Here is a 574,640-nt window from a genome sequence, read left to right on the forward strand (position 1 = left end):
TTTCTCTTTTGCTGTATAGGCCAGGGTGTCATTCCTCATGTGTACCGGCGGCAGGGACGAAGCTAATTGAAGTTACCTCTTGGTTACTTCAACTTTCAACATTGTACCGAAATTCTGGTTTCCTGTCAGGTAACTAGAAAGCTGTTCGCCGATTTTGAAGATCCGCTTCGATTTCGCATTTGCCTTTTCGAATCCTTTGCGCTGCAACCCAGGTTCGTTATGTTTTTGCAGCCAGTTACTTTAACTGACGTACTATTCCAAAATTTGATGACGAGGAGAAACGTTAAGTTTGTGTCAAAAAAAGCATTTATTAAATTTTTCACAATTGGGTAACCGTATTTCGGGATTTGCCTAGAACAAGTTTTTGGACTCTTTTTATGATTGCAGCTAGATTTTGCAAATCTTATGAAATCCTAGTATTTTTAGAATTTCCTATAAAATACAGCTTACATTTCAAAGATCTCTTAAAAAGTTCAACAAATTAAAAATAATCTTCATTTGGGAAAAACTTAAGATCAATACTTATTGATCCAAGTACCTAGTAGTTTTAATCTTACTTATTATTATGTGATGATACCATTGCTTTTTTCCTAACTTATTGATTTGCCAAAATGCCCCACAATCCCACATGACTGCACACGTGTTAAAGTCTTTAAATTATATTTAATTAAAAGTATACAACGCATTACGTGTGCAATGATGTATAGGGCAATGAAGTGCGTTATGGAGTTGTAGTCTGAAGATGTGTCTGTACTAATACAAGTCGTAGACTAGTATGACTTCAGCGTGAATAATACACATTGAGTACATTCGACGTGCTAAGAAATTTTCGAATAAAACTTAAAAGGAATTGCTTTTACTCATCTTTAATTGTTCATTGTTTTATTTTTTATCATATTTACGAGACAGGCTAATTAAGATGACATCACTATTAAAATTCTTTTGGAATAGATCCTCCTCACGCACGTCACGTCTTTTTAAGGTGTGAGGAAAACATTATGGATATTTTTTCGTTCAATAAGTAATTTATTACTCCCACAACATGGATGTCCTCCTCCCATCAACATAGTGTTTTAAATTCTCCTTGCCATAAAGGCCTAAATATCTACGTCAATTTGTTTTCCTCGTCTCGAAAAAAAGTGTCAGCTGTTACCTGTCAGTAATCATACTTCATAGCGGTGTGTTTGGTATCGGTATTTGCCATTTGGTATAATTTAGAAATTGTTTTTAAATCGATTATTTGTCTTATTGTAATAATCTATATTAATTTGAATTGCTAAAATTTGGAGTAAAACAAGATTTGCTCAAAATGGCATTTTCAATGTTTTTACGAAGACCAGGTGAGCATTGACATTTAGTATATTTGTTATATTACATAATAATTCGTTATTAAAGAAAGTTGTGTCAGCCTATATACTATGGGAATATTGATTATAAATTTATATAGTGTATCCAAAGTACACATATTTTGCTGTAATTAGATTGTATCACATCATTTAATAATTATTGACTACACAGCATCTATCAGTGGTTTATCATAGTCGCACAGCTTCTTTAAACAATAAGATAAATAGCTCTATTTTAATTAAATTTGTATCGAAAGTAAGCCAGAATAAAGTGACCTTCATATTTATTACCATAATGGCCCCATTTTACTTTGCAGAGATAAGTTGTTAGTGTTTTGTTGTTTCAGCATGTACGACTCGACTGTTATCCCAACAATTAGTGGCTCTGTCAAAACCTACACATTGTTCTCTCAATCCAAAGATGATTGCCAGCATTGCCCCTCTACAAAACTCATTATTGAAGTCTGAAACACCTATTTCAAATGTGGTAAGATATTCATTAGTTCTTTCATTAATATTTTAATATTAGGTAAGTTGACTTCTTGACTCTTAAATTTTTCGACATGTTTCTTTAGACTTGAACAACAACATCTCTAATTTTATAAATTTAAAACCAACAATACTACATAAATAATTGTAAATACAGGTGCAGAGTATGACTTGTATATTTTGTGGCATACTGAAATAAATTATTATTTCATATTTAGTGTACTAAAACACATATATAATTTTATGAAATAACATTTAGATTTAGTTATTACAAACTAAGTTATATATTGTTTTAGCAGGCTGTATTTGAAAACACAATATCTGCTGCTGTGTGTTTTGTGTGAAAATACCTTATATTTTTATTCGTAAATGTGTTAAGCCATTGTTAGTCATAAACTAATTTCATTTGGGTTTTTTTTAATATTTTACATCAGTATTGTTTTGATTGTTTATTAAGTGAAAAACTGTTTTAGAATGCCAAAAGTAGTAAAAATGTTTACTTTAGGAAAAATTACAAAATATTATTGATTTAAATTGCAGAGTTGATAACTTAAATTTTATAACTAATAAATTTAATAAATTATTTTTCAGATTCGGTCTTTCAAGTCATCAACGGTCCACGAAGAGCATCCACATGATCACTCAAAATTATGGGTTATAGAGAAACTTACGTCAGCAGCAATGGTGCCACTAATTCCTATTTGCCTAATGATGCCTAATAAGATATTTGATTCTATACTGGCTATACTTATTACGGCCCATAGCTTTTGGTATGTATTCTATAAATAATGACATATCATAGTGTAGAAGAATGTCTGAGAGATAGACAGTCATGATGAGGAAATTGCATGAGAGTTACTTAACAATTTAGGTTAGATTAAAAAAACCTGGAGTGTGCAGCTCTTTAACATAAAAACATTACATTTTTTCTTGATATTACTGTACACATAAATCTTCAGTGGGGTGCACATATTTCTTATTAGATCAATAGATTCCCTTTACCATTTTACCATCAAGATAATTCATCCTTTGCATCTCTCACTACTAAAGTATAATTCCGTAAATAATTAATTACACATTTCAGCAGTTGGTAAAATACTTCTTATAGTATGAATTACTTGTTAGACTAATACAAGTCACCATTAATATACTCACCTGCTTGTATTGCTCATCTGTGTGAAGCAGTTTTGCCATATTTTGCTGTTTAAATGGGCAAACTCTTTATCTTGTATATATAATCACACCTGCATAAAGTTTTCTAAATTTATTCAGTACTAGCTGACCTGACAGACACTGTTCTGTCAATAGAAAAATAATATGTAGTAAGTATTCGGGAATAATGCAGTCTAAAGCCATCAGAAATGTGAAATGTTATTTAATTAGTAAAAATGAAACAAACATATTTCTGAATGATCATACCATTTCACTACTGTTCCTTGTTTGTAGGCAAGACAAGTGGGGAGGAAGGGTTGTATCACATCAAGTTATTATATGCTGTAAAAGCGTAAAATATCTAACTTATTTAAAATAATAATTATCACTTTATGATTGCCAATTTTTTACACATGTCATCGCGTTTACATTATTTTATTATATTTCAAATGGCTTAGATTTTTTCCGACACCTCCAACAAATATTGTTAATGTATACAAAAACTTAACAATATATATACTAAAAATTTCCTCAAGAATCCATTAGTTCACCTGTTTTCAAACAGCATGAAAATTGGTGCTGTTGTATTTGTGTTATGGTGAACAGACAGATATGGTAAAGGATTTTGTTTTATACTATATTATGTAGTGATATTTTATGATGGCTTCAATAGGTCTTTGCTTCTGCATCGATATATCTAATATATAAAATTCTCATGTCGCAGTGTTTGTAGTTAAACTCCTTCGAAACATTGATATAGTGTTTGCTCATTGATATAGTGTTTGCTCTGCAAAAGAGAGCTGTTCGTGCTATATATCAGCTTGCTTATAGACATTGCCATTACATTTATGAAAATTTAATATATATGCACAAAAATCGTCACCTCTTTGCTCTTAATAGTGATTTTCATTATTATAACACTAGAAATAAGGGATTGCTTGTAACTAATTCTAGTAGGCTTCATAAGATACATAATAGCTTTAAGGGTAAATGTATACACTTCTATAATAAAGTCCCAGCCACTGTTCAGGCATTATCCATAAATAAATTTAAATGTTTTATAAAAAAATGTCTCTGTCGTAAATCCTATTACTGCTGAATATCTAAATGATCGGACAGCCTGGGACTAGATTGTGATTATTTTATAGCGATAGAAATGACTGTACAATATTGTATATTTTTATTGAAAAGAGCGCAAAAAAAGAATGCTGGAAGAGTTTCTTGGGCCGCTTCTTCTCTCTCAGAGCGCCATTTGTTTCCGAAGCGGTAGTAGTATCTAGTAGTATAAGAAATGACATCAAAAAGAATTCTAAAGGAATCAATTTTGAGAAAATAAATGCCTTTTAAGGGCTTGACCAATTCTCATGAAATATTGAGTGCATATTGGGTAGGTCTGAGAATCGGACAACATCTATTTTTCATCCCTCTAAATGTTGAGGGTGGTCCACGCCCAAAATTTTTTTTCTTAATTTTTTTGACATTTTTTTTAAATTTGTCTGATTATGAGTTAGCATTAAAAAATACATACAACTTAATTTCTCACCCATTTATGATCAACAGTTACTTTTGTATCGCGATTTTAATATTGGCAATACAACATTTGCTGGGTCAGCTAGTTGTTTATATAATTTGGTAACATTACCCCTCAAATGCAGGTAGTAAAATATCATAATAATGTGACCATAAAATTTTTTGTTTAATCCCTACAAATTTTTGTTTTAATTTATACTTCTATTTAGATTTGGCTAAATACAGGCCAATGCCATTATCTCCCGCACATTGCCCTGGCTCTTGGCATGCCTTGCATATATCACAATTCATATTGAAATATTTTTATTCAAAATAGGATACAATATTATTTATTAAAAGTAAAATAAAACACCCATTCGAAAAAGTATGCCTCAGACTGTGTTAGTGCTCAAAATAGAGGTTTAAACCACGGACGAGTAAAAAAAGAAAGACTCCGCGCCGTGATAATAGCAAGTACAACACCGTTGTGCTATTGTGTGTCCGGTTACGGGGGATACTAGTTACACAATTTTTTCACAACGCACGACGGCATTTTTAAAATATTTTATTAAAATGCAAACTGATCTGTCACAGACGATGACAATTCTCATAATGTCCGCCTATCGGTCTGTAGTAGTGTAAGTACACACTTAGACACGCGGAGATCCTTACATACTTGTTTCGCTTCGTCCACTTTGATTATTCCTTTCATACATGCTCTTCGGTTTAGATAATACTCTTGACCTGGCTTTTTTCAAGATGTCTCTGATTTGATCACGGAATGTCCGCCTAGGTCTACCCCTTCCATCACTTTCATTCACACTGACTGGTGTATAAACACTTTCTTAGTCAATCGTTCTTCATTAATTCTCTCGACATGTCCAAACCATCTCAGCATACCTTTCTCAATTTTTGTCACAACCTCTTCCTTCAGACCACAACGTTTCCCTATCTCACTATTTCTTATCCTGTCACTCAGTTTAACTCCTTTCATACTTCTCAACGCTCTCATCTCAACAGCATTTATTCTGCTTTCATGTTTCTTCTGCCATACCCAACTTTCACTTCCGTACATGAGTGTTGGAACCAACACCCCCTCATGCACGGCCAAACGAGCCTTATTAGACACCTTCTGCCTGTTAATACTATATATGTTTTATATGTATTTACATGTTAATCGGCTTGTTTTGGTGCTACACTGTTATGTACCTAAGGTGACACGGACTCTTTATTATTTTAGTCTAAACTCAACTTATTTTGACGTTTTCCCAGCTGTCATAATCTATCTAGACGTATAAATGACCTAAGGGATATAAAATACTCATCATTACTAAAGTTTGATGATTACCTTTAAGGCCATTTATGTAAGTATTCGCCGTAAGAGTCAGAGTGCATAATTCAATCCAGCAGTATTTTTTCATATAAATCAAAACCTTGGAATGAAATCCTTCTACTGTCTTTCTGGGTCGGTATATGGATCAGGGAAAACGCAATATTCTGGTCATTATTTGATGTTGCATTAAAATCAAATTCATTTTCTTAATTTCCATTATTAAAAAAAAAAAAACATTTAAAAGATTCTTATAAAGAAATAAACAATTACCGCGAGCATTATTATTTTTTCTCTTCCATAATTATTAACAGAAGAAAATTCTGCACACAATAAAGAAATAATGGAGCAAATCCTAGTTAATACCACTCATCTTTCAATGTTGCTCGCAAGCGGTTCGCTTAGAAATGACGCGATCTGCCGCTAACTACAGTTGTAATGCGATAGGTACCGTTGAGCGACCTTAACCATCACCTTTTTCTCGTCCTAATCCACTAAAAATAAATATTCATTGAATACTTTTGTACACTAATATATAAGATTTATTCAACATTGTCCAAATTCAGGGGTTTGGAAGCTTGTGTGGTGGAATACGTCCGAGTCCTACTATTCGGCCCCACCTTACCCAAAGTAGCAATGGGCATTGTGTATTTCATCACAGTACTGATGCTTGGCGGACTGTTCTTCCTGATCTTCAATGACATTGGCATGTGTCGAGCTTTCTGGCGGATTTGGCGGAATATGCGAAAGTCTAAAGATTCGCCACCGCCAACGGTTGGCAGTTTTTGAATTTGTAGAAAATATTTAGCAGTTATATTTAAAATTTGGTGGATTTGAGTAGCCAAGTAAATTATTATTTTTGACATTATTTGTAAGTTAGATATCGTAGTAGGTAAATGCTCGAGTGGCAATTGTAATTATACAAGATGTGTAGGTATATAGTTTATATAAATTTAATAACAGGAATTCTATTGTACTGCTCATAATAATAACTTGTTTATAGTACAACAACAAGCAAATGGACTTAAGCAAAAAACTCATATGGATTGTTTGCTTAACTCCATTGATAAATAAATTATTATCAAATATATGATATCAAAAAACTTTAAACTGATCGAAAGTACGTTATCTAATCAGTATAACGATATTAATAACTTTTAAAAATCAATTTAAGAAGTATCCAAAATTGTGATATTAAACACTCCCATACATTTAGTATGACATCAGTACCTAACAACATAATAAAACTAGCTTTAAATTGAATAATATTGATTTCTTAATAAGTACTCAATTTTGTATTCAAAGCATGTGTTCGAAGTGACGTCCTTACTAAATGTATGGCACTCCCAATTAATATCAAAATATTGGATAGTTCTGGTTTGATTTTTAAAATGTTATTGTACTGATGATATTGATTGTAGCGTACTTTCGATATCAGTTTAAGTATTGAGTATTTTATGATATCTATAATAGTTATGGAATAATCGGTTGGTCACACTTAATGATTACATCCTAGAACAGTGTTTCCCAACGTCCCACACCCCACAGAGGGGCAATTTGATACTTAAGGGGGCAATTTAAAAATGGATTCGACACGACTTTAACCCTTTGCCTTTAGATTATTTAAATGCAATGCTAGATATCGGTGACAAATTTAACAAAAAAGGCAAATTCAAAGAATGCATCATAAAACTTTTACTACCGTTTCCATCTTCATATTTAGCTGAGTGCGGATTTAGTGCTGTAAATGATTACTGATAAAAAAATAAATCGACTTGATATAAATAAAGCTAAGTAAATTGGAACTTAATATTAAATCTCTGTGCAGCAAGCATCAAGCGAAAAGATCGCACGAAATCAATATAGAAAAATAAATTTAAAATTATTTTGAATTTCAGTTTTTCATTATATATTTTGAAAACTATTTTATAGTGATTTCTTCCTAAAACTTATGATTTATATTTCATAAGGGAACAGAAAAAAAAAAAGGTAAAAAATTATGTATGAAGGGCATAAATATTTTGGTTAAGGTTAGGGCATGGCCTAAAAAAGGTTGGGAAACACTGCCCTAGAAGTTCTCGCGAAACGCGCGGTAGTAGACTGCCAGACGTCATCGTAATGCGGGTGAAATTTCGATTCTAACGTAATGTCCGGTGATGGAATTCGACTCCCCGTCATAGATACTATAGAAGACGCCAGAGAGTATGCCGAATATAAAAAACCAATCTCTTTGGTGTTAGAATAAGAATTTCATGATCGGAAGAATAATTTCTTAAATTTTCCTTTTCAGGGGTCTGGAAGCTATAGCGGTTGACTACGTGCGAGCATCTATATTTGGACCAATTCTCCCCAAAATCGCCATCGGCTTAGTGTACCTTATTTCTATTGCTACTCTCGGCGGACTCTTTTATATAATCACTCATGACGTTGGTTTAGCTAATGCTATAAAACAATTATGGGCTGTAAAAGCAAAGCAAAATGCGTAAAAAATAAAAACAGAATGCGGTAAAAAATATTTCAATTAATCCGCCATACAAGAAGAACGCATTCTCACAGATTATATAATATCTAATTAGCAAGTTTTTGACATCTGTCAACAACACCTGACTTAAAACTATACTGACATATTGGCAATAAATTTAGAGAATAATATGATGGAAAAATAAGCTTTTTTTAAACAATGACGAAGGTACCTAATAATTATGTTTTGAGTTTTTTTTAAAATTAATCCATTATATTATTAAACTATTTTAAAAACATGGAAAGGCAATCCGGTCGTTATAGTTGCGAATCGTTTCACGTTTTGTTTTGTATAATAAGGTCGTAAATATTAGTCAATATGTTGAGTACAAATTATAATTTATTTAAACAGTACAAAATGTTAAACATGTTACAAAGTTTTACTTACAAGATGATTGTTTTGATTTGAAATGTATTTCGACAACTGTATTAATTTTTTTTTGAGACGTTTTGAGCCTTATTTGTAGGTCGAATCTTTCCGCGTAGGTACTTAAAGTTTGAAGTTATTTTATTCATCGAACAATGAGATTGTGTTCCAAATTGACTGTAAAACAGTATTCTTTTAACTCTTATGAAATTAACCGAAATGAAATAAATTAATCGGAATTATCTTGCCTAAGTTAAGTTGCGTAAGATGTGTTTGTTTTAATTTATTTATAGATAAATAGTATTTTAGCAGGTATGTTGTAGTTTTATTTTTTGTAAAAGTGAACATTTCATCTACAGGTTGGGAAAAATCGTTCGTAAAATTTAGAGGGGGCATTTTTTATTAACTTCGTTTCCCCACTTTTTAAGGTTGATACTTTATTAAATAAACACAAAAGTACTACAAAATGATCCTAGTTGATATTTTAACAAGCTGTCAGACCATGCAAAATAAACCATCTTATAAACAAGATAAGGGTATAAAAGAACTTGGTGAGGGAATAGTGTGCCGTACGGCACTTTCGATTTTGGTATGTCTGCAAATCAGCGCCCTGGGGCACTGCCAATTTTGGAAGGGTAAAGGCTGGCATGATTCGGCGCCATTTGCAAGCTATAGGTCAAAAATATTTAAATGTCAATAGCAGGTATGAACGATATAAAATTAAGCATGAAAAATTAATTGTAAAGTATTGACACAAAAACTATTTACACCAATACTTCTGTGATTTTTAGTGTCAAATGTTTGAAAATTTTAAAACATGTTACTATCTCTACAAAAACATGTTTTTAAAGGAGGATGGCGAGAATGCATGTATTTTGGGACCACTGAAAAAAGTGGCGTACATCATGGAAACTTATTAAGAGCTGTAGAACGTAACAATACTAAGAAAAAAGCAAATCGTAAGTAAGTCTAAAAAAGTGGGAGAAAAAAGATATAGGTACCTAAAAGTAAAATATAACCTAAAATTTTTCATCAATACCTATTGTTCATCCAATAATTTGTATCTTATGTTTATGCCTAATTACTGTCTGCTTAAAGATAATATAATATACAATGAAATAATATACAATAAAGAGGTAGATATCGCACTAGCGCGCGCAAATTGTTGCAGACAAATTCAGACAAATGTCGTAATTTCATTTAGTCGGCTAATAGAAGCGAGCTAAGCAGAACGTTTTCGTGGCAAGATACTAATAATCTAAAAGGCCAACTTGTGTGTTAAGAAAATGTAAAAACTATGTTTCCAAGATATATAAGAGTGAAGGTATTTCATACCATACGAAAGTATATAAAAGAACGTCGTATTTGTATTTTATCAAGATTTTATTTCTTATTTACAAATAAATCTCGAATTATTAACGTGGTGGTTCGAGCGAGATAGAGAATATGATGTCAACTTCAGCACGACAAGGACAAATAGCATGTGTCATAGATTAATCAACCAAAAGTGAAATCGTAGGCAAAATACATAGTAACCGCTTGATTGCGGAACTTGAGTTTTCTTGTTAGTTAGTGAGCGTCTTTCTAAAATAATATTATGATGATTATAATAAGTTCTGGCTTTTAAAGTCTTATAATAAAGGTGATTTAGAATGAGAATAGTAATAGCAGGCTATTTGATATTTTATTAGTAATCAATCTTGGAATGTATGTAACGGAGTACCAGGTATACTCGTAAAATCGACAACAACACATTCGGAACGATACGATAATACTCCGAATATATCACAACTACCCTGTCTGCTGCGGGATAGATCGTAGTATATTTTAGGGCAATTTAGGAAACGATGTAAAAAAGGCCTTGTTGCAGTGAATGTAATACGAGATAATTTTTAATAAACAAGTGCGTATATAGGTAGCTGAACTATCAAACTACAAAAACAAGTTTTAGGGTAGGTAGCGGACGTAGACAGTGAGTGCTATTTGCTTACGTAGGAGATTTTTCAATAACACTGCTCTTTCGCTATATTCCTTGCTAACTGCAGAAGAATCAATGGATCATTTTATTTTTCTCCCATATCTTATTGTAATAAACCCTCAAAAAAAAGACATACATAATAAACAAGAAATAATAATTGTAAACTTAAAACTTTTTGGGAGGTCTTTAGTAAAATTGTAAAAATGGAACCCTTATGTTTTTTATTATTTTAACTCATGAATGAATCGCATTTTACGCATAAATCACGGTGTACGGTAAAAAATGATTAATTAATTATTCTGTGTTTTTGTTACTCAAATACGAAGCAATTAGCAAATTAGACTTATCTCTTTTTCGCTTTCCATAATTGCATTTACTATCCTTCTTTGACCTGTGATCGTAATGTAGTGTGCTATTGCAATGATAAATTATTCATGTGTGCGTTTGTGTATCATTTACAAACACCGAATGTAGTCTAGGTAACCTATCTATACTTTTAAATACCAGTTGACCAGCTGCAAATAATTGAGGATTCACAATTCATTATTTTTTCTAGCAGGTAAGTGTCGAATCTTTTACCTAACCTAACCTACTGATTTTAATATCAAAAACGATAATAATCTTATTGTTATTCACAATTATTGTGAATTACTACTGAATTATTGATTTGAGTTTGATAGTGTCGGAATATCCATATATATAAAAAATGACTTGTCTTGTCAAATAATGTAGATGTCAATAATTAATTGCACAAAACGTTCCGATAGCGCAAGATGACCCATTTTTTAATAAATTACAATAATTTATATGTATTGACTCCCATATCTCAACAATTTTTGTATAAACTTATGTTTATAATTAACAAAAACATGAACTTGTACGATGCTTCCTTAATTTTTAAATTATGTTGGTCCTTTCTCGCCATCCTCCTTTCCCGTTAAGAAAATTGAAAATTTGGGAAGTTATAGGTTTTACCCCGTTTTTCGAAAATCGTGTTTTCCTCAGATCTCGACGTTTTAAGGTCCTAGGAAGCTTCCCTGACTATTCCCGCTATGGTGACCGTACGTCTGAATGCATGTTTGTGTGTATGTATGGATGTATGTAAACCTCATTACTTTTGAACGGCTCTACCGATTTCATCATGGTTGGCGCCATTCAAAACGGCTCGACCAAACTTAGATTTTGAATACAATTCGGACCGGTTATAATAATAAGAAATCTCAAAAAACTACCAACTACTACTTTTTTCACATGTGGTTTTTTTAAACTGCTTTAGCGATCGATTCAGCAGCAACAACAGCTAATTCTTTCAGTTCTTCGAGCTGTAATAATAAGTACATAAGTACCTACAATTTGAAGCGTTTAGATATGGAATTAGCGGGAAGTTGCAGGGATGGCCTTAAGGTTCAACCATTTTCCATTTTTTTTTATTAGGCTTATGTGGTATTATTAGCCTGTTTGGAAAAATCGAGTGCGGTGGCCTGTGGGTGCATGTAGCAGAATATATTATTTACATCATCCACCTCACCCAGTTGTCCAAAAAAAAATCAATTTATCACGTCTAATTTCATCTATCAGGCAACTATCGTATCAGGGCCGTAAAATTATCGTATATGTATCAAAATTAGCGTATCCATCAGGATAATGACTACTATTCATTAAAAATCACACATAATGACAATTAGGTGAGTATAATATGTGCAAATAATTTATAGTTTAATATTTTAACGATCAAATTCGAAAAGACAGCAACTGCCAACATGACTCGACATTCAACGTTATTTTTTTTTATTTTTATGGAATAGAAGGACAAACGAGCGTACGGGTCACCTTTTGTTAAGTGATCACCGCCGCCCACAATCTCAAACACCAGAGGAATCACAGGAGCGTTGCCGGCATTTAAGGAAGGTGTACGCGCTTTTTTTGAAGGTATCCATGTCGTATCGTCCTGGAAACGACGCACAAGGAAGTTCATTCCACAGCTTCGTAGTACGAGGAAGAAAGCTCCTTGAAAACCGCACTGTGGAGGACCGCCACACATCCAGATGGTGAGGGTGATATCCTAACTTGTGGCGTGTCGTGCGAAGGTGGAATTCGGCGGCAGGAATCAGGTTAAACAGCTCTTAGGAACACTCCCCGTGATAAATGCAGTAGAAGACACACAATGAAGCGACGCAACTTCTCTACGCAACGCCAAGTGATCCAGCCGTTCACAGAGCACTGGGTTCCCCACAATTCGAGCTGCTCTACGTTGCACGCGGTCAAATGGATCGAGCCGATACTGGGGTGCGCCGGACCAGAGATGACAGCAATACTCCATGTGTGGCCGGACCTGCGTTTTGTAGAGCGCTAGTATGTGGGCCGGCTTGAAGTATTGCCGTGCTCTATTAATGACGGCCAGTTTCTTTGAAGCCAATTTGGCTTTGCCCTCCAGATGACCACGAAATTAGTAATCGCTCGAGATTTCGAGACCCAGTATTCCGATACTAGGCGAGGCTTTAAGGGAAGTGTTGTCGAAGAGCGGTGATACGACAAATGGGGTTTTTTTAGTGGTGAACGCGCAAACTTGAGTCTTCTGGGGGTTATTGATCGCTGATCAGTTGACAGTAGCAACCAATGAAAAGATTGCGCCATGAAGCAACAGCATGTGTTTCCAAGAAAGAAATGAGCCAATAGAAGATGCTGTAGTAGTGTACCATCGTACATTGGACTTACACTATCCCACATGTACGTTAATTGTTATTATTTGTGTTGTTTCAATTGTCTATTACTTCCACGCTGCGAGTTAAAATACGCGCGAGACGAAGGGTTAGTTAGTGTAAAAAATAATAAAAACAGTTTATAATGATATGTCATTTATTAAATATAATATACCTACACAAGTAAGTGTAAAACATAATTCTTATATTTTACAAAACATAATTCTTATATTTTACAAAACATAAATTAAACAAACGTTGTGCCATCGTACTAATTTTCAGTCCATAACACATTAAGATTTTTGATTAATACGATAGTGTCAATAAAAAATCTTAAAGTCGAAATGTTTCATATACTTATAGTGAAATTTAAACAATGAAAGTAACAGAAAATATGTTGTGTAAATATAATTTATAAGTAAGTATTTACAATAATGCGACTTTTATTTCAGATTAAAACGAAGACAGGTAAGACAAATGAACTCAGTATCTGCTCGATTCGATTTACAGATTATTGAAATACAATATTTTTGTATTATAGAAAGTATTTCTTTTATATTCATATATATTCTAAGTAAAATAATAAACTCCGCTAGAAAGTAATACATCGCATGATGAATGTATTAGTAGTTTTCTATATAATATAAGTTAGGAACAGAGTTAGTTACATGAAGTGCAAACACTATTTTGGTTCGGGCCTGGAGGGTGCCTATCACGAGACCGACTTAATCAGTTTTGGTCATTTACTTTCTGATGCAGATAATAATATTATTGACAGGTTAGTGCACATATACATACAATTTGTTACAGAGGTATTTGTGGTTAGAGTACGCTATTCGCGTATCGAAAATGCTGCAACTGATCCCACAAAGTACGTGTGTGGGGCTAGAAGTTTCTCCCCACTCTCGTACCAAAGTATAGAGAATCAACAGCTTCTTAAGTTTCCACATGTAGAAGCGAAACACGTTTCGCAGTGATTCAACAATTTTACAATTATAGTCTCATATATTTTTATTACCAATGGATTCCCATAAAATAATGCCTAATTTTATTAATCTTCTGAACAATTCCGCTGAACACTTAGTTATTTATGCGGCAGAATATGCCAAGTCCTCCTACAGTTTCACGTAGTGATTGGAGGGCATTCGTCGATGATTTAGACATTATAGTTACAATTAGCATTACCATAATACTATCTGATCTATAAAATAACAAAAGAGACCACTTTTTATTAGAGTTCTATGAGGGCGTGTGTGAATGAGAATTGTGGGTAGTTGTATTTTCTTTTCGTACGTGTCTGCCGTAGAATATGTCGAGAGCTTGCCATTGCTTGGTGTGCAGCAGGATATGGGGGCGACGGGCTTTCATATAGGCTACAGCTTCGTCAGGACACCAGCCGTTTCTCTGTTGAATAAATATTATAGGTATTTTAATAAAACCGCGTGTAATTTATATTGAATTTTAACAAATGTTTTTTTCCCGACGTTTTACATGCTTCATGGACCGCATAGTCACGGGCGATGTGATAAAAAGTATGATATCAAATGTATGACGTGAATTGAGAAAAATATTTTTGAAGTTACCACTACTCTAGCATCGATGAAAGTCGATGAAACGAAAAAGCGCGACAATAAAATGAGACAGACACATAAATTCATAAGATTTAACGTGGGAGAAAATGAGATTGAAGAAGAGATTGTCTTATGTATGATGCGAGTATACCTCGATATATTCGGACGTAATGCGCACGACGTCTTACTACACAGACACCAGGGGAACATAAATATAGATGCGGTGTCTTACATAGCTGTTGAAACCAAGTGGCATCCTAGCAACATGTACCAGGACCTCATATGTTGTTTAGAGGTTCATGCACTTTGACAGGTATCAACGGTACCGTACAGTCAAAATTACCTACTGTAAAAGGCATATGCCGCCCGTCTAATCGAAACACAAATAGTGCTAGTACATTACTACAGCTGGATGGAAGAAAAATACCTCCTTGTGGTACCCACCTGTGCCGACACTCTGTACAACATCTACCTCTACTAGAAGAACGAGTATGTTTATCCATCCATTTATTAAACCTATTTGAGCTGTCTCATTCATTTTTTTATGACACCAAGGGACGATAATTGATACGCCCTGCCAATTACAATGCAGAGCCGCTGAGGATTCTTGAAAAACCCAAATATTCTGAGCGGTACAACGGCGTTCGTTACCTAGAGACATAAGATGTTAATTCTCATTTGCCCAGTAATTTCACTAGCTACGGCACCCTTCAGACCGAAACACAGTAATGATTACACATTATTTCTTCACAGCAGAAATAGGCGCCGTTGTGGTACTTATAATCTAGCTGGCATCCTGTGCAAAGGAGCCTACCACTAGTAAATTTCTACTCTTTCTACTGTGGCTAAACTATTTTGTTGTGTGACAGTTTCAATCTTGGCTCCGATCAAATACATATCAACTCTAAACTCGGTGGTCTACTTAAACGTCAGATTGGTTCAATTATTTAATAATTAAAATTGATTGAAATTTAATTAACTAAAACTGATTTTTGTCACTTTGAATAGCACGTTAAATTTACGGATATGTGGAACAACTAAATTTCAAATTAAAGAGGAAGAAATAGATGATTTCCTAATCGATGCTTCCATAAATAATTATGATATCTTCTAAAAACTATATATCCGACAGATTGTGGCTTAAGGCGACACTAAATGCCAGCGACCTTGAGCGATATGAGTTCACGGCTGCGGGCCCGCCATCTATGTAACAAAGCCAATATTTTTAAAATTCTTGCATGGAGAACAGTTTATATGCTTACAATCCTCATTATTCACTACTAATCTGAATAAATGAACCTACACAAAAAAGTACAAGCTATAAGAATAACTTTTCTGAGAGAAGTACCAAAAAAAGCGTCACGCCATGCCAAAAAACTTGTTTAACTTCAAAGAAAAGTGGTTGTTCAAAAAGGCTCGGCAGTGTTAACTATGACCAACAGCAAGCATTAGCAACCTACAAATAAGACTTAAGGATATGTGTAACAGGATTAAGTAAGTTTTCATAGTTCGAAATGCTATACTTTCACCACAAAACTTGTCTAAAAACACCATGTTTGCGAGTTTTCTGCTTACTCTTTGCCTTTAATGTAACATCGACTCACCATCATGAGATAACATCCTACCAGCGTGGCGCTTCTCGTACGGCCGGCCTTGCAGTGAACGTACACAGTCCCACTACCGACTATGGAGTCTGTGGGAACTCCAGGTATCCGCTGATCTTGAGGTAAAAACCTACAATTTGTGATACTATGTGATGACAATGTTACAATAATTAGCGTTACCAAATATAAAATCAAGCTAGATACAAGAATACAATAATTAAGAGTCCGCGCAAACATAATACACATCTGTCAATGGATTTATACCTTACCCCCTTTGCGTAAGGTTTAAAGGCAAAGCTACCTAAAGAACAGCGTGCATTAATGGGATATGACGTAATGCGTAGATGCTTTATTACAAATATACGATAATTTTTGAAAACGATGAAGTTACGAGATAATTATAATAATAATATTGACACACTTTTTACACAAATTATCTTTCCCTAAATTAAGCATATATAGCTTGTGTTATGGGTTACAAGACAACGATATATTTAATACAATATACTTACTTAAACATGCATAAATACATTTAAACATCCATGACTCGGAAACAAACATCCATATTCATCATATAAATGCTTGCACCTACCGGGATTCGAACCCGGGACCTCTAGCTTAGTAGGTAGGATCACTAACCACTCGGCTATACAGGTCGTCGAGATGCCTATGCCTATGCCTATGCCTATGATGATTATAAGGATAATTCAGTTTCTTTATCTTATATCTTTAAACGAGCAATGCTTGTATATATATAATCTGAATCTCGGAAACGGCTCCAACAATTTTCATAAAATTTAGTACTTATACAGGGGATTTCGGGGCGATAAATCGATACCAAGTTTTAATTTAAAAAAATAGTAGTTTTATACGTGTGGACATTGGGCGATCCGGAAAGCAGAAGACCCCGGATCGAATCCAGATGACAGATCGTTCTATCACACCGCCATTATTATTATTGAAGTGAAACTTCTTTAGAATCGTTGTGATTTCAAACCGGATGCAACGGAAAAAACGACAGGTAAGAGACACAAATACAAAAATGTGTAGGATGAAGACGGCAAAGAATGAGACAGAAATATGCATACTATTGAAGTGAAAACTTCTTTATCATCGTTGTGATTTGAAAGTCGATGAAACGAAAAAGCGACAGTAAAAAAAGCAGTCACATCTATTCATAATATTTAACATGGGAGATAATGAGATAGGAAGCATAATACAATGTTTTGGTACCAGGCGATCATAGTTAAAGAAGAGATTGTCTTAAGTATGGCGCGAGTATGTGATAATAGTATCACATGAGTGTTTTAATACCTAATTATCAACAGTTGCATACAAGACTTTATCTACACCCAGAATATGAATCCTCTAAAAGATTCTGAAACAGTTAGCTTAATGCTAACATTAAAACACCAGTCCTAGTAGTAGCCTAATATCATTAATTACTGATTATATGCAAATAAACTAAGTATTAATGTATCAATTATTTATTTTAGTAGTAATTTACATTTTATATAGTGCAATAATTAAAATTCACTCGAATATTCAGCGTTTAAAATGAATCGCTCATTTTTGTAAACAAAACAATAAAAATATCGAAGAAAAATGGCGGGGATTCGAATAAGCTATTTTTTTTAGGGCGCGCGACGTTCTGGTAGTGTGGAACGCGCATAAACGAAAATGTTCTTTTTTCAAAATTCATACAGATACCACGCATCGAGCAATAAGAATGTGGCTGAATTGAAACTCTTTGCGCATGAAGGGATCGAAAAAGAAAAACATAGGAGTGTTGTAATGAAATTCAGTACAACATTACAACACTCGTTTGGATGATGTAATGGTTATTAGAACATTGGGTGTTTTAATGTTGGCAATAAGCTAACTGTTTCAGAATCTTTAATATAGGATTTTAAGCATTGGTGTAGATAAACATATTATATATATTAGTGGTGGTAGGAATGTCTTTCATAGCGGTTGAAATCATGTGTCATCCTAGCAACATGTACCAGGAATTCATATGTAGTTTAGAGGTTCATGCACCATGCAGGTTTCACTTCTGACATGTGTACTTTGTACGCACGCAATATTTTTTTTTATCAGTAACATTTGTAGCATAAAAGTTAGATTCTGTGATAAATGGCGGCATTTAGCGACACTAAATGTTGTTATTATTAAGTGTACTAGCTCACTTCTGGAATGAAATGGTGTGGGATTCGAATCTCGGGATACACCCCAGCTCTTTGACACTATCCATAAATCTGGGTATGTTCGTTTGTATCTATGTACCGTCTGCACAACTGTTACCTGTTGATGAACCTGACTCCCTCATACAGTTTCTCTTGGTCGGGCGCCTCGAATATGTCTGTGGTCGCAAGCTGCAAGAATTCCACATTGTGTTCCCGCCATTTCTGTAACATTTATAATAAAATAATCCATTATAATGGAAAGACCATGATAGCACACAACTGTCTTTCACATTTTTTTTTACGGTAAAAGGGTTCTGTTGCATTGTAAAGATATCAAATTCAAATATTTTTATTCAAAATACAAAAACTACCACCCATTCAAAAGAGAGTGTCTCAGACCTGAGAAGAATGGGTGCAAGAAACTCAGCGGGCTTTTTTTCCAATATAAAAATATGGATTACAATGTGATATCGTACAATAAAACATTTATAATTAAAGAGCCTGAGGGTGTTCGCTTTATTCCCAGTCCGTGGTGTCATTAAAAAAATCGTTTATGCTTTAGTAACCTTTCCCACACAAACGTTTTTTAACAATTCTTTTAAATTTCGTAACACATTTGTTTTGTACATTTTCTGGGATCATATTGTAGAAGCATATACATCGCCCAACAATAGACTTACTAACTCAACCCAACCGAGTAGTAGGCAAAACAAGTTTACGTTTGTTCATCGTGTTAAGATTAAGAATGTCACAGTTTCTAGAAAATTCCTCAATGTGCTTATGAACATACAGAACATTATCAAAAATGTATTGAGAAGCAACAGTCAAAATGTTTATTTCTTCAAATTTTTCTCTTAATGATTCTTTAGGACCTAGGTTATAAATCGCGCGAATAGCCCTTCTTCTGCAGCACAAAAATGGTATTAATATCGGCCTATATGAAACAACTATGTATAATCAAATAATGGACAAATGGTGGACAACTTTATCTACCTGGGTTCCAACATAAGTAACGATGGTTCGTGCGAGGGGGAAGTACGCAGGAGAATTGGCATGGCTAAGAGCGCTATTTCTCCGCTTGGAAGAATCTGGAGAGATCGTAACATTTCCGTTAAAACTAAGACCAAACTGGTACGGGCCCTAGTCTTCTCGATATTTTCGTATGGCGCTGAGACTTGGACACTGAAAGCTGCAGACCGCAAACGCATTAACGCCTCTGAGATGTGGTGCTGGTAGAAAGATGCTCCGTATCCCCTGGACAGCATTTCGATCTAATCTCTCCATACTGCGTGAACTCAGGATCTCCTCGCGATTGTCTTCCGAATGTCTGCGCAGAGTTTTAGATTACTTCCGTCACATCGCAAGGAAGGACGATGGAAACCTTGAGAGGCTCATTGTGGTCGGCAAAATAGATGGGAAGAGGCCTTGTGGACGCAGTCCAACACGATGGTCCGACCAGATCCGCTCCGCCCTCGACTCTACGGTTCATTATGCTTTTCACACCGCCAGAGACAGGAATAGATGGAGAGCGATCATACGTGTGAAAGTGATACAGAGGGGTGGTCACGACCCTCAGTACTGAGGATTACGACGCAGGGAGGATACTCAAATAAGATTGTAAAACGAAGCGCTTTTTTTCATCTGAATGGTGGAGACAATTGATAATACACACCCCGCTAAATGTTGTTGTTTATGACATACAGCTGGTTGAGAGACATAGGTAGAGACGTACAAACGGACAGTAGACCGTATAAAGTAGTTGAAGTATAATAAAACTGAATAAGTAAAACATCTCCCTTACTACCATTGCTTCACGAGGATTTAGCGCAAAGAGCGTAGTGACTTCAACACCGCATCAACTAACAAGTCTTCGTTCGATCTTGTTCGTAGGTTTGCAAATAACAAATCTATAATACCTACACACTTAAAATTGTGTGACTTTTAAAAACCTTAATTTAATAACGTTTTAACTTTTCACACCTATCTACGACCATTTAAAAATAAACTTGCTATTTGACTTGATTATTTGCAATTAATTAATTTATAAGCATATTGAAAAAAAAAAATTTTATTAATCTGCTTCCACTGCACCGCCTCTTCCCACTTTTAAGGTTTTTTTTTTAAAGAAAAGGAGGACAAACTAGCGAACGGGTTATCTGGTGTTGGTAGGTGATCACCGCCGCTCCCATTCTCTTATTTTTTGTTTTTTATCTTTATTCATTGAAATCATATTTGATCGTTTTGAATCGTCAATTTAAGGTTTCCATAATAAGAGCTACATACACCATCTTGCAACACCAGATGAATCACAGGACCGTTTCCGGCCTTTATGGAAGGTGTACGCGCCTTTTTTTAAGGTACATATGTCGTATCGTCCCGGAAATACCGCACAAGGAAGCTCATTCCACAGCTTTGTTATGCCTGGAAGAATATTCCTTGAATACCGCACTGTGTAGAAACGCCGCAAAATCAGGTGAATCAGCTGTTTGTGTCGCCTCTTTATCGCTAAGATGTTCTCCTTATAGATATTTTATTTTACTTTGCGATCCGATGCTCACAAATGGGTTCCCGTTAGCTACGCATCAAACTCTAAACAAATATAAGCAATCCAATACCGTCGATATGAATAAAAATCATTCGCCCGTACACAGTAGTACAAAAAAAAAAATCAATTGTTGTCATCAGTTTATTCATGTACATGAGAACAATTCTATCTGATTGTTATGATAATACATGATCTAAATTTAAACTTACAATATGCTGTGAAAAATACAAACACACTCCATATAACTTATTCCTACCTGAATATTTTATTCATAAGGTTTTTGTTAGAATAAGGAAGTTACAAAACGACCTTTCTTAACTGATCAATCTTTATCTCTGCAAGTACATTTTTAAACTTAGTAAACATGCGTGGCAAAAACCTCTGCACTAAACATGAAACCCTGGTACATGTCTTCAGGATGACACGTGATTTCCATCGCTTTTATCAAATAAAGTATCATAACCACTGTAATATTTATGTTCACCTAGTGACAATGAAGTGCACATCTAAGGCACTCAATCAAGAAGCATCATCTCAGTATTTAAGGTAAGACACAGGTCATCCATTACACTTAAAACAGGTAACCTGCACTTACCGTGTTTGACGTCTCAATCTCATTCCATTCAGGTGAGTCAAAAGTTCCTGAAATTGCGTCGTATAGGGTTGCAACACTTAAGATCATCATTGATTATATATAACACTAGCTGACCCGACAGACGTTGTTCTGTTCATATTAAAAAAAAAACTCTTGCGGGTGGAATTTTGTAAAATCCGTTCTTAACTGACCTCTACTCGACAAAAGGAATATTCGTACCAAATTTCAAGTCTCTACGCCTAATGGTTCCAGAGATATATATAGATTTTAAATAATTTTTTTTTTGTTTTTTTTTTTTTTTTTTTTTTTTAAATAATAAACACAAGCTGAATTGCTTTAAAATGGTGGTTGATTATATTTCAAGGAATTATGCAAGTTATGGCGTTCCCACAAGAAATACCTTTTTTTTTATAGAATAGGAGGACAAACGAGCGTACGGGTCACCTGTTATTAAGTGATCAAATACCTTTGAGAAATAGAGATGTTATTATAGCGTAACATTAGCTGAATTCAAATTTAAATACTTTTACAACGGATATGAAATCACTTATTGGATTTTACGTCAAAAACCACAGAATAGGTAAAAGACATTAGAATGGCCATCACGCGTAATTTGTATGGGATGTCGCCACTCGGTGTTATACTTCACGCCCTAGTCATATAAACACAAGCGTCACACATACGTTAGATACCACTAAAGCAGCCTTATAATTGGTCAACACATAGATAGTTGGCCAACACTCTCCTACTTTTGACAGCTCACGCCTACGAAGTTTCGAATTATTTTAGTTAATCTATCATACCGATAATGTTATACTTCATGGATGGGTGCATGAGTATAGTGATGTGCCACGTATAACGAACAACTCGGATATCAAAAATCGTTTTTGACATTTCAATCGAATATGTACAAATCACGTAAATAATAATTGATACGCATGGGTTCTTAATTGATAAAATATATTTTAATAACAGTACTAATTGCGGGTCAGTCCTACATGGTCAGCTGAAAGCGATAACATCTGTTATTCTGAAAAAAATATATGGAAATCACATATAGTAACTATTACCTCCAAGATTGTTACAATACTGCAGCCAGTCTACCTTCTGTCAGCCAGCCATTTTGTAACAAGTTAGAGTTCTGACTCCACGCCTGTTTCGCTTCGTATAAGTTTTATTTTTTAAATCGCTGAAGGACTTGGCAATACGGAGCTTAGATTGGCAACATATCATTGATAATACAAAGCCATGTCGCAACCTCAGAAGATCAAGTCGTTCACAGACCACTCGATCCTCAATAGCTTGAGCAGCTCTGCGTGCGTTCAAATGGTTTGAGCTGATACTGGGGTACGCCAGACCAGAGATGACAGCTTACGTGGCCGGACCTGCACTTTGTAGAGCGCTAGAATGGGCCGGCTTGAAGTATTTCCGTGTTCTATTTATTATTCCGATACTAGGCAAAAGTTTAGGGTCAAAGAGCGGTGTTACGACAAATGGGGCTTTATGAGTGGAAAACGTAGAAACTCGAGACTTTTGGGGGTAACCTCTGTGTATACCAAGAACTAAAGGCTAACAATGCCTGCCCTGATTTTGGAGAGCAGGGAGGTTATTACAATAGGCCTGTTGTTAGTCGGATCCGAACTGTCTCTTTATTTTTTGATAGGATAGACAAGGGTTGACTTCCATAAGTCATTTTCCATAAGACTTTCAGAAAATACATCTCTACCATTTACGGCTAGTAAAATGCTTAACCTATTGCAAAATGCCAGTGTTAAGGTTACTACAGATTGGAGTAGGTAAAGTCGGGGAACACAATAAATATAAATTAGAAGACTAGGAACGAGATATCCACTTCGACAGAGTTTGTGAATAAGAATTAATTATCAACATTAGGTACAATACCAGTAGTAGGTAGTATGAACGATGATAATGATGATAATTATATTGAATTAGATTTAGTCTTTTGCTCCTATATTGTATAATAAATAATTTTAAGTTCTAATTCTTTATTGCACCAAAAGCGCCCATTCACTATTTTTTTTATGACTAACACGGATTTACTAAATAGTCCTACTGATCGAAAAATATGCATGAGGCGGAATTGTTATAAAAGTATTAATAATTAATTATTATTTCGATGTATAAGAAATTGTTCAAAATTAGAAAATCCATATTTTTTAAACCATTCAACTATCGATTGCAAGCTCTATAAGAATAATAATCGAATAGATTCAACGATTTAACCCCATACCTAGTGAATTGTCAAAAGAATCAAACTATATTTGTCAGACCATAGTGTTTGACAAATGAAAAAAAGCTATCGATATTTTTGTCGATAATTTAGATCAGTGTTTTAAAATAATTTACGACACGACATAGACAGTGACATTAACCGTGTGAAGTTGGTTGCTATATAAGGAATGCACAGTACAGCGGAAGGCGTTCTAATCGGCTATAGGTTGCGTGCAGACGTGTCCGGGTGTAGTGCTACATAGTTAAGATTGGTAGTCAACGAGGAACACTACAATATACATAGAATATATACTTTTCAATAATAATTGCTTAAGTCTGTCATATGGTTTGCCATAATATGATAATGATAAATTATATCGTTAAATATTTAAATGGTGCATGTTTTTACTACAATATATTTTTATTTATGTTTTGAAGCTGATCTGTATACAATTTTATGACAGATTCTGACACTCTACAGATTAGAATCATATCCTTTGATATGTACGTTAATAGATATTAAAGTTCTCCTCTGTCTATAGCAACATTAAAATTATACTCGTCTATTCAAAGCCATCTGTCTTGATTTACTTTGTGAAATAGCATGAATATAAGAACTTCAGAACGGCACATCCATTTAAACTAATAAATCTAGTTTCTCGTTAGGTGTCTATCAAAGGTATGCCATCATATAGCGCTTTGAAAGTTTGCGAGTATTTACAATTTCGTTGTTGTTGCTATGCTTTTGAGTTTTGAAACTACAGAGATATTAATTATTATTTTTGACTTACTGATGAAAAGAGATACCTCCTCGGTCAATTCTCGAAGTCTGAATTTTTGTGTAGCAAGTAATAATATAATAGCACAACACGGCATTATAACACTATTCATCGTAGCTGCGTTCCTGACGCACTCTAAACATGAACTACAAGCAGTCAAAAATACTATAAGCGGTGAACGCATTAAATGATTTAAGTATGATTGTTTAATCATAGTGACTGCGCGGCTTTTACGCCCACATAATCCTTTCCGCCTTTTTTACCTTTAACGTGTGTGTACAAATGTATACACATACTTAATATCGACATTGTTTACAATTAGGTACAACGGTATCGATACGCATGTATTCAAACTGATATATTTAATAAATACAAATATCTCTTGTATCAGGTTTTTGGACTTCCCGATGAAAAGAAACTTCCTTCTTGAGCTACACTACAGACCAGGCTTCTTTTTCGACACGTTATTATAGTGCGAGATGGCAAAATTCATCATTTTCGCGAAGTTTTATACGTTATCACAATAATAGTGCGACTGTCAGCCGGTGAAGCTAATTTCGTTGAAATATGATCCGTCGATCATATACGCGGCGCGCCAGACCCGCCCACAAGGCCATTCTAGGCGCTTTTCTTCAAGCCTCTTTAAACTCTTCTGTGTCAAAAACTACCACCCATTCGAAATAGGCGCAAAACACCCAGCAGGCTTCTTCTAGTATTTTTAATAAAATTTCAATACAGTCAAATTTATACCTTAAATAGCCTGACGCCAGTCGCTACATTCCCAATCTGTGGTATCATTAAGAAAGGCATTTATGTTATAGCAACCTTTACCACATACAAGTGTTCTAACAATTTAAAAAAAAAATCTTAATACATTTTCTGGGACCATGTCATAAAAGTATAATACACAACATATAAATATCTAAAAAACAGGGATTCTTTATTTTATTAAATAAATAATGTATATGACATCTGTTGTATAAAAAGATAAGCATCGAATTGCAAAGACCAATCAAATTTAAACTGAACGACATCAAATCAAAATCACTTTATTCATGTAGGTAATGAAAATGACACTTATAAAAAAAAATTTTTTCTTCTTTATCAATACCAGCAACTAGGTTATATTGATATTGAGAGGATCTTTAAATATAAACATACCTCAGCATCGTTGGAGAATATCTTCAGCTCGTATGTCTCATTCATGGACACCACTCCCTTTATGTTCTCTTCTTCGATCAACTGAAATCACAGATTTATTTATTTATTTACATTAAAGTTTACAAAAGAAAATACTTAAAGCTAGCATCAGAAACCCACACGGGCTTGTAATATATGCTAACAAAGAGTTAAATCTAGGTAATTTAACTACAGAACATTAGTGCCAGTTAGATAAATTATGTAAATATATCTATTTTAAGCGACTTAAAAAGTATGATTTCAGTTTTTTCTTAATATTACGAGGATTTATACAGTTCCATACATCAGTGGGTAATTTATTAATTAGGCGAGGAACTAGGTAAGCATTAGTTTGTTCGCCATATCTATTGAGCGAGCTCAAGATGTACACTTTAGATCATATTTTTCTACTATGACAATTTGTGGTCTACTTCATGAAATTTGTTGTTCAAAAAAAGTAAAATTACTATTACTATAAACCTACAAAACTTCAATCAATATCACATCTAGATTTTTTTATAATAGGACTAATCTGAATCTTTTGCATGTAAAACGAAAACTAAATTCCTAAGTGGTCTATACATTTTCAACTGCTATGGTATCAAACATTGATTAACAAGACTTCTCTTGTTTTTATGTAGGTGAAAGGTCCAAACATTTATAATAGTTCAGGTACAATCGTAAGTAATACAGTGGCTTAAGAATGGATACCATCTGCATAAATGACAAAATTTTATGAATCAATATCTTAAGTGTTTATTCGGCTAAGTTTATCATTGAAATAATTATGGCTATATATATATATATATATAACAACTAATTCAATAAATTTTTTCTAATTATATTAAATGTTGCTTCGTTATTATTTATAACAAACGAACCACTGTATTGAGCAATAAAGATATAGTTAAATTTTCTGGCAATTAAAAACCACTAACGACTATATAATATGCCCATTCTGATTCACTAATTGGAGTTTTGAAACATGATTGAAATTAGTACATCAGTTATGATTTTGAGAATTTATAAATACTTCATAGATATTTTTTGACGATAAAGGTACCACGTAATATTCTACAAACGATCATCTATTGTTTCTGAGAGGGGTAGGCTTTGACTACAGGTATCCATTTGCCGAGGTCTAAAAACTCTGGATTCGTTTACTCTCAACTCAACTCCGATTTTGTTCATCACCCAGACCTTATCAGCTGTTAGTGATTTAAGATGCCATGTAGCTTCTTTAAATCAAAGCAAAGACACACTGCAAAAGTTTAAATATGTTGAAAATCTTGTAAGTGCTAATGCATCAAAATCTTTCTTTCAAACCAAAATAAGTGATAACTTTAAATAATATAATTAAAATTACACTATATACGTAATTTATAAAAGTATAATTTAATAATAACTTTCTCACTTAAGAAGCATTGTTGGTTGGGTCCCTGTGAAATCATCTTAAGCGGGTTTTACTGTAATTTCATATAGCAAGTGGTTTGGTCACCTATTTATACTACTAACTAACTTATATTATTAACCAAATATTTGTTAATGGTTTATTTAAAAATGAAAAAAAAAAACTTAAGTTAAATAGACAAGAGTATAAGTTTGTAATAAGGTTACTCTAACTTTAGTATTAAATCCAAAATGAGTTTGATGTACTAAGTATAAACAGCAAATCCTCATTGAACCAAACTTTACTTAGATATCTATTATCATATTAATATATTCAATAGATAATGTTAAATAAATAAGAACTTTAGTGTAATAAGTAAGTAAATATTGACATGATGTCATACAAATGAGACTTTTAGGCATTTATTTAACAAATTCCTTTATGATAGAGTTGCAATAATAACTTAGTATTTTAATAGTATAAGTAGGTATAGCTTAGACAAGTTAATGTCCAAAAGAGGGAGTCATAAACTAACCTACAAGTTACCTGTTTGGTCATATTTCTGAATGGTAAGGCTCCAAGTATCAGCGAATCATCCATTCTATCATACCAGCGTCTAGCTGTCATCTTCTCCATTAAAACATTGTAAAGAAGTGTGGGATAGAACGTTACTCTAGCGAACATTGCAGCACTCTGAGGATAGATTTAAAGACGTTAAACACGCACGGAAACCATTGACTTTATGAGTTGAAAATTATACCGTTTACCATTGTGAAAGTTGTTTTTCCGTGTACGTAGTGGGGATACTCTTCAATTTGTATGCTATTCACATTTCGCACGAGTTGCGAGTCCCCTTACTCCCCGTACCCAGCACAGCTGATTTGTATTATCAATAATCAATCACCAATCACCATCAAAGAGGATGTAAATACTACGAATAAATGAATAATTTTTAATTTAACTTTAAAGTTTGACTACTCGAGTCATTTAAGTGTCATTTGTCAATTCCTTTTTTTTTCTTGGAAAAATAAGATTTGGTAATTAAAAGTTTCAAGTTTTTTATTCTATTTTTTTATTGTTTTAGCTTTTCTTCCACTAATTCACTTTATTTTATATTGCTTGAATTGTATTTTAAATACAATATATTGAATAATAATTTCTTTTATCTTTTAATAGGTAGGTAGGTAGGCATCGATGAAATGTAATATCACTAATTTTAAAAGCTAGTACAAGTCTGTCAATCAAAAAAGTTTGCCAAATTAGCACTCAAAAATAAGGTGTTCCATAGTTCCTTCATTTGAGCTACAATGTGGGCAAATGTTGTTCTCGTATTATTGATGTCTTCAAGGTGTAGTGCTGCAGTATTTTAGCCGCAACGCAATTTTCATAACGTGGTTTAAAATCTCGATTGTTATCTTTCAATTGATTGTACCAAGGTCTAACAGGTATGCATGAATCGTGATTTCATGCAATTGAATCGAAATATCGGCACCAAATTAATGAAATATATAGTGTGAGTACCCTTCATAATAATTACATTTGCACAATTATTATAATATATCTAGTATATATTGCTATTCCTTTTCAAAGGGGCCAACATAATTTTCTGTTACAATGCAAGTATACGATAATCTTTTGTTCGTCTTGTACAGTTTATATTTTTTTATGGTTGAGAGGAGGAGGTGAGCAACAAATTGTATGATAATATGAAACATGTACAGTATACTATTCCTTTTCCAAGGGGTAAAAATAGCCTACTGCTACCTACAACGCCAGAATACGAGCATTTTCTACGTCTTGTACTGTTTATAAATTGTATGATAATATTAAACACGTCCAGTATACATTGCTATTCCTTTTTCAAAGGAGTTAATATAACTTACTGTTATAATGCAAGTATACGATAATATTTTGTTCGTCTGGTACAGTTTATATTTTTGTATGGTTGAGAGGAGGAGGTTACAAGCAACAAATTGTATGATAATATTAAACACGTCCAGTATACATTGATATTCCTTTTTCAATGGAGTTAAAATAACTTACTGTTATAATGCAAGTATACGGGCATCTTTTGTACGCCATGGCGTACATGTACTGCTTATAAATTGTATGATAATATTAAACACGTCCAGTATACATTGCTATTCCTTTTACAATGGAGTTAAAATAACTTACTGTTATAATGCAAGTATACGAGCATCTTTTGTACGCCATGGCGTACATGTACTGCTTATAAATTGTATGATAATATCAAACATGTCCAGTATACATTGCTATTCGTTTTTAAAAGTAATCAAATTAACCTACTGTTACAATGCAAGTTACGAGCATCTTTTATACTTGTACTGTTTATTCAGTTTATAAATTGTATAATATAATCCAACATGTCCATGTTTCATTATTATTCCTTTTTCAAATGGGCCAATGCAGGTCTGTGCATTTATACCGACACAGACTTATTCTGTCTATTAATAATTATGTTTATATTCCAAATGTTCAAGATAAGGGTTGTAATCCAAAATCTCAATAATCCAAGTGATAATCCAAAAGGGTTAAAACTTATTGCTACAATACAGTAAGTATTAACATAAGTTAACACAATAAAATAAGTCTGATGATCATAAAGATTGATTGTGATTCTGTTGGCTTCCTTCCGTCCAGTTTTTGAGAGATGTAATGTAGTTTGAGTGTTTCTTTTTCAATTATATTCTTATAAGCTTGGAATGTTTACAAAATTAATACAATATAATATGTGAGCGACTATGTACTTGCACATTGGCGCTGTATAGTCTTATCCCAGCGGAAACTCCATAGGGAGTGCCGCTTGCTCCTCTCCCTCCCCAAGAGAAGGTCGCCTTCGATGTAGGCTTAGAGGGCACCTGCCCAAAGCCAACTGCAGGTGGTGTTTAGTGGGTAAGCACCTAGGTTTTCGCGTGAGTCCAACATAACCAACGCAGACTTAGGCTGCGTTGGTATGCATGAGCATTCACCACCTCCCCCCCGTCGTTATCCCGGAGGGTAGCCCTTTCCCTTGATTGGGCGCAAAAAAAAAATTTAAAGTCTATATTTTTCGAGCAGGATTCTGCTAGTAAAAAAATTCAGGCGTTTAATTTGATTTCCTGATGAACTAAGACACCGTTATAAGTTATACCTTCGGTAATTACACTCTAACATGTCAAAACAATGTAGTTTTATTAAAAGTGTTCTTAAACAAATATAAAGTACTTACCTATTTGATTAATGAAATACCCTGGTGGCAAACAATTCTCAAGGTTTTAACTTATACTTTATATCTTATAACCATCACAGAAAACGTTTAAGCCATCCTTTTAAATTTCACAAAACCATTTACTTCACCCAACGAGTGTTACTAGCTGGAACAAGTCGAGTAGTAAGCATAAACAGCATGCTTTTAATTGTATCGTGCCTTGTCACCAGTGAGTGACCTTGGTGCAGACTTGCTGGAACGTCGAAGTTTTTCTTTGCATAGCAAAAAAGCTATTTTAATAAATTTTTCAAAACCTATCTTGATATTATCTATTAGTATTGAAAGTCAGCGCTTTTAGGATTCTTAGTGTAGGATTAATACATAAATCGGTTTAGTAGTGTCGGAACTTATCCCGAGCCCGAACATACATGGTGACATGATTGTTGTTTAAAGTAGATAATTTTTAAAAATGTATATAGTATAGGTATAGTTGATCTTTTAACAAGTTCGAAAAAAAAATCTTTCGGTAAGAACTATGGATTACACTTAATAAGTAAATACTGGTTTAATAGCTGTTACTCAATGATATTATAGTATTAGATAAGTATCATTGTTGTTACTCGTGATACATAGGTGCTATAGAGAGACTCAGTAAAGTAAAGCAACATCTCTATGTAACGTCAAGGGGTAGTGTCGTTTTTACAGAATAGAAATATTATTATTTAATACCATATGGCGTGACAGTAATAAATATTATTATATTTGTAAACAATATAATTAAAAAAGCTTAAATCTAGAAAATGGAACTCTTTGCCTATATTATTGGGTATGTATTCATTTGTCATTTATGCAACGATTTTAGGCCAAAATGAAAATTATCTGCGTCACGTCAGCATAAATTTAACACGAGAAAATTTCAGTGCAGTTATTTTTATCACTTTCGATGTTATTTAAGTAAACAAGAAAGTCATGATAGAATACGATTGGCCTTTTACGATAAAGTCCTCTCGTTCCAAAAACTCAGTTGTCTGGAGGTTGTAGTGATTTAACGGAGGTGGCTCAAATGCTGTGTTTGACATACTTACGGGTGACGAAAGCAAAAAAAAATTTGCTGTTATCATCACGAAACCAACAGACAGTTTGCCCAGTTCTTGTTTCCCTTCCGAGGATTTGCTACTAAAGTGAAATGATAATCCTCCCCGAGCCCTGGGGTGGGCAAAGAAATGCGCGTTTTCAAGGACAAACGAGGCATCAACACCATGACGACGCCCCGCTCCAAGCTTAATGTGGACTGTTACAACATTAGGGAAATCCATTCTGATTTAAACGTCGTCTACCACCTTGAGACGGCGCAGTCGGTCTTGTTTTTCCCTACAAAGACGCAGATATCTCAACCGAACGACACATCATATTTAACATACCCCAAGCAAAATTGAGTATATTTTTTTGCCTCTTCTGTCGTTTTATGTGTGTTCTTTAGGGAGGATATCTGCTGTCGTTATCTCGGCAAGTTTGAGGGTAGGGACCGGTCTACTCTCTTGCCACGTGTAGGTTTTGAGGACTGCGTCCGCATCTACCCGTGTGTGTATAAAGTTCCTCATAGTGGTAACGCAAACACGGATACAAAACCATGCCTACAGATTCTTTATGCGGCAAATTCCCCTTTCAAGTCTTCCGACTGAAATACGCTAGTTCTAGGCGTTGTTGAAAGCTGTTCTCGGTAACTTCAACCAGCCGTCCCTGCCACCACTACATATGGGGAATGACACCCTGGCCTATACATCAAAAAGCCGATCTTCTGTGTACTATTTTCCGCTCCAACTCGACTAATAACGATGAAAGACACCGCCGACCATCCCGGTGTCAGAGCTCAATACGGGACGTACAGTTAAGATAAAAAACTGTTCGGCGAGCTCTCGCCGCCATGGCACGCCACACATCTAGTACATACATGGTGGGTATGATATCCTTATTCGTGGCGTGCTGCGGAGGTGGTATTCGGCGGCAGGAATCAGGTCCAACATCTCTTCGGAACACTCCCTGTGATAAATGCGGTAAAACTCACACAATAAAGCGACGTCTCTACGCAACGCCAACAGATTTAGCCGTTGACAGAGTACTCGACACGAGCAGCTCTGCGTTGCACGCGATCAAATTGTTCTAGCTGGTGGTGGGGTGCGCCAGACCAGGGGTGACTACTTTTGTGGCCGGACCTGTGCTTTGTAGAGCTCTAAAATGTGGGCCGACTTGAAATATGACCGTGCTCTACTTATGACGCCCAGCTTTTAAGCCAATTTGGCTAGAGATTTTAACCATTTAAATAGAGAAGAGAGAAGTGAGAAGAGAGTTAGAGCGGTTATACGACAAACTTGAGTCTAAGCTGAGCTTGAGCTTAGCTTAAAGCATCAGGGTTGCATTTACTCTTCAGAAACTTACAATTTGGATCCTTTGTCAGCCAGTAATAAAGTCAGTAAGTGCATTTGCTGACGTATTGGATCAGGACTTTGATTTGCCATTAATACTAGTTTGAAGATTCCCTGTGGAATGACAAGCACTAGAATCGTTGACCTTCGAGTTAGGTTTTGCTTCAAAAAGGAGTACTTTCTCAATTCTATTATTTGTAGAGCAAGGCACGGCAGTTATAACCAGGTAAAAATTGCCAGCTCTAAGAGGAGCCTTTGTGACTCATTCATTTTGGAGTATTGCAAAACTATTCACAGACCTTCGAAACTAAAGTCCACATATTGTCAATAAACTAATGACAATATATCTTGCTCAAGATTATGTGCATGTTATTGTTGTCCTTTAACGGCCGTTTTCGATAACGTATCTCTCGTTACGGATACATTGCTGTCACCGTTTAATGACAAGATCTTATCTATCCATAGTTATGTCCAATATGGTTATAGTACAATGCTTTATGTCGATAGGTTATTGAATGTAAGTAAGCGCAAAGGTAGATAGATTTGTCTTACATCTAGTAAGTTAAGCTAAGGATAGACAGGTTACTGGAAACGGCCGTTCATCAAAATCTACACGCTTGCATACTGCTGAGATTTCAAAAGCATAGTATTATATCTTCCATTAGTAACGAAACTAAATACCAAGTGTACCTATTTAGTTGATAAAGTTTGAATTTACAAAACATAGTAAACGCAATTATACGCTAACTGGTCAACTGTCGTTGTTTTGTATTCCACGAACGGGCTTTTTCCTACAATTAAGCTTCATCTTTATTAATTCGCTGCGAGTCAGGCGCGTAGTGAATGAGATATCATCGCGGTGATGTATCGACACCATTTGTAACGCGGCGGGAGCCGGACATATGAATTCCAAAATTAAATTAAAGCGCGGTAAAACCGTTTCCGTTCGTTGCTCATTCAAATTTGTGTGATTCGATCTTTGTGCATTTGTCTATGACTCGGTCTTTAATTGTCTTTACGGAGTTTCTAATATTGTTCTATGTAGGTACTGCCAAAGAATATGTAATAGTACAAGTAGACGTACTGTCAATATTTTAAGCTTTGTAAATACGTTGTTTATTTTTATTAGTCGTCATTGTTTGTATTAACTACATCTTCAACTTTTTTGTAAAATAATTTATTACTTACTAATTATTTTCAACAAATTGTTATTCCTTGTCCGAGCTAGATGCTTGATAGAATAATTAATTAATGTAATTTCCTACAAAGGCAATGAACATCCAGAAACTAAATTTATAGCTACAGAAAAATTATCAAAAAGAAACAGTGTCATGTGTCATCATTAACGCCATAATAACCTAATAAGTTTGACACAATAAATAAGAAACACAATATCAAAGAGTTGCGCTGCGTTTAATGGTCGTAAGTATATTTCAATGAAATATGGCCGAATCAGTCCCGTCTCTCAGTGGTGGGTGAGATTGCTTTTTACACGGTTCACATGTAATAAATATTTCAAATAATTTTTAATATTCATCCAATAAAAGATAGATAATAATATTGAGCCGTGTAATATGAAAATTCCAGTATAAAATTACTTGAGAAAATTTATTGAATTAGGCGCTATTTTGCGGCACCATAACTATCCAAAGGGTCTCATGCCAGAGTTTGGCGAGTCAATATCTCCTGAGGATGCCTCGTCTAGAGGCGAAACACGTGTCGAATTGATTAAGGACAAATCTTGGCGGAATTTAAACTAAAGAAAACTCACAAAATTTGGATAAACTGTTTAAATTAATTAGGTATTTCAAAGACTAGTACTATACGACTCTCAGGTGACATTTATGAAGCAAATCAAACTATCAAAATAACTTCAAATAATATTAAAAACGAGTAAAGTGTATATATTCTGTAATAAGTTCTTCCTGAAATCGAATAGTTTTCTTCCCTAGATTTATTTCAACACATTTTGTTTAACCACCTAATTCATAATGGTCCGCTAACTTTAAACAGCCGCTTAGGAGTGTTTTTTCTCATTCTGACTTAGGTCAATAGAAGAAGACAGAGTGAGAATTAGCAATGCTTTAAGTTAGCAGACTATTATGAATGAGGGGGTAAATCAACATCTCTATATTAACTGAAGATACATAATACCAAAACAATGCTTATGATAATATTTAGGTACTTAATAATTATATTACATGAAGTAAAACATTCACTATGAAGAAGTGTTCCAAGACAACCAAGAATACTGGCAACATTTCCGCATTAGATAGTTAGGCTGATCCGTTGGATGAAATGGAGTTAATCTGCCAGCCCTTTGAGTTTCCAGTAGCACTATTGAAGCGGGTAGATAGTACCCACTATGTACATTTTCCGTGCCTTTTGCCACACGGGCCAATTAGTATGAAAGTCTCACTGAGACCGATATATTTTTGTGACGTTTTGACGTCTCCTGTAAATAACTAAGAATTGTTAAAAATAGTTATTGAAAAATAATGGTCATTTATTGGTAAATTACTTGCGTAGCTTATCTAAATGTTGATGCCACCCGTTTCGAATACAATGTTTATATATTTTTTTCTCCGACGAAATAACGGAGGTGAATTTGAATTGAACCGAAGCCGAATTATGCACGAATCGACGAACTTCAGCCGCTTATTTGTGTCCGGAAAGCGCTCGGAAGACTTAAAGCCTTCTTGCTTGATGTATGGCGGCGACGCGGGATTCGATCTTTATATTCAAATTCGTATTCAAATGCATCCGTTGTCTATGCCTCGTTTGACAATCCGTGGACATTTAAAAAAAGAACGTCAAATTTGAATTTTTCTTTTTAGAGTGGCGATAGACATCTGGCTCGGGACTCTTTAGTCGTTCTTTTTTAATTGCATTGTGGCTCAGATGGTTGGAGATCGGTAGATATTTGACGTGAGGGTCTGATAAAGTTAGTATGTTGTGCAGGTTGGGACGTTAACGAGCTGGTGAGTAATGAGACACGTTGGACAATAACCGCTTCCGAATCACCATTGTTCCTATCGATAATAAGATATCATACAATGCTTGGGGGTTTTATATTTTGTCGAATCGAGCAGCAAATGTCAATTATTGGAACAGTCCGCTGGAACTGTAGGTACGTATCTAATCAGGAAATCAACGCTTCTTTGCAGATTATATGAAAGATGCAGACGTGATTGAAGCATTACTATTACTAAGTAGCGGGTAATTAAGAATTGAACTACTTTTTATATTAACTATTGTTTTATATAGATGAGTTTATTTGAATCTTATTAATGTATAAATTATTCCGGACAAGTTAAGTTATTAATAAAAAGTGCCTTTTGTTAGTGATTAGTAATTTAACGTTAGCAAACCGTGTGCCCTTGAATTTTTCAAATAAAATCCTTCATCAGCAAAGTCTCTCTACGATGAATAATTTTGATTTCATGATTGTACGGGAATCGAAACATATCTACCAGTTTTATTGAATTAGCCGTTATATATTAATTCATATTTATATAATAATAAAACATCTACTAGTATCAGACGACCATCCCTGGGACTTGGTCTAATTGCTCTCCCAAGTCAATCTGCGTCTAACTACTACTGTTTCCTGAGTGATATTTATGCAAAATAAATTAAATTAAATTAGATATTGCAGGAGGGAGGAGTGGGCTTTTCTATATTTTGAGCTTTGCATTTATATCATTTGAATTGCGTTGTATAAAAATAATAGAAAAAGATACATAATACCACTGTCGCCCAGAGCCGGATGCATAGGCAAATATTACCAACCTTCATTTGCTCTCTGTCTTGATATATTTTTGGATTCAATTTACTGGAAGCAGTACAGTTAGTGCTACTGCTACTAAAGTAGGTATAGTAGAATACGACAGTACCACAACTTTATCTGCTGTAAAACAGCATTTTTTACCAGTGGATAAAGGTAGTAAATAGTTATCACAAAAAAAAACTGACTAAGTGACTCCGTGGTTTGAAAGCTGCATTGAATGTGCGCTATTCCTACTCTGTGGTTAATCATTCCTGCCAGTTTTATTTACATTTACTCTAAAAAAAATTAATGGTGCAGTCTACTTTAATCTTTGTACATTCAGGTAGACCTGAACGTACCAAATCAGCATTTATTTTTCAACGACTGTAACTTCATCTTATATTTTAAGCGCTCCTTAAAATAAAGTATATGACCATAGACCTTATAGTCAGCAAAAAGAAAATAAAATGACAGCTGATAACTTCCCGCCTTTTTCTTAGACGTACCTAGTATTTACATCCTCTTTGCTGCAAACATGGCCGTGCTTGTTCCTACCATAGAACAAGTGGCTATAATAATTAGGTAGACGTTGCAGGCACCGAACGCTGATGCAAATGAACTGAATCTGCGCCCATCTGCATACAATGCTCCACTTTATATGTAATTTACTGCTGATCTTTTCGCTTAGATGTCCTCGCTAGATAGTTCTAATTTAGAACATTTTCTTTCACTGTTTTCGTAAGTAAGGTAGTATTTGTGGTGTAACTTATTTGGTTTACTAAATAAATTAGTTTATACTCTTATATTTTCTAGTATTATTCATAAAATAATTAATACAAAACCAAATTAATATAAGCAATTCAAAAAAAAAAAAAAGTTTACTAATGTTCTTCTGTTGTGCAATGCAATCAGAACTCTTTAATAAAAATTGTTAAAAATCAGATATAACTTAAAATCTATTTAACTTTTAGATGTTATGGACCCTGTGGTCATTTACTATAATTTGCAGCAGAAGTTGAATCATTAATTTTAACTTCTGCTGCTAATTAAAGTAACTGCTAAGTAATAAACTGCTACCAAACCGGTGGCAGAACAAGAACAACAAAACAGATGGCAGAGTCGTCTAAGGCGCCAGATATATGCCGAACGTCTTATGGACCTTCAAGAAAAGAGCATACTTACTCCCACCTTAAAGGCCGATAACGCAGCGGATGTCCAAGGGCGGCCTCATCACTTGACATCCGTGATCCTCTTGCCCGTTTGTCTGCTCTTAAATATAAAAAAAATTAAGCTCTGGTATCCGACTGGTTCCAGTGGCTTCGAACACCACACCTGACAATAGTTTTCTTTTTACATAAAATTATTTTATGACTTATTTGTTTCGTTCGATTATTATGCTGATATTAATTACATATCTGTTATTTTGTGAAAAAAAGTTTGACTTGCATCGAAGTTTCATAAAACCACACAATTGCTTCTTTAATTGCTCTCAGACGGTAGTAATTCATTTATTAGTATTTGTTAATCATTAATATAATAAGTTTATCAATAATAATAAGCTACGAAAGGAACTTCGTTCCAAGAGTGTTCCAAGACAATCATGCATATTTTTTCTTTTTATGAGGTAAGTGTTTATCTAATCAATTAATGGCAACATTAATTAATTAAAGGGCTTCAAACCAGGTAAATAAAATTTGCAATTAAAAGTTAGGAAAGACCCACGCTAGTTAGATTGCAATTATTGACTATTTAAATGGCTGGTCTTATCTTTATTACAATCATACACAACATGTAACGCAAGGGCGGGCGTAATACGTTTTGAATACACAAAGCACTTTTTTATCAGCTCCTGTACACCAATTACGTGGATTGGAACGCCCTACGATGACAAATTGCAGTGTTTTGTGTGAACGCGCCCTAATCAACATGGCCGACGTATTCATTTTTGCTGAAGGCTACACCACACAGAGGTACATTACTTTGTCTAGATTACTTTGAGATTGCGATCGAAGAAAAATTAAAATGGGCTGTCGAACATTTTGCTTATGTACCGATTCGTAGTTATGAATGTGTTGGATTGAAGCCATAATGTGAGAAACCACACCAACCTTCACACCCCCTACATTTCTAAACGGGGTTCAAAATAATAATTTTATAAATCCTCACAAAGTAAAATGTTTTTTTAATACACTCGACAGGCGGAATCAAGAAGAGCATAAAATTTATTCTGCATGTTCTTACATTAAATTACTTAGGGATTTGCATATTATAAGATTCCACGTAAAATGACTCATATCATGACTGATCGTACAAAAAAGAACGACGCTTAAAAAGCTTACTTTTATAAAAAAATATCTAAGCTATTTAAAATTTAGGGTTTGTTATTTTAATTAAATATCTTTATTTTTAAATTTTATATGGCTGTATGCAATAAAAGTGTTATCATCAAAATCGGATACCTTAAAAATGTTATGCGTTTATAAAAATAAACGATTAAACCTCTTTTGTCGAGTGAACAACCTTGTCGCGCGTAAGTAAAGAGCAAAAGGTGGCAGTTTTATTTTATGACAAGTGGTAAAATAACAAGTAATTACAACAGAATTAAAGCAGGTGGTGAATGGCAACCTGCGCTTTTCGCATTATTCCGTATGTAAATGTACAGTGGCCATACGTAAGATGGTAGGTCCGGTCCACAAGTTTGATGATAATGGGAATCATGTGCAAGGAAGTGCGCTTGCGTATTTCTGTTATCTATGGTTTAAGTAAGCTACTAAACAGTTGTCAATTGTAATATAGATCTTAAAATTGTGATAAATTCTACAAATACTTATTAATATTATTTTGCTTCCTTAGGTAAGTTCGAGTCTCGAGACTTTGAGTCTCGTGTCAGAATTTGGCGAGTCATCTCGTGAGGATGCCTCGTGTAGAGGTGATACACGTATCGAATTGGTTGAAGATAAATCTTGGCGGAATTAAGACTCAAGAAAACTCACAAAATTTGGTTAATTATTAATTTCCACAAATTAGCGCCTTATTCAATAAATATTGTTAGGTAGTTATTTGGGCTATATATTTTATAAATCAATAAAGCCAGATAGCTGAAATTTTGTGTACCCAATTGCTAATATAGCAATAACCGGTAAAAGCTTAGATGGCGAACACAAAATAGCGTCTAATAATGTTATTTTACGAATGTATTTACGGAACGAATTTAAACGGAACCCTTCATGTATGAGTCCAATTCGTGGTTATTTTTTGTATTAGTTCGTCGTAATTTTGTTTTGATTAAATTTTAACGCTGTCACGCTCAAAATTAAAATTTACCAGAGTAATATGTTATAATTAGAATTGGTAATGCTATTATTTTACAATTTCAATTAAAATAATTTATTACGGATTACTTTTTTTAAGAGTAATTCTATTATGTGTTTTGTTCTTATTTTGATTTCAAATATTCTTTGAAAAAATTAAAAGTAAACCTAAAATCTGTGCAGATACACTGACAACAGATAATAAAATAGTCCGGACCTCAAGGCATCAGAAGGTGAGGTAGGCCTTGTGATAGAGACTGCAAAAACCAAAACCGAATGGAACTCTTTGAAGGAGGCTTTTACCCAAAATGGGTCCATACAAACGAGAGATAGTATCTAAGATGTAACATTAAGTAATTGTAATTTTTTGCATGGAGTCTAATAGATCTTTTTTATTTATTTATTTAAGCATAAAATATGCTGAAATATAAAACATTTAAAATAGATCTAATATTTGTCAAAATAACATGTGTTTCTAGAAACACACTCCTACCTACTCTCTAACGTTCTATCCCAAGGATTATTTGATGTAAACGTGCCTAAGCACTATTTGTCTAAAATTGTACAAGTACCTAGATTAAATTTAATTGAAAAAATAAATTCATTTTGAAGAGTTTTACGAAGAAGAATTCCAAACAATTCGTTGGAGTTATTTATTTCCTTAGTCCGACTGAGTTCAAAGTTTTCCAATATTTAGACGTCCAAATGTTAGTTATCCAATCACGAAGTATTCGTGAATAAGTCTGCAGATTCTTCAAAGCTATTCAGATTTCAGGGATCGTAGAGTCGCGAGCCAACATCAAGCGCATCAAGGATTCAATTCAAATGACCGCCATTGTTGTCTGCCACTTTATTTGGACCATTTTTTAACCGCAACTTATCTGTGGTGATGAACGAGCCGCGTCCTTTGGCAGTGGTTACAATAGGGCCTAGTGCGCATTGTTTTTAACGCATTTTTATATACTTAATTAATATTAATACTCAAATAGTAGGAATAGATACTTAATTATATATATTATTACAAATTTCCGATAGGCAGAACCGTCTCTCAACACAGTACTCCGTTTTCCAATCTCCAGTCACTCCGGCCGCTCCCGTGTTCGGTTTTACGGTATTATAAAATTTATTATATTATTCATAGCTAAGCTACTTAAAATTCTTTTAGTTTGTTAACACATAAACATTTGTATAAAACAATTATCCCGTTAACATTTCGGAACTCTAAATGGGATTAACATCTCACTTTTGTGCTTAGTCGTAATTGTTCGATCTTGGATAGAAAATATTACCTGTTACTATTTATATTTTCTCTGAAGCCGTTAACATATTCAAAAAAGGTTTACTTCACTTCATAGATCAACGTTGCGCCATTTATGATTTAAATAACTAAGTAGGTACGCTAAGTAGATCTCGAATACCTTCTTTAGAACATTATAAGTAATTTATCTGTATTTATAGCCCGATAATTCATATCTTTTTTTTTTCAAATTACTCCAACCTTATCCTCATCATATCTAATTGTTTAAATAGTAAGTAATAAGTAAAATATAATATGATATAATACAGACACACTCTTACACAAATTATCTTGCCCCAAACTAGGCATAGCCTGTACTGTGGGTACAAGATAATGATATATTTAATACAATATACATACTTAAACATACATAAATACATATAAACATCCATGACTCAGAAACAAACATTCATATTCATCATATAAATGTCTGCACCTACCGGGATTCGAACCCAGGACCTCTAGCTCAGTAGGCAGGGTCACTAACCACTAGGTTATTGGGGTCGTCAAATACGTGGTTCAAGTACATTGTTTTAGATTTATAATTGTTTAAAACACAGTGCGCATAGACCTTGTGAACAAATAGTCGGACATTTGGAAGTCACCAACTCTATTGTACGTTTTGACTAAACGTCGCACGGTAGATAGTTAATCAAAATCTTGCAGTTCGGACACAATAATTTATCAATCGCCGTGTTGTGTTTACTTTTTTATTCTGCTACCGGTGACGTAATGGATTCCTCATTGACAGCCGGTTGACAGTTTGTTTGATAGTTTGACTAATGGTTGTCTATGGTTTGAGCGGTATTCGGAGTTTAAATTAAGGCGCGATTATTGAGACGTCAAAAGGCGCGGATTTTTTTAAACACTGTCAATATGTTAGAACAGGTACGAAACATTGTCATGTTAACGCCAGAAGGAAGTCGTGAGCATGCAAACAGTATGGTAGTATGATTGGTGTTTTATGTCTAAGTCTCACTCTTATAATATACCGTTAATATTCTAAGGTCTGACCAGACCTGGCGTCACAAAGATGGGCGAATGTCCCCACTTGTGGGGGATTCTAATTATTATCATATTTTGAGGTAGGTGGGGCCGTGCTACGAAGATGATCATTGTTTTTTTTTTTTTTAATTTATATTTTACACAAAATTAATTTATTACTACTATTGCAATAAATAATATATAAGTTTTCACAATTTCGTTAATTTGTTCTCGGTTTTTGTTTTTCGTGTCCATTATTCGGATAGGCAAAGGGTTCGAGCCCATACAGATATATTAGTTAATATTCAATAACAACGTCTTATTGATAAGTCCTAATAATAATATAACCTTCAATTTCTTATTATCAATTATTTTATTACTGAGTGAAAATTTTAAAATGTGCGAATGATAATACTGAATTATAAATATAATATATAATGAAAATAATAATCAGTCAAATAAAATGGCGGAATCCCAGGAACATTTTAATCTTTCATCAATAAATAAGAATAAAAGAGAAAATCAAGAACCTGATTATCACCTGACCTGTAAAAAGTTTAAGTGTTTATATTCTGATGAATAATAATGTCAAAATATAACATTATATTATTCTTTGTCAAATATATACAATCTCAATCGATAAAATAATATTAATTATATTATATATAAAGGTATTTTTTTTATTTTATCTGGAGAAAATGCCAATTTTGCTCAAAAGATGAAGTCAGATTTTCCGAGAAAAATAATAGCAAAAAATCTAACAATGCTCCTAGCTCTTCAGTAATACGTGAGTGCTTAGTTGGTAACACGGCTTTATTTAATGTAAATATAATGTAATATATTAATGCGTCTGTTACTTATTCCTAAAGTTAATTATTATTAAGTTTTACTAACGCGCGTAAAGATTACACGCACACACTTTTTTTTACTTTCGGTGATAATCTAGTAATACTCTACATTGTATTGATACAAATTAAGTTATTATTACTATTTAATGAATACCTTTCGTCCTCATTAAAAAACTCAATCATAAATATTTGTATGAAAATCTAAATATTATTTTTCATTCATGACACTACTATCGATTACATTTATTGAGTCAATTTTTTAAAAACTTCATATAAACGGAACACTGCATGAACTTCTAGAATCTAGATCATTAGAATGCTTATTATAAAAAGGGGTAATTTAAAATAAATTGACTGTATCTATATTAATTGTTGCTTCATCAAGCCTAACAGAATATCCTGGCTGCAGCGCAAGCAAAGGCATGGAGTGAAATTAAGAAAAGTGCTCTGGAACGATCGGGTGGAGATGCACTGGGCTCGACCTCTGCCACAACACGTTTTTTTTATGGAAAAGGAGGACTAACGAGCGTACGTGTCACCTGGTGTTAACCCTTTTTTTTAAGGTACCCATGTTGTATCGTCCCGGAAACACCGCACAAGGAAGCTCATTCCACAGCTTTGTTGTGTGTGGAAGAAAGTTCCTTTTTTTATGGAATAGGAGGACAAAAGAGGTTACGGGTCACCTAGAGTTAAGTGATCACCGCCGCCCACAATCTCTTGCAACACCAGATGAATCACAGGAGCGTTGCCGGCCTTTAAGGAAGGAGTATGCGCTTTTTTTGAAGGATTCCTTGGAGGAACCCCGCAGATCCAGATGTTTGATGCCACAGATCCACGTAAACCCAAGTCCACCTGATTTCCATAGTAGTGATATTATCTGAGTCGTAATACGAAACGACGACCGAGTGTCTCGTGTAGCTGTTACACTGACACCTCATTCTTCAAACTTGAACACAGCACTAGTGCACTAGTGTTGTGCCGAATAAATAACAGTGGCAGTACTTACTGCTGAGAACGAACAGTGGACTTGCAGTTACTTCTTCGGCCTCATACATGATTTACTATTATGAGAACATTTAAGAACCAATACATCACTATTTAAACATGGATCTTGGACACATACTATCTTTTTTCATGGAATAGGAGTGACAGCGTGGGTTACCTAATGGCACCACAGGAATCACAGGAGCGTTGCCAGCCTTTAAGCTGTGCGTTTTTTTCTCATGTCGTACTTTACTGGAACACCGCACAAGAAACCACGTAACGTCGCTGAAAGTTCCTTAAAAACAGCAGTGTGAAGGAACACCAGGCATCCAGATGATGAAGATGATATTAAGGATTGTGGGGTGTGGTGCAGTATTGGGATTCGATGACAGGAATGATTAAAATTCCCCGTGATAATTGGGGTAAAACACACAATGACGCGAAGTCTCTATGCCACTCCTAGCTGAGCATATTTTTTTAAACAACTTTATATAATTACATTAATTAACCACATTATTTATTTATTCTACAAACGTTTTGTTCATCAGCAAGACGCGCTCATTTATTCATATTATACAAAACCCCAAAACAATTTTCTAATGGTGTACAAACATTATACACAAAATGATCTTATGATTATTATAATATGTTGTGTAAAATAACCGAATAAAAAGAATAACCAAATAATATGGTACTTGAAGTTATACAGTTCTATACTAAAACAATTTTGAGATTCTTCTTAAGTGCTTAATCCAATAAATTGTGTGGTAACATACCCCTCTGTCTCAATTTTTTTTTTTTTTAATAGGAGGACAAACGAGCGTACGGGTCACCTGGTGTTAAGTGATCACCGCCGCCCACACTCTCCTGCAACACCAGAGGAATCACAAGAGCGTTGCCGGCCTTTAAGGAAGGCGTACGCGCTTTTCTTGAAGGTACCCATGTCGTATCGTCCCGGAAACACCGCACAAGGAAGCTCATGCCACAGCTTCGTGGTACGAGGAAGAAAGCTCCTTGAAAACCACACTGTGGAGGACCGCCACACATCCAGATGGTGGGGATGATATCCTAACTTGTGGCGTGTCGTGCGAAGGTGGAAGGAACACTCCCCGTGATAAATGCTGTAGAAGACACACAATGAAGCGATGTCTCTACGCAACGCCAAGTTATCCAGCCGTTCACAGAGTACTGGGTCCCCGACAATTCAAGCTGCTCTGCGTTGCACGCGGTCAAATGGATCGAGCTGATACTGGGGTGCGCCAGACCAGAGATGACAGCAATACTCCATGTGAGGCCGGACCTGCGCTTTGTAGAGCCCTAGAATGTGGGCCGGCTTGAAGTATTGCCGTGCTCTATTTATGACGCCCGGTTTCTTTGAAGCCAGTTTGGCTTTGCCCTCCAGATGGCCACGGAATTGGCAATTGCTCGAGATTTCGAGACCCAGTATTCCGATAATAGGCGAGGCTTTAAGGGAAGTGTTCTCGAAGAGCGGTGATACGGCAAATGGGGTTTTTTTTAGTGGTAAACGCGCAATTTTGAGTCTTCTGGGGGTTAAATTGGACAAGGTTCAACTTACTCCATTCCGCGACCTTCTCGAGAGAGGACTCGATAGAAGACACAAGTTTCTCCCGGCACTGGTTGACGTTTTCCCGAGAGAGACCTGCATGGCCCGTGTATACGGCATCACCAGTGCTGTCATCTGCATAGCAATGCATGTTGGCGGTGTCCAACATATCATTAATATGCAGAAGAAACAGCGTGGGAGATAGCACACAGCCTTGGGGCACTCCAGCGTTCACGGGCTTGGGATTCGAGCTATTGCTCGAATCCCAAGCCATGTTATTATTATTACGGTTATTACCGTTGACAACGACCTGTATGCTGCGCCCAGTGAGGAAGCTGGAGGTCCACTTGCATAAGCTCTCGGGAAGCCCAAATGATGGAAGTTTTGCGAGGAGCGCCTTGTGCCATACACGATCAAAGGCCTTCGCTATATCCAGACCAACTGCCAGGCCTTCCCCCTTGCTTTCAATAGCCGCCGCCCATCTATGTGTTAGGTATACCAGAAGATCGCCAGTCGACCGACCATGGCGAAAGCCGTACTGCCGGTCGTTGATCAACTGGTGACCCTCAAGGTATACCAAGAGCTGGCGGTTAATTATGCTCTCCATGATTTTGGAGAGTAGGGAGGTAATAGCAATAGGCCTGTAGTTTGCCGGATCCGAACTGTTTCCTTTTTTTGGGATCGGATGGACAAGGGCTGACTTCCATGAATCAGGGACTACGCCTTTTGAATAAGAGTGCCGGAATAAACGCGTTAGCACCGGCGTCAACTCAGGGGCACACATTCTAAGCACGATTGGAGAAATGCCATCCGGCCCGCTCGACTTCCTGACGTCCAACGAAAACAGAGCTCGCCTAACAGTTTTCTGTCGGAACTGTACTTCAGGCATGGAGCTCTGACACCGCGGGATGGTCGGCGGAGTTTTTCCGTTGTCGTCAAGAGTCGAGTTGGAGGCTAAAAGAGTGCACAGGAGATCGGCTTTCTCTTTTGCCGTATGGGCCAGGGTGTCATTCCTCGCGTGCAACGGCAGCATGGACGGCTGGTTGAAGTTACCAAGAGCAGCTTTCGATAACGACCAGAACTTGCGTGTTCCGGTCGGAACTGGAAAGCTGCTCGCCAATTTTGACGACGTGCTTCAATTTCGCACGGGCGATTTGCCGCTTAAAAAATCTGGAGGCACGGTTATATTTCCTCTTCAGAACTTTGCAGTTCGGATCCTTTGAGCCCAGCGCCGCAACCCAAGTTCGATACGCCTGTATTTTGCATTCAGATGCTGGTTTAACTGACGCATCGAACCAGGGCTGTGATCTGCCACCGAACTGTATTACAGAGCTTGGTATAAAAATATCCATTCCCTGCAGTATCACATCGGCTACTGCAACGGCGCAGGCACTAGGATCATCCGAAGGGAAACAAACCCTGCCCCAAGGGTAGGATGCAAAAAAGGAACGCATCCTATCCCAATCTGCTGACTTGTAGTGCCAAACGCGGCGGTTCGCTGGTGGTCTGCGACGTTGGCGTCGGATAGGCACTACACTCCTGACCAGGCAATGGTCGGACGTTCCGAGAGGGGCGTCGACAGAAACCTGGTAACCATCGGGATGTGTAGTCAGCAGAAGATCTAATAAGGACGGCATGTGGCTATCCACATCCGGGAGCCGCGTCGGCGACTCAACCAATTGGGACAGACCATACGCCAATGCAAAATTATGCACAGATCGCCCTGCGTAGTCTGCGGTACGTGATCCAAGCCATTCGGTATTGTGCCCGTTGAAATCACCCAATACTACGATTTCAGCGGAGGGGATCTGAGCAAGCACGTCATCAAATGCCGCTTGAATGCAGCCCATAAGGTGATCCGTTTCTGCGTTACCACTATGGGACCTGTAGACACACGCATAGATGCGGACGCGGTCCTCTAAATCTACGCGGAGCCAGAGAGAATGGCCTCCGGTCCTCGACACTAACCTATGCGAAACATAGCGGCACTAGGCCGCTACTTCACGCCGGTATTCTGTGCGAGTGTGGTAAGTAACCCGGACGAGTCTGGCCCGATTGTGCTGACGTCATAAGACAGCAGCGTGACTTTTCCACTTTCAAAAAGCCCGTAGTCGCCTCTTACGGCACCCTTGGACCTGGGACTACCCTATTCTTTTTACGCCCCGGGGCAGCACAGGGCGAAATATGTCTATATTATTAAATACGTGGTCTGTTTACCATAATAATCTATAATATATTTTGTGTTAGATTTTTTCCCAAACCCCTTTAGTAATAAATATATTTATTACACAGAATCTCTTTATAATCAATAAAATCGATCACATGGAAACAAAAATATTTTTAAAGAAGTAATAATTAACAAACTAAACAAGAGTAGGTATTGATTGATCAATAAAATCATATTCGGGTTCTAAGACGTATTGGAATGGAGTCGTTCCCGATTTGACAACAAGGAATGTATTTATTACAACTAAATGTAACATCCAGCTAAATTTAACGGGACATAATATATTTATGCTTTAAAAGCGATAATTGTAAAGCAAAACGATCTTAATGTTAATTTTAAGTTTGCTGTCCCTTTCGGCTTATTTGATGAAACAAACGTGTTTGTTTTTGATGAAATCTTAACTTACTTTAAGCCGATAATAATAAGGTTGGTAATTGTGTGACATTCTACGTCGTAAATACGTTTAAAATTGGGTGTAGTTCGATCAGTCAGTTCGATTAGGTTTGAGATCTGTTATCGAATGCTTGGAAATATTCAAAGTTGGAATGTCAACTGCGTTGGTTGTTTGTTTTGGTCATATACAATGAATTAGAAAAAAAAATGATAAAATTGTCGGTTTTTTTCACTCACTTCTTACTTTTTAGCTTAAAGGTACTTGTACTATTTAATATTCTTTGATAAGGGTTCCAGAAGCCCAGCGAAACACTCTAAGAAAATAGTAAATCACTCGATTGTATGAAACGTGCAGTCATGGACAGATTGACAGAAGACGGCTATAATCTTGTAAAAAACGGAGATAGGCAAAATCCACTACGTTTTAAGTAACTGTTCGCTTTCAAACTTAGCCGGATCGTAATTCATGGCCAATCTGTAATAACTACACTGGCCTTCAAAAGTAAGTATCACACTTTTAAAATTGGGATAACGTAAGTTCACAAGATATACTTTCGAAATAAAAAGGACTCCAAAGAGAATTTAATTTTGTACATAAAAACTTTATAGTCGGTAACCTTCTTTTAAGAATTGGCTGAAAAAAAAACTTCAAAAACAAAACCATTCCTTTTTCAAAGTGGACGTTTCCGAATTACAATTTTACCATTCACATTTTTCTTTCTGTTTTAAATTTTTTTCAAGATCAATGGGTCTTGTTTTAAAAATTTATGCTTAAAAGCACATAACATTTATTTATCATGCCTCTTTCAGTTGAAGAATGTGCTAGGATCATGGCTTTTCTGGAACTAGGCATCAGTATGCGTCGCACTGCAAGAATGGTGGGTGTGACGGTACGAACGGTCCAGAAGGTAAAGCGAAGGTACGAAGAGACTGGACACCATCTGCGGAGACCTTGTAATGGCAGACCCAGGTGTACCAGTGCCCGAGAAGATCGTTATATTATTTCCACTGTGTTAACAAATCGCCACCAAAATGAAGTTGAAGTCCAGCAACAGCTACTTCAGACCCGGAGGGACTACATTAGTGACAGTACAGTGAGAAGAAGACTTGCTGAAGCAAATTTGAAACCCCGAAAACCAGCGAGTGGCTCAAAACTCGAGAGACAGCATCGACTAGCGAGACTGCGATACGCCCGTGAACACATGCAGTGGGATGAAGAAGAATGGTCAAGAATTTTGTTTACAGATGAGTCTCGATTCTCCCTTTACACTTCTGATGGAAGGCGAAGTGTTTACAGGCGACCTAGTGAGCGATACCTTCAAGCCTGCATCTCAGAAAGAGTCCAATACGGTGGAGGCAGTGTACATATATGGGCTGGCATATCTTCAGAAGGTCGCACAGAGCTAGTAGCCATAGAAAATGGCACCCTCACTGGGCAAAGATATGCTCAAGAGATTCTCAATGAGTATGCAGGGCCGTATTTAGCAAATATGGGTGATGGATCGATGCTGATGCATGATAATGCCCGGTCACACACGGCTCATATCGTACAAGAGTATTTTCAGGAGGTCTGTATCAGCGTTATGGCTTGGCCATCAAGAAGTCCTGATCTCAACCCGATTGAACACGCCTGGGATGAGCTTGGGAGGCTAGTCAGAAATCGCAGACCACCACCTACTACCCTCAGGGCACTAAAGCAGGCTCTGGTAGAAGAATGGGAGAATATTCCCCAACATCGGCTCCGAAACCTAGTGTGCAGTATGCCAAATCGGCTCGAAGCTGCAATCAGAGCTCGAGGAGGCAATACAGCAGCTATTATAAATTAAATAACATGTAATACATTTTAGTTGAATTTTTTTACACTAAACTAAAAATGTCTATTTTCATTGTTTTATCTTTTTTAAGTTAAAAATGTTACTAATGTATAATTTTAGTTTCTAAGAATTAAAGCCTATAAAATTTGCAACAAAACGTTTTTAATCTTAAATCTCTACCTTCTATAGTTAAGAAAAAAAAAAAATTGAAAAGTGTAATACTTACTTTTGCAGGCCAGTGTACTTATATCAAATGACTCTTTGGTATTACTTGCCATTAGGTGAGTGTACTGCACGTCACTTCATCTCCTATCTTTAAAAAAATAATAGTAATATGAAGTACCCTTAAAACTGCACTGTGGCGTTACGCTACTACGATTTCTTTTATTATTTTAATAAGAGACGAGATGAGCAGGAAGTTCAGCTGATGGTAATTGATATGCCCTGCCCATATTACAATGCAGTGCCGCTCAGGATTTTAGAAAAACCCAAAGATTTTGAACGGCCCTACAATTTGAGACATAAGATGTTTTAGACGGCGCCCTTCAGACCGAAACACAGAAATACTTACATATTACGGCAGAAATAGGCGCCGATGTGTTACCCATAATCTAGCCGACATCCTGTGCAAAGAAGCCTTCTACTGGTGTTATGTTTTAAATTATATTAATTAAATTTACCGGAACCCTTATTTATATACTAAAGTCAGCATTACTTACTCCTAATATATTAGTCAAAGCCAAATAAACTTTATTCAAATAGGTTTTAGTTACGCGGTTTTGAATCGTCGGTAAAAGTAGAGTTCGTGATATGTCTTCACATATCAGAAACTTAACGTAACGGCCTCTTTTAAAACAATGAGTAGATATTTTACACTATCTGTAATATACTTACTTAAAAAATAAGTTTGTAAGGTGCTGTATCCAATATAATATAAATCATGTGCAAAGAAGCCTCCCACTGGTCGCGATATTGTTAAATTCCAATTCCAAATATATTCGGGTTCTAATAATTATATTGACTCTTTATCTCACTTCCCCCCTACTGCTGTTGAAATTATATTTTCTTGACAATATAACGATTTTATTGGCGTCTTATCCTTGTTATAATTATATCAGTTTCACTTGGAAATACGAGTATTGCGCAAAGAAATATATTATCCAATTTGGTTGCAATATAAAAGAAAAAATCAACAATATTTTATTTTAGGTACAAAACTTTGTGTTTGTGTGTAATTGAGTCCTGTATCGACATAATTAGCGCGGGGTCTCGCCCCCATCAGTCACAGGTTCGATTCGCGTGCAAGCGGCCGCAGCGTCGGTACTCATGCAAATTGCAACCGGCCACGCCCAACTTGTAATTAACCAAGAATTTCACCCCCTCCATTGACATAATAACTTATTTAAACTTAGCTTAGATTAACTTTGAAATAAATTGTGGTTTTGAAGTCTTAAATTCAAAGCTTAGTTTGCTTAAATGGTACTTATATGATTACATCATTTCATGTATTGAATATTATTACTTTTGTGAGACATTACTATCTTTATTTATTTCACACCAATCGGAGGTCCTTTATCAGCGTGAGTTCGCGGTCCTGTCCCGTCTAGCACTACAAAGTACAAACTTGCGCATGTATTCCGCGGATTGACAGTGCGGCGATAACGCGCACTGTTGGACTTAAAATTTTGTAGCACTATTGTCGTCCCCGGGTGCAAAAAATGTAGTCACAATGTCCACTTTATAATCATAGGCACTATGGGATTATTCTCGAGATGCGTTTAACAACTTGAGTTTCAGGTGGCAGACACCACCCCTTATGTCAATTAATTAATTTCAGTTAAACCACCAGTCAATTTCAAAGTCTTCCAAAAGCTTGTGAGACACAAATTTCTTACCGTATGCGAACTATTGAATCTAATATAATGTGAGGTGTCGGAGTTGAGGGTATGCTCTACCATCGCAGAGGTGTAGCTGCACATTTTGTGTAAACTTCGAATGTGCTCGGTGAATCTAGATTTTATGATGCGTACCGTTTTTCCAATGTAGCTAGTGCCGCACTCGCAGGGAATTTTGTAGACGCCAGGGCCACGGTTTTACATGTATCTGAATGTGGTAATTTGATCCGTTACCCCTCTTATGTAAGGTAGATATGCCAGGACCCATTCTACATTCTGAAGTCGGTGTTTGCTGGTTTTGTTTGGCAGTCGGTAACTCTGTCGCCTTACCCTCTAACACTTGCCGCACGTGTGTTAATTCTGGCTCAAGAAATTGGGAATATTACCTGGACATAAATAGGCACAAATGACGCAAGCCCCGTCTCACACAAGTACCCTTCCCCGTGCCAAAGATACTGGGGTCATTCCATCAGCTGCTCTTACCAAAGTGACGGCCAATACCATTTGGCACTCAAGTAACTATTATAATATTAAGAGCAGAGAGCTATATGTGTACTATACAAATAAATACAAATGACATAAAAAAACTTATTTATAAGGAGAAAAGTTTATACCACTTAAGTATGCGTTACAAAAATGGTCCCAACTAAGCATGTTTGGTGGTTTGAAAACCAACGCCGCGCTGGTGTTTCACTTGGTGACATCAATCTACATTTTTTTATAAATTAAAACATTAGTTATTTCGGCTAGTAAATTAAAGTAATGAGAAATTAATACTTAACTAAAATCTTGTAAACTTATATGTATAATTTTAACTTTGTATAGTATAATGTATGTACTCAGTGCCGCATGTAATTAAATCTAAGAATTAAAAAATGGTAACTTTGTTGCATCTTATGTCAACTGTCAAAATATAATTTATGCTAAAAATGTAAATGTTTTAAAATTAACTGCCATCAGCCAAAGTGAAAGTACTTACTACGTGAACTTTTTTTTAAAAGATTTAATAGGAATTATGATATTTTTAATTTATGATTTACATATTTTTTGTTTTGAATTGAAACAATCCTTACCCAAAGATAATGGATATTCTTGTACATTGTGCTACATTTTTAATAGAAAAATGTAAAGTATCTAAGTAAAATACTTTTAATAATATTAGTTACCAATAGGAGGCACCTTTGCACAGGATGCCGGCTAGATTATGGATACCACAACGGCGTCTTTTTCTGCCGTGAAGCAGTAATGTGTAAGCATTATTGTGTTTCGGTCTGAAGGGTGCCGTAGCTAGTGAAATTAAAACTATAGTGCCGCTCAGAATTTTTGGGTTTTTCAAGAATCCTGAGTGGCACTGCATTGTAATGGGCAGGGCGTATCAATTACCATCAGCTGAGCGTCCTGTTCTAAAAAAATACTTACCTTTAAACCTGCGGCTGTACCTGCGCATGACTTTATTGATGCTGACGTAACAACTGATAGGTACTGCCTGCCGGATGAGCAGGGAAACCCTTGTTGTCCTGCACGCCACATCGGCATTGATGTGGTTCATTCAATTTTATTGCTAGCTAGAGTGATATTACCTATGCATATTGATAATGTCATATAATCAAGTTACAAACTAATCAGCACAGAAGGCAACGATCGTTGTTAAAAGCCCGAATCATCCTTCCCGTTTCCATAGTCTTCACCTCTTGGTTTGGGGTAGCAAACACTTCAGTGTTCATTTGCGGTGTTTGATGTTGCGTAGTATGTCCAATGCCTGTTTAGGCCTTGTGCAGACATAAGAACGATGATGAAAAAAAACTTAAAAGGGTTCTATTTTATCCAAGCGTGTATCAATATTTTTTCCCCACTTACTTCGGTGACACGCCCTTTCGCTGGAATAACCACGATAAAATTGGCGATCTTTCTATCTGTGTCTTTCGGGTTCTTTCGCCGTCATTCGGTATATATAGACAGGGCCTTAAATTGTAATATAAATCCATTAAATCTATAAACTACAAAATAAGTTAGTATGTATTAATATTTTAATAGCGACATTATTGATATTAAACTAGTCAGATTCTAGTATCTGGCTAATGTAGCCAATGGGATCATAATTTGCAGTATTTCACAATTAGGTACTAAACAAAGCAGTAAGTAGGCCAGTTTGAATTAATTCCAGCTTTATATACGTTATTATTGACGTAATAATAATGTTTATGTGAGTTATTTCGATGTATCCAAGCGGGTTTGATAACACGCGCCAGCGGTAGCCATGTTTGTTGTTTGAGCGCGGGAAACTATCCAGATTTCGCGCGCAAACGCAAAATAACTTTTGTATATTGGTCTAGACATGTTACCATAATCTCTTTAATTTGTTTTAAGAAATTGCTGATAACTTTAAAAAGAGACACTTAATTATAATAATTAAGGCACAGAATACAAATAGATATTTATTATTTAAAGATAAAATATATTATTGCAAATAGAAATTTGTTAAATGACATTCATTTTTTTATTGCAAGTCATAAAAACAAAAACGTTTATGGTTCAACGTTCTATTTTGTATTAAAGTAAAACCTTCTTGGAGTGCGATTTCAGAGTGAAACTTTCTTCATATGACAGCTGGAACATTCTACCTAGATTAAAAAAATGGAAGTGTGTGCTGCGACACATACATGTGAAACTTCGACGGACAAAGTTTAAAAACAAATATTTCAGGGTTTCCCGTCACTATTTAAATCAAATATTTCAAAGCAAATTACAAAAAAAAATGTATTAAAAATGTTTCAAGAAACACAGGTAGTTGAAATTAATGATTCAACTTCACCTTTACTCCGGCTACTACGGCCAACTGTAATTCGACATGCGATAGACGAATGAAAGAATTTGACGCGATGTAATAAAAGTTTCACTTATAAAATGTACATCATTAGACTGTTTGGGGTCAATTGTATGGCTGAATGGCTCTACCTTTGCCTTTTCCCTTTACGTGAAGAAGAACAGAAAATAATGACTTCGATTGTTTTTCATTCGGCTTTAAAAGCGATGGATACATTGAAAATTTGAATTGTGAGTGTTTTGTTTATGAGAGTTGACGAGTGAGAAACCACTAAGTAAATGATGATTTGATAAGATTACCCACAATACTGAACCATATACCTCAAAGTGGTACAACAAAAATATTATTTTTTCTCTCTCTTAGATACAGAACTTTTGGAACTGTGTGATTAAAAGTGGACTCAATGTGTGATAATCGCAATACAGTTGGAGGCTCCTTTGGACAGGATGCCGGCTAGATTATGGGTACCACAACGGCGCCTATTTCTGCCGTGAAGCAGTAATGTGTTAGCATTATTGCGTTCGGTCTTCAGTCGGACGAGCGCAATTGTAGTGCCGCTCAGAATCTTTGGGTTTTAAAGAATCCTGAGTGGCACAGCATTGTAACGGGCAGGGCGTATCAATTACCATCAGCTCAACGTCGTGCTCATCTCGTCCCATATTAGCATAAAAAAAATAAGAAACACATCGCAATCGCTGACGCTGCAAATAATACCCTTAGGAGAAGCTTTCCCATAGAAAAGTATATCTTTTCAACAAGTGATACAAAATGCCTTCACAGAGTTTCTTGAGTGCGTGTACAGATAAGTGTACCGCGAGATGGCATAAATATAGATAACGAGGATAAATACTTCGTTTAAACAAACATATTTACGTCACAAAGTATAATATATTTTGAATTTTCTAGTACAAAGCGGCTATTTCATACTATATATATATATGCTATAACACGGTTCGTCATGCTCACTACACTAATAGGGCATTGCTTGCGGGGGCGTCGTGTGCCAGCTCGTCCCTAAATATGTGCGAAGGGAACGATGGTTAGTCCATGCCTCAACTCATGAACGGGTGCTGCTTGTGGTGTCAGGTTAATAAACCATTGAATTTGTTGGATACGATTACTAATTATGACAGTAATCTCATGATATCATGTTCAAGAAGCTACATTACACAAACAATGAATTCAAGCTCTGAAGGTTGATGCATCCAATATACGATAATTTATATTTATATAATTTATTCTTTAATACTTTTTATGAAATATTGGATCTTACAAACTAATTTGTTTTGTATATTACAGATATTGTAAAATACTCGATTGATTGAAAAGAGTGGCCGTTGAGTTTCTTGTGCGTTCTTCTCACGAGCTCAACTTCTCACGAACATATTGTAGATACAGTTAAATAAATATTTAAAGGAACGATTCCAAAGCATTTAGTTTAAATCAAAAATTAAATTTATCTGACTTTGACTAATATTGTAACTAATTATTTAGAAATGTATTTTATAAAATTTGCACGTCATAAATGTGGCAAACATGTAGTTAACATGTAATATTTATGTAACATAAATCTAACATGTTTATGCAAATAAAAACTTTGATTTTGACTTTGACTAGGTATATCCTCTAATACTATAAAGTGGTAGATAGTTTGCGACACATTGCAAGGGCTATCTGGAATATGGACCTTAATCTTGCCTTGAGGCATCGTGCATCACGCTACTTGTTGTATCATTTTGTATTAAGAATCAATATCCGGACGACCGAGCCTTGCTCGGATTTTTAAGAATGTACAAAACTTGAACAAAAAAAAAACTAATAGGAAATCTGGATTCGAACCGGCGTCTTTTGCTTTCCGGATCACCCAATGTCCCATCTGAGCTATAATAGTCTTGTATATAGGGGCGAAATTTACCTTTGTATTCTAATGTTATTGTAGCTGTTTCTCATTCAACATGGGTAAAACCATTTTTTTTAAATTGAAACCTAGCTAGATCGATTTATCACCCCCGAAATCCCCTGCATACTTAATTTTATGAAAATCGTTGGAGCCGTTTCCGAGATTCAGATTATATATATATACAAGAATTGCTCGTTTAAAGATATAAGATATTTGACGCTTTTATTGATGATAATGAAATTGTTATGTTTTTAAAGTGATAACTTCTTAACTAGTGTCTAGACGGTGGTGTCATACCGTTGCCATATGGCAACGTTAGCAGACAAGAAGATCCTGTATATGAAGTCACAATCTGAAAGTTGAACAAAGCATACAAGATTTTATGATGATACGTCACTCGAACGGTTAGCTCAGTGGGAAGAGAACTGGCACGGAACGCCAGAGGTCGTGGGTTCGAGTCCCGCATCGGTCATAAAATTTTGTTTTCAAAATTTATTTGTGTATAATGAAATTAGTCTCTGCACCATCGAACAAGATGTTACACTATTTATAAAACACTAGCTGACCCGGCAAACGTTGTTTTGCCATATAAAGTATAATTCACGCGAAAGTTTTATAAGTAATAAAATATTGCCTATATATATATATTGTACATCATTTTGTTCTATTGTCAATAGTTTTTGTAGCGCACGCAAAAATAGGTTTTCGATTTTACACCTTGTGTTACAAAATAGCAATTTTATTACGGACGAATTTTATACGAGGGAGAAAGCTCCTTGAAAACCGCACTGTGGAGGACCGCCACACATCCAGATGGTGGGGATGATATCCTAACTTGTGGCGTGTCGTGCGAAGGTGGAATTCGGCGGCAGGAATCAGGTTAAACAGCTCTTCGGAACACTCCCCGTGATAAATGCGGTAGAAGACTCACAATGAAGCGACGTCTCTACGCAACGCCAAGAGATCCAGCCGTTCACAGAGCACTGAGTCCCCGACAATTCGAGCTGCTCTACGTTGCACGCGGTCAAATGGATCGAGCAGATACTGGGTACGTATACGGTATTTTTTTTTATCAAGTTTAGTAAAAAATTTACAAGGTTAGTAATGGTTCAAAAATATTGTCGTGCAAACTTCACTATGCAATCGATAGCAAAATAGATCCATCGTTAAAACGAATAATATCTACAATTCAAACTGTGGCACAATTACAACGCGTATCACTGTATGTCAATTTTTTTTATTTTTTGTGTTCGGCAACACTGGAGCACCTGCCAACCCCCCACTGGGAGATGCCAGACCGCCTTCGTGCCGGCGGATTAATGTTGCCGGCTGCGTGTTATATATAGACGGAGCGATATTAAACATAACCGTGATGATATTTTAAGTGGATCTTTTATGATAACATCCGTAAATATTATCATACTCTAAATAGCATTATTCGATATCACTTATATTTAAAACATACAATAATCTCAAGTTCATTTGACGTTATGAAGAATTTATACTAAAGTATGAATGTACATACATGTAAGTTTAACTCTTGTTACCATAATATATAAAGATTACAGCCTGTGATATGTATTTTTAATATTAACCTTGAGGTGGGAGGCTCCTTTGCATAGGATGCCGGCTAGATTATGGGAACCACAACGGCGCCTATTTCTACCGTGAAGCAGTTATCTGTAAGCATTACTGTGTTTCGGTCTGAAGGGCGCCGTAGCTAGTGAAATTACTATGCAATGGGACTTAACATCTTATGTCTCAAGGTGACGAGCGCAGTTGTAGTGCCGCTCGGAATTTTTGGGGTTTTTCAAGAATCCTGAGCGGCACTGCATTGTAATGGGCAGGGCGTATCAATTACCATCAGCTGGGCGTCCTGCCCGTCTCGTACCTTATTTTCATAAAAAAAAAAGATTTTTGCATCTCAAGACGGACAGTATGAAATGTCAAAGATGCAAATTAAAAAAATTGGCCATCGAGGTACGCCCGGCAGATGTGAAAAATCTCATTTAATACTTGTTTAAATTAATAAAAATTGGTTTTAAATCGACTAAAATATAAAGTCAAGGAATAAAATAAAAAAAACTTTATCACTTGACAAATAAGACAGTAGATGTGTCGTAGTCCTCTATGATGACGTAAGACAGGTCGATGTCCTGCCAGAGTTAAATTTCTCGTCAAATAGTTTACTTTTTGAGCACAAGTAGACTCCGTCTAACAAGTTCTTTGGCAGTATGTATTTGTATCTTTATTTTTTTATCAGGTAACCCCAAGTTCACGCAAGCTTGGGGTTATTATTCTTTTTTATATCCGATTATGAGTAACGCAACCGGAATATTTCCTTTGGAATGTTCTAGGTTTTACAAAATTTAAGCTATTTATTTGTTAATATACAATAATTTGGATTATGAGTTAAATGATACCAATTTAACATTATTTTGACGCTTCATTTCGAGGTAACTAATATTATAGTTATAAATAAAACGGAAGAACTATCACCAGAATCAAATTTCGACCTTTTGAAAGAAAATGAAATGCCAGTGAGCATTCTTTTCTGGCATTATTTGGATATTATATCGTTCCGAAACAACTGTACATTACTACCACTAATTGTTGGTGCAGGTTTGGCAGTGGCATAATTCCTAATTTTAATTTATTTTCAATACGAAATTTTTTTTCTCTAGTGAAAATTAGATATCCATTGGTATTTATAATAATATCACAGAAAATTTCCAAACAAAGACTTTATGGAAGAAGATGACTAACAATACGGATCAGCTGATGGTTAATAAGTCAATGCTGCCCATTTTCTCTACCAAAACCAGAGGACAGGTTACCATCTTCTTAGGTGTATGCTCTCTTTATGAATGTAGACATATTTTATAATGTCGTCGAGCTCATTGCATAGTTCCGTTGAACTTTTTTTTTATATAAGAGGGGGCAAACGGGCTAGAGGCTCATGGAATGGGGAGTGGAGAAGGAACCTCCCATGGACATCCGCAATAACAGGTGTATATGCATTGCCAGTCTTTAGGTGGGAGTATATGCTCTTTTCTTGAAGGTCCCTCAGAAAGTCATTAGGTCGCGGATGTATTAGCAAGGAAGAGTGAATATTTATGAAAAATTTGGAAAGATGATAGTTGAAGTAGTCATGGCGTTGATATATCGAGCAACGTTTAGTTTTGTGGTCACTTGGAAGAGAAGGTCAAAACTAGCCTCTAAAAACCTTGGTGTACTCAGTAAAGTGAGACAGTACTAGCCACGCCTGCAACTATAAGTATAAGGCACTAATTCGGCCCCACGTGGAGTACATTTTATGAACGATGGTTCAGCGCCCGAATAACAAAATTACAGGACTCAAAATTTTACAAATTTGTAGTTGATCTGTTCAGAATCGATTTTAGAAATATATTTTTTAAATTTATTTCAATATTTGGAAGAATTCGGGCTGAAAAATTTACATTAATTAAATAAAAAAATTCTTTTAAGATGGTGAAATATAATCGCTTATAAAATGCTCACAGAATACCTTTATTTTTTTACGGTGTGTGTGGATGTTGCAGCCACTGTACTCAATAACTTTTGTATTAATTTACATTTACTTTTTTGAGTTACTCGTGTAAGGCATTGACTTTTTGACGTTTGAGTATGTTTGTTACATCATTTTACATATTATAATATTGTAATTGAAATGATTTGTAAATCGATGGAAATGTAAATCATGATATAAAAGAGTGGCAATGAGTTTCTTGCTACTTCTTCTCATTAGCTCAACCCTTTACGAAGTAGCGGTAGATTCAATAAGAAAAATATTTTTTTGACATTCATAAGTGTCATTCCCGTGACCTTTATGAATAAAGTTATTTTGATTTGATTTGATTTGAAAGTGTAAGCCCCGTAGATAATTTAAAATTTTCCCAAACTGTTTCTACTTAAAAAAATAATAAATGAATCGTTTTTATCCTGGTTTCTCTTGAATGCCAACAGAATGTTCCTTTGATTTTGATAAATACTTAAAAAAAATCCAAAATGTGTGTAGAATTGATAAAATATTATTTTGGAAAAATTTATACGCTTGATTATATAATAACGTAGAGCTAGTCTTAAAATAAAAAAATAAAAAGATGCTTTATATGCAAACCAAGGCAAAAAATAAAGTCAAAATATGAAAAGTTCCTTGACGATACAACGCAGTCCAATGGATCATTTTAATTAAAAAATAATATAAGTTTAAATTCATTTTGAAAACTTGATTGATTTTTAAAGGTGATGTAATTTAACGTAACGTAACGTAACGTAAAAATAGCGCGTGTGATTGGTATGGCTATTGAGATTCAAATTCATTCATGACGTAAAATAAATATTTCATTCTTGTAACAGTAGCGTGTGGCAGCCCTAATTGTAGCAAGTGCGGGAATTGTGTCATCGACCGAAAGTGAAAGTCACATTGAGATAGTTTTAGTACTTTTATTAAGTTCTATCTAGATTCCTTTCTCTGTACTGCATAACTGATGATTTAAGTGAAAGGGCTCATAGATGTTTTATGTGTTACGTATGTTGAGCCGAGTACCGAATTACCTCGTTGGAGTGCCATCGTATCGATAGATATATCGAGGCAATTGGGGAACGATTATTAGGGTTCCGTAGCCAAATGGCAAAAAACGGAACCCTTATAGTCTGTATGTCACAGGGGGGTTAAGGGATTGCTTGTAACTAATTCGTTAGGCTTCATAAGATACATAATAGCTTTAAGGGTAAACGTATACACTTCTATAATAAAGTCCCAGCCACTGTTCAGGCATTATCTATAAATAAATTTAGATTTTTTATAAAAAAATGGCTCTGTCGTAAATCCTATTACTCCACTGCTGAATATCTAAGTGATCGGACAGCCTGGGACTATATTATGATTTTTTTATAGCTATAGAAATTACTTTACAATAATGTATATTTTTATTGAAAAGAGCGCGAAAATAGAATGCTGAGAGAGTTTCTTGCGCTGCTTCTTCTCTCTCAGAGCGCCAATTGTTTCCGAAGCGGTAGTAGTATCAAGTAGTTATTAGAAATGACATCAAAAAGAATTCTAATGGAATTAATTTTGAGAAAATAAATGCCTTTTATGCCTTTTACAGCCATTATTTTTCGAAACTATAAGAACTATATTGTTGAAACTTGGTATGTAGATATATTCTGTAAACTGCATTAAGATTTTCACACAAAAATAGAAAAAAAAACAGTGAATTTTGGAAGTTTCCCAAAATAAGAGAATGAAAAAAGTAAAAAAAAAATATATGATGAATATTACCATGCAAACCTCCACCGAAAATTGGTTTGAACGAGATCTAGTAAGTAGTTTTTTTAATACGTCATAAATCGTATTATCAATAACTTATTTGAAAAAAAAAATACACTACTATTAAAACTTCGATCAAAGTAATAACGAGCTACAAGAACTTTAATATTCTGTTACTTGTTACTACGGAACCCTTCATGGGCGAGTCCGACTCGTATTTGGCCGCTTTTTTTTATTTCGAAATGACCTCCACCAATTTTCGGAATAACCGCCGATGCCGCCATTTAACCAATGTATTTTTGGTTTTCGAATTCATACTGTTCGTTTGATCGACGCTTTTCTGGTGTTAGAGTATCAGCTCTGGTGATCGTATACCAATAGGCGACCCGTAAAAAAATCCAAATTAATATTTGTGCATTTATAGATGATGTTGGATTTGAAATTGCGCCAAATTTTTTTTTTCGAGAGGAGGAAAATACCGTAATATGTCGGACACGATTGTCCGTGCAAGAAGACACCCCATACCGACTAAAAACCTCCTCGTTGCTGTTGGCCCTGAAGGCTTTTACAGCGACATAGGACGTGGGACGTGGAGGCCGCAAAGACTACGCAACAACAGTCGCGGGGCGTCTCCTAAGGAGACTCGAACCTCAGACCGGCTTTGTGCTTGCGGCTGACTGCGCCAATGGACGATGCGTAATGGGACGTATACCTAATTGGTACAGTACGGTTAAGAGTTCCAGCGGTGATAGCCCTGGAAGCAAAGGTTTGAGTCCAGTATTGTCCATAGATTTTGGTCGCAATAATTTTAAATATTTCAATTATGTATATACAATGTCATTGAGTTCTATGCTCGATGCTCCAATCAATATGCGTCAATTACATTGTTTAAACATAAGTGGCAGTTACTTATGTGTCAAATAAAGTTGCCAGTGTACTATGGAGGGTAGAGGTAAGTAGAATCATCTGTGTATATGAAAAAGTGTCCGAAAGATGCATTACCACAGTAGCAAGGGTAAAAGAAGCACCAAATATAAAATAATACTTATCACTCTAGGTGCACGTTTCCCTATAATAATTCTTTAAAGTTATATTTACTACAATATGTTGTACGACGTAAGTTGTTGAAATTTTCAATAATTAACTAGCAAATATTAATCAGCGCCATTGTGGAAGTTTTTTGAACTAATATTTACAGCATAAGCTGGAGACTTTTTCAACTTTTCTCCCTTAAGAGATGATTTTCCTTACCTCTATCCTCCATACAGTGTACCAAAAGGATGTCAAAATCTGTACAGACAATTATGTGAATAGACAACTCTTATGTCTATATACGGTCTCCTTCAAGGTCGCTCTGCTGGTGATCTTTTAGTTTTAACTCATAAATGAGCTAATGTGGTTGAGTCAAAATCACAGCGGACACAGCGAAAGCCTTCGATCGAGTATGGCACAAAACGCTTATAGCGAAGCTGCCCTCCTATGGGCTACCAAAGAGTTATGCAAATGAGTCACTAGCTTTTTGGCTGATCGGCGCATCTAGGTTGTTATCGATGGTGCATGCGTAGACATAGAATCCATGATATGCTGCAAATCTGCGGAATTCATTGCTATGAAGATCGCTCAGGATTGCGTCTTTAAAAACTGGAGTAAACTTATGGCTTAAACCGAGAGTTTGCTATGTATAGTCTCATAATGGTCTCGAATAAATTTAGTCCAGTTCAACCCTAAGCAGACACAAAATTGTCGTTTACCGATAAAAAGTCTCCCTTTGTTGTATCCACTCGATTTAAGATCACTACTATAACTGGCAAATAAACTCAGCGTTTATATATCGAGCAACATTCAGTTCCATGGTCATTTAAAAGTAAAAGTGAGGGTGCCTCCAGTTCCATCTTCTTCCATTTGACCACATACAACAAAGAGCGACTTGAATCATCGACGATCAAGTTATCTCCGATAGGTTTGATCCTTTGACGTTGCCTAGAGATGTGATCTCTTCTCTCTTTATCTTCTCCCGCACATATCACAGGGAATGCTCTAAGGAGTTGTTCAGTTTGATACGAGCTGCCAAATTCCATCGGCTTCATGTTGACGTCTGGTGCTGTACTACCGTGCGTTTTGCGAGAAACCAATTACCGGCTGCAGTTCTTTCATACCATTATTACTTAGAGATCTTAAAGCTATGGACCTTAAAGGGAGTATGATGTATAGAAATATTAATAATAGATTGCTTATTAGTTAACAACTTTATTCTATTTATTAACAACTAAATAACATTTACACAATAGTCAACAATGATCATAATAAACACACAATAAATATCACATGCAAGCGATACTGTACACAACACTATTCAAAGACAACAGGGCTACCATTATCGAAAACAATTGAGTCCGGATTGGCGAAATTTTCCAATCCAATTAGTTACACATTTTGTTGGGCATAATAATACGCTAGAAGAAGAAACTCTATAATCAGGCGGGTCATAATTTATAAAATTATGTAAATTTTATCGTTTAAGTTATGGCAAATGTTTTAAGAAATTCTGCCAAATAAGCATTAAGTAAGGCTGGACAGTAGAGTTTACATCCTCCTAATAAATTGATTAGTAATATAGTGAAATGCCCAAAAGTGTAACCATAAAATGAGTAATAAACTAGTCAGGTCAGATTGTAAGTATCAAAAAACTAAACCTCGTTTAGACCAAAGAGTTGGACCGACAGGGCTTAATGTTTTCCTCCCTTATGATGGTAGATATGTTTGTACACTGGCACATGGACTGGGTAGGGCTTGGGGATTGGAATTTCGACTTTCTTCTCAACTTCAACGGGGTATGGCTTCTCCACTTCGTATGGGACAGGCTTCTCGACGGTGTATGGTACTGGCTTTTCTACAACTTGATGAACCACCTGGAAAAAGGAGTAAATTCGATATAGCCATAGTTTGGTACAATTTAGTCCTGCAACCAAGATTGTTACGAAAATATTTAGGTGAAGTAATTTTGTTTATAACTATTTCAGAATTATTCAAAAACAATTACTGATACTTATTATTTAGTACCAAAAATGCGCCACACTTAAACGTAACCAGTAAAGTGTCGTCGAAAGATTTTAACGAAACCTCTCAAATTATCGAGTTCGTGTCAATCAATAGTTGTGCGACAAGATAGCTTTCTTTGTAATAACGCAAAAGTCAGAATTAAATACACCAAAACATAAATAAAATAGATAGCAATTATTCTATAACTTGTGTGTGTTTTAAGTATTATTTCTGGGGTATCTTATATGACCTTAATTCGAACACTAGGTACAAAATTTCATCAAGCTTCAGTTAGTCGAACAGTGAAAAACATTTTTTGATCCGTGTACTACTGTAGCTTCATAGATCAACAATAGCAATAGATATAACTTGCTCGAGTTAAATAACTCTGAGATCATATTTATGCTCTGATAACTCTCTGCGAATCGCTCTCTCTTAATTGTTCAATATTATATCATGCATGATGTAATGACACAGATTTTTGTCCACTTATTTTGGTACAGTTTATTAATCGATTCGGAGGGCTTCTTGGTCGAATCGATATCAAAATCGTATGAATATCGAGCAACGATTCGAGTGTCGTACTCCGCTGCTATTTAAATATTTTTTATCTACTTCAGAGCCTTTGTACTTTAATTTCACTAATAGCTTGGTGAACGCTCTAGTTCACACGATTTTTTAAATAGTTCCTTAAATTAAAATCAAATAGTAGAGAAGCTTGCGATTTTTCCGTTGTTGCTCTCATGTGAATATTTACAATCAGACTAGCTGACTCGACTGACTCGATGCTCCCTGTTTCACAGCAGAACTGTTAAACCGTGCGTCAATAAATTCTCTCATAGAAAATATTATGTCCATACCCATCAAATATTGGAAATAAATATAATTATGGGTGCCAAATCGAAATAAAAACTATCCTATCTCTCAAGTTGGACTAAAATGCACTCCATGAAGTAATTAATCCACATTAAAATCCGTTCATTAGTTGAGGAGTTCACGGAAAACAAACATCAGGACACTGGATTTATATATATTAAGATAGAGAACCGTAAGCTCTCTATATACTTTTTAAAATGCAATAAGAAAATCTCATGAACTTATAAATAACTAAACTACTAAATAAGTTACAAAACGAGCAGATGGCCTACCTCATGTAATGCGGCTTGTCCATAACAATGTCCGGGCTCCGATACAACAACTGCTGGATTAGTCAGCATGAGACTTAAAGATCGTCTCGTGTTTCTATAAGTTTCCCGAAACACACTCCCTTCAAACCGAAACGTTCAAATCGAAGCGTGGTACAAGTGCAACACTCATTTGTGGCAGAAACACTGACACTGCCCCGGACGAACACATCACATACAGACTGTTTACTTCCCCTCAACTTGGGCAAGTTATTTCTATCTGAGAGCAATTCGTCCCCATTTACAAGAATTCTAAGTAATAAATGACCTTAAGGCCTACTTTTATGGGTTCAGTCTCCCCGGTCTCTGGTCTCTGTTAACTGACCACGGACTCAAATAGACCGTTGCAGACAAAACATGAAAAAATATGCTTAAATTACAAAGCCTAATGGAGACGCTGTGTGAAATTGCAGTGGTCAACTGTTGGTCTTTTTAAATAAAGTCATACCTTATAAACGGGTACGTGGATAGGCTGTTCCACAGTGACGTGGACCGGGTACGGGTGAGGTATCGGCACTTTGACGTACTGCGGAACTGAGACAGCCACCGGGTGCGGGATTGGCACGCCGATCTTCTTGACCACCGTCACGTGGTACGGCTTCGTGTGTTCCGAGTGGGTTTGACCTTCGGGCTCCCATTCGTCTGAGGGTCTTCCTGCTGCCAACGCAGCTAACAAGAGGACGGCTGTTATTTTCTGGAAAACAGGAATATTTAAATTAAACAGTTATATTTTAGGGGCATGATTTTCCTAATAAACAATCATCATTATTGTAACGCAGTGTAAATCGACTTAAGGAGTACCGATTAGCATTTTAACGATACGACCCCATTATATCAAACTCCAGATGGCAACTGTACGAGAGTATTGCTCGGGACAGACCAACAGTTAGTTATATATTACTTAACAATTTTATTGTTGATGTGTTAGATTATAGTCTACTTATTAATAATTTTATTTAATTCAAAAAAAATTTCTTCTTCCAATAAATATTAATTTGAAATTGGAATCAGCAGTTAATTCCGCAGATTCTGTCCAGTTTAAAACACTTATGTAATGCAAGGAGATACGTCGGAAGTTCCTGTTTCCGCGTTACATAACACAATACTTACAATTGCGATCATGTTGCTTCTCTTGGTAACACTTTAATTGACTGATGCTGTGGTTGTTCCCCGCAGACGTTTTATACGTTGGTGAAATGGATCGGTTGCCTTTCCATTATTGTGCGTTACTTTTACTATTGCGCTGGATATGTTGTTTTCTTGCGACTGTGAAGTGATTTTACGTACATCGCTGGTTTTTATGTTCAGAAAGTATTTCCTAAACTATTATCATCGTCAATTTTATTCACTTGTTTGTTATGTATTGTTTATTATTATTAAATTGTTTTAAATAAGTATTTATATATGTATTTTATTATGGAAGATAGCATATGAGCGTAAGGGTCCACCACATTTTCTTGCATCATCAGAGGAATTACAGCAGCGTCGCCAGCCTTTTGGACAGAACAAGACAATCTTATGGATACCGGTGTAAATTAAGTAAAAAAAATTTTAATTAGACTTATTATTATTAAGATTAGATTTAATTTGTTCTTTTTTGTACATAACTTACTAAGATTGATTAATAAAGCCTTATAATTATGTTTTTTTTACGTATAACAATGAAAATATTAACCATTGCTGTTTACACACTGAAATTTGCGGTGTAGAAAAATAAGATTCTCAAGAAAAAGATTCATAAATGATCACCATCCTTATAACAACGATAATATTATGGTCCAAGCCTTACTTGTCAATGTATAGTAAACACTGTTATAGAACCGCTTTAGTAAAATTAATGATGTAGGTTAGTGTTGGATGTGACTTTTTTTTTCTATAATATGTGCGGCGATTTTTGATAAACGTTTTGAAAGTTATGTCCGTATTATGCGATGTTATATAATTTTTATCCAGGGTGTTGTTTTATTGATTTTAATGTTGTTGTAAGGTGGTCGCAGATCAATTATAGACATATTATCTACAAGGAGTCTATACTATTTTAATAATCAATTAAACGACGTCATTTATCGAGCCTTTTCAGCGTAACGGCTCCGTTAAAGCCGAGCAGGTTCTGCTGAAAATCTAGAGCGGAGGAAATTTGGTTACCTTGGCATGCATGATATATTTTTCTTTTTCTTGTAGGAGGACCAACGAGCGTACGGTTCATCTGATGCTAAAGTGATGCTAAATATCTGGGCATTAAATAGCGCTAGGATGTGACTTGAAGTATTGCCCAAAGCCCTATAAAATTAGAAGCATTTTGTGTTCAATTTGTAACTTTGATATTTGTATTGTGCAATTTAGATGATATTCAAGCCGGCCCACATTGTAGCGCTGTACAAAGCGCAGGTCCGGCCACACATGGAGTATTGCTGTCATCTCTGGTCTGGCGCACCCCAGTATCAGCTCGATCCATTTGACCGCGTGCAATGCAGAGCAGCGCGAATTGTCGGGGACCCAGTACTCTGTGAACGGCTGGATCACTTGGCGTTGCGTAGAGACGTCGCTTCATTGTGTGTCTTCTACTGCATTTATCAGGGGGAGTTTTCCGAAGAGCTGTTTTACCTAATTCCTGCCGCCGAATTCTACCTTCGCACGACACGCCACAAGTTAGGATATCATCCTCACCAACTGGATGTGTGGCGGTCCTCCACAGTGCGGTTTACAAGGAGCTTTCTTCCACGTACTACAAAGCTGTGGAATGAACTTCCTTGTGCGGTGTTTTCGGGACGATACGACATGGGTACCTTCAAAAAAAGCGCGTACACCTTCCTTAAAGGCCGGCTACGCTCCTGTGATTCCTCTGGTGTTGCAAGAGAGTATGGGCGGCGGTGATCACTTAACAACAGGTGACCCGTACGCTCGTTTGTCCTACTATTCCATAAAAAAAAAATTCACAATATTCAATTTTATTTTCTTCGTGCGATTCCAACTACTAATCGGGTGTTGTATTAAGGCCCGGGTTCGTGTCATTCGTAAAAAAGGTGCAATGAATTTAACTCGAGAAAATATTCGCGCCATGTTCTTTTATGATTTTCGCTGTGGATTAACAACATCAAATTTTGTGAGAGAACTTTATTACAATTTGGCGATAAAGTTTCATTCTGGAGCTGTGTGTATTCCTGGTTCAGTCGATTCAGAATCTCTGTGACGATTTTCGTGAAGGTGAAACCTACTGTTTCTTGTACTAATATTATTACTACAGGACAACTGATAAAGTATTATGTCTGCAAATTCGTATTCTATACCTCGCGGTGTTTCGCCTTCGAAATCACAATGGTTCAACCACTGGTCCAGTATGAACATTAAGAACTATAATTGGTAAGAATTACAAGTCTTTCATCCATTATTTTAACAACTGTCTTACGAATTTTGTATCAGGTCACGTGTCCTGACGCGAACTTCACATTTCAAACCGATCCCAGGAAAGGTGCTCAACGCCGCTAAAGAAGTCTTTACTTCAAAATGCTTATAACTATATATAGTTTAGTATTGTATATATACAATACTAAATATGATTACATGAAATTAAAACCATCTCTACGAGGAAGTGTATCAAGAATACTGGCAGAATTTCCGCGTTGGATAGCTAGACGGATCCGTTGACCGAAACAACTGCCAACGCTTAGGTTTCCATACATTTAAATAATAAATATATCATAAACGTAAAATGTGGCAATATTATAGCGTGACTTAAGTACAAAGAATAGTGGAATGGAGTCGCTGATCAGCAATTTATGAGATCCTCTAATTTTATACATTATCCCTTTTAATATTATCAATGTGAATGTAAGTTTGTTTGTTACACTTTCACGCCTAAGCCACTGAACCTATTTTGATGAAATTTAGTACAGTGATGTGACTGGCTAGCTTGGAAAAGGACATAGGCTACCTTTTATTGCCAAAAAAATAAATGGAAGTTTGTCATTATCGAAGATGTCACCATAAAACTTTGTGTTTGGGTACTTGATAATAAATAAATAAATATTTAGTCTAGCGTTTTTAATATTTCGACCTGTGTAGGAATGAAAATTCGTATGGAAGTCCAAAAAACGTTAAGGCATGAAGCCTTACTCCGAATACGATTTGATTATATTTGGTATAAAAATAGATTAGACCTTCCGAAAGAACATAAACTACCATTTTTTGTGAAAAGGTTTATGAATTGAAAGGAGATATGAAAGTTTGCATGGGTATTTGTCATTTCTGGACGTAAAGCTATGTATTTAAACACTTTTTTTTTTTATGGAATAGGAGGACAAACGAGCGTACGGGTCACCTGGTGTTAAGTGATCACCGCCGCCCACATTCACACACACGCAACACCAGAGGAATCACAAGAGCGTTGCCGGCCTTTAAGGAAGGTGTACGCGATTTTTTTTTTTTCACTTGATAAGAAGTAATTGATAAGCATTTGTTCGAGCATTTTTGAAACTTAGACCGACATGGGGATGAAATAGGAGATTAAAGTTCGCAGGGACATGCTTTAGAAGAGAGAGGCCACAACGACAAGGGATATTCGCTGTTTCGTAGAAGAGCCGGCAGCAGCGGTAAGAGAAGTTTTGGCAAAGTATACTAAGAAATAAAAAAAATGCTGCCCAAAGTAACTATTCCATATGGACGAAATCGCGGGTAAAATCTAGTTATCTATATTCTAAGACTACATTATTTGCTAAAATATACATATATCTAAAATATTATTTTGATGGTGTTTAATACTTTTAATAGATTTAAAATTAAGAATTTGATCGGCTCTCGGCCAATCCCAATACTCTGGCCGATGATGACTTAGACCGTTCCCCAGAGATGAAAAGGCCGAAAAGGAAGGATATGTTCTAGGAAGCCAGTCGAGACAGTGATCTCTTCGCCCGTCATACTCAGTCAAATCATCCGCTTGTCTTGCACCTGAACACAATACAAATAGAATTTTGTAATTAATGTTTTATAATTTAAACTGTGTAGTGTATGCATATCTAATTAATATTACTTATTATTTGCCCATTAATAATTATATAAATGTGTCTTGACAACTTGACAATGAATTGAATATGTGTTAATAATCATTTCACTGTCACGACATCGACAGTGAAATTGAGGCTATATAAGGGATGCACAACGTAGCGGCGACTCACTATAAATGACACCATTTAAAGCGAAGAACAGAAAGAACCCAATGACCTGCCCGTATCCACGGGCGGCGAGTGAAATGTGCTGCAGGGGACAAGAAGTCCCGATCAGCATTCCCCCACCGTGCCCTTGCAAGCGCGGCGAGAGAAGACCAAGACGGCGACTCAGTTCTTCGCAGTCGCTAGTCGTGACAGGACGTTCCCTAGTACAGTCTTACTGCATATAGCAATCAAGGTATTATTTAATAAGAGCACATTACAAACTGCAAATCGAAAGTTAGTGCCCCTCCAGCTATAAGCATAAGACACATTTATATAATTGTTAACAGTTATCAGCACCATACATACAATGCTAATAGCATTTGGGATATGTAAATATCAAATAATAAAATTTTGAGCAAAATGTTTTGGTGGTAACAATGAAGGAAAATCTTCATAAAATAATACTTATTTTTTTATTAATATTCTCAAGATGTTTGATATTAAATTATATTTTTTTTATCATTGTTTCATTGTTTATCAAAAGTAATCAATCGTAAATAACGAAAAAAAGTATGAATTACTAGATCTTTAACCCGAGCTTCGTCGATACGCAAATAAGAACACAAATACTTGCTACCGGGTAAAAAGTACCACATTGTTTATAAATGCCTAATTTATTTAATATTTATTTAAAGTGATGTTTATTAGATAGTATTATTGCCTTTGTTCTAGTAGTCTAGTATTAGTTATTAATTACAAACATTATTTATTTTGAAATACGTGATTATTTTTATTTAAGGCGCATACATTACAAGGAACCAAAATCTTAAAATTTTTCTCATTAAACTTAAAAAAAAAAATAACATTTTCTTCTTTGGATTCATGCAAAATGAGATCAAATCTTAAAGCTAGATAAAATACTCTTGTAGCTTATTAAAAATAAAGACTACTTTTGCCTGATTCATGCCCATATATAAAATATATAAAAATATAACTCTTTCAGAACGTTTTGATATGAATGAATTTAAACAATCGCCAAAGATCACCACGTTTACCGTTATAGGCTAACTTTTTTACCGACTTCAAAAAGGCGGAGGTTATCAATTCGATCGGTTTTTTTTTTATGTATGTACACCGATTACTCTGAGATTTATGATCCGATTTACGTAATTCTTCTTTAGTTCGATGCAGAAAAGATGCCATTTGGTCCCATAAAAAAATTACATAGGTTGGCCCAGTAGTTTTTACTTTATAAACATATTTTATGAAAATTTTTGTTTACCCGGATGATTGTTTTGTGTACGGCTTTTTTGGAGTTTTATTTAGATTGATTAAGTATATTATTATTATTATTATCTGACACTAATAAGTAAAAATTAAAAAAAAAACTACGTTTAAATAAACCGACTTCAAAAACTGAAAAGTATCAAATAACTAAAAATTTAATTTAATACACCTATTATGCAAACCTTTACCTTTATAAAATACGATTATTTGTATGTGCTACATATTGATAGCTTTGAAGTAACTGGAACAAACTTGTGTCTGAAATCGAGACTATGCTTTGCAAAGTCTCGGAATGTGGCCGACAAAATTTAGTCCAATTCAACCCCAAGAAGACACAAGTTTGTGCGTTCACCGCTAAAAAGTCTCCCTTTGTCGTATCCCCTCGATTCGAGATCACTCCTCTAACTGCCACAGCTTGCTTTTAATAGCCCCCGCCCATCTATGTGTTAGGTATACCAGAAGATCACCTGCCGACCGACCATGGCGAAAGCCGTATCGTATCGTCGGTCGTTGACCAACTGGTGACCCTCTAGGTATACCAGAAGTTGGCGGCTAATTATGCTCTCCATGATTTTGGAGAGCAGGGAGGTTATAGCAATAGGCCTGTAGTTTGCCGGATCCGAACTGTCTCCTATTTTTTGGATTGGATGGACAAGGGCTGACTTCTATGAATAAGGGACTACGCCTTTGGAATAAGAGTGCCGGAATAAACGCGTTAGCACCGGCGTCAACTCAGGGTCAGACGTTCTAAGCACGATTGGAGAAATGCCATCCGGCCCGCTCGACTTCCTGACGTCCAACGAAAACAGAGCTCGCCTTACAGTTTTCAGGCATAGAGCTCTGACACCGCGGGATGGTCGGCAGTGTTTTTCCGTTGTCGTCAAGAGTCGAGTTGGAGGCGAAAAGAGCGCATAGGAGATCGGCTTTCTCTTTTGCAGTATGGGCCAGGATGTCATTCCTCATGTGTAACGGCGGCATGGACGGCTGGTTGAAGTTACCGAGAGCAGCTTCGACAACGACCAGAACTTCCGGTCGGGTAACTGGAAAGCTGCTCGCCGATTTTGACGACGTGCACTTCGCACGGGCGATTTGCCGCTTAAAAAACCTGGAGGCACGGTTATATTTCCTCTTAAGAACTTTGCAGTGCTGCTTTAACTGACGCATCGAACCAGGGCTGTGATCTGCCACCTATCGGTACTACAGAGCTTGGTATAAAAATATACATGCCCTGCAGTATCACATCGGCTACTGCAACGGCGCAGGCACTAGGATCATCCGAAGGGAAACAAACCTTGCCCCAAGGGTAGGATGCAAAAAAGGAACGCATCCTATCCCAATCTGCTGACTTGTAGTGCCAAACGCGGCGGGTCGCTGGTGGTGTGCGACGTTGGCGTCGGATGGGCACTACACTCCTGACCAGGCAATGGTCGGGCGTTCCAAGAGGGGCGTCGACAAAGACCTGGTAACCATCGCGATGTGTAGTCAGCAGAAGATTTAATAAGGACGGCATGTGGCTATCCACATCCAGGAGCCGCGTTGGCGACTCAACCAATTATTGGGACAGACCATACGCCAATGCAAAATTATGCACAGATCGCCCTGCGTAGTCTGTGGTACGTGATCCAAGCCATTCGGCATTGTGCCCGTTGAAATCACCCAAGACTACGATTTCTGCGGAGGGGATCTGTGCAAGCACGTCGTCAATTGCCGTTTGAACGCAGCCCATGAGGTGATCGGTTTCTGCGTTACCACTATGGGACCTGTAGACGCACGCATAGATGCGGACGCGGTCCACTAAATCTACGCGGAGCCAGAGAGTAGACAGGTCCCTACCCTCAAAATTGCCGAGACGGCGACAGCAGATATCCTCCCTAACGTACACACATACCCCGGCATGAGGCATAAAATTGTGCTCAATTTTGTACCCGGGGTACGATAAATATGACGTATAATTGGAGAATTTCTGATGTAGGGCAGAGAATAGAACGAATAGAACGCTTTTTATTTTATTTTTTTGTATCAGAATAAAAAAAATGTTCTAATAACGGTTTAATTTCGTCATTATTCCTTCAAATCTTGATATACTTACCTAATAATCACTAATATATGAAAAGCGTTATGTCCAGGTGTCGGACTGAGAAATTACTCAATTCTACCACTAAAACATAAGTGTTAAAAATTATAATAAATAAATAAAAAAAACATTCTTAAATCACACAACTTTATCACCTCACCTCGCATCAGCTGTCAGCAGCTCAACAAAAATTTCGCATTTTAACGCCTGATGTAAAACAACTAGCAATAATTAAATACCCGCATAATCGAAGAAGCCATTTTTTGGTTTTTAAAAGTAAATTTGTGTTGTCGTTGGTTCATCATCATCATCATTAGCCGGTGATCGTCCACTGCTGGACAAAGGTTGTCGTTTGGTTGTCATTAATTCTGTCTTCAGATTTAGCAGAATGCTTCACAGTTATGAATAATCGGTTTTTATTCGGAGTCCATTTAGTGTAATGCGCAAAAACAAAGAAATAAAACAAAAAGTGAATCTGTAATGATTTAATTATTAACATCGTCTAGTTTCTTATTAATTTTGTGAACGTTGGTTTGCACAGCGCCGGAATTTTATTTTTTAACATGTCCACCCTCAACCAAAATCAATGATTATCGATAAAATATATAATACATCAATAACAGACGCTAATAACGTACATATTATACATTTCTAATATATTGATGAGGGCAGCGCAGGACCGATCGTCGTCGAGATCTTTGGGAGAGGCCTTTGTCTGATGATGATGATAACTCATTTTTTTTTAAATTTCAGCTGTGGCATGAAAAAAAGAAGAGCTGTTAAGCAGTTTGGGCTTATCGTAGGTACTTCACTAAAGATCAAAATAGTATGTCTTACAAAACTTAGGCAAAGAATAACATCGCAATAGTTGTTACATAGGAATTACTAATAACTAAAAATTGTAAGGTAAAAATCCATTCCTTAACAGCTGGTTGAAGTTACCAAGAGCACCTTTCGACAACGACTAGAACTTGCGGGTTCCAGTCGGGTAACTGGAAAACTGCTCGTCGATTTTGACGACGTGCTTCGATTTCGCACGGGCGATTTGCCGCTTAAAAGAATCTGAAGGCACGGTTATACTTCCTATTTAGAACTTTGCAGTTCGGATCCTTTGAGCCCAGTGCCGTAACCCAAGATCAATACGCCTGTTTTTTGCAGTCTGATGCTGCTTTAACTGATGCATCGAACCAGGGCTGTGATCTGCCACCGATAGGAACTACAGAGCATGGTATACAAATATCCAAGCCCTGCAGTATCACATCGGCCACTGCAACGGCGCAGGTACTGGGATCATCTGAACGGAATACAGGCAATTTTTACAATCAGAATATAACTGGACATGCATAATGAAAAAAGACTTCTTACGAAACGATTTCAAATAACAAACGCAGTGACTATAAGTAAAAAATAAATAATTTATCCACTAGATGATGATAAAAGGGAGCTATTTAAAAATTTTGCTTAAAATATTTATGAGTTTACGCCTACAGAACGTCAACCTTAATAACAAATATTAGTTTTAGCAATAATAGTTAATGTATTTTTTATGGCAATGCAGGACAAACGAGCGTACGGGTTACCTGGTGTTAAGTGATCACCGCCACCCACATTCTCTTGCAACACCAGAGGATTCACAGGAGCGTTGCCGGCCTTTAAGGAAGGTGTTTTTTTTGAAGGATTACAAGTATAGTCTCGGAAACACCTCAAAAGGAAGTTCATTCCACAGCTTTGTAGTACGTGGAAGAAAGCTCCTTGAAAACCGCACTGTGGAGGACCGCCACACATTCAGATGGCGGGGATGATATCCTAACTTGTGGCGTGTCGTGCGAAGGTGGAAGGAATCAGGTGAAACAGCACTTCGGAACACTCCCCGTGATAAATGCGGTAGAAGACACTCAATGAAGCGACGTCTGTACGCAACGTCAAGTGATCCAGCCGTTCACAGAGCACTGGATCCCTGACAATTCGAGCTGCTCTGCGTTGCACGTGGTCAAAAGGATCGAGCTCCCAGCGAGGAAGCTGGAGGTCCACTTGCGTAAGCTCTCGGGAAGCCCAAATGATGGTAGTTTTGAGAGGAGCGCCTTGCGCCATACACAATCAAAGGCCTTCACCATATCCAGCCTAACTGCCAGGCCTAGAAAGTTTCTATGTATACCAAGAGTTGGTGGTAAATTATGTTCTCCATGATTTTGAAGAGCAGGGAGGTATAATAAGGAATAGGCCTGTAGTTTGCCGGATCCGAACTGTCTCCTTTTTTTGGATCGGATAAACAAGGGCTGACTTTCAAGATTCAGGGACTACTCCTTTTTAATATGAGTTGGTTGAAGTTACCAAGAGCACCTTTCGACAACGACTAGAACTTGTGGGTTCCAGTCGGGTAACTGGAAAACTGCTCGTCGATTTTGACAACGTGCTTCGATTTCGCACGGGCGATTTGCCGCTTAAAATAATCTGGAGGCACGGTTATACTTCCTATTTAGAACTTTGCAGTTCGGATCCTTTGAGCCCAGCGCCGCAACCCAAGATCAATACGCCTGTTTTTTGCAGTCTGATGCATCGAATCAGGGCTGTGATCTGCCACCGATCGGAACTACAGAGCATGGTATACAAATATCCAAGCCCTGCAGTATCACATCGGCTACTGCAACGGCGCAGGTACTGGGATCATCTGAAGGGAAACAGACCTTGCCCCAAGGGTAGAATTCAGAAAAGGAACGCATCCTAACCCAATCTGCTGACTTATAGTGCCAAACGCGGCGGTTCGCTGGTGGTCTGCGACGTGGGTGTTGGATAGGCAGCAGAGTGTATAAATTAAGTACTTATCTAATTTTCAAAACGAAATTTTTAAAACCAATCATACTATTTTACAAGAAAGAGGGCTATTACAGATAAAAAATGAAGATATAGACATACTACATACAGATATATTTACCTACACAGACATTTATAGATAACATATTTTTAATCCACTTATCTATAATAGCCAGGTGCGCTGTGCGCTACTGACCTTAAAAGGTCACTATGTTATTTAAGTATATAAATACAAAATGAGTCTAAACAAAATAAACATAGGCTAAACAGTTTTCATGCAAATTTGGCGCCATCTGCACGCAAAGGCCATGTTGTAACGGATATCTTTTTTTATTTCATTTAAGACAACGGTAATGTCATGCAGCCAGTGTTGTAATTAATTTGTTCTTTTGTTTTGTTAATTGATACGACTGCATATAATTTGTTTCGGTGCGAGTTTCGATAAAAGTGAATTTTAATGTGATTTTTTGGTTGAGTGATTACTTACTTACAAAAGGTGTTAGTTTATCTTCAAGCTGCAGTAAAAACAACGAATAATTTAAAATGGGTAAAAAGTTTTTTGACATTTATCGGTAATTTTAATTAAAGTTTCTAAACTATCTAACTATGCAAAGAAATTGAAACAGGACATACCTACTTTCTATAATGACTACCACCCAATATTTAATATTTATGTTTACCGTGTAGGTAAGTTCTTATATTATATTTTAATTTGTATGTTCATCTCGTTACTCACAGTGTGCTCGGCTGATTTTTTTTATTGAATAGCAGGACAAACGAGCGTACGGGTCACCTGGTGTTAAGTGATCACCGCCGCCCACATTCTCTTGCAACACCAGAGGAATCACAAGAGCGTTGCCGGCCTTTAAGGAAGATTTTAATTTAATTTTTATCCACATAATGATACAATTATTATACCGAAGGTTCATGTAGTTCATTGTATTGTAACATAACTAAATTAGCCGATTTAAACTGTATTATTGTTAGAATCAGAACAAAAAGGTTGCACACGGAACACTCCCCGTGATAAATGCGGTAGAAGACACACAATGAAGCGACGTCTCTACGCAATGCCAAGTGATCCAGCCATTCACAGAGCACTGGGTCCCCGACAATTCGAGCTGCTCTGCGTTGCACGCGGTCAAATGGATTGAGCTGATACTGGGGTGCACCAGACCAGAGATGACAGCAATACTCCATGTGTCACGCTAGAATGTGGACCGGCTTGAAGTATTGCCGTGCTCTATTTATGACGCCCAGTTTCTTCGAAGCCAATTTGGCTTTGCTCTCCAGATGGCGATCGAGACTTAGAATTCCGATACTAGGTGAAGCTGTAAGGGAAGTGTTGTCGATGAGCGGTGATACGACAAATGCGCTTTTTTTAATGGTAAACGCGTAAAGTTGAGTCTTCTGGGGTTAAATTGGACAAGATTCAATTTACCCCATTCCATGACCTTCTCAAGAGAGGACTCGATAGCAGGCACAAATTTCTCTCGGCGACGTTGGTCAACGGTTACCCTAGAGAGACCAGCATGGGCCGTGTATACGGCATCGCCCGTGCTGTCGTCTGCATATCATTGTATGCTGGAGGTGTCCAACATATCATTGATATGCAAAAGAAACAGTGTGGGAGATAGCACACAGCATTGGAGCAGTCCGGCGTTCACGGGCTTGAGATTCAAGCAATAACCGCCGATAACGACCTGTATGCTGCGCCCAGTGAGGAAGCTGGAGGTCCACTTGCATAAGCTCTTGGAAAGCCCGAATGATGGAAGTTTTGTGAGCAGCGCCTTGTGACATACACGATCAAAGGCCTTCGCTATATCTGGCTAACTGCCAGGCCTTCCCCCTTGTTTTCGATAGCCGCCGCCCATCTATGTGTTAGGTACACCAGAAGATCACCTGCCGATCGACCATGGCGAAAGCCGTACTGTCGGTCGTTGATCAACTGGTGTCCCTCTAGATATACCAATAGCTGGCGGTCTTGGCGGATTTTGGAGAGCAGGGAGGTAAAAGCAGTAGGCCTGTAGTTTGCCGGATCCGAACTGTCTCCTTTTTTTTGGATCGGATGGACAAGGGCTGACTGCCATGAGTCAGGGATTACGCCTTTTGTATACGAGTGCCGGAATAAATGCGTTAGCACCGGGCGGCGTCAACTCAGGGGCTCTCTCTATAAATCGCATATCTGGCCATATGGCTCTACCTGTTTCACACTAATTTCAGCTAAGTAATTTTTTCCGGTGGAAATGTAAGTGAAATATTTAAAGTATAACATGACGAATTCCATATCTTGAAGAGTCGTTGCAACGTGCCTTCAATATATGAACTATCTTGAACAAACAATTATCTCTCTAGAACTGTAACGGCTTTTCATACGTACATACATATTTATATAAAGTTTTTAAATATTTTTGCGAAAAAAATTTTTTTTACAAAAAAAACCGACTGCCAAGTCACTATTCCAAAACAATAGATATAATATGCACTAAAAAGTATAAAAATAATTGCGTATTTTTATACAATCTATCAATTAATTAATCTAATTCTAGTTGTTATTTTTGGTATCGGTGTCCTTCCGCCGCGACCCGCTCTCGCCTCTCGCCTCCTCACGACTCAAGCACATTTTACCTATAACTATGTATGTAGTTACAAACCTATCTTGAATGACACCTATCCAAAAATTACAATAATCGTAACTAGAGCTGTTTTTGAAGTCGGTTGTTTTTTTGTAAAAAAAAATATTATATGATTATTAGTGAATTTTAAGTACACTAACTAAAAATTTATCTAAATATGTATAGATATACATTTTTTTTCAATGCAGCTATGAACGTAAGTGCTTTGCAATTTGATTACAGCCAGTTAGAAATTCTGCCACAGATCGCACCCTTCTATCGAGTCCTCTCTTGAGAAGGTCACGGAATGGTGTAAATTGAATCTTGTCCAATTTAACCCCAGAAGACTCAAGTTTTCGCGTTTAACACTAAAAAACCCGCATTTGTGGTATCACCGCTCATCGACAACACTTCCCTTACAGCCTCGCCTAGTATCGGAATTCTAAGTCTCGATATCTCGAGCGATTCCCAATTTCGCGGCCATCTGGAGAGCAAAGCCAAATTGGCTTCGAAGAAACTGGGCGTCATAAATAGAGCACGGCAACACTTCAAGCCAGCCCACATTCTAGCGCTCTACAAGGAGCAGGTCCCGCCACACATGCAGTATTGCTGTCATCTCTGGTCTGGAGTACCCCAGTATCAGCTCGATCCATTGAACCACGTGCAACGCAGAGCAGCTCGAATTGTCGGGGACCCAGTGCTCTGTGAATGGCTGGATCACTTGGCGTTGCGTAGAGACGTCGCTTCATTGTGTGTCTTCTACCGTATTTATCACGGGGAGTGTTCCGAAGAGCTGTTTAACCTGATTTCTGAAATTCACCTTCCACCGAATTCCACCTTCGCACGACACGCCACAAGTTAGGATATCATCCCCACCATCTGGACGCGTGGCGGTCCTCTACAGTGCGGTTTTCAAGGAGCTTTTTTCCTCGTACTGCAAAGCTGTGGAATGAACTACCTTGTGTGGTGTTTCCGGGACGATACGACATGGGTACCCCCAAAAAATGATTTTTAGTGAATTTAAAGTACACTTACTAAAAATTTGTCTAAATATGTATAGATATGTATAGAATTTTTCAATGCAGCTATGAACGTAAGTGCTTTGCAATTTGATTACAGCCAGTTAGAAATTCTGCCACAGATCGCACCCTTACTGTAAGTCGTTAAGGAGTCCCATTGATTATCATATTTGACTACGACAATTCCTTGACCGTAACTTTGTTATGGTGGATGACTTAAATATCCGGATAGCATAAAAAAGATTCTGCCGAGTAGGTATCGTTAACTTGGTCCTAAGAATTGAAGAGTTCCGTTACTTTGTCATGGATTCCGTAATCAAAACCTAACCAAACTCTCACCCAACTATCTTTGAAGTATATCGTTTCCAATAAAAAAAGAACCATCGAAATCGGTTGGCGCGATATTGAGTTATTCGTAAATTTATCATCCACTTTGCTATACGTATGTATAGCAAATTTAAGATTTTTATGGTTTTCTCATGGATGCCATTGTCAGATCTGGACTAAATTACAATGGGACCACACGGGAAGCACCAACTTTCAAATAACAAGAATTGTCAAAATCGGTTCGGTTCACCCAGTCGAAAGTTTTGAGGTAACAAACATAAAAAATGAAAATACCGACGAATTGAGAACCTCCTCCTTTTTTGAAGACGGTTAAAAATAAAACTGCAAAAGGCTTTCAATGAAAAATTGTTTTTTTTTTATAATTTTTAATAAATCTTTTTTCCGTTTTATCGCTTTTTCAAGGACATTGCAGATCAACGTTCTCTATTCATTCAGCTAACTCAATGTTAATAATTTATCTTAATTCAAAACAATCTTAATTGCATTATTAATATTTAAAAATATTATAAATTTAATTCATGTACCTTATAATAGTATTTTCGCTATAAATACTATACTACTATTAAGTCTGTTACACCGACTGCTTCAGTAAAACGTTAAATAATGTATTGAAAAATAATTTTAGTTTGTATTGTAAGCTAGATTTCTTTTTTAAATACTTGACATGAAAGTGACGGCTTACGCTGATATTTTTTTTCGGATTCCTGCAGGATTTGTTTTTTTCGTCAGTAAGTTTCTGTCAAAAAACTTAAAAACCTTCTTGTGCAAAAACGACACCATATAATGTCAAAATATTTTGGGGCAACACGACTCTAGTGCAAATTGTCTGAAATTTTGATAAACTCAAGTGGTTGGACCACACGCATATCTCAAGATGCGCATGCGCCGTCAAAACAGGCACCAAGTGATTTATGGCTGCTCGATATTCGCTGCTGGTGGCACCAGTAATGTGCCCTGCCTTCATTGTTACTTCCACTACTGTTGGGGTAACTGCAAATGACAATTAAATATTAAATGTGGCACCATCTGACAAATAACACACCTTTTCGTCAAGAAAACGATTCAAAACATCAAAGAGTCATTATAAATCATCAAAAACAAAACTAAATAATTCTGTTTCCTCAACTGAAACATGTTATCGTCCCTTTGATAAAGTAAAGTAACCTACGCTAATCACAATAATCTGTTTGACATGTGTGCAGTGATAAACATCAAGAAGGTTACAAATCAAATTTAAAACTCATTGTATACGGTTTTAATATCTGACGAGTGATGAAACAATAATGTGCTGTGTTTCTATATCAAAATGTACCAAAATAAAAGTGCGTAAATATATAACTGTTTAGTAACCAGAACCTCGAAGATGGTGGCTGTTCTATCCGGATTCAAATCCAGGGTAAGTATCCCGTTACCTATCATTTTCAACAGTCTATAACGTACGAGTTACCTTATACCAGGGGTGCTCAAACGGTCGATCCCGATCGACCTGTCGATCGCGAATGCGTTTTGAGTCGATCTCGAGAAAAAAATCCGATATATTCACAGATTTGTTTTATTTATTGATTTAGGTAACTAAAACAAAATGTAATGAATAAACTACTAACATTTTTTAGATCCACAATTAGTCCAGAATAACCCCCTCATCACTTTCTTTTATAGAAATAATCCCCTGCTAGCGGCAAAAGGCGGCGAACGCGCGGTACTTGTCAAAGAAAAGCCGAAAAAACAATAAACTCGCAATTTTGAATAATTATGAGTTTTTTCATTGACATTTTAGAGCAGACCTACACTTACCTCAAGGTAGTTTTGCCCACAATATGCATTTTATAAGTCAACTAATAAACATACTCGTTATGTGAATTCTAGTACATTGCTTTTGTGCTCATTAGCCAATATTCTTGTCAAATTCTTGTATATATATATATAAAATTTAACCCCGGTTCGAATTCAGATTTTTTTTTTCCAAGTTCTGTACATTCTTCATTCAAGGCTCGGTCGTCCAGATATTTAATATTAGATACCTACAGATATTAGTGTTTTTATCATAGGCTTACCTTAGCGTATAGACTATAGACAAACGTAGCTTCCAAGAGAGAAGAACATCTCTAACGTAGATACAGCATGATATAAAAGGGATTCGATTCTATTGTAACTGTAACCGATTCTGAATGACAAATCGTAAACAGTTAGCCATACTTGGAAGTAGCTCCTTAGTATTTTACATATCTTTCTTTTATGTTAATAAGGGACGAGACGAGCAGGACGTTCAGCTGATGGTAATTGATACGCCCTGCCAACAATGTCGCTCAGGATTCTTGAAAATACCAAAAATTCTGAGCGGCAGTTCAATTGCGCTCGTCACCTTGAGACATAAGATGTTGTCTTATTTGCCCAGTAATTTCACCAGCTATGGCGCCCTTCAGACCGAAATACAATAGTGCTTACAATTTACTGCTTCACGGCAGAAATAGGCACCCTTGTGGTACCCATAATCTAGTCGGCATCCTGTGCAAAGGAGCCCCCCACTAGTATATATCTAAATACTAGTTAACCACAAGTTAAAGGACACATTGACAAATCAAAATTGTCTCACATTATCGGGCTGCCAAGGCGTCCATACGTAGTATATTCATATATATATCATATATCATTTTTTTCATGGAATAGGAGGACAAACGAACGTACGGGTCACCTGGTGTTGAGTGATCACCGCCACCCACATTCTCTTGCAACACCAGAGGAATCACAAGAGCGTTGCCGGCCTTTAAGGAAGGTGTATGCGCTTTTTTTGAAGGTACCCACGTTGTACCGTCCTGGAAACACCGCACAAGGAAGCTCATTCCACAGCTTTGTAGCACCTGGAAGAAAGCTCCTTGAAAACCGCATTGTGGAGGACCGCCACACATCCAGATGGTGGGGATGATAACCTAACTTGTGGCGTGTTGTGCGAAGGTGGAATTTATTTTGTTAATTATGGCACGTTATAAGTACATATAAAATGAAGAAGCCATTGAGAGTTAGTTGTGTCGTTGTTTTCTCTCTCAGACCGCCATTTGATACCGATGCTATGGTAGTGTTTACTTGATATGAACAATTATTTTGATACAATGAAACCATCTCTGTTTGTGACTGAAATAGGTCTAGCTGTCCGCTTACTAAAAGGGCGAACAAAGCAGTAAAGTATTTAAAGAAATCCTGTCTGAAAGCAAAAGATTTCATCTCGAGAAATGTATATACTTAGCACTTAAAACCATGTCGCGTATTTTAAATGACTTGGGAATTGGCGCTTAAAATGGAGGCAGTGCATTAATTTTAAAATTAACATTAACAAAAGTATTAAAATGGAGGGTAGAATTAAATCAACTTCGCGCAAAATTAGGTCACAGAATTGTTTTAATTTTCTACTAACGATATTTTGTTTTATATCGAGCATCATTATAACAGAAAGAAAGACCGGGTCCAAACATTGGCACCGGTCTATCAAGCTACGATTATGTAGAATGTGGCATCTTAAGGCGACACTAACTGCCGGCGACCTTGAGCGATATGAGGCTCTTATGCAACAAAGCCAATATTTTAAAAATTCTTGCGTCGAAAATGTAACATTTTAACAGGCACAAACAGTTTAATTGCTTACAATCCTCATTATTGATTACTAATCTGAATAAATGTATCTACAGAAAAAAAGTAAAAGCAACAAAAACAACTTTTATGAGAGAAGTATACTAAGCAAATGCATCATGCCGAGAAAAAACTTCTTTAACTGCAAAGAAAACTGGCAGTTCATAATAGTACTGGAGTATTAACTTTAACCAACAGCAAGCATGGTATGCGTAAGAGAAAAAGTAGTGTTCATAACTCCAAATGCTATATTTTCACCACAAAACTTGTCTAAAAACACCTTGATTGCGTATTTTCTGTTTACCCTTCGCCTTAACAGCACCATGTTTGACAATTTAGAATGGTCCTTTTAGTATACTCTGCACCGGATCTTAAAGCTCGATTCCCAAAAGATTTAAGTTTTGTTTTAAAGAGTCCCATACACGCTTCAAAAGCTATGATAATTTGGAGTCCCTAAAACAATCCATAAGAGTGGCGGTGAAGAATTTTCTCATAGAGAAACTGCATACTGGAATAACTGATAACTGACCTCAAAGAGATCATTTTGAATGAGCTATAAGTATCTATACTTCAAGAAAAGGATGAGGAAAGGGACCTACCCTTTCAAACTTTGAAGTGTAGGTACCTAATAGTAGACTAAAGATTATTGTTACTGTAAAAAATTGATCTGATGATGTATTCTGTTAGTACCTAAATGAGAAGATACCTCAAATTTTATGGGTAGTATAAATTTATTGGGCACTGCCACATTACACATACTTTTACGTCGATATTTTTATAGATTTTTATATTGTTGTTATTATTGTTATTTATTATGATAAGGATGCATGGTTACAACAATTATAATTTACAAAGTTAAAGTCAAATAAACTTTATTTAATCACGGTTACACGGTTGTGCGGTTACGGGGGATACTAGTTACACAATTTTTTCTCCCTTAAATAAACATACAAGGCCACAAATACTTATATAGTATCGTTTTTACACATTTTCACAACGCACGACGGCATTTTTAAAATATTTTATTGAGACGCAAACTGATCTGTCACAGACGATGACAATTCTCATAATGGCCGCCTATCAGCCTGTAGTAGTGTAAGTGTGTGCGTGGGGCTATGTTTTTACACGATAATCGGCTTGTTTTGGTGCTACACTGTTATGTAAGGTGACACGGAGTGCTTATTTTTTTACTAGTACGTGTATTTAATTAGGTTTAAACTAAGGTATTTTGAATCGTCACTATGTTTGTTTTAAATTATTGAATCTACCATACGTTCGGAAAAAGAAGAGCTCGTGGGAAGAACATACAAGAAACTCGACGGTCACTCTTTCCAATCATTAGAGTATGTTATGTCAAATTAGTTTATAAGGTGCACTAGACTAACTCACACTGATTCTGAAAATATATTTGTATATCTTAACTCATATGAATAATTCGCTTTATAATAATTTATAGTTACTTGTTACTTATATCTAATAATTCACAACTTTGTGATTGAAACAATTAAAAGAATCATGAAAGATGTCTACAGTTGGTTCTTTATGCGAGTGTAACTCATTAGGTAGGTATAGTGTCAATTAATGTTGATCTATTGAATCTATGGAATGCAGTGTACAGCAGAAATCCTACTTGCTTAATGACCTGTCAGTTAAATAAAAAAATTACCACCCTTATCACTAAGGGGTATAATAGTATAGTAAAAATAGTTTTCGATCTATTCTTATTACCACACAAAACATTTCAAAACAGTAAGTCAAGCCATTTCGGAGGAGTTTTGTGTCAAAGATCTGATGACTCGATAATCTTATATCAGTAGATTCCTTTACATTATAATGGTAGATTTTACAATTATTATGTACTTATTCGTACTACTTAAATATGTGAATTTGATTACCTACCTACCTTCAATCAACTCTCGTTCTAGGCATCTTTAAAGTGTGTGAAGAAATAACGAACTTCAAACATTAGGTACCTATGCATTGCCTAAAACTTAAATAGCTAGACTTTAAAAGAAATAAACAGAAAGGTTTAGCTATCTGTCAGTTACTAGGTATGTACCTAATACAAAAACATGGTTGTATTCAGAAATCAGATACGTAGTTCTACATATCTACGTATTATATGATACCTACACAATATCAGGCATGTAGAAGGCAAGCGGAAACAATACATCATTATTTTCAACGATTTCAAGCTGTGCGTAAAGTTACCTTAGCATACACTGCAAGAAAAATAACGCCATAACTGTTTGATAACATTAGCTAAATCCATTATTCATATTTACACCTCAATTAATATGATTTAATACGCTCAAACAACATAACCTATCATGAAACAATTTTTATTCGAGCGCTATTTCCCGGTCAACTTTTTCTACCTGTATCCCCTACATACAGGCTAATATTTCCATTGCTACAATTGACTTCTGTTTTCCTGCGTCAGTCACATTGGGAGGTTCCCGCCAAAAGCCCTCCAATCAACACAACGGCCATGTTGTTATCGGGGCGGCTACAAACTCCTTGCACCTACATTCTCTCGTTCACTCGTACCTCCGTCCCGCTCATACACGGCGCCTTCTCATTGGCAGGAGCGCAATTAGCGCGGGAATTCGAATTCTATTTTTGAAGTAAATGTTTTTTCAGTGATTGTTTACGGCTAGTCGGCGAGCTCTGATGCCGTATCGAACGACACCTGTCTCAAACGGGTTGCCCCTTTGAAGGAATCACTTTTTGATTTGGTCGCGTAATGTTCGGACACATAACGTAAATTTGTTGGGATTTATGAAGTCATATTAACACTTCGCGGTCGTGGTTGAGGGATTTATAGATGTTTTGGCAATTAATGGGATGTTGGTGTATTTGTTTAGTTTGGTGGGCGGGAATTATGACACGGGTCGCCTTGATTATGTATGATAGGATGTCACTGTCGTCAATGACAGCGTCCACAATTCAATACGTTGTCTAAGCAATACCTACTTCAAACTTTACTTAAATACCAATATCATGTATCTCTTAGATCATTCATATGTGTAAATTATCTAAGATGTATCTAATAATATTTTTTATTCATATTAAAAAAGAGTAGGTATAATGAAAACTTAGTGATGCGCCCCAGAAACCTGTGTAGGTTTAGGTATGCGTGGTGCAAATGCACCAATTCGCTCACAGCGACAGTAGGTACCTACTTAAGGTGTACTTATTTTATATATCAATATTTTATTTGTATAAGTAGGTACATAAGAAGGTCTATTGAATAACAAAAGATTAAATAAGAATACCTAATAAACATAAATATTAAGAACAGTTAAACACCAGCCATTACATCCACTTTTTCTCTTACCCCCTTATTCATAATGGTCCGCTAACTTTAAACAGCCGCTTAGGAGTGTTTTTTCTCATTCTGACTTAGGTCAATAGAAGAAGACAGAGTGAGAATTAGCAATGCTTTAAATTAGCAGACTATTATGAATAAGGGGGTAATTTAAATAGGTACGTATTTACACGAATTTTTATCTTTGAGAATGATTGTGTATAGATCTTCAGATAAGTTATTTAAAATGCTGAGGTAGCATGTTTTCCCACGTATGTATTCCATGAGACGAGATATTTAAATTATCTGAGAATACGACTTAATAATTGATTATCAATTTTGTTGACAACCTATCTTTAATTACCTTTAAATAGGGCATTCTTTTGTTTGATGTTAACTTAGATCACAGTTAGTTTTCGATGCTACTTTATGTCTTTAATGAGGTTTAGAAATACAAAGTCTAAACAAATAGGTACATGAATTATAAGCTAGCCTTGAAAACCGAAAAATAATTAGAACCTGTTATTTTTATGTACCTGAATAGAAAACTTTATTACTTACTCCAAAAAATACGTATATTTGGCTATAATTAAGTTCTTTATAAAGAATTAGTAAAAAAAAAACACTAAAAACGGTTCTTATATGCATATCTTTTGAACGATAAAAAGCTTAAATTTTTCTGATATTGACTCAGCACTCGACGCTCGTCTCGTTGACCCTCGCGAAATTACCCTGTTAATAAGTGTAAGTAAAACACTAATTTACGAATACACTTCGAACGAAATAATATATCCACACAGGGTCAAACCATTAATAAATGTACACATTATAAATGTAGAGCTCAGTTAGAGATTGTACTCAGTATTTTCGAAAAAATAACTACTCCACGTTGTAAATTCGCCCCTTTTCCAAATGATAAATAAAATTGAATTTAAAGGAAGAAAATGTAAAATATATCGGCACTGACTTATCTTACCGAGGAGGGGATAGGTATAACAAAAGAGTACGACGGTCGACCGTCACGCGACATGCAACACACAAACGAAAAAGTTTGAGACGATGTAATAAACGTTTCACTGTAAGAAGTAATGTAAATGTAAGTAATTCTCATGTGAGTGACAATATTATGTTTTTAATAAAGATATAAATATCCTTAAACCTAAAAAGATTAAAACCGATAAAAAGATTACATGTCAGAAAACTCGTATTGTATTAGGTATTGGAATGAGCCCGGTGCAATAGTTTTGCATGCACACTTGAAGGTAAGAAGCTTTGCACTCGATAGATACCGTCAAATGTAACGGATTAGTAGAAAAATATATAACATAAGCGAGTCATGAGATCGATTGCTGAGATGGTTTGGCCAGTGTCAATGAAAGTGTTGGAAGGGGTAGACCTAGGTGGACCTTTCGAGATCAAATCAAGAGTACCCTAAATCGAAGAGCGTGTATGAAAGGAATAATGAAAGTGGACGAAGCGAAACAAGTATGTAAGGATCGTAGCAAGTGGAAAGAAGTTGTCTCTGCCTACCCCTACGGGAAAGAGACGTGATTATGTGTATGTAGTCATAGGCTGTATACAATGTTGTAACCGGTGACAAGACCTGGACATCTACTCTCTTTCTCCCGAACAAAACTTCGTAAACGAACGAAATTTATACAAAGTTTCAGTAGTGACCCCACTCTATTTTGTTTTCGGACACACCGACGAACTTCGGAAACAAAGAGAATTTTTCGTGAACAAATAAAATGAATGTTATCGTTATTCGACTAATTTGAAGAGTACTATTTCATGCCAACGTTTGGAAATACTAGTGACAACCAAAAATATCACCTCTTAGGCTAAAAAATTAGTTCCCTTATTGTCTGCCAGTATACTGCCGCACTACCCTAGGGATATATATGACGTTATAAATCGCCGCCATATTCTACTGTGAGCACTTGCGTTTTCGAGGTAAGGTACTCGCAGTACTTTGATCACGTGATCAGTCAAAACCACTCGAGTGCATTAAATATTACTTAATTAAAATATTTTTAATTTGACAGTACTGCAACAAAAGTTTTTTTAATGAACTAGAAAACTTCAATACACATTTGAATGCTGCGTCAAAAAATGCGGCTGACAGTATACGGGATTGCGTTTCGTTTTAAATAGTAACCAGTATAACTGGCTATAAAGGAACGGCTTCACAGTATACTAAATTGACGTCACACTGTATAGTGGTTGCATTGCATATCGGAACATACCCTTAGAAAATCGTAATATCAAAAAAATGTCGTTCGGGAACGTTCGTAACTTCAGAACGAATGGGACTGTGGTAGTAAAAACGCGAAGTAGGAATAGACTTACTGGGTATATTACTTGGACCTGAAATGTAAAAACAATCGACGCAATGGGACTTTCCTTATGTAGATTTGCCAGTTGTTTTATTTTTCAGCAAATCGTAACCTTACACTACAGTAACGCCTGGAAACCAAATGTAAAATGCATACCTATTGATATTTAAATATGTACTTTCTCATGGGTTTTGAGAATATTTGCGAAACGACCATCACGATATCATATTCACATTTCAAAGTCGAGCAGCGCATCTCTTGATCTCTGGTATTAGGGGTGTCCTGGGACAACTGCCTTTCACAATTCACATGAGCCACGTTTGCACCAACTTATATAAAAAAATAATTAAAATTTGCACACAATCTGTCTATTCTTGAACGATACCCTTTATATGATCATATATATACGTACCTAGGTTGCCTTTCTCATAATGTCTACATATGTTCTATACGAAAAAAAGACTTTAATATTTCGTTTGAATAACTGCCACAAAAAGAAACAGAACCTTAGATCATTTATACGTCTTGATAGACAGACTGCGACAGCTGTGAAAACGTCGAAAAAAATGAGGTTAATTATTAACATCTTTTTTGAGAAATGTACGCATACTAATACAAATCATGGGTGTAAGACGTACCTTGTCACGCACACTAAGGTAACAAAACTGGCCTGCTTTCATCGAGTGTCTAGCAGCAAGAGGCTCTATCTGGGTATTTCTTATATCTATTTTTTTATTCAACTTTGGGGTGCGTTATTTTTGTATCATAAAAGAAGAGCTGAATTTGGTGCTCATACCATCGATATACAAGACATGCCCTAAGTCAACCTCTACAGGTAAAAAGAGAGGAGCGATCAAAATGCTTGCTATCTCGAAACGTACAGAAATATACTTTTCACTGATGAAAACAATTTCACAATTGAAGAGCACCCTACAGCAAGCAATATGACTATGAGAACGCCCATAGCTCCAAAAATGCTTCACAAGTTATAAAAAAAGGGTAACGTGGTCATTCTCCTGCATCAAATCAAACTTTTCAATAGTATGCGTAGTAAAACTTTGTAAAAATAACACTACAAGAAATAAGAAAGACACTGGGATCACATATCATCAGTAAGTATTTTGTATTTTATTAATTTCAATGCAATAAGCGTATGTAAGTTACAAAATATGAAAGATGCAATTGAGTGTCAAGATGCCACGCACACACACAAATAGCCAATACACACTACAATATTATCTGTAATAAAGAAGCTATTTTGTTCTTAGGTAGTGCGGTACCTAGTTGGAGCGCAGCGGAGACCAATCCTTACTATAAGTATATAACTATTATTTTTCAAACATGTAGAAAATTTCGCTACTCAAATTGGGTATATTTCTGTAATTTATGTTATATAACTTAAGCTTTCCTTTTCATGTTAATATATCTTTACGTTCTTAGGTATATAAATACTCTATTTATAAAACAGTCATAAAGATAAAAGGTATAATTTTCAGAATTACTGAGAACCTAATCCCAGATATTGATTGAATACTAGGGAGCTTAAAAGTATTTTACATTTACAAACGAAGACGATAAATATCTATGGACTTCGTTTATGTCTTGATTACCAAAGGTTGGTGTGCGACTATGGTAAGAAAGATACCTAGAATAATTAATATTATACATAAACACTTGTATTGATTACTAAAATGTAAGTAATCTTAGATATCATCAATATTGTAACACGAAGCTGACAATTGGCAAAAAACAAAAGATGAAATTCGAATATTTAAAATAATTGATCACTCGATCATAAAAATACGCGATTAAGATCCAACCGTAAGCGTGCGCTGGTAATTATTGACCTAACTAAAGTCTTACCGCGCACGTTACACTATTACACCCACATGAGCGAATTTAAGCCAAATTATCAATATAAATGCCTCGCACGAGAGATTAATTTCAATTTTAATAAAGCAAAGAAACCAACGCAACACGTAACCCGCAGCCCGCTTCGGAACGTCACAAACGTCACTTTGACATATCGCCGCGCGAAAACTTTGATAGCCATTATTATTCCAACATTTAATTCAGCCTGCACAAAATCATAGCTTTTATTTCTTATTACATCCCTCTTTTGCGAAATCCTGTGCAATTTAAGCACGCACAATTTTCGCGATACGCTAATTTAGGTTTTGCGCGGGCGTTTACGCGCTAAGACGTCTGATTGACAGGTGAAAGGGCGCGAATTAGTAGGAGCGTTCAGAAACTAATTGGGTTACATGATTATTGTAGTGTATAGAATACGATGATGCCAATAATAAATTTTCCTTTTAACTATACATACATGTAGAATACAAGTGGATACATTGATTGTGGCTGATATTCCCGTGTTTTGGGGTGATTTTAATGTTTAATTTACTTAGGAAGTCCATTAGTCAGTGTCAGTTAGCATATGGAACTGAGTGGGCATAGATAAGATAGAGTCATAAAGCCATATGTCACAGATTTGAGTGCTACCGTTTAGCATCCGCGTGCAAACAGAATGCGTGGATTAACTGGCAAACAGCGAGTGTTATTAAAACGAAAAATATTTAAGATAAAGACCAGTAAAAACATTGAAGATAATGTTGAGATATGTGAGCCTAGATGACGTAACTGTGTAGGTTTGTCTAATACATGACAGCGACGTAAGATGTGTAAACACCCGGCGTAAACTGTAGCCTCAACTAACAGATAATTCATTCAGAGCCTCCTTATATATACGTGTGTCAATTTACGAATAAAAACCTTACATTTTTGAAATTTTAATATAACAAAATAATCTTAATCTAAGTGGCAGTATCTTCAAATAGTTTAAGATACAAAATAAGTGCACAGAAAACGCTGCTTAGATATCTTGAAAATTATAAGAATCTACGCAACCGCAACGTTATAAAAACATAATTATTTCTTTTATAGTGTCTGTCTACAGCAACAAGGAATAATGTTAACAAATTTTTCAAGTCTATTCGTAATTAAGCAGAATAATGTAAACAACAGTCATTATATCGCCATTTTGTTTTTTTATGTACAAAATCAGCATTTCCAGCCAGCAAACCAGTACCCAATTAGGTGTACCCAGTAGAAAATTTATTAGCCGAAACATTGCTATTATTTGATGAAAAATTCCGTTCTTTTGCAGTATTTTTAAATATTTTATCTCTTATTATTTCTTATATTCTTGACTTTCGCACGACACGCCACAAATTAGGATATCATTCCCACCATCTGGATGTGTGGCGGTAGTTCACTTAATTACTGTTTAAGAATAATTATCATTATAACCTATCATAGATTTTTAGAACTATTGCGGTCATGCAAGAAAACTGTAGTTAAAATTTTTAATAGTCTTCTTAATTAATTGATACTATTAGATACGAGCGTAAAATGCCGAAGAATTTACGAAACATTACTATATTTTTAACCGACTTCAAAAAAGTAGGAGGTTCTCAATTCGTCGGTATTTTTTTTATGTTAACAAACCTCAAAACTTTCGACTGGGTGAACCGATTTTGATAATTAATTTGAATGCTGGTGCTTCCCGTGTGGTCCCATTGTAATTTGTTCCAGATCTGACAATGGCATCCATGAGAAAACCATAAAAGTATTAAATTTGTTATACAAACGTATAGCAAAGTGGATGATAAATTTACGAATAACTCAATATCGCGCTAACGAATTTCGATGATTCTTTTTTTATTGGAAAGGATATACTTCAAATATAGATGTGAGAGTTTGGTTAGGTTCTGATTACGGAATCCATGACAAAGTAACGGAACTCTTCAATTCTTATAAGCAAATTAACAATACTCCGCCGAATCTTTTTTATGCTATCCGGATCTTTAAGACATCTACCATAACATAGTTATAGTCTTAAGAATTGAAGAGTTCAAGTAATTGTCGTAGTCGAATCTGATGATAAATGGGACTCCTTAAAGATTTACAGTAACGGTGCGATCAGTGGCAGAATTTGTAACTGACTGTAATCAAATTGCAAAGCGCTTACGTTCATTGCTACATTGAAAAATTTAGTATAATCAAAAAATAAAAAATATTTTAACAAAAACACAACCGAATTCTAAAACACTATTTCAAAACAATAGATATCATATGCACTAAAAAGTATAATAATAATTGCGTATTTTTATACAATCTAATTAATTAATCTTTTTCTAGTTACGATTATTTTAATTTTTGGAGTCGGTATCATCCGAGATAGGTTTGTAACTACATACATAGTTATAGGTGAGACGTGCTTGAGTCGTGAGGAGGCGAGAGGCGAGAGCGGGTCGCGGCGGAAGGACACCGATTCCAAAAATAACAATTATCGTAACTAGAAATATATAGATTGTATAAAAATACGCAATCATTTTTATACTTTTTAGTGCATATTATATTTATTGTTTTGGAATAGGGTTTTTGAAATCGGTTGTGTTTTTGTTATAATGTTTGAAAGTTATCATTCTGTAATATCAAATAATAATTATCCAAAATATTAACTCAATGTAGTGCGCTGTACTAAGTAGGTGGGTACCTGCTCTACCTAATCTCCACGCTATTTAACTCTTGCAAATAAATTCGGATATGTTGATGAATGTGTGGGGACATGTTTAAGTGATGTGACTGTTATCATGTTTATGAGAAGTTGATAAACATGATGAGAATGGTAATTTACTGACCTAATTAAATGTTTAGGCATTTGCAACAGTAAGAGCAGCTACAGCTATTGTAATAAATCAAATCAAATCAAAATCACTTTATTCATGTAGTTCTATCATTAATTTATGAATATCAATTTTTTTTTCTTATTGAATCTACTGCTACTTCCTAAAGGGTTGAGCTAATGACACGTCGTGGTAAGAAACTCATACAATAAATAACTAATTTATAGCAGAACCCCCTGGAACTCTACAAGTGCCTTGATCAATTTATACAAAAAAACCGACATATAACGTATGTGACCGGTTAGTTTCCGATTATTTTAGTTTAGTAGAAAATTGTAGAATAAAAAAATACTTATATAATACGCCTATATATAATATAATACGTCTAGATAGAGCCTTCTTGCTGTAAAACAACGCATGGGCACAGACAGGATTTATTACTCTAGAAACGACTTTATTATTCTAGTGAATGACAAGCTACGTCTTACACTCGCGATACGTCAGTCACTTTCTTTTAGTGTTCGTGCGTTGCTGAAAATAGAGATTAACAGTTCACCGCTATTATATCGCACGACACGCCACAAGTTAGGATATCATCCCCACCATCTGGATGTGCGGCGGTCCTCCACAGTGCGGTTTTCAAGGAGCTTTCTTCCACGTACTACAAAGCTGTGGAATGAACTTCCTTGTGCGGTGTTTCCGGGTACCTTCAAAAAAAGCGCGTATACCTTCCTAAAGGCCGGCAACGCTCCTGTGATTCCTCTGGTGTTGCAAGAATCTCTTGCAACACCACACAGAGTGATCACTTAACCACAGGTGACCCGTACGCTCGTTTGTCCTCCTATTCCATAAAAAAAGACATGTTCACAGCTGTGACAGTGAATATTAATAGACGTATAAATTCTCTGAGGTAGTTAACAACTAAAGTTCGATTATTCTTAAATTTTATATCTATTAAATAAAGTTGTCTAACATTAGTCGGTCAAAAAAAATATAACAAGACTTGAAATGTGAGATTTCTGATATTCATCTCGTAAGAGAGATTAAGAATATTTTTATTAAAAAAAGATCAAAGGTATATTTATAGGAATCAATTTAAGAGATAGTCAGTTTTAATAGCGTGTCATGCGATTTAGTAGTTGGTCAAGTAAAATTTAATTGTTTAAGTTATCTGTGGTCGCAAAACAACAAAGAGCAAATAATAGCTAATTAAATAAAACCAAAGCTTTGCATATGCATAGTAATACGCCATGCATCATTACATATGCTATAACTTATATACAGTAGGTACAGGTGTAGCCCGAAATTAATAAAACTTTGGTAGTATTATCTCATACAATGATGAAGAGAATTAAAAAAGAAAAGAGAAAAAAGACTTATTGACTCTTACTTTACATGTGATATGCGCACCTGATACAGCTCCAGATAATGCACTGGAGATTTTCCGACATTTAAGATGGACGCTTTAATTGAGAGTAGGCCCATGTCACATTACCATAAATGAATTTAAATTTGAATTTATACTAGTAGGTACTGGTTCAGCAGTTAGCTCAAATATTTAGTTCTTATTTCTATAAGACGATATAAGACATTTTTGATGAAGCTATTTTAGCAACGCGCAAATTAATTTAAATCATTCTTAAAATGTAATTTTGGTATGGATTACTGTGTGTCCAAATAATTCGTACGTTAATGGAACCATTTAAAAATAAACAGGAATGATCCCGCGCTACCGTTTGAAAGCCAATTTGAATTTTAAAATTGGAATCTTATTTGAAAATTGACAGATGATAAATAGGTTTAAAATAATTAATAACAGTGGCCTCGGGCGGGGAACTATGTTCTGACAGCCATTTTAAGATTTCGATACGAAAATAATACATAATATATAAATCTAGAAATTCATAACTAATGAATTAACGGCAACGACAGTTTTTGCCGCCTTTAACCGAGTAAAAATTCGAGCTAACAACTACTGGAGATAAATTAAGCGATTCTGTGTAGTTATTTGTGGCAGGTTCTTTGTATTTTATTCCGAAATATATCGGAGAACTTTTTATATGTTATTGCGATCGGATTCCACAATCATACGACTAGCAACAAATTAAAATGACAACGAATTTTCTTCGACATCCAAAAAAATAAGGATCTTATTTGCGCAGGGTTTCCAGGTCGGGTATGTACCAGTACCTCATGTACGTTACTCATGTGAGTAACCTTAAAATACTTTTCATGAGTAACTTTTTTTCACTCACCTAAAAGACTGGCAAAGGGCTCTTCTGCATTCTCTGGTGTTCTAAGAAATGCAGCGGTGATGACTTGGAGACAGTGGCTTTGTTTATCTCCCAAATTCAATGAAAAATCCTCCCACCTGATAGATGGCAACATCGAGGACAATGAGCACGCGCACTATCAGTATAAGATCGAAGATAGTATTTTGTCACTGTTTTCATAACTGTGCATAAAAGAGATAAAATACACTTGATCAATAATTACAATACGACCACGGACCTTCGATTGTACTTTTATGGACAATTTCTAAGATGTTCTACCGTGATTATACTAAAAGTCTCTTTTTCATTCTGAATTCTTCGGCCGACGAGTTGGTCTACGTGTAAGACGGATCTGTATTTGTGCTTAGTCAGTTGATGTCCGCCAAATGATGAGGTCTTCGCGATCATTCGTCGGTTCAATCCAAGCCGGGGTCTGATTCCAACATTTTGTGGGTGGAAGACATAATTAGGTATACATGACGTTCTTTAATGAAGACGATTGAAGATTGTATAGGCCGGGGACAGTTTTTTTAAATAAAAATAAGGGACAAGACGAGCAGGATGTTCAGCTGATGGTCATTGATACGCCCTGCACATTACAATGCAGTGCCGCTCAGGATTCTTGTAAATCCCCAAAAATTCTGAATGGCACTACAACTGCGCTCGTCACCTTGAGACATAAGATATTACGTCTCATTTGCCCAGTAATTTTACTAGCTACGGCACCCTTCACATTACTTCACGGCAGAAATAGGCGCCGTTGTGGTACCCGTAATTTAGCCGGCATCCTGTGCAAAGGAGCCTCCCACTGGTAGACATAAACGTGACAGGCGGTGGTAATAACCAACGATGGGTTTTGTTAGGTACATTCGTTCTGAATATATGAATACGAAGATTTAATTGTAAGTGGAATATGGAGTTATAGTTTGTGTGACAAATTGAGATCCAGTAAATTACCTATACTTACCTTTTTTTTGACAGTTACTGAAAAGGAAATGATGGGGTGCTCGAATCGTGTAGCAATACCTACAGTTATAATTGGTCTGAGGTACCCAGAAAATTACATTAAAATGTTGTAAACAATATCATTTTATCTTCTGATTATATTTTTTTTTATAAAATAATAAAATAAAATAAGCCTTTATTGCAGTTTTTTGAACTTAATTAACAAAACATATTAAAAGTTTAATAGAGGTAACAAAATATCTTTAACTTAAACTATCAATCTATCGTTGGCATTCGGTTGTTCTTCTCTTGTTACAGCTTGTCTTTCGACAAAGGCCTCCACTAAGGCTTTCCACTTGTCTCTATCTTTCGTACTATCGTAACCATTCTGGGCCCGATGCTTTCTTAATATCATCTTCCCATCTCTTTGTCTGTCTTCCTCTGCTTCGTGTGCTTTCTCTAGGGTACCATTCGGTTTTATATTCCATTTTATAAAATATGCGTGTTTAAATCGGTCGTACTTGGGAATTTCTTTTTCTGTTTTTTTGTAAGCTGTTTAAATTTTGTTTTCCTTTTGTTCCCCGTTAGGATTCAATAATTAAACATCCATCCAGATTATTGTTTATAATAACATCCTCTCTCTTCACAGTCGTTCCCTCATTGCTGAGGATCGTGACTCCGCTTACGTTCGTCTAGAGCTTTCCTCCATCTGTTCCGGTCTGTCGCATGGTGGAGTGCGATGCTGATGCGTTGGTTAGTCTGCTCGGATATTTGATCAGACCAGCGTCGTGGGCTCCGGCCTCTTGGTCTCTTCCCCTCAATAACACCCTCTAGTTATCTGTTTTAAGTTATTGGACAGCAAATAATTAAGAGATGCATTTTATCTACTTATATAAGCATAAGGTTAAAAGGCATAAAAGGCATTTATTTTCTCAAAATTGATTCCTTTAGAATTCTTTTTGATGTCATTTCTAATATACTAGATACTACTACCGCTTCGGAAACAAATGGCGCTCTGAGAGAGAAGGAGAGGCGCAAGAAACTCTCCCAGCATTCTTTTTTTGCGCTCTTTTCAATAAAAATATACAATATTGTACAGTCATTTCTATAGCTATAAAATAATCATAATATAGTCCAAGGCTGTCCGATCACTTAGATATTCAGCTGTGGAGTAATAGGATTTACGACAGAGCCATTTTTTATAAAACATTTAAATTTATTTATAGATAATGCCTGAACAGTGGCTGGGACTTTATTATAAAAGTGTATACATTTACCCTTAATGCTACTATATATCTTATGAAGCCTACTAGAATTAGGTTCAAGCAATCCCTTATTTCTAGTGTTATAATAATGAAAATCACTATTAAAAGCAAAAAGGTGACGATTTTTGTGAACGTATATTAAATTTTCATAAATGTACTGACAATGAACAGTCTTAATATTTATTAAAAGTAAAGATCCAATTATTATTAGTTAATACTTTATTCCTATATATTACAAATTATAGAAACTCTTTAAATTTATAGCTTTTATTCTCATTTTAAAATCTTTTATTTATCTGTGGCCAAATTTATTTATAGAAAAAATAATGCCTGAACAGTGGCTGGGACCTTATTATAAAAGTGTTACCCTTAAAGCTACTATATATCTTATGAAGCCAACTAGAATTAGTTACAAGCAATCCCTTATTTCTAGTGTTATAATAATGAAAATCACTATTAAAAGCAAAAAGGTGACGATTTTTGTGAACGTATATTAAATTTTCATAAATGTACTGACAATGAACAGTCTTAATATTTATTAAAAGTAAAGATCCAATTAGTTATTCCTATTTATAACAAATTATAGAAACTCTTTAAATTTATAGCTTTATTCTAATTTTAAAATCTTTTATTTATCTGTGGCCAGTGTGTTACACGGAGTAAAAACTTATTATGAAGTTGTTCAGTTGTTTATTTTCGGAGTGTCATTGCAATGGCCGTTTCGAAGCCCCGCTCATACAACAATACGTTGTTAAGTTTAACATCCCAGTTATTACTAATTGTTCTTTAAGCGCTTGTGTTCGAGAAACGCGCAGTCTTAATGATTTCCAACGAAACAAAACGTAATTATGTAAACAGTTAAAGTAATATGCAATTATTTATATTGCAATGTCTTTTTTAAGACAATTTGATGTTTTTACTCGATTTCTGTTGCGAATGTATTTGTTTTAATTGAGGTTTTCCTTTGCTGTCATTGGTTGTTATTTGAATTTGTCTCTTGGTCTGATGGGGTTCTCAATTTATAGCTGCTCTAAGGTAATTTAATGACCGTCTTAGTCTTAAATGACCTTCTTGTGAAAGACCTAATACAAATGTTTGTTTCCGAGTCATGGATTTGTGTAAGTACATACATTGTATGTATAATCTTTCAAATAAATCGTTGTGTCACTCATAGTATATAAGCTAAGACTTATACTAACCTAACTTGGGACTAAGGCAATTTGTGAGAAAGCAAAGGCATCAATATTTTTTTTTTAATTTGGATCATCAACAATGCAAATGTAATAATTATCGATGTATTCATCGATGTATTCATTCGATGGAAACAATGTGGTATATAGGTACAGTCAAAAATTCCTAAGTACTTCCTTAATTTATATAAATTGAATGGAGAAGAAGGTAACAGTTCTTGCTTTAATAGTTATTGTAATATAAAATGTTATTCAATTTTGGTATAAATGTATTGATTAGTAATTTGTATTTCACTTAGGTACACAAAATAGACTCTTATATTTTTGTATGGTTTTATATCGAAGAGGATATGTATCATTATAATATTTTTTTTTGACATTCATAAGTATTATTTCCGTGACCTACATGAATAAAGTGATTTTGATTTGATTTGATTATAATATCTTAATATACAACTTCTTGTATTTCGTCAAGGTTATAGTCGCTGACTCAATAATCAAAAGCTTTTTATTTGCCTAGAAAAATTATACTTAACAAATATATATTTTAAATAAGGTTTAATTCTACTATAGATGTACTACTATTACTTGTATATAGATATTTAAAGTCCATTCCAGTGCACTTCCAAGAGATTCTTGCGCCGCTTCTCCTCTCTCAGAGCACCATTTGTTTCCGAAAAATAATTCTAAAGGAATCAATTTTGAGAAAATAAATGCCTTTTATGTCTTTTGTAAAAATAAATCATTTATTGTGACGAAAATTAGCAGGTCGTAGCGACAACGGGTCAGTCGCAGATCGGTGCGACAAACTTTCCACACGTGATGAAATCGCCGATAAGAATATTATAATAAGTAAATAAAAGGTGTACGATTGTGTTGCAAATTCGTCTTCGAATAAATTATGATAATAAGCTCATAAAACTATTTGCATAAAAGGTGCTTTCGTTAGGTTTGTCAACCTTCCTATTGAGTCACAGGACACACCTTAAATCTAACATCACCGGTAAAATCACCGGGCTCATAATGGTTATAAATCTACTATAGGTTCTGCCCGCGACTTTGTCTGATTATAATTCGCGCTTCTAGTTGTGTAGCAGTTAGGTATTTTTTTGAAACCCAGACGAAAAAGAGTTATAAGTTTAGCTTAAAATTCTTCGTTTGACAGCCCCTATTTTCTGATCAAGATCTGTTCAAAAAAAATTACACTCATATTAGAAAGGCGAAAGTTTGTATGCTTATTTATTTGTTACTTTTTAACGCTCTACATGTTATTTGGATCTAATAGGTTAAGGTAACCTATAATGAGAGAGACAAACACTCAAATATAATATTTTTATTTACATAAAATAATTCGGGAAACTGGTTGTTAATACTACCCTGAAACAAATTTAATTTGTTAAATTGTGACTTTGAGACATAGAAATCTTTTCCATGGTATCTTTTTGGCATTTTTTGCCTTCAAAATTTCAGGCTAGATAACCTCAAGCAATATCCATACAAAATTTCATTATAAATGGCTATCGTGGCCATAAACAAGTAGATTACAGACAGACAGAAAAACTTGGTCAATTAAAGATGGATCGTATATGTAGTAGACGTAAGTATGTAAGATGCCTATATCAATTTAAAAAAAAAACACTTTTAAAGGATTAAAACGGGTGTATATTGTAACTGTGTTTTTCATTAGATTTTCGCGTAAAAGTTAAATTTTTTTATCCCCCTGGAACCATGGAAAGGTCTGGAAACGTCGGCTTAACTAAAATAAAAATAAAAATGTAACTTTTACGCAAATCTAGTGTAAAAACACAGTTATAATTACACGCGTTTTAATCCTTTAAAAGTGTTTTATTAAGAATGTGTAACACTCGCGTTACTAAAAAAAAATACTACATATATCATGTTCGGAAAACGGAAGAGAATTGGCCACACTCTCTGAAAAGATGCTGGTGATATCAGCACCAACACAAACCCTTTATTTGAATACTCAATGTAAATATTAACGTGACCCATAGCAGATCTGACGACGAACGTTCATTGCAGAAGTGATAACTTGGTAAGACCTGATCTGAACTGAACAGTGAAGCTTAAGACGGTCCTGGATATGGTGAACAGGACGATGAATATCATCACGGGTCATTGCTGGTGTTAATAGTTTATCATTTGTCGAAATACGTACGGTATTTTAACAAAATATGTCAAGCTCAATCAAAAACTATTTTGTCAAACACTACCACCAGTATCATTTTTCCTTACGAATGAGAGAGCGAATCTATGAATTACTTCAATCATTTTTGTACGAGAATCCCAGCTTAGGTCACAATTATTATTTTAGTTCAGTTATCAGAATAACCTCTTTGTCAAAATAATTCTGGGAGAAACTTAAATGTGATCAATTCCAAATCTATACTTAAAATTACTACTAGTATGTACCTATGTTAGTATATTTATTTACAGAATACAATCAATATAGATTCTTTTTTCTTATAACTAAACACTATGCGGAAAAACACGACTTAACTAACTAACATTAATAGTTAATGATGCAATAATGTATGTACTATGTTGGAATTTATCAATCACTAAGTATAAATAACTATAGACTCCATATACGTACCTATTCATAAGTTCATCAACATAAAGCCAAAACCAGTAAGCATTATAAAGCCCTGTTAAAGCAAGGCATACGCATAATATTATATGCAACTCATTCCCAGCAGGGGTCAGCTCTCAAGAATATGGGTAATATCTGCTAAGCTGAATTATTTACCACTTAAAACTTTATTTTTTCAAATAACTTGGCATTAAATTACGACGCCTTTGCCTTATCAGAAATTTTAAATGAAAATACCGCAGCAAAAAGGTCTGTATTTAAATTTTTAATCGACATCGTCACGTAATTTCCAAATTTAAAAATGTATTCGACGGCCTTTATTCGAAATTCAAATTTTAATAAGACGGTTTTATCTTCAGCTGTTTGATTAAATGTGTTATAATCATAAATATGTTATAGCATGTTATTATTGTAATGTATATATTAACAAAACTTATATAACCGAGAGAATTGATCGTTGAACGCATCGAATCTATTAAAATATTAAAAAAGAAACCAATAAAATGATATAATGATTCCTAATGAACTTCAATAAAAGGAAGGTTTTATCGTTTGAAACGCATTAACGACTGGTTTCGATGCTTTTATAATGTACCAAGACAAATCGAGTGCTATGAAACTAGATGGTCGATATTATAATATGGGACCATAAAGCTACCGCCCTTCGGCCCAATAACGTCTTCACGGACTATATCGAGGGGAATAACAACGCTAAAAGTCGTAACCTCAATCAAAATGACGATAAACTTTGACAAAAATTCCACCTTAAGCCATACTTTAATTATCCATATATTACAAAAATCCAAGCTCAAACTACCTGATAGCAATTATACACGCGCTCACCCACGTCAAAAACGACCCATTCACTGACGTTTATGAAAAAAAGAGCAATCGGCTTTTAACAAAACTGGCTGGCTGGTTATAATTCAAGCGAAATGTCCAAACTGCTCTGGAAAAAAATTCAAATCCAACATAGAAAGTGTTAGCGACAATAGAATATACAAAATCTTGTTAATAAGTCTAGGGTCCGGCTTCGCTCTTGACAATGGCCGATGGAAAAAAAAGATATTTGAAAAAAGAACGCCGGAGATATTCTTTTTGTAACGCAGCGTGAGATCGTTTTGGAGGGAATTTCGGATTTAGGCGTCATGTGCGGATACGTTTATTTTTTTAATTTCTGAATACAGCACATGGCGGCCATGTCAGATATTATTATTTGGAACTTACAAGTTATTATGAGATTTGCGAAGTGGGCGTCGATACTGGTCGGATTTCGGATCGACCTTCGTCAAAGCGACGTGTTTGTTTATTTAAATGTGTAAAATTGAGATGAATTATTTTGATAGTGTCAAAAGTAGAACATGATTTAAAGATGTTTCGTAACAACGTAATGTTTGATTGGAGTTATTGATTATGCATTCCTAACCTTTGCCTCTGTATGGATTTATAGGCTTATATTATATTGTAGATATAAAAAGAAAGTGCCTTATGTAACTTTTATGTAAGAGTGACAATATTTTTATGTTATATCTAATAATTGTGATGACTTACGGTACGCAGACATGGTCGGTAACTAAGGGCCTGATGACAAATCTCATGGTCGCTCACAGGGCAATGGAGAGGGCTATGCTCGAAGTTTCCCTGCGAGATCGAATCAGAAATGAGGAGATCTGTAGAAGAACCAAAGCCATCGACATAGCCCAAATGATTGCGAAACGGAAGAGGCCGAGGGCAGGGCACATGACTCGACGGACAGATGGCTGGTAGGGCAGTAAAGTCCTCAAAAGACGCAGTATTGGTAGACACAAGATGGACCGACGATCTGATCAAGATCCCCGGAATTCGTTGGATGAGGACAGCGCAGGACCGATCGTTGTGGAGACCTTTGGGGGAGGCCTTTGTCCAGCAATGGATGTCTTCTGGCTGATGATAATGATGATGATATCTAATTATTCTGAACCTGTTGAGATAGATAAAACAAAACAACGTGTGCGACAGAAGTGAAAACTTCCCTAGGACGATTTGAGACAAGTGACAACCTTACCCAAACAAACGTTTCATAGCCAACGTCACTTGACAGCTATCTATCCTTTCTTCACATTAAAAATGCGAAAGTAAGTTTATTGTCTCTTTTTACGCTTTCAGGGACCAACCGAGGTCTGCGAAATTATTAATATAATAGTTTTTTTCAAATTCAATCAAAGTAATATAAAACAGTAAAATTAACGTATTCAGATGATATAGCATTTTGATTAAAAATGTATGGAGCAAACATATTTTGATAAAATTTATAGAAATCATTTAACAATTTTTTTCTTATTTTATTACGTCTGTAGCTGTCAAATTAAATAATAATAGTATCTAATAATAAACAAAATAATGAATAATAAGTTGTTTGTTTACAAAAAGCTATGTTTTGTCGGTTTTCTATTATGAGTATTTCCTTCGTCTCTGTACAACATGTAATAAAAAGTCCACCATCATAGTAACATCCCAACAACCTTCTTTCCATATATTTAACATCTTGATGTCCTGTGACCCTGTTCCTCGCTGTAGTCCCCCAGATTTTTAAAACAATGCGTGATTCTAAAAATGTATTTCTAAACTCATGTTACATTAGTGAATTCTCCTGCAACACCAGAGGATGAAGCGCTGCCGGCCCACAACTGTAACTATATGATTCTATTAATAATCACTATAATACATATATATATTTTTTCATCGGTGGAACTAAAGTTAGAACTGTTGACTCTCACCAAGAATCCCTGATTCGATTCTCGCCCGCCACGTAACAATACGTTTTCAGTTTCCGAATTCAAATTAACGTTTAATCGTAGCTTTATAAGGTAGGCCACACTCCTGTGATTCCTTTGGCGTAATAAGAGATTATGAGCCGCATTTCACACTTAATATTAGATGACCCATATGAATGTTGGTTACTCAAGCTATTCCATAAACAATATCCGAATCCTAACGCGTCAATTTAATAATAAGTATTAGTATGACCTGTTCAAGCGGCTTAAGGAATGGTGATTGAGCTTTACTCTACTTAAGCCAGTTTTACTACAGTAATTGTCATTCACGGGTACCTGTAATAATGTTAAATAAAATGTAGGTAAGTACATTTTATTAAGCGTTTTGACTTTAACATTAGAATCTTTTGTTAGCCTAGCGAAACTCTGAGAAAAAGCGATTCACTCGATTGTATAAAACGTGCAGTCATTTATGTATTGACAGATGACGGCTATAATCTTGTTAAAAACGGATCCAACTATGTTATAAGCAACTGGTCGCTGTTAAACTAAGCCGGATTATATTTCATGGCCAATCGCCATACTGTAATTACACTATTTCAAACTTATGTATTATGCAATGACTGCACGTTTCATACTAAACTAAATTTCAATTTTTAATTAGGTATTACGTAGTATTTATATCCGCTTCGTCAGTCACTAAATAAAACGTGAAGACACAATGTTAGGTACTAGGTAAATCAACAAATACAATTTCGTATCTAAAATTGCCGTCATTAGAGTCCTACCACTTCATACATCATAATATACAATAAAAGGCACGTAAGTCTTAGAAATATAAAAGAATAATAGATTATTTATAGCAAAAAACAATACTAATATATTTCTCTTAAATATTATTGGTTAAGTATTCAAGTCAAAAATCATCTTGTCGGTAATGATATACAAAATGGCGTAACTCTAGAGGCTTTATTATTTATATAGGTTTATATAAATTTATATTCAATTTATATGCAATTGCATAATCTGGATCTTTTACGAATATATTAAAAACATTTATTTATTATACATATAGCATTAGACTAACATCAATTACTACATACCTTATTGATGTATCTGGTAAAGAGATCGCTCAATGAGCGGCCGCCATTTTGACGCTTGAAATGCGCAGTGCATCTTGTAGCTCTCTGTGTACAGATCGTTTGTTCCTGTATTTTTTGTTATGCTTAATTAAATATGATTTACAAACGGTATTAATAACTAAAGATCTATGGATAAATAGGATTGGTGCCGATGACGATGCGGAATAAGATTTAAGTTTATAATAAGAAGCCTTAATGCAAAGGCATTGTTTAGATGGTGATTAATTCCACCGACACTAAAGAATCATTACTAACAATTATTTATGTAGAATAAATTTGAAGTAAAGTTTTTAAAGTAATTATATACGTAATAATAAGTAGGTAATTAAAATATAAAAGTTTCAAACTATATATCACTAACATGGATATTTTTGTGTTACCACAGATGTCATAAATGACCAAAGCTCCTATTAATACTCTTCGGCAATTTGTCACAGGGTATAAAGACATCGATTCTCAAGCATCATGTCAACGGCTTGACGTCCGTCTGTCACGTGAAGAATGATGATGCGCCGGAGCTTCGCGTTCGATCCACTCCCGATAACACCAAACTTGCTTACATTGTTCTTTATGTGTTGCTACAAAAACACTGTCAAATTATTGAATTCATAGACAATACAAATGTAATGGCAATAGGGCATTTAATGGTATTATAATGGCTGTTTGCTTAAGTGGTTTTATAGGCCGACAAATAGAAATATCTATCTAGGGCGCCTCTTCAGTTTATGGTTACGAATCCCTACTAAAAAAATATTGTTTCAATAACAAACCAATTTTTTCGAATACAAAAGTGAAAAATAGTTCGCTTTATCCACCATTTAGCTCGCGAATTCTGTTTTCAAGCTTATTTTCTGTTGAGTTTTTACAAGGTTTTCTAATATTTAATGTGTTTCCTTTATCCCGAGTTCTAAGGGTACAATATCGATACAATCTCTCATCTCTCTAGAAAATTATAGAAAAAATCTCTGACGTACACCTTCCTTAAAGGCCGGCAACGCTCCTGTGATTCCTCTGGTGTTGCAAGAGATTGTGGGCGGCGGTGATCACTTAACAACAGGTGACCCGTAAGCTCTTTTGTCCTCCTATTCCATAAAAAAAAGAAGTACACAATTGCTTTGGACTATTGTTAAAAATGAATACCTAATTCAAAAAATATGCATACCCATAGTAAAATAAGGTACATTATTTTAGGTTATAATGTTAAATATAACAGATAACTAGAATACAAGCATACATATTGTATGAGCTGATTTCTGGTCCTAAAAGAATGAATGCTATATTTTCCGACATACCTAATTAGTTTATTAATACATCTAGATAGAGTCGCTTGCTGTTAGACAACCGATAAAAACAGGCCAGGAACAATACTTTAGCGTGCGTGACAAGCTACATCTTACACTTGCGATTTGTGCGAAACACAATTTTTTTCGACGTTTTCACAGCTGTCTATCTAGACGTTTATATAATTTAAGCATGCCTATTATATTTCATATTAACCTATAAATACTAAAGTAGAATATCGAACGTTGACCATAAAAAACTTAATAGCGCGAACATTCACTAAAATAAGTTCAAAAAATCGCCACGTCACTACAATCAATCACCATTTAAAATGCCGAAAATTATTATATTAATAATTCTCGATGCATTATTTGACTAAGCCCCATAACAATAGGCGGAGTGCTTGAAAGTGAAATAAAAAAATGCCTTAGTCTATGGAAGATGACATGTCAATTATAAAAGCATCAATTGTCAGTTCTCTTTGGCACGCCGTCATAGACAATATGGAGCCCGTTGTGGTTAAACCGCGTAATCATCACACTTTTTTGTTATCTGGCTCAGACTGAATTACATTGTTTTAGAGCGACAGATGAATGATAACTTGATGTAAGGTAAACTGAAATAGTGATGTGCTGCCATTGTTTCAGATTCGAGCTGGAAGTGACCTTCACCCATCCGCCTATTGGATGAAAACGATTTTACATCAAATTTTGTATGTTTATCGCGGAATTGAAATATCTTTAATATTGATTAAAATGGAGAATACATGAAACTGTATTTATTATGATGTTGTTTTTATTCAAATTATCTTGCAAACTGGGCATATGCCTGTGCTATTAGTTGCAAGACAACGATCTATTTAATACGATATACTTAAACATACATACATGCAAAGAAACATCTATGACTCTGAACCAAACATCCTTATTCATCACATAAATGATTGCACCTATCTGGATTCGAACTCGGCACCTGTAAGCTCAGTAGGTCGTAGATTTTATTAAGCAGATGGGTTTGTAGTAGGTACTAGTGTATACCACTAAATATGTCGGGAAATAATAGTTAACGTTTGCATATATATTTGATAGATACATACATTAGATTGGTTTGTAATTTGCCTCTTAAACGTATGAGAACTACAATGTTAAAAATATTTTAGAATATATCATTATGCCGGTTAACAAAAAGCGAAAGTCGGTTGTATTTTGTTACAAAGACTATTTAGGTTCTGTATGTGTTCTGAAACTAATAAGTTCTGGTTCTAATTTAAAAAACAACCGACTTCAAAAACACTATTTCAAAACAATAGATATAATATGCACTAAAAAGTATAAAAATAATTACGTATTTTTATACAATCTAATTAATTAATCTAATTCTAGTTACGATTATTGTCATTTTTTGAATGATTGAGTTCAAAAGTTTTGAGGTAACAAACATAAAAAAAAACCGACGAATTGAGAACCTCCTTCTTTTTTGAAGTCAGTTTATTAATGTTAAAGTAGATACGTTTAAATTTATTTATACATTTAAAACCATCGATAGAACTGGAATATATACAAGAATAAAAAAGGTTGTCCCATCACGTTTCCACTACCACTTATATCCATAAACATACATTACCTAACTAATTTAGATTATAGTGAGTTTTCTAGAAATTTTAATTTAATCCTCGCATTCTTCACGCAAGTAGTACTTCTTCAATACATAACTATACATATATATGTGTAACAGAATTGTTAAGCCCGGTGTGAGGCAGGTACGTTCATTTTAAGAACAAGGTCATTTCGATCGCAGATATTTGTGCAGATAAAGCTGAGTCATTGCCCGAGATATGTCCGCGCAATCACATTAAACTCTTTTTTTAATAACTGGGGTGCTTCGTAGAATTCTGCCTTGTACAGTCCTGCATTCGTCCAGAATATAAGATGAAATAGATAAAAGATATTTAAATAAATTCTTGAATACTTAATTTAAGTTACTTGTTTGGTTGTTTTTTGATAAAAAGCGACTCCAAGTAAGCACATTTTTTTTTGGAGAGGAGGGAAATACATTTACGTATTGAAGACCCCGCAACGGGGCCCATATGGCGGACTCGTTTGTCGACGTAAGCGGACACCCCCTACCGACTAAAAACCTCCTCTATGCTTGACAGCCCTGAATTTTATAGCGACATATGACGTGGGCCGTGGAGGTCGCAAAGACTACGCAACAACAATCGCGGGGCGTCTGTCTCCTAAGGAGACTCGAACCTAGGGCCGGGATGTGCTTGTGGGAAGGAGAAAAGATGATAAAGATGAAAAAATGAGAAGAATACACTCGCCGGCGAGTGGAGTGATGTAATGTATGTAAGTGTGGATTTAAGTAAGCATTCTATATGTTTGTATATTTATGTAGGGTAGCTCCTTCGCGCACAAGATCTTTTTAGCGCTCTCGCAGCTTAGATTATTTATACGTCTGGAGAAACTATGGAAGCTGTGAAAACATCAAAAAAATTGAGTTAAGAGTTAAACTCTATTTTGAGCAATTCAAGCACACTAACACAAAGTGTCATACAAATCGCGAGTGTTAAGAGGTAGCTTATCACGCACACTAAAGTGTTAAACCTGGCCTGTTTTTATCGGTTGTCTAACCGCAAGAGACTTTACGTGAAAAATCTAAAAATTCTGAGCGGCACTACAATTGAGACATAGATGTTAAGTCTCATTTGCCCAGTAATTTAATCATTAGTTTAACTAATTTAGTTTAGTTTCGCAGTGGAACAATGTTTTAACTATTAAATTATCTAGAATGTTACTATACTGTATTTAAGCTATAACAGATACAGCAACTTTATGGCACATCAAAAGATCGTTAAATGTATTTTGCGATTTGTTTTGATCGGTTTAGATTTACGACTAAATACTCTACTAATTTCTACCACATGGTTCGTTAGTTTGGTAATAAAGTAGAGTGTTTGCATTTTGTTCTAAATTGCACTAAACAATACGCCTCAGTAATCTATACATATAAATAAAATTGGAGTGTCTGCTTGTAATGTTGAAATAATCGTTTTTTACTACATGTATATGAATATTAAGGCCGGCAACGCTCTTGTGATTCCTCTGGTGTTGCAAGAGAATGTGGGCGGCGGTGATCACTTAACACCAGGTGACCCGTACGCTCGTTTGTCCTGCTATTCCATAAAAAAATATCTATATACAGTACTTACACCAAAATAACATTTTTTACAATTTTATCTGTCTGTTTGTTCCGGCTAATCTCTGAAATGGTTGGACCGATTTTGACGGCACTTTTATTGGCAGGTAGCTGATGTAATAAGAAGTAACTAAGCTACGTTTATTTTAGAAAAAATCTTTTATTTTAGAAAAATAAAGTAATGTTGCAATGCTCAAGAAACGGTCTTACTCTTAAAGTATTTTATATGGCAAAACAACGTTTGCCGGGTCAGCCAGTGTATAATAAGTACAGTCGATAGCATAAGTGTTATATTATCATACCGGGGACGCGATCACGTGATTTTATATTGTGTTAGTATTATAAGTATTGTTAGATGTGTCTGTTGGTGCTATCTTACAAGTACATGTTAAAATTTATGTATCAGTGACACAAAACAGAGTTTGGAAAAGTGGGGAAAGACTCTATACCAGTCTTGGTGGTATTTCTCTAAATCGGATATTTAAAAAAAAATTATAAATAAAAAAAAAAACTGTGTGTGTGCAGCCCGAAAGACATCCACTGCTGGACAAAGATCTCCACGACGATCGATCCTGCGCTCCCCTCATCCAACGTATTCCAGCGATCTTGACCAGATCGTCGGTCCATCTTGTCCCTACCAACACTGCATCTTCCGGCACTATATTGCAGCCATGTAAAATGATACAAAATTGGTTGCCAAGCAAAAAAGGAAAAACTACTTTTAGAAAAACATTTAAAAGCCCACAGTATCACATCTTGCATGATACTACGCCACCTTCTTGTGTCCGAACTCGTACATGCACAAATTTTCTCATAATGTTAGGGAACTGTTGAGCCCTTGACACGAATCTTTAATAATAATTATTCAACAATTTCTTTATTTAACAATATTCGCAGTATTAATACATAGTCAAAGGGCGCTTGTGTGGCTCTCGATTTGCGTTTATAGTCTGGCTCTTCCTAATGTTCAAGTTAATTCAGTTGGTGCTAGAGATGCTGCTTCGACTGCTGAAGACAGCAAATTTCGATAATATGTCAGTCTGAGTGGGTCTTAACATCTTTGTGCCGTTTGGTGTCGAGACATTTGGCCCGTGGGGTGCGGATAATGTAGAACGTATTATCTACGCGCCTCAATAGGGTTACTGGAATACATTTCAGCTGCTATTTCGTACAACCGATCAGCCTAGCTACCAGGATATGATGATGGACGTGGATATGCTGCCAGTATTCTTGGTACACTTCCTCGTAGTGATAATTTTAATTCGTGCTATCATAATATATTGTAAGTATAGTTATAAGTATTATTTTATTATAAATAAAACTTTATATTTATTATTTTGTTCTATTTCATAAAGTGATATTTTGACATTCAGAATGGTTTTCATTTATTTATTATTAACCGACTTAAAAAAAGAAGGAGGTTCTCAAATCGTCGCTATCTTTTTATGTTTGTTACCTCTAAACTTTTGACTGTGTGAACCGATTTTGACAATTCTTTTTTTTATTTGAAAGCTGGTGCTTCCCGTGTCTCATTGTAATTTGGTCCAGATCAGACAATGACATCAGAAAATCATAAAAATCTTAATTTTGCTAAACGTAAGTGGATGATAAATTTACATTTATTTTTAGATTTTTCAATGCTGCATTGAAAAGTTTAGTATATCTATACACATTTAGATAAATTGTTGTTTAGTGTACTACAACTGTTGCTTCTCGATACATTTTTGATAATGTTCTGTATGTTCATAAGCACATTGAAGAATTTTCTATAAACTGTGATATTCATAATGTTAACACGAGGAACAAACATAAACTTGTTATGCCTACTACTCGGTTGGGTTGAGTTAGTAAGTCTTTTGTTGGGCGATGTATATGCTTTTACAATGTGATCCCAGAAAATGTACAAAACAAATGTGTTACGAGATTTAAAAGAATTGTTAAAAAACGTTTGTGTGGGTAAGGTTACTATAGCATAAACGATTTTCTTGATGACACCACGGACTGGTAATAAAGCAAACACCCTCAGGTTCTTTAATTATAAATGTTTATTGTACGATATCACATTGTAATCCATACTCTATATTTAAAAAAAAAGCCCGCTGAGTTTCTTGCGCCCATTCTTCTCAGGTCCGAGGCAGTCCCTTTTGAATGGGTGGTAGTTTTTAACGTTCAATAAGTGATTTTAAATCCTATTTTGAATAAAAATATTTGAATTTGAATGTTATTGTAGCTGTTTCTCATTAAAACACGGATAGAACTACATTTTTTTAAAACCTAGCTAGATCGATTTATCACCCCCGAAATCCACTGTATACTTAATGTTATGTTGCGCACTGTTTGCTTACGAATCTGGGCGGTGGTGATCACTTAAGACTACACCAGGTGACCAGTACACTCGTCCTCGCATTAAGTGAAAACTTATAACTCTAAATCACTGCACTTTTTACTAAATACATATTATTACTGTATTGGTAAAGCGCTTCTGTTTGTCTGGCTTTGTAAGCCGGATAATTTTGTGGCGGAGTCATGGGGCGGGTCGTTATGGTGAAATGATGCCTGGTCTATACGCATGCTCGTGAACGGACGCTACGTGCGGTCTCAGGATTATCCTGGTATCGAGTTAACTCTTCTAGTTTTTATATTAAAAATTATCTTATTATTTTTTATGTAAGCATCTGCATAATGATGATAAAATGATCTTGTGGTTTTAATTATAATTATTAATTTACATTTTTTAACTTCTATTTACTACAGTAAGACATAAAGTTTGAGTTGTGCATCAATTTGCTTAGATTGTAATTAAATCAAATCAAAATCAAAGTGATTTTGATTGATTCTCGTAGGTCACGGAAATGACACTTATGAATGTTAAAAAAAATCTTATCGAATCCACTGCTACTTCGTAAAGGGTTGAGCTAATGAGACAGAGAGAAGTAGCAAGAAACTCATTGCCACTCAAATCATGATTTACATTTTCATCGTTTCACAAATCTAATTAAAATAAATTCTAAAATGATGAACACGTATAGGCGAAGAAGTGATAAGAGATAAAAGAGTGACTATTAATACAATATTACTAAATAAAATCAATTTATTACACATTCAAAAAAAAAACCTTACTTTGCGGAAATCCATAATTATACAAATGATTTGTATAATTATGACAGACAGCACGTCCTGAGGATGCCTCGTGTAGAGGCGAAACACGTGTCGAATTGTTTAAAGACAAATATTGGCGGAATTAACACTAAATAAAACTCAAATCATTTGTACACATTTTAAATATCTTAAACATAGATACATAATTCTCATTCACTTCGCACATATTACAGAGCTACAATCTTATACCTTACAACCATATTACCTATTTTTTGCGCAGTTTTTTCGTCTGGCATCCCAGTGTTGTGAGCGCATAATATTTACGGGCTGCTAAATGCTACGCATTGACAGACACCCGATCTTCACTTCAAACACTTCAACATGATTTACTGCCTCCGGGATCGATACCTGCTTGTAGTTCCTAGTGTCTGACGTTTTGGATTAATGAGATACTTCTGGATATACCTTATTTATTTATTAAAGCACACCACATCATATTCAATACAATTTTCTTAATCTTACAATTAAATTAGTAGTTCTAAAGTATAGGAAAATTATTATAATATAATAATAATAATATTGACACACTTTTTACACAAATTGAGATTGAAAATTGAAATAATGGAATGAAATTATCTTGCCCCAAATTAAGCATATATAAGCCTGTGTTATGCGTTGCAAGACAACGATATATTTAATACAATAAACTTACTTAAACATACATAAATACATTTTAACATCCATGACTCGGAAACAAACATCCATATTCATCATATAAATGCTTGCAACTACCGGGATTCGAACCCGGGACCTCTAGCTTAGTAGGTAGGATCGCTAACCACTCGGCTATACAGATCGGCTATTATGGTGAACAATTACAAAAAATACACCCTGATTACTTCTATATAGAACTAATATTATCGCTACAATAAAAACAAAATAAGAAATGTAAGTACAAATTATAAATTTAACTTAATAATTGAAATAATGGAGATGAAATAAAAAGAAAACTACTTATTTGACTCATGCAGATTGAGTACCAGCTAAGTGTTTAACAACACCTTCTTGAAACCTGACCAGCCCATTACAGAATATATCCAGTTCTGAATTCTGAAGCCACAACCTGAGAGTTGAACAAAGCAAACAGAATTTTATAACGAAGCGGTACTCGAACGGTTAGCTTAGTTGGTTAGAGCACTGGCACGGAACGCCGGAGGTCATGGGTTCAAATTTTATTTGTGTATTAATCCTAGAAGTGAGGGTTATCACTTTAAAAACATAATATATTGTTCAGTTCTGAATTGTTAATGTGTAACTTATTGTTCTTGCGAAGAATTGGAGCGAGAGGTGCCTAAACTCTCAGGTTGGTTTTTACAGAAAGAACTTGGAAGATTCTCTAGTATATCTTAGTAGCTAGCTATATTTTAAGATAACTACACTAATATTCGTGCACTAATGAGAATTGTTATAAGTTCAGTTTTTTCTTTGATAAACGATTATTACATATTCATTTAAATTGAATACTTTTTAAAGTATTTAAATGCGTGTAATTGTAACTATTAACTGCTCTGTTAGTGGTTAGATCACTTAGTTAGAGACGTCGCTTCATTGTGTGTCTTCTACCGTAGTTATCACGAGGAGAATTACAAAGAGTTGTTTCACCTGATTCCTGCCGCTGAATTCCACATTCATTCGACACGCCATGACTTAGGATATCATCCCCGCCATCTGGATGTGTTCCTCCACAGTGCGGTTTTCGAGGAACTTTCTTCCACGTACAACAAAGCTGTAGAATTAGCTTCCTTGTGCGGTGTTTCCGGGACGATACGACACGGGTAATTTAAATAAAAAGCGCTCACACTTTTCATTAAGGCCGGCAACGCGCCTGTGATTCCTATGGTCTTGAAAGAGAGTGTGGGCGGTGATCACTTAACATCAGGTGACCTGCTCGTATGTCCTTCTTTTCCATAAAACAAACTATTTTTGAAATTGTGAACCTGTAAAGATTCTGGCTTTAAGGAACCTCTAAACATCGCTATATATAAATAGGTATTAATGAAAATGTAACTTTTACGCAAAATCTTAAAGTAAGAATACAATTACAATTGATTACACGACTTTTAATTTTTGTTCAAAAGGTATTTAATTAAATATTATTTCTATATTTTTAAAAATTATAGCGCTACTTGAGAAAGGGTGTCAATGTTATGTGTCTCAGAGGCTAAATGTGATATGTTCAAGGACTTGGCAACGATATCAAGAGACTGGCTCCGTACTGACGGAACTTCTACTGAGAAGGCCTACGTCTGGAAGAAAACCATGCACGGAGGGTCGAGATTACCGCTTCCTGGTGAACCAGGCATTGAGAAATCGCAAATCTTCTTATGTCGACCTCAAAAAGACACTAAAGAGAGTATAGACATACATCATACATACATACATGTGAGTCTTACAACTTTGTGCCGTTAGGTGTCAAGAAACTTGGCCCGTAGGATCAGAGGCGCGGAGAATGTTCAAAATACTATCTTCGCGCCTCAATAAGACTACTGGAAACCCAAGCGCTGGCAGTTATTTGGGTCAACGCATCAGCCTAGCTATCCAACGCGGTAATGCTGCCAGTATTCTTGGTACGCTTCCACGTAATGATAGTTTTAATTTTATGTAGTCATAGTATTGTAAATATAGATGATTTGTTTTGTTTGAATAAATTGTTTATTTATTTAAAAGACTCTACAGGAAGTGAGAGTTGTGCAAAGTAAAAAAAAAACTGTCTGGAGGAAGCTTCTCGCTGTCAATACGCAGTCGCCGTCTCGTCTCTCTGGCCGAAGCTTCGCTCGAAATTGTGCGACGTAGACTCAAGAGGACTGGGGTAGAGTTATTCTCGGATGAAGCCAGAATATCACTATATGGTGAGGACCGACGTCGGCGAGTTGGCACTGCGAAGACAAGGGTTACGTTTCGCAGAAGTTTGCTTTTAAGAAATAACCCTTATGGCCGTGGCTCAGTTATGTTTTGGGCAGATTAATCGAGTTAATCTTCATAGAAAATGGCACTTTCTTTTTTCTTGATTCTTAGAGAAAATTAGATTATAAAAATTATTAGAATTTGATCTCGTATAAGACCGCAGTAAGAGCATGTCTATTTGTGTTGTTAGATAATATTTACACGAGCTGTCAGCCGACATGTGTCACTCAGTCTGTTATCAGCCGGAGTGCTGTGTCCACTCACCCACTTTCTACCGGTACCTACTGGCTACCTAGCTCTGTACTGCGACTATGTTTATATATTTTTTTGAGATTGGAGGTCAAAGACGTATGCGACACCTAATGGTGATAGTAATCTTAATAAGAATAGAAATGTTATGAGTGTTAATTCGGGACGACTGTTGCCAATATACATACATTACATGGATATGCTCCGGATATTGAGAGAATTATGAATGAGTACAGCAATATGTGCTTACAGAATATGTGATGCCACATCTTGTGGCGGCGACGTGGGGCGGGTCGTCCCATTCCCTAAAATATGGTCGAGGGAAGCGATGGCTGGTCCGTGCGTCATGCTCCTTATTACCGGGAGGTCTGCTTCATGTTTTTTTTTAATTCCTTTATTTAAATATCATAAAATCAAAGTTATTCTATATTTTATTTAATAAAATGCTCGCATAATGCCTTTATTTATTTACGGCATGTGTGGATTGATGCATCTACTATACTCAATAACTCTTGTGTTTATAATAATTAATTTACTTTTTGTTTTACTTACTCGTGTAAGCCTTTTAGATTTTGAAGTATGAGTATTTTTGTTGAGTCACTTTGCATATATTGTAATTGAAATGATTTGTAAATTGCATTAAAAAAAGAACTTGTAACACCTAATCTGTTTTGAAAAGCGTAACCTTAGAGTTTTTAGATATTTTTATTTTTTATTTATTTAGATTAGAGATGTTATGATTGATTGAACAGTGTGCAAAATGACGGAAATACGAATAAATTATGAATTTCATAGTGAATAATGATACCATGGATGATGTGTGATCCCAGTGTCTTTCTTATTTCTTGTAGTATTGTTTTTAGAAAGTTTTCACACATTGTTAGAGACTGGCTCGAGTACGCCTACTTTGACGTAGTATTAGTTGCCGCACTTTTCGACTACGCCTGCACTATATAGTTGGAACGCAGCTGAGACCAATCCTTAATCTAAGTATAAATATCATAAAAAAAACAGCAGTTTAAATATAAAAAGACTTAACGATGAAATGTTTTATTTTGAATGAATAGTTGCAGGTTGTGGAATAGTTTCAGCAGTTATATATTCACCATATTTATGTCTTGTTCTGGTTGCTACTAAATTACTTTTTTTTTAATGGAAAAAGGAGGACGAACGAACGTACGGGTCACCTGGTGTTAAGTGATCACCGCCGCCCACATTCTCTTGCAACACAAGAGGAATCACAGGAGGTGTACACGCTTTTTTTGAAGGTACCCATGTCGTATTGTCCTGGAAACACTGCACAAGTAAGCTCATTCCACAGCTTTGTAGTAGGTGGATGAAAGTTCCTTGAAAAGCGCGCAGTGGAGGACCGCCACACATCCAGATGGTGGGGATGATATCCTAATTTATGGCGTGTCGTGCGAAGGTGGAATTCGGCGGTAAGAATCAGGTTAAACAGCTCTTCAGAACACTCCCCATGATAAATGCGGTAGATCACTTCTTACTCGCTGATGGTCTGTAAGTCACCTCAAGGCGACACGTTTAACGAGGCCATATCACTTATAGTACCTTCGTATTTAGATTTCTACGGTAAGTGAGTAATGATCTCAATATTGCAACACCAGAGGAATCACAGGAGCGTCGCTGGCCTTTAAGGTAAGTGTACGCGCTTCCTGTCCATATCCTATATCATAAGGAAGTTAATTTATGACAATAAGGGCGAAACGAGCAGGAATTTCAGCTGATGGTAATTGATACGCCCTACCCAGTACAATGCAGTGCCGCTTAGGATTCTTGAAAAACCCAAAAATTCTACGCGGCACTACAATTGCGCTCTTCACCTTGAGATATAAGATGTCAAGTCTCATTTGCCCAGTAATTTCACTAGCTACGGTGCCCTTCAGACCGAAACACAGTAATATTTACACAATACTGCTTTTCCAGGCAGAAATAGGCGCCGTTGTGGTACCCATGATCTAGCCGGCTATTTGCTATTTGTGTGATATTTTCTATATTTAACCGACTTCAAAAAAAGAGGAGGTTCTCAATTCGTTGGTATGTTTTTTTTAATGTTTGTTACCTAGAAACATTGGATTGGGTGAACCGATGTTGATAATTCTTTTTTTATTTGAAAGCTTGTGCTTCTCTCATGGCCCCATTGCAATTTGATCCAGATCTGACAGTGGCAACCATGAGAAAACCATAATAGTCTTTAATTTGCTATAAGTATGTGCGCGACAAATTTACGAATAACCCAATATCGCGCCAACCGATTTCGATTATTCTTAGTAACAATAATCGTTACTTAGACTTAAATTAATTGATTAGATTGCATAAAAATACGCAATTATTTTCATACTTTTTAGTGCATATTATATCTATTATTTTGGAATAGAGTTTTTGAAGTCGGTAGTTTTTTTGTTAAATTTTTTTAACACTGGATGTTCATCTCCGTCGGGTTTGAAGTTCGTTAAACTTAGAACTATTGTAGATAAACATTAAATTACATAACCTCATTACATATTAAAATTTCCTCAGCTAATTCTTGTAAAGGTGTTATTTTTGTATACTCTTCCTACTTATAGGAATTTACTAATTTTGTAATAGTATTATGGTTCTAATTTAAATATAACACAAGTGGAACTAAGGATTAGTGGTGTGAGTTCTCAGAAAGGCTCGACATGTGCGCGCGGGACGCGGGTTGGCGGCTTTGGCTGGTACACGTGACATATGTGGCTACATAGTGTGGAGGTGGCTTTTTTATATAGTATTTCCGCAGCACATAAACTGTGGTGGCTGGTTCATTACACGTCTGTATGTGTGAGTTATTGGCTCTGCTAAGAAAGGGATGTCAAATCTAAAGCGCATGCAGTGCAGTAAAACGATAGACACATGAATATACATAAACTTTCAACGGAGTTTAATAAAGCCTCCTTTTTCACGGACATTATTCGAATAATAAAAGCTTTGAATGAATCGTAAGCTTAAAGCTTTACTTAATATTCTAAGAGCATCTTATTCCACGTATTAGATTTTATATTACTAAAACTGTTCAATAACAAAAAAAAAACAGTTTTATTTTACGTAACAAGTGTTTCCAAAAAATTTTTTCCTGATGCGGTAACTATTAAATGGTGTTTTATCGAAAAAAATGTTTAGAAATTATGAATTAACACTGTAAGTTTTCCGAAAACAACAAATTCACTGAGAACGTTGTGTCCGAGCGGCATCCTGTCTTCTTATCTCAATTAGTAATGAAAAAACAAAATATGCAAGAGCCAAAATATTTGTAAATCTCCCTAGTATCTCCAACGGAAAGCCATGATGGGTGGTGTATTAGCAATAATATAAGGCTGGTCACCTACTATCCAGTTGTACCCCTATGATCATCTTTTGATAACAATTTTTTAAATTATATGAATATGAGAATGTTTATTTACCTGTTGTGTTTAATATAAATGATATTTATCATAAATTCCGACTGCCACTTTACCTACCTAGAGCGGATTTCTTTCTCTTTTGTATTTAATAAATGATCGATCGTTCTTGTTCTGAAAGGCCTTCTGTGATAATCAACAAGCTTTCTCCACATCACTCTGTCCATGATCTGTCCATACTCTGTCCTAGGTTTCTTGCAGGGAATTCGGGATATTGAGTCATAATATTATGTTACTATTTATTTAGACCGACAGGACACATATCGGCCTAGATTAACCTAGAAAAATAATTATTATAGGTATAAGTATAGGATAATAAGTACCCAATAGATTTTATTCAATACCTACTGTTTTTTTTTTCGTAATGTTTCTTTAAATATGGCCACTTTTCCGGCAATTTTTTTATTATTTAGCCTCTCTACACGACCGAAACTACTCAAAATAAGTAGAGAATATTGAATCAATTTTGTTTCTAAACCAGGAATCTATCGCTGTAACGTATGGATGCAATATAATTGCCGGCTAGATGATAGAAATACAAATATTTTCCGGCTTAAAGCTGCCAATACTTGATATGACTGATGTTTTTAGAAGGCTTACTGTATAATTGCTTGGCTTAATATCAATATTCTATTAGTGTGACTGATTCCCATGGTGCGTACCATTTAAAAATTTCAATTTTATAATTATTTTTCAAATACACCATAAGAAGTTTACTAAAGAATCTCTAATTTGTTTAAAAGAAAATATTCATGCCCATGCCATTCAGTAATAAAACATTTTTGTTAAAAGAAACACATATTGTTGTAAGAAAACATATTTATAGCTTGTTTAGAGTGGCCGTGCAGCTGTGGCTGAAGGGGGTCGTGTTCCGCAGGTATCGCGGACGTCGCCGACCGCCGGAAGCTACCGAACCCGCACCTCTCATCGCCGCGAAAATGTGACGTAGATTTAAGTTATATATCATATGTATTTTAGACTATAAGGTATCTATTTTATGGGCCTTGTTGCCTGAAATAAAGGAATTATTATTATTATTATATTATTATTAGAGGTCCGATAGTAAAAGTCACATCCACACTATGAGAGCGCATCACAATCTCACCATAACAAATGTGAAGGAAAGCTTAAAGCTCTAGTAATTATGTTTTTTTTTTCTTCTCCCAAACCCGCCGCTGAACGTTCGTGATTAACGATTTCGTTATAATTAAACCTTATACTTATTCATTTTGTTACATAATTGGAACAATAAGTATTTTGTACTTAGAGATGAGTTTACCTTGACCCTAATTTAAATTTATTAAAATTACAGAGACTAAAATACAGATTAAAGTCACTTTCAATTTATAGTTGTAGATTATATAATATACAACTATTAATAATCTAATTCCAAATTTGATATTTATATAAGCTATACAAAATGACCGACACAATTGAAAAGTTGAATTTGAATCCCAAGAAGTGGATTTATGGAATAGAAGAAACAACAGTTAGGATATCATCCCCACCATCTGGATGTGTGGCGGTCCTCCACAGTGCGGTTTTCAAGGAGCTTTCTCCCTCGTCCTACAAAGCTGTGGAATGAGCTTTCTTGTGCGGTGTTTCCGGGACTATAAGACATGGGTACCTTCAAAAAAAGCGCGTACACCTTCCTTAAAGGCCGGCAACGCTCTTGTGATACCTCTGGTGTTGCAAGAGAATGTGGGCGGCGGTGATCACTTAACACCAGGTGACCCATACGCTCGTTTGTCCTCCTATTCCATAAAAAAACACGTGGTAACGCGAGAATCCGGGTCTTCAGATAGTAACTGATCACTGTCACCGGTGATAAATTTTTTGGTGGGGAATAATATAGTGAAAAGTAAAAGAAGAGGATTTGTTAAAAAAAAGTTTAGGTATTCATACTAATATCCTTAATTTCATAATTAGATCATTTTATGTACATAGAGCATGTAAATAAAATATACTTATCTTTACAAAACCAATAACCGTTACGGAAATAGAAATATATTAATTATTTACAATAGGGAGTGACAATAACATAACATATTACAACAATACTTGGTTAACGTCATGAAGCTATATCAGTTCGTAAAGGGGCTTTGACATGGAGAGAAGAAGTCATAAGAAACTCCCAGCCCACCTTTTAAGTCATAAAACAATATAGCCTATTTAATTTAATATATACATACATATACAAGCTTAGGTGGCCTGCGCAGATCCAGACAATCATGCATTTTTATCCTCTATATAATCTACTATATACTATTCCTATCTAAAATATGGTCGAGGGACGCGATGGCTGGTCCATGCGTCATGTTCGTGAACGGGTGCTACTCGTGGTGGCTGGATGATCTTGTTACCGGGAGGTCTGCTTGATGTGTTTTTATTATTATTATTTCCTTTAAAGTTAAAGTTATTAAGTACATATTTTATTTTATGAAATGCTCACATAATGCCTCTATTTATTAACGGTATGTGTGGATTGATGCATCTACTATACTCAATAACTCTTGTGTTTATAAGTATTTATTTACTTTTTTTCATTTTTTGACTTACTCGTGTAAGCCTTTCAGTTTTTGACATTTGAGTATTTTTGTTGCGTCACTTTGCATATATTTTAATTGAAATGATTTGTAAAACAATTAAAATGTAAATCTTGACTTAAAAGAGAGGCAATGAGTTCCTTGATGCTTCTTCTCATTAGCTCAACCCTTACATGAATAAAGTGTTTTTGAATTTGAATTTACTATTATTAAGCTTAGGCCTTCGTTGTCAAAGAAGCTTTAATTTGTGCTTTGTGGGTCATAGTATACAAATGATTGCAAAACTGAAGTAGCAGTAGGCAGGGCACATAGTTCGACGGACAGATGGCCGTTGGGACAGTAAATTCCTCGAATGGCGACCACGTACCGGAAGACGCAGTGTTGGTAGGCCACCACAAGGACCGACGATCTGGTCAAGATCGCCGGAATACGTTGGATGAGAGCCGCTCAGGACCGATGGTCGTGGAAATCTTTTTGAGAAGCCTTTGTCCAGCAGTGGACATCTTCCGGCTGATGATGATGTGTGTGATGTGAGTCATAGTATATAGGTCCCGGGTTCGAATCCCGGTAGGTGCAAGCATTTATATGATGAATATGGATGTTTGTTTCCGAGTCATGGATGTTTAAATGTATTTATGTATGTTTAAGTAAGTATATTGTATTAAATATATCATTGTCTTGTAACCCATAACACAGGCTATAGATGCTTAACTTGGGGCAAGATAATTTGTGTAAAAAGTGTGTCAATATTATTATTATTATTATACTGTCTGGATTATTGTAAAATTGAATAACTATGCAGGAGGCCTTAAGTCTAGCTACGAGTAGCTTATTAAACGCACAAAAAATGTTTTTCTTTCTTCTTTAATCATATAATACCTACTATCAAACTTTTTAATGAGATTCCTTGCGCGGTGTTTTTAAAATGATACGATATGGGTATCTTCAATATAACGCATACACCTTCGTAGAATACTGTCAACGCTCTTGATTCCTATGGTGTCGTAAGTGTGTGGGTGGCGGTGATCACTTAGGTGACCCGTCCATGACATAGTTACTGATTCCAGCGCAGTGGAATGGCAAGAAAGTAAAAAGGATCGGCCACCCATAGATTCACAATCAAATCAAATCAAATTTTTTTTATTACGTAGGTAGATTGCAATTCATTTGAAATATGTATGTTTTTTTTTCATACAGATCGTTCGGAAGGCAGATATCCTTAGAGAAGAACGAGCAAGAAACTCTAAGGTTGCTCTTTTCAAAACAGAATGGTATTACAGATAGGTCTTATCTTCAATTAAATTACAACACCAGATATCGTTAGATGCGTGGCTGGACTTTGAGATGGGACTATGGACTTAAAGTTCCTTACATCTTTGAGTAGGTAACTATTTTATTTTCCTAGAAGCATAGATGCCTTTCGAACTATCAATAATGGCATAGATAATTCATACGTCAAGATATACTGTTACAGCTGTGAAAACGTCGTGTAAAATTGAGGTTGACTGTTAACCTCTATTTTGAGCAATGCACGCGCACTAACACAAAGTGACATACAAAACGCGAGCTTAAGACATAGCTAATCACACACACTAAAGTGATAAACTTGGCGTGTTTTCATCGGTTGTCTAGCAGCAAGAGGCACTATATATACGTATAGATTATTTATGTTATATTGATTATCATACAAGCTATACAGCGCCCATATATTTGATACCGAAAAGAAAAGAAAAGTAAGTAAGACATGGGTACAACTTGTATTAGGTCCACACCTATTACAAGTTGTACCTATGACTTACTTACTTTTCTACTGCTTGCTACCACTAGCAGAATTTAGATTCGAAAGATATAGAAGCTTGGAATTCCTTATAAAAACTTTTTGTTAAACTTTGACCTATTCAAAGTGGATAAATAACATTTATATCATCATCAGCCGGAAGATGTCCACTACTGGACTATGGCCTCCCCAAAAGATTTCCACGATAATCGGTCCTGCGCTGCCCTCATCCAACCTATTCCGGCGATCTTGACCAGATCGTCGGTCCATCTTGTGGGGGGCCTAACAACAATGCGTCTTCCCATTGCAAGTTTCCCAGTGCCCTGCCCATTGCAACTTCAGTTTCGCAATCATATGGGCGATGTCGGTAACTTTGGTTATTCTATAGATCTCCTCGTTTCTGATTCATAACATTTACATTACGTACATGTATTGTTATAGTTCCTACCATGTGTTTTGTTAAAACCAGTACAATAATACACTGAACTGTTTTTGCAATCTATTATCAGGTACTATTTATATTAATACTATTATTTATGTTATATTACATCAGTAGATATTAAAGTAGTTTTAGATACCTAAATTTCTAAGCAAAAATTATAATTCATGAATATTACTACTAAAACCAAATATTTTTTATTAATTAATATTAATTAATACACATTTAACAATAATAATACAATATAATCATTTAAAAGTAAGCGCGATTCTACTTCAGATCTAGTTTCGCTACTGCACACGAGATGGCGCTAGTAGTCTGTAATAAACTTGAATGGTTAAAATGAGTTGAGAGTGAAATAGAAGGAGTTTATTATTTTATTTAGCTATCGTTGATCACATTTTAGTAATGTTCATAAATTTAGAATTTGAATTTGTTATAAATCCAAATGAACAAATTTACTATATTTGAATGTTATTATCGCCTGAATGTGTGTCTGTTTGTAATGGCTAAATTCTCCAAAACCTATCCTATACTTAGTTATCACTGTTCAAGTAGTACCCTTATGCAAACAATGAATTCAAGCTCTTAAGATCCAATCATCCAATTTACGATAATTTATATTTATACAGATTATGTTTTATTACATTTTATGAAATACTTGATAAAAAAAAGCTTTTTAACTTTGCACATGATTTATAAATATTGGATGCAACAAACGCTACGCCTACGATGCCTTACAAACTTATTTAAGTAAGTATATTACAGATAATGGAAAATATCTACTCATTGTTTTAAAAGAGGCCGTTACGTTAAGTTTCTGATATGTTCTTCTCACGAACTCTACTTTTTCCGACGATTCAAAAGCGCTTAGCTTAAACCTATTTGAATAAAGTTTATTTGGCTTCGACTAATATATTATAAGGAGTAAGTAATGCTTACTTTAGTTTATAAATAAGGGATCCGCTAAATTTAATTAATATAATTTAAAACATAACACCAGTGGGAGGCTCTTATGCACAGGATGCCGGATAGATTATGGGTACCACAACGGCGCCTATTTCTGCCGTGAAGCAGTAATGTGTAGACATTACTGTGTTTCGGTCTGAAGGGTGCCGTAGCTAGTGAAATTACTGGGCAAAAGAGACTTAACATCTTATGTCTCAAGGTGACGAGCGTAGGTGCCTGAGCGGGACTGCATTGAAATGGGCAGGGCGTTTCAATTACTATCAGCTGAACGTCCTGCTCGACTCGACCCTTATTTTCATTAAAAAAAAACATAAAATTTTGAACGAAATGGGATTTAACGGTAAGATTGTTCATCTTGTACTTCAATGCGAGCGCATCCGCTGGTGACTGCAAGTTATATAGATAACTAAAATGTAAACAATCTTGAGTAAAAACGTTTCATTTTTCAAATCACTTTACCTTTATATTAACTTAATCCCGTTTCAATGCTTAGTTTTGTAATAAGTTATATAAAGGATTTATTTATACGGCAATATAACTTAGGCACCTGTTCTATTGTTCTGTGAGAGTACCTTTCTGTTAGAATATCCCGTTGTTTTTTTGGAAACAAGTTGTTTTTAATAATAATTCAATGTTTGTTTTGAAATCACCATATGGTATGTACCTAACCCTATATATATTTTATGTATTATGTCCTTTTAATATAATCTTAATATATATAAATTACCTGACACGTTGTTTGACCGCGATGGACTTCTAAAGTAATGTCCGGATTTTAATGGGGATTACTTCAGTGAGTGCAGTTTAGTCCAACTTGAGAGATAGGATAGTTTTTATTTCGATTTGGGACCCATAATTATTTTTATTTCTAATATTTGTTTTGTATGGAAATATTTTCTGCGAGACTATTTATTGACGCACGGTTTGACAGTTCTGCTGTTAAACAATTTCATTAAAACAACAAGGAGCATATGTTACGAAATACAAAATTCTTGATGTTATCAAAAATTATTGACGAATACATAAAAACAGTATTTTTTTATTATCTTCAGAACGCCGTCTGTCGGGTCAGCTAGTAAATTATATTTTACAAAATAATATAAGATTACAATTTATAACATTTTAAATAGCAGGTGGTTTCTGCAGGATAACGCTAAGTTCCATTAATTTTAGTTTTTTTGTTGATATTCAGAACTCTTCCTTGCGAGCGGTGGACCGTACAGAGGTTCGCTTCCTTTGAGTTTCTATTACTTTCTTGACTCAAGTATCTGGCTTTTCCTTTACTATTAGTCTATGCATTGTATAAAATATTTGAATTGTAATAAAAAAAATATTTTTTGATTATGTTACTCACATTAAATAAAGCGAGTAATACCCAATAAATACCTTATTGCAGAGAGGTATTAACTATCAAGTTCCCGTAATATTTCCGGGTTGCATGAAATAGTGGTAGTTTTTGACGTTCAATAAGTGATTTTGAATTTGAATTTGAAAAAAAGTCTTATCGCTATTGTTAAAGATCGGCATAATATGTAGTATTATTTTCATCTATGTTCTGGTGCCTAGTATCAGCTCGAGATCCAGTAGTCTACAAACGGCTCGATCTTGAACCACTGCGAGTTGTATGTTTTCTTTTTATGGAAGAGAAACACCAGAGAAATCACAGAAGCGCTCCCGGCCGCTTAGGAAGGTGTATTTGGTGCGCTTTCTTTGAAGGTAACCACGTTATATAGTCCTGAAAACACCACACAAGGAAGCTCATTCCATTGTTTGCTTGTACGTTCGTGAAAATCCCTTGAAAACTTGTGGCGTGTCGTGTGAATGTGGAATTCGGCGGCAGGAATCAGGTGAAATAGCTCTTCGGAACACTCCCCGTAATAAATCACAGAAGACACACAATGAAGCGACGTCTCTACCCAACGCCATGTGATCCAGCCTTTCACAGAGATCACTGGACCTCTTACAATTCATATAACTCTGCTATGCATGCGGTCAATAGATGACAGTAATACTCCATATGTGGCTGGAGCTGCGATTTGTAGAGCGCTAGAATATGGGCCGGCTTGAAGTATTGCCGTGCTCTATTTATGACGCCCAGATTCTTCGAAGCCAATTTGGCTTTGCCTTCCTCTGGTAGAGCTGGTTATCCTGATTCCAGCTGCCCAAATTCCATCTCGCCAGACATGCCACAAACTTAATTACTATCCTCACCATCGTCGTTCCTCCACAGCAATTTTTTCAAGGAACTTAGTACCACAGTCTACCAAAATTTTTGAATCAACTTAATTGCGGTGATACCAGGATGCCTATACCTATACGCACCATGAATTCTATATTGTTACAAGAGATCACCTACCATCAGTTGACCCGTGCGCTCGTCTGTCTTCCTCTTCGATAAAAAAGACGCGTATAAAAATACTCGTAGCAGCAAAAAATATAAATATTTAATTATAAAAATGTAGTAATACAATTACTAATCAACAATAAGAGATAAAATTTCGCAATTGTAAAAAAGCGAATAGATTACAGTCCATATAAAAACATGGGACACGCAGTTCTAGCGGCGGTTGCGTGTCGGCCGGGAATCGAAGGCGTGACCGCTCCGTCCAGCCCCGCCTCGCTTTACGACGACCTGCGTCTTGATGGCGAGTTTAATAGCATTCGTACGTAACGTTGTCCTACTTGGTACATTATCGGTTTGTTCCATTGACAGCGGTTTGGTTGACAGCAGTCTGTATCTCATCAGCAATTGTTTCATAGCGAATTTTTGCGACTGAGCGTGTATTACCATTCGTTTAAAAACAAAAATGAAAGCCCAGTAGACGAATTCCATACTGTCAGTTTTGAAGATTAGAAGACGTTTCTTTTACAAAAGTATTTATCATAATATGGTATGATAGTAAGTAACCATTCGTTTGAATCTACTCACATAATATTTTATTTTTCTGTTTCTAGAGGGGGCAAATAGACCACGGGCTTGAGGTGAATTTAAGCTCTTAACTTAAAAAGCCCCTGTAATAATTCGAACATACTGCAATATAACTATATACGAGATTGCTCTAGTTACCTAGGCTTTTTGGCACAGGATCCCGGCTAGATTATGGGTACCACGGCCAATGGCGACTATTTCTGCCGTGAAGGAGTAATGTGTAAACATTAATGTGTTTCTGTCTGAAGGGTGCCGTAGCTAATTACTGTTCAAATGAGACTTAACATCTCATCTTGATGGCTCAAATTGACAAGCGCTATTGCAAAGCCGTGCAAAATGTTGTGTTTTTCAATCATCATGTACGTACTCCATTGTAATGAGCATGACGTTTCTTGTCACTTTTTATCACAAGGAAAAAGATAACGCCTACAATGCTCTTAAACTTCCGAATGCCCGCTAAGGAATTTAAACATATCTTTTATTCTTTTGAATCTAAGAATAATTGAAGTCTGACATAACTTAAAGTCTATAATCAACATTAAATGGCTATTATATTTTATATTATAATATTAGTAAATAGTTAGTAATATGACGACCGATATAGCCGAATGGTTAGTGACCCTGACTACTATGCTAGAGGTCACGGGTTTAAATATCGGTAGGTGCAATCATTTATATGATGGATATGGATGTTTGTTTCCGAGTCATGAATGTTTATATGTATTTATGTATGTTTAAGAAAGTATATTGTATTAAATATATCATTGTCTTGTACCCATGCCTAGTTTGGGTTTGGTTGGAGCAGACATTTTGTTTTAAAGTGTGACAATATTATATTATACTAATAATTATGTAGTTGTTAATTGTTACAGGAGAAACTATGAATGTTGTGTACATCTGTGGTCTCACATCAATAATTTAATTTCTTAGAAGTCTCATGTACTGTTGATGTCTAATTAAAATAAATAAATAAGTCATACGCTATTCACAAATCTTAGTACGTTTGTGACTGTCGAACTGTTGCGATCTTCGCGCGAATACAATGCGACTATATACGAACTAGGACACCTCTGTTAAAGTTTTAACGACCACTGTAATGGTTAACTTTAGTTTTTATTACATTTTATTTGATTCGTGATTCGCCCGCGATCTGTTTATTATTTATGCGCGTTTTTTAGTAGTTTTTCTAGAAATACTCATTTAGCGCCAATTTAGGACATTGATTTAGTGGATAAAATATGTGTTTTACATTTTAGTATACCAAGTAGCTTTGAATAGCACTAATTAATGACGATATTTCAGATAGAATTATACAGTTTGCAAATAATTACTTCATGAGTTCTAATTGGGCAGGTACACTGGATAATTATTCGCTATTATTAAATAATATAAGGTTATTCGTACTTGTTTAGTTACACTTTTACTAATGTGTAACTAAACAAGTACGAATAACTTGCATATAGGATGTTATGCTTAACATGGTATTGCTTCTTCTCTCTCAGAGCGCCATTTGTTTCCGATGCAGTAGTAGTATCCAGTATATTAGAAATGACACCAAAAAAAAAATATAATGATATCAATTTTGAGAAAATACATGCCTTTTTATAGGTTGATTGAAAATATAGCGAGGACAACGATGGTTGGCCAATACTCATGAACATATGTAGGTAATGTCTGGACGAGTCTATTATCGAGAGTTCTCTATGATGGTAAAAGATAAAAAGTGATATGACTCTTGAAAATTATTTCAAATAATAATTAAATGTACGAATATTATTTTTATTTATTCACAGTAGGTATTGTAGATTGGTTTTTTTAATTTATCATATTTTTTTTAATTGTTCAAATACGCTGAAATATTTGGTGCATACCTAATTGATCTTATATAATACTAGCTGACCCAGCAAACGTTGTATTGCCGATATTAAAATCGCGATACAAAAGTAACTGTTGATCGTAGATGGGTGAAAATTTGAAGTTGTATGTATTTTTTAATGCTGACTCATAATCAAACAAATTTAAATGATGAGGATGAAAAATAGATGTTGTCCGATTCTCAGACCTACCCAATATGCACTCAAAATTTTATGAGAATCGGTCAAGCCGTTTCGGAGGAGTTCGGTCCCGCACACCGTGACACGAGAATTTTATATATTAGATGATGTGCTATTTAATCCTGAAAAGGTGAATATTTATTCTCATTATAATTTTCCAAAGTTGTTGTAAATTTGATACGATACCTACTTAATAGTTTGTCAGCTGCCTTCTGTATTTCAATTATACTATATTTCTTCCTGTTGTTCCCGTGCTTCTTCTCCTGTTGTGTTTGTCACTGACAGTGAAACTACAGTTTAAATAAAGATCTATATACCTCGTCTTTTGACATTTACTTAATATTTTTCCTCTTCGTGTATTTCATTATTGAAGGTCGTGATTCTCCTGCATGGCCTCCATTAAATTCAAATATTTTTATTCAAAATAGGATGTGACATCACTTATTGAAAGTCAAAAACTACCACCCATCCCAAAAAGAATGCCTCAGATTTGAGAAGAATGGGCGCAACAAACTCAGTGGACTTTTTTTTATTCAACAAAATTATATATTTGCAAAATAGTATTGTACAATTAAACTTATTATTTAATAGCCTGGGCGGTCGCTTCATTCCCAATCTGTTATAATATTAATAATTTCTTAACAAGCTGGTCTTCATCTCTCTATCCTCTGCTTGTCACAGGCTATTTTATCCATGTTCGCGATAAACAAAAGAAAGATAAGATATCTTCTTAAAGAAGAATATTTCACCTGTTTTCACAGGATAACAATCGTTTTTAAGTTCAGGAAGTTTGCAAGTAGTTGAAGTAGAAGAGAATGAATGAATGAATGTTGTATTTGAAAATTAGTTGAAGGATAAAGTATAATTTACTGTAGGACAGGTGAAATATATTTTAAGATTTTCTTTTTGCGCACAGACAAAGTTAATGCCCTCCGGGATAACGACGGGTGGGAGTTGGAGATTGCTCATGCATACCAACGTAGCCTAAGTCTGTGTTGGTTATATGGGACTCACGTAAAACCTAAGTGCCTACCCACGAAACACCACCTGAGGGTGTGGGTAATGTGCCCTCTAAGCCTTCATCGAAGGCGACCTTCTTTTAGGGAAAGACAGACGCAAGCGGCACTCCTATGGAGTATCTGCTGGGATATTTTAAGATATTTGATTGGTCATGGTGTTTGGCATGATATAATAATAAATAATAAACTTCTTGTGTAAAATGTAACGGTCGACGATATGAAATCTGGTGTCGACACTTCAGATTATCTATTTATTACCAGAAGATGTGACCAACACGCTATTAGGAGTACCGGTCTATTCTTCCGTGAGAGGTGATCCGTGAAACAGAAGCTGTAAAAGAGTACCAATGAGTTTGTTGCTAAATTTCTCATAATTTACCAAAGTGATATGACTTACCAGTGGGAGGTTCCTTTGCACAGAAAGCCGGCTAGGTTATGGGTACCACAACGGCGCCTATTTCTGCCGTGAAGCAGTAATGTGTAAATATTACTGTATTTCGGTCTGAAGGGCGGTATATTTACTAGGAAAATGAGACTTAACACCTTATGTCTCAAGGTGACGAGCGTAATTGTAGTGCCGCTCAGAATTTTCGAGTTTTTCAAGAATCCTGAGCGGCACTGTATTGTAATGGGTAGGGCGTATCCATTACCATCAGCTGAACGTCCCACTCGTCTCGTCCCTTATTTTCATAAAAAAAAACCTAGTATATGACTGATTGGTTTATCAAAAAGTTATTTTTAAGTTCATTTTAAATGAACAGTTAGTGACTGAGAGAGATCTAACCAATTCCTTTATCAATATTTTATTAACGACGTTTTCCTCATAAAGGATTCTAATCTTTTATATAAATTTAGCAAAACCCTCTTTAGTCCTGTATAAGAGATTTGCATTCGATAAGTAGTAAGTTACCTATATTATAATATAAAGTTTTAGAAACCCAATCTAACACATATTAAGTTTTTTGTGAAAAGTGATATTTTTTTTAAATAAGCCTAGTTCACCTTAATATCTTTATTAACATAGAACTATCACTGTATGAAGGTCTATTTTAGGCGAATTTTTTCTTTTCTTATTAGTCCGTGTTATTACTTTAGTTATTTAAGTAATGACCAATACGTCTCTTATAGGCTGCAAGTCCTAAGTCTTCTTTTAAAATACGCGACATGGTTCTAGGTGCTATTTTTATCTTTTGCTTTCGGACAGGATTTCTTCGATTTCTTTCCCTTACTGCTTTGACCACCTTTTTCGTATGAACACTACGTGAACGGCCAGATCTTTTTCTGTCACAAACAGAGGAGGCCTCATTGTACCTATTTATAGCCCGGTACACAAACATTTTACTAATACCAAGCGTATGGAGAGTTTTAAAAATTGCATTTGGCTCCATATCTACTTTGTGTAGTACAATCAAAGGGATTCGGTTCTCTTTATAACCCCACACCATTTTAATATCGCAAAATATTGTACAATGTATTGGCGCCAAAACGAGAAAACTCAATGAACAATCATATAAAAATGACAGATTCCAAATTCAAATGTAATATTTTGTTTATTTTTAATTGTAACAGTATTCATGGCCAGTCAGATAAATCAGCATAAGACAGATAATCCAGCTCCTAAGTATTTTTTTATTGAGTTATATGGAAGTGGAGGACAAACGAGCAAACATACGGATCACCTGATGGTTACCCGTTTGTATGCTAGGATACCGCTGCTCAAACAATCTTGTAATACCAGAAGAATCACAAGAGCGTTGCTGTTGTTATAAAGCGTTGAATACACATGCATATGAATTCGAAAAGCGAGGATCGGACCGGGCCCCCGTGGTGAGAGTCAACGGTTCTGCTTGCGTCACGGATGGTTTTAAATAATCATCACCATACCTATGCCACATAAGGGAGTGCAGTCAATCTTCTTCTATGTATCTTCTCTGCATGACCAAAACATCTTGAATATCCTCTTCCCCTACTTTTTCAAATTCATATTCATATATTTTTATTAAAAATAGGATGGAACCCATTCCAAAACGAATGCCTCAGACCTGAGAAGAATGGGCGCAAGAAACTCAGCGGGCTTTTTTTTTTCATCAAAAGAATATGTTTACAAAGTAATATTGTGCAATTCAACTTATTATTTAATAGCCTGAGGGTGGTCGCTCCATTCCCGATCTGTGGTATCATTAAGAAAGTCATTTATATACCACATTATTATTTACATATATACTGGAGGTCGACTCGACTATATATATCGTAATTCGACCATAATTTTAAAAACACCAAATTATCTTGCCCCAAGTTAAGCATCTATAGCCTGTGTTATGGGTTACAAGACAATGATATATTTAATACAATATACTTACTTAAACATTCATAAATTCATACAAACATACATATAAACATACATAAATACATTTAAACATCCATGACTCGGTAACAAACATCCATATTCATCATATAAATGCTCTCACCTACCGGGATTCGAACCCGGGACCTCTAGCTTAGTAGGTAGGATCGCTAACCACTCGGCTATACAGGTCGTCATTTACATAATATGCCATTTACATAACAGGTCACATATACCATAATACTACGGAAATAGCTAAAGTAAACTAACTCTTTCTCTTCTTTAACTTTAGATATGATTGTGACGTCGGTACCTATCTGAATGTCTTTTCGAAGAACAATTTCAATATTAAAATTCACAAACTAATCTATCTTTTGTACCTATTTGCGAATGATGCTCGAATTGGCTAAGGCGCAACTAGAGTCTTCTAGAGGTTAAATAGAACAATGTTCATTTTACACCAATCGGCAACCTTTTTAAGAGAGGATTTCATAGAAGATACAAGTTTCTTCCGGTACTTGTCGACGATTTCCTGAGAGCGGCCTGCATGGCCGGTGTATGTCCAGCACTATGATTAATTTTTTTTATGACAATAAGGGACAAAAAGAACAGGACGATGAGCTGATTGTAATCGATACGCCCTGCCCATGACAATGCAGTGCCGCTCAGGATTCTTGAAAAACCCTAAAATTCTGAGCGGCTCTATAATTGCACTCGTCACCTTGAGACATGAGATGTCTCATTTGCCCAGTAATTTCACTACTGACGGCGCCCTTCAGACCGAAACACTATAATGCCTACACATTACTGCTTCATGGCAGAAAAAGGTGCCATTGTGGTAGGTACCCATAATCTAGCGGGAATCCTGTCCAAAGGAGCCCCCCACTGGTAAATGCCCTTAGTCGCCTCTTACGACAATCCCTGGGGCCGGAGACTTCCCTATCCTTCTTATGCCCCAGGGCGGCAGAGGGCAAAACGTATAATAATGCATGCTAAAAGAATCTTTCGTATCATTGATCGGCAGAAGAAATAATGTTAGAGATAGCACACAGCCTTGGGGAACATCACTCTTCACGGGCTGAAGGCTACGTCAGTTACAGTTCAGTTTTTACGTAAGTCTAAGAATTATGAAATTTTCATTTGTACTTATCTATAACAGGCTTGTGTCTGCCACTTCTGGAAATCCACATTCCAAAAAATACGATTAAATGATATTATTTCTATCAAATAAAAACATAATTACATAACATTAAAACTATCATTACGGGGAAACGTAACAAGAATACTGGCAGAATTTACCGCGTTGGATAGCTAGCCGTTGACCGAAATAGCTGCCAGCGATTGGGTTTCCAGTAGCCCTATTGAGGCGCGAAGATAGTACTTTGTACATTCTCCGTGCCTCTGGGCCCCACGGGCCAAGTGCCTCGACACCAAATGACTCACTGAGACCACAATATTTGTGACGCTTGCTGTCTTCGGCAGTCCAAGCAGCAGCCCTACCACCTACTGATATAACTTGGACATGAGAAGGAGCCAGAGGTGTCGACGCAAGTCGCGGCCCACACCAGCGCCCTTCCCCGTGCCCAAGCCACCAGCGTTATTCTATCAGAACAGGAAACCCAAGCGCTGACAGCTATTTCGGTCAATGGATCAGCCTAGCTATCCAACGCGAAAATGCGGCTGATATTCTTGGTACGCTTCCCCGTAATTAAAGTTTTAATTTTATGTATTCATAGTATTGTACATCTAATATATAAAATTCTCATGTCGCGGTGTTTGTAGTTAAACTCCTTCGACACGGCTTCACCGATTCCCATGAAATTTTGAGTGCATTTTGGGTAGGTCTGAGAATCGGACAACATCTATTTTTCATCCCCCTAAATGTTAAGGGTTTTCCACGCCAAATTATTTTTTTTTACATTTTTTTTTAAATATGTTTGATTATGAGTCAGCATTAAAAACACATACAACTTCAAATTTTCACCCATCTACGATCAACAGTTACTTTTGTATCGCGATTTTAATATCGGCAATACAACGTTTGCTGGGTCAGCTAGTATAGTTATAAGATTTGTTTTAAGTAATTTGTACCCTAGTAAATAGAATTATAATTATATACCTAAACTAATTTTATAGACAGAAACTCTAGCTCAACTAATTCTTTTGCAGAATTCTATAATAAATTGACAAAATCTTTAAAAGACGGATCATATTTGCTTATGTCCGAGTTTAACGAATCAAATTAAACCTGCCTGCTGCCAATTAGATAGCGCAATTTGGTGTTAATCCACCTAGGCCGGCACCAAGTGCCTCCCACTGTAAAATAGTTAAAAGTATTATTAATTTTACAGTAATGTGTAAATTTTACTGTGTTTCAGTCTGAAGGGTGCCGTAGCTAGTGAAGTTACTGGGCATAAGAGATTTAACATCTGATGTCTCAAGGTGCCGCTCAGAATTTTTGGGCTTTTCAAGAATCCTGAGCGGCACTGCATTGTAATGGGCAGGGCGCATCAATTACCATCAGCTGAACATCCTGATCGTCTCGGCCCGTATTTTCATAATAAAAAAAATCATCATTATCTACCGGCACGCAGAAGAGCATTATTATGTTTTGGTTTGGAAGGGTGCCGTAGATAGAGAAGTTACTAATGTGCAAATGAGTCTTAATATCTTAAGTCTTAAAGTGAAGAGCGCAGTTCGCACGCTGCTCAGAATGTAAGATCAGGTACCGTCAGGAGAACGACTTGTCTTGTCACTTTCTCATAAAAACAATCTGTGAATAATTATTGTTCAACTAGGTTACTATAGGTAAGTACACAATCCATACACAAATAATTATTAAACGTAGGTTATTTGAGAAGCAAATTGGCACTTAAGTGCGTAAGTAAGTTAATTACGAGGTAAGTGTTTCATAAAATAAAATTAAAACTACCAAAAGGTACCAATAAGATACAGCACGATAATTAATATGACTCTACATTTTGTACCCACGGATATATTGAAATTCCTGTCATTATAAACAACTTGATATTTGTCATACATAATATTATAGCAAACATAACAAAAACATAGATTGTAAAAAATATTTCTACTACTTACTTATATACTTATATATGGATATGGTATCCGTTTGGTTCTTGGAAAATAAAATTAGAAAAAATGTAGAGATAAAAGCTCAATCTTAATGATGCTGTATTAATCTCCGTGACAATGTGCGTGTTTTGTATATTGTCATATGTTTAGTAAATGATTAACCAATTAATTATATTTAAATGATGTTATTAATATGAGTTGAATTTAATACATTCGAAACTTTTCACATAAAATATAACCTATTGCGTAGTAGACACACAAAAACACCATAGTTACGTAAATACCTGAAAAATACATATATATCATACACATCCGAATTTGACGTCAAATGATTGCGAGTGAGAAAATGTTAGAAGAGGTGAGGTTGTAGCGCGGAGGAAAAAAACGGTGCGCCCGCGAGTGTGTTTGAATGAGGAGTGGTTTGCCTTTACCCGTCGCCCGCTCTGCCGTGCTGCGGGCGCCGTGCGGGAGACTGCGGGGGGCGGGCGGTGTAGAAGGAGCGACTCGCGGCGTTGCAGCGGCGAGCGACGCGCTGTTCTGATTGGCGGAGAGCGGGTGGGGCCGAGGACACGCCCCCTGGTCGAGCCTGCTGCACCGCGCCGCGCCAGTGTCCGCCAGACAGCCGAGCGCGTCGGGCAAACCGCTCCCCGCGCCTCGCTCGGCCACGACGCGTCCCGTTACACGTCCTCCGTACTTCGTATAACTCCGTCGCGTGTGCACTATGACACTAGTGAGCTAGCGGGCCCTGGTGTTGCCTTCTATATCCTCGAGTGTATGTGTGACCGTGCTTGTGTGGTGTGTTAGCTTGGGCCCGTGACAAGAAAACATTCGTGGTGGCCAGCGGAGCCTTGCTACCGGGCTCGGGCCGAGCTTACATGGCTCAGCCTAGGGTACGTACCCATTGTATTAGCGCTCTGCACACGTCCACTTTTATTGAAACGATATCGACGATGATACGAGCTGATAATGCGTGTATAAGTGTAATCTAGGCGATTATTTGATAGGCCGGATAGGTGTCGGAGCGGCCGGAATCAATTATATTATGAGTGGAGTAAAGGGGAATGATCCGTAACGATATATGAACCGAGTCCCGCCGCTGCTCGCATGCTCTAACAAGCTGGATGCGCAGGGAATACGTAATACAACATTATAATGCATCCAACGACCGCCGCCGCATTACTGGCGATAATGAAAACAAAATAAATGCTTTATAGACATAAAAAGCTCAGATAACGTAATCACAACACAATAACCTGTCTCGCGGGTAATAAAAATTAAAAAATGCACATAATTTCGTGTGAAGTAAGTGGGGCTAGGTAGAGTCCGAGCCGTGAATAATAGCTGTAGACCGATGACCTGTGCGCCTGTCGGAGCAAAGAAAAAAAATGCCAGAGACGTCGGTGATTTTAAAATTCAAATTTGGAACGTTTCGAGGGATTTGCTGCTGGCTGAATTCTAAATTAGTGTCCGTGGTAATTAAAAAGTCAGCGCTTAAATAATGTATGAATTGTTTTTGGACACCTGATGGAATTGTTAGATTTTGTTGAAACATTTGACAATAAATGAGATAAAATGGGAACCAGTGGGGTGTCTATTGTAGACTGCTCTTATGGGGTAGAATAGGAGTTACAAGCGGCTTTAAACGCACGGTTGGGCACAAAAGGGCCTATCTCGGAAACCAACAATAAAATTCAATTGACAATGAAAAGAAAAAGTTTTTTCGTTCGCGCCACAAAGATTCCCTAACGGGACGTACGGGGACAACTTTCGAAAAAGATTTAGGGTTGTATTGTTTCTGTGTATCGCAGGTAATGCGGGGACAATATATAGAGCTTCTATTGACGATAGGGATCCGGCGTGGTTAGGACAACTATGAATATTAAATAATGTAATGTATCTATAGTATTTATATGTCAATTTTATTTAAATATACATGCAATCTATGAACATAAAATACTGTAGATAAAAAAGGTAGAGTTTCAATCATACGAATATTAATTATTCGTTAGTGAAAACCTTTTTTTTTTAAATAAATATACCTACTTTATGATAATATACGAACATAAAAGTTTTTGAATATGAGAAAAATTACTCTGTAATGCAATATTTATTTAAGTGTAGGTTATTTGTCAACAAAACTAAATAAGAAAAGGAAATATTATACATAAACCCAAGTAAATATGATAACTTTTATGAAAATTTATTTAATAACACACCGTAATTAAATTAATTGAATATTCATTATTTATCAATAAAATAACAAAACAAAAAATAGCATTATAATAGCAGAATAGCGATAACTTAGGTATAATTTATCTTATCACAAAGAGATTAATAGAATTTTTTAATTCACATAATGTTTAATTATATCTTTGTTATATCGAAACTTTGGGAGATAACGGATCATGAAACATGTCAAAATATTGCATAAATATCGTCCATTAAATTTTATAATTTTGTTAATAAAACCTATTTTCATACCCAATTTTAAATTCAACATTAATTTTATTTCGTTTTATTAACAAGGAATCATATTATTGAGTAGGTATTCAAAGATATGAACCCACTAGATTGAAGAACTTAGGTCTCTCAAACGGAGAGTAACGTAAAATTTAGCCTTCTTAAAATCATTTGTAGAAAAACGGTTGGCTTTATGATTGTGACTGTTGCCTACATGAAACAAATAGACGCTTAAAAAAATATTTGTACCCAAGCAATGCCAGTGACATCTAACGAAAATACTTTTAGTGTAGGTTGGATAATTCTGTTTTTATTAATAAAACTAGCTGACCCGATAGACGTTTTTCTGCATAATATAATAAATAAAATAATGTTTTTTTATCAATTTTAATTTGTGACAAATCTTAAGATTTATCAATCTACATAAAAATAATCTGATAGATAGTTAACAACTGTAGTAAATCTACCTACTATAGTTAGCTAAAATTAAGTTTATTTTTTTACCTCCTGAGAAAGTTAGAAAGATATAAAAATTCTAATTAGTTATTCATTTTGAACTATTCTTTCAATTTGATTTCTGAACGACGGGGGACACAATTCCGAGCATTTTCATATTTATACACCTTTTAAACCTTCTCTGGACTTCGACAAATAATCAAAGACCGAAATAAGCCAAATCAATCCAGCCGTTCCCGAGTTTTAGCGAGACTAACGAACAGCAATTTATTTTTATATATATAGATATTGTACTATTTATTAGCTAGCCGACGGCTGGGCTAAACCTGCATATTTGTAGATTTAATAACATATTAGATACGAATTTTATCTAAAATATGATTTAATAACGTTTAGCATTAGCTTCGTAGTTGAAAACAATAACAGTTATTTTATATTCAAAATATATTAAAATATTGAATATTAATTGATAGATTATGCGTTGTTTTAACATTATTAAATGTAAAGGTGCTTTGTTTGCTTTTTAGATTGATATTAATTATATATAGCTCTTAGTTTAAGATTGATTATTCAATTATTATTTATTATCGGAGATGATATAGAAATCTATGAATTTTCAATGATTTTTATTTATTTATTATTAATTATAATTAAATACATTGTTCTTCATGCCTAATATAAATTTACAGTCTCAGTCTCAAAAACAGAAGCAAAGAGGCACCTTTAAATTAAATTCCTCTGGATGGCTCACTAGGAAACCCTGTGCAGAGCCAACCAGTGATTACCGTCTGCTATGTTATTTTATTTAATGTTAATAATTAATGAAATAGAACTTAGACTGACACTTAAACAATAATTGTTGAATATCATCCGTCAACTTTTTATTTCAACGGAGAAATGCGGCTAAATTTTATTCTTTTAAAATCATAAATTAAAGAAACGTGAATTCTATCAATGACACACAAAAAAAAGTCAGTCAAAAGTCAATTTTTTTTTAAATCTGTCTTAAAAACACTGTTAAACAGTCTATAGTATTTTTAGCACTGCCAATGATAGTTAAAGCTGTTTGTATTGCAAAGAATCTGCAAGACTTAACAATAGCTGTTTAAAAAACGGTATTAATTAATAATAATAATATCTATATGTTCACGTATACATGTGCTGTACCTAAATAATATATAGGTAGATATTTTTCTTTTATATTGGCTTGATCCGTAGGTATATCTAAAAATTAATTCACCATTATATGCAAGACGTCAGTCTTACATGAATATTTGCACATATTGTGTCAAAGTCTGACTGTTAATTTTTTTTTCATAATATTAACCAAACTAGGATGATTTACTTTGGAAATATACCAAAAAGATTGTATACGCTTACGGTCTCCTTGCTACAGTAATTTTGATGCTGGTTTGCTAAAAAGAAGAAAATATATTATAGTTTAAGAAATAATTGTTTCTACTGTGTGTGTACTGTATCTTTTAACAAAGATATTCTAAGAGGCTTTTTTCGCTATAGAACAAACTTTGGCTATTAAAGTGTGTTTTTTTAAAACTATAATTTATTTAGAGTTAGTAGTCACCGTAGGAGCATGGCGCAGGTACATTTGATGGTAGGTTATCACACAAACATCATTTATAACTTTCCGTATTGGTATTGTATTTTTTTTTACTTCGAGTCTCAAAATGAGGCTCTAGCAATCTTTTACAGCCCTCATAGTATTTGTTCGATACTCCGACGGAATGAGAGATACTAGTGACCGAAAAACGCATTTATTTTCTCAAACTTCATTCCTTTAAAGGCATTTATTTTCTCAAAATTGATACTACTACCGCTTCGTAAACAAATGGCGCTCTGAGAGAGAAGAAGCGGCGCAAGGAACTCTCCCAGCATTCTTTTTTCCGCTCTTTTCAATAAAAATATACAATATTGTACAGTCATTTCTATCGCTATAAAATAATCACAATCTAGTACCAGGCTGTCCGATCATTTTGGTATTCAGCAGTGGAGTAATAAGATTAACGACAGAGCCATTTTTTTGTAAAACATTTAATTTTATTTATAGATTATGCCTGAACAGTGGCTGGGACTTTATTATAGAAGTGTATACATTTACCCGTAAAGCTATTATGTATATTATGAAGCCTACTAGAATTAGTTACAAGCAATCCCTTATTTCTAGTGTTATAATAATGAAAATCACTATTAAGAGCAAAGCCTTTGCCACTCTTGTACCGCTTCGAATATAAATGGCACTCAGATAAAAATCTCTCATGGTATTCCTTCTATGCGCTTTAAAAAAAAATTAAACTATGTTGTATGTAGGTACTATGACATTGCTGTGAAGTTGCTTTTGCTACAAAGTAATCATAATCTAGCCCCAATCTATAAAGACTAACCCAAATATATAGACAATTAAGATATTAATATGTTGTGTAGTAAGATTTACTAAATATTTTCGAAAAGAATACTCATGGAACTTGCAACTCTAATCTCAATAGGCAGTAGGGAGGCTCCTTTGCACCGGATGCCGTGTAGCAGTAATGTGTAAGCATTGCTGTGTTTCGCACTGAAGGTAGTGAAATTACTGGGCAAATGAGACTTGACATCTTATGTCTCAAGGTGACGACCGCAGTTGTAGTGCCGCTCTGAATTTTTGGGTTTGGCACTGCATTGTAATGGGCAGAGCGTATCAATTACTATCAGCTGAACGTCCTGCTCGTCTCGTCCCATATTTTCATAAAAAAAATACATCTGTACCGCTACACTATCGGGCTACTAAAAACTAAATATTATTAGAGCAGTCTCTTTAATATTAACAAAGTGATTGACTTACGGCAAGTCTTAGCCGGTAGCAATACAATTAATATTTATATTGAACAGATTTATGGCGTTTCTTAGATATTAATGTCACAGCGAGGTGTTTGAATTTTTTCTAATTTATGAAAGCCGGCTTTCAACATATGACTCCTGTTTTAATAACACTCGGTTAGGTGATCTCTTTTTATTACGCGACTTCATCTGCATTTACCATATAAGTTGGTGTTCTATCGCTGCCACATGCATATATACAAAACAATCATATTATATCTCTCTTCGTTAAGGCAGAGTTCGTGTGAAACGTTCACGTTCGACTGTTTTATTGATACGCCTCGCCCATTACAGTACAGTGCCGCTCAGGATTATAGAGACCAAAAAAATTCTGAGCGGCAATACACTTGCGCTCATCACCTTGAGAAATTAGATATTAAGTCGCATTTGCCCAGTAATTTCACTAGCTACGGCGCCCTTCAGGCCGAAACAAAATAATGCTTACACATTATTGCCTCACGGCAGAAATAGGGGCTGTTGTGGTACCCATAATCTAGCCGGTATCCTGTGCCTTTGCATATTACCTCCTACAGCCACAAAATTAATTATCTCTTTATAATATAACTAAGTATATGTGATTTTTAAAAGTACATACCTACTCCATAAATTTAAAGATAAACCCCATATGATGATTATTCATAATAGTCTGCTAATTCTAACTCCGTCTTCTTCTATTGACCTAAGTCAGAATGAGAAAAAACACTCCTTAGCGGCTGTTTAAAGTTAGCGGACCACTATGAATAAGAGGAAAATGTAAACGGACTTTTAGGTACAAGTTGAGTTACGTTCAAGAGATTCATAATTTGAACTCTAGTTTAAAATTTTGATTTTTCATAAAAAAAAACATGAATTGTACATTCCTTCTAAATCAAGTTATACAATTAAAACTCTCATGAATAATATAGGTATATTTAATAAGATCGTGGTAACTAACATAACTTGCGCGTTTATAAATAAAAAATATAAATTTATTCGGATTTTAACATGATCTTTTATGAAATAGATGTTATGTATAAAATTCAAAACGATCGGTAAAGAAATATAAGATTTTATTTGTGTATTAATCCTAGAAGTGAGGGTTATCACTTTAAAAACATAACATATTGTTTAGATTTACAAGAGCGACATCTCAAGTCAATTTCCTTATATGCAAATATTGGGGTTGATCAGGTTATCAACTGTAAAGTGGATCCTGTAGATGAAGCCACAACCTGAGAGTTGAACAAAGTAAACAGAATTTTGTAACGAGGCTGTACTCGAACGGTTAGCTCAGTTGGTTAGAGCACCGGCACGGAACGCCGGAGGTCGAGGGTTCGAATCCCGCATCGTTCATAAAATTTTGTTTTTGAAATTTTATTTGTGTAGAATTATAAGAGATAAGATTTTGAACAAACGATCGATCTTTTTAATATAGGTTCAAGTCAATTGAGAAAATAATTGCAAATACAGCAAGCAGATCGTTCATACCAAAGAAGTAGCAATAGGTTTCGCCTGCGAATGTTCTCTCCGATGAATATAGTATAAATAATTTTGAAACACAACTGCATTAACAAAAACAGTACTGCAGCACGTGTGAGAGAAAAGAAATAGGTGTAAGTGCGAACGAATAAAAAGCGGTGCCACTTTAAAGTCTTTTCTCTATTGAATCAGCTTATAACACTTTTGTTTTTCCTCTAATTAAAAGGTGTGCAGCGGTGATATGCACCATCATATGGCGTTAGGAAGTATTGCCATCTTATTTTCAATGAATAATTCAAATTTGTGATTTAAAATAAATTTAAACGCAATATAGAGCTCAGTACATGGTCTCACCTGATTTAAAATGGATTCGTTTCCCATGGAGATAAAAAATATCAGGGTCTTGGAGATGCCCTGTGACTCATTGGAACACCTACTTCAAAGCGCGTGCTTCTTTCAGTTATTGACCAACATAAAATACAATATCTATAGATATAATTTATCTGTCTGTGTACATACTGCAATATGACTTAAATACCGTCGGCAAATAAAATTATTCGCTTAGTTACTTGCGGCCGTTCTGAATTCTATTTCTTTTAAAATCGGAGTTTTTGACTCTTAAAACCAATTAAGAATAAAAAATAAATCCGTTGAGTTCAGAACGTTTTTTGAATTACCTATCTAATATATCATGATTTACATTGTGATTGTCATACAAGTACAATTCACGCTGATTTTGATTAAAAAAAAAAAAGATTTTTCTGCGCTTTCACTCAAACAGCCAGAAACTACCAGATTAAATTCACCCATTATATTTATAATATTCTATTCTAAGCAAGCATTATCCAGCAATATTTAGCATAAAATAACAATTTGCTCAAATAACACCAAAGCAACATAGTTAAAACGATACTAATATATATTTTTCAGCGATAAGGTTTAACGGTGTTGCAAACTTTTTGCGAGATAGAAATCTGATAATTTAATTTTTAATGTATCACAAAAAAATCTCACAATTCTACATTTAAATGTATTTGAAATTACAAAAAAGCTTCTAAAACAAAGATGGTTGTTATAATGGCTAATTTATTCGTCGCGCTGTTAGTTTAGAACAATTATAAAACGTACAGATAATTAATGAGCTGAAAATAATTAGAATTCGCTAGTTTCGTTGCTATTATATATGTAACAAATATGTTTACTTTAGTTTAAATATTCATCTCTTATTCTTTATATGTTTGCAAACTCATTGACCCATAAACTATTAGATATCACGGACGAGTAAAAAAAGAAGGACTCCGCGCCGTGATATTAGCAAGTGAAGCACCGTTATGCTAGTGTGTGTGCGGTTACGGGGGATACTAGTTACACAATTTTTTCTCCCTTAAATAATCATATATGGCCACAAATACTTATAAAGTATCGTTTTTATACACAACGCACGACGGCATTTTTAAAATATTTTATTGAGACGCAAACTGATCTGTCACAGACTATGACAATTCTCATAATGGCTGCCTATCAGCCTGTAGTAGTGTAAGTGTGTGCGTGGGGCTTTGTATTTACACGTTAATCGGCTTGTTTTGGTGCTACACTGTTATGTAAGGTGACAGGGAGTCCTTATTTTTTTACTAGTTCATGGTATTTATATATATAAAGATTTCCGTTAGCTATTCCTTGAGTGATTTATATAACTTATATCAAACCGGTGAAACGCATGCGCAAATATTTCATGACATAAATATATTGTAGCAAATACTAGAATAAAAAGTTAAAAATTTAATTTATGTAATCATTATCTATAATAATTATTGTGGTGTTAGCCGTCAGTAACTAACATCTACTTAAGAATTTTCAATAACAGTTGCTTACCAACCTCTTACATAAAAGCCATCACTTAAAACTCATTTATTTAAAAGTTTATCAAAAAAGTAGTTGGTAACGTCATTGTTAAACAAAATCCTTTAACCAAAACCAACTAACTCAAAACTCTTGGTGACTGATTTTAATCCAATCTAAATAGAAAATCCTTGCTCGATAATTATTTGCATTCAACAATCAATCATATACATATATTAAAATATTGTTTTAATGTATTAATATAATAAATAAAAACTATTAATAAAACATTTTTAATATAGAAACGACATCTTGTTTTTCTCATAAGTGCGAACGTCACACCCTAAAGAGATCAGGTTAAGCCCATTCCAACATTGATTACAATGTGGCTTGAAAAATATCCCAATTCTAACCTCCATTAAATTTTAATGTCTTAAACCGGACCCACGAGTTGTTCCAAGTATATAATTTATCATTCAAACATATTACATAATTTGTTAATTTGTCTGGACAATGCCGATGACCGGAGATAGATACTGGAAATAAAAAAAAAACAAAAATACGTTTTGCTGTTGACAGGTATTTAATGTTACCATTATTAAATATTATTGATATTGAGAATTCGAAAAAAAATCTGAAGTTCAAGCATTATTATTATTAATAGCGAAATCAAAAAGTAATGCTGGGAGAGTTTCTTGCGCCGCTTCTTCTCTCTCAGGGCGCCATTTGTTTCCGAAGCGGTAGCATTATCTAGTATATTAGAAATGACATCAAAAAGATGATATCTAAAGGAATCAATTTTGAGAAAATAAATGCCTTTTATGCCTTTTATTGAAATAATGTCACAGCAGAACTTTCAAACTCATAGTTTTAATTATTCACACAGAAACAAAATTATCATATAAAATTTGTATCAAATTTGATTAAAAGAATTCAGTAGTTTAGGATTTCATCGTGGACAAACAATGTAACACAAAATTTTTATACTTATATAAAAATGTACCTACTTGTTCAAATATTTTTTATTTTTTAAATGTGAACTAAAGTCACTGACATAGACCAAATGATTGCGAAACTGAGGTGGCAGTGGGCAGGGCACATAGTTCGACGGACAGATGGCCATTGGGGCAGTAAAGTCCTCGAATGGCGACCACGTACCGGAAGACGCAGTGTTGGTAGGCCCCCAAGATGAACCGACGATCTAGTCAAGATTGCCGGGATCTTTGGGGGAGGCCTTTGTCCAGCAGTGGACGTCTTCCGGCTGATGATGATGAAATGTGAGCGGCAGCCATTTTGAAATTCGCCATTTTTTTTAAAGCGGGAATAGTAACTACTTATTGTGTCAAATATTAGCTGAGAGAGAGACTTCTTGGTCTTGTACAACAAAATAATATATAGGTATACCATTAAATCATATGATGAAAATAAGTTTTAAATTTAATCATAACTTTTATGTATTACAGCGCCACCTATCAATTTCCATTAAAATTACAACGCTATTCCGTGACAAAAACATTTCCAACATACATAAAAGTAGGTACATAATGAAAATCGTTATGAATTACGATATAACAGAGATAGCGAATAATAAATTAAATTTTCTTTTTTGTAGCTTCAGAGTTTTAATGACAGGATAGAGACAAATGAGTCACTTGTCACGGTGGCCTGATAGATAAGGAATAGGTATAGATAATTAAAATAATAGATTTTATTTTGACGAATGCCTTCGCGAATGCATGATCAATGAATAGAAATGTTCTTTTTCACCAAATAGTTATTCATGTAAATTTCAGTGGGAGGCTACTTTGCACCAGATGCCAGCTAGATTATGGGTACCACAACGGTGCCTATTTCTGCCGTGAAGCAGTAATGTGAAAGCATTACTGTGTTTCGGTCTGAAGGGCGCCGTAGCTACTGGGCAAATGGGACTTGACAATTTATGTCTCAAGATGATGAGCGCAGTTGAAGTGCCGCTCAGAATTTTTGACACTGCGATGTAATGGGCAGGGCGTATCAATTACCATCAGCTGAACGTCCTGCACGTCTCGTCCCTTATTTTCATTAAAAAATGCTACTCTAAATGACAACATGCTCTTATAACTTAAAATTCAATTCTAATTTTCCATGAGCAATAGTTTTATATTCACAAAATGATGCCAAATTGTGAATATAACATTCGCGATATGCTTTACTAAACATTGATAGATATCACCTCCGATTGTTAGCAGAGCAGACCTAGTGAACTAATAATCTAATGAACTTTTGAATAAAATATTGAAAATTTGATATTAAAGATGTAATTGTAAATTTACACGCATTTTCACCGTATACACAAACACACAAACAAACAAACAGATATTCAGTGGATTGATACGTTATCTGTCCATTAGTAGGTCATCGACGAAATTTATCGAATATTACTGACCAAATTGATAATGTATCGAAAATGGTAAAACTTTATTGTACATTAATACTTCTACAAGTCCTCAGTAAACATCATTTTGTGATACGCTCCTTATTATTGGCAGATATTGAACTTTTATTTGAAAATACTTTTATAACTATTATATTTTGAGGTGCGATGAATTTTCGGGAAGTGCAAGGCTGTACAAGGCTATACTTTCAGTCAAATTGTCCTCTGAAATTATGTTTTACTAGCAGAACCCCGCTTGGCTGTAGTTTAATTTAATATTATCAAGAAAAAAGGAAATGAAATTGAAAAACGGCAAATGGCCAATGGAATCCAAAAAATAAATAATCTAAAACGAAAAAACCCTCGTCGAATGGCCAGATTACAATTCAAAGAAGTCCATCTCATTTTATATGGCGTATTTCCTATAAATTATTGAAATATATTAACGTTCTAATCACTTAATTTCAAATCAAAATTCCATTTGAATTTAGAACAGAGATCTAGACAAAAGAGTTTGGATCTCAAGACACATAGCGACAGAGAAGTATGAAAGTACTTACTCTGTGGTTTCGTATTTTAACATAAAAAAAGATTGAATACCCTAAAATACTCAAAGCAGCCTTTTCGCATTGTATTAGATCTTTTCTCATGGAATCATTGGATTAAAGTAAAGATTACCTTTCATATTAGGTATCATAACTAGAAACTGTGCCGTGACAATATAATGTATGTATACATATAATATAATGTTTATTAGTCCGTAATCTAAAATGTCAATATCACAAACTTTTATTACTTAACACTTAAAAACGTGATACAATTTTAACCGCCTTAATGTCCTGAAATTGGGCCAAATAACAATTGTTTACAGTTTTATGACTATTTTTATTTATTTTAGTGGTTGTATTAGTGCAGCTTACAGTTTACGAGCGATTTGCTGGATTCCCGGCAAAAATAATAATGGATGAGCTAAAACCGTACCTATTAAAATGTATTAAAAGTAAAACTGTTTTTGCCGACTGTCTGGCAATATATTTGAAATTTAGAATACACCTTTGCGTTGAATTCGAAGCTATGCGGACGTGACGCTTATCTTAATATTCCTTTTTTAAATTTAAATTTTCTCTCTTTCGAGTCTTCAAAATTCAATTCCAAATTCTAATGTCGCCAGTACTTAGTGTTGGGTCGCATATTGGCCATTTAGCATCTACCACAGTTCGTACCAATCTCACCTCAACTAACGTGTAATTATGAAACATATTAGCTTACGTGAAGCACACTGTAATATAGGATCTCATTGGTGTATTCCTTGCGCGTTTACAAATTAAAATGTCGTTGTTCATTTTAGAATCGGTGGAACATAATTTGTACAGTTTGGATTCAAAGATAATTCGCGAGTTCAGTAATTTGAAGGAGAGATAGTACCTACCTTTTGCATTTTCGAAATGTTAAAACAGGAAATGCTGCTGTTTATGGAATATGAATTCATATGCTTTATTCTTATATATATTCTTGTGTGTACTAAAAGAAGAGCCGTTGGCATAATAGATAGAACCATTAAATCTCTCACCACGGAGCCTCCTGTTCGATCGACGCGTGTTTTCAATTTTCAATTTCATATGTAAGTTTAATCGTCATTAAAAGTCGGTAACGCGTTTGAGAATCCTCTGGTGCTGCAAGAGAGTATGGCCACGGTGATAAAATACCATTAGGATATCCCAATACACGCTCTCTTGTCCTCCTCTTCAATAATATATACATACAATATATTTATGATAGAAGTTTGTACTATCAATTAATTACACATCAGACTCATCTATGGAGAAAGCATTTAAATTGAAGGTAAAATGAACATTTTGTTAAATTAACATCACAATACTTCCTTTTAAATTAAACGTAGAATTTAATGTACGGCTGTCACTTTAATCTATTTCACGAAGTTAAACACTGTTTTAAATTAACTTACATAGTTAAAAAACTAGGTAAGTACTAAAACAAAAAAAAATTTAGGTATCATGACTATGTTAGCTTAGAAATTTGATCTTTATTTGTATGCACTCCTAGTGAGTTGAAAAGAAACAGGCAAATGCCTGTACACCATACAGCCAAGAAAATAGTTGCTTAAAACCATAGATAAACAATTATTGGCGAGTACACATGTCACTGGGTATCGCAGATCGAACAGTGGTGTTCTGTGTACGCCCGGTGTGATCCCTCTACGTCAGATACATTAACCAATATTAATTGAACGAAGATGACTCAGCACTAACAAGAAGGGTTGGACGGACAGTGAACGTCACTTCGTCTGCGTTTTTATTTTTATTATGGCAACATTTTTTTTGTGTTCGGTTTATGAAAATGTTGCCTGCCAAAACATTAAAGTCTAAAGACACCATTCGTAGTAACCACTTCTAATTTCATAAAATTGTTGTAGCTTCAAAATTCATTATTTAGGACTTTTATTCAAAGTTGCAATAATATTAGTAACTACTTTTAAACTAGAGATACCATTTAGAAAGTAAAATAAAATTATATTAACTTTTCAAAATAATAATATTAAAGTTGTCTATTTCAGAGCAAGACCATATTACAAAATACAATTACAAATAAAATACAAAATATATATGTATAATTTATACGTAAGATATAAAATATAAAACAAAAGTATACATAGCTAAGTAATAATTATCTCTTCTTTAGGAAAACTGGAACATACTAAACAAACTAGGTTTTTAATTTCCAAAAATAACTTCTTGGGACTGCGATGAGATATAATATTTGAATTTTAAAATAAGAACATTCTTAGAGTAATGCATCAGACATCAAATCTTTTTAAAGAAGTATAAAGGGCTGAATATTATAAGAATATACATATATAAAATAGGTCACAGATCAGTTCGCCCGCGTCCATCGTCCGTCGGTCACATTGAACAGGGCGATGACCAAATTATTGGTCTGAGTCGGCAGCCCACAGACTATCACGCCGAAATTAATCTTGATAAAATATATTTTATTGGAAATATTTTTCGCTAAGTTGGCAACATTTAATGCGTCCATTCAGAGAAAACCTTAATTTATCTGGGATTGATCTAACAATTCGTAAATATATTTCTGCTTAAATCATAATAATAGATTTGAAACTTTTTTTTTGTAATATTTTAAATTGAATATTTTTAAAGAAGTAAATACGCATTAAGAGGCACCTAAAGTAAAATATACGATGGGTGTGTATTGTGAATTTTTCAAACACACCGCTCAAGGTCTGCCCTTGAAACTATAAGTAAACGAAAAGGCACATCTGTATTTGGCTTCACCCCACCATTAGTTGAGCCTTCTAGTTGTCTGGTAATGGATTAAATTGTGTATTAAACCTCGTTGCTTGTACTTATTTAAGTGTAAATAGTCAATCACTAGACGTGGCTAATCTCGCATCCACAACAATACGCAGTAACGAACGGACAGACAGACAGACGCGGTAATAAGACGCGCGTGGGTGGCTCGCGTCAACGTTATTTATGACCTCTTTCATGATAAACTTCTTAAAATCAACCGGCTGAGATTTAAAATTAAAACGTTCCATTTTCGAAATTCGAATATCTATCACAGACTTGAATATTTTTAATTTAATCCATCGACAAGGAAATCTCTCGAGCTTTTTATGTATAAGAGCAAAATAAAAGCAAGGAGTTTGAGCGTCGCGTCGAAAGGAAATCGTTATCTTAATGACGGAATATTTACGTTAAATCTGACTAAGAGAGTCTGAAACTGTCCCTCTTAGTGCTCGAGATAAGCGTATCTTAGTTCATATGCCAGCTATTGCCCTCACAGTTTACAATTTTACAACAACCGATATATACCTACGCAATATTGATAAAACATTTAAAATCAATTTGTAGAACTAATCTCGGGCCGGGGTTAACGGTCCATAAAGCCGTGATTAATTTAAGTGACCTGTTGTTACGACACTAAAGAAAAATCAGCTGATTCTAAATTCAAATACGTGTAAATATGTTTCAGGGAAAATTAAATATGTATATAAGCGCTTAAAACTTTCGTCAGCGACGTTAAAACATACGTTAGTGTGCTGTTACTTGGTTTACGAACGATAAATCTGCTCGCGAATCGACCAAATCCGTGCGCTGAACATCGCTCACTAAGTCTATTTTTAATAACGCAAAGAAAAACACTCTAGTCAGAGAGAACTGAATATTGTAATGTTTAACTTCAAAGCGCGCGACCGTTGCAGCTGGCCGGTTCGAATTTCGATTTTAGAACGGGCCCTACGATTTCAAATTTAGAACGGCGAAGAGTTGCCAGTAATTAAGGTACGCGCTCGGAAACGCGCGATCGGTTTATTGACACGTGTTAGTGTTAGCTGGAGTCAGCAGTGACAGTGCGGAGTCTGTCCCCACGCGGATGAACAAATGGAATAATGGACGTCTGGGCCCGCATCCGCCGCGCCACTCGGATACAACTCTTGCAGCGCTGTGGATACAATTTTTCAATTAAATACAACAGACGAAGATCCCTAATAGGTGTCGTTAAGAAGTCGTGTGCCCGATTTTCGATTTGTCTGTAACGAGGCCGTTTTATTAGTATTTATGATCGAGAAACAAACACGGAGCATTCTTTAGAGAATCATCCTCATGAATGGGGCGGAATTTATGGCTAGCGCCTGTTCCATAGCGCTGTTAAGTTTAAGTGGCCTGTGTGAGAGTGGCGGTTGTTTGGGCGGATCGTACAACTCAATTCTGTCGTGTAGCATGTTGGGAAGAGTTTTCAAAGTTTTACGGTTGTGGCGTACCGTGTGCTAGTAAAATTGGATATAGGCTAGATTTATTGCCGTCAATTTAAAATGTCTCCAATTAAAACTTTTTTAACCTTCATAAATAGCTCGAATAGTTGAAATTGAATTATTTAATACCTATAACTTGTGTTGTTATTCCTACGACGAGCAAATCTTTCTTAAGTTTTGCTAGCGCGAATTGGTTTATTATCAAAACAATATCGTATGTAGGTTGCAAAGCTGAAGAAGAAATGAGATCAAATTTAACTTTTTATCTTCTAGTATAGATTTTATTCCATTTCTGACAACAGTTCAGATTCAGACTAATTCTTTAATCCAATATTTCCAACAGTAATTTAATATAATAGGTATATAGTTTCGAAATTCAAACGTTTGCTCTTTTCAGATCTATTTAACAAAAGTAGGTAAGAAATAAATAGTCTCCTTACAAGTTATTCATATTCAATCACTTAACTATAATAAACATTTTCAGTAACGTTCTTAAAACCTCTAGACCGCTCTCTGTGTATTTGTTTGGTAAATTTTATATTACACTAAATACACTGAAAATAAATAGAACCTCAAAGGTTGTTCCCCAAATACATTTCATAATTATTACTACATACTTAATAGGTATTTTGGTACAATTCAAATAATATATTCACTGTTACGAATCGCTTCTGGTTGCCCTAGACATATGAGCGCTCTGCCAGATGACGTAGAGCGAGAGGACATAACCGTGCTTCTAGAGTTAGAAAGAGACGAAATCCTTAAGGGTGGGCCGTCAAGCCCTCCCCGTGTCGCGCGCAAGTGACGGTGCTGTCTTCCCCAGTCGTCTGCGTTCGAATACCCTCTATTTTTATATAGAAACATCTACAACAGTGGGTACATGCTCAGTATTTCAAGAATTCTAACCACAAGATGGCGAGATATGACCATTTCTCAGAATAGACCTCGCTAATCTCCAAGAAATTAGTAAAAAACGGCTCTCCGAAGCTAATTTTAAAGTTTTGAAGCGATTAATACGGCGCGCTTTAATTATTACGCGCCCAAAACTCATCAGTCGGTTATGACAATAACGAAACGTCAAAATTTAATCATCTTTCGTAAAGAAACAAATCGAGGGCCATACCGATCGCAAAAAGCCGCTCTGAGACGAACTTATTACTCACTAAAGATTCGTGGTGGGAAAAAACCACAAGAATGTCATTTAAAAAAATTAAAATGTCCGATGCTTATTTTTTCTTTATGGCAAACGGAATGGGATAAAGGTTATCTCAGAAAAAAGGCGGGACGGTGCGATTCCATTTTTAAAACGTATCATTTAATTTTGGAACTGGCTTTCAAGACGTCAAAAGGTAGTTATTACATATTTTGGTAATATTTAATGGCCAGTGTTTTTATATTTGTGGGCTTGGGACAACTTAGCGCCTACAGATACTGTACGTTATTTTGTATTCTTGGAGAATTATAAAATATAATTTATCGCTGTGGAATTTAAAACAGCTGTTCGAGTATGGCGAAAAAAGATTTGCAATAGTTAATGATCTTTTCTTATGTCTTAAAGCTAACGTTGTGGGTCAATCGGTATAAGATTCCCGCCAATGTTTTTATTAATTTTTCCGCATATTGTACATAATATTCTTTTGTATAATTGTGCAAGTTGTATTTCCATGTGATCAATTCTCAATATCATGTTCACAAAGCACCCTTACACAAACAATGAATGTTGATGTATCCAATATCCGATAATTTATAAATTATACAGTTAATTCTTTATAAATTTTTAATAAATATTTGATAATTAACTGACAACTATGATTAACAATTTCAACCGCGTGTTCTTAACTGCTTATGGGACGAATGAATGTAGAAAATAATCACTATAAAATAAGAATAATACTTCAACATATAAGTAAAGTAAAGTATGCATTTATTCATGACACCACAAAACATATACACATAGTAAAATTAACAAATAAATAATACGACGTCATGAAAAGGACACCAACTCAGCATTTTTGGAATTGATTTCCACCAAGTCACCATTTTTACCAAGTCGACCTGTTGACAGCAGCTGTAGACAACACGGTTCTTTTTGTTTTAAAAGTAACCATCTAAAAATAATAGAAAAAGAAAAGAAACTAAAAATATAATCATATATATAATAAATCTAAATCCACGAATTATTAATAGGTGTGCTGTTTGTGTTTGTAGAAACAACAGTATCTACATATAATATATAATCTTAGTTATGTACCCAAATTCAAGAAAACCTATTAAATTTTTGCCGTTGTTAATTTTATAAAATCTCTATGGCCGCTACCTAAGATATCGCCAAAATAGCGCATAATTTTAACCATTTTTAACAGTTTATATAAAGCGTTTATTTTTACAAAAAATAATTATATGTCTACAGAGTATAAGAAGAAGATTCATTTTTTCTTTACATTTCTATCTTTAATAGACATTGCGGAAAACATCACCAAAGTAAGCCTAACTTTTACAGTTGGAGCCATGTTAATCATTCAATGTAGGTAAAAATTGTATGAAAATTTATTTACTGTTTATCGCAGTTTTGTTATTTTTGTAGAGAAAATTGTATAATGATTGTAATAAATTAAAAATGCTTCTTATTTTGAATTAAAGCAATGGCGATCTTGTGCGAGAGAGATAACCCAGGTAGGCCATTGGCTCGGTCCCCAGCCTTAATATAGATATAATTTTGCTCTGAATGTAATAGTTAGCTAAACTTAAAACGCCATAGTTAAAACTAGCACAACTGTACAACGTATTGCCATATCAAATATAGTTGGTTATCGATGTAAACAAAATACAGTATGTAATTAAAGTATTCTAATTACCCCCATGTGCGTTAAAGACAGTGACCTAAAAATGAATGGGAACGCACAGATAATGTTATAACTAGTAGCGATGTAGTAAGATACGAAATCGTTTGATGACGAGTCAAGTTGCGACAATATGGCGGCCGTATGTGCTTTAAATGGAGCCATAGACAACATTATTTTTTGTTAGGGAACAGTATCTAAAGAGTAACAAACAGGAGTCATATTACTTAGATACAACCGACCGCAGGTCCGTCTTTCACCAGGCTGTATCTCATATTATGCTGCAATAGCTAGACAGCTGAAGTTTTGTCAGAACTCAGAGTGTGGCGGTGCCATTTTAACACAAAAAATCAGTTTGTGCTTTATAACAGCAGGAGGCTCCTTTGCACAGGGTGCCGGCTAGATTATGGGTACCACAACGGCGCCTTTTTCTGCCGTGGAGCAGTAATGTCTACGCATTATTGTGTTTCGGTCTGAAGGGCGCCGAGCTAGTGAAGTTACTGGGCAAATGAGACATCTCATGTCTTAAGGTGACGAGCGCAATTATAGGGCCGCTCAGAATTTTTGGGTTTTTCAAGGCACTGTATTATAATGGGCAGGGCGTATCAATTACCATCAGCTGAACATCCTGCTCGTCTCGTCTCTTATTGTCATAAAAAAGGAAAATTTAAATTTTAGATTAATTAATTCTAAACAACATATTGTCGCGCTAACGCAGGCAATAAGTGCGATAAGGACAATTTCAGATCCGACTAAAAATCGTGAGTCAAAAACTTTAAAATTAGGGTTTCGTTCCCAGCAATTTCCACCTCCAGAAATTAAACAATCAAAAAAGATAAAATTCGAGGACGTGACATATGAAAAATGACCAAAAATTTTTCCTCTTCATCGGAAGTGAAAATTTCATCTTGGCGAATTTAATATGCGACATATAATTATTATTGTATTTGTTCTTTATTCATAAAGTTATAACATGAACCTGAGAGTTGAACAAGACGTACCAGGATTTACGGTCGGTGCGTCACTCGGACGGTTGGGTCAGTGGTAAGATTGCTCGGACGGAGCCCTAGAGGCGCGAGTTGGAGTCCAGCATCGCCTATAATTTTCTAACATTTATAATATACCTATTCAACAATAACTACACAAAGTTAAAAATAATTGCACAGTGCGCTTAAAGGAGTTCGAAAAATTAAACTTTGTTTCTACCAACAGGCAAGAAGTAGGGATAAATATTTTAAATGTTAAGTTTATATACTTTAATGTCAAAACAAATAAGGAGAAGTTCTTTTGTAATAGTAGTCTTAAATCTTTGTCTTATTAATAAACGCAATGTAAAATTACTCCAAGTTTAAATTACTTCTCCCTTAGATAAATCATACATCTAGATAGAGTCTCTTGCTAATAGACAACAGATAAATACAGGCCAGGAATATTTGTTTAGTGTGCGTGACATGCTACGTCTTACACTCGCGATCTGTATGACACTTTGTGTTAGTGTGTATGCATTTCTCAAAATTGAGGGTAGTACTAAATTCACAGCTGTCATTGTCTATCTAGACGTATTAATGATCTAAGTCTTCTTCCATTCATGTAATTCTGCAGTGATAAAGGTAAGATGGAGACAAAAAAATTTAAATTTGGAACAACTTTACTTCGCGTTTATTAATTTAACACAGTAAGTGTTAACTAGCTAAATCCGTTACTATTTAAGTAATTAAAAAAATAAAATCATAAAGAAGTATAATGCTAATATAAAACCTATTACGATTTAACTCACGTACTTACACTCATAAAACTTATAAAAGCTACTTGAAGGCGCCCATTGTTTCTGCCCCAATAAAATACCTAAATTGACGCCATGTATGTAAATACATTTTAATTTACTACAACATACCATCCACCACATCTCTATTCCGTTAGAATAAGGCTTAGATTTGTGTAAATCGATTGAAACAACTGCATTCCACACTGAAGTATATTAATTATTATGATTGTGATATGCAGTTTTATTGGTCATATTACAACGTTGTAAAGTTGAATATCGCTTGTTTATTAAACGTGTGTAGTGGTGAAAATAATGATTTATAAAGACATTTATAGTTGCGATGATTGTAGCGATTCATACATACGGAAATGTTTCTCAGGTCATGAAACTAGGAAAAAGCTGCGATAAACTTCATAATATGCCGTAAGAGATTTTTCTTTTTTATTTAAGTCTTACCGGTCTGAAGTGAACACGAACATACACTTTCGCATTTATTAAATAGAATTCATTAGTTCCTCATCATCATCAGCCGGAAGACGTTCACTGCTGGACAAAGGCCTCCACCAAAGAATTCCACGACGATCGGTCCTGCGCTGCCCTCATCCAACGTATTCCGAATCACAGTAATGCTTCTACATTACTGCTTCACGACAGAAGTAGGCGTCGTTGTGGTACCCATAATCTAGCCGACATCCTGTGCAAAGGAGCCTACCACTTTTAAATTATTTAATCTTTTTGCCCCTTTACCATCATATGTTATACTAAAGTTTCAATCATGTTGCAAACGTTATTTTTGTTTTATAACTGTTATAACGTTATATTATATAACTGTTATAGTTAATTTATATATAAATTGCAACAACCCATCCTTTCATAAGTACTCATTATTTTCACATTGTTATTCTTGCATCTTCGGTATTTCCGTGAAAGTGAATATTTAAAACGAATGACATGTAATAAAGGAGAACCTAATAGTTTACAATTGCTGGTTATCAAGTATTCTGGCTAGCAATTAGCGTACCTAGCAATCTAGTGCCCTAGCGTTTGTCCTAATGTAACTGAATTTAACCCTAGATCATTCATAATACATGGACAATCTAGGGGACCTTTGGCCTGGGCGAAGTGCTTTGAAAATATATATTGCGTGATAAACGCAATTTCCGCTATTTTGTGAGGGTATTTTTAAATTAAATTAAATGCACATTTAAAAAACGTAATTCAAATTTGTATTTTTTTACGTGTCGGAGAATTAGGTTTTATTATTATAATTAATACTAAAAAGAGTTCCAGTAGTAATAAGAATATTTTATTAATTGTCTTGAGAGTTTTCCCATTATATTTCTAGACACAAGTGTTAGGTACTCAATGGCATAAAACTGCTGAACTAATCTATAATTAGTTTGTCACATAGTTTAGTCATTAATCACCCATTTTTTTTTCTTGGGGCTCATTTCTGAATTCGCGTAAACAAAGTTCGGTTAGAAGATAGTGTACCTATATATTATAATACACGAAGAATCTATGTAACCTATGTTTGAAGTTACTAAATTCAACTAGAGTTATGTTCTGTTGTCACCTATCACCTCTTAATGCCCTCTAATTTATCTAAAAATGTCATCTTGATATAAAACAAGTATGTGTACTTATGTATGCACGCAAGACATTATTGTAAGCAATTTTGTAAAAATCTTGCAAAGATGGCTTTGACAATTAATTATTAAATAATGAATACGGCTGTATGGGCTTGAACCCTTTGCCTGTCCTAATAATGGACGAAGAAACCAAAAAAAAAACTATTGACACAAACGTCAGAAAATTTTAGGAACCAACTTCACCCTGTTACTTTTGTGTTATAGTGATGCGCGCGCATCTTAAAATTTAATAAAGAAGTATAACTTCAATAGCTTTTAGTAACAATTTAATGCTATTATATCAAAAAATATATAAAAACAGTCTAATAAAATGATTGTGTCATAGAGCAAGTAAGAATGTACAGGTGTACCTTATCGATCGCGGAATATCGCGGAGTCATCGCATTTGATGGCTGCCCGGTGCATACAGCCACGCTCGCGCCCTCCACTCGTTATGTAAAACATGGGTTTATTTACTAATAAAAATACTTTGTAAGCGTACAGTAAAACGACGATTTGATGAGCCAGTTGGGCGAGTGATAAACTTGACTGCATTTCCTCTATGGTGGTGCAGGTTCGATGTAAACATTGCATATTTTTGCACGAGTAATTTCTGTGATAAAAATATTTTTTAATGTTAAAAATTTAACTCGTACTTATATGGAACATTTAATTACAAAATTCAAAATTGGCTCTAAAGTTTTTAAATTTTGTTTCGAGCTTAGTTTATGAATCATTCCATTAGTTAAAATAAAAACAGTTGAAAATCAAAGCAGTACCTATTACAATAGCTTTTTTGTGAAAAATCTATCTTATGAATACAAAAAAAAAATTAACTTTTGTTATAGATATTAATTTGGGGTTAGTCCAAGCAAGTATTACGATCATATAAAATATAAAAAAAATTAAACACTATTTAAATTTACTTGCAATTAGTCACTTTAATGTGTTGTGGAACTGTAATAAAAAAAAATATGCTTATCGTGAATGGTTGTTAGTTGGTTAATTTAGAACATTAACTTATTTAACTTGGATGAAGTGGGAATAAATTTATATTCAACCATTATTTTATAAACAGAATACAGATTCTTATTAAAAGTTATCCTTAACCTATACCTATATTTTAAAGCAGACAGATATTATTAAATATTACATAATAATTGCAAAGCATCCAAAAGTACCGCACCGAAAACTTGACATATTTAATGAATCGAAACAATAATATAACACTTGGCTATTATAGTTAAAAATAAATAAAAACACGAGATTCCATTAATTTTAATTGCATCGGAACAAAAGGCCCTGAGCCTTCTTAAAAGCCTATTTGAAAGTGGTCTTAATTGATGGTCAAAGATGGCAGATAACACGGTACAATGACTCGACTATTATGAATATTCATTGAGCTTTTCTATTTTAGTTGTGTAGGTATAGTTTGTCTATACATGTTACATTTAATGCGTCTGTTTTTTTAATCTTTGATAGCCAGGTATTTAATCTTTATAGTAGTATTCTTTGCGAGTGAAATGTTAATGTAAACACAAATTGTCGTTTTTTTTATTACGGTTTAGACTTCATGAATTAATGAATGAAATAATATTAGTTTAATAATTTTGCATATTTTATTAAATTAAAAAGTTTGCTCCAATGATCAGTCTTGTGTCCAACCAGCAATAGCCCTGCGAGAACAACATAATATATTCAATGCAATATTCTCGATAGCAATAGGGTGTGAGTACCATAAGCCACGCCATTTTAGATTCTTTTCTCTATTAACGGGCGTTATATTATTACTCTTGGTGGGTACAACCCCGCGCGTTGGATCAGGGACGCGACCTTATCATATTAACATTTGTGTGACGTCATAAGGCAGTCAATAGTAAGACGTCAGTATGTAAATAGTACTTTTTATTGGTGATTTTTTAAGTTTCTGGCTGTACGTGACGTCACCAAGATGGCGGCCAGTCCCAATATTAACGCTCGGAGATTATTAGTTCGTGTGTTGCCTTGCCCACATGTAAAGAACATCGGAGAACGAAAACTAAACGTATACACATACACTTTCTCTCTCTTTTTAAATCTTCTTTCACAGTCGGTCTGTATACACGGCCTAAGGTGTACTGACTTAATGTTGTTTATTATGATTGCAGTACGACGAAAGCCTCCACGGCGGAGGCTACATGGAGGGCGGTGCGATGTACCACGAGCACCGGCTGTCGCACCCCCACATTCCCCCCGTGCACTACCCGCCGCCACCGGCTGCGCCCGCGCACGCATTGCCCGGCGAGCCACTCGTGCACAAGCGCGACAAGGACGCCATTTACGGGTGAGTCTGGCGGTAACGTGTGATTTATTATTTTGAACATACTTGACAGATTAAAACATAAGGCTGCCTGTCGACTGATGCGAAGCGGATTTTTAGCATATTATACGAAGTAGTGACGGAACGGACATATGATGTACTTGATGCTATATTCTATCATGAACACATAACAAAAAAAAAAAAAATTATCAGCTGGAACGAATGCACAGCATAATGTAATACGATACTGAGCACTGAGCCTGCGCACTTACTTAACTCTGCTCAGTCTTATCAAGGAGTCACAAAGCCTCATTTTTGTGATAAGAGTGAATATTTATGCCAAAGTTTATCAAGAGACTGTTTTAGATCGTATTGTAAATCCTCTTAGCAGAGGCTTTCTGTTAGACTTTCCAGTATGACTCTTGGTCACAAGGTTTGATCTATCGGACTGGCTCTTGTCTAGTCCGGATCTGAACCCCTTGGAATATACTGACTAACTAAATAGAGCAGAATTAATAATATACATATAACAGAACTTATGCCGTAGGTAATCGTCGCAGTTTGTTCAGCTTCACTTCGCTTTAAAGGACAAATACATTATTGCCATTTTGCTCCGTATTACTCCTTTGCAATTTCCTATTTTATCATTCGGCACCAATGGACATGCAGCCTAAACGATAAAATGTAGCAAGGCGAAGTGAAGTTGAAGAAGATGTAAAAGATAATGTATTGAAAGGTAATGGAGAAGGAGATATTGAGTTGGATTGGTTATGTAGATAGATTGGATGAGATTGACTTCACTTCATAAATAAATTCTGGCATTTTCGTATGGCGTTATTTCTATAATCAGTACAAGGTGTACCTATTGAAAAGAGTTAGAGTTATCAAAAGTATAACAGCTTTTATTAGGATTGATTTGAGTGAAAGAAGCCTAAAATGTCTGGATAAAATGGAGGTTTACTCAAACATTTCGGCTTGCTAAAAAGGGTAAGGGTAATGTCTTATTGTCCCGGAAAACGGTCACAGGAATTAGTTTCCAGAATTTAGATGCGTGGCCTTTTCCACCAATGCTGGATGCATAGAGAAAATATAATGTAATACAAGTATTAAGTTCTACACCATTAGCATACATGATTGCATATTTATGTGTTTCATAGGGCAATTCTATGTTATAATCTATGGGAAGCCTTAGTTGCGGTGTTTGTGTAAAAATAATTACAATGGAAATCCCGAGGTGCCATAAATATGCCAACAAAACCTCACACATAATTTGGCGATTTGAAGTAAATTATCAAGATATGCTACTGTTTTGTGATAAAATGCAATAAAATGATAAACACAAGCATGTGATTATAATATTCAATTATCATTTAATCCGTTGTTGTGACGTTTTCGTGTTAGATTATGCGATTTGTGCGTACACGCATTTTAAAATACTATTAATTGAAACAATTCTGATGACTACCAAGGACATGTTTTATCTGAAAACTACTATGTTACTACTACGAAGTAAATTTACACCAAGTTTAAAATTACTTCTCCCTGTCATGTAATTCTGAAGTGACAAAGGTAAGATAAAGTAAAAAAAGTGAAGAACAACTCTTTTAACTTTTTAATCACATCAATGTAAATGTGGCGTTCAGGTAGATGCTCTTGGGCGTCACGGGCTATCCTGGCTTAAATCAGCAGGCCGTATAGGTCGTCATGCCAGAATTAATGAAATCATCCGCAGGTACTTGGTGGTTTTAATATACCAGCTGTTTTAGAGCCAAATGGTATTATTACCTGCCACGATGGCAAGCGTCCTAATGGAATGACGCTAGTGGCCGTGCCCAAGCTACTAGTGTCGGGCGTTGGTGTGGGTCGCGACTTGCGACGACACTCTGGCTCCTTCTCATGTCCAAATTACGTTAATTGATGCTGGAGCTGCTGCTTCGACTGCCGAAGACAGCAAGCGCGGCAAATATGTCGGTCTCAGTGAGTCATAATTTTTGTTCCTTTTGGTGTCGAGTCACTTGTTTCGTGGTGCCCAGAGGCGCGGAGAATGTACAAAGTACTATCTTCGTATCCACAATAAGGCTACTGGAAACCCAAGCGCCAGCAGCTATTTCGGTCAACGGATCAGCCTAGCTATCCAACGCGGTTAAATATATTTCGAGTAACTTAATAAATACAAATTTCACTGTCCTTAATGAAATTGATTTCCCAACTCTATGATTCTAATCCTAATCATTGTTATTGCAAAAGTGAACATCACGCATACAAGTGTTATCAGTATATTAGTTGATATTTAGATAAGCACGAATAGATTATCTGATAATAATACAGCGTGAGCTGGTAATTTTTAAAATAGATGTAGTTAATAGTCGGATGTCGCAGACTACCTTCGAAACTAAGAATTGAGTATAACTACTTTCTCACTTACACTGTTGTATTATTGAATAGAGATAGGTCGAATGTAAACCCATCTGAGACATTAAATCTGAAGAGACATTTTTAGAGATTTTTAGAGATGAAGTAATTCGGGCAAGTGCTTCATCAGATGGAAATTAAGAAGATAGACAGAAATCTGCAAGAGCAAATACATAGGTAGTTATGAGAAAGCTCATTGTCGCTCAGAGGGTAATGGGTAATAGCCCAGATGATTGGGAAACTGAAATGGCAGTGGCACAAAGCTCAACTGAGTGCTGGTCGTTGGGGCAGTAAAGTCCCCGAATGGCGACCACATCCCGGAAGACGTAGTGCAAGTAGGCCCTCCACAAGTTAGACCGACGATCTTGTCAAAATCGCCGGCCACGTTGGGTGAGGGCAGAGAAGGACCGATCGTCATGGCGATCTTTGGGGGAGGACTTTGAATGATGAGGTGGTATTTGATAAGTTAAGTCAATATTGACCAAAACATTGCTATTCAAATAGAGCAAGGAGTATGTACCTAATATAATGATTACTGCTCTTTGTTTGTTAACTTTTACCTCAGAAACATTTTTAATGATATAAATGTAGTTTTCACTGATGTAGATAAGTTACTTTAAATAATACATTGTAACTAACGCGGGTAAAATCTAAACAAAATACAGTATGTAGTTTCTTTGTTCCGACTAATTTTATAAGTACATGTTTGGCGCCACGCAACGTTTAAAGTTAAATGTTCCACCATATCTATCTATCTTACGTCAAAACTGTTGTAGATATTACAACAGAAGAGGTGCGAGCAAGTAGCCCGCTATCAGATCGAAACTTGACAAGGACTTGTCGTTGGCGCCATTGATAGCGGTTTGAATAAGTTAAACTGTTCTCAATAATGTAAACTTCTGAAGCGTTTCTCAATTGTGTCATTAATACTTCAAATACGAATTTCGTTGAGGGACAATAGAAATATATGTTTACAGTTATGTATATTAGGATGTGTATAATGATTTTAATAATGCAAAATGTTTGGGAAAATAATATCAACTTCTGCTTGAGCAATTTATTCTTTTTTGAAATCGGTTGTTATTTAAGATTATAAGAAAAGTCTTATGTGATCATACAAGAGATATTAGAAATTAAACCCGGCGCAATATTGTAGAAAATTCTACAATTTTATGTAAAAAAAAACTATAATTCATCCCTACTCTATGGTAATTTACATTCTATCAACATTTCAGCTGTCATACTAATGTCGTTTCAGCCCGCTAACAGACTGACGCTTGAGCACACAGCGTAGTCTTAGAGTAATATGACTCATGTTGGTTACCGTTTGGACCAAAAACACTTAATATTAATGTACTAAAATAATAATTAATGTGAAAGAAGCTAGAATATTGTATTAAAATTGTTTATTGTAACTGAGGCAAATTGATCACATTAAAAAGTAAGGCAGGAATAAAAAAATGTAGATGCTACCACAGAGGAGGGATAGATACCTACTGTAATTGTGTAGTACCACAGAGTAAGAATGGATACTGACGTATAGTACATAGGAAACATTTCTATTTCGTTTTTCGAAAGATGAAAGATGTTATGACTGTCTCTGAATGTTAAAAAAAATTAATTAATTTATTTAATATTTCACTTTATTATTTACGTGTGTTTATGTTGTTTTCAGACACCCCCTATTTCCCCTATTGGCGCTAATATTTGAGAAGTGTGAGTTGGCCACGTGTACCCCCCGGGACCCCGGAGTGGCGGGAGGGGATGTCTGTTCATCAGAGTCATTCAATGAAGATATCGCGGTGTTTAGCAAACAGGTAAGATCCATATTTATCTAATCAAATCAAAAATTGCTGTATTCATTTATGTAAAAAAATACTTTGATCAAGGGCAAAGTTACACATACATTTTACCATTTACCCCCAATTGAGAAAAGGTCGATATAAGGTCAGTTTTATCATTTTACAAAAATGGATTACCTAATTCTATATGAAAAGAGATGCAACAATAATACTCAAACGTCACCACATACAAGTACAAAATGTGCATCAATCCACACATACTTGTAAATAAATATTTAATTGGCACATAACTATAAAAAATACTATACGAACTATTACATAGGTAGGGTACGCATGTCTTAACCTATGGTTTGCTGGTTTCCATGGACGGATTGTTATTTTAATTTCTCTCAAGTAAACCCATTGTCTATTTGCCTCTTCTAATATAAAAATATACTTAATCAACGTATAAATATTTAAGATTTTAAGACAATTTCATCAGGATACAACAGCTAGCGCCGGATATAGATAGTAAGTAAAATAATAAAACTCCTTGCACTCCAACAGAATTATTCATTTAGAAGCGTTAAACTAAAATAATTCACTGGCTGAATAAAAGTTTGCACCTGCCTCCATTACCCATCTGAAAAAAAAAAACTCAAAAGAGCGCCAACGCATTTGAATATTAAAATGTCGCAAGCGAAATGGCGGCATAAATCGACGATGGCAATTTCTTGAGCATAATGCCTTTTAATAACTATAAAACATAATTAGTGTCGGTAAATCTGTTATTGGAACTACAGTATTGATCGTTACGCCTTTTAATGAAAGCCATTGCCAACGAGTTGAATTCCATCTTGTTTTACTAATACGATTGTGAAGTTAATTTTCGTATTACCAAATGGCAATCGATTTGCTCCGAATGTGTAGCACATTGATTTATTTTACTTTAGAATTATTCATGCAAATTTATTTTAATGTTACGTCGCGGCTTGCAAATATAATGCTTTTAATAAAATCTTCTTAGAGGAAACGTTTTTGATGCATATTTAATTTAGGTATCTACAAATTAGAAATAGATTCATACCTACTACATATATACCTGCTATTTGAACCTTGATGAAATTTAAAAAATAAATAAAAATGATTTTAATGTAGAGTAGGTGAAGATAATATTTAATTACTACAGGGATATAGAAAAAGATGAAGTGTTGAAATAGTTAAATAAAGCTGATCTAATAAATTAAACAATATACGTAAATTTATGTCACTATATTTTTATGAAGCATCAATACCGATAATTTCCTACAGACAGTGAAAAAAAATAGATTGATTAATTAGATATACCTATCACTCATTGTTATCCAAATAAAATTGGAACAATTTCAAACATTTTATCATATAATTAGGTACGTAGTCAATACTTATCTCTTTAATGCCTTTTTTGATATTTACATTATATGTACTTATACATATAATAGGCATATACCACTTTGATAGCAGCTTTGGTATTTATACAGACTTGAGCCTCTAGGAAACAATAGGGATATATGCGTCTCATGTCTATGATACGCTGTTATATAGAACTGATAGCAAAAAACTCTCTTTATTATATACACAACAGGAGTATCATAAAATTGCAAGTGTTGGTAACAATATAATATGCGGTCGAAATATTTATAACAAGCATACACTTATCATCCTATTATTTGAAATACAAAAAGAGAGCTCCAAATGGAGTCATTCGCGTTTCCATTCGGCCACAAACGGGTAATCTGGCGGCAAACAATCAAGCGGTGTATAATTTTCTTATAAATTTATCAGACCACAAATACTTTTGTATAACTTTTTAACAATGCAACGAACAGGCGTTGACATGCGGTAAGATGCAATTTCACTAAATTACTGGCATTTCGCTGACATTTCGACAATTGTAATACGTCATAATCAAAACGCCGGAAGTGTTTTTGTAAAGACGTCAAGTTTCACTTTTGTACGTTTACGATTTTGTTATCAGTCAAAGACACTATTGTTGCTAATTATTGAAATTAAATTGTATTAATAGCTCTTATAGTGCAAGACTTCTGACCTCTTGTGCGATAACTTTAAGATAATTTCAGTGTCAGGGAACTGACCACTTACTCATTTATGCCTATTTCGAGTTGACTAAGGTTTGATATCGTAAATATTGACGCATTTATTGTTACATAAATTTAAAGAAATTATTATCTTGTGACAGTTTGTGATAGTGTAGTAAACACATTTTGGTGCGATTGCGCTGTAACTGTCATATTTATCATTCGTTCGCATTTGAACGCTTACAGACTCTTATCGTTGACTTTTAATTACTTCAATAAAACGTTTATCGGTGGCGGTAGCACGTGAAATCACAACAAAAAGAGATAAAAAAATCGGACCTCCCGTTCTAGAACACTTTAATAAGCATCGTCCATAATTCATCGGCGCACGAAATAAATCATAAACTGTAAAGTGTTTATTTTCAACGTACTTAATATGTTATAAATTTATTTAAGTGGCGTGCGGTACGATTGTGGAGTGATTGATATAGTGCTCTCTGTGGCGACTGTCGACTGGCGAGCGATCGGCTTAGTTGTGATGCTGTCAGCGTGAGCTGTCATCGATACGCGAGCGTGGCACATCCCTGCCCGTCCCTGCGCCGTAGACGAGATCCGTGACCAGTTATCGATATCAAGTGGCCAAATAGAACGACATACATTGAAATGACACTGTTTGCACGTATTACATCCCTTGTCATTGTGGACGCTCCATAGTGCCAGGAAGGACTCCCCAAAGTGGCAATATCGTATTTTACATACCTAAATAATATCGATTGATTATTCCTTCTCGACCAATTTCTATATTATTATACATAATATCTATTAATTTAATGAACGAATGAATATTAATTCTTTCATTTTCTGATATTTGTTTATTGTTTGCTATGTAACTGCTGGATATAATGTCAGGTTTATTAATGTTTATAGCCACGCTCTGTGCTCAATATTGCAAACTTGTCTTACCTTACAATCAGAATTTAATGGCACTCGTACGTTCTCTAGGTCCAAATGGCAAACACACGTGTGATATTATAATGAACCTTTGTCGTACAGCAAGTTAATTAACATTGAATAACGAAACATTGTTCTAACAGCGGTTGTAGCCTTTCAAGCGAGAAATAAAAAATAACTAGTTTCAAAGTCGCTCATTCTTAAAGTTTTTATCTGTTTGCTGTGAACGATTAATACAATATTTATGGAAAATCGCTACCGCATCGTCTTAAATAATTGGATGGCTGGATATGATATTAAATTGAAGAGCGTGTATAATGAAAAATAATTGCGGGAATGTTAATTGCTGATGGCTCGCGTTGATCGTGCGTGTGCCGATCCGTTCAGTCGGCTATCTGTCTGTTCGCTCACAAACCGTCTCGCGAGTTGTGACGTTTTAACAAATTCACTTTGTTTTCTTTTTAATTATATTTTTTTTATTGGCATTTAAATTACTTTAATTGATTTACACAAATAAAACTAACCCCATGATTAAGTCAGTGCTAGAATCAATATTGCCCAAATTGAGGGTAGATTTGAAATTTTTGTCACATAAAAAAAGCTTTTATAAGGATAAAAAGTACTTTATAACGGTCTTCAAAATTAAGTAAAACATATCATTTATCTAAATTCACTTTAAAAGCTTGTGTGATTTAAGTTTTAACAGTGTTGGATACTACAAAATTCTTTGACAATTATGCAGTAAATTATCAATTTTAGTCGTCCCATAGCCTATCTATAAAGATTGCTGGCACACCTTGATTTTATTGATCTAACAGGCTTTTACGATATCTCAAACCGGTTTTAAGAAATCAATCAAATTTACCATCCGCTTTCAAGTGAAAGACTAATTTAGATTCCGCATTCCAAAGATTAAACAGGATTTGGTGCGAAAAATAGTGTTGTAGTATCTTGTGATTTCATTTATCATGAGTTATGTAATTTGAAACAAAATTGTAAGTAGAGGCATTTAGTAAGTATTGCATAATATGTAGATGAACTTGAATTGTTTTGTTATTCGGTAGATTTCTCGTGGCAGGTATCGTCATACTCGCTTAAATGCCTCTGCTTGTGGCGGCAACGTGGGGCGGGTCGTTCCCTTCCCTAAAATATGGTCGAGGGAGGCGATGGCTGGTCCATGCGTCATGCTCGTGAACGGGTGCTACTCGTGGGGGCTGGATGATCTTGTTACCGGAAGGTCTGCTTGATGTGTTTTTTTTTTATTATTATTATTTCCTTTAAAGTTAAAGTTATTATATATTTTATTTTATGAAATGCTCACATGGGCATTATGGCTAGGCTATTTATTTACGGTATGTGTGGATTGATGCATCTACTATACTCAATAACTCTTGTGTTTATAAGTATTAATTTACTTTTTTTGACTTACTCATGTAAGCCTTTCAGTTTTTGACTTTTGAGTATTTTTGTTGCGTCACTTTGCATATATTGTAATTGAAATGATTTGTAAAACAACCAAAATGTAAATCTTGACTTATAAGAGTGGCAATGAGTTCCTTGCTACTTCTTCACATAAGCTCAACCCTTTACGAAGTAGCGGTAAATTCAATAAGAAACAATATTTATATATTTTTTTTTGAGATTGCATTTTTGCATTTTTGTGACCTACATGAATAAAGTGTTTTTGAATTTGAATTTGAATTTGAATTTGAATTTGAATTTGAATTTGAATTTGAATTTGAATTTGAATTAGTCCTGTACGAGGTAGGTTGATAACAATAATAAATATTTACATAATATTATCTAGAGTTGATAATAACTTTAATTAATTCATCATCTTATCGTGTGATATTACAGCATTTAATTATTATATTATTTAGTCTGTGATAAAATGATGCGGTTCTAAAGACAAAAGCTAGATTAGGAAATTATCTTATTAAACTATTACAAGAGCCATTTAATTATACTTAATTGCGTAGTTATAATTATTATAAATTAACTTAACGATGTAAATGTTAATAACGTTTCATAATAGTATACTGAATTAAGTTACTGTCAATTTTTTCACAATATATTTTTATCAAATATTGAACGTCATAACAGAAATTTCGAGACAAACGTTAATAAATCAAGAATATTAACCTCGAAATAACTATTTAAAATAATATTTGTAATAATTTGCGACAAAAAGTTTACTACTAGCTGTTGTTCCTCTTAAATAAAAAAAAAACTAAGTGCGTCATATAAATTATCATATCCTTGTGTCAAGGATATATTAAAACCTGTATGAATACATTAGTGACGGGGGCAACATAGATGCATCAGGTCGTAGAAGGAAACTTAGGAAAGAAAATCCTATAGGTATTAAGCTAAGCTTACTTTACCAGTGGGAGGCTCCTTTGCACAGGATGCCGGCTAGATTATGGGTACCACAACGGCGCCTATTTCTGCCGTGAAAGCAGTAATGTGTAAGCATTACTGTGTTTCGGTCTGAAGGGCGCCGTAGCTAGTGATGTTACTGGGCAAATGAGATAAGTCTGCGCTCATCACCTTGAGACAAGATGTCTTAACATCTTGTCTCAAGGTGATGAGCGCAGTTGTAGTGCCGCTCAGAATTTTTGGGAGTTTCAAGAATCCTGAGTGGCACTGCATTGTAAAGGGCAGGGCGTATCAATTACCATCAGCTGAACGTCCTGCTCGTCTTGTCCCTTATTTTATAAAAAAAAAAGCCTACCTATAAAAGGAGCACGTACTCCTTTTAATCGTTATTGCATATACCTATTAAAAAATATGTTATTTGAGTAGGTTTAAATTTTAATTTGTCATATATATTTATTTTTAATTTGAATCATTTTTCATCAAAAAATATGATACCATATTTTTTGCACCACAATTTATAGAAGATATAATTTAGGAAATATAACTCGCGCCTATGGAATTTTCTGCCTCCTCTGCTAAGCATATTACAAAACATTTCGACAATTAAAATATGTCTTCAAATTATTTTGACTCCAAAAACAAATTATCGATAATGCAACACCATCTGAACAAAACCCAATTATCAAAAATATATTTTTTTGAAAATAATGGAAATTCTAGACTGTGGTTGATGTGGTTGCAAGTAGATACTGACTACAAATTATACTCCCTTTTCAATACCAAAGAAATAGTAAAATTATTGTTATCTTTGAAGGTTATCACGCAGAATCCTGCAAAAAAGTCTTGGCAGCAGTTTGATTGTTCTTAAATATGAGCTTTGATGCACCTTTGTGTCTTTCATATAACGACAACCAGAGTACTTCAAAGTCAGCCATTGGCTTATTGCAGAGTATTTATCAAGTGTTCCTTACTTTTTGTACTTGTATTTGCACGATTGGCTTAGTGGTGTCATCAGTTGGGTTAGAAGTGCTGAGTTATCTGCTCAGACAAAATATAAACCATTCTTAAAAGTTAGCAAAACATTTTTAAAAATAGCTCATTTGAACAAGGAATTGATTTTGATTTTAATTTAATTTGACATTTAACGTAGTATCTACTGCCACAAACGTTGTAAAAAACAAGAATATTCATGTAAGTACATTATAAACCCAAACTAATTAACAGCACCATGACAATTACCAGTTACTCTGTTAATTATTTGTATTAAAATTCATATATTCAAAACAAGATGGTTGTTGAATAAATTTACACTTTAATATTCGTTTCTGGGTTCCGATGTGAATTTGGAAATCTCGGTTCATCTTGGCCTGTTACTTAGTTATTAAATTTCAATCTTATTCGATTACCGAATAAGATTTCCAAGAAATTTTTTAATTCAGCTCATTGAAAACATACCAATATCGCTCCCATCGAAAATATTTTCTCAACGAGCTGAAACTTTGCAAGCAACTGTCCCTATATTGTTTGAGCCTGTTGATTTTTCATGCAATCACATTGTCTTTTATATGGGCACTGACATCAAATTTTTATAAATTATAATATAAGTATAGGCAATTATTGGCCCTGACCTACTTATATGCGTACCTAACTGGCTTTTCGTGCATATTTTTTATATCATCTCTTTTTCCTGGTGGGTTCTCTTCAGACTGTACTCCCAGTTTGATCTTTTCAAGATTTCATTTATTATCTTTCGCTTCATAATTGTGTCCTTTTGAACATAATGACGAAACAATCACATACAATAATACATGTGGATTACGGAACCCTGGAAGTCTCACCTCGAACTTGAAAGCAAATAAATTTTGTAGAAGTATGAAATAATTGAGATTTGTTAAAGATAAGATTATGTTAAGAGAACAATTGGTGTGTTTGTTTCTCTGGTGTTTAGTGAACGCGATCTTTTTGGTTTTTGTTACGGAAAGCAATTATTTATTCTGTTGTACTGTACATTTATCTACTAACACGTGTTTCTTCTGTTGCCTTGGTAAAGTATACACTTGATAAGTAATATTTTTTGCCTTTATGAGATTATTAAAGAAATTTGTATATACAAATGACAACACAGCTATTAATCAAAGTAAGACAATAATAAGATTGTTTGAAAAAAAATATGTTTATTAAATATACATTTACTTCATGCAGATTATTAGAACCGCAAGAGAATTCTGGAAAACTTAGATTAGGCATTGGACATATTATTACGGAATTTTAGTTTATGAGTTTTTATTTGTAAATTTTGTTGGCTGCTCCGAGAGTTCACCCAGATAGAATTGAATAGATAAAAAATTAAGGATTTACACATTACCAAATTATGGAATGAGCTTCCATACGCAGTGTTTCCAGGGCGATACAAGATGGGAATCTAAAAAAAAGGATGTACCTTCCTAAAAGGCTATCAATGCCTTTCAAAATAAAAGTATGTGTGTACTTATGTATGCACGCAAGAACTTATACTTCTTTGGCGTAACAAAGCAAAAATGTTTAAAATTATTTATTCCTCCTGCTGTTCTACGTTTGTAGAAAGAACAATATTGTCAAAAACTTGCAAATATGGCTTTATTAAATAACGAATACGGCTGTATGGGCTTAAACCCTTTGCCTTTCCCAATAGTGGACGAAGAAACCAAAAAAAAAAACGAATGTCGCAAACGTCAAAAAATTTTAGGAACCAATTTCCAACCCTGTTACTTTTGTTTCATAACGCGCCTAAAGAAGTATAACTTCAAAAAATAAGTCGACCTCGTGTACATAAGCAACAAAAGTAATAAATCTCGACACTGCATCAGACTAAATTGAAAGCAACACAAAATATCAACAGTACACAGATATGATCCCGATGATCTTTCTATGTTTACATCTGTCCGCGTCTCATTTAACGTGCATTGTCTATTGTTGAGGGATTTGGCGCGCAATTTGAGCCGCTCTGTGTACCAATGATTGGCGAGCATTGGTGCAGCTGTGCCGAGTGTGAGAGATTTTTATCTGTGGCATCGCTGACTGGCTGACTTTTGCCCTTACATTTTGTCTAAGGTCGTATATACATTTACTCTATTGTTAATATTATTATTATTAATACAAGATCAATAAAATATAATTAATTTTATTTAAAGTTGTAGAACCAGTGCTCATTTTTAAAACTTTGTTTAATAACTTTTATACACATTTTTGAATGTTTAAAAGTTTTTATCGTTATCATTTTTTGAAGACAGGGTGTAACTGTTTTGATTTGCTTTAAAGGGAACATCGCTACAATAATTTAGCCTTGGAAAACGTCAAGAAACTTCGAGAAAAAAATGTAGCATAACATATAATATTGCCGTCTCATTTTGACTTCCTGTATGTAAAAATATCTACACAATGTAAATAAAACATTTATATGCAATAATAATACCTTTTACGTCTTTTTATGAGTTCATTCTCACACTTACCAGATGATAATCGACTGATACGGAAAGTTATGTCCAATAGCTTTATTATTTATGTAGCAAGTGTCGCCATTTTTGTTATAAAATAATAATATACAGTAATACAATCGCATAACCTGTAAAATATTATTATAAGGGTGGCAATCCACTAAATATGTTTCAAAAGATGACAAGTTTGTTAAAAGAAATATAGATTGTCAATAAATATTCATAATTCCACTGATAGTAAAATATATTATAAATATACTATTCCGTTTATTTCATATTATTATTCCCTAACTTAATAATACTGAATATAATTTAAAAATAGATATGATTTGATCGTTCGATTTAAAAATTGTAAATAAACTAAGTTAAATTATTCAATTCCAAGCGCGTTGTGGTTCGCTAAACGCCACGTTTGAAATTCGAATTGAATTTTGAATTAGTTAGGGAATGCGGATTCGAAGAGGGTTCTGAATTTGAATACACCAATGACGGGCATGCGGTAACGCGATTGGTCACCTCATTCACCAAAATTACTGTTAGTGTTGAACTCAAAATTTGAGAACACTTAACCCATTTTTGGAGCGGTACGTTGTTGGTAAAGTCGCTATGTCGCCGGTATGTGTTTTTTGAGGAAAGGCGACGGCAAAATGAGCGCCAAATGTGTATTACTCGCTTAATAATGACATAAATACAGAGCTATACAGGGTGAGAGCAATATCTTACGAGCTTGGCTTCTCCATAAAGATAGTAACTGATATTGCTTTATATTTATGGTCCTGTACTAACTCAGTATCAATTACAGTGACTCAAAGAAAACTTTATAATGCCTTTTTGCGAGTCAATAAAGTTGTTTATGAATGTTTTAAGCGCAAAGTAAGTGACAAAGTCACGAGAGACTTACAACATACAATATCAATCACTTTATTATCGATTTATGTATGTTTGTATATTATCTGAACATTCTCATACTCATATTTTACATACATACATACAACCAACCAACGCGTTTATCATATAATTATGTATGTAGAGAATTGTTAATTATAATAAAAACAAAAAGATAGAGAAAAAAAAGTTTAAAAATAAACAAACTTAACCTTTAACACAACATTCCAAAAATAAACATGAATAAATAGCATTCCAAAAACCTAATTAAATAAAAACATTAAAGTAGCACCCTGTATACGTAGAGTATAATTAAAAGTCGCAGGCGCATTCCGCGCAACACGTTCTTGTCTTTTAGCTCGCCGCGTTCTGAACGCAAAAAGCAACGGTATGCGTATATGTGATGTTTCTATTGCACATATTAATTATGTCTCAATTATTGTTAATTAGAAATTTAGATAGATTACTGGAGACATTCTTCATAGTAGCTTAGTAGTCGTACAAGTCACTTCGCTTCTGAAGACTTGAAGTTATGAGAAGGTTAAAAAAGAGTTCCGTGCCATCGTCAATTTCCTAATATGCAATTATTGGGGTTGAGCAGGTTATCAACTGTAAAGTAGATCCTGTAGATGGAGCCACAACCTGAGAATTGAACAAGACACACCAAGATTTATAAGCCCAACGTCACTCGAATGGTTGGCTCAGTTGGTAAGAGCGCTAAAAACGTAACCCGAGCAGCGCGGGTTTATGTCCCACATCGTTCATAAATTTTGATTACAAATTTAATGATGCATTTTTAAATTTGCTTGTCAGCCATTTTGAAATTCGCCATCTTGGTTTTAATTGTTCTGTTCTTATACCGGCAATACACTCTCGGACAAGATTTCAGCTAACTAGTGCGGGTTTTTGATATACTGGCCACTGACACACGATGGTCGGGCCCACAGTGGAGTCTTAAGCTGAGATCTCTAGAGCGTACTAAGACTGTTTAGACTTTACTTACATAAAACACAACTGAGTGTGATAAAACGCAATGTAGCTGACTTTGCTTAAAACCCGGCATAATTACAAGTGTCAAATGACTTTAAAAACGAAATTACGACATCAAAGATTATGCTAAGCTTATCCATAGCTAATTAAATTTTGGTTTTACTCTACCCATCATATAAATTCGAAATTTTTTCAAAAATAAGGAAGAATTACGTGCAAATTTTTATCTCCATGCTTTAGCATCAAATTCAAATATTTTATTAATTCAAAATAGGATCTTATATCATTTATCTCAATACATGACGTTGACGTGAAAAACTACACAATCCATTTGAAAATTTATGCCTCAGACCTAAGAAGAACCTCAAGAGACTCAACGGGCCTTTTTTTTTATAAAGTTTCGTTTACAACAAAAATCTTTAAGCTAACCGCAAACTTAACATCGGTTAAGTTCCATGTAAGCAAACAACTGATTATAAAACAAACGGTTGAAGATCTTGACCAGTTTTATTAGAGCTGTAAATACAAAGTGTGTTAATTATTTGGGGGGTCCATGGTAGGGGTCGTGAAGGGTACGATGTGGCAGTCAAAAGCAGCTGACGTGGATTAGAGGGTGAAGCGCGGGTCCCGATGTGTTTGATAATTGTAATATGTTTGAATTTCTAATGGATTTATTCATAGATGAAACTGAGCGTGGAAACGTTTTGTTTTCTGAGCGTGTTGCCAAATAGGGTTCACTTGATGGTAGAATTACACCATTGAACAATAGCCGATCATACTATTGGTATTTTTTTTTATGAGACGAGCAGGTCGTTCAGATGATGGTAATTGATTCGTGCTACCTATTACAATGCTGGAGTCTTGAAAAACACAAAAATTCTGAGCGGCATTACAATTGCGCTCGTCACCTTGAGACATAAGATGTGAAGTCTCATTTGCCCAGTAATTTCACTAGCTACGGCGCACTTCAGGCCGAAACACAGTAATGTTTTCACTAATAATAATAGAAATAACATATGTGATAACGATATAATATAATAAAGCATCGGCATACGACCCATATAGCCCAGTGGTTAGAGAAAGTCTGCTGAGCTAGAGGTTCTGTGTCCGTATCTCCGTAGGTGAATATGGATGCTTGTTTCCAAGTCATGGATGTTTGTAAATGTTTCTTATCAGCCAGTGGAGGATGCATAGGTTTTATCACTTCATTTGAAGTGATCACTAGGTAGAATTAAATTTAGCTCTAAACGACTCTTACTTATTGGATTTTGTTTTAATGGATAAGGAAGACAATCGAGCGTACTTGTGACCTGGTGTTAAGTGATCACCGCCGCCCACATTCTCTTGCAATACCAGAGGAATCACAGAAGCGTTCTCGGCCTTTAAGGAAGGTGTACGCGCTGCACCGCACAAGGAAGCTCATTCCACAGCTTTGGAATCGAAAGAAGGATTTATATATTATGAAGGATAAGGCTCCCGTTGCTTACCTACTTAAAGCATAAAAAAGTTAATATTATAAGATCTAAATAAAAATTCTTATATGCATCCGGTGTTAGTGCGTTTTTGCCGGTCTCGAGTCACCCACCATTGCGTGACCCCGACGTCTCACAAAAAGCAACAAATTAAAATATCACACGACGATGCGCATTGATGCGTCCAGTCTGATAAATATCATACGCAAAAACTTTAATTATGAATCGAGCTATTAATATTCATTGCGTTCATCGACGTTACTTCTAAGTTTGAATTTAGAACTCGGTACTAGAGGGTAGATTATAAACTAGAAGTACGTTATAAAACCCGGATATTCTTTATTTAAACAAAAAATCATCGCTATTTTATTTAAATCTTCAATATATTTGAATGAAATTACAAATGAGTAATGTTGGTGAAAATTGTCTCTTTATGGATACTTAAGTACTGTCGTCATCAGAACCAAACTTTTATGTATCTACCATTAATATTACATCTGCGGCTATCACTAAATATTCTATAAGAAAGGACTTACATTTCTAATGAAGTATCTCCTCTATAGAAAATAAAACCTCTTTGTAATTCATAAAAAATCACGCAGACTAACGTTTTCAGGTCATCTTTAAGTTCATATCTCTTTATCTATAATGGAAAGTTTTACAGCAAACCATTGTATTTAATTGTGAATCCGCTTCTCCAATTTAGTGCAAATCAAACGAAAAATACCGAACATTTAATGCGGGTTAACAAGAAATTACTCCCACGGGAATGAATAAAATTATACAAACGAATCCGCCGGGCAGAGCCTAGTGTGATACTGTTATTGTGAATCAGAAACACCCTATTGAACAGCATAGAATATTTGTAGCGTATCAATCAAACGGCTAACCCTTCAATGGCGGCTGAGTTATTTGTTTTGGGGGTGGATAATGGGTATTTCTTGTTATTTTTGTGAAGGCTTAGTGGCTGGCAAGTGTTGATTTCCATGTAATTTGTTCTGCGGATTATTTTCTTAGATATCGTGGCTCGGGATGGGATTTCAGACAACCCTTTCTTTGGAGATGTTTGTATATTGTCTAGTGATTCTGTTAAGTATAGCATTATTACAGAAAGTCTAACATAAACCTTAATGAAAAGACTTAGTTAAGTAGACTTAATTTAAGTAGGTCATCTATTCTGCTGCGGAATAACTTAAGTTTCTTAAATCCATTTCAATATTATCTTAACTGTAATCTTTTCAGACAGTTCAGTAATATTATTTATCTCCTTGGACGGGGATCATCCAACAATATGGTTTCGTCATGTCACCTTCTGTGCTTTTTAAATAGTTCTTATTCTCGTTGATAACATATTTGATAATTTATGAGATATGTCGCTATTTACTTAACACCCTTCAGTTCTTTAAAGCTATTGAAGCGAAACATTAATTTAAGATAAAGATTAATTTAAATTTCTTTCATTTGCGCTATATAAAACTTTATTACAATAAAGAAAACGCCTCAGAAGATGCCACTAAAGTCATTAAGAAACGAAAATTATTAAAAAGAACGATGAATAAATTGCAAATAATACAATTATATTATAATATTTAGAAACATAACGCGCAGATTAGTTATCAAATACAGCACCATTACCGCGTTAATTTCTATCCCCAGGGGTATGGGGGATGGTAAAAAGAGCAAGGGCATCCTGCTGAGGGTTAGAGGGGCCGGCACATGAACATTGTACCGAGGTGATGTTAATTGGGTTAAGATCATAGTCGTAATAGGCGCTAGACGTATTAAATCATTACTTGGGTCCTCAAGAAATACTATAAAAATGTTTAAGTATCTTAATATATTCGGAAGTAAAATAAAAACATTGACAATTACTAGTCTTTTTATAAGATATTTTGGAGCTTGCGTCTTGCTCAAAATGTTTGGTAAATATAAATTCTGAATTAATTTAACAATTATGTTTTATTAGAGAGGACATTCACCGCTTAAAATAGTTCAATAAGCACACTGTATATATATTTATAACCCATCAACCTCAATACACATATATTTGGGTTCGTTAACAGTAATTATTCATACCCGCCACTCCTGAACAATTATTCCATCACAAAGCCTTGTTGTTTGAAGCAGGCTCGAAAGTTTACATTTCGGTTTTTAACGGTTAAAAAGCATGTTTATTTTGAGATGAACCGCGCGAGTGCATCCGACTATAAACATACAGGGTTTGTTTATTTGTCCGTCACCACTTGAGAAACGCAAGGGTTTTGCATACAATACAATTAGATTTAAAAGTGGAGTGTGTGCCAAATTGTTTGAGCGTGTTTTGGAAGCGTGACGTCATTGGGGCGTAAGTTGCTTGTTTTAGATCAATTCATTTTTTTAACGACGTAAATACACACTTCTCTATGATTGTGATGATGCTGTGTCACTTCCACAGACCTTCTACTATATACCACTAGACTGGCGGCTGTCAAATTGCTTTTGTACCTCGGCATTCGGCATTCGCGCTGTTGGCCATGTAGCGAGAGTCTGCGGTAGGCACTAAAACTAGTGATGACAACCTCAGCAAACATCGATAGATAGTGGGAAACTATTTACAAAAAAAATTGTGTACTTTATAAGGTTGATTCTTGAAGTATAAATAACACGGAAAACGAACGAAATTAATTTAAAATGCAAAAATACTTCAGAGTATAGTACGTTCCTTCGCAGCCATTTGTATTATACGTCAAAATTAGTTCTCTGGACGATCGCGAGTGGCGCTTCAAATAGGCATAAAAAATTTGGTGTAAAACATACGGAACAGCCTGTCCAATGGTATTTATACATGTCAGTGGTCACTTCTAAATATAAACTGTGTTATTTATTAATTTATTTGCTCGTTCATTGTCATTCATAACTGTTGTATACAGTTCGCCTTAAATACAATTCAGATCGAGAACTGTTTCCAGTTCCATAGAAAGAAATTCATAATCATTTGTCACGGGTGTTTGGAATACGTTAGAAACCGTTTTGGGTTTAAGTTTTTCTCGTTTATATTCGAATACTTTTACAACCATCATTATATCTTCGGTTATTTTATTTAACACCAATATATCGTCCTCTACTAGATACGTAGTTATAACATGAAAAATAAAATGAAAGTGGGTCGAAATGCTAAGATACAATATTTGAACAGGGCTGTATCTACCTATTACAAAAACTGTCTTTAAATTCATCTTGTTTGTATCAATAACAAATTCTTTTGATGCGTTCATATTAATGTTTGATACTTTTGTAAAAAAAAAATATCCGGAGACGCATATAAACGTGGGTAAAGATTATTATTGTAAAAAGTGCTGCCATCTGCCTGCCATAATCCCATCTTTGTATTCATATAAATGTTGAATTTCCCCCATCTTTATATAATTTAATCTGTGGATCGAATAAGTTTTTGTTAAATACTGTTAATCTCATGTCTTAAATTATCAATAGAATATTTCGAACTGTATTATTCTAAACGTTATTGTTTTATTCAACTATTAAATTTATAAAATTATCTCAAAGGAGATGAATTGTCTATAGATTCTTTTATCGTGGATTATATAAATCTATATGATTTAAACTATGCATTGTCCAAGCCTTGTGACATAGTTCAACAGTTCCCAAAGAATCCATATTTAAAATTTATGTCAATCAAAAGTTTAATTATAGAAAACACATTAAATATTAAGTATTAATTAGTTGTAAAGCAACCATCGAACAATTAGTTTCATTACCACCAGAACTCTGAACACCATCACGGATAGTGTAAACACAAGACAAGCAAGATAAATTTAATCGTTTAATAGTAAGCATTAGATGGCTGCCTAGTGGCCCAGAGTGAGTCATTATCCAGCACCTTTATAGCCCGGTTAATTCCCCTCGACCCACGGATCGCGTTAATGGTCGAAAAACTGACCTTCTGGGTGGAAGCACCCCCCAGGGAACAGTTGTGGGCCCAATGACTTAATGTCCTGTGATCATGTTTAATCAATAAATTACTCATTATTTTGCTCAATATTATGTTTTATATGCATGTATATGTTAGTCACTTAGAAAATTTTTACGTCTAGATAGAGTCTCTTACTGTTAGACAATCGATAAAAACAGGCCAGGAAAATTAGTTTAGTATGCGTGGCAAGCTACGTCTTATGACGCGACACTTTATGTTAGTGTTGCTCAAAATAGAGGTTAGTTCTAAACTCAATTATTTTCGACATTTTCACATCTGTCACAGTCTATCTAGATTCTAGACATATAAATGATCCAAGGTTAGCCATACATAACATTTTAAAATGAATGCTCTCTAGCTGCTATATGAAATCAAAAGAAATATTAAGGCTAGGTTATTTTGATTTTATTTGTCCAACCAAATATTCAATCTATATCGTATTGAGGTTTACAAAGATCTTTCTACCACGTAAAACCAAACTCCAGCTCGGACGGATATTATGGTGTTGCAAGAATGGGTAGTGGTGATCACCTATCATCATGTGAACCTTATGCTCTTTGGCTTATATTCTTTCACTTATCCTCTCATAAAAAATATCAATACAGTCTTTCTTTGTGTGGTACTTCAAGTTTCCAATTCCAAAAAGCGTTGATATTTCAAATCCAATGATATACTTAATTCTGACACATTCTGTCAATCAAATAAATCCACTAAAGAAAATAATACGTTATCAAAGAAATTACACGTTTGCTGTCAAGCCGATGGTCACGCCTATAAATGTATAAATCAAAACCGTTAGTGACAAAACGCACTGAAATTACGGGTCACAAATCGTCACAGACCTCGGCCATAAATCAACTTAAATTCTTAGGCTATAAAAAAACCAAGCAAACACCCCACCGAGCCATCTACCTGCTTCGTATCTTTTGAATGTCTCGTATTAAAAATAAAATTTCCGAACGCTCGGATTCCGGAGCAAAAAACGTCTTTCGTACCACCCGTCTCTGTCTAACCCGCGGCTTTATCTCGCTCTAATAGGCACGACAGACCCGAGCAATATTTAGAAATTTTCGGCTAAGTTTAAGTGCGGTTCCCTATTACCATCTGTTGGTACAAGTCGAATATTCGACATTTGCGAGTATAATGTAGACACATGTGCGTCAAAGTGTAGAATAACAATTTTTTTTTTGCCTCAGAAAAAAATAAATCGAGCGAGGTCAAAATACGGCAAATTGCAATATTTAAAAAATCGTTTCTATTCGGTTTGAGTTCTAGGAAAATGTAATTTTAGACTGAACCATAATTTGTGAGGAAATTGAGACGTTATGGTTCATCTGTATATTTTCAGCTTTCCTATTATTTAAACTGTAATCTTTTCATCTCGGACCTCCATTTTAATAATAAAACAACCAACGAGCTGAAATTTTGGGACTGAAATCTCAAGACGGTACCTAAATATCTTCCTATTAGGGTAATGTTATTCTGCTTAAATCTTTTCCCTTACTAATATGGCATTTAATAATTAATGATATTTTTAAATATCTGAATCCTAAATCTATTAATATTACTATAAATACATTACAGGGTTCAATTGTTAGGAGAAAATTAAATATAACAACTGATATAACTAACTCAGCCGCTCCCGTGAGTGTAAACAAATTCGGTCGGGTCTGTACTGGGCGCTATCACGGCGTCATTACTTCGATCAGGGCCGGCCCCAATATTAAACCAGTTATAAACAGGCACACCGTTGCATATCTCTGATACGGCAATAATCGTGGCATGAATGCTTTTCTACGATTTACATATTTACGACATTAAGGCACACAAAAGTTTTCTTTTTTATAGCTCTAGTAGCTAGTTAAATCAGCATTTGTATTTGGGTAGTTTTATTGTATTTGTGGGATCAATTTTTTATAATAATTTGCACGAAAATGTCTGCTAGGTTTTTATCAGATCAAAATTGTACTTTCTGCGGCATCCTTATGACATAATGATTGGTCTTGCAAGTATCCTCATAAATGCATTCCATTATTCCATATCGCCACTTTTATCATCTTTAGTATATTCATAAGTAAATTCAAGACACAGGAGAGGTATTTGGATTTTATTTATTAAATAAACATTAATGTTTATAATATTAGGAGTTATTTTTTTGAATATTTCGATTCTATAACTTCTGATTTTTTTTTGTTATAAAGCTTTGACTGTTTGAGGCACCTACGTCGAAATGACTTCTATAATTCACATATTTACGACAGGGTCGACACAATATCAAACAAAGGTTTTTCTAAACCATCAAGAGAGGAACAAAAGTTTGCCCGTCAGTGTGCACCAGCTTGAAAGCAGTTTCGTTCAGAATTTATGGGAGTTTTTGTGATTGCGAGAAATGAGTGATACCTGACGTTTACAAGAGTACCATAAAGAGATTCAGTTCATTATGACTGTTTATGGTCTGTAAAGAAATATTAGCGCGTTTGGAACGGGTCAGACTCAAGTGCGATCTGGAGACAATTATTTATTGCAAGCGCCAGGTTTTTGTACTGGATTTAATCCCTAGATGACTAACTGAAGATAGAATGACTTGGGCTTTGTTACATGAATCCGTGTTTTAATAACTACAAGAAAAGGTTTTATTTGCCTTTCCAATGGATGTGAATATTATCGAGTCGCGTACTATTTGGAACAGTATTCAGTAGGTATGGATTTAAAATACGACTCAGTTATGATGAAGATTTCTCAACAAAAGTTTTATCCTAGTAATTTTTTTTTATTTGATGGTAAAATTTTATTAACCATCGCCATATTACCTTTGCCCTTTCCAGATCTAAACTCGAACGCATCTCTTAAAATAGGCTTTCTTATTCCTTCAATTGGTTCAAAATATTTACAAAGTTAATATCACTTTTCTAACTTCCGGCTTAAGATCTATAAGATCTTACCGTATCACTTCATGAAAATTTAACTTCAAATAAGCCAGATAATATGTTAATTTCTTTCTTACAAGCACGCGACAACCAAAAATAAAGCGATCCAAGATTCCTCCTGCAAAGAGTATTAATACACTATAATTTTGATGAAACTTCTTCAGTAGTCGTTTGCCTCACATTTTTTGATTGAAAAAAAAAACAAAATCACCTGCCCACTTAAAAAACTTATTAAATAGGAGGCGACTACTAAATTAAAAACGACCTTTGCGATATAGAATAATTTACCATTATAAACCTGACATTCATTACTCAAATCTAACTCATATGCTTAATGTGACAAGTGTCAAAATTGCGTGGTAGATATTGATTTATTAAAAGTTTCGAGATCGATCAACGGTCTAAGGTAGCGTTCCGATTTTGTCTTATAAATAGATTTTTTATTATAAATTACAGGGTACCTCGGTTTGGTAGCGATCTTGACGCGGCCCGTAATTACGCTAACGTTAAGCCAATAAGTATTTTAATACCGATTAAATAGAGTTCAAAATTTATTTATCTAATAAGCTTTGATAAATTGTCATTAATTAAATCTATTATATTTATTATTACATCATTTCAACAAGTACTTGTATGAAGATATGTAGAATGATAGATTCATAAATGGAATTCAAGTTAAATGTTAATAATATAGAGGTGTTTTTGTATATAATATGTATCAAATGACAACTTGAGATATGAAGCAAAAGCAAGGAAAGATCAGTTGCAGAAAAGCTAGCAAATAAGGCATTTTTATACAAAGGGCTTGTTCTTTCTAACTTAATTACAGTCTTATTTAAAAATTCATGAAATCAATTTTTTCTTTCGCAGTTCCCAATCTGTTTCATAAATTTACGCAGATTTCACATTGATCATTTAGCAAACGTCGCTCCCATGAGACTCGTGACCGATTTCTTTATCCAGCTCAGAAAGCCAGCCTGTATCTCCTGCATTGTTGGATGACAATTCCTTTCTACCTGGCCCTGTCTCCCTTTGTACACTTTCAGACGAACACGCTGTATTGTGCTACTAATTGAATAAATGCCTTCATGTTACTGCCTTTGTGTTTACCTCGGAGCTAAGGATGTGGAAGTACGAGCGCCTTTTTTGCGGCGACTTGACTTGGGACTAGAATACTTGTATTTGCTTCTTAGTTGATATACTCAATGAAAAATTTTCTAGTAAGTAAGCTATATCTGAAGACGAAGGTTTTCAACCAGTGTGTGTTACCAGTGATGACTTACGGAACGCAGACGTGGTCGCTAACTATGGGCCTTATGAGAAAGCTCGTGGTCGCTCAGAGAGCAGAGAGGGCTATGCTCAGAGTTTCCCTGCGAGATCGAATCAGAAATGAGGAGATCCGTAGAAGAACCAAAGTTACCGACATAGCCCAAATGATTGCGAAACTGAAGTGGCAGTTGGCAGGGCACATAGTTCGAAGGACAGATGACCATTGGGGCAGTAAAGTCCTCAAGTGGTGACCACGTATGATCGTCCCCCACAAGATGGACCGACAATCAGGTCAAGACGCCGTAAACGTTGGATGAGGGTAGCCCAGGACCGTAGAAATCTTTTGGGGTGGCCTTTGTCCAGCAGTGGACGTCTTCCAGCTGACGATGATGATGAAGCTATATCATTAACTTATGAAACGCCTTGTTAGCTGAATCTTTTGCTATATGTATATTATTTTATCCCTCCAACTTTTAACGTCATATTACAAATTCCTTCCTCATCTACGTCGTTGTCTTCCTTTTTCAGTCTCGAAGATACAATGCAGGTATCTTTGGATCAGTTGGGGTTTTCTATTGCAAATTATATTCATTTTAACAGTGTTAACTCCTTGAAGAGTAAATAATTAGCAAACGATAAAAGTTATGCGCCTGGACAAGTTTTCCTGCTTGCCATTTTTATAAAATATCATAAGCTCTTATAATTTAATAAGTCAGTATACTAATTTTTTCTAGCATAGTGCTTTTTATTATACCATTTAGTATGCCGTGTTATATAATAATAAAGTACCTAAACTGATTAAAATAGTACCATTGCTGAGATAATAATTAGTTTGTTGTTTGAATTACTAAAGTCTGACCAATGAAGCCCAATATATACCTACCACAATAATCTCAACCTACCGACAAATCTGTACATGGCTATGTGCCCCACCTCCGCTCTAGGCGAGGAAGTCCCTCATTTGGGGGGGCACCGACCCGTAAACCCCCACTTTTGTCGAATTAAATGCTAATAAGATACCTACGCGATCGTGATGCCTTCGGCTATAATCGTTTTATTTAAAACTAAATTGTACTCAAAAGGTGTAGGTAGGTACCATTATATAAAGTGTGCTTACATTGGGCTTATAAAAGCAACGAAATATTTTGACCATAGAGAATTTAGTTAAAATTTGGACAAGGATAATATAGACAGAGCACTTTCAATATTATTGACTTAGTTTTGATTATGTAACCTTTAAATGAATTCGATACATAAATAGAAATAATACGTAATTAACATCAAATAAGAAAGATTAAATTATGTTACTGTTTTTGTAAGGAATATTTCATGCTAGGAACTAATAAACTTGAAATTAAAATCGCCAGGGCGTTCATAGGCTTTGAGCGAAAAAACATCAAACCCACTAAGAACAACTAGTACGCACAACGTTGTAAGCCTTTATAATGTTAAAAATTGTTAATCATGCTTCAAAACTTTTATATTTCCAATATGCCATGAGTATCGTAAAAATACTGGTAATCTTATTGCTAAGTAATGGCGACGTTTTTCAAATTTTTTGAATGCTACATGGAAGAGGTCAGATGCTTGTTGTATTACCAATCAAGTTACGCAATCACCAGAGTCAGGCATTATTTAAACTAATGTGTTTCTGTCTCATCATTTCTCATGATAAAAAATAGGATGGATGCATAGATTAGTTTAATCTGCCAAATACATAAATATAAGTATATTTATTTCTCGAACTATAAGACGGAGGCTTTTTCATGGCCTTTTTGATTTGTCAGCCAACTGGTCAGAGATCTTTTTTTATTGCTTTTTTTTTAATAAGGGATGAGACGAGCTGATAGTAATTGATATGACTGCCCATTACAATGCAGTGCTGCTCAGGATTCTTAAAATACCCAAACGATTATACAATTGCGTTCGCTTACCTTGAGACATAAGATGTTAAGTCTCATTTGCCCAGTAATTTCACTAGCTACGGCGCCCTTCAGACCGAAACACAATAATGCGTACACATTACTGCTTCTTAACGGCAGAAATAGGCGCCGTTGTTGTACCCATAATCTAGCCAGCTTCCTGTTTAAAAGAAATTTACCATTGGGAGGCTAATGGTAAATTTTTCCTCCCTTCTTCTTTATTTCAAATATTATTTTAGATTGTAATAAAATTAAAATTCCAAGACTGTTGTGCTATCCCCACATTTTAACTACTTCACATAATAAATCGAGCTTAGATATCATCTAAGCGATGGCATTAAAATAGTTTGTGTTTTCGTTGCTAATGATTAATTTTTTACGTCTCGAAATCTAATTTCGCTATGATTTGTTGAATATAATCATAGCACTTCGTAACGTTGCGATAAAAATCTTCTTCGTTCAGTTGGTTTACGCTGTGCGTGCAACGATGCGGGCAACGGGACGGTGACTGATAATTAATAGATAGAGTTGAATCTTTGTAAATTTACTGCATAATTTTGTAGGGAAAATAAGGATAGTTATGTCTACTTACACCTTATGATCAGATCGGTGATATTCTGAAAAGAAGCTACTTCAAGAGTACTAATACCTAATGGAATGGCAAAAGAGTTTCTACATAACGATTTATATTAGAATGGTGGTTTATAGAGGTTTCTAGAACTGCGCATCCCCCTGAGACGCGGCCATGACTATATATAATATATATTTATAAGTCAAACGATTTTGTTGATCGAGTAAGTCTCTATTTAGGATGAAACGCGTTGCAGCTTCTAGCTAAGGTACTTTTCCCATTGCTTGCCTGTTGTTACTCTAAGCATTTTCTGGTATGATAAATTCAAATTTAAAAAATAAATAAAGAAGTAACGCCTTTTGTAATTGGTGAGGAAACGAAATATCACATACAGATTGCATTTTATTTATGCACTCACTCGCTTAAATCAGATTGGCTGTTGTGGTCTGTCTATATATAAATTGGTCTATCATAGTTTACGGCGTACTTATATTACATTTACCCAATGCACTGGAAATTTTTAGTTTGCCATTACATTGTTTTTATAGTATCCGATGAAGCTAAAATTATATGATAAATGATTACTTTAATCTTGTGGTGAGTGACTCATATTCAAGCAAAGGAGCGTAGGTTGAGTTCCGGCTGGGACTTAATACAAAGAGGAAAACGAAACCATAGAATAAATAATTAATAAGTTTTTAGTCTATGACCACTTTCTCATTAGAGTAATAAAATTAGCTCGGGATTTACGCACGTTTGAAAAGACGGGGTCCCACCGCATAAAATTTTAGACCAATATCGTTTATTTCTTCGTACCGCAGTATTAAACCAATAATCATAGAACATAATATTATTGTTTCAGATACGTCAAGAAAAACCCTACTACATAGCGGATCCGGAGGTCGATTCATTAGTAAGTATTTTTTGTTTACTTTTATCACAATAATGTAAGCTAACGATTTTTATTCATCTGTGTTAAAATTCATGGACGATTCGGAGTGTACTCGGTACAACTGTTAGGTTTGAGCGCCAGAGGCGTACACTCTGTAGTCACAATCTTGCATCCCGCATTCAACATAACATTTTTAAATTGTCAAACACTATCTAATGATTGTATTTATTGTAATCGAGAGTTTTTTTTTAATATTATTTATAACAGATATTAATTATTAGCTAGTATATACATCTAGTTACATAATAATATTTCTTAAAATACATTGTTCTTGTCTCTGAGACTGGTGACCTTTGATAAAGAGCCGTTTGCCACGCTCCTGGCATATTTGCCTGGCTTCTTCCAAAAGTCAATGTAGTTTCATGATGTCGATCATCACCATAAAAGTGTCGGTGACGCAATAGGTTCAACCGTTGACTCACATTGCGGTGATATTCTCACTTACATTTTCGTTGTTCACACCAAATCCAAGAATAATGTATGGAATCAAGATCGACCAATTTATGCCGAAGTGCTTCAAGCACTATACGAAATAAAATAAATTAAAGAAATTTCTCAATGCCATCTCCGATTTGTTACATACTCAATGACTAACCCAACAAGCCCGTTATATATGTATCAGTCATAAAACATTCAATGGCTCAGGATTCCGTTGTTATGACAAAAAGTTAAATAAAAAGATGGCGACCACCCACTGCAGTGGTTCGACACGGATACTTAACCGATTTTTAACAAATAAAGTCCAAAGCATTACGAATCGGAACGAGTAATGCTAACTCGGTTTCTTGAACGTTTTTCTTCAATCAATGACGTGTTGTTTATCAGCTAGATGTTGCCCACAAACTACGAGAGAGTCTATTTTTATAATTAAAGTTGATAGAAATAGAAATTAGGTTAAGTTACAAATTAAATTTGGAGTGTCGGTGGCTAAAGACCTTTCATCCCGGAGTCGCCAGTTTAATCTCCGATACGTAGTAATATGCTTTTGAATTTCGAATCAAAAGAGCGCTGCCGACTTTACCAGGCATCGAATAAACGTTTGAATCTGAAAACAAATTGTTACGTTGTGGGCGAAATAACCTCACACCTGATAAAGCAGGGGCAAAAAACAGGCATCTTTAAAAAAAATATAACAATAAAATTGCAATCGCTTCATTCCCAAGTTTCATTATTAAAATCATTTATGTCTAATTAACCTTTCCTTCACAGAAGTTTTTTAATTTTGCAACAGTTGAACTATTCCATCAAGTTCTATTGTTGTTAGTAAGACATGGCCATTTTTAAGTTCCGACATCCCCAGTCTTATCGTGGAATGATTACCGGCGACTTGTCAAACTTTTTACAACTATCCACTCTACCTGACACCCTAATTATTAAAAATCAAGTCAATCAATAAATGAAAATTTTAATCCTAAAATTAACGTTAGCCCCGAAAGATCTTACTGGCGTTAATGTAGTAAACGTTTCACAGCTTTAAATAGAGGTACAGGAGAAACCAGTAGCAAGACGTGACGCCATAAACCCTACCTGACGCACTGATAAGCTACCCAAGAACAGATAACTACAGCATCCGGGTACAAAGTAAACATAAGCGTAGATTATAGGATTAGAACTCTACCATTATTGTGGTTATGGCTATATTATAGGCAAAATTTAAAATTTAGAAATATAGAACCAAACTGCACTTGCCAACACTTTTTCGTTATGTTTGGCTTCATGTTCTTTTGGAACAGAACATAAGTTTCGGAGATCTTTACCATATTCAGGTGACCACAGGCCTTCTATCCCTGCTCCAAAAAAAGTATATTAAAACGTTAATTTATCACCTACTTTGCCCATTCAGTATATTTTCGATAGTTTATGCGTGAATTTATCTACTTCCAAGCCTCCTACCTAAATGCCTTCTGTCCAAGATCTGAACGTATTTCGAGCCCTCACATCTTTAACTTAGTTGATGCAATACTTATTATCACTTTCACATAAAACCGTATCGGTAGTAGGAATACTTAATAAAATAATTTCCTATGGATACGTACGCAGCAGCAGTGGATCTCTACCACTGTTTACAAAGGAACGGAAATTGCGGATTGGTCATTCATTCACCAAATTTTTATGAATCAAAAATGGACTTTACCAGTCCCCCATTCCTCAATACTAAAAACATTATTGCATTGAAGAGATGAGTTTTGGTTACGTAAAATAGCTCTTTAATAAAATCACGTTGCCTATAAAACCATAGAGTGTTCATGTTGACTAATAACATTACAATGTAAATACTACACTTGAAGGGATTCAAGAATATATGATCGAATGAAATATATTTCTATCACCATCTATTAGAGTTCTTTTTTTATTGGCTGTTCGTATTAAACCTAGGAAACAGAATTAGATCTAAATGAGTAATTTAGTTGTTTTTTTGTCAATTTAACAATGTCTAGGTCACTAAGGTTCATTTGGTGTTCTTTTTCCTTCTAGCCTTTATCGTTTTATCGGCCATATTGGTGAAGGCCTCCTTTCGCTTATTCAATTCGCTTATCGGTCCTTTTGTACGGGCAGGCTGATCTTTATTGATCAAGGAGTTTGGCTGTATGTTCTTTTGTGATATGGTTGGAAAGCAAACTTCAGATTTCAGTAGACAAGTCTTATGTTCAATACGTTGTACTGGTTTTCTTTCTTCATTATGATTTTTAACCCTAGTACGTAGTTCTCTATATTTTCTTCATAAGATGGTCTCCTCGTTGTAAATTGTTAATATGGATTATACTTTTTTTTGTTATGGACTGCTAATATTGCTTTTAAGAATCAAGCAATTTTATTTAATAAATAACCAACATCTCCAAAAAGACTAGTCAAAATTAGCTAGGAACTATAAGATAATTCTATGGATGCGTTCATGTGATGGCATTTTTGGATGAGTGGTGAAATCAGGGTAATGTAAATCCATGCAAATTTTCCTCAATCTAATCTTCCTAAACCATCTGGAAACTATAAAAACTTTATATAATCCATAACTTTAGCACTTATTCATGCAAACTATGGTACTTAGGTACATATAATAACTAAAATTATATTCTGATTAAATCAAACCATAATAAATATATTCACAGTTTTATAAGATCATAGTAAAACACATTTATAAACGACGAAAGCAAAATATATTCCATTATAATATAAATAAAAATAATATGGATTTGTCGTCTTCAAAATGCTTCACGAAAACCTTTATGCCGCGTGTTATTGAAACATCCATTCATGTATTCAATGGATTCTTTCATTCTAGCTAGCACCATCTGACGTGCGGTTACTATTATTATACCTAACAACATGTTTTAATGATATTTTTTTTATAAGATTGTGAGTTTTGTGTGTATTGCATAAGTAGAGATTGCTGTTTGTTTATTTTTTATGAGATGAAATGACGTTTATCTGACTGCAAGTGATATGTCCTGCGCAGTACAATGCCTTCCGCTCAGGATTGTTGAAACACCAAATGTTAAGTCTCATTAGCCTATTAGTAATGCGTGTACATCATTACTTCATAACAGAACAAGTTTTTTTTACCAATGAGAGGCTCCTTTGCATCGGATGCCGGCTAGATTATGGGTACCACAACGGCGCCTATTTCTGTCGTGAAGCAGTAATGTGTAAGCATTACTGTGTTTCGGTCTGAAGGGCGCCGTAACTAGTGAAATTACTGGGCAAATGAGACTTGACAACTTGGTCTCAAGGTGACAAGCGCAGTTGTAGTGCCGCTTAGTTTTTGGGTTTTTCAATAATCCTGAGGGGCACTGCATTGTAATCGGCAGGGCATATCGCCTCTGTCGTACCCACTATAATAAGGGAAGTGAATGCTGTACTATTAATAACGGAAGACTATTTGCATTAACCTTAAGTTTCAAAGCCTACAGCAGTACGCGTCAGATTTTATCAGAGCTACGGCGTCAGGAGACGAGGGCGTATTTTTCTGAGGGTGACCTCAGAATGGATCAAGCTTAACTTATCCTAAAAATGATAAGTTAAACGCGATCTATCAAATTGAAGTATATATTGACAATATCAAAATAACAGCTAATAACTTACTACGTTAACAAGAAAATTAAACGACCTTGAAAAAAATACATTTTTTTTTATTTTTATTAATGGACTAATATAGTAGCGTAGATATACTATATATTGAGTTTTTATAGCTTGCTTCATCGATATATGCTGTTATAAGCCGGTGTTTATAGGTTCACGGTTATTGTAAAGTTACCAGGTCGCCATGATGTCAAAAGAGCCTTCAATTAATGCAATTACTATTGGCAACCCCTTCCAAATAGCCTCGAGCTATTGTCTTTGGGTATTAAGTGACAGCTTTGACCACGTCAAGGCCAGTCAGCTCGCTTGCAATGTGTCGCACTCTTTGTATAGAAATAATACATACTCCATTGCTGTTCATATTAGTATATTTTTGTTCTATTGGCCTTTCAGCTTGGTTTTGAGTCATCGTTGTTTTTAAATATTGGAACGGAGTGTTGGCTAAACTAGGTACTTTGCGAAATGGTTCTTTATGGACGATGCCTTGTAACGAGATCGCTTGAATGCATGAAAACTTTTTGGAATTCTTATTATTGATGTGCCGATATAAGTTTATATATTAAGTTCGAGTTCTTGCAAGAATAGACTATTGAGGCCAAAATGAGCAATCCGCACGTATATTTGATAAAAAGAATATATATTCAACTTAAAACCACCTACCACAGTCTGGTAAAAATACGAACAAAATTGATTTTTTCACAGACTATTACGTTATAAGTTAAGTAACATTATAGTCGTAATTTGGAATCGAATTTGGTTTTTTTAAATTTTATAATAATTCCCTTTTGAAAAGATTAAGTTCTCTTAATAACTTTGAAAGGTTATTATTAAAATTTTGGATAGGTACTAATTTTATAAAATATGTAATTTGTTTAAACGAACTTTTACTGCCCCCACAGTAGTTGGCAAGCATTATTGGCGTTTCGCTTGAAATTTGGGCTTTTCAAGAACCTGGAGCGCTACTGTATTAAAAGATCAGTCTATCATATAATCTCATAAAAACATAGTTTGTTTCTGTTATTTTCACGGAATACTTAATTTATTGAGACTTACACAGGCCCACGATACAGTTTTTAACTTAAAATAACTATTTAACAATTTATTTAAATAAACATTGCAAAAATTTTACTTTAACCGAATATCGGTGTTCCAGAAGTATTATTTCGTTTGGACGCAGTTGTCAAGTTATTGTGAACAATACACCTGTGTTTGTTCTTTCGCAGGCTTTTGAGCTCAAAACATAAGTAAAGGCGATAAATGCTAATTCAACCATTGACGAGCATTAAAAATAATCATATCAATATCTAAATAGTACAATTTGCGACAGAAAATTCTAATATTTTATTTATTTGTTTTTTTTGACCAATTTGAAGGTTTTAAATGTTTTTTAGTTGATATCCGATGTAATATATAAATAATGTAATGTATGCTTTAACACGAGGCATAAAATATAAGGGGTCTACCAGACAGTAGTAAGTATTACTGTTTGGGTAGCAAAGCAAACAGTCTCCAAGCAGAGCGGAGACACCCCAGCAAACATTGTGTTAACATATTTTTATCTCCGCCTGAACAAACTTTGGGTTCATTTAATTGATACTCCTCTACTTTCATGAGCGCCTAGTACTTCACTTGAGATTTCTTGACGAAATTTCGGTTAAGATTGTGTGTGTGGCTTTAATTTCGTGTAACCTTGATATCTGCTCAAATGTACATTTAGGAAGGATTCCGTACCAAAGATTACTTAGTTCGTATCACAATTATTTAAAATTAACGCCGTTAGGTTCATAAATATATATAGTTCTTGATCCAGACGATGAGATACATATCAAATGCATTCTTTTTTACCTATCCATTTTTATAGGCTATAATTATTGAACTGAAGTGGCAGTAGGCAGGGTACATACATAGTTCGACGGACAGATGGCCGGTGGGGCAGAAAAGTCCTCGAATGGCGACCACGTGCCGAAAGACGTAGTGTTAGTAGGCCCCACACAAGATGGACCGACGATCTGGTCAAGATCACCGGAATACGTTCGATGAGGGCAGCGTAAGACCGATCTTCGTGGAGATCTTTGGGGGAGTCCTTTCTCCAGCAGTGGACATCTTCCGGCTGATAATGATAATGATTTTTATAGGGCAACCTAACGACATTATTTCTATTATAGTAGGAGAAACATTTGTACAAACGTATGAATTAATGATTTTACATAATACGTGAAAAAATTGGTCTTTAAATCAGTTTGTATCTGAATGGAATCAGACACAAAATATAAAAGTTGTTTTATTTTTGGTTACAAAATGAACTATAGCTTACATTTTAGTTACGAGATGACCAAATCCCATAAAATGAATAATAATGAATCATATACCTGTATAAAGTGGACTCAATCAGACAAAAGCAAGTAATAACAAAAGGCTGGCAACAAAGACGGTGCCCCGCTGCTCGTAGTGTTGCTAACAATATCGATAACGACTATCGATACTCATGGACTCGTATCGATTTTTGTAAATAAAAATGGCAGTGGAATGACTATCTAGTCAATATTAGTTGAGTTAATTAAAAAAATGTATGTAAGGAAAATATTGGCCAAGTGCTTCACATTAAACTTCATTCTGAAAATCTTTTACATCCAAATTTTAGTTCAATTTAAAAATTTAAGGAAATTATTATCTCTTGCAAATAGCCTCAAATTTATAAGCACCTTATAAAGATTTAACATTATTAAATAATACCTATTATTTACTTAATTTATATTTGATATTTACTTGAAAACATTTACTTGTAAAAATTTACTCCACCAAATTTATACTAGGTATCATAAAATGTGCGAAAGTATTAGAAAGCGAAAGACACAAGCTATAACTTATTGTATCACAACTAAAATAATTATTTCTTTACAGATGGTGCAAGCAATACAAGTACTTCGGTTTCATCTATTAGAATTAGAAAAAGTAAGTGCTATTCAATGTTTATAAAATATGGGATTACATTTGGAACGGGTTCTCGAATCGAACGAAATCAAGATATCGATTATCCGGCTCGTGTATCGAGAGATAACGTATCGATTCCAAGAGTTATGTAACGGATTAGTTACGAAATTTAAAATCGAAAACCAATTTCGAAATTTAAAATTTAGAATACATAGAGCAAAATCTAAGACTGTAAAATTAATGTGTTTTGTAATAAACTGTCGGCAAATATAATATAATATCTGTTATTTTTCACGTTCTTGATTTAAATTTGTGTCGCCATCGTGTAACGGATTACGGAATGAAGTGATATCAATCATATCGAGGTATTCACGCGTATACGTTAATTAGAGGTTTAAGATTATTTCAACTATTACGGTTATATTTCTGGAACTCGTTAGACGAGATTTGAGTATCATCTCGTATCGTATATCAAGGGGACTTGTGAAAGGAAAATTTGATATTAATTTAAGATATTATGTTGCTAAAGTTCACCTTTGTGGTAGTCGTTTTTTGTTAAGTTCTTTTAAATATATTTAGCAATAGGTACTAAACTGGTATTGTATAATGTTTTAATAGTTTTAATGATTTAAATAAGGATATATATAATATTTTTTATGAAAATTATAAAAGCTTGTTATGAAGTGAGGAAAATGAAATGCATCAGTGAATTATACGAAAACGGCGAACCAACTGTAATATTAGTAAAAAAATACGTACATACAATGAGGTTCGAAACGAACATGTAACCCGATCCAAATCTGTGGCCGGAGGGCGAGATAAAAGCCATTTAAAAAAATAAAAAGCTGCGTTCGAAATTCAAAATATCGGCCCTCGGGACGGAGAACGATTTAAGAAAATCGCTCGATGCAATTACAAGTATTTAGTACTGACAGGCTAACGGAATCGGTGATAAATTCGAGCAAGCAATTATCGTACGTAATGTTATGTATTAAGGTTTAAATGCAGCTGTGCCTTTGTCACGAAAAGACAACGGTCGGTACAATAATTAATTCAATACCACGTACCTGTATTTGATATCGAAAAACAGTTTTTTGTCGGATGCTCATATCTCATACATGTCGGTTTATATCTCGTCTTAGTTTTTGTTTGTAGGCGAAGAAAAAACATGCCGTTAGCCGAATTCATTTCCGCTTCATCACATCAAAGCTTTTATAATTAAGTATTTGTTAAACGGTAATATTAGATTTAAAATATTACCAATGACGCGAACATATAACGTAATAAGTCAATAGAATTGTGATAACCGACAAAAACTTACTTGACATTCATAAAAGCACGTCACTAACGAAAGAGAATTATGCCTACATTATAATATCCAATAACATTTTTGATTTATGTTCGAAATATTTTAAAGATGGCCACCGGCAATAACATCGGCGGTTCTGGGGCGATCCAATCTGATTGGTCTTCACCAGCAGGTTTTTATGTACACGAATGTACCCTAATTACGTTATGTGCCTCGAATTCATGCTGCAATATCTTTTCGATCGTGTTATTTTTTTTTATTCAAAAACATTGGTAGCTAAGAGCGGCATGGAAGTCCCGCCGACATTTATAATTGGAATGTGTACGGCTCCAAACATTCAATTTTCAAATTTTGTATTTCGATTTTCGAATTCGTTTTATTAGTACTTTTATGAATAAAACACAAGTGACTAGTTTTATTGCGGCAACGGCTATTAAGTCAAAAGTAAAAACCTAGTTATTTAGCTTTTTATTTCAAATTTAGTTTCTAACTCGTAAACGTTATCTGTAACAACGTGGCTAAGTGATTTACGATGTAGGTCAGATTTGTTAGTTTACCGAGCCTCAAACCTGGGACCCTTGGTTTATGACGTACTTTTATGACTTTTATATAACATTTGACGTAATTCTATAGCGCGTTTGCCACCTCAGCTTTATACGAAGCCATTTAATATCATCGAGAACCATGATGAGAATACACTTAGTTACTTAACCAACTATAATTTGCGTGAAAGTAAAATATAACATTTTATGATTGATAAACAATAAAATTTATTGAATTAGGCATTACTTTGCGGAAATCCATAATTATACAAATGATTTAAGTTTTCTTTAGTGTTAATTCCGCCAATATTTGTCTTTAAAACAATTCGACTGGACTTGAATCTGGCACGAGCCAGATTTTGGCGAGACAACACGTCCTGAGGATGCCTCGTGTAGAGGCGAAACACGTGTCGAATTCTTTAAAGACAAATATTGGCGGAATTAACACTAAAGAAAACTTAAATCATTTGTATGATAAATAATATACAACTTGTAACAAGTATACAGAGAAGTGGAAAAGGATTTACTTTTGTTATGAAGTTTAAAGAAGCATTGAATTAAAATTATATCGCTTTTAAACCGTTAATTAAATACCAGTTTTAACGTGTAAAATAGAAAATAATTGTAATGTTTATCCAAGTGAAGTGAAGTGCGAATCGGCTTCATTTGAATGCGAACCGGTTATTTTCATTCAAATCGAAAAAAGAAAGATTCCGACCGCGCTCCGATTCGAAATGTCGACCAAATGTGCCGCTTTTTGCGTACATTCCATCGCCAGTAAATAATTTAACTAAAGCGGGCTTTACCATATCGAGCCGCTCGAAATATTTGCACCAATTTTAATTTAGCACTGATTTTGTTTTTGTTAATAAAATAATTTAATTGCTCTAGTCTTTCAGACTTCAAAGCGGAAGTTTTAATTAACAATTATGCCCAACCATATTTATCAATATTAAGACATAATATAATTATTTCTTTATATTTAAATGATACAAGTGTTGGAAATCACTTTGTTTTTGCAACCAAATGTGAAATACTAGGTACGCTTTCCAGATCTGCTTGGTTTTAAAGCTAAGTAAAGTATTTATTTATTAATTCTGTATTTATGATACAATTATTATTAAATAAAAATTTCTATCATTCATAGATACAATCATGATCCGAATGATAAACAAGAGCTGATTTCTAAGAAATAAATATTTGTGATTGGCAAAATATTTTTAAAGTGAAACTGAACGTGTTATTAAAATTTGGAGAACTGAAAAAGCGACGTTCCAATTTACATGGCGAGTCAGTCATGACAGGCATTAGCGCGGGAAGTGTATATAATGGTTGAAAAAACCCCTTTAATCGTGAATCGACCGTGGCACAGATTGCAAGATCTCGTCCAGCCCACGCCTTGGCAACAATCTGACAACAAGCCCTCTTTGAAAACTTTAAAAATACTTTGCAGCATACCTGTGTAATGGCACCCGTACTGCTACATTCAAATTGATTTGTTTTTCTCCCACTACGTCTCGATCACGGTCAAACAATAAACACCGCTAAATGGATTATTTAAGAATTATCGATTCCAGCACATCACTACAACGGTCATTCCAAATTCAAAAACACATCATATATCTCAATCGTTGTTCTAAATTTAAAATTCTGGAAAGAGTTTTGATGCTGGTAACGATAATCGGCTCGGATTCGGGACTCGGAATGTCGTAATATCTCATTAAAGACATCAACAGTTTGCTAACAGGTACCGTCGGGGCGAAAATGACACGTGTGCTTTGATAGTTAAGAGCTGTTGTGGGTTAAAGTGATAGGTGTTTAAGATGTTTACGAAGTGACAAGATAGCAGATCCAAATTTGGATATTGGAAGAATTACGGCGTCAAATGTTTGTCAGTGCTGTGCCCGGTGCCAGTGAAACCAGATTGAGAGCCGGAATGGCCTCGACCGAAGGAGGATATACACAGATTATTCGAATTTATTTTCTTGCATTGTTAAAGACAATATTATAATATATGATGCGTTACTGTTCTTGAATTTGATCAGTTTTGTATATTCTCCTTATGGTTGATTGCTTTGATTTTAGTGACTGAATTTTCACTAAACGATTTTATAAGTCCTAAAGCACGATTGACTAAACACATACACACATTAAAATTACGACTTGGAATAAAAACCTTGTATTAGGAAGTGCGTACACAGAACATAATTAGCTGTCAACGGCTGGAGTGTTTCCGTTTCCGGCGCTACGTTCTATTTTCAAATCCGCCAAGACATAATCCTATTTTTTTCTTTAAAACAGCCAGTCACCTGCCGTTTATTACTTTCACAGTGTAAATTGTATCCAAAAATTTCGTTAGCTGTTTTATTAGCTTATGTTAATTTCAAAACTAATTATGCCTATGAAAATTTATAAGGCACAAAATTAATATGCGTCCGCGGGGAATCTTTTATTGGAGGAAAAAATATTATTCGTCTTTAGTTTTTTATGATTTAGAACTTTACTAAGGCGACAGTTGGTTTGCGACGGGATTCCAAATGTATTCTCTTTGTTTTCTATTGTTATTGTGTTTTTGTTTAAGCATTGTATACAAACAGTTTAAAGGTTATGTCTTCATAAGTTCAGGCGTGTCAGTGAACTTTGGTGCCAAGTAGCATATGAGGATTATGTGTGTTATTGTTCTGCAACAAAAAGAGACAAAGTTTCTAAGATAATTTTATTTTTTTAATTAGTTTAAGTTTTCATCTTGGCAAGTTTGCAGCTGATGCTTATTTCTGATCTTTCTGAAGTACAGTAATATCATTGCCTACTTATCATCACTGGTATTATTAACAACTGTTACAAGAGCAACTGCTTATTGATTGAAAACCACCACCATAGTATCTTATTGATGGTATTCGCACTAATTAATTCTATTATGCATTTCATGCAGTAATTCTTGAAGTTAATACAAATTTGTCAAAGCTTGATTCAAATCATAAAATTAAGGCGTTGTAAAACTAGGAATGCAACGGTGGTCTGACGGACGCGTTGTTTGCGCAGGTGCACGAGCTATGTGACAACTTCTGCCATCGCTACATCAGCTGCCTGAAGGGCAAGATGCCCATCGATCTGGTGATTGACGAGCGGGAGTCTGCGCGGCCTCCGGACTCCAATGGCGAGCCTCGCTCCGCGCCGGACAGCAGCCATGATGGCGCCTCCACGCCCGACGTCGTGAGTACCCCCTATAGCAAATCCCATCTCATTCAGAGGCGCGATCCCCAGCTAGCACCCAATTCTACCACGAGCTATCTCGTGCACCCCTGCTCTTAGTTTGGCCATTGCAAAAACGAAGTCTTTAAGGGGGTGCTCGCATTTTAGTATAATATCCCGCCTCCCTCGCTTGTGAACGGTTTCTCCGAGGGCTTCCGATGCCAAGGAAGCCTAAGGAAAAGCCGCTAGTTTAAGTTCCTTTACAAATCTTCGTTTTTGCAATTGGCCAACCCAAACACTGTACGATTAACAATCGAACATGTTTCTAAATTATTATTAAATTATTGCTACAGTGAAGGGGTGTAAAGGGTGCGACGTTCAACAATCCAGTTGGATTCTTGACGTTTATGGATCGATATTCGTTTTAATCGATAATTATTTTTCGATTAATTCGCGCCGATTAAAATTTTGTTGCGCCGTAATTATGTATACGATTTAAAATACATACGTATAACGTTGATTGTAATATGTGTATACTAATAATTAGTGAGTAAATACAGTAAACTAAGTCCTAATCTATGCTCTCACTCTGGGAGATTACATTGCCATAAATCTTCTTGAAGCTACAATTACAATTCTGAGCTTAGTTTAAAGTAACTAGTATATTATAAAAAAAAAACTATTTGAAAACGAAGTATACGTAAAAAACAACTTTAACTTGCCTAAGTGAGATAATAAGTTTTAATTAAGAGTTTTAAATTATTATGTCGATGATTTTATGATGGTGGTAGTGGCTATTCTTTTTGGCTAGTAATTAATACAAGATACGTAAATAGATTAAGCGATTTGCGTTTACAGATGAAGCACAAAAAATTAGATTTTAGTTAGTTAAAGGAAATACGTATGCAAGTATACGGTAGGTGTAATTACTATATTATTATCCTTTTAAGAAACGAATCAGTTTGCACATCGATTAAATTGTCGATGTTACTGATAGGAGCCGAACATAATAATTGGATATATATCGTACGTTGTATAGAGGTAGATGCTTCAAGTTCATGAGTGTATCACAAGTCATTTTCACGTTTATCGAGAGTATTATAAATAATTTGCAGTATTTTTGTACATCGCCTAGCCTGTTTGACTACTTTCTGAAATCATTCGATACATCGATTCGCCTACCAATTCTGTGACTTCACGGATAGTCTGTTGACGTGTATGTCAACTGTCAATGTCAGATTTGACAGAATTGGCGGGAGTCGTTTTATTGTTTTAGGTAAGGTATATTTTGGGTGTTGAGACTGACTGTTTTGTTTATGTTATATTATTTCTCGCATTGTTAACAAGAGCCATGATTTAAGTTAAAATGGATTCTAATTCTGGTTGATCGGGAGTATTGGTAGTTATTTTGTATGTATATGAGTTGTAACATTGTAGTTGGTTGTCTTAGTTAGGTATTAGATTTAACGCGGTAGAAACTCACTTCTAAATAACTCTTTAATTAATGTATATTAATGCTGTTTGGTGTACGTCCATCTTGTATGTCAATGTGATCTTAATTTTATATATTTTTTTCTGAACGGATTAAACAATAAAATGTTCTGTTTCAAATATGAATGAATTTTATTTTGTAACCAACAAGAATAAAACAGAGCATCTTCATACAGTTGAAATTAAATTGTAGATAAATATTTATTAACTTTAAAAAAAATTTCGGAAAAGCCGGACACCCATTTATTTTAGCCGGACACGCAATCAAAAGGCCTAACTATGTCCAGCTTATCCGGAATCGACGATGTTCATTCTGTATAGTCTACGTACTTATTGGATTATTAAGTTTATTTAAAAAAGTTCTTATTAGAAATAAATTTGCACAAAAAAGGTTAGAATTAATATTATTGAAACTGTGAGTATTTTTAATAACGGATTTATTTTATGATAAAAGTTGCTCACTTCAAAACCGATTCACTAATTTGACGATAAATAAACAGCCTTGTGAGCGGGAAAAGAAATAATAAAGTTTAAAACAGCCACAAGTTACCTCAGAACGACGAAAATAACCTCGTTAACCGCATCAAAGGTGAGAGTTGGGAAAGAAAGGGAATATTTAAGGGTAAGGGAAATATTATATTTTTATCATGTTCAGGGATTGAGCTCCCCTGTCGCGGCCCGATGTCACGAAATTGTTTCTTTACTGCGCTCCATGAGATAATCTATTATGCTCCGCGGGATCTCCACGCACTGATGTATTTACCATTTTTATCATAAATAAGATTTATTTTGTTAAAAATATTATCATATTAGGTATCATAGAAAATGAGCTAAAATTTAAATATTATACCTACACATACATATTGTTTTTAAACTTTACTTTTATTTAAAAAAAAATAACAAAACAACAACCGACTTCAAAAACACTATTCCAAAACAATAGATATAATATGCACTAAAAAGTATTAAAATAATTGCGTATTTTTATACAATCTAATTCTTGTTACGATTATTGTTATTTTTGGAATCGGTGTCCTTCCGCCGCGACCCGCTCTCGCCTTTCGCCTCCTCACGACTCACGCACATCTCACCTATAACTATGTATGTAGTTACACACCTATCTTGGATGACACCTACTGCATACAATGGCACCACACGGGAAGCACCAGCTTTCAAATAAAAAAAGAATTTTCAAAATCGGTTCACCCAGTCGAAAATTTTGAGGTAACAAACATAAAAAAAACATACTGATGAATTGAAAACCTCCTCCTATTTTGAAGCCGGTTAAAAAAGGATTATCTATGTAAAACCACTGGACTTAGTGGTGATAAAAAGAATTTCAATTCTGTTTATAACTAATAATTAGTTATAGTCTGTTAAAGAAATTCATTATCGATGGATTAATAATTAACCTAAATCAATACTTAATTTACTTAATTAACACATAATGAAAATCTGCAAGTCCGACCGTGACCACAAATGCTTAAAGTAGTTGTAATTATGAAACATTATCTCAATTATTCAATACTGGCACAAAATAAACCGATTATGCCTAAAAAAAGTATTTAATGCTCGCAAAAGATTAAAATATTAATAAAATAAAATAATTGTTAATAAAGCTTGTAAGCTTACTTAATTTATTAATAATGTTTATTTATGAACAATTAAAACTGTGCGAGGTAATGAAAAGCAAGATGGCGGAATTCACAAGCAGTTATCTCGCGACAATCTGATATTTTATTTGCTTTTTATAGTCGACGATTGACGTTTGATGGATGCCGATGCTGGAGACAGGAGTACAAGCTGCGGGTGACGAAATTGGACCTCATTGGTTTAATATACTTCTATATTGAATAGGGGAGACGGCTACTAACAAGTTTAATTTACTCTTGTAAATATGCCTGTGCTATATTCTGCTCTCGTTTCAAATGAGTTTGTATGGTAGGCGTTACTTTGCGGAAATCCATAATTATCCAAATGTTTTGAGTTTTCTTTAGTGTTAATTCCGCCAATATTAGTCTTAAAACAAACGTGTTTCGCCCTTACAAGAAGCATCCTCAGGACATGTTGACTCGCCAAACTCTGCAAGAGAGTTGTACGGTGGTGTTTACAAATGACCCTTGTGGATTTTTGTCATTCATAAGTCCCTGCATCTGATAAATATGTAAAACGGCCATTATTTTCAGTTTGAAATGATGATTGGTCGTCAATCACATTTATAAAAGATGATTTAATGTATTTTTGATTTCTGCTGGTTAGATTATTTTGGTATATTAAAATGCATTTAAACAAAAAACTTATAATTATAAGTACCAATTACAGAATATCAAAGATTTGATGTCATGTAAATAAACATTAAATGTATTTGTAGATAACTACTAGCTGACCCAGCAAACGTTGTATTGCCGATATTAAAATCGCGGTACAATTGTATTTTTAATGCTGACTCATAATCAAACAAATTTAAAAAAAAAGTCAAAAAAAAAAAAACACCCTTAACATTTAGGGGGATGAAAAATAGATGTTGTCCGATTCTCAGACCTACCCAATATGCACTCAAAATTTCATGAGAATCGGTCGAGCCGTTTCGGAGGAGTTCGGTCCCGCAGACAGTGACACGAGAATTTTATATATTAGATTTATCTATAAGAATTTTCAAAGAACAGGCATGTACCTGTATTTGATGATATTATAAATGCCAAATAATTATTAAAAGGAATGACAATTTTATTTTAATATACAAACAAAGAGTATAATGTCAACGACCTCACGGAATCAATTGACAGTGTTGCTATTTCTAAAAAAGCGTACCATAGAATACGCACAATGAATAATTTAAGAGCACACTGGGGTATACGCAATAAGAAAAATAATAAAAATAAGGGGACAAAGGGATTTGATCCCGGATAGTACGCAATTCGTCACGGATTCGTCTCGGTACGTGTGACGCTGACAATACGCTTGGGTTACCAGCTCTAATATATTTTCCCCATTTAAGGCCAGTGCCTCATGTCGCATTACTTCAATTTATTACAATGTAACAAACACAGTAATGGACTTCTACTTATTATGAAATGTCTTACATATCAAATAAGTTCTTGTAGTTTTCAAATCGTCTTTTATATCACCTTCATCATATTTGTATTCTATATATGTTCACTTTAAATTGGCGATAATATTTAATATTTTCAATTATTACTATCGAATATAACAGACACATTATATGTATTAATTAACTACATGTAGCAAATACTTATTCTTAATTACTTTCAATAAGTTTCTCACATTCCATTAAGCGCCATTCTCTAAAATGTAAATAAAAAATTATTTGATTTAAAATAATCTGGTAATTTTTACACAAAAATATTTAATTTAAATTATTTAAAGTAGAATCTTATTCGTTAGTACCCGCAGACTACGTATAATAATATTATTGACATAAATTAAACATTCCAACTGACGGATAAGTGACAACACTTTGCGTCAAAGTAAACAGCTTGACATAAGGGCACGTCCACACAGGCATAATTCAGTGCGTAAATAAATCTCTACATCAAGTTCCCACATTCAATCAATATACAACAAAATCTCATTGCTTATGTACAGTGTACAGTTTACTTGAGCCGAGATCTCGTACGCATAATGTAATATATCAGTGCGCTGTCAGTGTGTCCGTCCTGACGGCTTTATTACGTTACATTTGTCGTTATATTTTGTGTCGCCTTGCCGATTGTTTTGTGTCTTATAATTAGGTTTTTTTTTCTTATAAAGGTTTTTTTTTATTCGTTGAGAAAAATCGAGTTCAACACAATTGATTAAGTTGGCAATTGACGCATTCTGTACAGCCAATGAATGAAAAATGTCTTGCAAGCGTTTTGTGCTTGTAAATACATTGATAAAAATATAACTTTATAATAAATTCATAGGCTGAACTCCTAAGAAGCTTGTTGGTCTACTGAAACGTGACATTGGCGAGTTGTGGTGCCCCTTCCACAGAAGCCGCTAGAAAGAATAGAATAGATTAGAATATTGAAATTAACAAAATACTTACTGATGATATGTGATGCCAGTATCTTTCTTATTTCTTGTAGTATTATTTTTACAAAGTCTTACCACGCAACCCGGCATTTTACTTTCTATTATTAGCAAAGTTTAACAAAACATGTGGCACGTCAACGTCACACATTGTTCAAGACTGGCTCGAGTATGCCCACTTGGGCGTAGTATTAGTTATCGGACTTTGCGACTACGCCTGCGGTATGTAGTTGGAGCGCAGCGGAGACCAATCCTTAATCTACTGCTGAACCAATATGTAGATGTGATTAATAATTAACTCTACTTTATATTATATAAAACATGAAACATCGGTCTCCCGTTGTGCAATTATAGAGAGCAAAGATTGGAAAGTCGTTAACCGAATATTTAAATTACAAACCACCATTATACGTTCCACGATCGGCGCTGTCATAAACAATCATGCAAATTTTAAATTTAGAAGTGCAATGAAGCCAAATCATCAACAAACTCGACCTAATATTTAAGGCTAGCCGTTAATTTTGGCGCCAAAACGAAGACGCCGCCTGCTCGTAAACCGACGCTTTTAAATTTCGAACTCTCGGCCATTGGACGCTAGCTCGCCAATCTCGTTGAAACAAATTTTACGACTAGCGCTGGCCACACCGCGGTAAATTTACGACGCAAGTAAGAATCGCAAATAATTCTATTAATAAATTAGTCGTAAATGCCTTGTAATTTACTGTCATGGCGCTTTCTCTAATTATTTCCTTTATTAGAAATATTTGGTATGGCGTCGAGTATGAATGCGCCGTCTGGCTCTAACAATTTATGTAAGTCTTTGGTTATAACTATGAAAATAAATTAAAGTCAAGAAAAACATTACAAGTGAACGAATACATGAACTTCAATCGAATTGGATTAGGTATTGTATTGTCACTATAATTCTTTTCTGTAATAAAAACTTAAAATACATAATTAAATAGATTAAACCATAAAAAAATAATATTATTGTTATCTAAACTCAATAGTAAAGCAGCGAAAATAAATCTCAAGTTTTATTATTTTGCACTGGTAACATTAATTAAAATTTCTATAGCTTTACAATGTGGCAGTAGTAAAAAAGAAACAAAAGTATTGTAATAATATTCACTTATAAATGTATATTATAATGATATTATTATATAATCAGTTGCATCTGTATAAAACGTTAATTTTTCATTCGAAATTAAACATTTTTTTTTGCAAACTGTACCAATATTCTCCCAAAAATTTCCCCATATTCTTACTGGCAACTCAGTGAACTGTCACTCGCAGAATTTTCCACCATTCCCTAACAAAGGACACAATTACTCAGTAATGGGTCCCGCTGGGTTCGCCGCTGCCAGCGGGGCGCCAATGTCTTCATCAGATCTTTTAAATCGTTATTACAATATTTCTGATGATACCAATCGGGATTTCTTGGAAAAACCATTTAACCTTCCATTTAGACCACAAAAACATGCAGAGACTTAAATTTGAAAAGGAGGCGTGGTAATTATACAATAACTTTAAATTACTTTAATTAATGAATGATTATAACTTTAAATAAGTTGAATTTAACGGTTTAACTTATGAACGCATACACATACTAATCAAAGTACAAGACTAAAACTTTATAGTAAGGATTGGTCTCCGCTGCGATCCAACTAGATACCTGCACTACCTAAGAACAATAGCGTTTTATTACGGCAACTATTAAATGCTTGTGCGTGAGGCATCTTGACTCTAAATGGCATCTTTCAAATTTTGTAACATACTTCGTGTGATTATACATTGAAATTAATAAAATACAAAATACTTACTGACGATAAGTATGTGATCCCAGTGTCTTTCTTATTTCTTGTAGTATTATTTTTACAAAGTTTTACCACGCAACCCGGCATTTTAGTTTCAATTATTAGCAAAGTTAAACAGAACATATGGCACGTCAACGTAACACATTGTTCGAGACTGGCTCGAATACGGCCACTTGGGCGTAGTATTAGTTGCCGCACTTGGCGACTACGCCTGCGGTATCTAATTGTTAATAAACTTTTTCATTTAGATAGACAATTTTGGTGAAGCAAGTTTTATCTCAGCCTACTGTGATTGTGTCGTGCTAATTAGAAGCATTATCAGAAAGCTAGCTAATAATAACATGTTAAAATTAAAAAAGTATTCCTTCATCCTTTAATTCCAATTTTTTTTGTGAAAATACGGGACGAGACGAGCAGGGACGCCCTACCCATTACAGTGCAGTGGCGCTCAGGATTCTTGAAAAGCCCAAAAATTCTGAGCGGCACTACAATTGCGCTCGTCACCTTGAGACATAAGATGTGAAGTCTGATTTGCCTAGTAATTTCACTAGCTAAGGCCCCTTCAGACCGAAACACAGTAATATTTATACATTACTGCTTTACGGCAGAAATTGCGCCGTTGTGGTACCCATAATCTAGCCAGTATCCTGTGCAAAGGAGCCTCCCACTGGTGAATCTTGTAACTATGACTCACTTATTTAGAACCACGAGTTTGATGTAATAACACATTTCTATTTAGTAATAGGAAATTGTATTTAGTAAAATATATATTCGTATTCGTAGGGAGTCAGTTTAGCGTGACATTAGGGGTCCATAGCGCCCCGCGGTGCCATTTGTTGGGCGACCAGTAAGGTTTCCGTCTACAGAACTTGCCCTCTCTGTGATTTCCGAGACATGGAGAACATAATAGACATTATACATACATTTATCACAAGGATATGGATACTACCAACATAAACACATGAAAATAATATTGTTAATAGGCGACTTCTAAAATTTCTCATTACAAAGAATTTTACTATTCACCAAAAATTCGGAAAAAAAATTCCTTACAGTAGATTATTTATTCTAGTTTATCATTCTATACACTTTTCCATTCTGTCAAATATGTTTTATAGATTTTTTGTGAAAAAATACTAATCATACCATATTTCTCTTTGACGTTTTGAGGGTGAGCCTTTGAATGCTCATTAGTAATTTTTCTGAATGCCTTTATTTTTATAGTGCATAAATACTAAGCTCGATTAATAAATAAAGTAATACCAGAAGTGGAAAAAGCGCATTTGAATTTAGAATTCGAATCCCAAGCTTTAATTACAGAATAGCGATCGGCTTCCGTAAAAGCACAACGACGAACACATTTTCTAATTAGCGATTGGTCACGCGCTCGCGCTTGGCGGCCAATCGCACTCGATTCAAATCCGAATTGGGCAATTTGAATTTGGAACGGTTCAACTTATGATTTGCTCACAATACTTCTTGTGTCCATCGATAACGGTCGTGCTTTTGGTTTAAATGACTTCAGCATTGTATTCTGAATGAATTCAATTATTACAAAATTATTTTTACTTAATCACTCTTCCGATTTGGCACGCTTGTAGCGTTTTTGTTTAGGAATAATAAAGAAGAGGTGGATGCAATCAACATTGGTATTTAGATTCCCCACATATTAATATGAAATATGTATACATAAAACTATCCTGCAACAACTTCTAAAACCCTTCAATACATTTGTAATCTTAATTAGATATTATCAGAAGCTAGGCTTTTACAATTCAATTGGACTCACATAAAACCATAGCGGTATTTCATGAATAAAGATAACATCGATGAAATCTTAATTAAAGAGAGTGAATTGCTTTAGTTGAGGGCCGCTTTTATGAAGCAAAAACAAAGCGTGCCAATATTGAACGGGGTGTTAGAGTGATTGACGTGGAGTCAACATTCGGAATTTACAAATTAACAAATGTCACGCCACAAGTGGTCTCCGACGCTATACAAGGCGATGTCGTCATGCCAATTAAAAAAAATTATCCCCCTTAATAAGTGTCAATTCTTAACGAATGTGTGCATACGCACGATTTTTATTTCACACTTCCAATCGCTGAATATGAAGACGCAGAACACAATAAACCCTAAATTAGAACAGATGAAGTTCATTTTGCGATTCCGACTGATTTTACGATTATTTTTATTGACGCCATGTCTCGACACTCGACGCGGCAGTGCATCGCGATTGGTCCTAAACGCGACCATGCACTTTCTAAAAAGGACTCTTTTACACCGCAATAAAGACTTATGTTTATCATCGCGATGGTCTCATTTCAATATTTTAGTACCAAGTAGTTGGTACTAATGCGTAGTGAGTCGAAGATGAATGTGGTAGAAGTGGCCATCAAATTTTAATTGTCCGTTAAAATAATAATCAATGAGGCGACTACCTCAGCGGATAGCTAGTAGGATAATTAGACGGAGCACATGTGCCAACGTCTAATGATACATTAAAAGGACTCAGTATAAATGATATTAAACTTTTCGATGGAATCATACCAAAAGAATTTCTCTGAGAAGAAAAACAACTTGAAATATAAACAAATTTAAAAGATATAGATGAAACAGTTACTGTTGTGTACAACGCAGCAATTAGCAAGACTATCTTGTTACTCAAAGACTTTAGAGTTGAGCATAAAATTACCGCAATGTTTATGATAAAGCATCTAATGTAAGGATGATTTTGGAATGTGACTGAATCACTTGATATTCTGAACGTTATAGGCCATTACTGGTTAAGAGATGTTAAAGAGTAAAACCACATCACCGCAAGGGCGAGACGCGTCGTGTCTCATGACGTACTTCTAATTATAACTCAGATTCCAGCCCAGAGTTTGGTTCAACTTGCTAATTAGGGAGCTATACACAGCCAATAATCTTTATGATTAATGTGTTTGTTCACGATACGCGATTAAGTGGTAACGTTCTGGGCTTGCAGTGTTAAGTTTGTAAACACAGTTCCGGTTCGTTTGGTGGTCTTACCGTCACTTGCCGAGCCATGCCTCACTGACTTTCGTATAAACTATGGCTTTTTCTAGTACATTGTATGCAATTAATTGCACTCAGTCAGTTATTTGCTATTGTGAATGCAAGTAAGTAAATCTATAGGCAACAACTATTTATTTCAGATTAAAATTAGTTTTTTATTTCAAAAAAATTCACCAATTCTCATAGCAGTTATTGTTAGCCCATTTTTTATGAAATTTTCTAGTTTCATTATATTTCATAGGATACCATGCTGTTTACTTGGATATCTTTGGTTCAAAATGAAAAGAAATTTAGCAGAGCAATTATCTATATAATCTTTGCGGGCTTGCTTTGCAAAATAATGCTGAAAAATACATGTAAATGCAAATACAATGAAATAAGTACCTAATGGATAAAAGGACCCTGACCTGATAACCAATGCCGATATAAACCTATATCATGTTTATGTGAAGAAGAATATTAAAATTAAAAAGCAGACATAAACAATCAAAACTGATAGTGACAAAATGAAAGCTGGCAGTTTGCAGGAATGCCGGCGCACGTGCTCTGCCGATGATGATAATAATAAAATGTTAGCGCATTATTTATTTATAGCCCGTCCGCGGCTGTCGTTCGTCTGTCTGTCTCTCATTATGTACCGTCCATGTTTCTTTGTCTCATTACATCGCATAAATATTGTTTTATATAAACAAATGTGGGGAAATCTGTTCGAGTTTTAAAGCTAGATGATATATTTGTAGTTCAGAATTGCTTTATGTTTAATTTTGTGTTATAAATTATTTAATTTTTAAATATGGCCTAGATGATTTTAAAAAGTTAATAAGTATTTAACTGCAAGAATTTGTATGGGTGGCAGATATAAGCAGATTAGAAAATAAGAGGCGACATGCAGGCAGTGGTCTTGTGTAACTCGATACTTCATAGTCTTAAAAGTCTAACACAGACGTCGTTGGAAATAGCCATTACCTCGATTTCTTTAAGCCTCTAAGCCCCAGTCTCATCTCGCAGCGATCTGTAATATCATATAGCATTGTTTTGCTCGACGCTCGCTATTTGCGTATACCTCCCGCCCTCCTCCGTCTCACCCTTCCCTCCACATTATCCGTCTGAGCGCTATATTTTATCCTGGGTACGCTACGTAAACTGTCAGAATCGCCTCCGTCGGGCATTCAACTCTTTGTTTGTAAGTTGATGAGCTTGGCAGTCATCGATATTTTGACTTTCAACAAGATCTGGAACGTGAACAACTTGACTCGATCCGGTCTCTGTGCCGATTCATAAATCGATTGCACCATGTGCTCGAGTCACTTATCTCTATACCATTTCGATTCGATCATCGACCGCTGCATTGTCTCAATGATGCAATTAGTCTTGTGGAGATTGAGTAAGATTGCCTACCCGCATTAATTAGAACTCAAATTGTCTGTCTTGAGCGAATGTAGCGCGAAGGACGTTAACAAGAGTAATAATAATTAGTTATAAATCATCGGAATCATTGCGACGATGCATTGATAAAAGACGGCATATATCTCAAGCTGATTTGAAATATGGCGGGCGCGTCGCAACGGACAAGATGTTGGCGCGAAATGAAAACTCCGTTAATGCGGCCATGATTGATCTGTGGAGTTCTGCTGCAAGACTTATGTACAAATAAAATATTTATTGATTCTGTTATTATACGATACCTTATATCACCACTCTTTAAGCCACATATTAACACTAGTTTTATTACTGCTTTTACGACGTAGTTGTTGTAATAAAATATAATCATTTATTTTTAATTCAACACACGTCAAATAACTCTATTTTTCTAGCAGTGCTGGTTTAGTACGCTCCTTGAGACACTCCATAATAATTTCTTTATAATATTATAGTCTATGGTGACATCCGTTTGACGAACAACATAAATTATTCCTTAAATCAGTTCTCATAATAATATATTGTAGCTAACTTGTCTTCCACAAAACACCATGTATCTATCTCCTGATCTTCACGCAACGACAAATGTGTAACAAATAAATTATAAAACCAACGGCTTGCTTTTTTACCTTTCATCTTTTTCACACTTGCTCCTGGTGCTTTTGCGCTGTTTCGCATTTTCAATATTGTCAAAGAAATCATTTAAATTAGTGAAAACAAAACATGCGGGTAACAACGTACTTTATTAAAACACCACATAACAATTATTACTGACCTATTGCATTGTGATATTAAAACAGTGTTTTTCTCAAAAGACAATAAAAATTTAACGAAGTTGCATCGAACAATAAATTATTCCAAGTATTTTAAGCGCCAATTTTTCAATTGTAATTGAAATTAAAAGGGTATCCATCCTAATTAATTAGCAGACTATAATTACCAGTACTAGGACCGCAGGAGCTGCCAGGAGGTGCAGATGTGACGTTTGACAGATGGCTACGTGTAGTTGGCGCGCTCGCAGCTTTCTGAACCCGCCCGGAATGTTGATGCGAGAGAACATATCTAATTAAATATAGTTTTATTTACTGATAACATCAATGGAAGTATTATATGGAGCTTATTACATATAACAAAATAAAGTAAGTGGTTAAAATTAAAGTTGACTAGATAATAAAAGATGGTATTATAGATTTCTAAAAAGTCTTGCTCAATGACCATCTATATATACATACCAACAGGGGACTTAAACAGTATCCGTGTTGAATGCCCGAAAAGGTTTTTACTTTAAACTAATAAACCAATCCATAACGAAATATTTGATTGATTGGATTACAATATGCATTGCGTATATTATAAACACAATAAAAATCAAACTAAGAGCAAAAAACGATAATGAATGTCAAACAAAGTTTAGTATCCGCCAATAAATGCGGCAGAAGCGCGTTCCTAATCCAGGATTAGATTGAAAAACTTGGATCGTCTCGAAGATATGTCAATTCAATATTCACAACACTGTTTTGCTGTTGACGAATTAATGTTAAGCAAATCGGTAGCTTATTAGCTTAGTAATAGTGTCGTTAAAACATTAGCTGGCCGAAGCGGTTGTAAAAACGTTGGTTTTTATAATAATATGCTCGTCTCGTTCGGCGAGCTACGATTTAAACTCGTTTACCGACCATTGTCTGTTTGTGTGCTCCCAAATAAGTCGGTGATATTAATAGGAATTCGTGTCGACGGAAAAACAGTTTTATGCGGGATTTTTATGAATTAATTATTGCGTGCCTGATGCTGGGATAGTGACATATTACACGTTCTTTATTGCTTTGAGAAAACCGTGTTAACATTTGGACTGAAATTTCATTACTTTAACCGAATTGAAATCAGTTTTAAAATTTCTTTATTAATTTTGGCTTTAGAATTATACTTCTTTATACTGACAATTTTGTGGATTTTGAATTAGCATTAAAATTTCATTACTTATGCCGTATCTGCCTTCCCCAGAAATGAAAATGAATAATGTAAATAACAATTAAAACTTAGTGGAAAGTAACTGTCTCGAGGACGTGTTATATCACGCATATTAGAATGCTTCATGCACTTCCCTACCAACATTCTAAGCACGCGCGTTTGAACTAAACTAAATACATAATATCTTCGCAATACTGGCAAGAAGCTTGCTTTAGTACAGACAAACATTATATTTTTAATTGCACTTAGTAGATAATGTGTTCAATGTTACGTTCTCAATTATGTTTCTAAGGGGAAGCTTAATAACCAACTACTATCGTATTTCAGTATCAGAAACTATAGTAGGTATTTCGAAATATTAAAACCAACACTACCCAGTCGGAATTTCGAGGCTAAGTAAAGTTGCATTGACTTTGGGATTGGCAAGTAAACTTTCCAACTCACCCTAGAGATGGACTGATCAAATAAAAACAGCTTTGAAGGTATATACGTACTAGGATGGCAGGGGTACGCAACGAGTAGCGAATAATTATCAAGCTAAACACAACCTGTAAAATAAACGCCACGACCACTGTCACATTGTCTATGTGACATCAGCGGGCAGTCTTTCGTTTGAAATGAGTACTTTCGATTGGCGATTTTAGAAGTTTATGACTGGACCTGACGTCATTTTGGCATCGCCAAGATGGCGGCTGTCCCCATATTAGAGCGTTGGGATTATGTGATATATTTTATACTCTCTTAATATATCCAGATCTATAAGATATCTATACCTCAAAGGCCAAAAACGCTTTTGTGATTTCTCTGGTCTTTTAAGAGAGGCAATGTTGTGGCCCATTTGACCCCTACGTAGCTAAGGTGCAGGAGACGTGGCGACTTAGAAGATCATTCTAGAAAATATCATAATTGACGCCTGATAATATGAAACAAAATGCTTATATTTTGACACGCAAATCGCGTCCCACACCTATGAAGCGTTATATGTTGCACAATGGTACGGAATGCGTGTTACAGTTCAAGTAATACTTTTACAATTTTTGTTTTATAAATTACTAACGTTGTTGAACACCAAATTGTTGGTATACGTTGAAAATAACGAAGTGAGGTGCCGTCGAATTCGTAGATATTTATCATATTGATTGATTGGTGTGGATGATCTTTGATCAGATTGTTGTTTTAAATATTTATCGAACGCTGTTCTGTCGGCCTTTACGCGATTGGGGGCCAAATACTTTGAGACACCTCTAGGGGTCAGAAAGGACCTTGTAGATAAGTCTTCAGTATCTGTGAATCGACAAGAGACAAGCGTGGGGTTGATTTGATGGCGAGTGAACACGGTGCTTTAGTTCAAAGATGCAACACGTTTATTTTCACTAACTTAATTCTTATTTTCGCCCGCTTTGCTGGGCGAAATTTTAAAAAGAAATAAATTAATAAAGGAACTTTGGAATTCGAAAAATAGCCATAAAGCATCTAGCATAAATTTCGCACCGAATGACGGTAGTTTCATATCGAACGATCAGTGGTTTAGGCGTGATTGAGCCTCAATCAAAGGCCATTTTCATTATATATATGTATATAGACAATAGATATATTATATGGATTGATGTATCTACTGAATTCCATTCCTGTTGTGTTTTTTTTATAATACATTTTAATTTTTGCAAGTCATCACGTTTGCGTATTTATTATTAGTTTGAATGAAAAATATTTTGTTCAATGATGTATGGATAAAATGGTTGTATCAATGATTTAAAATAGGTAATAGTAATTACTTAACTTAACTAATTTTAAAGTTTTTAATTACATTGTTTATTGTAATACTCTAGTTTGAAGTTGGTATTTTTTATATTTATAATTATTTAAACGGAACCTTTGTACGCGACCGACATGGCAGCATTTGGTTGATTAATTTTTATTTTCAAACAAAAATTTATGACTTATATGCTGAAAGCAAAACATATTTTGTTGTACCTACGATTGGAACTCGATCAAATGTCGATAGCAAAGCACAACGCTCTGGTGAAGATTACAGCACTTCGGGCCCCGGGCGAGTAATCCAAAATGCAAATAGTGTGCACTTATAATACATTTTGTATTCAAGCGACGGCCATGCAACTTACCGACTACGCCCCTCGCTGTTTTTACTGGAAAATCATGTAAAAATCGCTCGTTTTTATTCTGTGCGCATGCGCCTCAACCATGTTCCCATGATTCTAATTTTCGCGAGCGTTTCTTTGTTTTTGCTAGAGTTTTTATATTCACAGCTGTTGTGTACATCGACTACTCGTACCGGTAAACGTCTTTAGATCGTAGTATTTTTTTTATGGAAAAGGAGGACAAACAAGCGTACGGGTCTTCTGGTGTTAAGTGATCACCGCCACCCACATTCTCTTGCAACACCAGAGAAATCACAGGAGCAAAGATGAATGAATTTAATGAAACAATTACATTTAACTGTAAACTGCAATGACTTAGATACCTTCACAAAGATATATTTATATGAATAATATTATTTAAATTCAAGTTTATCTAATAAGTTTCGTGTTAGGACTACGAAAACATTTTTAATTATTTACCTAATTCTATCAAATGACAGATACTAAGTTGTATTATATTTCAGACATAAAATTATAATGCGATGCCAAGATTAAATTAGTCGCTTGTTAAATGAAATATATAAGAAGTAGAGACAGTAACTGGATGCCCGGAGTCGCTTCGCTTCTATAAAAAGGTGCTTCGTTAGCGTCCTGCACCCCTCTTGTCCTCTCCGCTACTAACCGTCTAAATTTAACCTGGAAACGAACCCGGGACCGGCGCACGTGTCCCGCTTAACACTCCGTACAAACGTGTCCTTACATTTTATCAAAACTTATTTAGTTCTTCTCATGATTAAAATACCGTTACAGACACAATGAAAGCCATGATATAAATTCGAATTTCGAAGGTCAATCGAGATATAAAATTAAAAAGTATAAGTGGCCAGCGAACGGGCTGTGTTTTGTTAAATTTCAAATATTACGTCGCTGGTGGTTATTACAATTTCAAATTTGGAACGCGATTCCACTTTTGGTTTCGATGCCCCCGGCCTCAGAATTTTATTAACTTTTGATATAGTTTAAGTGTGTTATATTTTTTGGTTTTATTTAAAAATGAAGACATCTCCGATGTTATTGATGTTGTTTTATTTTTAATGGCCACTTTATAGAAAAGAGAATAGTAATAATTGAATATGCTAATTCAAATTTTATCGTGTTAACGCAATAGCAAAGGTATTATTATAATCTTGGGTTGAGGATAAAAGTAAAATGCGATACGAAACCTTTATGGTCGCCGGTTGGTTTCTAGAGAGATTCAAATCCACTCGAAAGCTCAATTTGCTAAGTCGAATAGTTTTGTTTTGAACACACAACCGCCATATCTCCGAAACTATCTCAGAAATAATTCAATGTTGCAACGCGAGCTCGCGCGCAATCACACAAAACTGTTCCTTATTTAAACTGCATACGAATTACATTCGAATTGGATGATGGTTTTCGTTCGAGTTGTGTTGTATTCGAAAACTGATCGTATGGGAAGCTATTGCGGTTGATTTTTGTATTAACAGTGTTTGTTTTTAAGCCGTTATGAGAAGTATCAAAACTGGAATTCAGAGTAAAAGATGACCGCGCGAAAATTTTCGAAATACAAGGAGTGAAATCTGAAAGCCAGATAGCTTTTTGCGTGGATCCCGCTCCGGACGGCTCGTCTTTTAATTATTCTACCGCTAATTAGCTTTTAGGGTTCCGTTGCGTGTTTCTTCCACTATAATTGTGAATTACGTGCTGAATATTAAGACGTCTCCAATGTTTAATTCAATAATTTGTAATTATTTAATTGCTTTTGCAGTTCATGTCTGTACATTCTTTTTTTTATGCAGTTCCATATAGTTTTCGAGTTTACAATTATTCTTTCTTTCTTTAAGTACCTAAATTAAGTTTTTAATGTTGATATTAAAAATGAAGTTGGTGAAATATTAATCTTAAATTTTTAAATTATTCTTAATAAAAAGCTGTTAATTTTTTACAATTAAAAAAATATTTTAACAGCATGTGTAACCCGTCACACACATTGAACTATAACGTTAGTTGCAGAAATTACATACAAAAACATTATGATAAACATTAAATACAGGTCGTTAATCACTCAATTAAAGGTACAGAACCCATCGTAAACAACACCAAGCGGCCGATCAATTCCTAACATTTTATCTGTTGTTCCGAAACTCGTAATGCCGCAAAAAGCGCCATCTCCGTCTGGTGTTTGAATTTGGCGAGTTTTTCATCGGCCATCTTGTATTGAGATGCGTCCTTCCTATCATTGATTTGTGTCGTTCAACTTCATAATTACGATGAAGATATATATTGCCAGTTCTTTAGAAGTTATGTTATAAGTTTTTCTAAGTATAATCTATACTTACTTTATAAACAGGAAATATTTCATTGGCAAAATTCCTTCAGTTGGGAAGCTACACTATCACCGGGTGATATAGGCTATATGATATTTTCAGAATAATTTGGGATCTTTACTAAAACTCCAATTTGTAAGGAACCCAAGGTATAAAAAAAATAATGGGTTGTATCCGAGAGTGCCGAAAGAAGTGAAATTTCAACATTAACGTTTTAAGCATTTTTAAATATTTTGGAATGGTTAGGTAATAATTTCACACTTATTGTTTTATTTATCAGTGTGACATTACTTAGATGAGCTTCTTTGTGTGGTGTTCCTGGGACGATACGACGCTCACGTCGTAGGTACTCATACCTTCAAAAAAAGCGCGTACACTATTCTAAAAGCCTTATGCTCCTGAGATTCATCTGGTGTTACAAGATAATGTGGGGGGCGGTGACGACTTCGCATTAAGTGACCCGAGCCGTACGCTCGTTTGTCGTCCTATTCCATAAAAAACCAGGGAATTACAGCAGCAGAGAGACAGAGAGAGAGAGAGAGCGAGAGGAATTTATTGTAAGGGTTTTTTTTTTTAAATCTCTTATTTTCCGTATTTTTTCATTTTGTGAAACAAATCCTTATGGCAAGTCAAACTTATTACGATATCTTTTACGGTCAATAGTATTTAGAATAGCAATAGTCTGAATCATGAAAACGGCTGATAATTATCTTTAATGAGCTTTAATTTTTTAGTTGTACAATCCTTGATGACTTGTCGCACCATTATCATTAATATTTGTTTTAGTCAGGAAGTTTTGGAAAAAAAAAATGGTTGATCCATTAAAACAAGAGAATTAATATGTTTGACTGATATGGAGGCACATCTGAATAAATTTAGTGATGTTAGAGTAATAATTATTGCAGATAATAATGAAAGTACAGTAATTATCGAGACAAAGCTAGTTATCGAGCTACAAAGCGAAATTGAGAAGTGATGTCACACATATTGTGTGATACAGTGATACAGGAGAGTTGTGAATGGGGGCAGGTGAGTTGTGGCGACAATTTGTCAGACGTTGAGGTGTCAGTCAGCATTCGCAGTCAGCACGCGCCCCGAACAGCCGAAGAATGAGTCGATGACGTGCGCGATGTATGCGCCGGGATGCGATTAGGATTGCTGCCAAAGTGCCAACACTAGATGATTCAGTGAACAGTGCAATTTACAATAGTCCTTTCTAAATGCAGAATTGATTTGCAACTTGTTTTGAGCCGTCTGTTCAGATTTCAATTTCTTTAAAAGTCAAACAAAGGCCCATCATATAAGTTGGTGATAGTCTAGAATTTATTGGAAAGACTCAAAATTACTTTGTAGCTACGAGGATTTCTATTGATGTGATTAATATTCATAGAATTTAAGCTTTACGTAATGAGTAAACACAATAATTTCGATTTAGTTGAAAACAAATGTTTGACGTCTCTTTTAAAAAGTATATTAGTTCTTTCATTAAAAAACGTCCATAATTTAGTCTTGCAGAGAAACAAATGAATAAACAAAGAAAGTATAATGGAAAACATCTATACATATAGGTACAAATATTAGCAATTAAGAGAATTTCATTATGTTTTATCAATGATTATATTTTATTTAATAATGAAGCTTGTAAAGAATTTTGGCAATATTAAAAGCAAAAATTCGATAAGCACCATACTTGTTTATATAAACAAAAGTGTTTGGCAAAACATTGAAGAATTTCGGTCTATCAGGTTCAAAATTTTGATGCCAATTACGAAATACCGACGCTGGCAACGCGGCGATGACACCGCTGTCAATTTGGCAGCGGCTAGCCGCATTCTAGGTCACCTTACTGACGAACAATCTGCAAACGAAAACATACTTTATCATGATAGTGTTAAGTCTTTCAATGGCTGGGCAAAAATATATACACGATGATGCTGATATACATAATAATTCCTTAGCCCAACGAGAAGGTACTGTTGATTAAAAACAATACAATTTAAAGTTCGTGACACGAAAATCTATTATGAAATCGAATATCGGTAATTGAATATGAGAATCGTTTAAATCGAAGTTGAATCGATATTGTGGATCTCATTTGTGGCGATGTCGGGTGTCCGCTTGATTTACGAACGCTCGTTACAAGCCCCTGTAATGAGATGCGCCTGCGCACGACGGTTATGCTCGCGCATTTGTAAATTAAGAACGTTGGCTTCTTTATCGATAATATTTTATTTAAATAGATCTGAACAGCGAATGGGCATTCGTGTTCGAATTCTTCAATGAATAATTACCTGAGAAATAGATATTTAGTTCGTAATGCATATCATTAGAAAACATAACATACACCTATTACTACAGATATGTATGTATTATCCGGTAGTGTAGCCAATGGTTACAGACCTCCACGATACTGACATCAAACCTTTTATAAAATATTTCGCATATATAAATCGATCCGTGGCACTTTTAAACATTGAGATTAATTTCCTTAATAACACATCTAGATTGACAAATTGTCTGCTTTTGTATTATTGGTACTTATCAGTTGGTCATAAAATAATCTATCAAAATTCCCATAAATCTCTGTCTATTCAATTTACAAAAGAAAGTTTAAATGAGTATATAAAACAGTCTCTCTATTCTCAAAAAGAACATTTTCGGTATTATTATTTTAGAATATATACTAATTTCACGAAACCAATTTCATTTTCAATAAATCATTTGATTTAAGCAACATGTTAAATATCAGGGTAATAGCCAATGGTATGTTGGTGTCCCTCAGGGAGCTATTTTCGAACCCACATCGTATAGATATTTCTCATTAGGTGTATTTTTAGAATTGTTTAATACGGTCTGGCTTCCCCAAAAGTTTTATTTAAATTAAAATTAGCTTTTCACTATCTTTATTATTGTAAGTCACAGTTCAGTATTGATTCCTGCCGTATCTATTACTTTTGAAGATATGTTCACGATTTTCAATACCGATTAATGATCTAACAATTAAAACTAAAGTTTAATAACAACGATTACATTCACGTACTACTGCTGTGTTGACGTCACGATAATTCATTAAGAAACAGCTATTAATTACAATTCTCATTCAATGCAATGCCATTACTCTCTTACCGCACCAAAACAAACAAATCCTGCAATTATTTCTAATACATATATTCTACCATTTGACCAAGGGAAAATAAACTCTATTACTTTTGTTTTAACATTTATCTTGATCGCAATTTCAGTTTCGTGGTCAATCCCATCAACAATTTTGTCCTGATACTGCATTATAAGATCTATTCTTACTATTGTAAGACAAACTTTCGTTTCTTTATTCACTGGAATGCCTAAGACCCCATATTCTGTTCCCGAATTTCTCAAGATATTGAAAGATTAGCCATGGGTAGCAGGATGTCCCATAAATAATATATAGAAGGGGAGACGTGATGGATTGTCTGTCTGTTCGTTCTATTTGTCGGGAACTCTTAAAGGGTGGATCTTGCTTGGGTTTGCTATTATTAGGAAGGACCAATGTTAGCTTAGAAAGTGACACTTACGTTCATTAAAACCATTCCGTTCGCATTCCAATCTCGCGCTGTTGCTGGAATGTTTTAATAAATGAATTTGGAGTATTTTAGTTACAATTAAAAGGATTCTTGAAATGGAATTGTAATTTTAACTGAAAGTAACGTTATATTGTAAAGTTATATGTTTGTGAGTATTGTAAATATTAGTGAGCATAAATTTTCTTTACAAATTGTGTAATACAATAATATGCGAGCTCGAAAATGAACTTTTGCTATGTTTAACTAATACAATGCTGAATTAATTAAATTACAAGAAACAACTAACTATAAATACATTATTTTCTCATATTTCCGACGCGACGTCCAGATTCACTCACTTATTCTTTCTATATACATATGCAATATTAATGTACATTTCTCACGCAATTCTAGTCCGTTTGTGAAAATGAAAGTATGACCAATTTATTGCTTGGTTCCCTGTGGCTGCATTTGCGTGAAGCGATTTTCTTATAGAAAAATTGATTTTTTTAAATCACGAAATGGATAGCTTTTTCAAATGGTCTGTTTAATAACGTCTTAATTAACTTTCTCATTTTAGCTAAAAAAGACATTGATAGCTAAGTGTGTATTGTGATTAATCTATTCATTATTAGTGGAAGTAATTAGTAATGTAGTGAAGTAGATAGATGTTAAGATTTATTGTTGTCAACGGTGGCTCCTCGGTTATTTCTGTCACTGATGCAGTATTTTGCTGATACGGAACATGAAATGCACTAATGTTACTTATTAAAAATTTTATGAGGCTTACAACATTCATAAAATTTAAATAAACAAATTCACTGCCTTGCAATGTACTGTAAACAATAGATAACTTACCAATTATATCATTAGAATTTACAACACCCAAAACAATTGTTTTAAAAAAACTATTGAAATTTAATAATTGTGCCTTGAACAATTCTTATATTTAAAGATTTTTTTTTCAGTAAACCTTTTTGATAAGGGGCCTCTTAGCATTACACGTAGAAAAGCAAGGAACGGTATCCCAAACTTGCAAAGATCTTACTTGGCGATTATTTACGACATCTATAAATCAGACAGGTCATAAAATACCCAAATATTAGTTCAGCGATTGGTTTCTGTGAGGGAATGAGCAGGTAACTGATAACACTATGATTAGATTACAATCTTGTTATTTGACCGATATCAGCAAACCATCTATAGTTATTTTTACACATTTTTGACCAGATGTTTTTACAGCTAACTGAAAGATTTTGGTAAATATTCACAATTTTGAGAATACCTTTTATCTGTCTTCTTCCTATGCCATACTCTTTTGAATTATAGTTGTCATTTAAAATCAGCTAATTCAATATGAATTATAAATAACTTTTGTCCACCTACAACTTTTATATGATATAGGAATTGGGTTTAGTTATATTTGTCAAATTCAATAAAGATAGCACAATATCGGAGTAATTAAAAACTGGTTTTCTCTTTTATGCTAAAATTACCAAATTTAATTAAATTACTACTAATACTAACCAGTAATGAACATATCCACAGCTTGTCTAAATTAGAAAACAAAGTTAACGCAGAGTAAGTGAAAAAATTAAAGCTCAAAGAGCAAAAAAGGTAAAGCGAACTTCTTAAAAGTCAAATGAAACTGTTGACGATATGATAAAAGTTACAAAGAGTCCCCAGTTCCCATCACCTGTCCGATCTCAATTGATTTTTGTTATGCACCCACTGTCTCTACTTCCGAAGTTTTACAACTGGGAAAAACGATGACTGTTAAAGTGACAGAATTATTGATAAAATTGGTTGGTCTTTAGTAGATTTATTTTTGGCATATTATCTTTATGATGTTAAGGTATCAATTGAGATTTCCGTATAATATACAAACGTGTTTTTGTGCAAAACAATGTGTTAATGAATCCTAATTTGGGCACATGTTGCAAAATTCCATGGCTTGTATAATTGGCACCTTTCTTCAGTTTTCATACAGTGATAACAATCCAGGCAATCTTTCATTAGTACCTACGGTCAATTTGATAATACAAGACTGATCATAGTTTTTAATAAGTCTTAGTGCTCAATTTTTGTCTTTGAATTTGATATGACATGATAGCTGAAGCATTTTTTTCCTGAGTTTAAGAACATTTTCGAATGGGAACGAAATCAGTACTCCTGCCTACTTCTCCTATTTCTTTTCTATTCTTTATTCATATCTAGTCATATTAGCCGATAACAGCAAATTATATTCAATATGTGATATACTGTTTATGAGAGCAAAGAGAAGTTTTGAGATTTTTATATTATCTACAATACATTATGTTCCAACTTTTAGCAACGGAGCGATTTTCTTGCTGTACTTATCATAACGTGTCTCAAATATCTCTGTGCCTTTAAAACTTCTGAAGACAGAGCATGTTACAAGCTGTAGCGTCTTTTTAGCATTTTATATTTATTATGGTAATATGTCAGTGGTTGAATAAAGTACTACAATGAATTTAACAGTTTGAATTATACCAGTACTGTGGTTTTAGATAGATTTTTTGAACAATGACATCGAATCTTTTTAGGTTGTTGTGCCAAAGAAATCGTGTAGAGAATTTATAGAGGCAGTTTCATCTAAATATTGACCGTTATGAATCATTACATTATGTACTTTATTAGCAACTAAAAATTCTTAGAGATAATATGTTTTTTTTTCTCAAAAGGACAAAGTTTTGCAGTAAACATTCACAATATTGTCTGTGATTCCCTTTTTTTTAGTGAAGATTGGCTGTACATTGCTACCTTTATTATAACGAGATAGGGTAGGTAGTGTTGTTAAGCATTCAATATTTGGTAATCAACGTGCTTATTCAAGCTCTGTCTATTTCACATAGATGGATCAAAATAATAAAATCTACTTTAATTTGCAATGTTTTTTTTTTGAATTTTTAGCTGTTCCTTTAAGTGTTCAATATTTTTTTATTGTTTTAAAAATATCATCTCGTTAGGGAATAGTCGATGAGGATTAAAATCAAATAAAATATTGTGAACGAAAGCGAAACTATTATACATGTATAAAGAAACTAGCGTTTCTCAAACCGCTCATCTTCTATCGCTTACGCCGAAAACAATAGAAACTTTTTATTATTGAAAGTATTTATATTATTTCACTTTGTCTCCTTCGAAGTTTCAGCGGTTTAATACACTTAGGGACGGACGTGTTACAAACTTTTTCATGCTCCTATTTCAATCATATTTTCTAAGTTTTCCGGTTCGTATTTGGCGAACTTTTTAAGTACATTTCCCTTTTAGACTTTGTAGAGTTCGGAGCTGTTTTGACTTCTTGTATAATATGTTCGAAAGGGGTTTTTTTTGTTAATGAAATAAAACTCTTCAAATTCAAACGTTTGCATTTAATTTTTTAAATTTTCAAACAGTCAATTTTCATTTGCTCATAATAGTTCAATATATCAGTTTCATACTAAATCATGATCGGTTTTTTTATGACAATAAGGGACGAGACGACCAGGACGTTCTGCGCATTTCAATGCACTGCCGCTCAGGATTCTTGAAAAACTCATAAATTCTTAGCGGCACTGCAATTGCGTTCGTCACCTTGAGACATTAAGATGTTAAGTCTCATTTGCCAAATATTTTCACTAGCTACGGCGCCCTTCTGACCAAAACACAGTAATGTTTATACATTACTGCTGCACGGCAGAAATAGGCACCGTAGTGGTACCCATAATCTAGCCGGCATCCTGTGCAAAGATGCCTCCCAGTGTTTTCTGTGCATGTCTCAAACAAGGTTGAGTCTTTCCTTGTGCAATCAACGACAAGAGACGCCAGTGTCATTATTCTACATTTAATATCCATTGATGGTATAATTTATTCATATAGCCTGAAAATTAGAACAAAATTAAACAATAGATCAATTTTAACCGCAATTTCTATAAAAACAAAACAAGCATAATATCGGACAAGCGTAATCTTGAGCTATTGTCGAACCCCCGTCCCCTCGGCAGCACGCGCTACCACAACTTGCTTTTGTAATCAGCCCCCTGGCTTTCCCTTGTTTGTTTTTGTTCGGTAATTGCTGTTTGGTTTTCTTGTAAATTGCTCGGCTGAGATGACTGGCTCCCCGATAGTGGGTGCGGCCACGTGCTCTACACGTAATATGGAGGTACTAACAAATGCACTCAAAAATAAAACTGTCTTATATATAGTGGTAACTCAATCGTAATCGACGACCTCGAAGCTTACTTATTGGTAGGAAATTCTTTCCGGTCATCATATGAATGATGCACATTGATATTTGAAAACATATATTTTTTGATGAAAAAAAAAAGCCCGCTGAGAGTATTGCGCCCATTCTTCTCAGGTCAGAGGCATTCGTCTAATAAATTATTAATTTACATCCGTATATTAGGAAAAAGTAGAACTCATGAGGATAAAAACATAAAACTCAATCACCACTATGCTTAATCGTCGAGTATTTTATTACCTTTTCATTTGGTAGTAGGTTTTTTACACACAGTTAGCAAGTACCTCTTCACAGAGATCAGCTACGTGCCCGTTCGGAATGTCGAAATTATACGTATTCTATGTAAAAGGTTCTCACTTATGGACATTGTGACTTTTTTAATGAAAATTAGGCGAACAGGACGTTCAGCTGATGGTAATTGAAAACCCCAAAAATTCTGAGCGGCACTACAATTGCGCTCGCCACCTTGACACATAAGATGTTAAGTCTCATTTGCTCAGTAATTTCACTAGCTACGGCGTCCTTCATACTGAAACACAGTAATGCTAACACATTACTGCTTTACCACTGTTGTGCACTGTGGTGCCCATAATCTAGCCGGCATCCTGTGCAACGGAGCCTCCCACTGGTGACTTAATGACGCCTTTGTTATTCTTCTAGTACTATTATCATCAACACACATCACGACTGGTTTCTTTACCCCTGTTTTCTAAAATATACTCCAAAACATTCAGCTTACACTCATTTCAATTTGCAATGGCAATTACTCCGTGATTTATTTATTGACTCAACATTTTCAAACATCTCAAAAGGTGCTTGAAAAATCAAATCCAAACAAATTGGTGACCCCAGCCACGTGTTCACAAACGCACTTACAGTTAATCCCCGGTTAATTAAACCGCCGTGACCGTTTCGAACCCTTTCATCCGCCCACAATGCGCTTATTCTATTGACGTCTTTTGACAAACAGACGGCGAGTGTTAACGAATAAAACAGAGCTTAAAAACCGATTGTAATTTAATATTTTACCGTTGTTTTAAGTATGGAGGAAATAGGGTATATTGCTGTTTGTTTATTAAATTCATAAAACAATACTTATTTAAAATAATAAATAATATTTACTTTATCTGCTAAGCAGCTTCCTAGCTGCTTGCTATGGATGCATATAGATCAAATCAAATCAAAATCACTTTATTCATGTAGGTCAAGGAAATGACACTTATAAATATAAGGAAAAAAAATTTTTCTTATTGAATCTACCGCTACTTCGTAGCAAAAACTCATTGTCACTCTTTTAAATCAAGATTTATATTTTCATCGTTTTACAAATCATTTCAATTAAGTACAATATAATATTTAAAATAATGCAACAAACATACTCAAACGTCAAATAGTTATTGCCTTACAATTTAAAAGATATTGAGTACAGAAGTATATAAATCCAAGTTTCACAAAGATTTTTAATTATCTGAAGATTCATAATAAGTCTGACATATTATTATCGGTAGATAGGAATATTTATAGTTATGTTTTAGTTGAAGCATATCATTGCAATCTTATATAATCACGCCTATCTGCAGAGGGTAATGCTGAGATAAAGGATCCTTATTTACTTTTCTATCATACTTTTCTGGTTTCTTCTATTTATATCTGCCTGGTCGCTCTTCAGTAAGTAAATCCCTAATGTGATCCTTTCTCTTGCATCCTCAGTTGCTCTGGAAATTTGTGCTATCAATCAACTTTTATCCGTCCATTCTAACATTTTCTTCAATATATCTACATATTGACCCCACATAGATTTTAATACCTAATTTTAATACCCAATTTTCAAATCGAAGTATTCTAATATCACTTGCCTAGTAAGTCTTTCGATCCACTCGGCAAATTAAATTCAAAGGGCGTTCCCGAATTAGTAATCCCTGTTCGTAGTTAATTGTAGCGTAATCTAGGCACAATCTAATTTAAATAACAAGCATAATAAAATACGTATTAGGCATTCGGTCGGCACGGGTTGGCGGAAATGGCGTTGAGTTGGAGGAAGTACGTTAGGATTGTCTTCCACTGCTGCCTTTACCAGCTTGCTAATCACTTAGGACATGCTAGCCATTCAATATTATAGCTGTAAAAATAAATTTATTTACAATTAGTTAACTTTCAATATAATACAATTTATGAAAACGAGTTCTCCGATATAAATATCCAATTTATAGATGACTGATAAGTCATTATCAATCTTTTTTATTTTATTTTTATTAAAATAAGGGACGAGACGGGCGTGACGTTCAGCTGATGGTAATCGATACGCCCTGCCCTTAACAATGCAGTTCCGCTCAGGATTATTGAAAAACTCCAAAATTCTGAGCGGCACTACAACTGCGCTCGTCACCTTGAGACATAAGATGTTAAGTCTCATTTGCCACATAATTCTTCATGGCAGAAATAGGCGCCGTTATGATACCACAACAACAAAGGAGCCTCTGGTAAAATCTGGTTGTGGATTAGTAAAAATTATTATTGACACAACTTTACGGGAGTGATTTCGGATATGTATCGTAATTTTACTGAAATACTTACTGTAGGAGCTAATATTAAGCACTAATCAATTTTTACTCACTTTTTATTGGCTTCACCTGAATGTATGTTTGTTTGTAACCGACTCATTTGGGCACAATTTTGACCCACTTTAAACGTCCAGATTTCATTCATACTTCGTTGATTTATCTAGGACCCATGACAGTACATTAATTTGAAAAAAATATTCATTCATTTTTCCATTTGCAAAATAAGAGTTATGTTAAATAGTTAATAGTTAAGTCGCAAAAATTGATGTTAATTTATATATATTATATTGCAACCAAAGCGTATTTTTTAGTTTTTTTTATATTTTTTTATTATGTCTAGTCCATTCGTGCACATAATAATAGTCAATGCCAAAATAATCTTTTCAGTGAAATGTCCGCCATGTTTTCTAAAGTCTCTCAAGAAATGAGGACAATTCTTAACGATACCGCCAACGTCGTGCCGAGTCCATCAGAAAAAATCTACTATAAAATACACTAGAGGCTTAAATTACCAGCCAGTGGCGGCACCCGGGCAGCTAGCTAGTGAACCACAGACAATCCTGAATTATTTATGTCCTACGGTTCCGTCACATTGAATAGCTAACGATGTGTGCTCAACTAGTTAATATTAATACAAGTATACCCGTGCACTGTGGCTACACTCTTATGAAGTATTGTGGCCAGAAGATGCACGCTGAGAAAATGTTGATGCAGTTAATGCGTTGGTTATATTTCTAGCAGATGGCAATGTTTTCGAATTAGAACTTTTGAATGCTTTATTACAAAGAGAATATTTAAAGTGTCACATTGTTAAATGTAAAAATCTTGTGAATGACCACCCGTAGGAGTTTTACCATGGAGACTTTTTGTACATAATGCCGGCTAGATACACCAGCGCCATCTTTATGGGCTTACAAATAAACTTGGTATAAGGTTTACCCACTGACCTGTATAAATACCACTGGACAGGTAACGTCACTCGAACGGTTAGCTCAGTTAGACGAGCACTCGCACGGAACGCGAGAGGTCGTGGTCGTGGGTTCGAGTCCCGCATCATATAAAATTTGTTTTCAAATTTCTTTACTGATCCAAAGCAGATGATACATGTTTTTTTTAATCTATACTCCATTGATGGATTATAGAGCTCGTTAAGTGCCCATTTAATGGCTAATTAAAGAATAAGCTAAAAAGGTCAACGCATTGTGATCTGACATCCCAAAAAGAGCAAACTTGAAATGAAATTAATCGTCTTATTAAACAGCCCTTTTGCGTATTCACTTGCATCAAAGCAATAACGCATAAAAGTCAAAAATCAAAATCGCAGCGGGACTGTGGACGTCATGCTATGCCACTGCGCATGCTCCAACCCTTTTTATGATCCATAATTTGTTGCAAAACCGTCTTTAACTAAAAATAATAATGTTTTTATAGGCAGCTATTAAAATTTAATGGTTTTATCTTAGTTGCGTATTCCGTATCACCTGTATATCACCTTCATTAGGTATGCTTACCTGCTAACTATTTAACGCATTTGCAGATCTCAATAATTAGTCCACGCCGGCGAAAATTTCTCTACTATGAAAATTTTGGAACTATTTCTGTTGTGTTAATAATATAAGTCAGAGATACGTGCTCTGTTTTCGTTTATTAAAGATTATTTTTAAATATACACCATCAGATAATACTCGTATTTATTTTCACAATAACATACATTTATAATTGAAGTCTGCTTTACCAAATAAGTTTCGAGGTTAGACATTCAACCCCATAACACCCCACATACCATGGAGTAACTATTGTTTAATCAAGGATAGAATATGGCGGCGAATTCAATAGCTAATCAGTGGTAATTGTTGGGGCAAACCGATCGTGTTACTATTGTATGTGCTGCCAGGGCGGCCGCGGCGTGTGAAACTTGACATATTGTGCCCAAAGAGTAGTGATTGGGATTGAAACTAGTGGGCTTCTATATGCCAGTACTCTGATTAGACCAAAAATTAAATACTTAATATTTTGAATTACAGTGACGATATGATAAAAGTTCAACTTAAATATAAGTGAGTAAGCTGTTACGTGCGACATCATCCGCGTTTCCTGATCAGCCAAAAGACGTCCACTACTAAACATAAGCTTCATCCAAGATCTCCACGACGATCGGTCCTGTGTTGCCCTCATCCAATGTATTCCGGCGATCATGACCGTCGACGTCGGTCCATCTTGTGGGGGGCGTACCAACACTGATTCTTCCGGTACGTAGTCGCTATTTGAGGACTTTATTACCCTACCGGCCATCAGTAAGTCGAACTATGTGCCCTGATTTGATATCACAGGGAAACTTCGACTATAGCCCATGCTGCTGCTGTTGGTAACAAAATTTTCAAAATTAGGTGATTAAATCCAGAGATTATCCCTTACAAATTTTACCTCTTTATAAAATTACTACAACTGAATGTGAGGTACCATTTTTTCATAACACTTCAACTTTTTATTTGTAGAATGATTTCTTCATAGAGATAGAAGACGTTATTGTCAAAATATTATTTATTTCGTTCCGTTCCGGGAAACTCTCATCGCGCGGTATGCCTCAGATCGGCGAGATTTTGGCGCTCGCGCAGTGTTCTGTCAATGTGTATTATTTTACGTGTACCAATAGATTGGTTATAATTAGGATTATTTGAGTTGATGTATCTAAAAGCTATTAAAACAAGCTATAAGACCATGCAAAATAAACCATCTTATAACCAAAATAAGGATCAGAAAAATTTAATGTATTGGTGATTTTTCTGGCCTCACAAGAGAGCATTGAGAGACTATCAGAGGATCTAGGCTGGTTTGTTCTCCCTCCTCACAAATATCGTAATATTATTACTATTTAATATCAGTCACCAACCCTCGATGTCTTATTGTAAAAGTCCTCACAATTGAAACAGATTAATTCAGGCATTTATAAGCCTCACCTGAGACAGTTAATTAAAACATAATCTATAAAATCGATAACTTGCTCAGAAACACAGCATTAATTAGAATATTGATTAAACTTGGAAATAGCTTTTATTGTGAATGGGACTCTTAATATAATTACAGTTAAGATTTACAACTTGAATTCTTCACACGTAAGTAAATAGCTTTTCTGTAATATCAAACTACACAATTTGAAATATGCTGGAAACCTTATCTAGCGATGACTACATTTCAATGGTAGCAATGGTTATTACGATCGTAAATTCTACAAACAATATAAATCCCTTTTTTAAAGGTATTTTATTATCTATATTTACATGTTTAGATTTATGATGCCCAGCCATGTAGTTTTTGAAAATTGTGACCCTCTAAAATGGAGTATAACTACATAAATTGAAATCGAAAATACTACTTGAAAGATAAAGTTGTTTCATACTAGTTATCAAATTGTTTTTCATTATTATCATCATCCGCCGTCGTCAGACGTCCACTGCTTGACAAAGGCCTCCCCCCAAAGATTTCCACGACGATCGCTCCTGCGCTGCCCTCATCCAACGTATTCCGATGATCTTCACCTGACAAATTCATCGGTTTATAATTAGAATTGTAATCAGTTTATAATTAGAATTAAAACATTGTTTATAATTAGAGATTAATATATTACTTATTCTAAATTAGCATTCAATAATATCGTGGGCGAATGCTGAAAGAACTTATTCATTTTCAAAGGTAATCCTTATCTGTACTTCTATACTAATAATTCTTTCACTGTTGGAAAGCTACATTATCCCCGAGTGTTAAAGGCTATATTACATTTTCAATAAAAATTAGGGATCCCTACTAAAAGTCCAGTTATGTAACTAATAACTAATGTAGTTAGTTTTATATAAATTTGAATTCGAATTTTACAAAAGTGCTCAAAGTTAAACAATCGCCGACGTAGTGTGAAAGTAGCCCAGACCCCATGTATGATAGTTTATGGCTGGAAAAGTCATCGATCGACCAAATGTGACATCGAACAAAGATCATTCGAGTTTATTATACGCGCATGTCCAAATAGGTGCTTGTCACTGTGAAGGTCAGATTTTATGTCCGTTTAATCCACGCGTAATGTGTCGGTAGTTTTATTTGGTACGTGATGGTAATACCAACCACAAATACGGCGCCAGGTCGTTGACTGTCATGGGAATGACCAGATTATAACGCTGATAACGCTCTCCTTATCACAAGGCAATAAGAACTACTTCGGAATGTTGTGTCATATCAATTTCTATCAAGTGTTTGTCCTAATTCTCACCGATTTTGGTGAATTCGATCTGATATGTGTGAATTTAAATAGGCAAATAATCAATATTTTTGTGGCAGCGATTAAGGTATGCGTTATAAAAAGACATACCATGGGAGGCTCCTTTGCACAGGAAGCCGGCTAGATTATGGGTACCACAACGGCGCCTATTTCTGCCGTGAAGCAGTAATATGTAAACATTACTGTGTTTCGGTCTGAAGATCGCCGTAGCTAGTGAAATTACTGGGCAAATGAGACTCAACATCTTATGTCTCAAAGTGACGAGCGCAATAGTAGTGCCGCTCAGAATTTTTGGTTTATTCAAGACTCCTAAGAGGCACTGCATTGTAATGGGTAGGGCGTATCAATTACCATTAGCTGAACGTTCTGCTCGCCTCGTCCCTTATTGTCACAAAAAAAAGACATACGCACAAATATTGATAATTCGGCCTGTGTTCCAGAAGGATCTCAAACATGACATCCACTATGACTGAATGCTAAAGCGTAGAAGCTCAATGACTCATCCTTTTTTTTATTTATTGTTCCAAATATACAAGAAACAAACATACTAAACAATTTAAGCCATCCTCATAAAATTTAAGTGTTTATGTGAGGAATAGCGAATTCACTCATACTAAACTTAAAATATTTTAATATTAAATAATTATTATTCTAGAAATATCCAATTAAAGTCGAAAAAGCAAAATAAAAAAAAGGAAAAACAATAGAAATAATGAAAAAATTAAAAGACTTATGTCATGTCTTTTTTGAATTTCAAACTGCCATTCTTTCATCCATTCGTGTTACAAGGTCTGTAAGAAATCCAGTACTGATATGCCTATCATCTTCCACTCTCATTGATCTATTTATGCAAGATTTCTCATTCTTACTTCATCTCACTCGGTTCCTTTACAGTACCTCTTCATGGTGTAATAACAAAAGATTTTTTTGCATATTGATAAGAAATATTTTTTTCAGTTTATGTATACGGTTTTGGATTTGCAGTTATATTAAAAAGTTGAACTAAAACAGTGATGTATGATATTCCTGAAGAAATCAATCAAATTAATTTTCGATATACAGACACCATATTAACAAGATCAACTCGTTTAATAGATTAAGATTTCGAAAAATTTCTACAAAAATTTTACCTACATTTTGTATGTTATAAAAGTAAACATATAATATACTTAAAAAGAACTATTTAAACAGATATAACAATAGCTATCCAACATTAGATTCGGATAATCAATTGAGACTACACATTGGTAAGTTATTGAAACATATCTAACTAAATAATATTAATACTCCATGTTAGTCTTGTAAAATCAAGGCTGTCAGACTCAACAAAGACCTCCCGTAACACCAAAAAAAAACATTCCAAATACTTACAATTAACGACTTGCAAAATTATTCCACACGAGTTTAATATCACTGCATTTACTAATCGGCTCACGAAATGTGATATCCGCTAACGAACAATTAGCCGGGCAATGAATTAGTGTTACTAGCTTAGATTATAATTTATTATATATGGCTGGCTATAAAATGTGGACAATACTACAATATTAAATGATAACCATAGTATTTATTTCTACTGGTGTGTTGGTCGTAATAAAAACCTTAATTTTTGAAAGCTAGTATCTACAGATAGAGATAAATTACTTTCTTCTACTGTCAGTACTACTGAAGCTGTCCCAATATACCCGATAAGTCATTCCTATCGCCTTATATTGAGACGCGTGAATTGAAATATCCATACAAACTTTATATCGCTGGTAAGCTATACGTCATCCCATTGACAGACAGCGTGCACGGATAAGGTGAGTTACCGTCGATAAGTTTATTGAGACAGAAAAGTCAACAATAGTAACGATTTTTATCTTAAGTAAGAGATAGACTGGGAGACTATATTGGGAACCGCCGTTAATGTGCTAATAAGTGAAATAAAAGTAAAAAAAAAATAGCATCTACTATTAAAAGATCTTAAATGAGATGGCAAGAAACTAATCGTCGCACTAGATTTGATTTACTTAGATTTACAATTGCACAAAATAGTACTATTTATTTTATTTAATATGGACTCAAAATTAAATATGATTCACTTCTTTGCTTCTTCTTATTTTCTCTCATATTTTTCTCACGATATGTTGTTTTGGAGTAGGACTATTCGGATGAAGAATTTATAGAGTGTAGGACCATGATTTCTGAAATTTCAGTACCACTATATCTACGTTATGAGGCTACCATCAAAGTTTTGCCATATTGCAAAAATACGAACGAACCAATAAGACAATACCAATACCAGTGGGAGGCTCCTTTGCATAGGATGCTGGCTAGATTATGGGTACCACAACGGCGCCTATTTCTGCCGTGAAGCAATCATAAACATTACTGTGTTTCGGTCTGAAGGGCGCCGTAGTGGAATTACTGTGCAAATGAGACTTGACATCTCAAGGTGACGAGCGCAATTGTAGTGCCGCTCAGAATTATTGGGCGTATCAATTACCATCAGCTGAACGCCTTGCTCGTCGCGTCCCTTACTTTCATAAAAAAAGATGAAGAAGTGGAAATTAAATGGATATGAAATAAAAATGAGTCAGAAAAGGAAATAAGAGGGCTTGGCGTGAAAGGATTGATGCAATTGGAAGAAACCAAGGAAAAATAACAGTACTGTGGTCGGCCTCTGGGAGACAGAAGTATATCGATTTAGGTTTATGAAGTTAAAATTACGAATAACAATAGATATTAAATAAGAACAATAATCGTCCATAAGCCGAGGGTTGAAGCAGACCATTGTGACGCGAATAGGCGCGTGCGCAGTATTGTATTACCTCCACCAGGTGAAGGGTTTGGCTTAACTGCCTCCACAATGACTACAACCATCAAATAAACTCTAAATCACAGCTTTATTTATTTGTTCATTCATTGAGAGGCCTTTACATTTAACACGTAATACTCTAGCCGGGTTTTGTGTATGCTGTGGATTTTTTTTTAATAATTTGATTTAGAGTGTAATAAACAATCAATGAATATTTAATGTATTGAATTAATTTCCTTAGTCAACGTTAATTTTACTATTTTTTTAAGCTATATAGTAACTAGTGCTGTTGGAAATTATGCATTGACAAAGAATGCTATCGATAATAAAGCGAGATTGAGCAAATATCACTTACCATCAAATTCAAATATTTTTATTCAAAATAGGATGTGACATCACTTATTGAAAATCAAAAACCCACTCCAAATAGAATGCCTGAGACCTGAGAATGGGCTCAACAAACTCAGCGGGCTTTTTTTTGACCAAAAAATATGTTTACAAAGTAATATTGTACAATTAAACTTATTACTTTTAATAGCCTAAGGGCGGACGCTCTATTCCCAATCTGTGGTATCATTAAGAAAGTCATTTATGCTATAGTAACCATTACCGCACAAACGTTTTTAAACAATTCTTTTGAGTATCGTAATACATTTGTTTTGCTTGTTCTGGGATCTTGTTGTAAAAGTATATACGTCGCCCCACAAAAGACCTACTAACTCGTCTTAGCCGAGTAGTAGGCGTAACAAGTTTTTGTTTATGTATAAGCTCGTTAATCCTTCAATTAAAAGCAATATTTTTATAACTGTTGTTTTGGCGTATAATCTAAGCAGTCGCAAGATCACCATCATTAAAAGTATCACCTAATGACTGCCATTAAAGTTCTGGCACCGATCACGCTCAAACGTCTCACAACTTGGCAGTCGTCGCGAATGGCGGGGAATTTGGGAAAAAACAAAAGAAAAGCTATATTAAGACGTATGGGCTCTCAAGATGACACAATAGTGGACCCGTTTTGGAGGATTAATGATAATGGAAAAGTCGGGTTTCCCTCCTGCTGCCCGTGCCTCCCCCGGGAAACACCCTGCCCGGAGAGTGGACTCTCTAGAATAGCATTTATCGGGACATCTATTAGTGCCAATTTGCTGTTGTTTTAAAGATGTTCTGTTATAGGAATTTATGTTATTTTACGAACATGTTTCGTTGTAAAGTTTCGTTGAGATAGTTTTACAAAAATATCCGCACCGAATAAAATTATTATCACTTTTTAAATATATTTTTTATTGAGTATTATCGACATTTTAAATCACTGAATGTGAGCAATGACTTAATGAAATTTCGTTGAAAACGTATGTAAAATATACCTACTACGATTTCATATTTTTTTTATAATTATTGTGTTTAGTTAAAGGGGTTCTTTGCCCTTCCTACAATTACCTAAATGTTGGTTCGTGCGAATAAGTCGCGAAACTCCCGCTCTCTGGGGGAGGGAGTTCGATTCCCACGACATACGATCCGACGCACGCGTCGCGCGTCGTGTCGCGTGTGGCTGCGACCAAAGTCGTCTAGTGATATTATTAACTTATCGTATAATGTTACATAATAACGTGATGGATGAGTCAAGATATAATATCCATACTAATATTATAAATGCTAAAGTAAGTCTATCTGTCTATTACCGATTCACGCTTTAGCTGCTGAATCGATTTGGATGAAATTTGGTGGTGACAAATATGAAATGAAATTTTGAAATAATAAGGGAAATCAAAGTTTCTCAAGCAAGGCAAATAACTAATGTTGATGGACTCTCAACAATCAATTTCACCATATTATGATTCGAGTAAACGAAATTGAATTGCGAATAAGACATACGAAATTATTTTACATCAAGTTATTTGTGTTCAAATGTTTCGACAAGCATTAGTATTGCTAAAAGATAACAGAATACTCTTTTTGGGTGTAAGACACTCATCATCAATAGATCAGCTCCACTAAAAAAAAGGACATTATCATCAGCATAAGGGGATAAGACCCGTATTACATCACTCGGCACCCGTCACTCTGAGGTAATATAAAATATATCACGTCTGTAATTATACACTGGCACGGACATGCCTGTGATGGCAATAAGTGTGATGGCAGCATTCCATCAAACAGTAGACCAAGTATTCTCGAAATAGTACGACTTAGGGACCTTGAAGGCATCTTGACTTTTGTTTTTGTGGATGTCCATCAGCGGCTGCTTCTTTCAGTGCCCATTACGTGGGCCTCTTAAAAATTATTCCCCTATATTAAAAAAAACTAAGGTACCTACAGTGAGTTCTACTCCTACAAAACATTCAAACAAATAATGCTCTCATATTTTGTTGATTTTTTTATAGATATCATCACAAAAAAAAATATATTCCGAATTCGTTCAATTCAAAAAGAATTTTAAATCGAAACCGTGATGAATATTGATCAAACCCGAAGCTATCGCGTGCAACAGATATCGAAAAATAATAACAAAAAGGTGTTATATTTGGTCGTTAACCAACTGACTGACAGTTTTCGCTAACGACGGGAAATAATGATGGATAAACAGAATTATAACAATATAGCATAATGATACGAGGCGAGTAAGTCATTCCTATTCTCACATATGGTGTGAAAGGAACGCATTAGTGGCCTGCTTCCTGCCAGTGCCACAAAAACAAAAAAAAAAACAAAATGTGCTATTCATTAAATTAAACTAGCGACTCCTTGGTTGACATGAGATGTTTAACTTAACAGCCCTTTTTAAATATAATCGGTTCTAAATTTGAATTGACGGAAATATAGTTTAAGATATTTATTGCCTATTATTTTTGAGGTCATAAATGGCGCTGAACTTCCCAACAAAAAGTATGACAACGTAGTACTTTTTATGGAAAAGGAGGACAAACGAGTGTACGGGTTACCTAGTATTAAGTGATCACCGCCGCCCACATTCTTTTGCAACACCAGAGGAATCACAGGAGCGTTGCCGCCTTTAAGGAAGGTGTGTGCGTTTTTTTTAACGTATCTATGTCGTATCTTCCCGCAAACTCCGCATAAGTAAGCTCATTCCACAGCTTTGTAGTACGTAGAAGAAAGCTCCATGAAAACAGCACTGTAGAAGACCACCACACATCCAGGTGGTGGGGATGATATCCTAATTTAGATTTATATTTATATTTACATCCTCTTTGATGACAACTACTATTTCGACTCCTGTCAACCCCAGTCCCCCTGAAAACGCGATTCTGAAAAGGTCACGAAACGTCGGATTAAATAATATTAAAAATGTTACATTTAGTAAAAGATTAATGTTACAATTACACGTGTTATAAATAAACCTTTAAAAAAAAATATTTAAATAAATGTCTAATACTCGTAAATATCAAAAAAAAAATCTATATTTTCTTATAGTAGATAATAATATTAAACTTTTATATACATAATAAAATCATAAGCATGTCGTGTCTCTACATATTTTTTCTCGAAACACAATTAAGATACATTATACTTATTTTAGAGAAGCTATTAGTAAGCAAGTTTAAGCTATAAGTAAGTTTGTTTGTCGGTTTGTACACGCTATATTCAGAATAGGCTCTGTCGATCTGTCAAAAATCAGTTTTCAGTGATATATTATGGCATGCTCTTCGTAATATTTTTTGTTTTTTTTTTTTTTAAGCTATTGCATAGCTTCTATCGCGGGCCTTGAGCGTGGAGACCGAATCCAGAAATTCCGTAACGAAAATAACCTAACACTTACTTACTAGATGTATATAAATATTTCGGCACGGTCATTACAGTTGCCGTTATCACGTATGCTTTTTGTGCAGAAGGTCTCAGGTTCGAGCCTGGGGTAAATCTTGATTTTTTATCACGTTTTTTTAATTTTTATTATTATGACAAGCATTTTTATTTAGTTTCACCTGTCCCGTTGTCTGTCTGTAATCAAATCTTGTAAGTTAAATTTTACTTCCCGTTTGCTTTTTTTTAAATTAATTTTATAAAAAAATGAATACTGCATAAATAAAATAAATTATAATTGCATAAGTTGATAAAAATGCTATGCAATAGCTTTACCGCGGCAGTCCCCGAGTGCCACACGTCTTTTTTTTTCATTGAAATCTGAAAATAAAGGGGAAAAAAACTAAAACTTCGTACCTACTTATCTAGATGCACTTACAAAACTTAAATATGTAGGCTTCTTCTTAATGTTTGTATCTAAAGGTTGTGATGTATAATGTTGTGTAGTACTTATTATGAGTATGTAATAACTTGTACATGGTTTTTTATATAATACATTTTCTTTTGACACAAAATAAAATATTTGTATTGGTATTTGTATAAAGGGGAATGTTAAATACACCAATATTTATGCGGACAGACTCATGGACGCCCGAATTTACAAAGGTAGGTACAATGAATATTTCTATTATTTTGTTGACAGAAAATGTTTAGTTGGTTCAATGAGGTGATTTCTAATATTACATTTCCAATTTAATAAAAAAAAATATATTTCAAAGCGTTGATAGTAGTAAAAATAATTAAATTGTTAGAAACTATCCTATATTAGGTTAATTTGTTCAATGTACAAATTTAGTTTAACCAAACCTCTCTTTAATTATGTATATTGAAAATAGCATGACTAAAGCAATCTTCATACAGTGAACACAAGGCAAAATGTATTCGATTTTCATATTGTGTAACAGGAATATATTCACATGTACGCGTACCTGAGCGTGAGCTACGTCACTTTTTGATCTGTGTAAATTGAAAGTGGCGGGAAGACATCTGTTCTAAATACAAATTCAAATTCGCTGTGCGCTCGCTTACTGTAATGATTATTGAAATTGCCAGTTGGTACACGTTCTATTTTTGAATGGAATTTCAGCTGTTACATTGCCGAAAGGCGATACACCTTCAATATTGGACATGAAAAATACTGTAAAATTACTTACTTTTCAGTATTCCCGTATTATGCATACGAACTTGTATCGATTTATATCTAAAAATGATATAAATAAAACAGTATTTAATAATCGCATCCTCAAATTAAATGTTCTGGTGTTAGACCAAATCATTTAAACATTTTCTCCACATTTGTGTGCTTTGAAAATCTCAGGATTATCGTTTTAGCTTCCGTGCACACAGAAATCTGTGTTATAATATAGGTACTTAATAAAAAGTCGAATGAAAATTCTGCAAATACGAATGTTAAGGCAGGAAGGCAATGTCAGGATCACGCAAACGACCTTTAGAGTTTGGGTGTAGCACATCAATCCAAAAAAAAAGATATTCGTGTGAAAGTCAGCGGCGAACTGCCTCCTGTGTCGCCCGCACACGGACCCGCGGACGGCTGTTTGTAGAGAATATAGTATATGTTTTTTTAAACTTTCAAAACGTTCGCTTTTTAGAGAAATAAATTGGCTATTCTCTCTTGTTCGAGGGATAAAAACGTCACCAGTAGTTTAGAAGCAGTAGCATTTCAATAATTTTTATTTGGTGATGATATTTTACGTTTTACAAAATTTTTAAACGCTCGGATTGGAGATTATATATTAGTTCCTAACATATATATTTTTTAAATTTCCTAGCTGACTCATTGTAGAGCATTAGGCCATCAAAGATGATCATGATACCAGGCGCCTTAAGAGCAGATTCTAGTAATATAAGTAACGTGGTGCTTATTAAATTTGTAATCTATCAATCATTTTTTTTTTTTTTTTAATATTGAACCAACAGCACACAAAAATTAAACTAATAACAAAAATATTATGCGATGGCCGACTGCCAATTACAGGTTCACACTATTTATGGTATAACATTTAACGCTCTAATTAAACTATGATTAAATCAAAATAAAAAATAATTAACTAATAAATATAAAGGTGTGTATGAGTGTATGTGTGTATGAGTGTATGTGTGTATGTGTGTATGAGTGTATGTGCGTATGTCTTAAGTCGTTTTCAACTCTTCGATTACAGTATACATAAAATGATTTCCTTTTTGAAAGAGCTTTTAGTATGGACGAATATATCTGTTGGTAGGAAATGTTTATTATAGCAGCTAAGGGTACGGCAGACCACCGAATTCTGTGCATAAATAGATCATCATAATAACAAACTTAACGATCGTTAGTGTTAATAATTATTTAACACGTGAATGTCAATTAAAATGTCTATTTTCGGTATAACGAGCCGTTATCAATCATAAATTGCAGTAATTACTGGTGGAATGTTGTCATATCGTACTTAATGTTGCCAACACTAGTTAAACTGAAATCTGAGAGTGAATTTTTTATTACAATAAACAGTTTAGTATTTCATGTTCATTAGCGTTTTGCTTACATTAAAGAATTAATTAAAATAATATTTAATCATGCTTCTTACACATAGCAACTTTAATTCTACTATTCAACGTGGAGCTGTAAACCTTGGAGGAGGCTTTATTCAAGACATAATTGATTTGAAACGTTTGCTTAAATCAATCAATATTGCATCACACTATTTTATTATTTATTTATTTACTCCTAGAAAGTGCTTGTAATGCTTCATGAAATAGGAAATTCCGGTCACAGAAAATTATTGAAAACCAAGGTAATTAAATATTTTATGACAGTTACAATTTCAACATTTCGTGTGGTTGGTAATTTACTTAATTAACTTAATTAATTTATAATTGCAACAGACATATAAATGCGCCTTGGTCAGTAATGGAAATTAAAGTATTAAATTAAACATTTGTTTGCCAATGTTTTATAAATTGTCCTTCTTTATTAAACTAATTTGAGCGTAACAATGCCTTCTTGGCCCATTACCCCGCGCAGGTGTACCGTAATGGCGCGCTAGCGTGCGCTTGCGCATCATTAAACATACAAAGATGTTGCTAGAAGTTTTGCGAATTATTTTATCACCGAGCATTTTGTTCAATGGGCAGTAATTACATAAATTTAACCATGGATAATCTAAATCAAGGTTTTTTCTTATGCTTGGGGAATATGGCATTTTATCGATCGAATTTACTAGATCCATATCTCGAAAGACCAGATCACCCATTCCTTCCGATAGGAGAAGTCCTAAGAGCTAAGCCCCTTATGAGATCAGAAGTACCGGGCTGTCATAACTTCGAGTTGTTGTCAACAGAGACCACCTTCATCATCGCTGTCATACGGAGCGGTGAACGACGACGTGCGCTCACCCGGCTCCGGCGGAACCCCCGGTCCCCTCAGTCAGCCCCCGCCGCAGACCTTAGACGCGACAGATCCAGGTGAGATATCCCACGCTTCATCTGTTCTGGTGACTCAATCCAATCTAACTGTCCGTAATCTCTGCCGTCCTAGTACAATAACAGCCAGACAAGCTCTACCATTCCAACAACCTGCATGAGGAACTTTTGTGTTGTTATAGACTGGTTGCAAGAAATCTAGCTTAAAATAAACTTACCCGTTATTTCTTAAAATATACTACGTTTTTTATAATCATTTTCAATGGCTTTAATGCCTTACCCAGAAACTGTCTTCTTTCGAATGGATCTAACAAACCTTCAACCGTTTGATAAACTTAGTCCCAGCTATGTCAGATATTGTATCAAAGATACAATTAATAATGAAACTTAATCCTTTCTATCCCATAAATAGTTAATAGGCACTTACCTAACACTCATCTGCGTTTGAATTTTATCTGACTAACCAACATTGATATTATTTATGCTTGTAATCTTGGAAATGTACTTGGGATCTGCCATTAATCTTTTGAGAATAAATTTCATCGAGCCGAAACAATCGTTTGTTCTACTAAACTTCACGTTGCTTTTTGTGCGTTGGCCATTGCCTATGTTGTTATAAAATTTATGATCCGTCTTTCATACTTGTTTTTAGAATAATATGACAATCTCGATTGGTGGTGCAAAGGTCATAGGTCGGATGACGAGTTTTTAATGCAACGCTGTCAATATGACGTGCTGGGATCCCACGCGACTCCTAACCTAACAATTAACTTGTCCACACAACCATCTAGATTCTACGATATGCGTCAACACCCTTCAAGACGCAATTCAAAGTTGACAGGCGGCCATCGTCGCATCACTATTGCGCGTCAACTTCTGTCACCTTCTCCCACAGTACCGGGTAATTTAAACAGAGAATGCTATCTTTCGTCGTTCAGAAATCAGTCACGAGGATTGGTATCACTCACCGCGTGTGACGTTTAAAACCTTGATTGTGTGTCACCAGTTGTGTCACATGTCTTTCGTTCAGGAATGACGAATGAGTGCGTATTGAATGTAGCTATGACGTTTCCGTCCCGTCTGCAAGCATTACAATGGCTATTGAAATGAGGAGGTCGGTGGAATCGTTGTGCATGTATCAGCGTCGATCTCCGACTGATTACAGCTCTCGTATACACGTTAATAAATGTACGATTGATTACATTATGCTTCTTTTGATTCGTTAGAGCTCGCGCGTCACAAAGGATGCTTTAATATTTGACAGCTGTCAAAATGGCCACCGCGTTGCCGCGGGAACTAACAAAGCTCTAGTTTTTTTTTTGCACACATTTCCACACGGTTTTTTCGTGGAAAATTATGCTTTCGACGCACGTTTGTGTAATTGTTTGGTTTGTCGTATGGTTGTGTTGGCGTGAACACGGCGAAATGAACGAAATTGAATTTTGGTGAGGCAGTACAATGATCTGCGCCTACATAATGGGGAATTCGTTTCTCTCTGTGCCTTTTGTTTATTAAAATTCACCACGCGCAAATTATTTTTCATTTTATGGCAGCTATCGGATCGGATGTATTTTTAACGGGAGTGTGTATTTTGTAAATACAGAATTGTTTATTATTTTATACGTTGGGGTAGAAATTAAAGCCCGGATCAAACTTCAAAAAACATTAATAATATTATATATCATTACAATATGATGAGAACATTCATTCAACTGGACTATCAAGTACATCTTTTCGTTGGAGAAAAGTTATACATGAATAATAGAAAGAATACATTATTTTATCACCAAACATGACATTACTCTGGGGTGTTACGTCCCATCACACATTATATCCAACCCTTTGCAACTCCGAACATTATAAAACAATCAACACAATAAGCACTCACCAACTAATTAAAAATTCAAATCTAAAAACAGAACGTCACTTGACTCCCGCCAAAACGGGAAAGGGCTAACTTTGCGCCTGAATTATTCAAAATTCAAAATTTCCCTATAATTCAATCACCCGTCCCGCGGGAGGGGGGGAGGCATGATTATTTGCGAATTTAATATTAATTAACTGACGTGCTCGCTGGGTAATTAAGTTTTTCAATTATAACTGACAATTATGCGATGAAATTCGGATGAAGCGAGATGATTCGGCTAATTGTTGAACGGTGCGCGCAATGTTTTTTTTTGTCTATGGTATGAGCCATAAATTTCAATTATATTCTGTGCCAATTTAGTGCATGCCGCTACAGTAATTGCACTGGCCATTGATTGGAAGCCCATTGATTGCATGCAATTCCGAACATATTATTGGCGGAAAGTATTACCGCTTAGATAAAAAATATTGTTTATATTAATTAAAAATGTCGTTGAATTATTACAGTGATGAAATATTTATAAATGATCTGAATCAATATAACTGATGGATAACTTCATTGTTTATTATTGAAATTTATTGAAATGTCAATCAAATTTCGTGGTTTTATTATTTTTAAGTGTCTGGCAATGCCTTGTTCATAATTTCCGTACGGTTTCACTATTTATATGTTTATGTAGTTCATCGAATTTCGTTGTATCGACTTACTACTCAAGTTACAACATAGAATGTGTGTGTCATATCTGTTTATTCATTTCTATAATTTTGGGGTATTCCCCCGAGTGTTCGAAGCTTGGCAATAGATCTGCAGACTTTTTAGAGCCCAAGAAACACCAGTAAGCATAACGATTATTGCATTACATCTCCCCAAAAATAGGGAGTTCTGAGCTGTTCATTTCAATTTGCTTCATAATTCCCAAACTGGGGCATTATTTACACCGGTCACGTGTTATCGTGTGACCGCTCCTAATGTACTTGGAATTGCTATGTCTGCTGTTTGGCTTGCCCTGTCTTTGGGGTTATAGATAGTGTATGAGACAAAAGTCAACATTACTTTGCCTCCGAATAGTAAATATATCTGAGAATAGTTTTTGCCTAAAAAGGTGCAATAAAAACTGATATTGTACATGAATTATTTATTATTTAGTTAAATTAACTAAGGAAAACATTTGAGTTTTCCTTAGTGTTAATTCCGCCAATATTTGTCTTAAAACAGTCAGCATAACAAAATTCAGCCAGTGGGAGGCTAGATTATGGGTAACAAAAGGCGCCTATTTCTGCCGTGAAGCAGTAATGTAAGCATTACTGTGTTTCGGTCTGAAGGGCGCCGTAGCTAGTGAAATTACTGGGCAAATGAGACTTAACATCTTATATCTCAAGGTGACGAGCGCAGTTGTAGTGCCGCTCAGAATATTTGGGTTTTTCAAGAATCGACGGCGTATCTATTGCCATCAAGCATTTATATGATGAATATGGATGTTTGTTTCCGAGTCATGGATGTTTAAATGTATTTATGTATGTTTATATGAATTGATGTATGTTTAAGTAAGTATATTGTATTAAATATATCGTTGTCTTGTACCCATAGTACAGGCTATATATGCTTAACTTGGGGCAAGATAATTTGTGTAAAAGTGTGTCAATATTATTATTATTATTATTATAAGCTGAACGTCCTGCTCGTCTCGTACTTTAGGTACAAACTGAAAAGTTGGTCAGAAAAAAATTATCTCTTAAAGTAAACCACGTCAATAAACAAAATGACAGTGATTGTATTTGTATTAGTAAGACAAGTAAATTGAATTAAGTACGCTGTCTACGAACGACACGCAACTATCAGTCGAAACGAAACACTTAATTGGGAGTTTCACGCTTGTCTCTGGTCTCTTGTTGACTTTGTTCACTTTTTTACGTCACTTTTTGATGACACTTAGTTACGTGCGACCTGCTTGCTATAATTAACACAGCTACAAGTCAGTTTTAAATGTATTCCTTATTAATATAATATATACCATGGATAATTTATACTTCTAGATAGAGTCTGTTGCTGTTATGCAACGCATTACTACAGGCTAGGTGCATGATAAGCTACGTCTGGCAATTCCTTGCAATTTTTGAATTGCAATGTAATTTCCGATAATTTGGTCACTTTGTTGAAGTGTATGTGCGTTGCTGAAAATAGAGGATAACTGTTGGCCTCTAATTTTTTTTGTCGTGTTCACATCTGTCACAGTCTATCTAGAAGTATAAATTATGTAAGATTTTATGATATATAAATGGGCGTTCGTTTGTTACGACTTCACGCCTAAACTATTCAAACACTAATCATCGCGAAAACTTGTACATACCTATATTGTCTGTTGTAGATACAGTGAAGTATTACAGGTAGTAGGACATAGGACAATCAATCAAGAAATACTTAATTCTTTCCGAGTGAAAAAAAATTGCTTACAGTATAGTAAATATATTTATTTTAAGTTTATGCTGAAAGGCTAAATATTAAAATTTAACCGCAATTACATCTTAACTCTTTATTATTGATTATTTACAGTATAAAGAGGAAGTATTTCTATGTTTGCATTGATGTTTTTACGAATAATGTAATATTTATATTATCATTACCAATAGATGGGCTTAATTAAGATTAAATGAAATGAAACTTCATACTAAACAACACTTAATACTTTATAAACATTGGTTCGAACATTTTTGAAAGTTCTAAATAGGAAATACTACTAAAGAGACTGTCCACAATGACAAGCGATATGCTCTGTATCATAGAAGAGCGCTGCCAGCAGTAGGAAGACCAGTTTGTGTGTGTATTATTTGAAAACTATCCTAAAAAACTTTCCCAAAGTAACTATTCAACGCGGACGAAGTGGCGGATAAAAGCTAGTTGAATATATAAGAAAAGAAAACCGACAAATAACAACATCCATGCTAATAATTTCACAAGTAATTATGAACTTGGTTGACGAGAAATTCCAACACTATACAACGCAAGGTTTATTGTGCTAGTCATTGTCTAAGTATGCCCTCGGGAAGCCATCAATATTTCAGCAGTCGAATTGAAAAACCCCACGGCTTATAACCAATAAAATATTAACTCCGACGATTTCCCGCCATTTTCCACCGGCCATTCGGAATCGCGGCACGTCCTACCCTCACTTACGCTCAATACTAAATGTAATCATAAAATAGTTGTTAATAATTCAGCAGTAGAGGTGTGGGATTATTAAATTGAGAATGCTCACTTTGTAATATTGTAACGGTTAAATATTAGATTAGCCGGGACCCGGGTTCCGGGGTTCGGGGAAGAACCCTCATTGGGCGGGGTTTTCTCAAAATATGATTGGTCTTCATTTGGTAATGGGGAAATGGTCGCGTGACGATCTACATTGATGGAATTAATTATGAGTTTTGTATTGAGTGAAGGTATCTTCGAGCTATAAACACCAGCTCAGCGCAGTCCAATATAAAGATAATCCTTGGTAAAGACTTACCTTTACCAGTGGGAGGCTCCTTTGCACAGGAAGCCGGTATAACGACGCCTATTTCTGCCGTGAAGCAGTAATGTGTAATTTTGTAAACATTACTGTGTTTCGGACTGAGGGGCGCCGTAGCTAGTGAAACTACTGGGCAAATGAGACTTAACACCTTAAGTCTCAAGGTGACCAGCGCAATTGTAGTGCCGCTCAGAATTTTTGTGATTTTCAAGAATCCTGAGCGGCACTGCTTTGTAATGGGTAGGGCTGTTCAATTACCATTAGTCGTACGTCTTGCTCGTTGCACAAGGACATATCATTCGCAATCTGATAGCAGAGTGGCAAAAGTGTGCTTAAAGACAATGTAAGCACACTTCTTAGTCGTATGTCAACTGTACTGAACTGAATAAATGTTGTACATTGCTGTTTTTTTACCAAGTTTTTTTAAACAACTGAAATAAATGCGGCAATGTATAGGAATAACAGTCAAAGATTACTATTGTGTAATGAGTGGCATTCCATGTTTCGGTTTTATGCGCCGTGATTTGTCTAGATATGTAGAACGTCATTTTTGAATAGTGTTACCTTACCAAAATATAAGTCAAAATGAAGCGTTCTGATTTTATCCAGTTGGCAACATAGTATCTCTGGCAGCCTGATACTTCGCTGATAGAAATATTGGCAATATACGAGGAAATGAAGTAATAGATATAGATTTCGATTATACTTTTACCCCCTTATTCATACTGGTCCGCTAACTTAAAACAGCCGCTAAGGAGTATTTTTTCTCATTCTGACTTAGGTCAATAGAAGAAGACAGAGTGTGAATTAGCAATGCTTCAAGTTAGCAGACTATTATGAATAAGGGGGTTAGTCTTACTCCTTATCGATAAGAAGTTAATGAAAAAGCTAAATTATATCTCTATATGTGGCATAACACTGATATAGATGGACTGATTTCGATGGGAAATCATTAGCCATGATATAAAGGGGTAAATTAGGCTTTGATAAGTGAATTACGCTTTGGTGTGAAAATTATAAAATTGTGTCCAAGATACGATCTAATTGTCAATTACAAAGATAATCTCAAGGAGTTCTCATTCGTCACGGGCGTGTTAAAAATTATTTGTTATTGAAAAGTGAAGCCTTCACGACCATTGAGTTTATCGCCAGCTATTTGCAATATCTGAATATATTGTTTAGCCATTTCATCATTATAACCATGTGATTTGGGGGCCCGGTGAATTGTAACACAGGTATTTCAAGCACTGGTCTGCACTGGTGTGATTGTGAGAGAAAATAAATGTTTTAAATTTTGTGATTAGAACTGAGGATTAACACTTTAAAAAGATTTAACAAATATTTTGAATTTGAATAGCTTCTCAGTTTACAATACCTAATTGAAATTATCAATGCATGTTAACTGTCTTAAAATAGTTTGGGTGAAGTTTCTGTAACTATGAAGGTATTTTATTAGTTTACTTATCCATTACATAATATATATAAAATTAAAGGCTCTTAATAGTGATTTTCATTATTATATCACTAGAAATAAGGGATTGCTTGTAACTAATTCTAGTAGGCTTCATAAGATACATAATAGCTTTAAGGGTAAATGTATACACTTCTATAATAAAGTCCTAGCCACTGTTCAGGCATTATCTATAAATAAATTTTAATGTTTTATTAAAAAAATGGCTTCTCATGACGTAAATCCTACTACTCCACAACTGAATATCTAAGTGATCGGACAGGCTGGGACTAGATTATGATTATTTTATAGCAATAGCAACGGCAGTACAATATTTTATTAAAAAGTGCGCAAAACAAGAATGCTGGGAGAGTTTCTTGCGCCGCTTCTCACTCAGAGCGTCATTTGTTTCCGCAGTAGCCTTATTTTGCCTTTTTTTATACGACTAATACAAACCTACACAGTTATAATAATATTTCAAAGGCAACAACAATCAGAATAGTCATGAAACACATTAATGACATGTCTTTTTTAGTACACTCCGAAAAAATTAACACTCTTAAAATCATCCAAACGTAAAATACAACACATCAGACAAATGATCGCTTATAGAAATGAGACAACAATAGAATTACGTGTAATTGTATAGGGCAACCCTTTCTGTATGTTTGTCGGATTATACCCCAGTAATTGTTGGGATAACATTCATATGTGGGGGATTGATTTAAGCTCGACACCTGGATTTGGGAAATATTATAAAATACAATATGTTTGAGTTATTTAATAACAAATATTATGTTGTTTCACGGACGAGTGAAAAAGTAAGGACTCCATGTCACATTACATAACAGTGTAGCACAAAAACAAGCCGATTAACGTGTAAATACATAGCCCCACGCACACACATACTCTACTACAGGCCAATAGGCGACCATTTTGAGAATTCACATCGTCTGTGACAGATCAGTTTGCGTCTCAATAAAATATTTTAAAACTGCCGTCGTGCGTTGTGAAAAAGTGGAAAAACGATACTTTATAAGTATTTGTGGCCATATATGATTATTTAAGGGAGAAAAAATTGTGTAAGTAGTATCCCCCGTAACCGCACACACACTAGCATAACGGTGCTTCACTTGGTCATATAACGGCGCGGAGTCCTTCTTTTTTTTACTCGTCGGTGAGTACGTTTATACAACCAATGAGCTTCCTTTTGCGGTGTTTCCAGGACGATACAACATGGGTACCTCCAAAAAAATGCGTACAATTTTCAAAAGTCCGGCAACACTCCTGTGATTCCTCTAGTGTTTAGTGTGTAGTGTTAGCAAGAGAGTGTGGGCGGTGATCACTTAGCATCAGGTGATTGGTACACTCGTTTGTCCTTCTCCTCCAGCAATTAAAAAACCCTTAATACGTAATCTATAATCAAGTTTGCCTCTTTTATGCACTGTTATCAAGACCGGCCACTTCAGCGCGGTCTTAGTCCAGTCCCATCAATACATTTTATGCAACATGCCTTATGCTCGCCTGGTACTTTTAACCTTGTTTTTTCATCATTTTCCAAACCTGATCGTTAAATATATAACTAGGTATCTAAGTGGCATAGCAATGTAGTAGGTAGGGCATATCGACCATATCAAATAAACTATTTCCTTGTCTCCTTACATATATCATCACATGGCACAATTTCCACAGAATACTATTAAATTGAATTAATGCAAGGCATTAAAAACTTGCTCAAAGTGACGAATACAATCTGCATTGCAATCTTAGCAGGTATCACTTGGCATCATATAAATATATTGCAGTGATCAACCTATCCACCTATCGTTATGGCTCTAGTACAGTTCAGTGCAGCCCCATTTCACTGGCCCTAATGTGTTCTATAGCCATTGTTAACTATAGCTCACTGCAAGATTGATTCATTTCATGAAACTTATCATATCTTTAGCAGTAAGCTGACGTATTTCAAATGCTTGAAGAATTGGACTTGAATGACCACATTCAGAGAGGATATGTAACGGGGTTCTTGGGAGTGATATGCTTATCTTCCTATCTCATTGTGTATTATCATCACTTCATAACTTAACAAAGCCTAGAAGTGTTGCATTCTTCCACAACCAAATCTTCCATTACTTAACTACACGGTAAATATTCAGAAGCATTTAAACTTAAATTTAGCATCTCATAAATATTAACAATGCGCTGCATATCACTCATTAGAGCTACCGTATTTTAAACAATAACTAACGACCATTTACAATGATCCGCCGCCGCTACCAATCTCTTCTTAGAGCAGGTCCAACATCTGGAAGACGGACGGATTAGCATTTTTCAACTTTGAAATATTTTTTCTGGTAGCCTATTTGAGTTTGTTTGTCTGTCGGTAAATGGCCACGTTTGAATGTAATCACTAAACAGTTTAAAGTGATTTACATGTATAATTTACAACTCCACAATGCTTGTTAAACATTTTAAATGTTCAGAAAACGGTTGAACGGGACTCTTTTACGTATAGAATATTTATATTTCTTATGTCAGACATTAACTCATGAGTTTTATTCGATGGCTCATGGTGGGTGATGAGGTTTCACAGTCGATTTGATATCACAGTCCCATATTTTGATCATCATATCTTATAATCAAGAATCTATTTAGTAAATCTAATCTAGAATTTATTTTCAACAGTTTCTTTGCACTGGATGCCGGCTAGATTATGTATATAAATTGATATTATATATTGAAGTTTATTTAATTCTTGCCCATTGGTTGGTAGTTCAATGGACATATGAGTTACAAGAAGCTTGATAGCTGAAGTATGATACAAATGGTCTAGTTTACCAGCTAACTTCAGGTTGTCGACTTTGCGTGACGTGAAACGTGAAAAATTCATTTTGATAATTTTTCCCTAACCCGCCAAAAAAGGTTTTCAAAAACCATAATGAGGTTTATAGGTTCAGCTATTTGTCACATGTCATCTGACAGCTATTGTCATCGGACTTAGAGCATAGTCTTTGCAAAATAAGAATGCCTACGGCCGGTGGTCTGGTAACCGTATCAAATTGAAACATTACTTACAATACTTACTCTAATATACTATTCAATTTTACAACTGCCCTACAATACGGAAATAGTACTTACTGCCATTACGTACGGGTCATACTCGTGTGGGTTTTTTGTTCGTAAAATCAATTGTTAGAATGTAAATAATTTTCATGGTTATCATTTCTTTTCATATAATATTAAGTACCTATTGATTGGAAAAGATTACGAACAATGGAGATAATATTTTACGTTCAGTTCTAGTTACTACTAATTATAGTAAGAATTTAACATTTACTCCGACAATCTGTTATGTATTTAAAGTGATAACCCTCACTTCTAGGATTAATACACAAATAAAATTTGAAAACAAAAGCCACAACCTAAGAGTTGAAAGACAATGACAAAGCATACAAGATTTTATGACGATACGTCACTCGAGCGATTGGCAGAGCACTGGTACGGAACGTCAGAGGTCGTGGGTTCGAGTCTCGCATCGTTCATAAAATTTTGTTTTCAAATTTTATTTGTGTATTAACTCCGACCTACGAAGTCAAGATCTATTTCGCATTACTTTCGTTTGACTTTAATAATTTATTTATAATTATAATATGTTTTTAAGCTAATAAGTTGACATTACATAGACTAGAATATAGATTCGTATTAAAACATAACATTAATTTACTTAAAGCTGCTTTCAATCTTCGATCAACCATCTATTTATCCTAGATTTACGTTTATATTTTAATTTCGAAATCCACTCTTATACCAATATAAAATTGTAGATACGTTCTTCTAAAGAAGAATTAAAAAATTACCAGTGGGCTACTTTACGTGGTACCAAAACGGCACCTATTCCTGCCGTGAAACAGTAATGTGTTTCGGCCAGTGTAAACATTATTGTTTCGGTGAGAAGTGAAATTATCGGGCAAATGAGACTTAACATCTTACGTCTCAAGGAGACGAGCGCAATTAGTAGTGCCGCTCATAATTATTCGGTTTTTTCAAGAATCCTGAGCGTCACTGTGTAATGGGCAGGGCGTATCAATTACCATCAGCTGTACGTCCTGCTCGTCTCATCCTTACTGTCATAAAAAAATTAAAATATTTATGGATTGCAAATATTATCAATCTCAGATCGGCAATTTAGAATTGCGATTCACTGTAGCTGCCGTTGGCTACCGATGTTAATAATCTCTTTACTTTATTATCGAATAAAGCCACGTTCTTTAAAACCCATTACGCTATTTGAATGTATTTACATTTGTTGATTATTAGAATGACAACATAATTTATTCATTTCAGTCACCGTTCTAGAGTTAGCTCATGTCACGTTGACAATGGAGAAATTAACATCTTATGCAAGGGGAAAAAATATTTTGATTAAAAATTTATTCGACCAGCGAAAATACGAGCCCCATCCGACCCCAAAGCCTGCTCTGACAGATGTCAATCCCGCGCAAATGTGGGGAACCTGGTGTCTATGGGCTCTTTGTTTTTTTATTGGGTGAGGCGAAGGCGAATTGATGGGGTGACCATATTATGATTTGGAATAATCATTAGTTAAATAGTTATCGCGTGGAGGTTTAAGTCAATGATAATTTAAACAGTGGGAGGCTCCTTTGCACAGGATGCTGGCTAGATTATTTATTTCTGCCGTGAAGCAGTATTACTGTGTTTCGGTCTTAAAGGCGTCGTAGCTTGTAAAATTACTGGGCGAATGAGACTTAACATCTTACGTCTCAAGGTGACGAGTGCAATTGTAGTGCCGCTCAGAATTTTAGGGTTTTTTCAAGAATCCCAAGCAGCACTGCATTGTAATGGCCACGGCGTATTAATTACCATCAGCTGATCGTCTTGCTCGTCTCGTCCCTTATTTTCATAAAAAAAATTATGAGAGATGAGACGAGAAAGAGGTATTAGATAAATAGTGGATTCTTGAAAACCCTAAAGACTGAGCAACACCGCAATTGTGCTCGTCAAATTGAGACAAATGCTACTTTTTATTAGCTTAGTAATCTCACAAGCAACGGCATCCTGTAAACTAAAACATAAAAATTGCTTGCAGACAATTCCTTCACGACAGAAATAGACGCAGCTTTGGTATCCAACTAGTCAGCATCCTGTACAAAGCCAGTCAGCCTAGCAAAAAGCTAAAGCGATTGTATGAAACGTGCAGTCATTGATAGATTGACAGATGTCGGCTATAATCTTGTAGAACACAGAGTTAGCCGAAAACCACTACGTTTTAAGCAACTGTTCGCTTTCAAACTTAGCCGGATTATACTTTGTTGCGATTTTAATTACTATTTCAAACTTATGTCAAATCTTATAATAATTGTCACTATTCATATTACATGACTTCACTGACAGTCTGTAAAACCTTAGCCTTTTTGGAGAAAAGAAACTTATTTTCAAATGTATGCCAAAGTTCTGACTGTATTACCTTAAACCCTTTGCCGCTACTAGTGGACAAAGACAGAAAAAAAAATATATACACTTACAGCATGCTTATTATAAACAGACAAAGCGTGGGGTAACAACTACCCTATATAACATAGAGCATATCAAACAACATTTATTTCATTGTAAAAGGTGCAACAGATGATAATTGTGAGTGACGTATATAAATATTAATATGTCTGTCTGTCTATCGAAGTGTGAGCGGGGTGTTGCCCTCTTATTACATTACTTGTATCTATTGTTCAAATAATACGATTATTACCAGAGAATATTTATATTATGTTCAAGTACTTAGTTAAATTTAAAAAAAAATATAGGATTTTTTTTTAAATACGATTAATGTTCTTACAGTTATATGCATGTTTTTTTTTAAATCGCATGACTTGGCGTCTAATTTGACAAGATCTTTCTGGGCTTCCCACATTGCTTAGTAAAAATTAAAAAAAAATAAAATTGGAATCTTACACATATTTGTTAAATAATAATTAGTTGTACCTAAGAGACAATTAAAACTATTAATTTGAATTCTTGGTAGTCTCTCTATTACACAATTACCACAACTATATTATAATATTTTGTTTACTTACCTTACCGCATGATGCATGGAAAAGAGCAGTACCTACTTACTTGAATACCATTTATAAAGATAAAATTTATTTCAATTAAATTATATCGATATACTAAATGCATGCACTTGTAAGTATCAAGATATTTTTATTGTTTACATAAATTATTATTCTAACATAAGTTACATCGCTTAAACGTAAAGGCAAATGAAACATATGTCGTAATATTATGGTTCATTTTTAATTGTATATTTTGCACAATACAAAAAATATTAATTGTATTATGAAAATTATGATTACCGATGATAGGAAATCCCTTCGTTGGACATATATCAAAATCGGTTACAGTAACAATAGATTCGCTTTCCCTTTCTATCTTGCTTGCGTTAGAGATGTTCTTCTCTCTAGCATGTTTTGTTTGTCTACGCGCTAGTATATATTAACCCCCTTATTCATAATGGTCCGCTAACTTTAAACAGCCGCTAAGGAGTGTTTTTTCTCATTCTGACTTAGGTCAATAGAAGAAGACAGAGTGAGAATTAGCAATGCTTTAAGTTAGCAGACTATTATGAATAAGGGGGTAAGTATATAGCAGAGATTTTAGAGTTTGCTCTTAATCACCTTATACAATTCCTTTTTCTTTGGTAAATTTTTTTCACTGTCGTTCGTAACTGGTCCGGCACTAGCCAAGTGGAATTTTACATGATAAACCAAATTTTAATGTTTTTTAATTGTTTACAGGTAAGACCGAAATATGAATTCAAAGAGGAGATGGATGACAGTAAGTCTATTTATCATATTTTTCTCTTTTTCTTTCTCAAACCTGTGTTAACTGAATGACGGACGCAGCATGATCAGAATAGGCACTCATCATAAGCACCTGTCCCGCTGGCGACGAGAAATCGACACACTATCAACTATTAGTAATTATTTATTTAAAATATTGATTACCGGTAACGCTCCTGTGATTACTCTGGTGTTGCAAGATAATGTGGGCGGCGGTGATCACTTAATACCAGGTGACCCGTATGCTCGTTTGTCCTCCTATTCCATAAAAAAAAATTAAGAATTAACTAAATCACTCGCACAGATCTCATCTTTTTGTAGGCTATTAATACATGAATGATCTTTCTATCGAACTTGGTTCTCATTTTCCAAAGTTTTCATGTTCAAATCTTCAAATTTTTCATGTTCATTTTAATATGGCTAAATACTATAGTTTAACAATATATAAAAATAACGTTTTACAAGGTCATAAATGTTTTTTTCCGTCCCCATCAAAACGGGCATATAAATTATTGTACGTCCGACTAAGCCCGTGAATTTGTCGTAAAATCTAAAACTATTTTATGACTTTATAAAAACCTAACCTACACAATAAGTTTCATTATCCTAATGTATAATGCCGTCGGTTAAATTAAAGTTATTTTAACAAACCATATTTTAAATCTGAATTTTATTGTGTCGTAAAAACTTTAATTGTAATAAATACTTGGCGACTTTTATGTTTCGCCCGATGAGACAGTCGTTAAAGTTTAAAAGCAAAAAAGTGATCTAAAAACAAACCTTTAAGATCATATTTGACCAATAAAAAATACATCTTTTAAACGATAAGTACCTCTTGTTGTTGTTGTTCAAAGTAGATATGATTATTTGCGATACATATACAAAGAGGATGTGAATACTACGTAATAAGAGAGGACTGCCTAAGTAAAAATTTATATTTAGATTAGTATGAACGTGAACGTGCCGTCATTTGACATAAGTTTGAAATAGTACCTAGTAATTCCAGTATTCCGATTAGCGACAAAGTATAATCCTCCTAAGTTTGAAAGCGAACAGTTGCTTATAACGTAGTGGATTTCGGCTATCTCCGTGTTTTACAAGATTATAGCTCTCATCTGTCAATCTATCAATGACTGCATATGTCATACAATCGAGCGAATCGCTTTTTTCTTAGAGAGTTTCGCTAGGCTGTAAATATATTTTGGTCCTATATCTATAATAACACGCCGAACAACCATAGATTCTATCTAATTTTTTTTCTAAAAGGCAAAGGTCGTTAGATAAATCCATCAGGGTTGTAAGTAAAGAAACTTTAAAGCGGGGTGCGAGGAAGTCTCGATAACGGGAGTTATCTCCCGCCTTTTCTGAAAAAGTAATTAAGATTTCTTTTTTTGAATGTAATTAGATTTGGAACGGACCGTTCGCGTTGTATTCGTGATGCCTCTAATTATCTGATTTGTGGTTGAGAAGATAATGCTCGTGTTGCTTTTATAATGCTCTTTTAATTTACGAGATTTATATTTTATAACTAGATTTGCTAGCGGCTTTGCCCGCAGTGGTTTAGGAATAAATATGGGTATATTTTTTTATGTTGAGTAAATATTTAAAGACCCGAAAAACCTTGACAGACAACTAAAAATATATAAGCTAAGGGACATTTAGGTACCAACCATAAATTTCATTTAATGTTTGTTTTTCTTAAACTACATAATTCTTTTCTGCTACAAATTATCATTATTCAATGGTGTTTGCTCTTTCTATATAAGTACAATTATTATTATTATTATTATTAGCATATTTCCCATTCAACCACTCTTATTCAAAAATCCGTTCCCTTATAAAATTTTCGAATAATCTTAACGGCTGAGTTATTACAGAGCTGTCATTTAAAAAATGTAATTAAAGTTCGAAGCAATCGCTCGCAAATATCTAAAACGTTCAGCCAGATAAATGCTTTTTCTTTGTAAGAAAGAGACGGATGGCTTTTTACGTACGCGTTCGAGGGGGAGAGGAATAGGGGACGTACGGATGCAAAGAAAGTATTGTTTTAAAGACAGTTTTAATTTCCCGAAGGTGATTTATCACTCGTTGTTTCAGCCCGTGTGAATATGCTCTGTGTATTTTTTGTTCTACGCGAGGGGAGTCCCCCGCAATGATTTGAATTTAGAATGTTGGATGGAATAGTGAAATGCCTTTGCGGGTGACGCTCGACTATTTTGAATTTCGAACATTTAGTAGATAAGTTTTATAGTTGAGAATGAACTTGAAAATTTATCAGAGATATAACTTTTAGTATATACCCTTCGATCATAGGTAAAAAGTATATTTAGTTGTTTATCTTATGGACTTATAACAATGTTATAAGTTTATAAGTTAAGAAATACCTATGTCTTTATAGATTAGCGAAATTTTGAAATCATATAGAATTTTGAACAAAAATCCTAACTGGGTACGGCATATCACTTATCATCAGGTGAAGAACGTCTTGATCCTGTCACTTTTTCTCATAAAAAAGTACCATCTTTTTTTTTTCAAACTCGGTTGAATTATAACATAATATCAGGAACCGGCCGTAACCATCACACACCATTCTATACATCGAAATAAAATAACCCCAGTATAAGTAATACTACACAATTCCATATAAAACTTATACTTGAAACTTGACATCAACATAATAAACATGTATTAATGTAAATTATACCTTACCGCCTCAACGTAAGGTTCAATTCACATAGCTATGTCATAAACCAATGAAATAAATAAGACAAACTGGGAGAACACGCGTCATTGAATTCACGCTTCCATTACAAATTAATACAAAAATAATATTATACATAATTTCTAAAATATATTGATAAAATATTATTATTACATAGAGAAAATAAGAAACTCAGACCTATGTTTCCTAGAAGTGTTATTTAACCACATTTAATTAAATGCGTGCTAGCGTCAACACGTTGGCTCTACTTCGACCATACTAAATACAAATAGTGGCACACGTTTAGTGTTGCCATATTATTCCTCTGTCGTTACCTTTGGTTTACATATTTAATCGAAGATTCTATATAATGTTGGTAAAATGATGATTTTATTGTAAGATGGAGTTAAATTCGCACTCTCTTCAGTGGCTTTTAAAGTAATCGGCTTATTGAGGAGGCCTGCCATGCTGACGTCACTTCCCTTCAGCGACGATGCGTGAAAATCTTTTGCTTAAAATCTGGGAAATATTCTAGTTTTGTACAATGTGTGTAATTTTGACTTTTAGTGCTGTAATTTTTCTCAATGAGTAAGTAAGTGACTCACTGATATGTAATATGTACACTTTAAGATTTTAAATATTACTATCCACATTATTCAGCCATGAGAACGGTACTCATTCTTTTACACGAATCCAGACTAAACAAATAAAAAACAAATTCTAACGATTTGAATTTGGAACGCGAATAAAACACATGCTAATTAGCAATGGCGGCTTCCCGCCTTAATTTGCAAACAGTACGGCAATCCGATTGTATGTTGATTATCATCATGTTATTGTAATCATTACAGCAGCTTACCTGTGCCAGTAAGTTTACCTGTGCTCATAGGAATAAACATTGAGGCATATAAATGTATTTTCAACAATGTCTATAATATTATGAAGGAATTAAAATAATGTTACATAAAACTCAATATTCGCATTAATTCTTAATATTTTATTGCATTTATTCAAAATCATAAACAAACAATTAATTTATTCATAAATAAAAATTAAAAAAAACCTGTTATTTTCACTCGCAATTGTTCCTAAGGTACTAGGGAAGCATAAAGACACAGGTGTACATGTCATTTACATACGTAATCGCGGCACAAAGCTTTTGCCCAGTGCATACATAACCTTTAGTTGGATTTCGTGCTTAAAAGCTTTCTGTAGCATAGCATAGGCAGGAATATTTACATATACTACCTATGCGCAGTCACTTAATTCATAAAGAATACTTTACATTTTTGTTCGAAGTGCTGATATCATGATGGTAATATAATTAATAGAATTGATAAATTTTAAGTGGCGAATACGCAAACAAAATTACTTACAGAAGAGTTTTAAAATAGCTTAGAAACCAATAATGATGTAGTTAAAATTATCTTTAAAATAGTAATACTATTTTTTTAATCAACCATCAACTGAGCCCAGGGTACTCCTCCATCACTGGCTAACATAAATAAAGGAGTGCATAAATAACCAACAGATTATCGAACTCGTTAACAAAACAGATCGATTATCAAAGACTTGAATTATGTTACAAATATCTCATTAACATGTAAATTAGTTAGCCACAACAATAACGTAACCTAACCAGGAGAGCAACAAAAAGCATTTTAAAGGATGAAAATGAATAGCAGAGAAAACGGGGCGATTTTAATTAGAACGGTCCCGCCTCAGGCAACCGCAGCGGCCGTAAACTGTGCACCAGACTAAGGCCTCAGGAATGTTCAAAAATTAACTCGCGTTCAGCCGTTCAATTTTTAATAACGAATCTAATACCTGTCATTTATGAGACTCTGGTAATTAAGATTTATTTTGACAGAGCTAGTAGATTGTTTATGCTTATGCCACAGAGTACTTAATTACAGAAAGACGCGTGGACTTATTTGAAATTCTTCTCGAGTTGAACCAAAGACGGCGGTGATCACTTGATATTCATATCGAAGAGCAGCTCGAATTGTCGGGGACTCAGTGCTCTGTGAACGGCTGGATCACTTGGCGTTGCGTAGAGACGTCGCTTCATTGTGTGTCTTCTACCACATTTATCACGGGGAGTGTTCCGAAGAGCTGTTTAACCTGATTCCTGCCGCCGGATTCCACCTTCGCACGACACGCCACAAGTTAGGTTATCATCCCCACCATCTGGATGTGTGGCGGTCCTCCACAGTGCGGTTTTCAAGGAGCTTTCTCCCTCGTACTACAAAGCTGTGGAATGAGCTATCTTGTGCGGTGTTTCCGGGACGATACGACATGGGTACCTTCAAAAAAAGCGCGTACACCTTCCTTAAAGGCCGGCAACGCTCTTGTGATTCCTCTGGTGTTGCAATAGAATGTGGGCGGCGGTGATCACTTAACACTAGGTGACCTGTACGCTCGTTTGTTATTACGAGATTCCTCTATTCTAAATTACTCTATTACAAAAAAAATCATTATCAGCCAGAAGACGTAAACTGCTGGTCTAAGGCCTTCCCCAAAGAATTCCACGACGATCGGTCCTCCGCTGCCCTCATCCAACGCATTCCGGCGATCTTAACCAGATCGTCGGTCCATCTTGTGGAGGGCCTACCAACACTTCTTCTTAGCTTGATATGGTAACCCAAATAGTCATTTTCCATTTATTCCATAAAAAAACATCTTTAAACGAAGTCTATACACAGCTTGGAAGTCAGAATAATAAAATAATTTTCGTTTATTTTTCTACGCCAGGAAGGTTCATCGTGAATTCAGTCGTATTATACGAAAATTTGTTGAATCTGAGTTTTCATATCCGGTCACAAACAATCGGAATCCACCCTCCAATAACGCTGGCGCAACAACCATATTTCTTCCAGCAATATTTCCGCATAAGGAAAATTCCCACTGCCCCGAATATATCATCCCTCTCAGATTTAACCCCGAAACAGGAGCGAAATCTCCATAGAAATAGTTTGCGGCGAATATCATTGGTACAGTTTTATCATACGAATTGCTGGACCTAAATAATACCTTATTATCATATATTTTGTAGCGTACCACGCGGTGATAACCCCACCCCAAACGACAAGGAAACAGCGAAAACGCATTCCTTACACAAAATTATCTTTACATAGGCCCGTACTGATAAACTTGAAATAAAGGGTCTTCTTCTCGAAAAACCACACGAAAACCCCCGAAATTCATTATGCGAAAACATTCTTGGTATTCACAATATTGAAATCGCTGGCGTTCCCTTTGTAAAGATATTGCGGAGCGTTGTCGCAAACTCGCACAACGAATACATTCTCGGCTGTAACTTAAGTTGGAACTCACAGCAATCAAGATATCTAATCTGACATATTATTTGCTCAACGGAATGCAAGCAATAAAACTTTGGAACGAAACGAAACTAATAGCAAAACACATCATTAAAAATGTTGGTCGATAAGCTCGATTCAAAAAGTAACTTATCAAACATGGCGTCAACACGGGTATAAATTTATAAATTCACTCTCATTAATAATGAAAATATATCGTAAAACAATTAAGTCGATAATCTGGCCACGATTTACAACGGGCAATATCTAGTGAATCGCGTTCATCATAAAAAACGCTTAACGCGTATTAGTGGACGGGCAACCGTTTAATAACTGTTATTATAACGCTTATTCCATTATCGAACCTACTTCCCTCTTCTAATGTCCTAGTACTTTAAGTTTTTATAAAACAAAACTATTTGTCTTTTTTCACGTTAAATTAAATTTTTATTTTATGGAAATTAAGTTAAAAAAACGGAACATTGCACAAAATTTTGCTGCATTAGGGCAATATATAAAATAGGTAATAATAATTATTAAATTTAAGCTAATTTTACGAAGCTATTTTGAAGTCTTACTAAATCCAATGATAGCGAATTTTGATCCATAGATGTTGACAAATTTGAAGATCAAAGATCAAATTGGAACTTGCAAGAAAGTTGTGACTTAGATCACAAATTACATCTTTTGTAGAATCGAGTCGAGATTTATATTTTCAACAGTCTACAGCAATAATACTGCGCCGGCTATTTGTACTTCCACTTGAAGCGTTCGGCATACAATTTTATTAAGTGTATCAACGATAATATAAAATAGTTCTCAGTTTTATGCGTTTTGGTTTCTGTTTTATGCCCGTTTAATCTTTATTCCGTTATTCATGGACACATAAAGTCGATTATTACTTGTAATAGCTTTTGGGGTTAATTTAATTTCAGATCTCTCATCTTTTGTAACATTATAAAAGTATTTTGAAAATAATTTTATGATATTTCTTATCAAACTTATTATTTTTGATGAAAAAATAAGATAAGTACTAAATATTCATATTTTTTTAACATTATTTTATTTGATAAACCAACAATATTCATGCAGAATTGCAAAAATATCAACAAAAATACTTAAAACTAAAAGACAATGCTAAAATAACAATAACTGGCGCGTACAAAAGATTTAGAGACATTTCAGATTATTTGAAGTAGTGTAACAAAAATTATAGTAATTTCTATAAAATAGCTCCATAACGCAGGTAATTAATGACATTACAACGAAAGCAGGTTAATGAGGAATTACATAAATTGAGTCGCTGATTATTTTGAGTAACTATATTAAATTGGCGACAAATACGATTGATGCAGGAGTGACAAGCTAGGTTAGTACGGCTTCAATTATGTCTAAATATGTTGTGTGCACAAACAGCGTGTTTAGGGATTTTTCAATTAAGTCCTGAACGATATTATGACCTATTTGATACATAGTGAGTTAGGAGTAAAGCACGGGATGCAAGTAGCAAATAAAATGTATTGTGGTAGTTAATGTTTGAGGCAATCGTAAAGAGTATCACTCGTCCTCGAAGCATGTGTCGTAAAGAGACCTCTTCGACTAACAATTTCCTGATGGTCTGTAAATAGTAAGTTTATTGTCTTTTTATGAGGTACTCGGACCGTAAAAAGGAAATAAAAGGAGCACCGCCGATGGTGATAATAAAAAAAAATAATTTTCGACTCATCTTCCTGATTATCTCGTTCAGTTTTACGACGGATTGGCGAGTGCGAGTGGGACGCAAGGTTTTTACGGCGTGTCGCCGTGACCCTTCCGCCCGATGGGGGTAAAGGTCGTAAAATGGGAGCATAAGGATAATGTTCTGGGTTCCTATACTGCGCTTCATTCATGATTTCGTTTTAGTACACCGGCAGACATGTAAATCCGATTGCTCCGGAGCGTCAATACTCTTATTCGATCGCTGTTCCCCTCGTGTACAACACTCGTAATAGAATTCTCCGTCTTTATTTCCCTTTAAACAAGCCGTTGCCTTTGTTTCCTCGTCCTATAAATAAGAAAAAACAAAACGCTGCTTACTAGCAGATGGCGGAATGAAAAAATTGCACGAAAATCGATTAATGCGACCTGGGATGTTGCGTCGGAGATTCAAATTTGATATGGCGATAACGGTTTCATTAATTGCGCAGGGATCTCGGCTATCCGGAGTCCCGCAGATCCGACACTCCATTTGTTCGGCTTGGCTGCGCGCAGTCGGGACGCATCCTAATTCTTAAAGGGCCATCAGCAGACCTTTATGCGTTAATAAAGTTGCGATATAAAAAGAATAGAAGCGTCCGAGGGTGAAGGAAGGGTAGTTAAGTACGCGTTTAAGACGATGTCGAGGGCGTGCGAACTTGTGCGACGCCGACGATTCAATTGCGATGATTAAATAAAGACAAGAGCTCTTTGTGTCGAGGAAATGTCCGTTCGTTTGCCTTTTGTTCGTCGATTTGTAACGGATCATGTTCCGTTTGTGAATTCAGACGGGGTTTCCGAGTGACTTTGTTATGAGGTGTGTTTACGAGCTTTGTATCACATCACTGCAATGTTTTATTGATGCTCTTCCGTGGTTATTGGTTTTTCGCCTCGCTGATGGATATATGGACTATAATATAATACTAGTTGAAAGGATATATATATATATACATTCTAAATATATCATTATATCAGAATCAATCATAAAATTCAAATTTCTAATATTAAATCTATTAATTAAACAGCGACCAATCAACTAGTAATCGACACAAGTATAAGTTCGCGAAACCACGAAGATATACTTAGTCGTAGCAGCCCTGCCCTAAACAAAGATGTCGTAAAGGAAACACGAGTGTTTTATAGCTCGTTCGGGCTTTATTTAACGCTCATACTGATTTTATACCCAACATCTGAGTATTCACGGGCCCTTGAGTCCATGTCCCGGATATCTGGCAACTGGCAACCCTAGCGCGGTGATTCCCCGGATTCTACTTCCCCGTTGTGACGTTCTATGACACGTTTATGTTTATGGTCGGGTAAAATTTGCATGAGAGTGAATTTGCTCAAGTGTTTGATGTTATCTTGAGGGTTGTTGAATTAAACTCCTGCTAATGATGCCTGGATATGTTTTTTGGCGATTAGAGACGTTTTCATGAGTTGAACAATATTGTTGCGGGTATAATTGTTTGGTTGTGGATATAATGTGGAACTACCCTCATTTTTGCTTATTCTATAGATAGTTTGTTGTCGTTTGTTAGTTCTATTTCTTCTTAGTTGTAATGTTAGAAAATATTTTTTCAACCACGTCATTTCAATTTTTGAGGCAACTTTTTTTAAGCATTTTCAGTTTGCATTTTCAGTAAGTTTACAAATATTTTAAATAAAATAGCAAAAATGGGGGAGCTTATTCCTTAACTAAGTCCTTAATTAACCGATTACTTCTAAACATGGCTAATATTTACCAGTTTCCTTGAGCTTGCAAGACTTCCTTTTCTTAGGATTTGCGCCAGAATTTGACTGTTGCTTCTCTCTTGGAGCGCTATTTTTTTCCAAAAAAGCCCTTTTATAATTCCAGACTTTTCTATAGGAATATTTACACCTAACCTATCAATCGTATCTATCGTCGTAGCTTCATTATTCAAAAGATACCTTTAGTAAAGTAGTATTACTCTTCTATTCCCTCATAAATCATATATCTATCTCTCTTTATTTCTTAAGTTTCTATAGTATTTCTCAGAACGGAAATCTATTTCAAATTAAACGCCTCCTTCACAAACATTTAAAGAAACCCTGAACTTTCGGCCATAGATACAAACATAGACAAAGACAGATCGTAGATACACTAGCAGGTACATTTGCCACAATAATAATAAAACGGCATAATATTCGAAGAAGCTTAATCCGATGACCGCCAACTTATATGTCAAGATTAATCTAATACAATTTATGTAAATGTTAATATTGTAATCGGTGTGGGAATTATGTCATAGCCCTTCGTTCGCAGTACCACAGCCAACTTAGGAAAGGCCACAGAATTTGTAATGATTATCTACATATGGGATAAGATGTTTTGTTATAAATTTTGCTTAATTATGAACACTTATGTCATCCTGCTATTTGTTTTTTAATTTTCTGGGTTCCATCCTTGGGGAAGCCTGTTTTTTTAGCTAGAGACGGACAGCATCCGTCCGAGTGATAGGGGGAAATTCCTTGTAAACTGCAATGTAGATCCTGTAGATGAATCCACAACCTGAGAGTTGAATAAAGCATACAAGAATTTATGACGATACGTCACTCGAACGGTTAGCTCAGTTGATTAGAGCACCGGCACGGAACGCCAGATGTCGTGGGTTCGAGTCCGCATCGTTTATAAAATTTTAATTTTCAAATTTTATTTGTGTTTCATATGCATATCAAATTATGTTATTTGATAATACAAATATTAAAGCTATTACATATAATAACTCTCGCTTGACCAATTTCTTCTCTCCAATACTTTTAAGTTAAAATGTTAATCTGAGACTTAAACTCACATATAAACAGATCAACTAACATATCGTATTATTATGTATATTGTTAGATTTTCTTTTATAACGCGTTTATATTTGAATGGCCACATATGAAACGGCTTGAGGCAATAAAATTTTAGTATCCAAGATTATAATAACAGGGAATTTATTGCTTACAAAGATTGTTACACCTTTTACGGGTCGTAAAAGATTTTTAAAGTATCAAAAGCGCAAATTGCACTCGAGTACTGTAATCGTATCAAGTGTCACTTGAGGAAAGTGAGTTAAGTTATTTGGAGTCCCCTTGCCCCTAACAACTGTACGGTAATCGAATCGACGACCACTCGGCAAGTGTAGCATTGTTGTCAAGAGGGCGCGGTCGCGGCAACAGATTATGCAAAAATCAGATCAGTTTGAGAGTTAGAAATCAAATTGTCTGCCACTTTGGGGTTATTTGATTTGGGGAGACACATTCATGCAAAAACTGATACTTTACTTTTTAATATTAAAATCTATGCATATAATGAACGCTCGGGAAATGGGGAGGGCTATGCTCGAAGTTTCGTAGGAGAACCAAAGTTACTGATATAGCCCAAATGATTGCGAAATTTAAGTGGCAGGGCACATAGTTGGACGGACAGATGGCCGTAAGGGCAGTAAAGTCCTCAAAATGCGACCATGTACCGGAAGACGCAGTGTTGGTAGGCCCCCCACAAGAAGGACCGACGATCTGGTCAAGATCACCGGAATACGTTGGATGAGAGCAGCGCAGGACCGATCATCGTGGAAATCTTTAGGGGAGGCCTTTATAAATTTTAAACCATGCAATATCTGTTTATGATAGATATAGAAGAATAACTATTTAATACTTAACTACTTTAAACTCTTTTTTAGAACAACAGAAGCCAAAACAACATTTATTTTAAATTGCCTGTCTGTTTGCATGTTTGGACTGCTATCACGCAAAAACTACTGCATGGAATTGAATGCAGTTGTCACAGATATATTTGTAGAGAACTAACTTCAAAAACACCACTGTAGCGCAGGAAAGTATCATAATCCCGCTATTTTACAATAATCCCCAACTGTCTTTACAAAATTAAAATATCGATATTTTATTCTTAATTTCACGCATACGAAGTCGAGGCAAAAGCTATTCCAAGAGTGATATATATTAAATAATAATTTATTTAAATTCATAATTATTAGTTATTATATAACTACCATGAAATTTGACAAACATCGTTTTTTTATATTATTTTTTTAAATTAAAATACACAATTTTGACCTTGTATAATGCCTCCTCAAATTAATGAAACAAAATTAAAATAGTAATATTTTTAACCACACTGCTATGCAAATATATGATGGTGGATTGTGATTCTCAACTGATAAGCGTTTTGCAAAAACTCATCAATATTCATAGCATAGACTTATTGTACATATAGACTGACCTTATCGCACAATGCTAGCTTAATTATATAAATGATTAATGTATACAGTTTGCTTTAAGCTTTCAATATCAGTATGGTAAAGAATAACTTTAGTATTATTTGGTGTTGCTTAGAGATGTCGCTGCGATATATCTTCTTTTTCACTCGCCTCGTCATATGAGTGCGCTCTATCTCATTTCTTTCTTTCTTTTTTTCATCCGTTATCCTTCTTTTATCTACATCTGACCTTATGGGCAGTGTTAGGAAGAGCAGTTTGACCTGATCCCTGATCCTGCTGAATTACACAATCGCACCACACGCCTTAAACCCAACTATTTTCCACCATCTTGATATGTGGAGTTCTACCTAAATGAAGTTAACCGATCAATTTTTTTATGACAATAAGGTACAAGACGAGTATGATGGTAATTGATACGCCCTGCCCATTACAATGCAGTGATGCTCAAGCACTACAATTGCCCTCGACACCTTGAGGCATAAGATGTTAAGTCTCGTTTGCCCAGTAATTTCACTAGCTACAGCGCCCTTCTGACCGAAACACGTTGTTTGTTATATGTTTACACATTACTGCTTCACGGCAGAAACAGGCGTCGTTGTGGTACCAATAATCTAGCCGGCATCCTGTGCAAAGGAACTACCTATGGTTATGCCATACATTTTGACAATTGAATCTTAAGACAATCCAATAAATTTCTGCGTTAAGTAATCAAGCCAATTTGAATTTCTCTTAAGATCGTTTTTTTAATTTCTTTGTCATGAAGTCTTTTTTGAAATATTTAGATTCGTTTTAAAGATTTTAACCTTAATTATTGAGTCAATGTAAGAGGTGCAAAACATCAAAAATGCAACTTCTTATTCGCTTCAATCAACATTTGTATTGTAAATTGTTGCATAAATACTAGTATATCGGGAATCGCTCTATCTATGCTTTTCTTGTCTACGTCACGGCGAGCAAAATAGCAGGTTACCATAGACAATAGACACACTATTCGGTATTTGGCTTGGCTTATCAGATCATCGAGTAGATAATTGTTTCTCGCTTACTCATTACAATTCGGACAGAGAGGCGGTGTTTTTTTTGATCACTGGAGTGTTTGTGATTAGAGCAATAACACACTCGTAGATATTTCAGATAATGAATTATAGTGGCTAAACAATATCTGTTCATGAAAAATTATTTAAATAATTTAAATTTAAATTTTTGTGTTTCGATTCGAAGAGCGAACTTTAGGTAAAGTTATCTTAAGCCTTATTACGATACCGCTCAGAATTTGATTTTTTTTTCATTTGAATCCTGAGTCGAGTGAAGGCATATTGCTTACCATCAAGGTGAACGTCATGCTCGCCTCGTTACATCTTCACATAAAAATGTTTTTTTTTCTCTTTTCGCCTGTTATTGCCCGCTGATCTCAAGTCTAAGATTTAAAAGTTTTGATGGGTTTGTTTTTTTTTCGTATTATAGTTTTGATCTTATCTTAAAATTGATCATAACAATCTATCTAGTTGAAATAAACGTGTATAAATCCACCACAGACTAAAAGTAAGTGGTACTTTTAATGATGAGTTTAATATCCACATACGACCACAAAGAGGTATTTTATTAAAAGTACAAATTTAAAATATCGAAATCAAGTATTGTTTTAAATAATAGCATTTCACTATTATCAAAACGGGCAATTATTTTCTAAAGTCCAAATTGATTCATGTCTTAAAATATATCCCTTTTGTCTTAGTCATTAAAAGTACTGAAAAATAATTCCGAAGTGCGACGAACTTCAACATTAAAAACTAATAAATAGATAATGTCAATTCGTAGATAGATAATATCAAAGCATCGTTTAGTGTTGCCAGTTTCAGCAACAACAAGCCAAAAGCCATCATAGTATGGGCACTATAAAAATACTTAGAGCGTTTAAGTAATTCTATTTATTAAAAAAGACGAAGACCAATAAGATTATTATCTAATAAGCGGCAACATTAATTATTACTTCTTGCATTACATTAAGATATTAATAATAATTTATTAGAGCTTATCTAAGTAATTATCAATTTTATACTTATTTTAATAGATTAATATAAGCTCATTTTAATCATAAGAAATTGTTTATTTGGATATATTAACATGTTTGAGATTTAGTAGTTGGATGTAAATAAATCAAAGAATATGGCCGGTGGGGCAGTAAAGTCCTCGACTCGCGACCACTTACCGGAAGACCCAGTTTTGGTAGGCCCCCTACAAGATGGACCGACGATCTGGTCAAGAGCGCCGGAATACGTTGGATGAGGGCAGCGTCTTCCGGCTGATGATAATGATGATGGATGTAGGTAAATAACAGTCGGGGTTGGTTTACCAGTGGGAGGCTCCTTTGCACAGGAAGCCGGCTAGATTATGGGTACCACGACGGCGACTATTTCTGCCGTGAAGCAGTTTTCGTTCTGAAGGGTGCCGTAGCTAGTGAAATTACTGGGCAAATGAGACTTAACATCTTATTGCTCAAGGTGACGAGTGCAGTTGTAGTGGCGCTCAGAATATTTGGGTTTTTCAAGAATCCTGAGCGGCATTGTAATGCGTACGGCATATCAATTACCATCAGCTGAACGTCTTGCACGTCTCGTCCCTTATTTTCATTAAATTAATAATAATAATACTAACTTTTTCAATCACTTATTGACTCCAGCCAACCGGAGTCCTCCTAAAAACGTTAATCGCATCACGAAAAGACATATTCATTAATAATTACATGCGTATAAATGCTTAAGTATGTATTACTTGCGTTAGTCAAGTAATTTAGTACAAATTCGGCTATCTAGATAGATGAATCAATAATTGAATAATAATTATAAATACACCGAACAATGCTCGGCGGACAAACAAACAGACAGAGTAGCGAGTACACCGCAACTAACACCTTGTTAAATCGATTCCTGCTTCGTTTTGTATTCCGATGACGGGACAATTCAATTTGAATATATTGACGTAAGCCACGAATACTAATGTGACTACAGTTTAGCACAATTGTGTTTCACAGTCTGAATTTTATGTTTTATTTATGATACAAGCGCAAATTTAATTTGTGTTGGTTTTCGGGAGCGGTTCTCGCGGCGCACTAGGCGGCTCTCGATAGTCGATAGTCGCTACTAGTGACGTGAAACCAATTACTCGATGCTAGTGACGCGACGCCACGCCGTGACCTGTAATCGACGCCCGCCGCGGCTGCCTCAGTTACACTTTATAGCGTGAAAATGATACGCGGAGAGTTGCTTTTAAATACAGTGCCAAAAGTCGACAGTTAATTTTATGCGTTTACATTAAACGTCTTATAATGCTCATTATTTTTATGGGCCGGCTTATGAGCGGTCTGGATGCGCTTAAAAGATGGTATTGCGTTTAATTTATGTTGCTTTAGTTATGTTTATGGTTTAATGTAATGTTATATCTTCGTGATTGATAGTCATTTTCAAAAGTGCTCATGTTTACATATATGTCATACAAATTAAAAACCGAGAATTTACTTTAAACGCGTTGATTTATTTGGACATGTTTAGGAATAATATTATACACAGCAAGGTTTTTTCGATGCGGTTAGTAAATATATAATTTTTCGAATGCGTAAAAAATTAGCTGTTCTTTGTGATCTTTTTTTGTTTGACATAACTAAAATTTCTGGTTTTGATTACAAAAGAGTTACATGTTAAAGGAGCGTCAAAGGTTCGTTGACAGTTTGACAGGAACTATGACGCAGGACCACGTCAGTTTGAAATTAATTAACAGTCACAGTTTTGGCATCGTATCCGTGTAGAAAAACTCTAGTATATTGGAAATAGACTAATGACTGATCGTATGAAATAGCTAATGAATGCGGCGCGAACGTCATAAGATTGTAATTAATGTTCCCTATTTTTCACCACTTATTTATTTCTGACTCGCTCATTTTTCTTAACACTCTGTGATATACAAGTGTCGTTTAAAGATCCCAAGATATTTATTTTTGACAGAATAAGATTTGGTTAATTTTCATATATTTCAATACTTTAGTGACCATTTTTTTGGATCTAGTCAATATGACACATATTATGAAATTATTGTATATGTAGCTATATCAGAATGGTATTCTTAAATTACTACAAGATTCGTGAGAAATTCTGAAGATCGTGAGAAATGCTAACACATTTATTATATAAATGTTGGTTGTCTATTTCCAACCGGACGCAATGATAAACCACTCCATGTCGAGATTAGTATTTTTCTAAATAAATACACGCGGGTGTTATTTGCCTATGAGGGAGCATAAGAGATCTCTGTTCTCGACTCAATGATGTTTGTTTAAAACCACTCGAAAAGTCAATGAGCTACACAAACACGCAACTGCAGTAATCTGTAGTGACAATACTCGAGAATGTAAACAATCGCACGATTAGAACCGTTGCACATCACTACAACTGTCATCTCTGTCAGATTCGATTTTTATAGAAAAAATAACACAGTAAATAAATGTCACATACTTATTTGTTTTTTTTTTTAAGTGGGACATGGCGCCATTTTTATCTGTGATACGGTTAACGCACTTTGTGATTTTTGCTGTTTTTAGATATTCAGTGGCGTGTATCTCAGTGAATATTAAACAGTGACCATAGATTAGATAAGGCCGGATGTTGGTAAGATCATAGGTAGGAGCATAGACAACGTTTGCTTAGCTACTGATAACATGAAATCTTTCCACGTGAACTCAAACATGGTTTTGAATCATATTTGTGTAATTCTTGATAGGTAAGAAATGTGGAGTGTTCCGTAGTTTTTGAAACTGCGTTGGTGTTTATGGAAAAATCTAAGATGATGGTAATAAATAAAATGTAACAAATGCATGATTTTAATAGCTATATGTAATAACTTTGCGACATCAGAAGTAGCTAAGAGCAGCAGTTTCAGTGTTGGATTTTTTATAATATTAAAAATGTGTCGGCATATATATGTACTTACTTTACTGAATAGTTTTTGTATCAAATACCCGGTAGCAAGTTCGTAACACATAATCAGATGTTAGTTGTTTGCCGAGCAACATAGAGATTAGTCCAGCAGTTACCATTGTAAAGATAAACGCTTCCAGTTTTTGTTTTGTAAATATTGAACTAGATAACGTACTTTATGGTTATGTTGCGCTTATGTTTTTAGGTTGTTTATACTCGGAGCTTGGATTCGTTGCCGTACGGGATAAGACAGCTAAGAATTTAAAAATATATCTCCTAAGTAATATTTTACTATTGTTTTTGGACTCGAGAATAATACTAGTTTAGCTAGCTGTAAACCAAATGTGGTACGTTCCTTGTCTTTTGTATTGAAAAAGTTATCCTACATGAGCACCTGATTATAAATATTTACTGCTGTTACCATTACAATCCTCGAATGACGAAGATCGAAGATCTGGTCAAGATCGCTAGAATACGTTGGGTGAGAGCAGCGCAGGACCGATCGTCGTGTAAATCTTTGGGGGAGGATAGGAGGGGATAGAAATTAGCATAGTAAAAATATCGTACTTTTAATTAACATGGAAGTGGGTTGGAAATTTGATCAATTATAGTTTGTTGCGGGAATAAATTCTTCGAGTAGTTTGCTATGATATAAGTAGGGAGTTAAGTTTATTTTTAAAGATGCTGAAAGTTAGTTGGAGGGTTTTGGTTAGAAAGCTCTCCTAAATTCTCTCCGTAGCATTTCGGGTAAACGGCATACCAAGAAACAATTTTCAAAGTCTTAAAGCAAATCAGTATTTATCAGAGTTGAGCTAAAATTATCTATATTATAATTGTAAAGGGTGTGATCGGTTCGCAACACCAGCCGACATCATCTTGATGGAAGGGTACGAAATTTACTAATGGGAGGCACGGATAGCTTATGGGTACCACAACGGCGTCTATTTCTGCCGTGAAGCAGTAATGTGTAAGCATTACTGTGTTTTGGTCTGAAGGGCGCCGTAGCTAGTGAAATTACTGTGCAAATGAGACTTAAAATCTTATGTCTCAAGGTGACGAGCGCAGTTGTAGTGCCGCTCAGAATTTTTGGGGTTTTTCAAGAATCCTAAGCGGCACTGCGTTGTTATTGGCAGGGCATATCAATTACTACAGAACAGGTAAAATCTCTTTAAACTGTTCTGTATCAATTACCGTCAGCTGTGAACGTCCTGCTCGTCTCGTCCCTTATTTTTATAAAAAAAAAATAGCAAGAGATTTACTTTTCACTAGAGTTCTCACGTTTGATGATAAAATGACATAGCATCAATAGAAAGTTTTTTATTGGAGAGCTTCACTTCAAGATAAGTGAATGCTTTTCCGCCTTGCCTTTCCAGCTTGTGAGGGAAAAGTTTATTTGCATTTTTATTATATTCTTATTTCTTTAGTTTTGTGTGCTAAGAAATAGTTTCTCTATTAATCTCCCACTCTGTCAAACGCCAGATAGAGATCAGATATTGTTGGTGGTGTAGAAGATTGCATATATTATAAAAAGTAAAAAAAAAAATGTGTTACGTAGTCAATTACTAGGACAACATAAGTACGTAGAGTGATCCAACTCTTTGATCAGTCTAATTAAGAAGACGCGTTGGTATTTTAACTGCTTTGAGAGTGCTATGCGAATAGCGTTTAGAGAGAGCGCGCCTGCTTTAGATATTTAAATTTATGTCTTTTCTTATTTACTGGGACGTCATTACTTAACTATTGATTAGTTTGAATGTGCTAACAGTATCATTTTAATTACTTGATTAACACCTTGAGGTGAGGGCTGCGATTAATCTTTCGCAGTTGACATCGACATTAGGTAAGGCTAGTTACAGAATATTTATTGAAAACTATTATTCTTTTACCATTGTCAGTATTTTAATTTTATTTTATTTATTATAAAAACACAACAATAAAAAACTGATAGTATATGACCACCGCAATCAATACTAGATTTTTATAGTTTACTCTACTATTCATTGAAATTTCCCCCCATTAATGCAAGTATCCCCCACTTGCCTTAATAAATAATATTTCAGAACGACTTCACAGAATATTCAGTTTTCTATAATAGAGTACCAGGAACGTATAAGTAAAAGGAGTAAGTAACTATTTCATAGTTTCTGTAAAAGCACGCTACTTTCTAGTATTGAATCAGCGGAGTACTAGGCAGCCATAAGATAGCAGGAGTGTTAATAAAGACGCTGGTACTGCATCGCATGTCCGCGCGGTAAAACGCTGGGCGTTACGCCCCGCCCCGCTGGCTTTTAGCGATCACTACCTTTACATTTTATGAGCGAGCCCTTTATGTTGCCTTCAAATTAGTTTTGTAGACAATCGCGTGTTGCTTACGCTGTAAAATAAGCGTTAGGAGCGTTTTTATTTCGCGCAAACCTTCGTATTCGATGTTTACGTCTGAAACATAAAACGGACGTAAAATAAAGGTTTGTAGCATCTGTGAATGTGATTTAGTTGGCTGAAAATTACATTATGCTTAAGGGTTTTATTTTTTTTTTGTCATTTATGTCGGAAAACAATGGTAGAGGATAGGGTTCAACGAATCGTAGTTAGAGCCCGTTAATATTTACTTCACTGTGTATATACTATTTGTTTAGGACTTATATTCTAACTTCACGTACACTTTTGAACGGTTTTTTTAGGTTAATCTTAAGAATTGGTTGGCGATGCTCGGTCTTCGGAATATTTTTTTTAAATAACCTAGCGATAAATTTAATAAACAACCACCTACTATTACTTAAGCCCCACTTTATACGTTGATGCTGTTTTTATGAAATATGAGGATAAACGATACTCCCAAAACTCCAAAGGAATCAAAAGAATATTATAGACCTTATAGGCGTGGAATACAGATGCTAAGCTGTAAGTTTATAATTTTCTGTAGTAGACACCGGTTACTAGATTGCCTTTCCAGCATGGCTTATGCTGGATCTCTTGTGTTCTCCCCAAAGATCTATCTCTTGCTTTCCTCATCCAAGTCACGCCTGCCACCTTTTGAACATCATCTTCCCATTATCGATACTGTCTTTCTTTATTTCTCGTTTTACCTTTTTGTTTCGGGAAACTCTGATCGCGTGGCATACCTCAGATGGGCGCAATTTTGGCGGTCACGCAGCGTTCTGTCAATGCGTATTATTTTAACTGTAGCAATAGATTGCTTATAATTAGTATGATTTGAGTGAATGTATCAGAAAGCTTTAAAACAAGCTATAAGACCATTCAAAATAAACCATCTTATAAACAAAATAAGGGTCAGAATTTGGTGAGGTAGTAGAGTGCCGTATGGCACACTCGGTTTTGATGTATCCGAAAAATTTAGTGTCCCAGGGCACTGCCGATTTGGGAAGGTTTATATCTTGGACACTATTCTGTCACTTCTTTAGTCCATTTCTCTGTTATATGTTTTATCTTGAGTCCAGTCCATTTCCATTTCAGTTGGTTTATTTGGATCTATTGATGTGATAATGAAACAATTCCCACAGCTTGGATTAATGTAGGTACCTACTCTTTTGAAGGGCGGATAAATCGCAAGAGGCCGCAGTTAATAGAAGAATAATGAAACAATTACGTATTGGCGTCGCGTGAGGTGGTCATTTGGGGTGAACACCCTAAACTTTTGATAGACACTTCGCGTGCGCCAACCAATTATTACGGACTAATAGGAATTTGGCGCGAAATATAGACAACGGGGCGTATTGTTCTCACCTGAATGGTTTTATGTCGTTCTAATGGTATTTACCCATATGGTGCGGATTCGGTGTTGCCAGGTGATGATAATATAATGTGAGTTTAATTGGTGCGCTTTGTTTTGAGAAGATTTGCTCCAGAGGAGATACAACTTTTTGTAAATATTTAACAGTATTTTAATTTTCCTTTGCACAGGATGCCAGCTAGATTATGGGTACCACAACGATGCCTATTTCTGCCGTGAAGCAGTTATGTGTAAGCATTACTGTGTTTCGGTCTGAAGGGCTTCGTAGCTAGTGAAATTACTGGGCAAATGAGACTTAACATCTTATGTCTCAAGGTTTACGCAGTTTTAGTGCAGCTCAGAATTTTTGGGTCTTTCAAGAATCCTGAGCACTGTATTGAAATGGGCAGGGCGTATCATTTACCATCAGCTGAACGTCCGGCTCGTCTCGTCCGTTATTTTCATAAAAAATAACCTCTCCAGCTTTAACAGCCCGTAAAAGATTCGTATTATAAGTTCTCAGCATCCTAGCTTTTAAGGTTACACTTATAGTCTCTTCAGAACTTGAATTCTTAGTAAACATTTCTTATTTGGAAATACTTGTTGTATCAAGCAATGAGACACAGCATTCCGTTAACATCTCGCTGTATGCAGCGCTGGATCTATTTATTATTGTAACGATATCAAAGGGCGGCTTCCCCGAAGTGCCTTTGTTTTGCTGATCGTTACATTAACGATCTATTTCTATAACGATTCGGTGAATTGTAATCTCTGACCAGCGCGGGTGCATGACATATTTAAAATTTGTATACAGTGTTCCAAAGTTTTAGGGCTGATTTCACAAATCAATAAAATGAAGTTACCTAATCGGGTGATTTTTCTGAAAATTTGATTTGAATCTGTTGCCTGTAACACGGTAAGTTTGACGATAAAATGTATGGTTTCCTTCAAAAAAACAAATTTACTCTATGGTAATATCCCTATTGGCTTCTTTACAATAACGAATATAGTTCCGATAAAGATTTCCGTAATTCATATGATTTTCCAACTCAAAACGTAATCTGTGCGTGTGTTTTGACATTGTCGTTATAAATGTGCATAAAAAAGACACTAACACATACAACTTGTATACATTACATATAAGCTAGCTATATAAAATAAGATAATACATATAACATGGTATTGCAATGTTTATATACTTTTACTAATTGCGTTACGTATGCAAGTTTCGATATTGAAAACCTAGCCTCAACAATAGTTTGAAATCGAAACAGATTTACACCGTCATTGTGTAAAGTTATTTAAGTAAACGAACCATAAGATTTATTTAAACATAAAGTTGTCGGAGTGTCGTCCAGGGAACGTTATGCGATGCCCCCGGCTTGGGCAGCTCGTCCTTCGAACAATGCCTACAATAATTGAGCTCTTTGTGCGTCCGAATAGAAAATTTTCACGAGCAAACACCGAAATGGACGTTTTACTGCGCGCCACTTTAAATCAGCTTCTCATACAAGCTTAAGTTATTAACTCGTGTGCTTTTTATTGACGCTTGCCATTTGCAAATAGAATAGGTATTTTTCATTGTTTTCCTTGCTTGTATGCGATGTCACGGGGCGGGTCGGTGTTTGCCTAAAAGATGTCAAAAAGTTCGATGGTTAGTTATACTGGTCTTTCGTATCTTTTTATTTTATATTTTAACCATGTTTTAAGCTTGGTTTCTGCTAATTACTTTAAAATTTTACGCGTAGACCGCACTGTTTTAATTAAATAATTAATATTCAATAATAAGGTGTGTAGCTTTTCCTTTAATGCTGTAAATATCTTGCAAATTAATACAATAGTGATGAGTTTCCTTTCACTCAATCTTTTCAAAGCTTTTGTGATTTAGAAGACTTAAGAATATTCAAGTTTAATTTAATCGTCGGTTTCTATGATAAGCCAATCATTACATGTGTATTTGTCATCGTGTTGCATTCGAAAATAAAACTGGTAGTAGCGGCCATAGTCAAGTTCGATGTAGTAAAACAGTTATAAAGAAGGCAAATTGATTATGTGCCAATAAATATCAGTTTCTCGCTAATAACTTCAGTCACTCGTGAGTAAGATGATTAAAGTAAGTTTGAGAAATCGTGAATAATCAAAAATTTTATGATGCTAAAGTTGTCAATAAAATAGACTTCTGCTCTGATATTCACAAATGTCATTGAATCATTAATGGTATTAATTACTTCGAAGAACACCATTATAGCAATAAATAATCTCAACAGTTTTGATATTTTATCAATCAAGAGACCACCTCTTGCTTGATGGAAGGGATCACCTCTGCCCATTACATTAACAATAATAATAACACTTTGGCAATAATTTGGATCTTACTGACGCCAGTATTAATAAGTAGTAATTTCCAGTCTTTGACCAACCGTTGGCGTTATTTCCCACTATCACATTTTAATTACAACGTGTGCTTAACTGTAACTATCCGTAAAACTTTTTTTATTTATGATTTCAACAAATATTTCCTTAAAACATAGAAATTCTTGTCAACTTTTTTTGTTATGACAATACAGACATAAAAGAGAGTTATTGTTACTAAATCCGCGTAACTCAATTCCTAGGAAATGTGGAATTCGGCTTGGCGCCTTTGATACGAGAGCGTTTAGCGTTGCCTGGAACCGTTTGTTTGTTTGTCAGGCTGTAAAACTGCTAGCAATCGTAAACGGTCGTGTGTGGTCAGCCCTTACGACGAAATCTGAACAGATGGGCCGAGATCAAACGATTTAGCTACGATAAAAGAAGTTAATGTTGATGTACGTTACAACTCAGTACTGGAAACCTCTAATCGTGTGTTTTGTGTTTTCTTTCTCGATACACGCCATATATTCCCCTTAATGCGCGAGGGGAAACAACATTCCAATTTTCCAGGTATTTCCCATTCCATATTGGTTGGATTTGTTCGAGACGCGCGGCGGGAGATTAACCGAAGATTCCTCGATAGCTATGATGTCCTGGTACCTATGGGGAAACTATTGATGTATTTACAGATTTCCTTCTCCTATTTTCTGCTTATTTTGCGTAGCTATATTTTGACGTACAAGCGTGTCTGAGTGATCAGTAAAATTTGTCGTTTCAACAAAAGCACGATCAACTAAATTTCTTGCCGTGCAGAAGCGTCTGACAGTCTCGACATTAAGCATCATCGACGTTATTGCATAGATCACCATCAAGTGTCGCATTTAAAATAATGATTACCTATGTGAATCGACTGAAGGGCTATTGAAGTAATTACCAGGCAATTATAAGTTTGAAGCATTTGATTATCGCGTCTGCATCGTGTCCGGAGTCTGCGTCATTATCCGGGATTACGGGAGCCCTATTCGAGCCCCGGATCCCGGATAGAGGGATTTGCTCCCGGATCCGGGAACGGTGGCAATGATAACAGATACGCTAGGATACGCTCGCTGCTCACGAATACGTGGGATCCTTTGATTCCTCTATATTTGAGAGATTACGTGAATTATGGCCATTTATGTTTTTATTATCCTACCGACATGTTATTTGTCTAGTTTTTGCGTGTATTATAGGGTTTCACTATGTTAGAATGCGTTTTACAAATTGATTATTGACAGTAGAGCATCAGAACTTATTCTCTCAACCAAATAAGTTGGCCTATCGTTCACAGTTTTATATAGCTTCTAATAAAAACAAAACAATAATATACTTCTAAATATAAAGCACATAAGGCATTCATTATTAATTTTCAGAATGACGGACGTCAAATATGAAAGGGGTCATATCGTTTTGTATTTCGCTATAATTCAGATCATATTGTCACTGCTATAAGTAGGTCTAGTAGTTCATAATATACTCCCTGAATAGTTTAGTTTTTGATTAAGGTTTTAAGTGTTAAATCAACTTCGTAATAATCTAAGAAGGTACTAACTAGTACTAATTCTAAGTAAGATATAAGGGGTTAGTTTTTTACTATGAGCTCCTTAATCTATTCGTTATTTTTACTATGGAAGAGGAGGACTACGGGCCACCTGCTGGTATGTGATCACCGTACTCTCTTGTAACTCTAGAGGAAAATGAATTCTAAAACCAAAACCACATTGGTACGTGGCGAGCGAGGATCCAACCGGGGCTCCGTACTGAGAGTCAGCAATAAAGTCCTTTATACGTTGAGGCCAGTTATCAATAGAAGCACTCTTTCCATGGGAAAATTCTGCCACTGCCAATCGTAGGGATTGTTTTAGGGACTCCAAATTATCATGGAGTTTAGAACAAGCCGTACTTTCTAAAACTGACCATAAATCATAAGTCCTAAGTCATCGTGGTATTTCACCTATATCATGCGAGAACTAGAACAACAAATTTTTGTATTTAGTAAATATTATGTTACAAATAACTTTATTTTCATCTGCATAATATGTGACGTGTGTTTAGTTGATTTTTCATAAGTGTTTTTGAAAGTCAGTTTTAGGAGGGGTGACAAGATATTTTAGACGTCAAATCCCGTAGGACAAAAATAATGAACAAGTCATGTACTTGAGTAGGCACCAGAGCAGTATAACATAGGCGTAGGTTGATATCAGCGTTACAAGCGATCGCACTTAACCGTCGCAGGGGTATCGTTGCTGCAGCACTATCAGTCAGCGTCGTTCGGCGCATTAGCGCTGTCGCCGTTTGATAATTTATAGGATACCTTCGCGCGGACATGCGGGCCTGGTACCTACGCTCAATTGATTGTGAGGGTATGATTAAAAAATTTTCATTGATAGCTTAATGGACCTATATGGACATATCTACTCAACCTTAAGGCTGTTTATTTTAATTAATACATACGGTCTGCGGTTTATAGCAGGTACAACCTATGGATAGTCTATTTGCCTAAAAATATACAGAAACAATCAGGACTTAAGACAGATCTAATACTTTCGGTATATTTTCAAAAACATCAGTCTTAAAAGGCTGGCAAAGATTTTTGCAAAACCAAAAAAAAGCAACAGTTATCCCAAACCAAATCAGGTTTAATCTACAAACGAAGAAAAAACTATAATATGTTATTGTATCATTTAAATTAACTAATGAATAAGACGTGAACAAGTATAAAATATATGAAGTAGTTATCAGGGGTCACCTGTCGACCTGTCACTTAGCTGTCAAATCTGTCAGAAATGTCGCGATACGATAACTGTGCGCGATAAGATTCGATTGTGCGTTTCTTGTGATAAATATCAACATATTTAATGTAATTTAAAAGTGGACTAGTTTTTCTTGTAACAGATATAAATGGATGAAGCTCAGTCATAGGTGATGCGTTTACTGTCAATTTTCAAGGGCATTTATAAACTAATTTAACATTCTACTTAAAACAGCGATTACCTAATACATAGACATACTCTCACGTGTTTTGTGTGACTACTTATTGAAAAATAGAGTCTCAGGTTCAAAAATTCCTGCTGTCGTTTGATGCGTAATGCGTTTTTATATGCCTTCCGCAATATTTATGTATTATTCATGAATATTTCTTATTTCGAGATTTGTTAATTATGGCAGGGCAGCGGAATAAAGTTCACAGATTAAACAGCTTCAAAATTCTTGATGTAAATTACGGATCTGTAGTAACAAGTGAGGCCCACTCGTTGATCGGTGTTATAAAAAATCATGTAATACGACGGACGCGGTCGGGTAATAATTAAAAGAAGTTATTCCCGTCTCAGTCGGTTTGTGGAGTTTTGCGTTTACATTCCGAGTGAAGCGCCACTTCCACCAATATCACTCGTAATTTTATTCAATTAATCACTAACCGGGCAATAGTCAGGTTATGTATAAGTACACTTTAATTTAAACAAATAATTAAGACCGAGATATAATCCTTCAATATTCGATTATTGTAATAGTGTAATGTTCAGATTCCAATATTAATAATAATTACTAATGATGCTCATAATATTCTGTTGTTATGAGACCGAAACTTTAGTATAAAATTCATGATATAACTATATTAGTATACTAAATTGTTTTAGAATACTTATATAGTTATATTATGAATTATATTTATATGCTATCGCTGATTTTAAATAAATAAAATAGTTTGTAAATACTATAGAAAAATTGGCTCAATTATCCAGTAGCCAAACTATAGAAATATTTTTTATGGTGTTTCTAAGTATGTAAATGGGAACAGAAATGTACAAACCTTTTTCTACGCTTTTTTTGGAAGTGTTTGTTCTATTATATCATAGTTTTGCTGTTTGGCATAAAATTAAATCGATGAAATGACCTATTACTACCTTCACATTTTTCTGCTGCACTAGCATTTTCATGACCAACCCATGATTAACTTGGCAGTAGATATAGTGTGTTTTCTTAATTCCACTTGGAAGACTCAGTGTTATCGTGGATTAGTTAATATCAGGTTTATAAATGACCAGTTAAAGTTAAAGTAAGAGCAGCGTTGAACCGGGCCGTTAGTATGACGCAGCCATAGTTGGAAATGTACGTATGATTCCACTTAGTGGTAACGGGCCAGCTTACATGTGCGCTATTCTTAAAATAATTATTTTTATTATATATTTTAACCATTTTTAAAATTATAAATAAAGATAGTGATGAAAATTCATTATTAATATTTTTTTTATAGGAAAGCAAACTAAAGCCAATATTTTATATTCATATAAATAATATAATTTCTTAATGATACATTATATTTTGTCCATTTTCAACTTAATCGTACCATTAAAAAATGATTCATTCAATTTCCTTGAGATTTAAAATGTTGATATTGTCCACGTTATTTCAGTATATTTGATTCTTAGAAGTAAACTAGCTGACCCGGCAAACGTTGTTTTGCCAAGTATAATTCACGCGATAGTTTTATAAGTAATAAAATATTGCCTATATTATAGCCTGTACATCATTTTGTTCTATTGTCAATAGTTTATGCAGCACACGCAAAAATAGGTTTTCGATTTTATACCTTGTGTTACAAAATAGCAATTTTATTACGGATCCCTAATTTTGAAAAAAAAAACATAGCCTATATTCTTTCTTCCTCGATAAATGGACTACCCAACACTGAAAAATCATTCAAATCGGACCAGTAGTACCAGAGATTAGCGCGTTCAAACAAACAAACTAACAAACAAACACTGCAGCTTTATAATATTAGTATAGATTAATATATATTGTAATAAATTAACAGACACTATTAGAGGGCAGTAGAATTATTCATCATCATAAAGGCAAGAAATAAGATTTTATACAAATAAAGAGTAAGATATTCTTCAGTTATTAATTTTATATAAAAAAAAACTAAGAAAGTTTTAACAACGAAAGTCACCATGTAAACCTTTCCGAATGCATTGCGTGTTCTTTAGCTAGTGTCGTACCTAAAAAGCTTATGTACAACTATAAACGCCATATTATTTTGAACTCTACGCGCATGTTATATGGCTTATAATGGCGTATGGCGTAGGGTTTATTTATAAGTGGACTCAGTTTGACAACACAAGTTCAGGTGGAATGTAACGGTGCTGAAAATGATCAAGAAATTATTTCTACGTTCGAGAATCTTCTGCGACAACTGAGGCCCATATTCAAAATAGTGTTTAGGCTATCTAGCTTAGACATTTATGGGAGTAGGCGATGCAATGAGATAGTTCTCCAGCTGATGATAAACAGAGTCATCTGCTTTCAATACATCGTTGCAATATAATCCCAGTCATCAAATTCAAATTCAAATATTTTTATTCAAAATAGGATTTAAAATAAGTTTAATAAGAAGTTTCCACTTCAACAATCGCGAACACTTACTTTAAAAGCCGGCAAAGCTCGTGTGATACCTCTGGTAAACTCGTTTGTCCTCCTCCTTAAGGCGACACTAAATGCTAGCGACCTTGAGCGATATGAATTCACGGCTGCCGGCCCGCCATCTATGTAACAAAGCCAATATTTTCAAAATTCTTGCGTGGAAAATAGTTTATTTGCTTACAATCCTCGTTATTCACTACTAATCTGAATAAATGTACCTACACAAAAAAGTTAAAGCTATAAGAATAACTTTTCTGAGAGAAGTACTAAAAAAATACGTCCTGCCATGCCAAAAAACTTGTTTAACTGCAAAGAAAAGTGGTAGTTCAAAAAGACTCGGGAGTGTGAACTATAACCAACAGCAGGATATGTGTAACAGGATTAAGTAATGATCATAGCTCGAAATGCTATATTTTCACCACAAAATTTGTCTAAAACACCATGTTTGCGTGTTTTCTGCCTACTCTTCGCCTTAAATTCAATAAATCATATACTTACTGACCTAAGGAGTAGCGTACCGCAACATAAACACATCTCACTGAGCCCGTCGTTCTCAAATGAATCTCCAGTTGAAACAGAGTATTGGAAGGAGTTATCAATGACTTTTAAATTATTTGTGTGCGACTATTTTGTTGTAAAAAAGAATGAAAAAGAATACTGCTAATATTAATTTTCTTTTGTTTCAGATGCAATGGGTAAGTTAGGAATGAAGTTACTTAAGTTGCCACCAATATCAACCCCCATAATTTAAGGGTACCGTAAGTAAAATTATCTACAGCGTGGTTCGTGCTTCGTTTTCCTTTTTTGGGTTCTTCTGTTGAAGGAATGGAGGACAAATGCTGAGGGATCAGCTGATGTGTGATCACCGCCTCCCAGACTATCTCGCAAAACAATATACAAATGCTTGTATTAATATTGAGTATTGTAAATTTTGAGGAATTCCCTCAATCACTCATAGGATCCATAATTAGATCATATATTTTTACAATGGGATTTGAAAATTTACTCCCATTTTTGAAGTTAGTAGGAAAAAGAGGCCTGTATTTAATAATACTTGCTAATTCGTGCTTTTTGGTACTCATGACGTGTTAGCTTAGAATTGGTTTTTAGATTATTTGAGTTCCGTCCTCTAAAGATACCCGACGGGGCTAGCACTTAAATCAAATCAAATCAAAATCATTTTATTTAAATAGGTCACGGAAATGACACATGAATTAAAAAAAATACATGTATAATAGTATAATACATAATATAATTAAATTCAAATTCAAAATTCAAAAACACTTAATTCATGTAGGTCACGGAAATGACACTTATAAATGTCAAAAAAAATTAAAATATTGTTTCTTATTGAATTTACCGCTACTTCGTAAAGGGTTGAGCTAATGAGAAGAAGTAGCAAGAAACTCATGGCCACTCTTTTAAGTCAAGATGTACATTTAAATTGTTTTACAAATCATTTCTATTACAATATATGCAAAGTGACGCAACAAAAATACTCAAATGTTAAAAACTGAAAGGCTTAATTGCATAATAAAATACACATTCCGATAATTCTATCTGTCTAACCGAAAAACTTCAGCTGTCTAATAATCCATTTGGGGTTATTTATTAATAATTCATACTACAAAACTATTAAATACTAAAACGTATACCTAAATACCTTAAAAGCTAAACAGAACCCACAAATATGAAAAGCCAACACACACTTAGCTATATAAAATCATGAAATGAGTGTGAGCAACACTAGGAGTCCAGAATTCGCCGCGCGTCGTAAACTTTGATTAGCTCATTAAACAATATTGATTTATTAGTCACTTTAACGCATCCTCGTCGATCTGCTAATATAGCACCTAAAACCATACTAACAAGGCTGATACTCCCTTGCGATCCTTGTTGGCGCTTAAATTCATTTGGTAATAAACTTGGTTTTAATTAAATTTGCGTTGTTTAAATAAATTGGATTCGAAAAAAATGGCCTAGAACTAATTTTAGTTCAAAATTTACCTTACATTATATATTAAGAAAGCCGTAAAGGTAAAATACTGCAGTCTCAAATGACTGATATCTGATAGAAAAATACAATAAAATTAAATTTACGTTGACTTCACACAATGTTTAGTATTTATTTATTGACGGCTTTCGTCAATAATAATTATTGAACAAATAAAAATTTGTATAAATGGTTTGATTCCTGCCTACAATTGCTAGCATTATTCTACTTCAAGTAAGTTCCACATCATCTGAACCTATGAGGTTAAATTATTTCACGAGATTATTTAACATGGTTAAAAGATTTCTGAGTTTTCTACGTTAGTATAATAATAACATAAATAATCTTACTTAACTTTACATTATATTTATGTTATTAGCGATGGCAGTTATTGGGAGATATATAGACCTACCCTCATTTTCACTCTGTTACTTGACAATTGTCGTTGTTCATAAGAATATGACAGGATTTTGTTTGAAACCGTCTATCAATCGAAAAAATTCACATCATAGTTCAATAAAATGCGAGAATTTTTTTAGATATCCAAAGAAATCGAAATAGTGAAAGAATTTTCTTTCACATACATCATGGCTTCCCGTGTCAACGTGATTTCTCTGGTAGATATCGTAAGGAAGGTTAAATGCAGTGATCACTTACCATCAAATTACTAGCACCTCGTTAGGTTTACTCTTCCGAAAAACATCTGACAAAATTACATATCACTGTACCTTTTATAGCGACAGCGAATTGCACAATTAACGAATAATATTCATGGCCTGTCAAAATGACATATCATTCCAATTTAAAAAATCAACATTCGAAACGTTACAATTTGAAATTTCATCAGTTCGGAAACAGCGGATTCATTCGAGAAACGAAAATAAATTAAAACTTAAAACAATTCCAATCTGACACGGGAATACACTCAGAGCTTTTGCTGTTTATCATAAAATATGGCGGAGTATCGCCCATCCTCTTTAACGCTATACGAGCAAGAGAGATAGGCGTTCATTATGATAACAACAATCGAAAAAGGTAATTTTCGGACATTATTTGAAATCGTTATGAATATTGTGTATCAATCATACTTCGTATAAGGAATCTTTACTATATCAACCATCAGCAGACCAGAAAAGGGTCACCTGACAAATTCTCCATATAATTCATTAGGTCGCCGTTAATTGACTTATCTTAAACCATACAAACTGTGGCTTACACGTAGAGTCCGTATTTCGCAACTTGGTGGTTTATAGAAAAAACCTCTTTTTTTTAAACAATAATAACTAAAACGAGCTCTTACAGCAAATTTATGACAAAGTGTAAATTATTTTACCTAAATGACAATTTAAATTAATTACGTTAAAAATAAAATGTAAAATTAAAAACTAATTAATTTAAAAATATAATTAAAAATAAAGTCTGTGAAAATACCATCAATGTAATGTATCAAATCCCGCTTAAAAAGTTTTATATGCTGGTATTTAAAATAGTTCAACAGAGTATTAATACAATAACCATAATTAAATCCACTAAAGACTATATAAAAACTTGCATTCCATTTCACAGGAGTCTGAACGGCAAAAACGCGTAGAACGGAACGCACAACAAATGCATCAACGTTTATCATAACCATAATCAGAGTCACGCACCGATACGAGCGGCAGATATGTCAAACTATAATTAAAATATAACGAGAGCAAAAAGCCCTTCCCATTCAATTAAATACAATTTTAAATAACTTAATTAACCATTAATTAGCGAAACATCGCAATAAATCGCTTTGCGATCAGCCGATTAGACAAATGTTATTGTTCATTGTAATTGCAAGATGGCGGCCGATAGTGACAGATTGATGTTTGATTAGGTAATTCCACATCATATTCAAATGTGATTTATTCTTAATTTTTATTCAAAAAACATTCTCTCACAGCGCTATCTACGTCGTAAAAACGTCAAAATAATGAGTATAATTAATTTCACTCTCGAACGAAAGTGTTGCCATATCAATGAGAATACTACACATATGACACTTAACATTTTTTCGTAATGAAATACATTCGAAGCATCGAAATTTCGAGCGTATTTAACAAAAAGCTTTTGTATATCAACCTCACTCACAACAAAGCCAAAGAATGTATACTTGACATTGAACTTAACTCTAAAAAAATAAGCCATCAGAATTCAGACGTCTCCCGCTGAACCATTTATTTTACTGTTATTGTTAACAGCTTGTCGAAGTCACGAAAAACCGCTAAACGCCGCGTTGACACGTTCCAAAATGGCCATATCGGCTCTGAGATTCAAATTTCGAACTCTGAATCCAAGATGGCGACCTTCGCAAGTTGTATATCAATTGTGATTTACACTCCACGGTCGAGGTCGTCGCCCGCCCGAATTTCGTTCAGAAATGCACTCGCTGAGTAATTTATTTGTGACCATCTATTATTTTGTAGACTCACGAGGTCCTAAACGCAGCTGACATTAATATATCATTTTACGCGACGGCACGGTTCACCTCACAACCATCCCGTTCGCTCCAATGTAAAAGAACGATGTTAGAAAGAGACAGCGATAGGGGAACGAGTAGTTTGCGTTTTCACTTTTTATAGTAGCAATATATTTGATCAGCTGATCGGCATGACGTTTAGTGCGCGTGTGGCTATGTGTAATGTTTTTCATAATTTATATTATAGTGGTTTTGTGTTTTTATACCTGTTGGATAGGTCGTGGTTTAATTTATAATGCCGAATATTTATCTAATGGTTGTATCGTCTGTGGTCGGCGTTGACAGATAAATTTCGCGCCAATGTCTGTTTTTGGTTATTTAACGTTTATTTATAGTCCGGTGTTGCCGTAAATTAAAATAATCGATATTATTATGCGTAATAAAGTTTCGTTTGTAATTAATGATACAGTTTTGACACTTACGGCTTGTTAATTCAATTAATTTTAAATAATTTCTATGGAACATGGTCCGCATCTTAAATATTTTATGGTGACAGTTATTAACTCTTAATTTTGATTTTGTAGTTTTAAAAATAGATCTTTAACACGCTTTGCAATTTGTCAGAAATAGCATTTTTTGCCAAAACTGAGAGTATTTATTTATATTTAGATAAAGGTAAAGTTATTTGTCCGTGAATGCGAATTGCGACCACTCTTAAAAAATATTCATCGTCTGCCACTTTGAGAACCTTGAAAACTATATCAATATTATGTAATCATAATTTTGCGGCTATTTTGGTTAAAAAAATTATCTAAAATTAATTTTCTACTATACTGAATACTTTGAAAACGGTATCAATATTCTTGAAATCATAGCGCGGCTGTCATATTGGATTAAAAAAATATTTCAAGTGTTTTCTCTGTTAGCCCTAGAACATTTGAAGTAATTACCATATTTTTGAAAGTTTCATTGATGAAAACTTTAGAAACGATATTCAAATATCTTAAAATTTAAAAACATAATAGGTATTCTCTTTTAAAATTATCATGTTGATTCACTATTTATGGGGTGCCTATTGACCAATAACCTCGTGATCATAAAATATCAGGAAAATTCTCAATCCAAGGCGAATAGTCGTAATGCTAATAGCCGTAGCAAAGTTTCTGCGACCAGACCAGATTCCTTTATTTAAAAGGAAAAATCTAAAATAAAGTTAGGTAATTGTAGAGCTTACGGTAACATGAGAAACAAACATAAAGACAGACCACACAATAAAGGCAAACAAAGATAATGACTTCACAACAAATGGCTTCTTAGTAGACCTATATGCAGTAGACGAAGAAGTTAATTCGAGAGATACTTACCAGCAAAATCCCTCTACTACTTTTATATTATGAAAATAAAGGACAAAAAACCGTAATTGACCTGATATGAAAAGCAAATACCAGAGAAATCATAGAATAGTATTGCCTTTGAGGAATATATGCGCTTACTTTGATGGAACCATGTCTTATCTTCCTAGCAGTACTGCACAAGGACGCTTATGCCGTTAGGATGGTCGTGGTAGAAAAGACCTTGCAATCCCTCCAATCTTAAGGACTTTGGCCTGTCGTCATCTGCAATAAGTTCTTATCTTGAACACTTACACTTTACAAGTCTTCCTTTACGCTCCGATAAAAGTTGGGGAATTATAAAGTTGTTGTTTTGGATTCAACCCACCAAACTAATTCTAATCTAATTTCAAGAAAATGTTAATATTAGGTTCGTGCGAGTGTCGTACTAGCATGTACGTCATGTCGCACGTGGTGAACGTAAATATTTTTGGTGGCAATCGATTTCCGAAATCCATTTCGTACGTACCCCTCGCACACTCCGTCTGTATTTGTATGGATGCGACTTTAATATTCCTAATACATTTTATAATATACACCACTAGGTTTTAACTACCAAAAAAGATAGGTACCTACTTAAATCATTTTTGTTTTGAAGCGGAAAATAATAAAATTTATAAATAAAAGAGGTTTATCCATGTACGAATCTTACCAAGCGTGGGTAGAAGGACGAATGATTGCTATTTTGGCTATCCTTTTTTGACATTGCAATTTATAAAAAAGTTATAAGTCAGTATTTTTGTTATTTTAATTTTCTAATTGACATGATCTATTGATTTTGAAATTCAGTTATAATTATTTATTACAAGCTAGTTGCAGATTCATTGACATTAAAAACATTCTACATAATCTGCAATCTTACGTTATATACATATTTACTATCTTTGAATATGTGTATTTCTGAATATAATTAAATCGGCAATCAAATAAAAATGCCTGATTTGCGCTAGTTCTTCGATCGCTGGATGAGCCAAAACCCCTGTGCTGGCCCAATGATGGCCGAAAGGGAATTAACTATAAAAAATGAGTAAAAAAAGTAAATCATTCCAAAAATATTTAAAATTAAAAAAATAATCTTGCACTTACCTTCTCGAGACTAAGTACCAAGTTCCTACATCTTAAAATTTCTATATTTATCTCGATAGCGTGTATATGTTATCTAATCTGTTCTTGATAAGGTTAACAGTTTGATGGATTGGCGATGGTAACATGTTTGTTTTAAAGCTGGTTTATCTCAATACACGTTGAGTACAGTTTCACGATTAAGAATTTGGAGTATGCATATATATACATAACATATAGTGTAGCATATTCTACATTAGATAACAGACAGCTACGTTTTTTATTTTCATAACGATAAGAGCATGACAAACACTCTTTAAAATCACCTTATTTACCTATATAATAATTAAAATAGCAATAGTTAATTTTGAATAGTAACTTGTAGTAGCATAAAGTTAAAAAAAATATCGGGCTTATACATTTTCCAATACTTTATCTAAATCTGTCTCACTTTAAAATAATATATCTAAGTGCTGTAAAAAAATTGGATGGCTATATTAAAATTGTATAGTAATCCTAAGTCTTATCCACTCAAATCCCCACGCATTAGCGGGTAAGCGTATCGCACCGGCCTACCATCATTAATCTACGTGACAGTTCAAAATTTAGTTACAGAGGGTCCCTCCCCGTCCCCCACCCGACAACCCGCGCCGCGTCTCCCCTCAGACACCCTGGCGAGTGAGGCAAGCTTGCTACATTAAAATAAATTTAGCTAAAATTATTGAGCCTTAGTCTACCTTATGAGTTACCGAACCCTTTTCCACTACAGACCAAGGAATATACTACTCTCTGCAACAGACTAACAAGCCCATGTATTTAAATTCAAGAGCCGTTAGTGAGACTAACAGAAGTACTAAGTCAAAAATGATTGACAGATGTCCCGTCATTATCTACTACTTCTGTGAAAGACAGAGTAAAAATGTATTTTAGAGGGTATTCACGGTTTTCATTGAGGCATAGCTAAGAGTTATGTCCGACTTTTGTCCAAAGTATGACTTATTTAATTGTAAACATCTATACTGTGGTAGTATAGCGTTTAAGTATTTTATAATAAGAATACCTTCAGATAAATGTCATTGAAAAAACACCGAATAAAAAGCCATAAATAAGGTATTATATTGTACAGTTAGGAGTGTTTTATTATATGTTGGGCATTTTTCATTCTTACAATGTATTTCTTTCAACGAATAATTGGTTCATTAAAACTTATTAAGGCTCTCACAAACAGAAGACGCATGCGTTTAAAAATACATAGTTAATATAAATTTCTTTATCATTATAATTCAGTAAAATTTCACCTTCGCACGACACGCTACAAGTTACGATATCATCCCCACCATCTGGATGTGTGGCGCGGTGCGAGCTCCTCCACAGTGCGGTTTTCAAGGAGCTTTCTTCCTCGTACTACGAAGCTGTGGAATGAGCGGTGTTTCCGGGACTTTTTTTTTTCGAGTGGAGTAAAATACATTTACGTATTGAAGACCCCGAAACGGGGCCCATATGTCGGGCTCGGGTGTAAACACCCCCTACCGACTAAAAACCTCCTCTGTGCTGATAGCCCTGAAGGCTTTTACAGCGAAAGTTTCCAGGACGATACGACATGGGTACCTTCAAGAAAAGCGCGTACACCTTCCTTAAAGGCCGGCAACGCCCTTGTGATTCCTCTGGTGTTGCTAGAGAGTGTGGGCGGCGGTGATCACTTAACACCAGGTGACCCATACGCTCCTTTCTTCTCCTATTCCATAAAAAAAATCATGCAAAGTTTACAGTGCTTCCAATGTATGTAAACGCCGACAAAACGATCCATTTAATGCTAACTCTTTTTACCACTGCCGCATACGCTCTTTATTTTTATGGTATTAGGTATACTACCATTAGAGTAAACAGTGGTCGAACTTAGCAAAATTTTAAAAGCAATGTAATTAGATACTTTCAATAGTAAAATGCACATTTATAATCGTAATCTATTCCCAAGATACTTTCAGAGTTACATGCGAAAATATTATTTTATTAACGGATAAATTTTAAATGATAGAAAACATTTAAGAGAAATTATCTCAGCATAATATTAGCCTTAAGCATCACGAAAACCTTATAATTATCTTAAATAAATATTAGTATTTTGAACTATAGGTGAGCTCCCGGTTTTTTGAAACCGGAACGCGACCGGTGTGAATTGGCCCTTAGTCGTTAAAAATTACACAAATAGCAACTAACTAGACAGCATTTAATTCGGCCGAGTCACGCAACTCACATTCGACGGGTTTTTTTTGTTAATCGGGGAGCGATGACCTAAAATCCAGAACACGAACAGCCTACGGAACGATCTAACTGTTGGTTGTGTTTTATCCCTATTTTTTTCTTGTTCTACAATCAAAGCGTTAGTTTTAACTTTATCAGAGTTTACTTGAAAGTTTTACTAACAATATTGTAAACATACCAGTGGGAGGCTCCTTTGCACATGATGCCGGCTAGATTATGGGTACCACAACGGCGCCTATTTCTGCCGTGAAGTAGTAATTTGCAGGAATTATTGTGTTACGGTCTGAAGGGCGCGGTAGCTAATGAAATTACTGGGCAAATGAGACTTAACATCTTGTCTCAAGGTTACGAGCGCAAATGTAGTGCCGCTCAGAATTTTTAAGTTTTTCAAGAATCCGGAGTGGCACTGCATTGTAATGGGCAGGGCATATCAATTACCATCACTTGAATGTCCTGCTCGTATCGTCCCTTATTGTCATAAAAAAACATATTCTAGCATATATTTTCATACTGGCTTGTTCAATTGTCATTAGCCCTTCCATGGCACCTCTCTTCTTCTTGATAATTATGATCTAAACTTGTTTCTGTAAATCCTCGGTCTGACCTTTCCTAATAATTTCTAATATCTATAAAAAAATCTCAACATTCGAACAGTGACAAAACCTCGTCATATTAACGACTGCATGACGTCAGCGAACAGTCGTCAAATTACAAAATTTACTGAAGTAACTAAATGGCGGCCCCTCCCCATATAATCGTGCGGGGATTGTCAGACTTTTGTTAATTATTCAAATATGTTTGATATGTGGAGCAAAAAGTGTGGATTTGTCCTAATTTTTAACTTTAATAGATAAACAAGTTCAATTTAGAATATCTAACTAATAGAAGTTCCGGAATATAATTATTTTTTTTTTAGCTTTTAATTAGTTTTGTTTTTTTTTAAACTGAATCAAATTAAGTTCGAAATTAATAGTTAGATAAACAAGCTAGTTTCGTAAATTATTAAAAAAATACAAAATTTGATAATAAAATTTGTGTCACAGCCCAACCCACACCTCACCGTGAATAATCAAAAAATGTTTGCGGAAAAAATATTAAGAAATGTTTAGGGGATTGATAACCTTCCGTACAACACATAAAGTTGATATTTAATTGTGCCTATAACGTTTGTAAATTTATGAAATTCCTAAGTTCGATTTCGGTGACTGGCACAATTTCGTACCAATGGGTATTCTTTTTCTTTATTTATATCGAGCCATTTGTAGAATCTCCGGATATTTAAGTAGGTTACACACGATACGGTTTGCCTGGGTCGGTTTATCTGGAGTTTATTGTTAATTTCGCTAGGTTTTAATCTATTATATTGTCTTTTTATCTATAATTATAAGTTCAAGAGGGTAGTGATATTATTAATGAGAACATATTGTTTTATATCTTCAACAATAATGCAATTTATGAGTAAATTAGAGACCAACATTTCACTTTTTTTTAATTTCATTTTCATATGATTTAGGGGTTATTGAAGGAATTAAGATCTTCGATGCTTAAAGGCCGGCCGGCATGGCATCATCTTTTACCTCTGATGTTTTACTTTCCATCAGATACGCAACTATATATTTTAATGAAAATAAGGGACGAGTCGAGCAGGCCGTTCAGCTGATGGTAATTGATATGCCCTGCCGATTACATTGCAGTGCCGTTCTAGGATTATTGAAAAACCCAAAAATTCTTAGCGGCATTACAATTGCGATCGTCACCTTTAAACAAGATGATAAGTCACATTTGCCCAGTAATTTCACTAGCTACGGCGCCCTTCAGACCGACACACAGTAATACTTACACATTACTGCTTCACGGCAGAAATAGGCGCCGTTGTGGTACCCATAATCTAGCCAGCATCCTGTGCAAACGAGCCTCCCACTTTTAAAAAAAAGCCAAGGGTTTGTGCGATACTAACAAAATCTGAACTTCACTGTAATCATATTTATTTCTATTAAGTTAACTCAATACATCACCTCAATTGAACTTCCATCGAAATGTATCCGAGTATCGTCACGCCCAGAACTACCCTCACTTGTCAATCAAGACATGCCGAGATCGCTGCCCGACCTAAACACCGGCAGTCGTCATCAAACTCTCATTATGGCAGCACACCCCAACTATTTATATAAGTTTATTCATTCACCGTGTGACCAGAGTTGGTAATGGGAGACATGTTTAAGTGACTATATTTTTTTGAGATATTCAAAATGCAAAAAGATCGAGAATCATGCTGGCTGTAATTTTCACAGATGTTATTGCATTTTTACCAAGCCCCTGTGCACCGGATGCCGGGTGTATTATATGGGTACCACAACGGCGTCTGTTTCTGCCCTGAAGCAGTAATTTTTAAGCATGACTGAGTTTCAGTCTGAAGGGCGCCGTAGCTAGTGAAATTACTGGCCAAAATATGAGACTTGACAACTTATGCCTAAAGGTGACATATATGATAGATGTTATATACGCTAGGGTTTCACTGTTTTACAGATGAATGTACTCTGTGAATAACCTATTGGTCCATAGAAATATGAATGATGCATGAGAGGAATATGCGCGTTTGATGACGTCATAACAATCAACACACTGCTCCACATCGACGATGATCGATGGCGCGCTGTCAGCGTGACAGTGTCAAGGTCGACTTTGACAGCTGTCACGCCGCCCAGACGGGGGATGTCAAAGTCGGCGGTGCTGAAAAACGCGGCGCTGTCAAGCTGTAATGGATAGCCTTCCGGGCGCCATGCTTGTTTCGAGGACGATGAACTACTTTTTTCTGGTTTTATGTTTTCTCCTGTTGTAATTTTTTTGTCGATACTGTTATCTATATTATCCTTCAAAAATATTTTTAATTCACATCCTTGTCGAACATACCAGTGGGAGGCTCCTTTGCACGGGATGCCGGCTAGATTATGGGTACCACAACGGCGCCTATTTCTGCAGTGAAGCAGTTATGTATAAGCATTGCTGTGTTTCGGTCTGACGGGCGCCGTAGCTAGTGAAATTACTGGGCAAATGTGACTTAATATCTAATGTCTCAAGGTGACGAACGCATCTGTAGTGCCGCTCAGAATTTTTCAAAAATCCCGAGCGGCACTGCATTGTAATGGGCAGGGCGTATCAGTTTCTATCAGCTGAACGTCCTGCTCGTCTCGTCCCTAAACATAAAAAATATTTTGGAACTTTTTTCTATCATAGACGGCAAACGGTACTTGCCCAATAACCTGATAGGAAGTACCTATCATAGATTAAGAGACGCATTACGGGTATGTTTTAAGTTTGAAGGTTCCTAAATCGTATCGTTCGCGGATGCGGCAGTAGGTACTTGATCATTCCCACCATCTGGATGTGTGGCGTTCTTCCACAGTGCATACAACACAGGACGATACAATATTGTCCTTATAAAAAATAGCGCGTACACCTTTCTAAAAAGGCCCGCAACCCTCCTGTGATTCCTTTCGTGTTGCACGAGAATGTGGGCGGTGGTGATCACTCTACTTTTTTTTGTATGAAAATAAGGGACGAGACGGGCAAGACGTCCAGCTGATGGTAATTGATACGCCCTGCCCATTACAATGCATGCCCGTTGTGGCACCCATAATCTAGCCGGAATCCTTTGCAAGGGAGCCTCCCAGTGATAATAACACAAATATATTTTCAAGTAGATGATCTAAGTTATAATAAAAGCGTTACTATATTTCATCTCGTTGTTCTTAGTAACTTCGCCTTTCTACAGCGACTAAAACAGAGCTAAGCACGATATAGGTGGAGACTATCGATCTGTCTGTCCGTACCTACCACCGTCTACCTAGGATGCCTCCCTTACGGGCCATTATCCTCCGAACCAATAACTACCTTATCACAAACTGAGACATCACTTTTTCCTCTGACAAATACCTCGCCTTATGACGATGCGCCGTCTATGATCGCAACATAATTCATGTTTGGAAAGACAGTAAAAGACGACGGACAATTCATGCAATAATAGTATTTATTCCTATTGTCTTAAGAGTGGAGATTTGGGCGGGCGTGCCGCCCTACCCTGGGCGGGTGCAATTAGGTATTAGTTCACGTTTAAAAATGCATTTCTTGTTACTTTAATGGTGGATAACTTTACGCCATCGCATTGTTCGTGTGGAATTTGCTAAATTAAAAATTAATGAATGCTAATTCTAGCTCATTCCGGGTGATTACAAACCTTAAGTAATTGATGTTTCACTTATTATTCTACTTCAAGTTAACAGTGCGGTTTTCAAAGAGCTTTCTTCCACGTACTACAAAGCTGTGGAATGAGCTTCCTTCTGCGGTGTTTCCGGGACGATACAACATGGGTACCTTCAAAAAAAGCGCGTACACCTTCCTTAAAGGCCGGCAACGCTCCTGTGATTCCTCTGGTGTTTCAAGATCCGTGTCCGAGTCATGGATGTTTATATGTATGTTTAAGTAGATATATTGTATTAAATATATCGTTGTCTTGCAACCCATACACAGGCTATATCCCTAATTTGGGGCAAGATAATTTGTGTAAAAAGTGTGTCAATATTATTATTATTATCTTGGTGTGGTATTGACCATGTGTGATCGACATGGTCTTAAAATCTCTGGTCAACGGAAGCGGCACTGCTTTGGACATATATGGCCTTTTGTGGTAGGCCTTCTGAGGTTCTACCCTTAAAAAAACAGATAGTCATGATTGCCGATAAAAGTAAAAACATAAAAGTATAAAATAACATTTAAATTTGTTTAAATGTTTAAATTACGTGTCAGACAAAAACAATTTCATAATTTGTTGATTAAATTATAATAAATAAATTAAATATGAACTTTCATTGCTAAAAGCCATAAAGCCCTTTAAGGCATAATAGGCATTTATTTTCTCAAAATTGATTCCTTTAGAATTCTTTTTGATGTCATTTCTAATATACTAGACATTCCTAATGCTACGGAAACAAATGGCGCTCTGAGAGAGAAGAAGTGGCGCAAGAAACTCTCCCAGCTCTTTTTTTTGCGCCAAAGGAAACGCATCATACTTATAGATATAGATATACTACTCCCGCTGTCGGTTACGTGGCCAATATCGCTCAATGCTCTTAAGAAATCGCTAAAATATCTTCAATAAATTAGTTCGCTGGCAAAATATCATTGTACCTATGATATAATAGGGCCTCCCTTAAGGCCATTCCCAATATTCAGTCTATCTCTTACTTCAGATAAAAATCGTAACTATCTTTGACTTTTCTGTCCCAGTAAATTTATCGACGCGACGGTAACTCACCTTATCCGTACAAGCTGTCTGTCAATGGGACAACGTATAGCCTACCAGCGATATAAGTTTGTATGGAAATTGCAATTCACGCGTCCCAATATAAGGCGATAAGAATGACTTATCGGGTATATTGGAACAGCTTAAGATTATTGACAGCTAATTACTGACAATAGATTATAGTAATTTATCTCTATCTGTAGATAGTATACTGGGAACGGCCGTTAGTCGACTAGAGCCTACTTTACCCAAACATGCGTTAAATAGCCAAGGGTGACGGCTCAATCTCATTCAATCAGGACCAAACTTACCAGCAGTAACCACCTTTAATTTATATAGAAAATAACCCATACAAATCCACCTAAAAACAAGTTAGCAATTTTATAATACATAAGCAAATACCAAAATAATATTTACGGTGTATAGGTGTGTAGGTACACTCCTTCAGGCTGAGGCGCGGGTGTGCCATTAAGGAAATTACTTTACAGACCTGAGGATATTGCTCGAGTATTTTTGGTGTAGTAACTCAATACAGAACATGATTTAAATGAAACATTTCGTTGTTTATTATTTAGTGCGCTTAAACATAATTTTATGTGAAAGATTATTGAAAAATGGTATTTTTTAAGCACACGGACTAGAAAAAAAAGAAGGACTCCGCGCCGTGATATTAGCAAGTGAAGTACCTTTATGCTAGTGTGTGTGCAGTCACGGGGTATACCAGTTTCATAATTTTTTCTCCCTGAAATAATCATATATGGCCACAAATATAGTTATTGTTTTTACACTTATACACAACGCACGACGGCATTTTTAAAATATTTTATTGAGACGCAAACTGATCTGTCACAGACGATGACAATTCTCATAATGGCCGCCTATCGGCCTGTAGTAGTGTAAGTGTGTGCGTGGGGCTATGTATTTACACGTTAACCGGCTTGTTTTCGTGCTACACTGTTATGTAAGGTGACACGGAGTCCTTATTTTTTTACTAGTCCGTGACCTATACAGCCTATTTTAGTCATAATTTAGCTATTTTAAAAATTATTTCCCTATAGTGTTGAAGTCGGAAAGCGGTTTGTAAACGCTTTTTTAAGCTATCACGGTACACATAAATAGTCACTTACAAAATAGCTTTCGACCATGGCACTGGCAACGGGGCCGAAGACGGGAGCTCAAAAGTATTTATCGCAACAGATATCCCATTAGGACAGTTTAAGAGTAGTTTTTGATTTTATCTATTAAAAAAAACACTACTTGTGGTAGTTTTCTTTGCCCTGTATGCGGTATGTAACTGGGAAATATTGGAGGCTTACTGCCGTTCCCAATATTTAGTCTATCTCATACTTGAGATAAAAATCGTAACTATCGTTGACTTTTCTCTCCTAATAAACTTATCTACGGTAACTCACCTTATCCGTCAATGGGACGACGTATAGCTTACTAGCGATATAAAGTTTGTATGGAAATTGCAATTCCCGCGCCCCAATATAAGGCGATAAGAAGGACTTATCGGGTATATTGGGCTGTCCCTTCATATTATTGACAGCTAATTACTGACAGTAGAGGCTAGTAAATTATCTCTATCTGTAGATAGTATATTGAAAACGGCCGTTAGAGAAATGATTCTCTTACCTACCTATATTTTCAAGTGGTAACATATGACACAACCAGCAGATGCCATTTTTGATTGATATGTATCGTTTTCTGTCTATAAACAGATCGAATGAAACTAACACATATTAACATATATACACATACTAACAAATATTAGATATGGAAAGCTTACCATGGTATATTAGTGGAAATTAAAATCTATGTAGCCGTTCATATAAGCGTGCACCACCGCAGAGATAAACCGACAAACTTATTCATAAGTAAAGAAACTTTGAAAAAATATTATTCAACCAAATCTGAAAAATCCTACGTCATCTCAAAAACGCTGGATGGAATTTGTTAGCCAGGTGTTTTCAATATAAATGCAGTGGATATTAAAATATTGATACCAGAGTCACATAAATACACAGTGTCTCGAATGAAAAGGTTGCAGTGATTTATCGTGTGAACGGCGACATCTCGCTTAAAGCTTGAGTGTACGCAGGTACATCGCAGGTGCTTATGTCCTAGTATTATTCTAAATAATCGAGTTTTTTTTACAAAGAACTAGTCAAGTGTGAGTCGGCTTCGCAGATATAAAATAAGTTCCCATTAAAATATACAATAGAAGTACGTCTGCGTTTTTAAAATTTTAAAGTTTTTTATAAAGTTTTGCCTTAATCTGAGCAGTCTTTAAATAAATTTTATGTCAATATGAAATGAAGTCATTAAAATTGTTATAAATTATTTCTTATGTTTAAATCACATATGAAAAAAGTTTCGTTTAACATCTTTGGAATCCCTAAAGAAAAAAAAATAAGTTTTAAATTCATTGAAAAATTTATATTGTTTTACATAACTATACATCAATTACTCGTTGTACATTGTTGCAATAAATTCCATTCCATTTTACATAGAAACAAATAAAGAAAAACTAAATTATTTAATTGACTGCAGATGTTCTTTTAAATTACAACTGAAATTGGTTAACAGAGCAATAATTACAATGTATTCACAACATTTAACCATAACATAAACTATTTAAAACGATTTCAAAAATAGTTAATTAACAATAACAAAAAGAACACCTCAAGCGTCAATATTCACCGAATGGGGGAACGGGAAGACAATAATAACAGTTATCATTGTGTAAAACTAATTGCCAGTTACTTTATGATCCCCTGGTATTATAACAAGATTTGCTTTATATCAAACAATCTTAATAACCGTTCGTGAAATGCTTTTCCATTGTTTTTTTTAATTAATCATGGGTTTGATTCGAATGAAATAAAATAACGTATTCAGTCTGATGTATGACGATCTCTAAGGGACAAAATAAGGGCATTTAACGCTTAGGAAGCTGGAACATATTAAAGTTAATTTGAAGTCGGAATTCAAAGCACTTGAAAGTAAAATATTAATATTATTCTTAGCTACAATGTATTTATATAAGTGTGCATTTAAAGAGTGTATTTATCTAGTTGCCCTTATAAATAAATAAATATATTTTACCTGCCATAGAAAATTATTCATACATAAGTCAACAATTATTAGATTTTAAAGTTTGCTATTGGTAATTAAAATTAATAGTTTACTTTTGCTAGGAGCCATTGAAGTTTCCGTCATCTTGTTTATTTATTTAAAGGTGCTCCAACAACACATACACAATACATTCTTAAACTTAAATATTGCACAATAATAGTTCCATTGTATGAGATAATTACAGGTGCACACAACAGAAATGAGAATTAAAGAATCATTATATTTACTATAGTTGCAATACCTTACGTTTAAATGCTATGAGGCTATCGCAAAATGGATCAGCCCCGGATGTCTCCAAAATATTATTTAATGAATGACAGACACGATATAGTGGCGCGTTGCTGCCAACGTTAGTCCTTACGGTGGGTAGATAGAAAAGATTGTGTTTGCTTCTTGCCCCTTATTGTTCTACTATACAACCCCTTGTTTCTACTATACAAATCCTGTTAACATTGGTATAAAAATGTTGATAAGTAATGATTACTTGAAAAAAAACTGAGTTGGTATGTATACCTGTAGATCGTCAGGCGTTCGTTACAAAGAACGGCATATTCAGACAATTTCCTCAACAAGCAGGGTCTTGCCCTCATACAAACAGTATTGCCAGCATTGCCACCTCACCTCGCCCTATTCTGATATTCAGGTTATTACAATTTTTCGCCTTATGAATATCGTCGCATGGAGCCGCCTTAATACCCCGTCGCCGTCGAGGGAGTCACACCTCAGCAATTTTACTTTAATTCTTATTTAGAGTGTCGCCTTATTTCGCTTACAAGATTTTTAGTATTTGTTTATGGTGTTAACTTGTTTTTTCGCTTCGCGGGGCAATTTGCGCTTTCTTTAACGGCCGTTCTGGCGAGCTCTCGGTAATTTTGTTGTTTCGGGAACGGCCCAAACGCTACCTTTTACTCTTTAACTACTAAGGATATATAAGATTTGATAGGATTTTCTATATGCCAACTGGGAGTCAATATAGTAATTAATATAATATAAATCAAAAGGTCCTAGATTTTTTTAAATTTTTGTATAGGAGTTAATTCTGAACAGCCTTAATGAAATAGAACCCACCCATCTCTGTAGCCATAAAATCAAAAGGCAGGCGCTAACAATAGCGTGCAGAGGTCAAGGACTCTTTTTATTTTAAAAATATAATGTTCAATTTCAGTATCATCGAAGCGCTATCAATCATGCATGCGCCATTGCGCCGCGCTTTTGTTCCAATTACGAATTCCAAAAAAGGTACATACATAGCACCACAGAAAATTATGGACATTCTCAATTCAAAATTCAAATTCGTTCGACCCCCGCGGTGCTGCCAGCACTAAAACGCTGCACTACCTCGGCGGTATTATTCAATTAAATAATTAAAAAGAACATCACGTACGGATCTCGTTTTGTTTGCGTTGTATTGAGTTGGAAATGAATAAAAAATTCACAATGGCAATAATATAACGTGGTGAATATTATGCAGTGTGACACCGTTAAAAAGTAGCGAAATTGCTAATGGTGTATGATATTGCCTCCCCTCATTTTTAGGGTAAGAAAAGACATGGGGTGGCGACACCTTCGCGCTCCCAGGAGGTGTTTTTTTTTAGTTGAGTATTTTTCGTTTTCTCTCCGTTGATGTTTTTCGCGTAATGACGCCTCGGTCCTGTGAGAGTTGGTCGAATCCATTAGATAGGCGGGAAGAGCTTAATGTAACAGCGTTTTTTTCTTGAGAATCGAACTTCGAACTGGCTTGAAAAAGCGTTGTTGCTGGGAGGACATTAGCAAGCGGCGTAATGGCTTTTTATCGGATTGCGTGTTGCCGGGGGACACGGGCCCGGCAATTTGTAACAAGAACACATGACAATTTCGTGTTTTTGCGCTCAAGAAATTATTAATCGTTTCATTAAAATAATTGAACGGCCAATAGGTTTGTATAAAATTTATATTCTCAATGCTGCTTAAATACCTACGTAGTGCTATTTGATATTTAACTGAGATAAATGATAAAAACATTTTCAAATTTTTGTCATAGAAATATTTTACGAGTTCCAACATATTGGTACATTATGCTTTGCCTCTACATTACCTATCTCACTTTTTTATTTACCTAAAGGCGATATATGCTTATACAAAAGAGAAAATATAAATCTGGGGAAAATACTTTTTGATGCCTCTTCCTTGCCCAGGGCTTAATACTTCTTCGAGGCCTACTATATACCAATCAAATAAATACCATTTAAAAAAAAACACACAATCTTACATTTGCTGTTTGTGTGCTTTATACGGTTTTTTTTTCGAAATTGATTACTTGAAGATACTTTTTAAAATCAGTTAAGTCAAGCTTTTGAAACAAAACGCACTCTGAGAGAGAAGAAACGGCGCAAGAAACTTCCCCAGAATATTTTTTTATAATTCTTAAATATTTGCATTACCTACATTACGATATAGGTTATTTCTAAAGACAATCAATCACACTCTAGTAGTAGTGAGACATCTGCTTTTCCGTCATTTAATCCTCAAAAATGAATATCAAATAATTCTTAATTTAAAAAATAAACTTAAGTATTAAAATTGTTTCAGGCAAATGGTGTCCGTCGCGGAGAGAGTGGTCTTCACCTCCCGACGTGGCGCGGAGAGTCTACTCCTCCGTGTTTCTAGGCAGCCCCGGTGAGTATCCAGGTAAATATCGAACCAATTCTTTTTAATTTTAATTTTATAACTATAATTATTGACAAAGGTATGACCGTACAGCCAGCTTTTTCTACAACACACAAGCACAGGATTTTACCTTGAATTGTGGGAAAAATTTCATTTAAGCATTTCACAATAAACTCAATTTCATCTGTTTAGTTAATAATTATGGTATTAAAAATGCTTTAGTGAAGATATACTTTAGCTTTTATGAGCATTGAAACATCTAAAATTATATTTCACTCCACTGTCAAATAAATAATAAGAGATATAGCAACGCCATCTATCGGCCCATTCATCGCAATAAAATCACCAAACCGAAACATTGTTCTAATTCAAACTCTATATATATGGCAATAGAGATGCAATTACGATAACATTGAAATGCACTTGCAGCGTTACAATGTCGCATATAAATAGATCAGCCATCTCGCTCCACCTTTGGACACAGAGCAATATCGGTCTCGTTCCTGTTATGATACGTCAGCTCCATTGCTCGTTTCCATTACACTATATCAATTAACGTACGCTGCTCATTTGGGCGTACATCAATATGTAATTCACGAATTTAGAGATTCTCACGAGGAATATAAAATGTCAGATAAAAATATAATAAAGTACTAAAATCAGAAATGAAATCGGAAGGAGCATAGTCAATTTATTCGGGGCTTCGTTACAATTCAGATTTTTATCTAACGTCTTGAATGAATGCCGCCGAAGACGGATTACAGTGGATCGGCGTCGGTGCGTCGAGAAAAAAGTTAGAAAGGGACGCTGAGAATTTATCGATTCCGTCTTCAGTAAGAAAGGATTGGGTAGCGAAAGAGACCGAACGATATTGCTTTTACGAGGTGTGAAGGAGATAAAAAGTTTCCTTATGTCGCTATTCTTAAGCCATTCTCTCATTCCGAATAGCACTTTACTGGCTAACATTAAGGTTGAAATTAAATTTTTACAGTTGAGTATTGATGACTTTAGAAGTATAGAATGAAACGTTATAACTTCATTTAGCATCCACTACGATTATATATCTTATTTTGATGTAGGTAAAGCCGTTTTTTGCGTTTGTTTTTGTAAAGCATAGACTGTTTAGTGTTGTAAATGTCGTAGCTATGGTGACCGAGCGCGGTGGAATGTTTGCAGTGCACAAGCGAGATCAGGGTTGCCCGCGCGAGTGATGACTTTCCCATAAATTATTATGTAATAAAAGTAATACATATCATAATTAGGCAGATAGAGTTATGACTAAGTAGTGAGCGGTTCGATTTTATTGTATCTCTTATCTAAAGTGTTAGTATCTAATGAATTATATTAATTGCTAATTAATTATGCTTTAGCCTACTACGTCAAACTAAATTATGTTTTATTCAGAACTCATAATATAGTAGAAATAATAATATTATATATTTTATGATTCCACAAATGTCTTTTGTAAAGTTTAATAATTCATTATCTATAAAGTATTTATTAAATTATTTTGAGAATCTCTTATTTTCTTACAGCAACATATAGTGGAGTTCGTATTCTTTTCCATTTTATGACAACTGTGTTGATTTTTTTTTATTGTTGCATTCCAATAGATCCAATGTTTATATACAAGTATAAACAATTAACACATAAATATTAAGTTAAACGTACCAACGTAAAATATGAGATTAAAAATTTGTAATTCCAATAACGATGTTAAGCGATAGTTAGTTAATTTTAATGGAAACAAAAAACTTCATTAGAAACGTAAAAAAAAATAAGTACTCATTGTTTTCTCATTCCATTTTCAAATTAGAGACCGAAAGAGATGGCTAGAGGGCGATAGGTGAGCGAGCGAGCATGGAATTGCTCAATTTGTGCCCGAGCTCATAAGAAGCATTTGGGTTCTTTTTTCAAAAACTCCAATGAGATCGATCGCTCGCCATGTCCGCAAATTAGAGCAGGAATCGTTGTTTGCCAGCTTTCACCACTACCCAAGCGACGTAACCGACAAACCCTACCAAACTATAATACAATGTATAACTGTAAGTTAAGATTTAAAATTGCATGACTGATCACGATCTTAGTTTCTCGTTTCTCAAAGCGTACCGCTCGATGCAAAGATGCATTTTAAGGTCCAAGCACTCATTTTGTTCTTGATCTCCCAGGGTCATGTGAGCGCGAAAATTGCCTCCATTCCCGAGCCAATGACCAGCCGTTTATACTTTATGTTCGCAAACGGACTATTAAATCGACCATTATATCTATCCGTCGCACCGACCCGTTGATAGCGGTGCAGATAGTGCGATCTATCCGAGACCTGTTTCCATCGGGTCGGGTTTCATGTATAAATGCGAGATGTTACTTTAAGCGTTAAAACCTTACTTAGTAATTAGAATAGATTGAGATAAGATAACGATGTTGAATCAACGGGTATTTTTATGATTGGATAGATTATTTTACAAGATTTCTCGGCAGTGTTAAATTATATTATATGTTACAATGTGATGAACAAGTTCTAATATCAATGATGATTTTATTTGAACTATGGAACAGTATTTTAATATAATATTTTTTATTTATTCAGAAATAAAAACTATATACTAGAACAATAACCTAAAACTACAAACTTAAAAAAATATAATAACTAAAATAATATATTAAGTATTATAATGAGTCCCTTTAGGCAAGGTTCCGTAGATACTAGAAGCGTATCCCCTTTCAATAGCTAGACTAATTCATTGAACAAGGTAGCTGCCAGATCTTCGGTCTCCTGTGATGTCGACTAACCTTTTGATGTTTCCTTAAAAAGTCTTATAGCGCTAGGATCCCACGGACCAAGGGTCTCGACACCGAATGGGACAAAATCATATTCGGAGCCTAGCCCTTGCATTTGTATACTTTTTTGCTTCCACTATCAACTACAGCTTGTTTGTAAGTATATAAAATTGAAAGGATACATATTTTACAGTCATATTATGGATCACTCTAGTCTTTCAAGTTAAAGAAAACTCAGGAGGCTTTATACTTGTCAACTTGTATTGGGCGAAGATATCAGAAGATAGTTAAAACTCTTTACACTCTGAACTGATAATGAAAGCATTATCAGCCCATAAAAGTATGACATATGGCGTAACGTACCATCTACGATCAAACTCAGATTACATGACCAGACTTAAGGAAAGAATATCTCATGACACAAGATGAAGTAATCACCACGGCATATGCTACCAATGAAGCATTTGATCATCACTTTAACTGAAGACTCACAAACTTAGCCCGAGAAAAATGCCATTAGGTGATAAAAACCATACATTTCAATAATTCCCCAAAACTAATGTATAACTAATATCAAGATCAAAAGTCAAATTAATATCAAAATCAGGAAAAGAACCCATTACCATTATGTTGGTTTTTTTTCCTTACAAATAATACTCCAGAAAAATTGAAATAATCACAAATATTGCTACAATATTATATTAATATTACCCGTACAATAACACACGTAATAGAACTAATTTTATAGCAACATTGATATAACAGTCGAGGCTCCCATAAAACGGGGATAACACTCGACATGGCAACTCAATAAACGTTCCGTTCTACGGAAGTGTAAGTAACAGAGAATGTACGTAAAAAGCTCGTAAACCTGGCGGTATTAATAATACGATATCGTATCGTGTTTGATGAATAGCTTCACGATTGTCGTATCGAGTACCTTAAGTCAGACTAAGAGATGAAATACGAACTAAACTTATAGTGTTGCCACGTCGGATGATATTTAAGAGTAGACAGTGTAGAGGCTGGTCAATCTGACTATAAGATTAGGGGACCTGGGTTTGAATCCTGGTTAATATATAAAATATATTTATAAATTTACCTGTCGTGGATGTTTATGTTTTTCATGTTTTAATATAATTTGTTTTAAAATCTATCGTATAAAAAAATCCTTGGCTGGCAACACACGATATGCTATTAAGTAATATTATTATTGAAATAAAATTAGGAAAATATACTAAGATAACACACCGTAGTCTAATTTGTTTAACTATAAAACAAAATAAATACGATCAATAGCATCCTGTTGATTGCAGTACTTACAATCAAGTGAGTCCCATTCTCGTTTACTGAAGACATATAGACTTATCGTTTACTGAACCCTTAGTCACTAGTCTATCAGAGATATTTTTTATTTCGTACTTATTCTTCCCAAGTACTATCTGACTTATTAATAAACGTAATTTAAAGTTACTCCAAGTTTAAAACTTTTTGTCCCTAACTCACCTTTATCTCTACAAAATTACATGACAGGGAGAGGTAGTTTTAAAGTTGGAGTAACTTTACATTGCGATTATTAAAAAGACACTATAAGTTAGTGGTCTCCAATTTGTGCTATTGTAACATACATTTGTCAAAAACGTATAAAACATCGTAGATAGTGGGGGCCCTTCGTATAGCTAACTTGACAACACCTGTTTATTAATAGCTGAAAAAAAGCTGCACTCCAATAGCTTTTAAGCTAAGCGATAACTTAACGCATTGATATGTACAAATGAGTATTATCTGAAGGCAAGTGTCGCTGTGAGGTCCGCGCTGGTGCAATTTGTACTATGAGGCCATGACCCTTGGCCCCGGTGGAATGTGCCTGCGATTATATGCTAACTACTTACATATACGGTGTTTGCTCGTGCCCGGTAACCCGCGCCTGTTTCTTCATACTACTGCTTGTAGCTACATGATTTTGTAGCGGTTTGAAGTGCCCACATTGAATATTTAAAGCTTACCTCTGTATAATCTAATCAAATTTATTCAAACAAATATTATAACTATATTTACAATACTATGACTACGTAATATTAAAACTATCATTACGTGGAAGCGTTGACCGAAATAGCTGCCAGCGCTTGGGTTTCCACTAGCCTTATTGAGGCAGGAAGATAGTATTTTATACATTCTCCGCGCCTCTAGGCCCTACGGGCCAAGTGTCTCGACATCAAATGGAGCAAAGATGTATGACTCGCTGAGACCGACATATTTGCGACGCTTGCTGTCTTCGGCAGTCGAAGCAGCAGCCCCAGTACCAACTGACGTAGTTTTCACATAAGTGTCGACGCAAGTCGCGTCCCACACCAGCGGCCTTCCTCGTGCCCAAGCCACCAGCGTAATTGAAGTAAAATTATTTAAAATATCATTTGATTTCTTCTATGATTCTATTTCTTATTTCTTTACGTCAACTCAATTTAAATATTGTAATTAAACCTTTGGAACGGACGCAAGAAACTGTACAGGCTTTTTTTAAATTGACATTTATTAATTTAATAGCCTGGTAGTAGCGGTCCATCCAATACCAATGTATTGTATCATTAAGAAAGTATTTTCTGCTATGTTGACCTTTGCCACAAAAGGCTTTTTTTTTTCATTTGAATTTCGCAACAAATTTGTGTTATGTTGAAATTGACGTTACTGTCACACAATCCACAGCTACGTGACTTACAAGAAACTTATTGCATCGCACATCCACTTGGTCTAGTAATTCCAACCGATACGATTTTAACTTTGAAGCTAAGTATTATCAAGACCTTTGCTATTTCTGCCTTGAAGCAGTGTGTAAACATTACTGTGTTTCGGTCTGAAGGGCGCCGTAGCTAGTGAAGTTACTGGGCAAATGAGACTTAACATCTTATGTCTCACGGTGACGAGCGCAATTATTGTAGTGCCGCTACGAATTTTTGTGTTTTTCAAGAATCCTGAGCGGCACTGCATTGTAATGGGTAGGGCGTATCAATTACCATCCATTAAACGTCCAGCTCGTCTCATTCCTTATTTTCATAAAAAAAAAATTCAAGATATCAATGGACAGAAGTGTTCACATAACATGCCTAAGCATTAAATTACCCACAAGAGCCAAGAAGTATATTCTAACATGCACTTGTATGTCTCTATCTAAAAATCTTGTAAATGTAGGTGACTAACCTCGCCCACAACATAAATTTTATCTTCACCGATTGATCAATTGCAAATATCTTAAAGTTGGAAGGTCATTTGTTCACCCGTCGTCTCGCATGCTTTTACACCACGGACTAAAGACGAGAGGTATTTTAAACATTTTTATGATAATAATAATCTATGGGCGATGTTTTAAACATGGCGGCTTGGCGATTAGATAAATTGTTACAGCATTTAATAATACCTACGTGTCTTTTTATTTCATTTTAGTTTATTAGGCCCAACAAAGAGTAACTAACACAATAACTAGAAATCTTAATGACATATAAAACATACGTAAGTATACTCTATGCTATAGGTGCCATACTCTGTGGTAAAACTAACTACTTTAGCCACAGATTACCTAACTCTTCGAGAATGATTGAAACGTACGAATTCAACTTTGTTTTTGATTACCTACTATTTAAGACAGAAAGCATACCCTATATCTATCTGGTCTGTTAATGTAAAGGTGATGAATAAATAGAAACACACACAAAACAGAGCGAAGTGAGCGGATTCAATGCAATATATTCTACGGTCAAATTGGGAATGTATTTACTTTTTTAATAGGAACTAAATAAAGTATGTACTCTCTCGGAGACTATTATATTCTATTTTCGGATATTAACCGCGCAAGCTTCTCCTGTGACCTGATGGATCTATAGATGAGATAGTTGCTGATCATCATATCAGATGAGACGAGGCATCCCAGTTTTAGGATTCCAGTTGCAATGCTATGTGGTCGGGACTGTTTGTGGTACGAAGAGACAGTCACGGCTATGGGTAATGAGCTGCCTTAAAACTGATTGGCCAGGTGGCTTCTTGTGAACGTTTCGTAGTCGTGTTTACCAACAAACAAATATACCTTCCTCTTCCACTTAATAAAAAAAAAACATAATGGGGTTTCTAGCACTCCTCTGATTTTAGCAATTGACAACATACATAAACTTTTTCACCCGGATAAGTCAATATTTAGTTAGTATCTGTGGTAAGTGTCAACAGTGGATAGACAGTGTGGTCAAATCGCAATTCGGAACGACACACCCACGTGTTCATTAAAAGCGTACTTATCGCTCAAGTCGATCTCGTTACGAACAATGAAACGTCGAAACAAAAAGCAGACCGAGCGGTAAATACAAGAAATGTAATCGAAGAACGTCGGCCCAAATAAAATAAAACCTCAATCAAAATCCCGAGGTACCAGGCTATCATAACCGGCGAGGTGGTCGACCCGGCCCGGCCGCCATATCAACGCACGCCCGACGTCTACCTTACAGAGAAAAAAAACAACTAAACTATAATAATGTAACGCACTAAGTATCCGTCTTAAAAATACGCCTCGATCGTTGCGCGCGTCGCGGTATTAACGCGTTGTGGAAACGTGTGCTGGTTGTGCGGGGAAATGAGTTTAAAGTGGAGGGGTTACGGTTGAGAGTCGCTATGGAGGGTGGCGTGAAGGGCGCGGCGGGGAGCGGGGTGAGGCGGCTGTGATGGATGGCCCAATCAGGCGGCGTGGCGATGCCGGCCGCGCTAATCGAGCACTGCGCCCCGGCTCGCACACACTTGCACACGCTCGCACACTCCGGCACACTCTCACGTACACACGGGGGCTCGTACACGTAAAAGCGCATCGAGAGCCTTTTCCCAGATAGCGTGGTCCGGCGGAAAATCGATGGAAAACAGCCGAGTCCGCCCCTCAAACAAACATGAGTTACGGCGTTTACGTTAAGGTTGGATCGATATCCACCAACTGTTGTAAACAAGCGGACGGGAATTGGGGAAAAAAGCTGGCGAGAGTTGGCAACCCCGCGCGGTGGGGCCATTAACAGCCACGTGACTGATTCTGTGACCTGTCAGCACCAGGTCTGCGCGCACGTGGCCTCGATCTGCTGGTGACCTTAAGTCCCTCACGTTTGTCGATCTCTGTTGGAGCCGATATGGCTGAGGGCTGATTGAGAGACTCTCTTTTCAATCAGCTTAGTTTTTTGTTTGTACAGATTTTTATTGTTTTATATTTGTCAAAGGCTCGAAACAAAAACAATCCTAACTACTTTTTATACTTAATTGTCTCAGTCTATGATTTTAGCAAATTGTGTGTTTTTGTTATAATTCACTCAAATGGGTCTCGATTTCTTCACTAGCCGTGTCTCAAGCGATAGCATCTAAGTGGCAAAACCATTTCAATAGACACTTTAAATTTATCGTCTCATCTTTACCGATTACATTGTAACTTCATAAAAAGGAATATATTATAGAATTAAGAGCTCAATTTAGGCTTACAAAATGAATCAAAATTAGTCCAAATATAAGTCAACTTACAGTTTCTAATCCAGACTTATTGGTATAGAATAATATACTGATCAATTGATGACATGCAATGGCCACTGACTATTCTATCTTTTACCGGTTAGGGAAATTAAGATAATTGCGAATATAGAATTAGAAACAAGGTTAAATGGGAGTTGAAGACGAACTTATGATATTTATATCAGTTAAAATGTTATTCTTTATAAATTAGATGAGGCTAAGCCACCTCCAAATCTTAGTTACCTTTTATCGCATAAAAGAAAGTCCAAGCAACCGTTACTCACAAAATAAAGCTCGATTTAAGTTAAAAACTTACCTGTAAAAAGCAGATAGATCCACCAACGATTAATTACAAGAAAGGCTCCGAAAACGGCTCATATAAATCAAGAGACATCGCATTTTATCAAGAGACCTTTCTCCGACTAATCCCGCCTGAATTGAAACGAATCTAATGAAACGCGCTATACGCTGGGAACGAGAGGAAAAAAACAAACTCAACATTGAGATGCCCTACGATCATTTTAACTTTTTTCCAACGTACGAACCCGAGGCGTCCGTTTTTTATCGTTATTTTTAATTCTGTCTCTTGGACTCTTCGATTTTTTGTGTTTGCCTTTTCATAAATATTTTAAAATCGGATTCAGTCGGAGACAGGCGAGGCAAATGGATTAGGATTTAGATATTTTCGGGGCGCGTAATTTATGCTTCTCATTGTTGAGATATGAATAACGTGAGGGCATGATAAATCTTCCCCGCTATCGGTCGGCATTAACGGGTCTTACTCTCTGCTTACATAGTTCCGCTTTATTTGTTTTGATTGGTTTCACTTTCCATTATTACTTCTCTACCGTCATCATAGCCTGGTACTCCCTGAAAATGTTCATAGTTCATTAAAACCTAAAATTAAAAAGTTGAAGTAACTGGATTAATTTGATTAATTATATGCATAGCTATTTAACATTTAAAATAGCTAAAAGGCCTCTATATAATCAAATTTAATAGTCGACCATTTAAATTCCAATAAAACAGATTTCAAGCATAAAGTACCGGCAGCTATTTCAAATATGCGCTGCGTTTAAAAAACCCTTTACGAAATTATTAGAGCTACAAAAAAGGGTACAGCCGATGATATACCGACGTCACTTTTGACAGCATATAGTTTTGTTTCGACAAAATTATAGTAATTTTATAAAACGCGTATCTACTTAAACAAATGCTTTATCTGAGGTGTTTAGTTATAAATAAAGTGGAGGATGCGAGGAATTTCTATTATTTCTAGCTTAGTCATGCTCGCCAGAGATTGAACAGACTATTTTTTTTTAAATAAAAGATGAACTACTTTAAGTGTTTAAATTAATCTATTCCATTGAAAATAATATGAACGGTCAGCTTTACCAAACAGATATGAATTAAGAAATGAATTGCAAACAACCAAGTAAAATTGCAATGAATTTCCATTGGACATCAATCCAGTGATTCACAATGTACTACTGATCAGAATCAATAATAAAATGTTTGCCAAACTTGAAAAACATAATTTAAACTCTTGCAAAGTAAACCTAGTAGAATAATGCCATCTCAGTATAATCTCTAGATAAGTTTTTATTAACAAAACGTCATCCCACACGCGTGCGATGTCAATAGCCTGTGTCATATCTTGCATTATAAATATTTTATTCAACGTTTCGTGATTTTAAGAGATTGCGAATGTATAAAATGGCGAATTTATACGTTTCTTCTTTATTTCTGATACATCTTGTTAATTTTACCTTAAGTTATGTCCGAGGACGCGACGCAGGACATAAAAATCGGGATTTGAGGAGATTAAAATTGTAATTCAGAAAATCTGACATGCGTCTTATTGCTTTTCGTTTCGGTGTTGCCTTATGCTTTATTTTTTACCCTTGCGGTTACATTAATAAAGAAACAGAATATAATAATACCATTTCTTATTAAATCGATATATAGGCGGTTTTGATTGTAAAGCGGTTTACGTTCGATTCCTGCTGGGGACCGAAATTGAAACACAACATTTTTGTACATACATCGATATTGCGATATTTATTTTAAAAGTTTAATTTTATCACAACGGTACTGTTTATTATTGATTAAATAACTGTGGGAGGCTTCTGTGCACAGGATTCTGGCGAGATGGTGGTTTTCTGGCCTGAAGAAGTAATGTACAAGCATTACTGTTTTGATTTTTAACTAATGAGACTTTACCTGTAATGTCTTAACGTGACGAGCGCAATTTCAACGCCGCTTAGAATTTTTAACGCATTTGTAATAAACAGGGCGTATCACCCACTACTAGGTGAATTTCATGCTCGTCAATTTTTCACAAAGAATAAATATGTAATATACCTACATATTCATATATTTCTATTTAGTTTTCGAGTTGTGTTTTACACATAGATTCAGAAATCTTGGTAAAAAATCTTGCACAGTAGCAAGATCAAGGTCTAAATGTTTTGTGGCATAAAGTGATAGCATCTTATCTCCTCAGTTGTGAGAAATATGTTTTAAAGTTATGAATGAATTATAGAAATATAAGTACCCTATATGTTTTAGTAATGGCCAGTTTGTTCAATACCTTCAATTATGGCTTGGATTATGGCTTAGAGAAATTAAGCAGAATACAGGTTACCATTTTAAGTTAGTTACCATTTAGGTACATAACCCAATAGCTATGACTCACTGTCAGTCCGTCCAACTCTCAACGAGTTGTACCTATCTCATAAACCGTAAAATTTAAACAGATGAAATTTTGACTTGAGTATGAATTACTATTGCCAACAAAAACATTAAAAACCCTATTGGCTATTTTTATAACTCATGTTATCTTTAGAAAAATATTCAATGCTCTAATAAAATACACAGTGTTACATATTTTACAGCGGCACGGTTCGTATGCGGGTATTTGTTTGCATGCCTTAAAAAAATGATTTCTTACATATTTGACGATCTATATGGTCAAGTTTGACCACATGCAGTGTTGTTTTACTTTAAATGAAGTACAGAGTCGAGAACCACACAATATAAGGACTATTTCGGCCTAGTTTTTGGATATCAGAACTCTTGGAATAAATACTCAAAACAACTCCGGCCTCACAACAAAAACTTATTTAACGGGGTGATCACTAAGAAAGCTATGGGGCTACCTCATCCCTGATATAAAACATTTTTAATTTGTCCGGGCTTTTTCCCCAGAGCTCTGAATCACTCATTAATTATGACAACTACAACACCATTGACAACATCATCTACAATTTCGATCGTCTCAACAATACCGTTTCCCGCATTTCGGGGACAATAAGCCCCGCGTAACAGGCAGTACTAACAGTAGCGTCGATCACGGCCGCCATTACCGGAGATTACCTCTAATGTAATGTGTCGGTGATTTGAAATAATCACGCAGATTACCCAGGCCTCCGTTCCTGCACATATAATCGATACTTTATTAGATTTCTATTGAAATACCCACCGGGGAAATAGTTTAAAAATGGCGAATACAGCATACTTTTGAACTGACAAGTGACAGAAAATATAGGAACCATTCCGTAATAAAACACCTTTCATCTCTTATTTTACATTTGAATTTTCGCAAAATTCTTAACTCTTTTTTTTATGAAAATAAAGGACAAGATGAGCAGGACGTTCAGCTGATGGTAATTGATACGCCCTGCCCATTACAATGTTGTGCCGCTCAGTATTCTTGAAAAACCCCAAAAATTCTGAATGACACTACAACTGCGCTGGTTACCTTGAGACATAAGATGCTAAGTCTCATTTGCCCAGTAATTTCACTAGCTACGGCGCCCTTCAGACCGAAACACATTGCTTCACGGCAAAACTGGGCGCCGTTGTGGTACCTATAATCTAGCCGGCATCCTGTGCAATCCTGGAGCCTCCCACTGGTGAACACTCGACGATAGTATCTATAAAAAGGAATTAGGGACCTTAGTCATAAGTTACAATCAGGTACGTTAAACTTAAAAAAATATTGCCTTAAAAGTCCTTGCGAATATTGTCGCTCTAAAAAAAACAATATGTGAATTATTTGGGAGTTACTTTACATGATTAATACTTTTTTCTGTGAAATATACCTTAAATCACCTAAATTAATTTTCGTATTATAATATTAAGAGGAGAAAGGAACAGGTACATTCGTTCTTTGTTTTTTTTAATATCATATTTTATATTATAGTTTAGTTATTCTTGCTAGCGTTTTCTTATTGATTGGTAAGATTTGTCGTTTTTTCAAAATCACACTGGCGTTTTCGTCCGCCATGTTGCAACATTCTCAAGACTTCCCAATGATTTACGAGCATTGTCCACAAAAATAGACTGTCATCTTTGACACTCGCTGTCTTACGTAAGTGTGTGAAAAATATGACACAATTGTCATAATTGTAAGACATACTTCGATCTGAGGATCTATAGAATTTATTTTATTATTACTGAATAACTTTTGATTTATTTATTTGCTAATTCCATTTTAAAATTAGAAAACGATATTAAATTTAATTTGTAGTTTTATCAATGTCGCTAAAGTAAAAACTGGCTTCTCAAAATGTAACATCAAATTCGAGTTGACACAATTATTATTTATGACAACGCCACCTGTCGGGGAATAGCGGTACTTGTCATATGAAATCGATTACTGCACCAAATTAACTCAATCGTTTTCGACTTAATACCCCTCGGGCAATATTAGATTCATCTCATAATAACGTGGAACATTAAAATACATAATATTTTACCTAAGATCGTTTGATTAGCAATTTACCATCGCGTTATAATATGTACGTACCTAATGCCAAAGGACTTTTAAATCTGATATTTGTGGTTGATTATCCTCATGGACCTTACGAATATGACCAAAAAGTCGAGTCGTGGTTCAACTTTGTGGGTTCTACTATGCCCTAATAACATTTGCGTTTGGAATAATTGTCAAGTAACGAACTTTTGGCAAAGCAAATGGCACTTTTTTGTTTGTTTATACTGCGAAAAATAACGGAACCGATCCGAATATTACTTATCCCATAAGATGCAGGTTTCGGAGAAGGTTTTAGTATATGATATGTTGCTAATTCCTTAGCAACATATCATATTAGCCTATTTTTTTGACTTGGAAATACCTTTATATACGCAATACAAATATTACAGTCAATGACATTTTATACCATATGAACAATGCAATGAGTGGGCACGGGGACTCTATTTATGTGACAAAACAACATTTGCCGGGTCAGTATTTGTCTTCTATAACCTATTAACTGTAAGGGATATCAAACCCTCTTTTGAATTTCGATCTGTCAAAATATAACAGTTTTAACGAATACTGTCAAACAACCAATAATGGCCGCCGCGACAAATTGATCTATGGCCTTATATTTGAGTTTAACCACAGGCTAACCATCGCATTATATTTCGCTAGCTCTTGTTATTAACTTTTTTATTGCTCGTCAATTTTTTAGTTTCTAACCAGCCAGTCACAACTTTGCGGTTACTTCGTGAATGATATACAACCTCTTTTCTACACCACAGCCGATAAATACGACGCTTTATGATATTTTAATGTAATAATATTTACTATAACTAATATCTATATATATATATCTATGTTCTTGGGACTGTTGAGCTGGAAACCTTTTCAGTAGGCACTCCCAGTCGTAGGCATCCTCTTAGCATATCCAAACCACCTAAAACATTAAATAAAAAAGAAGAAGCCACAAACCCTAGCGTTTTGATGAACTCGAAAAGACGCTGGAAACACTGAGTCATCATAAAACAACACAGAAACGGTACAAAATTAGAATGTTGCCAGTTTGAAACATGTTTGTCACCCCGTACGGCTATATTTACATCTTGAATCCTAACGAGGTGGGCGTACATGCCCTTTTTCTTCTTATTTCATCCATTCCTATTCCGAAACTCACAATAACTATAATAAGTTATGTTCTCAATTATTTTTTTCTCTTGCAACACATCTGCTAAACGCTTTGTGTTTTAAAGATAAAAAATGTTGAAGGTTGAACGAACTTTAGTTTTAATCGATTTTTTTTTAATAAGTCGCCTCATTATATTCATGTTAGTAACAAAACTTATTTTAAGAAGTTTACTTATTCTTATTTCTTGTAATAATTCTAGGACTTAAAATATCGTTGAGTGATTATTGTTCAAAGATTGTTATTATTATATTATTATTACATTCGGTACCTTCAAAAAAAGCGCGTACACCTTCCTTAAAGGCCGGCCACACTACTGTGATTCCTCTGGTGTTGCAAGAGATTGTGGGCGGCGGTGATCACTTAACACCAGGTGACCCGTACGCTCGTTTGTCCTCCTATTCCATAAAAAAAAAAAAAATTGTTGGTCTGGTGGTGGTAGATGCTCACCGCCGCCCACACCTTTTTTTTAATGAAAATAAGGGTCGAGACGAGTAGGACGTTCAGCTGATGGAAATTGATACGCCCTGCTCATTACAATGCAGTGCCGCTCAGGATTCTTGACATACTCAAAAATTTTGAGCGGCAATACAACTTACATATCACCTTAACTTAACATATCACCTTGAGACATAAGATGTCAAGTCTCATTTGCCCAGTAATTTCACTAAATACGACGCCCTTCGGACCGAAACACAGTAATGCTTACACATTACTGCTTCACAGCAGAAAAAGGCGCCGTTGTGGTTCCCATAATCTAGCCGGCATCCTGTGCAAAGATCCTCCCACTTCCTTTCAGTATCATCATCAGCAATCACAGGAGCGTTGCCGGCTTTAAAAGGCCAGTACCTTAGTAAGGCTCAAAGTATGCACTCTTTTTTAAAGGTGGCCATATCGTCCTGAAAACCCTGAGTTTGAAAGTTAATGAGAAGTATTTCGTTATTACGTCATCGTATTGAATGAAATGATTAATGAATGAATGAAGCCTTTATTGCAAGAAAACTAAAAAGGTACATTTTTAACTTATGCTACAACTTAATATACTAACCACCCCCTTATTCATAATAGTCTGCTAACTTAAAGCATTGCTAATTCTCACTCTGTCTTCTTCTATTGACCTAAGTCAACATGAGAAAAAACACTCCGGGTTAATGATTTTAATTTAATTTCACGCAATATACTCGTATACTATATTTCATGTTAATCATTGCTCGCTTGTCCGCCGACATAGGCCTTCTCCAGATCTTTCCACATTTTCCTGTCGTAAGTTATTCTTCTCCATGTTGGTCCAGCAATCTCTTTGGAATCATCTTCCCATCGTATCGTTTGTCTCCCTCTATTTCTTTTTATGATGAATGAAATGATAGATCATGTCAAAAAGAATATGTCTTTTTAAGAGGCGTTGCCAGCATTTATAGGCGGAAGTGAGTACGATAAACGCTTGTTATATTATTCCATAAAGAACTGAGAATTCTAAATCATTTAAAAATATATTTTTTTACTTTGTTCTTTTGAACAATACCATCCTTAATGCCAATTATAATCATTCCGTACCCCGAAACGGATTAAATAGTTTACGGATATTCACTCCTGTTATTTCCCTAGTGTTGGAGAAGTCAAAAAAATTTAAACCTTTCAACAAAACTTTAACAAATTTGGGAATGGAGTGACCGCCTGTGCTATTGAAATTATAAATGATTGATTGCATCGAAATTAAATTTAAAACAAAGTAGCCTGCTGAGTTTTTTGCACCCGTTCTTCTCAGATCTAAAGGTTTCCGAATGGATGGTAGTTTTTGGCTTAAAACAAATGACTTATTATCCTTTTTTGAATAAAAATATTTGAATTTAAGGTTTTCTTTGTGGATAAATAAAACAGTTAGTAGCCCACCAGTAAAAGGGCAAACATCTCTTCATGGACATCTACAATATCAAAGTTCAACCGATGTTTTATTTTTAAGTGCCCTAAATCGCATCGGTTCAGGAATCATGCAATCCAAGAAGGTTTTTGCAATATACCAGATTGTGCAATACCAGACACAATGTGGTACGGGAGAAATTCGATTGCTTTGATAAATTACTTATTTTGACGACGTAGTAAGAATCTTAAATAACTAATAATAATGTCATTTATATAAGACTCACAAATAATAACTTTGTAATTAACACGACCAGTCTTAAACGATTCACGGTACGTTTAAGATTATATTGTGATATCATCAATCCACACTTCATCACCGCTCACCACGTCACCACAGCATAACAAGATCGCAATAAAGTGAACAGTTTACGAGATGCCTTGCATCCGAAATAAATCAGCTAAACCAGAAATATGACTGTCAGTCGAGACATAAATATATTCTTGAGATATTCCCGGCAGAGACAAGTCACAATTAATGCGAGTGCAAATTACGATTTATTTTGGACTGATGATGCCTTTCCTTTGAATGGGTTTATTAACGCAATGTAACATGTTATAAGGAAATCAAATGTATAATTATATCTCACAAATTAGGGTGCTTTTATACTCATCTGGTTCAGGGTGAATGAATTTCAAGTAAGTACTTAACACAAATACAGTAGAAGTTGTGTAAGACAGAATTTTGATGAAGAAGTTATGTAAAAACTATAAAATGAGCCTAATTCCTTGAACGGGTGGGAGGGCTTTCACCAGTGGGAGGCTCCTTTGCACAGGATGCGGCTAGATTATGGGTACCACAACACGGGTGTGGATGTTTCGGTGTGAAGGGCGCCGTAACTAGTGAAATTACAGGGCAAATGAGACTTAACATCTTATGTCTCAAGGTGACGATCGCAATTATAGTGCCACTCAGAATGTTTGGGTTTTTCAAGAATCCTGAGCTGCACTGCATTGTAATGGGCAGGGCGTATCAATTACCATCAGCTGAACGACCTGCTCGTCTCATCCCATACTTTCATTAAAAAAAACGTTGTTCGCAGGACTATATGATATGACGTAAAGGGCTGGCGACGCACCTTTAATTCCTCTAGTGTTGCAAGAGAATGTGGGCGGTGGTGATCACTTAACATCAGGTGACCCGATTGCTTGTTCCTCCTCCTCCATAAAAGATATTTAAGGAAGACCCGATTTCATTCTTATAAAGTTATCGACTCACGAAGAGTTTCGACTTACATCGGTTTTATGAATAAATATTCGACTTGCAGAGGTTAACATTCATATAACTTAACTATCAGTTAGAGTGGTGCCATTATTAAAAAAATTTAAAGCTGAGTTTTGCTGAAGGCGAACGTGTATCACTTTGACCTATTAGATTTAAGGATATATAAATAACAGAAGTACCACACTGAAATAACAAAATGAATTAACAAGACTGCTGTCTGTTAAGTTAAGTTCGTAAGTTATACTATATTGATATCCTTAGAATCAGAAACACAATGAGGCACCAAAGTATAACCTACAGGAGCCTCTTTTCGACAACACTAATAATATTATTAATGCAAAACCCGACGCAATACGATATTCTATTAATTGTTATATGAACTCACACGTCACGAAAAACTCACAACACGCATTCAGAATCCTTAATAGAAACGTAGCAATTATAGTGCCATAAATCTCCGACACTCTTCTGTACTAGTAATGGCGTTATTACAATACTTATTAAAGTCAGTACTGTGTTATTTATAAGCATGGATTTTGATAAGAGAACTCTTAAAAATGATATCTTGGTAGTGAAGAGTTTGCTAAATATATCGGATATAGTTTCGAGTATAGACGTCGCTTCATTGTGTGTCTTCTACCGTATTTATCACGGGGTGTTCCGAAGAGCTGTTTCACCTGATTCCTGCCGCCGAATTCCACCTTCGCACGACACGCCACAAATTAGGATATCATCCCCACCATCTGGATGTGTGGCGGTACTCCACTGTGCGCTTTTCAAGGAGCATTCTTCCACGTACTACAAAACTGTGAAAAGCTTTCTTGTGCGGTCTTTCCGGGACAATACGACTTCAAAAAAAGCGGGTACACATTCCTTAAAGGTCGGTAACGCTCCTGTGATTCCTCTGGTGTTGCAAAGGAAAGTGGGCGGCGGTGATATTGACCAGTACGCTAGTTTGTCCTCCTTTTACCATTAAAAAATAGCTAAATTATAATGTAATATCTTAATGTTTACTTGTTTTTTGAGTAGACTTCCTGGTGAGCGAACCACCTTTTCTTAGATTCAGTAAATCACTGATAAACTAGACTCAAACATAGTTTAACTATGTTAAACCTTCCTTTGTAGCAATCGTCGAAAAGCACATTAGATTTGACAGTTAAAATTGTTGCCAGCTATGTTAGAATTATCTGCAGTTCGTTGGGATGTCTTCACAATGTTTGCCAAATACCAAATAATATCCATTTACCGTATGTCGTAAAATGTTTAGTATCATCTAAATCGACGGAGGTCGTAACTCAGATCGGATGAATGAATACAAATAGATTGATGCAATGACAAAGAATATATTTATGAGTAGAATATTTAAATCACTTTTAATATTAACAAAAGTTTCAAAACACTTCAAACAAACACCACGTTCACAAGATTGAGAAGTTTTATTCGTTCCAATTTTATTATTACTAACCAAGTCCTGCTTCTTCATTAAAGCATTCCAAGAAATAGTATAATTATTCTTTTTATTTTTTTCTTGTTTAAACACGTTTGTTCTGCATGTTCTGTCTATTTCTTCTTAAGTCTGTGTCTCGTAAGCAACCTCTAGCCAAAATTCCACATTTGTTATCCAATTGTAATTGTATACGTGATATACTGGACCATCCAGCAACCTAATTACACTCGATCTTATCTTAAACTTTTCGTTATGGCAAAGTTGCCATATATATACGAGATTTAGTCCGATTTAGCCAATCTGCAGAAAAGGCCAATCTAGGACGCATTTTTGTAAACAACAATAATATATATTATTAGAATATTTTATTGTTTTTTATTTTTTTATTTTCGCGACTTAATAAATATTCTACTTAGGCGTTGTTTCATATAACTGCCTCAATTTTATTACTAATATTAGCAATCGCAATGCAAGTGTTATCTTTGAGATATAATGCGCAAGTTATAATTATTATAATAGGGATTGCAATGCAAAGTGCAAGTTACTCGCTAATCTACTAGATAGTATAATAACCCTACAAATTATATACTTAATATCCTGTTATTGCCAGCATAGAGAATATTATTATCTAGATTGTTGACGGATGGTGGCTAGTGTTGCCATTTATGCTATTATAATTATTAACTGTCTATTTTAGCCATTCGTTTACAAATATAGCTGTGATTTTTAGCTTAAATCTACACTTTCCAATGTCAATTATTATTATTAAGACAAATGTGCGGTTTTATATGGTTTCTTTCAAAACATATTAACTCGATTTGGTGAAGGTCATGAAGCTACATCAGTTCGTAAAGGGACTTGGACATGGAGAGAAGAACTGATAAGAAACTGCCATCTTTTAAATTATATATTTTTTTAGATGCAGAAATTTGCATTATTATTGTCTATATATTCTGCTATACTATAGTAAGAGTAAGTCTTCATTGTCAAAGAAGCTTAAATATATTATTAATTCTTAATTTTGTGCTATGTGAGTGAGTCTATTCGTCTGTCTGTGGCGAAGTTAGCGGCGTTTTTTCGCATAAACTGTTAAAGATAGGTAAAATTTTGATTGGGCGTTTATTTATGTTTATTTGAAAAAGAAGAATAATATATTTATACCCAAGAAGGGGTCCCCAATCAATAATAATGAAGACAGTACAGAATCACAGTTATTAATACCAATAAATTATATTTTTTTCATAATTAAATATTATGTTAAATGAATATACTTACAATGCAAAAAATTATAACAATATTATGCATAAGTAATATTTATGTTATCATAGATGATAACTGTAATTAAACTGTAAGAATTAAAATAATAGTAGATTGAAAATAAATAGGTTTCATTATTATTATATTATTATGCGCAGAGAAATAATGCTGGAAGAGTTTTTTGCACCTCTTCTTCTCTCTCAGAGCGCCATTTGTTTGCGAAGCAGCAGTAGTAGTATCTAGTATATTAGAAATGACATCAAAAAGAATTCAAGAGGAATCAATTTTGAGAAAATAAATGCCTTTTATTATTTTAATGTAACGAGTGGGGTTTTGATCGATTTTTGCCTGTCACGTAAAATGAAGCGAAGGAACCCCGAATAAAAACATAAACTCCTAAACGTCACACAGGCAAGCATTGCCTGTTCAAGAAAAAAAAAAGAACGCGTGATTGTATCGGCGGGTGTAAGGGCCTCGTATCGGGTGATCAGATGGTAGGCCGATGACACTCGACTCACGGTTAGTTACAATTTTGTCTGTTTTCTTGTTTTGGGATTTTATCAAAATATAACGAGTTTTAATCCGTTTTATAGCGCGTTTTTCTGTCGACAAGCAGAAGTGCGAGACGTGACATATTACATTTCAAAGTGTAATCGTTAAGTTCACAATTTTGGGTTTTCAACAATCGTATTGTATCGCAAAAATATCACTGTTTTTGTATCGAAAAGTGTCAGTTTTATTTGGGTGAAATGTATAGAATAATTTTTGAAATGAAGAAATTAAATGTATCTTTATTGCACACCACAAAAAATTCAATATAACAAAAATCGAGAATACATAACAAGCAATCGGTGGCCTTATCGCTTAAGAGCGATTTCTTCCAAGCAATCTTTACAGGAATCGTTTTAGTTGATAACATTACAGCAGGTGGTGTTATCGATATACATATAAGTTAAACTACAGTAAAAAATACCAAGAAAAGAACTAATAAATTTGTATAAGCATTATTTTGAAAGATTGGAGAGTTTGAGTGTTTCTAATTTCAGTGTGATGAGAATTCCATAGGTTAACAGCTATTTATTAGCGTGACTTAAAATTTACATAATAATCACCACTTTCTTAGGTTAGCTTAAATGAAAATCTATATCTAAAAACAGTATTAAGTATATTCCTTATGTATTGATATATTATTTGAAAATTATGAACCGTTTGATTGCGAGATGGAGTCACTTCCAATTTGTCAAATACAACAAAAGTTCGTTGTTCAAATCCATTATATATTAACAATCTTATATACCTACCTAAACCCTTAACTTTAGTCTGAAACTTTGAAAAAAAATTCAAATAAATTAATATTTATTATTAACGAAAAAGTATTAACAATATCTATAATACATATTTTTAAGTGATGTATTTACCGGAATGCTACAACTTCTATCACTGGTCATAAAATTTAATGATTTAAATACCCTTTTAAAATTTACATAAGACCAAATTAAAGAAAAAAGAATATTACCCAACCATTAAGAATTCTGACAGGTTACTAGTTAACTATAATTATAAATTAATCATTTATTTCCTCAAATATTATAAGATAAACAGCAAAAATGTGGAAGAATATATGAATGTGTGTTGACCGTCCATATTCTCAAGCGCCACGGTATGTTGACCATCCATCAATTTACCTACACCTGTATAGGTAAATATCAAATTTTTCGAAATGACCTTTGCAACACCCGGACAAAGTCTTTAAAAATATAAATTATTAAAATGTTTGAATTATCGCGTCACACAGACGGACAAAAAAACGATACTAGTAGGTATAATGTTACAAACGTGTACAAGGATCTCATGAGAGGGCCGGTGTTCATAAATACGGGCCGCACACGCTGCTAGAATTAATGCTCTCCTGGTACCGACCGGTTGATGCTACCAGGCGTAGGAGGCTCTGCGGGCGATTGGCAAGCGACGCTGTTCTTTATTTAACTACTAAGTAATACTAGGCTTTATTTGATAGGCTGTGCGATTAAATCAAGTTATATTGCCGGGCCTCACGTAATCAGAGTAGTTTTGAATTGATTTCGTGAACATTGACAACGAAACACATATCCTATTACAGCTTTTCCAACGCAGTTCCAATTTTAAATCGAATATGAATATATAAGAGTGGTATGTAAAGTATACGGGAAGCGAAAACTTTTATTTGGCATGATTAAAAAATATACCGAGAAATGCAGAAACCTAAAATATTATATTATGTTAGATGTTTTGTAACTAATACCTAATACAAGTCATAAGCATTTAAATAAATCATACAATCATCGTGTTTGTACTGATAATATCAAACTAGAGGACACTTAGACTGTTGCCAACATTTTTAAAAGTCAAATAATATATCAATACAGATTATATGCAAATATTATATCTCTTTGAACAAAAACCTCATTATTGTTCAGTTTTAAATTCATTTATATATGTAGTTAATTTATTGTATACCAAAATACTAAATAAATCAGGTCGAATATATTTCAATTATGAATAAATGAATGAATGAAACTTTTATTAATAACAAACACAAACCACACAGAATAATACAACTAAATAAGACATACAGAGGTAAAAAAAAATAATTAAAAACTTATAGCATCAAAATATACAAATCATAAAAAAAAACAAATGTATGTATGTAACATATTATAGTGATTATCTTAATTTAAAAGTACTGTGTAGCAGTTATTGTTATCAAAAGGAACTGACTCAGCGTCATGTTGCATTGGAATAATACAAACACAGCGCTGATTTTCAGCAGCCCACTGGTGACTCATTGAGAAACTACTATTGTTAAAAAAAATATTTAGTTTTATTAAACGTTCCATAATAAAAAAAAATGATAATTAATTAAATATAATTGTTTTATAAATGCTCGAAATTCCAGCATCGCACGACGAGCCACAAATTCAACTTTATCATCTTAAAGCCATTGGCTGAGCGACGATTCCAAAGCCCGGGTTTCAAGGAACTTCCTTACACGTACTTATAACCAAAGTGTCTAATAAACCTTTAATAAAAATACACATTAGGTACATGTGTGTAGGTAAGCTTTTTTTCCAGTAGGGGTAGGCAGAGACCACTTCTTTCCACTTGCTACGATCCTTACACACTTCTTTCGCTTCGTCCACTTTCATTATTCCTTTCATACATGCTCTCCGGTTTTGGGTACTCTTGACCTGGCCTTTTTTCAAGACGTCCCTGATTTGATCTTGAAACGTCCGCCTAGGTCCACCCCTTCCAACACTTTCATTCACACTGGCCTTATACACTTTCATCGTCAATCGTTCTTCATTTATTCTCTCGACATGTCCAAACCATCTCAGCCACCATACATCACCATTCAAAATACAAAGACGGCGAAAATAATATTTTTATTGCTTGTTTGTCTTTCCTATCTCAAAATATTTGCAATATTTATATGATGAACCTACTATATTAAAACGGACACATGGTAAATAACCCTTCCATATTCCGATAACAAAAAGCGACGGCATGTAATTGAACGTATTACAAAAATTTGCATTTTAATAATATGTCAAATTGGAATCAAACGCCGCGCTCACGCCGCTGATAAACGGGCGTAAGTTAATCAACCCTCTAATGCGATAGATACAATATTGTGTTCAACTTTTCGTTCAGGGGTATTTTATATACATAACGTTGTGATTCCAGCAAATAAATAATGTTAGAAATGTTTTTAATACTTTTTTTACTTGTAAAATATACGGTAATATTTTATTTTTAGATGTGATTTTTATATCCTTAGTAAGATTTACTCGGAGGATTTTACAGCATTTTAAATTTAGGTACAATGCAATATAAATCTAAATTCTCACCTCAAAACAATAAAAAAGTTAGCATTATATAATTAACAGCCAAAATATAGTTAATAAGACAATCTAGCTTTAATTTATCCTCTTTAATATTTAATGATCCTACTAATAGTTACCTCAAGAATGGCAACAGAATTATAATTCTAACTCAAATTACCAAAATACACAATCAAGAAGCAATTAATGACGTAACGATTCGCATTTCGTCGCTAAAACGCTCACGCATAATTAATTTCAATACTCAAACACCATTTGAATTTAATTAACAGCCAGCCATTAATGATACACATATAAAAACATTCCCGATATTAAATATACTTAGCGCAAGATAAAACTAAGATAACTTTATCTCGGAGATAATTAGGTCGGTTAATATATTTTAAGATTTCGGAATCGGACGCAAAGTACCCCGTATCTTGTTGAAACGCAAATGTCCCACTCGACTTAATATATGCGATTGCAGGGTTAACTCAGATTTGAAAAAATAAGACGGAGCTTATTACTGAGTGACGCTAAATGGTATAATAATTAAGAGTAATCTTTGCAATTTACTAAATGAACTCCAAGCCATATTGTTTTAGATATAGGAACATGTTTAAGTAATCTGATGATACACAGAGTTGTTCATACCTGTAGATTATTCTGTTCATAATGTTCCATATCATAATATAGTTTCTCGTCTTTGTATGGTTAAAAATATCTGGTTGGTGTGTCTATAATACATAAATAAATAACTGGATTAGATGTAAAAAACATTGAACTCATAACAAAAAAAAATGCGTGCAATTTTTTGTTAACCTTTTTCTAGAGTGTTCGAATATATCTCTTCTAAACTATACCAACATTATACGCCTTCATTCTATTATAACTTCAAAGGGAAAAGGCACTTCCTACTATCGAAATTATCATGCATTGTATCATAAAATCATCATATCAGCCGAAAGACGCCCACTGCTGGACAAAGGCCTCCCCCATACATCTCCATGACGATCGGTCCTGCGCTGCCCTCATCCAACCTAGGTTGGTTGTATCATAAAATGGCATCCCAAAAAAATCATGATCCATCTATATGTTTGTGTATCTATAACTATGGTCCCTCGACTTAAAATTCAAAAATCACCGCTCGGGGTGAATATTAAGTAATGTAATTTTGTATAATATTGCACAATTAAAATTCAAATTGAAATCAATGCGCGAATGAACGGCTATTCGTCCGCGGGGTGAGAATCAGAGCGGGTAGGGGGGGGAGGGGGATGTAATCCCTTAATGTGCGTTTTGTGACGCAAGGGCTGTCGGGGTAGCTGACGTCACGACATGGCATTTTAGCATATTTTAGGTTATTATTCTTTCAAAGTCAAAGTTAAAGTCAAATAAACTTTATTCAAATAGGCTTAAACTCAGTGCTTCTGATATGACTAGTATTATAATATTATGTTGAAACTAATCAACCTGCCCATTAGGCAGGGCGTAGCAATTACCATCAGCTGAACGTCCTGCTCGTTTCGTCCCTTACTGTCAATAAAAAAAATAGTAAGAAAACAATATATACATTAAACTTAGAATGTTGCCAACTAATCAAGTAAATGCATAAATGTTTTGCGAACAGTAAAGGATCACTTATCTTATAAACATCAGCAATGTGGTGTCCGCAATTTTATTTCAGCTTCTTATCAATAAACGTACTCAAGGAAAGCATCAAGAAGTGTTAGGGATCGTAAAAAATTAAAATAACGCGCGACGGATATGCGCAATACAGCCTCCATTGATAAGGCCTGCGCTGCAGATATCATCAAATCCACTTAGAATACTTTAATAAACGAAGCCTTATTTTAAAGCAAAGATATGTTTACGGGGAAGTGTTGTCGTAATTTTAAAAATTACGTTGAATAAAAGACATATTTCCAGATCTATGTTCACCATAATGTCTTTATCTTTTTAGTAATCTTGGATTTTTTAGCATCTTCGTATAATTTTATTACATTTTTCTTTTTGAACCGACCTAAATTAAACATTCTAACAGTGGGAGGCTCCTTTGCACAGGAAGCCGGCTAGATTATGGGTACCACAATGGCGCCTATTTCTACCGTACCTAGTGAAATTACTGGGCAAATGAGACTTAACATCTTATGTCTGGAGGTGACGAGCGCAATCGTAGTGCCGCTCAGAATTTTTGGGTTTTTCAAGAATCCTGAGCGGCACTGCATTGTAATAGGTAGGGCGTATCAATTACCATCAGCTGAACGTCCTGCTCGTCTCGTCCTTTATTTTCATAAAAAAAAAAAACAGATTACTGACAGCTTACAAAAGTTCCGCCTGTGACATCTCTTAATATCCATCTAGTTAGCTTATTAATAGGAATGCCACCAAGACATCAACATCAGAATACTCTCAAACAGTTAATGGGCTATAAAGGCACCCCATAACTCGCCTATCTGCGGATCATTCCGAGTGTTATTCCGGCGTAATTGGCCGTTCCGGTCGGAATTCTCAATTGTAGATATTAAACTAATTTTCAATGCGTTGTAATCGAGAGAACGTGATCCTGTCTGGAGGGCTTAGACGAGGTTTTACTGCTATAAAGTTATTAAAAGGGTTAAGTATGAAGCTAATGCTTCATTTAAATTTAAAACATATTGCTTCTTATGTGCCTCGTTCTAGTTTTCCTATCGTTTAGCTTGAAACTTTTATCATTTTTTCAACTTTATTTAACCATAGACTTAGTAGCGTATAGACACCATTACCAGAGGGAGGCTCCTTTGCACAGGGTGCCGGCTAGATTATGGGTACCACAACGGCGTCTATTTGCCTGCCGTGAAGCAGTAATGTATAAACCTTATTGTGTTTCGGTCTGATTGGCGCTGAAATTACTGGGCAAATGAGACTTAACTTATCTTGTGTCTCAAGGAGACGAGCGCAATTGTAGTTCCGATCAGAAATTTTGGGATATTCAGGAATCCTGAGCGGCACTACACTGTCATGGGCAGGGCGTATCAATAACCATTAGCTGAACGTCCTGCTCGTATCGTCCCTTATTGTCATAAAAAAATCCCACACAAATATAGGAGATAAAGATGAAAGAATAGGGTAATAAATAGGTAGGTAGCCACTTGTATTACGAAAAAAGTTTTTTTTTATGAAAATAAGGGAAAGGATTTTTTTTCAGAAATGTAGTAGCTGGTCCTCTTATAGAGTACCTACCATTCCGTATTACCGAATACCACCTTCGCACGACACGCCACAAGTTAGGATATCATCCTCACTATCTGGATGTGTGGCGGTCCTCCACAGTGCGGTTTTCAAGGAGCTTTCTTCCACGTACTACAAAGCTGTGGATTGAGCTTCCTTGTGCGGTGTTTCCGGGGCGATATGTCATGAGTACCTTCACAAAAAGCGCGTACACCTTCCTTCATGGCCGGTGACACTCCTGTGATACCTCTGGTGTTGCAAAAGAATGTGGGCGGCGGCGATAACTTAACACCAGGTGACCCGTACGCTCGTTTGTCCTCCTTTTCCATAAAAAAAGAGTAGGATACTATTTTATATAGTAGCGTTGGCAACTCTTGTAGTATACAAAGTTATTCTTAGCAGTATCCATCCCTGCTTTGTGTTAATAAGTTTTCCTATTATCGTGCGCAAAGTTCGATTTTGCGCATGCATTTACGTTCGCAAAGTACCACACGTTGCCACACGTTGACACGAGCGTGCGGGAATGTTTGAAAATAATTATAGTGGTCGAACTTTGCGCAACTTATTAGGAAAAATAGTATACGATACTCGTGCGCACGTAGGTCATCGCTACTTTGCGCACTTGCATCGTAATGTACTATTTTACATTATACTAGTTCGTTTCTAGATAAAGTGTTGTTAACTTTTTACCAACAAAAAGACAGATTTTTCCGAGTAACATTTTCTAATTTCCAATAGTAGCGATGTCCGCCATTGCTCACACCCCAGAACGTCATTACGTCACCCAATAAGCCCACGAAATCCTATGCAATACCCTCAATCTAAAAAACAAACTCCCATCAAACAACATTGGTCTCTAGCACACTCGAAATAAGAGTCACGCAGGATGTACACGCGTCTTGGTGATAAGTCTCCCGTTACGGGTGCCAATTTTAATTAGCCCCTCTTCGCCCTTCTTCCTCCCCCTCTGTCCAGATAAGGGTGTTTGCAAATAGCAATGCCTACAAAGAAGCCAATCCATCAAATGGGAACACATTACCACGCCACGACAAGAGATTGCCTAATGTATTATATCGATGAAAAATTTACTTCACAATATCACATCGTTTATATTGTATTTTATGCTTTTGAAATACCATCCTCGTTTTTTAATATCCATATTGATTGTTTTAATTGTATAAATCATAGCTGTCTTTTTAAAACCCACGTTAATAATAAAAATGTATGGAAAACCAGGAAAAACGCATTTTACCACCAGTGGGAGGCTCCTATTTCTGCCGTGAAGCAGTAATATGTAAACATTATCGTGTTTCGGTCTGAAGGGCGCCATAGCTAGTGAAATTACTGTGCAAATGAGACTTAACATTAAGATGTTAAGTCTCATTTGCACAGAGACACTTATGTCTCATCACCTTGAGACATAAGTGTCTCAAGGTGATGAGCGTAATTATAGAGCCACTGAGAATTTTTGGGTTTTTCAAGAATCCTGAACGGCACTGCATTGTAATGGACAGGGCGTATGAATTACCATCAGCTGAACGTCCAGCTCGTCTTGTCCCGTATTTTTATAAAAAAAACCAAAGACCAGTCTTCGCCACTAATAATCCCAGTATAGTTAATTTCATCAAAATTTGCAAAGCTATTTTCTAGATCTCAAACATATAAATATTGCCCGTTTAATAGGATAGACGACATAAACCTTCCTTGAACTATAACTGTAGATACTTTTAAAACGTATTTTCAACTATACTTAAGGGAAGTAGGTACATTGAAAGTTTATCCTGTAATAAATCAGTGCAAAGTTACATTAACAATAAATAAATTTTATAAAATACAATCATACTGAACATCGGCCCATTAATTTTTTCAAGACTTTGTGAACCAAACGTAAATAAATGGATTTTTACATTTAAATTATACAGCATTTTAGAAATATAATATCGATAATTCCCACGATGTCCCATCACTACTGGAAGCGTGCGTGGTCGATTGCCGTAATTCGATAGCCCCTGCACTCGTTTCGGCCTGCACTAATGTCAAATGCGATAAATCTACTGACAAGACTTGTCAAAAGAAGACAAACAAAAGTATCTTGAAAATATTCCTTAAGCTCTATTTGGAACTTCTGTTTCCTTCATCAGGTCTTTCATATTTTAATACCATCAGCTAACCGTCCTGCTTGTCACGTCCCTTATTTTCATAAAAAAAAAAAACAAGATCAGGGAAAATAACCAAGGAAATTAACTACAAATGGTAACACAAATCAATTATTTTCATCCCTTTAACGGATGGGTAAAAGTTGCTGCTGTGTATTTACCCTAGAAGTATCTATAAGCCCAGTTATTTCGATAGGCACGGCATCCATCGAACCAAAACACAATGCTTGCACCTATCTGCAGAAAAAGGAGTCGTTTTGGTCAAAAACCTTCCACATCTGTAGAATTATCTTTATAACTTTTGTCCTTCTGTCTATCTTACAAAAATCTGCAAACAACAGAATAACAGGAGCATAAATCAATATTTTATAACGAGTACCCCAATTATTTGTGAAATAAATGTAACCACGCAAACAAGCAACCCCTGTTTGGTGGTGAGATGCGTGCTTTGGCAAAGGGGTCGTGGATTCGGTGTCGGGTTACAGCAATCGGCTTAGAAACGCCATGGGACCGCGTTAGATTACCTCTAATAAGCTGTTTCGATGTTATTGAACTCAGTTCACACAAATTCTTATATAGAGTGATATTTCCTTGTCATTAGAAAAATAATAATTTATAAATTACAAAGGTCACATAGGTTGCTGAATTTACACGAGCATTATATAATTCAATCGGTACCTCCTAGCGTAAAGCAATCTCGACCTTGAATTACAAAGCTGTATTGTAAATATAGTTGTTACAAAACAACTTGCTATTCTTTCTTGTTAGTACCTAGACTAATAGAGAACATTCGAAAAATCCTTGCTTGTCTACATAGAAGCGTATTTGATTGATTGGGTCATTGAGTAACTGAGCGATATTATGTTGACAGTATTTGGAAATAATAAGCTCTTAAAGTAGTCCAGCCAATGTCTTTTTTTCCAAGTGGACGAATAAAACAAAATATAAGCTCCATCTTCTTAAATTTAATTATTTATTATTCCTACAATACGGAATACACTAAAATAAATAAAAAAAAGACCCTGTCGCGCAAATGTTGTTATACCTACCAACAAAAAGCAAATGGCCAATTTCATTTAGCAGAGTGAATGTTGACAGAAGCGACTATAGAAGATCAAGAGAGAGCTTGTATGAAGGAGCTTATACCAGAGATCACAGTAGTGATCACCACCGAATTACAATCATCTGCAAAACACTACAGAAACAAGTCATTTTTACAGTTTAGTTGAAATTCGTGATAGAAAATGAAAAAAATGTTTATTCGAATCAAACATTGCAGCAAACACTATGCAGAAATCCTGTGCTAATACAATATTAAGTTAATTACAGTCTCTTGACTTTTCACACGAGTCCCTATTCATGTTTGTATACATTCATTTGTGGAGCATTAGGGGTGCTGGCTATGTGTGGGTGCGTTAAGATGAATTAGGGGATTACAATGGTGCATCGTGCAACTGCACTCTGATTTAGCACGCTGATAATATACAGGTTGTGCCGTTTTAAATTTTAATAGTTTATTTTTCTTGGTAGTTATAACAAAATATTCGCGACAGGGTCTTTTTTTATTTATTTTAGTGTATCCGCATGGTAGGAAAAATGAATTATTATATTCTGCTAGGGAAACGTCTGCTGCTTCACAAATATAAGGCCCATGATTACGGAATTCGTCTTTAGCATCTAAAATATATTACGACGCACTCCAAGCCCTCGTTAAAAGTTTAATTTAAATTTTTGATTGGCTATTCTCTCATAATAACATTGGGTTTATCGTCTTTAATCTACCACAAAATTTCAAATGTCCCATAAACTAAGAATCTAAACATAGAAATTACTCAATAAAAATAAACCTGTTGTTTTGTTGAATTTAAAACGTTTTATTGCATCTCCTACACCCTATACACGGGGTAACGCAATGCTAAGGGGTAGCGGGTAATGGCCTAAGAGTAATTTTATTACTTTGCCCCCATTACCATCACAATGGCACTGGTCGCGATATGCAGACACTCGATGCGTTTCATCATTGTCAGTAATGTTATCGGCATCCTATTCGTAGATGGATTCGGTAGTTTTTCATTTATGTAGCTTTTGAATTGTCTGGGTCCAAAAATTGCTCCTTGAGGAATGACTAAGCTATCTTATTAAGCATCACTCAAGTTAAGAAGAGCAATATGTTCACGTAATATTAAGTAATATACCCTGCTCAAGTGGCGACACAGTGATTGCATTCGTCATCTTGAGATGTTAGTCTCAGTAATAACACACCGCGCCTGATATCGGTACGCAAATAGTAATCTAAAAATTTTTCGAGATAATCGATATTATTTGGTAAGCGATACTCTGATAATGGCTTAACGAAGCACAAAACCACTTGTCACACAGATCCATCGAGACACTGAATACCTTCAACGATGCATTGTTTTTATTATTTATTCTGAACAGTAATTCAAACGGCACGAGCGAAGCCTAACTTGGAATTCTCAATAACGTGGGTACAGCGTTAAGAAAGAAAAGAATCGAAAGAGAATCAATTTAAGTTTTTTTAAGAATTACAAAAGAACAAAAAAGGCATACAAACAATTGGAGCGTGCTGCCATTTCTTTTTTTTATTTATTAACTCTACTAGGAGCGCAGAAATAAGACGAAGCTCACACCCCGTTTGCGCTGATTCGATTTGTTCCTTCTACGATGAATATTTGATATGACTCAGTGCACACTAATTTGTTTATCGTGTACTACGCTTTTGTTCTCGTATAAAACGAGTACATTCCTGAAGTGAAAATAGGATTAATTATTCAGAAAAACAAACGTAAGTACGCTTTGTATCGAAGCAGGAACCGAAACGAATTCTTTTTCTATTTATAATGTAGAAAATTAACTGCTGTACCTTTCTGTAGTCCTGTATAAGAACGTGTTCTGAGCAACACAATGCAGGAAAGCTTAGGTTATTAATATTTTACAATTTTATGAGCCTCCAGAACTGTAATATTGTATAGTGTTAGTACTCCAAAGTTTTTGACACATAAACTGTCCTTAAGCAATACTTTAGGAGAGTTTATGTGTAATTTATAAACGTGAAAGCTTAAGACTGACTACATTAAAGGTATTCCGATTGCCTGACCTAACCGTATCCCTTAAACGCATTGATGTTTTTACTGTTTTGCTGATATAACCACATCAAATCTTGGTGTTATATAGAAAAACATTAATTTTTTGTATTAAATGTTTTATTTTTCTACTTGTTATTAATATTAATTTAAAAATTTCACCAGAAAATATGATTTGCAAGTAATAGAAGTTACAACGGCATTCTCAGACTCAAAATATACGGAAACATAAGCAAAACGCGAAACATAACAAAATTCCTAAGCAGACACGTATAAAGCGACGTAGCAAGAATTAATTAACCGTATATACACGAGATAGGAATCAGCGGTGTGGCAGGTGATTAAATAAATACTAGTTGGCGTTTCTAATTAATATGCCAGACGCATAGATGATAAGCGAATGTCGAAACGTCTCTCGTGGTTCCTGTTCTCCTGGTGTTGCGATTAACACGTTATAAGGAGCATCTCTCGAAACTTTGTAGCGATCGCTGTCTGTTCGTCACATATATACAACAAAAACATCTTTAATAATGGTAATAGTACATACGTATTGACTCTGATGATGGACAAAAAATAACTGCAAGACGGACGAATGAGCAACAGAGGGCGCTGTAACAAAATTACGTAAAATATTTGTAAGCTTAGAATTCACCATTTTGTTAGTGACTTTTTACTGTGAAAGCGGTAATAATTATTCAACACTTTTTCAAAGTTTCAGTTAACTATAGGGGGTCGGTATATAGTTATAGACTTCCCGTAGCATGAATCACTTTATTAAACACCTCTTTAAAAAGTCTGCGGGTTAGACCATAAAATTAGAACATTACAGTGATCGTTTAAATCCTCTATTATCATCTCCTACCACGAAGGTCCAGTGTGCAGTGGTATCATGAAATGCTAATGACTCACGCCGGTGTATATTTTGTTCATCCAATAATTACTTAGCTGTTGCGATATGAACAACAAAATCATGCTCAATTATCACCCGTTCATCTAAATGCCTCTGTAAATTTTCAGCGTTAAAAACTTCAATTTCAACTTGCAAATCTTTGAATTTTGTATTCAGAGACTCAAATTTCCCTAGTTTTAATGTCAACTCAGCTAACTCATGACTTGTTTTAGACCTTCATTACTAATGAGTTAATTAATGCCAAGCGTGGCTGACAGCTTATGACTTGTAAATTAAAATCGGTTACAGTAACAACAAATTCGCTTACCTTTTCTATGTTGCTGTATCTTCGTTAAAGATGTTTTTTATATGCGCTTTATATAGTAAATTGTTAGTAAATAAGTTTTTTTATGACAGTTAGGCACGAAACGAGCCTATTACAACGCAGTTCCCTACAGGATGATGCAGATGTTAAGTCCCATTTGCCCAGTAATTTCACTAGCTACGGCACCCCTCAAACCAAAACACAATAAAGCTTACACATTACTGCTTCACGGCAGAATTAGGCGCCGTTATGGTGTCCATAATCTAGCAGGCATCCTGTGCAAAGGAGCCACTGGTAAAAAGTGCGAATATTTCACATTTTTGCGATCTAAATTGGAGAAAAAGTCGCTTGCTTACGCTGCCTTAACTATTTGATAATGCAATGCCAATTTCCAAGTTATCGTCACTTATCAGTCAGTATACAAATGCATCTAATTCGCATGATTTACGATGTCTAATCGAATCTATTTTGTCATTCAAAGATACAATCGAAAACAAATTGAGTTGACTTCGCGAGTAATTTAAATGCCTGTTTGTTATCTGGGAGATAAGATACTTGTTATAAATCGACATACCATACTTCACTTAACATAGGCATAGCTTGACATCGTTCACTTGTTCATTTGCAGTATTTTTTTTTTAAATTAACGGTAAGATTTATTTAACGAACAGTTAATGTACTTTAGTACTTATCGCTGAATAAAAACGATTTCTTCTCACAAATTTCTACAGATATAATTAAATTTGACCGAACATAATAATGCTTACACATTGCTGCTTCACGTGGTATCCATAATCTAGCTGGTATCCTGTGCCTTCCACTGGTAAGCCGACTATTATAAAAATAATTCTCTCCGTAAAATTGTTTGAAGGACTCTTTAATTGTGAGGTGGTACGTCTATAGACACGTAGGCTAGAGTAAAAACAGATTACACTACAAAAAAGCTATGCTGTACGGAAATTACGATTAACGATTTGGAATAACTCTTTGTCTTATAATCCTATACAATCAAAATGCATTATATTGTTACAGGGGACGCTAGTAACGCGAGTATCGGTTCAGGAGAAGGCACGGGAGAAGAGGATGACGACACAAACGGCAAGAAGAATCAGAAGAAGAGAGGGATCTTCCCGAAGGTCGCCACCAACATCCTGAGGGCGTGGCTGTTTCAACATTTGACGGTGAGTCATGTAAGCTTTATGTTTATACTTTTTAAATTTATGATGACATAAGTAGTGTGTGCGATGCTTAAGTTGGTGTTAGTCATACTGGTATTTTAGATATATAATTTACGTACGTTATGTTGGCAACCATAACTAATCAAAAGAAACCGCAATAGCTCCTTAACAAGGTTTGTCTTAATTTAATTACAAATTGAAGTTTATAAAACTTTCAAAAAATTTTTTTCTCATGAAAATACGGAGCGAGACGAGCAGGACGTTCAGCTGATGGTTATTAATACGGCCTGCCCATTACAATGCAGTGCAGCTCAGGATTATTGAAAAGCCCAACAATTCTGAGCGGTACTACAATTGCGCTCGTCATCTTGAGACATAAGATGTTCAGTCTCATTTGCCCAGTAATTTCACTAGGTACAGCGCCCTTCAGACCGAAACACATATTTAATCGTAGAAATCAGAATAAATGAGAATAGCAGCTTCTTTCTTTATTAGGAAGTACACAATTACAGGGTTTTATTGGTGTTTTACATATTATCACCTATTATGATAACTGAAAAAATTTAGAGCTATTTTCGAGATCTCAAAACATTGAAAGGCATAAAAGGCATTTATTTTCACAAAATTGATTCCTTTAGAATTCTTTTTAATGTCATTTCTAATAACTACTAGATATTACTACCGCTTCGGAAACAAATGGCGCTCTGAGAGAGACGAAGCGGTGCAAGAAAAAATAATAATATTGCATGTTAAATTTCTATTAAAAACTATCTGACCTAGCAAACGTTGTTTTGCCATATAAATTATATATGTAAACCTTCCTTGAGCTTCAACGAATCTATTACAAAAGATTTCATTGAGATCGGTCGAATAGTTTAGGAGTTATTACGCAACATACAAACATACATTCTCTTTTATATTTCTATTAAAAATTTTAAAGAACGTTTGGTATTAATCTCACTGTTAATAAAAAAAATCCACTATCGCATACTATGCACAAAAGTGAACAATTATTAAAAAAAATAAAAGTGTTGTTTGAACAATGTCTTGCCAGGTCCTCAGCTCCGGTTACCGGCAACTCAGTCCAACGAGTTTTCAATTAAAATTTTCCCGTTAAAAGCAATAAATTTTTCATTGCGTACACAATGGCAACACTGAAAGGGTTTCTACGAACGCAATTAAACTCCACACTTCTACTCCAATAGGTATCATAGTGATTGATGATTTTAAAAATAAACATTACCGGGGATAGACTTATTTATTTTAGATGGAGAATTCATAGGGGCATGGTGTCATATCGTTGTCTCAAATATTTCCAACTTCTTGATATCAAATCAAATCAAATCAAAATCAGTTTATTCACGTAGGCCACGTAAATGACACTTATGAACGTCAAAAAAAATATATATTTTTGAATCTACCGCTACTTCGTAAAGGGTTGAGCTAATGAGAATTTTAAGATATTTATGAATGCTAATAAGATATTTATGAAATATAATGGATTTATAGAAGTAGGCGTTACTTTGTGGAAATCCATAATTATCCAAATGTTTTGAGGTTTCTTTAGTGTTAATTCTGCCATTATTGTCTTTTAAACAATTCGACACGTATTTCGCCTCTACACGAGACATCCTCAGGACATGTTGACTCGCTAAAATCTGGCACGAGACTAGATCTGAGACGAGATTCTCTTTTATCAAAAGATTATTAAGTCAAAATATTCTTTACCACGTTAGCTTTGTAAAAAAAAAACGATTCAATTATATAAAATAATAATAATATAAACAGCTTGTTATGTTTTTAAAGTGAAAACCCTCACTCCTAGGACTTTTACACTAATTAAATTTGTGAAACGCCAGAGGTCGTGAGTTCGAGTCCCGCAGCGTTCATAAAATTTAGTTTTATAATTTTATGTGTGTAATAAAAATATAATCATAAAAAAATCTTGTATTTATTAACTTTTGGCAGATTTTTTATGTTTTACATGATACAAAAACGTTTTTGCAAGGACTACAAAATATACAAACTATTTATTGATATTTTTAACAAGACTTACTCAATTATAATCTAAAGTATAATTAATCGCAAAATTAATAATAACATGCTGGCGCCCGCGGTTTTGTTCGCGTATAATACGGTGTTTTATGTCTATAACGAAATGGATTTTTTCTTTGATTGGAATGATGAAAACAAATTACGGGAATTTACCACAATAAATCGGTGAAAGCCACATTCAGATGGCTTAACCTTTGATATTCTCAAACACAAACAAATCAACAAACAGACAAGATTTGCCAAAAAAAGAGAAACAACGTGTATGAAAGTAAACAAATTTTGAAAATAATATAAATTGCAGGCATGGTACGTTTATGATTTAATTATATTCACTATTAAGGATCACGATATTAAAAAAAAATGATCAAAACAACTAAAAAAAAATGTGAATGTCTTACAATGCCACACTCCATTTCGATAAATAATATTCTTTGTTCTGTCTACATCCTATTAGTCTGGACGCGAGTGTCTCGCTACGTCTTGGGTGTTGCGTAGTAATTTCTGGAATGGCTTTCCGAGGGGGTGGGGTGGGGGTTCAATTTCATTACCGGTCCGGATCCACGAACATAAATCACCGGAGCCGCTTCGCTCGCATTCGGTTCAGGTGACGCTCAAAGTCTTCTCAAAGCCCGTGTTTCTGTCGTTTTCTTTATAGCTCTATGAATTCAATATAGAGATTTTAATTGAAATGGCTATGGTAGTACTGTGACACAGAAAAAAAGACCCTTCTAGAGTTGGTCACACTCTTTCATTAAATGTGTATCTATCTTAAAAGTATCGATTATATGATATGATCCGGCTGTTAATAAAAGCCATTGCCCGTTCAAAGTTTAAAAAGTATCCGACAATCGAATTAGGAAGCTTTTAGCGTTTCGCGCGTTTTTGCGCCAACGGCCGCGACCATTACGCTCCAAATTGCTTATAATTGCTTCGTTTTGAGATAAGTGCTTTCATTACGGAGCTGTACGGATAGAGTTGAGATCGTTGGATCATTTGAATCTAGAAGGTTATCAAAGGATCACTGAAATCACCAAGATACTAACATTAACCTATAATATACATATTGTACCGCAAAAAACGAATTTATTATAATATTTTTTCATTTCTGTTCATTAATATTTCGGTAAATAAGAGTCAAGTCACTAAAGGCGTATGCGTAGTTATCGTTTCTATACAATTATAAGATTGGCAAAACAGCTTATGAAAGATTATTCAAATAAATTATTATGCATTACTCTCTTCCTGATTTATCCAATGGTACATCGTCAGAACTTTCATATCTCAAATATCTTGCAAGATTATTTGCACAGGTTTCTGGCTGGGTAGGTACTGTGGTACGATAGGTGCGGTGCCATTTTATCCAGTGAAGTAGCAATGTATATTATTGTGTTTGGGTTTTGAAGGAAGCTGTAACTACTGAAATTACTAATGGGCTTAACATCTTATGCCTCGAAGTGACAAGTAGAATTGTGATGCTGCTTCGAACTTTGGCTTCAATCGAGAATCCTGAATGGCTCTGTAATAAATATGTTATTATTAACATAATTCTGCTAAAGTTCGATAATAGTCCACAAAACTGTGTAAAAGCGAGTGCAATTTTCTTATTTAGTAAAAGCTAGTAGTGTGCATAAAGAGAGGATTATCAAACGAATGACTTGAAATATAGAAAATGTTGTGAAAATTGTTGAAAACTTAACCCTTTCCATGATTGTGTTTTGTAAAAGGGATCAGCTAAAGTGTACCGAGAATAAAGGATCTTTTGCAAAAATGCTAGTAGAACAAGTCAGAAAAGTATTCCAGAAAAATGGAGCTAAGTTATCTGCCTGCTAAACATGTATTCTATGTAACAGATATATACTGGCCATGGCTACATGGTATCAAACTAATTCGGAGCGCGACCAAAAAAGGCTCGTATGAGCAGAGCGTGGTCGCATTAACATTCAGTGAACTTGCAATATCGGTTACAATACGCCTCTACATAACTATCACCCTACAAATGGTATGAATTTGAATTTTTGCGAATCTATTTGAATTCATTGTGGATTTGTTTCTATAGAATATCGGCAGATTGTTGAAATTATTTGTACGAAAGCTATTAACCTTCTGCTATTGGATTCTATTTGGGTGGTGCTGTTTAATTTTACATTTCAAAATGGGCTTTCCTCGATGTAAATTTCCAAATTCATATAAACATACAATTTACTGGGAGGCTCCTTTATCATGGGTACCACAACGGCATCTATTTCTGCCGTGAAGCAGTATTGTGTTTCGGTCTTAAGGAGGCTGTAGCTAGTGAAATAACTGGGCAAATGAGACTTAACATCTTATGTCTCAAGGTGACGAGCGCAATTGTAGTGCCACTCAGAATTATTGGGTTTTTCATGAATCCTGAGCTGCACTGCTTTGTAATGGGCAGGGCGTATCAATTACCATTAGCTGAACGTCCTGCTCGTCTCGTCCCTTATTGTTATAAAAAAATATTGGAATAGTTGAAGATACTGCAAGACACAAAATAAACAATTTGCAGTGAAGCCAAAATAATCTTCGCTGATTTTTTTTTCGTTTATTTTACAAGACAATGAAACAATGCTCAGATTAAACAGAAAACACGTTTACAGAAATCGAATAGATTAAAAGGCTGTATCTAATATACAAAAGAGGTACGTGTGTCACAAGAAGAGGTAGTGATAGTTATTCATAAAGAAATGTTGAGATGATTTGAACACATGATTGACTACATGGATGACAAAAGATTGACTGCACAAATTTATAAGACAATAGTTGATGGCCTTCTTGGGAAGCAAGAAAATAAGGCTGTGATATTGTCTATAATACCTCTACTGACTTCTCCTCTAAGAGACAGACATGATCTTATAAATGTATGTAGCAAAACATAAATACAACAGAAACGTTAATCATTGCGTGTCGCGACATATCCCACGACACAAGTATTACGCAACACCTCAGCGTACGTGCCTCCTTCCCTCGCACTTCGCAACAAATAATATTGAATAATGTCGCCTCCAAATCCCACCTTGGGACTTTAAGCCCTTTTCGGGGGCTAAAAATAATTATAAGGCTAACGTAATCCCGAGACAGAATCCCCGCAGAGATGATGTTCTATTGTTTCTCTTCAACACGCGCTGCTTTCGTCACGTTTTTGGCGCATTTTTGTCACTCTAGATGTCCTGCTGTCTGGATTTTGGTCAGATTTCTTGTGTTATGAGAGTAAAACATTTTATGTTAAAATATTTTTTAATACATAAATTATGTAAGGCAACACAGCTACACCAAAATCGGGAACCGGATAAGATGATTCCGAATTTTTAACAAAATAAAATAATTTTCACCAATAGTGATAAATATTATTGCAAAATACTGAGTTTTTAATAAAAAAAAGTAGAACCAAGAACTAAATTATATCATAGAGGTTTTATATACGGAATTTCTAAGAAAATTCCATCACATTTACGAAAAATCACGCTCCGTTTCACATGCGGACATAATTCATACGACATTTAATATTAATAGAAGTACCAAGACATCATAGACGTGAGAGAGATGGCGAAACACGGAATTCCTGGCCGGTGTTGAGTTACGTAGCTTGCTTTGAGAAGCACCGCACCGGAATGGAAGCATCGCTGAAAGAATTTATACATTATTTATGTACATCGCCTGCTATGTTATACCTGCCTAGTACTTCACGATTGTTATGAAACGATGTCTGAGGCAATTTCAACTGCCATTTTCATAAGAACTTTTTTATCTATCTCACTTTTGAGAAGGTGTCTCTTTTAAAGCTTCCTTCCACTAGGTTTCCCGAGAATTATAATGTCCTCTTTTGGTACCCTGTAAAATAATGCAAATAATGTATCAATTATAACCTCTATAACAAATTCGTTTGAGGAAAACCTAAAACAAAGATTAAATCCACTGAAAAACCAGGAAAATTACGCTAAGTCCAAACCTCGTAGCCATTAATCCAATAACGTGGAAATTCACGAAAATATGGCTCAATTTTCGTATTTCGCGTTCAAAACGTCCCTTACTTTATTTAGGGTAGGGCAGCCGTAAGTTTTACTTGGAGGAGACCGGGGCAAATTGCATACGAATCCTGGAAATGAGAATTTATTAATATTGGAAGTCGTGAGGGTATCTCGACGAATTAACTAGGTTTTTTTTTATTTGGCGATGTAAACATTGGTTATTCGATTGAGACAAATTTGTGTCGTTCTCGTAAATGTATTCCGATGTGGTGAGTGTATATTATTCGTGGTATTGCAAGGATACAACTGTCAAATAGACTAGCATTGACATGGCCTTTTTATGATACATTTATAAATTAGTTACTCATACAAATAATATGGAGTGATCTGATTTGGTTATTAGTTTTTTATGTAACCATTCTACCTATATGATGGGGTAATATTAAAGTCAACATAGATGAAGCTCGAATATAAAATTATTTTCTTGTTTGAGCAGTAGGAAAATTTAATACTTTAACAGAAACGCAGTCCTATTAGGATGCTTGCAGGCTCTATTGGAATATATTTACTAATATTAGCTAACATGGCAAATCTTGTGATGGCACCTTTTCTCAGATCTACCGAATATGCAAAAAAATATCATAAGAATTGGTCAAACCGATTCGGAGGAGTTTGGTAACAAACGCTGTGACACGAAAATTTTATATAATAATTGTAATTTTTGTTTTATTGTATATAATATACTCGTAAGAACTTTTGATATTTAAAGAAAAATGTTTTCAAAGTTACATAATTATAAATTCTAATATGGAAGTCAGATAATTAAAGTTAATAAACTGATTTTCACTATCAACTTCAATGTAGTTAGGAAGCAGTAATATATATATCAGATCTGGAGCACAAAAGTCATAATGATGGTGTCCTTTAGTTAATATCACCTCTGATAAATCCGAAAGTACCGTACAGTAATTTGCCACTGAACTAAATAACTAGTGACAATATTTATATTCAAGCATTGACAATCACGCATCTTGTCTAGAGGCGTCATCAGAGATAACGAACCTCCATTTGCCAGTGTTTTATACTTAATACTTCTTTGGCTTTTTCGTCTCCCAGCAATGTTTCATATAAGCTCTCATTTTCTGTGGTTTTTCATCCTGCACCCTTTTCAGTCTCCCCAAAATGATCATGGGATGTACGCCAAGGTTGAATGGTTGACTTTAGTGAATGGTGTACTGTTTTATATGTTTTCTCTATAAAGTAATGTAGTTGATTTTTAGACCAAATAGCCTTAACGATTCTTATTCCAACTGTAAATAGACCTTCTTTAAAATCACATCTCTACCAACAAATTGAACACATACACTGCTATCCATTCAGCTTGTCAATCTTAATCTTTATATAAATAATATAAAGATATTTTAATAATGTTATGTATGGGATGATCTCACCCCAAGCTCCTCTAGCTAACTTTAAATTCTAAGCATAAATCTAACATTTTTGCAAGTCTCGAGCGTCCGGTTACTCGTTTACCGGTAGGGGGCGACGGGAATCATTTCCGTTTTTCCGGGATGGTTCCACAAACGGAACGGACAGGAAATTCGGATCCAACTGACGCAGGAAATAGAATAACGTTCTTTGAAATAGAAAAAGTGATGGGAAATGCTGAGATTTTATGAAATACGTACCTACCAATATGGTACAGATGCAGCTTACCGACACACTACACATACACAAATTGTTTATTTTAGAAATAGACATGGAGCAATCTCAAAGCGCTTGCCAAACTTCCGATTTAACTAAAAACTGCGTTTATTAGAAAAGTATGCCCTAAGCGGTTACCGTTTCCGACCCGAATTCATATAGTCAGCCATATATTCGAGAAAACCATTCGAAATAGGAACGAAATTAAATGAAAAATTAAATGTTTAAATAATTTCTATATCTGAATGCGCGATAACTTCAGTCGATGTTTTCAAAGCCCTTTTATTCGGCTGATGTGATGGCCTATAGATGCATGGCCACTGACTTCAGGTCATCAGACAATGGATGGATTTGGACTTGCTATGAAGTTCCATGATTTTCCATTTAGTTTGTAATGTTTTAAGAGTTATTCACAATCGCTTAAATCGCAGAGCGAGGTAAAACTTCAAGCCGGCTCGCTTCTAGCGCTGTAGAAAACACAAGTCCAGCAACATATGAAGTATTGCTTTCATCTCTGGTCTGGTGCACCCCAGTAACAACTTCAACCATTTGACCGCGTGCAACGCAGAGCAGTTCAAATTGTCAGAGATCTAATGCTCTGTGAACGGCTACATCACTTGGCATTGCGTAGATGTGTCGCTTCATTGTATACCTCCTACCGCATTTATCATGCACAACACGCTTTAAACTTGAATATTATTTTCACCATCTGATTGTGTGGCTTTCTCCTACCTATACCTACCGATAACTCAGGTTATCAAGGAACTTTCTGCCACATGCAACTAAGTGTTGGAATTAGTTTTCTTGCGCGGTGATTCCAGAGAGATACGACCTTCAAAATAGCGCCTACACTTTCCTAATGGATGTAATCACTCGTCTTCCATAAATTAAGGGTCTTAGAAATGTAATCGACACAAAGTCTCGATTTTAAAATTTAATAGAGAAATTAGCCTAAATTCCGAACTGATCACTGAGCCATATTAAGTGATCCTATTCTATATCAATATTAATTTAATTGAAATTTAATTGTCTTTTTGTACAGTCAAAATAATAGCTCGTTTCTGTATTGTGAGAATTAAACTTTAGCATAACAGTCGGTTTTGATCAAACACTTTAGACAGGTAGATAGATTGATGTGCCGCGCAAAACAAAATGTAAACAATGAAATTGTAAGCAGAATCCAATTTAATAATCAAATTGCGGTAAAAAATAAACAATAACAAATTAAAATGTTATTTAAGAAGCACAGCTCAGAATCTATTGTGTGAGATAAAAGTTAATTTTTTATCGTTATACCAGCAGACAATTAAAGGCAAAGTAGGAAATGTTTTAAATATAAAGCTAGAAAGAAAACAAACCGTTTGTCTATGCTAATCTCAGTCCTTGCCAGAGTTATCTTTTACCTGGACCCTTTTAATATTACCTTAATATTGCCGAAAATCGTAATTCTTGCGCTCACTCTATCTGTACCCAGCTAAAGATATCTCCGTAACAGGGTTGAGCAGGGTTTTTGATTTAACTCTGTAGCGCGTGTTGTTAGTTATAATTCTGACTTTGACTCTCTGACCTTTGACTTTATCTGTGGTGTAGAATTAGGGCTAAAATTAAATATGGGTCTCATTCAATGAATTCAGTTTATTTTATGTATTTATCTTGGCTACTTTATTGAGAATTACTCACTAAAACGCCGATGTTTCTTTGTTTCTAATTTCTTCGATAAATAAAAAATAGTTTTACTCTAAAGTTGTGTTACAGTAGGACATGATATTATGTCTACTGTGGTTGTGTTCCCTTAAATACTTTGCCCAGTATTTCGGTTATATAAATATAAGTTTTTTTATGTGAAATTTTATAAAAGTTTTCTCCGAATTTCAACAAATATAATATTTGACATCCCTACACGTAAGCCGCCCGTATGCATTAATCAAAGACAAACGGATTTTAGGATCGCACGGGTATTGCGAGTATAACTCAACACTCGCGAACTCCTGCTTGGTTCTGTTATCTTGGTATATACTTGTTTATTACGTGGCGCCCGGATGACTTCCGGACTTATTGAATTTGGTCAAAAATCATTCAAAAAATTAGACTAATTTACCGGTGGGTTAAGAACGGAATACAAACCCGTGTGAGAAATTTATATGCATTAGAACTTGTTGGCTTTTTTTTCCTAAATCATAAAATATGCTCGCTAAAGTACTTTGTTACGGGTTTTATTATGTAAATGACACACCTTTGGTAAATAAGAACTTATATTTCTTGCACTAAATCAACTGTAGCCTTATTACACCTATTATATTTAAACTAGACTAAAGCTAAGTACTAAGACTACTTTGGACGCCAGGAGAATTTTATCCACGTTGGAGGGAATTCTACCAAAACCCAAGCTCTCGGCTGCTCAACCTCTCAGGGTACTTATGTATTCATTAAAAGGGCATTTCCATAGGCTAGGACAATAAAAAATAGTAATGTTATTTTCAGATACAAATACAAATGCCTAACTTCTATCCCAATTAGATATAAATTCTGTGCAACTTACCCCTTTCCTTGTGGTTTAATAAATATTTTTGATGGCACAAATTATTTTATTACTATAACAAAACTATAACCATGACGAACTATAATATCACATTGACGATCACAAAGGTACGTGTTACTTCATTGCACAGCTGATCGCTAATGTCAATGACCGACCGTAACATTCGTTATGAACCAATAATCGAGAAAGAAACAAAAAAAACTAAAAACGAAAATGAAGCCAGGATTCGAACCCCCGATAGACGACAGTATAACGCTTCACGATTCTATCGTCGATACCGCTAGACCACGAACGTTATGACCGAAAGTGTGAAATTATCTAATATGTTATACTCAAAGAGTCGTAATACTAATTCATAACATTCCCCCAACCTACAAAAGAAAAAAAAATATATATTTTATCTAAAATATATATATTTTATTTCTTCTATGCATCAGCCCACAGTCTTTAAATCTTTTGCATGCCAAACGCCAATCGGTTTGCCATAAGCATTATTTAGCTGAAATACATTATCCGACAATTTTTTAACAATTAGAGCTTTTTCAAATTTCGGTGCAAGCTTGGCCATAAATTTGGTTCCCGCTTTTGACAGGAATTTCGTTCGTCTCCATACTATATCGCCCTCTTTAAAGTTTGCTTTACGACGTCTTTCGTTATAAAACCTGAGACTTTTGTCATGTGCGAGCTTTATCCTTTGTTCAACCTCTCTATGTAATTTCGATCGCGATTTTAAGCTATGTAAATATTCTTCAATGTCCACACGTATCGGTTGGTTCTGCACTACGTGTTGTGTACCAACAGATTCACCAGTCAGTTTTACGGGAAAGGATGTTTCTCGGCCAAAGAATAAAAAAGAGGGTGTGTACTCAGTAGTTTCATGAACTGATGTCCGTATTGCGTGTGCAAATTCTTGCAAATGTTTATCCCATTCATTATGTTTTCTTGAATTAATGTAAGACGCTATCATTGTGCCAACAACTCTGTTTACACGTTCTGTAGGATTGCTTTGAGGATGATAATTAGGAGTATACCAAATTTGAGTGTCATATTTATGTGCGAGATCTTTGAATATTTGTGATACAAATTGCTTTCCATTGTCACAGATTATAGCTGAAACTTTGCCAAAAAGTAAGAACTGTTTCTCTAAAATTTCACAAATTTTGTCTGCTTTTCCTGTTCTCAAGGGAAACATTAGTGTGAATTTACTAAATAAACAGGTTATTACTAAAAGCATTGTGTTCAAATTCTTGCTTTTTGGAAAGGGGCCCATGAGGTCTGTTGATATGACTTGCCAAGGTCCAGTAACAGTCCTCTCTTGACCCATATGACCTAAGGGTGATTTCTGTGATACTTTCACTTTTGCACAAGTTTCACATTTCCTTACATATTGCCTAATGTCATTCAGCATATTTGGCCAAAAGTAATGTTGTTTTATCCTGAATAAAGTCTTGCGCACTCCGAAATGGCCTGCTGTAACATCATCATGACAGTGTCTTAAAATATCAGATCTCAAAGACTGTGGAATGACTAGTTTCCAGTCATTCGATTCATTGGGATATTGCTTCAAACAAATTTTCTTGTATAAAAGACCCTCTCTAACCTGCCAGTCGTTACAATTATTCTGTTCACTTCCAAATTTAGCAACTTTACTTTTATACCACTCATCCTTATGTTTATCTAATATCCTTATATTTCCCCGATCATTGTCCATAATTGCATCAACACACCTAGACAGGGCATCTGGCACCACATTACTTCTGCCTGGTCTATGAACTATATCAAAGCTAAATTGTTGTAACTTCATAGCCCACCGTCCTAATCTACCATGCGGATCTTTCATATTGTGTAGCATTTTAAGTGCACTATGATCAGTAATAACTGTGAAGTGAGTACCATCTATGTAGGGTCTGAATTTCTCAATTGCATAAACTATACTTAAAAGTTCCCGTTCGGATGTCGAGTACAATTGTTCACGGCTATTAAGTTTCCTACTTAAATAAGATATCGGTTGTTCTGCATTATTAGTTTTTTGACAGAGTACTGCGCCAATTCCTTTGTTGCTTGCATCACATTGTATTATAAAAGTTTTACTAAAATCTGGACAGGAGATGACCGGTGTTGTAGTGAGCAATGTTTTTAATTTAAGAAATGCTTTTTCTGTCTCATCTGTCCAGACAAACTTTTTGTTTTTCTTACCTTTTGTCAAATCATGAAGTGGAGCAGCAATTTGTGAAAAATTTTTAACGAATCTCCGATACCAACTAGCGATTCCGATGAACCTTCGTAATTCAGAAATATTTTTAGGTCTTGGAAAGTTCATGATTGCCGAAACTTTTTCGGGATCAGTGCGCAGACCATCTTCATCTATGATGTAACCTAAAAATCGTAAACTCGGCCTTGCAAATTTACATTTCTCAACATTTATTGTTAATCCAGCTTCTTCCAGAATATTCATTACCTGTCTCAGGATTTCTAGGTGTTCTTGAAAGGTTTTAGAGCAGACCACGATATCATCAAGGTAAGACCACACTTTACCCTCTAAGGCGTGAAATAATATGTCCATTAACCGTTGTTGCGATTGTGACGCATTTACTAAGCCAAATGGCATCACTTTGAAATGAAAAAGGCCTCTACCTGGAATTGCAAATGCGGTCTTTTCTTTGCTAGTTTCCTCAAGTTCAATTTGCCAAAAGGCGGATTTTAAGTCAAAAGTGCTAAGGTATTTTGCATTACGTAAATTATCGATAATGCTAGATATTCTTGGAAGTGGGTATGTGTCCCTTTTTGTAACTTTATTTAGCTGACGACTGTCTAAACAAAGTCTGTTGTTACCATTAGCTTTTTTAACAAGTACCACCGGTGAACACCATGGACTGTGAGACGGTTCAACCACATCTTTTTCTAACATTTCATCTAATTCGCTTTCGATTTCTTTCTTAATGACCGGAGAAAAAACATACTGTTTCTGATATATTGGTTTACTGTTCCCTGTATCTATAGTGTGCTTAATAATTTTAGTTCTACCTAAACCTGTACCTATACATTTCCGTATTTCTTCAATAATATCAGTTAGTTGTTGTTGTTGACTTTCATCTAAATCTTCTTTACTTGTTAAATGCGTTGCTTTATCTTCAATGTTGTTGACTTCTGATAATTCTTTTACCAACACTCCTTTAAATTTAAAGGAAATTTCAAAAATGTCAAAAAAGTCTTTACCTAATATCAATTTCTGTGACAAATTAGGCATAAGAAGCATAGTGATATAGTGAAACTGATCATTAAAACTTACCGGAACATCAAAACCTTCAGTTACAGAATAACTGGCACCATCTGCAGTTGCAATATCCATAGATTTTATTTTCTGTATTTTAACCCCCAAGTGCTTCAAAGTTCTTGCGAATTCACTATTTATGACTGAACAAGTGGCACCTGTATCTAATAATCCGTAACAATTATAATTTAAAATGTTTATTTGTATGTATGGCCTGTTATCATTTTCTTTCTTGAGGGTTAAGGGTGAAAGTGCTTTCTTGGACATGACGATACGAATAAAATTTAGCCAGTTCTGCCACACTTTATTAGTTTTAGAGGAGAGGTTCAGTTGGCAGGTTTCAAACCCTCCTCTTTGGCGTTTCCCTTGCAGGTACAATCTTTTGCAGTTACGCCAAAATGACCACAACGATAACAAAATATACGCTGTTTTGGCATGGTGCAAGATCTGAATAAATGACCAGATTCACGACAATTCCAGCACCGCATGTTCACACTACTTTTATTGGTGGTTTTTATTTCATTAACTAAGTCATTGTTAGTCATAGAATTTCTGCTCAATTTATAAGCTAAATCGGGTTCTAATGAGTAAACTGACGTTTTCGGTTCCTGAAACTTGTCACAATTAATTTTAGTTCTTTCAATGATACGCATAACATTTATTAGATCGGAAATAGAACAGAAAGTGTCCCTACATATGGCCCTTTGATAAAATGGTTGCAAATTTTTACAAATAATCATTATTTTTTCTGATTCAGTAATTTTGTTGGGGAGTCTATTAAACATATTTTGCATTACTGAAATAAATATGAGTACTGACTCATTTTTACCTTGTGTTCTAGCTTTTGCTTCGGTCAATAGTTCCTCTTGGTAGTAAGGAGATTGAAATGTCCGTTTAAGCAAGATTACCAGCTCATTCCAAGTACTTATAAACTCTCTATTTGCACGAAACCAAATTAACGCATCATCCTTAAAAAAATCAATTGCATGACGCCATAAATCATCCTCAGTTGCGTTCCTAGCCTCCTGAAGTTCCTCAACCCGTTCAATAAAAGCATTCACGCTAAATTTATTGTCACCATAAAAATGGACACCCCATTGACTTATAGGTACAAGCTTGCGTACTGGTCGAGTCTCCTCGAATGAAGTGGAATTAAATAATTTAGAGTTTCGCTTTTTGCCATGAAAAGTTGGACTTTCAAAGTCCTCTTGCGCAAAACATACCTTTTTGTGTTCTAAAGAATCTTTTAAAATTTGATCTTCTTCTACTAACACTCCGTGCAATTCCTTAGACGTAGATGCCATAGGTTTCGTCATCATATTTTCTTCCTTTAAAAGATTTAAAATTTTTTTACTATCCTCACCTATGGAGTTATGTAAAGCCTCTTTCATTTCCGGAGTTATTTCCTCCCCATCCAGTATGTCGTCTTTGCCCTCTAAATCTTTTAAAGTTATAACGGCCTTATCTAATAGTATGTTACGCCTATCTCTGTCTTCCTCTTCCGTAGGCGCGGCCAATTTCAATCTGTTGACAATGTGACACAAACGAGAAACTAGACGTTTGTACAACTGTTTATCTGGCTTTTCTTTTAACTCTGAGACATAACGCATAACATTGCTTATTTTGTCTGAACAAATGTCTAGTTCTAGCCCCGGGGTGGTAATAGATGCTTGCGGTGACTTTATTTCATAAGAGACTATCATTGAGCTTTCAGCTTCTAACATTTTTTTTAAGATAATTTTAAGAGCTGAAACTAAGCCTGGATAAGTATACCCCCGACACGCAAGTTCGAATTCGACTTCATCTTTTAACAAAAATTGAGGATCCATATTTAATATACAATTAAAACAAAATACTATACAAAACTAAAATTAGTTGATTACAATAGCGGTATTGTGTACAATTGCCTTATATTATGTGTACCTAATATAACTAATGTAGAATTCTTTAATTACAAACACAAAGAAATAAACTTTTATGTTTATCCGGTAATATAAATAAGTAAATACTATCAATAATAATATTATTCGCAAAAAAAACTCAACACAATATACAGAACCACAAAATAAACTTTTCGCCAAGAGGGAACTCTAAAAGTATGTACCTACATGTACCAAACTGATTACTGTCATACATAATATTTTAATCAAAAGTAAGTCTTATATATTATCTTATTTAGATCTAAAGTCTGTAAATGTTAACAATAATTAAACAAAATAATTATGTGCCTAATAATGTAAACTAGTATCTATTAGAATGCACTATCTAACTTAATCTATCTACTTAACCTATAAGTAACCACAAGATTAGGCAGTATTATATTATAGGTAAATGCAACAAGTTAGTGTGACTTTTGTACCTAACTGCTCGCCAAATATTATTATACTAAGCTTAGGTAGATGTATGGGTAACCGCATTGAATTACTATTCTTTTTGAAATTTAATTGCATACAATACACAATATTTTACAAGTTACAAACCCACGACAGGTATAATATGCCTACTGCCACTATGTAACTGCTACAATTAACTTATGAATAATTAATATATAAATAACCAACTTATGAATTACAATTAAGTATAAGCGTTATAATATACGCAAGCGCATCAATCTTATACTTCAACTAAAGATGCGTAAATAGGTATGAACAAGTTAAGTTAAGCCGTATGTAGGTATTTAGCTGCCGTTAAGCAGCCAAAGCATAACCACGATGTCAAACATAACCCTTTACTTTTAACGTTGGGCGCCATTCTGTTACGGGTTTTATTATGTAAATGACACACCTTTGGTAAATAAGAACTTATATTTCTTGCACTAAATCAACTGTAGCCTTATTACACCTATTATATTTAAACTAGACTAAAGCTAAGTACTAAGACTACTTTGGACGCCAGGAGAATTTTATCCACGTTGGAGGGAATTCTACCAAAACCCAAGCTCTCGGCTGCTCAACCTCTCAGGGTACTTATGTATTCATTAAAAGGGCATTTCCATAGGCTAGGACAATAAAAAATAGTAATGTTATTTTCAGATACAAATACAAATGCCTAACTTCTATCCCAATTAGATATAAATTCTGTGCAACTTACCCCTTTCCTTGTGGTTTAATAAATATTTTTGATGGCACAAATTATTTTATTACTATAACAAAACTATAACCATGACGAACTATAATATCACATTGACGATCACAAAGGTACGTGTTACTTCATTGCACAGCTGATCGCTAATGTCAATGACCGACCGTAACATTCGTTATGAACCAATAATCGAAAAAGAAACAAAAAAAACTAAAAACGAAAATGAAGCCAGGATTCGAACCCCCGATAGACGACAGTATAACGCTTCACGATTCTATCGTCGATACCGCTAGACCACGAACGTTATGACCGAAAGTGTGAAATTATCTAATATGTTATACTCAAAGAGTCGTAATACTAATTCATAACAACTTTAATATATTGTATTCTTATCGTGAAATCATTTTTAGATCAATTTTGTCTACTATCTACCTAACGTATAATATAATACACAATAATAAACACATATAATAGACAAATAATAATGACATTTTTAAGGAAGTACTCGTAAAGTCACTTTTATTTCTAAGCGATAATACATTATCTAAAACATAATTCAATGATGAAAATATGAAATAAATACGATATCAACCCTTGACCAGTCGAAAATCCCATATCCTGAAACCTGACCGTTCTTATCTTAACGACGCAACCCTACGGGGCTGGGAGGGGTTCGCGGAGGTTGCCGGGGAGGGGTCAGTGTTGGTCAACTGTTCGAACGAGTTTGATACTTGTGCGTGTTCAAGCGCGCTGTTATTACACTTATTAGAATGTAGTTACTTCTTGATGTCCTAAGTTCGCTAGTTAATTACTTTTGTTTATGTTGACCTGGTACTAGGGAAATAATTAATGCATCATTCCCAAGGGGGATTGGATAAGACTTTTTATATATTTTATGAAAATAAGGGACGAGACGAGCAGGACATTCAAGTGATGGTAATTGATACGCCCTGCCCATTACAATGCAGTGCCGCTCAGGATACTTGAAATACCCAAAACTTCTGAGCGGCACTACAATTGCGCTCGTCACCTTAAGACATAAGATGTTAAGTCTCATTTGCCCAGTAGTTTCACTAGCTTCGGCGCCCTTCAGACCGACACACAGTAGTGTTTAATGTTATGCATAAATACTGCTTATACATAATTGCTTCACGGCTGAAATAGGTGCCGTTGTGGTACCCATAATCTAGCCTGCATCCTGTGCGAAGGACTCACGTAATAATCAAATGAAGTAGATTTTTTTATATGGAATAGGAGGACAAACGAGCGTACGGGTCACCTGGTGTTAAGTGATCACCGCCGCCCACATCCTCTTGCAACACCAGAGGAATCACAAGAGCGTTGCCGTTGATGTTTTTCTATTGATAAAAAAATATGCAATTAACTTTTTTAAGATGCTTGTTAATTAAAACTAGCTTTAAATGAAACCCAAGCTTGAAATGAACCAATGAAAATGCATACATAAACCGGTGTAGACGTTTCTGAGATGTGATTACAACCGCACAGAAGAACAGAAAAATATATCATCGTAAATGTAGATTTTTGTAAAGTTATATCACCAAATTAATAATTTATTCTTAATTTATATAATTTACAGATATCGATCACATTTTATTCTATAAACATAGATTTAAACAGTTAAACTGGTAACTAATAGTGAGTCAAACATTATTATTTCCACTTATAACTGACTTAATAAGAAAACTACTATGTTGAAATGTAACTCGTATTCATAACAGTAATAATAATCCTAATCGACATTATCATAAATATCTATAGAGATACATTATTACATACAAGTAAAATACTGACCTCTCAATTTATCCAAGTATAAAAAGAACAAAAACTCGTATACATGGGAATCGCATTAACAGTGTAAACACAGGAATTTGCATAAAATGCTTATTATTTCATGTGCTGATGGGCTGAGCTGATTATCTTCTATATTTATACCTTCCTAGTACCATTTGATGTTATGTGTAGTTATTTGTGAAGAATTTCGTTTATCTGTTTGGTTTTTTCACTATTCTTTTATATATATACAACCAAATAATTAATTAGCTTTTCAAACATTATTAATATATTCCTGTAACTTTGCATATACGTCTGTTCTGTCAAAGTAAAAATCTATAAATTAAATTGTAATACAAAAAATAGAACAAATATTCCCACATAACTTCAAAAGCTTTACAGGTGAGTGCTACTTTCAATACCGTCCAGGGTCTAATAGACCGACCGAGTGTTTTGAGCGATGAATATTTAATGCACAAATGAACCCTCCGTGTCATGGTGCCCTGGTATCGATAGTGTTTTAAAACAAGGGTTGCTAAGTGTTTATGGAGTTAGAAAAGGGTTTGGATTGCTTTCTTTTAGATAAAAACTTTTGAAGGGACTGCAGCGGTGAATATCCGAAAATAATGGTTTCTCATCACTAAATTTAATTTATCTGAGGAATTCATGCATACTTACTTAAAAAATACGATTCAAGCTTAAAATACATATCTGCCATAGTTTAAGTTATGAAATCGGGATGACGTAGAAATAGCAATTTATGACCACACTGAAAGTGCACTATTATTGTGTTTTTTTTATTTGTTTAAGGTGGATAGTTAGGAAGATAGTTGTGGTACTATCGGAATAGACTAATGGCCGTTTTCAATAACCTATCTATCCTAAGTTTGACTTACGGATACATTGCTGTCACCGTTTAATGACAAGATCTTTTCTATCCATAGTAATGTCCAATATTGTTATAGTCCAATGCCTGTCAATAGGTTATTGAAATGTAAGTAAGCGTAAAAGGATAGATTTGTCTACCTCTAGTAAGTCTAGTATTGAAAACGGCTGTAAGAAACTACCACACCGTCTATTAAATAGTAGATTAAGTATATTTGAGACTTTGATTAATTTACTTAATTCATTCTTTTTTCTTTACTTTAAGCGAATTTATTTACAATTTAGTTTGTGGCTCTTCTCTGTGTAGTATTAAATAACAAAAACAAAAGTTATAACTTTCTTCCACCATGAATTCATATATTTCTACATTATATATAATTTTCCTCAATGCTTACCTTCAAAATAGATGTTCAAACACATCACATTCATGCATTGGTTAGATTAAAATCAACAAAGACAAAATAAATGTTCAAAGAACTTTGCAATCTTATCACAGTGTGATTACAACGTAATTTCCGACGCTACCAACTTCGGCAGTAAATTGGCGCGACCCGAACTGAATACGGCGGAATTTTTCCCCGGGAAAACTTGTTTTACCCCCAAGTTGGTGCAAGTAATCTAAAGTTAGGTACCAGGACGGCAGAGGCTATTTAGATGCACATCTTAACTCCGCCATATATCTGGATTGTCGGGTGAGCGTTCTGTTTTTCCCGTAACTCTTGAAAACAACGGAAAAACTGAGCTAATGTAATAAAGAAAATAAATAAGTTGCAAACCTTATTTGGAGTTTGTGCTTGAAGTACAATTGCCTTGCGTTTGTTATATCATTATAAAATATACAACTGCTTCTGTTATGGATTGGGAGTTCATGATATCTTGACAGTTCTTCGCGAACCTATTACTGGTTTTTATTTACAGTCAAAGGAAGGCAATTTTTGACATGATTATGACTGATTGGTACGCACAGCGTTATTGAATACCCTTATAAAAATCCACCGTCGGTCCACCGGTGTGTCTGCCAACGGACTCTATCTAATAAACTGTTATAGTTAGGCAGCTTTTATTGGGACTAATTATTCCTATTGCCGCTATAACAGTGATTAACGAAATTTCTACCAAGCATATTGAAAACGAATCTTTAAAAAATGTTAAAGAAGCCATTAATAATTAAAACATTATATACCTTTAATGTACGATGTTACGAAAAGTTTTGACGCGAATAGGCCTTTAAATTTGTAACAATAGTAAGGTGTAATAACAAAATTGGTATGGTTAAATTAATTAATACCACTCGATAGCAAAAAAAAATCAATTAAAACACTAATAAAGGATTAAATCGTGTGTAATTGTAACAGTGTTTTTTGCATTAGATTTCGCTTAAGTTACATTTTTGTTTGTCATAGTTTTCATATATCTTTGACCAATTTCATCCGCAGTCCCCCTGGAAACAAGATCTGGACAGGTTTTGAAACGTCGGATTAACTAAAATAATAATAGAAATGTAAGTTTTACGCAAAAATCTAATGTTGAAACACATTTACAATTATACGCGTTTCAATCCTTTAAAATTGTTTTATTTAAATGTGTCACACTCGCGTTTAAAAAAAATACTAAACGGAATGAATGAAATCGTTTTACCTAGAGTGAGGTCTGTGAATTATTGTGCCTGTTTGAGGGACCTCCATTTTTAAGTATTTTCGTTGCATCACATAGTCTTAAACTAAATCTTCTTACTTGGAAAACCTACAACTTTAGTTTATATCCTGAGCTGTATTAGTGATAAAGTTATTAGAGAAATTATAGTGATCTAATGAAAAAATATTGATAATATTTAGGCGGCTTATACTCGCAATTTTTTTGAATAAAAATGGTTTATTTAACCATGCAGATGTAAAGAACACCACAAAAATAATGTATAGATAAATTCTTTACTTATCAAAGTCAAAGTTTTTATTTGCATAAACATGTTAGATTGATGTTACATAAATATTATAAAGTACATGTTTGCCACATTTATGACGTGCAAATTTTATAAAATACATTTCTAAATCGTTAGTAACAATAATATCAATTTAACAAAAGATTATTAGCAGTATTATATAATATATAGTCAAGTTATTAGTTGAAAATATTCGTCTAATGAATATAAGCAGTTTTTATTATGACAGGGTAAAGCGTAAAATTTTTGATGATTTTTGCCTGTTGGTCAGCCACACCTGTATAAGACTTCGCCTTCCAACTGACAGCGTCTGAATTTAGTGCTCCCTTATGCCGATTGTGAAAATGTTTTAGTTGTAGGTGCCATGTTAGGGCGTCCACCTTCGTTCATCTAATCATAATATTATATAAGTCGGAGGTTGTGTTTGTTAAGCAAACTGACGAATCAACGGGTCAGTATGGCAGGTCTCATCTTTCGAACATTTGAACTTATCTCGTGGTTTTAGCATGACCATCATATATTATTTATTTATTCTTAACGATACATCAACAGTACACACATGTATCAATTACATAATAATAAGAAATAAAATTACTGATATGAGTCCCGATAACAGATGTACGCAACATTCATTTCCCTAACTTAAAAATGGCAAATTTAAAGAAAATATGGATTTTCATAGTACGTATTCATCTAAAAGTCACGGCTATTTTGCCTTATTTCAATTTTTTTTAAACAAACTCATTGCACCGTTTAAAATATGCAAAAGTGAAGCTAATCATTTAGTACCAAACCCCTCATTTCAATATTTATTTAATTTGTAACAATGAATTTGCATGAGTGTGCAAAGCTGCGTTGCCGAGATAATATTGTTTGCTCGTCTATGAGTTATAGCGCAGGTAATGTCAAATGATAGCAGGATTTGTGAAAATAAGCTATTTAGCAATATAGCACGAACTGTGAATGGAATGATCACTGGACATACAGCTTTATACTCATTTATGACTCAAATCTCTTGATAATCTAAATCAATATTTAGATTTAGATTATTTATATTCTGTCTGAAACGTATTTCGAAATTATAAAATATCTCTTTATTTTTACACGCTTTTTATTAGCTTCACCTATTTGTTTGTAACCGACTCATTTGGGCGCGATTTTGACCCACTTTAAATTGCTTGATTTCGTTCAAACTTCGTAGATTTATCGGGTGCGGATGACAATACATTAATTTGGAAATATTATTCCATTTTCAATTTGCAAAATTAGATTTTTGTTTATTTATATAATTTTTGAGGTCAGTGTTGTTACAAAAACTATTTAGAAAATGGTTTTAGAAGTTTGTGTTTTGCTGTGCTCAAGGCTTATGTTATATAGTCAAAAATATTTATTTATAATAAGGGAGATTACCAAACACGGCAAATGGCTCTTGATTAAAATTTGAGAAGCAAACTGGGATAAACTAATTTACTATTCAGCTGAAAAGTTTGGCTCATATTATAGTTTGGTTAAGTTTGGCAACAATCGATTTTACCCTAAACTTAACTAATCCGTTGGCGTTGGCTGTTTTTACCCCTAGTCTCATTACCGTGTAGCAAGTCGTGCCTGCATAATTTGTACCAGGAGGCCAGCGTCGGCCAGGAGCTTAGCTAATCAGCCGCCACCGGCCGATTGCGCCGGACGCGATAACGTCGTCCGCGCGATTAGACACGCTGACCGCTTCCAAACCCCTGCTATTCTGGTGACTGCCCCTGGAGTTTTCAAACTTTAATCCCATTTTCATTGGATAAAGGAAAGTTGTGATGGGTATATCTGTTAACCCTATTGAGGCTTTGACCTTTTTGAATGCTAATCAATGTTTGTCTTTATTTTATACAATATTTGCAAACTGTATGCTTACTACGTGTGCGTCACTACACATCCATCTAGCTTGATACACGTACATAAAACTTCAAACCCTAATTTTTAAAACAGAAATTAACGACCTGTTTCTCATACTTTCATAGCACAGAATAAAATTTGTCAAAATATACAAGTCAAACTATAAGATACTTTACAAAGTATTTACAATACTTTCAAAGTGTAGTCTACCAACTACCCACAATGAGCTTTAGTCACCGTTTAGAAGAACGTCAAAATAACCCTTTTCAATAATTCTCACAAAAAGCCATTTTGAACATTTACTTTTCCAACATTTTGTCCCTTCAATTATTAAAAGCAGTCATTAAAAATTGCAATTTTATAACTTGCAACACCTGCAGAGTAATGTTTCCCAAGAAGTATTATTTAAAGTATGAAGTTTAAAGACGCGGTGCATTATGAAAATGGCTTTCACCTCCCTCAATCCCCCGCCTTCTGCAGCCTGAAACGCCCCCCACTAAGTAATTGTTTTGTCGGATGTCTTGCTAGGTTTTGTAATTGCCTTATATTTTATAGAAAACAGTAAATGGGACTATGTTTTATTTAAAAAAATAATGTCATCCATTACAACAGATGTTACTACCAAGACGGACGGATATTAAACAAACAACAATTCATAATCCGTTTCTGAAATATACACACAGATAAAATCTCTACAATAGCTTTACCTCAATCATTAAAAAAAACTAGATCGTGTAAGGAGGTTTTATTTGATTTGATTTATTTTTCTCTAAAGATTTTTTCTTCACATCTGTTCTCAGAAAAGCTTTATTTTACACCACCGTTACACTATGGTATCTACAATTAACAAAGGCTTAATGACATACTAATATTGAAATCATTAGAAATTATAACATTAATTTTATACTCTAAATATGCAATAAATTTACGTTGTTAAGCGCAAAATTACCGATTATTAGTTTAATTACTCAATTTTAATCGGTTTTCATTGTCTTGAAGTACATACGTATTCAAATCAATTTTTCAGTTATCTACCGTATGTCTAAGATAGTTTAGTACATGTCTAGACTTTGGCCAGACGATGAAGGCAAGGGGCGGAGTTACCTGTCTACTGCGAAGGGAGTCACTTCGCGATAATGTACTCAGTGAACAGGCTACTTAAGCTGTAAGGGAACATGAAAACGACAACAATATTTATATATTTCAAACTTCAAAAAGGCGCGAATTCAGCCTCTAATGAACTACTGTTCTCACCTCTGGTCGGGCGTATCAGGTTCTTACATTTGACCGCGAACAAAAAGTCATCTCAAAGAATTATCAAGCTTTGTATATACTTATGTGACTTACCTTTCTTCACCCCATCTCTCTCTCTGTTAGCCGACCCATAAAGTGTTTCATCGGCTGGGGAAAAGTAAAAGGACTAGCATGGAATAATTTTATTCGGTGGGTGGTTTGTTAACACATGCCAATCGCGGTGCCGATTAGAATGCTGGGGTTTATCATGAGTGTAAAAGAAGACATCTTCTGTTAGATATGGGAACATAATAAGTGAACCTCATATGCCTATAAATGCACTAGAACCCACACCAATAACACCAAGACTTATTTGAATTCTCTGTATCAAAAATAATTTAAAATATTCTGATTTAATTCATTCAATGGCAATGGATTTTAAGCGTCAAATATTTCCGACGGAAACACACGTATAATTACGTGATGAGTGTATAGAATGGTGTAAGATGTGGTGAGTCTCAGCGCTGGTACGCGGGCACAATGGCGGGAGATAACTGCGCTACTCTGTCACACAGCTGACAGGGTTATCGGACGGGAGCTCGGGGTGGGCCGCTGCCGTAATTGGATAAGAAAAGCGAGTAATAACTCTGCTAAAACTTCAAAGCTAGCAACTTATTTGGATACCAGTGGGAGGTTCCTTAGTACAGGATGCCGGCTAGATTATGGGTACCACAACGGCGCCCATTTCTGCAGCAGTAATGTGTAAGCGTTACTGTGTTTGGGTCTGAAGGGCGCCGTAGCTAGTGAAATTACTGGGCAAATGATACTTATCATCTTATCTCAAGGTGATGAGCGCAGTTGTACTGCCGCTTAAAATTTTTGGGTCTTTCAAGAATCCTGATCGGAACTGCATTGTAATGGGCAGAGCGTATCAATTAATCGTCTCTTCCCTTATTTTCATAAAAAAAAACTCGTCATTCTTAATCCGACCTCAAACTTACATTCAAATATTACCGAGATTGTCATTCTCACTTGACAAAAACTTACAACAAATTTAATGGTCATTTACTCTATACAACATAAAACATTTTTTTTTTTTCAATTATAAAGTATATGAATAGTTACTATTGCGATTTTATTTATGGATCTAAACATAGGAGCATTAAATTTATTCTATATAAAAACTGTCTACTTTACTTATTAGTTTTTCTACACCAAGTATTTACAAAAGATAATTATAACAAAACAACATAAAATACTAGTAAACATCTTTATTTTTAATTATTCCAAGTAACTATGGTTTTACGCAAGCTTCCAAAACAATTGCATGTTGAATTATCGCTTATGAATTACACCACAGACTGTCTGCTATTAGCGAAGATATGGAAGGCTACGGTGTTATTGTCTTCTGATTGGGTTTGTTATTGTGCTCAATGTATTTACTCTGTAGCAATACCGATACTATGTCAGTGTTGCTCGTATATTATTGTTCTGTTACCAATACACAGAGTAATTACGTTTTATGGTCAGTCAAAGTCAACGGGACTGTATAACTAGGAGTACGATTCTAGCATGTGTGTAACGAACCTATATTTCATAGCTGTCAAACAAATAACTGTGGCTATCGAGCGCTATCGGCAAATGTTCTTACGGCCGTTCCCAATATTCAGTCTATGTCTTACTTGAGATAAAAATCGTAACTATCGTTGACTTTTATGTCCCAATAAACTTATCGAGGGTAAGTCGCTTATCCGTACACGCTGTCTGTCAATGGGACGACGTATAGCTTACCAGTGATAGAAGTTTGTATGGAAATTACAATTCACGCGTCCCAGTATAAGGCGATAAGAATGACTTATCGGGTATATTGGGACAGCTTTAGCTTATTGACGGCTAATTACTGACAGTAGAAGGTAGTAATGTATCTCTATCTGTAGATAGTATATTGGGAACGGCCGTTACACGCTTTTTATTAGCTTCACATGTATGTATATTTGTTTATAACCGACTCATTTGGACGCGATTTTAACTCACTTTAAACGGCCAGATTTTGTTCAAGCTTCGTAGATATATCGAGGATCGATGACAATACATTAGTTTGATAAAAATATTCCATTTTTCAATTTGCAAAATAAGATTTTTGTTAATTTATATAATTTTAATCTATCGTCGATAAGGCAGGAATTGGTAAGAATTATCTTAAGCCGATTTGTCTAATATTAGGATATTTTCGAATACCAAAGAGAATTTTTGCTGTTTAGCGTGTTTTTAAGTTTTTTTTAAACTATTATTATATTTTATTGATGAAGAGGAGTGTCGACGCGCTTGACATTTCATTTCATAGTTTTGTAGTGCGGCGAAGAAAGTTACTTGAAAACCGCAAACTGTGAGGGAACGCTTTTTGATTTTCTGGCCACGGAAGCGGCCGTGAAGATGAGATTGAACAGATCTTCGTAACATTTTCGTTGATAAATGAAGTACGCGACGCACAAAAATGCGATGTCTCTACACAACGCAAAGCGAGTGAGTCGGCCACAGAGTGCAAAAGTTTATATACAGACTTTGTACATAAACAATAAACTGATATTTCACCGTCTACATATAAAATGCGCTGTATTTAATATTATCTTGTATTCTTAAGATCTCGTCGTAAAATTTTCATTAATAAACTCTTACTAAACAGTTTTAAAATTAGTTATCATTTAAAAGTCGAAGTTAAAGACCAACTACAACTGGGTACAGAAAAAAAGATTTTACATTTCATTATAATTTAGCAGGCCTACCTTGAACAACGAGATTTAAACGTTAATATCTATTAGAATAGATTACACGATTTTTCTATAATTTATGAACAAAATCGACGCCTCTGTTCATTACATATAGCTATACTACTATGATCGTCTTCGAAGCAAATATTTTTCATCATCTCATCGTCAGTCGGGTACAAGTTTCGAGATGTAACTCAGATATCTTTTGGCTACTTCTCCAAGTGCTTCTCGAAATTGAGCTGGCGCTGTCTAAAATTACTTGCCCGTGACTTTTACAAACCTTTAATTATATCATAAATTGTATTCATTGAATTCATGATTCATAAATGTTTACATAAAACATAATTTGAATATAAATTATATACCATTCGCCAAAAAACTCGCCTCCAAAATCGCTACTTTAATAGTAAACCGCTCCGCTTGTAACTTGTTCCTCACGCTGCATAGCCTATTGTATGAAATTCAGGAAGCTTCTTCAGCCATTGTTCTCTGATTGAGATTATCATGTATCGAGCTCACCAATAACTAGTTACCAATTGTAAGCCCTATTCTCTCGCTTATAACGTTTATATTTGTTCACACATAAAATCGGATCTGGTATTCCCTGGTATAACTCATGTTCATTAGCACAGACAACGTGGAAACATTTCAACTGAATCTCGGTGAGATATGAAGAATTGAGAGAATCTTTTTGTATCCATCGAGTAGAATGCTGATTGTACGTTAGATAGGTTTCTTTTAACTTTAAAGTAGCTAAAATGTTTCGATACTAATAAAATCTTGTGAAAAATCTTTATTGTATTTGCCTCTACCTTGATGTTGAAAGACTCCTCTTCTCCAGTGATGTTTCGATATAGTATGAGTGATAGACTTTTGTACGGCACAGCGATTGCGCACGTCATTTACGAATAAGATGTTAAGATGAGATGATAAGTTTGCACACTTTTGTCCCACGGTGGAGTAATGAGTCACTGTGGTTCCTATCTAGCTAGAATCCAAGTACTAAAGAGCTATCGAAGGGAAGTGTTCTAAAGGACTGTTTCACTTGATTTCTGCCGCCGAATTCCACTTTCGACACGCCACAAAGTACATCATCCCCACCATCTGGATGTGTGGCGATCCTCGGCTGTGCGGTTTTCAAGTAGATTTCTTCTAAGTACTACAAAGCTGTGGAATGAGGTTCCTTGTGCAATATTTCCGGGACGATACAACATGGGTACCTTGAAAAAAAGCGCTTAACCTTCCTTAAAAGCCGGCAACGATCCTGTGATTCCATTGCTCTAGCAAGATAGAGCACACCATTTTATAAATAAACCTTCGATTGTTGTGTTGGTAATTCTACTCATATAATATGTGACTGATCCATGAAGAGCCGTGATTGGCCTTTGCTATCGATTTCAATAAATAATACTTTCCTTCCATTGTATAGTCGAATTCTTAGCTACAACTAAAATATCTTCCATGACAAGAGCCCGAAGCAATTCTGTGCAAGCTCACGACCTGTGACGTCACATCTAAAATTTTGACTTCAAAGAAACTAGAAACAAAGAGAAATCAGGATTCCGTTTGATTAGGCCCGCTCCTAACGTGCGATCGCTCGGGGCGGCGCTTTGTGTGTGCCAAGCCTTAGACATCTTTTGAAACTAACTTTGAGCATTGCTTAAATATTTTGTTGAAGGTTGATTGTTACGCAAATGTATTTTATGATATTATTATGTTGGTTCAATTATCTGTTTAGCTGTTTTAACGATTTAATACGCCTTTGCGGCTTTTTAGGTTGATTTACACGCTGTTTCAAAGTCATGCTAGAAAAAATATATTCACAATTTGGTCATATACGGAATAAAGTTTTTCTTACTCTAGAAGTAGAGTCACTGCATATGATTGATTCTGTTACATTGACATCCAGATGGTGAGTATAATATTTCAGTTTGTGGAGAGTGGTAGATTAGAATTCGGAGGCAGGATATAGGTTAGAATACTCCCCGTGGAATATGCCCTTGAAGATTTGTTGCTTTTTTATATAATATTAATTTTAATACTTCAATCTTCATTTCAATATTTGATTATATTTAGATAACATATAAAGTAAAAAACTTAAGTGTGCTGATTTCATCTGAAGTTGTACGTTGATTTAAGTGGATGTTTTAGTTTAATACTGATCTTCTATAAACTAAATGTAAATTACATTTTTTTTTGTATTTAAAGTAAAATTATCCACAATTGACTAGGCTTCCCCTTATTCTATAGATACAGGTGTTTAGTAATAATTCTCCGGGTCAAGTGTCTGCAAAACACAAGCATGATACTACAGTATGACTGAAGCTAACACTATCCTCTTAATACATAGGGTAATTGAATCATTGCGAATTCTAAAAGCACTCTAATAGCCATCGGACTTATGATATCAATTACTGATGCATTAAATATTCAGAAGCCAAGAGATAGAAACGCAGCGCTGGGGGGTTAAGAGGGAGGGGGGGATATGAAGGCAGCCGACGTCGGAGAGCTGTCAAAATGTCAAATTTCAGGACGCTCCTCGGCGCAACTTCAAACGTGCCCCTACGTAAGCGTGCAGCGTTCCGACATCTCTAATATAGTTATGGCTGCCTGGTGCCACGGTGTTAATATTCATGCATCTCCGCCTAGACATCGCAGCCATTTTCCCTGAAAGCCTCCGCTCTCTGTTAATATGAATGATTCCCCTCTAGATTATAAATTCTGCATCATATTTTTTATGAAAAAAAACGTTTGTCATAATAGAAAAACAGTCCTCCGAAAAATACAATTAACTCGTCAACGACAATGAAACAGAATGAGAATAAAAATTTCATTTACACATTTCCTCGCGAATAGGCAGTTTCATTTCTGTTTCATCTCAAAAAACCCCTACACTACCGTCTGTCCATCCCGTCTCTGACATGAAGGATATTGAAACGAACCGAAAATGAGAAGTAAAAGAAACACAGATTTTTGACGTTTCAATATGCACTCATCTGCTCCGCGCGAGGCTTCCAGTAATTAATATTACTGAAAAAAGCTCAAGCGGAAAATGTACCTTAACACTTTCCCGTTTAAACTCGAATTCGTTTTGACATGTAACAAGTAGACAGTGACATCAAAAGCTCTTAGTCTTATTAAATACGTTTCTTACGTTCCCGCACCGAACTAACAAGCTCGTACTTGACTTCGCTATTTATAAACGTCAATCACATCTGTCAAATATGACAGTAGTCAAATCCCCGCCCAATAATGACGGCAAAGGACGTTCTCAATTTGAAAAACACACCGAGTACACGATCGCGCGCGTGCTCGATTTAGCGATCAGAGTTTTTTTTGAAAATGGAATCGTGGATCGCCTTCGGGCGTGCCCGCCTACAAGATGGCTGCCCTAATCAACCGACGCTTTCGCGGGGAAAAGAACGGAATGATATACAATTTTATTGAAACGATGTGTTATTACCGTTCTGAACCTATAATTATGAGCGAACAAAGCGCGTGGGAAGATTAGAAAAAGCATCTTTTGGACGGCTCGTGCTTTGTAATTGGGGGGCTCGGGGTTACGACCATTCATGGTTCTGATGTGATTATAGCAATTTGTTTTTGCAAATAATAAAAGCAAACTATTTCACCCTTTTAAGGTGGAGAGAAACAGTTATGTTAATTCAAGTGTCCACCAGACGTTTCGATTTGGGAATTGTCAAAAATGTTGCTATTGCAAGAAAGTAATTTGAGTGCAATATTGGCAATTCGTTCCGAGAGCATTTAATCAAGGAATGTGATCGTGTAGCTGAGAGTCTCGTTCATTATTCATGGGCAAAAGCGGTACAATTCGAGAAACGTGATTTATTGGGTGTCGGTGTACGGGCAGAGAGACGCCGGTCCGGCTGACAGACTTGTTCCGGTTCAGAGGTCGCGAACTTGGATCGATACTCTTGGAGACATGTACTTACTTATCCAACTACAATACTATTAGTATTATTGTTTCCATCGGCAAGTAAGATTTGCGAATTGGCCAAAAAATATTTACTCGTGTTGGGATTGGGCTCGTAATATATCAGAATGACGCGTAGAGATATTGGAGATCTAATAATATTTTGCTTATAAGCTGCTTTTTTTTATGAAAATAAGGGACGAGGCGAGCAGGACGTCCAGCTGATGGTAATTGATACGACTTGCCCATTACAGTGCAGTGCCGCACTACAATTGCGCTCGTCGCCTTGAGACATAAGATGTTAAGTCACATTTGCCCAGTAATTTCACTAGCTACGGCGCCCTTCAAACCGAAACACAGTAATACTTACACATGACTGCTTCACGGCAGAAATAAGCGCCGCCGTGGTACCCATAATCTAGCCGGCATTCTGTGCAAAGAAGCCTCCCACTGATAAATTCAATAGCTATAACTTTATCAGCATAGTCATAATAATTATTCGGTATGTTTAGTATTTCTTCTTCTTCCTCTTAGACCTTTTCCCATTTATTTGGGGTTGGCCTTACTTGTCCTAATTTTCCATTCCCCAGGGTTTTGCGGCATGGTAGCTATTAATTTGCTTCTTTCAAGTCTTTTTGGATCATCGTCAACCAGGTGGCGGGTGGTCTTCCATGCGTTCGCTTCCTTATTGTCTAGGGCAAGACCTTCCCGACTATTGGGGCAACTTTAAAACTTCCTCTGATGTACTCATTCCGGATTCATTTCTTTCGTGTGCAGTTAATTCATTTAAGTGGTGCTTATTGGTCGTCCAACACTCTGTGAAGTTCACGCCGGTAAGTTCAGTTCAATCACTAAATTTACCAGTGGGAGGCTCCTTTTGCACCGGATGCCGGCTAGATTATGGGTACCACAACGGCGGTTATTCCTGCCGTGAAGCAGTAATGAGCAGCATTACTGTGTTTCGGTCTAAAAGGCGCCGTAGCTAGTGAAATTACTGGGCAAATGAGACTTAGCATCTTATGTCTCAAGGTAACGTGCGCAGTTGTAGTGCTGCTCAGGATTTTTGGGTTTTTCAATCATCTTGAGCGGCACTGCATTGTTATGGGCAGGGCGTATCAATTACCATCACCTGAACGTCCAACTCGTCTCATCCCTTATTATCATTAAAAAAATTGACAAATCTTAATAATTTCTATAAGTATTTTCTTTGATTAACGCGACTGTTACACATTTAAATAAAATACCTTTAAAGTGTTCCTTTTAAAGACTTCAGTCCCCCTGAAACCAAGATCTGGAAAGGTCTTGAAACGTCGGCAAAAATCTGATGTAAAAACAGTTACAATTACACCCGCTTTAATCCTTTAAAAGTGTTTTATTTAAATTTATGCAAGCTTATAAGAATGCTTGGTCAATCTGTCAAATCATTAAAATTTATTAATACTGCAGTCGTTACGCGCCTTTTTACTGTAGTTGAGTGTCAAAGATGACTTTAACACTTAGAGGGCCCGCAATACTTGTGTCACCGGAGCCCTAGGGCGGGGGCTGAGCACCCGCCTCCGTACGTGACCTGCGATGCCTGGCCCGTGTAGATAGATCTTAACTAGTTGTGGGAAGATCTGTAATGAAATGTCACACGAGCTTTGAATATTTGAATATAGAACACGTTGCATAAAATTTATAGACTTTCTTTTCATTCAGGATAGTATGCCAGTACGTGTGATGGAATTACTGAATGTAATATAATAAGGAAATCTGGGATTAAAAACATTCATAATTAAGATTTGCTTGAATAATAAGCGTAACTGTGTTTCGGTCTGAAGGGCGCCGTAGCTAGTGAAATTACTGGGCAAATGAGACTTAACATCTTGTCTCAAGGTGACGAGCGCAATTGTAGTGCCAGAATTTGGGTTTTTCAAGAATCCTGAGGGGCACTGCATTGAACGTCCTGCTCGTCTCGTCCCTTATTTTCATTAAAGTTAAAAAAAAAAACAAAAATGTTTCACTAGTTATATTTATAGGTATATTCTTATAATAATAATATGTATATGGATTACATCCAATGAACGGATAAACTTGACCCAACAGCATCTCATGAATTTTTTTATATACATATTATTTCAAATCAACATAAATTTCGTACAACTTTTGTTCATCTTCTTTCGAAAAGGTCAACTATTGAATACATGCATAGACGTGTAAATTAAATTAACCGCTTTCCGAATCAACACTTCCATCTTGAAAGAACTGAAGATAAAAGAAAGGCTATCGTCGACTCTGCAATTACGAATTCGAGTTCTTTGGCCACATTTCCAGAAATGAAGGATCGATTGAGCGGTTGATAGTGCAGGGCCAGGTGGAGGGGAGAAGAGCGAAAGGATGCTAACCCACGCGACGTACGGATCTGATCAAAGCAGTCATGAAGACAACTGTGGTGGAGTACTCCCGCAGTGCTACAAACCACCAAAAGTAGTAGAGGAGCATTGCGCGGAAGGCAATGCGAGAGTGGTTTACTGTGAAAAGAAGAAGACATTCTTTTGGCTTATACATTCTAAGCTACGATTGTATTTTGTTTATTTTAAAGCAGTATCAAAGACTTATAGTATATATTTTTTTTCAAAGCGCTAAAAAATACTAGGAGAGTACTTAACGCCATTTTTTCTCCCTCGGCGCGCCATTTTGTTACCAAAGCGGTGGTATTGCTTTCAGGATTGACCCCAGAGAATGAGTTCAGAAAATGCCTTTTATCCTTGCCTGACTTTTGTTGTCTATGGTTACACCAGCCAATAAACGTTGCCAAAAATATAATTTAAATATTGCGTAACAGTAAATAAGTAGATCTTAAGCATACAAGTATAATAGACTAATCTTATAGACTCAAACAGCTGCCCTTTTTATTATGGAATATCACATTTCTATTAGGTGAAGCATCGAAAGACGAGCATAGTTATGCATGGTCTTATCAAACTGTTTGTTTGTTTGAGACAATGCGTCATTTCGAATACCCACAGTACCGTGTTTACATTGTCTATGGTCGGCGTCGGTCATACGCGCCGCGTCGCATAAACAGCTCCTCTACGTCGCCGTGATTTCACAGCGGTTATCGACGGACGCTAAATCACTGCGTCCTACGATGACTTACAGTCTGTATTGTCCTTTACAGCAGATCAGTTTTCAGTTTTTCGATTATATTATTAATAATTACTCGTATGAAAACAGATAATAAATATTCAGCCCAGCCTCAGTAAACTAAATTGTGCATTCGAATTTCAAAACTAAAAAACATTTGAAGCATCTTATAAATTTAAAGTTGAATAAAGAACATTTGAAATTGAAAAAGCAACCGTCAATAATTGCCAGATCGAAAAAGTCTCCCTAAGACCCGCCTGAAAAAAGATCTCTTTGAGTTGTCAACCGCTCTCGTGAATATTTTTCGCATTGTGAACTGTGCGCAGGTGTAGTAGCCGCGGCTCTCTTTGATCTCGATCGATATGCAAAGTATCATACTTACATATTCATCAAGTTTTCTTTACAGTGCCTTTACCGCTTAAATTGTGCCCTTATTTATACGACTATTCTACATGGATCTTGCGTGTCATGGCGGACAACAATGCTGGAAGCCGCGACTTTGTTCGCAAGGATTAAGCGTATTATTTCCTCAAAGAATTCTCTTAAAATCCTAAATGTATCATGTATCATAAATGTATATACCATTGCCTTTTTGCCCAGAAGACTAAATAGAAAACAAAAAAAAAATCTATGAAAAAAACTTATTGATTTTGTAGATGTTATTATCGAACATACAAATAATTAATATCATGAGCGTTCGCCCGATCATATTCATTTGAATAACAGCATTAGAACAGCGTTTGAATTTGAATTTCGAATTTTGAAAACAAAAGCAGCCATAGACATTGTAACCTGACGTCACCCAATTGGATGAAAGCGACACGTCACTAGCTGTGAGTAGCTATCTCATTTCCTAGCCCAGTTGCGTCTTCCGAGCGACGTCAACACATCCGGCGCCACAGATTAGTATCAACGTTTGACGTTTAGTTGCATTGTTAGTATTGGTTTATTCACACCATAAACTTGTTCCATTTACAAACATATCTTTACTCTATGTATGGGATCATAGAGACGCAATAAAATTTGATTCAACAACTTAGATTTCATTCCAAAATCAAATTCAATTTTAATAAAACTTTATAAAATAAACGGACAGGCATTTTAAATTGTTATCAGTCGCGTTGTTGTTAAATTTCAGACATTTGAAATCTGTATTTGAATATTTATTTAAAACAAATAAATGAAAACCGATAAGTTTAACTTAACCCGTGGACAGGTAAAGAATGGTGCGGTGAAAAAAGCCTCTATTTCAGCAACTAAATTGCACGGACGCTGTCCATTACAGCATTGCATAATTTAGAGAGTACCGGATGCGGTGGTCGGATCACTGAATTCTTTATCTGTAGAAAATTCACGGTAAATTTCACTGAAAATTGGCAAATGTCCGATTTGCGTTCGAAGAATAAAAAGTGCCGTATTCATTTGTCGTTATAGTCTGTGACAAGTTGACATCGGTATGCAATTAAAAGAGCAGTGTGCTATCGCCATTTTGTATTTTAGTTTATTTAACAGCATTTTGAAATGTATTTTAGTGACTGTCTGTTTCAATTTAGATATAATTTAATTTATTGCTATTAATCTAAATTCTTTAGTCGACCATACTGTGTGGGTTGTTGATTAATGCCCATCTAGATTATATAATATATGTTTATATATTCTTTATCAACCATTAAAATAAATTAGCTAGTTCGACTAAAACTGTTCAGGGCATTTTTTCTTATTCCATAAAAAGCAGTCTCTAAAAGCTTCTTTCGACAAAATAAATAAACAAAATAACTTAAGTTAACGTAGGTATCCCAAACACTAGGATAGCATAAATAAGCAAGGAGTTACACATGGGGCTGGCACAGTACCATTCATCTTGCAGTCACATCTTCGATAGGGTTAGGGCCACATCTACACCTTTATGCGTCCCTGGTGAGCCGTAACGGTCCGTACGAGAGGACTCCGACTTTGACATCTATTTTCGGTTAAGGGGTTGAACCCACCAACGGCAGTAAACGAAATGTAAGTTAAAATCACTATACACATAAAATGTTGGGATATAATGAAAAAGCTGAATACTTTTGTTATGATAAATAATAATAGTGCATCCAACGGGAATCATTTCCATAATATTTAAACGAGCAATTGTTGTACATATAAATTAAATTATATATATTTTTGCATCGATATTACAACAGACTTAGACTTCTCATACCTACAACTACATACATACTAGTAATGCATACGATTCAGTTCTTGAGGTAAGCGGACGCGCATACTGTACATGCTCATGGGTTACGATAAAAAATACTGTGGTATCTATGACGTGGTATCTGTGTTCGCCCTTTATTAGACGTCTATGGGTCGATGATATTTTGCATATATCAATTTTGACGAAACTTACTACACTTCGGCACCTATTTTTGCACCGTGAAGTAGTAATGTGTAAACATTACTATGTTTCGTTTTGAAGAGCGCCGTAGCTAGTGAAATAAGAAACTGGGCAAATAAGACTTAACATCATATGTCTCAAGGAGACAAGCGAAATTGTAGCGCGAATCCGAATTTATGGGTTTTTCAAGAATCCTGAGTGACACAGCATTGTACTGGGCATGGCGTATCAATTACCATCAGCTGAACGTCCTGCTCGTCTCGTCCCTTATTTTCATAAGAAAAAACTTACTACACAGGGGTATGTGAGTGCGATCCGATCTTTCTCTGGTGGTCTCATATCTGGGATAGCACGATTTTCCGATTTTTCATAGCGAGTAGAGCTTGGTCAACTATTTCCTATAAAAAAAGTTGTGACGACAATAATATTTGATGGTCGGTAACGCTGCTTTGAACAATAAGTTTCTTTATCTTTTACAGCATTCTTCGAAATCGTATTTTCGAAGTTCAATGAATAATTCTTGTTATTAGAGCACTTAGATACGGTAATACTACTCTAGCTTTTATCATTATAAAATATGAAATTAGATTAGAAACAGTGTACAAACAGTTTATTACAACACGGTGACGCCTATTGAGGGAAATATATTTTTAAGATAAACATATCAAACATAATTATGCATAGTGTTGCTCTAAATTCCCTGTTATTTCCAACACGTACAAACTAGAAGTGCATAATTGATGAAAAGGATATGAAACGTCACGTCTCGCGAAAAACTTTATACATCACCTGAATATGAAACAATATACATTATTAAGTGACTGAAGCCAAGTATAACTCTTACAAGAAATTCCTACCATTTTTATGATACGATACGGAAACGCGTTCTAATTTTATACGATTATCAACGTGACGGAACAAGCTTATGTTACCCTGGTACCTTTAGACGGAATCCTTTGCACCGATATGATACTCGAACTCTTTTGAAATGAAACATAACAGTACAAACAGAGAGAAGATATAGAGGTATAAACAATGACAAGAACGTCATTGGGTATAAAGTACAAATAACGTCAGCTACTAAATCTAAGTAACTATCTTCCTTGGACGGTATTTGTAGGTCGACATAACATGAGTTCCTTCAAACAAAGGTGTTTCAAAAATAGTGTTGTATGCTATCCTTAAGGATAATATACAATTTTTGCCGGAATGCCTCCATGACTTGATCAATTCGCTTCAACCCTTCCATAGATACTCATCATCCTCGCTAGATATTACATCCCAATCCCTTAAATTTACCAAAGCCAACCCAAAATTTTAAAATTTGAATTAGAAATTTGTATATGAATGTTATCCAACTTTTCTTTCTACGGAACCCTGAAATTGAAAGGCATTCCTGTGAGAATAGAATGTTGCTTAGAGCATCGGAGAATCAGCTTTTACTCTGAATGTATTATTGTTACGGCAATGCGGCTAGAATTGTGATAAACTGTCATGCGCCTTCTGGGACGACATACGACTATGAGATTCGTAAATATATAACTGTAGCACGTGATACGAGATTTGTGGAGCTTTCTGTTTATTTGGAATTTAGTTTGTGCTAAGCCTAATTTTACTAATTGCTTCGCAAGTATGCAATCCTAGTAACAATATTGAGCTTTGCCACTAATCAACGATCACAACTGAGAATTTTTTTTTTCCTACGCCTTTCAACTTTATTTGCCAACTTACATCACTGTTATTTTGGGATTATCAGATGGTATTCAGAAATTTTACCGTGCAAGGTATTTTTTCAAAGTTAGCGAAAGATTAAAAAATATTCACCACGAGCACGTTGTAATTTACCAGAGACAAGCTAGAATATCTTATCTGAGATAGAAATAAATTGAATATAGTATCGGTTGTAATTACGTGTGTATGTAATATTAAAAAGTTATGATATAATAGTACGCTTTCGCGTTCTTCTCCGATGATAGCTATCATAAAATTCGTACTTCAACCAGTAAAGATATTGTTTGATTCCCAAACTCATCTTGTATATTAGTCTGTCAACGTATTTACATATCCCATTCCAACACCCCCTGCCCCATACACTCGAAACAAATGGATTGTTCGAACAAAACGTAATTTATAGTTCCGCAAGAGAATTTTTTCACTCCGAGGGCTCTCTCTACGTTCACCCGATACGCGATTTATTGCTAACTTATGCCGCGTATAATCGTGATTTTAATGCGATGCGAGATTTATACGAGACGCTACGAAATTTGATATCTCTATAAGGTTTATGTTCGCCTAGTACTAACGAGGTAAAATTTTACGGCTCAATCAGTTTGAATTACAAACAAAAGTGATGTATTTTTTTTTACTCATGACGTAGGTGAATACGCTTAGGCTTACAATAAACTAACGTATAGAGAAAGAAAGAACATCTATAAAGAAGATTTTGATTGACAAGTCGTAAACAAGTGAACCACGTGGTATTTATAGCTCCTTAATATTTTGAATATTAAATCACTGGGACACGAGATCTATAAAAGAAGGTATAATTAATTATTTTACTTGTTATATTATGTAAGTTATTAGGTCTTTTGTTTGTTTTTGTATGTAGCCATATTTTTTTATGACAATAAGGGATGAGACGAGCAGGACGTTCAGCCGATGGTAATTAATACGCCCTGCCCATTACAATGCAGTGCCGCTAATTTATTGTAAAACCCAAAAATTCTGAGCGGCTCTACAATTGCTCTAGCCACATTAAGACATAAGATATCAAGTCTCATTTGGCCAGTAATTTCACTAGCTAAGGCGCCCTACAGACCGAAACACTGTAATGCTTACACATTACTGCTTCACGGCAGAAATAGGTTTTTAAGTCCTCATCAAAATTAATTAGCATTGTATACCTAAACGTTGTAAATAGAAAGATGCGGTAGCGTATCTGAATACAATTTTGTCTCATAATTTTGTTTATTTGTTATTCCCAATTTAAAAAAAAAGTAATTTGTCATATAATGAGTAGAGTTGGTGTTTATTATAATGCACGCAGTATCGTAAAGGGTGGCCGCGGTATTACGAAATTAAAAATAATTGAGTAACATCAGCAAAAACGCCCGATGGCAGTATAAATTTGACAAATCCCGTTAGCTGGCGAGCGGGCCAGGCCAACTTTATCATTTCCCTGTTTTTGTGTACACCGTAATAGGGTCCATAAATTTTTGATAATGTTTTTTCGATTTTCGACGCGCGCCCGGGCGCTGATGAAAAACTCTTGAAAAAACCTCGAGCAAGTTACTACAAATGGTTTTGTTCGGTATTAATATTAAAGCCCAACTTACAGTTACTTGGGTTTTTAGACTTTGGATCGTCGAATGGCTTTCGAGTTTTGAAAGTAATGTGTTTCTCCTATAACGGCTCAAGAAACAATATTCTATAACGAATAAATACCACACTCAGCCACAAGAAATATATGAAAATAATAAAAAAAATTGTATGACATATTCAACTGAGAAACTTATATACCAATATGTATATTATATGTAATATTTGTATTTCCTATCAACAAATCTGCCTTAGTTTTCTTATGTTTATATATTTCCATTTTTTTTTTCAAAATGCAGACATTTTTTTAATTATGTCTTTACGTATGTGTGGTTTCGGGTTACATATCTTTTTATGTCAATAAGCCCTTATTGACATAAAAAGATATGTAACCCGAGATAAACAGGATAAACGTTCAGTTGAATGTAATTGATACGTCCTGCCCATTACAATGCAGTGCCGCTCAGGATTCTTGAACAACCTAAAAATTCTTAGCTGCATTACAATTGCGCTGTTAGATGTTAAGTCTCATTTGCCCATTAACTTCACTAGCTACGGCGCCCTTCAGACCGAAACACAGTAATATTTACACATTACTGTTTCACGGCAGAAATAGGCGCCGTTGTGGTACCCATAATCTAGGCGGCATCCTGTGCAAAAGAGCCTAACACTGGTCTGAAGGCAACACTTTGGTATTAATAATAAACTCTCATATATTATGGCGTATAAATATAATATACTTTAGGTGATTGTTAACTGGAGTGCATGACGAGTAACTTTCCTAATGTGAAATGCAAACAGCAAATATATTATTCTGTGTAATATAATATATTAATCTGGGTGTTGTTTAGACTGGTAGTAGTCTGGCGCGGGCTCGGTAAACATCCGTGGAAGGCAGGGCGGTCGCTGCATTAGTCGCGCGTTCATTACAATCGATAATATCAATAAACAATGCAATTGATGGATATCGACCCCCCAGGCAACACCTACCACCATACAAACACAAACAAGTCTCATCTCTGTTATAATGCTTTCACTCAAATTATAAATACATTTGCGAACTGGCTATGCTGAAAACACTGAATCAGCTATTTTCTCAGTCGTAAGAGAGGTTTTCACAGCGAGGTATTCTACATATACATATAAAATTTTAAAACAAAATTTTTATGAACGATGCGGGGCTCGAACCCACGACCTCTGGCGCTCCGTGCCAGTGCTCTCCCAACTAAGCTAACCGTTCGAGTGACGTATCGTCATAAAATATTGTATGCTTTGTTCAACTCTCATCGCGGTCGAGCGTTCAAGCCCCGTTCGAGCCCCGCATCGTTCATAAAATTTTATTCTAAAATTGTATTTGTGTATGTAGAATACCTCGCTGTGAAAACATGTCTTACGTTTGCAAATGTATTTATAAATTGAGTGAAAGCGTTGTAACAGAGACGAGACTTGCTTATTAATCCTAGAAGTGAGGGATATCACTTTAAAAATATAACTAATTGTTTGTATTCTACATAATATTTTGGTATTCAATAGAAGAATATGTATTTAAGCTTGTTCAGTACCTCAGAATTTCCCCAAGATATATGAGGAAATCCATGCTGTCAAGAATTTTATATCTCGCGATGTTGAGATATAAAATGCATACTCATTCTTTGAATCCCTTCATTTACAGTAAGTAATATAGGTCATCATAAGAAGATCCTATCATAATAATTATTCACACCAATCCCACCAATGCTTCATCACCCTTTCAATTAAAAAAAAAATTGCAAAAAAAACCAACTGACTTTAAAAACACTATTCAAAAACAAAAGTTAATATGCACTAAATAGTATAAAAATATTTGCGTATTTTATGCAATTTAATTAATTAACCTAATTCTGGTTACGATTTTTGTTATTTTTGAAATCGGTGCCATATTGCCGCGACTCTGCTCTTGCCTCTCGTTTCCTCACATTGCACGTGTGACTCAAGCACATCTCACTTATGTAGTTACAAACCTACCTTGGCTGTCACCGACTTAACAATAAAAAAAACTAGTATATACTCAAAATTTTAACACAGAAATAATTGAAAATTTATTTTATTTAACACTAAAGAAAACTTAAATAATTTGTACAGAAATAATTATCTCTACGTCTTGATTCGTTCAAACGCAGCAATAAAAATACTTATAACAGTATTCGTGCTAAATTTTATTCTCGTTTTAAAACAAAGATTGCTGACGTAAAACCACGGGGAGCCTCTCCCCTGAAGTCGCGCGGATCTTCCCTGCACATGTAATATTCGCTATGAATACATTACTCGAGATAGATTTTTATTTTTATTAGTATGCGCGTATGGATTTGGTTGTAGGCAGTGTTTTACGATATTTTATTACCTATCCGGAGATCCAATTTCTACGAAGAAATCTTGGCTCAGCTTTCGATTAAAACATATGTTATTAAAAGTTACTAGGTTTTTTATATTTAAGATTTTATGGATCAAATTAAATTTGTAACCAAAATTAATGAACGATGTGGGACTCGAACCCGCAACCTCTCGACTTCAACCTGAGAGTTGAAGAAGACATACCAAGACTTACGAACCATACGTCTCTCGAACGGTTGGCTAAGTTGCTAGAGCGCTCAGACGGAACCCGAGAGGTCGCAGGTTCGAGTCCCGCATCGTGTACAAATTTAATTTAATTATACCCAGAAGTGAGGGATGTCACTTTAAAAATAAAAAATTGTTTAGATTTTAAGGATCATGTAATAAATTTAAAGTCAGGATTTTGGTTGAGTTGGACCACACTTGATAGTAGTAAGTTGTGTGACGAATATTTAAAGGAATATAATATTGATGAATAGAAGGCCCACCTGACGTTAACTTTGTGAGTGATTTGTTATATAAGACTTTGCTTTTTTTTACCCAGGTTAATAAATTTTCTACTAAAACACCCATTCTGGTCTGTGTGTAAGAAATAGACATACGGTATCGCCCACTATTCAGGATCCAAATTTTTATAGAAAATTGTATTACGTGCCCCCGGATAAAAATGCATTATGCATGTATTAGATGCAATGTTTGCCGACAGGAATCTGTGTCTCTATGCTTAATAGAAAGTTGTAAGCTTTCCAGTTTTTGAAGTGGTTTAATAAATTGATATTCATTATTGAGCTATTGCAAATCCTTGAAAAAATGAGTCTTTACTATCGCGCATTTCAACCACATATGTATTAACACAAACTGACACATAAAATATAATGGTGTAGTGTATATAAATCATAATAAAGCCGTGAATACACGTTGCTACAGACGGACAATGGTGCGTTATGCGTCTCTACACGATCGTAACACTGACGTATCAATTTCTCTGGGAGACCTACCGCACAGGGACGTACTGACGCTCAAAGTAGCTCTGACTATCTAAATAACACGAAATATGGTTATGTTCACATTTAGTTCATATTCAAAGTATTTTGAGTGTTTAAGCTCAAAGTGAAAATTTTCGAACCTCAATAATTAATTTTAATTTATAACATTATATATTTATCAAAAGCCAAATTTAACTTTGTGATAGTGTTCTTCAAATTTAGCAAGAAATACTTTCATATATGTATGTTATTGTTATAATTATAATATAACTAAAATATTATAAAGAATACCCATATTATTGTTTTAGTCAATATAGCTAGTACGTCTCTGTGGCTATCGGTAAAATCTTATGTTTTTTACTCGCTGTCTTGCAAGAGTTGTGCATGAATGATTTACGAAAATACCTGTGTTTATATTTTGTTGTGGATTCTGTTCACATAGCGGTACTTTTCTACCATTGCTAAATAAAACGCTTGCTGATAACCAATCATCATGTAACTTTAAATATCTTTAAAATTTCGACAATAATTGGAAATTCACAAATTCATGCGAATGAAATACTGTATTGAGATAAACACCCGTATATTCTTAGTACAAATAATATTATTTAGTTTGGTGTTTTGTTTCGTAGTATTGGGACAGTAATTGTTGCGATACATATTATTATGTGTACAGAGTTAGAAAATATGTCGTATTTGGTAGCATTAATACTTCGTTACATCATAGTATTGTAATAACATTTTATCTACACCCATGCTTTAAATCCTCTATTAAAAATTCTAAAACAGTTAGCTTATTGCCAGCATTAAAAAAGCCAGTCCTAGTAACCATTACATCATCCAAACGAGTGTTGTAATGTTGTGCTGAATTTCATTACAACACTAGTTTGGATGATGTAATGGTTACTGGGATAGGCTTTTTTAATGTTAGCAGTAAGCTAACTGTTTCAGAATCTATAACAGAGGATTCATATTATGGGTGTTGATGAAGTCTTGTATGCAACACTTATGTGATACTATTTCCACATTCGTGATTTAATACCCCTTATTACACAACAGTTGCATAAATAACTATTACCGCTATTTTACCGTCATAAAGAGATAATCTAAAATATTGACATTAAATAGTACTGATTAAAAATCATTTGAAATGAAAGTGATTTTGGTAATTAATTGTATTTTTTGTATTGTTGCAGCATCCGTACCCTTCGGAAGACCAGAAAAAGCAATTAGCACAAGATACAGGGTTAACGATACTACAAGTAAATAATTGGTGAGTATTTTAAACATTTATTATATAAACTAGTAATTTTAATAAAACCATGAAATTTAACTGTTGTAAAAAGATGTCTGCGAACCAACAAAACTCAAGCAATTTCCTGATTAAACTTTATATATAATATCAATGTTTTCACGTTTATGAGACATATTTAAAAAAAAGCGTAGTCTAAGATCTATAGAGCTTACTTAGACTTTACTTACGTAAAACTTAGCCGAGTGTGATAAAACATGAACTTGACTTTTGCATTGGGCTGTTTTTATAAGGCTGGAGACAGAGCCAATAGCCTAGAGGAATCGAGCTGAGCTAGGTTAACAAGATCTTTATTAATTTATTAAAAACAATACTATTTTCTTTACAAAACTATGTTAAATATTATTGGTGTACACTTAATAAATTTTCATACAAATATTTTATCTATATTGATTAATTAGCATGGCTCCATCTGTAAAAGTAGGGGTGTATTGGTGTTTTTTTTTCGCACTGCCTATAAAAAATTGAATTGTAAAGAAAAAATTAATTTATTTTTCATATACTGTAGAAATTTAATTATTTTTTGTAAAAATATCAGCTTTATATAAATCATCAAATTTGCGCTATTTTGTCGATTTCTTGGTATAGGGGCCTTAAATACACTTTATTTTCAGCTGGTAAAAAAAACAAACAAAGATTATGCTTAACTTACACTCAGTTAAAGCCAAGCTTGTGATTCTGATTCGCAAGAACTAATAGCGGTGGTGATATGGAACAATATGGCTATATTATTATACTAAACAATATAGCTAGTACATATCTGTGGCTCTGCATATGCACGGTCAATCCTTATCGCACACATAGGCAACAAAGTGTAGAAAATCTAATAAAAGGTATCTGACAAACATAATTATTGTGTAGTGTCATCAACTGATGTGTTCAAGTGGTGAAATTTCAAACTACCTATAACTACGTTATTTGCCATTTTGTAAACGTCATTTTGTCATTGTTTCAAAGTAAAGTTTTGTAAAGAGCCGTAATCTCAAAAGATCGACGCACTGCTAATTGGACGTGGTTAAGCAGAAAGGACTCAACCCACACGAAGGCACTATTTTGTTATAGGCATTGGAAGTTTTAGCTCTAAACAATCTTCCATATATATATCCTATTTTAATATCCAAAAAAATTGTTTACGTGTACATCTTAAAAATAGGGTTTTCACTACATGACAGATTCGACCTTCAGGAGTACGATGGCATATTTAACTATATTTTGACCTAAGTGGGGTTTGAGTCATTTCTGCATAATCACGACGAATTATTTTAAGGGTTTTACCATTTTGGCAATAACAAATTTACCACTTGCGACGCCGCGCCCTTAACAGATAAGTTGGAGCATTATAGTTCTCTTTAATGTCAAATACCATAGAATTTAAGTTTTGTTTTTTCTTAATGATTTATTTAAAAGGTCACGTAACATTAATTATTTAAATTTCTGACATCTTTGGGCTTTTTTTTGCTTTAAAGGTACTTATCAAAACTTTCTTTGCCTCTTAGCTGTCTGACGTAACCGTCAAGTAATTCCTTTGGCATAAAATATTAAATTTAAATTTCTGTCATCAATGGGTTTTTTTTGCTTTAAATATACTTATCAAAAATTTTTAACTTTTCGCTGTCTGACGTAACCGTCAAGTGACCCCGAACACCCACAAATCCCAATTTCCAGCAGAAATACCCAGTATTTATTATAAGTAAACATGGTTTATTATAAATGTCCGCCGCACAGCGATAAATATAAAAAGCGCGCGGTCTCCGTGTGACGGTTTAAGTAATATTAAAATCCTGTCTTATTCGCATTTCTGAACATCTCTGTAACGCTACACCTTTATCTCCATATTCGCATCTAAGGCGCCTACAGACGAGAGGCGGAGAATTCCCTTCACATAAAATATTTATTTCGAAATAAATAATGGTAGTACCTAACAATAAAATTAAAAAGGCTACTAAACTATCAAATATTATTCTTAAATTAATAATACATTTAAATGACAAATCCATCTTTGAGTTCTCATCATGCTCTAAAAAAACCTTCACAAAATAAATATTTCATTTTCTATTTAGGTAAATAGATTTAAGATTGCGATATCGTATTACAGCTAAAGAAGCTGAATCCTATAGAACCTTGGAATACGGTATGGTTGGTCCTCAAAATTGCTTAGAAATAATTTTGAAAACTTCCCTCAAAAATGGGGTGAAGTAATGATAAAACTGCCCTTTTCTAGTTACACTTGAGCTGGCTCCATTTCTTACTTTCTCGATTTGATTGGGATCTATCGGATTTTTCCAGCACTTTCATCAAAAATCAATCTATTCGAGCCCCTTAAATCATCGTGGATCATTTACTCTTGTCATTGTTGTGTGTCTTCTACCGCATTAATCATGAAAAGTTGTCCGAAGAGCTGTTTGACCTAATCCCTACTGTCAATTCCATCTTCGTACCACACAAACACAAATGTCATTCTCAGTATGGCATTCCTCCGCAGTGTGTTTATCCGGACGATGCGACATGGGTACCTTCAGAATGAGCGCATACAACCATTTTAAATTCCTGCACCGCTCCTGCGATTCCTCTGCTGTTACAAGAAAGTGTGAGCAACGATGATCATCTACCATCGGGCGACTGGAATGCTCGTTTAAATAAAGAAAAATCTATAAATTTGTATCCAATCTAACCAACCCAACCAACCAAAAAAAATCCCTATTTTGTTATTTCATCACCTGCTCTCCACTCCGTTTTTATATCATTAGAGTAAGTAACTCGAATAAGCAAACAAATAAGAACCGCTCCCTGAAATCGCAATCTGTGTGAAGCACCCTAACAGGTTATCACGATATGGCGACACGGTGAACACGAACATAAAGAAACAATTTTACGACAAACCCGCGTCTCGACCTAGCTGTAAATGCTTTTAAATTACTAAGCCATCGGTGCAATACCTCGCTAAATACCTTATATAGTATATTGAATAGGATCATAATGAGAATTAGCTTCTAGAGATTTACAGTGGTGGGAATTATGTGGTTCTAGTTTCATCATTCTAAGTCCTTTCATAGCTTACAGAGGTTACGCTTCATTGAGTGTTTTTTTTTAATGAAAATAAGAGACGAGTCGAGTTCAGCTGATGGTTATTGATACGCCGTGCCCATTACAATGCAGTGCCGCTCAGGATTCTTGAAAAACCCCAAAAATTCTGAGCGGCACTACAATTGCGCTAGTCACCTTGAGACATAAGATGGTAAGTCTCATTTGCCCAGTAATTTCACTAGTTACGGCGCCCTTCAGACCGAAACACAGTAATGCTTACACATTACTGCTTCACGGCAGAAATAGGCGCAGTGGTACCATTCAACATTTCCTCTTCACCTTTGACTCTACATCGTTACCTATTCACTGCATTTCCCATTTCATCTCTGAAACTAACTCAATACATTGATTGGTCTCCGCTGCGCTCCAACTATATGACGTTATCCTTAATAGATAGACATATGCCAATCCGGACTTTTCTGTAGACCTATATAAGATACACATTTCCAGCACACATTATTTTGTTATATCTCAAAGGGTTCAGACAGCATTTTCATTGGAAACTCCCAGACGGCTTATTTTTTCCGACACCTCCAACAAATACCGTTCATATGTAGAAAAATATAAACGAAAACATAACAAATGACCACTAAAACTAAAACCTTCCTCAACCACGCTATCCATTAGTGATAACAGCATGAAAATCGTATGCAATAGTTTCTGAGTTTATCTCGAACAGACAGACAGACACGGCGGAGGACTTTGTTTTATAATGTCTAATAATGATATTAGATGTCATTTCATTTGCTCAAAATGTTCATTATATATATATGTGTGTTATTCCCAAATGGGCCACAATTTAAACATCAAAAGTCGATTTTGTGAGAGGTTAGAAAGTAATCGAAATCCACAAGAGGCGAATTAAGTACAATATTGTGTATTATTAACGATTAGTTTATGTAAAACCAGGTGAAATCCGCAGGCGGTTTCGCAGTAAAACATGCGACAAGTTGACACCTACACACCTTATACACCGCTGCTATCAAAGCCTACCATTTGTATTTATTTATAAATACACTTATTTCTGTATTAAGTGGACAAGTTGGACGTATTTTATTTTATACTTTATTATCTTGAATCAAGTATTTGAACTTAAATATAATATACCGGGCGAGTGGTTGAGCGAATATGAATCATTATTATATCGAGTTATAATATGTAGCATAATATTCTTAAGCTTTTTATTAATTTACCTCAATAACGCTTTTAAGACGACTAAGGCAGTGAGTGACATAAATTATCTGCTTCTATAAGTTTTACCTGTTTCCTGCCGCCGAATTCCACCTTCGCACGACACGCCACAAGTTAGGATATCATCCTCACCATCTGGATGTGTGGTGAACCTGCACAGTGCGGTTTTCATGGAGCTTTCTTTCACGTACTACAAAGCTATGGAATGAGCTTCCTTTTGCGGTGTTTCCGGGACGATACGACATGGGTACCTTCAAAGAAAGCGCGTACACCTTCCTAGAAGGCCGGCAACGCTCCTGTGATTCCTCTGGTGTTGCAAGAGAATTCGGGCGGCGGTCATCACTTAACACCAGATGACCCGTACGCTCGTTTAACCTACTTTTCACTAAAAAAAAACAGTCTTGTAAAAACATCACTATAGTCGGAAGTAGGCAAAATATATAACAGACTCGTGAATAGAACTGTCGATAAAAGTAAAGACTCAGAAGTTTTAGTATTAAACTTTGAAATTTCATAATGTTTACAAACAATTAAATTATTATTTTTAATTTACTTTTAAAACTTAGTAATAAAACAAAAATACAATTTCAACAAGGCACAGTATATTCAGAACTTTTCCCTAAATCCATTTAATTTTACTTATAAGATATACACAGCACTAATGTTGCACAATACGTATAGCTACGACATATAAATGATCTAAGCTACAAGTATATTGTTGTAAGCACATACCAGTGGGAGGCTCCTTTGCACAGGATGCCTATTTCTACCGTGAAGCAGTTATGTGTAAGCATTAGTGTGTTTCGGTCTGAAGGGCGCCGTAGCTAGTGAAATTACTGGGCAAATTAAGAGACTTAACATCTTATGTCTCAAGGTGACGAGCGTAGTGACGCTCAGAATTTTTGGGGTTTATCAAGAACCCTGAGCGGCACTGCATTGTAATGGGCACGGCGTATCAATTACCATCAGATGAACTTCCTGTTTGTCTCGTCCCTTATTTTCATAAAAAAAAGCATTTCGGCGACGCGACTCACGAGATTTCACCCATCCATAATCCATTAACTACATATATTTTTATATTATTATTTATTTATCGCGAGCCCATAAGATTTTCCTCTACCAAAAAGTTTAATAAGGCGCAAATTCGGCCTCACATGGAGTACTGTTCTCACCTCTTGGCGGGTGCTCCCCAGTACCAGCTTCTTCCATTTGACCGCATACAACGAAGAGCGGCTCGAATCATCGACGATCAAGTCATCTCCGATCGGCTTGATTCTCTAGCATTGCGTAGAGATGTGGGTTCTCTCTGCATCTTCTACCGCATTTATCACGGGGAGTGCTCAGAGGAGCTTTTCGGGTTGATTCCAGCGGCCGAATTCCACCATCGGATATTACGTGCAAAGTACCATCCGCATCACGTAGACGTCTGGCATTCCACAACCGCGCGTTTTGTCCGAAATTTCTTGCCTCGCACAGCCACTTTGTGGAATCAACTACCGGCAGCGGTCTTCCCGAACAGATACGACTTAGGGACCTTCAAGAAAAAAGCATACTCCCACCTTAAAGGCCGGCAACGCATTTCTTGACACACCTGTTGTTGCGGATGTCCATGGGCGGTTGCGTCACCCCTCCCCATCCCGTGATCCTCTTGCCCGTTTGCCCCCTCTCATATAAAAAAAAGTGCCCAAACCCAGCTTAAGAATTGCACTTCAATAATACTAAAATGGAAAGGACATGAATTCGTCTTCACTCCGTAATTGTAATATTCAAGATAGAAAATAATATAACAAAATATTCGTAGTGTATGAAAGCCAATCAGTTATACAAACTAAGATTTTATTGATCGTGAGACAATCTGTGTTTATGTAACTGTATGGGAATGACTCGACGAAATTGATCAATATTGACATTAGATTTTATTATTATTTATAATTTGTATAAATAAGCAATTTTTGTTACTTTTAGAATATTAACACAATAATATTAATTGAACTTAAATTCGATAGATGCAAAATACCTAATAGCTATTTATAATACTAGTAAATTGTATGTTTTATTATTAATACTAGCTCAAACGTTCAGCGCAGCCTAGCGAAACACTCTAAGAAAAAACTGATTCGATCGATTGTATGAAACGTCATTGATAGATTGACAGATGACGGCTATAATCTTGTAAAAAACAGAGATAGCCGAAATCCACTACGCTTTAAGCAACTGTTCTGTTTCAAACTTAGCCGGATTATACTTCGTCGCCAATCCGAATTCTGTTATTACTACTATTTCAAACTTATTTCAAATGACTGCACGTTTTATACTAAACTAAATTTAAATTTTTACTTAGGCAGTTCCGCCTCTTATTACGTAGTATTTTCATCCTCTGTGAATCAAGTTTATATTAGAAACGTCAAAATTTGTTGCGAATTTCCGAATGATATTTATAAACAAAAATTTGTTTCATTAGCTACTGTAATGTTTTCTTGAAAATGTTGTTAAATAAAAACAGCAGTTTTAAATAAATGCTAAATAAAGGATGAAATGTGGACATGAGACTAATTAAAAGAACCAAAACTATTAAATGAACATAACATTATAAAATCTTGCGATTCTGAGACTTCTAAATTATTATTATTATTATTACTACCATTGGATCAATAACCACCCTAAATAATTAAATTTCAAACAAAACAAGCCAATTATTCAAATGTAAGTAAGGTTAGTACACCAGGCGGACATAAAATAGATGCAAATGCCCCATAATCACGTTACTACATCCCATCCGAACTCCGTAGAATTGAAACCGCCGCCGCTGGGACCTTGTCGAATTAACGGACGAGTCCCTAATTGCTATTGTATGAAGATGTAAATTCGAAGAACGGTAAGAGCTGTCTCGTATTGTTGCACTCCTGGTACATGTAATTGATAAGGCGTAGGGATTTGAATTTCTAATTTTATTTTTCTTCATAACCCTCGGGGGAGGAAAGCTTTTTCGAATGCCGTTTCTGTTTTGCCCTTAACTACCATTTGGAATAATTTTACCGTTATATGCCTTACTACATGGAATATGACTACAAACCTGTGGTAATTGACAAGAAAAAAGATGTATTTTTCTTGGACGTTTTTATGTTAAATAATTAACGATTTTACACGTAAGCAAAATCACAGGAAGCCTATTTGTATACAAGTTAGGTCGAATAACGTTCCTAGATCATGCAAGCTTCGACACTAGGGATTATAGTGCTTAACTGTTAAACCAGATTACTGCACAATAGATTGTGAATGGATAGGCTTATAATTAAAGCTTAACTAATTTGCGCTGACACTCAATTATAAACAAGAAATCTCTTGTATAATCCTGTCTTCCTGGTAAAATAGATATTTTGAGTGAGCCGAAATCTTTAGCGAGTTATTTTACCCACCAGTGCTAACTTTAAAGACATCAGGTACATTAAAGACGTGGATATCTGTATTTTTCAAACATTACATAAGCATCTAATTTTTATTTTAATAAATTTTCCGATTTTTTGGAGAAAAATACAAAGAAAATGTTTTTAAAGTATGTACGCATAATTAATATATACTATTATGTTAAGCAATGGACGTTTAAACAACAATTACCCGAACATGAAAGCAATAGACAATAAGTCGGTCAGTAAAAGTCGCGTAATTCCCACTAAACTGTCGCTCACCCCATCTCCGAGCCCAAATTGTCCATCAAGATTCACTGTCGGGCTTTACGATCCCCGCGCTCGTCTCGTAAAACAGCTCCACAATTACTCTTTACTTTTATACCCGCCAATTGTGAAATGATAACATCTTGAGGACTTGTTATATGCAATATTAAAAGATGTTCAGTGTCTTTACCAAAAAAAAATATTTTGAATCAAAATTTTATACTTAAAGACAAACTTTGGAAATTTTTATGAGATCTTAACATCTTTCAAGTCAAGTAGTTTCAACCTAGGCTTTTTTCTGTGTCATTGAAATATAGTGCCTATTTCTGCCGTGAAGCAGTAATGTGTAAGCATTACTGTGTTTCGGTCTGAAGTGCGCCGTAGCTAGTGTCATTAGTGGGCAAATGAGACTTAATATCTTATGTGTTAATGTGACGAGAGCAGTTGTAGTGCTGCTCAGAATTTTTGGGGTTTTTCAAGAATTCTGAGCGACACTTCACTGTATTCGGCAGGGCGTATCTATTACCATCAGCTGAACGTCCTGCTCGTCTTGTCCCTTACTTTTCTGACTTTTTCCACAACTTCATTGAGGCAATAGGCGGAGATATCCTACCATTAATTATTATGGTAGCCTGGTATTGTTTCTAATAACATGAAAAAAACTATTTTTGCTTTTCAAATTATATAATGCTACAGATCTGAAATATTTATAAACAATTATAAAAGGAACTATTATTGAATAAGCTTTTAACTATTCTTCTTTGGTACTACAGTTACACAAATACTTATAATAGATTCATAGAAATTCGTTAGATTTTTTAATGTTCAAATTGATCGTAAACGTTAGTCAAAAGAAATGTTTGCCTCCTATTCCATTAAAAAAAATGCCTTTTCAATCTGAGTACGGTCACAGTCACATATCTACTGTGGTATGGTAGTCTATTTCAATATGCCATTTTCGAATTTATGCTGAATCCGCTACAACAGCCACATACCTGTTAAAGTTGATTTTACGTCAAAGTAAATGACTTATGCGACATTTAACTTGTTTCTGGCCATCTCAGCTTTGTAAACCCTTTTCCAGTCTACTGTTCAAAGATCCCCAACATAAAGATTGAGATATATTAGTATTCATGGACCATCGGAATCCATTCCCGCGGTAACAACGATCAAATCACGTATCAGTGTAAAAGAAAACACTATAGCGTTTTACTTTCGCTTTTACAACACCTCAGGCGCGGATCCCCTATGTGGAAACATACGGGAGCTGATTGGAGATGTCAAGACGCGGTCATTTTAAAAATTTAAACAATTAAAAACAAATGCTTACTGAAACTTTAGATGAATTAAAGTTCGAGTCAGCTCATAAGCATAAACTAATCCCTACAAAATATGTTCTGAAATAATATTGTCAATAAACAAGAAATAATATTAATTCTCCTTTTTGGAGAAACTATGTACATTTTAACGGTTTGTTCTAATTTTTATTGCAATAAACCGTTTTACAGATTCCATAAGAATGAATCGTACAGGGCCATTTTGAATTCGTTCGTTTTATATTGCTGATAATGCGAATTATTTATTTCCATTGAAACCCGGGCGTACGAGCACTACTTATTAGCATGATAAGCGTTATGATAAATAAAAATCAAAGTGCCTAAATATTATATGAATTTTACAAAATGCTACCAAGAGATTAACAATCTTTATTCTCTTAAGGCCATAAACTTATATACATGGAATGTTATAGTGATAAAAATATAATTCTGAAAATATTTTTAGCGTATTATTCAATTAATGCGGTGACGCATAAAATAGCTGTTCCGTATATTCCACTATTGGTTCCGTAATATAGGCTGTGATAAAAAAGCATTTTCCTGTTGTAATCGGAGAGTGAATCCGCGATCCGTATCGCGAAGGAACACTGATGGATATTGAACCCTCAATGTTGGCTTTACTGTCATGGTTCATGGCCTGTGTATTGCCAACATTACGTATTGTATTGCTTACTTTTTGACTCTGTGGTTTTATAGTCTATAGGCCATTCTGTCTGTGGGATTTATATTTTCATGCATGGCTTACTACTATATGTTCTTTAAATGTTAAAGAAACCTTCATATTTTATAGGAATTCTCATTGCGTAATATAACGATATTGTGTTATTAATGTCTGCGTTTGCTGAAAAATGAGAGACTATTTTTAATACATAATAGGTAGATTAGAATATGTATTTAAATCAGGACAATGTCAACTGAATGTCCACAAACTCTACCTACCCCTCAGGAGAGGGGAGGCGTGTTTAAATCAATGGATTACTTAATAAATTAAAACAAAAAATAATTTATTCATACATGTTTTTAAGTTTCATCTTTTTTTTTTAATATATTCTATGCAACACGACGTAAGTTAGTAAAAATATAAAAAAATGTTAAATTGAAAATTAAAATGTAAGTAAAACATTAAATATTATTATTGAGAACATTATATGCAACAAAAACCACACACAAGCTTCAATTGAAATATTTAAGTGAATGAATGTAGGAATGAACCGCCAAACGACTCCGCCACAATCGATGACATTCAAGCGAGATAAGAAATAAACCAAATAGCAACAGAGTAAGTAATTAATTCGGGATTTATTTTGAAAATATCAAATTATAAATTATAATGTTATAGGGATTATTACAAATTCTGTGCCAAAATAAATCATTTGGAAAGTTGACAACATATATGAAAGATGTGATTTCGAACAGTTAATTTCTGTTGTTAAGTATTTTAAGAAATGTGTAAGTAATTCGCAAGGCTTATGCTTTACGTATTAGAGCGTTGACGCCAGTTTTAAACGATGTATATTCCAAGGTTTAATAGGTCTCGCCCCGGGAGCCAAAAGCCTATAAGAGAGTGGAGTTATCCCACCTTTAGTCCGTGTCGTAAAATAAAGGTTTACCGGGGCCGGCCGTAGGGAAAATTAAAATGAATTATTTTGACGAGCGAGGGTTGAGGAAATCTCAATTGTTATTGTACTGTAGCAAATAATTATCTTGTAATCGCGATTAACTTTTAACCTTTCTAGAGTTCCGCATCAAATTAACTTTGAGTTAGGATTATTTTGATCGGTTTCCTACCTTTACGAGTAATAAAATAAAATATTTTTAATCTTATCTTATAGTTTTAGTCTTAGTAACAAAACGTTTCCGTTACGGAATTAATTGAAGTTTTAATAATTAAATTCTTTAACTTGACATGGCTAAAACAATTTGTTATTTATTAAAATGATAACACTAACTTCTGGGATTAATTACACAAATTGAATTTGAAAATAAAATTTATGAACGATGCGGGACTCGAACCTGCGACCTATCGCGTTCTCTGCTAGGTAACCGGGAAGTATCCCGGTAACCTTGCAACCAAATGTTTATTAAATACTCTAATATATAAAATTCTCGTTTCGCGGTGTTTGTTACCAAACTCCTCCTAAACGGCTAAACTGATGTGTATGAAATTTTTTTGTGCATATCGGCTAGATCTAAGAATCGGCTAAAATCTATTTTTAATACCCAAATTTTTTAAATGCAATTTTTTTAATTCAGTTATTTAGCAATACAACATTTGCTGGGTCAGCTAGTGTAATATATATAATACACGAAATAAGTTTATTTTTTATTAATTTGGAAAAACGCCTAGTTAATTACAATTGAAAATGAACTCAAGATAGTGATAGTGAATTAGACGGAGAATAAATAAAAAAAAAAACAGAGTAAAATTACTAGTAAGTCTAGCTTTATTGGATACAAATATTTATGCCAAAATTTGGAAAAAACATCAAACTCTATTATTTAACGGAGTCTGATGTTTAAGAAAATTTATTGAATTAGGCGTTACTTTGCGTAAATCCATAATTATACAAATTATTTCAGTTTTCTTTAGTGTTAATTCCGCCAATATTAGTTTTTAAACAATTCGGCACGTACCACCTCTCTCTGTCGTGTCGTCTCGCCAAAACCTGGCACGAGACTAGTTTGATGTTAGTTTAAAAATAATGTTTGTTTAATATAGGACGCTGAGATAAACATTTTTTTATAATATTATTCGTTTCATGGTTAAACAATTAAAAGTGTTATTCAGTTATTTTATTATATAAATTGATAAAAAGTCTTGATGATAGATGTGGTATGAAATTATTTTATTATAGTGCAGTGAGAAACAATCAATGGTCTCAATTTACAGATTCAAGTATAAATGAATATATAATACATAGTTCAAAAAACTAAAAAACACGCTTTTTATAGAAAACCGAACTAAAAACGATAGAGGAAAATTATATAAATTAACAAAAAAAATATTTTGCAAATTGAAAATATGTCATCGATAAATCTACGAAGTTTGAACGAAATATGGCCGTTTTAAGTGGTTCAAAATCACGCCCAATTGAGTCGGTTACAAACAAACATACAGGTGAAGCTAATAATTTCCGGGACGATACGACATGGGTACCTTCAAAAAAAGCGCGTACACCTTTTTTTTTATGGAATAGGAGGATGAACGAGCGTACGGGTCACCTGTTGTTAAGTGATCACCGCCGCCCACATTCTCTTGGAACACCAGAGGAATCACACCTTCCTTAAAGGCCGGCAACCCTCTTGTGATTCCTCTGGTGTTCCAAGAGAATGTGGGCGGCGGTGATCACTTAACACCAGGTGACCCGTACGCTCGTTTGTCCTCCCATTCCATAAAAAAAAGCTAATTAAAAGTGTGTAAAAAATAAACGCCTTTATGAAAGATTTCGTTTTTCCGTACCATTTCGCTCGTGTCGTAAAATAATACCGATGCTACGGCAAATACAGATCTCAAATATTCTCAAGGCGTCGCGCAATTTTTCTCCGCTTGTTAATATTAATTATAATTAAAGGGCTTTTTGTGTAAATAAATAGCCGCGGGGTCCTATCTCATTGTTATTTTAATTAAATATCTTCCTATTGTTTCAGGTAAGTGCTGTTTGGTGTTTTTTTAACGGGAGTTAATTTGTGGTAAGTTTAAATAATAGGGCCATTTTTAATTTTGATTTCTTAATGGTATTATTTTGATCTGCTTTTCTCTTGTCTGTTTATAATTCCACTGAAAATGTAGGTATTAGGGTTTCAATTTCGATTAACGATAGAGCAGGCTGTACCTTGTTGTTTTTCCATTAAAGAAGAAAATCTCTAATGGAGAAGCAACAAGGTAAAAAAGGTAAAAGAATCTATTGTTTTTTTTTTATATAAGTGGGGGTAAACGGGCAAGAGGCTCATGGTGTGGTGAGACTTGAGGCAACCGCCCATGGACATCCGCAACAACAGGTGTCAAAAAATGCCTGCCTTTCGGATGGGAGTATGCTTATTTCTTGAAGGTCCCTAAGTCGTATCTGTTCCGGAAAACCGCAGCTGGTAATTGATTGCTCAATGCGGCTGTGCGAGTCAAGAAATTTGTTGCAAAACGCGCGGTTGTGGAATGCCAGACGTCAACGTGATGCGGATGGTACTTTGCACGTAATGTCCGGTGGTGGATTTCGGCCGCTTGAATCAACCCGAACAGCTCCTCTTAGCCATCCCCGTGATAAATACGGTAGAAGATGCAGAGAGAACCCACTGCAATGCCAAAGAATCGGAGATGACTTGATCGTCGATGATTCGAGCCGCTCTTCGTTGTATGCGGTCAAATGGAAGAAGCTGGTACTGGGGAGCACTCACACAGAGGTGAGAACAGCACTCCATGTGAGTCCCAATTTGCGCCTTACTGTTACTGTAACAGATTTTAATTAACAAGTCATAAACAGTCAGCTACACTTGTCATTAGAAGTTTACATATGGACCCACACTAGCTATACACTAAGGGAGTTTAGTACCAAATTATTCTGATTCAATCTCTAAGATTCTGAACTGTCAGATTTTAAGCGAATAATCTGGTTAAGTTGATTTAGTTATTAGAAGGTATTTATTAGTTTTCAATGGTTGGCTCTGCACAGAATTTCCTTGTGAACCAAACCAAAAATATTATAATAGTTAAATTGAATGTGACTCCTTGTTTAACGTAGAAAAGAAATTGTTTAAATAATTACGTCAAAAAATAGTTTCACATTACAAACATGAGATAAAAAGAATGTATAGTCAGTTTTCGTTGAAATAAATTTTGTCGCTTTGCCAAATCTCCACCCTATATTCATCTAAAATCGCTGCGGCCAAGCCGAAGATTAAAATTTCCCCAAAAACGGGCAGTGACTACAAACATGACCGTTACTTGGTATCTCATTAGAATTTCGGGACATAAGAATGCACGAAACAAACGTTGAGGAGTACAAAAGCCCGACCCCTTTCACCCCAACTTTCAAAGAGTCTTTCCGCTTTGGCGTGCGCTCATTTTTCACGGCTTCTCCATTTATTTTATCTTTGCGCCGCACGCTCGCCCGATACGGCTCTCTGTTTCCAAACATCAGCTGTTGAAACCACGAGATTTATTGTCAGAGCCATTCAACTGGAATCCAACGCGATTCACTTTTTTCGCGCGCGATTCGAAATTCGAAGCTGAAAAAATTCAAAGCTGGATTCCAAATTTAAAATTAGAGATCTGAAATAAATATTGCATTTAGAATTTTCAAACGAATATTAATTGTAATATAATTCCTTATTTACTTTACATTGATTAGAAAAAAAAGTCTTACTTACTCTCCGATGGTTCTGTACCAAAACCTGAATGTCATTTTTGACAGAGAGACATAGTAGACTTTGAAATAAATTGTTACGCTTGATATTTTTAGACACAAACCCATGGAGCAAAAAGTACAGAAAGATAGTTCAATTCTTTTGCATGTTTTGACATTTTATACAGAAACAATAAAGTGTATTTTAAAAAACAATGTGAAACGTTATTTTTTCATATTTTTACCATCGTGAATGCAACCAAATGATATTCAATAATAAATATTTAAAATCGAGACCGGTAAACGGACAATCTATTCAGCCGGTTGGTTAAATTAAATGTCAACATTGCAGCTTCGGTAAAGGGCAACACTTAAGCGATATAATTAAATCATTTTGTTTACAATTTATGGATATAATTTAAAATGCTATCTAATACAATTATCTGGGCACAAAATGGACTTTTATTAACAGTAAATGAGGTATAGCTTGGGAAACGTGTTAAAACTGTGGAAACATTAGGCTTGTGCATTGATGTAGCTATACTATATACCGCCTTATCGCTACAATATATATCTAAAGCTAGTTAAACGGTTTTTCTATCGAACGTTCAATAAAATTAAGTTTTCTTAAACGTTCGCTTAATAATCCAGTCGATATTATTATTATGCATACAATATAACAATTTCAGAGGAAAAAACGTGATTTTAATATATTCGTTGGGGTTTACTCTGAAAATATAGAACCCACAATGTCAAAAACTTTTCTAGTACATAAATTGTCAAGAATATAAACAATATGCCTTTGCATTGATTATATTTTTGAAATATGTATTACTTGGGGTACTATGGCCCATGTTATGAACGCTCTATGAGGTTCTATTCGTTTAGTTTTCGTGGTTTGATTTTAGTTAAAGTGGAAACAAATAAATAGTCAAGAAGTCAATAGGTTCACAATTTCAAAGTCCTGTTAAGCACAGTAATCTGACAACAAACATCAAACGTTACAAAAAAAACAGTTGACCAACGTCGGTCATTTTGGTTGAAGCTTGATATTAGAAATAAGTAATATTATTTAACTGAGCACAGATCAGCTTTAAAACTATATATTTAATATGTTAGTACGATAACAATCTTATAATTAGTGGGATATTTTCACTTTATAATACTAATAACACCGACAAAATAAAGTTCTCGATATAGTTCCTTAATAATACAGCTATTATTAAAGATAATATTCGTAATTCGAATTAGCACCATGTGATCAGATAAAAGCATAGCTATCGCTACGCCTAACAGAGGACAACAATCCCGTACAGTCAGCACAAAAGGTCGCAGCTCAGCAACATTTCCCTATCTCATTTTCCATTTGACAAACATCATTATACCTTCCGGTGTTCCCTCACGACAATTTTCCTATGCTCTCAAGCGCATGCGAGGGTTGCCATATCCCTGTTAACGATTCCATGTTTTATGTCTCGTTAAAACGATGTTTTAATAGTAATGCTGACTTGTAGAATCAGTAGATTCTAGATATCCAATGGAAGTTCCACCAGTGGAAGGCTCCTTTGCACAGGATGCCGGCTAGATTATGGGTACCACAATGGCGCCTATTTCTGCCGTGTAGCAGTAATGTGTAAGCATTACTGTGTTTCGGTCTGAAGAGCCCCGTAGCTAGTGAAATTACTGGCCAAATGAGACTTAACATCTTTTGTCTCAAGATGAGGGAAGTTGTAGCGCCGCTCAGAATTTTTGGCGTTTTTCAAGCATCCTGAGCGGCACTGCATTGTAATGGGCAGGGCGTATCAATTACTATCAACTGAAGGTCCTGCTCGTCTCGTCCCTTGTTTTCATTTTTTTAAAAGTAGGTGAACGGGATAAATTTTTTAGAACAAATAATATGGATGGAATTCTTTGGAAAAACTGACACGGTTTTTTTCTTGATCGGATTGGAATTGTACTGAAAAGGGGCCAATTCGGTAATATTTTTCTACTTATTTCAGTCATGCGCTACTTGTAGCAAGTGGCGTCATTTGTTGGTTCCGCTGGAAGATCAGCGCTGGTTACGCTACTTATCAGCATCATACTCAGGTGTTACCAATTTATCGCAAACACTTTATGTAATATTACTTTATTTAGTTTAATTATAATTGCTCTATATATATAGTAAATACTTGTTTTTTGCAAATAAATGTCCTATTTTATAACATTCTGAGCGTCATCGCAATTTTACTGGCAAATTACTGGGCAAATGAGGCTTAACATCTATGTCTCAAGGTGACGAGCGCAATTGTAGTGCCGCTCAGAATTTTTGGGTTTTTCAAGAATCCTGAAAGGCACTGCATTGTAATGGGTAGGGCGTATCAATTACCATCAGCTGAACGTCTTGTCCCTTATTTTCATAAAAAAAAAAACAAATTAACTCGTCATTTTGACACATTAGACGTTTAATCTCTTAGGCCAGTAATTTCACTAAGCTCTCTTGAAACATAAACAATAATTCCCTTTTTTTACTACCTTTGTGTCACCACCTATCTGGAAGCCTATAAAAAATCCTCCCATTGATAAAGACTATGTTGCATTCCTAAATCCCCTCGGAAAGTGGGTAAAAATAATTGCGATATTACCTTGGAATGTCTATTCGCGCTCAGCTGGTTCGCAGTCACTATACTATTCGACTATGGGATTATCTATTCTAAATTTAATGTATATCGAATTTGATAGTCTATGCTGAAACCTCGCGAGCTACCAGAGATTCCGTTAAAAGTATTTTCAATTGCGAAAGTTATTTGTATCTAATAAAACGGATTCCGATCGCTACGACAATGGCGGCGGAGGTTACAGTCGCTGCGGGCGGAGGGGTGCGGAGCGGCGGGAGGGGGGGGGGAGATGATTAATTGTCGCACGGGCGGGCGGAGAGGCGCGTTTGATACTCGCTTTTGTGCGAATTCGTGCGATTTTTTGGCAGGTTTCTTGAAAGATCTTTGTTACTTACCTCCCGTACCGTAGCGGGAATAAAAAGGGGGAAAATTAATTTTTAAAATTCAAGTATATATAAATAAAAGACATACTTAATGTAAGCCAACTTTAAACTTTTTGAACTTAAGCTTATTCTATACTTAAAATGAATAAGTATCACATACTCCAAAAGCCATGTTAGTCTGTCTTTTACAAGGCATATAATATAGATGATATTATAAGACTTTCTTAGACGAAATTATAATTTAGTAAATTCTTTAACATCTAAGGAACCAATCAAAAATATTATTAGTCCTGGTAAGATTGACGTGAGTACTAACATATAATTAATAGATTTTTTATTAATAATTAAATAGCAAAGGTTCAAAGGCAAAAACTATAATTTTTGTCGAATATTATAATTATATTTATATTTATATGACTTTATCTGCAAGCAACTGTATACAGTTGCTTGCAGATAAAGTCGTAAAATATAATACAATTAAAATAAATACAATATAATTTTGTTTGAGGGTGCCGCGTCACGCAGACTCGAGTAAACCCATATGACACAGCTAGTGTACACAACACAGCACTCTCCGCCGCTTCCCCGCGTTATCTACGACCGGAACATCCCCATAGCGGGGTCACTAGGGCTGGCCAGGCTATCGATATTTCGTTTACAATTATTTATGTTAATGATAAATGATTGCGAAATACAAATGATTACAACATTATAAAAAGATTGATAAACTCAAGGGCGAGTGGGCAGGGCACATAGTTCGTCAAGTCCTCGAGTGGCGATCACGTACCGGAAGACGCAGATTTGGTTGGTTTTTCATAACAAGATGGACCATCGATCTGGTTAAGGTCGCCGGAATACGTTGGATGAGGGCAACACAGAAATTATTGTCGTGGAGATCTTTGGGCGAGGCTTTTGTCCAGCAGTGGACGTCTTCGGACTGATGATGATGATAAACGATAAATGTTGAGCACCGCGAAAGCTTTTCGTGGGAACCAGCTACAAAATTAGCAGATGACCTAGCAACATCGGAACCATACAACAGTAGAGAAGAGTTAGTTTTCTATATTATTAAAATATAAATTTCTTTATTCTATAAGATCAATCACTTTGAATCATCAATCTTTAAAATCTACTGTATATGAGTCGAGGTCATGAATTGCCAAATCCATTGATACCATCAAAGTTCTTTGAGGCAAATTCGGCCTTGCATTCCATAATATGGTCTACCCAATATATCGACATTGTATTAAGTTATTTAGAATCACAAAATGATAATAGGTTTTTGTATTTATTTTTATCTGTTCAGTATCTTTGTTTCAATTGATAACTGTTTCTCAAGCGAATATCTATAGGTATAAAAATTTATATTGCGTTATCTTCTCTAATATATAAAATTCTCGTGTCATGGTGTTAAACATTGAACTCCTCCGAAACAGGTTGACCGATTCTCATGAAATTTTGAGTGCATATTGGGTAGGTCTGAGAATCGGACAACATCTATTCAACATTTTTCATCCCTCTAAATGTTAAGGGTGGTCCATACGAAATTTTTATTTTTTTATTTTTTTGACATTTTTTTTAATTTATTTGTTTATAAGTCAGCATTAAAAAATATATACAACTTAAAATTTTCACCCATCTACGATCACCAGTTACTTTTGTATCGCGATTTTAATATCGGCAGTACAACGTTTGCTGGGTCAGCTAGTAATCTATATATTACATAATAATGTTAGGCAGAACAAAATTACTTTTCTACTTTAATTGTATTAATTCATTTCACAAATTTATCTATTTTATTATAAATACAATAAAGACAAACAAGGCTAGCAGTTCATCAGAAATATCGATATTTTACAAATCGTGTGCACATCACTAGCACTCAGCGCCCGAGGCGAGACGGAAGCCCTCGAGCTTCCCTTCTGTATGTCTGTTTGTTTGCTTATACAAAACAATCTGCGGCTAAATTGTTTTAAAAGTAAACCTATTTACATCTGAACACGTGTTTTTAAATATTGTTTTATATTTACAAGTACTGAGCTCATATTTTCTTAGTTCTAGACGATCCATATTTATCTATCTGTGCGAGTTTTATGTAAATTCAAAGTAAAGAAAAGAAGTACGTAACTCACCCAATTATAAGTTAATAAATTATGAATTAATTTACTTTGTTTTATTCATAAATGTTTTTATTATTTTGTTTCACATTTCATAAAATTAATAGGATTGAAACATAATTTTTAGAATTTTAACTGTCTAGAATATAGCCAAATTTAAACCAATAAATCTTCATCGAACGATGATACCCGTTAATTATACGTGCTCACTTCACCCATTCATCATTAACGAATTACTACGACCCATATAGCCCAGTGGATAGTTACTCTGCCCACTGAGCTAGATGTCCCAGGTTCCAATCCCGATAGGTGCGTTTGCACCTTATTCATCCCTAGGGATTATTATTATAAATGTGTAAGTTTGTTTGTTACGCTTTCCCGCCTAAACCATTCAACCGATTTTGATAAAATTTGTACAGAGGTAGACAAGAGCTTTGGAAAGGACATAGGCTATCATTTATGGCGAATAAAAGGTTTGGGGGGGATGAAATAGGGGGTGGAATTTTGTATGAAAGTTTGTCATCGATGACAACACCAGGAAAATTTGTATGTAGGCACTTGATAAGAAATGAATAAATATTTGTTCTAGCGTTTTTAAAATTTAGTCCTGTGTGGGGATGAAACCCTTTTTCATCAGGATGAAAGTTCTAAAGTTGGTAGCTTATAAAAATGTATTAACCAAAGTAGTTTGTTGTGTATTATTTGCAAAATATTAAAAAATAAAAATTACTGCCCACTTTTAGTACTGCACTATAGCTATCGCAAGAAGTCGCGGGTAAACGATAGTAATAATATAAATGTATATATACCTATATCACCGCCCACACTCACGTGCAACACCAGAGGAATCTCAGGAGCGTTGCCGGCGTTTGAGGAAGTTTTTCCCCTCATTTAAAAGTAGGAAAATGGTTATTATAACATGCGTTACGCTTTCGAATTTTTTCATTATATGCTTAAATAAGATAAGCAAAATAATAATGTCGGGTCAAGTTCGGGTCGTAAGAGCTTAGAAAGTGAGATCTAAGTGAAGAGCAGATTTGAGCCCGACTTTATGACGTATCAGTAAGATGTCACCGAGACGTTTACGACGTCGTAAAGTGACAACCCACTTGTTGAGTCGCCGCTCGCCGGTGTGAACATACCTTATTATTTATTAACACCAAATTATATTTACTTAAAGCTTAAACAATATTTTGACTAGAAATATGTGTTCATATTTAAAGTTATATTTTTCCTAAATTAAAAAAAATGCATTATAATACTGTACATACACACATACATAAAATCACTCCTCTTTCCCGTAGGGGTAGGCAGGGACCACTTCTTTCCACTTGCTACGATCCTTACATACTTGTTTCGCTTCGTCCACTTTCATTATTCCTTTCATACATGCTCTCCGGTTTAGGGTACTCTTGACCTGGCCTTTTTTCAAGACGTCCCTGATTTGATCTTGAAACGTCCGCCTAGGTCTACCCCTTCCAACACTGGCCTTATACACTTTCTTAATACTGTATACAACGTAAAATTTATATAGATAATAGCTGACCCAGCAAACATTGTATTACCATATAAAGTAATTAAAAGAAAATCAATAATTAAAATATTTGGGGTATAAAAAATAGATGCAACCGATTCTCAGACCTACCAAATATATCGTACTACAATAATTATTGTATACGTATGCTATCTTGCAACTTTATTGCGTATCTGTGGATGGAATAGAATAATATTAAAATTGCGATACAAAAATAGGTGTTGTGAAAATTGAAGCTGTATGTATTTTTAATGGTGAATCATTATAAAATAAAAATAAAATGTCAAAAAAATTTAAAAAATCTTAAGGGGTGTGAAAAATAGATATTAGCCGATTCTCAGACACAAAATTTCATACAAACCGCTCGATCCGTTTCGGACGAGTTTGGTAACAAACACTCGGGACACGAGAATTTTATATATAAGATTTATTTTTACTCAATTCAGATAAACAGACTTGCATTATTATAAGCTCTAATTATTTAAAGATCGGTGTAGGCAATGTTCATAGTTAAGCTATTAACTTTTATCCTATACTATTATAATATTACCAGCTATTAACTCATACAAGAAGGCCTAGAGTTATTACGGTTGGAGGTTAATATGATCTCCTAATGACGATACTCTTTAGAGTTGCACTGCGCCGTATGGAACGCACTTTTATAGTTTATTATACCCTGGTATACTATTGTCTATTTTATTATATAACATACTAGCTGACCCAGCAAACGTTGTATTGTCGATATTAAAATCGCGATACAAAAGTAACTGTTGATCGTAGATGGGTGAAAGTTTGTCCGATTCTCAGACCTACCCAATATGCACTCAAAATTTCATGAGAATCGGTGAAGCCGTTTCGAAGGAGTTTAACTACAAACACCGCGACATGAGAATTTTATATATTAGATATAACATTATCTTATCTCCCAGGTAGGCAAATAATTATTCTAATAAGTACTAATACATCTCCGATCTGATCAAATAATGTTACCATACTTCTTCTTGGGAAATACTTTTATATTGATGTGACAACTGGGTATAAAGTGCGCTATTTACTACGTACATATATACAAGCACAAAAGTTAAATGACAGTTCATTACTAACGTGCATTTTTATATTTAGCCGACGCCCCTGGTGCTCTTAGCCCGAGTAAAATTGTATGAATGATTATATATTAATATTCTGTGTTTTCTATCACTGAACAAATCTTGAATGAAATCTAAATGATGAGATTGTTAATTCAGATGTATATGTCATAGAGCCATATTACATTATTCGTTATATTATGAAGTATACATTTAAGGCTTTCTATGTTTTATGATTGTAGGAAGGTTAGAAACATAAAAGCCAGTTATTGTCACAAAATTGATGATAGATAGCGCCCTAAGATGTAGTACCTAAGGGTTCAAGAGACAATATTCTTTTTCCTATTATCGTGCCCAAAGTTCGATTTTGCGCATGCATTTGCGTTCGCAAAGTAACACTTTCGCACACATTGACAAGAGCGTGCAGGAATGAAGCTGAGCGTGCGGGAATGTATGAAAATAAGTATAGTGGTGGAACTTTGCAAAACTTAATAGGAAAAAAGTATACGATACTCGTGCGCACGTAGGTCATCCTACACTCGCTTCGCTCGTGCGGGAACGACCTACATTGCGCACTTGTATCGTAATTTACTATTTTGCGTTCTTTTAAAAAGAAACGAAAAAGGTATGAACATAAACAAAAAAAAAGTATGAAACTGATTTTGTCTACTAATCACGTATTTTATGCATATAAGCATTTTATGTGCCAAAGTTAATTTCTTTGTATGAAATTCATAATTTTTGGCAGTAGATACTTGTTATAATCATTAATCACCAATACAATCCCGCACATCAAAACTATTTTAAGAGTTATTTTTACTGAAAAATAAAAGCTCTTCAACAAATGAATCCAAATACTATTATGTCATGATTCGCAGTGGAATAAAATATTAAACAAGAAGGAAATATTAAGTGACATGTCAACCATCATATTATTATTTGCTCGATTAAAATTCGACCAACACTCGTGTTCATAAATTCCTAAACTAATCATAATTTCCAAAATACATGCAAATCTATTAAGCGCGTCGCTATAAATCATTCCCGAATTATTCCCGAACGCAGGAGGCGCCTATCCCGAAATGGTGGCCGAAAATAACATGTCAAAATATAAACACGAGAGACGTTTTTACGTTCACAATTTAATTGCCTATACTATTACAAAGGAATCCTTGTTTTCACAGGCCATTTGATTTATAAGCACTTTAAAAAATACTTAAAACTGAAACCTTTGAGGAGTCGAGAGTTTGACAGTTGAATTGTAATATTTATGTACTACCGGAGTTTGATTTAGAGTCGCGATCCGAATGAAATCTTAATGTCTCATTCTTGAACGAATGTAAATGTCAGTTGTGAAGTGAAGATTGAATATCGCCATGCAGATTGTGTTGAGGATGTTTACAGATCCCTAGCATCAAAGTCGCTATTGTTCTTAAAACTTTTTTATGTCTATCAGAATCTTGGATAAATCTCATAGCTCATAGAATACTCTGCTCTCTTTGATCATTATTCTTTTTTTTCGTTCGTAGTATTAACGGTGCTTATTAATAACTTCATTTATGAATGATGCAATGTATTTTTATAGCAAATGCAGTTTAAATCCACGACAAAACATCTACCATCACTGTAGAAGTCTACCTAAAAATATTATAAGTTAGATTTTATGATTAAAAAATAATTATGGTTCTATTTAGAGTGTCACACTTAAATGAATGGCAAAGCCAAATTGGCTTCGAGGAAGCTGGTCGTCATAAATAGAGCTCGCCAATACTTCAAGCCGGCCAACATTCTAGCGCTCTACAAAGCGCAGGTCCGGCCACATATGTGGTATTGCTGTCATCTCTGGTCTGTCGCACCCCAGTATCAGCTTGAACCATTTGACCACGAGCAACCCAGAGCTGTTTGAATTATCAGGGACCCAGTGCTCTGTGAACGGCTGGATCACTTGGCGTTGCGTAGAGATGTCGCTTAATTGTGTGTCTTCTACTGCATTTATCACGGGGAGTGTTCCGAAGAGGTGTTTCACCTGATTCCTGCCGCCGTATTTTACCTTCGCACGACACACCACAAATTGGAATATCATCCGCACCATCTGATGTCCTCCACAGTGCGATTTTCAAGGAACTTTCTTCCACGTATTACAAATCTGTAGGATGATCTTCCTTGTGTGGTATTTCCGGGATGGTACGACATGGGTACTTTAAAAAAAAGCGTGTACACTTTCGTTTAAGGCCGGCAACGCTCCTGTTGTTCCTCTGGTGTTGCAGGAGTGATCACTTAACATCAGGTGACCCGTAAAAAATCTACTCTATTCCTGTTAAGACCTCAAAATTTGTATTCTTTGTATTGAGGAAGTTAATTAATAGTATAAATAAAATAAATGAAATGTTTTGAGATAAACTGTAGCAAAGAAGCTGAAAATTACTTTAAACTTTATATCGAATGTATAAACTTAAGCCTGCGATTAAAGCGTCTAACAGAACACGCCCAAAACACGAAACGTGTAATGTTGCCCACGCGGTAATTACAGTAATTCCATGTAATTCGTGTAATCTAACGTAATTTTCTGCATTACTTCGTAAAGTACTTAATTATTAAGCTAAGTTTAGTACGCAAAACTCTCTGTCAAAACTCTCTGTTCACGTTTATGTAAAAGCTGATATTGTAAGAGATAAATATTTTTTTTTAAATTGAAGTAGATAATATCATAGTGGATACATATGTAAATCACTTAAGTTTTACCAGTGGGAGGCTCCTTTGCAAAGGAAGCCAGATTATGGGTACCACAACGGCACTTATTTTTGCCGTGAAGCAGTAATGTGTAAACATTACTGTGTTTCGTTCTGAAGGGCGCCGTAGCTATGGGAATTACCTTGCAAATGAGACTTAACGTCTTATGTCTCAAGGTGACGAGCCCAATTGTAGTGCCGCTCAGAATATTTGGGGTTTTTCAAGAAGCCTGAACGGCATTAAACTGGGTATTAATAATCATCAGCTGAACGTCCTGCTCGTTTCGTACTTTATTTTCATAAAAAAAAAGTTTACGCATATTTCAATTATTCTATTTATTTTAAGATAATTCACAGCATTTCATATTTTGTAATTTTACTCGAAACTTATTTACACCACCTTCCAAAATAAGTGCAACACTGTCAGAATATTTTTTTTTTATTTAATTATTGTGTAAATAATTGATTTTACGACTTTTCGATTAAACAAGTGCTGAAAAACTTTATATACAAAAACAATCCTTTTCAAATACTTTTGATGTTTATGTTTCTAATTTATTTCTCGATTGGTGAATATTATTCCAAAGTAACTCTCCAGCAGGTAAACTACTTATCAGACCTGACTGGATTAGAAATACATTTGTGTCGAAAACTGGCCCCCACTTCCCCTCATCCCTCCACCACAACGAATACTACTCGCGTCTTTGGTTTGGTGTCTCCCAGTATTTCGAATCATTTGATCGCTTGCTACTTACACCTGGTCTGATTGTCAGGGATCCAAGGCTCTATGAACGGATCGATCGCTTGGCGTTGTGTACGGACATCGCTTTATTAGCCCTTTTGTCCTGAAGAATCTGCAATTCTCCCGTAGGAATAAGAAGAGTCAACAGGCGACCTAGTGAGCGATACATTCAAACTTGCTTCGCAGAAAGAGTCCAGTCAAAAAGCCACTTCAGTTCACGATGTTTCGATGTGATAAAACAATTCCGAAATACTATCCCGTGTTCTTCCAAAGCGCGTAAATAAATAATAGTTACGTGCGTGTAATGATTCTAAATGCGCAATAAAAAACAATTAGTTAGCGAGCGGAGATCCTGCGTGAATGTCACTCCGCTTTCCAAGCAGTTACGAGTGACCGCAAATTGTACAATTCCGGCCGGGACACCACTCGCCCCGCAGGGCACAGCACTTTGTTGCCGCGTTTACGCCAAATGTCAAATTTTTGAGCGTTTTGCGGTTTTTCTGATTGTTTCCTATGACTCAGTTAAGGTTAGGGGCTAAGAATTAACGTGACCTTTCTATTGTATTAGCTATTGTTGGGTTAATTTCGAGGATAACAAGCTTATTGGCATTTTCTTGTTACATCATTTTACATAATATTATATTGTAATTAAAATGATTTGTAAATCGATGAATGTTAATCTTGATATAAAGGAGTGGCAATGAGTTTCTTGCTACTTCTGCTCATTAGCTCAACCATTTACGAAGTAGCGGTAGATTCAATAAGAAAAAATATTTTCTTTTACATTCATAAGTGTCATTTCCGTGACCTACATGAATAAAGTGATTTGGATTTCATTTCATTTCATTTTTCCTCTCTATAAATGAGAACTAGAGTCCAATTATGAATAAGAGCACTGATTTTGTAGAACTGTTAAATTATATCAAAATCTTATTACAAATACATCTATTCTTTTAGTTGAAAATTATGTTCTAAATAAGATCGCTGCTCATTCAAATAGTTTTATTATACTTATAGATCCTATATACATAATATAATGAAAATGGTCTTTGTTTGAGGCTCAATCACGCCTAAGCCACTGATCATATCGACATGAAACTATCACCATTCGATGCGAAATTTATCCTAGATTGGTTTATGGCCACTTATTTTTTGAATTCCAACGTTTCTTCATTAATTTTAAAATTCGCCCAGCGAAGTGGGCGGGAATGGCTAGTATACTTATAAAGATGATGACCCATATAGCTGAATGGTTAGTAACCCTGACTACAAAGCTAGAGGTCCCGGGTTCGAATCCCGGTAGGTGCAATCATTTATATGATGAATATGGATGTTTGATTCCGAGTCATGGATGTTTATATGTATTTATGTATGTTTAAGTAAGTATATTCTATTAAATATATCGTTGTCTTGTACCCATAGTACAGGCTATGCCTAGTTTGGGGCAAGATAATTTGTGTAAAAGTTGTCAATATTGTAAAAAAAAGATATTTGTGAAAATATGATTAAGTATTTTCTAAAACAGGGCCAGACATTTTTGATTCAGATGTTAGACGAAAACTCAGCATGCAAATGATACCAAATTATTTATGTATCGGTAAAAGAATATTTAGATTTAGTAAGGTTTTCTTAAAAATTGAATAATAAAATAAACTCAAGTGAACATTAATAAAAATATACCAGGGTATGATAAGATTTATAGAGTATCGTGTAACGCTAGCATTAGCTAATAATATAGTGTACAGGCACCAGGCAGGTGGCTTTCGGTAAATTTTCCGGATGCCTTCCCAATGATTTCCTCGGAGACCAGACCGCCGCGCCGTGCGCCAGTGAATGTACGATAACGTTTTAGCGATTCTGTTCTGGTACAATATAATATAGATATTTTGGCCATAAGCCACGCCCACATGCATCCAAGAACGTGTCGGTATCAATTTATGTCAGCAAATAAATCCTTTAAAAGATTATTACTTTTTGATTACTCTGGACTTCTAACATTTGAAACATCCTAAGTGTATGTTAAGTCCTCTACCCGCAGTATTTTTTTTATGAAATAAGGGACGAGACGCCCTGCCGATTACAATGTATTGCCGCTCAGGATTCTTGAAAAACCTCAAAAATTCTGAGCGGTACTACAATTCCGCTTGTCTCCTTAAGACATGCTTAGTCTCATTTGCCCAGTTATTTCACTAGCAAAGGCGCCCTTCTGATCGAAACACAATAATGTTTACACATTATTGTTTCACGGCAGAAATAGGCGCTGTTGTGGTACCTATAATCTAGCCGGTATCCTGTCCGAAGGAGCCTGCCACTGGTAAAATGGCAGATACTTGTATTATTTACATATTCTTTGCCAAAGTTAAGAATCTCTTCCCGCGTTCTCAGGCTAAGATCTATAGAGCCTACTTAGACTTTACTTACGTAAAACTAAGAAAAGTTTTGAGCAAATGCTAAGTTAGCTCAGCCTCGGAATCTCCCGACATACTTGAGGGCTGTTTATAACGGTGACGCGGAATTAGTGCTCATAATATTACATGTTAACCTAAAAGTTTTTACAAACTTAAAATTTAAACCTTTCTTTCATAAAAACTCCCAGAGATTTTTAAATGTTTCGATAAATATTCCATGAACAATAATTCTACTGAATTATGTAGCAATATTGTATTACTCGCATTGGTGCCTGGCTGAGCCTTTCCAGTGTCGGGACACGCGAGATTATCCCAGAATACTGAGGATTGATACCTCACGTCCCGAGGGAACGTATTGCGTTTCCTATTCCTTACAGGATCATGTTTTATAAAGCCCAAAGATCTCTACATCACCACTTCATAATAATAATAACTTTACTTCCCAAACATTACAATAATTAATAATAGTATTACAAGTTAAAAATATGTTTCTAAATTATATTATTAATTATATACATACAATACAGGGAGCATAGACAGCTAAACTTGTATGAACTGTGTTCAGCTGTCAGTGACTTCTTGGTACCAGACATAGTTACCTACATAGTCAAATTACAATGTTATTTGCCTGTTATACACGTAATAATCCATCACTACTCTGTGGTAATACTAATTAAATTTTCATTGTCATTTAGATTTTATTATACTACCTACCTAAGGATATGCTACCGTACCAATTTTTCTTTACAACGACACACGAAATCCAAAAAAAATGTGAATAGTTAGAAATCTGTAAGCGTAATAATTTTAAGTAATACAAGTCTTACTAAATGCGAAAAATGGTAATTAATTAATTAAAAATTTAACCCTGTATGCAATTATTTAAACTGACCTTTGAGTTAGTACAAACAAATATGCAATAACTTTAGAATAAGCCATTCAGCAAATAAAATCGAACATTTACTAGCATTCGCCGATAGCAGTGCCAGACAAGTCGTGTATGGAAATGGTTTTAGTGCAGGTGTAAAATATAATATTTATAGGCTAAAGAAAACACTCTGAATGCTTGTTAGCGATAATGAGGTGCGCGGGCCGCGATAAATTCGTTCCGCCACCCGCCGCCCGGGGGCGCCCTTCATTTGCATCTTTATGTCCATTGGATTCGGTTTGAAATGTCAGCGACGGGTCATTGACACGTAGAAACATTCTGAGTTGGAGTCTACTCGTCAATAGATGGCGCTGGATAGCAAACCTTAAAAATTTATATTTTCTTGGTTTTACTAAAGTCCCGAGCTCTAAAATAATAAAATTCACCCATGGAATTAGATGATCTAATGGGCTATAAAGATTTTAAGTTTCAGTTCTTAATTACTCCTTTCGTAATAATGTGGATGTTGCCAGTCCAGCACTCTCAATTAACCTACATCTAATGTCTATGTACTATAATTATTACCCTTCAAGTATCAATAAAATACCGTAATGGCACTTTACAACATGAAACTTACGAATAAAGATAAAAGATCGTACGGGTATCGAATCACGCTGACTCAGCAACAACGCCTCGTTAAGCCGACGCACCGCCACGCCGCCTGTCATTCTTTTGACAGTTTTTGACATATACATCTATAGAACCTCGTTTATCACACCGTTGCCTATTCGTTTGTTTTTGTGCGATAATGATCCCTTTTATACGGCAACACTTTTGTCGGATGCGATTTAAATAGAATTTGTAGTTCTTTATTTGTATGGCGGTTTTTGTGATCATGTGTGCGATTCTTGATCTTCTTTATTAAGTTGAACAATAATATGGCTATCCGTATGTTGCCTACACATATTAACTTATTTATAAGTTAAATGAATTCATATAATAATTCTTATCTCGTCTAGTACCTATTGTTATTTCGCCTAGTTTTTCTGTCTATTAAAACACCCATTTTATACAGTGTGTTTGTTTTGTTGGTGGTAAGTTTTTTCTATGGAAAAGGAGGATTACCTGATACCAGGTGATCACTGTCGCCCACACTTTCTTGCCGTCCTTTACGCTAGATGTACGCCCTTTTTTGAAGATAGGATGATCCCATTTCGTATGCTCTGATAATACCACGTAAGGAAGCCACAAGCTCGTACCACAGTTCGTTTGAACGTGGCATAAAGTTCCATGAAAACCTGAATATGGAGGTACGCCATATGATGAGAATTATGTGTTACGTATAACGTGCTGTTAATATTTCTTATAATGCATTATTATTAAACATGAGTTAGGCTAAATTATTTTGAATAACATATTTTCTCTGTCTTCACATAAAAACACTGTTGCCCTCACAATTGGGATTAGCATTTCGCAAAGTATTCAATTTGAGAAACTTCTAAGATTTTCCCGGAAGAAATGTGAGATTAACGGAAAATACTGTCTTAGTTCATCAGTCATAGCTAAGCGTTACCTATTGGCATAAAAAAATGACATGAGAAATTTGTTTTAAAATCAAAACTTTGCCTAGAAATATTAGTAATGAATTTCTTTAGAGTTTGGAGAAAACCCATACTATGATTTCATATAATGCTGCCAATAACACCAATTTAAGAAGCCAACATTTAAAAAAGCGTCAGAAACCATAACAGAGAGGAGTACCACAGATAAATAACGTAGCGAGGTAAGGATGTTATTATCGCTATAATTGCACGTCAAGTCACAAACACAGTTTTTTCCCATTGCCTCTTGTATTTTCCTCGTTTCTCGGGTGATATATTGGCCCATGAATACAATATGTGGTGACATGAGCTTATGAATGCAAAATTTCGTTCAAAATTTCGATTGTCTTATTCTTTTATTTACACTTAGGTGCGAATTTATTTTTCAAGCTTGTAGATAAATAACAAACAATTTTATGAAGATATTTTCCTAAATTGACGTCCTAAAAATAAGGAAGAATTTAATACCTACATTCCTTGAATTTTGGGTTTTCTTTAATTATATTGCTTAATTTTTGTTTTTATTTGTATAGTTTTCATAATTATTTATTAATGATTTCAATCATTCTAAGTGTAATAAATACTTACCTACGTCTTTTAATAATTCGAATATTTTGGTAGTGAAGTAATATCCTCCTCTTAGAGTTAAAATAATCAATAGAATAAGAATCGTTATTTTTATGACTCTGTCACTGTAATTGTGCCCGCGAGGAACCCAGTGATACCATATAGTGTCTAAGATAAGGTACCATATTATGTGGTATCTTACCACTTTATATCAAAATTAATGTTGATGTAAATATAAAATGAAAACGTTAAAATTCTTCTTTCTATTTCATATTGAACAGATTCACAGAATTGACAACTAAGCTAGAAAAAGGTGTGAAACGTAAATAGATCCGGAATAACTAAAAAATCCTTTTCCCACGAACCAGTCGCCATAAACAAAGCTCTCGATCTAAGTAATGAGGGACGCGTAAACTATTTTGATTAGAATAGAATTAAGTATCGCCAAACTTCGCCGCCATGACATTTTTCAAGTTGTCAAAGTGCCCGCGCTTTTTGCGCGCTGAATTCTGACCGTTCCTTTTTCGAACGGTTTGACTTTTGAAATCTCAATTCCAAGTTTTTGTGCCAAAAAATGTTTGTACTGTTGGTATAAATTGAAGCTTTATTCTTTAACAATAATTGAATTATTTTTATTAAAGTTTTCAGATTAGGTATTGATACGAATATATGAAAGTCATAATTATCGATTGGTATGAATGTATTATATTATATTATAGTATAGTATTGTATGATATTGTTTTAGATATTCGCAAATCTTTGTACATTTTAGTACCTACACAAATGAATACAACAAAAAATAATGCCTTATTTAACAATGCAACATTGTAATTGCCCCTCTAAAGAATAGCGGATCATTTCGTTCCGATAACGCAAAATATTTCCACGAGATCATTATTCAAGTAACGTAATACGCCATGATAAAATCAAAAATAAGCTTAAAACAATAATTTACAGCCAAGAATAAATGCTGAATATACAATATTATCTCAAGTTGGTCTAATCCGAGACAGCCGCTCCCGTAACCCGGACATTCGAAGTGGAAAAACAAAACATCCATCAAGACCATTCTCTCTCACATAAATCACTCGGATGTGAAGGAGACGGCTCGATTTTACAAATGGGCGGAGCGGAGTGTCGACAACGAAACAAAAGAGCGAAATGGCTATAATTGCGGGTGCAAGTGCAGTGTGTGCGAGTGAGACGGGGCATTTTGCGAGGAAAATCTTAGGGCATAGAAGTCTTGAGTTTTTCTTGAAATTAAGGAAAAAATCGCGTGCGGATCGCACTTATGCAATGCAGTTACATTTTTCAATGTCTTATGGTCGCCGTTTGATAACTATAGAGCAATTTCGCTGTTTTATAGTGCGATTGCGTGGAATGCATAACCTCTATTATTTTAGCTTTGAATTACCTGCAAGATATAATAAATTTCCGAACAGCGAAGTCTCTAAATATGATTTAAAAAATAAATAAAAAACATGTTTAAAACTTACAATTATGTTTAAACATTTATCTACATACACAGCATAACCTTCTTACTTAAAAAAGGAAAAATATTTTATTGAGTTTGATTACCAGAAGCTTGTCAATAATTATGTTAATATCAGTTACTATTTTTAAAATTACATCTTACAAAACAAACACAGACAATATAATGATATCAAATTACTTACCCACACTTTCGCTAATTGTAAATAATTGAATGTAATTTTAGTATCAGGCAACACTGGGCCCGTGATGTAAACACAATTGAATTGTGCACAGATTGTTGAATTACCTGAATTTGAGTAAATTTGAGCAATTTTCGTATCATGGACGGAGTGACGTGGTCACGGTCAGGCAACACGCTCACAATGTCTATTTTATTATTTATCTATTTACGATTCGTTTCATGTAATAACGACCCATATAGCCGAATGGTTAGTGACCCTGACTACTAAGTTAGAGGACCCGGGTTCGAATCCCGGTTGGTGCAATCATTTATATGATGAATATGAACGTTTGCTTCCGAGTCATGGACGTTTATTTAAGTAAGTATATTGTATTAAATATATCGTTGTCTTGTATCCTGGCTGTGACTAGTTTGGGGCAAGGTAATTTGTGTAAAAGTGTGTCATTATTATTATATTATATTATAATAGTGAGAGAGATAACTTCAAAATATCTGCTGGCGTAAGAGCTGATGAATAATATCTGTGAATTGTGATTAAAAATAAGCTTCTGAATAACATATGACTTGCTTATCAAATAAGCGGACGCACTCGCGCAGGGATCAACTGGTGATAGGTGAACATCGCGTCCTCTCAAGCACCAGAGGAACACACACTCTTAAATCACCATAAAGGATCTTCAAAACATCTGTTTATTTTTCTCACTACCAAGAATGACTAAATACATCGGTACCAGTCAATCGCACCAGAAATTAAACAGAACAAAAAGAAAATACTAGGTTTGGTGGCCGGATGGTTCTGTCTTCGAGAACTGTGCTTCATATATTTTCAATCCCCGTTAGATATTTATTTGCACTTTGCAGTATACCCAATAGCACTTGCGTATTCAAATAATTTTTAAATTTTCTTATTTAAATCATTTTTGTTCGCTTTGCTTGGCCTAGATTGTAATTATAATAAATAGTAATATTAAGAAATAGTAAAATGATGAAGCTGTAAATATCGATTTAAAAGTTGATTTTCTTCTCGCTTTCTCTTCTTCTTTCTCGCTTATTGAGTTTCTTCTCGCTTCTTCTCAATTATGTAACATTTTCCAAAGTTATTTTAGATGATAAAATGTATATCTTTAGACACTGTTGTCATTTGACATTTCGACATAATGAATAAATCTGTTTTCAAATAGCGTGGTTTAAGTTAGTGTTTTTTAAATCCGTATAAAAATATTTTATTTTAAATTTATGATGCTCATTGTTACACAAAGAAGGCTAACCAACGTAGGCTATTGTGAAGACTAAATTTGATTAATAAACCCACTTTGAAAAAAAGTGTGTGTGTACTCGCAAGAAGTTTTCTTTAACTTAACAAAAAAAAAACCCTAAAAAAAAAAACACAAAGTGTACCTTGTGCTATATTATTAATGTCGATAGAACAATATTATAGTTAAGACAAATTATATTACATACAACCAATGAAAATATTATTACCTACCTATACCGCATAATTTAGTTAAATAAACAATTATTTAAAATATCATTAAATTATTTTTATACAATAAGAAAAATGCATTTTTTCTATTTTGCAACTTATACATATTTAAATTTATTTAATTCTCGTCCATTCCCACAACTAATAATTGATTCGGTAGACATATGAGTTAAAGAAAGACTTATGGTAGCTGAAGTATGATACAAATGGTCTGGTTAACCAACTTCAGGGTGTAGAATTTGCGTGACTGTTTGCGCGCGAATTGTAATAGTTTGCTCTGATAATTTTTCCCTAACGCGCGTAAAGACGTAGTAATTGGATAGCGATTATAGCTGCTAAAAAACAAGGATTTTTTTCTCATAGAATAACTTATTACATCGACTAATGCCACCCCAATGATGAAAGTTGCCATATGTAACCAATTACCGTTTCATTCGATATCAATCTAACCGTAATTGGACAATCAAATCAAATCAAAATCACGCGTATCAAATTATTATTTTGCCTGCTCTATAAGTCGCAAATGATTTTACCTTTTATAGTAATTACTGCTTGTATGTAGTCGATGATTGCAAAATTACTGCGAATTACACTTTTTAAGGTAATTTGTTCGACATGGCAACTCTGCAACTAAACTCAAAGCGTAAAATTTAAATTATATTGAAACTTTATATTTATTTCAACTTATTATTACTTTAGTAACTAGCTTTTAGTTATTTCTCAATTAACTTTATGTGGTACGTCTACTTATTGATCATCACTATCAAATTGTTGATGCAATTTAGATAAGAATCTTAGAAAATTTTACGATAGACTAATGTAAAATGTAAATTTTGTTTCTTGCGCCGCTTGTTCTCTTTCGGTAGAAGCTGTAGTAGTGTCTAGAATATTAGAAATGACATCAAAAAGAATTCTAATCATTTTTGAGAAAATAAATGCCTTTTATGTAATATTTTTTACCGGTATGTTGCACCGAAGAATATAGCAGCTGCGAATAAGCTTTGAAACAAAACTAAAATCGAAAACAATTTAGAATTAAATAAAAATATAATACAATGAGTAATCGTACCCACTCGATTATTTTAAACTCCACAATCGAGATCTTAATCGTCGCGTAACAGACACCAACGTCATTCGATACGAAGTCAAGTCGAATGATTGAAACTGGCGCGGAGAATCGAGTCGAGATAAAATCGTTGTATATGAGAGAAATGCTCCTATCTGCTTCGTCTATTTGTTCGCCGTGAAGTAATTGCTTCTGTTCTTGATTTAGATATAAATATATTATACATTCTCCATGTGTGGGTTGTCTGTGGGTGTGCGAATTTTACATGACATAAGACTTTGTTCGATTTCAATAATAGAAGCTTTAAGTTGTCTATGCAAATTTTTGTCATTTATTTTGGCAAGCTTAATATATTTAAATACATATTATCTACGCGATGGGTGATAGGCAATTACTCTATCCCACGCATCAATTTGACACTTCTAACCGGACTTATTTTAAGACAAATTTCGATGCAAATCACGCCATTAAAAATTTTTCCTACTTAACTTTTAATTGCCATTGCCTTGTTTTAAACAATATTGACAGATTAGTCTTCCATGGGTGTTAAGCCATACATTAGACCTGTCTGACATTTAAAAAATAAAATGACATTTGATTCCGTTTGATTCAAATTTACGCGTCCGAGTGGGGTCTGCTGTCGTCCTTTTTCATTCAGAATTAAATTTCTGATCTGATCTTGCATTCCAGACATATTTCCAGCGTTATTTTTAACGGACCGGTATTATATGATTTTTTTCCTTTGAGATAACATTCGGGAGGTTATGGGTGGCTGGGTCCTTTGTACTTTACGTACGGTATGTGTAAAAGCTTCACACTAAAACAGAACGTATTGCGTGTACATAAGTACAGGTTTCGGATGTTTTATTTTCATTGGTAGGTAAGGTTGGGTGTAGGATTCTTTTACCAACAGAACAGGACAGGCGAGTAAAATTAACGCGCTTCCAAATTTATAGTATACTATATAAGTTATATTTGCAAATTCCTTTATTAGAAACAACAAAAGTGACAAATAAATCTTTTCATCCTATTTCGTTTGCTTCCCTATCAACAAAAGCCTCCTCCAAATTCAAGTTGTCGTCTGTTTCACGTTTGTCCAACTGCTCATTTTTGGGCTTATTTTCATCACTCACGAATGACTTCTCCTCCTCGATTTCTTTTATCTTCTTCTGGGTACCATTTGACAAACCTTTCGTCCATTTTATCTATATTGGTCCTCATTATATGTCCTTCCCAACGCTATTTCAACATTATAAATTTAAACAATCTTTATAATTATAATAAAGCAAAATTGAATCAAATTCCGGTAAATTATCGAGAAATGAAAAATATCAGAAATTCATTAAGTTTATGCTCACATTTCGCACTCTAAAAAATCTATCGTCGTATCTTTTAGAATATGAAATTAATTAAGGAAATAAGTTCATTGTGCATTTTGATTGTATGTAAAGGAATATGTTTGATAATAACATATTGTATGTGTATGTTCCTTGAAACACTTGAGCGTTGCCACTTTTAATATTTTTTTATATTCGTGTATTTTTGATATACCACGCTATCGAACAAACTTAGGGTCATTTTCACCAGTACCACGACTGCTTAAGCAGTACAATGAGATAAATAAAAAAATTGTGAACTTAGACATTTTTTTCCAATAGTCTACAGGAATTTAAACGTAATCTTCGGAAACATTACAATAACTAAAAACCACTTGGTATTTATAGAAAAAAAGTAAAAAAAAATCTTTTGTCCTTTTTATATTTAAAAATTTAGCTTATGTAACTTAAAGTCTATATTCAACTTTAATTTGTTATTAAATTTTATTTTATATTATATTTATAATTAGTTAATTGTTAGTAATAATAAGTATGTAATAGTTAATAATTGTCACAGCAGCAACTGTGAATGTTGTGTACATCTGTTATAGGTACTGTATCAGTAATGTAATTTCCTAGCTAGTGTTATGTAATTGTTATATGTGTGTACTGTTGATGTATCATTAGGAATAAATAAATATATACATACAAACACGAGTGTCTCCCACAGGAATAGACAGAAGTTATGGATTTCTATTTGCCATGATCCTGACATATTTGCCTGTCTTCTTCTCATCAAACCTTTCAGATACGCTCTCTTCACCTGATCTTAGAATGTACGCCTAACTCAACCTATCTCAACAATTACCTACATCCACATTAGCTCTGTAAATTTGTACATCAATCTACTTTCATCCATGTATTTCAAGAACGTTACATGCATCAACAGTTTGTATAACTCCAACTTGTTGAAATCCCAAATAACATTGAATATTTATGATTTAAAAAAAACTAAGTCATCAAATTTAAACAAGGCAATGGCTTATTTGAATTGTCATAAGCTAGCCTTAAATCCATCCCAACAATGATATGACATAAAGTATCGAGTATAACATAGTGCGGGCGCGTGGTACCAGGGCAATATGAAACGCAACGGTTATATGGCGCGTCACGCGTCCGAGCGACCGCGCACAATAACTCTGCGCTATTGTCCAACAATGCGTGAAATGCCTTGACAAACGATGACAGCCTGCTCGCCCATGCCTTGCTATTCTCCCGCAATTTATGATATCCTATTTAAGATATTTAATGAACGGCATGAAAAATTATTATCACCGCTTACAGTAAAAAAATATCATATTTTATATAAGTTACCTACTAAAATAAATCCTGAACATTGCAAAGCTTACAGCATGTCGAAATAGTGCATTATGTACAAAGTTGAAATAGCTTCTAACAGCATTGTTACGCATTTTCACAAAAATAAATGTTTTCATATTGAGCAATCTACACAACTTCTACATAATGTATTGAATAAAGAATATATATATATTGATTTCATTAAACTTCAGTAGACATGAGCACACTTAAGTTAGTCAATTATGGAGATCTGAACACTGAAGTTTAATAAAAGAAGTTTTTTCATTTTCTACATATCTTATATTAAACTGAACCGTACACAAACAAAGATAAGTGTAAAATGATGCCAGAGTGTGCATGGTTTTCGAAGAGTATAGGGAGACCAGCTTCGCAAATATTTGAGCGTCTCATAAATTCAACATTTCGTCGGAACATACATAATGCGCAGCTCGGTTCGGTAAACATATTGTAATGGAAAACGTTGTTTACACGTTATGATGTCCTAGTAATGTAAACTGATGCGGTTATGAATTAGATTAATTTTAAAGTTCGATTAATGCATTCATGAAATTATAATAAAAGCACAAAAATATTCATACCCTAAATTGAATCGAATAATATTTGAATTTGAAAACATACTACATCAAACATTAGATACATATTCATATTATATAGATAAAAATTAAAAATTTGTTGCAGAAATAGATTTCAAATGACGCTGATGGCTAATTTTTTGTTTCAATATTTAATTGTCAGCTAGATGTTTTGCATAAACAAATAGGGGGCATTTTGGTTTTTTATTTGATTATTTATAACATAATACAATAAATATTCAAATAATACAAGTATTTTACAGTGAAAAGTTATTTATGTCCTTAAAAAAATCAAATGAAACTAAATGTAACAAACAAAATTGCATTAGGATAGAAATTGCAGAAGGCGGTAAGAGAACGTCACGAGTAATGTAAAAATGAAATTTTCTCGGAGTACTTCAGCCATAAATCCGATTGCAGCTAATTCCTTTGTTTGAAAGCGAGACAAACAGAACAATATATCACACGCTCGCACTTAAGTAAAGCGCATAATGTCAGAGAGTGACAACCTGACGTGTGTTGGCTTTTATTCACTGGTTATGTCGTTTCATTAATTACTGGTTTTTTCTTCTACGGAATACAATTTACTTGTGTAAAATATTAGTAAATATATATTTTACTAGTACGTTAGTTGAACCATTAGACACAAACCAAATAACATTCACTCACCAAATACTATTCCTGAAAAGATATTGTAAATTAGTGTTAAAGAAAATAAATTTTCTTTATGACTTCATTATACTCACAAAGGCTTTCCCAAAGTATCAGTACAAATCAATACAGCTCAATAGAGATCAGAGGCAACTAGGGGCACTTACGTCTATGGCCGGGGCAATAAATCACGACTATTGTGTCCCCGAGTGACCCCACACGATATTACAGCATTCTCTTCCATGTTACATTATAGGGAACTGCTTAATTTTTATTTTGATAGAATAGAATATTTAAGTAGAAATACTTTACTCATACTGAAACAAATAAAATTTTAAACACGTTAAACTCAAAAATATTCTGAGATAAATAGACAATAAATACATTTTTATTTCGCATGTATACTTGTACCTTCATACTTATATAGGAGATACTAAATATTATTTTCTTCTAGAGTTTATATATATTTGCGTGTGTATGTGTGTGTGTTTATTAAGGCTGAGCAATAAGAACAAGAAAAGCTTTAAGCTTTTATCTTCTCATGGTATATTATATAATAACTTGCCTTCATATTATTAACCAAAGTTTATCTTATTTATAGATATGATTTAAAATATTGCATTGTTATATCGGAATTAATAGGAAGTTAGTGTCACACATATAAAAATAACAAGGATTTGGTCCTTCATAATAATAGTAGTAGCTATTTTATGCAATGAGATCAACAACAAACAATAAGGTGCGTTTTCAAACTATCTTCAATTAAATAATCTAACGCTATAATAAAGTAATTGTAATATCAAAGATAATCTAGGCAGTAAGGCACGCTAACTGCCGCGTTGAAAGCACTACGTTTCAAATGTCCGAAGAAATTACACCAATTTGTAAATTGATCAATTTGCGTATCTCCTCCCTCTGCTCGCCGTCTGCCATTTTACATTTTGCTATTGCGGACTTCTTTATATTTATTTAAATAAATGCTCATATCTAGGTAGCGAAGTTTAAAGCAAATATTTAAGGCAATTTATCATATAAGAAAAGGTTTGGGTTAGACTCAAATTTGCTTTTTTATTATTTTTCTTTAATAGCATCAATTAATTCAAGCCGTTGATGGTGCATTTTGTATAATTAAAAATTTGGCAAGCATTTGCTGTTGCCAGCCAACTACTTAATTTTGGTGCACTGCGTTTCCTATTCACTATTAATATTTAAAAAGTGATTAGATGATAGCAGTGAAGTCTGATTTCAATAAAATTAATAATATCAAAAGTAAACAAAAAATATAGCCTAGGCAATAACTAAAACCCTCTAGAAGCTTCTGAAAAACTGTTACGAATTTCGAATTCAAAAAAGGAAACATGAAAGCAATAACATGCACCTCTATCAAAAGTGACAGAGACAGCACATATCGTATTAAATGCGAAACTTACCTCCACATAACACGTACAAAATGAAAATAGGATGGGGTGGTCGGGGTATGGAAATGTTGGTCAAATATATCATGCGGTGCCTGACAGGGCAATTCTCTTATCGTTCTCGCGCGGCAACGAAGCGATCTAAGCGAGCTTAGCTAATATAAAATGGTTTTAAATTCAAGTTTAATTCTGACTATCTACCCCGGCGCGGTTCGGTATACGCCGTACGATGTGCCCGCACAAAAGGGCGCGATTTACGAACTGACGGCTTCCGAATGTATAATGTGCTGACTTATATCTAACGCTATAAGTATTACTTATAGCCATTATGAATTTATTAGCGATGGGATATATAATACCTCAATTTCCCGTTTTTGCCATTTGAGAGATTTTTACGTTTTTACTTTTTTACCAGAATAATGTACTAGACATAATATAATTAGGGCAGATGTTTTTATCAGACGACTGTATGTTTAAAATCACATTATAATATGCTAACTTTTTGGTTATTTTTTTATAGCAATGAAGACAGTGACATTTAAACACTTGACCAATAATTTCGTTTTGAGACGCCTTATGGAATACAAACATTAAACAAGCAACACTTTTTTACTAGTTCAGGTGTATGTTTTTGTCTCTGATGATGAATCATCAATGCTAAAACATGTGCCACCTTCCATAAGAATGCAAGTTTCATCACCAGACATACGCTGTAGATACTAAAACGTCCAAAAATTATCATTATCATCATAAAATCACTCCCATTTTCCAAATTCCGAGATTTTTATATGTATTCATGTATGTTTAAGTAAGTATATTCTATTAAATATGTCGTTGTCTTGTACCCATAGTACAGGCTAAGCCTAGTTTGGGGCAAGATAATTTGTGTAAGAGTGTGTCAATATTATTATTATTATTTTATACTGTTAGTAGCATGAATGGAAGCAAATCGGCGGGGCAATCGTGTCTATGTCAATAAAATGCATTATTTAGTTAGGAGACGCGACACAGCTGTAGCAAGATATGTAATTATAAACACGAGGATTAGAGGCGCGCCCGTCTACTGAGGGGGTAATTGTGTCTATATCTCAATATTTACTAATATATTTATATGCGTTATGTAAATATGTATCCTGATTAATTGGTGATTTGGAGGTAAGATGGAATGTGAATTGTATGGTTTGCGAATTTCCGCGGATACTAAAAAAATAAAAAACGGCCCAAAAAAGGGCTGGGATTCATACAATTTGGGTTTTGTACCATTTAAATTAATAACACTTTATTCTCTTTAAACACTTTAGTATTTATTTTTTATTATTTTCATGACGTCCATATTGGAATTCGATTAATATTTGTTTTGATTATTCTGGTCCCGATTGGTTACCTTTTGAACTAACCACCTGCTTACCACCCAAGAAAACATCGAGTATAGATATCGCAATACTTACATAGAATTCTATTTTACACTTTTCCCATTTAGATCAGATTTCTTCAACTCTATTAAAACTTCTCGACGAAGCAAACCTTTAAATTCAAACGTAAGCCATCTGATAAAATTTAAAAAAAGAACATCGGAGGCTGACTGCGCCGTGCTCTTATCTCTTCGTTAATACTCCATTTAAAAAAAGTCAAATGACAGCTAGCTTTTCTTTTGACATTTTATAATAACTTTTTAAATTGTTCTGTTCGTTTAATTATATTTAAAGACGATAAATTTTTATACATTTAAAAATGTTGAACTGAATCCAGAGCTGATAAATTAACATAAATTCATAATATTCATAATTTAAAAATATTTTATCAAAATTCGATGTTCCTTGTAATAAATGATTTATTATTAAGCAACAACGAGTCAACAAAAAACCACCTCTTTTTCTCCGTTGGTCGAAAATAATCGGCTATTATAAATAACTACAAGATTAGCCAATCAATACAGTCCATTATCGATCATTGACAACAACACATAGACAACAATCATATTTTTACTTCGACCGCGCTATAACGGCACTTTATAAAAGCTGTTCTCATAAGAATGATCACGAACCGATCATTCGTCCCACGCATCGATGTTTTTTGTAAGATCTCATTTGTTTTGTTATTAATTCGATTAATTAATTTCCCGGTAGGTAACATATCGTGACCGCTCATCCGTAATCGATTCCGGTTTTTACATACGGAACATGCAGATAAAATATAAAGACACCCATCTTTATTATACTACCAAGTGAAATTGTTATTCTTTATGAGAATATCCAATATGCGTGTCTTACGATAATTATCGAGATATAACAAAGCAAGTTTGTTATTTTACTCGTTAATTTTATTCAAAACAATTAACTGTATATTTTCCATTTTATTACAGATTTAAATAAATATTGAAGTATTTTAAAATGGTTTTCTAATCACCTATACTCGTCTGTAAACGTAAAAAGGCTAAGCACGCTGTAGTAATGGGTAGCCATGACATGTAATTAACGGGCAAAGCGATCAATCACCAGTGCAAATTGCCTCGTGGAACCCATAAGCAACAATTAGATGTCACTACATACGATTTACAAATCGATTATTTATGTATCGATACATCGATGTCCACTCGTTACAACAACCCTATTTAGGAAACATTCGTTACAAATTATTAATGTCTGTAGGCAAAGGTCGACTACCATTATGCCATAATCATGTTGCTACATAATTAAGATATTTTTTTAATTCTTTGATGGTGCGATGCCTTAGGTCCAACTAAATACTTACATAGAAACGGTTTCTAATTTATCAAAAATGCGCATGAATAAATCTTGCGTAGGTTAGTCATACTAAAACAAAGAGTATAAAACTATAAATTTTTCCAATCTTATCGTGAAATTGCAAGACATACATCAATTTCTAATGGAATACACCCACTCGTCGGCCATTGTTACTATTGTCTTTTCGCGCCACTGCTACTTGATGTTTCATGTAACTAATCTATGATAAAATGAGAGTTGGTTGAGAAAAATAATAATACATTTCATTCGTTATTGTATCGATTATTATAATTAATAATTATTTGTGTTTAGATGGAATAATAAATCAACAATTTTTCAATTTACTGTTCTGAAAATAATATATGGATACATTAGTAATATTTCAAATCGCATTGTAAAAATATTTAAAATTTACAGTATAAACTAAGCTCCTCGATTACGGATTCGAGCGAGAGGGTTTGTGGACCCTCTTCAACTAATGACAAGTGTAGACCCACCTGAGTCCTCCAATACTGGAACCTCAGACATTATGCTGTTTTTACATTGTATACTTTACATAAGGGGTTGGAGGATAGGATATTCGCCTAAACTTGCCGTCACAAAATTACACAAGTGATTTACTTTGATATTACAAAAAATATGTTATGTTAAATATTTATCTTTCTTGTGCATATATTTATATGACATAAAGATAAATACAATAACAAATAACTGTCGAATAATTACGATACATTTTAGTTTAAGTAAGAATGATAATATGTATAATTATTATATGAATAGTTATTCAAAACTACCTGTACTAATTATTCATAAATAAAAGGTAAAAAGATACGAAATATTTTATTGCTTCCTTAATTTTTTTACCTGTTAAAATAATAATTATGAGGGGACATATGTTATTATGGCTTCTACCTTAACCAAGAGTAAAGACAAATTATGATGTAATAAAAAAATATTATTACACAGTCTACTTACTGTAGGCAAATTAATTTTAATTAAACCGCTAAATTTTGGGACTGAGGTTATTTCATTGACAGAACTAAACATAGTCCATAATTATTAGTAAGTTATTAAACAATTTATGTCTCTTTTAAGAGAGGGTAGATGAGTATATTTGATAAAAAAAGGTTTCATATATTAAAATATAAAAAACAGTTACGGATTTACGTGTGATGGCTGTGACTGCTTTCAGAATCGCTTAAGTAATGTGGCTTTTGGGATATGATCAGTACTATTTTCCTCTGGAGAAACTCTTTTGCGTGTGTGTTATGTAAATCCGCATAGCTGGCATTGTGCAAAATTAAAGGCTATGTAAGAAGGGTATTTTAGCATACTCTTTGAGTACCTAATCTATATAAGAATACTCTGTTTTAGAATATTGTTAGCAGCTAACCCCACCACAACAAAGAAATAGTAAAAGTATGATAAAAGTTGGCTGAGAATATGTCACAGTATATTGTGACCGTAGGTTATCAGAGAAAGATTACTATAGTAGTCTATATTACTGGATCATTTTCGATTTGTTTTCATTACCAAATGAATGTCATGTTAATGCAATGCTTACAATAACGGAACGCAACCGGATGTGACCGCCGCATCTTCTGTCACAATTAATTTCCGGGTGCGTTGAAATTGGCGCGAAAAGTGTCGCGGCACTGGGCCGGCCGCCATGGCGGGAATTTTAATTACGCACTCGTATCCCGAATTGCGATGTCGTCTTGTTTAAATTAAATATAAATTATACTCTATTTATTTGTGCTTACGAAGCACTTAGTTGATTAACGAGCTGTTTCATTTGGATAGATTTAGATTAGAAAACTTGTTATATATTGTTCCTTCGAGACAGCATTAAAACTGGAATGGGAACTCTTAAAACTCTTTCTTTCACAACTTTTTATTTTCGTTTTCTGTTAGATTGGTATTTTACCGAGCGCAAAATAATTTTTGAAGCACAACAAACTTATTAATACAACCCTACACAGAAAGTGTAAACGCAATTAGAAAGCAGATGAGACAACACGGACGGTTGCAGTCCTAGCTTACAAACTTTGATAAAAAGATTAACTATGACAGTTTGAAATATAGCCGCCGCAGGGAAAAATAACAGCGCAAAAGTTTATCGGGCTCCATTGTTGGCAACACCGAGTTAATTTCGAAAGAAACAGGCGAGGCGCAGGTGCACGGACGGCTCGTTGTATTAATTTGAGCGTCTAATGCCAACGTATGAGCGTACAACGGGACACAGCTGAATTTATAAGCGAACTTGGGACGAACAAATCCGCACACGGCAGATTATGACGCCTGTCACAATTCGAATTCCGAACGCCGCCATTACGCTGCGTACACCGCCATTAAGCGACAGAATTTAATTGTAAATTATTGCGCCGCCGAGTGTCGACCGACTTCTAGCTATTAACATAATTGTTTCAAAAGAAACGCGAGTAAATCGAGCCGAGATTGTAGTAAAGATACTTGGAGCAATTAAGATGTATATTTGCATAGTGATGCGACCGCGTGCCCGCTTGACATTTCAAAGAACGCCATTCTGCTTATCTCTATGCGATGCGCCTTATCATTTTCTAAGAAACAACGAAATATGAAGGCGTCCATTAGCCTTTATTTTTACAACTCAAAACACTTTTGATTGCGCGAGTAATCGCACCGTAGGGCACTGAATGCGTTTGATGCGTTGAAATGCTCGTAAAAATTATCATTTGTGAGGCAGTAACTTTCGTTTACTGCTTGTACTACAGCTATTCAATGCGCGATTATGTAATAAATGTCTATTTTTAATTAGAGTGTTTTAATTTTAACGAGTTTAATAATCAGCACGATAATGGCCGTTAAATTTTATTACCGCGTTGAAAATAATAAACGCGCCGATGTGAAGCGAACTGCGTTGTTAAACATTGGATTAACATTGGTAATAAGCGAAACGAGATAATTATGAGTTATCTGTGACAGCAGCGTGACGTATAACCATAGAGATTACAACTTAACTTTTCCGATCACCGCACCACAGACAAAGATTTAAATTTACACGGCTGGATTGGCACACTCGGATTTACCCTTTGACAGTCAACGAATTGGGGTGTCAAATTGTTCTCTGTTTATTTTTGTTTAGCTCCTCTTATTTGCTTCTATCAGAAAGTTGGGTTGCGATAACGAAACTTACCTACATTGAATTTGTCATGTCAATGAACTATGCACATGAAAAAAATACTAAAGCAGTTTAAAGGCCTTCGACGCTGACGACGACTCAAATTCCTCTGGTGTTGTGAGTGAAGAGAATGTGTACGTTGGTGATCACTTAACACCAGGTGACCCGTACTCTCATTTGTCCTCCTTTACCGAAAAAAAAAAGAAATTTCGACGGGTCTTATAGCTAAATGCAAAAACTAACGATAAAAATAAAACTTAGTTGAGTGGAGTCTTATTATACATTATGAATGAAAATGAAACTGAAGATATAATTTTAGTTTCTTTTTGGGTTTTTTTAAGGTTTTAAAAGAAATTCCGACGGGTCGGTGAGTTATACGTATGATGGTATGTATGAAATGGATAGAAATATCACTCTCCAATGAGACGAGGCACCGCAATGAACTGCCTTTGTACATGTTGGATTCGCTTTGTGCTTTTCTATTATAAAAGTAGGTAAATAATCAAGCAGTATCAGGGCCTTTTTGAACTTTTTTTTTATGAAAATAAGGGCCGAGACGAGCAGAACGTTCAGCTGATGGTAATTGATACGCCCCACCCATTACAATGCAGTGCCGCTCGGGATTCTTGAAAACCCCAAAACCTCTGAGCGGCACTACAACTGCGATCGGCACCTTGAGACATAAGATGTTAAGTCTCATTTGCCCAGTAACTTCACTAGCTACGGCGTCCGTCAAACCGAAACACACTAATGCTTACACATTACTGCTTCAAGGCAGAAGTAGGCGCCGTTGTGGCACCCATAATCTAACAGGCATCCAGTGCAAAGGAGCCTCCCACTGGTCGATCTACAACCATATTAATAAATTTATAATAGTATAAACTCTTACAAATGTTCGAATGTATCACTTATATACCTACGATACTTAATCACCTCTAGACAAAAATACGTACGTGAACGTGGGGATAATATGCGTGTATTACACTTGCTTACACTTCTATTACAGTCATTCACTTACAATATATAAAGGTATAAATAAACACACCATAGGAGACAGAAAAACATCTCTAACTTAGGTACAGCAAGATAGATAAGGTAAGAGAATCTATAGATACTGTAACCGATTTTTTTTTTATTATTTTGCAACTTCCTTAGCAGATACATTTTATTAAGTAAACAATATAGAAATAAACAGAAATGATTAAAAACCAAATTTTACGTGTGTTTGTCATGTCAGTCTGATCAGTTTGCTCCTGAAGTATTTTACATGTCATAGTAACTAACGCACATGTCGATCAAAATTCTTCCAGGTGGTCTATATTCAAATTCAAATTCAAAATAGGATTCAAAATCACTTATTGAACGTCAAAAATCTACCACCCATTCAACATAGACTGCCTCAGACTTGAGAAGAACGGGCGCAAGAAACTCAGCGGGCTTTATATAAAAATATGGATTACAATGTAATATCGTACAATAAACATTTATAATTAAAGAGCCTGAGGGTGTTCGCTTCATTCCCAGTCTATGGTATCATTAAGAAAATCGTTTATGCTATAGTAACCTTTCCCACACAAACGTTTTTAAAAATTCTATAAAATTTCGTAACACATTTGTTTTGTACAATTTCTGGGATCATATTGTAGCAGCATATACATCGACCAATAAAAGACTAACAAACTCGACTTAACCGAGTAGTAAGCATAACAAGTTTATGTTTGTTCCTCGTGTAAACATTATGATTGTCACAATTTCTAGCAAATTTCTCAATGTGTTTATGAACTTATAAAATATTATCAAGAATATAAGCTAGTATATTATAAGTATACTATTATCACAGTATGTTTTTACTGTAATAGTTGGGCTGGTAGACATTTTAATCAAAGGCCAGAAGTCACCTGAGTAGGTACTTACATTTTATAAAACATTAGAAGTATGTTTCCGTTGGGGCCAAATTAAAAGCACGCTTTTATAAGGTTTATGGAGGCTCACGAAATCGGAAAAGGTACAACTGTGTATTTAGGAAATGGATTACTTTGCTTAAATTTTCACGCACGCTCATATCCCGCCCCAAGTCTAATCTTTTTAATTTTGGGTCAATTTGTTTTTAAAAACCTTTGCTAGAGAATGTAACTTAAATAACACGACTTATAATAATTAAGGAATCTGATTAAAGAAAATGTTTTAATGTTATTTTGAAATCACACAAATACGCTTTAAAATATTATAAATATTTGCGAACGATAAACAAATTAAACGTTATTTAAATTATATTTATATCAAATACTTTCAGGATAATTCAGATAAAAGCAATCAGTCAATTTCGTAATAGCTAAATGCAAAAACTAGCGTTAAAAATTAAACCACATTTGAGTTAAACCAACATATATATCGGTGGGAACATAAAAAATATGCTTAAAAGTTGTTTATTTTTTCTTTATCGTATATTAATTAAAAAAATAATTGCTTAATGCACGATGCAAGTTTGTTTGTGTTTTGTTTGTCTCGGTATCGCCGGGAGCCATGTACCAGAGCAGCAGAATACGGCAGGAGCTAACCCCTTCGCAGTTTGATAAATGGCCAATTACAGCTCGGGCCGCCCCGGCCCTACTGTTAGCTTGTTGCCTATTTTGAATTGCTTTTTCGTTTAGATTAATATCTAAATAGGATAGATACGGATCCCGCGTACATCTACGTTGTTTTTAAACGTAAATTCGGGCCTCTTTTGTTTTCCTTTTGTATTGTTTTATCATGTCTTTGTTCGTCTTACTATTGTACTGCTAATTCTTAGCAATTATGAATGCCTAGTATATCTGCATAAAAAACTTTCACTTATCTTTTTATTTTATATGGTTCAGACATAAAATATACGAATTGTCTGAAGTAAATAAAACCGTTTATTTATTATTTTTTCAGGATTCTTGAATAACCGAAAAATTCTGAACGGCACCACAATTGCGCTCGTCACCTTGAGGCATGAGATGTTAAGTCTCATTTGCCCAGTAATTTCACTAGCGGCGCCCTTCACACCAAAACACATTACTGCTTCACGGCAGAAATAGGCGCCGTTGTGGTACCCATAATCTAGCCGGCATCCTGTGCAAAGGAGCTTCCTACTGGTGTATATTGAGCAAAAACCTTTGCCAGTTATATCTAGAATGAAAGAATAGATTATGCAAATTATATTAAAATTTGTTATTTAAATTATCTAAAATGTTTCGATTTGATTAATTATGCTCAATAAAAACATATAGGTACTATGTTTTAGAAAAGTCGTCATGTTACATAATTAATAAGTGTCAAAACTAACTGTTTTATCTAGTTTAGGGCTAATTCAAACAAATGTTTTTAAAACGCTAAAATGAAACACTTCAGACAAATTATTATGATTATACTGCCTCTAAAGCGTATTTGAAATCCTAAATATTGGAAAAGATTATTGGTAGGAAATAATTATTATTCAATGTTATAGTGCTAGCTAAACTAATTATAAAAAAAATATTTTTATAGATACAATCACGTTCTTCCCTTTATTAATACAATATCCGGACGACCGAGCCTTGCTCGGATTTTTAAGAATGTACAAAACTTGAACAAAAAAAAAACTAAAAGGACTTCTGGATTCGAACCGGGGTCTTCTGCTTTCCGGATCACCCAATGTCCCATCTGAGCTATAATAGTCTTGTATATAGTGGCGAAATTTACCTTTGTATTCTAATGTTATTGTAGCTGTTTCTCATTCAAACATGGATAAAACCATTTTTTTAAATTGAAACCTAGCTAGATCGATTTATCACCCCCGAAATCCCCTGCATACTTAATTTTATGAAAATCGTTGGAGCCGTTTCCAGATCTCAGATTATATATATATATACAAGAATTGCTCGTTTAAGGATATAAGATACAATTGTATTTATAAAGAGAAGAACGGGGATAATTGGCATTTAATCTTTTGTTATACATCGTGGCGATGCAAGTTACCGTAATCATAAAAAAATATTAAAAAATAAAATAAATAATTTACCTATTTTGATTAATTTTCCATAAAATCATTCCGGAGCAACTGTAAGAAATCTAGTAGCCGCGGGCTAGCGTAGGCACTGACACCTACTTGATGCCGTCTAATGCGACCATGTTAGTGTGATTAAATTTTGTTAATTTGTTTGAAAATTTCAATTATTTACTTTAAATTTTAGAATATTTTTTTATGAATCAGGTTAAATAGCTTATGTTTGACCTATGTTTTTAAGGTCGCTTTTATGATCAGGTGACTTTTCTTTCCTAAAATCTATCAATAAGCCGTTAAAAGTTTTTGAAATACATACATAGAAATGTATTTTAAGAACGTTTACGTTAGATAATCGCCTCATCCGTGCTAAGCCTTAAAATACGCTGATAAATATTTTTCCTCTCTGTAAGTTATCTACAAAATGATTATATTCATCTATAAGGCCGTAGAGTTGACATTAATAAATTGTGTAACCGATAACTCTATTGTGAATTAATTCCAGAAAAGAAACCACTTTAATAAGGATAGACTATTCAATTTAAATATCAAATGTCATTAGAGTGTTGTGTGAATAAGTAATTATTGGTAGAAAAATATACATGTTTAATGACACAGCTTAACAATTATTCTTATACGCGTTGTATTAGTTTCGCCTGAATATAGTTTGTATTATGCTCCGAATCAAATGGACCGTGAATCTCACAGACATTCGATTTACTTCAAATTTTGTACTTTTATACTGATCAACACGATAACAGTTACAATAATATTTACACAAGTACGATATCAAAGTAAAACGAGGCTTTTAAATATTATAAGTACTTTTGATGTGGTTTTTATACTAAAAAATATTTATAATAATACAAATAAATTATAGTTCTATTTTTTATAATAACAAAAAAGTCTCAATGGACTTAATGTAGATATAGATCGATCTCCCTTTTAAAAAAAATATCTTCTCGTTGTTCATATTATTTAATTAACTATTTATTGAATATGTAACTAATATTAATTGTTTAGGTTATTGAGTATTAAGCGTTTATAAAAACGTAAATAATCAATTCGTATTTCAAGTTCACTTTTTATTTCTGAGCTGATAGGATCTACGTGAGGTGGGCAAAGTATTACTAGTACCACCAGTAGTCATTCAGATATCCATGTCCACATTCACTCAGCCCCAGGTGACTTCTCACCCATTTACAGTTTACCATCTCTAATTAAAATTAGTCGCAAATATTAAAACAAGTATTTAATTATTTCTTGATTCGATTAAAAATATCGAGCACTTATATGGTTGAGTGTCTAATTTTAGCCATATAAAATATATATTAAATACTTTCTGGTTTAACTTTTGCTTCGATGCTATAATTGAGATTTTGTATTTCGGTAAAGTTGTCATATTTTTGTATTGTAAATACGTGTAGGTAATATATATTGTGTTGAAGAGCCAAATAAATAAATACAAGAGTTAACAGAACAGAGTACAGATGTGGAGAGGCTGGTATAACGTCACAGCTATCAGGTGCCCCTTAAAACTGATTCGCGCGCCATTAATTTGACAAATGAACGCGAAACGCAACGGGACGTTGGTCCCACACATCGTGTGTGCACAGCTTTATAGCAGCGCTTTTCGAGTTTAGTGAGCGTTTCAATTTATTTTGAAATATTTAGTGCGCTTCTCAACTTACCTTTCTCTAATATCTATATATATAATGAAAATGGTCTTTGACTGAGGCTCAATCACGCCTAAACCACTGATGATGTGGACATGAAACTACCACCAATCGATGCTAAATTTATCCTAGTTGGTTTATGGCTTCTTATTTTTTTATTGTAGGTATTTGTAATAAGATGAATAAAATTTAATATTTTTAAATTTAATATTGCTAAAATATAGCTAGTATTATAATAAAGTTTAAATAAATTGATACTTTGTCCGAGATTACCAAAACTACAATCCTAGCTGACCCGACATACGTTGTTCTGTTCATAATAAAAAAACCTCTAATGAATTTATAATCTAAAGTCTAAACCAAAAAAAAAGAAATTAATCATAAACGTATGCGTGAATTATCTTTATAATATTATTATAGGTATATTAACGCCCCCGTTAAATTCTTTTTAATTTTTATAAAATAATTAATATTTAAGAGATGTCCACACCATATATCATAACATCAATCATCCAAAGTATTCCCTTTCCTATCTCCTTTATATCCTATCTGCTACCGTTTAGTCATAAAAAATGTGTGTTAAACAATATTATTTCAGTAAGTGAATGCAGATTTGTTTTCGGTACTATAGATATACTTTTAGATTAGACCTTATTTAAACCTGTTGCAATATTAATGCCAAAAATTGAATATAATTTTGAAAAACAAAACACTGATTTTGTTAATAATTACAGACCAAATTATATGTAATTACAGCGATCCATCACTGTAAATTAGTTCTCGTAGTGGCCACAACACCGGCATGTCGCTGCTGTCGCACTCATTAGTGGTTCACGAATTACTGCTGCTTCTAGTATTTAATATATTGTTGTTATCAATACAAGGATGACTCGTTACTATCTGAATAAACAATAAGTAATAATTATTTACACAATTTATATTTTGAAAATGTTTATAGAATCATCCATCATAGTGTAATTTTTTTATTACACCATTCGCAAAGTCGCTTTTGAATGTCAATTCGTTCACAAAATATGAGATATTGCGTACACAGCATGACTATTGCTATTTTGCTAATAAGTAAAATCAATGCAGATAAATGACTATCTTAATGATAATACGATAAAAAAAATGTTTATTCATATTTACCAACTCATTTTTATCTATTAGTAACTTATTAACACTAACTCAGTTCCGTTAGTGAGCGTTACGATTTGGCATAGATAATGCCGTTCATCTTTCACGTATCAGATATCACGAATGATGGCTGTGGTAACTAATCACAAATCCCTGACTACCTTGGACAGGAGAGATAGAACGCCCAGTGTAACGTGGCATTTCATTCTTTAGTTTTTTCCCAATTAATCGGTCTCTTTACGTAATGAGTTCAATAAATAATAACATAACACGCAAGATTCCATCTGTTAACACCTCGAGCTAAACCCTTTCAATGCTGAATAAATTGTACTCGGAGCTCCCACGTCAAGCAGTCACACCAATATGGCGCCAGGTTGCTTGCTTATTATAACCATTGTGCTATATTTCACGGCTCACGCGGGTCCCTTAAACCGGCGATTCCATGAGATAACTTACTTTCAAATCACAAGCATAAGCGTTTAAAACGTACGAAGCTTACACCTTCTGAATTAACGTAATGAACAGAATATAATGGTGTTGTTTCTCTCCATGCGAACCTAATCCCTCAGTCATCCTAAAACAAGATGGAATATGTCATGTTTCTTTCTTCTTGTCTCCAGACCCACTAAACCCGAACGTCATAAATCATTAATATAAATGTAAAAATACATAAACCACTGCAAATTATAATGTAGATACGAAAAGCGCTATGCTTCATACTAAAAGTAGTTCCTCTGGTGAATGAACATGGGCACTTGCCATTAGATACAGATATACATATACGAAAATATCAGAGTAAATATTGTACAGCTCGTTTGTCTTGACTCAATTATTACCAGTGGATACTCAAAGTGGAAGTCAAATATTTGAATCCAAGTAGTTATCAACCATATGTTGCAGATAGTGAAATACCTGTCAAATTAGACCACATCATAAGACTGACATTTCACTGCAAGCAATAAAAAAAATCCAAATTAACTTATACCAGTTGTATCGATTTTTGGTGTTGTTAATTACAAATATTCGCAAATCTGTTTTAAGCATAATAAATTTAAGTATCAGCATCACAGAAATTCATTAAATCGCGCTTATAATGGCCTCATGAGCAAGATGTTTTGACAACATCTGTGACACAACAATACTTAGTGACGATTTATGTTACCCCGGTAATTACTATAAATATAACTATAAATCAATTCGTGCAGTATTTTATTGTCAATTTATCAAAATTATTTATATATGTAAACAGAAATGACGGTTACAATTAAAAATAAATTTTTCAAATAATTAACATAAGATTTGATTATTACTAAATCCAAATCAAAAGTTAAGACTATTGTAACTTCTACACAGTATCAACCGGCCGTAGCATTATGACAATTTTAAAATTGATTTTTGAAATGCCATTGAGTTGAAATAAGATTTATTGCGCCAAAAATTTACAGCTAGAAGCTTTCACTGTAAATATTATATACAAATATAATTTTTAAAATGTTAATATTAATTTGTACCAAAAGTATCTGTTCTAACAATATGTTGTACAACAAAATACAATTAAGATTTATCGTCTAATTCCATTTCTAATGTAGACTTCTCAATAAATTCGCGGAATCCGTTTCGCCTAATCGTCACCCCTAACCCTTACTAGCCAGATGTTGCAAACAAGTTCAGGGGTCGAACATAGTGTAATTATTGGCATCGGTTATTTAACCCCTGGATCAGCTTGACCTATACTTCGGAGAATTTCCAAATAAACACTTCGGATTATTAATGTGTATTGTATATAAATCTTCAGTGAAATAAAGAATTCAAAATTACTTTATTTGGTATTTATTAAAGACAATGAAACATCACGTTATATCCTCAATTACAAACTTGTTCTGCCTACTACTCGGTTAAGTAGAGTAAGTAAATCTATTGTGGGGCGACCTGTATGTTTTTACATGACGAATGAAAAGAAATGTATCACGAGGTTCAAAAGAATTGTTTAAAAGACGTTTAGGTATGTGGTAAAAGTAACAATAACATAAATGTTTTTTTTTCTTTTTTCTTTTTTTTTTATGAAATGGGTCGAGACGAGCAGGACGTTAAGCTGATGGTAATTGGTACGGCCTGCCCGTAACAATGTAGTGCCGCTCAGGATTCTTGTGAAACACAAAATTTCTGAGCGGCACTACAACTGCCCTCGTTACCTTGTATACATAAGATGTAAAGTCTCATTTGCCCAGTAATTTCAATAGCTACGGCGCCCTTCAGACCTAAACAATAATGCTTCCACATTACTGCTTCACGGCAGAAATAGGCGCCGAAATTAAGCGGAATCATCAGACTAGGTGTAACCTGATACGATTCCGACCACATAGTTCTGCGCCCGTCTTCAGTACGACCCTTAATATGGTATTCCCCATGTGGTTACACCTGTAATTTCATAGTATTTGACTCAAGATATGCACAGAACGTAGGGTGAGTCATTTGTGAAACATCTCACGAAACCAACATTATATTTTCACTTGCAGCTTTGGGGAAATCACAAAGTTTGCCGTTGATTGCACAACAGAAGTCCCCTGAAATCTGTTGTCAATACCCAGTGTACTAATAAGTTATAAAACAAAGTGATCACGTACGGACTGTGCCTCCCCCCCCCCCACCCCGGCACGACTGCGCCCTCCGCCCTGCCCAGGGGAGGCGAGGGAATTTTCATCAAATATGGAGGTTGCTAGATCGCATATAAACTGCTCTAAATAACCCAATTATGTTGATGTACTATATTATTGTTATGGGCTCCCATTTAGGCCTCAATGCATGGTTGATCGAAATATTTAATATCAATGAGGAATTAATTAATCTCAATATTGGCTAATTAATCATCTTTCACAAATTTAAAAAAAAATGCTCACATATCTGATAGCTCTAATAGCCAAAGTATTTCAAACGTACGTAATATAATACGATATATTTACTTGAATGGATCTGTAATATTATAATAATATAAAGTTTACTTATATTTGAGAGCAATAGAAATTTTTAAATGTACCTACATTATTTTTAGCTAGCAATATAAGTCTGTTGGACAATTTTTCTAAAAACCGATTGTAGTTGATAAAGGGAGTCCAGCTAAAAAAAAATACAAATTTAAACACGTACACGCTAACCTCTGGAACTACTGTAATTACTTAGTCCGTATTTGATCAAAATTGGTGCTCGGAGATAATGTTATGTTTTTGTTCGTATGGCTTACATTAAAATAAGCATTCATACAAATGCTCCCTACAAAGACGATGTAAATACTACGTAATAAGAGGCTGCCTAAGCAAAAATTGAAATTTAGTTTAGTTACAGTATCGTAATTGGCCACGAAGTTTTATTATATTATTCCGGCTTATTCCGGCTAAGTTTAAAAGCGAACAGTTGCTTAAAACGTATTGGAGTTCGGCAGTGATTGTACAAGATTATAGCCATCGTCTGTCAGTGACTACAGGTTTCATACAATCGTTTAAATCGCTTTTATCTAAGAGAGCTTCACTAGGAGAGCTCCCTGTATTATGTGAACGAGGTCGTGCGCATAGCTAGTTGATATAATGTAGTATCAGAATTAATTATTACAAAAAGAAAATCACTTAACCCTAAGAAGGAAAATTTTGAAAAATGTGCTAATTGTTTGCACGCCCGAGTTGAATTTCTAATGTTCAACCTAATTGTTCATTACCTATTACATTTTTTAAACGATCGTAAACACTACGCCTAAACTCATTAGGTAAGTTGCGAAGGGCGGGCGAGGGGGGAGGTGGGGTGGGGGGCAAAGGGGAACACCACGGGATCGCAACCGGCAATAAATTCTCTTTTCAGCTAATTATACCTTAATTCCAGCCATAGCCTTAAATTGTAGTTGTTTTATTAAACACCTGTTTGTCTATTTCGTTAACTAGTTTTGCGAGTGGGTACATATACCTTTCTATGTTTACTTGCGTTTATATATGTATTGTTTATATTTTTACTTTTAATTTTCGCCGGAATACGTTGGATGAGGGATCTTTGGGGAAGGCCTTTGTCTATCAGAGGACGTCTTCCGGCTGATGATGATGATGATGATATATTTATAGTTGGTAGACTTTAATATCTAGTCATGTGAGAGAGAGGAATACAAGTAAAGACAGGTTCAAGTAGAGAAGAAAATATGCAGATTCAATCTTCGTTAAGCACAATCTCGTCATCTAGTTAGTCTGGGCTTTGCATGAGATGAATTCTTTACAAAGAACGTAAAGCTATTGCATTTATATATATATTTATCGTACTGTGAGGACTCGATAAAGTTATTAATATTTTATTTGAGTTTATGTTGAATCGTAGTCCCGTTGTCGTCCCCAATGGTGAAGAACTGATATTGTGGTGTAGGAAAATTGAAATAATTATTGAAGGATCATCCGGTTGCGAAGTGTGAATATTTAAATAAGCATAAATGGAAGAATCGACGTCACGGTACCACCAACAAGTGATAGCCACGTTCGTCCGACTATAAGAGTTCGTAGCAGAAAACGTAAGCAGAGAAAGTCGAAAACAAACTATAAAATATAACGACTTATTAGAAGTATGGTCAGAGCGGAGCCGAAACAAGCCGCCATATTTTATTATTAGAGTTGTTTTTGTGGATTCCATGCTCCACGAGGTTTTAGGGAAACTTGTGCATGAACTGCCCTTAGATTACGAATGGTCGATCTTGGTGTTTGTTCAAATGTTAGTAAACATATACACACATTTTCTTGTATTGATTTTAAAGTATTTTTATCTATTTACTATTACATTTAATAAGATGGCAAACGACCGATGATGCAGACTGGGACTGCGATTTGTCTTTAGCAGATGTCAGGGTGCCATTTGCGTTTTAAGACATTTGTTAAAACATTCAGCTGAAGGGATGTGAGGCGCTCTGTCCATTATATTGCAGTGCCGTTCAAGATTCTAGCAATATCCATAATTCTAAGCGAAACCGCAATGCGCTTGTCACTATGAGAGATAAGATTTTAAGTCTTTTTAACACAGAAATTTCACAAGGCTTCGACGCACTTCAAACAGGCATACTAAAGTTGAAGAACACTAACATTTAGCAGCAGAAAATCAAGTTACTGTGGTGGCAGAACACTGACATAACACTGATACAGTTAGTTTTAATGTACTAACCAATAAACCTATAGGCAACTTCATAAGACCAAAACTTTTTAAGCTTTAGTTGCTTAAAAGTAACACTCCGAGTACAGTATCTGATGTGATCAACAAATAAAGTAAACGAAGTAACGGGGTTCTCTTCTAAATATAATTCCTCGAGAAATTAATAAATGGAAGCAATACAAAATTAACTAAAATCCGTTATGTTAATTCTTAAAAGTTCATTAAAACCGCTCCTCGGCGGAGATTCCGGCCGCGTCGTAGTCTTCGGAAACAATTCTAATTTCGTCTCACGGAATTTCTCGCCGGATTCACAACCCTCTTATTTAATTTGCACTCAGGTGATTAAAATCCAAAAACTTCGGACGAAATTAAATTTTATTTACTTTCGAGTGAATTACGCGTCACGGCTCTGCAATTCTGATTATTTTAATCGGTTTGAACTGGTAATTTTCTTGTTTGAACAATTATTATTGCAGATCTAAATAATTATTTTGAATGAAGTAATAAAACACCAAAATATAGAAATATATATTGCCTAGGTATCTATAATTCAATTCCGGGGTTTTGGGAAGATATTCAAGAAAAATTGAGTAGGTATTACTATTTCAGCTAAAATATACGTTCAATACTAGTATTGGAATTAGTTTTGATATTCTGCTATAATGCACGCCAGTCACAATGACACCAATTACATGAAATGCGTATTTATTAGATAAACTAGCCACCAAGCAATCTGATATTTTATATTCGCAAAAAACCGCACAAATATAAACTCGCAGAAAAACCCTATTATCGGTTATATAAGCGGTCAATAGGTACATGAGAAGTAATGTTATCCCCGCTATCGTCAATCGCATCGGCTCTAACCCCGTACCTGCGTCCCTTGGTCGGTAAGACCCCAACACCACGAACGTGTCCCAACAGTCAAATGGCCCACTTAACTTTTCCTATTTAGGGAAAGTCAAATCTCATAATAACAATCATAGATATTGCGTCGGGATAACATGGGATGTACTTAATGCTGTATAATGTGCTACATGAGACGTTTCATTTGATTGGCTCTTAGTATCCAATTTGTTTTTCATACTTATATGTAAGTTACCTGCTATGTGAAATTGACGAGATGGACTAACATCATATCGTTCAGTAAGTTAAATAACAACCAGCAAAACGTATTTATTCTTATTCAAAAATTTACGATATTCATTTATTTTTCACCGATATTACGCCAGAAATTATGATATGATAACTTATTTTACCTTTATCTTTTATAAATAAAATCTGTGTTTTTCACCATCAACGACTATTATTAAATATTATCATTTAAAAATGAGGAAATTCATCTTAACTTGGCATCAAAAACAATGTAATCTTAGAATTAAATAAGTATAGATAAGTTAACTATTATCACCAAAATATTATCTCATGAAACACTACGCGAGTGCAATAACAACCCTCTTAACGCATAATCTCGTTACAATTAGCCTCGTCTGCATATTTAACACATAAATCAAGACGCATATGCATTTTTAGTCAATACTATCAACCCTTCCTCTGCCGGGTATTAAACGATCACTTTATGATTTATAACCGGGATAAAATAGCCCGCTGCTAAAATATCAGACAAATGCAGGGCTACTGTTGTATGAATAATATTTTTATGTATGTAAATTTAAGATTTTGAGATTAACATTCAAGATTCATTTAAAATAAAATAGCATTTTAATTTTGATAAGTAATAAAATATGATAACTTTCATAATTATAATAATTGTATACAAACTAACTGGATTTTATACAATGTTTTAACCAAATTATATAAGTAATTTAGAAATCAATGAATATCTCTAGGGTTACCTTTAATATGTTGATGGGGGGAGAACTCTTGAGAAACCTATTGGGTCATGCGTTCCCCGAACCAAAAAAATTAAGGACTGATAAGTACAATTTCAAATTACATTAATTAAATTCTAGATATTCCTCACAAACAAGAGATCAAATTTAATAACGGCATTGCAATAAATCTCCCGTCACGCGTCATATTGTAAGAATAACAATTACAACGCCCCAGCGGACGAGCCGGCTCCCGGGGACCCTATAGGTCCTCGGTACTTGGGACCTGCAGAGTTAATGAACTAATCGCGATATTAACGATACATTACTGACAGACGGACGCTGTAATTACGCTAGCGGCGAGGGTCCGCTATCTCGGCGGAATGCTCGTGGACACTTGTGTACCCACTCGCACTGGAGTGTTAACTTTACTGCGTATATTTTAAAATACATTTGATATTGAAATTAATTTTACTTACTATAAAAATTGGTAATGATCATCAAAGTGATTATAACAATAAACTCAATATATAAACCTCAACATTCGGAATCTTTAAAATTGCAAAAGGCAATAATGTTCATAATTATTATTATACATAACTAGCTGTAATACCCGCTTCACTGGGTCATTTTTGATTGTATAGTCATTTGATAATGTTACTAATCTATCATATCTTATTTTTAATTATTTTAAAAAAATTCTAAAACATTTGAAAACTCTCCAAATACCTCTATAAATCTCAAGATCATTCTAGAATTTTCTAGGAAAATTCAAATCATTTTTGATTTATTTTAATTAGTAAAATTATTATTAATTATTATTAAAATTAAGATGAATGTTAATCACACATTTTTCAACCAGCTTCAAATCAGCTTGCAACCACCATAGTGCCCGATGGGTGTCTTGTACCTATTGCGACATACAAATACTAAGTCTAGTCTATATTTATATATAATATACTATATATATATAATATATATATATAGTATATTATTTATATATATATATATAATATATATATATATATATATATAGTCTAGACTTAGTAGACTTAGTGTGGTAACCGAACATGAAGAAAATATTGTATTGGACTTTTTGGACTTTTGTTTTATTCTTCGATAAAATTGTAACAAATAACATTGTACAGATGCTTAATGGACAACTACTTAATTAACAAGGGAGAAATTTTACTTTAATACTTTTCTTTAATATTCATCGAATGTATTTTTATGTTCAATTCATAATATATTTCTTGTTTGTTTCAGGTTCATAAATGCGCGGCGTAGGATAGTTCAACCAATGATAGACCAGTCTAATAGAGCAGGTAACATTTTTCTTATACAAATAATTATTATTTACATACATACATACATACATCAATATTTTTTTTAATATAATTATATAATATTGACAGACTTTTACACAAATTATCTTGCCCCACACTAGGCGTTGCCTGCGTCGTCTATCTTAATATTCAATTACTTATGCCAGTTGCATCGAGTGGGAGTGAAAAACCTCTATAATGGGTTGCTATACCTAGTAAAAAAAATAAAGTTCTCATACATTTTCCGCTCAGTTTTCTATTTTTGCTACACAGTCAAAAGCTTTTGTAAAGTCAAAAGATATCAAAGTCAAAGTTCTTTATTTGCAAGAAACATTTACAGCTAAAGTTGTTACAAATTGTGGACTAGGTACATAGTTTATTAAAACCCAGGTCGCGAAATAAAAAGACTTCATAGTTCGAATCGTACTTAAGTATAATATATACCAGAGAAACATAAAGTAAAACACGGCTAGCTCCATCTTATCCCAAAGCCATCGAGTTAAACATTAAAGAATAGCCACAACAAAACGTCTCCCAACACAGATTATAATAAATTAGGTCCAGAACGGTGTCCGCTCCCACTCTAAAGTAATGGACTCGCCGAATCAATAAGTCGTTCACGTCCGAATTGAGTCCGAGCGACTTTGAAGTCCGAAATACAGTTTGCGGACCGAACCCTTCATACAGTATGCACGATGCACCTGACTAATGCCCACGAGACCGCAACTTAAACACATTTTCTGTGGTGTCCTTACCTTTCTAGTGATGTTCGGACATTATCGATACTATTGCTATTTTTCAGTCTTACGTTGATTTAGTGCTGGTAAAAGAAATTTTACTATTTTAAAAATATGTTTTGAATATTAATGATAGCCTGGAGAGATACATAAAAATAAATTACAGTTTTAAGCTACCTACAGACATGCGAAACATTTAATTTTGTCAGATTAAAGAAAGCTACATACAAAGTATGGTCTGAACTTTTACCAACTAGTATATAATGCTAGAGCCAAGGAAAGCAAATTATTGACCATAAAATGACATATCATGGCTAAAAAATACTACAAAATTCGAAGCCTAATGATAGACATGTCGAAGTTACCTAAATGATCGCCGAAATTTGTAATAAGATGGCACCTTAGGTCAATATTTGTCTTGAAATAGGCTTACCATACAAACTTTTATTGGTAATCAATTGTTCGAAAAACAAGGTTAACTCTTAAAGAAATCAGAAAGCCATAGACTTTTAACAAATCAATAGATCATGTATTCAATTTCATAAAGTATAGCTTAAAGATGACGTGTAAAAATATTGTAAAACATTAGTTTTTTAAAATCACAATAATGATGCCCTGTCTATAGTAAGTATAGTAGTAGTAGACATAAAATTTTAAGATAAAGCATCGATTTATCGATAGTTTATACTTTCATCACTATTTTAACATTTTACTGTGACATCGCGCCGCAGAGAAAATAATGAGTAGATTAGAAAACAGCTTTCCTAGAAATGGCACTGGCTTCGAGATACTGCAGTATTCATAAATTGTCTTTAGTTTTTATAGGATATAGGTGGTACTTCCCTCATATATTAGCTTTTATAGTTCAGAATTATGATGAATTTATTATTTAATTGATATGTATATATTTTACCTCCCCTAATACCTCTCATTTGAATAATATGAAATAATAATAAAATTGTTATGTAAAATGAAAAATAGCCTTTTATTAAATACATGTAGTATGTGAGTGTGTTTGTCCTGTTAATCTCTGAGCTACCTATTTTGAAGGGTTGAGTTTTTAAGTAATTACTCGCTCTACTACTTTTTAGAAAATGATTTAAGTTTTCGAGTAGGAAAAATACATACATGCTCAATATAGATAAATATTTACTGCTATTTTTATTGAAGGAGGTTAGACCTTTTTAATGTTACTTTGAAATATTTCGCTATGTTTTTTTGCATGTGTTTTCGTAGTAGGAATTTAGGCCCCAGAGCTTGAGCGATGAGTGAAATAATGAGCACACGAAATATGCCAATTGTGCACGGCTTTTTCCTAATTTTGACTCATGCGTACATCATCACCTAAATCCTCCTTATATGTATAATATTGGCACAGAACGATTTATTGTTCGCTTCTCTTTGTGCATCGCTGATATAAAAAGAAACTGCTGAATTGTTCAACTTAAGACAAAACACACCCGCAGTGCAAACGTTCTGTCTGTCTATGGCGTATATAGCAAAAAACATTTTCACATTGTGGAGTCCATAAAAGCGAATATCCGTAGTAAGAAACGTCGCAAAAAGGGGCCATCGGGAAAGAAGGGTAAAAAAGAATAATGTCTGAATTCGTTGACCCGTTTGTGAACATCCATCAGGGGCCGACAGTTCTACCCTATCTCGATTTGAGCATAGACTTATATAGAATAGACGCGACGTTATCAATCAATTCCTATTTTAATCTTAATTTTGTATCTAACTTTTTCTTCGCGTGTCTCTCCGACAATCGAAGGTTGGCAGTCAGCTTTGTAATTTTAACTTTATATCCTTCGTGAGGCAAAATTGAATCTATATCTCAAGCATATCAAAATTTAATGATATATCAAATTATTATTATTATGATTATTGCTAGCTTTGAATTACTTTCTTAATAACCGAACTCAAATTTGCCCACTCCAAACACAAAAATTTAGGCTAGGATAATATATAACATAAATATATTTAAGAGTTACTTTTGATATTAAATCTGTAAGAAGTACTTATCAATGGCCTTTGGTCATTTGGTTAGTTTTATTCGCTCTGTCTACAGCCTATTTAATATCTAATATTAAAGCATAGCTTATGAAACCCACCGAGCATTGTCTCAGTTTTGGGATGTGACGCAAAGACATATGATGGCTCGCTTCCAATTTAGATAATGATTCCCCTTGATAAATGACGTTTCTTATGAGATTTCTTAATTATATTAAGTGAGTGCATGCAGACATACGGGGTGAATAGATTCCCAAGCATTAACCAAAGATAACCATTAGAATAAATCAATAATTTTCGTAAATATATGATTTTCAACTGGTGTTGAGAGTGCTTATTAAACATGATGCAATTGTAAATATTTTGGTTGCTAACTCCCTTTGCTTTTGCTTTTTCCCTTCCCTTGCAAATTGCAGAGTTTTCGAAAATTCCAACTTAGTGAAAGGGGCATCCCAGTAAAATTTTTAAGAGGTTTATCAGATTTACAGTCTAGATTCAGACTCTACTCCACTTTACGTTTGAATTATAATGGCACTTATTCTAGCAAGCACTTCACTTATCTATGTCCAGAGAAGCTGTCTATCAGAAGCATAATCCGGAATTCTAAAAGCCATAAAACTGCTTGAAAAGATTAAGTTTGCTGGAACTTTTGTTAAAGAACAAACCATCTATTTCTTTATTTAACTCTATGGTTGTTTTACACTTTTGTTAATATAATGAATAAAGCAATACTGAAATCAGGCTATCAAATAATTGACTATATGAATATAAATCTGGATATGAACCATCAAATAACAATACATGCATTAAATCGCTTGAAAATTCGACGCTGTAGTTACGCGTTAAAAGAATGCCCGCCATTTTGAATGACGTCACAGCTATAATTACTTTTTAATATGATCCTACATTCGAGGCTTTGATTACAAAACAGTTATTCAGTAATTATTTTTATCGGGTAAAAATACTCAGATTGACCCATGTTAAAAAAATCGTTATTTTTTTGGAAAAAATTACACTGTTCATATATTATTTATACAATGTTAGCTTTCTTATTTTGAATTTATTTAGTATATAATGTGCTTTCAGATACTTACTTAATTAATTACTTAGAGGAGAATTTTGTGTTTTTTTTGTTTAAAAATGCGCGCTTATATTGAAAGCCTTGTTTTTCTACTGCTACTTTATCATCAAAAGAGGCTTCAAAAATGTAGGAAAAAGGCAATGTTGGCAAGCACGCACCAGGAATACATAACTGTATTGGAAAGCTCGCCTGACCACAGGAAGTGCGGTGCTCGCTTTCTTCGGCGATTGCCAAAACAATTTTCTCTCCGTTTTTCCATTTTCCGTCGCCGACTCCATCCGTCCAGTATTTTATACCTAAGCTTGGGACAGTTTATGGACCATAAAACGTTTAGATTTAAAAGCTTAGACTATTTTTAGTCGGAGTACATAAAGGAAATTGCGGGTCGGTTAATGTATGACCGCTATATTTATTTTTGTCATACGGTTTATTAACTACAATGATAATGTTACTCATAACAATTTTATATTTAATATTAGTACTATAAGTGACCCCAATAACAGTGGTCCTACCTAAGTAAAACATTTCTATTATATTTCATGAATTTGTATAAGCCAAGTATAAGATATGTTCAGCAAAGCTTCTATTATACATGAGGTTTTGAAAAAAGAGGTGATCATTTACAATCAAGTGACCAAGACCACAACATTCTTCCGAGTTTTAGTTAAAAAATTACATATGGAATACAAACTTTAATAGATTAGTCTCATTTTAAAATATGACGATTTGAAACAGGTTTATATGAAAAGTGAATGAAGTAAATCAAAACGGACTAAAAAATAGCAAATAAGCAATAAAATAGAAAGTTTCTTATATCAAATGATGCATGTCTCCGTACTAGGGTAGCAGGAAATAATAACGGGTCCCCCGGGAGAGCAGGACCTGTACCAGGAAACTATGATTTAGTGAGCGATAATCTACGTCCTTCACGTGTTATTGCGAAATGCCTTTGCGGTGCTTATAACGTCCTACACAATGTGATTAATGACAAAAATGATTTTTTTAACATTGCTTTCATTATAACTATTAATAATCATTTGAAATAAAATAATTCAGTGACCAACTGTATACATTTTTACATACTTTATAATTTTGAGTTTAAAAAAATGCATTAAAGGCATTTATTTTCTCAAAATTGATTCCCTTAGAATTATTTTTAATGTTATTTCTAATATACTAGATACTACTACCGCTTCGGAAACAAATGGCGCTCTGAGAGAGAAGAAGCGGCGCAAGCAACTCTCCCAGCATTCGTTTTTTTTCGCTCTTTTAGATAAAAATATACAATATTGTACAATCATTTCTATCGCTATAAAGTAACCATAATCTAGTCCCAGGTTGTCGGATCACTTAGGTGTTCAGCTGTGGAGTAAAAGGATATACGACAGAGCCATTTTTTTATAAAACTTTTAAATTTATTTATAGATAATGCCTGAACAGTGGCTGGGACTTTGTCATAAAAGTGTATACATTTACCCTTAAGGCTATTATGTATCTCGTTTGTCATCGAAGTCCAAAATATTAGATTTTTTATGAAATAATCTCAATCGCAGTTTCAGTTGCAGAAGACTATGCTTTTAAGATACAGCTTTTTAAATCCGACATATCAATGATTTAGCAATAAACATGTCGCTAGCAATGGAAGAATATTAATTTGTACACACGACGCTCGAGTGTTTGTTAGAAGCTCAGCCAATGGTGCGTGCTACCATAAAGACCCCAAGAGGAAGCAGGAAATCGGCGTCAATAATGGCCGAACACCATTACGTCTAGATTGATAATCCAGCGATTTATTGCAAACGGAAGGAATAACAGTTTTGTGGTTTGCCTTCTCAAAACCAACTTGACAATTGCGACGAAATTTTGCAACGTCGTTTGGTAGTTGGACGCCATTTTGTCAGTTTTATTACTCTGTGGAAGGTGCTTTATGGTATCGACGTAAATTGAATGGATTGACGATTGCCTAACATCACAATAGATTTTTGTATAATCCTTTCATTCGAACTATTGCTCGAGTGAAACTAAGCCGTTTTAAGGACGGAATATTGTAACTTTCGCTCTATATATTACACTTTTACTCACAAAATTGTAGTAGTTCTAATAAAAATGCAGGTGGAAGGGAATATTTAAATGAAATTGCAAATATCATTCAACGGAAACATCATAGTATTTTTTTTTATTACATCATACCTATTCGACAAACGATACTTGGCTTTAAAGGATGGCATGTATGTTTTAATTTTGTTCTTATGACTGTTTTGAGCTTACTCTCTTCTGATTGGTCCGTGTTCGTGTTTATACTAGTCAAACAAAGAGATCGAATGCGTGCTGTATGAAAAATGGTACTGGCCAGTTATGTTTTGGCGGCGTTAATTCATCTTTCTTTTTTCGTTCCTTTTATCTATGAGATGTACACTCTAGTTTTTTGTCATGCGGCGTTTATTGAATTTCCGACTAGGCTCAGAATTCCACTGTAGAATCCTTCACTTCTCTATTAAATCAAAATAATTCCCTAGGGGAGCAAAATATCGCTTTGAAACACTAATTACTCTAATTTATTTGTCATAATTTAGGTCCCATCCCAATTCCGATAACGTTTATACGAATGGACCATATAAAAGTCCTGTAATAAAAACATATACTACGGTTTCGCCCTAGTTCACACACACCAGTGGGATGTTCCTTTGCCGATGCCGATGCCGGTTAGATTATTATCACAACCCAATCCCAATTGTAGTGCCGCTCAGAATTTTTGGATTTCTCAAGAATCCTGAGCGGCACTGCATTGTAATGGGCAGCGCGTATCAACTACTATCAGCTGAATGTCCTGCTCGTGTCGTCCATTACTGTCATAAAAAAAACACCTAGTGGACATTCAACGTCCTCTTAGTCATTTATACTTAGACTTCATCATAGTGCAGGCATAATTAACCGTGCAGTGTTCTATCCCGCAGTATTTCCTCACGCGGGGCCCAGCGGCGCGTACAGCCCCGAGGCCACGATGGGCTACATGATGGATGGCCAGCAGATGATGCACAGGCCGCCCACGGACCCTGCCTTCCACCAGGGATACGCGCACTACCCCGCGGAGTACTACGGCCACCATCTTTAATCCAACCTGTATGTAAGTAGAAATTAACATTAACGCCAATAATTATTAGACTTAGTGAAGTACTAAATTAGAACTATTAAATTAAGCGCAGGACCGAGCAGGAGAAGTGGACGTCTTCCGGCTGATAATGATTCAATTAAGAATATATTATATCTCAAAAGATTTACAAAGTATATACATCAATTAAGATCATCATCATCAGATATCGTTTTTATTATAAATAATTTATCTTTTAAGACTTAAAGTTAGAAGAATATTTTAACTCAAATTCAAATTTTTAAACTTTAATAAAATATAAAAATACAGCCACTTTAAAGCCCTATACAAAAGGGTGCTTTATAAAAAATTGTGTTGTCTACGGCTGTTGTCAATAGGTCTACTTGGTAGGCCCCACTGAAACTCAGTTTTGGAATTTAGGCTATCCTAAACTAAAATAAAAATTGCTGTGTGGTTGGCCTTCTTGAGACATATTTTTTTTATTTTGTTAATTTGATTATGTTTGTTATTATAGTTATGTTTCATTTATAAGTTCCAGAGTTAAAGATTTAACTCAATAAATCATTATTTATCTGCCGGTAATTCATAGAATTTATATTTTTAATTTTTCAACCTCTTCTTAATGAATGGTCCAAAAAACTGTTAATATAAAAGTTATTAAAATACATTTCTCTTTTCAGATATAAATACGCACACATAGTTCAGCCTCAATTAGATTACGTGTGCAAATAAAGGCCGCTACCCACTACACCGCGCGAATTCGCGCGACTTCGCGCTTCTACACGCGACACGGCGCGTACCGCGGGTGAATGGCACGTACGAACAAAGGAGAACGATGCTATGTACATAAATCTATACGTTTGTAATATTTGAAACAGTATACGATCTCCTAAATTAAGATTTAAAGTCAACTTTAATGTTTAAATTAATGTAAATGAACGCGAAGTGTGGACGCTGTATTATACTGGTGCAATCACCTATTATAAATATAAACGGTTTTATCACTCGAAACTTTAGGAGCAAAGTTTATGTAACAACAGGACGTTTGATAGTTAACGTATAAATATTTATAGCGAAATGTGTATTGTTATAACGTTAATATAAATAATTAAATAGTTTTAAGTTGTAACTATCAGTGGAAGGGCACGAGGAAGAAACGGGACTATTATAAAATGTACGTAGTTTAGATATGATTTTGTTATGCAAGGACTGGCTCGTGAAGGTTTATAAGGTTGGCAACACATTGTTAGAGCTGATGTCATGGGCGGAGTTTGTCTCTTACCCAGCGACTGCCTAGCTCTGTTGTCTTCCTCACAAATAAGATTACTAAAAACTTAAATTGCGTCAATTTGGTAAAATTACTTTCGATGTAAGTACTGTTTAGCTTCAAATGCATTCTGGTGACTACTAGGGAACTGGAATATTAGAATATTCAGTAAAATAATGTGATTTATCACCGTGTGACAAAGACCAAATCACTGATTTCATTTACCGAAATTTCACCAATCGCATTCTACCCTTATCATATGCCAATCCTTCACTTGGGAAAGAATTATTTTTCAGATATCTTTAATACCTCTCCTCTGTTACCTAATTAATTATGTTGTATTTGTCAAGCTCAATTAATAATTCTAATTGAATGTCGAACTTATTTTCTGTATTGTAAATCGCAATTTGCTTTACAGGTGACATTATACATATCTTTGAATTATTAGTTAAATAGCTATTTATACCTAGAGACATCTTTGGATTAATAATATGCGGGGTATCGATCCTGCTAGACTTTCTAACGAACTATAATAACTATTGTAAAATCAATCCCGTATAATTATTACTCTATAAGAATAACATAGATTCACCTTGCCTTGGTGTTCAGTAATATAGCACAATTTGTAACCCATGTATACGAAATAAAATAAAATAATATTTTACACTGTTGAAACGATGAGATTTTTAGCTATATTTTTGTCTTCATTAATGAAGTGAATCGCCTTGAGACGTAGTGTAAAACGTTAGTCAGGAATTTATATGTTTATTCTAGTATCAAAATCTTGTGAGATTATTGATATTTTGAAACGATATGAAGCTGTGTCTAGACTTGTGGTGTACTGTATTGCAAAACGTTAAAAAAAACGTAAAACCATATGTAATTCAAGGATAAGCTTATCTATTTCTTTGTTGTCTGTATTTATTAGCAATATCCACGACTGAGCTATAAATCTCTGTTTAATTTAAATTAAATATTTATATAATTAGAATCTTAAGTGTCAATGTTTTACTAAATTTGAACGTAGCTATTAGATATGTTATAAAGGGTCTAAAACAGATAGCAAATAAGAATGTTAAAAGAATATTACAAAAGTTTTGCAACGCATAGCATCACACATCTAGACATAGCATAATCAGACTTCATGCTATATATAATATAAGTATACTATTGGGATGACCACGGTATGAATGATACGATAACTCTTGGTAATTTATTACCAGCCTTATACCTTGTATACGATTCGGAGCTTTTAAATCAAGGAATATTTGATCCTTGCGCAGTTTTTGATAGCTATAGTTATCCGGAAACTAGCTTTACACTTACTTATGTTTGCGATGTGGTTGCTTATTCTTAGAGTTTGAATGAATTAACTGAATTATTCGAATAAAAAGAGATATTCCAGATTATTATGGGTTGACTTTTGTGCCATTCTTTAATCGTTATTTAGATATACTGTCAATACAGAATAAATGGATTAAAACGCCTTGGATTAGAGAATTGTTTTAACAGTTACAGTAGGCCTTCACAAATTTTCAATCAATGCCTTAATTGGTAACTGTTATTGAACTTATAAAAACATTTTTTTTTTTTCAATTTAACAAGTATGTGCTTCTCTTAAAATACTGATATTGAATGATAAATTAGTAATAAAATCTCTTGTCTTTTTTTATTAAAACCCAAAAAACTTGTTAAAATCCTTTTACAGACACACAAATCTCTGAATGTGCAAAGCAATCACGTCGCTAGAAATACAATATATTTGTTATTATTTGTAAATATTATATTAATGTATTGTATAAACAGTTTTGTTTCCAGTGAAAATTTTCAGTATTAAGCCCAGTTTTGGTTCGGTCAATACGAAATTTTGTCCCAAAAACAATTTTGTTACTTTTTATTGTTAAATCGACGCGTGTAATATATTTTATTAAGAGAATTCTTAAATGTAGTTATTAGTGTAATGTACTAAAGATGCTTGCCCACTTTAGCGTACATATTATAATAGATTATAGTAACTGACTGGATTATGGGCCACTGTCACTGTAGAGAATTTATTTAAAAGATTTGTCTACACATTTCCAAGTAAATCTGTACTATATACAATTTAACAGGTAATTCTGTCTTTCTTTCCAATTTTAAACTGCTGATACGGTTTAGCATTTTTGCTATTGGTCAATTAAATTAATGTGATTATTTCTTAAATTCAGTAGCTAAATATTTTTAATAACTTTTTTTTATATATTATTTGGCGTTTGGTCGTCGGTTAAGTGGGCAGGCGCCTTTATTGAAGAATTTTATTTTCCCTTTATATATGTATGTACATTACGAAAGTCATGGAGTTGTAAATATAGAGAAATATGGCGCGTCTCTCAGCATATATCAGTACCATTATATATTTGTATTGTATAATTTTATCATGGATCACATAAGAGAAATCACTAAATAGTTTTGTTTATACATTGTCTACTAACACGCTGACGGGACGATTGTGGAGGTGAAGTGTCGGCATTATGAATGCTACGAATTGTGTAAAAAATATTAAAAAACCTAAAAAAAGTGTATCGTTTCATTTAACTTAGCCCTAAATATTTTTACAGTCATTAACATGTAGAGTTAGTAAAGGCTTTAGAGTAAGAGTACGAAAGGAAACAAAATTAGATAGGATCATAATAATTCTATAGTAAATCAATTCTTTACATCCAACAATAATTAAGCAACAAGCTTATATTAAGTCAGAGGTTGACAGGCTTCTGTGTAATCTGGGAAGTGAGCCTCCGCGTTTTGAACACTCGAATTCATATGATCGAGAATAATTGTCATGAAAAAAATATTAATTTAAACGTCATCATTCGATATCCATCGATGACTAGGATTTTAATTATGTACGATATCTTTGCATCGCAATTACTGATTCTTAAATTTATTTAAAAAAGGTTTTTTTTTTTCTTGGAACAGGACGAAAACGAGTATAGGCACATACTGGCCACCTGACGGTATGTGATCACAATGGCCCAAATTCTCTTGTAAAATCAGAGAAATCCCAAGACAATCGGAACTTGTAAAGTGTCGAATATACATACAAATTAATTTGTAAACGAACAATACATTGGTACGTGGTAATAGTCAACGGTTCTACCTGTTACAGATATAGCGTCACCAATCCTTATTATTCGCTTTAATTCATAGACAAAGAAATTCCCATTACTTATGGTCAAATGATACAGCTTACAACAGGTGCGGTAAAAGTTTAATCTATACCTAGCTATAAATGAAAAAAAAATAACTCGAATGCACAATGGTTTTGAAAACGTAGCATCCCGTAGCGCGTAGTACGTAGAACGTAGCGTAGCGGGCGTGGCGTCGCAAATGGCGGCCGACAGTGAGTAATGTACATTGGGACGGGTCCAGTGACGCGTGCCGCAAGGATGTCAACAACAACTTTATTGCTCACATATATCTAACAATATTCCTATAGTGCTATTGCTTTTACCACTATTTAGCATCAATTATGTGCATTTTAAGCAATATAGTTCTTGTAGTGCTAAAATAAGCGATTCCTGGTTGTATTGGTGGGATATTTGACAAATGAAAATGAGGAAAAAACAAAAAAGAAAAAAAATGAGATGTTGGCTCTTTTTGTAACACATTTTTTATTCATGTAAATACTGCATGAGGAATAATATAATAGATTAAGTCAACACATTTGGTTTTTAACGAGCGTTAAAAACGTCTGTTAACAATTATTGAATAGACAATTTGGAATAAAATTTATCAAAGTATTTGTAGCTCTAGCAATAATATAATTAAGACATTTCGATATGACACAGCCCTACTTTTTTCTAAACCGAAACTCTGTAAGCAACGCACCGATTGTATCGCGGATGCTACGAGCGGGCCCATTTGTCAACCTTAGCCTACCCCCTCTTTCCCTTGCTCACTGCCTCCCGGTACGGTGGGACAAAAGAAACACGAGAACCAGATGAAACTAGAGCCCTTGCCAATTTATGTTGCCCTGGTACTTTAATGCACATACTATATTAGAAATTTATAGTATATTAAAAGCATGCATATATATATATGCATGTATATATATATATTTTTTATTTTTCAAGCTACTAAATATACGATATGATACCTATCTTATCGTATATATACGATAATATAATATACATACTCCAAAACAAAGTTCGATTCCCTTAACATCGCCGGTACAAGAGTAAAAGGGAGTTTCAATAAGATGGCACTGGACAAATTTATTAGTTAATTAAAGTTTTAACATCGAAATAAACAAAAGGTGTCGAGTAGCGTCAGCATAAATAGTCGCCCTTTAAGAAAATGTATTATTTTAATTAACTATAACATTGTTAATTTTTTTTTTTTTTTTTTTTTTTTTTATTGAATAAGGCGTTACTTTGCGGAAATCCATAACTATACAAATTTTAACTATGTTAATTGTTAATTTTAACTATGTTAACTTGAATCAGTAAATTTTCCTGGTGTTGCCAAGGATTTGTTTTCCAAATTAAAACTTTTCTTATGTCCTAAATTAATGATGACGTCATGAGAATGTAATGCAACCGCCCATAGACATCCGCAATACCTGGGATCAAAAAATGCGTTGGCCTTTAAGCTGATTTATGATAGGTACTGATTTTATGTTCTCATGTAAGTGACGACAGTCTTAATGAGAAATTAAAGTTCTTTAAACCGAAGCTGAGAGTATGCTATTTGTTTTAAGGTCCCTAAGTCGAATGGGTTCGGAAAATTTGCAGCCGGTAATTGATTCCACAAAGTGACTGAAGAAGTTTCTGGTAAAATGTGGGGTTGTAGAATGCCAGACGTCAACATGATGGGAGTGGAATTTTGCATTTCGACGTAATGTATTTATAGCTGCTGGTTTCAAGCCACACAACTCCTTTGAGTACTCCATGTGATATATACAGTTATATAGTATTATATGGAAGATGCAAAGAGAACCTACATCTCTATGAAATGTTAAAAAATCAAGCCAATCGTAGATGAATTGATTGTGAATAGGTTGAACCTAGCTCAAGAAAGTTAGCTCCCCAGATTTTTTATTTTTTTTATCTTTTATTTATTTTTTTATTACATCGTTCTTGATTGTTCTCTATAAACATTTGTTTGTTCTCGATTTATTTATTTAAAAAAAAATTGCAAATCATTAAAATTGGTTAGGTTAGGTTATGTTAGAACAGTTAAAATAACGCACGAACCGAGCGTAGTGTGCCGCGGCAGCGGCCGGCGAGTGCCAGAACCAAATAGTAGGCGTTTCCCCCATTAACAGGGGGCGGGGGCTAACTAAAGGGTATGTTTTTAATAAATTGTTTTTAAATAAACAACAAAAGAACAAACAATTATTTATAGCGAACAAACTACGAACTAGCGATATGCGATATTGAAAATTCAAAAATAGAAAAAAATTTTTTTTGGGGGGGCTAAGTTTGATGAGCCGTTAAACCTATCTTTGATGTATGTGGTGAAATGGAAGAAGCTGGTACAGGCGCTCGCTCAGAAACACAGAGTAAAGTGGAGAGTAGTATTTTTTTTATATATGTAAGAACGCTTTACAACTCTCTATTATTACTAAAGATAATTGCAGGTTAAAAGTGTTAAGCCATAATTAAATATATATCACATAGAAATACTAATTAAAATATGATATGAAAACGTAGATAAAATTTGTCTCTCTTTTTTTATGCAATCTATACACAGTCAAAATCACCTGGACGGTCTGCAAAACAATAAGGCGAGGGAACAATAACTTATCTCGCGCCCTGATTACCTCGCTTACTGGAGGTAAGCTAACTCGAAGTGTTATTAACGTTATAATTCTGCCGTCTTAATTCTAATTCCTTGAGGCTTGAGTTGTTGCATCAACTAACTTTAGCAGTAACAAACATGTTAAAGTACCGGCTAAGCAATTAATGTGTTGCACGATTTGCAAATTTTTTAATTACGTCTAACTTCAACTGTTAACCGTTACCTGTGCCGTTACCGTCCAATTTTCACCAGTTAAAGCTATTGTTAATGTCAAGTAGCTCAATAAAAATTGGATATTTAACTTTTTAACTTTAATTGAACGTAGTTCCTGAAAAACTTTCCAAGAAACAAACATCACATTTTCAGGAATTCGTATTTAAAGTGTAATAAATATAAGTCTATTCCGTACATGTGGGTTGGGCTACTAAGTCATGATGTCATTTAAAGAGTGACAGTAGGGCTGCCATTTTTTGTCATCAGTTTTGTGATCTTATCTCAATTTCGACATGATTGCGGTTTGGAATGTTTTTCTGGAATTACATCCAATAGTGCCAAGGAATACGATGGTGCTCCAGATTCCTCAGTCTTTGTTAAAATCAGTGTTACTGTTAACATTAAATTCTTACTTAAACTACTACTACTAGTAATATGATTAGATAATATACTAGTCGTTATTGTTAAGGAAATCTAACGTTAACTTCACTTTTGCACAGGATGCTGGCTGGATTACACACACGCCACAACGGCGCCTATTTCTGCCGTGAAGCAGTAATGTGTAAGCATTACTGTGTTTCGGTCTGAAGAGCACCGTAGCTAGTGTAATTACTGGGCAAATGAGACTTAACATCTTATGTCTCAAGGTAACGAGCGAAGTTCTAGTGCCGCTTAACCTTTTGGGGTTTTTTAGGAATCCTGATCGGCACTGCATTGTAATGGGTAGGGCGTATCAATTACCATCAGCTGAACGTCCTGCTCGTGCTGTCCCTTATTTTTTATTAAAAAAATCTATAACTAAGTGTTATTGCACTTACAGGCAGCGACCACATGCAAATATTACACACCTACACCTAAATTTTTAAATTTAATTAGCTAAGACTAGGATGTTCACTATCATTAGTATCTATAAAGTAAAGTGAAATTAATACAAATGAACAAAACTTCTGTTACTAAGGGCTGAACTTAATAATTTTTGTTTAACAGCAAATTATATTCCTGTCTAGTCTAACATATCATCAATTTTCGAAAAATACACCGAAACGCAGAGAAGTGTCTCTACTTTCGAATGGCTATTTTTGTAAGAGCGAACAATTCTATAAAGAGTACCTACGTTTATTCAGGAATTCAGAGCGGTACTCTCTACGACGTCTTCTCATTAAACAATTATTTGAAATCCACAAACTCTGGAATTTGATCAACAACTAACACTAACGATGGTAACAAGACCCGTCAACTGAATAATACAAAGTAGCCTTATATTTATTTATGAAAATAAGGCATGAGACGAGCAGGACGTTCAGCTGATGGTAATTGATACGCCCTGCTCATTACAATGCAGTGCCGTTCAGTATTCTTGAAAAACCAAAAATTCTGAGCGGCACTACAATTGCTCTCGGCACCTTGAGACATGATGTTTTAAGTCTCAATTGCCCAGTAATTTCACTAGCAACGGCGCTCTTCAGGCCGAAACACAGTTATGTTTACACATTACTGCTTCACGGCAGAAATAGGCGCCGTTATGGTACCCATAATCTAGATGGCATTCTGTGCAAAGGAGCCTTGTAAATGGTAAATAAATAAATAATCATGACGTATTAGCCAACCACTGACTAACCAAAGTAAGGTCACCAGTTATTCACTTACCTACATTGAATATATTATATAATTATAACTGTATAAAATTGCTCTGATATAATTTTTACGGACTTTACCGGAACTAACTAAAAAAATTCACCTAAAATTATATATAATAATTAAGCCTTAAGCTATAATAAATTTACCTTACGAAGTTTCACAGTTTGGGATCGTGGTCGTGGACTTTTAGATATTATAAATAACGAAGGTCTGATTGTCACAGGCTCTTCGACTACAACTAATCAACTTTACCAAACCAGCGTTGCATAGAACAGCGTGACAACCCATTATTCAATACCCACAAAATAAAATGCTCAACGCGCCTAGAGAAATATTCACAAAAAAAAATCCTTAGAAAGGTACTCTCTACTACATATGGAATTTAGAGAACTAGAAAACTTTATCAGTCTGATATCTTAAAGGCTACATAAATTCAATTATAAAGGTTATATACATTTAGGAAGTTTAACTCATTAATTTTTTTGATTCGCCAGAAGTCAAGTCTACCAGTAGGAAACCCCTTTGCACAGGATGCCGGCTAGATTGTGTATACCTACGGCGCCTATTTCTGCCGTGAAGCAGTAATGTGTAAGCATTATTGTGTTTCGGTCTGAAGGGCGCCGTAGCAAGCGAAATTACTGGGCAAATGAGACTTAAAATCTGATGTCTCAAGGTGACAAGCGCAGTTGTAGTGCCGCTCAGAATTATTGGGTTTTTAAAGAATCCTGAGAGGCACTGCATTGTAATGGGCAGGGCGTATCAATTACTATCAGCTCTGAACGTCCTACTTGTCTCATCCCTCATTGTCATGAAAAAGTTTACCTTATGATGTAACATGTGAGGTAGTAAAGTGGTGTGGTATCTATTTATTAGAAGAGATTAACGCGCACTACACACAGACATCAAGTTATTTCGCGTATATATTTATCACGCGGATGGCCGCGGCTCTCTCGCGTTTCGTTCGCGACCAACGGGCGTGTCGGTGTGTCCGAGCCACGGTACAGATGACATAGAAATTGCACGACTTTGATTAAAAAAAAATATTTTATTTTTGATATAAATAGTGTGGCTACTTTAGCCCTGCCATAAGGCTTCGAATATATATTATTAATTGATCAATATTGATCAAGGAAATAACATGTCATAATCTTATAGTTTTGTCATAGACTGGTAGTTTAACTTTAATGCTATGTAAATATTTTAATAATAAGTGACTCTTAATAAAGTATTGTACGCTTAATAAAATACAGATAGTATTTTAAAGAAATATGTATCGGAACGAATAGACGTTAAAGTGGTCATCTGCTATAGCAATGTTATTATTACCTGACGCAGGACAAAACAATCTAGGCTGGAGCATTTTCCGATAACATCGAGCTCCATATGTTACGGCACATGTGAGGCGATACTGCCCCAGATGAACACTGCATTTACAGTCATATCCACTGCTGCTACTAAGTACCGATGAAAGTTAAATAAATAAATAAATAATATTGACGCACTCTTACACTTACACAAATTATCTTGTCCCAAACTAGGCATAGCCTGTACTATGGGTGCAAGACTATGATATATTTGATACAATATCCTTACTTAAACATACAAAAATACATATAAACATCCATGACTCGGAAACAAACAACCATTTTCATCATATAAATGTTTGCACCTATCGGGATTCGCACCCGGGACCTCTAGCCCAGTATGCACGGTCACTAACCACTGGGCTATAGGGGTCGCCAGTAAAATAAGGTAATAACTTAGAATTATTGATTTGACCATTTGATTACATGTGTTGCTTAAACTCATTGCAAAATACAAAGTCAATATTTGAAATATATTTAGGTAATTTTTAAAAATTCTTGAATGTTCTGTCGGTACACAATGGACACTATTTCCACGCGGATGACTGAGAAATGTTCGCCGCGACCGACACTTTATATAAACAAAATGGTAGCTTCGTACTTCATTGTCGCTCTAAAATATTGCTTTAAACACATGCCCAGTAGTTCCACTACTGTCTTGTTTAGGGTTCCGTACGAAAATGACTCAACACAGAGCCCCGCTGTTATTGATAATGTACTGATTATTATTTAACTTTATAAATTATGCAGTTCAAAAGCACTTTTTAAGCAGAAGTTTATGTCCTTCTAAACCGATCTTAAAGCAGAACTATTTTTAATTTTACAATCATAAATTAAGGAGTTACAGAGGGCGTTATTATTCTATTATTCCAAATTGAAAAAAAAAAATATTCGGCTCTTACGCATTTTGTCTTTTATATTATTTGACTTTTTCTTTTATTTGATGCTTTCATTTGACGTAAATGAACTAATAAACGATAAATTTTACTGCAATTAAACCGCCTCTATACATTTCAAGATTTTTGAATTATTTATCTTTAAAGAAAACCAAATATTTTCATCTAAATAGCTGATAAAAAGAAATTGTAATATGATAATATTAATTTTCTTCGTTCTTTCAGGTAAGAAAGACACGAATGAATATCAACGTTATACATTTTACCATTTATCATCACTTGAGTAAGAAGAATTGTAAGAATTGTTTGATTTTTCAAGAATCCTGAGCGCCACTGCACTGTAATGGGCAGGGCATATCAATTACCATCAGCTGAACGGCCTGCTCGTCTCGTCTCTTATTATCATAAAAAAAGATTTCGGTTTAATGTAAAGAATTGGCTTTACCTTGCTCTAGATGCTTCTTCAGGCTCTTTTAAATCAATAAGCAGTACAGATTTACCATTTAATGAATATAACAATATGTAGGTACCACATGACTAAATAAAAAAAATCGTCTTACTTGAGTAACTAAATAATAAAAAATGTATATTAATCATATTAAACTTCTAAATTAGCTTAGACGTTGTAATTATTATGACGGACGATATATATTTTATAAATATTGAATAAAAAAAATAAAATTGAATGAATCGTGGTCGCGACGGAACTGCAGAGGCGGCGAAAAACACTTGACACATTGACACTTGACACTAATAGTACATCATTGTGTCCACTTGGCGCCTAGTTCGTTTTGGTCTTTGATTAGGGAATTCACAGCTCAAGAAAGTTAGCCCCCCAGATTTTTTTTTATTACATCGTCAGTTCGCCATTTGTTCTTGATTGTTCTCTATAAACATTTGTTTGTTCTCGTTATTTTTTTTTTAAATTTGCAATTTATTAAAATTGGTTAGGTTAGGTTATGTTAGAACAGTTAAGACAACGCACGAGCCGAGCGTAGCGTGCCGCGGCAGCGGCCGGCGAGTGCCAGAATAATATAGTGCCAAATAGTAGGCGTTTCCCCCCATTTTTTATTAATTGCTTTTAAATAAACAACAAAAGAACAAACAATTATTCACAGCGAACAATTAAGAACAAACTACGAACTAACGATATGCGATATTGAAAATTCAAAAATAGGAAAAATTTTTTTTTTGGTGGGCTAAGTTTGATGAGCCGGAATTCACGACACACTATTGACGACACACAACTAGTATAGACGCACTGTAATTAAGTATTACCAAAGAGTAGGGATACTTACGTAGTATTACTGTTAAGTTTTATTACATCTACATAATATATCATTTTATTGACTACGCATTGAGATCATAAAGTTTCTGAATTCTAATATCTTACTTTTCCTTACAATTATAATCAGTATAAATCAGGAATTCATGAAGCCCTTTTCAATTCTCGATTTATAAAAATATCTAATATATAATTCACGTGTCAGTTTCATAGTCGAATTGAATAATTTCAGCAATCTTATTGATTTCAATGTACGTTATACGGTCAATATATATGTTATGGATTATATATTTTATTCAAACAAAACAAATCTTGTACCTATATTTACAATATTATGATTACATAAAATTAAAATTATCAATACGGGGGGGAAGTTTACCAAGAATACTGGCAGCATTTCCGCGTTGGATAGCTAGGCTGATCCGTTGACCGAAATAGCTGCCAGCGCTTGGGTTTTCCTAGTAGCCTTATTGAGGCACGAATAGTAGTACTTTGTACATTCCTCGCCTCTGGGCCCCACGGGCCAAGTGTCTCGACACCAAACGGCACAAAGATGTATGACTCACTGACACCGACATATTCGCGACATTTGCTGTCTTCGATAGTCGAATTGTTTCGGATCATTCACAGAAAACTTCATATCAGAAAATGTAAGGCTAATAGTCAATTAACAGGCGTTTTACCGCTTCGCCAACAAGAATAGCGGCGCGTAAAAACTCCTTTTGTACTTTTTGCACAAAAAAAAACACAACCGAACATTACCATAGCCAGTCACGTGTGTATATATAGTCTGTGTAGTCTGTCAGACGAGAGGTTTAAGTACATTTCCTTCATTTCGAAATTCCCGCTCACAATCATTGTAGCAATTTTCCGGGGCATCCGTTGTGAGAGGCCACGGGGGCGGAAAGCTAAGAGCCGACGAATGATTTTAAATTTTATTTATAAAAATTGGTCTTTAATATAATAAAATTTTGAATTGCAAATTTATATCCATAGGCGATAAATTATAGTAAAATCGCTTAAATAATTGCCGCAATTTTTATAATTGTTCAATAGAACAATTATATGCACAATAGTGCATCGTGTCATGGCTTGTAACGGGGTTGTTTACCGGTTCGATTTATCAGCTCGTTGGTGCTGCTTTTTCATGGAAGTGAATGACAAAAGGATCGGATGTTAACCTGGTGTTAATTGTATTGAGTAGACAGCCAAGAGCATTTAATAAGGACTGAATTAATCAGTATATTCGACTGATGAATATCAGTTCTTATACGAACTAAAATAGCTGGTGCTATTTTAGTTCGTATAAGTATATAACCATCATCACTGACCTTTTTATTCCTCTCATAAATCATATCTCGAAATTAAATGATATAAGGTCTTACAGTTCGATTATTTGGAACGGTATAATATTCAATAACTAACTATGTAACAGGCAGAACCACACTTCTTCATATCCAAATGTATTGTGCAAATTTTATATTTAAATCCAATTTTTTACTCAAGTTATACTTTTGTTTCTATTTCGCTCCATTATTGCCATTGATTGCCTTCTATAACCAGTAAAATTATTTAACAAAATATATAATACTGAAAAAAAAAATCCAAGATTTACTATAATTGTTTTAGATTTTAAGATGTAATACTTCAATATAATTAGTTTGTCAAAAACCTGCTGGTATATGGATTCTGACTAGCTAATTACACATAATTGTTGTCATAAGCCTGATGGCAAGTATCTCAATGTTTAAAAGTATCATTGAGTATCTCGATACTCATATTAAATACAAACACTGACATCAAAGGGCGACGAAGCATCTCTATCTCTATTTACGGCGGTTTTCAATAACCTATCTATCCTTAATTTAACTTACTAGATGTAGACAAATCTATCCTTTTACGCTTACTTACATTAATAACCTATCGACATAAAGAATTGGACTATAACTATATTAGATTATGGATAGTTAAGATCTTGTCATTAAACGGTGACAGCAATGTATCCGTAACTAGAGATACGTTATTGAAAACGGCCGCTAGATGATAATATATCAATGATCTAAGAGCTTGAATTTATGCGGCATCTCTTAGGCTAGGCGAGAGGGTATGGGGGCGGGGTGGCAGCGGGAGCTACTGACGTCGCTTGAGCGTGTGAAAATTACATTCCGAGAGCGCCTCGCATATCTATCACTTGCAAATTTAACTTTAGTTTGAACACCACTCCGCTAGTTGGCATCCACTTTAATATAGCCGGGTTATATGCGATCATGTTACGTTAACGTCAAATTCTTTTTTAATCTGTGTTTCGGCCAACGACTACCAAATGTCACATTCACAAAATTTACACATGTTTAATTAAACCTTTCACAATGTTTTAATCGAATATCATTCAATATAATGGTATTGACGTATAATCCTGCCGTGATTATGATACATGTAACCGGGTTGAAATAACGATTAAAATTTTAAGTACAAATCACATGAACCAATTTAATCAAAGTAGGATGGTGTGAATGGACCCCCATAATTTAAAAATTAAGGAAGCGTCGTACAGGTACCAGCTTATATTAATTATAAACTTAAGTTTATACGATAAACATCGTATAAACATATAAAAAATATTGAGGCGCTAAGATATGGGAGTCAAAAGAAATAAATTATTATAATTAATTAAAAAATAATTGTTCTTGCACTAACAGAACGTTTTGCGCAATTGACATCTATATTTTTTGACATGACAGCCATTTTTTATATGGAGGTTCCGACGCTATCAAACTATCTATACGTACTCAAATCAGTAATTCAAAATAAGATTCGATAAGTTCATTATCATTTTTTGATACTTTCACAACAACAACATACGATACCTGCTTGAAAAAAGTATAAATTGTGAATCCTATTTATTATATTATAATTATTAGCTGCTGGCCAACCACATATATATTATATTATCTTTTAGCAGACAGTAATTATTCATAGACATAAGATACAAATTATTGATAATTGAACAATAGATATTGATTAATAATTTTAGGTTATATTTTACCATTAGGTATATCTTTTTCTCTCGCTTTTTTAGACTTACTTACGATTTGCTTTTTTCTTAATTTTATTACGTTCTACATTTATTAATTAAATTTCCATGATGTCCGCTACTTCTTTCAGCGGGTCCCAAAATATTATATATTATGTCTTTTATTATTGTCGAATTACACATTCACTTTCTATTAAACATCTTCTTCCTTCTAGATTCCCTGTGGTTATTTTCCACTGGACACGGTTTTGTGCCACATGTCAGTTGTTAAACTTTTTTGAGATCTGGTGGCGGTTGGAAGACAACTCGTAATGCTCTTTCATAGCAAGTCTAGTATAACCTTCATCACATGATCGTCTAGGTGCCTTTGAATGTGGCCAACCACCTAAAGCGATTCTCTTCTCGCGCTCATCTACATTTTCCGAAATCAGAACCACACCATCTGCATACAGATAGTTCCAGGCAGATCCTTTGACTGATAATTATCGTTTAGCTGTAAATTTATAGTTGAGCCAAAATGCAAAGGACTAAGTGTTGAACCCTGAGGAACCCTGACGTATTTTTATACTTTTAGTTCACTTTTATGACCTTGCACTCTTTTTAAATACCTATATGTTTAGGTTTTGCTAGGGAAATGTCAATCTGACTGGCGTGCACACCATTCTTGAGTGGGATTTGGTGTGTCTTTTTTCTTATACTGTGTTGATGATAGTCAAGTCGCACCTATATATTGTAGAATAGTATCTCCGTGCGACAGGCATAGCCTCAATGCCATCATATCGAGTTGGTGTTGCCTCCAACATAACCATTAAAATCACCGCCCAGAGGAACTATTTCTTCTTGAGGGATATTTATACTGTCAGGGTTAGCTTACCATCAACTTTGATGGTAATCCCATTAAGCGTTATGTTCACTTTCAAATATGATGTTCAAAGAAGGTATATAATATTTAATTATTTCAGATACATTTTCACAAATAATCCGAAATTCGCTTAACAACATTCCGAGAAGCTGGGAAATGATTTTGTTTCCTTCCACAGCATTTATTCGTTACATGTATGTGAACCCGACCTTAAATTTGTTTCGCGCGTCTTTGGTAACACTTAAAATTTCGGGATTTAAAGTACCTATCCTACTTTGTACCGTGTGTGCTAATTTTCATAATGATCGGCTCCGTCTTTAAGGTGTGAAATCGTAGCAAACAAACATACTGCGAGGAACGCACTGCAGTTCTCGAGGAACTTTCTTTAACGTTTCACAACCTCCAAATCAAAGCTTTCCCACACAAAAGTGATTACTGTTTGGTGGTTGCTTCATGGTTTAATTCACTACAGCTTCATCAGATCCGAAGTATCAGGAGATGTATTTTGTAAGAAACTTCAAAACTCGAAGTGAAGACCAGGATCGCGAACTTCATTATTTTTCCACGATTACGCCTATAGAAAATACAGGACCGACATTTGGAAACCTCCGACATCGTCTCGTCAGAGTTTGCCCCAGCCGACTACCAATTTACGGCAATTTTGACAATTTTAACATGTAAAAATCAAGGAACCTAGACAATGCTTTCTCAGAATTTGTCGGTCCAGGTCCACAAAGTTCTAGTGCAAAGGCATAAATAACGTTCCCTGGAGATGAAATATATAGATAACAAGAGTAAATAATTCTTAGTGCAAAACTGTACAGAAGTAGAATTAGAAATAACTTTATTAACAATATAATATAATGCCACCATATAAACGCCACATATATTTTTTTCAATTGAACAAACATCTTAAAACAAGTACTAAATTAAAACAAAAAATATTATTGAAAATAAGTACAGAAACTGTGCGGCGCATAATTAATTACTAATCCACTACGTTTTAAGCAACTGTTCGCTTTCAAACTTAGCCGGATTATAATTCGTCACCATAATATTATAATTACTCTTTCAAACTTATGTCAAATCACTGCACGTTTCATACTAAACTAAATTTCATTTTTTACTTAGGCAGTCCCGCCTCTTATAACGTAGTATTTACATCCTCCACCAGTGGGAGGCTCCTTTGCACAGGAAGCCGGCTAGATTATGGGTACCACAACGGCGCCTATTTCTGCCGTTAAGCAGTAATGTGTAAACAGTTCTGTGTTTCAGTTTGAAGGGCGCCGTAGCTAGTGAAATTACTGGGCAAACGAGACTTAACATCTTATATCTCAAGGTGACGAGCGCAATTGTAGTGCCGCTCAGAATTATGGGTTTTTCAAGAATCCTGAGTGGCACTGCGTTGTAGGGTAGGGCGTATCAATTACCATCAGCTAAACATCCTGCTCGTCTCGTCCCTTATTTTCATTAAAAAAAATCCTCTTTGGTATCCAGTGTTGTAGAGATTATTTAAACAAAACAACGCCGACTCAAGCCTTTGAAGGTCAAGGGTGTCCCTGTAACACGATATGAGATGTTCCTGTTACGGAACACTTCAGGCGAAAGTAAAACGCATTTAAGCATGAAAGCATTTTAGTAAAGGCGTCAAAATTTGCAAAAATGTTGTCGCTTAGTTCATAATACGTTGTAATCAAGATGTGGACCACATTGTATGAAGCGACGGACTTGTATTTGAAACAATTTTGGATTTGACAAATCAAATCCAATTCTCTCCAAGAAATGCAACATATTAGCGTTATGTAAATGAAGGGCAGTGTGTTTTATGAGTTATGTTACATTTAAATTATTTAAATAAATAACGATACTATAAAACAGTTGCCGCTGCCACCTTTCAGTTAGCGCACAAAATTGGACAATGCCGTTGTATTTTTCATTATTATTATTTTTTGGAAAATAAGACCAAATGAGCGGAAGGGTCCGATCGGGTGATCAACGCTCATATTCTCTTGCACCACAAGAAGAATCACAAGAGCGTTACCGTCCTTTTAGAAAGGTGTATGTGATTTTTTGAAGGTATCCTTGTCGTTTCGTCCTGGAAACACCGTACTGCTCACACCACAGTTTTGTTGTGCGTGGATGAAAGTTTAGAGGACAGAGGACAGACACTGTAGAGGAACGTAAGACATCCAGAACCAGAGGTGGAGTGATGTCCTAAAAAGAGCGTAGTCCTAGAGCCTCGCTGGAGGTGATCACCGCGCATCCAGATTGGAAGTGCTACAGGAATACAAACAGGTGCTGGTAAAAGATCACCGCTGTCCAACCAATTGAATCAGAACATTGTCAGCATTTACATTATATATGTTATCTACCTGGTGAGAAAGTAGGTTCCACGAGTTTTGATGTAGATATAAGTGAGAAGTGACGTCATATAATGAAAATGAATAGTAATGTGACGAATCAACCCAAAACTATTTAATTAATAGAGCATAAATTATTTTATAATTCGGTGGCGCAATACATAAAACCAGGGGGAAACCTCTTGCACAGGATGCCAGTCAGGTCGTCAAGCAGAACTTCGGGCGGCACAGCATTGAAATGGCCTAGGCGTAGCACTCGGTGAATGATTTAACCGTTGACTCTTAAACTTATGATATTCGACGCTTTATAACATTGACGTTCAATAAACAACTAGACTCACGATCACGCTCAAAAATTGTCTGAAGCAAAACTCTGCCTACGCGTCTATTAGGCAGATTTGTATACAATAGACTTTGAACATTACTGTCAGGAATAAGATGTTGAATGAATATTTTAATGTTATCTATGCTTATTCTGGCCATAAATACTGATACAATTAAAAATAAACAAAATATTATATTTGGAATCTGTCATTTTTATATGATTCTGTTTTCTCATTTTGGCGCCAATATATTGTAGGATATTTTGCGATATTAAAATGGAGTGGTACGATATAGAGAACCGAATCGCTGTGATTGTATTACACAAATTAGGTATAGAGCCAAATGCGATTTTTTAAACTCTCCATACGCTTGGTATTAGTAAAATGTTTGTGAACCGGGCTATTAATAAGTAAAGTGAGACCTCCTCTGTTTGTGACAGAAAAAGATCTGGCCGTCCACGTAGTGTTCGTACGAAAAAGGTGGTCAAAGCAGTAAGGGAAAGAATTCGAAGAAATCCTGACCGAAAGCGAAAGATTTTATCTCGGGAGATGAAGATAGCAACTAGAATCATGTCGCCTATTTTAAAAGATGACTTAGGACTTGCAGCCTATAAGAGATAATTTAAAAAAGAATAAGGTGGTAAAATCGAAACAACTACTGAAGCAGTACGCAAGGGGAGCTCACAGAAAATTTTTGTTTACGGATGAGATTTTTTTTACAATTGAGCAACATTTTAACGAACAAATTTCACCGTATTTATGCTTAGCTCTATGGAAGCTTCCCAATTAGTCGACAGAGTGCAACGTGGGTACTATCCGACTTCAATCATGGTTTGGTGGGATATTAGCTATGAAGGAGTGACTGGCCCATACTTTTGTGAAAAAGGTATCAAAACATCGGCACAATCAAGATACCGTTCTTGAGAAGGTAGTGCCCCCCTTAACAACACCATGTTCAATAACCAAGATTGGTCCTTCCAGCAAGACGCGGCGCCGGATCATAAAGCTCGGTCTACGCAGTCTTGGTTTGCAGCCAATGGAGACCACTTCGAATAAGCTTTTTATATTTTAAATTGTTTTATAATTATGTATTAAACTAATACAATGTAAAAGTGATAATTCATGTTATTTGCAATAGATTTTTTATTGTATTTATGGCAAGACAAGGTATAAGTTTATTTGTTAATATGTAGATAATATATATCACGCAGCTCGGACTTTTAATAGGCGATTCGAAGTTTAAGTTTAGTTGTTTACAGTATTTCATTAATTTATACTCGTAAGGTCGACAACGCTCAATTGTGATTCCTCTGGTGTTACAAAAGAGTATGTAACAGCAGTCTTAAATTATTTTTTACAACCAAGGACAGATGAAAATGAAAAAAATCACAATTGACGGTCATATTCCTTCACCGCATTGTGTCATGTATTGAAGATCAATATTGAACGTAGTGTTTAAATTCTCTTTGATCAATATCTTCAAAATAGTACATGACAGCAATCTGCTGATATTGATTTTATTTATGTGCAGCAGAAAAGAGTAGTATGGGACCCAGAGAATTGCTTAAATCTTAAAGATTTGAAAATATCGACGGTTTACAACCCAAACATGTAAAGGTATAATCATAAAAATATAAATAAATTTGAATAGATAATATATGAAAGACATTATATTAAAACAAGAAACAAAAACAAACTATTGCTAAGACTAAGTAAACTCGACAGGCCATTTACCGTAACTTGCATTCGTTTATAGATAATAAGCTTCCTGAAAATACAATGGAAATGTCTCTCAACAGGCTTAGACTTACTTTTAACTTATAGAAAAATCCTATTAAAATGTAAATCATTATTTGTATAATAATAAAAGCTTGAGTAGGAATTACCCTAAGCGATTTGAGCTTTCAATTTTACTACTTTTCGTAACAATATTATATTAAAAATTAATTCTTCATCATCATCATCAGCCGGAAGACGTCCACTGCTGGACAAAGGCCTCCCCCAAAGATTTCCACGACGATCGGTCTTGCGCTACCCTCTTGACCAGATTGTCGCTCTTCCGGTACATGGACGCCATTCGAGGACTTTACTGCCCCAACGGCCATCTGTCCGTCGAGCTATGTGCTCATTGTCGTTTTGCAATCATTTGGGCTATGTTTGTGACTTTGGTTCTCCTACGAATCTCCTCATTTCTGATTCAATCTCGCTGGGAAACTTCGAGCATAGCCCTCTCCATTGCCCTCTAAGCGATCATGCTTTCTCATGTTAGCAAGCGACCAGCATATTAAAAATTAATTGCATGTAAATTTATATAAAATTTTCAAGCTTAATTATTGTTGGTAGAATTATATAGAAAGCACTGAATAACACACATAAACTAACCTGCATTTTATGATCTTAAGATTTTAATTTGGATACCTATTTTGTAAAATTAATACTTAAAACAACCAAACCAATAATGCAATACTTTATCGAGAGCTGTTCGTACTGGTTACAGACATTCTCTGAAAGAAAAATTTAAAGAAATAAATATTATGACTATTAATTAGTGTCAGTACATTTATGAAAATTACATAAACGTTCACAAAAATCGTCACCTTTTTGCTCTTAATGGTGATTTTCATATAACACTAGAAATAAGGGATTGCTTGTAACTAATTCTAGTAGGCTTCATAAGATACATAATTGCTTTAAAGGTAAATGTATACACTTTTATAATAAAGTCCCAGCCACTGTTCAGGCATTATCTATAAATAAACTTAAATTTGTAATATATATAATAATACATTTATAATTCTACAAAAAAATGGCTCTGTCGTAAATCCAAAAGAGCGCAAAAAATTCGTTTTTTTCGTTCGTTTCGTTCGGGAGAGTTTCTTGCGCCGCTTCTTCTCTCTCAGAGCGCCATTTGTTTCCGAAGCCGTAGTAGTATCTAGTATATTAGAAATGACATCAAAAAGAATTCTAAAGGAATCAATTTTGAGAAAATACATGCCTTTAGATCATAATTCTACAAACTGGTAAACCTCACGCTCACCTGACTACAGCTAGGACAAAGAGCTTAAAGAAAAAGATATTTTGTATCCATTGTAACTGGCAAACAGAATGCTTAATCGCTGCAATTAAATAATAAATTACGTGTGTGTCATACCTAAGCGCTCATTTGAACATCCAGAACACCTCTTGGCAGTCGGCAGCTAGGAGGTGGAGGCAGGAGGCAGCAACAATCAGAAACACATTAGACTCTCATTTGGCGCGTTCATTCCACCTAGGTACGATTCTAGCAACATTGACTTTTTAATCGTTTTAAACGAACAAGAAATATGTTTGTTGTCAAAGGCCGAATGTAACTCCGTCGAACTGAAGATATCTAATTACAAAGAGCATTGGCAACGAGGCCTTCAGCTCAAACAAAAACACATTGTCAAAAATAATAACTGAATTTTCATAGTATTATGTTATATTGCTATGGGGTTACGGTACCGATATTAATACAATCTTTGTGCTGCAGAAGAAGGCCTAAAGAATCATTGAGAACAAAATTTAAAGATATAAACTGTTGCGTCTCAATATATTCTTGGTAATGTTATGTATGTACATAAGCACATTATAGTGAATTTGCTAGAAACTGTCATAACCACAATGTTAACACCAGGAACAGATATATACTCATAATGGCTACTACTCGGATAAGTTGAGTTAGTAATTCTTTTGTTGGGCGATGTATATGTATATAATAAGTTTTATTGTACGATGTTACATTGTAACAATTTTTTATGAAAAAAATAAAAAACCCGCTCAGTTTCTGGTCCGTTTTTCTCAGGTCTGAGACATACTTTTCCTAATAGGTGGTAGTTTTTGACTTTCAGTAAGTGATATATCCTATTTTGAACAAAAATATTTGAATTTCATTATATATCGAAGTAGCATGTGTCTTTGTCGTCCACACGGCCGTGATTACAGAAATACGTGTATCTACATATAAATATAACGCCACATAGATAAATGTTCAGCCACCGCATAGTCTGGGATTAGTTTGGGGTAGTATTACTTATTACAATATTCATTTAGTATCAACAAAGAACGCAGAATACATAATAGATACTCCTCCAGACGCAGATATACTAACGCCATCGTTGCCTATATTATTTTCTACGAACGAGAACTGCTTCACTCTATCATATGGTGTTTTATGAGTATCACTAGATTGCTTTTCATAAGCTCTTTCGAACTGTATACAATGTCTATATTTTGATTTAGCTATTCGACTAATACTTTTATTTTTTTATAAGTATTCACAAAACACATAAAATGAACACATGCCCCCGGAAACAAACAAACTTGCCATCTTTTCATCATGTTGTAAGTTACATCGCCCTAATGTACAAACATTCCAAACAACTGTTGGAAAAGCATAATATTCGTGTGCTTAATATGAAAAAGGAGTATCCAAATATTTTGAGTTTTCTATAGTGTTAATTCCGCCAATATTAGAGATTATATGAGACTCAAGTCTGACTTGAGTCTCGCGCCAGAGTTTGGCGAGTCAACATGTCCTGAGGATACCTCGTGTAGAGGCGAAACACGAATTGCTTAAAGACAAATATTGGCGGAATTAACACTAAAGAAAACTTAAAACATTTGGTTAAATATGGATTTCCGCAAAGTAACGCCTACTTCAATAAATGTTCTGAAAAAGGAGTATCGAGGAACGAGAATAACAGGAACAGAGTGGTCACTCACAGTGTCTTTAATGAATAAATTGAATAGCAATGAAAATTAAATTAAAATATGTTTTTTAATTTAATTTTCATTAGGGGCCCGCTGAGTTTTTGCGCCCGTTCCTGTCGGGCCTGAGGCATAACTTATAAAATTGCAAGTTGATTTGTTTAATAAGTGATTTTAAAAACCTATTTTGTATGTATTCTCGTTGTTGTAGTGAACATCTTGAAATATTGGAACCTCGGTCATGCAATACCAGTGGGAGGCTTCTTTGCACAGGATGCCGGCTAGATTATGGGTACCACAACGGCACGGTATTTCAGCCGTAAAGCAATAATGTGTAAGCATTATTATGTTTCGGTCTGAAGGGCGCCGTATCTGGTGAAACATGAAAATGAGACTTAACATCTTATGTCTCAAGGTGACGAGCGCAATTGTAGTGCCGTTCAGAATTTTTGGGTTTTTAAGAATCCGGAGCGGCACTGCATTGTACTGGGCAGGGCAACTACGTAATAAAAAATACTACGGTGGTAAAAAATTTATTAATTTTTATGTAGAATATTATGAATACCTTGAGATCATTAGAATGATATTATAGAAATCTGTCGCACATATGATGTTAAGCTAGGAACCTCTCTTCTTGTCGTTCACTTTCGGAATTAGAACGAAGAATTTTATTATAAATATGGATCAGATTTTTTTTTATTTTTGCATATGATAAATCATTTGTATCTTTGTCAATATAATTACTTTGTCTATCGTTACGACCCTTCCTCTTCGCGTCGTATTCCTCATTGCTGAGGGTCGTGATTTCTTTGAGGATTTCTTAACTTTTTCACAATAGTTCACCATCTATATCTGTCTTTGGCTAAGTGCAGTTCGTCATGAAGTCCGGTATCCAGAGATGTGCGGATTTGGTAAGACGATTTCTGGGGCGTCTTCCATCTACCTTCCCAGTTACTATCAGTTGTTCGAGGTCGTGGCCATCTTTTCTGGCGATATATCCAAAGAACTCTAAGATTCTACGGAGTTACATGTTTAACTTGAAATTGTTGAACTTAAAAAAAATAACGCCACAAACACGAATGTCAACTTCGCGATCGGGGTGTGTGTCTTACATTTTCAAGGAACATCCTACCACGTACTACCAAACTGTAGAATAAGCTAAGCTAGTTTCCATGTGTGGTGTTTCCAAGACGATACAACATGGTTTCGAAAAAGGCACGACCACCTTCTTAAAAGACCCGAAACGATATGAATATGAATATTAAAAAGACCAGCAACTCTCCTCCGGTTTGGTAGGAGAACATGGGTGGCGGTGATCACTTAACATCAGGTACGGTACTCTGGTCTCTCGTCTTCTCCTCAACCACAAAAAATTATAAGTTTGTATTTTTTTTTAAATGCGAGCAGCGCCCGCGTTATTGTCCGTATAGATTTAAGCGTAATATTTCAACAAAATTAACTTTTTTGCTTGTATAATGCTTGGCATGAAATAAACACTTAACTTGTTATAAAACTGCAGTGAAATAGCAATCAAATAAGATTACTAATTAGTCGGGATTTCAAATATATTTAATTATATATAAATATAAAGTAAATTCCACAGACACGGTACGGTAATGGCTCCAAACTATATATTTTTATGTATTTTAATTATTTATGTTTAAATTATACATTATATAATGTAACTAGTTTCATTATGTTTGTAGGTAGGTACTTACTTCAGTCAAAACATACACCTCGAATAGAAAAATAGTTTATAGCACCAGTCGCCTACACACACTTCGCCGTTTTTTATATCTTAAACTAAAAATAAGAAGTTATTTCAATCATAGTCCTGTCGCGTCATATCATAGTCAAAGTATATTTTAGTTTAAAATAGAACCTTATACGCCATCTAGTGTCAAATAGCTGAACCTGAGTGGTGCTGTTTCCATGTTGGGTGTAAATTGTTTTATAATATATAGAAATACAATATAATGTAGTGCTAATATTATTTTAACTACATTTATTATAAATGTGGCCTAAGATGTTAATATAATATTTAACGTTAGGAGTACTAGCGAGAATCTGAATGGTGTTTTTTTACAATTCCATTAACTTATAATAACCGAAGAATACGGGAACCGAATAACACCACGAGAATAATAATAGAGAATCAATTATTTTTCTCGTGGAAATATCACATAAGGAAACTCATTCTATACTACTGTATATAGTTCTATAATTCCAAAACTCCATCATTTTACAAATCTTAAACGTCAAACACTCAATGACTTGCACGAGTAAGTTAAAAAGATAAATGTATATCAATAAAAAAAATCTACAAGAGCTAAAGATATAACTATAATTATATCGCTACCATAAGTAGCGCCCGTTCACTAGCATGACGATTCTATTAAAGTGTTCTGATGCCCAGCTTCCGGCGTCATCATCAGATCAGTCCAATAGTTGTTACAAAACATCAAACACTTAGCTTTTAAAAGTTCCGATAGCCATGTGTGGTCTTCTACATCAGACCACGTCTACGTCCAACAACAAAAATAATACTTTCGCAAGAGCAACATCTCAAGTCAACTTCCTAATATGCAAATATTGGGTTTGAGCAGGTTATCAACTGTAAAGTAGATCCTGTAGATGAAGCCACAACCTGAGAGTTGAACAAAGCATACAAGATTTTATCACTCTAACGGTTGACTCAGTTGGAAGAACACTCAGCAGAGACCACGGAACGCGAGAGATCGCGGGTTTGACTGCCACATCGTTCATAAAATTTTGTTTTCAAATTTTATTTATATTTAAGGCAAAATACCTGAAAAAACCTGTAGTAATTCCAAAAACACGCTTGGAACAATCTGAGTATAAACACTTTCGAAAGAAAAAATAATTCAAATCAGTCACAAACGGCATACAAAAAAATCACCCCGTAGAAGTATACTGTCAAGTTTGGATAGCTCGGCTGATCCGTGTGCTGAAATAACTGACATCGCTTGGGATTCCAGTCGCTCTATCAACTCATGGATAGTAAGTACTTCGTACAGTCTCCACATTTCTGGCACCAAATGGCTCAAACATGTAAGACTCACTGAGATCGATTATTTTCACCATTTACTGTCTTCGTCAGCAGATTTAGCAGCAGCACTAGTTGACTTGAATTTTTTTTATGAAAATAAGGGACCAGACGAGCAGGATTTTCAGCTGATGGTAAGTGATACGCCAAACCCATTAGGTACCCTAGCTCAGGATTCTTAAAAAACCCAAAAATTCTGAGCGGCACTACAACTGCGCTCGTTACCTTGAGACATAAGATGTCAAGTCTCATTTGCCCAGTAATTTCACTAGCTACGGCGCCCTTCGGACCGAAACACATTAATGCTTATACATTACTGCTTCACGGCAGAAATAGGCGCAGTTGTGGTACCCATAATCTAACCAGCATCCCGTGCAAAGGAGCCTCCAAAGGTTGTGTGTGAACTGTGAAGTAAACAACCCTCACTGTTTTTTGACAATAGACGTGAAGTTGAAGAAAATACTCCCAAAATACCTCAGGGTGCCATAGAAAAAAGCCATAGAAGAAATTTGTCTCCCTCTCTGTGTGTGTATCACAAACGAAGCGACGAAATGCGAGCTGTCGTGTATTGCGTGGCATCGGCCGCCGGATCAGCGGTGAGATGAAAGCGTCCTCATTGTATATTGTACGCTAATGCAGCCTCGGACGGATCTGCATACGAGATATATTGACGATGCGTCACGCGACCCTTTGTGGTGACGGCCGAGGATGCATCGGGTGGGCGCGGGAACTAAAAAACCTATAGACGCTCATTAGTACGACGGTTTGATTTGCAATCGAGAGAGTTCGAAGATGCAGCTAGTTGATTTATTTATAGCATAAGCAAAAAGTTTATCGTATGAGTACTCTGAATTTAAAAATCTTATAGATGATGATCTTTTGAGAGATGACTCGCGAAACGATGGAACAGCTCCTGACACGCCCTCCATGCCGCGTGTAGAGACGATGAATGAAACATGTGTCATAGTGACTTTTAAAACTTGGCGGAATTAACACTAAACGACACCTTAACTCATTATATGTTTTTAATAAAATATTTATATATTATTTTGAAACAATGATTCCAAACATATTAAATTTAGTTCTAAAATAACGTTTAGAGTGGCAAATGGCCTGTTTTTTGTTTAAATGGCGAGTTTCATTTACTAAGGTACAGAAACCGTTTAAATGGTGCTGTAACCTTTCAGCAGTACACTTCATGACTGTACGTGGTAATAAAGCAAGCTATCTGGGAAGAACTACTAATTGAATATTTAAAAAAATTACTTAATTATCCCACGTTTCATCTAAATTATTCTGCAACACCCTAGAAATCATAGGAGGGTTGCCTTTTGTGTCCGCGCTATTTTAACGCCACACATCCAGATGTTGAGGAAGTTTCTATCCAAAATATGTCTTATCGTGTGAAGGTGGAATTCAGCGGCAAATCTCTACGCAACACCAAGTGATCTAGCCGTTCACAGAACACTGTATCCCCGACAATTCGAGCAGGTCTACAATCAAATGGTTCGAGCTGATATTGGATACAGACCAGGACGGACAGACGGCTCGGAGTATTTACCTTCCTTCTATTTATGACCCACAGGTTCTTCAGAGCCAATTATTTGGCTATGCCTTCCAGATAACCCAGTGTTAGTACACCGGGTTGCGTAGCATTAAGGGGAGTGTTGCCGAAGAGTGGTGATACTAAGAGGGTTTTAGTGGTACACTTGAGTCTTCTGGGGGTTAAATAAAACAAGTTCCATTTAACTGCATTCCGCGACATTCTCAAGTGGGGCACGATAAAACAGCTTCTTCCGGTACTGACGATTTCTTGAGAGAGAATTGCATGGCGCGTGTATCTAGTACTGCATTATCTACCAGAAGAAAGTGTAGGAGATAGCCGACAGCAATTTTTTTCGGGCTTTGGGTTTGATCTATATCCTTGTAAGAATCATACTGGTAGCGAGGAGTTAGAAGAAGATATTTATTATAAGCAATTGTCACACACATACTAATTAAATAATCAAGTATTCCCAAGTGCCTCATCGTAAGCTTAACTACAGTACAACATTTGATTACCACTAAAATAAAAATTAAGTGCATAAAATTTATAATTAAACATCATTTTAGTGAATTGATTTCGTGCACCGCCCCTAATATTGCTAAAAAAACATACTGGCCATCAATTGTTGATTATTATGAGGTAAGTTTAGATGATACGCATTAGTGTTCCATTAGTTGAAAGATAAAAACAAAAAGTCAATTTTAATTATTAAATCAGGCGAGTTCAGTGATCCGACGAACATTAGCCTTCAGTCAACAAAGTGTGTGTGCACGCAAGAAGTTATATGGCGTAACAAAGCACAAATCCCTAAAATTATTTATTCCTCCTGCTATTCTACGTTTGTAGAAAGAACAATAAAATAAAAAGAAAGAACAATGTAAAAATCTTGCAAATATGGCTTTGACAATTAATTATTAAATAACAAATACGGCTGTTTGGGCTATTACAGTTTGCCTGTTCTAATAATGGACGAAAAATAACCAAAATAATATAACAAAAGTCGCAAACGTCAGAAAATTTTAGGAAACAACTTTAGCTTAGGTTACTTTGGTGTTACTGATGCGCGCGCATCTTAAAATTTCACTCTCATAATTTTTTCATAACGTGCCAATAGAAGTAAAACTTCAAAAAATGTAGTAATCTATAGCTCTTGACTAAAAAACTAAAATGCGCCTATAGCTCTCTTTCGCACAAGAACGTCAATCATTCCCTCCCTCTACGCTTTATAAGATAATTGGTTTTAAATGCATAGTATTGGTGGGAGTGTAGGATAATAACCGGCAAGCAATTTGCCGGACCCGAGCGGATAATTATTGAGGATTCTCAAAAATTACTCTATGCATATTTAAGTGGGACGGCTGCGGGCCGTGGGTGTAATTTTCTTAAAAACCATTTACTAGATATGTACGAGTAGTGATGTATTAAATGGCGGGAGAGTTTTTATTAAAATGAAGCTAGGGTTGTCATTATACAAGCGTATAAGAGCTTAAAGACCATGATTTGTTCCCATATATATTAAAAATAGGACCGACTTATATGCACTTAGTATTGGGCTGTTTTAATTGCTCGCTTCAAATACTTAAATAAATAATAATCATTTATTTCGGATTCATTCATGAGATTACATCCAAATTTGTTAGTACAATTTGCAAACTTACAAAATAGTGTTAGTAATTACTTATTAAATCACATATTTAGAAAATAAATAAAATAAAATAACAGGCTGGTCCGGGTGGACCTCCCGATGATGACGGTAAATTACTATACGACTGATGATCCAACGAGGTCTACTCGCAAAATCCTCAATAATTATCGATGCAAATGCTATCATGGAACATTTTGATATAAAGTTCAATGAATTGCGAGTATCCATCGATTCTCTTAAGACCGATGTTAATGATCAGCTGATGAGACTCTGGGCTACTATTAATGCATGTGATACAAAAATGAATAGCTTTGCATCTACCATCTCATCATTTAATGCACAGATCTCGGATTTAAACGAAAAGATTCGTAAATTAAAGCAGGAGCTCGACAATTTGTGTTTAAAATATAATAAAATCTAAAATAAACATAAAATCTAAACGGGATAGCAGTGGTATAACTGATACTCTTTACTTTGGTGACATTCATGCATCCGACGGTCAAGAAATAGCGGATCTATTTAACACATTTTTACAGTCTGTTTTGGAACCTTCCTCTACTGGCTACGTACACATAGATACTGGATATAATTGACATTAGACGCAATGGAGAAGGGATATCAGGTGGACGCCGTGTATACCGATTTCTCAAAAGCATTTGACAAAGTTTCACATAATCTATTAATAAGTAAGCTTAATAACATCGGTATGCATGGTGACCTCCTGAGATGGCTATCCTCATATTTACGCGATAGGTCCCAAGCCGTAGCAGTAAAGGGCTATACGTCTAGTTTTGTGCCAGTTACATCTGGTGTGCCTCAGGGCTCTCATCTTGGTCCGCTTCTTTTCAACGTTTTTATCAATGATGTGACACAATGTTTTCATCACTCCAAAAAATTTTACTGTACGCAGATGACACAAAAATATTTTCCTTTGTTAATTCTGTTGAACATTGCTGGCGTTTTCAAGAGGAGTTAAACACATTTTATGAATATTGCTCTGCAAACAATCTCAAGTTAAATATAGGTAAATGTCATGCCATTACATATTCTCGAAAGAAACAACCGATTCGTTATTATTATAGGTTAAATAACAAAACAAGTGACCAAGGTCAGAGACCTAGGAGTACTACTTGACAGTGAACTAAACTTAGCCACTCATATTGAAAATATTACAGCTAAGGCTTACAAAATGCTGGGTTTTGTTCTCCGACAATCTAGTGACTTGAAACATCTAAATACGTACATTATGTTATACAAGTCCTTAGTTAGAAGCCAATTGGAGTATGCTTCTTCGGCATGGAACCCCTTATATTCTACCTATATTAATCAGATTGAAAAAATCCAACAAAAATTTTTAAGGAGACTAAGGTACAAATTTGGTGACTCAGTGCCGGAGTTACATACTTTAGAATTAAGGCGTGAACACAGAGATCAGACATTCTTGTACAAAATAATTAACAACTTTGTTGACTCTCCACTCCTACTTAGTCGTATTTGCTTCAAATGTCCAATGATAGGTCATCGATCCACCGATCAAATATTTTTAGTGCCATTCTTTAGGACTAATTATTGTAAGAATATATTTCTTATCAGAGCTTGCACTGACTGTTATAACCACATAGACATATTTCGATGTAATAAGTACGATTTTGTATCTTTTGTTAAAAAAATTGGTATCTAAAGGTTATATTTGTATCAGTGAATTTATTGGCTCTTTAAACTTTTGTATTTTTTTTGTAATTATTTTTAATAAGTCTTAAAACTTCACTATGTAATAAGCATCGTTAGGAACTATTTTGGCTAGTGTAATATTTATAGATTATCATACCTTTATGTGATATAAATAGCTGTAAGTTTCTTTATACAAATAAATAAATAAAATCGACAACGATATATTCGGAACGATACGATAATAACACGTATATATCGCACCTTACCTACTCTAACAAAAGTTCGTATTCCATATCGTTTATCGTAACAACATCATAACCATAGACTAATATTTTGATTTCTTTACGATGTTAGAGTGAATGAATTATGCGTAAACTATGTATAATCTGTGCTATCTCGCTGCTAAGACTGAAAGAACCATGCCAGACTCTGCACCACCAATTTGCATCATTTACACAAAATGTAAATATTAAAAAATTATGTAATGAATATAATATGACCATTTAAAACTGAAAAAATATTACGAAACTTGCGGATAATAAGCTGAAAAAAAAGTAACTCAACCCGTCTCGTCGTCTTCCTATTTCTCAGGCGGCCATTTGCATTACTTTCTACGCATAAACGATCAACAAAATGACTTAAATTACTTGGTAGTAAATAAATCCCGTTGAATAGTAAATCACATATAATTATTTTAATTTTATTTATTAAGTATGTATATTGTATGGCAAATATATCTATACAACTTGAAACGATAATAGCAACGACAGCCTAGAAGGTGTCGTTGAGATTATCGTAAAAGTGACGTTTGATTGTTTGTCGAATTCGAATATTCGTCTCTGACATTTTCAACTAAGAGTAGGGCTAGACCGATAATATCGAAAAATGTTTCGTTCGTTCAATCATCGGTTCGACATTGAATACGATGTAACTAAGAGTAGGATTCGACACGACTAATGCCACGATATATCGAATATCGATTTTAGGAGTAGGCCCCCAGCATCGGGGAGTCCCACCGGTCCGACAGCGAATGGTGTTGGGACTGTCGCGCATGCGGCGCATGGTAGAAGCGCACCGCTTGCGCAAAATGATCGCAAAGCCATCTATGTGAGCTCCCGCGAACGTAGCGGAGGCGGTGCAGTGGCGCGGCAGTCCCATCAGCACCCGGAACGCGTTATTATATTGAACATGCATATATGCATGCAACTTATTTAACTAAAACTTACTCTAGGGCACGCAAGAGTAAAAAAAGAAGGACTCCGCGCTTGATATTAGCAAGTGAAGCACCGTTATGCTAGTGTGTGTGCGGTTACGGGAGATTACCTTTTACACAATTTTTTCTCCCTTAAATAATCATGTATGGCCACTACTTATACAGCATCATTTTTGCACTTTTTCACAACGCACGATGGCATTTTAAAATATTTTATTGAGACGCAAACTGATCTGTCAAAGACGATGACAATTCTCATAATGGCCGCCTTTCGGCCTGTAGTAAATGAAATGAAATGAAATGAAATGAAATGAAATGAAATGAAATGAAATGAAATGAAATGAAATGAAATGAAATGAAATGAAATGAAATGAAATTTATTTGCAGGAAACATTGTACTTAAGGTGTTAACAATATAATGGATAATCCAATATGTTTCGTCAATTGACATGCAAAATATGTTACAAAATTGTCTAAACACTAATCGTACTGTTATATTGAAACATGTCGGATTTCACAATGATATCAATAATATTTATAAAATGAAATTTTAATACTTATATAATATTATAATATGAGACGTAAATAACTTAATAATTCATTTAGTACCTATGTATAATATTAACAAATTCAATGTCATAAAAGTATATTAATTTACATATATTATTATCATATTATTTTGTATTGAAAAATTCATTTAAACTATAGAAGCACTTATTTGTTAACCACTGATGCAGTCTTCTTTTAAAAACTTTGAACGGTAAATCTTTCAATTCATTGGGCAATTTATTATATATTTTCACAGACATGCTGAAACAATTTCTACTAAAAGATGCAGTTCTACAGAAGGGCATTATGAGTTTATTTGGATACTTTGTATTTAAAACCTTCTGGCTTTTTTTTGTATAGAAATCACACATATGTTTTTGAACAAATAGGCTTATTTCATAAATGTATAGGCATGGCAGCGATAGAATTTTCAATTTTTTAAATAGCGGTCGACAAGAATCTAGGGGGCCGGCTCCACAAACCGCCCTGATACACTTCTTCTGTCCAATAAATAAATGCCCTATGCTCACCGAGTTGCCCCATATGACCAATATATGCCATTAGCGCTGTTTTTTCACCTATTGTTTTTGATACGCGTTTGAGGACAAGTGTGTGCGTAGGGTTATGTATTTACACGTTAATCGGCTTGTTTTGGTGCTACACTGTTATGTAAGGTGACACGGAGTACTTATTTATTTTACTAGTCCGTGCTCTAGGGTCCATGAGCTTTACTCCCTCGATGTGTTTTCAAAGTAGGATTTGTAAATCACATATTGGGTGTCAAACCAATGCCAAAAACCACCCATTCGAAAAGATATACAATAATTAAATTTATTCCATAGCCTGAGGGCGATGTCTCGACTCCCAAGGTAAGGTATTATTTAGTTATATAGAAAATCACTTATGTTTAAGTAACCCTTACTACACAAACGTTTTGAATATATTTTTAATTTCGCAACAGTTATCTTTTTTTTTATGGAATAGGAGGACAAACGATCGTACGGGTCACCTGGTCTTAAGTGATCACCGCCGCCCACATTCTCTTGCAACACCAGAGGAATCACAAGAGCGTTGCCGGCCTTTAAGGAAGGTGTACGCGCTTTTTTTGAAGGTACCCATGTCGTATATCACCCCGGAAACACCGCACAAGGAAGCTCATTCCACAGCTTTGTAGTACGTGGAAGAAAGCTCCTTAAAAACCGCACTGTGGAGGACCGCCACACATCCAGATGGTGGGGATGTTATCCTAATTTGTGGCGTGTCGTGCGAAGGTGGAATTCGGCGGCAGGAATCGGGTTAAACAGCTCTTCGGAACACTCCCCGTGATAAATGCGGTAGAAGACACACAATGAAGCGACGTCTCTACACAACGCCAAGTGATCCAGCCGTTCACAGAGCACTGGGTCCCCGACAATTCCAGCTGCTCTGCATTGCACGCGGTCAAATGGATCGAGCTGATACTGGGGTGCGCCAGACCAGAGATGACAGCAATACTCCATGTGTCAAAGAATCATTAAGAGAAAAATTTAAACAAATAAACATTTTGACTGTTGCTTCTCAATACATTTTTGATAATGTTTTGTATGTTCATAAGCACATTGAGGAATTTTCTAGAAACTGTGACATTCATAATGTTAACACGAGGAACAAACATAAACTTATTATGCCTACTACTCGGTTGGGTCGAGTAAGTAAGTCTTTTGTTGGGCGATGTATATGCTTCTACAATATGATCCCAGAAAATGTACAACACAAATGTGTTACGAAATTTAAAAGAATTGTTAAAAAACGTTCGTGTGGGAAAGGTTATTATAACATAAACGATTTTCTTAATGACACCACGGACTGGGATTAAAGCGAACACCGTCAGGCTCTTTAATTTTAAATGTTTATTGTACGATATTACATTGTAATCCATATTTTATATAAAAAAAAAGCCCGCTGAGTTTCTTGCGCCCATTCTTCTCAGGTCTGAGGCAGTCTCTTTTGAATGGGTGGTATATTTTGACGTTCAATAAGTGATTATAAATCCTATTTTGAATAAAATATTTGAATTTGAATTTGTGGCCGGACCTGCGCTTTGCAGAGCGCTAGAATATGGGCCGGCTTGAAGTATTGCCGTGCTCTATTGATGACGCCCAGCTTCTTCGAAGCCAATTTGGCTTTGCCCTCCAGATGGCCACGGAATTGGCAATCGCTCGAGATTTCGAGACCCAGTATTCCGATACTATTCGAGGCTTTAAGGGAAGTGTTATCGAAGAGCGGTGATACGACAAATGGGGTTTTTTTAGTGGCAAACGCGCAAATTTGAGTCTTCAGGGGGTTAAATTGAACAAGGTTCAATTTACCCCATTCCGCAACCTTCTCGAGAGAGGACTCGATAGAAGACACAAGTTTCTCCCGGCACTGGTCGACGTTTTCCCGAGAGAGACCTGCATGGCCCGTGTATACGGCATCACCAGTGCTGTCGTCTGCATAGCAATGTATGTTGGAGGTGTCCAACATATCATTGATATGCAGAAGAAACAGCGTGGGAGATAGCACACAGCCTTGGGGCACTCCAGCGTTCACGCGCTTGGGATTCGAGTAAAAACCGTCGACAACGACTTGTATGCTGCACCCAGTAAGGAAGCTGGAGGTCCACTTGCATAAGCTCTCGGGAAGCCCAAATGATGAAAGTTTAGAGAGGAGCGCCTTGTGCCATACACGATCAAAGGCCTTCGCTATATCCAGGCTAACTGCCAGGCCTTCCCCCTTGCTTTCAATAGCCGCCGCCCATCTATGTGTTAGGTATACCAGAAGATCACCTGCCGACCGACCATGGCGAAAGCCGTATTTTCGGTCGTTGATCTACTGGTGACCCTCTACGTATACCAAATGTTGGCGGCTAATTATGCTCTCCATGATTTTGGAGAGCAGGGAGGCTATAGCAATAGGCCTGTAGTTTGCCGGATCCTAACTGTCTCCTTTTTTTTGAATCAGAAGGACAAGGGCTGACTTCCATGAGTCAGGGACTACGCCTTTGGAATAGGAGTGCCGGAATAAACGCGTTAGCACCGGCGTCAACTCAGGGGCACACGTTCTAAGCACGATTGGAGAAATGCAGACAGAGCTCGCCTAACAGTTTTCTGTCTGAACTGTACTTCAGGCATAGAGCTCTGACACCGCGGGATGGTCGGCGGTGTTTTTCCGTTGTCGTCAAGAGTCGAGTTGAAGGCGAAAAGAGCGCACAGGAGATCGGCTTTCTCTTTTGCCGTATGGGCCAGTGTGTCATTCCTCATGTGCAACGGCGGCATGGACGGCTCGTTGAAGTTACCGAGAGCAGCTTTCAACAACGAGCAGAACTTGCGTGTTCCGGTCGGGTAACTGGAAAGCTGCTCGCCGATTTTGACGACGTGCTTTGACTTCGCACGGACGATTTGCCGCTTAAAAATCTGGAGGCACGGTTATATTTCCTCTTAAGAACTTTGCAGTTCGGATCCTTTGTACCCAGCGCCACAACCCAAGTTCGATACGCCTGTTTTTTGCAGTCAGATGCTGCTTTATCTAACTTACTTTAGCAACACATGACTAGTTTACTGTAGTTATTTTCATAGTATTATGTCTTAAGATACATATATTGTTAGAGGGCAGTGCAGCCGATATTAATATCATCTTTGTGCTGCAGAAGAGGGTTATTCGCGCAATTGTTAACCTAGGGTCCTAGAGAAACATTAAGAGAAAAAATTTAAAGAAATAAACATTTTGTCTGTTGCATCTCAATACATTAACAAATTAGCAGCTAGAAACTGTGACAATCATAATGTTAACACGAGGAACAAACACATACTAAGTACTTATGCCTACTACCCGGTTTAGTCGAGTTAGTAAGTATTTTATTGAGCGATGTATATTCTTTTACAACAGAAAATGTAAAAAACAAATGCGTCACCAAATTCAAAAGAATTGTTAAGTAACGTTTGTGTGGTAAAGGTACTATAACATATATTATTTTCTTAACCACACTGATACCACAGACTGGTAATGGAGGGAACGCCCTCACACTTTTTTATGACAATTAGACACGAGACGAAAAGGACGTTCAGCTGATTGTAAGTGATACGTCCTGCCCATTACAATACAGTGCCGCTAAGGATTCTTGAAAATCCCAAAAATTCTGAGCGGCACTACATTTGCGCTCGTCTCCTTGAGATATAAGATGTTAAGTCTCATTTCTCAGTAATTTCACTAGCTACGGCGCCCTTCATACCGACACACAATAATACTTACACATTACTGCTTCACGGCAGAAATAGTTGGCGTTGTGGTACCCATCATCTAGTCGGCATCCTGTGCAAAGAAGCCTCCCACAGGTAAAAAGTTATCAATTTTATTGTACGACTCTACATAATACTGCGTGGCGTTACAATGGCCACATTAAATAAACATACGGGTAGTACTACTTCACCATAATCATAAAAAAATATTAAAAATTAAAATACATAATAACTTCATTTCCTTTATATAATTTCGGAACAACATGTAAGAAATCTAGTAGCCGCGAGCTAGTGTTGACACTGACACCTACTTCGTGCCGTCTTAAGGCCGTTCCCCATATTCAGTCTATCTCTTACTTGAGATAATAATCTACTATCGTTGACTTTTCTGTCCCAATAAACTTATCGACGGTAATTCACCTTATCCGTACACGCTGTCAATGGGACGACGTATAGCTTACCAGCGATAGAAGTTTGTATGGAAATTTCAATTCACGCGTTCAAATATGAAGCGATAAGAATGACTTGTCGGGTATATTGGGATAGCTTCAGATGATTGACACCTAATTACTGACAGTAGAAGGTAGTAACTGTAGATAGTATATTATAGGAACGGCCGTTATGCGACCACGTAAGTGTGATGAAAATTTTATTACTTGTATATTGGTACTTATAATTTGTGTGTTCGAAAATTTCAATTGTTCACTTCTTCTTCTTTAATATTAAAGTTAGATATCCGTGTATTCATTTAATTACGAGTACAAATCGAAGATAAGAAAAAGTAATCTACTCTTATATTGCTATATGTATCTGATTTTTATGTTATTCGAGCATTGTGAAGTCTTAGGGTGACGGGCGTTGTATGAACTACACATCGGGGTCATATCACAATATATTATAGATCCTACCTTAGATCGTTTTGTATTGTGTTACGAGTTATGGAACTATTATGGGTAAGCTAAGGCCTATGACGCTTGCCAGTATTTTTGACTTATTGGATCATCTTATCGTACTCATTTTTGCCATAAAAAGAAATTTTCCTACATTATTTCGGGTATATAATAATTAGTTACTTTCACAGCTCCGTGAAGAAATAAGAACAACAGTAAAAATATACTCTTGGTTTCCAAAAAAAACAAAAACTGTTTATTTTTTTTTGATTTTGGGTAGCGCGCGGCACCTGCCACTCTGTATACTTATATATATCGTGTAACGGTACTAAATCTGACGCTCCCGTGTAACGCTTATAAATCCGATGGTTTCGTGTAACGTTAAATCTGACGCTAAACTCGAGTAGACAGCCAGCGACGAGTGGCCCGAACGTCCGTATAAAACCTTTGCTTCAAAAACCGTGTAAACCTTTCTAAAAAGCCGATAACATTTCTAAGATTTTCCCGGTTTTGCAGGAAAGTGTCGTGACGATGCCATTCCATTAAAAAATCCTATTCTGCCATTAAAAAACAAAAGACTTTATGATTTAAGAAATAAAAGATTTTATGTGGAAAACGATTCTAGAAAGTTCACTAATTCACATTTCATTATTAAGAATCTACTAAGAGGAACACAGTCAATATGTTAATTTCTTTAATTTTTTCTATTAATGATGGAAAATCATCAGACCTAAGTTGTTAATCTAAAATTAAAAGATTTCCTCCGTAGCACAAAGATGGTATTAATATAGGCTGCATTGCCACATTATAATATACGAGTGCCTATACCATAGCTTATACAATTTGATTTCGTGCAATGATGGTTTGTCCACAATATCTACTCTCTTACAACATAAGTGGAACCGCTGGAGGGTTGCACGTTTTTTGAGGTGCCCATGTTGTATCGAACTGCAAACATCCTTTATTATAAGAAGTAACTCAATTTCTTGACGCTTATGATACGAACTGTAGAGTTCTGAAGAGGATATACATATTTATAGACATTTTATAACTCTGTCCCTTTCATTACTTAATTTTCCTTACTAAGTTGAGGTCACTCTGGAAAGACAGTCTTGGCAACTTCTGCCAAAGGTGTTCATAGGAAACAACACGATGTCCATGGCCCATATTGCAAGGAAGAATGCCATACTTCTCTGGGCACTATTTTTGCCCTAAACTCTATTCATAAAATGGCACTGATGTTGCAAGAGGATGAGCGACGGCATTAAATGGGAAAAATTTTAAAATAAATTATTTCATGGTATAATTCATCATGGCATTCTCAGGGTCAAACAAACAATGTCCAAACAGTCAAGCATTAACAGCAGATGTCTATTATACTGAACTTTGTACAAAAATAACGAAACTCGAAGTGAGACAGCCCCGACTCGCCAACCGATCTTTACCTTTATTGGTCTATGACAATCTAAGATCTTGCATGACTCGAGAATATAATAGAAATATATTTATTTACCATAGACAGTGACAATAACATAATATATTGCAACAACACTCGGTAAATGTCATGAAGCTGCATTAGATCGTAAAGTGACATAGGCAGAAAAAGTGATAAGAAACTCCTACTTAATATTATAAAAAAATACAATTTAAGGTGGCCTACGCAAACCAGACAAGAACCATGCATCTTTATCTATACAGTGTGTTAAAAAAAGTCGTGTAATATAATTGACACGGATATGAAGTAGAATGTGGAGACACTACTAAAAATATAATAAATAATCAAAACCCCTTAGATTAAATGCTACGGTGGCTCAAACGAATAAGACGGGGTCTATCGCACAGGTCTACCCGTCAACGCGCTTCGAGATCGAAAGTGCAAATTTTGCGCTCGCGTCAATTGCGTGATTTTTGGTGTTATACCTACTGTTAGTTAGTTAGTGATAGTTATTATGCGTTTTGTACTCAAATGAAGAGTATTTTAACATGCTCATGAACCTAGGACGCAATATTTGAAACTACTACTCAGCTCGTCAGGATTTCAAACAAAAGTACCTATGCCTTCTGCTCAGTATGGACTTGCCGCCTCGCAATGCTTTCCAGCGCTGGCACATGCGATAGTACACCACGGGCAGCGTCCATGCAACATAACGGGGCTCAACCATATTTTTCGTGAACGTTGCACTAAATGTATCGAAGTTAGTTGCGGTCACGTTGAGCAGAGCCTGCGGTTGAGAGACGCTGAGCAAGTGGACATAATAATGAATTAAGTATTAATTAATACAAAATTTTCGGTTCAGAGACACATGAATGAAATGGATGTGTGAGTGGGGAAAAATGAGAATGCACCGCAGGTAAAGGTGTCCAAACTTTAATAATTGGATACGTTATTACTTTTTTCTTTTTTTCCCTTTTTTGTATGTCCTGTATTTCCTGAAAATCAATATTTATGTTCTCACTACTTGATGTCAATATATACGCCTTATGATATAATACTGTAGAATTTTTAACACCAATCTACTATACTGTAGGTAAGCCTTCTTTGTCAAAGCTTTAATATATTTCTTGAATTTGTTTTCAGTGAGTCCTAGTATGTAAGTGAACTTAGTAGATAATATTTGTTGCAACCTTTTCGGCTACAAAACGGAATTCCGCGGATGTTATAAATTGTAGGACACCAATTTTATGTTATATAATATGAAAAATATCATGGTAGTACCCACGCCTCACAATACTTAATACCTATGTGTAAATAAATCGAATTCATACTTGGTTTGTTCATAGACTTGGTTTGTTTTACAAGTTATGTTTTTGGTGGCATTATTTATTTACATTTTATAATTTCTTGTTCCGCAGCTTACTTAATTTTTTATTTGTAGATACTTCCATCAACATCAGAACACAAAGGTCAGTCTTCAATAATGTGAACCACCTATCGACATCTTGAATGTCTTGGTTAACGAGATAAACGACAAATTATGAAACTCAACAATCATAGTCCGGAAAAAGGCGAGGCAAAAAAACTCGATCAATTTATAAAGCGGTTGTCGCTAAGCTGTTTGCTCAAAGTCACATAGTGATAGCTCTATCTGCAGCCCTGCTACCGGTAGCAAGGGCATGGCTCCGCTGCGGGCGCCACTCTTAGTTTAACTTTTTATGATATTTTTTATAGACGTACAATAAACATCTAGACACAAAATTACTGCCTCTGCCGACGCTTACGCTTCTATTAGGCAGAGTTTTCATTTAATTGTGTTTTGACATCACTTGGAATACAACGCAACTCAATTACAAATTGTTCAATGAAATACTGTCGAAATAACAACATATCTAAACTTAAAGAGAATATAGTGTCGTATTTCAGGTAAGTCGCTTTTTAAATTAACAAAATTATGTAAATAACATGAATATTTTAATCATTTTGCTAAATAATTACATTTTAATTGCTAAAATAAAATACATCGCCGACGAAAAGTACGAAAGAGACGTCCGTCTGTTTCGCACAATTCATACCATAGCATTGAGCTTCTTATATGCGTATACAATAGACTTTGACCATTAATGCCACCAAGTAAGGTGTTTATTTGAATGAATATTTTAATCTTCTACGTATAAACAAAGCCGCTAGGAAATTTTCGACGACCTTTTATTAGGCAATTGTGAGTTGTTTATAGTAATTTATTTTGTTATTATAAATAACGGACGAGTAAAAAATAAGGACTCCGTGTCACCTTACATAACAATGAGGCACCAAAACAAGCCGGTAAACATGTAAATACATAGCCCCACGCACACACTTACACTAATACAAGCCGATCGGCCGCCATTATGAGATTTGCCATCGTCTGTGACAGATCAGTATGCGTCGCAATAAAATATTTTAATAATGCTGTCATGCGTTGTGAAAAAGTGTAAAAACAATAATGAGAAAAAATTGTGTAACTGGTATACCCCGTAACCGCACACACACTAGCATAAAGGTGTTTCACTTGCTAATATCACGGCGCGGAGTCCTTCTTTTTTTCCGTGTTATAAATATATAATTTTACGTATTAGATAAATAACATAATACACAGTTTTTATAATAAAGAAAATAAATTCATGTGAATAGAAATAAAAATGAAGACAATATGTTTCCTGATAATTATTAGAGTTCCACCTGTATTATTCACACAATAGTTTAATAGGCAATCGTGATTTATAAGAAATTACTTTTGTAATATTACTGATCTTTTGTTATTTTATGGTCCTATAAATATATAATTATCAGTTCATGCTTTTCGTTATTGTGTTTAATTCATTTTCATTCGTTCACATTCTCAGTCATCTATTGAGTGTGTGCCATGGTGTCGTAATATTTAATTCAGATTGATATAATTTTGGTCAAAACAATAATATGACAACACCTAAGACAACTCCTGTCAAAACTATTGCTATCTAAAAGGGGCACGCTGAGACTACTTCTATAGTATTCTAAGGTCCGTATCGAAAGAACGTCAATTAAAAATGTCAAAACAAATCAGTGTCACTATCAGCACTTTAATCAATTCGGTAATAGCGCTCGTCTTTCAATGTGCATTATATTATTATGCGCGATTATTTAATATTTTTATTTTGCAAATTTATAATATTTTGAAACGAAAAAATTGTTAATGTATAAATGTTTTCTCAACATAATTGCAAGATGCCTTATGCTATGATACGACATTTGCGTCGATCAGTATTTTTTTCAAAACAACTTCGAAAAGAAAGCACCATGACCAACCTAACTCTTGAGGAATATGATTTTCAGCCACCTTTCACTCAATGGAGTAAAGTTATAAAAGAAGCTGAAAAAATAGTGGGCTATCCTACCTCTTTTATGAATTTGAGATGGCTGTTAAGTGATGAATTTGCCAATTTGGCTTTACATCTTCGGAAAATTGTAAGTAAAAATTTTAATTATGTTCAAACTTTCGTTATAAAATACAAATACATTGATCAAGAGTTCTTAGATTATTATTTCAATAAACTAATAAATCATTATGTAATATTTATTATTTCAAGGTTACCTGAAATTGCAACAGATTTTGTTTTCACATTGTATTCCTTATATTAACAATATTGACATATTATGTAAATATTTTGAAAAGACCACCAATTCTATTCTCTACACCCCATACAAATTTTGTTATTTTACAACTGTTTTATAATAATTTTAAATTTACTAGTTGGCCTTGTTCCAAGGCCAAGGTAAGTATGAATTTAATGTTAAGGTTTAACTTGAAGGTTATGTACAGTCTTAGATTAAACGATCAATTGGACATAATTCCAGAAAAACTTTCCAAATCACAAACATGTTGAAATTGAGTTAAGAACACATAACTGGTCACATGATTCATATTAACGGACTGACAAAAAATGGCAGCCCTACTGTCACTCTTTTAATGACATCATGACATAGTAGCCCAATCCACATGCATGGAATACACTAATATTTATAAAACTTTTAACACAAATTTCTTAATATGTGAATTTGTGTTTTTTTGCCATATATATTCAATAACCCAAAAAGTCATTGACTGAATTATTTGTATTGTGAATATATAGGTATTCCTACATAAAAAAAATAGGTTCCAGATAAGTAATCACCAACAAACATACTAAAACCTTCTCCGAAACACTGCATCTAATGGTATGAATAGGGTTTAAAAATTAAATTAAAATTGAAATGATATAAAGTTTGTTTATTAATCTGATCGGCTTAGTGATTTTTGCAGTTATACTGTTACGAAAGGAAAAAAATGGCTCTCCATTTTTTATATTAAATATTTATTAATATATAATATGGTCACACATATTGTGGGACTAATCGAAACCTTAGTTAATAGATAATTATTCTTTTAGGTTGGAAGCAATCACCCAATAATGAAAACAGCCAAATCCGTTTTATACAATGAACACAACAACTTGCAACCTTGGGGACTTATAATTTTATTACTGTCTAAAGCAGTTTCATCAACATCTCTAGACTCAAATACTGTCGCAGAGCAACAAAGGATGCTGGCTGAACTGACTGAAATGATTAGAACCGGACATTATATTCACAGAGGTTTATTAAACATTCCTCAGAAGGAAAGAGAAAATGCCTCAGAGTCATTATTTGCAAACAAGATTGCTATACTGATTGGTGATTATTTATTGGTGACAGCAAATGGTATGCTTGCAAGGTTAAAAAACCAGGATTTATCCTACTTAATATCAACTGCTCTGAGAGACTTGAGTGAGGGGGAATTTTTTGGTCCAAGAGACGAACAAAATATGCCATTGCCTAGTAAACCAAATAGACTAGATGTGGATGACTTCAGAATAAGTTGTGAAACATTACCTTTGGCTACTAAAGATGTATTAGGTTCTCCTGTGAAAGAATGGACCTTACGGACATTGTACAGTGGTGGGACTTTGTTTGGTAGAGCATGTGAAGGTGCAGTATATTTAGCTGGTAAAAGTGTTGAGAAACAAAAGGAGGCATTTTTGTTTGGCTGCCATCTTTGTCTGTCATGGCAAGCGGCTAGTGATTTGAAAAAGTTTAGTGTTAATAACAATAAACCATATTCCTTAGTTAGTGCTCCTGTACTATTTGGTATTGACCATTCACCACAGTTATTTGATAGATTACAAAATATTAGAAATATAAATCAAATAAACTTTACACAATTGAGAGAGGATATTCTTAAAACAGATGCCATTGATCATACAAAATCGTTATGTACAGAACATGCAGACAAGGCTAGGAATTATGTTGAATTATTTGGTAACAATGAATCGATACAAACAATTAAAAGATTAATACGGAGTTGATAATATAGGTCACTCATTGTTATTTGTTTCTTATTTTTAATTTATAAAAGATTTCTTAATGAGTGTTGTAGCAGGATTATATACGACAAAGTAATTTATGAGAACGGTTATTGTGTGATGTTGATCAATGAGGTTATTATGACTGAGTGAAAATTTTAGTAGGCAATATAAAATTGTGAAATTCATTGGGTGAAAAAAAACATGAAGTCGTAGCAGTTCTTAAAACAAAAGGTACTGAAGAATACTTATGAAAATAGCTTATAAAGATGAAATACTCTTTGAATTTTGTTTCATAAATACTTGATAACTTAAAACGTGAGATGTCATGCACACAGTTGAATTGTGATAATAGTTTATACAAATAGTATATTATATGTTATAATAATTATCATGTCGCTGATGTCAATTTTCAAACATATATTTGGTTAGATAAGATACTTTAGAGCGTTGTTATTCAAATGTTTTGAGTTTTCTTTGAGTGTTAATTCCTCCAATTTTAGAGCATTGTTAATAAAAATTATCAATATAATATGTTTTTATGCAAATAATATTTGTGTATTATGAAATGTTTTCATACTTATTGTTATTTTATAATTATTTGAGTATAACCCTTGACAATTTATATCATTGAACAATAATAAATGGAAAAGACTAGACTAATTATCAAGTATATTCAAAACAAATCATAAACTATCTAAAATAGGTTTAACAAGTCAATGGTGCTATTATGTTTATGACAATAAAACTATGAGGCATCATACTTAATATTCCTATATCCTTTTAATGATAGTTTTAAAAAATAAGGGTAATAATTTATTTATACAATTTTTGTATTAGTAATTTTTTTTATTGTTGTTTTTATTTTTTATTTAGAACCTTTTTAACGAATTTTTTAATGAGTCATGTTCTATTTTTAAGCTTAGATAATTTATATGACTAGAACTGTAGGTAGTCTCTTGCTGTTAGATAACCGATAAAAACAGGCCATGTTTAATACTTTAGTGTGCATGACAAGCTATGTCTTACATTAGCAATTTGTATGACACTTTGTGTTAGTGTGTGTACATTGAGCAAAATACAGGTTAACACTAAACTCAATTTTTTTTTCCATGTTATCATAGCTGTCAGTCTATCTACACATATACATAATCTAAGTTTTAAAGTTATTTTCTTAAAATTAAAACATGAGTAGGGTAGTACCATGAATGTATGTAATAAAACTTTCATTGTTGAAATAGACAAACTTCTTTAAATTTATTCATTCTAAAGAATTGTTTAAGCATAAAAGATCATTTTAAAACATCAGTATATTTTATTAGTATATAATATATATATATATTTTAATGTATATTCATTAAAATTGTAATTAAATTATAAATTCATGAAAGTTAACACATAGATAATTTTGATAAAATTATCTAATTTTAATTCAAATTACACCAAATTATCTAAACTAATATTATAAAGAGGAAACATTTGTGCTTTTGTATGTATGTTTGTAATGTTTTCACACAAAAACTACCTAGACTGATTTCAAAAGTTTTTTCACCATTAGAAAGCGGCATCTTCACTGAGTGACATAGGCTATTGTACATTTTACAAACTATTGATGATAGAACAATTTTAATAAAATTATTTATGTGTTACCAACCCACTGAAGGCTAATTTGAATCAAAATGGTATTTTCTACTCGTATGAATCTGCAAAGCCTTTTAGCCTTGACCATGTAAAAATTATTAAATTAGGAATGTTTTTAAAAAAAATCCTATCCATGAATGAGTGTATGTATGTACCTATACTTAAGTGATATGTCATAGTACTACTGGATATTGTTGTGATATATGTATAAAATTTTATTTGTTGAAAATTGTTTTTTCTTTTATTACATGCTAGGAATGTCCCGTGGTTTTGCTGGAAGATTGAAGAGATGGAAAGTCTACTAAGTTGTACTATAGATATATTTTTGTTAACATAAAAGTTTTATTTCACTTAGTTATTAATTTATTTTCTTTATATTGACATTTTTAAATTCGTTATATCTTTTGAATGGAAAGTCCGATTTTAATAAAAGTTTTAAATTTAATGGGATAAGGATTAATATAAAGGTATGAATAATGTGGTTTAATTATTGTTGGCACTTTTATCACCTTTTAAAATTTTAAAAAGTAGTTATAATGGCATAACGCTACAGTAGTTGGACACATGGTATCGCGGACTTTTTAGGGTTCCTTAGCCAACTGGCAAAAATCGGAACCTTTATAGATTCGTCATGTCTGTCTGTCCGTCCGTCCGTATGTCACAGACATTTTTATCCGAAACTATAAGAACAATACCGTTGAAACTTGGCAAGTAGATGTATTCTGTGCTGCATAAAGATTTTCACCCAAAAACAGAAAAAAAAAAACAATAAATTTTGGGGGTTAGGTTATGCTTAGAACTGAAATTCAAAAATTTTTTTCATTAATCCCATACGGATCCCTATCTATGGATATGTCTTCGTAAGACATTTCCAAAGTGGTAAAATGTGTGTGTAACTTCTAAAATAAGGGAATGATAAAACTAAAAAAAATATGACGTATTATTATTATTTGAAGAGGGTGGCTATTTCCTAGTCCTAAAGATTCCTAGTAACACCGCGTCCAGAACTAAACTATTGTGTTCGCCACTCATACTAAAGCTCGTCGTCAAGCCCTGCCGCCTTTACGAACCGCAGTAATTCGCTTGATGCGAGTGTTGCAAACACTATCTGGTGGCACGGAGTAGTCGCCAAAGATTGTGTTACGCTTATGCATTAGTGGGCCGCAGTCGCAGAGTAGATGAATAGGCGTTTGATCATCCTCAAGGCAAAATCTGCAAGTTTAGTCGCTTTTGATGCCGACCACACTGAGGTGCTTGTTTAGGCGACAGTGCCCGGTTAGCATCCTAGTGAGTATGCATAGGTTTTTCCTGTTCAAAGATAGGGCTTCATTCGCATAGCTGCTGTTGAATGCCCTTATCAGTGCTTTAGAGTGGTTTACACCTGAAGAGTTGTTCCAGCGTTTAAGTGCTTCTTGTTTACATTGGTTACTCAGGGTGTGTCGGATGGCGCTCTTAGGCAGTCCACAAATGGGTTCCGAACCATATTGGTCTGCTTTAGCCCCAGCTCTTGCGAGCTCATCGGCCATTTCATTGCCTATGATTCCGGCATGCCCTGGGACCCATCTGAGAATCACTCTGTTTTTCATGCCTAATGAATTCAGACATTCAACGCAATTATTGACTAACTTAGACGTTGTCAAGTCAGCGTCTAAAGCCAACAATGCTGCCTGACTATCAGAGTGAATGTATATGTTATGATTGAAGTAGCCTTTTTGGATATTGGTTTCCGTGCATTCCAAGATGGCGTACACCTCTGTACAGCTCCCCAGGATTGTGCTGGATTTAAACCTGGGGCGTTCTCCATAGCCCCACAGCCAACTTCATTTTCCATTTTGGACCCATCGGTGACCCACATGAGGCTCCCGTCCTTCCACGAGACTTTGTTGTTTATCCAGAAAAAAATATGATGTAGGTACATTACCATGCAATCTTCCACCGAAAATTGGTTCGAACGAGATCTATTAAGTAGTTTTTTAATACGTCATAAATCATGCAACAAACTACTAGGATTTTTTCTTATATTATGTTACTTGCTGCTACGGAACCCTTCATGTGCGAGTACAACTCGCACTTGGCCGCTTTTTGTAGATATAATCTCTTTAATATTGTAGAACATTGTTTTGTTCTATCATCAATAGTTTCCGCAACGCACGCAATTTTGCTACTATCTCACTCAGTGAAGATCTCTCTCTAATGGTGAAAGAATTTCTGAATTTAATCCTGTAGTTTTTTTGTGAAAACATTACAAACATACATACAAAAACACAAATGTTTCCTCATTATAATATTAGTTTAGATAATTTGTTGTGTAATTCGAATTAGTAAATTGTGATAAATAAATAAGAATGTGATTGTATTGCAATTTCTATTATTGTCTATTTATCATTATTGCACTCAAACATATAACATACAGCTAAACTACCTACCTACATATCTAAACGTTGAGAACACCAAAAAAAATTAAAAGGTATTTATTAAAAATTTGTTTGCGACATATTTCAATTTATTGTAAGTAAATATTCGAGTTTGACATTCAATTTCCCGCGCATTTCCTTTCAGTCATTTAACTCGCAGGTTAGCATTTCTCAACATGGTTTAATTAACTTATTGTGTCAGTTTATTTCGTAGCAGTATAGAATCACACAGCAAAATGTGAAACAAAGGAATGGTTATTACAAAAATAATTCCAAACTTATTAATTAAATAGAATTGAATAGGTACACTTATACGAACCTCATCGAGAAATCAGTGTGATTTTTCATTTTTACACGCTTTATTAATATAAATAGTGAAGCTAATGCTTCACTTGTATGTTTGTAACCGACTTCTTTGGGCGCGATTTTGACCCACTTTAAACGGCTAGATTTCGTTCAACCTTTGTAGATTTATCGAGGACCGATGACATTACACTAATTTGATAAAAATATTCAGTTTTTCAATTGCAAAATATTATTTTTGTTAATTTATTTAATTTTTAAATAAATAAATCACTAATTAGCGCCATCTAGTAATTTATTGTAAACTACATAGGAAACGCGCGACATGTCAAGACAGTTCCACAAAATTACAGTATCTAATTCGTTTAGAAGCGAATAGATGGCGGTGAATTTATATTTGCATTATAAATTATTAATGCGTGATTTAACTGAGCTAATTATTATAAGATCTCGGGCTAGCTGTATTAAGTGATCATTCAATATAACTAAAATATTTTTATTCGCAAATATTAAAATCCCTTCATTCAATCTAAAAAAATTAACTAAAAAATGAAAAATAAATTTAAATTGAAAATAGTGTAAAAAAATATTATATATTTCATTATAAAAAAAGCGTGGGGTTTTCAATTTAAATCACTATTATTATCACTATTTTCAATTTAAATTTATTTTCTATTTTTTAGTTGAATTTTATATAAAGCGTATTCTTTAGTTTTTTTTTAAACATTTATTTTTTTATATTAGGTATATGTTTAAACAGCCAGTGTGATTAAAAAAAATACCTACTAATAAGCGCAATAGCCCACGGTGCGGTAGGTTATAAGTATTTGTTCAAACAGCCAGTGTGATTTAAAAAAAAACTAGGTATGACTAAGCGGAATAACCCGCGGTGCGTTTCATATTAAAAAATTAACGAATACTTTAATAAACTAGGCATAGCATGTACTTACTTTCCTTTACTATGGGTGCCAAGCAATAATTTATAATACTTAGGTACATAATACAATCAAGCCTGTCTCCCATAAACATAGACAAGACTACGGACTGCCATAAATCTATTCGCCACGGTCACGGTCGGTTTGTTAATATGGTACAAAACCATGGCGTATCAAAATCGTTTCGATTTATTGGAAGCATATTTTTGAACCACAAAAACAACATCAGCTTTGCAATAGTATACCTACCGCGAAAGATATCCTGATAGACATACACCATCTCGAAACGGTTGGTAATTAATATCATAAACTTAGGACGTTTTGAACATCAAATTCAAATATTTTTATTCAAAATAGGATGTGAAATCACTTATTGAAAGTCAAAAAAAAAACTACCACCCATTCCAAAGTGAATGCCTCAGGCCTGAGAAGAATGGGCGCAACAAACTCAGCGGGCTTTTTTTTTTCATCAAAAATATGTTTTACAATTAAAGTAACATTTACAAAGTAACATTGTACAATTAAACTTATTATTTAATAGCCTGAGGGCGGTCGCTCCATTCCCAATCTGTGGTATCATTAAGAAAGTCATTTATGTTATAGTAACCTTTACCACACAAACGTTTTTTAACAATTCTTTTGAATAACGTAACACCTTTGTTTTGAACATTTTCTGGGATCTTGTTGTAAAAGCATATACATCGCCCCACAAAAGACTTACTAACTCGACTAAGCCGAGTAGTAGGCATCATCAGTTTATGTCTGTTCCTGGTGTTAACATTATGGTTATGACAGTTTCTGGCAAATTCACTTATGTGCCTATGAACATACATTACATTATCAAGAATATATTGAGAAGCAACAGTCAAGATGTTAATTTCTTTGAATTTTGCTCTCAATGATTCTCTAGGACCTAGGTTATAAATAGCGCGAATAGCCCTCTTCTGCAGCACAAATATTGTATTAATATCGGCAGCGTTGCCCCATAGCAATATACCATAGGACATCGCTTACCAAAAGCGCGCCACCAAAGCATTGACGATGAACTCAACATTTTGAAATACTCCTAAGTCCTAAGAGTTCAGTGTGGGAAGGTGAAGATAAAATCGGAATTTTGAAAAGCAAAATGTGTGTACTGAAAAAATACAAATTCAAGAGCTACGTTGGAAGACAGATAGTAGGCAAACGTCAGTGGGATAATATATCTATTGATAGTACATAAAATACAGCCGGGTGATGCTGATAGGCAACTTATTTTCTGCCATGAAATTGAGAGACTCATCCACGAGGAACAGTATTTTCTGAATAGTATTATCTAATCAGACGAGTTAAACTTTAGAAACAATAGTAGCTGTGTATAATCGTAGGTATTTGGCCAAGGGAGAACCCCTTACGTGATTGCTTTGCAAAAGAGAGCTGTTCGTATATCAGCTTGGTTATAGACAGTCTCTCAAAGAAAAATTCAAAGAAATAAATATTATGACTATTCATTGTTAGTAGGTACATTTAGGTATGAAAATTTAATATACATTCACAAAAATCGTCACCTTTTTGCTCCTAATAGTGATTTTCATTATTATAACAAAGGATTGCTTTCAAATGAGCTGCCCTTCATTGAGCGGCAAAATTTAAATACTAAATCATTAATTATAGAATAAAGGATTACCTATTACATAAATTATAGCAGCTAAGAGAATTAGAACCTGCTAAGTCATATTTATAAGTTATATTTATTCGTTTTTAAGTCTTTTAATATATTTTCAGTGTTAATTTAATTTATACTTAGCATAAGTTGTGAGTTGTGACGTATTATTAAGTATTATTAGCATTAGTTGTTAACCTTTGTGGTTTTTTCAGATGCTAATTTGACCTAGTTTTATATCGGTATATGTAATAGGCTTCATAAGATAACATATAGATAATTTAACTATTTAAATTTTGTAGTTTGGTTAGATATATAACAACAAATAAATGAATATTTAAATGTGATTTAATTGATAGTGTTTGGAAGGTAGTATGTTTTGCGTTATTATATGTTGTGTTCTGTGTGTAGTTTATATTAAAAAAGTAATTAACAAGATAATGATTACATTTTTTTTTAAATTAATGACTTCGAGCCTTTGACCTTCAATTTTTTATTTTTTATATGGAAAAGGTACACCTGGTCTTTAGTGACCATCGCCGCCCACATTCTCTTGCAACACCAGAGGAAAAACAGGAGCGCTGCCGGCCTTTAAGGTCTTGTTTTGAAAGTACCCATGTCATATCGATCTGGAAACACCGCACTTGGAAGCTCATTCCAGTTTGGTGGTACGTGGTAGAAAGTTCCTAACAAAAAACCGCACTGTGAACGAACACCACACCTCCAGGTGGCGTGACGTGCGAAGGTGGAATACGGCGGCAGGAATTCGGTCGAACACCTCGGAAAACTCCCCTTGATAAACGCGCTAGAAGACAAATAATGAAGCAACGTCTCTACGCAACGCCAGGTGATCGAGCCATTGACTGGATCCACGATAATTCGAGCAGCTCTGCGTTGATGCGGGGTGAGCCAGACCAGGGATAACAGCGATACTCCATATGTGGCTGGACCTGCGCTTTGTAGAGCGATAGAATGTGTAAATTGTGGAACCATATAATATTTACAAATAAAACTCTAAGGAAGCTTAAGACCAATTTTTATTGTCATTTATGATCTGTATACGTATAAATACGAATACTCATTCCTTATTTTTCCATGTATTGCAATGTCTCCCCATGAATAGTCATCGCCATTTTCTGTAACGCTACTCTAGCGTCGCACAATGGAAGCTTATCACTGCACCGCATTACAGCCGCCAATTCATCATTCAAGAAGTTTGTTATGTATTCCAAGGATCTCGTACTCCTTACAGCATAATACAATTGCTTGTATTCCATTGGTCTTTTCTCAACTTTAGCTTTCCAGATGTGACCATAGAGTGACGGGTACTCCCACATTGCTATGATAACTGGAGCTCCGACTAGAGAGTATGAGTATGGGTGAACAAAGAAGTCTTTTATGTCTAAATATAGTTGCCACGTGATGGCTAAATGTCCCCCCAATTTGTACGCGTCCGCCTCCAAGTGATTTCTATTGGCAAGTTTCATGGCTCCCTGACAACCTTTGCCAAGAAGGCTGCCCGAAGTCAACATAGTCCGTAGAAGCCACTCATCTTTTCCTTGACCCAGAAATTCATTGGAACCAAGTTTCAAAAGATTATCTTCTTCCTCCCATAAGTAATTTCGTTTTACATCATTGGAGCCTGTAAGAAGATATATATATTGTAAATATATCAAACTGTGTTGGGAGATAATTTTTGATCCAAAATTATTTATTCGATAACAATGGATGGTATTCAAGGAAATTTTAAGCACGGAAGAGATGCTGGCTACAAAAAAAATACATTTTCTTTGCTACACTACATACACGTTCCCTACATTTTCGAAGTTATTCTAATCACAAAATTTTTTGGACGTTATGTGGTAGTTTTGACACAGCCAAAAGAATCTAAAACAAACAAAATATCGAAAAGAGATCATTTGTATTGGAAATATGGACGAAAGGTCCGGCAGAACGCCGTAGGATTTTATTTAATATAACTTCCCTTCACAACAAGGTTAAGACTTAGAACAATAGCTTAGTATTCTTCCAAAAATATTTTTTAGTTTATTCCAAAAATGTACCTTTAGGTTTGGTTGGAACTGGTTTGTTTTCGTCATCATGCTCGCCTAAAAAATCTCCCTCCACCAGATCTCGTAGTCCAGTGGATATTAGTTCTGTCACCTCATTATTGCGAAGCCCGCCTAGATTTTGTAGACATTTTGCCAAAAGATAATCACCTAAAAAATTTTTTCTTATTACTTGAATTCTAATGCGAATTCGCGTTACTTAACTACATTAAAAACAACACAATATTATTATTTATAATTTTTGATTAAAATAAATTATCTAGCACAGTAGTTTTCTTAATATATTTTTATGGCACGCTCAATTCCTATTCAACATTATAATATATCTCGGCAAACTACTGGTTAGATACTAATTTTCTAACCCTTTATTCATGTTATTTCTGGAAAAACAACTACAATATTATCGGATAGTTAATTTATGTAGCTAGGCATCGGTTTCACGGATAATTATAATACCTGTCAACAATACAATTTTATTGCCATAAAGAAAATCCTTATATTTATCCCCACACTTCTCCATATCTTGAAGATTGGCCATAGTTTTATGTATGAAATGACCAGTTCGTTTCATCTCCACGATTTCAGCCAACGCTCTCTGGGCGTGCAGGACTCCTGAATCATGGTGTTCTCCTGTGTAGTTTTGAGAGTCGAAGCCAGCAGCTTTTGAAACAAGTAAAATAATCAGTCCCACAGATTGAAGGTTGCTTTTGGACCCGATTAAGATATTCTTTGCTGTTTTCAAGAGGGGATGATTCGTACCAACCTAAAAATAATTTTACATTTAACATTGTATGGACGAACGTACCCCGTTTGTACCTAATTGTTTGAATTTGTGGCCAATAATCAGATCAAGACGCTCATGAGAACCGCTTCAACCATAGGCGTCCATTCCCGATTAATGGGCACCACAGCGGCGCCTATTTCTGCCTAGAAGCAGTAATGTGCAAACCATTGTTGTGTTTCACTTTCAACGTCGTCGCAGCTAGTGATGACGAATACGACTTCAGATGTAATGAATCAGACTTATGTCTTAAAATAACGAGCGCAATTTGCGATGCTGCTCCAAACTTTGGGTTAAATCCTGAGCGGCTGCATTAGAATGGGCAGAGTGTATCACTTTTTCGCAACATATGAGTTCGGAGATCTTCTGAAACTCCAACAATGCGTGCTCGGAGCAGATTTGCACGTCACAATTTTCGTGCATAAGACTAGAGGTCAGAGCAATACTCCGTATGTGACTGGAAATATACTTTAAGTAATTTCAATACGCGAGCCTGCGTAAGGACGTCTCGATAGTTAATATATTACCTACGCAGTTTGATCAAAGCCCATTTGCATTAACTTTCCAGGTGACTGCAATTAGAAAATGGTTACTCTAGAAACCTAGCACTTTAAGCATACCCTCACTATACTAAACCCACTTCTGGTTAACTGTTTCTATACACTAATAATAGTGTAGGTTACCTGTCAATCAATAACCATTAACATTAACCATCAATTTGCCCAACGGAAGACCAGCGCTGGTTTTCGTTACCTACTTTTCGTGACCTACTTGAATAAACATTACCAATTTCCGTAAATGAATTGCCGTATTAGCAATCTCATCGTTAAACAGCCATCTCAAGTTAAGGAAAGATGTGGGATATCCCACAATTTGCTCAGCTTCTGTAATAACATCCTGCCAGTCAAACTCATCTTTGTATCCTTGACTCCATATGGAACATCTGCGTTTGTAGCTGAAATGGTTATGGTAATAAAATGGACATATGTATAGCTTTCCCATAAAAATTGCTACTACTTAGTAGTAATATTATTAATCTACATGGAATTTAGCTATATCTGGTAAACTATCCTTTAAGTATATTTATTTTGCACCCTTTATAGCAGGTACTGTAAGTCCGGTTTAATAAAAATTGTACAGTTGAACCATTGCCTGTAGTTTTCAATATTTTATAACATTGTAAGGTAGATATTGTTGTACAACTGACAACTCACGTAAAAAGGGTTAAATCTAGTAGGGGTTGCGTACCACGACTACTTTCAAAATAAATTACGTACAATAATATTGTTGTTATTTCACTATTAAAAGTGCGACTAATATAAGTTAAACAATAATTATATCATTATTGGTAAGCAAATTAACATTCATAGACAAAACTTGAAAAATATTTACCCTTTACCGAACCTTGATAACTGATTGTTCGCGACCCTTAGCACCTTCAAATTAATGTTGCTATATTTTGGTGTGTGGTGATATCGTGATATATCAATAACACCACCAGACTTAATCAGTGTTAAAATGTTCATTGAATTTGAAACCAAATGGTTTTTGGATAACATTTTAGTTCGAATCCACAGAAGTATAACTGACATTCTATGACAGAATAATTTAAAAAAATGAGAAGAACGCAAAAAAGGTAATATGCATACTTTGGTGTTATACCTACGCATCTCATCTTTACATATCCATATTACGTTGTGGTAATTGAGCTGTCACTCTCTGGTATGTAACGCTCCCTCAGATAAGTCGGCTGGAGTCAATACTGAAGAGCCATTACGTAAAACTTCGAGTCCAAGTTACGTTATAGACGGCGAGCAACATTTTTTTTAATTTCGTAAAACATTTGTGTTGCACATTTTCTAGGACCATCTAATAAGTTTATGCAAGTATAGTTATACAAGTTTATGCTTGCTGCTGGTGTTAACATTATAATTATCACAGTTTCTAGATCTGCTGCAACAGTTAAAATGTTTATTTTTTTAAATTTTTCTCTCAGGTAATGATAATTTACTATCTAGGTTATAAATAGCGCGTATAGCCTTCTTCTGCAACACAAATATAGTATTAATACCGTCTGCAATACCATTGCAGCAATACCATATGGCATAGGACACAATACTATGAGAATAACTAAACTAATCGCGTCATATCTATGTAAGTTATTTAATTATCTATGGAAAGAATATTATATTATTTAATGATTCTTCTGAAGTCATCACGTCCACCCAAGCGGAAATTTAAGATGCGCAGGAATTTCTTTTGTATCATCGCCAACTGATGTTCATATTACCTTATACCTACAGCATTTTCCAGCTGCTACTGCACAAGTGTTCGATAAAGACACATACGTATAGGTATGCCTCTTTATCTTTGAACGCCTTACGGCCTTTCCCAATATACTATCTACTGATAGAGATAAATTTCTACCTTCTACTGTCAGTATTTAGCTGTCAATAATTTGAAGCTGTCCCAATATACCCGATAAGTCATTCTTATCGCCTTATATTGGGACGCGTGAATTGCAATTTCCATACAAACTATACGTAAGCTATACGTCCTCCCATTGATTGACAGCATGTACGGATAAGGTGAGTTACCGTTGATAAGTTTATTGGGACAAAAAAGTCAACGATAGTTACGATTTTTTATCCCAAGTAGGCCACAACCGGAGATAGACTGAATATTGCGAATGGTCATTAGAGACGCGTGTAATAAAGTCTAACATACGAATGCATAAATCCATACATGATCGGTATGATATGATAACCCCAAGATCGCGAACACAGGTAACTGATTCAATTAGGAACATGGTTGCCTCAATTCAGCCTCACATGGCACTTCTTCCATTTGACCGTAAACACCGAAGAGCGGCTCGAATCATCGACGATCAAGTCATCTCCGATCGGCTTGATTCTTTGGTGTTCCGTAGAGATGTTTGACAACTGGCAATCCACAATCGCGCGTCTTGCAAGAAATTTCTTGACTCGCACAACCACTTTGTGCAATCGATTACCGGCTACTGTTTTCAAGAACCGATATGACTAAGGGACCTTCAAGAGCATACTCCCTTAAAGGCCAGCAAAGGAACTCTTGACACCTGTTGTTGCGGATGTCCATGGGCGGTTGCCTCACCACTCCCGTGAGCCTCTTGGCCGTTTGCCTCCTCATATATAAAAGATAGCATACTCCCACCTTAAAGGCCAGCAACGCATCTCTTGACACCTGTTGTTGCGGATGTCCATGGGCCGTTGCCTCACCACTCCCGTGAGCCTCTTGCCCGTTTGCCTCCTCATATATAAAAGATAGCATACTACCACCTTAAAGGCCAGCAACGCATCTCTTGACACCTGTTGTTGCGGATGTCCATGGGCCGTTGCCTCACCACTCCCGTGAGCCTCTTGCCCGTTTGCCTCCTCATATATAAAAGATAGCATACTCCCACCTTAAAGACCCCTTGTTTTTACGGATGCCCATGGGCAGTTGCCTCATCACTTGCCATCACGTGAGTCTCTTGTCCCTTTTGCCCCTCTTATATAAGAACCACAGTGCCACTTGATCCACTGCAGGGTTACCTACTAATTTCATCTAGCGAAAACTAAATACCGCAGACAAACTGGCAAGGCGAGGATCTAGTGTACCTACGGGACCCTTATCCTTACCAACTACCTTATCACTGAGAAAGTCCTGGCTAACTAGGCCACTGTTCAGCATACATATTCGCAGACCTATTATCACTTCATTGGCACCGACCCCACTGAAACGTGTCGCTTGGTGGATTTGATTAGAGTCAATAACCTGTTATTTGTCTGTCGACGATCGTATTTTTTTAATGTAGTTATAAAAAAAAATCTAGTCATCATCCTTCATGTCCACAGGTCCTCCTTCCTTGTATGCACACAGTTTGACCTGCTTTCAGAATTAGGTATTTCAATAATTGCCCATGTAATTCTATCGAAAAGATAATTGTGTAACATGTAGATGTTAAAGTAAATACTACTAAAACATAACTTGTAAAAAAAACAAATCTTGCAACTCAATTCTTCTACCGTAAAATGTTGTGAGATACATGTATTACCAAGTCGGTCAATTTATTTAGTCCCTACATAAGGTTCCTCCTGTCTTAAGTTTTTATGTATTAGCTAACTACTAAATCTTACAGTGACAGTTTTTGCTCGGCTTTTTTTATAGTTTGTGGTCCGACCTGCGCTGTGTAAAGCGGCTCTAAGTATTGCGGTGCTCTATTTATGACGCCCAGCTTCCTTGTAGCCAATTTGGTTTCGCCCTCCAGATGACCGCGGAAATGGCAATCGCTCGAGATTTTGAGAACCAGTATTCCGATGCTAGGCGAAACTTAAAGGGGAGTGTTGTCGAAGAGGGGTGATACGACAAATGGAGTTCTTTTTAGTAGTAAACGCGCAAACTTGAGTCTTCTGGGGGTTGAATTGTACAAGGTTCAATTTACCCCATTCAGCGAAATTCTCAAGAGAAGACTCGATATAAGAAAAAAGCCTGAAAATCCACACGAAGCCAGAAAGTAGACGGGTTCCTCAAAATTGTCGAGATGGCGACGGCAGTTATCCTCCCTAACGTACACACATACCCCGAGGCAAAAAATTATGCTCATATTTGTACCCGTGGTACGTTTAATATTATGCACCGGTCCTCAACACTAATCTATGCGAAACAAAGCGGCACTAGACCGCTACTTCACGCTGGTATTCTGTGCGAGTGGTAAATAACTCGGACGAGTCTTGCCCGAATGTGCCGACGTCATAAGACAGCAGCGTGACTCTCCCACTTCTAAAAAGCCCTTAGTCACCTCTTACAACTCCCTCGGGCCTGGGACTCCCCTATTTTTACGGCCCGGGGAAGCACAGGGCACTTGGCGGCAGATTTCATCTTGTTTCATTACATTGATTTTATTTGTAGCATACGGAAAATTATTCTAGGTATTTGAAAAAATTTCCAATCTTAGTTATAGATTTCTAGCCGGTACGATACCTTCTCTGTGTTGTTGGAATCCATAGTGTATTAATTATGGGCGAATCTCTTCATATTTAAAATTAAAAACAATTGTAAATATAACGACGAACTGTTCAACCAGTTTGAGCTATGTTCGCTTATAAAAAAATTTGTAAATGATTAATAAAGTTGAGGACTATAAGCGCAACCCCATAAAGCGCGCTCGTATTACCGCATTCGGAATTCTATCAATCAGTCTTACACCACACATACGACGCAGTGATCGCATCTCAATTAGCAATTGAAATGTAATTATAAACGTCAAATTAGTCACACAAGTTTGTTAATTTAACACTTACCAAAAATACGACACTCCATCAATTTTAAGTTTGGATATGCTGTTATTTGGATAGTTTTTAACTGAACACTGTCAGACAAGTTTTGAGCGTTTTTTTTAGTCTAGTTGTTAATGTAGGTACGTTTTTTTTTAATGAAGCTAATTGACGAGACGAGCAGGATCGGCTGATAGTAATTGAAACGCCCTACCCATTACAATGCAGTGCCGCTCACGATTCTTGTAAAACCCAAAAATTCTGAGTGGCAGTACAATTGCGCTCGTCACCTTGAGACATAAGATGTTAAGTCTCATTTGCCCAGTAATTTTACTAGCTACGGCGCCAGTAATGTACACATTGCTGCTTCACGGCAGCTGGCTTCCTGTACGGTACGTCAATGAATACCTACAATCCACATCTCAATGGACAAGTGGAGCGACCTAACATAGACAATAGATAACTATTATTGTTGGCCATCTTGAGCTGCACTTGACCATTATAGTACATTCTGAATTGACTGTGGCTGCAGAATTTTATTCACGTCAAGTCAAGTCTAATAAATTTGTGTATCCTGTTGACAAACAGTTGTCCAATAATCCGTCCGGAAAATAAATGACTTAATGCCATACTGAGATGGCATTCAGTCATTTATTATCTTAAAATTGATTCCTTTACAATTCTTTTTGATGTCATTTCTAACATACTATATACTACTACCGCTTCGGAAACAAATGGCGCCCTGAGAGAGAAGAAGCAGCGCAACAAACCCTCGAAGCATTATTTTTTTGCGCTCTTTTTAATAAAATATACAATATTGTACTGTCGTTGCTATTGTTATAAAATAATCATAATCTAGTCCCAGGCTGTCCGATCACTTAGATATTCAGCTGTGGAGTAGAAGGATTTACGACAGAGCCATTCATTTTTATTTTATTAAAACATTTAAATTTATTTATAGATAATGGCTGAACAGTGGCTGGGACTTTATAATAAAAGTGTATACATTTATGAGTTTGGTCTTCTCAAATATAATACTTTAAATAAAACTTTTATTAACATTTTAATATTATTTATTAAATTAACTTCTTAACAAAACTTATACCTAAATAAATCACTTATTTACCTATTTTAAAACTGTATTATGTAACTTATTCTTAGTATTAAAAAAATATGGTTGCGAGTTCATATAAAAAAAACTAACAGTCTTATGACTAGGTACTATTATTGAGGTTGTGGTTCGGTTCCCACTATTTCGGCCGCTCTAAAATTTTAAATAGTTTTAAAGTAAATTTGTAAAATATGAAACTTTAAATCTCAAGATGCAGTGTGTTCAAAGTTAGAAGATATATTGTTTCATTTCAAAACCGAAATTGTCACTGGTAATTAAATTTTGGTCTGTTTTTTTCATGTAATCTGTAAAATGGCTGGACTGTCACCATAACAAAAAATTACGTGAGTTTCACGAAGACTAATTTGATTTTTAATGAATTGCTGTTCCATGCTTAAACCTTTAAAGCAATTAATTAAAAATTAATTGAGGACCCCTATAGCCCAGTGGTTAGGTACCCTGCCAACTGGGGTAGGGGTCCCGGGTTCGAATCCCAGTAGGTGCACACATTTATATGATGAATATGGATGTTTGTTTCTGAGTCATGGGTGTTTATATGTATTTATGTATCTTTAAGTAAGTATATTATATTAAATATATCGTTGTCTAGTACCCATAGTACAGGCTATGCCTAGTTTGGGACAAAGATAATTTGTGTAAAAGTGTGTCAATATTATTATTATTAATTTAATTGTTAACAAAATCAAACTTGAAACTCCGATGGTCTCTTAAACAAAATCTACTACTAGTTTACTATATTTATTGTTATGTAATGATGTAACCATTTGTACAAATAGGCCCATTGAGTTTCTTATACACACTCATCTCAGGTCTGAGGTATATCTATTTGATTGGGTGAATATCTTTATACTATGTGTTCCGAGATAACTGCCAATCAGTGTAAATTCCGCATTTAGAATTCTCTTTTGAATACTGCATCAGTTTTTTATTGTTTATAATAAAAAGTAAGAGTTTGTACACAATAATAAATCTGCAGAAAAATATGTTTTAGCGACAAAAAAATTATCCCTTACTTTAATAATAAAATAATATACTATGGCATTTTGGTCAAAAATCTTTCTCATTCCATACAAGATATTAGCAACCAACCAAAATTTATGAACGATTCGGGATTAAAACCCGCGACCTCTCGAATTCCGTCCGAGCATTCTTACCAACTGAGCCAACCGTTCCAGTGACGAATGTGCCAATGTAGGTATGTCTTGATCAACTCACAGATTGTAACTCCATCTACAGGATCTACTTTACAATTGATACCTGCTCCACCGCATATTAGGAAAATTTCAAATCTAAACAATCTATATTGTTCATAAATTTTGATTACAAATTTAATATGTATAATAAATCCCAGAAGTTGTTAGGGATAATAGGGATTTCACTTTAAAAATAACATATTGTTAAGATATTATCATCCACTAATGCATCTTACTGCCCCTCAACCACAGTAGCCACAATTCACAAGTCCTTTGGGTCAACTCTTAATCTTTCACACTATTTTTTTGGTCGTCATCCAATAACACTGCAGTATTTGGAAACAATTTCTCTGTAGAATTTGAAGACGAGGTCACTGGCCGAGCGACACAGCTCTAGTGCTTCAAGATATGTATCTTCACTAAATTTACCCTCCGTAAAACCTGTGGAAAAATGTTACATAAAGTTATTAAAAAAAATCGCATATAACTACGTTATAATATTGTACAGTAGGTATACAGTATGGAATTCACTTGTGTGCATTAAATGAAATATATTGATATTGCATTTGCAATATACAAAATGAACGAAATCGGTGCATTAATTAGTAGTCTTTTTTTCATGAATATAAGGGACTAGACAAGCAGGACGTTCAGCTGATGGTAATTGATACGCCCTGCCTTCCCATTACAATGCAGTGCCGCTCAGGATTCTTGAAAACCCCCAATTATTCTGAGCGGCACTACAACTGCGCTCGTCACCTTGAGACATAAGATGTTAAGTCTCAGTTGCCCAGTACTTGCACTAGCTACGGCGCCTTTCAGACACAAACACAGCAATGCATACACATAACTGCTTCACGGGAAAAATAGGCGCCATTGTGGTAGCCATAATCTAGCCGGCATCCTGTGCAAAGGAGCCTCCCACTGGTGAAGGTCAAAGAGCAGTCTTTTAATTTTGAGCTGGTTTGAATACTCTGTAGACATAGAAATATATTTATTTACCATAGGAAGGGACATGGAGTTACATAAGTTCGTAAAGGGGCTACGACATGGGGAGAAGAACTGATAAGAAACTCGAAGCCCCACTTTTTTATTCATATTATAACAACTTAGCCTATTCAATATTTAATATATAAAATTCTCGTGTCACGGTGTGCGGGACCGAACTCCTCCGAAACGGCTTGACCGATTCTCATGAAATTTTGAGTGCATATTGGGTAGGTCTGAGAATCGGACATCTATTTTTCATCCCCCTAAATGTTAAGAGTGGTCCATACGATTTTTTTTTTAAATTTTTTTGACATGTTTTTTTAAATTTGTTTGATTATGAGTCAGTATTAAAAAATACATACAACTTCAAATTTTCACCCATCTACGATCAACAGTTACTTTTGTATCGCGATTTTAATATCAGCAATACAAACTTTGCTGGGTCAGCTAGTAATACTATACAATTTTAGGTGGCCTGTGCAGAACCATGCAATAAGCCGCCAAAAAAGCTAATAGATCACTAGGTTAATGATTCAAAAAACCAGAGAGTTTTTTATCTGCTAAGTATAAGAACTTGAAATTAGAAATATATCACACCTGTAACCATATTCTTTTCGCTGCTTTCAAACACGAAGTACATGAGTGCCTGCGAGCTCTGTATCTGCTCGTGTGTAGGGTCAAGGACCAGGTTTCCAACGTCGTCTACCGCGCAGGTTACCGCCGCGACCACATGGCGCATGGCGACTCCCGAATTTAGGAGCGCCAAGCACGTGCAGTTCACAGCACAAGCCACCAGCTGCACAAATAAATTTATAGTTTATTAACATGCAAATGCGCTAAGTTGCTCATTATACACGAGGAATTGCTGCGAGCCATAGGTGAGGGCGTAAATCAGCCGAGTTTAATGCACACTTTTGCAACAGACTTGCGAGGAAAAAATAAACATGTAAATCGTTTAAATATGGGAAATGTCGCAAGTTTTTTTTACACATGTTTAATGTAAGATAATTAATTACATATAGTCATAAAGCTTAGTCCAAAATTATAATTTTAGTGATAAATACATATATTTTATAACAAATTATTGTGAATTATAAATAATTTATATTTTAATAAATGTTTCTTTATCTTTAGGGTCACATATATTTAATCCATAAGTGTAAATGGATTTTCAACTGCATAAAACCTCTTTGTTGTTATAAAAAAACTGTATTATCCGGTTAAATTGAAAATTCTCTGTTTACCCTCATATAAATTTCAGTTAATTTTGATGGGATAATTTTATTTTACATTATTATGCATGTGTTTGTTATAATTTGGTTTATGGCCCTAAGAAATAATAAGGCTCACTTTATGAACAAGTGTGTTGAAGTACAATTGTAAACGTACAAAATTGTACTAATAAACACAACATATGAATGTACTAATAAGTACAGCATACTGATCGGAAACATGCTTGTTAAGCGACAAACACGGGGAGAAATTGACGAAGTGTCAATGGGGAGTGGAGAGAGATTTAAATTACTACAAAATGTGTAATATGGATATGTAATATAAAATTAAAAACAAATTCATGTAATGCTTTGTTTTAATGATATAGAAATCAATAGGTGTGCATCCCAAAAAGGGTCTGAGATTTAAATTACTACAACATATTGTGTAATATAGACCTAAGTTTGTTTTGCTTATATTCATTAGACGAATATTTTCAACTAAAAACTTGACTATATATTATATAATACTGCTAATAATCTTTTGTTAAATTGATATTATTGTTACTAATGATTTAGAAATGTATTTTATAAAATTTGCACGTCATAAATGTGGCAAACATGTACTATATAATATTTATGTAACATCAATCTAACATGTTTATGCAAATAAAAACTTAGGACTTTGACTTTGAAAAAGAGATAACTGTGATTTGCTAATTGCTTCGTATTTGTATAGAAAAAATACAGTTAATTCATCAAATATGACTTTTTTACCGTACACCGTGATATATGCCTAAATTACGATTCATTCATGAGTTTATGTAGTAAAAGCTATATAGTAGTAAGACTGCATTGAAATTAGGTAGATAATGTGTCATTGATTTTATAAAAAATAATTTAATATTGATTATAATATATAGCATTGATGATATCAATTATTTATACATAAAATAATAAAAAACATACAGACACCAAAACAAAACCGAAAGGTATCTAAATAAGTAAGGGGTCTTACTTATTTATAAGTTATTGAACTTACACCACCATAGTTTTCAAGCTCCTGTATTGTGATATTGATGCCTGTCCGAGGGAAAAGACATCCAAGTATAGCTGACTCACATGTTTGTCTTATTACATTTTCTTTAAATCTGAAAAATCATATAATTATTCAACAACTAATTGTTGATTAAATAGCCACAAATTATCATGCTGATATAGGATTTTTTTAAATATAAATATCAATAAATACAGTACGACCCAGGTCTATTTAAACCAAAGATGTTTATATAGACCACAAACAGCAAGGTGTGGGGGGGGGTGCTACATTATGAATTTTATTTCTTCAATGGCTCTAAAGTACATATTTATGAAAACCAACTGGAAGTCACTGCCTACATACACGAATATTAATAACGAAAATCAAAGAGTATGCATAGTATAATAAGAGCACCACCACCATGTAGATATTAGGAAGAAAAATACATAAAATAACCCGTAGAACTGACCTATCTGCAACTGACGGTTTTCCTCCTTTATTACTAAATAAGACTTCTAAAGTTGCCTTCTCCATACTTTGGTAAGCTGATTTTATTTCTAATGGCCCATTAACACTTACTAAAACCACAGTATTACCTGAAAGGAATAACATAACATACAGGCAACTCAAGCAAGGAGACCCCAACACTAATGTTGTATGTTTTTGTATTTTGATATAAATTGTAATACACGATTATTATTATTATTATAGTACACATGAGTGAAGCTTTCAACCATAATTGCGAAAATATTTTATTTCAATTAATTATGCACCTTGTGATAGTATCGATGATCCATCGGATTTACTAAGATAATTTAATTCACACTTCATGGGCTTGAGGTTATGATGCTTTAGTTTTTCCGGCTCAATTTTCATATTGCCTATTAGTTAACTCGTTACTAGTAACTATAACTGTATAAATGTAGCAGTTCCAATATTGTAATTTTACTCGTATTGGGTTTATTTTATGTGGAATTCTAGACTGTACTTGTATCTTGTAAGTTGTACGGTTGTCACTTGTACCAAAATATATACAGTATGTATTACTACAAAAAACAAATAGTTGTTCTCAGATCGAAGAGTATGAGACTTGTTCCCTATATATTATTATACTCTTTGGACTTGTTTAAAGTACTTTGTATCAAAATATACCACCCAAAGAGGATGTAAATATTATGTAATAAGAGGACTGCCTTAGGCTAGGGTTACTATGGATGCGAGTTCTGACGAAAATTTGTTCTCTAAGGCGTTTACACTGTGCACGTTTTCTGTTATTACGATAGTCAGTTCGTTTCTGCCGTCCAGCGAAGATGGACGAATTTGATGAATTTGATTTGACATCGATAAAGAAGGTCTTACTTCCGTTGATATTCCCGAGGTGGACTTTGAGTCCCTACACAATGTGCCAGTTTCACGGAGATATAATCACTACGGAAGAAGCGCGAATGAGACTAGAGAAACCTTGAAAGATTATTTTGTTAGTCCAGCAGGTGAAATTCCGTTTCAATACAACCTACTGTAATAATCTATAGCTCTACAAGTCATGTTCTTGATAGATAAAATGTAAACATTAAATCTAATTGCTCATGTACCTAATTAATGTAAACCCCACATCAAAATAAAAAATTCTACTTACTGCTAGTGTTGAGTCCTGTAGCAACTTTCTCCCACTTTTTCCGAGAAATATCTCTGTTGTGATAATTTTTGTCTCTCATATCCCACAAACAACTGTTCTCGTACACGAGACTGATCAATTTATCGTTATCCATGGTGGAAACCAAATCACTCGAAATTCGCAGACTAGCCTTAGGCTACTATGGATGCGAGATCTGACGAAAAATTGTTCTGACGAGTTCTGACGGATTCGTCAGAAGAAACAAACGCCTGGTTTCCAATGACAGTGTTAACACTGACAACGACGAACGCGTCAGAACATGCACGACGTCGTCAGAACCACTCGAGCGTTCAAACGAGTTTGATTTTTTCGCACGACTTGCGTCTGCGAATTTTGAGTGATTTGTTTTCCACCATGGATAGCGATAAATTTATCAGTCTCGTGTACGAGAACAGGTGTTTGTGGGATATGAGAGACAAAAATTATCGCAACAGATATATTTCTCGGCAAAAGTGGGAGAAAGTTGCTACAGAACTCACAATAATAATTTAAATAATGGACTTTCAAGAAAATCAAATTCATCAAAATCGTCCATCATCGCTGGACGGCAGAAACGATCTGACTATCAGAATAACAGAAAACGCGCACAGTGTAAACGCCTTTTCTGACGAGGATTTCGGACGTACTCGTCAGAACAAATTTCCGTCAGAACTCGCATCCATAGTAACCCTAGCCTAAGTAAAAATTGAAATCTAGTATAGTATGAAACGTGCAGTGATTAGACATAAGTTTGAAATAGTAGTAATTACAGTATGGCGATTAGCTGCGAAGTTTAATCCGGCTGAGTCTGAAAGCGGACAGTTGCTTAAATCGTAGTGGATTTCGGCTATATTCGTTTTTTACAAGATTAAAGCCGTCATCTGTCAATCTATCAATGAATGCACGTTTCATACAATCGAATGAATCGCTTTTTTCCTTGAGTGATTCGCTAGGCTGATACTAACTATAGGTCTACCAGGATCTGAAAAAAAGTTTCAAAATAGCGATTTTCATATGGCAACAAAAAAAATGTCATTAAGCCATGTGCCGCTTGCACACTTGCTTGACTGGTTAGTAGGGATGACACGTCTTGATACTTTGGTTTATTGCATTTTTCGTGTGTATTAAATTATGTATACTAAACTTTGGTTTATTTCAAGGGTTTCTAATACTACCATAAGACAAATTGTTGCTGAAGGCAGATCTAACAAAGGAGTATTTAGTACGCTCGGTAAAATGAGGAAAAGTGGCAATAAAATTTAACTTGGATAGTTTTGATTTAGACTTGATCAGAAACAATATAAGTGAATTTTACACTGAACGAAAAGAAATAATGTCATGAAATTTCTACAAATTCTTCGGGAGGCAATCAATTTCAAAGGAGGAAGAGAATCATTAAGGTAACAAAAATTAATTTCATTTTCTTTCAGATTGAATATAATCTAGAAACATAGTTATCTAAAAATAACAATCTTATTTTGTCTTCAGACTTATTTTGAAAGACATCGGATTCGAATTCGTGAAGTGCCAATCAAAAAGTACTATTTTATTGGAGTGACATGACATAAAGATACACAGATTCAAGTATTTGGAGCGTATGCAAAAGAATCGAGAAGCCGATTATAAGCTAGATGTGGTTTATTTAGATGCAACCTACATTCACGCTTCATGTTCAGTGAACAAATGCTGGCAAAATAAAAGATAGCCCATCTAAAAGTATTTCGGCAGGGCCTAGATGAATCATTGTACATACTGGTGGAGAAAATGGTTTTGTGCCAAACTGTTGTTTGGTGTACAGGTCGAATAGTACATCTGCTGATTACCACCATGATATGAATAAAGATAACTTTACAAAATGGCGTACGGAGAAGTTGATTCCCAACATTGTTATGACAGTTAGAGAAGGTTTTGTACTTTGGTACTTGGCGTTGTCCAAGTACCATTCTGTACAATTAAACAAACCGCCTACACAAGCCGACCGTATTGGCTGGGACGTGTCAAAATGGCGATAACTGAGCACCAGAAATATTATGTTCGATCCGCTATGGTCTCATATTTATTTTTTACTTAATTTTAATTGTGAGCGCAACGATGTAAGACTGAAACAAATTAATTTTGGATAAACAAGGAAAGCATTAATGTCAACAGCACACTCGGCGCAATGCAATTTTTTTTTAAATAGTCATTCAATAATTCAGGCGCACGAGCGCCTTGCATTGGACTAAATTTTTTCATGTTTTTCCTGCAAAAAATATGTTTGGAGTTGTAACCTTTTACATTAAATTACACTTAAATAATGTTTTGTTATGTAATATAATTAGCAATTTCTATAAAATATCGTCTTATTTGTTAGATCTGAGGGTTTAAATAAAAAACCGCGGGGGGGGGGGGGGCATCAACTTTAGCTAACGATTGATAAAATTACAAAGTCTTATAAGTTGCATGCCAATAGTCCTCATACTTTGTGAAAATTTGTTTATATTATAATCGGACTCACTCAATGCCTGCGAGATGTGTCCGTCGCAGTTGCGCAATTTCAAATTCTACGTGCGTTCTGAGAGGATAAAATAATGGCTTCCATCAAATAATTTCACTTACAACAATAATTGGCGTAAGTGTCAAGCAGTGAAAATGGAATAAGTCTGAACCTAAATATCAGATAGATGAGATTTTAAAATCACACGGCCACGAAGTTTTGAGGCTCCCACTATATCATTGTACGTTAAACCCCATAAAATTAATCTGGGGAATAATGAAACAAAAATTTGCGGTTAAAAACGTCAATAGAGGTCTATTGCAGATTTTATATATTTTATATGTCACTTGCAGGAGCAAGTGATATAAAATCTTTAGCAGCTTTCCCTCAAATAGGGATCGATGAAGGGCGAAAATCTTGTGACCATGTAATAAAAATTGAGAATCAGTTCATAGAACAAGATTGATTAATTGATATGCAAACTCCGCCTCCATATCCTGCCCTATATCAAAAGGTTGGTATGGTGCTGATCCCAAGCCCGGATAAAGGAGGAGGGAATCCGAGCCAAGTTGTGAGACGTACCGTGACGAGGGCTGCGTGTCTGGGGGAGAGCTCAGACTTTAACGGGGTACCTCCGATACCTCGGCACCTCGGAGTGTTATTTTGTGCCCTTCGGCCAGTAAGCGGGGCTCTGCTGGTTCGTGACCTTTATTTCCCTAGCTTCTCGTGGGAACAAAGTGGAAGACAATAATTTATTAAATTTTGACCAACATAGGTGCAAACCTATCTATCTCGGAACCCGAGGGTGAGCGGCTAGACGCCCCCAAGGGAACCGAAAACTTACCTCAGGTCGAGAGGCTAATCCCAGGCGAGTTGGCAACCGTTTAGGAAACCACAATGCCTACGGAAACAGACTCGAAACTGAGAAATACAAAGGCGAAGCCAAAGAAGCTGTCCGTTGCAGCCCGGAAAAGATTCAGAAAGCCTCTCTAAACGGATATGCCTGTAGAGGAAGCCAAGGCGTTAGCCAAAATGCCTTGGAATGACCTACAGAAAGCAGGTCACAACCCTCCACCACCTGAAGCGAAAGCTGAAAAACGTGGGAGGTCAGAGGAGATTTCACCGAAAACCCAGCCGAAAAAGGCTAAATGACACTCAGTCAACCTCGGGGAGACCTAGCTTCAAGGAGGTAACCGGATCCTCACGTGTGGGCATATACATACTATATATATATATATATATATATATATATATATATATATATACTATACTCGACATACCCATACTATGAGCGAGGACGAAATGCGGAAAGTGCGCCGCGCACTTATTGCTTTGATCACCGGGGCTGAACAAGGTACCGGGCCGACATTTTTGGGCTTTGCCCACAAGCCTGGCTGGATATTAGTGACCTGTGAAAATGATTTCAGCTGAGAGTGGCTTGTGGACAAAGTCAAGGATCTGAAGCCGTGGCCGGGGGCAGAGCTCTCATGCATGTCGGAGGAACAACTGCCCAAACCCTCCATAGCCACGACTTTTATGCCGAACACTGAAGTCGACACAGTAGAAGAGGCACTGAAGCTGATCGGAGCGCAAAATGCGGGACTGAACACCGAACATATATATCATAATAATTGTAAAGTTATAAACCTGATGCACCAAAATATGCAAGGATTGTTAGGTAAAGAACTGGAACTGGAGTTACTAATGAACCATGAAAATATTGATATCTTGTGTCTTACTGAAAACTGGCTTAGAAAATATGAGCTCATTTTTAACTCCAGTGGTCATCGGGTGGCAAGTGTGTTTAGCAGAGAAAAGGCAACACGTGGCGGCTTTCTTATACTTTTAAGTAAATTACATAAATTCAAAGACCGTAAAGATATTGTGGGCCTCTCTGTTGAACGTACCATTAAAATAGCCTGTGCAGAGCTTGAGTGTGCCATTGTTGTAAGCATATACAGACCCCCCGATGCATTATATGAGTTATTTGAGAGTGTATTGGAGGAGGTTCTATCAAAATTATCAGAATCTAAGAAATATATTATGATTTGTGGTGACTTTAATATTAACTTATTAGAAAAATCCACCACAAGTATTAGATTCAAATCTTTGTTTAAATCATATAATTTATCAAATATTTTCTTAGAACCTACTAGAGTAACCAGCACCTCTAAAAGCTGTATTGATAATATTTTTACTAATTATAAAATTATTTGTCAATCAATAATTAGTAAACTGAGCTCAGACCACTTTGGTCAATCAGTCTCTTTTAATATTGAAGGAAACAAATGTACTTCAACTAAAAAGTTTATGTTTGTTCCGGTAAACAATAGGCGAATGGAGAAATATAGAGGCAATGTTTCAGAAAAACTCTCAAACTTGTATTTGAATTATAACTGTACTCCAAATGAGATGTATGGTAAGTTATTTAAAATAATTAAAACTGAGTTTGCTTCTATATTTACTTCAGACAGTCAACTCGGGTGGTCTCTTGTCATTTAACAACTGGGCAACAGCTGGTATTCATAGGAGCAGACAACGGTTATATGAACTATATAGTGAGAGATCATCATGTAATCATGATGCATCTTTCCTTGTATATGTGAAAAAATATTCAAAATTATTTAAGAAAGTATATACTATTGCTAAGTCAATGCATATTAGAGAAATAATTAAAAATGCTTCAAATAAAATAAAAATTACTTGGAAAGTTATTAACTGGGAATCTGCAATAGCGAAAGACTGCAACTCTGAATATCATCTAATAATAAACAATACAAAAATCCACTCTGAGCAGGAAGTAGCTACTGCTTTTGAGAATTTTTTTTCTGACATTCCAGTTTCCATCTCAAGCACCCTTGTCTCCTCCACCAGTGTTGCCGAGCCACTTCTTTTGGAAAATGTTAAGGAATGTAAACAAAATTTCAAATTCAGTGTTGTTAGCCCAGCAGAAATAATTAAAACTTTCAGATCCTTAGAAATGAAAAAAACTGCTGATATATGGGGCATATCTGTAAAAATAATAAGTTCTGTTATTGACGTCATAGCACCATATCTAGCACTAGTTTTTAATAGCTGTATGGCGTGAACATGGCATGTTTCCTGACCTTCTGAAGTATAGTAAAATTACACCAATATTTAAATCGGGACTCACTTCTGACCCGAATAACTATCGCCCTGTTTCGGTGCTGCCGACCCTTAGTAAAATATTTGAAAAAATTATTTTAAGCCAAATGCTTACTCACTTCAACACTTATAAGTTACTTCATATAAAACAATTTGGCTTTACTAGGGGACGCTAACCTACGGATGCAGGTGTTGAGCTCATCAGGAATATTTTTGAGGCCTGGGAGGAATCACAGAATGCACTTGGTATCTTCTGTGATTTATCCAAGGCTTTTGATTGTGTTCAACATTCAACGCTGGTCAGGACGCTATGCCACTATGGTATAAGAGGATCTGCACTCGATCTTCTGATCTCATATTTAAATAATAGGATTCAGAGGGTCGAGGTGAACGGCAGGAGATCTCCTGGGACTCCTCTCGGTATGGGGGTACCACAAGGGTCTATTCTTGGACCCTTCCTCTTCCTAATTTATATAAATGATCTACCTAACCTTGTAGAAAAAAAACACAAGGTGGTATTGTTAGCGGATGACACTTCACTTATATTCAAAGTGAAACGAAGCCAAGTTTTATATGACGAAGTAAACAATGCTCTATCTGACGTCGTGTACTGGTTTAGCGCCAATAACTTATTGTTAAATAATCATAAAACCAAATATATTAAATTCACCGCGCCAAATGTCAAAAATGTAGATGCGAATATTTTATTAAATGGAGAGGTGGTAACCCCAGTGGAATCTGCTATACTTCTTGGCATTACTCTTGATTCCATATTGCAGTGGGGCCCCCATATTGAAGGATTGGCGAATAGGCTTAGTTCTGCAGCATATGTGGTTAAGAAAATTAGACGGTTAACTGACATAGATACGGCGAGATTAGTATACTTTAGTTATTTTCATAGTATTATGTCGTATGGTATATTGTTATGGGGCAGTGCGGCCGATATTAATACTATATTTGTGCTGCAGAAGAGGACTATTCGCGCGATTTATAACCTAGGTCCTAAAGAATCATTAAGAGAAAAATTTAAAGAAATAAACATTTTGACTGTTGCTTCTCAATACATTTTTGATAATGTTTTGTATGTTCATAAGCACATCGAGGAATTTTCTAGAAACTGTGACATTCATAATGTTAACACGAGGAACAAACATAAACTTGTTATGCCTACTACTCGGTTGGGTCGAGTTAATAAGTCTTTTGTTGGGCGATGTATATGCTTCTACAATATGATCCCAGAAAATGTAGGTACAAAACAAATGTGTTACGAAATTTAAAAGAATTGTTAAAAAACGTTTGTGTGGGAAAGGTTATTATAGCATAAACGATTTTCTTAATGACACCACGGACTGGGAATAAAGCGAACACCCTCAGGCTCTTTAATTATAAATGTTTATTGTACGATATTACATTGTAATCCATATTTTATATTAATAAAAGAAAGCCCGCTAAGTTTCTTGCGCCCATTCTTCTCAGGTCTGAGGCAGCCTCTTTTGAATGGGTGGTAGATTTTGACGTTCAATAAGTGGTTTTAAATCCTATTTTGAATAAAAATATTTGAATTTGAACACTGGAAGGTGCTCCACGCGAGGGAGGACAAGGGAGGCCAAGTGGTCAGTTTTTCCTTGGATGATCCCTCCGCGGAGACTCTGAAAGAGTCCGAGTGAAGAGCTGCCCTTGGTTTTAGAAAGATTAATTTTAAGATCAAGGGCGTCTCTGAGGGTTCCGCAGCAGCGAGCGGACAACAACCCACCCAGACCAGCGGACCTTTACGACCGGGAACATCCGGGATCTCAAGGATCCCGCAACTGCCGGTTGCCCCCAAAACTATGACCCGGGGCAAAGGGCCGATGTCTGGGAACGTCTCAGGTCCCCTCAGGGGAGGGAAGGATCAGAGTCGGGCTAATTCTGGCCGCGTGCGGAAACACACATACCAGAAGACAGACCAACCTAAGCCTTCCACCTCCGGTGGGATCCAATGACCCACCGCAGTAATAGGGCGAGGATACTTCAGGCAAACCTCCACCACGCCAAAACTGCAGTAGCAGTAATGGAGAAATGCCTCGCGAGTAGAGAGATCCTCTTTGCCCTACTACAAGAGCCGTGGGATAACACCGGCAAAATACTGGGACTGAACACCGCTGGTAAGTTAATCTACAATACCAGCGGATCAAAACCCAGAGCTTGCATAGTCTTCAACAAGAACACTAATTTCTTACCTGTTACAGAGGTCTGCACCAACGACCTTGTTGCGGCGTACATCTATTTCAAAGGTTGGGTAGGTACCAAGGTGATCGTTTGCTCGACGTATCTTCCATATGACGAAAGAGACCCGACAACAGAATTCGCGAGAGTGGTCGAGTATGCACGACGCAACAACGCCGAACTGATTGTCGGGGCTGACGTCAATGCGCACCACACAACTTGGGGAAGCAGCGACGTCAACCATAGAGGTGAGCAACTTCTTAATTTCTTAGACACTAACGGCCTACAGGTACTAAACAGAGGTAATAAGCCAACCTTCGTTACCTCGAACAGGCAGGAAGTTCTAGATATTACTTTCGCTATCGACAACATTGCCAGGCGAATATCATATATAAAATATCAATATAAAATTTCGCTATCTGATCACCGACACATAGCATTTGACATCTTAGCTTGCCTCGAAAAACAAACATATACGTTTAGGGATCCAAAGAAAACACACTGGACTTTCTACAAAGAGAAACTCAGGAGTAAGTTGGAGGACATCCCTAAGCGCATCAGAACCCTGGATGAGCTAGAGTTGGCAGTGAAAGTAACCACGGATGGCATCACTGACGCCTACGAGGCTAGCTGCCCTCTCTCCTTACAACACTCAAACAGGAAAGTGCCTTGGTGGAATTCAAACTTGAACAAACTAAGGAAGAAATCCAGAAGGCTGTTTAAAAGGGCTAAAAAGACCCAAGAATGGGAACCCTACAAAGAAGCCCTGACAGAATACAACAGAGAAGTTAGGAAGTCCAAACGAGCATCTTGGAAGAGGTTCTGTGAGGATTTATCTAAAACTCCCCAAGGAGCCCGAGTACACAAACTGCTCGCCAAGGACAAACCTAGCCAAATCGGCCTGCTTAAGAGACCAGGTGGATCTTTTACAGCCGACGAGGTAGAAAACGTAAGAGTACTAATGGCCCACCACTTTCCGGGGGCTACCCATCAACCATCTGTAGCAACGCCTACACAACGACCTCTTGACGAGGACTGGCGTAGAGGGGCAAAGATAATCAGACCCCGGGATATAAGGTGCGCCATCAAAACTCTGAAACCCCACAAGTCAAGCGGTCTAGATAACATTTTTCCAGCGCTTCTTCAAAAAGGCTTGGATATCCTAGTACCGCTACTAGTCAAGATATACCGGGTAAGCTTTGCCTGGGGCTATCTTCCAGAACAATGGACTAAGGCTAAAGTACTATTTATACCTAAGGCAGGCAGAAAGGACTACTCCCTGCCGAGTTCCTTCAGACCCATAACCCTTACCTCCTTTCTCCTGAAGGTTATTGAGAAAATCTTGGACAGACACATAAGAGAGGATGTTCTAAGCCTAAAGCCCATTCATAGTTCTCAACACGCCTACTGTAGAGGCAGGTGTACAGAAATGGCCCTTCTATAACTTGTGGATAGAGTCGAGAAGGCGTTACAAGACAAACAAATTGCACTCTGTGCGTTTCTAGACATTGAGGGCGCCTTTGATAATACCCCGATAGACACGCTAGTAAAGGGACTAATTAACAAAAATGTAGACTCCACCACTGTCAAATGGGTAAGGTTAATGCTCTCAAATCGCAAAGTCTAATCTCCCTCCATGGGACATCACTGGAGTTATATATTACTCGAGGTTGCCCACAAGGTGGCGTTCTTTCGCCATTTCTATGGACACTAGCAGTAGACGAACTACTTAGCAAGCTGGCAGAACTCAGGATTGATGCACTAGGATACGCAGACGACCTAGTTATTATCGTCAGAGATTTCTGCCAAAGCCTACTAAGCTCTATATTGCAAAAGGCGCTAAACACCATTTCACAGTGGTGTACAGCCAACAAACTGTCAGTCAACGCAGGAAAGACTGTTATTGTGCCATTCACGAGGAAACGGACACATAACAAACTGCAGTCTCCCACCTTGAACAGCTCTACTTTAGAATTCTCAGCTGAGGTTAAGTATCTGAGAGTCACATTCGACCAGAAACTCACATGGAATTCTCACATCGACAAAGCCGTAAAAAAGGCCAAAACAACCTTGGGTGTATGTCGACGTCTGGTAGGGAGACATTGGGGAATGCGCCCAAAGATCCTCCTATGGCTATTCACAGCAACTGTGAGACCAACAATCACATACGCCTCCATTGTGTGGTGGAACAAAGCCAGCCAGAAAACAACTGCAGACAGACTAAATAGCCTGCAGAGAATTGCCTGTATGTTGGTAACCGGGGCCATGACGTCTACTCCTGGTGCGACCATTGAAGCAATGCTAAACCTACCGCCTCTTCCACTGTTCATACAGCAAGAGGCGAAGGCAAGCATGCTGAGGGCAATCGCTCAGGGGGGTTCATGTAACTGGATGTCGCAAACGCTTAGGACTTTAGAAGACTCAGTTCTGCGAGACCACATATTAGGCATGTTACCTGTTCAGATGATTCCACAATTAATCTTTGTTAAACACTATATTGTGGAACTACCTTCCAGGGACGACTGGATGAACAAGATGACAGGACGGGAGCCTCATGCGGTTCACCGATGGGTCCAAAATGGAAAATGAAGTTGGCTGTGGGGTCTATGGAGAACGCCCCAGTTTTAAATCCAACGCAAACCTGGGAAGCTTTACCTCCATATTTCAAGCAGAGGTGTACGCCATCTTGGAATGCGCGGAAACCAATATCCAAAAAGGCTACTTCAATCATAACATATACATTCACTCTGATAGTCAGGCAGCATTGTTGGCTTTAGACGCTGACTTGACGACGTCTAAGTTAGTCAATAATTGCGTTGAATGTCTGAATACATTAGGCATGAAAAACAGAGTGATTCTCAGATGGGTCCCAGGGCATGCCGGAATCATAGGCAATGAAATGGCCGATGAGCTCGCAAGAGCTGGGGCTAAAGCAGTCCAATATGGTCCGGAACCCATTTGTGGACTGCCTAAGTGCGCCATCCGACACACCCTGAGTAACCAATGTAAACAAGAAGCACTTAAACGCTGGAACAACTCTTCAGGTTTAAACCACTCTAAAACACTGATAAGGGTATTCAACAGCAGCTATGCGAATGAAGCCCTATCTTTGAACAGGAAAAATCTATGCATACTCACTAGGATGCTAACCGGGCACAGTCACCTAAACAAGCACCTCAGTGTGGTCGGCATCAAAAGCGACAAAACTTGCAGATTCTGCCTTGAGGATGATGAAACGCCTATTCATCTACTGCGGCCCTCTAATGCATAAGCGTAACACAATATTTGGCGACTACTTCGTGCCACCAGATAGTGTTTGCATCACTCGCGTCAAGGAATTACTGCGGTTCGTAAAGGCGGCAGGGCTTGACGACGAGCTTTAGTATGAGTGGCGAACACAATAGATCAATTCTGGACGCGGTGTTACTAGGAATCTTTAGGACTAGGAAATAGCCACCCTCTTCAAATAATAATAATAATAATAATAATTGATATGCAAGAGGAAAGGTTTATTATAAATACTGCGTCTTCCTCTTGCAATGAAGATTTTTTTATGGATGTGCAGTATTTGGAACCATTTTCAAGTTGTGATAGCCTATAATTAATTAACAAACTCATGAACAGAGTAATTGGAGTAATTTTCATCTAAATTTCGAACCCCACATTAGCCACAGTATTATAATATTATGTTCAAAAATTATCTTTGATCATTGGATAAAATTTTATATTTGCATGTATCACACACAGAATCAGCCGCTATAAGGAAAAAAAAGTTTCAAAACGTTTTCCTCCAATTTCCCGAATGTTGCTAGCGTCAATTTATTTTTTCCCTTTTTGCCATCAGATCCTGGTCGACCCATACCACAGAACACTATTACTCTAACGAGTATACCACTAACGAGAGCTTTGATTATTAACTCATATTGTAGCCTTGCAGGTACTTACTCATTTAGTCAATTCATTTTTTTTTCTTCTTTCTTTTCTTCAATTCAACTGTAATCTCAAAAATCAATAACAACACTAACTACAGAGTAGGTACAGGCTGCAGAGTACAAATATAATTTGTTATAAACACATAACACCTGGATAACAGAATGCCTACCACGTGTGAGCCAAAAACCCCTTGATAGGAGTGGAACAAAATACATACGTCAAGATACGTTGGCAATGTCAAGTGTCAACGTATCTCAACTGTCAATTACGATGTGACTGTGAGAGCTCGTTAAGTGTTCTGTGGAGTAATGAGAGTACCTACGTCGTACGAAACTACGAAATATGAATTATAAGAGTTTAACCTAATTTCTCGTAATTATTTATTGATAATCATTGTCGTCGTATAAATAAAATATTGTGGAATCGAAATCGGACATTATTAATTATCAAGATGAAAACTCGCTTCAACACATACGATATAGTGTGCATGGTTACTGAACTTCAAAGGTATATATATATAGAAAAGATTTAAAACAAGACGTAAACATTAACAATTAGGTCATTTAACTCTAAATCAAATACAATAACTACTTATAATAAGTAATGAATACTACTAAGCTTAGCAAAAGTGATTCATTCATTTAACTAAACATTACTAGTGAAGTTTATTTACATTTTCGAATAAAACATATAATGTAATTATTATTTTCAGACTTGTTGGCATGCGAGTAAATCAGGTATACGATATAGATAACAAAACATACGTTATAAGACTGCAAAGGTCTGAAGAGAAGGCTGTGCTACTATTGGAGTCAGGGAACAGATTTCACACAACACAATTTGAGTGGCCGAAGAATGTTGCTCCCTCTGGATTTACTATGAAGGTTAGTTAAATTTAAAAGCTTATTAATTAAATTTACATGCATTGAAGACCCAGTGTTAGTAGACCCCCAATGGACAGACAATCTGGTGTAAATGATGAGGGCAGGGCAAGACCAATAGTTGTGGAGATCTTTGGGGGAGACCCTTTGTCCAGAAGTGGATATCTTCCGGCTGATATGATGATGATGACTTTGTTTTTGATTTATGCTTATTATTATAACAACAATATGTATCTAAATGTAAAGAGAATATATTTCATATATTCACAGAAAAAATATAAATATAAAAGATATGATTTATTTCTAAATTTCACAGTTGCGCAAACATCTTAAGAACAAGCGCTTGGAGCACATCTCACAAATAGGGATTGATCGAGTAGTAGACATGCAGTTTGGTAGTGGCGAAGCAGCATATCATGTTGTATTAGAGTTGTATGATCGGGGCAACATAGTGCTCACAGATTGCAATTGGATGATCCTGAATGTGTTAAGACCACATGTTGAGGGTGATAAAATCAGGTATGTGACGTGTTCTATCTAATATATAAAAAAAATTGTGTGATTGCGGTGTTTGTTACCAAACTCCTCCAAAAGTGCTAAACTGATTTAAATGAAAATTTGTGGACATATCAGATAGCTCTGAGAATCAGCCAACATGTATTTTCATACCCCTAAATGATAGAGGTGAACCCACCCCTAAAAATTTTTTATTTTTATTTTATTATGATTTAGCATTGATGATCACCATGTTTATATTAATCTGTTCCATGCACAGATCCGCAATAGGGTTGCAAGATGGCAATAGAATACAATAATTGTAGTGCAATAAATTTTTAAGTATGTTATATTTGGTAGGTCTTAAAATCGGTTGTCATCTATTCTTATACCCAAAAATTTTAATTATTGAATTTTTTTATTACTGGCTATACAACATTTGCTGGGTCTAACTGTTATGTAGTAATGATATAGTATTGTAAGAAATTCCTGGAAATCTCAAATAAGCTATACCTTATATTAAAACTGAATAAAGAATTTTAATGCATCTTTTTACTTTAAGGTTTGCTGTTAAAGAGAAATACCCTCTTGATAGAGCAAAAACAAGCTACAAGGCTCCCAATGAAGAAGAACTTAGAGAGATACTATCTAAAAGTAGACCGGGGGACAATCTTAAAAAAATACTCAATCCTAATCTAGGTGAGGTTTACCAAGTTTTGTTGCACTATGCCTATGTTGTCACTCTATGTTGATTAAATATATTTCTATTTCTGTGCTATTTATGCCTTATGGCTGTTAGAATTCTGAGATGGTGGTACCACCGCAGTAATTTTTTTTAGATATTGTTTCCATGTTCATAGTCTAAAACAGATGTGGAAGTCTCATACATCAACATGTTGTCACTACCATACTCTGCTTAATACTTTTAAAAGTAACAAAAAATAAAATAATACATTATAACCTAAAACCCGTTGATTAAGACGTCTTTTGTGAAATAAATTATTAAAACTTTCATATTTCACTTATTTATGGCTTAATTATTAATACGGCTTTACTCACGTTTTATTGGTGTCGGTACCGGTCAGTAAGGTGGGACATTATCGCTAACCCACCACACTCATCTTGATGAAGGACCTCCGAATGGTCTGAAACTAGTTGATACGAACACCGATACAATATTAAAATGTGAATAAAGCCCTATTAGTAAATAACTGATCAGAAATAATAAATAAAAAATGTTGTGCCTCTCCTTTTCAGAATATGGAGCTGCATTAATAGATCATGTATTATTAGAAAATAATCTATCAGGCAATATGAAGATAACACAGGACCCCAACAAGGGTTTCCAAGTAGATCGAGATATTTGTAAGCTATTGGAGGCTTTGAAACAAGCTGAGATTTTGATGGACAATGCTCATAAAGAGGTGTCCAAGGTAATTGTCTACTAAAAGCAAGTTAATCTTAAGATAAATGCCAATCTTTGACCACAACATTTTTCGGACGTTCTTGTTATATGTGATCCAAATCACACTCAAAAGTGATTTGTGTTAAATTACCTTAATTTAAATACCATGTTGGTAATAATTACCAATTACTTTCTTAACTATGTCGTAAAAATTCTTGGATTGATTTGATTTGAAACTCAGCATTAGGTCTATTAAAATCACTAACTATTTCGCGTTTTTTTTTTTGCATTTTTTAATAAATTTTTAAAATGTATCGATTTTCTTTAATAATATTATTTTACTATTGATATTATTTGATAATTTTATATTACTATTTATTTATTTATTATTATGACGAAAAACAAATGAAAGTTAGCTAGAAAAGAACATTTTACTAATTTATTTCATTTCGCAAAAAGACTGACGACGGTAACAGAAAATAGATAACAAGAAAATGGCCAAGTTTATGATTGAATATGTCTTATTGTATGGTTAGGGCCATGTGTTTTTTTTTTTGATGCCATGAAATTGTTTTATTCTTTATAACAGATAACATGCCAGAAGCATATAATATAATTTCAATCATCTATTACTCTTTCATGCCATGAAATTTAATTATGGAAAGAGTATCATATAACTTGCGAGAATCACATATAATTTCAATATATATATAATATATATATTGATCAATCAATATTAAGTATGTACAATAAAAACCAAGCTTATTTCTAGTTTTATTGACGAATGATTAATTTACTTTCCAGGGCTACATAATACAAAAGAGAGAAGATCGTCCCATACCTGAAGGGGGCGGAGCTGATTATCTCCTTACAAACCAGGAATTCCATCCTTTACTATTTGCACAATACAAGAGCCATCATCATACAGAGTATGAGACTTACGATAGAGCTGTAGATGAGTTCTATTCAGCCCTAGAAGGACAGAAGATTGATTTGAAGGTCAGAAAATAGAATATGCTTTTTCAATGCGGGGTTTTCTGTTCACTTCAAAAAGTCCACCTGCTTCAAGATTCCAGTTTTCTGGGATGTTTGTAGAGTTATGCAAAATCATAAACATAGAACATGTTCTGCCAGTGACCATTTCTGCCAGTCGTAAAAGCTAGGACTTTCCAGGAAAACATACTAGAAACACACAAAAATTAGCTTAGAACAAGTTTCACCCATTTAAAAGAGAAAGCAGTGAAATAATAAGACATAATGTGACCAATTTTTTTTTCTTAAGTGATCTAACAGTTCTTGTTTGCAGCGGCATTTGATAAAGACACTTTAGTGGACGGAGATTTGCAATTTGAACATAAAAAGCAGAAATACTACGATTGTTTATGTAAAGAAAAATAATGCCATTGTCATCAATACCTGTGAGGTCAGGAAAAAGTGTTATTATGAAATTATCTTTGACCAGCTTTGGACTCTTTTCAGACAATACAAGTTGAACGCGAAGCACTCAAGAAGCTTCAAAACGTAAAAAAAGATCATGAGAAACGAATTACTGAACTAGAAAAGGTCCAGACGGAAGATAAACTGGCTGCTGAGATTATAGCCAGGAATGAGTCGCTCATTGAGCAGGCCAGGCTTATTATACAGGCTGCTATAGCTAATCAGGTGAAGTTATATTTTTTAACCGACTTCAAAAAGGAGGAGGTTCTCAATTCCATCAGTATTTTTTTTTTGTATGTACACCGATTACTCTGAGATTTGTGATCCGATTTACGTAATTCTTCTTTAGTTCGATGCGCAATAGATACCATTTGGTTCCAAAAAATGTTAACATAGATAAAATCCCCATTTAAATCCGTTCATTAGTTTAGGAGTCTATCGCGGACAAACAACCTGATTTATATATATTAAGATTATAAATAAGAAAATTCGTTTGACAAAAGGTTGAAATTGCCCAACTGAACTGAACAGAAAAAAAGTTAGACTGACTTGAACCCAGAGCCGTTTTCACGCCAAAATAGACGTCGAGAAAATATTCTGAGAATACATATATTTTGGTCTCAGAACCCTGTGTTCATTTTATGATTTAGTCTTTTTTTTATGAAAATAAGAGACGAGCAGGACGTTCAGCTGATGGTAATTAATACGCCCTGTCCATTACAATGCAGTGGCTCTCAGATTTCTTGAAAACCCCAAAAATTCAGAGTGGCACAACAATTGCGCTCGTCACCTTGAGACGTAAGATGTTAAGTCTTAGTGCCCAGTAATTTCACTAGCTACGCCGCCCTTCAGACCGAAACACAGTATTGCTGATACATTACTGCCTCACGGCAGAAATAGGCACCGTTGTGGTACCCATAATCTAGCCGGCATCCTGTTCATAGGAGCCTCACACTGGAGTCTTGAGCAAGTCCAAGGCAGATATGAAAAAATACATAATAATATGGTCGTAGTAAGACACACCAAATGGCACATTGTTAATGTTTATTTCCGAGTCCTTTATTATGTATGTATATTGTACTAAAAATATAAAGTGAAATATGTGTCAATATTGTATTAATATAATACCTTATTAAGATAAAATATCACTCTGATTGACAGATGTCATGGGAGGACATAAATAAATTGGTGAAGGCAGCCCAAGAGAACGAGGACCCGGTCGCGATCGCCATCAAGGAGCTGAAGCTTAACAAGAACCACATCACGCTGCTGTTGGGAGACCCCTACGACGAGGAGTTGAAGCCGATGCTGGTGGACATTGACTTGTCGCTGACTGCGTACGCTAATGCTAGAAGGTGAACATGAAGTTTATTGTATATACGAGCAGCCGCCCGCGGCTTTGCCTGCCTAAATTTTTATACCAGAGGGAGGCTCCTTTGCACCGGATGCCGGCTAGATTATGGGTATCACAACGGCGCTTATTTCTGCCGTGAAGCAGTTATGTGTAAGCATTACTGTGTTTCGGTCTGAAATGTGTCTAGTGAATAAATCTAGTGAAATTACTGGGTAAATGAGACTTGACAGCTTATGTCTCAAAGTGACGAGCGCATTTATAGTGCCGCTCAGGATTTTTGGGTTTTTCAATAATCCTGAGCGGCACTGCATTGTAATGGACGGGTCGTATCAATTACCATCAGCTGAACGTCCTGCTCGTCTCGTCCCTCATTTTCATAAAAGAAATCTCACCTTTGATTCTGTTTTGTTTATATATTTCATTAGTTTACATTTATTTAGCGCGAAACCCTAATGATCTTTTAGAAAAAAGTTTCTGTGTATAACATTAGTTTTATTAGAGACAAATTTACTTCAAAGAAACTGGGGGTTAGCATTTCAGCATTTCTAGAAGGCGCAGGTTAAGGGTACATTTTCGAGTATTGGTCTGATCTCAGATCTGGTGCACTCCAGTATCAGCCATAGAAATCTGAACAAGGTACTAGAAGTGACATAGCCTCATTACACATGTTGCCTGATAGGTCTTCTCAGGTCTGAGGCATTAATCTTCCAAGGGGTGGTAGTTTGACATTCGATAAGTTAATTCATATTTTATTCGGAAAATTCATTATCAAATATTTTTATTCAAAATAGGATGTGACATCAGTTAATGAAAGTCAAAAACTACCACCCATCCCCAAAGGTTTGCCTCAGACGAGAGAACGGGAGCAACAAAATCAGCAGCTTAGTAAAAATATGTATCAAAACAGTAGTCGCGTAAATATGTGTACGTTTAGTTCATTATAACTAACTGTGGAAACTTTTCCACAACTAGCAACTACTAATGAAAATATTTCATTAAGGTAAGTCTTTTTTTTTTATAGAATAGGAGGACAAACGAACGTACGGATCACCTGGTTTTAAGTGATCACCGCCGCCCACATTCTCTTGCAACACCATAAGAATCATAAGAGCGTTGCCGGCCTTTAAGGAAGGTGTACGCGCTTTTAAGTCTTTAACTAAGATGCTGTTCATATAATTTTTCACTATGAGATTCTTTATTTATTCGTATTGCCGTGTTCTGTCATGCACGCCATTGCTGCACAAGTCCCTTAATATACGGAGCGTTGCAAGCGTACCTACGTAGCTTGAAGTTGAACTCAAATCGCAAGATTAATAATATTGTCAAGATACAATTAAAGTTTTTAATATATTTTTTTATTTTTCTCATATCATTCTAAAGCAACTGTGGCAATTAGGGACGAAATAAAGCTATTAATTATGAATTATTGTAGATACTACGATCAGAAACGAAACGCAGCTAAGAAGCAGCAGAAGACGGTGGAATCATCAAGTAAAGCGCTGAAGAGCGCCGAGAGGAAGACGAAACAGACGCTGAAGGAGGCGCAGACCATCAGCAGCATCAGCAAGGCGAGGAAGACATATTGGTTCGAGAAGTTCTACTGGTTCATATCCTCTGATAATGTTCTGGTAAGATTATGATATATTATCATTTAACACAGAAGCATACAATTCAGCCATACATTCTTCCGTGGAGGTCTACTGTCATAGTAAAAATCAAAACAAAGACAATATATAAACAAAATAAAAAATATATTTAACTTTTCTTCCACTATTCCACATATTTTTTTCGAGGTCAATATTCAATTATAAAAAAAGAATGGCGTGTTAACCTTTCTGTTCCCAGAAAATCTGATCCGGTATGCCTCAGATCGTGGGGCATGTGCGTGATATTGGCCATCGCACAACGTCCTGGCAACGCGTATTATTTTATTGTTTATAATAAGGAAGATTTGAGTGGACGTATCGGAAAGCTGTTGAAACAAGCTATAAGTCTTGTATCCAACTGTTGATAATTAGGCATTAAAACACTCATGTGATACTATTATCATAAACCCACATTCGTGTTTTAATACCCCTTATGACTCAACAGTTGCATACATAACTATTATAATTTGTGTCGTAAATATAGCACGTTATCGTTACCAGGTGATAGCTGGTCGCGACCAGCAACAGAACGAGCTGCTCGTGAAGCGGTACATGCGCGGCACAGACGTGTACGTGCACGCGGAGGTGACGGGCGCCTCCTCCGTGGTGGTCAAGTGCGGGGGCGGCACTCCTCCCCCTCGCACGCTCAGCGAGGCGGGACAGGCTGCGGTCGCATACAGGTCACACTAAATCTTGTACCTTATAGTTGTCGCCACTAGGGATGAACACCACTCCATCATCGATACTATTATAGGCCGACCGTTTATCTGAGTCCTCGCCTGCGGGGTACAGGGGCGCGGGGGTATTACGACAAAGGGGACTGAGACAGGTGCGGGCGGCGGGGGCGCTTAGTGAGATATACATTTCGCCCGCCGCCCGCACCCGTCTCAGTCCCCTTTGTCGTCATACCCCCGCGCCCCCTGTACCCCGCAGGCGAGGACTCAGATAAACGGTCGGCCTATAAGTACTTGATACTAGTATCGATATCACATTCAATACTTTATTAAAGTATCGATACTTGTGAGTACTCAATACTTATTTAGTTTTTAACAACACTATTAATATCTTATGCGAGGCTATGCCCGATATGCTTAAGACAGATAAAGAAAAATAATGATAAATTTATCATGAATGTTTATGTGCTGACACTAATTATTTGACCAATAAATTCTTCATATTATGTAGTTTTCTCTTGACGAATAGGAGCGCGACGGCAGCGCTCGGGCCTGAGCTAGATGGCGGCACTAATCAATACGATACTTTTATTTGATACTAGTATCAAGAGGTGCCAATATTCGATACTGGGTACTGGTATCGAATAAAAGTATCGATACCGTATGAGTACTCAGTAGTATCGATCCATCCCTAGTCGCCACCTTAGATAATTTATACGTGTATAGTCTCTTGCTGTTAGACAACCGATGAGTGTGCGTCACAAGTTACGTCTTATACTCGCGTTTTGTATGACACTTTATGTTAGTGTGCGTGCACTGCTCGAAATATAGGTTAACTCTAAACTCATTTACGGTCGTTTTCAAAAACGTATCTCTAGCTGATACGGATACATTGCTGTCACTGTTTAATGACAATATCTTATCTATCCATAGTTATGTACAATATAGTTTAACGGGCGTTTTCAAAAACGTATCTCTAGTAAAGATACATTGCTGTCACTGTTTAATGACAATATCTTATCTATCCATAGTTATGTACAATATAGTTTAACGGGCGTTTTCAAAAACGTATCTCTAGTAAAGATACATTGCTGTCACTGTTTCATGACAATATCTTATCTATCCATAGTTATGTACAATATAGTTTAACGGGCGTTTTCAAAAACGTATCTCTAGTAAAGATACATTGCTGTCACTGTTTAATGACAATATCTTATCTATCCATAGTTATGTACAATATAGTTTAACGGGCGTTTTCAAAAACGTATCTCTAGTAAAGATACATTGCTGTCACTGTTTAATGACAATATCTTATCTATCCATAGTTATGTACAATATAGTTTAACGGGCGTTTTCAAAAACGTATCTCTAGTAAAGATACATTGCTGTCACTGTTTAATGACAATATCTTATCTATCCATAGTTATGTTCAATAAAGTTTAACGGCCGTTTTCAATAACGTGTCTCTTGTTACGGATACATTGCTGTCACTGTTTAATGACAAGACCTTATCTATCCATAGTTATGTCCAATATAGTTTAACGGGCGTTTGCAATAACGTATCTCTAGTTACGGATGCACTGCTGTCACTGTTTACTGACAATATCTTATCTATCCATAGCTATGTCGTTAGTGGCGTACCTGCGCCGAAATGATTTGTTGACCAAATTGGCGGTATAGTTTGTGCAGAGATGCACTTAATGACATTAGCACCATGCTATTGGATGATTGTATTTGTTTCTAAGTACTGTCTCGTTCATAAGTATTTTACATAATGCTTTTGTGAATAACTTGGAAGTTAAATGATAATTGTTTTTCTTTAAAGTTAGCTAATATTAGTACAATTAATAATTTATTTAAATGTTTGAAGAATTGCAGCACACCTTTTTATTTCAACATTTTTACATCCTTAACATGTTATATTGAAAAATTAGTACATGTTTTTCATTCTAATCCTCCCTAATCATCTCTTATTTTAGTATTACTTTGGAAATTGTCTTTTTTTATATAATTTTATTTAGATAGTGAAATTAATGACAATTCAATAGAATAGTACTTTCGTGCGTGACTGTACCCATGCTAAGACGCATTCTTGCCAATATCGCCCAGACCTCTGTTTAAGAAGCGCCAACTGCCTTAATTAGACTGTCAGTTAATTTAAATTTATTGAATTAATTTTGTATTTATTATTATAGTAATGCTTATTATTCAACAAATTTTTAGTTATTAGACTTTCTATCTGAGACAGCTTAATTAATCTCTATTGAAAAGAAACACCGTAAGTTAGAAATAATATATAAATATAAAAATGTATGCATACACATTAAGGTAGAGATTATTGTCAATTAATGTCACAGATTGAAGTAGAAAGTGTGGTAGAATTCGTTTAAACCTTTATTTACTAACTGGGAGAGTTCTTGCGCCGCTTCTTCTCTCTCAGAGCGCCATTTGTTTCCGAAACGGTAGTAGTGTCTAGTATATTAGAAATGACATCAAAAAGAATTATAAAGGTATCAAATTTGAAAAAATAAATGCATTTTATGGCTTTGGCCATTCTTATGGACCCATAATGGACCCTAGTCTAATGATATTTCAATTAATCTGCACTTTTTTAAATATATTCTTTAAAACAGTGTAGCGTGGGAGGCTAAAGTGCTGACCCGTGCGTGGTGGGTCTTCGGTCATCAAGTGTCGAAGTCAGCGCCCACAGGAGAATACCTCACCACTGGGTCATTCATGATCCGTGGCAAGAAGAACTACTTACTGCCAGAGCATTTGCAGTTTGGCTTCAGTTTCATGTTCCGCCTTGAAGACAGCTGCATAGAGAGACATAAGGATGAACGAAAGTGCTTAGCAGAAGATGCCGTATCGGAAAACACCGCGGCTGAAAACAACGCAGTGGAAAACAACCAGGAAGATCCCGAAGAGGATGAGGAAATTGTCGTATCAGATGATTCAGAGCCTGAGTTGGAAACTATACAAGAGAATTTGAAGGAAGTGGTTATTGAGGAAGCTGATGATGGAGAGGAGGGAGAGGAGAATAAAATTGTGGAGGAGAGTGAAGGTGACAGCGACAGTTCAGATGATGTAATGGATACTCATATTAAGGTACTTAATGCTTTCTCTTGTCATTTTTTATGGGGATAAAGACAAAGTAAAAGTTCTGTATTTGTAGGAAACATTAATTGGTAAACTAGTACAGATTTAGGTAAATATGACGGAACCTGAAGATATCTAATATAAATTAGATTTTAATATTTTTAAGTAATTTTACTTACAGAATTATAATATACCCTCCCTTTTGGAATAATAATATCGATGTATATATGCAGATATTGCGTTGTTTTTGTTTACTGACGTGTAGTTTGATGAAATCTGTACCAGATTTTGCTTTACATATGTATGTGTTCATACACAGCGCAAGAAAAAGGTTCCAAGTTCACTATTATTGTATATAAAATCCAAAAAATATCACAATTTCATATAAGTACTTTATTGCTCTCTGTTAAGGCTTAGTTTCGAATGCTACGTAGTGAACATAGGATCTGTTGCTCCACAACACTAACGAGAGAGCTTGTAAAATTTTATTATGGTTCACTTGTCGAAGTTGGTTGAGATTGTGTTTTTTTAATTATGGCCAAACCATCAACTTACAAGAAAGAAAGACATTTCTGAAGTTACTTACTGTTACGGTGGTTATTTCCGCTGTATTAAAAGTTCACTGTGACATTATATATATATATATATATATATATACTAGCTGACCCGGCGTTGTTTTGCCGTATACATTATTTTTAGAGTTAGACCGTTTCTTGGACATTGCAACATTATTTGATTTTTCTAAAATAAAAGATTTTTTTTTAAAATAAACGTAGCCCTAGTTACTCCTTATTACATCAGCTACCTGCCTGTTTTTAGATATTTCAGAGATTAGCCGGAACAAACAGACAGCTAAATAATGTAAAAATTGTCCGTACATATTTGTATTACATGTAATAAATAACGGTTATTTTAATATTACAAACAGAGACTCAAATTTTATTTATATGTATAGATTGCACGTTTAGAATTAAGTTTTTCTGTCTACTCTAGCTTCAAAGGTAACTTAATTCGTATGTTGACGTAGTAATTATTGTAATTACTTGTTCACCGTCAAGAAAATGATCACTAACTTTATACTAACAGTTAATACTAATAAAAAATTGTAGGTTGACCATGGGACAGGTGAAGTGACATTCGAGTCTAAAACACGCACGCTTTCCGAGATGTCTGACAAGAGTGAGCAGGACAAGCCGTTGAAATTCCCCGCGCTACCCAAGAAAGGCAAGAAACAGCAGAAGCAGAAGGAGGAGAAGAAAGAGAAAGAAGACAAGACGAAAGATGGTCTGAAACGTGGACAGAGATGGAAGCTGAAAAAGTTGAAGAAGTATAAGGACCAGGACGATGAAGACAAAGAATTTATTAAGGAGTTCTTGAAGGTATACGGAATGTTGAGAATTATTTCTTAGAATATAAAGAATGCGAGCATCTTGGTCAAATTCAAATCAAATAACACTACAAAAACTTTTTTGAGTAAGTAATGTGTTAACATTACTGCGTTTCGGTCTGAAGGGCGCCGAAGCTTGTGAAATTACTGGGCAAATGAGACTTGACATCTTATATCTGAAGGTGACGAGCGCAATTGTAGTGCCGCTCAGAATTTTTGGGCTTTTTCAAGAATCCTGAGTGGCACTGCATTGTAATGGGTAGGGCGTATCAATTACCATCAGCTGAACGACCTGCTCGCCTCGTCCCTTTTTTTCATAAAAAAAAGTGATCACTGCTAGCCATGTTGTGCTTTCGTAACAACCAGATGGATTGTGGAGGCGTTACTTCAGCCTTAGAATTAGGAAGAAAGTTCCTTCAGTGTTTGATCTTCCGAGAATCGCTCTTTGTATCAACGTCACACATCCAATTGTTGATGATTGAGTTTGTATGATACGGTGGCCTATTGATGCCGAATTCCAACATGCTGCGCGACGACCAAACGCAGGCAAGAATTACATCGCGCGTAGGAAGTCTTTAGTGCATGTTTAGTTAAGTCCAGAGAGTTAATAATTCAATTTAAAATACTTTTTAAAGGATTAAATTCTGAGCGGCATTACCATTGCGCTCGCCACCTTGAGACATAAGATGTTAAGTCTCCCTTCAGACCGAAAAACTCACATTACCTACTGCTTAATTGCCATAAATCGCCTCTTACGACACCTTTGGGCCTGGGACTTCCCTATTCTTTTTAAGACCCGGGGAAGCATGGCTTAGCCGGACCTGAGGAAGCTGTAGTTGATGAGATTATTAAGTAACCTTAAGTTACCATAACTTTTCTATGGGTAAACTTCGCTTTACAGCATTATTGCAGCGTTTGACTTGGAGTTAACCAATGCGATGTTCGCTTACGACTTTTATGAGTAAATTTTAGATTCTATCGAGATAAAAAAAAATAATCCGTAAAGAATATTATATTGTATTTATGTATATGTAAAATTTACAGGCTAACTAAAATTGTTTCAGTCCGATAAAGGTACGAACGACTCGAAGAAAGCCCAAAAGCTAGCGGTTAAGGGTAAGGAGAAGAAATCAAACCGTAGTGCGAAGATACCCCAGCCGGCTCCGGTCATCCTTGAGGCCGAGTCGGAGGAGGAGCCCGAAGTAGAAACGGAGGTGGGTAGTTTGAAATATTCAATGTTAATTTATGTTGGTATCGTGTTATTATTAGGAATTCCGAAACTATTCAGTACCATTCATTCGGGACAGTCTTCATTCATTCCGCGTCCCATAGTTACTGCGCTAAGATGCGGATTTGCCTGTACAAATTATAATTGTTACACTGTGATTACACCCCCTCTTCTAAAGCGAAAATGAAAACAATTATTAAAAGTCATAAAAGGCATTTATTTTCTCAAAATTGATTCCATTAGAATTATTTTTGATGTCATTTCTAATGTACTAGATACTACTACCGCTTTGGAAACAAATGGCGCTCTGAGAGAGAAGAAGCGGCGCAAATAACTCGTTATATTATGGTTTCAATCTTTACCAATTTACTCGTTATTCGACAAAAGCATTTGAACTGATACACTACTAGATCATTCATTCAAACTTCATTGATTACATGATTTATAACTCCTATTTGATGATTTCCATGAATTTTGAATTGACAGTTGACTGTTTAAGAACGTGGTTTTCGTTGTCAGGTGGAAACGGCGGCAGGTGACGTGGACGCGGAGATGCTGCACCAACTGACCGGCGTCCCTCATCCAGAAGACGAGCTGCTGTTCGCAGTGCCTGTGGTAGCACCCTACTCTACGCTCCTCAACTACAAGTAAGTATCGATAGACCACAAAGCGATGTAGAGTTGAAGTAGATGAAGTACCAGTAGGGACAGAAAGGAAATGGTTTCGTCACACAAACGGGATAGGTATCTTACAGCCACTTTCAATGTGGCAGTCTTTATTATTATTATGATTTGGGGATTTCAATGCACTTAAATCCTAGGATCTATTGTGCCCACTTCTTGCGCTAGCGCGCCTGCTCTCAAACTTAAAAGTTAAGGAGGAGAATCGAGGCTACTAACTAGGATGCGTGTCACTGTGCCGAGATTTAAATTATATCCCCGAGACCTATTGCTTTTAGAAATCGTAGGATCCTCAGAGGGTCCAGGTAGGGCACGTCCTCTGCTTTGAGCGAAGGTGTTTTAAGACACCCCAGCCTGATTCTGGCAATGGCTTCGCATCCCAGAAGAATGTGTATGGGGTCTTCAGTGGCTTCGCAGCTGAATCTGCACAGGTTTGATTCACTGAGACCCATTCTGGCTAGGTGCCCATTATTTAGCTTGCAATGGCCGAATAGGAACCCCGTGAGGGCTCTCAGTTGTGTCCTGTCCAAGCCTATGCATTTTTTGGCACGCTTACGTTGATAGTTGCCTAGGAGCAGCTTAACTTGCCCCATCGGCAAGCCTGCCTAACTTGCCTGGTAACGAAGACCAGTAGCTGGCTGCCTCCAGTTTTTCTTGCTTCCTTAGGACATTGCGGATAAGAGATACACCGGCTCCACAAAAGGCTTCAGGGCCTATGAAGGGGTATAAAGCACCATCCTTAGCTTTCTCATTACCTTCTATTCCTTTGTGCCCCGGTATCCAGGCCAGTGTAACTTTATTTCTCTTGCTGAGGATATCCAGTTTTCTTCTACATTCCCACACTAACCGCGAAGTTATTGTGTAGGATGTCGGTGCCTTGAGAGCTGCTTGGCTATCTAACATTATGGCAATATTCCTGTCGAGGTTCATTTGTAAGCACCTGTCTAGTGCATATACTTCCGCCTAGTATATAGTTGCTGCTTTACCTTAGGCTTCATTATATATATAGGATATTTGATTGCTGGGCCGAAAACTCCAACACCGGCACCGGCTTGAGTCCTGGAGCCATCCGTGTACCACTTTATGGTATGACTATCTAGGTTTACCGTGGTGTCACAGTAGTCTTCCTTGTTGCTGATATTTAGCCTGAAATTCCGCTCAAAGCAAAATATTGGGGGAATTTTGTCTTGTGGCATAAACCAGATGTGCGAGGACTTTGCCAGTAGTTTTAGGTCATGTTGGCTTGCATTTATGCCCGTTCTAATCCCGCTGTTTTTTATTCTGATTATAGCCATTCTGGCAGCACTTGTGACTGCTATATGCAGAGGTGGAAGATCTAATATCACCTCCATGGCTGCTGTTGGGCAGGATTTCATAGCACCTGCACTACCATACAGACGCATGCTAGCCTTTGCAGTTTTGTAAGGCATAGTTTCACCGCTACGTTAGATATATTATTTGCCCACACCACACAACCGTATGTGATAATGGGACTAGCCACCATAAGATACAATTCACGGAGGATTTTGGGGGAAAGCCCCCAGTTCCTTCCAGCTAAACGCCTACAGATCATGAGTGCCCGGGTGGCTTAAGCTGACACCTCCTACACGTGTGTGTGAAAATTGAGTTTGCTATCAAGGGTTATGCCTAGATATTTCACTTCTGTTTTCCATTCGAGCGATTTGCCATCTACCGCAATAGGCTTGAAGTTAGTTTTCCTCCTGTACGTAAAGGGACTATACACGTTTTGGAAACATTCAACTTCAGGCCTACCGATATACACCATTTGATTACTATGTAGAGAGCGTTTTGTAGGAGCTCGCATAGAGTACTGTCAACTTTCCCGCTGACCACAATGACGGCGTCGTCAGCATAGCCTATGCCTTGTGCAGTGAGGGATTGCAGCAGTCCATCAACCACAACTGTCCAGAACAGTGGTGATGTGACTCCACCCTGAGGCGTGCCTCTGGTGGTTTTCCTGGTTGTTTCATGGCTAACCACCGACCTGTTTTTGAGCAGACTGTCTGCCCATCTGACAATGGTATGTTCAACCTTCTTGTCATTGAGGGCTTGTATGATGGCTCGGTGAGAGGTGTTGTCAAAGCATCGTTCAATATCCGTAAAAAGACAGAGTGCTGTTTCCTTGTTATCTATAGCATCTCTGAGGAGGTTGGTTAATTCATAGAGCCGTGTCCGTTGATCTGCCCGCACGGTATCGTGCTGGCTGGGATGCAGAGGGCTCGTTCGCAGAGCAGTATTCCTTATATAGTTGTCCATTGTCTTCTCTAATGTTTTGAGTACAAAGGAGGTAAGACAGATGGGTCTATATGATTTAGGGGACAAAGTGTCCTTCTTACCAGCCTGACGGCCGTTCCCAATATTCAGTCTATCTCTTACTTGAGAAAAAAATCTTAAGTATCGTTGACTTTTCTGTCCCAATAAACTTATCGATGGTTCCTAACCTTATCCGTGCACGCTGTCTGTCAATGGGACGACGTATAGCTACCAGCGGTATAAAGTTTGTATGGAAATTGCAATAAGGCGATACGAATGACTTATCGGGTATATTGAGACAGCTTCAGATTATTGACAGCTAATTACTGATAGTAGAAGGTAGTAATTTATCTCTAGGCTAGCAGGACGTTCAGCTGATGGTAATTGATACGTCCTGTCCATTACAATGCAGTGCCGCACAGGATTCTTGATAAAAAACAAATATTCTGAGCGGCACTATAAGTACGCTCGTCTCTTTGAAACATAAGATGTTAAGTCTCATTTACCCAGTAATTTCACTAAGCAACAGCGCCCTTCAGACCGAAGCACGGTAATGTTTAGACATTCTGATCATGGCAGACTTCACGGCAGAAATAGGCGCCGTTGTGGTACATTATCTAGCCCTGTGCGAAGGCACAGGATGCCTCCCACTGGTAATGGTGTTGGTGATTTAGGATTTAGATTGAATATAAAAACCATCCGTTTTTATACTACTTTCGTTCGCATATGTATGGAAGATTGGGAAAGGTGGCGTTTATTCTTTCAATCAGATATTGGACATTTTAAAGAACGGACAGTCAAGGTTCAAGAAACAAAGACCGTGTATTGAAGCGTTTGTGGCTGAGTGTGTCTCAGTCTGAGATCTATAGAGCGTACTCAGACTTTACTTACGTAAAACTTAGCTGAGTGTAAGCTTAGCATTATCTATGATTTCGTCTTTATAATAATAATAATAAGTTTTTATTAAAGGCAAAATTACCCAGTATACATATTATGAAACAAATAAGTTGTAATATTCTAATACATTATATAAAGATAGAAAGTAAAATATACACAAAAACTTATAATCTATCTGGAGAGGTTAATAAAGCTCGTCCCAGGCATCTTGGTCCTGGCACCGTCATTTAACAACTCGACACGTGTTTTGCCTCTACACGAGGCATCCTCAGGACGTGTTGTCTCGCCAAAATCTGGCACGAGACAGTCTCGTGCAACACAGCTCTCGAAACAAGTGTCGAATTGTTTTAAAAACAAATATAAAAAAGCGGAATTAACACTAAAGAGAACTTAAATCATTTGTATAATTATGGATTTCCGCAAAGTAACGCCTAAATCAATAAATTTTCTAAGTAATCCGACAACCTGGAACTAGATTATGATTATTTTATAGCAATAGAATATGCAGTACAATATCGTATATTTCATTAAAAAGAGCGCAAGAAAAGAATGCTGGGAGAGTTTTTGCGCCGCTTCTTCACTCTCAGAGCGCCATTTGTTTCCGAAGCGGTAGTAGTATATAGTATATTAGAAATGACAACAAAAAGAGTTCTAAAGGAATCAATTTTGAGAAAATAAATGCCTTTTATGCCTTTTATCACACTCTAACAAAGTTTTATGTAAGTAAAGTCTGAGCAAAGTCTTAGTGCGTGTTATAGGTCACACCGTCATCCCGACGCCATTGTTTCAATCTCCACTCATTTATAATTGCTATCATAATACTGTAACTCCACAGATACAAAGTGAAGCTGACTCCAGGGACCAGTAAGCGTGGTAAAGCAGCTAAGACCGCGGTGCAAGTGTTCCTCAGGGACAAAGCTGCCTCCAACAGAGAGAAGGATCTGCTAAAGGCCGTCCGAGAAGAGAATGTCGCCAGGAACTTCCCCGGAAAAGTCAAGTTGTCCGCGCCACAGTTACACCGACATAAAAAGTGAGAATGACACGTCTTCTCGTCCTCGAACTCTTATAACTACCACTGTGGCTTTGGGAAACATCTAAAATAATTCTAATGACTAGTGTTATCAAAAATGGCCTTATTAATGTCGGTAATATAAATATAAATTATTAATATTATTTAGAAATGTACAATCTGATGATCTGAGCTAAAAGTGGCCAGATTCAAAATCTATTTTAATATTAAGTCAGTATCCAAAGATAATCTGATTTACTATAATGTGATATTATGTAAATAAATACTTGAACATAGATGTAAAAAGAACAACTACACTCACAATCACGCTTAAAATTTGTTTGAAGCAAAACTGCCTATGCGTCTATTAGGCAGAGTTTTCGTTCAGTTGTGTGTTGACCGCGCTTTGAATCCAACGCCACGCAATGACAAAGTGTTCAGTAAATAACTGTCCAAATAACAGCATATCCAAACTTAAAAAAGATGCAGTGTAGTATTTCAGCTAAGTATCCCTTAAAATTGAACAAAATTGTGTAACTAACTTGACATTTTTAATCATTTTTCTAAATAACTACATTTTGATTGCTAAAACAATATACGTCGCCGACGAAATGTGCACTTTTCGCACTATAATTACAAGACTTTGAACATTACTACCATGAAATAAGGTGTTAATTTGAATGAACGTTTTAATGTTATCTGTATAAGTTAATGTGTAAGTATATACAACGCCGCTAGGACATTTTTGACGTCCTTTTCATAGGCGCTTGTGAGTGTAGTTATTAATAGCACGTCAATGATTTGTAATTACCGTGTATGGTACTTTTATTTTAAGTATGGTACAGAGCATAAAAAAACCATAAATACATAACTAATGTGTTTCATTAAGCAGCGTTCACACCCACAATGTAGTCCTAACAATAATTAATAACAACTTTAATAAGAAAAACATGCTTGAATATGGCTCATAGCCAATATGATATATATTGTATCAACTAAAGTTGGCACGTTCAGTCTCGGAGTAATTCAAATAAAAAAGATGCCACGTTTTATTGCCAAATGGTAATAAAAATAAACCGAAACAACCTCTGTCATGTCATTATCTTGGCGGCCGGCGAGAGAGACGCATAAGTTTGCTCATTCACAGACACTACACAAAACAATTTTTTTTTTAAATCTATTGAATGACTATGGATGCTACTCCTCAGTTGGAATAATCAAGTTGTCTTCTCAATAATATGTGTAGGTATATATGTTGTTAGGTTAAGTAGACTGACCTATATCGTTGCAATTCCTTTCGTATTCCAGTAGATTATTGTCGGCGGTAATCACTTACCATTAGAACCCACTAGACGCTACTCCCTATCCCGAAGGACGCCACATTTCCATAGACGCCCAACAGATCAACCAATATTAATAAAACGAACACCATAATCAAAAAGTAACTAGCAAATTCACTAAATTATAATAAAGGAAAGCAATATTAATATCTAAATACTTTATTAAATTCGACATAGACAAGCAGTTAATCCTCTTCTTCTTCCTCTTCTCCGAACGCCCCCTCCTCGGCGATAACGGGGGGAGGCGGCGGGGGAAGGTGCGCTATGCGGTAAGCCTGGAAATAATCATTATTTTAATTACTGGTAAATCGGGAAATATATGCAAGTCTCCGAGTACGTACAAATAAAACGTGTTTAAAATTAACATTTTTACCGCTTTTCTGCTCTGTTGGCAGCTAGGAAAGTGGCGCCCTCTGAAATTGTTGACCCATGCGCAGAAACGTCAACCTTACTTCACACAATATCGCAACCGAGCAACGACTTGTCGATTCTTCTTTAACGTGTGACATTCAATATTGATAAAAGTTGTTACCTACATCGAACTCGATGCTTTCGTTTTTCGTTTAAACATTACTGTTTCGGTCTGAAGTGCGCCGTAACTAGTGAAATTACTGGGAAAATGAGACTTACTATCTTATGTCTCAACGTGACGAGCGCAATTCTAGTGCCGCTCAATTTTATTTACAAAATTGAATTACAAATGTGGCAGCGCATTGTAATTACAGGGCACATCAATTGCCATCAGCTGAATGTCCTGCTTGTCTCGTCCCTTATTCTTATAAAAAATATGTAGATGTTTTACCTCTTCATCAGCAAATGTAGGGTCAACCATCTCCATGACCTCTGGCCCCACGGGGTACTCATCCTGCGGCAGCGGCAGTTGAAGCGGCGTGAAGTTTGGTGGCTGACTCTTTAAACCCCATCCAATATACATGCACTCCGACTTTCTGGACAATATTTTATGATTTGTTATGTTTTTTATGTGATAACCCTCACTTCTCGTTTTAATTAGACAAATAAAACTGAAAACAAAATTATATGAACGATGCGGGACTCGAATACGCGACCACTCGCGTTCTGTGCAAGAGCACTTCCAACTGTGCCAACGGTTCGAGTGACTTATCGTTTTTAAAATCTTGTATGTTGATTAGATTTGCAAGAGCGACATCTCAAGTCAATTTCCTAATATGAAAACATCGGTGTTGAGCGGGTTATCTTATCTTAACTGTAAAGTAGATCCTGCAGATGAAGCCACAACCTGAGAGTGGAACAAAGCATACAAGATGTAATATATTTTGATGACATATATTAAGATGAAAGGCTTATTAAGGTCGCTGATTGAACAGGTCTTTGAATGAACTTGTACATTTATTGTAATCTAGGAAGACATAGTTTGAATTTTAACAGCCAAAACAAATTGTTATTTTTAAGTAATATCCTTTTTTTCTAGGATCAAATATATAAATTTAATTTGTACAAAGTCTAAGCCAACCGTAAATCTTCGTATGTTTACATAAGAGACGTGGCCTTTCGTTTCGTTTTACAAGTAATGTTGCTAAAAATCAAAGTATGACATTAATATCCTTGTGCGGTACTCTCTTGTCGCTATGGCAACACTTCTGTGATTCCTCTGACGTCGCAAATAATTATGGCTGGCGGTGATTACTTACGCTCGCGTGATCCGTACTGATCGGATAGGGGTATTCTTCATTGAGTTTCTTGTCCATAAAACACTGATGTTGGGTAAATAGCCAAGTATTTTAGTAAGGATCGTTAAAAATGAAAGTCCCCAGCAGGAGGTATATATGAAGCTATACGCTCTATAGTCACATACTTTTAATTATTAGGAAGTAGTTTTTGTAAAATATTCTCAAACCCTAGAATGATTTTTTATATAAGCGGGGGCAAAGGGGATAGAGGCTCAAGTGATGGGGACGGGTGAGGCCCACAGGGGTAAAGAAATGCGTGACGTGCCGACCAGAATATGTATGTATGTAAAGTCCCTAAGTCGTATCGGTTCGGAACTGGGCACTGTCGCTTAAACAAGCACCTCAGTGTGGTCGGCATCAAAAATAATAAAACATGCAGATTTTGCCTTGAGGCTGATGAAACGCCTATTCATGATTCATCTATTCTGCGATTGCAGCCCACTAATACATAAGCGTAATACAATCTTTGGCGACTACACCTTGCCACCAAATGGTGTTTGTAACACTCGTGTCAAGAAGATACTATGAGTGGCGAACACAATAGTTCAATTTTGGACGCGGTGTTACAAGGAATCTTTAGGACTAGATAATAGCCACCCTCTTCAAATAATAATAATAGGTTCAGAGAAACAGCAGCTGGTAGTGGATTCCACAATGTGATTGTGCAAGGCAAGAAATTTCTTGTAAATCGCGTGGTTATAGAATGCCAGACGTCAACATGATGCTGGTGGAAATAAGCATTTTGACGTATGTCCGATGGTGGAATTCGGCCGCTGTCTATCAATCAACTGATTCAAGCAATATGCATTTTTTTTATAATCTACATTTATAGTTTCTAGATCATTTCACATTCTATGCCTAGTATCTACTTAAGTACATATTGGAATGTATGAATACTAGCTTTAAAGTTTCAACGACTGCAAGTAGGTACCTAGTTACCTGGAGACGATGATTCAAAGGTTGTTGCGACACCAAATTTTGATGACCATTATCATATTCAAAATCAAATATTTTTATTCGAAATATGATGTGACATCAGTCATTGAAAGTCAAAAAAAACTACCACCCATTCCAAAATGAATGCCTCAGGCCTGAGAAGAATAGACGCAACAAACTCAGCGGGCTTTTTTTCATCAAAAATATGTTAACAAATTAATATTGTACAATCAAACTTATTATTTAATAGGCTGAGGGCGGTCGCTCCATTCCCAATCTGTATCTCTGTCGGTATCATTAACAAAGTCATTTATGTTATAGTAACCTTTACCACACAAACGTTTTTTAACAATTCTTTTGAATAACGTAATATTTTTGTTAAGAACATTTTCTAGGAACAATAAAACATCGACGCAATGCTATAAAAGCTAGGATCGCCATATTTACCTCAGTACTAAGTTGTATAATTAATCATCAAAGTGGCAGAACTGTATGTACATCTTAAAACCAACTCACTTGCCGGTGGTAGCATAGGCTACAGCACCAGGCCAAATGTTGCTTCTCATCACTACCAGCGCGCGCTCGGGAGTCAGCTTGGTACTGGTGCGGGGCGTCCACGAAGCCTGACTCTCGATCCTACTGTCTTCAGCCAGAGAGGTGAATAGCATCGGACCTGACTCCGGTTCTATCGGCGGTGGACCTTCGTCATCTTCTTCTTCTAGGCCTTCTTCCTACAACGCGAGAGGACGATAGAGTGAAAAAGGGTAAAACATTAGCTAGCTGACTTCGTTAACTAGTTATGCATAATTAATTTGACAGAAAATGTCATAGTAATGTGTCATGAATAACTTAATTTTAATTGATTTCCGACAACTTCGTGGGTGACCGTTCCACGGGTAACAGACGCGCACGATGTTTTCGGATTGTCTCAAATGGTTAGAGAAGATTTGAAACTCAACCGATAGTAATCATGAGGAAGACAGCAGTTGTAGTAAAAATTACAAAAGATAGTAGGTTGGCAAAAATGTTTCTACACCTTTGATATGAAAACTCAAGACATTCTTTTTCTTCAAACTTTATTTATATTTAATTACTGTATATATTGTCGCAATTTGTTCGATTCCTTTTGGCCATCTTATAGGTAATGACATGATTCCGCTGCTAAAGAATTTTGAGACTTCTGACAAAAAAACGCGACAAAGCAATTTTGGCAGACCCGTTTTGATGTTAACCAGACACTGCCTAAATAATTCTGAAGAGACCGAAACAGGTGGAAATCGGAGCAAGGGTGCATTGACACCTTCCAGCCAACATTTTAAATTTTTGCTAAGTGTCTAAAGATCTGTGTGGTCTTGCGTTGTCATAATGAAAGACTTTTCGTCACAATTTTTTATTTCACGGCGTTAATTGCATTCTTTCTTTTTCGTAATATATTCGTAAAATGTATCGAATTTCCTCATTAAAATTATTCATTTTAACACAAAGAAAAATTAAATAGCTGGATTACGACATTTTACTAATTAATATTTATTTTTTGAAATGCAACCTTTTTAAATGGCATCCGAACCAGCCAGATACGAAGAGATTTAACTAAAAGTTTATACAATATACAAGTTTATACTGCAGTGTAAACTGTGGAGGAATAAATCTAACCATCCCAACATTAGGATTCCACCAGAGGGTCCTCCCTTGGTTTAGGATATACTTCCCGTGGTGCACCCAATAAGTAAGATTTGGGTCCAGCAGATCCTTCAGTGTATGACCTTGGTAGAAGGGATTAGGGTTAAATGCCATGTCACCTGGAAATAATAAATATTACAACAAAGATGATTAATTTAAATAGACCTACAAAATCTTTAAACATTCGCGTGAATCGGAATATCGTGCTAAACCTAGATGGCGCTATTACATTGCCTGCTCTGATAAGGTTTATGTGTACATATAGTTTCGGTTAGAAGGAGTGCTAGTGAACTTATTGGGCTAATGAGATTTAATATATTACATCTCAAAGTGACAACCGCAAACGTAGTAACAATTTTGGGTTTTTCAAGTAGGAATCCTGAACGGCACGGAATTGTAATAGACAGATTGTGTCACCTTATATTAACATCAATCTAACAAAGTGTTCATGTGCTCATCTTGTAAATTTTTATCTTAACGAAAGTCTTTGGTAATGAAGCTAACTGCGCGTCATTTGGCTGGATACTGCCCAGGTCTAATTCAACATTACCAGCGCCTTCTTCCAAATCAATGTCCTCCTCCTCGCCAGACCCGTAGGTGAAGAAGCCCTGGGGTGAGATGGAGGTGGCCGCCTGGATTCGACCTATTTGAGCACGCAGATAATTGCGCTCGGTGCCTTCGAATGGGGGAAATGTTTGCACCTGAATCAAAATACTTAACTTTATCAAAATGGTTCTAATTATTTCTTTATATATAATGAATAGTTAAACTATTTCAGTTCGCGTCTTCACGCCACGAAGTCGTGGGTAAGCAAAAGGCTTAACTCGCCACCGAAGTTCCATACGATCTGTTGCTCAGTCTTAAAAGGCATTTACTGTCTCAAAATTGATTCCTTTACAATTCTCTTTAATGTCATTTATAATATACTAGATACTACTACCACTTCGGAAACAAATGGCGCTCTGGGAGAGAAGAAGCGGCGCAAGAAACTCTCCCAGCATTCTTATTTTTTGCGCTTTTTTCAATAAAAATATACAATATTGTACTCATTTCTATCGCTATAAAACAATCATAATTTAGTCCCAGGCTGTCCGATCACTTAGATATTCAGCTGAGGAGTAGTAGGATTTACGACAGAGCCATTTTTTAATAAAACATTTAAATTTATTTATAGATAATGCCTGAACAGTGGCTGGGACTTTATTATAAAAGTGTATACATTTACCCTTAAAGCTATTATGTATCTTATGAAGCCTACTAGAAGCAATCCCTTATTTCTAGTATTATAATAATGAAAATCACTATTAAGAGCAAAAAGGTGACGATTTCTGTGAATGTATATAAAATTTTCATAAATGTAATGACAATGAAGAGTCATAAAAAATATTTCTTTAAATTTTTCTTTGAGAAACTGTCTATAACCAAGCTGATATATAACACGAACAGCTCTCTTTTGCAGAGCAAACAATAAATCAATGTGAGAAGCATGACCCCACAGTAAAATAAGAAGCGTGAAGATTGAAGCGTTTTTAAAGTTGTCTCACCTCGGCATCCAAGTCCCCAATCATACACCGCACCGTCAGCCGCGAGACCCGGATCTGATCCGGCGTTACATCCGGGAGGCATATCCACGGGTCACCCGGCTGGTTGCACACCCAGAATACCTTCAAGCCATTTATGAATTGTACATTAGTTATTTATGCAACTGTTGTGTAATAAGGGGTATTAAAACACGAATGTGGATTTTTTAATACCTAATTATCAACAGTTGCATACAAAAATTTATCTACACCCAGAATATGAATCCTCTAAAATATTCTGGAACAGTTAGCTTACTGCTAACATTAAAACAACAGTCCTAGTGGTAACCTAATATCATTAATTACTGATTATATACAAATAAAGTAAGTAGTATTAATGAAACAATTATTTATTTTAGTAGTAATTTACATTTTGTATAGTGCAATAATTAAATTTAACTCGAATATAATGTTCTTTTGCAGCGTTTAAAATGAACCGCTCATTTTTTGTAAACAAAACAATAAAAATATGGAAGAAAAATGGCGGGGATTCGAATAACCTACTTTTTTTACGGCGCGCGACATTCTGGTATTGTAGAACATAGGAGTGTTGTTATGAAATTCAGTACAACATTATAACACTCTTTTGGATGATGTAATGGTTATTAGAACATTGGGTGTTTTAATGTTGGCAATAAGCTAACTGTTTCAGTATCTTTAATAGAGGATTTAAAGCATGGGTGTAGATAAAATAAATAACACTTACCGTTCAGATTCTTAACTTACCAAAATATCCAGGTAAACCTGCTGATGTTCATTTTTTGGTTTTCCTCAAGACATAGATAATACTATATCGAGGATAAGAAACAAACTTTAATCTCTTTTGTATGAGCCATTATCGCTTTTGTATGAGAGTATAAGATTTTATGACTAAGCAAAATAGTATTTAATAAATGTCAGCCTTTATTGAATACGTGCATGTAGATGCACGTCCGTTTATGCATTAATTTTTTATGTATAATAGTTAACATACTTATATAAACTAACGAATCTTTTTTACCATATCGCTAGATCAGATTTTGTTATCCTCGATTTGTTAATATTAATCTAGTAACTATTTATTATGTAATTAGCCAGTAAATATCTGCGAAAACTTGTAAATAGCCTTTTATGTAAATATTTTCCTAACTATTATTGTATTTGCTATATAGCTGCTGCTGTATAGTTGTAAGTTTTCCAATTACAATAAAATAAAAACAAATTAACGGAAGTAGTATCATCCTACATCTCCTATTCGTCAGGCATTATTTATTCTCTTTGTACACAAAATGCTTGGGCACTGCCAGTTGTGATTAATTTTGTTGGTGGTATGCTTCTCGTTTAATTTTTAATAGTTATTGATGTCATTTCACTGATTAGGTAACATACTTTCTATATCAATTTAAATTTTTTTGATATCTGTAATAGTTACGGAATAATATATTGTTCATGTCAAACGCATTCTCCATATTTAAACTTTAACCCCCTTATTCATAATGGTCCGTAACTTTAAACAGCCGCTTAGGAGTGATTTTTCTCATTCTGACTTAGGTCAATAGAAGAAGACAGAGTGAGAATTAGCAAATGCTTTAAGTTAGCAGACTATTATGAATAAGGGGGTAGATCTACAGAAAAAATAGGTACCTATCTATTAGCGGTTTACCACTTTTTCAGCGAGCATTGCACAGTTTTTTCTCTATGTCTATAGTCGACTGTAAAATTGAAAACACTCGAGTATTGACCGTAAAGTTTTTTCAGTGAGTGGAATTCTGTTGCACGTCTGTCACAATCTTTGATATTGATTTACTGATCAACAAGTACGTATAAGCAGCCGGCTGCAGCAATTCCATAATCTATAACTACTCCGAGTTACATTCAAACAAATACAAATATTTTATTTATTCTCAAAAGAAAACGTAATAAAGAAAAAGCCATGTACAAGTTACTACTAATTATAATACCTACCAACTAACATATTACTTTTTTTATAGATTGGCAAGAAACCCACACCAAATTACAGCGATTATCACTTAACATCGAGTGTGACGTTTGAACGTTTGCCTCTCAAAAAAAGGTGCTCAAATAACTTAAATAGAAATATCTGAATCTCAAAACGTACTCTTTTTAGTAAATGATGAACAGTTTCGTTACCTTTCTATTGACCCCCTGGCCTGGTCTCTCCACGGGTATGGGTGGCGGTGGCTGCCACGTCGACACCGGCACTGGTGGTAACTTTGGGGGCACTGGCTCTTTGGACTTCTCGTCAACAGCTTCACCCTCGCCGACTGTGCCATTATATTACAATTTAGTTTGTTTTTACACTGACGTTTATTAATTATTATATCTACATACCCACACACCATGGAATCCATAGTAAAATAATGAAAATGACATTCATAACTTGACTGAAATTGTTGTTCAATTAACATTCTTCCTGGTACAGCAACATGGTTTCCAGGCCAATCAACATTAGCACCTTTAAAAAAAGCACGTAGGTACGGACTCCCAGCTGAAAGGCAAACAGCTCTTCTGCGATTTCTCTGGTATTACGGTATGGGTGACGGTGATCACTTACCATCAGGTCTTTTACTTGATGACTTCATGGTCTATGATTCGAACTGCGTTGTGCACCGGCACGGTTAAATAGAAGGGGTTGGTATGAAAAAAAAAAATGTTTGTTATTATATCGGTCGAAAGATTTAATTATACACACTAATATTTTTTTCTACGTAGCATCTTTAATAAAAGGAAGACCAAGAAATTTGTATTTCGTTAGTAAAACTAATCAGTTATTAGCTAAAAACCACTGGTGGTAAATACACGATGTGTTAAAATATAGGTTTTAAAGACCACTTCCAGTCCGACTCATTTTAGTCAACTTCATCCCCTTGGCTGGACACACATCCGCTAAAATGTCATCTTTTAGTCAAATGTCTTCAATATTGAAAGAAAGTACCGGGTGGCCTAGACGAGGGACATCCTGTATAGTGGCAGGCAGTGGCTTAATCTGAAGCACCGTTTCGCCTTACTGACCTTTCACACCAAGTTCTTTAGAGGGCAATTTGGTCTTCTCTTCCAAATGACCACGGAAATGAAGACCATTTTTCTTGATAGTGTGGCTATATTATCGAGAGAGAATATGCCAAAGTGAGACTGTTAGCAATAAACTCACAAACATATTGTGTCTTTCTAAAATGTTAAGCCAAACATATAGTTAGGCATTTAATTCCTAGGTAGCATAGCTCATCGTGCATTAAGAAAGCCTGATGCCTGTGTGTAAGTCTGGCTATGAGGTCGGTGTAAGGAATACAATAACGAAAAATGGTATGTTGCACGGATTCAATCACATTTTATCAAGTGAACATACGATACGACATGGGTACCTTCAAAAAAAGCGCGTACACCTTCCTTAAAGGCTCCCAATGCTCCTGTGATTCCTCTGGTGTTGCGATAGAATGTGGGCGGTGGTGATCACTTAACACGAGGTGACCCGTACGCTCCTTTGTCCTCCTTTTCCATAAAAAAACATATACTCTCACGAGCAATAATCTTACCTTCTTCTTTATGCTCTTCTGCTTCAGGAAGACGATCTTCATCTAATCCTTCACCCTCGCCAGGCATGTCCTTCATTTCGAATTCCTAATTGCAAAATTATATTATATTACTAGTCTGAACCAGTGAAATAATTTTTAAGAAATATGTACCTAAGTTTACAAAAAATATATCTAATAGCAGAAAAGCAGTGTTCTAGATGACAGGATTGTCTCGACCATCTTTCCCTATATTATAATGATTTAAGTATTAAGATTAATGATTATGGTGGTTCACAAATTGTTACCTTATTACACTTCAGTGTAGGTACACAATCTTCAAGATTATGAAGAAATCTGTGTATACAACGATAGTTTACCAATAATTGGAGTAAAAAAATCACTCATCGTAATATGAGTCTCAAACTTATCGCTCAACATGTTACCTACACAAAAATTATCCCATTGTATGAACGAGTGAAATGATTTCACTTCGCGATGACCACGACCGCTCTGTCAAGAGTGTAACGACGAAGAAGAAGAAATGAATGAGACTCTCACCCGGATTCTGCGATCCAACTCTTCAACTGTAAGATCGGTTTCAGCAACGTAGTAGTTTGCTTTTGTTCCAAAAATCTTGCCAAAAAATCTGCTCCAAACAAAAAAAAATGATTATAAAAAAATTATTTTTAATTATATAATACAATAAAAGATCTACAAATTCATTTGATTCAATTCTTAATATTCTCTATTGTATGTATTTGATAACGTGTAGGTAAGTATTTTACAATAAAAATTATTACTCAAATCCTCTTCCTTACTACTATGAAAATAAATGTCCATAAATACATACCTCACTGTGGCTACTGGTTCCTTTATTGCCAACATATTAAGCGCAATATATACAGCGTAGCATTCGGATTCAGGAAGACCGTAACCACCCTGGAACAGTATCTGATGGTAAGCGACATCTACCTACAACGCCCTACAAGCAGTGCAGCTAGCTCAGAATTCTTAAATGCACATAATAACGCTCGTCACTTTGAGGCATGTTAACTCGAGTAGTCTCACATTCTAATGCGTCCTTTATATCGAAACAAACACTACTTAGGGACAGAAAAATGACGCTGCTTTGGCCCACGTAGCAGAGCAAAGAAGATTAGCACCGGTAAAATATTTAAATATAAAATTCCAACGGGGACATGAATCACCACTCACGTATGTAAGTGTAGTGAGAATCGCATATTTCGGCATCACTTTTGGCGTTTGATGTTAGAATAAAGATGGTGATTTGCCAATAAGTGTATAAGCCCCATGCTCGTCTGTTGGCTTAATATAAATCTAAAAAATAAGGTTGGAACTGTCGCCTATATATCTATTATTATCTATATAAATATAAAATTCGATGTAAAATGTACGTCAATTACTCTGGTAAATATTGTTATGGCTTATCACCCTTCTTTAATCAGTTCGAGCCGGCTTTACTCGAACTTGTGTTTCAAAGAAGAGCGGGGGACTCTTACACAATTCGATACCCATAAAATAAAAGAAGTTTCGAAAAGTGTTACTTTTACAAAACGATACGTACGTGTACGATAGTAACTCGTACTAAAAGCCTCTCTCTTAAAAGCCCGATTTCATCTTACCGACCTGTCTAAAGTAATAGTTGTGGTCTACGAGATCAGATACTCTGGGCTTGTCTGTGTCCTCCTCCAGGTCCAACTCCTGCTCCTCTTCGCCAAAGTCTTCCATCTTCTCCGCTTTCCTCGCTACCAACTACAAAACATAATTGTTAAAAGAGTGAATGAGCCTAGAAACTGATTGGAATATCTGACGAACAGCTCATCGGAATATGCCCCGTAATTACAGTTCACAGACTAGTAGTGATCTCCAACAATTCAAGCAGCTCTGCATTGCACGCGGTCAAAAAGCTTGACCTGATACTGGTATGCGCCAGACCAGAGTTGTTGTAGAAGCACTACCTCCAACAGAGTGCTAGAAAATAGACTGACTAGAAGAATACTTCTAAGCAATAGCTTTGCTCTATTGATGGCCCCATAGTTTCGTCGAAGCCAATTTGCAGGATTCGTAATAACTTGAAATGTTGTTATTTCATCCATAAGGGTAGTGATACGGCAAAAGAGGATATTTTAAAATGTACACGGAGAACGTCGAGTCCTTCGGGGGTTCCGTTGAACAAGTTTCATTTCACCTTATTTCATATAATATCCTCAAAATCTACGAGCAGCCATAAAAGGTCTCAAAAACCTTAAAAATTCCGAGACGCTGACAGCATATATCGTCCTAACAAACAAACTAACTCAAAAAGTTACACATATCAATGTAAAGTTTATACATTTTACCATTTAGCACCACATCGGAAAAGATTTGCTTTATTGGAAATAAGTGGGAAGAACCGCCTTACCACTCTTCTGAATCAATATTTACAGCTCCATGATATTACAAGTTTTTCACATTTATGCAAAATGAAAAATAAATCATCAATCATATTGTTATCTAAATCCTAAATAAACCGCGAGAGTTATTGAGTACAGGCATAGTTCCATGAGTAAAAAAGTATTTGCACGTACTTATGTACCCATGCAGGAAGTTATACAAATTGATATTTATTTAATTCTAGTAAGTACATCGGTTGTGGTGCAATATATGCTTAACGCGCCAAAAGAAGTATGTATAACTTCACAAACTTTGAGGGAATTCATCCAGACACCACATAATTTAGCGACTGTTCACGAGGAAGTCGCATTGACCAGCCATTGCTTCCCTAGACCAGATGCTATGAAAAGGAATGACCCGTCCCACGACACTGCCACATGGACTGATAGAACACAGATACCCCTTCGTGATGCGTAAAATTATGTATAATTGTGTACAGTATTTTAGTCTATAGTATATCTGTGTCTGCTTCAGGAATAGAAAAGATGTTATGGATGGAGTTTAAGTTGGAGTGAAGTCCCCTATTGTTGCACGGGTCCACCTTAAACGTGGAACAGAGTGCCGCAGTGTTGTTGCCTTCTTTGCCAGCTTTATGGAATGTCCAATAACCATTACACTTGGCCATCCTACATTCGGTCGTGTCCTCGCGGCCTACACCTACAGGAACACCTTTGCGCGTTTCTTTCTGTGCCCTCGGTTAATCATTTAATTATTGAAAATTAAAATATTATATCCATAATTGTATCTGTTATTTAATTATCAATCTACTTCCTAATTACTTTCAGAGTTATCAGACTGAAGTAGAAGCAGGGTTGGAGTAATAAACTGTTAGGAGGCAGGAAAACCTGAAACATTTCCTCCATCCGCCGCACAACAGCAAGCTGTGGTGGTGTAAGGTAGACATCGTTGAGCAGGTCGAAGTTGGGGCGAAACTTGTCAGCTTTCACCTCCCAGGAGTATTTTTCGAAATTATCAACCACGTTGGGTGGCTTCTGTGATATAATCTTATGAACTATATCCACTAGGTGGTCGTATCTATAAGAATTTAAATGTACATTTCGTATTAGCATTTTTAAAGAGAAATTTACGATGTTGAGTAATGTAGGTACTCACTATATAGTATTATGCGGAATCGCTAAAGGGATTAGACACTAATGCTCTAATAGTTCGTGCAGTTTTGTCACATACTGTGCAACAAATTTATAGTGAAAAGCAGTTGCAGTTGTACTATGAGTACTACAGTGAAACGACTTAAGTTTTTTTTAAAATGAAAATAAGGTACGACACGGGCAGGACGTTCACCTGATGGTAATTGATACGCCCAGGCCATTAGAATGCAGGGTTGCTAAGGATTCTTGAAAAACCCAAAAATTCTGAGCGGCACTACAATTGCGCTCGTCATCTTGAGACATAGGATGTTAAGCCTCATATGCCCAGTAATTTCACTAGCTACGGCGCCCTGCAGACCGAAACACAATTATGTTTTAACATTACTGCTTCACGGCAGAAATACACGCCGTTGAGGTACCCGTAATCTAGCCGGCATGCTAATCAAAGGAGCCTCCCACTGGTATATGTGCTGTGCAGTTATGGTTTTGTGTGCCCATGTCTGTTGGACAATCTTTATTTTAGATGAAAAACTCACAACGAGTCACCGGTAGCGGCACTTTGTTGTTTCAAAAAATTTTTTGCTAATAACAAATCATTATTCAGTTCAGGCATCACATTTTCGCCAGCTGCTATAAGATCAGGCTCCAGCAACAATGGACTTGACATTTTGAACACAAATTTAATAACTTATGACTAACAAATTATACTCAAATATTATTATCATTTTTCTATGATGTAATAAACGCAATGACGTAATAAATATGACTTATTGTTTTATATACGTCAAATACATTGGATGCCAGTTTTGACAAACGGATTATACCTACCTCGTTTTTGAAGTGAAAACTTCTTTGAGTGTGTTGAACACTTTTTGGGTGAACAAAAATTATGGCGTCATCCTCACCAAAAGCTTTTCATGAGCTATATTATTTATAATGCTTAGATCAATTTATTGGTACGTCCAGATAGAGCTTCTTGCTGTTAGGCAACGCATGAAAGCAGGTCAGGTTTATTACATTAGTGTTGTTTTAATGAAAATAAGGACGTTCAGCTGATGGTAATTGATACGCTCTGCCCATTACAATGCAGTGCCGCTCGGGATTCTTGAAAAACTCCAAAAATTCTGAGCGGCACTACAATAGCGCTCGTCATCTTGAGACAATATAAGATTGAGATGTTGCGTCTCATTTGCCCAGTAATTACACTAGCTACGGCGCCCTTCAGACCGAAACACAAAAATGTTTACACATTGCTGCTTCACAGCAGAAATAGGCGCTGTTGTGGTACCCATAATCTAGCAGGCATCCTGTGCAAAGGAGCCTCCCACTGGTAAATACTACTTAGTGTGCGTGACTAGCTACGCCGTACACTCGCGATACGTGTGTCACTTTGTTTAAGCGTGTTTGACAGGTATTACTTACTGATAATCTTGCTGACAACATTAATAATTAATGTACAAAATGTTTCTCAAAATGATAATTATTATTATTTACTAATGCTGAACTACTATATATAGCATTATCACTGTGAAGTCAAGTGCTTAAATTTCAAAGAAAAATAGCTACGAGAAGATTAGGAGAGGACAACGAAAAAAAAGAGCAGTTAATAAAAGACAGTTTTTCAAATGTTACTCCAGAAGACTGTAAATAGTATACAAATCACATAATAAATGTAGAAAATAAATATAAAGAGAGGGATAGGATATCAGATACTGCATTGGAACCATTTATATGCAGCTCGGAATTAAATATTTTGAATCTGATTTTGGTTATAAAACCGAATAACTGATTTCATAAAATTTGATTTATTATTTCCTTTATTGATAAAATAAACATTATCTACCTTTTGTTTACTTTGTCAATGAATAAAGTACGTACTTATATTACAAAACTAGCTGACCCGGCAAACGTTGTTTTGCCATATAAAGTATAATTCACGCGATAGTTTTATAAGTAATAAAATATTGCCTATATTATAGCCTGTACATCATTTAGTTCTATTGTCAATAGCTTTTGCAGCGCACGCAAAAATAGGTTTTCGATTTTACACCTTGTGTTACAAAATAGCAATTTTATTACGGATCCCTAATTTTGAAAAAAACATAGCCTTCCTCGATAAATGGACTACCCAACACTGAAAGAATCATTCAAATCGGACCAGTAGTACCAGAGATTAGCGCGTTCAAACAAACAAACAAACAAACAAACACTGAAGCTTTATAATATTAGTATAGATAAGAAAACTCAGAAATATTTTTTTTATTAAAGTAATATTAATAGATACACTATTAATCATACACCAATCATCAATTAATTATTCTAAATTTTAACGATAAAATTTACAAATCTCTTAAATACAACATATAGCTATGATTAAATTATTAATATAGCTGTGATGATATAATATGAATGTTTGACATAAGTGGATAGAGTGGCGAGGAATGAATTGTGGTCAGCATTGTCCACGAGCGGTGTGAGCAGTGTCCTCATACGAGCATTGCAATCTCTTTATAGAGATTCTAGTGCTTGTGTAAGGATAAACGGGGCATACACTGAATGGTTTAATATCGAAAAAGGTGTTAGGCAGGGATGTGTAGCGTCACCGTGGCTGTTTGATCTGTTCATGAACAATTGCTTGACATGTTTTCTCTATGCTGATGACCAAGTATTACTTGCATCTTCAGCCGAGGAGTTGCAAGAGATGGTAACTGCTATGAATGGAGCTTTTGGTAGAAAGGGAATGAAGATGAATGTAAAGAAGACAAAAGTGATGGTGCTTGAAAGAGATGAGGTAGTGACAGACTGCAATATCGTGATTGGAGATGAAAAAATTTAACAGGTGAATGAGTTTGTGTATCTGGGTTTTAAATTTACAAGAGATGGAAAGTATGAGAGTGATATTGAAAGAAGAGTGAATGCAGGAAACATGGTGAATGGAGCTTTGCACTCCTTTATGAACAGTCAGAAGGTGTCTAATAAGGCTCGCTTGGCTGTGCATGAGGGGGTGTTGGTTCCAACACTCATGTACGGAAGTGAAAGTTGGGTGTGGCAGAAGAAACATGAAAGCAGAATAAATGCAGTTGAGATGAGAGCGTTGAGAAGTATGATAGGAGTTACACTGAGTGACAGGATAAGAAATAGTGAGATAAGAAAACGTTGTGGTCTGAAAGAAGATACTGTGACAAAAATTGAGAAAGGTATGCTGAGATGGTTTGGACATGTCGAGAGAATGAATGAAGAACGATTGACGAAGAAAGTGTATAAGGCCAGTGTGAATGAAAGTGTTGGAAGGGGTAGACCTAGGCGGACGTTTGAAGGTCAAATCAGGGACGTCTTGAAAAAAGGCCAGGTCAAGAGTACCCTAAACCGGAGAGCATGTATGAAAGGAATAATGAAAGTGGACGAAGCGAAAGAAGTATGTAAGGATCGTAGCAAGTGGAAAGAAGTGGTCTCTGCCTACCCCTACGGGAAAGAGGCGTGATTTTATGTATGTATGTTGACATAAGTAATAAGCGCTTAAAACCAAAGTAATTAATTCTAATAATTAATTTAAAATTACGTATATTATTTTAATTATCACTAGCATTAAACTAGACCGGGCCTGTATTTACATTAGTTACTTCCAGAGACATTTTTTTTACTGTTACTTCAGTACATAAGTAATAAATAATATATATATATGATATGCTAGCTGACCCAGCAAACGTTTTATTGCCATATAAAGTAAAATGATGTGGTGTCGTGGGACACCAGGTAGGAACGAAGTTCCTTCGGCTAATGTAGAATCGACACAAATTGCAAAAAAAACGTTCTAATATTGCTATAATCGTTATCATATATTAATATAATAATATTGATAATATATACACTACTCGCTTGTGTATGCGACTGTCGCGCCTGCGCCCGACTCATTTACCGGTTTTATTTCACGCACTTTTCCATGCACTTTTTTCCACGGATTTTTTCTTACGGTTTTATTATCACATTTTTTTCAGTTCGGTCGCGCAGCAAAATCCCTATCCCCTCCAAGCCTGCCGTAAGGAACTTCGTTCCAATAATGGACTTACTCCGCTCTCTTTATCAAAAGAGAATTGAAAACGGTGAAAACCGGTGATACTCAGCACTCAAGATCGCTTGAATGTATGGAGGGGAAAAGATCTTCATGTCGGGCGTGCCATCATCCTGGTGAGTCTATTAGACATATTATTTGCGGTTGTTCTCCACACTCCCCATAGAGACACAACCAAGTAGCCAGGATTATCCAACAGCAACTTGCTCTTCGATACAATTGAAGTCTCCTATTATAAGTATACTCCGGAGCCAGTTCTGGAAAACAGCCGTGCCAAGCTCTACTGGGACCGATCTGTCATCACGGACAGAACTATCATTGCTAATAAGCCTGTTATTGTGTTGGTAGATCGGTTAGAGCGTCGAGCTTTTATTGTTGATATCACCGTTCTGTGTGATGACAACCTTGTGAAAGCTGAAATAGACAAATTGTCGAAGTACCTAGACCTAGCATACGAGGTAGCTGACATGTGGGATGTTGATTAAACATTAATTGTCCCAATAGTCGTTTCCGTAAGCGATCTTATAGCAAAGAGCCTCGACCATCATCAGAAGAGGCTTTCGCTTAATAACTGGATTAAGGGTCAGTTACAGAAAGCAGCTGATTTGGGAACAGCACGCATCGTGCGGAAGTTGCTCAGTCTGTCGCCACAACCACCGGCGCGCGGAATTGTCGTGAGCTAGTGAGATATTTGTAATATTGTTTTTTTT

General features: G+C 35.1%; 10 protein-coding genes across 19 annotated transcripts; 4 read left to right on the forward strand and 6 right to left on the reverse strand.

The window, feature by feature from the left end:
* Window positions 1–1,157: 1,157 nt before the first annotated feature.
* LOC126964811 (succinate dehydrogenase [ubiquinone] cytochrome b small subunit, mitochondrial) lies at window positions 1,158–9,028 on the forward strand. The gene is made up of 4 exons (XM_050808085.1): window positions 1,158–1,340; window positions 1,694–1,833; window positions 2,427–2,605; window positions 8,117–9,028. The coding sequence occupies exons 1-4, from the start codon at window positions 1,310–1,312 to the stop codon at window positions 8,310–8,312; spliced, it is 546 nt and encodes a 181-aa protein (XP_050664042.1). The 5' UTR covers window positions 1,158–1,309; the 3' UTR covers window positions 8,313–9,028.
* Window positions 9,029–13,529: 4,501 nt separating this feature from the next.
* On the reverse strand, window positions 13,530–28,406 carry LOC126964808 (phosphatidylglycerophosphatase and protein-tyrosine phosphatase 1). The gene is made up of 6 exons (XM_050808080.1): window positions 28,239–28,406; window positions 28,018–28,164; window positions 26,064–26,144; window positions 18,870–18,973; window positions 16,566–16,695; window positions 13,530–14,794 (listed from the first exon to the last, which is right to left on the reverse strand). Exons 1-6 carry the CDS (start codon window positions 28,239–28,241, stop codon window positions 14,630–14,632), a joined length of 630 nt encoding a protein of 209 aa, XP_050664037.1. The 5' UTR covers window positions 28,242–28,406; the 3' UTR covers window positions 13,530–14,629.
* A 36,030-nt stretch (window positions 28,407–64,436) lies between these two features.
* On the reverse strand, window positions 64,437–67,630 carry LOC126964814 (uncharacterized). Its single transcript, XM_050808088.1, has 3 exons — window positions 67,539–67,630; window positions 66,877–67,122; window positions 64,437–65,114 (listed from the first exon to the last, which is right to left on the reverse strand). The coding sequence occupies exons 1-3, from the start codon at window positions 67,548–67,550 to the stop codon at window positions 64,932–64,934; spliced, it is 441 nt and encodes a 146-aa protein (XP_050664045.1). The 5' UTR covers window positions 67,551–67,630; the 3' UTR covers window positions 64,437–64,931.
* A 72,248-nt stretch (window positions 67,631–139,878) lies between these two features.
* Window positions 139,879–461,439, forward strand: LOC126964795 (homeobox protein homothorax). Of its 8 annotated transcripts, none has more exons than XM_050808059.1 (14): window positions 139,879–140,151; window positions 163,937–164,112; window positions 168,176–168,317; window positions 192,031–192,081; window positions 199,099–199,149; window positions 204,022–204,192; window positions 246,958–247,081; window positions 289,907–289,915; window positions 309,380–309,478; window positions 344,126–344,283; window positions 388,712–388,788; window positions 450,620–450,678; window positions 457,446–457,630; window positions 458,296–461,439. In XM_050808059.1, the coding sequence occupies exons 1-13, from the start codon at window positions 140,137–140,139 to the stop codon at window positions 457,616–457,618; spliced, it is 1,305 nt and encodes a 434-aa protein (XP_050664016.1). In that variant the 5' UTR covers window positions 139,879–140,136; the 3' UTR covers window positions 457,619–457,630; window positions 458,296–461,439. The 8 variants fall into 8 exon arrangements, with proteins under 8 accessions (XP_050664016.1, XP_050664017.1, XP_050664020.1 ...); XM_050808060.1 differs by having other exon boundaries at window positions 457,446–457,626; XM_050808063.1 differs by having other exon boundaries at window positions 457,461–457,630.
* On the reverse strand, window positions 354,751–359,672 carry LOC126964799 (uncharacterized). The gene is made up of 2 exons (XM_050808070.1): window positions 358,656–359,672; window positions 354,751–358,434 (listed from the first exon to the last, which is right to left on the reverse strand). The coding sequence occupies exons 1-2, from the start codon at window positions 359,653–359,655 to the stop codon at window positions 358,388–358,390; spliced, it is 1,047 nt and encodes a 348-aa protein (XP_050664027.1). The 5' UTR covers window positions 359,656–359,672; the 3' UTR covers window positions 354,751–358,387.
* A 39,304-nt stretch (window positions 461,440–500,743) lies between the features above and the next one.
* Window positions 500,744–504,262, forward strand: LOC126964798 (all trans-polyprenyl-diphosphate synthase PDSS2-like). Its single transcript, XM_050808068.1, has 2 exons — window positions 500,744–501,124; window positions 502,087–504,262. Exons 1-2 carry the CDS (start codon window positions 500,861–500,863, stop codon window positions 503,038–503,040), a joined length of 1,218 nt encoding a protein of 405 aa, XP_050664025.1. The 5' UTR covers window positions 500,744–500,860; the 3' UTR covers window positions 503,041–504,262.
* A 6,729-nt stretch (window positions 504,263–510,991) lies between these two features.
* Window positions 510,992–514,407, reverse strand: LOC126964794 (all trans-polyprenyl-diphosphate synthase PDSS2-like). 2 transcript variants are annotated; one of them, XM_050808058.1, is made up of 5 exons: window positions 514,227–514,407; window positions 513,609–513,777; window positions 512,498–512,804; window positions 512,036–512,191; window positions 510,992–511,614 (listed from the first exon to the last, which is right to left on the reverse strand). In XM_050808058.1, exons 1-5 carry the CDS (start codon window positions 514,379–514,381, stop codon window positions 511,058–511,060), a joined length of 1,344 nt encoding a protein of 447 aa, XP_050664015.1. In that variant the 5' UTR covers window positions 514,382–514,407; the 3' UTR covers window positions 510,992–511,057. The 2 variants fall into 2 exon arrangements, with proteins under 2 accessions (XP_050664015.1, XP_050664014.1); XM_050808057.1 differs by having other exon boundaries at window positions 514,215–514,407.
* Window positions 514,408–519,172: 4,765 nt separating this feature from the next.
* On the reverse strand, window positions 519,173–524,729 carry LOC126964806 (exosome complex component RRP46). The gene is made up of 5 exons (XM_050808078.1): window positions 524,455–524,729; window positions 524,151–524,277; window positions 523,685–523,793; window positions 522,029–522,227; window positions 519,173–520,882 (listed from the first exon to the last, which is right to left on the reverse strand). Exons 1-5 carry the CDS (start codon window positions 524,555–524,557, stop codon window positions 520,755–520,757), a joined length of 666 nt encoding a protein of 221 aa, XP_050664035.1. The 5' UTR covers window positions 524,558–524,729; the 3' UTR covers window positions 519,173–520,754.
* A 12,654-nt stretch (window positions 524,730–537,383) lies between these two features.
* On the forward strand, window positions 537,384–556,412 carry LOC126964787 (ribosome quality control complex subunit NEMF homolog). Of its 2 annotated transcripts, XM_050808039.1 has the most exons (15): window positions 537,384–537,582; window positions 537,788–537,959; window positions 538,273–538,475; window positions 539,014–539,150; window positions 539,709–539,884; window positions 540,661–540,855; window positions 541,336–541,518; window positions 542,455–542,648; window positions 544,080–544,275; window positions 544,795–544,973; window positions 547,601–548,075; window positions 549,176–549,445; window positions 550,518–550,667; window positions 551,201–551,328; window positions 555,368–556,412. In XM_050808039.1, exons 1-15 carry the CDS (start codon window positions 537,527–537,529, stop codon window positions 555,564–555,566), a joined length of 2,913 nt encoding a protein of 970 aa, XP_050663996.1. In that variant the 5' UTR covers window positions 537,384–537,526; the 3' UTR covers window positions 555,567–556,412. The 2 variants fall into 2 exon arrangements, with proteins under 2 accessions (XP_050663996.1, XP_050663997.1); XM_050808040.1 differs by lacking the exons at window positions 549,176–549,445; window positions 550,518–550,667; window positions 551,201–551,328; window positions 555,368–556,412 and having other exon boundaries at window positions 547,606–547,766.
* Window positions 556,413–557,024: 612 nt separating this feature from the next.
* Window positions 557,025–570,596, reverse strand: LOC126964793 (radial spoke head protein 6 homolog A). The gene is made up of 13 exons (XM_050808056.1): window positions 570,398–570,596; window positions 569,598–569,787; window positions 567,946–568,071; window positions 567,149–567,237; window positions 566,857–566,944; window positions 566,320–566,404; window positions 564,917–565,050; window positions 562,751–562,870; window positions 561,757–561,907; window positions 561,180–561,325; window positions 560,043–560,257; window positions 557,684–557,828; window positions 557,025–557,156 (listed from the first exon to the last, which is right to left on the reverse strand). The coding sequence occupies exons 1-13, from the start codon at window positions 570,526–570,528 to the stop codon at window positions 557,067–557,069; spliced, it is 1,710 nt and encodes a 569-aa protein (XP_050664013.1). The 5' UTR covers window positions 570,529–570,596; the 3' UTR covers window positions 557,025–557,066.
* Window positions 570,597–574,640: the final 4,044 nt, after the last annotated feature.

The sequence above is a fragment of the Leptidea sinapis genome, chromosome 6 (genome assembly GCF_905404315.1).
Source record: "Leptidea sinapis chromosome 6, ilLepSina1.1, whole genome shotgun sequence".
Taxonomy (NCBI): Eukaryota; Metazoa; Arthropoda; class Insecta; order Lepidoptera; family Pieridae; genus Leptidea; species Leptidea sinapis.

Bases quoted from the DNA above. Each gene is read 5' to 3' on its own strand.
- LOC126964811 (XM_050808085.1), top strand. From the start codon at position 1,310: ATGGCATTTTCAATGTTTTTACGAAGACCAG. The intron at 1,341-1,693 runs GTGAGCATTGAC...TTGTTGTTTCAG, and splicing joins AATGTTTTTACGAAGACCAG to CATGTACGACTCGACTGTTA. The intron at 1,834-2,426 runs GTAAGATATTCA...ATTATTTTTCAG, and splicing joins AAACACCTATTTCAAATGTG to ATTCGGTCTTTCAAGTCATC.
- LOC126964799 (XM_050808070.1), bottom strand. From the start codon at position 359,655: ATGGATCCTCAATTTTTGTTAAAAGATGAAGTCGAATTCGAACTTGCG. The intron at 358,435-358,655 runs GTAAAAATGAGT...GACAAGTTTCAG, and splicing joins AGCAAAAGCTAGAACACAAG to GAACCGAAAACGTCAGTTTA.
- LOC126964806 (XM_050808078.1), bottom strand. From the start codon at position 524,557: ATGAAAATTGAGCCGGAAAAACTAAAGCATCATAACCTCAAGCCCATG. The intron at 523,794-524,150 runs GTCAGTTCTACG...ATGATTTTTCAG, and splicing joins AAACCGTCAGTTGCAGATAG to ATTTAAAGAAAATGTAATAA. The intron at 520,883-522,028 runs GTGTGATATATT...ATTTTTCCACAG, and splicing joins CGAAAAGAATATGGTTACAG to GTTTTACGGAGGGTAAATTT.
- LOC126964793 (XM_050808056.1), bottom strand. From the start codon at position 570,528: ATGTCAAGTCCATTGTTGCTGGAGCCTGATCTTATAGCAGCTGGCGAA. The intron at 569,788-570,397 runs GTGAGTTTTTCA...AAATTCTTATAG, and splicing joins GCCGCTACCGGTGACTCGTT to ATACGACCACCTAGTGGATA. The intron at 567,238-567,945 runs GTCGGTAAGATG...ATACTGTTCCAG, and splicing joins ACAACTATTACTTTAGACAG to GGTGGTTACGGTCTTCCTGA.
- LOC126964798 (XM_050808068.1), top strand. From the start codon at position 500,861: ATGTTTTCTCAACATAATTGCAAGATGCCTTATGCTATGATACGACAT. The intron at 501,125-502,086 runs GTAAGTAAAAAT...TTATTCTTTTAG, and splicing joins CTTTACATCTTCGGAAAATT to GTTGGAAGCAATCACCCAAT.
- LOC126964808 (XM_050808080.1), bottom strand. The intron at 26,145-28,017 runs GTAACTTGTAGG...CTGTGATTTCAG, and splicing joins TCAGAAATATGACCAAACAG to TTGATCGAAGAAGAGAACAT. The intron at 14,795-16,565 runs GTGAGTCGATGT...TTTATTCAACAG, and splicing joins TAGGATGTTATCTCATGATG to AGAAACGGCTGGTGTCCTGA.
- LOC126964794 (XM_050808057.1), bottom strand. From the start codon at position 514,381: ATGTTATCCAAAAACCATTTGGTTTCAAATTCAATGAACATTTTAACA. The intron at 513,778-514,214 runs GTAAATATTTTT...TAACCATTTCAG, and splicing joins TTATCAAGGTTCGGTAAAGG to CTACAAACGCAGATGTTCCA. The intron at 511,615-512,035 runs GTACATTTTTGG...ATCTTCTTACAG, and splicing joins AGTTCCAACCAAACCTAAAG to GCTCCAATGATGTAAAACGA.
- LOC126964814 (XM_050808088.1), bottom strand. The intron at 65,115-66,876 runs GTATGACTTTAT...TCCTTTTTCCAG, and splicing joins TCCACGTACCCGTTTATAAG to GTGGTTCATCAAGTTGTAGA.
- LOC126964787 (XM_050808039.1), top strand. From the start codon at position 537,527: ATGAAAACTCGCTTCAACACATACGATATAGTGTGCATGGTTACTGAA. The intron at 538,476-539,013 runs GTATGTGACGTG...TTTTACTTTAAG, and splicing joins GTTGAGGGTGATAAAATCAG to GTTTGCTGTTAAAGAGAAAT. The intron at 540,856-541,335 runs GTCAGAAAATAG...GACTCTTTTCAG, and splicing joins GACAGAAGATTGATTTGAAG to ACAATACAAGTTGAACGCGA.
- LOC126964795 (XM_050808059.1), top strand. The intron at 168,318-192,030 runs GTAAGATCCATA...TTATTGTTTCAG, and splicing joins TCGCGGTGTTTAGCAAACAG to ATACGTCAAGAAAAACCCTA. The intron at 388,789-450,619 runs GTGAGTATTTTA...TGTTTGTTTCAG, and splicing joins ATACTACAAGTAAATAATTG to GTTCATAAATGCGCGGCGTA.